Here is a 532,062-nt window from a genome sequence, read left to right as displayed (position 1 = left end):
CTGACGAAAGTGAAGCAGAAGAAATGCGCGTGTCAGCCCTTAGGATAACTTCAATTCTAAGTTTTTGTATATGCCTGTGTTGCAAGAATGAGTGTGTTTTTTTAAAAGATGTGTCAAAAATGTAGAATTCTTTTGTTTCTGTTTTAATATCGCTGTTTTATGTTTCATTTGTACAGCCAAACATTTATTTATGGGGCGATAAGAAAAATATCCGATATAATTGATTGCACCTGGAACTCAAAACGGAACCAGACTGAAGGGGGATAAAGGGTTGATGCATTAGACGCTCCACTAGGTGTCAGAGTCAGCTATGCCATGAAGCGATCCAGTTATTGAGCGCCCCTTAGTGGCCAATTCAACAAAACAACTGCCTGAACTGCGGCTCTCACTTTGTCAAACGCAAATAGGCAAGAAACACGATTCCCACTGTGGCCCCAGGGCCGCAGGTGACACACACACTTCAACAGGTAAACCCCCCCCCCCGCACACACACATAAACACACAAACACCTGCACTTGTGGACACACCTCTGCTTCCAAATCTGCGACACCGTCACGCAGAAAGGGCGAAAAAACAAAAGCCTCTATGCACAGGGGGAAAGGCTGCAAATACCAACTTGATAAGTCATAAAAATCTTTAAAAATAATTTTCTTTTTATTGACCAATAAGGAAATGTAGATTTTACTGAACTAGGTGTGTGTGTGTGTGTGTGTGTGTGTGTGTGTGTGTGTGTGTGTGTGTGTGTGTGTGCGTGTGTGTGTGTGTGTGAGAAAGAGAGAGAGAGTATCGTTACCAGCGGTGTAGTCACGTCGCTGCTTTTGTCCTCGTGCGCGGCTCCGCCCCTCTCGCTCCCTCGCGCTTGTGTTTTGACAGAACACTAACCTTTCGCGTCAGACAAACACACCTTGGTCTTCATCTGGTCTTCAACGGCAGCTCCTTTTGTCGTTCGGGGTTTGGGTGTTTGCTGCCGGCGGTTCCACTGAGGGCTCGGTTCGTCTGGACTCTCCGGCGGGTGTAAGTCAGCCAAACTTCTAACGTTTTTAATGGCTTGTACCCGGGCACGTGCGCCCTGCGCTGCCACCGAGGTCACGTCTCTGATTCATTTTTATATGTATGAATTTTAAACTTAAAAACCCCCCAACTTTACCGCTCTTCGTGGCATTTGTGTTTAGAATGGACAGTGGAATGAAGCCGATGCTTTGGAAAAGAGCTGGACTGTTAATGATTTTGTGGCCTGTATTTTGGACCAAACAGACCTGTCTGTGTTAATACTTGACAAAATTCAGAGGCAGGACGCTGAAATAAGGTGTGTGAATTCCTGTTTCTTTGTACCTCCCAATATTGTTCAGACAAAGCAAACTGTACACTGTCAAAACAGGCTGTAAAGCATGGCCAGCGTAGCACTGTCATGATGTTAAAATGCATCACTAGTAACTGAAACTGGGTTCTGCCTTTGATTAATCAGGAATTAAGTTTGTGTTCCACCTTTTGCACATTGCTTCTGCATTCTGAGACAGTTTCTGAATTCCCCCCTACAGAAACTTGAGGGTTGATCGGTGTGAACGGCAATGGAATGCTTCAGGATTATGATCTGACCTTAAGTCGGAGCAACCAGACCATTACATCACACTTTTCTGATCCGTTCTGCACTACCATGCCTCTGAGGTTATAATGTCCACGCTGAAGCACGTCATTCTGCAAGACAAAGACCAGGATGTGGACCAACAGCTGGAGTGGAGTTACATCGAGTGGGCTGAAAATGAAGTTGTCGGTGGTGGCGGCGGCACGGTGGATGCTCAGACCCAGACAGACTCTGGATCTTTTCAACACAAGGAGAGTCAGACCAGCAGTCCAGTCATAATGCACATGGACCTCACTCGGTCACACTCCAAGCTCAGACAGTCGTCCCTGGTGGACTCCAACGGCTTGGTAGCCCCTTTGTTGCAGTTTGACCGGCAGGCTCCCGGGCGGATTTCCACATCTCCCACCTTGAGAAGGATGAGGAGCACCAGGCGCCCGCTGACGGATCCCTGGGATCCTGAGAACGGGCCATCCCCTTTGAGCCCTCTCTTCCAGGTCCAAAGGGTCAAATCCCCTCTTGCAGCAAGCACAGACTCTGATGGAAAGCCCTGCCACAGTCACCAACCCAGTTCATCCTGTGGCCAGCAGAGACCCAGATCGTATAGATCAAAGACTTTAGACAACGGTGTGGCTTCCAAGAGGCCCGAGTGTCACAGCGCTCTTCCCGCCTACCATAGAAATTTCATATTTCCTGAAAGTGAATTCCAGGTGAGTTAGTTTTTTTTTTTTAAACTTCTAATTATTTTGCCTCAATGGCCACAACCTTTTGTGTGTGGGGGTGTGTGACAAGGATTTTCTTCCATAAACATGGTGGTTACACATTCCTTCCTTGAGGAAACCTCCTCTCCCTCATTCGGCCTTGCCTCCCGCGGCGGTGGCGCACAATACGAGCTTTTGACAGCAAATGAATCAGCAGTTACATGCACTGACAGCTCTGACCAAGCCCACTGCCTGGAGAGCCCTGGGAAGTGTTCTCCTCGGGCCCCCATTCACCGCAGTCAGCAGTCACCCAATAATGGAGGGGTCAGTGAACAATGGGAAAAGATAATGGGGAGATCTATTCATCAGCTTGTGGTATTCAACTGAGCACATTCTCAATGGAGTTCTGACATTCTCCTCAGATATCAGTCTTTTGAGTCCAAGCGAGCACTTAAAACACTAATTCACGTTTGAATGTCTTTGAAAGTGATAGTGAGCGCTGCTGTTAGCAGGAGGGGGTCGTTGCACCCTGTGTTGAACTCTACTGTACAGTGAGTTGGGGTTAATGTTGCCGAACGTGTGACTGGCACAGGCTGTGGAACTGCAAGAGTGTTTCTCTTCGTTTAATCACACATTGATGCATTCTGTTTATCTTTCTACAGGACAAAGTACATCTCTGTAACAGGTAAGCGTTTTACATGTCATCTGCCTGTCCTGCCAGAAAACAGTTCAGTTTTTTTAAAGTTTGCATGTCAGGAAGTGACTGTGCAACAGATACGGTTCATTTCCATATCGAGAAGCCCAAAATATCTGCACCAGCTCCTCTCATTAGTAAAATAAATTTTAGCTATCATATGCCGCCGTAACATGGCTCACGGGCTCGCATCACACTCGTTAACGAGGCTCGCTGGACGTTCAGAGTTTTAAAGGTGCCCCATTGTGCATTCATTGTCATTCATGTCTTTGTCAGCGGAGCAAATGCTCAGTGTGTTAAGTTTTGAGAGTCCCATGGTTATGTATGGGCTAGACAAACCCTCATTAACGCTGTTTTATCTTACTGCCACCCACACCCCTCCTTAATGGGCCACTGGGCTGTAACCCTCACTGGATAATTAGGCAGCTTTTGTCCATGTAATTACACCCTGGTACTGTGCCTCACTCAGGGACTCGGCCCTGCGAGCTTCTGGTCGGGGCAGTTTTGTTTTTGAGCATCATTATTTCTCTTGTTGGGCAGGAACAAAACACCCATTTTTGAAGAGCCTTCGGCAGCAGAGGGGCCGACAGAGGAGTCTTTTTACTCAGCAGTCGCAAAGCAACAGGATGGCATTGTGGGGATGCCGCGGAATGAACTGACCTGGTTTGGAGGAGAATTCGTGCCTCTCTCACCGTCCCATTAGCTGCATAGCAGCTCCGCTACCCTCTGCCAGTTTGTTATCTGCTTTACTGTTGATTCGGCACCGCCTGCCTATACATTGACCTGAAGTGGGCTGTATCCGCTTACTAGGAGAACACAGCCTCTGTCTGTAAGAGCAAGGAACAGGTCGTTCTTTCACCGCTGAGCACCGCTCCACCTGTTGAATAGCTTCCCCAAGGTAGACAAATTAACCCTGCGGCCGTGTGGCCCACAGCTGCAGCAGTGCAGGCGGGTAGGAGAAGTTCAGCTACGGTTTATTGGGAAGTCATGAGCTGCAAAGGAGAAGTTCCAATGGGTTTTATATCCCCATATTAGTACTATACATGTTCCGTGTACTGTATGTACCGGATCATTTTGTGGTCTGATTTTCTCTCCATTTCTGCTCTCCGTGATGTTCTCAGTCCTTTGACTTTATGGAATCCCGTGAAGTGCTCCGGTGAATATATGTTTAAGAGTACTTGTGCTTTTTGTGTGTCAGAGCAATATTTGACAAAGTAAGTGAACACTCCCATTGTAAAAAGGATCAGATGGGGTTAAAGTTGGCTTTTTAAGACTCAAACCAAAGGAGAATATACCACAGGGGACGCTGACACTGTCAATCAAGACTAGCATGCTGAAGGTGAACCTGACCTTTGGTTGAACAGGTCTGTCTGGTTGTGGAGCACCTCAATATCCAGTTGATACAACCATCAGGCTCATTTTTGGCATTAGCGCTATCTTGTGTTTTATTGTATTCAAACTCTCCTCGAATTAATAACTGAGGTTTAGCAGGAGAAGTCACTCTGGCTGAGGTTTTCCTGAGGCTAAAAGGCAGGACTGTGTTTCCAGCCAGAGCCATTCCTCAGTCACCAGGAATGGGAGAACAAGAGGATTAGAAATCAGCTCGCCACCCCACACAGATATGGTGGTCCAATAATCAGCACAAAATCCAGACACATAACACTTATCCATCATAATTTCTGCCAATCATGTTAATCTCCAGTTGGCTGAACGATCCCAGTGGTATTCCACTGGTATTCCAACCATGTAAAAGGAGTAAAGGAATTCTCTTATTTCCTGCAGCTTGCGAAGAGTTTTACTCTTCGTGTTCTCTTGTGTTCTCTTCATTTTGTATTCACAGAAACACAAATAATAAAATAGTCAGTCTCACATTTCCACCGGGGCCACCTGGTTGAGCGCTGGTTTAATGTATGAACTCAAAGCCTGATGTGGTCTGGCTGTTTGCTGTTTCCCTCAGGCTGCAGGAGAGGAGACGGAGCTCTGTGGTGGTGAGTCTGCCGGGCCTGGACGTGTCACCAGGAGACCTCTTCGTGTCCAACGGCGTGGCTGACATCTTAAACGGTACAAAATCTCATTTTATTGTTGTCGTGCCTTTACTGCTGCCAACACAGAATTTAAAGTTTTAAAAGCAGGTTGTCCTTTTCTGATGATCACTGGTGTCTTTGTCATGTTTACAGATAACAAGAAGCCCAAGTGGCCTTTTTCAAGGCGTAGTACGGTAGGTGTGTGATTGGCCAGTAGTCGTTGCCCGGCCGCTCGGTGCCGATGGTGTGCGTTGGGTTTGTTTTGATGTGCTTTGTTTTAGCTGTGGGCATTCAGTTTGGACATTGTTCCCTGACCCACTTCTCAAATCAGATTAATGTGCTTCCCCTTATCCCTTTTGTAATTGGTCAAAGCTCGCAATGCAGAATTGGAGCCAGACCCATTTAGTTAGACTTCTGAACTTTTTTATTTGTTTTAAATTGTTGGGACAGATACTCACCCAGAGCCCAACTATGCAGACAAAGTTTTCTGTTTTCCCCTTAACACCCACAATAATACCATCTGTCCTTTTCTCCACCTTCCAGACCAAGGGGAAACCGCAGACAGGGACAGTGTCGGATGTTCAGAAATATCTCTCCAAATCTCAGATTCCAGACTGGAGAAACTCTGATTTCCAAAAGTACAAGGTGAGAAATCAGCACTGGGCTGCAAACGATCAAGGCTGTTTGCTCTGTAAATCATGTTGTTCTGGTTGTGCAAAGATCTCTAATCTAAGCAGTGTGTCTGTGTGCGTGTGTGTGTGCGTGCGTGTGTGCGTGCGTGTGTGTCTTTGATCCACTGACACATTTGCAATCCAAATAGTGTTCAGTGTTTCACACAGTCCCAAACTGGCAGTTGGGGGAAAACTGCTGCTTGTGCAAGAACCAGAATTTCTTGACAGTATAACTAGTCAGGTTGACCCTGCACACAGTAAACAAACAAACTGTAAAACATCAGGTGGTGGCTGGAAATTTACAGCAACAAAGGTGATGTTTTTTGAAATTAATTTAATTGTTTTTCTGCCATCTATCCACTTCTTTCTGGACAGGACTGCACTCTGTTGGAGTTCCTGCAGGACCAGTCCTCCCCAGCGAGTGCCAGCACAGACCCTGAGGGCCTCAAGAGGCAGGAGGCCATCTGGGAACTCTTCACCAGCGAATGTTTTTACTTCCTGGATCAGCTGATGGTTCTGAAAGAGGTGACCATCTCAACAAAAATGCACACAAACACACAGGCCAACTCAAACAGGCCCAGAGGGACGTCCACACCCGTTCGTAAAGGTTTCGTTTAGGATTTCCGTTCTTCACAGCGCTGGATTAGAACAATCGTGCTGGGAGAACCATCCCCCTGAGCCCGTTCTGTCTGTCTGACCCTCAGGTGTTCTCTGCTACGCTCTCAAACCTGCAGATGAAAAGCTGCCTGGCGGATGTCGACTCCTGGCGGCTTTTTGCGAACCTCAATGAGCTGTGTCTGGTGGGACCACGCAATAACCAAAAAATAACCTGTTATGCGAGAAACAGACTCTTTTGACCTTTTTAAAAAAAAAATTCACCCTCAGCCAGAAAGAAACAAACGATTTATTTGTTAAACCGTTTTATTTTTGTTTAACCGTTATCTTACCTGGTAAAGTGAGATTTAGCTTAAGAGACCATATGAACTCAGAGACTGGTTTTCTCTTCCACAAACTGAACGTGACCTGTGCATGTGCACAATGTGCGGTAACTCTAGACTCAGAGTATTTTCTCATGCAGGTGAGTTTCAGTTTCCTGACCAACCTCCTCCGCGTCATCAAGAGCATGTTAGAGAGTCCAGAGGGTGACGGGCCCACCCTGCTGGAGCTGCTGAGCACGGCAAGTATCGCCGGTGTACACACACACACACACACACCACACACACACAACACAGCCATGCATGCCTGACCCATAAACTTTAAAACCAAGCCTAAACCATCAAACTGGCCTTTGAATTTATGATTTATAGCTTTACATTAAATAATTTGTTCCAAAAATGACTCTCTGGGGTTATTTCCTAATAATAACTAAAAAAAATGGGGTTTTTTTGGTTGATGGAGAATCGAAGAAGCTTCTCAGCTAATCCAGAATTCAGTGGATGTCTCTTCTCTGTGTTTCTGTGCTGGTCTGTCTGCAGCTACATGTCAGACGTGACTCAGCAGCCTGTATGTTGACACTCCCATCTGTTGGCAGGTTTTCCAGGAGAGCATTTGCCACTGCCTGCAGAAGTACTGCCTTAATTACTCGGCAGCGCTACTTTATCTGGACAAACTGAAGCTCAGGGAGGACTTTGGAATATATGTCAAGGTACAGAAGACTAATCTCTGATGCGGGTTTGATAGTGTGAGTCAGAGCTGTTAAAAACATGCCGTGCCCCCAGACGACGCCGAGCCAAATGTAACAGAGGGCACACGAGGTATCAAAGATGGCAGTAAAGGCTCTTGGAGGAAGGAATGTGGCCATTTCTCCCACTCGTAACCTTCCTGTCAGTCAGCTCATTGTGTTTTGGTTTCAGATGTCCCTTCCTGTCACTGCCCCCCCATTCCCTCTGGTGTCTAACAAGCCCTAGCACCCCTCTGACTTTCTTTATCCTCCCCTCACCTGCTCTGTCTTTACTTCCTTCAGTGGTGCGAGAGGAACGAGCTGTGCCGGAGGCTTCAGCTGCGTGACCTGCTGGTGGCGCCGCTGCAGAGGCTCACTCGATACCCTCTGTTGTTGCGGAACATGGCAAAGAGGTGTCGGATGGAGGACGAGACCAAAGGCCTGCAGAGTGTTGCAGAGCAAGTGGACACATCTATATGTGAGCGGACAACACCACAACTGACTCCTGAGAAATCGACAGGAATGATGACACCGACTCACTGAGCTGGTGCATTATTGCGGGGTTAATATGTGACTTAGTCTATTCAGTTACTGTTGTCAAACTGAACTCTGCCCGCTGACATCAATCTCACAATGACAGGCAATTTTCTTTAGTCAGGTGTGTTTGGAGTGCAGGTAAATAGGCTGTGGGGTAAATAGGCTGTGGGGTAAATAGGCTGCCTCCATCTGCACAGCTAGTACACGCGTCCAATTGCAATTACAATATACTTGCAATGGCATTCTTGAGCAGCTATTTTCCTGCAGTTATTAAACAGGCAGGGCAGAGGTGTGTAATCTCAGCTGATGTCCTCTGGGTGTGGGAAACTTCCAGTATTTTCCCTGCCACTATGACTACCTTACAGCCAGACCAGTCAAACCATTCAAAGTCCTGAATGAGCGTTTTTCCTTCCACTCTTCGTCCAGGTGATTTAGAGGGGAAAGTGAAATGGCTGGATAACTACCAGAAGGTGAAACAGCTGAGAGACGCTCTGGTGTGGCTGCCCGTGTGGGAGCGAGACAAGCGTGCCTTCGTCCCAGAGGTCTGTCTGCACATGTGTTAGCGAGTACGCTGCTGTGATACTGACACCTGTGGCTGGATCAGATATTGGGATGTTTTTCCTTAAAAATGAAAGAATAATCCCTCTTTCACAGCGATAATGTATCCAGGAGCAATCTGGTTCAATCTACAGACCACACCAGCCACAGTATCACGAAGAGCCACCGATCTATCTATCCTTTTATTTTGAAATCCCTTGAGTATTCTTTTGAAGATTTACTAACATGGCTGTATTTTTTTGGGGTAAATAAAACTTGCTCGTAGATACAAAACACTGACCCCGTTATCGGGCTAACACATCACTACTAATGTTGACTCTTTGTTTACTGTCCTGCAGACTCTGAAGCATCTCTTGAAGGCCGTCACTCTGGAGAATCTAATTTCTCACAGGAGTCTGCTGCACGAGGGGAAACTCGTGCTCACAGGTGCACGAGGCCGACGTAACTGTCACACATTTGACAAGCTCTGCGATTTGAAGGTTTGGAAGAGTCTCACGCCTTTGTTTGTGTCGGTCCACTCCCAGAGAACACAAAGCTGATCGACGTCTACTTGTTCCTGTTCGACGAATTCCTGCTGATCACAAAGATAAAGAGGAACAAGAAGGTACAGCCTGTCGATGTTGGCGTGAACTTCCCCGCTGTGAATATTTGCTTACGCCGAAGCTGCTGTGTGATCTATGCGTGCAGAAGTCTGTTGGCCCGGAGCAGAACCCCCTGAGGCTGCCGCAGAACCAGGAGCTGGATCAGTTTCTGAAGGAGGGATGCACCTTCACAGTCCTGGATCAGCCCCTCTCTCTAGACCGACTCCAGCTGAAGAATATCGACCAGCTCAATGCTTCATGTAATAAATGACTTTTGTTCTGTGATAGACAAGTGCTCATCGGCTCTCGCGTGCAGCTTTTTCGCCTTTCTGTTGACAAGAAATATCACATTTTACAGCTGATGCTAATCAAGCATACACATGTTGTTTTTGCAGCATCAGGGCTCCCTCATTCTTTTATAATCATGCACCAGAACCGCTACCAGCAATGCATCGGCGCATTCATCCTGCAAGCTGCATCCGAGTCTAACAAGGTAGATTCACCTCGACCAAGAGGTTTTGTGTTAAAATTTCCAGAAAGAAACAACTTAAAATGCTCACACAAGTTGGAATTTTTTCATTTTTGATGTCCATTTCCAGAAAGAATGGATGTCAAAGCTAGAGGGCGCTGTGACTACACTGTTGAAACTGGACTCCGTCCAGCCGAGAGTCAAGAGCTCCACCCTGTGGTTGGAGTCCGCACAGATATGAACCATCCTCACAACACAAGAAAAAGCCATCTGAAAATACTGGCGTCAACGTGCACTGCACTGACGTCAATTTTAGTTTTAATAGCATTTTGTAAAATATTTGTCTGTTGCTTCTCTACTGTACAATAAATGTTATGTAGTAAATGTTTTCCTGGGGTTTATTTTCTTTAAAAATGGAACACGTTAAATCTCCTAACTTTAATTCTCATTTATGCCAATAGGGAGAAATTACATTAAGCTTGCCGAGCTTTTGTTTTACAAAAACAAAGCGATTCATATTAAAACCTAAAGGTCACTGAATAGCAAATGAAAAAAACAAAACAAAACCAAGATTGTAGAAACTTACTGTAGGTTTTATTTAGGTGTTGTGATGACATTGAATTAGAAAATTAACTGGTGCATGTGCACAATAATTACAGGACTTCTAATCACTTCAGATGAAGACCACTGTGAATACAGAGTGTGTGGGTGTCACCTCCAACAGTGAGCAGTTATGTGCAAGCTGGCCCCAAGCACAGCTTTGTGACGCGCGTGAGGACCGGAAGCGCGCAGAAGCCACAGGCCAGAGGAACAGGAAGCAAGCTACAGTTCAGTTTGCAAAGGCCAGTTTGGCCATTTTGTAAAAATGAGTAAGACACCGATGAGTCAACACACATTTTCACTGTCATATTTATACACACACAAGTGCTATAGTTCTAGAGTTATATTCTCCTTTTGTCATTTTCATTACAAACATTTACAAAGTAATTATGACAGCCTTGGTATCAATGAGCAGGTCAGAACATCGGTGCAGGAAATGCTGAAGCCTTTTGAACGGTTCTGGTCCTATGGTTCAGACTGGATTCTGAGGGAGACAAGCCCAGAATGCAACAAGCTGTGAGTCGTCTATCTGGGTTTTAGTGTGGCGTGTCAATGAGAAATTCTGAAGGTCGGAAGGTTTAGAAATAGTGCTTTTTTTCCCCGGTGCCAATCTGAGGTAGACGTAAAACAAATCCGACACAAACACGGTCAAGTGTTCTTGAGAGCTCAGAACTGAGATGGACTTCTGTTAAAAAGCAAATGAAATTATTTTGTCAAGTCTGAAACTAACAGTTCTTTACAAAATTCCACAGCAACGTGCCCTGTTGTCCATCCTACAGTGTATTTAGCTCCCTCCAGTCTTAAAGCAATTGCACAAAAGAAAAGGAAAAAAAAAAAAAGATGCAACCTCAGCTGCAGTACCGGCAGCAACTGCTGCACCTGAAAGTGGCACCGACATCCCTGAACAACCTGCTGAGGAGATGCAACATTCATACGGAGGATCTCAGCACACGACAGGCTGCGGTGCTAAAACACGCAGCATCAGCTGTAGTTACCTCTTTGAAGCAAACTCTCGCACACACACACACACAGACCCACACACACAGACCCATACTCATGCAGTAATCAGTGCAGTTGAGCTTAAGATGAGCAGCAAGAAAACAAAAACATGAAGTCACCTTTGATGGCTGCAGTTTGCAGAAAGCACCACACGTTGCAGGAATTCACACAGGAGATGGTGGCACAATAAAACCACGACATCAAAACCCCTTCGGCTCATCACACGTACAGGTAAAAACCAACACAGAAAAATACTGAAATCGAACGCCCCTGCTTCCTGCTGCACATTCTTTGGTCATGAAATACACAAAGTCGCTGCTGCACAATCACATCTGTTGCCATGGGCGACCTCTTGGGCTAAAAACTGCTGGTCATATTTGACGTAATTCATCTCAAATGACTTCTCTCACTCTGTTTAACTGAACATTACTGTCAACAAATGTGAATGAAAAAAAAAACAGTGAACATAATTAAATTGTCTCTGTTAAAATATTAATTATTACCAAAGTAACACTGGTCAACTGTTTAGGCCCAAATGAACTGTTGGCACATACTTCTGTCAAATTAATGATTTCATCACACCTTTGACTTCACATAATTATTACACACCACTAAACTCTGTTAAACTAAAACAGATCCTTATTTATTTATTTTTAAATATAAAATGATTTTCTTGTGGTTAAAAAGTGAATTCTTCCCATTTCCACTATGGTTTATCAAAGAATATATTCTCTTGGACAAACCTGCTGCATTCGTCATTACAGGCTAGCAGTGAGTTTCAACAGCATCTTCATTCCAAAAGTTGCAGCGTCTCACTGACTTACACCTCCTGATCTGCCAAACATTTTGCAACACACAAAACAGCCTCATTGCAAATGCCAATAACACCACGTGACAATGACAACGTAGAATGAGCTAAAAAGAGAAACCATTTCAATTTTGCCAGTCCACGGGAGTAGCAAAGGCACAAAAACAGATACAAACACTCCCGCCACCTTTCAGTCACATGACTCCTGTCTTCAGTGAAAGTGCCACCGGGAGCCAGGAGCCACATGGCGCCTGTCCGCTATAGTGCACATTAAAATATGACAAAGACGACCTGTCTTCTGCCTGCTGGAGTAGGAAAGAAGGGAGAATAGGGTGGTTGAGGGAGGTGAAGGAAAGGGGAGAATCAGCCTTGGAGCTCCTCGAAGCAGGTCTCGCAGACCCTGACTGGCTTTTTGGAGGACGGTGTGAGGGCGTTCCTCGATGAACATTCAGCGCAGAAAATGTTCCCGCAATGTCTGCAGTGGTGCTAAATAACCAGAAGGGAGGGAAAAGGTGTCCATCACAGGGCTAGATTTGGTAGACGTCATTATATGATGGTTCTTACCTTCCTGACAGTGACAGAAAAGCCTTTCCCGCAGGCCATGCAGTTCTGCACTTCGTTATCCTCCGTCCACTTTCTGGTCAGAGACTGGGACTGCTTAATCTACACCGCCACCACCACACCAACAACACAATCGTCAAAGAGCAGCAACCTTGCAAAATGTGTCAGCACTTTAGTCACTTTGCGCATTTTGTGCTTCTCCTTTTTTTAAACTTGCTGTGCTTCACGACTGACCTGGAGTGACTGGTTCTCTCTGCCGAGCTCCTGCATGGCTGCTGTGGTGTCTTCCAGTTTCCTCCTCAGCTCCACCACTTTGGCCTGCAGTTTCTCGATTTCACCTTCACCCTTTACACACCTGAACACAACCAGAGGACACTAAGGAATGCATGTTCAAATTCAATTTAGCCGAGGTCATTGGGACCGAAGTACCCAGAAATTGGAACACCAACACTCCTGAGCAACATGACTTGAACCCAACCCTAGGCAGAGGTCGGGCAGAGGTTAGAAGCTCCAACAACTGCAGAACAGCACAGAACCCTGTGAGCCAGGACTGTGAGGCCCCAGAAGCCTGAGCGCCCGTGCACCCTCCCGTCACAACAGACCATAACCAAACCCCAATCCTCAAGCACACTGAGGATCACTGCCAGACTCATCTTCTATTCCTTCTAGGACCCTTTTAAGGCTGAGCATCATAAACACTGTAGATTATACAAAATATGGGGAAAAAAAGATGACGTTACCTTTCTAGAAGTGCCCGTCTCTCATCCTGGTTGTTCTGGACGGTGGCCTCCAGCACAGCGATCTCTCCTCTCAGCTCATCCGTATGCTTCTCCAGCTCCCCGACTCTCCGCTGGCTGCTCTGCCACTCTCTCTTCAATGTGGCCACGTTTTCATTTAGGGCCGTCACCTGCACGTTCAGCTTGGCTTCTGCCTCCTCGCCACGCTTCACCTGCTCCTCTTTGGCTTTCTTCTCAGCCAACTGTTTAAGGCAGCATTGAATCTCTTATTATGTCTACCAAAATATCCATGTGAAGGTTATAGACAGAGGAGGCCTACCAATTTATCCTGCATATCTTTAATTTGGGCGAGGAACTGCTCTTTTTGTTGCAGAATGCTGTCTTTAGTGGCCTGATGCTCCGTCCTCTCCTGCTCCAGATCATCTTGTGCCGCTTCCACCCGAGTCTGAAGCTCCAACTTCTGCTGAATCAGCAGCTGTTTGGCTTCCTGTAGTTCACCCAGTTCCTGAAAAGCCACAAATATGCAAGTCAATGCAAACTTGACCAGCAACGCCCATCAGCTTAGTGCTAAAAAATTCCTGGGGTTTTGAAATAATGTCTGCAATTCAGCATACAGACTCAAGCTTTCTTCCTTGATGACTGCATCCTTCCCAAGATAAAATTTTATTATGAGACATAATATAGGAGAAGGCTGCATCGGCCAGAGTGGGGGATAAAATAGTGATCATGAGTTTAGCTGTAACATTGTCTTAACATAGTAATAAGCTCCTAAACAAAATACATTTGTTAGGATGTTGATTACTGTAAAAAAGTAACAACCTTTTGCCCTTTCTCCTTTAGTGCCGTTACATCTTTAATCAGTCGTGTGTTGTTCTTCTCCAAGTCATTCTGGACCTTATTTAGCTCCTCCACTTTACTCTTCTCCTTTCTCAGTTCTTCCATCACTTGAGACTGGAGATTAAAAAAAGAAAAACACTTTATGCTCATGTCCACAGCATATAAAAACAATATTTGTGTTTTTGTGTGTTACTGTGTAACACTGACCTGTTGCTTCTCAGAATCGTTTAAAGTTTGCTCCTGCTGTTGGAGCTTCTGGTTTCGTTTTTCCAACTCTTGCTCCAGCGAGCTTCGAGCCACTTGTAGCTCCTTGATTTGAGCTTCTAAACCTGTCTGATAGGTTTGATTACCAGCCAGCTCCTCCTGGGCAAGTTTCAGCTTCTCCTCAGAGGCCTGCGAGAGCAAGAAATGGAAAGACTTTCACATTTCAATGAATCAGAATGAATACTTGTCCTAATCAGCACTTTTCACTGATGGTTCTTTTAAATCAGCCCATAAGCTGAGGGCACTTGTCCATTCTTTCCTACGTACCTTCAGGTCTTGATGCAGTGCAGACACTTCAGACTCCTTGCCGTAAAAGTCAGACTGCAGCTTGCTGTGACTTTCCTGGCTTTGTTCCAAAGCCTGTTGCAGTTCTGTTGTGCGACACTTCTCGGAAGTTAGTTCTTCGCTCAGTCCTGACACCTGCATCCGAAGTTGACTTTCTTCTTCTGCCTACAAACACATCCACAACCACCAAATTTGCATAGAAAAGAAGATTCAGATTTGCACTTAAGAATGGACAGTTGACGAAGATCGTGTTTATGTATTCATTAAAAATTCCTACTTGCCTTTTTGGCACCATTTTCTTGCAACTCTGCTATTTGGCCCTTTAGTTTCTTTGTCTCCATCTCAAAGTTCCCTTGTACAGTCTTAAGTTGTGCTTGAAGCTTCTCCAACTGATTCTGCTTTTCCTTTAGCCCCTCCTGAGCTTTTAAGTGCTGCTGCTCCGCTGAAGTCAACTGTACTTTCAATCTTTTCTCTGCCTGCCATGTGGAGTCAGATCAGGACACGTTAGAAGAAACGTATTTATATGTACACACATTCGTGTATATTTTGTATACGTACCTCCCTCAGCTGCTCCAACTGCTCTTTAGAGTCGTTCACCGCCTTGGTCAGGGCCTCGTTCTTTTTAAGAAGTTCCTGTCTGGCCTTCTCGTTGGACTTTTCCTGAGATTGAACAGAAATGGTAGTTTATGTATTGACTTTGTCGTATCATCTTTTAGTGTTTGTTCCACAACTGTAGAATAACATTGAACTGACACCAGCTTCTCAAACATACTCTCTCCTCCACCGCTGACTTATGGGTCTTCCTCTCAGCATCCAGTGCATTCTGACTCTCTTTTAGGGCCTTTTTATTGTTTGCTAGGTTCTCCTGCAAGGAGCCAACCTCCTTCTTGTGAGCCTCTTTCTCCTGCTGGGCCTTTTGTAAATCTGCCATGAGGTTTTGAAGTTTACTGTTTAGCTTTGTTTGCTCTTGGTTGATTTTGTCCAGGTTCATTGTAAGAGTAGCTCTGTCCTGTTCGGAGCATTTCAGCTGCTGCTGAACATCAGTCAAAGCAGTTGTCTTTGTCTTTATTTCCTCTTTTAGACTTCTAACCCTAAAACGGAAAAACACAAAAGGTATCATTTAAAAACTGAAGTAAAACATTTTTAACAAGAAGACATGCAGCACCATAACAGTATTTACTAATTTTAGTGGTATATACAGGAATTTAATGTCATTCTGACACCATTTTTTAAACTTATACGCCTGTATGGTTTATCTCACCCTTCCTTCGCCGTCTCCAGCGAGTGATGAAGCTCTTTAGCCTTCTGTTTCATCTCTGTGCCTTCCTTCTGCAAGTTCTGCACTTCTTGCTGCACCTGCTCATGTGTAGTCTGCAGTTCCCCAAGCTGTGACTCCAGTCTCTATCATCATCATTTTGAATTAGGAATTTAAACACAACATAAACAGACATTTTATTCAAGAAAAAAAACTACGGCTTAAGAGTCCGTAAAGTTATTGACACAAACCTTATTGAGGCTCTGTAGCTGTTCGACGTGCTGCTCTGAAGACAATACCTTGTCTTTGTATTCCTTCAAGTTGGTTTCTAGCTGTGTGCACTGCTCCCTTTTCTCCTTGAGGCTTTGGGCCTGCTCCTCTATCTTCTTCTGCACCTTATTTAACTCCTGCCACAGGTAAATCAATGGGTGAGGAGGATAAGAGAAAAAAGTAAAAGAATATTACAAAAACTGCAGTAACCTGCTGCTTGTCCTGCAAAGCATGCTGAGCAGTCTCCAGGCTGTTCTCCATGTTGGCTTTCTGTGCAGCCTTCGCAGCTTCAGCGGAGAGCAGCATTTCTGTTTTGGCTTTCAGCTGAAAATACAACAACAAAAATACTGTCAGTGCACAACAACTCAATCTGAGGTCCAGTAAATGTTGCATTGTGTCACAGATTAAAATCTTGGGTAAAAGTGGAAAATATCCATCCATTCCATCCATCCATTCTCTGCCGCTTATCCGGGGTCGGGTCGCGGGGGCAGCAGCCTAAGGAGAGAATCCCAGACTTCCCTCTCCCCAGCTACTTCCTCTAGCTCATCCGGAGGGATCCCCAGGCGTTCCCAGGCCAGTCGAGAGACATAGTCTCTCCAACGTGTCCTGGGTCTCCCCGGGGGTCTCTTACCGGAGGGACATGCCCTGAACACCTCACCAGGGAGGCGTCCAGGGGGCATCCTGACTAGATGCCCAAGCCACCCCATCTGGCTCCTCTCAACGCGGAGGAGCAGCGACTCTACTCCGAGCTCCTCCCGGATGGCAGAGCTTCTCACCCTATCTCTAAGGGAGAGCCCAGCCACCCTACGGAGGAAGCTCATTTCAGCCGCTTGTACCCGGGATCTTGTTCTTTCGGTCATGACCCAAAGCTCATGACCATAGGTGAGGGTAGGAACGAAGATCGACCGGTAAATCGAGAGCTTCGCCTTTCGGCTCAGCTCTCTCTTCACCACAACGGACCGGTGCAGAGCCCGCATTACTGTGGACGCCGCACCGATCCGCCTGTCGATCTCCCGCTCCATTCTTCCCTCACTCGTGAACAAGACCCCGAGGTACTTAAACTCCTCCACTTGGGGCAGGATCTCCTCCTTTACCCGGAGAAGGCACTCCACCTTTTTCCGGTTGAGAACCATGGCCTCGGATTTGGAGGTGCTGATTCTCATCCCAGCCGCTTCACAGGCGGCGGCGAACCGATCCAGTGATAGTTGGAGGTCACGGGCCGATGAAGCCAACAGGACCACATCATCCGCAAAAAGCAGAGACGCGATCCTGAGGTCACCAAACCGGATCCCCTCAACACCATGACTGCACCTAGAAATTCTGTCCATAAAAATTATGAACAGAATCGGTGACAAAGGGCAGCCCTGGCGGAGGCCAACCCTCACCGGAAACGAGTTCGACTTACTGCCAGCAATTCGGACCAAACTCTGGCACCGATCGTACAGGGAGCGGACAGCCCGTATCAACGGGCCCGACACCCCATACTCTCGGAGGACCCCCCACAGGACCCCCCGGGGGACACGGTCGAATGCTTTCTCCAAGTCCACAAAACACATGTGGACTGGTTGGGCAAACTCCCATGTACCCTCGAAGACCCTGCTGAGGGTGTAGAGCTGGTCCACTGTTCCACGCCCAGGACGAAAACCACATTGCTCCTCCTGAATCCGAGGTTCGACTATCCGGCGGACCCTCCTCTCCAGTACCCCTGAATAGACCTTGCCAGGGAGGCTGAGGAGTGTGATCCCCCTATAGTTGGAACACACCCTCCGGTCCCCCTTCTTAAAAAGAGGGACTACCACCCCGGTCTGCCAATCCAGCGGCACTGCCCCCGATGTCCACGCGATGTTGCAGAGTCGAGTCAACCACGACAGCCCTACAACATCCAGAGCCTTAAGGGACTCTGGGCGGATCTCATCCACCCCCGGGGCCTTGCCACCGAGGAGTTTTTTAACTACCTCGGCAACTTCAGCCCCGGAGATACGAGAGCCCATCTCCAGGTCCCCGGGCCCTACTTCCTCACTGGAAGGCGTGTTGGTGGGATTGAGGAGGTCCTCGAAGTATTCCTTCCACCGATCCACAACATCCCGAGTTGAGGTCAGCAGCACACCATCACCACTATACACAGTGTTGACAGTGCACTGCTTCCCCCTCCTCAGACGCCTGATGGTGGTCCAGAACCTTTTCGAGGCCGTCCGAAAGTCGTTCTCCATGGCCTCACCGAACTCTTCCCATGCCCGAGTCTTTGCCTCGGCAACCGCCGTAGCTGCACTCCGCTTGGCACGCCGGTACCCATCTGCTGCCTCAGGAGTCCCACAGGCCAGTAAGGCCCGATACGACTCCTTCTTCAGCTTGACGGCATCCCTCACCGCTGGTGTCCACCAGCGGGTTCGGGCATTGCCGCCACGACAGGCACCAACCACCTTGCGGCCACAGCACCGGTCAGCTGCCTCGACAATGGAGGCACGGAACACGGTCCACTCGGACTCAATGTCCCCCGCCTCCCCCGGGACATGGTCAAAGCTCTCCCGGAGGCGTGAGTTGAAGCTCCTTCTGACAGGGGACTCTGCCAGGCGTTCCCAGCAGACCCTCACAACACGTTTGGGCCTGCCAGGTCTGTCCGGCATCCTTCCCCACCATCGGAGCCAACTCACCACCAGGTGGTGATCAGTTGACAGCTCCGCCCCTCTCTTCACCCGAGTGTCCAGAACATGCGGCCGCAAATCCGATGACACAACCACAAAGTCGATCATCGATCTGCGGCCTAAGGCGTCCTGGTGCCAAGTGCACATGTGGACGCCTTTATGTCTGAACAAGGTGTTCGTTATGGACAATCTGAGACGAGCACAGAAGTCCAATAACAAAACACCACTCGGGTTCAGATCAGGGGGGCCGTTCTTCCCAATCACACCTCTCCAGGTCACACTGTCATTGCCAACGTGAGCATTGAAGTCACCCAGGAGGACGAGGGAGCCCCCAGAAGGGGCACTCTCCAGCACTCCCTCTAAGGACTCCAAAAAGGGTGGATACGCTGAACTGCTGTTTGGACCATAGGCACAAACAACAGTCAGGATCCGTCCCCCCACCCGAAGGCGAAGGGAGGCTACCCTCTCATCCACCGGGGTAAACTCCAATACACAGGCACTGAGCCGGGGAGCAACCAGAATTGCCACCCCTGCTCGTCGCCTCTCACCATCGGCAACTCCAGAGTGGTAGAGAGTCCAACCCCTCTCAAGAAGACTGGTTCCAGAGCCCTTGCCGTGCGTCGAGGTGAGGCCAACTATATCTAGTCGGAACTTCTCAACCTCGCGCACCAACTCAGGCTCCTTTCCCACCAGAGAGGTGACATTCCATGTCCCTAGAGCCAGTTTGTGCAGCCGGGAATCAGACCGCCAAGGTCCCTGCCTCCGGCTGCTACCCAAAACACAATGCACCCGACCCCCTTGGCCCCTCCTGCAGGTGGTGAGCCCACGGGAAGGGGGTCCCATGTTGCCTCTTCGGGCTGCGCCCGGCCGGACTCCATAGGCAGAGGTCCGGCCACCAGGCGCTCGCCAATGTGCCCCACCCCCAGGCCTGGCTCCAGGAGGGGGCCCCGGTGACCCGCATCCGGGCAAGGGAAACTTGAGACCAATGTTATTTATCTTCATTAGGGGGTCCTGGGCTACGCTTTGTCTGGTCCCTCACCTAGGACCTGTTTGCCATGGGTGGCCCTACCAGGGGCATATAGCCCCAGACAACGGAGCTCCTGGGATCATTGGGACACGCAAACCCCTCCACCACGATAAGGTGGCAGCCCAGGGAGGAAAATATCCATACTGCTTAAATACATGTGCTACCTGAGCATCTAGCTGGGACACTTTCTCCTTGCTGTCAGTGAGTTGAGCAGTGAGCTCAGTGACTGTAGTCTCCATGGTATGGGCTCGGTCCTGGGCGGAGCGCAACAAGGTCTTCTGCTCCTGGACCTGCTTGTGGAGATTATCCTGAGCTTGCTTGTTGCTTTCAGATTGGTTTTTCAGTTTGTCTGTCAGCTGTGTAACCTAAAAACACATATACAGTACATAAAAAATAAGCAACAAAATGCTTTGTATGACAGATTTGTGACAGCGAATGAGCATGCATTTACCCACCTGTCCTTGTAATGCCTGGTTTTTCTCTTTAAGCTGGTTGAGCACGGCCGTTTCCCCCTCGCCGGCTTGGATCTTGGCACATAGGTCGTCTCTCTCAGCCTCTAGCTGGCTCACAATGTCTTTGCTCTTCTGTAGCAGTGCCTCCAGATTCTGAATCTTCTGGTCCTTATCCCCAATCTGACGCAGGACTTGCTCCAGGTCATTCTGCAGCACAAATCACAAAAGTCTTTGCAGACTCTGCAATACTTCTCCCACAGATTTTCCGTTGTCTGCAGTACCTGGGCCTCCCGGAGTTTGCCGTTTGTGTTTTGCTGCAACACCTGCAGTTCCTGGTGCTGCTGTTTGGCTTTTTCCAGTTGATGCTGCAGGTCTGTGTTCTTAGTGGCACTTTCCTTCAACTAGAGTGGGATGACACAAAAGTTAAGATTTTCCTGTATTGTTTTACCAGCAAGTTGTGAAAATTTTGCATTTATGGATTTCTTGCATCTTTTGTTTCTCAGCGATCAGAAACGGTTCATCTTCTACCTGCTCCTCTGTACGAGACAGTTTGAGTTGGAGGTCAGCTGCTTGTTGCTCGCGGTCCTTTAATTTCTCCCCCGACAGCTGCCTCTGTTCTTTCAAACGACCTTCAACTTCGCCTAGCTGCCGCTCTGTCTCCAGCAGTTTGGCGTGCAGCTGGAAGGAGACAGATTATTTTTTATTACTTTACAAAAGTATCATCCTGTGGCAAATATTAACAATACAACAAGACCTAATGTACATGTATGGATATTGCAATGTGTCCACTAATATACAAACATTTGACTCCAATTGAAAAGATGAATCTTAAAATAGTGAAAGGTGCAACAGTGGGTGTGGGTGACTAACCTGACTGATCTCAGTCTGCTGCTGTGCTCCATGACTCTCTTTTTCTTCCCTTTGCTGCTCCAACTGTTTTCGTTCAACCTTCAGCTCTGCATGCTTCACCTCCAGCTCCCCCATCTCAATCTTCAGCTTTGCCACTTCCTCACTCCTCTCTTGGAGATCTGCCCGGGCCTTCTGCAGAGAAGCCTCAGCCCCAATGACCCGAGACTGTAGCTCTTGAACCTCCTGCTCCCTCTCCCTCAGACCGTCTTGGACATTCTTCTTAGTGGTGGTCTCTGTAGCTAACATTTCCTTCAGTTGCAGATGCTCTTTCTCCTTACGTGCAAGCTTTTCTGACAGGCTCTGCAAGAAGAGGACAGAACACATGTCCCGGTGGCCAAGACTTTTGGAAACCAACAGTCAATTCAACATATCCCAGAGGGGTTTTGAAGTAAACAACAAAATCTAATTAATTTGGATAATAGGCTCTTTTGTGTTATGATGTCCCAATTAATTCCAGTCAGTTCTTTGTTTCATTTTAGTCCTGTTCTTTTTTTTACTGCATTAGGTTTTTCTCAACTAATATATTGGAAACAATAGCAACTCTCTAATGGGTGAAACCAATCAGTTTCTTTTGGAACACATATTTCCCAACTTCCCTGTTTTGTTTTTAGTCTTTATTTCTCCCCACTTTCCTCTGTTTAAAACAAAGCTCACCTTCCCTGTGATAATAACTAAACATACAATGGGAAGAAACATGACAAGTGAAAAGTAGTTACGACCAACAAGCCAGTAAAAAACTCAGTTTATCGGGAACCGAGCCGTCCATTAATTCACATCGAGTTGGTTTTACAAAGGGAACAAAAACAAAACGTATGTGAGAAAAAAACTTTTAAATGTCCCGCATTTCACAAGAACACTGATAATAGAGGACATCAAATACAGTGCTTTGTGTAAATGCAGTTCCTAGAGCTGGCAGTAAACTTGGCTACAGGGCAATAAAAAGAAAATGTTGTTAATAGCACGCTGCTAAGAAGGGAATCTAACAGGGCAGCCAGACTTCACAGACATTCAAAACATTTTTACAGCCCAACACAGTGCAGACCATACCTAAGACCGCATCTCACAACACTCTTTATTGGCCTTCATCACCTTTAACGACCTGTATGGGATCCTTTTCTCACGTCATTGTCGCATCTTTTCTAGCTAACCCGATGTTTTCAGAGAACCTCAGCTGATGCCTTGTCTGTTCCTCTGTGACATCACTTTGGTCTCAATTCTCATGAGAGGTGTATTTTTGAAATGGATACCAGGTGTTGTGGAGATCCTGTTTCCTGGAGGAGCACGAGGCAGGTGGCACTGGAGAAAAGGATCTGTAACCCCCTTCCCCTTACCCAACTTGGCTGGGAAGGGCATTGGCATGTCTGATGTGAAGGGATTTAATCACTCACAGGAAATAGTGCATCTCCAATGCAGAACCCCAGTGCACGAGTGAAGTTACCTATGACTGTATTCCACACTGAGACGGGGTGGCATTTCAGAAATACCACTGGGGGGTTAATTATAGGTCTGCTCTGAGTGTGATTTTGTTATCAACATGCCTGGGTTGCTGAAGAAGGCTGGTAGCAGCAAGGCATTGAGACAAGCCCTGATCCTGAGCCATAGGGGTGGTGACATGGCATCCTTTACATGCCTGGGGCAACTGGCAAGGCCCCTTAACATCTATTATGTACATTAGACACGCAGTCTTACATAATGTGTGCCAAGTGGCTCAGCTCTGAAAATCGCCATATGATTAGAGCAATGAAAGATGCAGACCTGTTTATTTCATTGCGCCAAGACCACTTGCAAGCTGTGCAAAATGTCTGTATGTACACCCCAGTCCATAGTTACTGGATGATGTCATAACTACAATCCTGTTGCTTCTACCCACAATGGGCTTAAAGTAAAACAATGGAATAAGAGGCAACTTCTTTTCTATATTTTTTCTTCCATTGCAGTAGAAGTTTGGTTTCATCTGTCCAGAAATGAGAGGCTCTCCCCCATTTTTACACAAAGACTAAATCGAACGTCATGTTCTCAAGCATTACCAGGGCTTTGTGCCTTGTGGTAAATAACTGTAACCATCCTGAAGGCATCTCTTTACAGAACATCTTTACATACTGTCTCTCCTTTAGGATACCATTTCCCAAACATCAGCGAAATGCCAATATGATACTTAGAATTAACCAATTCAGATCTTTTATATGCCTCATTTTTCTTAGTGCATACTAAAGAGGAAAAAGATTACACTTGACACTTATGTGTACATATTCTTTTCTCGAAAACTAGAGTGTGTTTGGCTGTGTTTTGTCTTACCTGGCTTTGCTGCTGCAGACTGTTCAGACTGCTCTTCAGCTCATGAATCTCTTTTGTGTAGACAGCTACTTCCTGTGGACCCTTCTCCAGCTCTGCTTTCAGCTGGGAAATGGTCATCTGAAATAGAAGAGACACATTAGGAAAAATACAAAACATGTAACAATAGAGTACGATCTTCTTATGAATGACTTATTTAAATTGCATCCAAGAAGAACTGATACAAAAACACATTAATACAAAAAAATATATTCATCAAGAAATCCAAAGGTTAAAACAAGAACTTTTTAAAAGGTGGGGAAACAAATTATGATAAACCAATGATGTAAACAATGGGGGGCATGAAAGACAATTTACCTCCAGTTTATGAAGCTTGAAGAACAAGTAAATGTTGGAGAGGAGGGAAACATGATTAGGTGAGGAAGAGGTAGAAAGACAGAGACAAAAGGTCAGTCACGCAGAAAGATGCTTTTGTGATTAGAAATTTAGCTCAACATCTTCTCACTGCGCTGTGGCAGCAGCAGCTAGAATCTTCTATGCAAAGGAGGGCCCAGTTTCTGCCAGGCAGTCTGCAATCTGAATATCATCTGACTGTCACCTTTTATTTTAGAAGCAATCATGACATTAAGCTAGCGGACGTGGAGCCTGGCTGCTAGCATTCAGCCTTAGACAAGTGCAGAATCTCTTCACACAGCAAAAGTCCTCAGTCAACCTACTGCCCTTTGCTGTAATGCTGTTCCAATCTTTGTCACAAACATGACTTCAAACAGTCTGCATTGTTAACAGTATAGGCCTTAGTTTTAAACATCTGTCCACTGAAGTAAGATGGAAACTGACTGTTGAGACACAAGGCAGCAGAAAGAAAACTAAAATAAAATATCGACATAATGACACCTTCTACCTGTTTTGAAGTTAAGATCGGTATTATTCATTATCTAAAAGTGCGTTATTTTTCTTATCAGAATACATCCCACAGTTGATTATTATCTAGACTAAAATATCCCTGTGACCCACCAATGGTTAAAGGTTACATGCCCATAGGCTAATAGTTAAGTACACATGTCAAGAAATTAACCTTTTTTTAGTTTGCGGATTTTTGCATTAATAACAATTGTATATAAATTAATATAGAAGTAAATAATAAGCATATAAATAGTCAACATAAAGATTACCAGCCATAAGAGCCATTTCATGATGAAAAAAGTTATTTAAAGCAAAAGTGTAAAAGAATTTGTAACATATCTTGTTTGTCGTGATGTAATCTGACTGAGCAGCAGGTAAAAAATGCACTTAAGAGCTGGATTAATCGTCCAAGCACCGATTACAGAGAATCAGGGGGAAAAACTGGTCACACAGATGAACACTGAGCTTCAGGAGAATTTATATTTGTTGGTTCTAATCTCACCTCTGCGTTAATGTGATTTGCCTCCAGCTCTTCGTAGTGGGTTTTGAGACGTTCAGACTCTTCTTCCCTCTCACGAGACATACTGTCCATCAATGTCTGCACCTGCACCAGCTCCTTCTGCAGCACCTCCACATCCTCCACACCGGGCCGTTGCAGCTATGGCACAGCAAAAGAAATACGTTATGTAAAAATTCCTTTGATATTTTATTCAAGCTAAATACACGAAGACTAAACATGCAACTTTTTCCTGCACTCAAATGCAAGTGTTTTAGCATTCTTGACATAAGGTCTTGGAGGTCATGCATCTCAGCGACAAACAGCTTAAGATTTGGTTTGATTCATCTAGAAAAGAGGTCAGTGATTCAAGTTTATCTTCAAAGCATTGCGTTCATGAAAGAACGTACAAATACAGAGAGCAAATGGTGTCTGCGGACTCTTGTGAGGAACGAAAAAGTATCCACAGAAAGTCATTGTGTGCTGGACTGTACCAGCTCTGTTTGGAGTCTGTCGTTCTCCTGCTTCTCTTTCTGCAGCTGTTCCGTAAGTTTAGCCAGTTTGTGGTCAGCAGCCTCCCGGAGGCTCTTCTCTTCATCAAGGCGGGACTTTAGGTCTGTCAATAATCACACTTTTGTGATCTTCACACCACAACAAATAAACACCTGATTGAAAAATTAGTACATCTACGATAAAAGAAAGTAATCTCACTTAAAGCTAATCTGAAAAAAGAGCTTTGCGTTTAGATGATAAAAAGACTGAAATTAAGAGCAGTTCGGCAACAGCGTGCATCACAATTCCCCCATCGCACACACCTACTATCTCTGTGGCCAGCTGGGCAGCCTTCTGCTCAAACAAGTCTTTCATCTGCTTGATGTTAAACTTCTCAGTTTCTGCTTCATTCAACTTCCTTTCAAGGGCTGAGGCGAAGACACACATATTAATGTTTGATTTTTCCAATATTTCTGGAAGGAGTATGAAAATATTCAAACCTCCTCACCTGATTCAGCTGGGTCCGTCTGTCCATCACTCTATAGAATTAAGGGAAAGAATAAATCAGCTACAGCAACTGTTTGCTTTGATATCCTAAATCCAGAATGACCGTGTGTAAATCATGAAATATCTGAAAGGAATTACTTGCTTCAGGTGCCCCTGGACTTTGTCTAATTCCTTCTTTAGCTCTCCAGAGAACCATCGTTCCTCCTAATCAGGTGAAAACATGACACACATCAACCATTTGTACGAGCCAACAAAAAACTGAAATGACACTTTCAGCTTAATTCGGACTCAAACTTACCTTGAGAGATGCGTGCAAGTCCTGAACCTCCTGCCGCAACATTGTAAGGTCTTCCCTTTTAATTGATGAAAGGAGTGTTTTTATAAGACATTTTGTAAAACTACACAGGAGAATAGAGGCTTCATGTGACATCAATGTCTTACCGAGTGGGGGCCACGTGAGCGGGTAATTCTCCAGTATCATGGAACAGATCATAGTGCTTAAAAAGCTCCTCTGCAGAGTTGTGAGATTTCATGCACTGAGGACAGATGAAGCCCTGAAATACAAAAGTCCATCATTAGAATCAGTTAGTGGGAGAAAAGTATATAAATCACTTAAGATAAACTTAGGTACCTCTGATGTTTGATCATGATTCAGGTCTGCGCTGGGTGGCTCTGATTCTGCATTCTGAGAACCCCCCTTCCCAGGGGTCTTGGGAAGAAAAAGTAAAGGTTATTATGTTTAGTTTACACTGCTGTGGACTGAATAATTAACTGCTTATAATGACATGTTTAATCATTTTTTAATTAAATGATGTCTCCATCTTTTCTGCACTATTCTATATTTTCTTGAGAAATATTAAGCTAATAATATGACATTTTACTGCCCTTGTGTGTTTTAGTTGGATGATGATGAAAACAAATATAATAGCTTTTATTTAGATGCATTTCCTTATCATCAATGGCATTAGTAAAGGGACATTTTCACACACTTACAAGTAACATACAGAAATCTGGTAATCAGAGAGGCCATTTGACCGGATGTGATAAAACCCAGAATACAGCACAGTAGCAGATCAAATGGGGTCACTTGCTATCAGCTCAGCCACAAACAGACATATAAAGTTGATGTAAAACATGTGGCCCATTCATAAAAATGTGTTTGTTTTACTAGTGAAGGTCAGCATGTTCAGTACTTTGAAAAGTGATTTGTTGAATGTGCTTATTGAAGGATAACTATATAATGGAGGTTTTACTATTTTAATTTAATTCAATTTTAATTTTGACTTCCAGCTTTTTGGTACTCCGTATTATATTTCAAATGGTAATATAAACGCTATCAATAATGAGCAAGAATTCCATTGAACCAATATGTGTGCAGTAACTTGATTTGTTCTGACACAAACATCCCATCTTTGCTATCACCTGTACTGACTTTAATATTTATTGCAAAAACGTTTGTTGTCCTGAATGGAATGTTAAGAAACTGATTTTACTGAATACGAGGTTCTAACTTGTGTTCACAGTGACGTCGTTGGTGGGTGGTAGGTAAATGTAGTTCTATGCTGAGGCTAGTTAGCTTAAATGCTAACATGTCACTCCCACATAAGCTTTTTTAGAAGAATGAGAAAAAACGATATTTAATGAGAATACAATGTTTTTATAACCCGCTTGAAATGGGGTTAAAAGGTCAGTGTGTCATTACGGTCAACGGCAATGTGATGTGTAAACGATGAATCAACCTAATGCTATGATGTAGCCAGCTAACCAACTAGGGAAATATAAGTCAGCCGTAGTATACAATCAGATTATGAGCTAAATGTGCTCCACGAGGGTGGGACAAAGTGGTCTCAAGAAATAATTAGAGTTTTCTAATCCATTGTAGGGAGTCATGGTTTGCTGCATCCATGCCATCCGAAATATCAATTAACCCAACAGAGTTAGCATTTGCTGCTTAGCTGACTCGAGCTTTCTTAAGGGGCGCTTGATTTAGACACTGCGCTGTGACGGAGTAGAGAAATTTTTTCCAACACGGGAACTCCCCGTGGTTAGCAGCAAGAATCCCACCCACCCGCACCGCAATGTGTTATAAATGGTGCGCACCATCATGAATGCTCAGGCAAGGACAGGCCTTTATGTCCAAATGCTAACGACTAATAATCGCCATATAAAACCCACGCTGCTTGATTTTCCGCACCGGAACCTTACCATTTGAAGTATCCGCCTGAGCATGACTTCGTCTGTCCCTGTCCCAACAACAAACTCAGGCCCGTTTTTAAAATGACAAAGTTTCCGAAGCAACACGGGGAACACCTGACCTAGCTCAGGCAGCAGCAGCAGCAAATGGGCGGGTCATGTACAGATGGACGCGCAGCGTGACCACACGCAGAATAAGGGCTTCCTCATACACCTTTAAATCAGTGGAAATGTACACAAACTTTATTCATCAGCAGATTAAATATTCAACACCGAAATTCCAGTCAAACACAAAAGAAAGAAAGTTTAGGCACGTGCTCATGCTTTTGTGGTGCACTATAGTGATCTGGATGTGATAAATCCACCCCCCAAAAGACAAAAAAACTGGCATGTATAATCACAGAAACCTTTTGTTCCTCTGTTCTGTAAAAAAAAGGAAAAAAAAGAAACATAAATACCTTCAGTCAACACCTACTAAATAAAATGCAATCGCAATAGGAACAACTAAACTTTACAATCCTATTGTTCTATTTCCATGCTTAAAGCTGGGGCCCATGATGCAAAGGCCTGGATTTTATAACGTCTAAGGCAGGCTAACACTTTTCATCAATACATTAAATGCAGTGCTCTGTCTACACAATGTCACAATACTTTCATTTAGAATCATCAGGAGAAAAAAAAGGAATTTCTTAAAACCAAGTCCTCCTGTTTTCCAATTAACAGGATTCTAATTTGTTCTTTGTGTTCAATAGTATGTCTTTGGCACAATTCAAGGTTATTTAAATGCAGTCTAATCCTTTCTGCAAAAAACAGTGGTATCAAAATGTTTGTTTAGCACAAAAACCTGAAACGGAGAAACACAAATTTACAACAGGAGGAACTCCTCCAATCTGTAGGTCATCGACAGTTAGCGTTTGAGCACCCAATCTTTATCAGTTTGATTAGGGATGATACTATGTGTACTTTTAAGGCATTCGAGGTGAAGCAATGCTCATACTTGCATCAGCGCAGACTTTGCCCTTAGCTCTCTTTAGGTTAAATACCTCACAGGACCCGAGCTACAGGGAGGTCACAGTAGTTATACCCATCTAGCTAAATCTGGCAAAAAAGGTTTCGCTCAAATATTCCAACATGCACGAATAAAAAGAAACGATTTAACTGTATAAGCAGCAAATAAAGATGTTTTCTCAGCTACTGATGTTAAAAATATACATAGAAAGTCTTAAATACTGTATATTTGGAAAAAATTATGACACCCTTCAAGCTCCAAACCTCCAAAATCAGCTCTAAGTCAAATTGAAAATAGATACTGTACACATTAAGAGGCAGTGTTATTGATTAAGTCAGAGTCTTTGAGAAATGTCCATCTTGGCCTCTGGCATTTGGCGATGGTCCTATCTGTTGACCACATCTGAGCTCTGTGAGGAGCAAAACACATAGCAGGGAGTGTTGTTGTCCATCACTTGAGAGCTCTGCATGTTGCCATTGGTTGTGCTGCACACAGAGGTGCAGGCGGGACCGCGGGTGTTTGTGAGTCTGCGTAGGTACTCTGCGTGGACGGGCTTGTGGCTCTGCAAGACCTGAATGGCTTCGTCCACCTTGAACCACTGCCTCTTCCTCCCTGTTAAAATGCAGAGAAAACACAGGAAAGTTGGCTCACAGAAATGGTCCAGTAGACAGTTGTATACATAGATCCTATCGATTATGTTGGTCATGTGTCGGAGGGGCGAGCTGTCCTCCAATACTTTCCGTTCTTTAGAAAGACTTAGAAACGACAGAGTAGTATTAACAAATACTGAAGTTCATAATCAATTGTTGAAACATCACCGAGATGGATCGTTCCATTTATCTGGTTTTGCAGTAAAATGTCATCCTTCCATAGCAGCAAGCTCCTCTACACTGTTTTAGATTTGTTTTATGAAGTATACATGTATTAATGTGTATCCTTATTTCTCCCTTAAGTTGACCTGGAAAAACTTATATGTCACAACCCTTCTACTTTACCGGGAGAAACCTTATCTGACAGATAACCAAGATGGCACTGCAGCTCGCGACATTCTTCTGTGCAGGGTTTCAGCAGTGTTACGATACACCCGAGCTCTGTCTGTCTGTGTGTGTGAGAGAGACACTGCTGAATAAGTAAATAACCTTAAAGCTGCAGCAGCGGTGTCTCAGTGGGGGCACTTCGCTCATATGTGCAAAGTCCTCATCCCACCAATACTTCCCAAATACTACCCACAAATGATCTTTCCGGTAAAATTTCAGCTGGGAAGTATTTAGAGTTCAACCCCGCTGATTTACTTCCGAACAGTGTACTTTGGAGTTGTGTGTGTTTATCACACACTGGCGGTGACTTTACTTTAAAACCTTAAAGTGCACCACCGCTGGCCTTTCAGGGAGGATGGGGGTGGGGGCAAAAAAAAAAAGAGTAGTGCAGTGCCCTTCCTGCTGCTTCCCAGTCGTTATACAGGGTAAGAGAGGACATAAGGTGGAGCTGCAGTGAGGTGATGATAACTGGAAAACAACTGGGCACAGCAAACATTCCTCCCCCTCGTGAGCAGGGATCAACTCTATTTCTGTGGGAGAAGGGAGTAAAATACCACTGGTGCATTTTTCCACAGCAGTTACAAATGATTTAAGCTTTGAGTTTACGATCCATGGCAGAGGTGCTTCAGTCGAAACACTTTAAACTATGCAAATGTGTGCGAGTGTGTGAATGAGCCCGTGTTTTATCAGGCAGGCTAACGTCACTCATCTCCCTTCAGCTTTCTATCAAACCCTCAAAGCAACCAGAAATGTTTCAATTATGTTTTCCTCTAACAAACATTCACAGCAGCACTGAGTTTTTTGGATGAGCAGCTTCTGAGCTATGAATGCAAGGTGTAAAGGGCATTTTTTTTCTCGAAGTGGCTAAAGACTAAGGATGTGGCTAAGGATGTTATGAGATGGCGTTGTGGTGACAGAGCGACATTTTAACGCAGCCATACCGATGTTGACAGAGTCTTCCCAATCTTCCAGTATCTCCGTCACGATTAGGGTGTAGACGTAAGTCCTGTGTTTCCTGTCTTGATTGTGCTACACGAGATTAAACGAATTACTGAAATGTGCCGACATGATAAGCTACATTTTAGGTGAAATGCTGCTACTTCTCCTCCAAACTTACCTCAAAAATGCCAAGTAGTCTGCCAAGATTTCCCTTCACGCCAGCCTGCAAACATGCACATGAATCAAACGGATGAATGACGAATCATTGAACATTTGTGTATTTCAGTCATTTTTCCTTTATAGAAAAAACTGGACACAAGGAAAAAAAGGAAAATATTGTAAAAATATTGTTCGTAGTGTTTTTCTCAGACAGTTTACAACCCTCGGATGTCCACGTGTCTGTGACATGACATGGCAAACGACCAGGTGGACCTAAACATAGTCTGGGAGGATGAGAAGTCAGCAGCTTAACACTAGCGCACGGCACGAGCAGAGATCCATTTCTGTTTGTGCATAGCTGGCACATGCACAGGTATGGCCATAAATGGTCTGGAGTCCCTCTAGAAAGTGTCTTGAGCCCCTCTGGTCCTGCCTTCATGTTCTACAAGGGCCTCCTCGAGGATGTTCAGCCTCAGTACTGAGTGATGGCGATCAGATGGATAGGTGTATAATGCCGTTTTTGTGCACATCTGACAATAACTATCACTCTCCTACTTCACAGCATAGAGACATTTCTTATTCTATTCTTAAACCCAACAGTAGGTTATTATTAAAAACCCGCTGTTATGTTTTGCAGCACACTGGCTGCTTAGAATTCCAACTTATCTGTCTGTCAGCATCTTCAGTGTCTGTATGCACTCATGTTAATGGCTCCTCGCGCAGCCTGTAGCTGGAACAAATCTGATTGTACTCTTTATCTTGCCGCTCATCCATATTCAGACACATCGGATGTGACAAGCTGTTGTTGACTTTTATTTCATCACCATATTTCAGAGCTTATCAGCGCCATCCCTAGATGGAAGCTCGTAACAGCAGCTAAATGCACAAGCCAACATTTACATGGATATTCATACGTCAATTGTATTTTGTTTATTCCAGCAAAAAGGGGCTTGAGCCTGATCTTAAAAACAACATTAATCTCCAAATTTGAGTTCAAATCCCACCATCTGTAAAGGTTGTTCAGATGGGTCCCATTGCAGTGGCCTTTTGAACCTCAGCTGAGTTAAATGGTGTGTATCATTGACTGTTCTGTTAATATTTGCCTTCCAGAGGAAGCGCTCACCTCTTCATACACCTCCCTGACAGCAGCTCCACACGGCTCTTCCTCGGGCTCCATTCCTCCTCCTGGCACGATCCATTGGTCTGGATGTCGACTGCTGCTCACCAATATCACCTTCCAAAGAAAAAGGCCCTCATCAGCTTTCTGATATTGAGTTTGAGGTGCAAGAAACATGCTCCTGACATGCCTGAGTTCAGAGTCACTGACCATTATAAGTGGCTGGTGGCTAAAATTGGTGCTACTTATGCGAGAGGCTGTGAATGAAAGCCTAGTGTGAACCGGCCTTCTGAAAACGACACACTCCGTTATATAATTAAGGCTGCTAAATAACAGATATTGTGACCAACTCCAGAAAATTGGAACATGTCATCAGGCAAGTTAATCTTAGATGTTTAAAAATGGTTTGATCACACCAATTCAGATATTTAGACGCATAAGAGAGAAATCTGAGAGAAAATGTGACAAAAGCAGGACAAAGTCAGAAGCTTACAAGAACTAAAGCAACGCAGTGTGTTTAACCAAGACCAATGGAATGGAACTGACCCATATTCACTTGTGAACATGGGATATGCCAGATGTGTGCCAACATGGCGTTCTCCGTCTTACATTGTGGGTTATGACCTATCGTGTCACACTTGATTCTGTGTCACATCTGAATCCGCACATGACACCAAGCCTTCTTTTCTCCTGAGATCTGATCTGGAGTATGTTAATAACAACATCTCTCCAGGCTTCACATGCACAGAAATAAATATTGTGTGAAACTTCACACCGTGTGACCCTGGGCCATAACTCATGCAGAAACTGGGTCAATATCAAGATTAGGAAAGGAAAACTCACGTACATGTCAAGGTCAAGCAACTCTTAAAAATGCAAAGAGATACAAAATGTGATATATCACCCAGCAGAGTAAAATCTGTCAGTAAAAAGTTAAATCTTCATCAAAAGAGGAGATGGGTCTTCTTGGGGTGTTCACGAGCACCGGCAGAACTGATATAAGGGGGCAGAGTCTTCCGTTACAGGAGTCAAGCGTTAAGTTAAAAGTCATTCTGATGACCTCAGCGTTAACCCAGTTCATTCACCTGAATAATCAGAACAAGATGAGGTCAGTGTGAAGAGAATCAGGGTCAGTTTATTTGCCATTTGCAGATAGAGACCGCATTGGAAAAGGATTTCCAGGCTCTCCAGCAGGACACCCAGGACAAAAAGACAATCGAAAACACTGTCAAAACCCACAATAAAACAAGAGGTAAATAAATACACTAAGCAGAGAACAAAAACACAATAAACAGCTAATTTGCCCCTGAGAGGCCGAAGATCACCAAGTGCAGAAGTATTAAAACGGTAAAAGTTGTTTAACACTGCTGCCTTCAGGCGTCAGTCATATGACCAGGTGAAGAAGAGTTGTGGCGCAGCGCCGCCTTGCTGAGATGATTAAAGACTTAACAGTCTGATCAACAGCAGCCCTACAGCAGTAGGGGGGAGAGCCAGCTTTACAGCTCCTGCTGTCACCGTTTCCCAGCATCCAGGTATGACTGATGGACCTCAGACTGACAGGTCTTATTTTCACGGAGACCTGCAGATCAGACACGTTGGCATGTTCTGTTTTGTTCCGGCAAGCAAATGCCATCTCATCGTCACACGAAACAAAATCTTAAAAATACAGGCTCGGTTCCATTCACTCTGGCAGTGTTGACACCGGGCTGCCCGCGGTGGGCTTACCGCCCCGCAAACTGCCTCTGTCTCACACAAAGGCCCAAAACACACACATGCATGCACAATTTCACACATGCGGCATGCGAGGCACGTAGGCACTCAGAAACCACTGGATCAGCAGTTGCCTTTGAGCGTGAAAACAAAATGGGCTTAAGCAGGGGAGGTTAATGACCCCGGCAGCCTCAACACACCTCAATGAGAACTCAGACTGAGGAGGAGCTTTGCACGGACCTCCGTCAGGTTTACAGAGCTCTTCAACACCCAAACACTATGTGGAAACAGCCATTTCAATAAAGCGCCAATGGTTACCGTGACCACACGATAACTAATCAACTGGCCACCAAGAATATTTAAAACACCAATAGAGGGGCTCAGATAAACAGACATGACTGAATGGACAAAAGAAGTCAGGTGACCTGAACATCAATGGTCAGACTGGAAATCAACGTGTCTAATATTCTTCTGGATTCCAGATTGACATGTCGAGGAAGTGACAGTAAAGCAAGTATGCAGACGGGACGGATAGTTTACCACATAAAGTTTGACGGGCATAATTACAGCGGGAATGACATGCAAGGTCTGGAGAGAGACCAGTTCATCACCCCGCGGTGCAATCGACGCTAATCAAAGTGGCTTTTTGCATATGTCAGCGCTCCGTCACCAGCAGTGGGAGCATGAGCAGCAGGAAAGTCAATCCGTCAGGGGACAGCAAGTGCCTGCACCTACTTTCTATAAATTGCAACTGGTGTTTAGTACACAGTGTAACATTTAGCCCCGCCGCCACCCCCACCCTCACATGTCGTACCAAGATGGTCTGCCATCACTGGGCAGACACAATGTGATGTAGCACCCCCCCCCCCCCAAAAAAAAAGCCTGCACCAGTTTGCATTCCTCTCAGAGTGACTGAAAAATGTTAAAACTTCTATATATTCATCTCAACCAACATGGTAAACTGGTAACAAATCTCTTGTGAGCTGTGCAGATCTTCCCTGTTGCCATTGCTAAACTTTGGTCTATGAATGAATTACCAGTAAGAAGAAACATGACACAAGTGAGTGAGAACATCTAGCGTAAAGCTACGTTACTACCAAAACTGAAGATAAATGTAAAGTTTGACAATTACAGCTAGGGTTTGTTTGTAGTCTGGGTTCATAGTGGGGGAGTTGACCTTTATGGAAATACTAAAGCAGGCTCAGGGAGTTTTAAAGGAGTCGAAATTGCCTGATAGGTGCAGAGGTTGCAGAAAGGACAAGGAAAGCTTCAGAAGCTAAATCTAGTCCATCTGCTTATATTTCTGCGTGCATCGCCATGTCCTGGTGGACATGGAGGCTTTCTCTGGGACTGAAGCTCATCAAACTGTGAATTGTGCGGGGTGGATCACACAGGTGTTTCCTGGGACCGTGTTCCCTGCAGGTCAAAGCATGTGGCCGAAGCGCTCCTGCTGCACTAAATATAGCAGAAAATGACGGGAAATACACCTGTGTCAATATACTGTCTGTGTCGAATGGGAGTTGAAACTTTGGGTTCGTTTTTTAAACAAACAAACAAACAAACAAACAAAAAATCAAAACATAATACAAGAAACAAACTAGGATCAGCCAGCAGCCGGACCACTCCACGGGCGGACTCACCTCGTCTTCTTTTTCGTTTTTGAAGCACAGACACGCGGCTCTTCTCTTAAAACCGTCTCCGTCGTACGTCCTGGTCTGGTTGGGTTTAAACTTCATCATTTATATCATCAAGTGTGGAGCTGGCAAAACGTTAAGAAGAAAAGAAGCCGTGCCGGCAGAGAGCGCGGAGCGGAAATCTGGGGTGAGCCGGTGAGGAAATGAAGCGACTCCTGCGGGCTGCAGAGACTCACATAGTTCCGTTCACAACAAGTGAAATCGGTCGGTTCAGACCCGTTCGGCGCTGCGCTGCGGCTGGGGGTCAGCCGGGAAGTGAAGTGGAGCAGTTTTCATATCTGATCTGAGAACAGATTTGTCTGCCAGTCACTACCCCCCCCCCGCCATCATCAAGTTCAACACTACAAAAACGGATTTTATCTGCACATCCCGTGTATCTTTTACAACATTGTACAAAATGTAGGGTACATTTTGTACAATGTTGTAAAAGATACAAAATGTAGGGTACATTTTGTACAATGCTTTCTCTTTTTTAAAATTATTCTATACGTGGAAACCTATCCGATAATCTGAAATTTTAATGATTCTAGGAAACCTAATTGATGTCAGTAGTTTTAACGCCCTTTAAAGATAACCGGACGGGATCCTGAAAATCCGTTTTTGAATCGGGCCAAAGTAGTAAAAGTGCTTTTGTTAATAATTACACAATTGCTGTCAGCGCGAGAGCGCCCCCTGCTGAACAATCGCGCAGGTACATGAGCAGTTTCCTACTAAAATGAGCATAAATAAAACGTTAATCGGTGATATAATAAGTGCTAATCCCAGCAGTCCATTGTGGCCAGACAAAAGGTTAGACAAGATGATATGCATATTTATTACAATTATAAATATAAATTACAACGCTTTCTAAAATGTAAGTCTGAAGAAAATCGACACATCAAACAAATGTGTGATAGTGTAGTGTTTATATTTGCATCGATACTGTAAACCCATGGTCAAATAAGACCCAAACTTAGTGGAGTTAAAATGTCCAATGACGGCGCTTGTAACGTCAACGTCTCCCCCTATTGGAAGAAAGGTGTCCCTACATATGGCGAGAACCATAATCTGTAGGTGAATTAAATAATACTATTTTTATTGCAATATAATTTTCCTTTCAAATAATAGACTCCGTAGACGTCATTATTAATCAACGCCTTTAATTTCCTAGACAAAAGTATTCAGGTGGACTGTTTCATCACACAAGGAAGAGAATACAGTAAATTTCCTGTAGATTAATAGAAAGAAAATTAATAAAAACAGGGAGGATTGGACATTGGACTAAAAAAAAGTCAAACCAGCTGAGAGATCAAGTTTACAATATTTAATCTTTGGGAGTCTGAACACTTCCACCCCCACCATCTTCCCACCAACCTTTAACAGTCATTAATGAGACATTAATGAAACATGCAACATTTGTCTTTGATGATAAAACATAATGATTAGTCTTGTGTAAAGCCGCAGTAAATGTGTTAATAATAAAACTTCCTGCACCATCCCACAGCCTATCAGCCACACAGAGAGCAATTGAAATCATTTTATTGCAACAGAGGTACCGTCAGTACGGCTTTTGGCAGCATATTATATTTTATATTATATTTATAAGAACACACAGATCGGAATTAAAAATAACTCAACTGTTGTTCATGTGGTGTCGGGCGACATACAATTGGACTTAGCCCAGCCGTCTTAGTGACGTTACCGTAGGACACTTGATTTTGATGCGTGTTCGTGGCAGCTACAGGAAACAATGGGGGCAGGGGCGAGCTTTGTGTTTGCTTCGAACGTCAACGGAAGTGACGCTGCACAAGATTGGGCGGGGCGCCTTTCAGCCTCACCACAGTTTTCCTTTATAATATGTTCATTTATTCCATTAAGTAAGCTTACAGATATATGTTTAAGACGGCACACCAGGAAAACGTGCGTCCATTGGCGTCGCTTCAGCTGTTTCTGGCATAAAGTCTGGTCCACGCCTTCGCTGTGAAGATTAAACAAGAGGTCATGTCATTTCGGCTGACCTACAGTACTTACACAGATCTTTAAGTCCCCGAACCTTGAGGTGATTTGATGCTATTTTAAAACAGAAAACATTGCACTGCCTTGCCCGGCCCTCCATGCACGTTCAGGCTGACAAAACCCACGTGCGCGCTGACATCCCTCACCTGTCTTCATGGCTTCAGCCTCGCTGGACTTCCACTGCTCTGCAACGTCATTGGCTAAAGGGTCGTCAGGGTTGGGAGCGCTTAGTAACGCCTGGATTGACAGCAGCACCGTACGGATCTGCAGAGCTGGCGACCACTTATCTAGAAATAATGCGATGATTACACAGTGTGAATAATGAACCGTGATAAAAATGCCATTATAGGGATGGTGGCGCCAAGGGTTGGCTATACTGACTAAAACCTTAAACTGCTTCCACTTAACAGAACAAATGCGGGACAGCAAGAAGCACCAGCTGGTCAATTTTTAATTTACAAAGCATTTTCTTACCTTTCAGAATGTCCAGACATATTCTTCCCAACTTGTCAACATTGGGGTGATATATTTTGGTGATGAAGCGGACTTTAGGAGCTGCCATTGGGTACTCCTCCGGGAGAAAGAGTTCAAGTTTAAAGACCCCCCCTTCGAACGGTGTGTCCTGGGGTCCATCTATGACTACGTGGAAGTAGCGGCCGTTGCTTTCGTCCGGCTGTGCCTTGATGCCTGGGACATGCTCTGTAACCAAACGCCGAGTTTCCTGGGAGGGAAATATATTGTATATATATTGTTGGTATGATCGTTTTGGCTGCCTTCCTGAGCACCCCGGTGTAAATAAGTCACAGCCAACACTATTTTGTACAGCACATTCTTTCATTAACCAAACAACAGCCATCACTCTTCTATTAGACGTTTTTTTACTTAGACACTGGTTAAATTCCAGGAATTTTTCTGATATCCCCCAGACAAAACTGTGCAAGGCAAACACAGACAGGGACGGGGGCACCTAGCTCCAGGCACACACCCAGGGCCCCAAACCAGCAAGAACTGTTCCCATCATGTCCTGAAGGGATTATTTTGTAATTAGAAAAAAAAAGGACGTGATCCATGTGGGGAAAAAAGACAAAATTAGGTCAGTTATGACGATAGATGTGAGTTAGGATTTTTTCTATTGTGTTATTGGATAAAATACGATATCAAAACACACCGAACCCTGGTAACCTTCACAGAAGTGATCGGTGAAATCATTTCCGTCAAAATATTTTGTTTATTTTTTGAAAAGGTAAAACCTGTTAAACTCAACAAGTTTGAGCAACTGGAACAAAAAATCGCAACATTCAGAAGAGAACAGCAGCTACTGGTGGAACACAAATCCTCATTACGATCATCAGCGAGCTCCTAAAAGCTCAGATACACGCACTATTCCCTCGATGACGCCACGGTTGTGCACGATTAAATGATTCGAGTGTTATATTAGAATATTAGTTACCAAAACTAACTGCTAACTCAAGATAACTCCTTAAACTATTTAAAGAGGCACAAAAGCGCAATGCTGTGCAACACCTCTTTCCCATAACACGAACACTCCTAAAGTTTGCTCTAGTGTATTTATTTATTAGTTTATTTAAGATCTTTTATGGCATGGAGAGTAAACACCGCCTGCACATCCTCTTCTCGGATGCTAACATTAGCACACCCAAATGCTAACCGGGGCGTCCCAGCAAAACACTAGAGTTCCGAAGGGTGAAAACTCGGAGAAAAGCCCCCGGCGCTGCTTTTAAAGGATAAAAACAGATACCTGCCTTCATGATCCTGCTGGACAACCCGGACATGTTGTCTAAAGGCGAGCTCTCCTCTCTCCGGTCCTCCTTTGGCTGCCAAACAAGACGCGTCTTCCGGTATGAGCGTGTGTCCATCACATGATGGCTGGAAGGACATCGGGTCTAAAACTGTCACCCGCGGAGCTAAAAACACAGTCTGGACAGAAGATTTTCCCATTTTCTATCATGCTGGACAGAACAAATCTATCTTTTTGAAACGAACAATAAGACGTTGTATGTTACATGCATTACGATGGTTTAATATTCACTTCTGTTTTAAAAACGGTGTTGATGTCAACAGTAATCAACTTCAACTCAACTTTATTGGTTTAATTTAAGGCGCACTAATTATACTCCTAATATGAATTTAGAGCCAGGTTTTTTGTCGCTGTATGTGTATGTTCCTTTTCAAGCGTAGCTTTAAAAACAAGAACATTGCAATGACAGATCCCTAAAAGAAAAAAGGAAATAAGCGGTTCCTTTTTAACGCTGCATCTACAAACAATTTGGGGTGTGTGGCGGAGAGAAGATGCAGTGATGGACGTAGAGGGATAGCGGGGAGGAGCAAAGAACTGCACCTGTCTGACTTAGACACAGCAAGGCAAGATTCAGACCTGAGCTTTCCAGTATTTCTGTTTTCCTGCCTGAATGGGGGGGCTGAAGGTTGGATGGACTTTGGAGCTCCTCCTCCTGGCGCATCCGTACGGACAAAAGCATCGTCCCTTTGGCGGTGGGGCCAGGTCTGACATGGACGTTGAACGAGGAGCGTTAATCTAAAGGCTGACGACATGGTGAACAGTATGGAGTTTCTATACAGGTACAGCTCAGCAGGTAAGCTTCAAATTCCTTTATCATTTCCAATCATGGGACATTTTTCGTGCCCTTGTTAAGTTCTTTTTGAATGGAATGGTCACCAAAATAAGGCGCACATTCATTATTTAAAAAAAAGTCTCAACAGAGTTAGTAAAATAGTGCCCAAAAGGGTCAATAAAGCATCTAGAGGCCCTTTAAACCACAGATCCATGTGTTAGTGGATTAAAGTCTTTTTGCTCTCCCTCATTCCACCAACTTTTCAAAAAAAATGTCCATTGTTCCAAACACAGAGGACCAGTTGAACCAGTGCCTAATCCCATCCCTTGTCTCAGTGCACAGGGAGAACAGACAATATCAGCCACATTAGGAGTGGCAGCGTCCACCTCGCCCCCCCCCCTGAATCAGGAGCGTCGCAAATCAGCCAGACTTTTAATCACATTAAAACTGTTCCTCTCCCACCGAGCAAATGAGTTTATGATCCCTTTTTTATTTAATAATAAAAAATGATAATATTTATTTTCTTGTTGAACCAGCTGCTGTAATTTTATCTTTTTTTTCTTTTTTAAGCTCGGTGGAGCCCACATCCTTCCTTGGTGTGCGCCTTCGTCTTCATCTTTTCCTGCTCTGGATCTGCCTCGGCCCTTCATGCCCCCCCAGTGGCCTCAGGCCTCCGCTCCGCATTCTCCGCCACGCGCACCAACAGCATCCTAGGAGGGAACCAGAGGGCAGTGACCTTCAACAGGCTCATGGTCAACATCGGAGGCGACTTCAACCCGGACACCGGTCACTTCCGCTGCCGCGTCCCCGGCGCATACTACTTTTCCTTCTCAATGGGTAAATTTCCCAAGAAGATGTTGTCTGTGATTCTGGTGAAGAACGGCGAAGAGGTGCAGGCCATGGCCTATGATGACTACCTCAGGAGAGGGCGGAAGGTGCAGAGTCAAAGCGTGATGATCAGCTTGAAGGAGCTGGACACCGTGTGGCTGCTCTTGCAGCAGAGTCCTCAGTATGCTCTGTACAGCAACGCCGGCCCCTACATCACCTTCTCCGGCTACCTCGTCTACCCTGACATCTCCCCGTACAGCTACCTGACGAACCACCTGTCTCCAGGTCTGTCATTCCCAAGCTGTCCTCCTCCAGCTGACCCCAAGTTCAGAGGTCAGACCTCGTTGGAGCCCCAGTCCGCCTTCTCCGTAGCGCGGACCTCCACCTCCATGGGCCAGAGCCGGAGGCAGCAGGAGAAGCCGCCGCTGTCTTTTGACGTGGAATACGTCAACATTGGGGGCCATTTCAACAAAACCTCAGGCCTGTTCACGTGCCACTTTCCAGGCGCGTACTTCTTCGCCTTCACTGTGGGGAAACACCCCCGCAGGGCCGTGTCTGTGAAGCTGATGACCGGGAAGGGTGAGGTGCAGGCCATGGTGTTCGATGAGGACACGTCGAAGAGGCGGGAGATGCAGAGTCAGAGTCTGCTGCTGTCTCTCCAGCGAGGGGACAGAGTGTGGCTGTACAGCCAGCAGGACGAGCGTTACGCTGTTTACAGCAACCAAGGCAGGTACACCACCTTTTCTGGCTTCTTGGTGTATCCTGAAGCAAAGACAGTCCCTTCTCTCGCCACACTGGATAGAACACTGTTATAGTGACTAAAACTGCCTATTTAATATCAAAAATTAAAAGGAAACAACTCGTGATCATATGCCATCTATGTAGTGTACTTAGGTTTACTGTTGTGACTACTTTGATTTGAATTTGAATATCGATGTTGATACCAATTGTTACCGCAAGATGTCGCTTCTACACAGTTATGGACGCTGGTTGTATCGTCAAATTTGTGAAACATCATAAATCTTCATTAGGAAATAAGGTCTATAGATGTTTGTGGTTATTGAGTAGAAGAAGTAGAATTTGCAATTGTGATTATTTTGCATCAGTTGTGGCATTTTATGTAAAGTAAATAAAGTGTTTAATTGATTTTGATTTAGTTTGCACTTAATTTAATAAAGCTGTCTTGATTTCCATTATTTACACATTTTTAAAAGCGTTGCTTGTGTTTTGCTGAAAAAGAAAGAAAATATGAATGGATGGTTCAATAAAACAGAGGATGTATTAAATGTAGATATTCAATTGTGTTAGCGAATTTTGACACAAAAAAATTGAAGTGAACACAAGTAAATCACAAAAATGCTGAGTGTTATTTTATTCGCATCATTCGGGGAAAAAAACACTCCTGTCATTTTCTCCATAATCTTATTTATTGAGACACATTTTTTGTGTATTTATAGCAAGTACGTGCAAGGACATTACATTTTACAAATACAAAACAAACAGAGTTGTTCATTAACTCTATCTAATCTACATATGGCACTTTGCAGACACGCCACCTTTCACTTGAAATGATTTCCAGTGTTTGTTTGGTTCTTTAAACAATGCCCCAAAAGTCTCAAAAATGAGATAAGTATCAAGACTGCCACAGTAAATGGACATGACGGTCTTGTCACTTCTAAAAAAACGTACAAGTTCAGGTCAGGAGACCAACAGATTACACCGGATAAAATTCTTAATTGTCATTTAATCCAATATGAATATGTGACATTTCTTGGTTTCGATGATGTCATCTCCACAGTTTCCCTCACATGTGACTCACTGCACATCCCAGATCTCACAAAGCAGCGGGGTAAACTTGTGGTCGTTCACTCTCCAGGACGCGAGCATCTCGGCGTGGTAGTGGCTGAGCGTCCTCAGCTCCGTCAGGCGGCCCAGGAGACGGGCGAAGTACTGTGGCTCCTGGGGATGGTGGAGAACGCACATCTTCCTCAGCAGGTCCAGTGCAGTCTCCTGGAGACGCTCAACAGCTGGCTGATCCTTAACATAAGGTCGGTCTGGACAGGCCAAGAACCCGTTAGGTGTGTTGAACCTGCCTCACAGAGTGAAGTTACTGACAGCAGCTTACCTGGTGTCAGGATGGTGATGGTGGTGAGAAGAGCCTGTTCCTCCAGCACCATGTGGAGTTCTCCGATGCTTTTGTAAAAGTTGAACATGGGTTTGATGAATTCCTCTGAGATACCTGCAAGAATAGGCCGTTACATATATATCAGACACACCACCTCTGCCAACAGGGCAGGGAGAACTCCATTATTAATGCCATTGGCGGGTTTGTCGATGTGGTCACAATGTCACAACCAGAACGGTTGTTATACTGCGAAGGGAAATACTGAAATTAGCACAATTAGCATAGCTGCATCCAGACATAGCAAAGGCAAACAGAAATGGAATATGTGCATTTTAAAGCATTTACACTCTCCACACTGGAAGACTGCACATCAAACGTCCACAAATGCCAGGAGGGAGAGGCAGAGGCAGAGAGGTGGACAATAGCCCTCTTGATGTTTTGATAAGCAACAATGGTCTCTTCAGACAGCTATGCTCCCTTATTCTCTCACACTGGCCTTTAGCCTGAATATCTCCTATCCAAACCATTCACACATAGGGCTGCGCCAAGGGACAGCCCCTCTCTGTCCAACTGTCCCACCTGGTTGACATAATGACACCTCTAATAGATAAAAAGGAAAACCACTGGAATAAATTAAAAGCCTGTTTTGACTGGACTGACTGGATTTTGCCCCATTCTGTAGTTGTGTGCGGTCCAGTTAGAGAGAAAGAGTGTCGCACCGATCCAACAATCAGGGAAGTGATGAGACTAAACTGTCTGGGCTTGTCCGGGTGTACGTAGCGGCCCCTTTAGGGTTTCCCACACCGGTTAGGTCCCCTCACCACTTTTGCGGATCCTCTCCTCCAGAACTTCTGTGTGTCCGATGGGCATCTTTTTGTTCAGAGCCTGAGCTGAGCGCAGGAACATGGCTTCCACAGCCGAACCCTTCAGCAGAGCGATCTGGTCCTCGCGATCCAGAGAGAGGAAGCCTGTCAGGAAGACCACGATGCAAATCTCACAAAGCGGCATGTCGTTTGACATGTGCCAATCGGGAGGGAAGGGACAAAATACCGGGAATATTTTTGGTGAACTCCACCAGAACTTGAACTTGACTTGTTGCCATTTCCGTCAGCAGCAGGAAGTTTTCCTCGGTGCTGTACTTGTCTTGCAGCTGGGAAATGAGGATTCACCCTCAGTTACAATCAGTTGAGCCCCCCGAAACACTTTAATTCTGACCTCTTACCAGTTTCTTTGCCACGTCTTGAGGAATTTGATGTTTGTTGTAAGCATCTATGATGACTTTCATGAGCGCCTGCTGCTCTTTGGTGAATGAAACCTTTTTCTGCGTGCAAACAAGGAAACACCCCAACCCGATGGCACATTCCTGCTGTTAGTGCAGAGCAAACATCAGCCCTTCCACCACAGACGCTCTTGCTACCTTTGATGGTTTAGTGGTGGAGGAGACGTGTCTGCCATCCCCGTAGTCTCCGGCTTCTGTCTCATCTCCGGTCGACTGTTCCGGGGAGGCTTTGGTGTTCTTTCGTAGCCTTTTTGATTTACACTGGATCTCTGTCAAGAGGCCTGTGGGCAGCAACAAAGACGGCATCAAGTTTATATCACCTGTGTTCAGGCATTACCAGTGCAGAGAGGATGAACATTTTCTACCAGCAGAGCATATTTCCCTATTCCACTATTGATAATTTTTTTAGAGACAACCCTCCCAAACATCTGAAAGAGTCATCACACCCCTGCACTATTTATGAGCTACTCGAGTCCTGCTGATACTGAACCAGGACCATTTTTCTATTCTGAGTTCTGCTGTCAAATTAAGGTTCTCTTCTCTTCTCAGAAAACAAATCATCACCGCCGCCTGCCAGTTTAACTGTGTCTATTTTTGTAACAGAGCTGAATGGCTGGACAGCTCTGTTGTCTGATGTAGGCGACAGTCGATACCCGGCGTTCAGTGGGCCATGTCAGAATGGAAAATGAGGCCTCTGACGGCCAGATAAAGAGACGATAGTCTGCCCACATAATTCATCTGCAGTGGCCATAAGAGAGAGAGAACAGTGCCCCAAAACTTTCGTTTCCTCATCATACTGATTGATTGTTCCACCGACTCACATTCAGCCAGCATGCCCATCTCCTTGCACTTCCGCAGCCGACACTCCTGGCATTTCCTGCGCATGTACATGTCCATCTCACAGTTCCCACCGCTCTTGCATTTATACACGGCATTCTTTGTAATGCTCCGCCGGAAGAAACCTGTTCATGATGGAAAAGAGATTTTCACAACCTGTTTGTAATCAGGCACTGTATGAGGAAAAAGTCAATGACATTATTATCATTTATTACACCTTCACTTCTTTTTAACTATTTATAGGGCGATAGGGATTTAATGGTGCGGTGTTGTAAGGTTGCAGATGGTATTTTTGTTGGGGTTTTTCCACATTAACATTTTTGGTGTTTTTTTTTTTTTTTTAAATTAAAGGACGTATTACAAAAGATGTGATTTTTATTTTTTTTACTTTAGTCAGTTGATTAGTTGCGAAAATGCTGCATTTTTTTAACACCTTTACAGTACTGAGCTAAACACTGTGCCTTTGGAGGAAACAGCATAACAGTGTTATGTAATTGCTTGCTTTATTCTGCTAACAGACAGATGGGCAGACAGTCAGACAGATGCCAGCTGTCATATAAGCTCCTCGGCAAAGGTATTTATACATATAGTGGTTTCAAGAATTTGTTTTGGGTTTTTCTTTTAATATTTTGGTGAACGGAAATGTAGACACATCTCTGGGAAAGTGGTAAAGTCACCTGTGTCTCAGCAAGTCATGCTAAGCTAAAAGCAACCGCCTGCGGGAACCCAGCGCATCACTGCCAAGAATGCTGGGAGTGAGGTCACAGGTCAGGTGAGAGACAGTGGGGTCATTACAACAGGCACCTCTCGTATTCTGCAGGTCGCTCTTCTGCTTTTTCAGAACTCTGAAGATGGGATTTGTCAGGTGCTCCTTGCGCATCGCAGACCTGTGTTTCCCCATGCAAAATGTCAAGGTTGCACAGCTGATGCTGTTCCAGCACACGCTAACTTGAAACACTTATTGGACACTACGACACATTTGATTAACCAGGGCACTGTGCGCTCACATGCAGCCCGGCTCGCGTTTCTAGCGCATTGTTCAGCTGAAACCTGAGAGGGAACCGAATCTAGCAGAAGCATCAGGGTGGCTTCAGTCTCGTCTCAGTCAAATAGCAGGACAGACCTGCTGCTGCTGCACTCTTGACATTGTCCAACCTCACAGCGTGGAATTACACGCACGCCATTCGTCCCCCCACCCCATTTGGTCAGGAATCAGAAGAAATTCAGCATATCACGATAGCATAAAGAGGCTAAGGCCTGAGGCATAAAGTCAAATATTTCTGTCTCCTCACATCTACTAAAAACTGATCTGGTGTAAAATCTACAGTCACCAGCATCACATCAGGTTTCACAGTTGTATGACTGTTAAGACGATTATCTGTTCGTTAAAAAAAACAAACATTAACTTTGCATCATACTGATTGACCTCTATGAAAAACTTGGTTTAAACTCAGGAGCAAGTCACATACGGGGCACAAGGTCAAGCATTCCACCACCAGGAGGGAAAACAAAGAATCAACTGGCACCAGTGATTTTTGATTTCCTTGCTTGTGGACATAAAACCCAAAGAAAAATTAATAACAAATCAGTCTAGGGAATATATTTAGAGACAGAAGGTTCGACCTTTAAAAATCAAAAAAAAATACTGCACCAAATGTCAAACTAGCATGAAACCTGAGACCCAATAAATGATCCTAACTTATATGGATGGATATCAAGCTCCATACTCTACCTCAGTAGTTGCGTCATCCCTCACCTTTACATCCCTCACAGGTAAGAGCGTTATAGTGGTATCCAGACGCTTTGTCCCCACACACGACACACAGTTCTTCCCCTTTGACCCGTCCTGCCTGTGACATGTGCCTGGTCCGTTTGCACACAGCAGGCGCCGCAGGAGACACGTCCTCTGTCTCAGCATCATAGCTGACCTCCAGGGAGCCTTTCCTCAGTTCATATATCCCGTACCATTCATCTCCACTGTATGGAGGGTAGTAGTTGTGGTTGGAGTAGTATGGTGTGGAAGGCATAGCTGGTTCCATAGATGTGTACTGCATACTGGGATAGTTTGGAAAGGTTAAGATGTCTGGATCTTGAAGCAGAGGACTGCCTTGATCTGTCAGCATATCTGAAAGAGAAACAGGAGGTGAATGAGAAAGATGTTTGCGCTCTCTACAAAGTCTTTCATTCGCATCTGTGTTTTAATCATTAGTTTAATATCGTATCATATTAGGTATTATTAAGTATCATATTATTGCCAATATTCCAGTTAATACGATTTAAACTCTAAATCATGTCTTTCACAGAGTGAGGTGGGTCCCATCTGTAATGGTGGAGGTCTTTCAGCAGGTAGACAGAAGGATGCCGGGTCCATGAGCTGTGGAACCATTATACTGTAACAACAACAACAACAAGGGCTTTGAGCAGCCAGGAAAAGCTCATCATGTGCAGACCTGAAGTGCACTGAAAATGGAAAATATTATATTTTCAGAAAACCAAATAAATCTATGCCCATAAAACATGGCTTTATGGCCACATATGGGCCATGCCCAGCACACACATGGCTACTGCCACAAACAGTCAAATTCTTCAAACACAACTATCTGTTCCTCTGTAAAAGGCAAATTCTGTTGTCTGAGAGGGGGAAAGCGTTCCCTATATTATTTAACATCACGTCTGATGAGGAGCAACATAGGTGGTTTCATCAGCTGCTCAACAGCCACCCGATGGACTAGAAAGTCTCACAGCAGTAGCCAGTAACACGCACCAAACACATACCGGTACTATAAACCCATAAATGATTAACAACACACTTGCACAAAGGCACACTGTGTCTTTTAACGATATGGATCTCAATGCCAAACAAGACAACACGTTTTAGGGAGGAATGTCTGTAGTTTTGTACGTTTCTAGAACAGCACAGGAAAACCACGCAGTTGAAGTCTGCTAGTACAAAGTGTTAACTAAACCTTTCAAACACCGCTGAGATTCTACAATAATTTAAGTGTCAACTATGCTGTAAAAGCAGCCCGACACAATGGATATTAAGGACTACATATAACACTGACCTCGTGAAGACTTGGTTTGGACCATGGCCATCTCTGTGGGACCAAAACAAGGCAACCGTTCACAGATGTTATGATGTCAGCAGTCCAGCTGCGCTTTGTCGCCTTGTCATTCTGTTGCCTCTGACTAAAATCCCATTTTACACTTGTCTTTTTAACACGTGAAACCTTCCCTTGAACGCAGCACAATCCCCAACTGCTTGGCACGAGCTTGAGAAATGTGAAGGTTGAGCAAAGGTTGTCCCAGCTACTCATTAACCACTTGGTCATATTTCTTTACATCATTCCAAGTAGCTGACTACAGACATTTGAAGATTTGGTTGGATGATGGTATCAGATGAACACTGGTTTTATATGTGACATATTCAAGTGAAGGTCATCTGGACAAATGTGCATCCTTTACAGTTGTTCACCTAAGAAATGTTTGCCTGCTTGTTTTATTTTATTTAGAAATATGATCTATCAGTTTTCCTCAGAAACATCAAAAATATTTTTTTTTTGTCCTGTATAATGTTTTGGCTTCGCTGTTTTTCAGAACGACAGTTGGCAACTCAGTCCACCACTGCCCATAAATATTAGGCAATTGGACAATAGATCACAACCACCATGGCAACATGAGCAATAAAGTAATAAATATCGCACCATTCGACATCATAACTTCATCAGTCATCTAAAAGTAACATAGACAAGGAGGTCTATCTTGAAAACATTGCCAGTATTTACAGCCAGCAGTTTGTTTTCTCACTTGTGACAATATTGCAAATAAAATGGAAACTCTCAAATACTGTCAAATGAATAAAGAAACACTAGAATAAAATAAGCAAGTGGGAAGGGAAATGATGAAGCTAGTGTGACATAAAGCCACAGGTTTTACATTCTTTTTATGTTTGCTAACTTCTTACTAGGTTATTATGGTGAAGTTAAAGACATACACAAATGCTGAGATATTTGATAGCTGTCATAGCTGTGGTATGCTCTGATGAAATCATTAACCAAATTTATGACTTTATATGAGCATTTCCTTTTTGAGCATTTTGCAAATAATTTCGCTAATGTGACCATCAGGCAGCTAAATCCCAAGTGTGTTTGATAATAAACCGATTATAGCTGCTCAACTGATTCTGTCAATGTGAATATTAGCATTGCAATGCTTGTCATTAGCTCATCGCTTGCGGATAACTTACCGAAGAAGTGGGAGTTGTCTGTGTCTGTGATGGAGAATTCATCGCTGGGTGGGATCTCCAGCGGTCCCACCACATCGATGTCTTGGCCCACCCACTCATTCATTCAGGAGGGTCTTTGGGCACCAATAAAGACAACTGTTTGGACGAGGCCAAAGTAGAGGTAAATTGATCTTTTCTCCACCCCCCCTGGAACAAACACAAGCCTGATTTATAAATATATTGAGATGGAGATACAGTGTGATTAAACATAGAGCTGCTAGTCTACTTCGACACACCTGTCAGGTTCACCCTCCTACACGTGCAGGAGATGATGAGGTGGGAGGAAAGGCGGGTACAACTGGCCTTCCCTAAGGGGGAATTGTGGTGCAGTAACAATATGTCCTGTCCCCCTTCATTTCCTTTAGGAGTTTACTCTAAAATAGCTCCCAAGTGTGAGTAAACTGGTTAATTTATTAATACAATAAAACACAAATAACAGTAAGGTTGTCATTTAAGGTTGCATAACATCTTCATGGTGTTTAGTTTTGATTTGATCTTTGGCCGAGCTCCAACGCAGTTCCCACCAGGGTCACTTCACTTTAGGCGCTTCATTAAGCCCCCTCTTTTATAATTAACTATACAATTTCCCCAGCAATCCACCTGGAGCCCACACGGCTTCAGAATCCTCAGGTCTACTTGTACAACCCACATACAGTCTGTCAGATCCAAGACCCGCCACCTTTAGTGCCTTACCTTACAGTGCTCAGTCGACGCACAAATGTCCCAATTCTTCCTCTGGATTCTAACATCCACACTGCAGCCGCGGCTCAGTGAGGCTTTGCCGATCAACATAAGGTCTTTCCTGGCTTTAGCGTTAGCATGTGTGACCAGTTAGGGTCAGGGAGAAATAGATAGTGGTTATTAATTAAACTGTCCATTCCTGCCTATATCTCCCCCCAACAAACATACCCTCCCTCCCCAAAAAAGTTGCTTATCTCAATAAGAGGCTGCCTCCTGAATCCTCCAGCAGTGCAGAGACCCTACCCACATGAACATCACGTGGGACATCCACATCACCACTCTCAATTTATATCAAGGACTCACAAACGTTTGAATTCTTATTTTTTGGATTGCCTCGACTAAATTTTGAAGAGCAGTTAGGAATGAGGTTGAATTAGGAAGTGTCAGGTGCACCGTTTGTCCTTGACCTGGCTGAAGTGTCATCACAGATGTATTGACATTGGCCCCTACATACATAGGTGCCCTGCTGTGGATGTGTACTTACATTTAAAAGACTGATTCAAATGTAAAGGTTCCTGTCTTTATAATCTTTCACACACACCCCCCCCCAAAAAAACAAACAAACTTAGTTTAATCATTGATGTGCTGTTGCTCCATCAGAAGAGGCCCGTCTGAGTCAACAGGCAGTCTCCCTGAAATAAACAGAACCTTTGCCATTGGCTGGTTCTGCACTATCTGCTCTGTTTTTGATAGCATGTAAGGAATGAACACGCCAGAGGGTCTTCTGTACAGTAGTTGAGTGATTTAGGCCCATGTTTGACTTCATTTGGTTATGCAATCTAGACTGTATTGTCACGTAGACCTTCAGAAACACGCCCTACACGATGTAACCTTGAACATTTAAAGACAGTGAAGACGCCGGCAACAACATCCAGAACCTTGTACCTTTTTTTTATGTCAGAGGAAACAATCATTTGAATTTTCATCAATCATCAAACACCAATTTAATGTGCTGAGCACACGTTCAGTCCAGCTGTTGTATAATGACAATATCCGCCCAGTAATTATCCTTGTGGTGAAAATGAAGCAGAGGGTGAAGACATAGATAAGACAGAGGATGTTTAAAATAGTGTGATGGGAAACAGAGCTGCCTTTGGAACAGTTAAAAGCCCGCTGACATAAACAGATACAACCAGTGACGGCCCATCATCCTAAACTGCTATCACAAATCTGTAGCAGGAACAATCGTATCTCTAATAAAAGTCTACTTCTCTATCATTTCTTTTGGGGTTGTTCATCTCTTATTTCATGCTGGAATATCTCAGATGTTAACTCCGCCAAGTAATTTATGGGATAAGTCAACATTAAGAGATGGTAAAGTGGTATTTTGGATTTCCGCCATCAGCTCCATGTGGCTGCAACATTGTATCAAGTGCTGCTGTGACCATTTGCCACGAACAGATAGTAACAAACCCGTTTATGTTCTTTGCTGATTTTATGCTCCCAATGGATCTCAATGTCAGATCAAAACTCCTTTGTCTCCTTCTCTAAGTGCAAAGTCGAGGGTATCTGAAACAGTAATGGCTACTGTACACAAGTGATAGCATGAATGATCGTATTGCTGCGGTACATCATTGGGGAAAACAAACCTAATCTCATCAAGTTCTGCAAAATATAAAATGAAACCGCAGCAGAGGAATGAAATGTTCCACACAAGGCATCACAGACTAACACCAACACAGAATTCACCAACCATTTATCTGAACTACCATCATTGACAGAAGCTGGCTCAGGGAAGGGAGCAGCACTTGGGATCATCAACAGCAAATACATACAAGCCAAAGAAGCAGTGAGGACGGGTACACTGACACCGTGGTCTGCTGTCAGAGCCCGTGTCACGTCCCAGGAATCTGTTCTCCGTATGTTGCATAGCTGGCGAAAAAAGAGCTGTTGAGTGAGCTACATGAGTTCTTTCCAGGTTTTCGGGTGGTTTGTGGGATCATCAATTCATTGTCATTTGATCTTTTGTGCGCGGATGTCAGTATATGACGGATGCTGAACAAAAACCCTACAAGGCCATTGGGAGGAACGGAAGGTGAGATGCTGATGGGGATGCATCTCTTCAATTTACAATCACTGCGCTCCTTCCCCACGTTGGGTCTCACTGGTACCGGCTCTTGTACTCGCCGTTCTCCAAATATTCCTCCTCCTGCTCCTCCTCTTGCATAGTCACCCCTCTCTTCTTTTTCCAGCCCTGCTTTCGACCAAACGAATTATTGGTGGTTCCGTAGCTCTTCTTGGGAGCCACGGTGATGTCGCTGTTGAGCTCAGACTCTTCAGCCAGCTCGTCCTCTCCTATGATGCCACATTTGTCTTCACTGGTGCTCTCGGGATTAGCCCAGGCCTGCTGCTCTCCGGAGGCAAAGATGGCGTAGAAGATCACCCCTGAATAATGCACCATGGACGCAATAACAAAGACATTCTGCCACTCCAGGCGTGTCTGTGGAGGCAATAAAACATAAAGGCTTTGTTCCTTAGGCAGAGCTTCATTACTGCAGCGGTGGAAGTTAATTATTTAAAACACCGAAAGGTATAAATTTACATTGGTAATATGTTCTGATAATTCTGAGGAAAGACTGTAAGCTGATCTGAAATAATATCAAGTAGTTGAACTAATCAATGTTAATATATGTAAAAACATGCGTTAAAAATGTAAAACCTGACTATACCTTATGTTTAGTAAGGGCTCCAACAATTAAAGGGCACACCATTCCAGAAAGTGTCCCAACACCATTAGAGATTCCCATCAGGATACTTGCATAGCGGGGGGCAATGTCCAGATGGTTGACGTTAAAACCTGAACAACAGAGATTAGACCCAGTAAGGACGGGTTGACATAAACGCAACAGAGTTTCTTTCTTTGGGAAACATATGTGTCTTAATTATGCAGGAGTAAGTTTGCACACTGTGTTAGCCCCACCGGAGCAGCAGAGATCCCTTTTGTTTCAATATGTAAAAGACGAGGACGAAGATGCCGCTGCTGGCTCAGCCTTCAGACAAATCCTTCATGGTTTACGTGCACATCTAACTTTGCGTTCTGCAAAAGCAGTGATACCTGAGATGGCAAATCCACTGAAGCCGACAGCGAGGACAAGGAAAGAGATGGCAACTGCTCGAGTGTGGGAAAACCCAACCACCAGGAGCAGCGTCGCCTCCATACCGAAGCCTGCGGTCAAACATGCTAAATTATTTTTCTTAAAGTTGTTGAGTTCTATTAGACAATGTGAGAATGAGAATTTATATCCAGCATCAGGGCATGTGACATCAGTAGAAAAAATGCTCTATTGCTTCGCTAATATAACTCAAGATATAATCACTGAGAGCTTCTGGAATAATCATGCTAGTGAAAAGGCATTACGGGTCTTTAGATATTGACTAATATAATATATAATATTAACCCAAGAGAAACCTGATGGCTTCAGTTTACCATGACGTACCTCCACAGTTCATCAGTTTCCTCACATTCGTGGTTGACATAATTTTCCTGCTGCGTAAATGGTCAGCCAGTTGTCCGCCTATGGGCACTACAATGGTCATCACCATGTGGGGCACAGCAGACAGGATCCCCACCTGTTGGGAGAGGAGCGATGGACATTAGTCCAGAGGTGCGTGACCAACGTTTGTCAGACTGTCATCCCAACCTTGCTGATGGGGAAGCCGAAGACTTCCTCAAAATACGCCGGCTGACTGATGAGGAGCAAGTAGAAGGTCCAGCTGCGGCAAAAGTTGGCCACGATGATGGCATACACAGGCATGGAGGTGAAGAAGTGACCCCATGGGGTTTTGAATTTCTGCCAGGGACAGACATAAATGAACGTCATGAATGGGTTTGTTATTGTGCCAGCAGCAGGTTGCAGGGACACACACCTCAGTTGCACTGATTTGATGCACTTTTTCGCCAATTGCTGTCTCAATGTAGGTCCTCTCCTCCTCTGTTATTGTAGGGTGCTCTGCAGGACTTCCATATGCCAACAGGAGCCAAGAGACATACCATATGATCCCAAAAACACCTATTTATAACATACAAATAGTTTATTTTTTGGCACAAAGCCTAAAAGATGAGCAGTAGGGTCTGTTGAATACAAGCCCGAGAATTTTCATTATTTAAATGAAATGAATAAGTTATGAGTCACATAGCCCAGACAGGAAAATGCTAATTCGTATCAATAAATCATGAGATTTTATCACAGCAGGACCAAAGCACATTTTTATTAAAACATGGACAAGTATAGATTTTATGTCGGTGTTAATCATTTTAATCAAACGAAGGCAAATCAGATGACACTCGCTGAGCATACAAAAACCACAGTCTGGCTCCATTCACCAGCTGTAGGCCTCTCAAATAAGATGTTCCTGGACGTCCATGTTGTGTTAAGTCTTCAGGAAGGTTTTTAGATTGTCTGTATATAAAAGCTCAAGCTGAGCGGTAAAAGCAATAAAGGATTGCTATTCTCTTCAGTTTTTAAACCTAAAAACAAAGCTCACCGTAGACGTAGAAGACTGAGGACCACCCGATATACTGGACCAGCACTCCGGCTAATGGCATGGCGATCACCGCTCCCGCGTACGATCCTGGGAACAGTTGGTACAGAAGGTACAGTCAGAATAACAGGATCATTACATAGAACATCAGAGGTGTCAGGTTTATTATAATTAGATATAAAGTAGATTGAATTGTACAAATAATGGGCAATCTAAATTGGAAAATATACATTTCCAAAAAATTAGTTAGTGACTTTTGATAAGTTTGCTTTATTTATTCTAAATGAACAGACATTTTCTCTTTCATCTTATTCTTTAACTTTAAGAAATAGGAGTGAAGCAAAATGGGACTGCGCAACAACCACACTATAGGCTGCACTGAATATATGTCCACCAAACACATTAGGTCCATTTAAAAACAAAAAAGACATTCTTGACAGGCTCTGACTAAGAGGTGCTAATGTGTTCACTATTGTGTGGCTGACTCAGTATGAATGGAGCACAGAGCACGAAAGTGCTTGTGGTCAACGGCAATGTGGCACTTTTAGGGGAATAAAGGAAGAAGCTTCTTCAGAGAACACATGTGATCCATGTTCTTTTATAGATAATGTCAAGAGGGTTTTGATCCACAGGTTGCCATGGTAGTGGTCGGATGAAACTTCTTCCCTTTTAAATCTTTGTACCGACCCAGCTGGGTTGCAAGAGGTGCTATGAAAAATCAAACGTCTCCAGCAGATCCACATCTGCAACAATTTGACAAGAAGACAAAAATGCATCCCTCACCACAAAACGACGTTGTGGCCAATCGACTTCTCTCTAACGGCGGTGCCCATTTAGCCCACATTCCGTGGCAGGCCGGGTAGGTTACACCCTAGTAAAATCCCGGTGTGAAAGACAGTAAAATTAGTATCTTTGACCCTCCAAGAAGCTTTACGGTCGCTCTAAAATGCACTTAATTTCATTAAAAATCTAGATCAATGATCATGGTTATGCTTTTTTTACATTTTGCACATGATTGTATCTTTGTTATCTTCTTGGCATCCTGTTAGCTCTTACCTCCACCAGGCCCTGCAGGATACGAACAAACATGACACAACCGTAATGGACCCTTGCTGCTGACGGGATGAACATATTCAGAAGGGATGTCAGGAAAATGGCAGCCCCAAACACCCTAGAGACACAATGATATGGTCAGTAAAGGTATCAGGCAGCATTATCAAAAACAGTATACACATTTAGACTGTAGCATCACAAAAACCCTGTTAAACAGACCAGGGTGATGCTGGCATTCTGAATTCAGATCCGATGTCCTCAAACTCCTTAATGAGAGATACTGATCTCTGAGAAATGGAGGAAATTAATGATGGATGGAAAGTAGTAAGTAGCATTTTCTCATTATGTAGCTAACGTTTGCTACTTTAATTTAATGTAAAAACTGCACATTGGTAGGAGCTAGTTGGAGGTTTCTGGGGGTTGCAGGCTGGGGTGTGTGTGTGTTGGGGGAGGGGGGGCTGTCCTTTCAGGTGATGTTTCAGGGAAGTCAAAGATCACAAATATGCAAGCTCGGTGTGAAATGTATGTTTTGACAAAAGCAAAAGCACTGAAAAACTGCGATATCGTTTCTAATTTGAGTGATTGCTCCAAGGAGTAAATGCTGAGTCGTTTCGTATTTCTCTCGTTGGGTAGAACTGTCTGTAACACACAAACACGCAACAAAGACATGCTGCTCAGCATCCAAGGGCCCCGGGTTGACATTCAATATTGTGTGACGGTAGATTTGATCTCACAGTCATCTTTAGCGGGACAGATCTCATACCTCTGCCATTCACACACCACAGAGATAAAGACACCCTGCGCCATTCAAAAGTTTCTGCTTCATCACCAAGGTGACATCTAGCGCCATTCTCTTTTTTCTCCCCCACTTCATCCACCTCTTTTTCCAAAACATCTTGTAAGTGACACTTGTAATATTCAGGTGGCTGGTGTTTCAGGAGGAAATCAGAGGCAGGATCTTTCATTATTAACTCTGTCAGTGGCGTGTCCTCTTTTCCTGTGAAGCTTTTATTACAGGACTGTTATCAGCTCCATCACCACCGCTCACCAGGCCGTGGTGCACTTTTAACTCTTAAACCACGTGAGGCTGAGGACAGCTTATTTTTTTTATAACCTTTCATGTATGTGATTAATGTATCAGCTACTGCTTTATTTTTACACCCGCAACAATTAGCAGTAAGATTATGGTTGAACTCCCTTGTCCAAGAGCTGAAGGAAACACTTTCGCCATTTATTTATTGATCAAAATCCAGGAATATTCGTGTCACCTGTTGGCAAACAGCTTGTTGGAGATAAAGCCACCGGGAATTTGAGTTACAATGTAACCCCAGAAGAAAGACCCGTGGATCAGACCCACTGTCTCTGGATCCCAGTCAAATTCAGCTTTCTGGCGAGGAAGAAAGAAAAGGTTCACTTCACACCACATTAGTTATTGTAATTTACTGCATTGTACATTTAAGGGGAAAACAATGCTGTCTACATTACTTTGTGGCTCTAAATTTCTGATTAGTAGAATAAAAAATAGACATTTAGACAACATCCTGAATGTTCCTTCTACCTGAAGAACAGGTGTTCCATTGATATAAACCGTGTTGTTGTTCACCATCTCCACAATGGCCACACCGAGGTTGCAGCGAATGCCAAAGGAGATGCAAAAGCCCAAACCGCTGAGGATGGCAATGATGTAACGTTTCGGCAAACCGCCGCAGCTGCAGTCCACCAGCGGCGCTGGACGAGGTGCAGAGGTCACCGGGCGACCATCCTCCGTCAGCTCAATATTGGGCTCTTCTTCAGCGTTGGTGCCGTCTATTTTTCTGATATTAAATTTATGGATCAGTGTTATTGTTATTGTTAGAACAACAGCGTTGATGATAAAATAATAATGGGGAAATGGTACTAAAGTACCCATCAACAACTGCTTTGATTTTAAGAGTCATGCTTGGTGATAAAAATGATTGAATGCCTCTGTCAATAAATAAACAAATCGAAGTAAATTTTGGGTATTTTTGAAACAATTAAAAATTATCCCCACCAAAAATAAAGCATATTTGTCTTCACAAAGTAACACGCGGAATTCAATTTTCCAAAAAATACATGTTCTATCTCTTAAAATGACTTATCTGTATCTTTCACACACAAGGAGGACATATGTAGCAGATATGAAATATGTATCCAGGTCTTAAAATAAAATATGTGATTACATCACCCGCAAGCAGAAGAATCAAATATTTATTTATCGTGTTGATCTCTGAGAGCACGTTGGGCTTAATGTGCTCGCTTGTAGGCTCTGCACAGCTGACAGTGCTCATCAGGGGATTATTACAAACTTCTATTTGAAATGATCTATTTGTAAATCCAATACATGGATAATAGCCGCACTGGCAAACAAAATTCTCCACCTCACCTCTGCAGCTTCCCGAGAGAGTTGCCCACCGTGTTTGTCATTTGCTCCTTCCCCGGTTTAAGCGTCTGCTCCTTAAAACCTGAAAAAGGCATTTTCTCCTTATGTTAATTGAATGTCTTGTCTGACTGTCACAGTGGGGAAAGAAATTGATCCACTAGAACTAGTCATTCATCTTTTGAAGGGCTCCAATTTGAGGCATACGGCGCCACCAACCGATGGTGCCACAGGTCCCTCAGAGGCAAAACAAATGCTTCACCTTTGACAATTCAGTGGAGAGGTGGAAGGATGGATCACGCTCAGGTGTTTTTTAACGTCCAGCTTGCGCTGCGGCCACAGGCGTATAAGGTGTCGTTTCCATAAGGTCCCAATGTCAAGAAAAAAAACAAAAAAGCAGAATCCAGACTTCAGTCTCTAGATGTGGTCTCTGCAGCTGAGCTGAGCAGATCCTGTCTTCATCTCATAACGCATTCACTTTCAGTGACGGGGGAGGCAGGTATAGCTGGACTCCCAAAACCCAGCCCCCCTCGCTTTATTCGTCACCATCATCATCATCGTCATCATCATCTTCGGCCTAGCACGATTCTTTCAGCTGGTGAGGCTCATGTGCTGGCAATTAACTATAGATGAGCTTGAGAATTTGCACAAAGGGAAGAGTGGAGTGAGCCTGTGGTGTGTTTGGGAACAGGTGAAACCTAAGAGCCATCAAGTTTCCATGACCACAATTTTTTTCATTTATTAAGACGGTAAACGATGATGTAGGCTGTGAGCTTAGGCTGCAAACTTCTATATTTATATTAGAGTTTTTCCTCAGCAGGAAACAGTCAGAGCTTTTCTGCATAAAGAATCATACATGTAATAATGGTTTTAGAGCAGATTGGTTATAATGGCCCAGCAAATAGCAAAATCTATCTTGTTTGAGAACAACTGACAGCATGGATCTTTACCTTCAGGTTGTCAGGTAAAAAACAGAGCTCCATATGTTTTTTAATAGTATGCAGTAATAAAATCAGATCTGCCTACAATGTTTGGGCCTTTTTTGATAATTATAAAAAAGCATTATCATATATTCATTATACATCAAATTAGCTGAGAATGTGCAAAATAATAGTTTAAATTATTCATTCTATTTAAAAATGCAGCAACATTCTTCGGGAAAAAATGATAAAATCCTTGTCATTGCCGCAAGTATTCTAGTTCCATCTTAAAGTCACGCCTGCCACCTAATGTTTGAAATTAGTCAGTGACACCACGTGGAATCAAAAGAGACTTGACGCTCAGATTAATAAATAGTTCACAATGAATGTAATTTTCTTTCATTTACTACCAGCATCCAGCAATCCCGCTAGGGTTATTCAGTAGTGGCTTATGGAAATAACACTGATATCAGGAGCGCCACACTTTAAACTACACTTCTGAAATCGCTTTTGCACCTACTTTCAAAATATCTGGGACGTGGTGTCGTCACAACTATGGTTGTATAATTCACATTTCAGTTATCACCAAATGTGCAATGAGATACAAGTAGCAAACGTTACCTATTTATCTTGCTTGAAAAATTTCTGTTGTATTAAGTTCTTGTGGAGATCTAAAATAGCTTCAACTTTGTGCCTCTGTTAATGGGACATGCTGTACGTTAAAAAGAATGGTAAAGATTATTTATTTTTAGAAGGAATTATGTAGTGACGATTATTGTGTTATGACCTTCCAGACCCAATATGAGGCGCGACTATGTTGTTAACCTATGTTGCTGACCTGCACCCCGATGATGAGAAGGAAGAAGAGGATGAAGCATCAGCCCCCACCCTAGTTGCATGTTGCCGTGTTCTCAAACTAAACGTCAGCTAGACTGAAGCACATCTGCTTCTGTCTACAATAGATATATCACTAGCTATCAATACATTTAAGTAATTATTACTGTGATTCGAAAGTCAGAATAGATAACTTATGAATAACACATTTTAAAATATTTAAAACTGCAATCAGACAAAACATTGACCGCGCGTTAATTGACTGAACGGGTTAGTTCTGCGTGACCAGCACTAGTTGTGAATCAGGTACCCCCAAAAACTCCTCGACAACTCCAAAGAATCTATAAAATACGAACCATACAAAAATATGATGTTTATTTGTTTTATTATTTGTTTCCCCTGAACAAAACAAATCGTCGCCGTCGTCCTCCGCTATGGAGGTCAGCCGGTTTTGCGCATGCGTACAGCTTTGCGCCGGTCGAAGTTTTGTCTTCCGCGTTTCCCTCTAGTTTTGCTCCGAAATCTGTGTCTTCTGTGCAGGGTTGTTGGACAATTTGCTTCTTTGCTCAAGAGAGTTAGCCAGGCAGTTGTGCAGCACCCTGTTGTCTCGATTCCCCGACGATCTGTCCAGTGTATCCAGAAGCAGCCGGAGTTGTCCGCGGCTTCATCCATGCATTGGAGTCTCAGGCCACAGCGCACCGGCTCCGGCTTCAGCGATGTCGGACAGGAATGCAGCGGCTGGCGTCGGTGACAGAGTGGGGGATGATTCGGCAGGTAAAGGAAACCTCTCACACACCAGTGGCCTATTTGGAGGTCCACCTACTTTATTATTAATCGTGTCTGTGACTGATATTAAGAAACTTGAAAAAACAACAACATCTTTGTCATTTTGACAATTGGTCAGCGAATGCCTGTAACTTTGCGCTGTTCCAAAGAAACTAGGTCAGTAGATCAGTAGAGCAAACGCCATTTATATAACGACGGAGCGCGATTTATGCTATCACCGTAGTCCGAATGGCATCTTCAAACTTAGGATTTCACTTACTGTCATATTATAAGCATGTTTCTATAACGTGTAGTTTGTGGACACACTCAACGCTCAGGTTAAACTAAACCGTGCAGAGTTAGCTTAGCATTGTTAGCCAGGCCTGTTTGTGCGCCCTCACAACACACAATATTTGTTACATTGCATTTGGTTTTGTATTTTGCCAACTCCTTGATACAGAATTGCAACTGAAAACACGTTCGTGATGTTAATTCTCAGAAATGGCCGGTGTTCTCAGGCCTACTCTAGGCTGCTGTGGGTCGCTTTTGTGTATGCTCCGATTATGACGCTTCGATTATGTAGCATAAATGTATAATTCGCGTTAGTCGGACTGTATATTATTTGAAACTTCATCGTACCTACCGTAATAAATAGGTGTAAAGTCTGCTCACCTTTACTGTTACAGTATAAATTATATCAAGCGTTTTTTTTTTAAATGTATGACCACCGATGAAATGAGACCATCTTTAATAAACCAGCTTTACTATATGACACCGATGTGACATTCGACATCTCAATTTGTCTGTACGGGGACCTTAACAATAGTTCTTAAGTAACAAGAACTTGAAGAAAGTCTGGTTAGCTCAGGGTTACAGTAACAAATGGGTCTACCTTAAAGTAAAGAGTAAAAAGAAACCCAATCTGTCAAACCTTCAGGGTATAATGCGATTAATTATACTGGTTAACAATATATAGAATGTTGTGGAATTAAACGTGGAATTATTCAGCCCTTTTTTCATTTTATTTCAAACTATATGATATTAAATGTCTCCCCACATACGTTTTTAATCTAATCCCCTTCATATCCAGAAGTTCTTTTTCCCGCTGTCTGCTAGGACAACTGCCTACAAGTAATTCTGTGTTAAAATGTTTAAGAGTCAATTTATTTTTATTTCATTAATGGTTAGATCTCATTGTTTATGTACCTAAGATTCGTTAGTGGGGCTGTGTTCTAAAATGCTCAGTTACTTAGATCTTTTCACATGGTTGTTACAGGGGAGAGAAAGTGAGAAGGGCATGCAGTTTATGTCACGAGAATATTTTAGAGCAGCAGATGTTCGTTCATGGATTTAGTGAATGAGCAGGTTCACGTGCAAGCAGGTGAGAGGCTTACAATGAGTTGGCAGAGTTGGGCTCCTGTATGCCCTGATGTGGAATCATCCCTTTGCCTTCACTGTAACCCTGTAATCCATCAGATCTTCACAGGGACAGCAGGATTAAAAATCTGGTTGTCGCTGATCTTTTAATGACTATTTGGGTCACAGGGTTTGTGGGTTGTGTGAGTTAAAAATAGCTGGGTTTGCTCTGCCTCATGCTGTGATCTCAGGTTTCTCCTACACATACTTGTAAGTGCATGGAAATGTTACATTTGTCACATGTTGTGAGTTGGAACATAACCATGGAAGACTACTGAGAAGTAGCACTGTAGGACATTTTTGAGCTGCGTTCTGTAATAGCACCTGTTTTTAACCCCACTGAATGGCTGAGAGGAAAACATTAACCTTTGATCGGTGTCACTATGCACGTTTTCAATAATGGCAGCGGCAGGGTGGCATGTGAAGCTCAAGAGTGTTAGATTGACTTACTTTCTGCCATCTCTTTACTAGGTTTAAACTCCATCGCCAGATTTGTTGCTCAATCGTTGAAATAGAGAAAAATCTTGTTGGTTTACACAGATTACGGTATTTGCTTAGCAAATCATCATACAAAACCTCGGATATGTTGCATTGCTAAAGACAAGCATCTGACAAATAAACATCTGATAAATAAACAAGCATCATGGGTGGATGGCTCCTTCCTGTCTTCTTCTAAATTTTGATTGGCTTCCAAAAAAATGTATTGAACTGTTATTGTGTTAAACAAATAAGTGAGTGGGTGGTGGAGTTTTGCATTGACACTTGTCTGAATGCTGATACAATTAAGTTGAGAATGTGGTTGAAACCATCCAGGCTGCAAGTGGCCAAACGCTAATAAGAATGTTATGTTTTTGTGGGGGTGAGCTCTAAAGTAATAAAGTAACTCTTTTCCTGACAGATTTATAAATGCCATTTTGGAATGTATTGTCTGCTTTGTTTACATCAAGTTTTAGCCCCTCATTATGTCTCATCTCTTACAGATGATGTGCTGCTTGAAGAAAACCAATGCAGTTCTATGTCTGTCTCCAGCCTGGTGACCACGTCCTCAGCTGCTGGCATGTCCCTGAACATGGAAATGCCCCGAAAGCGAAAGGGCAGCATGGACCAGTGAGCACTATTGGCTAACAGAAAATCGTATTATTCTGCTGACTCTGTTGCTAATGGGTCGTAATAACGATGCATTTTCTTTCTAGGGATAGACAATTTGTTGCCACTCCTGATGCAGACATGGAAGATGACCAAAGGTGGTACTGTGTGCTGTTTACACTTTCTTTTGGCACTCTTCCATCACACAGCTTTAACACTACTTGCCCCAACTTGATTTGGTCTCAGTCTTTTTCCATTATAATTGCGTCCCACCTAAATTGTGTTTTGGCCTGAAACTCTAGTAACTAGTTGATATTTTATTTTATTGTTTTTTAAATTACTGGTTTGAATCTTGTCATCAAGATCTAATGACCCATCCAATGATATCACTCCCTGGCCAAACAGGGCCCTCAATCACATTTTTGGTTTGATTTTTGCTTGGAAGTCCAATAACTGGTACCAGATACTATGACCTGATGGAAAAACTGAGTAGAGTCAAGAAGGTGCTGTGGAACAAAATTGTGTGTTATCCACTTTTAAAATGTGTGCTTTTTTTTTTGCTTGTTTTTTTTTTTTTTTTTGTTCTGCAGGTCAGATGACGAGGACCAACATGTCAAAATTAAATGCTTCAGGTAGCTTATATTTAGCACTGAAACAAATCTATAAAATGGATGGACACTTATGCTTTTAGCCATTCTGGCATTTCCAAAAAAAAGACTACAGGTTTGCCAGTCTGGCAGATAGTAAATAGCTACTTCTTTTACCCCTGATGTGACTTTTTAGTGAGACTATTATTATTTCAATGGAATGTTTGTATCACTGGTATCTATAAAATATTGGAAGAAACCGCAGTACCTTTATAAAAATGGAATGCTGAATAAGGACTTTACTGTAGTCTAGAGAAAATAAGAAATGTGTCTGTGTGCTCACTCGCTTGAGCCCTGGAAAGAGCAAGCGTGGTATCAATAATTAGTAGGTTTTTAAAAAAAATATGAAATCAGTTTTTAGATTTGTTTAATTAAGTTATTTATTATCAAAGCACATTCTTAGAGCACATGTCAGTATTCCATTACAGACAGCCTTTTGGACCCATTTTAAGTGTGTTAATGTAATGTCTCTCCAGGGAACCACACAGCCAAATTGAAAAGAGAAGACGTGACAAAATGAACAATCTCATTGACAAACTGTCGGCCATGATTCCCACTTGTAACCCAATGTCCCGCAAGTTGGACAAACTGACTGTGCTCAGAATGGCAGTGCAGCACCTCAAATCCCTAAAAGGTACGGTGTCAGCCCATGGTCATGAATGGCAGTAAGTATAGTTTATTCCCAGTGGGCTAATTTACATTGTGTCATATGGATTGTCGGAAAGGTAATACCGGCATCTGAATTTTCTAAATAAAATACAAATGTATCTATAGAAATTTGGGGGGAAAAGTCAATGTGTAAAAGGTGATTGTTAGGCTATTTTAGTATGTGGACCTGTGTATCATTTCTGCCTGTATTTTCAGGTTCAGGTAGTTCATTTTCTGAAGCCAACTACAAACCCTCATTCCTTCCTGATGAGGAGCTCAAACACCTCGTCCTCAAGGTAAACATCCCCCGGGTAGAGCGGTCCTATCTATTTGGCCTCCTATTGTTTTGCCCATTTCATCACAACAAACACCCTAATTTTTTTCCATGTTTATCATGCAGGCTGCAGATGGGTTCCTGTTTGTAGTGGGCTGTGATCGTGGGAAAATAGTTTTTGTCTCAGAGTCCGTCGCGAAGATATTAAATTATAGTCGGGTAATGTTTCTACATTTGTTACTGTGTCTGCAGCAGTTGAATTCACCAGATGGCTTCTAGTGTAGTTAAAGTGGACATAATGTATAACATACATATGTAATTGTTACTAGATTGAAAAAAGAAAGATGATATAATCAGCTGTAGCTGGCATTTATTGTGTCAGCAGTAACAACATTGGTCAGTTTACATTTCAGCAGACTTCATATGCATGAAAAGCTCATTGAGATCAGTTTTAATAAGCCACTTTTTACTTCTTACAGACAGAGCTGATTGGACAGAGCCTGTTTGATTATGTACATCCAAAGGACATGGGCAAAGTGAAGGAGCAGTTGTCATCTTCTGAATTATTCCCACGTGAAAGGCTAATAGATGCTAAAAGTAAAGTCATTTTATTCTGGTTTATTTTTCTTGTGTACTTGAGAGTGTATAATTTATCTTTTCTTGTCTCCAGCTGGCGTGCAGGTCCAGACCGATCTTCCAGTTGGTGCCACCAGGCTGTGTTCAGGCGCACGGCGTTCTTTCTTCTGCCGCATGAAGTACAATAAAATTTCTGTCAAAGTGGAAGAGAAAGAATTCCAAGCCAGCTCCTCTAAAAAGAAAGGTGCCTATGCTTCAGTAGTAGAATACCTTTCATACTGTGATGTAAAATGACTGAAAGACACTAATGAACTGAAAGGTGCAGATGTTTGGGCAAGAACTCATTCAGCTTTTTTTTATTTTTATTTTTTAAAGGGATTTGCACCCTTGGAAGACCGTTTTTCAAAATGCTGCCATTGTCAATGAACAGTTACAGATTGCTTCTTTTATGTGTGAGGATAAAGATTGGTGCATTATTGATTTAGCCTTTATCTTCTCACCCTGCAGAGTCCCAGAAGTACTGCACGGTCCACTGTACAGGCTACATGCGCAGCTGGCCGACCAGTCAGTTGGGGGCAGAGGGAGAGGGTGAGGCAGACAAACACGATAGCTCCCACTTTAGCTGCCTGGTCGCTGTGGGACGAGTCCACTCCCACTCGTCTCTGCAGGTTAATGGAGAAGTTCAGGTTAAACCCACTGAGTTCATCACACGCTACGCCATGGATGGCAAATTCACTTTTGTTGATCAAAGGTAGAGCTGGAGTTTGAGGGCAGTGTCATGTTGTGGATGTTTATATCAGTGCGTATATTTAGGTGGTTTTATTTTCCTTATACAGAGCAACAACTATTCTCGGTTACCTTCCTCAAGAGTTGCTTGGCACGTCATGCTACGAGTACTTCCATCAAGATGATTTACCACAGTTAGCCGACAGGCATCGTAAAGGTGTTCTTTATTTTTCTGTGACTTCAAAGCTGTCAGGCACTCTTTATTTAGTTCTTGTACATTTTGATACATGTTGAATGTATTTAAATCATAACAAATGATATTGTCATTGCTTTGCCTTTTATGGTCTCCTGTTGGTGCTGTTTCTTCACCAGTGTTGCGGAGCAAAGAGAAAATAGAGACAAACAGCTACAAGTTTAAAACCAAACATGGCTCTTTTGTTACGCTGCAAAGTCAGTGGTTTAGTTTTATAAATCCCTGGACCAAAGAAGTAGAATATATCGTGTCAACAAACACTGTCATATCGTGAGTATTTATGATTCTTTCTGTTTCTGCATTGCCCACATGTCTTTAAGCCTGTTTATACTGGATGCCTGCAGTAGATTAATCAAGTTTTCTTATCGAATGGCAAGGCACGATAGTGGGGGATCCAGTCGGTCTGCAAACAAGTCTGGACAGTCGAGCAAAAGCTCTGAAGGTTAATTTAATTATATATATAAGATAATTTGTGCAGACTCACTATGTGTTACATTTGTTTTGTTTTCTCTTTTTAACATTTCTGCTAGAAGATGGCAAGAAGTCCCTTCCTATTATACCAGGCATCTCCACCACACCTGGGACCATGATCTACGCTGGCAGCATCGGGACCCAAATTGCCAATGAGATGCTGGATTTCAACAGGTGGGGGGTGTTGCAGCTGAGCAGCATAGAAAAAAAAAAACAAGAAACTATCATCACATTAATTGGCTTCATCACATATTCTTAAGTGCAAGGACACCTTCAGAGCACTGCCGTGGTACCCTTGAGCAAGGTACCATACCCCCAAATGCTCACATAGGGCCCTGCAATAATCTGCCGGCTCATTCAGGGATGTACCGGCCTTCGTCCATACATTGCTGGGATATCCTCCAGCACCCTCCCTGTGACCCCGAAAGGAATATAGCCGTCAAGAAGAAAAGACATCACATTCTTCTTATTTCTACCCTTTTTTCAGAATGAACTCCTCGCCGTCCAGTGGCAGCGTCAGCCCATTCAGTCTCCCACAGGAAAAGTGTCAACAAAGTCACAATCAAGCCAGCAACAACGTAAATATGATTGCTATTTGGTCTGTCTCTGTCAGTAATGGGACATTGTGCTGCTTTACACAAAATAGCTGCAATTTATTTTAAATTGTTTGAAACTGATTATCAACGAATACATATAGTTTTTTGTTGTTTCTTTTTAAATGCATCCATATTTTTGGTGTATGATGGAAGCAAAAAATATCCAGATTATTTTACAGCCACTGAGGTTTTGTTGATAAATTGCAGATAATGTGTTCTAAAACCTGCTTATATTTTTAAGCCTTTAGCTTTTAATCCCCTTGAAGGAACTGCTACCATGTTTCTGCAAGTGACATGATATCTGTTGCTTCTGGTCTGTAGGTGCCAAATGGAGAAGCCACAAACGAGATGCCAGGAAGATCCAGCTCAGAGAACGAGCCACAGGGAGCAGCTTTCTCAGAAGAGGAAACACCGATGGGTAATTCAATGTAATATGATGTCTTGCCTCTGTGTAAGAGTCTAACTTGTCTCTTTTTTTTTTATCCGTCTCTTGTAGCCCATATGTCCTCGGGGGAGAATTCCCAGCTTGATTTGGACAGTGTGGTGGGACCAGGTCTTAGTAGTCTAAGCAATGATGAAGCAGCCATGGCAGTGATCATGAGCCTCTTGGAGACTGACACAAATTTGGGTGAAGCTATGGACTTTGAACAGATGCACTGGTCTTTATAGAAATTTCTCCTTAAAACAGTGTTTTAATGACAGTTTTCATTGAAAAGAACTATTTGAATACTTGTTAAAACACGACATTCCTCTTTTTGAAATCCTTTTTTTTAATTTATTAGTAACCCAGTTCCACTTAAGCTGTGCTGTGTTCATGCAGCTGCTCTACTGGAGCAGGATCAGCAATGATTTGAGACACCTGCTTCCCCTCTTAGAAGGAGGATGTGCCTCTAAAACCTCACAGTGATTTGCCTGCCGTTAAACGGTGTTCCTCACTGATTTCTTCATGTCTGCCAACCTTCATCTGCAGAGAACATCGCAATGTTAAAAAGCAAGGAACAATAATGTCAGTAATACTTATTCACAAGGTCTCACAATCCCTGCTTTTCATGTTCCCTCCCATTGATGCAAGAAAGAACATTTTGCACTGAATTTACTTACTGTACGTAATTTCATTAGGTACTGTGTTAAATTAAACCGTGGAAGAAACACTTTGACAACATTGCCCCTCTGTCCTCGGCCTCTATGATCTTTAACGCTTTCTCATGTCAGCCATCACTATGGTAATCTTCAGGCTGTGTAGACTGCATAATAACAATATACTGTAAACATCCAGAAGGTTGGGAAGATATTCCGGTTTATGAGAAATCTTGAAAACCTTAGTAGGGGGACACTAGAGTGGAAGGTGAGTGGCTGACGTAGCCCCTGCTGTCATCAAAATAGTTTTGAGGTTGACGTTGGTAGCAATAACTCAGGAAAAAGAGCAGCTCCATTTATCAAATCACAATTCTTCACGTTTGTTGCCGATTCTTGTCCTTCTACTTCCCAACATTGTGTACACACACGTCAGTCATGCCTGATCCAACACTCTTACCTCCTTTAACACATTATTTATATTCCTGCAGGTAACCTATGTACTATATGCAGTGACAGTCAGAGGCATTTATTAGAAGTTTATTTGTGGTCATGCTATGCAGTTATCATTCCGCCACTTCTACATTTAAAGCTATGCTCTCTGTCCTGGAATCACGACTTCAGTGTGCTCCAGATGTGCTGCTGAGCTATAATATTACATTTAGCAAGTACTTGAATGAGCCAGTGTGATATATGAATACTGTTGCAGTTTACCTCATGCAAAGTCGGTTGTCTTTTGTTTGTTTTGGTTTTGTTTTTTTCAATAGGTGCTTGTCTTCATTTGACCATTGCAACAATGATTCAGTGACAGTTTATATGAGAATAATCCACTGTTTTGCTGTGGTAGCAGCCTGACTGCATTATGGTCCTGAAAGCTAACACTTTAAATTTCCATGCATACAGAAATAATTTTTATCCAATTTTATGCCAAAAACAAAACAACAGCTGTCTTTACATAGTACAGGATTTGTTATTATTTTTTGATCTTGGCTTGTTTAGTCACATTAGTATGTTTTCCACTGTTTATTGCTTTAAAAAAAATCAACATATTTATAAAATACTAGAGATGCCGAGTAGAACGCTACCTGTGATAAATGACACGTAACCTGTTACATTTATCACATTCTACTTATTTCTCATTGGTACTTCACAGATGTTTGTTCATTGCTGTAATGAAGTCAAGAGTGGAAACTGTTCATTTAGTTCTTTTCCTTTCCAAACCTTGATTTCTAATTCTACCACTGATTCCTACAGCCATGTTTCCAGTCATCTCATGAGGACTGTTTTAGAGTTTTAGTCAAGGAATTGTTTAGAAATGGCAGTTGTAAATAGAGAAAAATACTGTTTTTCTGTCAAACGCTTGAATATTAAGAGGAAACGGCGGCCGAAGCAGTGAAAATCGGACCCTCGCATCTGTGTCTGAAGTGCCTTTGGACCTGTCTGTTCAGACACACACATTTGTGCTGAGCCCTCCGCAGACTGAAAAGGGGACTCACATGTATCCTTGGATTAACTTGACACGTGTCACACTGGACACCACCAGTAGAGCGTCGTTCACACAGGCATACATGTCGACCTCAGCAGTCCCTGCCCCACCAGACAACATGAAGACATCTTGTGGACACACACTACTTTTGTTTTTTCCTGTCCTCACGACCTACCTTTCTGTTGTGTTTAATCCTTGTACTGTCGCCCGCAGCCGTAATGTACTCCGATAACAAAAGCATTTCTTTTAATTTCAGTGTTTGCTGGTGACCCTGTGATGCATAAAGCTGAGGAGTCACACAGTGTTGCGTCATTCTGTCTGGGAGGAGAAACAATGTTGAGTTTTGTCTGCTGAGGAATATTGTTTTCATACTTGTGTTTAGTTGCATGCTGTTAATTTTTGAAAATATTTGACCCATTTAAACTGGGAAACCTGAGACGGACTGGTGACGCAGACCAATACTTTCGTGCAGGAGGAAGGGCCTTAAACATTGGACGGTTGGGAGCTCATTGTTGATATCCTTGTACCACTTTCTGCCACTTTAAAGGCTCATCTTTTGAGGCTGTTTGGGCCCTCAGAGGAAGCATTTACTGTATTTGTCCATTTAATTGTTGCTGCTATTAACAGCATGTCTGGGCTGTCTTCCCAGGTTGTCATGTTAATTAAAAAAATGTTTAATAAGTATTGGATTTGATTTCATTTGTGTCGCCTCACAAAACAGCCGTTCTTGTACTTTTACATTCGCACCCATAATTGGCTTTAAAATCAGTTTTATTGTTTTCTGCCATATGCAGTTTGTAGTCTCCAGGATTGTCCAGCACCTTCTATTGGAGGAGAAACATTATTGACAGTTTGGACTCAAACCCAGCAACTGCTGAAAGGCCTGGAGAAAAGTCCACATGTGTGTTTCTGTCCTTGGGGAATGAGATTAAGATGGGGCTCCCCTTTTTAGTAATTACACCCTCCCCCCAGTGAGCGGATTAACAAGTGTAATTTACGAAATGTGACATGGTAGCAGTTTGGAGCAATTAAAGCACCGCATAAGCTGGGATTTGTCCCTTATATTAAGGTGAATACAGAGCTGCTGCTGTTCCCTCACAAAATGGGTCAGGCTGCCACCTTGCCCTGTAGAAGAGGGGAGTCTTATGTTACAGAGCTGTATGAGTGGTTTAGGTAAGACTTTTTACATTTCTACATTTAAAAAAAAAAAATCAATGCTGTCTGTAGTCAGGCCACAATTACCCGTTTTATTAAAGGGGACGGTCATAATGAAAAACGGCTAAGTTTCCTGTCCCTGTTTTGAGTTCTTTGCTTCAAACATTTGTCAGGACATTAATACGATTTTTGGAATGTGTAATCTTAACAGTGTGGCGGTGGTTTAAGCATAATTCATGTAATTCCTAGATGGATGCTACTTCTACCTCATACCTGACCCTCCAATCAATATTATCACAACAGTTTATCTCTCTTGTCCTACTTTAGAAAGTTCATCAACGAATGTCCAAGTGGACTGATCACTCTTCACGAGTTCCAAAGGCATTTCTGCGATGGAACCGTCGGCCAGGAGTCAGCTGAGTATGCGAAACAGATATTCCGCACGCTAGATAATAATGGGGTGAGAAACTGACAAATTGAATAAAAGCTGTTAATGTGGAAATGTGGACAGCGAGTTTTATGGAGGTTGCTTCCCACAGGATGGGGTGGTTGATTTCAGGGAGTATGTCATGGCCATCAGCATGCTGATCGAAGGTTCAGCAGTGGAGAAGCTGCGCTGGTCATTTAAACTTTATGACAAGGACCGAGATGGAGGAATTACCAGGCAAGAAATGCTGGAGATCATGCAGGTATGTGTGAGGCTTTTGCTTTATAAATGAGGCAAGCATGTCGAATTTACTACACACATACCACAAGTGCTGCCTCTCGGTCCAAATGATGGTATATTACATTGACAGGCTGTTTATAAGATGAGTTTGGCTGCTGCTTTAACAAGACCAAATCCACTTACTGCTGAAGAATGCACCAACAGGGTATTCGCACGACTGGATAGAGACAACAACGGTGAGGAAGCTTTGTGTTAATAACATGTCTCTGTGCAGTACTTGAATATAATTTGCCACCAATACCTGCAGCACTTAGATAAATTATTTGTTGTTATATTCTGTAGCCATCATCAGTCTGGAGGAGTTCATTGAAGGAGCACTGGATGATGACTGGATCAGGGAGATGCTGGAATGTGATCCCACTACTGTGAAAGTGGAGAGGCCCCTAAGGAGGGATGCTGTTCTAGGGATCCACGGTTGACCTCAAAAGAACTCTATTAATGTTTGGATTCAGGATATACAGACGTTGATGCTGTAACTCAGCTTCGATAGTTCTGAAATGATTGCCTGTATCATGGAGTGTAAATTCTAAGCACCAAAACAATTTGGTAGAATGGTTTATTACACTGTTAATAGAATGGGAAGTGCATTCAAAGTTGCCTTGTGAAAGTTTTTCTATTTTTTTTTTTTGCTATAACTTTATTTAACGTTTATTTTTGGTTATTTGGGTTTTTATGTATTTTGTTGTCACAGTAAAATTTAATCGCTACCATTGTATAGATTTTGACGTCTGTGGCTTGTTTGCTAAAGTCATTAATAACAATGATTAACAAGACGTAGCATATCGAGTTTGAAGTAAAAGTGTTTCAGTCTCTTTTTTATCGTATTAAATGTCGAAATCGTGCCGCCAAGTGTAACTTTCTCTTTAAATTGTATTTTTCTCTTGTGTAGACTGTTGAATGATATAGATTTGTGAATTGAAGCTGCCAGATTCTGCAGAAATAAACAAAAGAGCATCTGTTTTATATACCGTAATCCTGACTTGTTTGGGGATTTATTTATTGATTTTCCTGGACTGCTTAATTGTCCCATTTTTACCGCGACCTTTGAACGCACCAGCACTGCCACCATCTTCCTGCTTCCAGGCCAATCCAGGCAGGGGCGGGATTTTCCAGGCCGCGTCACGTCCTAAGTTTTCTTACAATCTTGTCACTTCGACATCATGGCGTAGAAATGTGGGCTCCCGAAGGGTTATATTGGTCGCAGAGAATCTCTGACACGAAAACACCGTCGAGCTTTACAAACAGGCCGCAGTCACGGAGACGTTTTCCTTGAGGAAAGTTTCGGTAAGTGAGTCCGTTACGTATCGGCCGAGTTTGGACAATATTCCCAGCAAACTTGAGTGGATAGTCGGAAAGAAACGAGCCGCAATGGTCAATGTGGACTATCCCCAATGTTTTTTTAGGTTTATACAGAGTGATGGGTTATGCAGTGATTCTGACTGGGCATTAGAACCGGTGCCTCTGTACCATCCACGGTGTCTTCACCCTCCGCAAGTTGGATAAAGTTAACCCTTCCCGTGTTGCCCAGAACAACTCTTCTCTTTCATTGTCTACAACTTTGCTAACGTGTCACCGTGAATTCCACCAGATAGCCACCTTATTCCGCTTGTTACGGTGAGGTTTTGCGACCAAGCGTCTCGACGTGGCGTCAGAAAGTCCGTTTAATGATATTTTCTATATTTACCGAAGCTGCAGACTATAAAAAACAGCAAAAACAATGGAGTTAACGTCGTCCCTCACCTTTTTACTCCACTTTCCATACGTCATCTGACTTAAATGCAGATCTAAATCCTCCAAACACAACAGAAAAGTCCCGGTTTGAGGCTTTTCTCCTTATTTCTCTGCAGTAATAAACTATATTGTCAAATCACTTAAATGGGATTTTGCTATTGATTTTGAGACACCTCTCAAATGTGTAACCGCTGTTCACTCTTTAAACGTCCCCCGGGGCCACATTTTGCACCGCATTCCTCCTTTCTTGACTTTAGAATAGAACGCCAGAGGAATGTGGTTGTTTTACTGTTACACCAGCCAGGTAGTCACAACAACAGTAAATGCCCAGGTCCTCCTACACCCCCCAGCCTGCTGTGATTCACACCAAACCATCCAAGCCACGCCTGCACCCGTCTTTGTTAAGCTCATTTTGCTGAAAATGTCAGTGCTGGTTCTTTTAAAAGTTGATTCTGGATGTAAATGGTGCAGCTGCAACATGACTGATATGCAGCCACATTTAAGGCTTCCTGTAATGCTTTGCATGCAGCATATAGCATAATTTCCTAGATAAAATAGTCAATCTTGTAATGCATGGGTTTGTGTAATTGTAATGGTAATGGTCTGATTGCGTGGTTAGGTAATATTGGTGGTGATGTGTTCTGCTTGCTCACTCAGGTTGGAAATAGCTGCAGTTTATTCTAGAGTAGCGCCCTGCAGGCTGTTGACGAATGCCCTGAATGCATGTGGAGACACGGTCTACTAACCACACTCCCTAATTTTATGCTTCCCTTGAACGTGCAGACAACAACATTAGCCTGTCACAAGACCAACTGATGGCCCACCTTTTGCCAAAACCTGAAAGTTTCAAACACCTGCGAACGTCAGGAATATGCACGATCTGGATCCTGCCAAAGTTCAATTTATCCTCGAACCTGTGCACATTTTGCAGTTGAAACATCTTTCCTGTACCAACAAATGCCAGGCTTTCAGTACGTCAACAGAAACTGCTGAAGCCCGTCGGATCCCCGCTGTGAACACTCCACCCCCCCTTTTGGGACAAGTGGCCCTGATGCCTCCATTTTATTTTCCATTTCCTGTGTATCCAAGAGCATAGTTAACTTGGCCTTGGCTATCGAGTAATTACAAAATGGTATTTATTTATTTTTTTATCCTTAGGAGATTGGAGCTTTCTTTGGGTCAGGATGGTTCTCCGCGCCTGAAGGGAGCAGAGATGAAGGATTTGAAAAGACGCTGTAGTGCTCTCGCTGCTTTGTATTCATTATTCTGTTCATGTCTCCGTGAATTATCTGGCTTCTAATACCAAAGGGCAAGAATGCTTTTTTTAATCGCTCTTTTCGTCTCCCTCAGATTTGTTTTGGCCATTAGTCAGAAAGGATTTTATAGGGAAGTGCCATTGTAAATGCCATATGTGCTGTAGTGTTGCAGGCCCCCCCCCAGACAATAGTCTCTGTGGTGAAAGTGGTACTTTCAGCTACTGTGGTACTTGGATACACTGTAAGGGGATTCATTGTTTTTGAGCAGTGTCTCTGCAATACTGTTTTCTGATCTCAATTGATAGTATTCTGTGTAGGGATACAAGTGTAACAAAGATCTTTCATCTCAGAAAAAATCTGCTTATTACACAATTTAAACCCAGATCTTTTGGGTTTCATTAGAAAAGCAGAGGAGCGGACCCTCTGTGTCAGCCCTCTGTCACCCTGCTTTTGTTTCGTGGAGCCAGCACAGGCCAGGGCACCATCTCCAAAGGCTCCACAGTGTTCTATTGTTAACTGGCTTGCCATGAAGGCATCTCAAGACTCGAGGACAAGACTGCAGTTCTCTGTAATTATACATTTGATTTGAAACCGTTATGTCCACCAAATGCAAGGTGGTATCATGGAAGTGCTGAGACAGGGTCTTAATCCCTTTTTAGCAATGAGTGACACATGGACAACAGCTATCAGGTCCTGGGCAGGTGTGTTTCAAGTCTGTCTGTTAAAAGAAGACTGTTAGCCCTGTCTGTATTTGTCTTACACCAATCAGAGAAAAAGCTGAGGGTTTTAAGGTGGGGCTGTGTGTGTGTGTCTTTTTTCTTTTTTTTTTTAGATGCCCCCTCAGCATGTCCCACATTAACCAAATTAAAAACATTTTAAATGCCAAAGGGAGAATGTAAACTGTCTGTAGACGCAATTCTGGAATGTATCTTATATCTAAACTCTAAACTTTCTCCTTTGTTTTATGGCATATTTATTTTACACATAATGGAAAATGTTGCCGCAGGAATGTTGAAGTAACGGTGTTCTCACTTTGGGCGGTTTCCATAAAGTTTGAATACTGTGTTGTGTGCCTGTGTGGGCACTCCCAGGATGTAAGGCCACCTATTAAAGGAAGAGGCCTTTGCACGAGTGGAGAGTCATGCACAGCTGAGGCTTTTTAAGTGTCTTAGAATTGGCATTTTAAAAGCCAATCCTGCTGAAAGGACATGCTGATATGCATTATTTGTCACACTCGTGCTGGTTTTAATTAAAATATCTCCATCACTGAGTTCAACTGGAGTTTTGGTTCCAGCATAACTCGGCTTGGATGGTTCTGATTTACTGCAGCTGACAGGCTAATTCCTGCGTCTGAACCTTTTGTAATCACAAAATGAAAAGCTGAGCACCTCTGTAATCGGTTTACTGGGCTGATTCTGCTCCCTATCTGCATTTCAAACAAAGGAATGTACACATCCATATGATATCAAATACCTGTCCTTTATGCTGCTGGATTAGCAGCCATACAGTACAATACTACCCAGATAATTGTACATTTATTTGTGTCTTAATTGATTCTTTTATTCTTTGGTGTTTATGACATAGCATAGATTACTTAGATGTTAAATAAATAATCCCCACTGTAAACAGCTGCATATTTTACAATTCTTTCCAGGTTTATTTGTGAGAAAAGATGATGTCCGATGCCAGTGACATGTTGGCAGCAGCCCTGGAGCAGATGGACGGGATTATAGCAGGTAATGTTTAAACTAGATGTCATTCAATCCTGATCTGCAGATCAATTCACTGAGATGATGTCGATATGTGATAAATGTGTGCCGTACACCAGTGAAAGAACGTTCTGGGCCGTAGCAAAAGAAAAAATCTGCCACAATTATAGGACGAGCATAATGCTTTTTAATACATGAGTGTGACAATGTGCATTATTATCTGTGCATTATTATAGGTGGTATTGCTCATTAATGTTTCTAATGGTAAATCATTTGTGTGCCCCAGGCTCCAAGACTCTGGACTACTCCAATGGCATGTTTGATTGCCAGTCACCCACCTCTCCTTTCATGGGCAGCCTGAGAGCTCTTCACCTTTTGGAGGAGCTGAGGAGTGTTCTTGAGGTGATGGACACGGAGGAGAGGGAGAGTCTACGCTGCCAGATCCCTGATTCCACCGCTGAAAGCCTGGGCGGGTGGATCCACGGGCATCTTGTAAGATGTGAAGCTGTGTGTCGCAGGACTTCTTGATTTCTCGTTTCTCCTTCTCCCACATTTCACTCCATTCTGCATTTGCTGAGTGAACCCGTCTTGGGCTCTTGTGTTGCTGTCAGTGTCACGGCCAGCGTGCTGTGAGAAACATGCTGACTTCTTGGGAACCACAGCGGTGTTTTCTCAAAGTGATGGGATGTCGGCCAGATAAATGCCAGAGTTTTTGGGTAATGTTATAACTGACTCTGTGTACAGCAGCCTGAAAATGAGTTCTGCTCTCTGCCATATAAGGATGTGTTTATGCTGCGCAAGGTAGTCTCTGCAGCTACACTTTGATGTGAGGCATTTCATCTGAGCCTCTTAAAGCTCTTTACTGAAGCCTTTTAACAATACTCCAACATTTTCCAAGCGTGTGTATGTTATTGCTGTAATGATTATAAATAGAAATTGCATTCTTTATCTTTCACAATTGATTTAGTGTGTTTAATCTATTTAATCTTCTCTGCCTACAGTCCAATGGGCACATGTCTCTGAGTGGAAGTGACCTGTATCAGGAAAGGCTGTCGCGACTAGAGAGCGATAAAGAGTCTCTGATCCTTCAGGTACTTGTCACACAACACTGAGATAAGCTCTGTGTTATACTTTAATGGTTACATTACAAGTTTGGCTCTATGTAGGTTAGTGTGCTGACAGACCAGGTAGAAGCTCAGGGAGAGAAGATTCGAGACCTGGACTTGTGTCTGGATGAACACCGGGACAAACGCAACGCCACTGAGGAGTTGCTGCAACAGGTGTGTTTAACCGCTTTAACACCTGCACACTTCTAATCCTGTCTAAAATAAGATGATTCAAATTGTTTCTTTAAATATACACTATGAGTGGCCAACACCAAAGAAATGGATATTTAAAACTATAATCAAGCCTGTTATAGGTGGTGGGAAGGTTTTGCTTATGTAGCATTTGTCAGACATAGTGAACTTAAGTTGGATGCCTATAGGCTGACTAATAATCCATTTGTAATATCATAACTGAAGCAAGTTAACTTGAGCGTAAACCTTGTCATGTTTATTTTAATGATTTACAACATCACCAGTAGTTATACTGTTAGTGCCATTTACACTGTTAATATTAACCACCCAGCAAATGTCTTCTGTTATGGTCTTTATCTGTCTCTATAGGAGCTGCTCTGCAGAACAGCGCTGGAGACCCAGAAGTTGGAACTTATGTCTGAGCTGTCCAATTTAAAGCTGAAATTGAACAGCATGGGGAAGGACAGGTTTGACTTTGACAGGTTAAGGGACAGTGAGGTATGTAGACTCGGAGTAGACCTCCTCTTTGTTTACACACACACACACACACACACACACACACACACACACACACACACACACACACACACACAGCTTTACACCAGAGAGGGGGAATACATTGCTATTGTCTCAAAACAGCTGTGTCTTGTTAAGAGGCAAAGTCAGAAGTTCGAAACAAGAAACAATCCTGAACTCTTGTGGGAAACCTTCCTCCAGTACTTGTGATGAAAGTATATGGGAGAAAAAATCTCTTTTTATTTCTAAACCGCATTGATTTCATGCCGCTTGGCCAAAGCGTGTGCAAACATTGAGATATAAAGCACTAGTTTGCAGGAATGGAGTGAGTTCTCCTCTATGGAGCGAGCCAAATACTTGGAAAGCAGTCAAACATGTCATGTTGTTACTGGGAGGCGGAGGCCATCTCTTCCACATCACTAGAACAAAAAAGCTGCTGTCTGTGTTCCGCCTCACTGCATATAAATCACTTTTCTACTGTCGGCTACTTCCTGTCATCCCATCACTGCCCCTTTGTATCATCTGTTGTCAAGGAATTCATTCCAGTCTAAAATGTATTATATTTTCACTTATGTACTTATCAATTACAACCTTACATGCAACTAAAACCTTGTTTTGACTTTTTTCCTGCTTTGCGATGTGTTTTTCAGGATTTCATTCTTGAAATTAATGAATTACGGTACAGAATCACAGAGCTTGAGAACGAAAAACTACAGTACGAAAAGAAACTTAAATCCACAAAGGTGAGTTTTCAAGTGTAAACGTATATTATTTCCTGAACCGTCCACAACTACCACGCTAACACTTCCAGGCACTTTCCTCCTTGCCTGAGCTAACTCTGCTAATTCTTCTCTGGGTTCTGAAACACTGCAGGTGAATCAGCTTCCCTCATTCGTTGCTTATGTCATCTTACTGTATCTGTTCATACCAAAGGACCCGGGTCTCGATCAGATTGAGCTGCTGCCTCATCTTTGCCATTTTCCTGGGCGACAGGGATTATTCATAATGCTGAATTATTAATGGGATTATTAATGTTGCTGTTAAATTCATCTTAGTATTCTCCTTCTATCTTTCACCTCTCGGTCTGTATTGTCTCTCTCTTCCTTGGTTGTCTTTACTGATAGCTGCTAATGGCCAAGCTTTCTAGCCTGAAAATCAAAATGGGCCAGATGCAGTATGAAAAAGAGAGGAAGGAGCACAAACTCCAAGCAGCGAAGGTTGGCTTTTCTCATGATGCCTTTCCTGCCTGCTGTATGATTATGGTTTTTGACCTCTCCCTTCAGCCCAATTTCTGTTTTGGGTTGTTTTTTGAAGAGGAAAATTTCATTAGAATGTGATTTGCAAGTTGCAGTTTCTTTTGTGGGAATGTTCTTTTTAAAGAAAAATAGTTTAAGGTATCAACTCATTAGATAAATTTGTGTATTTTAGTAAAGTGTAAAAGGGAACACATCTGGTATTTTCGACCACATGTATTTTGTTAATTTTAGGTTCTTTTCAAGAGTTGGCCCATTCTTTTTCCTGGTGTTTTTTTTCATCTGTCTTACTTCCCCTTCTCTCCCAATTATCTTGATTATCATTATCATCTATTTTTGGTGTTTAATTTACAGGCCTAATTTCTATTCTGGTCACAAAAACCGGTATTTCTTTTGATAATGGCTTCTGTCTTTTTTATATACACCTATAAACCTCTAGTGCTTTTAGACACTAGTGCTTACCACATGTTACCATTCAGAGCAAACCTTTGTGCTGTGGTGGATTTGTGGGAAGACTTGGAGTGGGTGGCAGCGTCTGGGTTGAAAATGTCTTCACTCTGTTCTTTTCTGTTGGTCAGGAGGAGTTAGCCGTGCTGAGGAGGCAGCTGGAGGGTAAAGACGGAGAGATGCGGAGATTGCAGGATGAGACAAGCTACAAATCCATAGCTTCCAGCGGTGCCGAGCCCACAGAGCGAGGTGGGAAAGACATCTCAACTCTTGCTGGAGAGCATGCCCGGTGCTTGATGTCGCATTCATTTATATACTTAATTTAACTGAGTGGTTTTTTTCAAGCTTGTGTTTAGAAACACACCAGACATCCATTCTTTTTTTCATAATTCTTTGTCCTGTTTAGTCTCTCATCCAGATGAAACTCTTAGAAAGAGGCTGAAAGAGAAACGTAAGGGGGGTTTATGCTTTTGTTCATTACTGCACTTTACGACTGCACTCATCTCAACCCTTGTCTGCATGAACGAGCATGAGCCATGTGAACTCTGCTTGTCCATTATAACCCATCAGAGTGCTAATACCTGACCACAGAGCACTTCATCAAGCCCTTTAACTGCTGTCCAACTTAAAGAGGGAAAAAACAAAGACGGAACATAAACCTCCCACTGTACGTGTTAATGTCCACCACCGATCAGCCGCGAGGAATGTCTGCTCTTGTCTTCATCGTGAATGAGGAATGATTTGCAGTGTGTCCTAACTATTTCAGCTGCTTGTTCATTCTTCTGTCTCCATCGTCCAACAGTAATTTTCTCCTGTATGCCTCTGTGTCCCAGACATTTAGTGTCCTAGGGCCTGTTCTATAAAGCGCGCTCCGATTAAACATGTACTCAATTTTGGATAGTTATCAAACACAGTGTCTATTTTTGTTAAGAGATTATTCTTTTTCTTCTTTTTGATAAATTCCCACAGTCCCTCACAGTAGTGAACAACAGCTCAGGTTTTTTTTATGTGGTTTGGTTCAAATCTAGTGACTGGGCAGTGACATGAATTTAAAATGAAATTGTGAATGAAAATCTGTCATCCTTAAATTTCTCTTAATAAGTAGTCAAAAAAGACTCACTGGAAAAGAGAGCACGGCAAAAAAGCCAAACAGTTTCTCATCGCAAATGTGCATTCCATCCTCATCATCTGGTGACCAGATTAACTGGGCAGGGTTCCAGATGTGACTAGAGAGGATCGGTTTTATGGAAGCGCTGGTCACAGACCTGTAAATGCCATCTCAGTTTGTGTAAATAGCATCCAGTAGAGTCACGTAAAGCCTCCTGGATGTGTTTTCCTTTCCAGTGTTATGGACAGGCATTCAGATCATCAGACACGCCGTTGAGATGTTCCTTGAAGTCATTACAGAGATCACTGTTAGTGCAGAACACCCAAGGACGTCTGTAAAACCCACAGATTCCCTCAACACTCCCATACATTGCTGTACAAACTAAACATCTATACAGCAGATTCTGTATGATAACATGGGAGCAACAAGAGTGTGCCAAATACATTTGTTTCTGTGCCTGTTGCAGGAACACTAATTTGATACACTTACTTTATGGAACAGACCCTCATGTTGTGTTCACTTTGTTTGTCTTGAAGCTACCGTACATGTGCTTGTGATGATGTGATTAGCCAAACATCTGGTCAAACCAAGATATGGTACAATCAGTTGGATATGGCTGCTGCTGTTGTGTTGCTATATTATGGTGTCAATGCCACAACTTGCACCACAGTTGTGTGTGTAATATTTCCTTTATTTTCTGCGACTAGATGTGGAAGTGCAGAGGATGAAAAAGGCAGTTGAATCACTGATGATAGCCAACGAAGAGAAGGTACTTTTAAAGCGTCCCAGTGGACGATTCAGGTTTTTTTTTTTTGTTTGGTTTATTTGTTTTTGCCATGAACCTCATGTTGTGTTGGACGATGCACATGTTGCAGGATCGCAAGATTGATGAATTGAAGCAGTCGCTGCTGCGCTACAAGAAAGTTCAGGACATGGTGATGTCGGTACAAGCAAAGAAAGGTGAGAAGACTCACATTTACTCACGTTTTGTTTCAGTTTTTTAAGTCACATCACCGTTGTCTGTTGCAGAGAAAGGCAAAGATAATGAGTACGTCGAGGGCCAAAGTGAGGGGAACAGTTTGTTGCCAGCCGACTCTGCGTCCGTGGAGTTTGAAAATCAGGACGTGACAGATGTTGAGCAGATGCAAATGAGTTGTGATGAGGTTTGTGCAGTGTGAAAGTTGCCAAAGTAGCCTCAAAAGTGTTGTAGAACGGTTGCTGTAGCCGGAGCAGCTCTCTCTCAAACTAGCATGCTCAGTAGAAGAAAGAGCTCACATAAATTTGCCACAATTGAAAAGTGTTGATGGACTTGACACCCAATTATTTTAATCACATCGCCTATCAGCCAAGCTGAATTAGGCTGCTGTACACTGTGAAATAGGCTAGACAATTTTAAAAAGCATTTCAGATTATTTTTTTTCTTAAATGTTTCCTTTTGCTGTCTGCGATTAGGTGGAGAACCTGAACGGACTGAATGAGGCACCTTCGCGCACACCCATCCCTTCAGATCCAGAGCAAATCTCTGAGTCAGCACAGATAGATTTAGAAAGGTAAAAAGACCTACTGTCGCACAGTCGCACTCATACTGCTGTGAACTATGTCATTTGGCTGATGTTGACATGTTGTTCGAGTAGATGCATCAGTTGCTGATGATCATTGGACATAAATAGCACATTAGCAGCATCTACACAACGTAGAAGTCTGTCACCAAATCAGATAAACAGGCATTTTTCATCAGTATGATGCACAGACGCCAATCATGAGATCACTGGCTGCAGTGAAGACTGATTTTCCACATTTTTTGTTGGTCTTTCCAGCAAACCAGAGGACACAAACACTGACTGTGAGAACATGGAGACCCTAGAAAAGAGGAATAATCAAAAGGTAATTGCTAACTCTTAAAAACAAGTTGTTTTCAGCTTTCCCGCATAATTTCAAATTATGATACAGTATAATTAAATGAAAGCTTTAAGCCCCATATTTGCTATTTTTGTAAGTTTAACAAGTATTTGTTGTCTCAGAATATGAATGAAGAAATCAGTAAAACCAGCGAAAAGCCACCCTTGTGTCCTTCTGCCACACTGTCTACAAGTGCCACCATGGAGGAAAATGGCTTTGGCTCAAAAAAGGCTCGTTCATCTTTTGGAAAGGGTTTCTTCAAGATCCGAGGAGGCAAGAAGCCCTCCAGTACCCCTAACCTTGGTAAGCATGTACTGTACACCTTGAGATAGCTGCATTCTATGATATAAAAGACACTAATGTACTGTAACGATGGAAATATTTATTTGAGCTCTGTTCCTTTGAGCATTTTTTACTTTCCTAAGGCACACCCATAGAATTTACTGTATTCCTCAAGACCATAATTTGCAGCCCACACACACTCCGGTCCCATTTAATTATGTACACCCTGTGTGTGTGTGTGTGTGTGTGTGTGTGTGTGTGAGAGAGTGTGTGTGTGAGTGTGTGCTTTTTTTTTAGTGTACCTCTGTTCAACCTGTCCAATCCTGTTGTTATCATAATTTCTGCCGTTTGTCTTGTTTTGTGTTGTTGGACCCTGTTGTATCTGTGTGTGTGCTTTCTTACAAATGAAGACCGCAGCCGGAGTGCAAGCGCGCCCATGCTAGGTACAGTATAGACCACAGGTCATTATGGTATTGCAGTAGTTCTCCAGACAAAAAGCACAAACTACTGAATAATCTCCTACGTCTACCTTTTCTATATTCATCCATTGAGCTAATGTCCTGTTTAATGACACTGTGTCACTGCAGGTCTCAGGCAGTTGTGCTATTTTCACCTGCTCCTATTGTTTGTTTACTTGGAACATACAGAGCCTTCTTGTATGTTCATTCACCTCATTGTGAGCCTCTGCATGTGTTGTGTGCGAGCATACTCACCTGTTTCCATAGAACATCTTTTTCAGATCCAGCTTATCAACTAACGAGACTTATTTGGATGTTGACAAAGTTCCTCTTAAAAAGCCACTAATAAACTTCCTGTTTATTTCAGGTGTCGGAGGCTTCTCTTCCATGCATGCAAGATTGTTTTCTGGTTTCTTTCTGCTGACGCTGTCTCGCTGAACTATGCACATCTTGTCACACTGGTGGCCGTGAGTTTGATGAGTTTCTGTGGGCATTTTTGTCGTATAGCCGAAACTGAATGTCAAGGCACCGACCATCTGGACCTGGCCGGGCTGCCTCAGAGGTCGCAGAACAGCGACAGCACCCACACACTCCCTACGTCTCCAGATAGCAAGAAAAAATCCAAAGGAATAAAGAAAATATTTGGCAAGTGAGTAGAAAATACTATAATGACACCTGTAAATTATAATCAATGCAAATAATCGCGTGTTTTTTCCCTGTATTTATTTGTGTGGGTCTGAATTTCCCATTTAAGGTTGAAAAGAAGCCAGTCTACTACATTCAACCTGGACGAAAACCTCGCAGAAGGCGAATTTAAGAGGGGCGGCGTGCGAGCCACCGCAGGGCCTAGACTGGGATGGTCTCGTGACTTTCAGAGAGCCAATAAGTAAGTCTGCCTCCATGCTTTAAAATGAGCCCCAGGATGAGATTTCGGTAACTTTTTATTGTTTTTCTAGCGACGTCGATGCTCCGTTTGCACGCTGGTCCAAGGATCAGGTGTGTGACTGGCTGCAGGAGCAGGGTCTCGGTCTGTATGTCAACATGGCTCGTGTGTGGATCTCCTCTGGTCAGACTCTTCTACAGGCCTCGCAAACGGACCTCGAGAGGGTGAGATGAAGTAAAGCAGGTTAGTCGACGCACGTCAGGGATGCTTTGGTTTGAATCAGTTTTTTTTTGTGGCATTTAGGAACTAGGCATCAAGCATCCACTGCACAGAAAGAAGCTGCAACTGGCTCTGCAGGCCCTCGGCTCAGAGGAAGAGGAAAACAAGGGAAAGCTGGACTACAACTGGGTGATGAGTGAGTAGCTTGTTGCTTGTTGCAACACACTGTTGGACTTCCAGACCTTGGTTTGTTCTTTACGCACTGTCTTTCTGCCCAGGGTGGCTGGATGACATTGGCCTTCCTCAGTATAAAACCCAGTTTGATGAGGCGAGGGTTGATGGCCGCATGCTGCACTACATGACAGTGGTGAGTGTCTCGGTCTCCGAGGACCCTAAGGATAAGTAGGACTGAGGAATTTGCTCAGTTGCGCACTGATATTCTCTAGACTGTCATAAGTTGTCTAGCAGATCACTGATGACTTAACTTTTTCCTTCAGGATGACCTCCTTTCTCTGAAAGTGGGAAGTGTCCTGCATCACCTGAGCATCAAGAGAGCTATCCAAGTCCTCCGACTGAACAACTATGAGCCAAACTGCTTGCGTCGAAGGCCATCTGATGAGGTGCATATAACTGATTTTTAAAAGGCTTTCAAGCTTTGTTCTCAAAGCCACATTCTAACCTTTCTTTTTCGGTTCTGTGCAAACAGAACAATATGTCTCCAGCAGAGATTTCTCAGTGGACCAACCACAGGGTGATGGAGTGGCTGCGCTCCGTGGATCTCGCTGAGTACGCTCCCAATCTGAGAGGCAGTGGTGTTCATGGAGGATTGATGGTGAGCCACCCAGAGAGATAGTCTCCCCTAAATATTTCCTCATCTAAAACCATTTCTCTCCTCAGGTTCTGGAGCCACGGTTCAACGTAGAGACCATGGCCCTGCTGCTTAACATTCCTCCTAACAAGACACTACTGCGTCGCCACCTCGCCACCCATTTCACCCTGCTGATTGGCTCAGAGGCCCAGCAGCACAAACAGGAGTGTCTCGAAAACCCAGACTACACGCTGCTTACTGCTACCACCAAGGTTAAGGTAATGCTATATGCTAGGAGAAGTATATCAGGAACATCAAGAGGAGTCAGCTTTTGCTAAGAGAATTATAAAATGCTAAACAACTTTTTTGCCTCCTGTCTGTGTGCACCAGCCTAGAAAACTGTCATTTGGTAACTTTGGCAGTCTGAGGAAGAAGAAGCAGGATGAGAGTGAGGAGTACGTTTGTCCGATGGATGTGGAGATGCCAAAGGGACGAAGCTTTCAGAAAGGCTTTGAGCTCCAAATCTATGAGGATGACCTTGACAGGCTTGAACAGGTGAGCTGATTCATTCGTTGGATTTAGATGCTGAGCTCAATCTTTCACGTATATGGTTGGTTCTTCACTGAGTTGGTTCTTGTTTCTCCAGATGGAGGACTCTGAGGGAACAGTCAGACAGATCGGAGCGTTCTCCGAGGGCATTCAGAACCTGACGGTAAGACTCCGCGCTTTGAACCACATTAGACATCCTGCTTCATTGATGCTGTCGGATGTGCTGTTACGTTCCTCTCTGCCATTCATTAGAGCATGCTGAAAGATGACGAGCTGTTCAAGGAGGCTTCGAATTCTCCAAATCCCAGCATAACAGACGATGACTCCACCGCATAAGACTGCCACCAGGTCCAGTCCTGCTGTGCCAACTTTCCGCCATCACAAATGAACTCACGGCAACAAACCCAAAGAAAATCCCGACCTTTCATTGTGATGTTAGATTCCAAATCACTCCATCGTTGTTTTATTTGTGCCATTCACACAGACTGCAGCTTGTTGTTGCCAACTGATGACACAGGCAGCATTTTGGACAAGAAGACTTGCCTGCCAGCTGGTTTCTGGGAGTGTTTCATCCTTGGTCGTGTAGTTGCATCTTTGTGGACAAGGAAAAAGATCAGAAATAAGCCAATGGATATTTTAATATATGTCTTTTCAAATCCCTCTCTGGTTGTAAAGGTTTTTTTGTGGAAACATGTGGAGGTTGTCAACTTAAAGTTATTAATTTTCACTTTTGAAAGCAAATAACAGAGCGGCCATTAAGTTTTTTTTACAGAACTAAACCTTCTTGCGACCTAGAAGGAAAATTCATTTTCTTTTTTTCAGCCTTTTATTTTTTAAACCTGTAAAAAGAAAGTATCATGTATCAGTAATATTGTAGCTGCAATTGCACCAGTGTATATCACACCATTTAAAGACTCCTAAACATGATTGCATGATATTTTAATTGAACATGTTTATAGGGAAACATTTCTTTCATTTCTTTTATAAATGTTTCAAATATTCTGGCACGCAGGTTAGACAGAAACCTTTAATTTCAACCATTTTTCATTCCTAAGAGCAATAAAGTAATTTAAACTGGTGTCAGGTGTGGACAAGTTATGGAGAAGTTAATGATGACTCACAAATTAACATTTGTCTTAAAAAGGTACAAATTTGCACTAGTGTTGCACACAATTTTGTTATGTATTTAAAATCCCAGCCAGGACATAGTCTGGGTCAGGAATCCACGTAGATGGTCTCAAATATGGGAGCAGCATCAGTCGGATTCTCAAAGTAAACTCTGTTCTCTCACATATGTAACTCCACACTTGTTTCCAATCTTACAGCAGCCACAACATCAATGTACTGATTATTAGCATTATAATAAGTAAAAAGTAAACTTGTGGGACACATTAAACACCAAATCTGTGTCAAAGAACATATAATATGAAAATAAAGGCAAGATGACATATTGAGGTGTTTGAGATTTTATTGTATTTGCTTTGGCCTTATGTGAGGTCTCTGACACAGTTGTTCTAGGTGTCCTCCTCCTTGCTTTGTATATGCCCTGCAGACAAACACACCACATCAAGATAAGAAGGTCAGGACTCCAAGTTTTCAGTGGGTTTGATGAATCTGAACACCAGTGGTGCACACACATAATTATCTCTGCAGGTCCAGTCAGGGTGGTTCAGAGAGTGGAGGAGCTTCTGCTTCTCAGCCTCTATATAATACTGAGTCTGCTCCTCTTTTGGGAGTGCCTTCCACTGCAGACAGACAGTCAAACATCATAAGAATATTCACTGAATACTGCATTAACTGTTGTTGAGGAGTCCTTTCGAAACGGAGAAAAATTGAGATTAAACACTCCTGATCTTTGCGATGTTTTTCGGGTGGGAAAAAAAAGGCCCTTCTAGAGATTAATTTAATGTCTGAGTTAAAGGGCAGATTTTGGTCAAAAGTTACTCCAGGATTCCTCACAGGGAGACTAGATGCTAAGGAGATACCATCTCGAGTGATCATGTGATCTAATCTATCCCTGAAAGGTTCAGGACATGATTTATGTGTTGAAGGAAACCAACTGACTCAAGTAATGAAATGAAGATATTTCTAAAGCTGTCATCTACAACATCTACATGGATGTTAAAGTCTGCAATAATAATGACTTTATCTGTTCTAAGGACCAAGTCAGATAAGTGAGAGAACTCAGACAGGAACTCTGAATGTTGCCCAGCAGGGGGCCGATATACAACTACAAACAAAAGTGGCTTTTCTGTCCTCCGGTTCAGATGGTTGATGCCAAGACTCAGGCTTTCAAATGAACTGGAGGCCGGTGCTGCCCCTGCTGGTCACAATTGCGGTTTCTTTCACCTGGAGGGTGACAAGAATAAATAAGATGCAAATGTCCAAATTTAGATTTAGCTGTCTTTGATTCTAAATGTACTGTTACAATTATGTATTTTAAAAGGAAAAAATAGATACATACTTTAACAATATTAACGTTACTAGTTTCATAAGTAATTTTAAAATATACACATACATTGATGTGCGCTCTGTTCTGTCTCCCCCAGACTTTGTGCCAAACTCAATTTTATTCCCTATTTTGACAAAAATAGTCTAAGATCACCATACCAGTTAAATAATCAATTTATAAGGCATTGAATCTACTTTATTGTACAGATGTGGGTGTGGGTGATGTGATCATGTGACATAATTTCCCATGATGCCCCTTTAAGTTAGCATAACAGGAGAAACACCAAGTTTTTGCAGTACCGTGTAGGTGCTTTTTTAATTATTATTTACAGATGTCTTTTCTTATATAGTAAATTAAGATTTGCGATGAAATGAGCTCACAAGATGAACATTCATGTGTTGGCTGTACAGGCAGGAAAGAACAACATACTACCTGATGTTGTTGAACGTGTTACGTTAAATGCCTTCATCGTTCCTCTCCAACATTGAGCCTCGTTGCTTCATCCTTCATCTTCCTCTCTAAGATGTTTCTGCCTTAAGAACTGTTGTGATCGTATGTTGAACAGTCGTCTACTGCAGCGTTATTTTCTGATAATTAGTTTGAAGATCAGCTGCCTGATGGGTGTTGCCTCTGTGCTCCTTGGGACAGTTTTCTGTGTCTGAGGGGGAACCTGCAGAGGAACAATGGAAAGTCCACACCAGAGATTTCACAGTGTGATGTCATCATGCATGTACTACAGTGTAGTCTCTACCTTTATCCTGTGTACATTAAACGCTATAGATTTCAACAAATCTTGAGTACAAGAATAAACTGCAATGCAGTACCGATCAGCGTATCTATAGTAAGCTTAAAAATCATCAATCAATCTTTATTTATATAGTGTCTTATACAATCAAAATTGTTTCAAGGCGCTTTCCAGAATCCCAGGGCCTGACCCCAGACAAGCAACAGTGGCAACTCCCCTTTAACAGGAAGAAACCTTGAGCAGGACCAGGCTCATGTAGGGGGACCCTCCTGCTGATGGCCGGCTGGGTAAAGAGAGAGGAGAAGGGGGAGGACAGGTAGAAGATAGGATAGGTAGGAGAGGAGAGGGGGAGAGGAGAGGAGAAGTAGAGTGCAGGGGAGGTAGAGGAGAGGAGAAGGAGAAGGAGGAGGAGGGGAAAGAGGAGAGGAAAGGAGAGGGAGAGGGAGAGGAAAAGGAGAAGGAGGGGGAGAGGAGAGGAGAGGGAGAGGAGAGGAGAGGCACAGAGCACAGAAACACACACAAAAAATATGATGTACAATCACTTCAGCGGGGCAGGAGGTCATTATGCAGCTCCGAGGGCGGCGATACCTGTAAATAAATAGGGGGGGGGGCAGAAAAACTACACAAGAATCAGCATAACTAGTCTGCTTGATGAGGAGAGGAAAGGAGAGGAAAGGAGAGGAGAGGAAACCATGACCCAGTGGAGTGACAGAGGCCTGTCAGGTGATCATGTTTCTGGACCCTGGCAGCCTTGGCCTATATAGCATATATAGCATATATAGCATAACTAAGATGTGACCTAACGATTAGACGACCCCCTAAGTATGATAATCTGTCTGTCTATGATAGTAACTGGAACTACTGAATTAGTAACAATAAGCTTTTTCAAAGACCAATTAAGTTGTTTATGTTACGATGCGTGGTTGTCCAGGACCCGAACGCAGGCAAGACGCAGTGATCAAAGGTCCAAAAATTGGTTTTATTAAACAAAGACAAAAGGACAGTCCTCCTGGACTGCTGGGAAGCAACAGTTCTTCCTCCAGGTGCACACAAAGAGCTCCAGCGTGGAGCCACAAAAATCATAAGAATCTTCAAAACCAACAGAGACACAAGAAATACAAAGTCACAAAAACAAAAGCCTCCGACACTGGTAGGCCGGAGTCTTAGACCTTAAATAGGCGGCTGATCACAGATGTCCTGCAGGTGCGCCAACAGGTGGCCGGAGCATGGCTCCACCACGCCCCCTGCAGGGAAAACACAACCGGGAATCCTGGATCACAACAGTTTAGTGGAATATTTTAAAAATTAGGATCATGTGACCTTTTTTTTCCCTTCAATGTTGAGGCGAATCTCTGTGGTAATTGTTTATTTTGCTGGAGATGGACTTAAAAGGATGCACTGATTGAATGGTAAAATGGCTAGCACAATAAAATATCAATGTATTTTAATTATAACAGAAAATGGCAAAAATGACAGAATGCATAAAATTAATGAAAGCAGATACACATGGGGGTGTGAACACCTACATCTGCTGGATTCAAAGAGTGTTTGCATTTTTTACATTTTAAATAAAGATGCAAATAATTTGAACAGTCTGAAATTATTAAAAATATTGAATTACAATATTAATGGAAAAACTCATTTTAGGATCCCACAATTATGTTGTGAATTACTTCAGCATAAAAAAATCCCCAAAAACTAAATGCCATTAGATACATAGAACGTTTTTTCCAGGACAACTTCTGCATTTATGAAGCCCTGTGATTTCAGGAAACAGTCTTCTTCAGACCAGTGGCCCAAAAGGAGCCTCTGGGTTTAGGATTAGCGGAAGGGAATGGGTTTACTCTTGGTGGAACGGCCGAGGGGAGGGGTCCAGAGCCGGGCGGCAAGGCAGAGGTACCGATGAGGGGCGAGCGGCAGACAAGTCTAGGTCAGGCAGAGGAGTCGAAGCCGGGGAAGCAGATTATTGCTGGAGACACGGAGGCAGAGTGCGTGGTCGGAGACAGAAAGCAGGCAGGTTTTCTGAGGAACAGGCGAGGCGGGCAGGATGAAGACAGGCAGGTCTGGGACGAGCTGCAGCGGAGCTGACAGGTGAGGGGAGTTGGCCTGATGAGGTGGGAGTGGCTGACAGGTAGAGTGGAAAACTACTGAGGGCAGGAAGCAAGGAAAAGTGTTGGAGTTCACTTTTTCCAAAATTTTAGAATCCTGCTCCAGACCCCTTTCTTCTTCTTCTTTTTCTCCTTCCTTTCAATGTAGTTCTGATGAAAGGAGGAATTGGTTTTAGTTTTCACATCCACACATTTAAACTTCCAAAACCAGGAGTGACGGGACAAACAAATCTGCGGCTGCTTACCCAAAGCTGCTGGAAGTTCTCTTGGAAGCGCTCAGTTTCCTGCTTTCTCTCCTCCTCTTGCTGTTTTCGCAGGGTCTCTTGTTCCTGGAGTTTCTCCTCCAGCTCTGACTGGTGTATTTTCCACTGCTGAGCTTCGGTCTGCCAGGACTCGATCAACGTGGACAGCTGCTTCTTCAAGCAGTCGTCCCTCTCTTCCCTCATCCCTCTCTCAAGCTGCTGTCTCAGTCTCTCCTCTCTCTCACGCATCTCACGCTGGTCCTTCTCTCTCTCCTCCAAGAGCTTCCTCTGGAATTCTTCCTGCATGCCAATGAGCCTCTGCCTCATCCACGCCTCCATTTGCTGTTCTTTTTGTCGGAATTGCAGTTTCAGAGCCTCTTCTTTCTTGGAGAGCTCTACGTGGTCTCCGTGCTCCGGACTCTGGTGGCTGTCATTGGTTCCACTGCGCAACTTCTCCTCCAGATCAGAGCACTTCTCTTGGCTCACTTTGAGATCAGCCCTTGTCTGGTTCAGCTGGTTCAGGGTGTCCACATGAGCCACTGTTCTTATCTGGCGCCTTTTGGTGGTCCGGCTCAACTGCTCGTCCTTCTCAGCCAGCTGTTCTTTTAGCTGCCTGACTTCATGTTGAAGCTCCGTCACTGACCTCAGCAGCTTTTTGTTCTCTTCCTGTATCTTCTCCATTGGTCTTCCTGTTCTTACTTTTTTGTTTAAAATGTAGATCACTTTAGCAGCTTCTGCTATGTTATTCTGTTATGCTGTTTTACTAACACAAGTAGATAGTTTAAGTATATTAGGATTTATGTTTAGGACTAGAGTTTTAATCTTTGATGTTGTGCCTTTAATGTCCTTTTTTGTCGGGCTTTGACAAGGCTTTATGGTTTTGTCAGGCTTTAAAAGTTTTAACCGTTCATCATCAGAGCAGATCAAAGACAGTGTTCTGTAGAACCAGCCAATATAACAGCAGCGCTAGTGGGAATGCTAGTTTTGTTTTTCTCCAATTGTATTTAATCTTTTAGTTGAATATTTATGTCAGCAATTAAGTCATCAGAAATCTACCCCCAATGTGCCTACGACACATCAACTGAAAGCACTTTCTGACTTTTCTGTCTTGTTGAAGCGTCTGTGGTCCCACTCATTTGCTCTAACTTAATTTTATTACACCTATTCAACATTTAGAAAAATCTCAGTGTGTCCTATTTCTGCGGTAATTGTTCATTTTGCTGGAGATGGACTTAAAAGGATGCACTGATTGAATGGTAAAATGGCTAGCACAATAAAATATCAATGTATTTTAATTATAACAGAAAATGGCAAAAATGACAGAATGCATAAAATAAATGAAAGCAGATACACATGGGGGTGTGAACACCTACATCTGCTGGATTCAAAGAGTGTTTGCATTTTTTACATTTTAAATAAAGATGCAAATAATTTGAACAGTCTGAAATTATTAAAAATATAGAATTACAATATTAATGGAAAAACTCATTTTAGGATCCCACAATTATGTTGTGGATTACTTCAGCATAAAAAAATCCCCAAAAACTAAAAGCCATTAGATACATAGAACATTTTTTCCAGGACAACTTCTGCATTTATGAAGCCCCGTGATTTCACGAAACAGTCTTCTTCAGACCAGTGGCCCAAAAGGAGTCTCTGGGTTTAGGATTAGGGGAAGGGAATGGGTTTACTCTTTGTGGAACGGCCGAGGGGAGGGGTCCAGAGCCGGGCGGCAAGGCAGAGGTACCGATGAGGGGCGAGCGGCAGACGAGTCGAGGCCAGGCAGAGGAGTCGAAGCCGGGGAAGCAGATTATAGCTGGAGCCACGGAGGCAGAGTGCGTGGTCGGAGACAGAAAGCAGGCAGGTTTTCTGGGGAACAGGCGAGGCGGGCAGGATGAAGACAGGCAGGTCTGGGACGAGCTGCAGCGGAGCCGACAGGTGAGTGGAGTTGGCCTGATGAGGTGGGAGTGGCTGACAGGTAGAGTGGAAAACTACTGAGGGCAGGAAGCAAGGAAAAGTGTTGGAGTTCACTTTTTCCAAAATTTTAGAATCCTGCTCCAGACCCCTTTCTTCTTCTTCTTTTTCTCCTTCCTTTCAATGTAGTTCTGATGAAAGGAAGAATTGGTTTTAGTTTTCACATCCACACGTTTAAACTTCCAAAACCAGGAGTGACGGGACAAACAAATCTGCGGCTGCTCACCCAAAGCTGCTGGAAGTTCTCTTGGAAGCGCTCAGTTTCCTGCTTTCTCTCCTCCTCTTGCTGTTTTCGCAGGGTCTCTTGTTCCTGGAGTTTCTCCTCCAGCTCTGACTGGTGTATTTTCCACTGCTGAGCTTCGGTCTGCCAGGACTCGATCAACGTGGACAGCTGCTTCTTCAAGCAGTCGTCCCTCTCTTCCCTCATCCCTCTCTCAAGCTGCTGTCTCAGTCTCTCCTCTCTCTCACGCATCTCACGCTGGTCCTTCTCTCTCTCCTCCAAGAGCTTCCTCTGGAATCCTTCCTGCATGCCAATGAGCCTCTGCCTCATCCACGCCTCCATCTGCTGTTCTTTTTGTAAGAATTGCAGTTTCAGAGCCTCTTCTTTCTTGGAGAGCTCTACGTGGTCTCCGTGCTCCGGACTCTGGTGGCTGTCATTGGTTCCACTGCGCAACTTCTCCTCCAGATCAGCGCACTTCTCTTGGCTCACTTTGAGATCAGCCCTTGTCTGGTTCAGCTGGTCTAGGGTGTCCACATGAGCCACTGTTCTTATCTGGCGCCTTTTGGTGGTCCGGCTCAACTGCTCGTCCTTCTCAGCCAGCTGTTCTTTTAGCTGCCTGACTTCATGTTGAAGCTCCGTCACTGACCTCAGCAGCTTTTTGTTCTCTTCCTGTATCTTCTCCATTGGACTTCCTGTTCTTACTTTTTTGTTTAAAATGTAGATCACTTTAGCAGCTTCTGTTATGTTATTCTGTTATGCTGTTTTACTAACACAAGTAGATAGTTTAAGTATATTAGGATTTATGTTTAGGACTAGAGTTTTAGTCTTTGATGTTGTGCCTTTAATGTCCTTTTGTGTCAGGCTTTGAACCAGGCATGTCCAAACCCAGTCCTCAAGGGCCACAATCCAGCTGGGTTTTCTGTCCTACCAGGCTGAAAATGCATTCTGTGGGATAGAAAACCCGTCAGGATTGTGGCCCTCGAGGATTGGGTTTGGACATGCCTGCTTTACCAATCTTCTGCCTGCATTATTGACTTACCAGAAGGCTGTATGCAAGTCAGTTACGGACAAACTGCGGCGTTCTCGCAAGTCACCGACTGATATGGCAAAAACAGGTGAATGAGCTCATGCACCTCAAGTATGAACGAGCTTACCTGGCATACCTGCATGCCACAGAGAATGCCAGGGATGGCTAGGCCAGTGCGTTTGGGAAGAAAACCATTGGGCAGTACTTGAGGAAAGAAGACCAGCCCCGTGATTTCAGGTCATATGAATATGGTTTAGGCTGGAGTACAGAGAACCAGGCTGCCGTCCGGTCCCTCTGGACTTGGACAAACTCAGAATACACAAGAGGGATGAGCCTTCTGCTCTTGTGCCTCCATCCTCACTGCCGACACCCCCACCTGGTTCAGTCAAAGCTCCTGAGGCAACAACCTCCTCCAGCTGGAGAATACTCTCTGCTCTGCCATCACCTCCACCGCAACCACCTATTCTGGTGCACCACTAAAGGAGGAAATTCCATCAGAGGATGACCAGGATGCTTCCAGATCTGCCAAAAATGCTAATTATTAGTTTGTAGCATACAGTTCATTTTGCAGCCTATTGTAATGAAGGCTTCAGGTGACTGAAAATAAATCAAGGTAAGGTCTTTATGGTCAATTTTCCACAACTACTGTTTTTTAGACTTATACTAATCTTTACAATAATTTCAGTGATTCATTGATCAAAAAAAGCGCAGCGCTTTTTATGCTATTCTATGGCAGAAACCCCCTTTTCCCCTTGTTTCTAGCAGATGATCTTATATTCATTTAATACTGTGTTTTATTTCGGCATTAAAGAACATTCATAGCTTGGCAGTTGGCAGTTGGGTTTTTGTGTTGGATCACACACGCTGGACACCAAACATGAAGGATGCTATTGACAGCTTGCTGCAGAAACACCATGGGGAGAAGAACATGGAAGAAAAATCTCAAAAACAGAAAACTATCTGAGCCCCAGTCAGCTGGTTGCCTCTGCAGATTCTGTCTCATGAAACTGAAACAGAGACCAAACAGCCCACACACACACACACACACACACACACACACACACACACACACACACACACACACACAGGGTTTCCTGGAGTGGTGGGGAAATACATTTACTGTCCAGCTAAAGTTTATTCTCTTTACCACAACAAAGCGATGGCAGATAGATGAGCTGGAAAGTTTGTGGCGATGATGGATGGAGGAGAGGAAGAAGGGACAACTCACATTAAAACAATCTCTAGAAGGGCCTTATTCTGTTATTAAGTTAGTCCATGCATTTGTTACTTCCAGGCTGGACTATTGTAATTGTCATTATTGTTAGGATGTCCAAAAAATTCCTTGAGAAGACTCCAGCAAATCCAAATGCTGCAGCTAGAGTTCTGACAGGTATTGACAAAAGAGATCACGTAACTCCTGTACTGGCATCTCTTAATTGGTTTTAAAAAACTGACCTACAATGTCTTTAGAACAGGCAGCAAGTAGCCCTGACCACTCCAGGTGTCACAGAGGCTGCCTGAAAAGAAAAACGGGAGTTCAAACATGAATTTAATAATCATACCTTACAGAGTATATCAATAACAACAAGCCCTAAATATTGTTCAGGAATTTTATTTATTGGCTTCCAGTACATACTCTGCAGATCCAACTAATCAGGACAGTAGCCTAAATGCATTGGCAGTGAGAGCATATACACATTTTAAGCCCTGCCCATCCCTACGCACTGGTCTGCCCCATGCATGTAGCTGGAACTTACCTTCTCTGTGAAAGACTGTAAAACTGCCGCCTCCCTCCCACACCCACCATCACACCTTTGTGTTTGACGGTGTAGAAACCGATCGCCTGACCGCCTCTCCACAACAGGCTGCAGTTTTCGGTGTGGGGGTGCAGGGAGAAACACATGCTCTCATCCAAAGATCTGACTACAACCCGACTGAGCAGGAACACTATCACCCTCTCCACAATCGACTGGACCTGGAGAGGAAAAAAACACTGATTTAGGAGGACCAACTGTTCCCACCAATCATATATTTACCAAAAAAGATTACATTCACATGTTCCTGTTGCCTTTCACATAGTTCTGAGGCTCCAGTTGATCCAGTATCTATCTTCCATTACAGTTTACTTTAACTCCAGGCTCCTCTATTGTACTTTTACCCCTCCACATTTCAGGCCAGTTAATTTACTACACAATAAGAAGCATAATTTGTTAATCACTGACGTGAAGAAGCTCTGTTACCGATAACAAGCCACTTCTGGATTCGACTGTGGTTCGTAATACATCATCCACAGGCCACCACTTGTCATGCAGGTATACAGCCAAGACTGAGTTGTAAAACACGACACTTTAGTGCTTGTCTTTCACGTCTGATGGGGGATCACAAGTCTGGTTCCAGACCTTGTGTTGGGTCACCGGAGGGGTGGAGCGCCAACACTGTGCAGTCAGCTCCACCATCTTCAAACAGCTGCAAGCGCGTTACATTGTTTACTGTTATGGTTGTCTGAGGAAAAATAGGACAGACTAGTTTTTTGTTTTTTTTAACCCCACAATCAAGAGGAACATTCTTGTGACTGAGGATGCAAACTGGTCATAAAAAGTAGTAATAGGTGTTACCTTATTGGTCGTGGAAAATTGGAATTCTTTAGTTTTATGAGATATTTGCTCCAGAGAAGAGAAGTACTGTTCAGATGCCAATGTGGGATCTGTGTCGCCCACAGCTGGAAGGTCTACGGGATACATGGTGATCTCACCTGTGTACAGATCACTTTCTTACACCTGCACATGTAATCAACAAGCTGAAAAAAATTATTTTAATAATCCCATGACACAACTGGATGGAGAATCCCCACAGTGCTGTTACAATTTGTGGGTTTTTAACAGAACCCGAACGCAGGCCAGAACACAGTGGTAAATTGGTCCGAAAGAGTTTTATTCTCAGGGGAACACACACAAAAGACAGAGGCAGTCCTCCTGGACTGCAGAGAACTCGGGAGACAGGCTCTGCACCACCCAGGTCCAGCAAACGGCATGAAGACCTCGAATGTGCAGGGAAGATGGCCCAAGCAAAGCCACAAAGCCACACTAGTAAAGCCGCAACACTCCCACCACCAATCCACAAAACTTACACGACACGCTAGTCCTGATGGGTGCACAATCCACCGAAGCCAACTTTATTGTCAAAAAAATAGAAATTTTCGAATAGCCAAAGTGCTTCCGACCATAATGTAGTCTCTCATTTTGGGGTTACTGTTCTGTTTTTGGGTGACCTCGCGCTGCAGTTCTTTTATTTTGAATAAACAGCTTCTGATTGTGTTTGCTTACTTAATATGAAAGTGGTCAATAACCGTTTTATAAAAGCAATACACCACTTAAGGCTGCAATATATGCTCATTATACCAGAGCTAAGGGGCCTTCTTTGGTTTTCAGTTGGAGGATAGTAATTAAAATAATCATAATAATACTGTAGTAAAATTAGGGTGTAAATCAGCCCATACAGACAGTTAAAATTGGAAAACGTCTGTTTTCTTTTCAGGGGTCTGAAGGGTTTTGGTGAAATTTAAAAACCACTTTAACGTCTACTGAAAGTCCCAAAAGAATATAATTCCTGTATATTACTAGCATTTTGTTTCCTATATTTTATTTGTCTGGATTCAAGTCTCAGATCTTCCTTGAGTGATTCTTATTTGTCCATTTTCTACATGTTTGGGTGAGGTTGTGTTAGGATTTGCTTTTTACAGGACCCGAAAGCAGACAAAAACGCCGTGGGAAAAAGTCCAAAAGCTAGTCTTTACTAACAAATCAACTTGGCAGTGTAACAGCTGCGGGCAATCATGCCCGTGAGTCGCCTCGCCCCGCACACCTGTTGGGCATCAGGACTCTAATGAGCACTCGTCTTAAACCCCGGAGGCACACCTGCTCTCTGCCAGATCGTTATTCGTTCCCGATGACTTTCCAGCGTATTCCTGTTTGCCTGCCTGCCCGGTTCCGACCTTGCCTGTTCCTGACCATTCTGTTTAGCCTGCTCCCCTGTAAACTCTGTCTGCCTTCTGCCCGATCTCGACCTTGCCTGTCCCCGACTATTCTGTTCTGCTCACTCGCCGATGAATCCTGTCTGTTGTCTTTGTCCGACAATAAAGCGGTCTTCAGCCAATCTCGTGTGTCGCATTTGGGTTCTTTTCTGGTTCCTGGCAGTACGATCTGGCCAGTCATGAACCCAGCGCACAACCCGTCCCCGCTAGACCGACTGGAACGGATTGAGGAAATCATTCAGCAGCATGAGGAGGCGGTGGCGGCTGGTTGGCGAACCCGAGCGCTACAAGGGTAATCCGGAGTCCTGCGACGCCTTCGTGGTGAATTGCTCCCTGCTGTTTTCCCTGCAGCCCCGCACGTTCGCTACTGAGGCAGCCAAGGTAGCGTACACCATTATACACCTCACAGGACGGGCATGGCTCTGGGGAACGTCAATCGGAGGCTTGCTCCACCTTCTCCGCGTTTGCTGCTGAGCTCCGCAAGGTGTTCGAGCAGGGGAACTCCCGGTCCTCTGCAGGATGTCGACTGCTGGCGCTCCGCCAGGGAGAGAGGTCCGTGTCGGATTATTCGATTGACTTCCGCACCCTGGCCAGCTGGAGCCAGTGGAGCCGCGCTAGTGGACACTTTTCTACACGGATTAGCCGCCCACATTAAGGACGCAATGGTATCTTACGACGTCCCCAGATCGCTGGATGGGGCCATTGACTTAGCAACCCGGGTGGACCTGAGGGTTCAGGCTCGTCAGCGGGAGAGAGCTCCGCGGCGACACTTCGCGGAGGCAGGCGAGCTCTTGACGGAAGTTCCGCCTCAGCCTGCAGCATCATCCAGGGAAGAGGAACCCATGCAGCTTGGCCGCACGTCGCTCACAGAGGAGGAACGCAGGCGGCGGTGTCAGTTCAACCTGTGCCTCTACTGTGGTGGGCAAGGTCATTTCGTGGTGACCTGTCCAGCAAAAGCCCAGACTCACCAGTAATTGGGGGAATACTGGTGAGTCCTATTTCTGCTTCCCCTCATCGATCCCGCCTTTCACTCCAAGTTCGCTTCCTACTTCCCGGGGGACCACAGGACCTAGCTGCTCTCGTTGATTCTGGTGCTGACGCCTGCCTGATAAGCAGAGAGGTGGCTCAGCAGCTGGGTCTGGGACACGAACCACTGGCGTCCGCCATTCCAGCCCAAGCGTTGGACGGGCATCACCTGGGGAACATCCATCACCAGACGTGCCCGGTGACGATGCTGCTTCAGGGCAATCACCGGGAGGAGATACGCTTCCACATCCTGGAGGGGACGCGCTTCCCCTTGGTCTTGGGCTACCCGTGGCTCTGCCGTCACAACCCGCAACTCCACTGGGAGACAGGGGAGATACTGGGGTGGGGAGCAGACTGTCACTGGTCCTGTCTAGCGCCAGCCCTGAGGGGGACCTCGACTCCTGACGTCACGCCCCCAGATCTGATCGGGGTTCTAGAGCAGTACCACGACCTCGCCGAGGTATTCAGCAAGGTCCTGGTGACCTCCCTTCCACCGCACCGACCGTACAACTGCGCGATTGACCTCCTCCCAGGCACTGCACCACCCAAGGGAAGACTCTACTCCCTCTCTGAACCGGAGCAAAAGGCCATGGAGGAGTACATCTCCAGCTCTCTGTCTGCTGGGCTGATCCGTACGTCCTCCGCTCCCGCAGGTGTGGGGTTCTTCTTTGTGGAGAAGAAAGATAAGTCTCTGCGACCCTGCATTGACTACCGGGGGCTCAACGAAATTACCGCGAAGAACCGGTACCCGCTGCCTCTTTTCGCCTCCGCTTCTGAGCTGCTCCAGGGGGCCACTGTCTTCACGAAATTGGATCTACGGAATGCCTACCACTTGGTTCGCATACGGGAGGGTGACAAGTGGAAGACGGCGTTCAACACCCCGGTCATCCACTACGAGTACCTGGTAATGCCCTTCGGATTGACCAACGCACCGGGCTCTAGTTAATGACGTTCTTCGGGACATGTTAGACCGGTTTGTCTTTGTGTACCTGGACGACATCTTAATCTTTTCTAAGGGGCTCAAGGATCATGTGCAACATGTGCGGGCAGTACTGCAGCGGACAACCAGCTGTTTGTAAACGCCCCATCAATGTCCTTCTTCGGATTCATCATTGCGCCGGGGAGCACCAAGACGGGGTTTGCTTGGACCCCAGAGGCGGACGCAGCATTCCGGGAACTCAAGAGGCGGTTCGCGACTGCCCCCATTCTGCAACTGCCAGACCCTAGCTGCCAGTTCGTGGTCGAGGTGGACGCCTCCGACACGGGGGTGGGAGCGGTGCTGTCACAGAGGGCTTAGGAGGACCAGAAGCTGCACCCGTGCGCGTTCTTCTCCCGCCACTTGACGCCAGCGGAAAGGAATTACGACGTGGGAAATCGGGAGCTGCTCGCCGTCAAGTTGGCCCTGGAGGAATGGCGGCACTGGCTGGAGGGTGCTACGCTGCCTTTCATCGTGTGGACAGACCACCGCAATCTGGAGTACATTCGAACAGCCAAGAGGCTGAACTCCCGGCAGGCTCGGTGGTCATTGTTCCTACCGCCCAGGGTCCCGCGGTAGGAAAGGCAGACGCCCTCTCTCGACAGTTCGCGGGGAAGGAGGACGAAGGCCCGGGGAGGACCCCGGAGAACATTCTTCCCTCCTCGTGTATCGTGACAGCAGTAACGTTGGGAATCGAGGAGAGAGTCCGGAGGGCGGCTGCCAATCAACCTGGGCCTAGCCCCTGCCCCAACAACCGGCTCTTCGTGCCTGACTCTCTCAGGGCTGAGGTCCTGGAGTGGGCCCACGCGTCTCAACTGGCCTGCCATCCTGGAGCACATCAGATGGTGGGTCTGCTGAAGCAGAGGTTTTGGTGGCATTCCCTGGGGGAGGATGTCCAGGAGTTCGTCAACGCCTGCCCCGTCTGCAACCAGCAGAAACAACCACGCCGAGCACCTGCCGGGCTACTGCAACCTCTGCCAGTTCCTCGTTGACCCTGTACACACATCGCCCTGGACTTCGTCACCGGGCTGCCCCAGTCTGCAGGGAACATTGTCATTCTGACCATCACCGACAGATTCAGTAAGATGGCTCACTTCGTGCCCCTACCTAAGGTTCCTGACACACAGTTCTCCTGGACCGCAGGGAAGCACTCGTCCAGTCCTCTGGGGCGCGCAGAGAGGCGCTCCCTCAGCCCTTGCAGGAACACTCCCCGAAGCGCTGGCTCATTCCACCCCGAGTCCGCTGTCAAGGTTCAGAACTCCAGAACTTTGTCTTAAAAAGGTACAAATTTGCACTAGTGTTGCACACAATTTTGTTATGTACTTAAAATCCCAGCCAGGACATAGTCTGGGTCATGAATCCACATAGATGGTCACAAATATGGGAGCAGCATCAGTTGGATTCTCAAAGTAAACTCTGTTCTCTCACATATGTAACTCCACACTTGTTTCCAATCTTACAGCAGCCACAACATCAATGCACTGATTATTAGCATTATAATAAGTAAAAAGTAAACTTGTGGGACACATTAAACACCAAATCTGTGTCAAAGAACATATAATATGAAAATAAAGGCAAGATGACATATTGAGGTGTTTGAGATTTTGTTGTATTTTACAAATATACATAAATACATGCATAAAAAGATAGCTCCTGAATGAATGATTTTAGATCATTGTTAAGAATAGTCCCTAAGAAAGTCCAGCAAAGAGCTGTGCAGAAGATCTGGGATGACAGAGTCAGCAAAATCAGGCCAAACCAGTTCAGTCTCTGGCTCCAGAAGGTCTAACAGAGAAACCTGAGAGGTGGAAGACAGGAGCTCATCCTTCTGCACCGTCTTGGTCGACTCACTGTCTCTGTCAGGAATGGTGGATTCTGGGGCGTCTCGAAGAATGAGATCAAGCCACAAGTCGAGGTCCTGATTGGTCTCTGAGTGACTGACAGCTGGAGTCACTGGTGCTGGAGAAGACTGGTCCAGACCCTCCTGTGTAGAGCAGGACTGTGTGTGAAGCTGCTGCTGCAGCCTCACAGACTGTGGCTCAGATGAACAGTGTTCAGGGTGGAGGCCAGGGCTAAAGGCACTGTTCTGCTCCGCTGGAGTCTGACGTCCACAGACTTTTACTGTAATCTTCTGCCTCGCAGAAGCTTTGGCCTCATGTGAGGTCTCTGACACAGTTGTTCTAGGTGTCCTCCTCCTTGCTTTGTATATGCCCTGCAGACAAACACACCACATCAAGATAAGAAGGTCAGGACTCCAAGTTTTCAGTGGGTTTGATGAATCTGAACACCAGTAGTGCACACACATAATTATCTCTGCAGGTCCAGTCAGGGTGGTTCAGAGAGTGGAGGAGCTTCTGCTTCTCAGCCTCTATATAATACCGAGTCTGCTCCTCTTTTGGGAGTGCCTTCCACTGCAGACAGACAGTCAAACATCATAAGAATATTCACTGAATACTGCATTAACTGTTGTTGAGGAGTCCTTTCGAAACGGAGAAAAGTTGAGATTAAACACTCAGTTGAAAAACGGAAAAAATGTTACCTTCTGGCCTAAAAGCATGTTGATGACGTTGCTCTTCCGTGTTTCTTGTTGTGCAGTTATGAGTGGCCACTGCTCCTTCTTGTACAGCATGAAGGCGTTTAAGGGCTTCTTGATGTACGGCAGGTTTTTAGTGGCCTGCTGGTTGTTGACACGTTTTCTTTTTCTAAAACGGGACAAATATAATTCAAACAGCAGGTCTAAAGCCAAAAAGCCTGTAAAAGACACTGTATTTTAAATGTGTGTCTGTGTGTGTGTTTGTGTGTGTAACCTACAGAGGTTGCACAGGCTTCTTTGTTTGGACCATTTGTTGCTGCAACTTTGGCACATGCTGATTCTGCAGGCAAACAGTTTTAAAGGTTCAAAACGAGTAATTTTCTCTTGGGGTGAACACAGAGAGTGAAGATTATGGTGTCTTACAGGATGAAGAGCAGCAACAGCTGGGTAGCCCTCAGCCCCGATGTTCATGGCCTTCTGGTCACCTGGTGGGACATACATCTGACAGTGCTGCTGTTGGGGTGGCTGATATAGAGGAGGAGGCACACAGGTGAACCAGCCATAACCATCAACCCATACCTGGGTGAAGGGCTGAAGAGATGCACCACCAACAGGTTGGGGCAGAAAACGGTGGCCGCTTTGAAAAGTAGGGGGGAAATGAAGCAGAGGAGGTGCAGGGACGATTGGTTGTCCCAATACTGGAGCCTTGTTGGCAACATAGAAGTTTGGATGAACATCTCTCACATCCATTGTTGTCATTGTCAAACTCAGATGCCTGTGAGCCACAAGGACAAGAAGGTGGTTTTCAGATTCAGTTGGTTTGATAGTTACAAAAACCATAAGCTCTAAGACAAGAACTGCGCACACCACAGTTTGTGATTCTCAAATGGAATATATAGGTGATTGAAATCAAGGTCATATGAAAGATAAAAGCCATTTGTGATCAAAGCCCTTTTATCTTTGTCTTCAAGATGAAAGTGTTTAACTATTTCTTTCATGTCCCAATATCAACACTTCCTGTAATTTTCATTTAAATCTGTTCTTTATTTTTAGTTATTTTCTTGACAGGCAGATGCTGTCCTCAATGGCGGGGTAGAAAGGCAGTAAAATATGGGTGTAAATCAGCCCGTACCTACTTTAGCTCAACCCTCAGCCAAATGTTTAATAGTTTTAACTGGATCCTCAGCAGAAGTGCTGTTGAAAAATGGAAAAAATGTTAGCTTCTGGCCTAAAAACATGTTGATGATGTTGCTCTTCCATGTTTCTTACAAGTGGCCACTGCTCTTTCTTGTACAACATGAAGGCATTTAAGGGCTTCATGATGCACAGCAGGTTCTTAGTGACCTGCTGCTTGTTGCCACATTTTCTTTTTCTAAAACAGGACAAATATAATTCAAACAGCAGCCAAAGGGCCTGTAAAAGAGACACTGACTGTTGTTAGTGGATGCACAATCCAACGAAGCCATCTTTAATGTCAAGAAAATAGAAATTTTCCAATAGCCAAAGTGCTTCCGACCATAATGTAGTCCCTCATTTTGGGGTTACTGTTCTGTTTTTGGGTGACCTCGCGCTGCAGTTCTTTTATTTTGAATAAACAGCTTCTGATTGTGTTTGCCTTTTCAATATGAAAGTGGTCAATAACCGTTTTATAAAAGCAATGCACCACTTAAGGCTAAAATATATGCTCATTATACCAGAGCTAAGGGGCCTTCTTTGGTTTTTTAGTTGGAGGATAGTAATCAAAATAATCATAATAATACTGTAGTAAAATTTAGGGTGTAAATCAGCCCATACAGGGAGTTAAAATTGGAAAACGTCTGTTTTCTTTTCAGGGGTCTGATGGGTTTTGGTGAAATTTAAAAACCGCTTTAACGTCTACTGAAAGTCCCAAAAGAATATAATTCCTGTATATTACTAGCATTTTGTTTCCTATATTTTATTTGTCTGTACTCAAGTCTCAGATCTTCCTTAAGTGATTCTTATTTGTGCATTTTCTAAATGTTTGGATGAGGTTGTGTTAGGATTTGGTTTTTACAGGACCCAAAAGCAGGCAAAAACGCCGTGGGGAAAAGTCCAAAAGCTAGTCTTTACAAACAAATCAACTTGGCAGTCCTCCTGGACCGCAGGGAAGCACTCGTCCAGTCCTCTGGGGCGCGCAGAGAGGCGCTCCCTCAGCCCTTGCAGGAACACTCCCCGAAGCGCTGGCTCATTCCACCCCGAGTCCGCTGCCAAGGTCCACAACTCCAGAACTTTGTCTAAAAAAGGTACAAATTTGCACTAGTGTTGCACACAATTTTGTTATGTACTTAAAATCCCAGCCAGGACATAGTCTGGGTCATGAATCCACATAGATGGTCTCAAATATGGGAGCAGCATCAGTCGGATTCTCAAAGTAAACTCTGTTCTCTCACATATGTAACTCCACACTTGTTTCCAATCTTACAGCAGCCACGACATCAATGCACTGATTATTAGCATTATAATAAGTAAAAAGTAAACTTGTGGGACACATTAAACACCAAATCTGTGTCAAAGAACATATAATATGAAAATAAAGGCAAGATGACATATTGAGGTGTTTGAGATTTTATTGTATTTTACAAATATACATAAATACATGCATAAAAAGGTAGCTCCTGAATGAATGATTTTAGATCATTGTTAAGAATAGTCCCTAAGAAAGTCCAGCAAAGAGCTGTGCAGAAGATCTGGGATGACAGAGTCAGCAAAATCAGGCCAAACCAGTTCAGTCTCTGGCTCCAGAAGGTCTAACAGAGAAACCTGAGAGGTGGAAGACAGGAGCTCATCCTTCTGCACCGTCTTGGTCGACTCCCTGTCTCTGTCAGGAATGGTGGATTCTGGGGCGTCTCGAAGAATGAGATCAAGCCACAAGTCGAGGTCCTGATTGGTCTCTGAGTGACTGACAGCTGGAGTCACTGGTGCTGGAGAAGACTGGTCCAGACCCTCCTGTGTAGAGCAGGACTGTGTGTGAAGCTGCTGCTGCAGCCTCACAGACTGTGGCTCAGATGAACAGTGTTCAGGGTGGAGGCCAGGGCTAAAGGCACTGTTCTGCTCCGCTGGAGTCTGACGCTCACAGACTTTTACTGTAATCTTCTGCCTCGCAGAAGCTTTGGCCTCATGTGAGGTCTCTGACACAGTTGTTCTAGGTGTCCTCCTCCTTGCTTTGTATATGCCCTGCAGACAAACACACCACATCAAGATAAGAAGGTCAGGACTCCAAGTTTTCAGTGGGTTTGATGAATCTGAACACCAGTGGTGCACACACATAATTATCTCTGCAGGTCCAGTCAGGGTGGTTCAGAGAGTGGAGGAGCTTCTGCTTCTCAGCCTCTATATAATACTGAGTCTGCTCCTCTTTTGGGAGTGCCTTCCACTGCAGACAGACAGTCAAACATCATAAGAATATTCACTGAATACTGCATTAACTGTTGTTGAGGAGTCCTTTCGAAACGGAGAAAAGTTGAGATTAAACACTCAGTGGAAAAATGGAAAAAATGTTACCTTCTGGCCTAAAAGCATGTTGATGACGTTGCTCTTCCGTGTTTCTTGTTGTGCAGTTATGAGTGGCCACTGCTCCTTCTTGTACAGCATGAAGGCGTTTAAGGGCTTCTTGATGTACGGCAGGTTTTTAGTGGCCTGCTGGTTGTTGACACCTTTTCTTTTTCTAAAACGGGACAAATATAATTCAAACAGCAGGTCTAAAGCCAAAAAGCCTGTAAAAGAAACCGTATTTTAAATGTGTGTCTGTGTTTGTGTGTGTAACCTACAGAGGTTGCACAGGCTTCTTTGTTTGGACCATTTGTTGCTGCAACTTTGGCACATGCTGATTCTGCAGGCAAACAGTTTTAAAGGTTCAAAACGAGTAATTTTCTCTTGGGGTGAACACAGAGAGTGAAGATTATGGTGTCTTACAGGATGAAGAGCAGCAACAGCTGGGTAGCCCTCAGCCCCGATGTTCATGGCCTTCTGGTCACCTGGTGGGACATACATCTGACAGTGCTGCTGTTGGGGTGGCTGATATAGAGGAGGAGGCACACAGGTGAACCTGCCATAACCATCAACCCATACCTGGGTGAAGGGCTGAAGAGATGCACCACCAACAGGTTGGGGCAGAAAACGGTGGCCGCTTTGAAAAGTAGGGGGGAAATGAAGCAGAGGAGGTGCAGGGAAGATTGGTTGTCCCAATACTGGAGCCTTGTTGGCAACATAGAAGTTTGGATGAACATCTCGCACATCCATTGTTGTCATTGTCAAACTCAGATGCCTGTGAGCCACAAGGACAAGAAGGTGGTTTTCAGATTCAGTTGGTTTGATAGTTGCAAAAACCATAAGCTCTAAGACAAGAACTGCGCACACCACAGTTTGTGATTCTCAAATGGAATATATAGGTGATTGAAATCAAGGTCATATGAAAGATAAAAGCCATTTGTGATCAAAGCCCTTTTATCTTTGTCTTCAAGATGAAAGTGTTTAACTATTTCTTTCATGTCCCAATATCAACACTTCCTGTAATTTTCATTTAAATCTGTTCTTTATTTTTAGTTATTTTCTTGACAGGCAGATGCTGTCCTCAATGGCGGGGTAGAAAGGCAGTAAAATATGGGTGTAAATCAGCCCGTACCTACTTTAGCTCAACCCTCAGCCAAATGTTTAATAGTTTTAACTGGATCCTCAGCGGGTTTTTAGTTGGAGGATAGTAATTAAAATAATGATAATAATACTGTTATAAAATTAGGGTGTAAATCAGCCCATACAGGGAGTTAAAATTGGAAAAAGTCTGTTTTCTATAATGTCTACTGAAAGTCCCAAAAGAAGCCCAGAGAGCACCTGTTTCATTTCCCTTATGATGTATTTCAATATTTTAACAGTGGTGTCATGGCTACCAGCCTTTATACCTGTAAATAAGCGCCCCCTTATTTAGGACAAATACACTTTAGCAAATATTTATGTGAGAACAAGAGTTGTGAAAGTGGGCTTTCAGTAGGCGAGTTACAGCTACAGTTTGCTATTAAGCGCTTGTTTACTATACAGTAAGTGCAGGTTTCCTCTATGTATCAGCTCTAACTTCTGACAAGTTTGAAAATGTATATAGTATATTAACTGAGAAAGCTATGGTAATAAACATTTATGTTTTATTTATGATGTAAACTGTGATTTTCCTTGTCCTCTACTACCTGAGCGATAGCAAAAATGTAGCCGCAGCTGGATTTTACTCTAACTGGACCCTGGTGTGTATATATAATAGGTATGTGTTCTCAGCAACTACTGTTGGATCGCAATATTCTCAAGTGTGTCACTGCCGACCCGCGTGTTCTCTGAATGAAGACTTCAGGAGAAAAATGCCAATTTCAAAATGTATTTAGGAAATAGAATCAATTCAAGATACAGAGCCCTGGGCCAGTTCAAAACTATCCAATAACAAATTCAAGGTCAGGTTATGAACTAACTAACCTGGACCCAATCTTTTATAGAAACACATCGGCAAATTATTGATGCTAATCAATAATGCTAGTCCAATGTTGTCCTCTGATTGGATGTCCTCGTCTTCTCCTTCCAGTTCCATTGGATGCTGGCACAGTCCTTGTTCTCAGTTGTTTTTTAACTCCAACCCAGCAAGAAGGTATTTTTGAAGAAAAGAGCCAAATGTTTCCGTTATAACCAGGTCAATGCTATGCTGTCGAGTTATACGATGGGTCATTTAACACTTTCAGCCTGATCGTCTCTACTGACTACACTTATCTAAACAACAGTCATGTCAAGAAAGCGTCAACTGACTGCTTATCTTTATTACACTTGCTAATGATTATATTATCCCTAAGATCTAAACCAATTCTGACATAAAAGAGAAACATATATAAAAAAACAGAAAATTCTCTTCACTACAAGTTTATTTTGTTTTAATTGATAAGGTTGATGAGTGGAATTATCCGGACGGCAAGGGGGTGACAACATGTGTAAATGGTCGCCCCCTTGTGGCAGCATTGATAATGCGCCAGCCTGGATTCGCGCATGCGCAGTTCATACATATGGGGCCAACTTCAGGAGAAAACAAACCGCGTCGAGTCAGAAGGAGTTAGTGTACGATTAGTGGAGAAAAGTAACTACTAAACAATGGCTGCAAGGTATGTTTTTACTGCTTTTTTTAAAAAACTTTTTAATCTTTAAAATAATGTATACATCTGGTCTGATGTACATTTTTAACGTTTTGTATAAAGTTTTTTCAGCCGTTTGTTGAACAGATTCTGCGGGGTCCTGCTCCTCACAGTGTTTCTTTGTGGATTAAACGCATCAAGGTACAGTCGCCATTTATGGGGAGGGGGGTTGTTTTTTGTTTTTAAAAAAATGAGTTTTCTTTTATTCGTATCTGTGTAAAACAGGCCAGTTATAAATCAGGAGCTCTCCAATATTTTCAACGAGCTCTGGAGGTTGGATGTTAACCGCTGGACGCCTGGGATAGACTACACAATTTCTGTTCAGGTGAGGGCTACCTTTTAATCCTCCACTTTTTTTTATTGCAATCCACTTTCACAATGGGATTTTTCTGTGAAACCAGGCTAGAGCTGGTTATGTAAACCAGGGTAGCCATGTGGTGCGGGATCATGCCTCATTGCCGCTGTTCTCTAATGTCACTGAAGACAAATTTCTCAACGTAACCACCTTGTCCCGTACGTGTGTCACTAGCAACTATTTTAATCAGCTCATCTGCATTTTTTCTGTCTGTTTAAAACTAATTTCTGTCAACAGGGTTCACCAAACTCCTGGATAACTATGAGACGTCCACAGGCGTGGCCGAAGTGGTCACAGCAGAGGAGCGGACAGAGGTTAATCTCTTCCTGGATGCAGTTTTAGAGACAGAAGTCATGAAGGTACACGTTGCAGCAAGTTGCACCTAGCAGAATAACACTTTAATAGCTGTATAATTGCTGTATTTTACTAGCATTTTGTTTCCTATATTTTATTTGTCTGGATTCAAATCTCAGATCTTCCTTAATTGATTTGTATTTGTCCATTTTCTAAACATTTGGATGAGGTTGAAGTTAATATCCAACTCTCACTGCCTCCCTTCAGTTCTGAACATGATATTTCACCATATGAAAGAATTTAAATACATCTGTGTTTCGCTGTGGAATGTTGCTTTGGCTGTAGCAGCCTCCTTGGAGAGACAAGATGTGGAAAATGCCGTTCCAGCTCTCCCGTTAGGAAACAGAACTCTTGTTTATGGACTTAAAGGTAGCCAGTAAGGGATTCATTAAGTTGTCCCACTGGACCCTCTCCTCACATTTCAGATAATTTTTTCTGATGTTTTTGAGCTGAATGTTTCCCCACAGCGGGCTCATAAATATCTGGTGAGCAAAGGGAAGTCCAGCTCAAACCTGAGGCTGTTTAAAAGTCAACTGCACCTGATCTGGTTCCACCTCTACCACCGAGATAGAAACACAGGGTGAGCTGTCTTCAGTTGAGTGTGTCCAGAATCAAGTCAAGGACTTAATGTCTCAATCTGATGGATTTCAACAGCCTGGACTCCTGTGGATTTGAGCACGTCTTTGTAGGAGAGACTAAATCTGGAACAGAAATACTTGGATTTCATAACTGGATCCAGTTCTACCTGCAGGAGAAGAATGGGAATTTGGACTATAAAGGATACAAGGCTAAAAACCACGACCTGGTAGGGTTAACTGTCACACACAAGGTTGTTTCTGTGCCGATACCTGTAATATATAGTATCACCCACAACAATATTTGAGGTTTTTATTTTTATTTGTCCACAGCCCGATCAAGATGACCATGTTTTGAACCTCCAGTTCAGCTGGCATGGGTTGGTCAAACCGGTTGGCAGCGCCTTCATCGGGACTAGCCCAGAGTTTGAGTTGGCGGTCTTCACAATCATCTTCCTCATGAACACAGAGAGGAGCACCACTGTACTGGTCAACATTGACCAGTGTCAGATGGAGCTGGTGGTCATCAGACATGGACGCTCCCTTGGGACGGCATATCCCAAACTTCTTAGCAGCAACAGCAGGCATCTTCGGCAGCACTCCCTCTGATGTGGAGGATCTTCTGAAAGGAGGAGGGCAGATTGTTGATGAGCTTTTGTCCTTATTTCCACATTTGCAAAGCACAATGATTTGTTTTGTTTATGTACTGTACTCACATATAATAAAGACATTTTGCATGTAATAGCATTGAATAACATAATTGTGCCATACAATGCCAGTTCTTCATATTTACCCACACTTGAATTTTTGATAATATACACGCAGTCCAGGTCATTTTGCAATTCTACACATTAAGATGCTGAAATATTTGATACATGGCAAGTCTGGAACCTTTTTTCCCCCCAGTGGATTCAGACGTTTTGTAGTGGAACACATTAATGGACATGTGTCCTGCTCTGGGTAAAGATCAAATAAGTTATGCAAGCTTCAAACACCTAAAAGATCATTCACTGAGATGAATGTTAGAATTATGATAGAATATGGATGGCAAGTCAAAAACAAAGCAGGTGGAAACGAGCATAGTATAGTTCCATTTAGAAACCAAGGAGGAAACTTAGCCAGTGCAGCAATTTAGACACTGATAACTTTAATGTCTCATCCAGGCAAGGTTAAGGATGACAGAACTCATGAAGGTAAATGTTGCAGCAAGTTGCACCTGGTAGAATAACACTTTAATAGCTGTATAATACATATAATAATAATAGCTCCATTTGCTGGGGAAGTTAGATATGCAGGTAGGAATAGGAGGATAAAATACACAGGATTAAACCACATATTACATATGAGAAAACATCCAGATGTGAAGGATGAGGAGAAACTATAGAACACGATCATGAATTGTAAACGGTATGAAGAGGAAAGAAGGAAATGAGGAATAAGGTAGGTGAAGGAGTAAGGTTTTGCTATAATGTAAGCATGAAAAGCACATCTGGGGGATCGGAAAATTTTCAGAGCCCGTCTACAGCCAGCCATTGCAATGACCACCATAGACCACAAGGTGGCGGTTACGCGCTCTATCAAGGTTTGCTGCTGCCGTTAAATATCAACAAAGAAGAAGACTCGCAGTCTCCTGCTGGCCGGTGACAGTGTGGTCGGTAGAGAGTGTGTTTATGGTGAAGAGTCTGAATAACTATGGAGATTCTTGGAGCAGAGTTTTGCGACATGAGTCCGCAGGAGTTGGCAGCTCCTGTCAACACTGTAGCGGTAAGTTTCGAGGAAGATTGAGTTTGACACCAGCACTATGGTGCTAACATCATGGTGGCTAGCAAGAGAAAACCGTAACATTTGTAGTCCACACGGTTTCGTGCACACTGTGGTTAAATTAACAAGGCTATAACCGACTTCATGTCGCATATTGGATAGAAATGATATCACATGCTCATATATGATAAACACTATGTGTTCATTGTTGTTTACTTTTTGTTGGCAGGAGAAATGGAAGCTGCTGCCAGCCTTCCTGAAGGTAATGGACCCAAATGTGTCACCACGGTTTCTTGAGTTTTTACTAAACTCTTGATCACGATCCCATTCCTCTAATTTATAGGTGCTATAATTCCGTAGGAATCTTCATCTGAGGGGTACTCCCTTTTTTTTTTACCTCTTTTTGTAAATATTTTCAGGTTAAAGGACTGGTGAAGCAGCACATTGACTCTTTTAACTACTTCATCAATGTGGAGGTAAATCAGGATCTAAACTCCAGTAATACAGCTATTGCAATGGATTTTTTATCAGTGAATTTCCTCTTTTACAGATAAAGAAAATAATGAAAGCAAACGAAAAGATTACAAGTGATGCCGACCCCATGTGGTACCTCAAGTAAGTCATACTGACTATTTAAATACATAAAAATTAGAGTCTTCATCTAGTAACACACTTACCAAAAACAGTCAGCTCAAATAACTGCTATACCTCCTTTACAGATATCTAAATATCTATGTTGGCATGCCTGATGTGGAAGAAAGCTTCAATGTAACCAGACCTGTATCTCCTCATGAGGTGAGTTTGTATGAATAATATTATTTTGATAATTTTCCATTCATTTAAAGTCACGTTTCCTGTGTTGTTGCTGAAACATCAAATTCTACCATCTACCACTGCTATCTACCATCTACCAAAATTGTGACTTTCCCTACCACGGGACGAATACATGTTATTGTTTTATCACCTTTTATCACCTCAAGGTCTCAATACATAAAGTGTATTTCTGTTGTTAAAATCATCCTTTCTGTCTTTTTTCACAGTGTCGTCTCAGAGATATGACCTACTCAGCACCCATCACAGTAGACATTGAGTACACAAGAGGTAGTCAGAGAATCATCCGCAATGCACTCCCAATTGGAAGGTAGAATATATGTTTAGCTCCAGGTTTAATGTGATTCTTAAAATAATCTTGTAATTTTATCCGTTGATGGTTTCTTATTACTCTGTTAAATTGTGGTTTGTTTTTTGAAGGATGCCAATTATGTTGCGAAGCTCTAACTGTGTGCTAACAGGAAAGACACCCATGGAGTTTGCAAAGCTCAATGAATGTCCACTGGATCCAGGTACACAAACAAAGACAGAGCGCAAAAAAATATATATATATATACCAGCTTATTGTCACAGTCCTGATTTGTATGTACCATATTTACTTTACTTCACAGGGGGATATTTTATAGTGAAAGGTCAGGAGAAAGTCATACTGATCCAAGAGCAGCTGTCAAAGAATCGAATCATTGTGGATCAGGACAGGAAGGGTGCAGTTGGAGCCTCGGTGACTAGGTACGTTAACATCGGCCCAAAAGTTGTGGAGGTTTAAAAAGTATTTTTGCAAGTCTGTCAATTTTGTATATTTAAGAAATGGAAAAATAAAAGCCATAGATTTTAACAAGAGATATATTTAAAAATACTTTGAAACACAACTGGCTTTAATGAGCAATGTGAAATGGTTGCTTTCAGGTAAATCTGTTTGTGTCAGTGTTTGGTGACAGTTATCTTCTAAGTAGCCTAATTTTTCATCTACTTTTTTCCCTCCCAGCTCCACTCATGAAAAGAAAAGCAGAACTAATATGATCGTCAAACAAGGAAGATTTTACCTCAGACACAATACACTGTCAGAAGATGCTCCGATTGCCATCATATTTAAGGTAAAAGGATATGATTTTGGACAGCAATTAAATGACAGCGTGCGTCCGCCAGAGGGCGCTACAAACCAGCACAGTCCTTAGTTTATGGAAGCCATCATTCAATCCTTATAATTCTAGTCAGTCCACAAGACAATGAAAAAAAAGTACTGTTGTATTACAAAATAGGCTTTGTTGCATATAAACATTTTGGAGTAGCTCGAAATATTGTGTTTTTTCACAGATCAAGGTTGAGCTTCACCCGTTCACACAAAACATGTAGAACTGTTGAATACGTGGTTATTATACACAGGACAATATTTGCTCTGCACTTTTACATGACTTTTCTCATGGTGTTCGGTTCAGGTCCAGTGTGGGAGAAACAGCGCTGTTCCCACAGCTTCACATTTCCATAAGCAAATGTCAGACAGTCCCACTTCAACTTATCCCCACATATGCTTATGGCCCCTGTCTCACATTGTATTGTAGCTACTCGCTGCAATAAGTTGCATCTTTTCTTAAATGTTGTAATAGTTGCACTCTTAATTTTCCAAATATTCACATGTTGGCCTCGCTTACTGTAATTATTAATTAGGGTATGGGTGTTGAGAGTGACCAGGAGATTGTGCAGATGATTGGTACCGAAGACTACGTCATGGCCAGCTTCGCTCCCAGTCTGGAGGAGTGCCAGAAGGCCCAGATCTTCACACAGACCCAGGTACCTTGGCTGTCTGACTATACTAGAGCTGCAAGTTAATAAACAACTTTACATAAATAATAATATCCAATGTATAGCAGAAACTAATTTCAAAAATTGGTGGGATTTGTCCATATTTATACTTTTTAAAAGCAAGGGGTAAATGTGATCCTGAGAACTTAAACAGGCACTTCCTATTCAAAAATGTGAACTAACTTCATCATGAATTATTCCTCTACTAACACCTTAAGTCATACTCCATTTAGCTGTCATGTTGAGATGTTATAATATGTTTAGCAGTTGGTTTTTAACATTTACCATCCATGTATGGATAAAGAACGATCATCAGTCTCCATCTGGAGGAGGACAAGGAAGAAACAAGCTGTTTTCTTTGTCTCTGTGATCAGATGACTTTATTTTACTCATCAGTTACGTAAAGCTCTTCATGGATAATTCAGGAGGCCCACACATGTTTTCTTTGACAGCTATAGATGAATACAATCGGCCAATTTGTTTTTCATAAGAATTGTGTTGTTAAAGAAACCACTGATGCATTGATGAGGCCATATTTGCCTCCTAGCAACGCTGTGCTACAGCCTTCATGCTCCTCTGTCTGCCTGCCTCTGCCATGTCTTTTCATGGTATTGATTGGGTCATTGTATTGTGCACAATGACGCCTAAATCTATATAATTAAAGGCAGATAAGGATTAAAAAACAAAACATTGTTCACTAGATTATGATGAGCAATCTTCTGTTCGGTTATTTATAAATTGATAGATGTTAAGATGGATGATGATGGATAAAAAAAATAGTTTATTGTTCTGAATTTAAGCAAAATATTTTTACAGTTTTTTAATGGTTCTATGTAAATATTTATATACAGATTTGATGTGTAATGGTGAAAAAGGAGAGGTTCAGCGGTCTTAGAATGTTGAACTTGTGCATCCTTTGCGCCTCTCCCCAGTATGAACAATCATACATCTATAGAATTATTAAAATCTAAAAAGGTAAACTGGTTTCCTCCTTTTTCCTCCTTCATTGCATGACCTTTTGCACCATGTGTGCAAAAGTGATAAAACCTGATGTGTAGATGTGTATCCATAACTTTTCAGTAACTTAATTGCCAATGATTGAATTTTGACGATTATGGCTTACAGTTAACAAAACTCCAAATTAGAAAATTAGAATGTCCACCATTATCTCCCGCTTTTAATTTGAATAAACATCATTCAATATCCATCAAATTTTCTTCAGAGTTCATATGTTACATCACAGTTCTCAAAAATAAATATAGCTAAAAGTCATTTATCAATGTAGTCAGTTCAAATTTCTTGGGGTTTGTTTTTTAGGTTTTTAGGGAGAAATTGTCTTTGTGAATTAATTTTACAGGCTTTATGCAATTGAGCCAACAACAGGTGAGTGAGGCAGCCCTTGGTGAGGTCCACACCACACCCTTCTGGCTGGTTCTAGCTTGGTTCTGCTGGTTTTTAATGCCCTGCCTCCATCCTCTTGTGGCTAGCGTGTGGACATTGATGCTATTATCTGATCTGCTTGTTCGCCCCAGAGTATCCAGGAGACGATTGATGCTCTAATCCATAGTTTTAATCATAATAGTGTTTATTAGTATTAACGTTTGTGTGTTTCAGGCGCTGCGATACCTCGGGAATAAAGTACGGCGGCAGCGCATGTGGGGAGGCCCTAAGAAGACCAAGATGGAGGAAGCCCGTGAGCTATTAGCATCTCTTATCCTCACGCATGTCCCTGTGAGTAAACAGATTAATTAAAGTCAGCAATTTCACAGGAACGTTTCACTGAGTAACCCTGGTCTTCGTAGGTGAAAGAGTTTAACTTTCGGGCTAAATGTATTTACCTGGCTGTGATGGTGCGAAGGGTGATCCTGGCTCAAGGAGGCAACAAGGTGGATGACAGAGATTACTATGGCAACAAACGACTTGAGTTGGCCGGACAGGTAAGTCTGTTCAGTACATTATGGTGTCATTTGCTTTCTCCTGTTTTTAAGGGTCATTTAACAACTTTAAATAACTAATATTAAATAACACAGCCTTTGTTTTATTTATTATTTTTAAATAAAAGCATTCATAAAGCCCCTGTACTACTTTGCCCCCATTCGAAAGCTCAGGAGAAAACAAAACAGGCTTTCTACTTAATAATGTGTGTGAAGAAATCTACCAACAAGACCCGTGCACTTTAGTGTGAATAGATCACAGCACTAGTCAGAGGACAACAGCTGCTCCAGCCCTGATCTCTCACCTGCATCTTTCTTCCTACCTCCCGACTTTAATAAGACTCTTATTATTTTCTTTCAGCTTTGTTTTTCCCTGTTTTGTTTTCACCCCCCACCCTCCTTCTCCTGCATTGTAGCCTGGTTTTGTCAGGGGAGAGATATGCAGTGGCACCAGAATCCAGAGGCTGGAAGCATGGGGATTTTTCAGCACTGCGACAATAGAATAGCTGCTTTGACTGGAGCGATTGAGCTAATCCGCAGGCCCGGCTCTGATAATGTAATTACCGCTGTCTTAAGGCCTTTAATTCCCCTTCCAACCTGCTCTGTGTGTATAAGGTGCAGAAGATGGGAGGAAGAAGGGGGAGGGCACTCTTTCAATAAAGGGCTTACACAATAACAACAGCAGCAATCTCCTCACTCTCCAATTATGGTTTCCTGACATTCAACTAATTGGCCTGGCTGCACAAGGAAAGCTTAATTTCTTTATTAATTCTAAACAGAGCCGCCTGTTTGTTTTTGATGTATGTTAATGTGTGTGGGGGTGTGGGAGAGAGGTTACCTCCTGCATGTCTGGTGAAGGTGGAAAAGGACCTGGGACAGATGCCAGGTCAGGCTTATCAGCGAGCTGACACACCTGGTTATTAAATCTGATGGTGAACACAGCGCTGCGCTGGTTAGAGATGCAAACAGGCATCACGTGCCCTGACGGACAATTGTGAGAGTCAAAATCAGAAGGAAATGATAACTTTATGTTGGTAATTGGTGGGTTCTTTTGATGGACACTTCCCTCTCTATCTTCTTCTGCTGCTCTGTCTCTTTCCCAGCTTTTATCTCTGCTCTTCGAAGATCTCTTTAAGAAATTCAACTCTGAATTGAAGAAGATTGCAGACCAGATCATCCCCAAGCAGAGAGCAGCTCAGTTCGATGTGGTAAAACACATGCGGCAGGATCAGATCACCAACGGCATGGTCAATGCCATATCCACGGTGAGTGTGTGCTGTGTTTGTCAGCAGCTGTGAAGAAATTCTCACATAATTACTGCATCAATCAATTAATGTAGGGATGAGCCGTGAATTTTCTGTCCACAGGGCAACTGGTCTCTGAAAAGATTCAAGATGGATCGTCAGGGTGTCACCCAGGTCCTTTCTCGTCTCTCCTTTATTTCAGCGCTTGGGATGATGACCAGGATCTCATCCCAGTTTGAGAAGACCAGGAAGGTTAGCGGTCCACGCTCTCTGCAGCCGTCCCAGTGGGGCATGCTGTGTCCCTCTGACACTCCTGAGGGAGAGGTGAGTGAGTATGGACTCAGGTGGAGGCGGATATGTTACCGATACACTATTCTAGTTCTGCAGACTACTACGGTAATTAGGCTCTTTAAATCTTCAAATATAATGGTAAACTGTTATTTTTCTTTTTTTGTAAATGATTTAAAACAAATATGTCCATGTGGTTGGATTGAAGTGATATTTGGTAACCCTTTGTGTAGGCCTGCGGTCTGGTGAAGAACTTGGCTCTGATGACACACATCACTACTGACATGGAAGACGGGCCGATCATCAAACTGGCCTTTAATCTCGGGGTGGAAGATGTAAACCTGCTCTGTGGAGAAGAGCTCTCCTACCCAAGCGTCTTTATTGTCTTCCTCAACGGTAAAAGACCTGGTGACTAATAAATACAGAGGGAATAAAGCCTGTTTGGTGTGACTTTAGATCACTCAGGAAGAAAGTCTAATCCCCCTGTTTTGAATGCTTTGCCTGTAAATATGAAGGCATAACATTCTGTTTAGCTCGCAGGAGGCAATTCCATGTTTTGCAGGGACGCTGATAAATCATTAATTTCATGACAGCAGTCGGTATTATTCTGGAGTCAGAATGCAGCTGCTTAATTACTGTATATGTTTGCCTCGCTACTGATAACTGTCAAATTATATTAGCTGCCATACCGTTTAATTAGCTGGTAGCAGCAGGTGTCAAAGCCCTTCAGAATGTGTTCACTGCAAATGTTCCCTCACGTTGAGGCAGAACACAGTGTCTCCTTGTTCTCCAGTCATTCATGTGTCAGCCTTGATATGAACAAAACCCCTGCAGGCAATGGGAGCTTTGCCTTCACCACGCTTAAAATTGGTTCTTGGGTATAAATGCTGTTTCTTTTTGCTACATCTGAATGTCAAAATCATTAGCCACAGTTTACAATCCAGAATTCTTTATATCCAGTCTGGCTTCCGGCCTGCGCCAAGCAGCTCATTTCCACATGTCATATAGCATGTACTGTTTATAGGCAGCAGTAATACAAGGTTATGTAACATAGTAGAGTGCTGTAGCATCAAAGCCATTTATGACTAAAACAGTCGTAGTCAAAGTCCCTCCTGAATGCACCGAAACGTAATCATCTGTTCCTTGGCCCCCTGTTCAACATTTTTGAAAAATTTTCAGTAAATTTTGTTCATAACTTGTACACAGAGGGACGGATGGATGTACAGGTAGCAGCATTGCTGCTGCTTCAGGTTGTCGCATGAATTTGTGGTTTTTGCCTCACGTTTAGCAGAAAAGATTGATGACTGATCAATTACGGAGATAATTGGTTCTCACCATACTTCGCCCGGTCAAGGCTGGGGAGATATAGTTCACAGCTGTTAGAGAAGGATTGTGGTCCTTTTCAGACGATGCCATCATTTCCTGTAGAAACATGAAGTCATCACAGTTAAGTTGCTGCTGAGATACATGTAACCACATGAATGTCAGCTTCATCTGTGTCTACGTGCTTGTGTTACATCAACAGGTAACATTCTGGGTGTGATCAGAGATCACCAGAAACTAGTTGGCACTTTCAGGCTGATGCGCAGGGCAGGTTTTATTAACGAGTTTGTGTCCATCTCCACCAACTTGACCGACCGCTGTGTCTACATCTCTTCTGATGGAGGTCGTCTGTGCAGGTGAGCCATTTGGGCTTTTTATACCTACAGTTTCACAGTAACAATTCTATGCTAACACAACATTTAAAAATGTTTTGTGTGTCTTCCTGGATTCCAACAGGCCATACATTATTGTGAAGAAAGGACAGCCGATGGTGAAAAACAAACATATCGAAGATCTGTCCCAGGGCTACAGGTGAGCTTGATAGATCTCATAGAGGAGGCTGGCTTTAATAAACATGGTGCTTGGATTTCTAAAACACTCTATTCTTGCCCCTAGAAACTTTGAAGACTTTCTTCACGATGGGCTGGTGGAGTACCTTGACGTCAACGAAGAGAATGACTGTCAGATCGCCCTCTATGAACACATGATACACAAGTGAGAACACACAGATGAACTGACGTATAAAAACAAGATAATTTCTCAGCCTGGCATGTTTTTCTTTTGTTCTATTCTGTAGGGACACGACACACTTGGAGATCGAACCCTTCACGCTGCTCGGCGTGTGTGCCGGTCTCATTCCTTATCCACATCACAATCAGTCTCCCAGGAACACATACCAGTGTGCTATGGGCAAGCAGGCAATGGGTAAGAATCAGCTGGGGAGGCAGTTGGAGTCAGCGGACAGGTCAATAAACTCCTGAGGAACTCAAATCCTTTCTCAAACATCCTGCACACAACTGGGTTTTTTGTTAGATTTGTGCAGGCGTACACATGAAAATAGATGTAGACAGTAAGTCCATCTTGCCTCAGTCGCATTCTTCAAGCTCCTAGTTTAGAATTGTATTTGCTCAAGTTAAAATCATACAAAAGGACATTAGAATAACAAATACATAGATACAAGCAGCCTGCTGGTTCGCCTCCCCCAAAACTCTGCGCCGACTCCACTTCTTGTCAGAAAACATTTGTATGTGTGATTGAGTGTTTTTCTTATGTGCGTGTCAGTGTGTGTATGCGCATGGACATCAAACATGGGGCTCTTGCGTAGGTTCTCTATTGTGCTGTGTGTGTGCAGAGGCCCTTTCCCTGCCAGTCACCCAGAGTGTCATTAGCAATTCATTGTGTCTGTTCTGGCGGCGCTCAGGGGGTCAGTGTGCTCAGCTGCGAAAGACCACGGAGTGAACACCCGCAGCTCCTTGGTAACCAAAACTTCCCCAAACGGAGTCACTAACATTCGTAAGAGCTGCAGTCACCCCCCCACCCCACCCCACCCCTCACCGCGTCACCTCCGTCCCCCTCCTTTATTCCAAAAACACAGACTGGAACTATATTTGGTCCAATATCCTCTGCTTGGCCTGTTTAGTGGGGACAGGTCTATACATGTGCTAATCTGTTTTTGTTCCTCCAGCCCATTATCACAGTCTGAGTGCTTGTAGGCAGATTGTCAAGTAATCGCATATGACAAACGTCAAGGTTTGAGGGAGGCCAGGCTTTATGTCATAACTCTTCCCAGTCCGCCTCTGGGATCCACTTGCGGCGCTAATTGGACCATGTCTTATCAACATTCAAACACCTGCAGGTTGAACTGGCACTAAGCAGGACCGATACGAATATGTCTTTCAACATTTTGGAGTTTGTTTTTTTCCTTTATCGAAAGGTTGCATCACATCCGATTAGTTATATTTGGAAAATGTTTAGCATCTTCTACCTTATATGGCGCTTTTATTTCTAAATCTATTTCAGAATATTCAGATGTATATATAATCCCTTAAAGATAAAAAGCATTTTTCTTTGATGTATGTTCTCTTTCCAGGCACTATTGGCTACAACCAAAGAAATCGCATCGACACTCTGATGTACCTGCTGGCGTATCCTCAGAGGCCAATGGTGAAAACAAAAACCATTGAAATTATTGAGTTTGAGAAACTTCCTGCTGGACAGAACGCCACCGTGGCCGTGATGAGCTACAGTGGCTACGACATTGAAGATGCTCTGATTCTGAACAAAGCCTCTCTTGACAGAGGTGAGATGAGACATGAGGAGTCCAAGATGAGACGTATCAGCTGGCTCATTGGGCTATTGGCTAGCCACCTGCCCAGAATGCAGCCGCTAGGCGAGGCTAATCTTGAGGTCTCTCTGCAGGCTTTGGTCGATGCCTTGTTTACAAAAACTCCAAGTGCACATTGCGGCGCTACACCAATCAGACCTTTGATAAGGTGATGGGGCCCATGCTGGATGCTGCCACACGAAAACCCATCTGGCGTCACAACATACTTGATGCTGATGGCATCTGCTCCCCGGGTGCGTACCAGCAGTTTGTTTAGGAGAGGAACATGCCTTTCTGCTCCTTCCTGCTCCTGCTGCAATAATAAATATGACATACTACATCATAAGTAATATGTAAAAGTATTTTTTAATAACATTGTAAAGCAGCTGGGACATCAGTGTAGAAGTATTAAATATTTTAAGTATATTACATCCTTTATTTTGGTTTTCAGGTGGCGTTGGTTGTTGATGTAACGACCACACTAAAATGGATCGGTGGCTTCAACAACCGTGCGTTAGTCATGCACGTAAAACAAACAAAGGAGACCTGTTTTGAAGTAACAGATAGAGCTCCAAACTGTTTTATTAATGGTGGATTTTATTGCCTGCACTACCAGTAAAATGCCTAAAGGGAGAAGCCACAGAATTCCTATTTAATATGGTAAATGTGTTATTGTATTTTACTTTTATGCTGATTCTCATAGCCGCAGGTCCAATTTCCATTTTTTAGATTTGTTTATGCAGTGTGCAAGTCTGGTCAGTTTGCAGCCCAGAGTTTGGTTTGCCTTCTTGTTTGTCCTATACATCCTCTGTGTGGGTCCAGGTGAGAGAGTGGAGAACAAACAGGTGCTGGTGAACAAATCCATGCCAACTGTCACCCAGACACCACTGGAGGGCAGTACCCAGACAGGTCAGCCCCAGTACAGAGACGTGCCCATTTGGTAAGTCCTGTTTATGCTGCTCAGCTTCTGCGCATAAAACTTGATCTAAACTTGTGATGCCACTCACCCTGTTGTCACTTCCTAGCTATAAAGGCTCTACGGACTCGTACATCGAGAAGGTCATGATCTCATCTAATGCCGAAGACGCTTTCCTCATCAAGATTCTTCTGAGACAGACCAGGAGACCAGAGATAGGAGACAAATTCAGCAGTCGGCATGGACAGAAAGGTGCAATACAGAACATTTGTGCCTGTCATGAAAGATTTAAAAAAAAAAAGTTTTAAAAGTTTTTTGTTCTGTCTGAGCTGGTGTACGTATTAAATCCAGTCCCAGTAGCTGTTACTGTCACTGCCCCCTGTCCTCATCTTTCAAGAGCTCTTTTCAGTTAATTGGCTCTTTGTCCTTTGCCAGACTATGCAAATTTATTACAACCCAGCAGTATTCTACTGCTACTGGGGGGAAAAGTGTTTACAACCACCATTGTTTTGCGGCACCTCCCCTATAGAGGGCTTGTATGATGTTTTAATCAAAAAGCTAACTGGCGCCATGCATAATTTACTCTCCTCATTACCGCTGTGGCCACTGGGTCAGTTCAGGTTGGAACAATGCGTTCTGTCTTGGATGGTGACGGAGAGAGAGGGAGAGGTCGCTGCGGGGTTAGGCGGAGATCTGGACGGAAAAGCCCCAGATGTGAACGATGTGGCATCTTTGATGTCATGTTGAGGGCTTTATGGGTACTTAAAATATAACAAATGTTTATTACTTTTGCCCCTCTCATTTTAGTCAATAACCTCAACCAGTTGATTGCAAACCAGAAACCCGAATCAAGATTCATTGTTTTGTTAAAAGTAAATTGGACTGCAGCGATGTCTTTGAGCTACTTTTGACGAGGCTTATAAGTTCTGGTCAGCAGAGCAGAATAAGTTAATTATTTGCTGGGCACGCGCATGCATGCATGCACACACACACACAGCTGTGGAGGTGTAGGAGGAGGTGAAAGGGGTTTCACTAGTACTGGGCCATTGTTGGAGATGCCAGCATGGAGCTGTATGAGCTGTGATGGAGGGCTCTGGACCCTTGCTGTTGTCTTGCCTTTCTCTGCTGATTTCATGCCTCTTTTATCATTCACTTTCACACAAAACAAACAACACTGAGCATGTCTGCTATGAGAACGAGTCTCTCTCTCCTCCCTCCCTCCCTGCTCCCCCCTTTCAGTTGCTCTGTTAAGTTTTCACTCGCTGTCTCCCTCTTTTACCAAAGCTTTTATTCAGTATTACATTTTGGAGCATCCGTTCTTTTTATTTCCCCCCCTCTGTCCTGTCGTCCTGTCCTTTCCTCTTTTTTCTTCCTTCATCCTGGATTTGTCTGACTGTTACTGTAAACGGCCTGAATTGTTCCTCATCAACATTATGTTGCAGCATCCCATAAGACATTAACAGTCCACCACATTTCTGTCGGGCTAATAGTGATTTCTTCCCACGTGCACGCATTCAGCTTCTCCTCTTCAGTTGATTCTCTGCACTTCCCCTTAACTGAACTGAAAGTCATGGATGTGTAATCCCAGTCTCCCTTGTCAAGCTAAGCATCTTTTTTTTCCACTTCCTGCTCGGCTTCACCGTTTTTCATTTGCAAATGGATCTAGAATCTGTTTGCCTTGGTCAGGGAAGAGTGCTTCGGCCCCTCAGCAAACATTTGCACTCACACTTAAACTCCTGGCTACCGCAGTTCTCATCCCCATCTCATGTGAAGAAAAAAGACAAGCCCGTCTGTCTACTTCAGTCTGGAAATGTCCACTAGTGGCCCAAGTCTTGCTGCAAGTCCCCAAATAACCATATAACCAAATGTTTGTGTGTCACATTACCGCGAAAATAGAGCCGCAACTTGCAGTTATCAGAAAATTGAAAGGATTACTTCCCCCTGAACTCTATTTTGAGACAGAATAACATTTAATCTCATAGTCTAAAAAAGCCTACGCGGAATTTTCCAACATTTGGAAATGATTAAAATGTGATTTTTTTTTCCTGTTTGTTCCTTTAGGTGTTTGCGGCCTTATTGTTCCACAGGAGGACATGCCATTTTGTGACACGGGCATCTGTCCCGACATTATCATGAACCCTCACGGATATCCCTCCAGAATGACAGTAGGTACCCTTAGATGAGTTTATTTAGTGTGTGTTATCCACCAAAACCTGGTCCAGGCGTGTGCATCGTGTGACTGTTGCCTCAGTCTGAATCACCTCTGTCTCCATGTTGACCATTGCTCTTCAGAAGTTTCTGTTGGCTGTTCTGAGACACAGCGCTCATTATCCCCTCTCCTCGTCTCTCTGGTTTATCTTTGGCTTCCAGAGCACACGTCCATTGATGCCGCCGAGCAGCGATCTTACTGTTCACAAACAGATCGTTGTCACTGCGGAGATGGCTGCCAACCGCTTTACGTGGAAGTTTTATCTGACTTGAATGTTATCTGAGTGTGAACTGTAAGATGCTGCTGAACATACATGTAAAGATGGCCACGTTCTGCCCGAGGTGTCAGTTTCAACATGTTTGTTGACTCTGGTTGTCATGGAAAAGACTCAGAAATGTTTGCCTCAGGAGGATATGTCTTTGGCCTGAGACTGAAATGAGTGTAGGTTTTTCCTTTTATGTGGCGAGGTCAGGGGTCCGATGGGTCCGACCCCCATGGAATTGTTGAAATCGGTCATCCTTGGAGCCCCCAAGCTTAGACGTTACATCTAACCTCACCCATGCCGTCGACAGGCCCGAGTGTGAATCTCAACACGTTGCAGGCAATAAAATGTGTGTGCGCGTGTGTGTGATTGTGTGTGTCAGGTGGGGAAGCTGATTGAACTGCTGGCAGGGAAGGCGGGGGTCCTGGATGGAAGGTTCCACTACGGTACAGCGTTTGGTGGCAGCAAGGTGAAGGATGTTTGTGAAGATCTCATTCGCCATGGTTACAACTACCAAGGCAAAGACTATGTCACATCGGGAATCACAGGGTAATTATCAACACTTTAGACATGACGTAGACACACTACTGAACACACAGAACTTTAAAAATATTCTGTTTATGGTTCCTAACGTTGTCTCTTTTTCCCTTTTTTAAAATTGCCCGCCACAGAATAATTCAAAGCAATGTTAAAAGTGCCTGAAATAGTCCTATATGAAAATAAAGACATTTGTCTTCACTGGATGGCAGAATCCAGTATTGTATTTTCAGTATTTTACTGTTAGCCTGATTTTAATGGTTTAATAGAGCCCCATGTTTGGTTGCTCTCGTCTCCTCAGGGAGCCTCTGGAAGCTTACATCTACTTCGGTCCTGTGTACTACCAGAAACTGAAGCACATGGTCCTTGATAAAATGCACGCCAGAGCCAGAGGTCCCAGAGCTGTTCTCACCAGGTAAAGGCAGTCAGCTCATACAAATGATGCCTCTTTTTTGAAGAAAGCCAGTGTTTTTGTAACTGAGGTGTCATTAAGGTGCTCAGATGGAGAAGATTACCTGCGCCTGACCTGTTTGTTGTTGTCTCCGTTTGACCTTCAGGCAGCCGACAGAAGGTCGCTCCAGGGATGGAGGTCTCCGTCTGGGAGAGATGGAACGTGACTGCCTGATCGGCTATGGTGCCAGCATGTTGCTGCTGGAGCGCCTCATGATTTCAAGTGATGCGTTTGAAGTGGATGTGTGTGGACAGTGTGGCCTGTTGGGCTACTCTGGCTGGTAAGTTAACCAAGTCCACTGCTCCTAAATCAGTCCTTTGTTGGGGTCCTGAGTACTTTGATTTCTTGTAATAGCTAGATTATCATGTCTAGCTTGTCCTGATTTCAGGTTAATGGTGTGTATTTGGTGTTCTGCAGGTGCCACTACTGTAAGTCTTCCTGTCATGTTTCCTCCTTGCGAATCCCGTACGCCTGCAAGCTGCTTTTTCAGGAGCTTCAGTCCATGAACATTATCCCCAGACTCAAACTGTCCCGCTACAACGAGTGATGGGGACGAGGAGACGGCACGCCCAAGCGTCGCATCAGATAAGACTGTTTGTGAAGAGCAGGAAAAAGAGGGTGAAGATGAATTAAGTTGGTGTTTTCTTGGTGTCCCCAAACCAGACCGGTGTGAAGTTTCATTTTGTTGTTACTTCTTCACCATTTTGCTTTTTGTATTTGTAAATAATAAATTGGATCTAATCATTTCTTCACCCTTTGTTTTTCTTGTTTGTGGTATTGGTGACTGAGTAACACAACCGCAGATTTATAATCAAGGTTATCAACAAGAAACGGCAGGAAATAAACATATTTTGCCATAAATTAAAATGTTCTAATAATAATATTAGGGGAAAAAATAAGTTTAGGCTAGATTTTATGTCTTAAAATTAAATGATTTATCTTGATGCATTAAAATAGGGTAATTGAATCAGCTTAATTAATGTTTCAGGTCACCTCAGTGTACAGTCCCAGTAAAATTAGTCACCAGCATCACTATACCTTTACTACCTCCTGTTGACTTCTCTCTGCTGTTTCTGCTGCATCATAATATATATTTTCTTTTCCATCATAGCTTTAAATTAGCAACCAGCTCATCTCAGAGTGTGAGCGGCTCATGATCTGTTGGTTTAGTGTTGTCTTTGGAGTCAAATGAAGCACAAAATGCCCCTTTTTTATGGTAATGTGAAGTAGAAGCCAAGTTAAAACCAGTTAAATAAGCACATTTGAAATATTTACCTGGAGCTGTCGCTAAGAACTCGGTTATACTGAATTTAGATGCAAATTTAACAGCATAAAAAATCAAGAAAAGCACATTTTTTGCATATTTATATTGTGTGAGCAGAAACAGTTTAAAGCAAACTGGAAACGCATATTTGGCCGCTCAAAAGTGCATCAGGAGAAAATAAATCCACCTGATGATCAAACAGTCGGTAAATGAACATGCTCATCGCCCTCATTCACACTGACGCTAACACACAGTAGCTTTATAGTTTCCTTTTTCCAAACAGGTCTTAATACCACCAACATATTGTACGTAGCGTAACCGTGCCCCCCACCAACGCATACACACAACTCAATTGGGGTCTTTTGACTGAACAAAAGCAGTACACATCCGTTTGTGCAGGCGGAGCGTGTAAGAAAAGGAAGGGTGGAAGAGGCCCTTTTGGTGGCTGCACCTGTCCTATTTTATAAGGCTCTAATAAGCAGATAACAGGACACAAAATAAAGGGCGTCCTCACAGGGAGACTCCACCTTCTCATTGGACTGAAATTAATTAGATCCTCTGTTGAGGTCACAGCTTTGCGCCAGGCTCCATTCACACCTCAAACAGTTTATCTGCCGTTACCGGCCTCCATGTTTCTGGCTTCGACCATCTCCTGGTCTAACGATACTCGTCGTCGCTCTCTCTGCCGGCGTTTAAATTTCCCTTTTCGCCCCAGATGGATGTTTTTAACCAACTCTGCTCACATGATCCCGTGTGATGTTGCTGCAGCTTTGTCCCACACATGCTTCCAGGTGGCTGCGAGCTGCACTTTGGAGAGGGGCAGCAGCGGTGCCCATGCCTGCGCGCTGACAGAGAAAGTCCCCCTTTGCCATCCATGGTGTTGTGAGTAATTCAGCCATAATCCGCCTTTCTCTTCTCCCCTCTTCTTTCCCCTCTCTTCTCCCCCTCTCCCGTGGTTCCATTCATATTCTAATCACAGCTTTCCCTTCTCCAGCTCTCAGGCACTCCATCAGAGCCCTCCCAGTCTCGGGCTTTGCACTTTTACTTCCCCCCCTTTGTGACCATTCCCTCTTCTCAGAGGCACACCAAAATTAAGGTTGCCACAGCGAAAGAGCCAGCAGTAAAGAGGCTGACAACTTCACCAGTAAATCTACGCTGGTGCCGTTTTAAGCATCTTCTAAAATGTGTGACGAGGGTGTTGACTCTAAAAAAAAAAAACCCAAAACATATAAATATATATATATATACACACACATATAGTTTATAGTTTGATCAGTGCAGCTTATCCTGATTGCAACAAGTGCGTGTGGGGGCTGTACCAGTTAAACGGGTTAAACACAGAAGTGAAGAGAGGAGCTGTGGTTTGTGCAGGGATGTGTGTTTATGTGGCGCTGCGAAGTATAAAAACGTATTAAATGCCATCGTGGAAGACGGGGAGGCCACAGTGTTAGGACTGCGTAGATCTAAGCCTCTTTTTTTTTTTTGGTTGGGAGGGAGCTTTTCTTATTCAAAACAGCTCCACAAAAGACTTCCAGTGAGCCTTGCCACATCCCCATCTGACTTGGGGCCATTCATCAGCCTTCCAAGCCTATCAATGACATGTCCCCATCAGGGCTCCTATAAAATCAGCCCCTTTCCCATGAAACATCAGCAAACATTTTGACGGGTCTGGCTTTCCCCCCGCTGGATTTCTGGAGTCTCTATCCCCCCACCTCTTCTTTCCTCCCTCATTCCCACCTCTCCCCCCCTCTCCTCTGCCAATACCACCCCTCTTTTGGTGAACCTCAGATCCTCAACATCTCCCGTGACGGGCAGTGGTCACGGAAACTCAGAGCAAGACGAAGGAAGAGCTACTGAGGAGGGGGAAACGTGCCCTAAGCCATTTTCTTTGGTGGAGCCAGTGTTGTTGATGGGAAGAGGATGCATTGCGGGCTGCTGGAGGAGGCTGACATGGATTCCACAGGTCAGTCTTTTTTCTTTTTTTTTTTTTTTGAAATCTGGTTGCTTTGTGGAGAAAATGAGCTTCTGCTGGGTGAGCTGCCGCCGATCTGTTGGATTGGTCTGAACTTTCTCTGCAGCCTGTAAGAACAAGTGCCAGGATGAGCTTATATTTAAATTAATTGGTTTTGTGTCAGGGGTTATTTATGAACAAATGTTTATAGGGATATTCTTGACAGCAGTCGCCACAACAGTTTCTCTACTGAACCATGAAAAGTCACAGATAATCCACAAAACACTCCCTAAATCTCTTTTTTCCAATTAATTGTCATTTATTACTTAATTGAGTAAAAATAGTGCTTTTACATCATAACGCTATGATAAATAATTTAGAGGTGGGTAAAGGAATATTCCGTTTAACACTGGAGTCTGGGAAGCTTCTCGGTAAAGTAAAAATGATTCTATTTGAAGAGTGCAATACGGAATTTGTAGTCCACTGCTGCAGCGTGGAGAAGTTTAGCCCCAAGGGTGTTATTAAATGAGCGAACCCCCATTTGACTTGTTGATCAATTTTAATCCAATTATTTAGATCCCCAACTTATCTGATCCTGTGACAAATGAAGCTTGAGGTCTGAGCCTCTGGAGAATTAGCTTCACTTCAGTGGACTCACCTTTTTTTTAAAAAGCAAAAAAATCCCTGCATTTGTTGGTTTTATTTATTTATTTATTTGGTCGTTGCTGTGAAATTTCAACAAGTAATTTTTAATCAAAAATAGTCTTTATATTTAAGGCAATGCGAACTCATGTGCGGCTTTTGGACACGTGTGACAGGTGTTGTTACATAATCTGCACGTCAGTAACTCACAAATACAGAGATAAAAACATTTTAAGGTAAGAATTAGGGGGGATAAAATAATGCGCTGAGGGTGCGATCAACAGATTGGCACTGACACAGTGCATCAGCGGCTCACCCTTCCAGAAATATCAAGTTTACATTTTTAATGATGGAAACTTTTATTCCTCTTCTTTTCTGGCTCTTTCCTGCTGAGGGCTTCTGTGTTTTGTGGACCAGTTGAGCTTTTTCCAAATGGAAATTAAAACAGGACAATGGCTTCTATCTGTCCTGAGAACAGGCTCTTTTAAGCATGTGTGCACGCTTGGAGTCTCCTGGGAACAATACTGGATTCCTGCCATCCTGGTGAAAACACCTCAGATAGAGTCATGGCTGCACCCTTCCCAAACTAATCTAGTTTTCTTGCTTTTGTTTTTAAATCTTCCTGACAAATTTAGTGATGGTAGATCTGCAGATGTGTGCGTGGCTGCATAAACACAGTTTTTGAAGAATTCTGGGGAAAATATTAATCAAATTGGCTCATTGTTTCCAATACAAGTTGCTGTTGTAGAATTGTGTGTTTCAACTTAATTACTATTATAACACCTGCTGCCATAATGTCGGAGCAATCCTTAAATGTAGCGTAATTTCTTCTTTTAGAGAGTTGGATTGAAAGATGCCTCAGTGAGAGCGAGAACAAACGTTACTCCAGCCACACATCTCTGGGGAACATTTCCAACGATGAACGTAAGCAGCACAAACACACAAATGCTAAAACTACAGCCATTTCTCCGTCATTGTCAACTTCACATTTATTGTAATCCTGACCTAAACCTGACTGCAAAGGAGGAAAATAGAAGCAACATAGATTTGCACCTTGCAAACGTTTGTTATTCTTGCAGAATGTGTTTGTTTCCACCAGCAGCTTGTTCAAAATATTAAATGTGCTGTTTGTTGCAGAAGAAGAAAAGGAAAACAACAGGGCCTCTAAACCACATTCGACACCAGCTACTCTGGAATGGTAAGACAACTTTTAAATAATGAGCACATTTCTTTTATAGATAACATTTAATATGTTAATATTATGTTCAAATAATTTGCTTTTAGAGCCTTTGATAATATTTAAAATCTTGACCAGAAATTTGGGATAAATGCTTTATTTTTGCTGAATTAGGCTCAATTTCTCACATGTATGAACACAAGTTTTTTTTAACAATCTGCCCTTAATGTGATGGTCATTTTTAAGTGTTTTTCCTGTGGGAAAATATAGCCTTTTTTTTCCAGCGCGTGAACTTATAGGAAAACAGTAATAATCATTTGTTTTATGTATCCATATGTGTTTTGTGCTGCTATTTAACACCAGACAACAAAAGACTCAATACACAACAAATCTTAGACATCCTCCATATTTATAAAACATGCAAATCTCTCATGAGTCTGTTGTTCATACACGTTGCCATGACCAATGTCACCCTCTGCTATTCAAAACGAGCTCCAAATAATCGTAATGCTGCTTTAACCTGCACGGTGGGGGGGCCAAAACCCTGTGTGAGGGACATGAGTTGGGTCAGTATCCCATTTAAAAAGAGGCTTTGTGTATGCTGCTCTAATTGGCCCTGTTTTATTTGCATAGTGAGCATTTTTCACACAGGTGTTGATGTAGTAAAACTCATCCATACTTCTGTGTCAGCTGCTGCATCCACACCATAAACCACCACAAAAGAAGTGCTCAAATATAAAGATCGGGACTGCACTGATGTGGCTGATACTGTGTGGAAAAAAACGCTGATAATGTTGTTAATTTGTCTTAAGATTTATTAAATTTTACCATTCAAATCTGTACAATGAAATCTGAATTATTTTGTTTTTTATTTAAACAATAACATGTTTTGGGTTTTTTTGGGGGGGGGGGGGTTGTATCACAAAGCCTAAAACCACAAGTCAGAATGCAGATAACAAAGGCTAAAAATTGTTAAAATGTATTTTTCAAATAAAATACAGAAAATGATATTTACGTTGTTTCAACCTGGATTATTGTTTTTCTACAGTTAAACTGATGTCGGAGTTTTAAAAAGATTTCCGGTGCAAATGTGATAAAAGAGTTTGTTTCTGCATTAATTAAGGTGTGAACTCAAGCATCTAAAAATAGCATCATTGGTTAAATATAGTTAATGCACAGCGTGTTAATTAATCTAAAGATGCTTCCTGGTTTAATATGGTCGGGTTATTGCTCATTTCACCAGAGATGGTTTCTTCCATCTGACTGTCATTCACAGGCTAGAAGAGAACTACGAGATGGCCGAGGGGGTGTGTATCCCTCGCAGCGCTCTCTACATGCATTACCTGGACTTCAGTGAAAAACACGACACGCAGCCAGTCAATGCAGCCAGTTTTGGAAAGGTAGGATTCAAAAGTCTGTAATCCAGAACATCATATGAATCATCACAGTTGTTTTCTTGGTGTGCAATTTTTATGACACGCATAATTATTAATAACCGCACAGAAGATGTGGAGGCTGCAAACCTAAAATATTCCCACACAACGACTCATCCTTAATCTTTAATCTGCCCGGGGTCGTACTGGTGGGGGCTGCAGCAGGAATAGGGCCTGCAGCTCGGTGTGAAGCGGCCGAAGCTCTGTGCTCGTGCGTCGGACACCTAATCTCCAGCCAAAGGAGATGTGCTTTCGCCTGTTCCCACAACCCCGAGAACTTCCTCGGCCTTGCCACCCCCAGACATTCCCCGTACTCCGGACCCCGGCCCCAACCCCCAACCCAGCCCCTTCCCCTCCCCTCCCCACTGCTCAGCAGCTCCTGTCGGAAGATATTGAAAAAGAGAAGGGGCCTGGATTAATGTGTAATTAAAGGAAATTTGGAAGGGTGAGATGTTGCGGAATGTTAGATCAGTGGCTGGAGCAGTGTGGGGTGTCCTTTAGGAAGGCTTCATTGATTCGGGACAAAAAAAAAGAGAGAGGGCCCGGACTGCCTCCCTGTCTGCTCATTTATCAAGCGGGGCCTGACAGAAACTTCACAGCTTGGCCTCTTTTTTCATCCCACACAATGGAGAGCTACACTGTTTGCTAAAGTTTCTGCACCGGGAGCCGGAGTGAGGAGCCAATCTCTTTGGACAAAAAGGAGAGGAAAGGGAGAAGGAGGGAGTGGGGAAGAGAGAGAGATAGGATGGGTGGGAGGTTGAGAGGAGGCTGTTGATAAAGGGAGAAAAATGGAACGCAACTGGTTGTCTCGAAGGGATCATCTTTGGCCTCTCCAACGCTCGGGAATTCTCTGCACGTGTAGCAGTTTTGTCAAGAAACTGTTAATGTGTTTACTGCGAAGGAGTTTAGTTTGAGTAGTTCACATAAAAGTAGTAGAGTTGAGCTCATTTTTAATGTCAAATAACAAAATTAAACTCTTCAAACTAAAAAAAGAATCGCAATTCAAACTATAAATTTGAGTTATGATGCTATCAGATAAGAAAATATTAAGTAATTTGCTTATGTGATGCCTGAAATCTATTTATTTCACAATAACATTGTGCATTGATATTCTCTTAATCCTCTGATAAATCTGGATTAATCAGACTAACCAGACTTGATGTCACATTTGAATTTGTGGAAACTTCAAATGTTTAAAAGATGGTGCAACTTTATTGCAGACACGATCAGCTGGTGTTGCGTTAGTTCCCGACAGTCTTTAAAACGTATTCAATGATGTCATGCTCTCATATTTCTTTACACTTGCTGGATGGGACTAATATCTGTCTTCTGCCATTAATTTACAGATCATAAGGCAACAGTTCCCAGCGCTGACGACCAGAAGACTGGGAACACGAGGGCAATCAAAGTATGTTGATTTACTGAAAATATTCTTGAATGCTCCCTTTTAAAAACAGTTGTGACAAAGCTTTTTTTTTTAAAAAAATCCTGATTTTTAACCCGGTCGGAGGCGGGAACGCTGCTGATCTGAGATGAAACTAAAAAAGAATCCTGCTTAGAGTCGCTCTTGACCCCCGACCCTCTGTGCTCCTCAGGTACCACTACTATGGAATAGCGGTGAAGGAGACCTCTCAGTATTATGATGTGATGTACTCCAAGAAGGGAGCGGCCTGGGTGAACGAGACGGGCAAGAAGGAGGTCACCAAGCAGACAGTGGCGTATTCACCGCGCTCCAAACTGGGGACGCTACTGCCAGAGTTTCCAAATGTCAAAGACCTAAATTTGCCTGCCAGTCTGCCAGAAGAGAGGGTAAACAGAGCTTTTAAAAGTCCATCCTTACTGCCCCCCCCCCGTCCTGCTGTCTCTCCATCTCCGCACCCCCTCTGGCTCCGGCCTATTATCTGACCCGGGACCTTCTCTGGTTCAGCACGTAGAGAGGGACCTGGAGGATTTATATGCTGGCTCCTCGCTAACTCTTAATCTTTTGGGGGAGATAATAAGATCTAGAAATGGACAAAGGACAAGCAGTAGCTGTCCGGCTCCTAAAGAGGGGCCATGTTTTTAAATGGTTTGTGAGTGGCTGATCTCTAAAGCTGGTTTTGTGGAGCTCCGCTCCAGCCTGGGCCCGTAACACGTATTTATTGCTTCACAAGCTTTGGGCTTGATTTATCTTCTTGTTTTGTCTTTTTTTTGTACTTTTCTCTCACTTTTGCTGCAAGAGAAACAAAAGCCAAAGACGGTTACGATACCAGTTGTAATATTATCGCCCACAGGTTTCAACCTTCATCATGATGTACAGGACCCACTGTCAGAGGATACTGGACACCGTCATCCGAGCCAACTTTGACGAGGCGAGCGCTCCTCTCTACACTTTCTCTGAGTGAATCTCATCATTATCGGAGCTGCTGAATCTCATGCTGTATGTGTGTATGGCCCGTTTAGGTCCAAAGCTTCCTGCTCCACTTCTGGCAGGGTATGCCCCCCCACATGCTGCCCGTCCTCGGCTCCTCGACGGTGGTGAACATCGTCGGAGTCTGTGACTCCATCCTCTACAAGGCCATCTCTGGTGTGCTGATGCCCACCGTCCTGCAGGCCCTGCCTGACAGGTGACGGCATCTTTGTTACCTTCGTTCTTCACATCAGCGGCAGTAATTTGTGGCACATTCTGATTTTACAGAAGGTTTTTTTTTAAAAATTGTGACATCCTGCCTCTCGGCTGTTCACAGTTTGACTCAAGTGATCAGAAAATTTGCGAAGCAGCTGGACGAGTGGTTAAAAATAGCACTTCACGACCTTCCAGAGAACCTGAGGAACATCAAATTTGAATGTAAGTAAAAAAATACAAAATGTACCTGAATCAAAGATCCAAGAGTGACTGTTTTTTTTTTTGTGTGTGTTTGTTTTCAGTGTCCAGGAGATTTTCTCAGATTCTAAAGCGGCAGACATCCCTAAACCATCTGTGTCAGGTTCCTGTTTTGTTGGTTTTTCAAAACACCGCACAGATCGTGATTAATATTGACTGTGATTAATGTTGCGTGTTTATTTATTCCCAGGCGTCGCGCACCGTGATAAACAACGCCGACATCACCTTTCAGATGCTGGAGGACTGGAGGAATGTGGACCTGAACAGCATCACCAAGCAGACACTTTACACCATGGAGGACTCCCAAGAGGAGCACAGGCAGCTTATTGTCCACTGTAGGTCCATTTGCGCTGACTGTGCTCTCAACACACGCTACACACGCAAAACAACACTCAGAGGAGGACAACCCTTCCCACGACCGGCATTAATGGCTGAGATCGAAAGGTTAAACAAGTCCTGCAGAGCACGTCCAGCTAGTCCTCTCTGAATCAGCCTTGATGGTGTCAAAGGTCACAGATACTGGAAAAAAATAACAAAACCTTCTTGGATAAACATGTCAAATGCAATTTAAATGTTTGATTTTTTTTATTTATTTAGTAATGCCAAACGTTTTCCTCTCCTCCCAGTGTATCAGGAGTTTGACCGTCTGCTGGAAGAGCAGTCGCCGATCGAGGCCTACATCGAGTGGCTGGACTCAATGGTGGACCGCTGTGTTGTGAAGGTCAGCGAAAGCTTTTAACGGCTGTTTGAAACCAGCATGAAGTAGAGTAGCAACCCCCCCCCTTCCCCGAAAAAAACCAAACCAAACCTCTGAAGTGGTTCTGCAACGGACGTCCCTAAAACAGGCACCTGTCGCTGGACACTGCACGTTCCTGCGGGTCTGTTTTCATCCAGAGGCACTTGCGTTGCAATCCTCCCAGTTAATGATGTCTTTAAGCGTCCCATTTGCCTCCATTATGTGCCAGATATGGGCTTGTAAAATTCGGTTGCCCTGACAACGTCTTGGACTGCACAGACAATAGTTCAATGGGAAGGCGTGTCCCTGGGGGCAAATTAAATAGTTGACTTGTTGACATGTTTTTTCGTTACTGAGGGTTAAGCCCCAAGGTGGACCGAGGGGTTAATTCTACCCCACCATCCTGAGCCCTTCCCCCCTTTTCTCATGGAAATGTGCTCTCTAGGTGGCAGGCAAGAGGCCCGGGTGCCTGAAGAAGGTGGCCCAACAGTTCCTGCTGATGTGGTCATGCTTTGGGACCAGAGTCATCCGGGACATGACCCTCCACAGCGCACCCAGCTTCGGTGAGTTGATGATCTGTCAACATCATCACGTACAGCTTTGCTTTCAAGCAGAAAGAGGAGTCAATTTCATCACTAAATTGAAGATTTAAACTGATGAAAACGGGCTCAAATGTGCATTAAAACAACTCAAATTGAATGACATAAATTAATTAACCGAGCTAAAGTTCGAGGAACCTGCTTTGGTTGAATTTAACTTAAAACACAAGTTGGTTGTATTTAATGGCACACATATATATATTTATTTATGTTTTTTTTTTTTTTTTATATGAGGTCTCTCAGGCATGTGGATGCCCAGCGAGCGCAGCAGGGATCACTTTAATAGTGCCTTGTGTCTGACACAGGATTACAAAAATCGTGTAACAGCCATGTGTCCTCGTGTCCTCCGACTGTCTGTGAATATCAAAGACACAGCTGGTTGCTGTGTTTTCAGAAAGCAGGTCTCTCTGCACAAACAGCTATATAACAAAAGCTGCCCCTCCCCTCTCCTGATGTGTTTGCCTGCATGTCTTTTCCATTTTATGGGCCGTCAGTGTTACAGCCCCGCTGCCTTCAATGGTTGCGAGTGTTTATTACGCACACGGCAACATCGGGCTACTGGCACAATGACACAATTGTGACGCTCCTTCACACGACACGGTCTTATCTTCCACGTGACCTCTGGGGTCAGCTGAAATATTTCTGGATGTGAATGGATACATGGAAAAAAAAAAATCCAAGCGGTTTCTTTTTAACAACCTCCGGTCAGTATTCAGGACGTGATGTCATCAGTCAGATGTTTTTCGGTTGTGATGATCAACATTATGTTGATCATCCCCCACAAAACATCTTGAGCAACATGCTGAGCATCTGTTTGCACACAGGATCTTTCCACCTGATCCACCTCATGTTTGACGATTATGTGCTCTACCTGCTGGAGTCTCTGCACTGTCAGGAGAGAGCCAACGACCTGATGAGGGCCATGAAAGGGGAGGGCAGCACAGGTGAGGCGGCCTCTTCACCTTCCCATTTGATTTGACCTTGGATTTCGGGCGTGACATTAGTGCCTGTGCTCTTCTGACACCTTCAGCAGAGAGAGAGGAGGACTTCACACTCACGGAGACCACCCCCACCTCCCCGGATCCAGAATCCTACTCCCCCACTCGATCCGTCCACTCTGTGGGCGTCTCCTCGGCCAGCTCCCCAATAGAAGCCGTGTCCCCCGAGTACACCGGAGGGGCGTCCACCACAGGTGACTCCGACAGAGATGTCCTGAATAAACAGATGTCTCACTACACCTCATTCCTCTGCGCCAACACATTTCTCTTCTGCCCATAAATGTGTCTACCAGGCGCTGTTCAGTCTTATACATGGTCCCTTACATACACAGTGACAACAGCCGGGGGTTCCACTCCAGAGGTCGGCCAGCAACTTCCCTGTATGCGGAACAGCACCCCAGTTCCACCACCAGCCTCGGCCCACAGAATGCCAGTGTACACACACAGAGAGGAGCATGGGTAATTATCATTCAGATCTTTATTTTAGAAACAGTATTTGAGTATTTCCTGAATAAATACTCCATTCTAGGTACACTGGTAGCTACAACTATGGCAGCTACACCAACCAGCACCCGCACTCCATTCAGCCCCAGTATCCCAGTCTGGCCCATGAGCCGGGGATCACAGCCCCCCTCCACTATTCTGCCTACCACCGCTCATCTGCACAGGTCAGTCGTCCTATTAAACCAGTTTTCACAAGCCACGATGCACATTTTACATATTGGTCAAATTAAATGTGTTTCTTTAGGTTGTCTTTATTAGGAGAGTAATTAGTGATGTAATTATTCGATGTTTGTTTAGGAAAAACGGGAAAATAGACCAAATTATGCAAGCAAAAAGTGTTTCCATTTACACATCCTTATATATTCTATAATATAAAACAGATTTACACAAATTCTTTTCATGGAAAATGTGTCATATAAAAATATTTAAAAGCTCTTTTCTTAATTCAAAACTTTTAAAGCTATTTTCTATGATAATATTAATTAAAAATGTCAAGCATGTTGAAAACTCCTTCTTTCTTTTTTTCCACCACTGTGAGCCTATCCCAGTAAGGCCCCTACAGGAGAATTTGGGGGTTCGGCACCTTGCTCAAGGGTACTTCGGCAGTGTTCTGAGGGTCTCCATGCAAATTTTTGCCTACATTGCGGCTTGAACCGAGAACCCTCGGATGCTCAGCCCAGTTCCTAACAGACTAATCTACCTGCACATGGAGGAATTATTAATATACTTTAATTATTATTAATTATACAAACTCGTATCTACATTTTTATCTAAATAAAAAGGAGAAATATTTTACGTTTGCAAATAAAATGACAAAAGAAGGGGGGAACTAAAATGGATAAATGAAATACATGCTTACAGGTGCGTATAGAAATGTGGATAGAAATCCTTCTACTCCAACATTTGCACAGCAGATTTTCCCTGCTTGAGATCTTTGTGGCCAGAGCAGTCATCGTGCTTCTCAACCCCCATCCGAACACGGCTGCAGTTACGCCGAAATTACGTTGAATTCTAGCTTGAAGAAGGCCGACATGAGCGGCATTAGCTGGGTTTTCCTTCTCTCATTAATCTCTTCATCTATTTGAGCTTGCAGCCAAAGCTCAGAGCTGGACTGGTTTACTAAAATATTTGTTATTCAGTGGTCTCCTTTCTGCTTGCGAACGGCAGCTGAGGCGTGTGTTCTGCTCTCTGACCTGCACTGACGGCCTTTTTCCATGCCGAGACCCCTCATAATGGAGTCGACTGTCATGTTTATATTTAGTGGGAAAAGGAAAAGGCTCCCACTTCCACTTCTTTTTAACGCTCCTCTGAGCTGGTCTCAGGCACAAAGCCTGGCCTTTGTGTGCCGCCGAGGTCGAGATGGAGCTGAGGGGAAAAAACACAACTTTTTTCAGACGTCCATCTGTCCAAAATATCACCAGCAGCTTGTCAATGGAGGCAGCCTGCAGATGAGGAAGACAAGTATAACGCAGGAAATTAGCACCGCTTTTTCTGTTCTTAAGTGGATGAATTATCATTTCTTTGACCACTGTAGGTTCTGTTGTGGGGACAGATTCCCCCGACAGGAAATGATCGCCAGTAGGAAGGGTGACTACAGCAGGGAATAAGGAATAAATAACCAGTAATAATTCCTCCATAATATTCTGCCTGTTTTATTGACACATTCACATTTTCAGCTGATAAAGATCCTTTTGTTTAGCCACATATCACATGAAAAACGGGTCAGATGTCAGAGATAAGCAATGACTCGCAGAACTGAGGGTTTTCAGAGCAACAGGGTGCATCAGGGAGGAACTATTACTACTGTATTACTGTGTGAGGATGGACAGAGTTGGACCATCTGAGACATCAACTTCCTTCAACTCCTTGGTGTCTCCTTTAGCGTTCTTCTAATGTTGAACTCTGGATCTAGAGATAAAGCTCCAGATGAAGAAGAGGGGCAGAAATGGGGCTGGGACAGATGTGAAAAAATAAACTTCCTCTCCTCTTCTTTCTTTTCTTCTTCTTCAGTATCAAATCAACGGCCAAATGTCTCGCATGGAGCCCTGCTTGATGGGTAGCACCCCCCGGTTACACCCTGCACCCGTCGCTCCCCGATGGCCAGATGTGTCGCCAGCTAACAGCTGTTACACCAGCCCACCTATGCATTCATCCCGCTACGCCACCTCGGGGGACATGTACTCCCCCCTCGGGCCACGCAGGAACTCGGAGTACGAACACTCGCAGCATTTCCCCGGCTTCGCCTACATCAACGGGGAAGCCACCACAGGCTGGGCCAAATAGACGGCTCCCGAACACTGGCAATCACAAAAAAGGGTGACTCTTACGGCGGAGGAGAGGGCAGAGGGAACCATCCCTTCCACCTTGTCGGGGTGGAAGGGATTATCAGTGTCGATGATGGTTGTGGTGTATTTTTATTTTCTTCTTATTTTGCAAAGGTTTAAATACATTTACTGGACGGCTGACCTTTTTACTCACTGCTGGAGGCAACGACAACGACGACAACAAAGAAAAAACTGATTCAAAATACTCAGACAGTCGAAACCTGCAGCGAAATCATGCGAAGAGTGCAATGCTGCTGCCAAGCTGTGCCTTTGTTGTGAGGAATGTACACCTCTGCCAGAGTTCGCCTCGAGTCGGCGCACACATCCTCCCGGCGGCCCTCGCTTTGACTCCAGATCAGGGGCCTGCTGGCTGCTGGTGACACACTCCAGCGCCGCCGTGGTCTTCTCTAACCGCTCAGTGCTGCTCAGCGTCTTATCCGTGGGTGGGCTGCAGGCTGAACTCTTCTGCCTTAACGTCGTAACAGTGGCACAAACAAAAAAAAAAAAGATCCTAGAAACTCAGCGATCAGTCTGGCGTTTCCACCTTGGATAGTGTGTTTTTTTTTCTTTTCTACAGATCGATTGCTGTGGCTATAAAACCACCTGTTTTGTAACACGGCACGTTCTTAATTTTTTATGTTTCACTTTGTTTTGTACGGTTAGTGAAAGACACATGAACCCAGGGTTTTGTGTTTTAATAATGCACTCAAGGCTACTGAGGACCTATTACCCTATGGGTATTTATAAAATGGAGAATATCAAAGTGTACAGTAACATGAAGTCTTAGTCACTTTTCTGTAAATAAAAGCACTGGAAACCATCCGTGGTGACTGTTAAACTGTTACAGTTTAAGCTGAAAATGTGGCACATCAGTAATTTCACAGTTTTAATAGATTGACTTGTTTCTGTCGGATTGCCTGTTATACTTTATTTCTGTGTAAAAAAAAAAATCCAGCATATCATGAATTGTAAACACATGATTGTATCTATTTAATAATCATAAACTATATGCACTAGAACCAAGGCTTGGACTACTGGAGCCTGTTAGTGGGTTTTTTCTTTTGCATCTGAATGACGTGAAAGCTGATTTTGGCGTTAATCTAGTCGGTTTCTAGTCTTCTTAGCCTTCTCTTCACTGTCCCCTTTGGATTTTAGATTAAGGAAAAGGAAACGTGAGCATTAAAGCGGTGCTTTCGCTTCTCGCTCTTTCGGTGTGATGATGCCACGGTGGGGGGCGGCAGCATGGGGGCCGCACCGTGGAAGAAAAAGCTAAATTTCTATAGAGAGAATGTCCTGTGGTGCGAGGGTCATTGCACCTCAGTCCCGTAACCTTTGACCCCTGACCTCTGACCTCTGCCAAGGTTTGTATTTATTGGAACATAGATCCTCTGTGTCGTCTCTGAATACGAGAAAATGGTGAGGAAAAAAATGTAGCTTTAGCCACCTGACCTTCGAACGATTTCAGAGAAAGGTGGAGGTTGTGAATTACTTAAAATTCTAAAACAGTTCCGACAATCCTGAATTAATCCCTGCCTTTCTGATTTGGGTAACATTTATCTACATCCTCTAAATGAGCCATTCATCCATTAGTATTTCCAAAAACAGTAAATATATTGAAAGACATGTTAGGGGATGTTTTACAAATTCCTTTTATACATTTTAGTTCAGATTCAATCAATAATCTGTGACAGATGAAAAACACACCGTATACAACTAGTTTGAATCTCTAACCCATGTTTTATGCTCAAACATGATTGAAAAATGCAACAAAAATGCAAAGACTGGAGATTGTTTCATGAAGTCAAGTGAAAGAAAATGTTTTAATTTGCAGAGCAGACTACAACAATTACTCAGACCTATAGAGAGCAGCTCATATTGCCTCACACTCAAGGTTATGAACAAAGTGAGATTCTTTCTGATCCAAGCTTAATGACCTTGAGCTTTCAAAGGTCAAAGCCAAACCCTCTGGTATCTAGAACATCACCAAACTTTAATCATCTCTTACTTGGCCCATTGTCAACAATCCCTGAAAATCTAATTCAAATCCTTTCATAACTTTTTGAGTCATTTCGTTAAGAAAAAGGCAGCTGCCTCCTCCCTGCCAGAGGAAAAGATGAAGAAAGTCAAATTCTGCTATTTTCCACTCATATACTCAATCCAATGCATATCAATTAAGGTTGATCTTTAATTAAAACACAATGTAATTAATTATAGGTCTATATTATAACTTCACCTGCAAGCCTGTGTGCATTTATCTGGACGAATAAGCTCCACAATATGACATAAGATGAGGCAGCACTTCAACCAGCGAGTGATTTAATTTTATGTTTCTTTATAAAACCAGATATCTGCAGTGAAGTGAAGTGAAGTGAATGAAGCCGCTGTCATGAATGGAGCTGCCGTGGAGGCAGGACAGCCCAGGCAGCGGTGGGGAAGTCAGGGGAGGTTCCCAGGTTCCATCCAGCCGGCCAGCTAAGCTAGCCAGTTAGCTGCAGGAAAACCATCCATCGCGTCAACAAAACGAAGCTAACCATTCGCTTCCTTAGACGCCAACAATGGATTTGAAGCATATCTTGTCGAAACTTGAAAACAGCAGCGAGGAGGACGCCGAAACGCTCCTGCAGCAGTTTAATCGGGAGGTGAGTCGCGGCTCTGCGCCTTTTTACCTCAACCCAAACAACCGCTGCTGCTAGCTGGAGCTAGCGAACCAGTTAGCTCCGACTGAGCTAACAAACTGGTAGCCTAAGATTCTCCACTCTTAACATTAGATATCACACGCTATCCGATGGATGTTCGTCTGGAAGCATATTAGGGGAAATCTGTGATACTTTGCCGTAAAGCTTTGATGAGATTTGCGACGCTTCTGCTGTCCAAGATAGCTTCTCCATGTAAACACTCACTACTAAACTTGATTTCATGTTTGTGTTTTCATCTTTGGACCTTGAACAGAGATGATTTGTTGCTTCATATGTTGTCGGAATTCGAAGCTTCTTGTCCACAATAAGCATGTTATCCGTTTCAGAACAGCCGCACCTTTACTTTTGAGAAAAACGAAGAAACCCTGCGCAGTGTAAGTACGGCTCAGCTGACCAGATGTTCTTTGGTCATCAAGGGGTCCCAGATGTGACAGATGCTATTTATAACATCTCTGCCCTGTGTCATTTCAGAAGCTGTGTCAGAGTGTTTTGACAATCCTCCAGAGGCGGGTGCGGCCCAGATACCAGAGAACATGTCTGGAGACCCTCCGAATCCTGTCCAGAGACAAGCGCGTGCTCGCACCTGTCGCCACCAAGGACGGCATGCTCCTCCTGGGAGGGCTGGCAAGGCTGCACGGTGGACACAACGGAGATGACAACCAAAACAGTACTCATGAAGATGACCGGTCGGAGGACGAGCAGAAGGTGGTGGTGGAGGCTCTAAAGTGCCTGTGCAATGTGGTTTACAACAGCCCCGAAGCCCAGCAGGTCAGTGTGGACGTGCAGCTGGCGCACGGTCTGTGCGCCAGTCTGAGCGCGGCCCGCACGTGGCACCACGAGGTGGGCCTGTTCACGCTGCGCCTCGTATTCCTGCTGTCTGCGCTGAGATCTGACGTCAGAGGGGTGATGAAGAGGGAGTGGCACGCAGTACGACTGTTGTCGGAAGTGCTGGAGCACACCTTGGATGTTCGCTGGGTTGGACCTCATGAGGCTGCCAGTCCCGACCCCCAAGCCTCGCCCATGCCTGCAGATGACAATGAGCGAGCAATGGAAACCCTCAAGGCCTTGTTCAACCTCACGCTGTCTTCCACCGGTGGTGATGTAAGTGTGTCGTAAAACACACAACAGCGAAATGATACAAACATGGTGTCCGTTGGTTCTGTGCCGTCTCTGTCAGCCATGTGCTGCGCATGATTCAGACTTTGACACCTGTTCTCATCTCACTTGCTTTCTCATGGGCTGTGATTTCTCACCGCCTAAACCGTTAAAGATCTCGGGATTTGTGTCACTTTCGCAGGAAGACGACCGCCAGTTCCGAGTGATCGCTGCCATCCTTCGTCATCTTTTGATGCTGAAGACTGAGACGGAGGAGAAAACGGAGGAAGCACACAGGTAAGAGGTCTAGGCTCACTCTTTTGCGACGCTCCTCCTCCACATGAGGAACTCCGCTTGTCGGATAGCCGCCGCCGCATCTTCTCCTCCTGCTAATTTCATGCAGGAATGCCGAGAATTTGTGGTCGCAGAATGAAATCTAAACGAGTCATGTGCAAGTGATTGATGTTTCTCTTGACCCGGTGACTTGGTGGCTGGTAATAAAACTGCTTCAGTCAGTCTGAGTGAGAACGTTTACGGGTTGAGGCCCTTTTAAAGTTTGCCTGAGCCCGTTCACTGACATGATGCAGCCTTAAACATCACTGAAATTGATTTCATTGGTCCGCAGTGTGACAACAGCAGATGCTGGTTTTCGGACCGTGAGCAGTTTGTGAGCAAGTTACAGGTTTTTATATTCGACAGCTGTTGGTGTTTTCAACGTGTGCTGCATCGCGTGGACTCTGATTGAGAGATCGACCTGATATTACATCTCAATATCACAAATTTATTTAAAGGGTCTGCTGGTGGATTGTGTAGAAGAGCTTTCAAAGTGAAAGAGTCACACTGCATAAGTCACATTAAAGTTCCTGTCCCCCTCTGAAACGAGGAGAACTAACAGGTTCTTCAGTCTCCAGAATCTTTCTTGGTTAATGTGTTGAGAAACTGGGTCCAAGAGCCTGATATTAATGCAGTTAAGGGTTTTTGTTTTCAGCCATGCTGTCAACCTGCTGAATAACCTGCCTGTGCCCTGCCTGGATGTGCTGATCGATGTTCCTGTGCAGGGAGGACAGGAGAAATATGGTGGGAAAAATATGGATGCGATCCAGAAGCTTCTGGACTTCATGGAGAAAAGAATCGACAAGGTGAAGTCCGAATCCGCAGCGGCGTGCCGCATCGTTGACGGGCTGTGATTGAGCATTTGTTCATCAGTGCTACGTGTGATGTCACCACACTTCCTGAAAGTCTAGCATGTGCATTCAGAACAGATGCTTTTTGAGAAATTCCCCATCCGATATGTGAAAGACTACATTTGTTTGGTTGTGTGCAGGGCTCAAACTACAAAGAGGGTTTGACTCCAGTGCTGAGCCTGCTGACTGAAGGCTCCAGATGCCACAGGGAGATCCGTCGATACATCAAAGCTCAGGTAAGTTGAGGTGACCAAGGATGGGACGTTTTGGGTCATTTCTACCCTGAAAAGGGGGCTCCGACATGAAAAGACGAGCCTGAAGGAAGCAAACGTGCATCAGTCGAACTATCTGCACCTGCAGGTACTTCCACCACTGAAGGACGTGAAGATCAGGCCAGAGGTGGGCTCCACCCTGAGGAACAAGCTGGTCCGCCTGATGACGCATGTCGACATGGGCGTGAAACAGACGGCTGCAGAGTTCCTCTTCGTCCTGTGTAAAGAAAGCGGTGAGGTGGGGGGCACGTCCCTGGGTTTGGCCCGTCGGGCTCGCCGGTTCACCCCTTGTTTTAATTGTTGCCTTTTGATGATGTCATCGTGCAGTCGACAACCTGTTGAAATACACCGGGTACGGAAACGCCGCGGGACTCCTGGTGGCCCGAGGACTCCTGGCAGGAGGGCGAGGAGAGACTCAGTACTCTGAAGACGAGGACTCGGACACGGAGGAATACAAATCTGCAAAACCCTTGTAGGTGCTCCCCACGTGTCCATCGCGTTCGTGCACTTCGGGGACATGTCGCAGTGTCGTAACAAGCGCGTTCTCCTGCTTGTTCCAGCATCAACCCCATCACCGGTCACATAGAAGAGCCGATGCCAAACCCCATCGAGGAGATGACGGAGGACCAGAAGGAGTACGAAGCCGAGAAGCTCGCCAACATGTTTGACAAGTTGTCAAGGTAAATACAGATGAGAAATCTAAATCATGCCATTAAGAACGGGCGCAACATCAACCGTATCGGATCCCATACGTCCACTGAGGCCTCGTCTCACTGCTGCACCTGGTGTAAATGGATTGATTTTTGATGATAGCTGATTAAAGGACTCATCATTATTATTATTTTAGTTGCCAATTACAGGTGAAAACATCTGCTATAAGTATCGGCCCTTAATTAAATCTCACCTCGTCTCCCTCCTAAATGGGACATAGCAACCGCTAACGTGCCGTCACAAACCCGCCACCAGCAGTCCAGTTATTTGTTTGACATACCTGCCGGTGGGGACCCCCGGCTCCAAATAGACTCAATTGGGCAAATTCCTTCAATGGTTCCTCTCTGCGCCTGTCCTCACTGTGGAGCCACATCCAGGGCATGCTGCCAGCGGGCGTTTCAGATTTTTGCCGCAGGTTTTGGGATGATTGCATTTACACGACATGTTATTTCCCGACAGAGAAAAGCAAAAATGAAGAAATGATAAAGTTTTGTTTTGGTTTTTTTGCCTAGCATTTCGCCTGTCTTTTCCTCTCCTGGCCAAATTATCCATATTAATTATTGTCTCCCTGCTGTATTTTTGTTGACCTTTCAGCGGCTCACGTTAGTTGAGCCTGTACAAAGGTGCGAGCGCGCTCGCTCCCTGCCAACCCTTTCATCCAACCAAGAATCTGACACCGCTTCAATTAGGCCCAGACTTGCAGCACGCCGCAGCATTCAGCCAGAGAACTGAAGCTGCCGGCACGCCACCGCGCCGTCATTATAACCACACCGTTAATTATCACCTAATTGGCACACAGTCAGTCCTGAGTCTTTTATGTGTCGCATTCAAGGTTTTAATAACTTGTTTTCTGCTGACTTTATCCCTTTCATCCCGGGGAGTCGGTCTTTGGTCAGACAGGAAGTGGACGGTGACAGAGGACAAAGAAATTTAGCTGGAATGCGGTTGAAGAGGAGAGGGAGGAAGACTCACGGGCCAACATTGTTGAAGCAGAGAGGGTTAAGCTGTAATGAGGAGCGTGTGTCCAGAAGAGGAAGATTCCTTTTTTTTTTCTTTTTTTTTGCAGCTGCACCCTCTTTCTTCTCTTCCTCACCAAAGGAGATGTGATGATGATGGAGAGCTTCTTCCTCAGAGAAGACTCTAAGGAGATGATTCAGAGACTTGCAAGAATGTGCTCTCCTAACTGGTTAACTGCTCCTCCAATTAGGAGATATTTTGCATCCCACCCATTAGTCGCAGTCCTTTAGAAATGCTGACAGGAGGGTTTATTTAGTTTTTATTTAGTTTTGTTAATAGTTCGTGTGATGACTACGACATTATAATCTCGTTTGTCTGCGTCATTCCTCTCCCGAGCTAAAGCTCCTCATCTCTGCTCCTCTACAGCTCGTCAAACTTAGATTTTTCCCTGGCAAAGTTCAAATTAATTGCGGGAATCAGAAGGAATTACAGACATTTGTGTTTAAACCTCCTTTCAAATGAATGCAAATGGCTCCTTTTTAAAATCTCCGATGGATAATTCTCTGATAAATCATCTTAAGGGGGGGGGGAGCGGTGACTCGGTGCAGGGATAATTGGATTAGGATGAAGGGCCTGCTAGGTCTTTGAGGTGATTAGTCTGAGCGCTGATCCTGTAATTAAACTGCCAGAGGAGAGGAGGGTGAAGATGGCCAGACTGGGCCTGCTGTCCATGAAGGGGAGTGGGGGGTTGGAGTGAGGGTCCTCAAGCTCAGGATGTATGAGAGTAAAGATGTTCCGCTGAAAGGCCTCTTCAGACTCTCCTGCTACAAAAGCTCCTGAACTGGGCGGCGGATTTGTCCTTTAAACGTGTTTACTTTGAAATATGGCCTTGACCTCCAGTTTAGTCATCATCGTGGTTTCAGTCATGTGCTTTTTGCGCATCTTTTTTAAGATAAATCGATCCCTCGATGCCCTTTGTGTCCGCAGGCAGAACGTGATCCGACCGATGAGCGTGAGACCCGACGGAACGTTGGCGCCCCTGGAGGAGACGCTGCGTGTTCCCGAGGACCACTCAGGATCGGACTCGGACTAGAACGCTGCACAGGGGAGGGCGACAAGTTCCACGTGGAGCTGCGCTTCTAAGGCCACGTCCCGTTTCGGGGGGGTGGGGGGTCTTTTATTCTCGGTAGAGAACCGGGTGCAAGAATCTTGATACTCTCACAATAAACCACCATTATTTGACTGAAATCGGGTGTCTCCTGTCACAGAGGGCCAAACTGTGCGTTTAAAAGTTTAATGGCTCAGCTCTGAACTGGGACGCAGCTCACGTCAGCGGAGGAAGTTTAGAGGCTCCGTTCTAAAACACGCCGACATGGAAGAAAGACACTAATGGCATCTGAAAAAAGCATAGGAGGTCTCCATGGTTACTGCTGCACCTTTATGGTTTGTTTAGTTGCCTGTTATTAGGAAACTCCTGGCACTGTCAGAGGGCAACAGTCTGGATATTTCTTCATCTTTGCTCTTGATTTGCTTTTTTTGTTGCCACCTTCTCTGTGTTGTGTTGATTAAAGCTGTAGAATAATTGCACCAGGTTGCTGGTGTGAAACCGTTGGGCCTTGGAAACCAAGTCTGCGTGTGTGTTTCCCCTCACACCAGTTTCTTTTTAGATTAGATAATCATTCCAGGTTTTTTTTATTGCTTCTTGTGTTTGTTTTTACACAGGAATGTTGTTTTAATCCACGCTACTTCTGCCAAATCAGAGCTCAGTTTTATGATCCGCTCTTTCATATTTATGATCACTGTTTTTGTGTATAAATACGATGCTGGTTTCCGATCGATCTTTTTTGTCCACTTGTCATACTTCCTGCTTTGCATTTTTAAAGTAATAAATTGTCGGTTTTTGCATGAATGAAATTTTACGTTGTGTGTGTGGAGTCACATTTTAATCCTCTCCTCTCTGCAACAGCCACTTTCTCCTTTCTCCCATTATTTTTGTATCCACCGACCCGGTGAAACAATCACGGGTTGGATCATCTACAACAGAACCGTCAAAAAAGGGAGCAAAATCAATTATTTTTTTATTAAATATCGATAAAATACAGTTGTGTTGACATAAAACATCAGCAGGTTTATAAGTGCTTTAACTTTAAATATGGCCGCTAAAGTGTTCTTGATGTTCCTAGACAGACGCACGATCACGTGAGCTCAGCTGCTGAGCGTGGACGACGCGGAACTCTTGCTGTCAGTCTCTGAGTCACTCTCTTCACCGTTGCTCCTGGCTCCGTCCCCACGGGCCTCCATCTTCCTGGGAGAATCCGTGGACCCGCTCTCGTGTGTCTGGCTGCTCAGTGACGGTGGGCTGCTAATCAGAACAGGGATGCTCTGCAGAAACGTTATTGAACAGACAGCATCAGCAAACTCCAGAGGTATTCTAGAGAACACTGGCTCACCCTGTTCCTTCGCCACATTTCCACAAAGAACAGGGGGAAAAAAGAGCCCACCTGTGTCTCCTGGGTGCTCATCAGTTCCTCGATCTCGCTGTCCCAGCCGAGCATTTCGGCAAACCTCCGCACGGTGGCCACCAGGTCGCCCAGCTCCATGTGGTCGCCTCTCCGTAGCGGCACCCTCTCAAAGGGACCCACGGCGTGGCGGTTCAAGAGAAGACGTGGAACGGTGGAGCGCACGGTGTTCACCAGGCTGGCGAACGGCTCGATCTGTAGCACGTGAGCATTTCACCTGAATGGCTGATTGAGCCGGTGTGTATATTGCTCGCTGCGTGTGTAAATATACCTGTAAGGAGGTGCCCATAATGATCAGCAGGTCGGCTTTGGGGAAATCTTTAGTGTGGAGGAAATACTTCTCAGGGAGGTCCTCTCCGAAAAACACCACGTCGGGTTTGACCGTTGCAGCGCAGAACGAGCAGAGCGGCACTTTATCGCTCATGATGGCTGCCTGTGACGGCGAGAGGAGAGAGCGTGACATCGCTGCGCCGCCACGTTCGACAGACACGGCGTCGTGGCGGGGACGCCAGTTTTACCTTCGCCTCGGCAGCAGGAAACGCAGTGTAGCACAGGTGACAGGACGCCGTGCTGAAACTGCCGTGAGCTTCCACCAGTTTGTCGTCCGGGATGCCGCAAACTGCGAAGAAAAGGCGGTCAGCGTTTTGCCCGAGCAGCAGACAAATGTCCCATCGGGCCTCACTCACGCTTCTCCAGGCCGTCGATGTTCTGCGTATACATGCGCAGCAGCAGGCCTTTGTGGTGGAGCACGCGGATGAAGTAGTGGATGTAGTTGGGCCGGTGGCTTCCCGGATACAGAGCCTTGGCCAGGGAGAAGAATGGCAGCGGGTCGTTGGAGAAGAAGTCGATGTTGAAAACGGCCTCTGGGTAGGGAATATTGTACTGCTCCAGGTTGGCATACAGGCCCGTTCCTGGAGTCCTGAGCAGTGCAGAAATAACGAGAGCGATAAAAATGCACCTACCGAGAAGGAAAAGCACAAAGATGCCAACCTGAAGTCAGGGATCCCGCTGGCTGTGCTGATTCCCGCTCCGGCCACCACCACCACATTCTTGCAGCGCCCCAGCTTCACCAGCCGGGCTACAGACGCCAGACCCCCGCGGGATCTCCCTAGAGTGGACCTGGAGCCGGAGGACCGACAAGCCTGCGCTGGGACGCTGCTGCTTGCGCTGGAAAACAGAAAACAGTGAGCGTGGTTCACGGCTCCGGGTTAATGTTTTCGGAGATTTCTGATGTCCTCAGACGACAGTTCTCACCCCAGAGCTAAACTGTTCTGTCTGCTGACGCTCATCTGGCTCAGGTCCTGCGCCAATGTGGAGTCCGTCTGCTTTTTTCGCTGTTTTCCATAAAGGCCGAACTCGGGCCCCAGGGCTTCTGCGGGGCCCGTGTGTCTGGCCTGGGAGCTGGAGCTGCGCGTGATCCTGGTGACCGTACACTGGGGGGCTTTTTTGTTCATTCCAACGCCTGCTGACAGCGAGGAGCTAAGCCTATTTTACAAAAGAAAAAAAATGCCACATTTGTGCAAAACTTGGTTGGACAAGAACACATTGGTTGGATTATTTTTCTTTCATTTCTTGTAATCAATGTCTCAACTGGCTCATTCAGGTTTTTGTTAAATGCATTTGCACCCCCCATCTTCTGTGTCCCATATTTAAAAAGCTGTTACACAGAAATCATCCCTTTCTTTTCGCTGACTTAACAAAGAGAGATGGTGTAATGTTTTAAACCTGTCAGCTGCTGAACAAAAGCTAATGGCTGCTATATATTTAGCAGCCCCTGTTTGCCCCCTCAGAAGCAACGCTAACACAGCCCACAGCTGTGGCAGCTTTACTGTTCAGGGAAAGCACCAGGAAGAGTTGACTGGGGGCGGGGGGGGCAAAAGTGAAAGGGACCGTAGATTGACTGTGTGTCAACAAACCCAGCTGGGAGAGAAAAGAGGATGCACCCCCCACCCCCCCCACACACACACACACACACAAAGTCCCCCCCAAAAAACAGGGACACAAGAGTGAAGGAGGGGTGCAGAGATGAATGATACGGAGGTGGATTTCAATAAAGGAGGAACACAGGAGGGGAAGGAGAGCTGGAGTTGGGGGGGGTCAAGAGGTGGGGGCTGCTCTCCGCTTCCATGAGCAATGATCAGAGAGAGGTGGTAGGCGAGGGGATGCAACTACATCCCATAAAACACTACGGCTTCAGAGGGCAGCGGAGAGACGAATACCGGCTACTTATCCACCCCCCAGGTGGGACGGTGGTGATGTCATCGGAACCATCCGGGCCCAGCTGAAGCTGCTCTGTTTGCTTGGTTTAAATCCCCTCTCAGATGGGAAATCGGTACTGCTGAAAAGGCCGATGCTCCCACACCCCTGCGCAGCCCACAGAACTATTAAAAACAGCAGGGGGGGCGACGGTCTCAGCTTTTGTCTGGGCTCCAAGACACTGCTGAGTACAGGCAATAAATCAGCCAAGCACTTATTAAAGGTCACACACGGATGGGCCCTCCACACTGTCAGGCCTCCTTTCAGTTAATAAATGAAACTTTGTCTTTGGAAATCATCTGTTTCTCCTCTAAACAGCAATGGTCCCACTCCTGTAATTGTGCCACACATGCTGATTCTAATGACAAATAAATCCCTGAATAAATAACAAAGGGCTTAAAAAGGACTTCAGATCCACCCTCCCCTTTAAAGCTCTTCTTCTCGTCGCTCCTCCGCGGCCAAGACGACCATCCCAATGTGTCCCAGTACTGGGACCACCAAGACTGTGGCTGCTCATGGGGAGGTTACAGTTATCTGATTACTGTTGCACAACAGCCGACACACTTCGCCGCTCACCATTACCACTTTAAAAAGGTCACTGGATAATCCCTTGATGATCAAAGAAGTTGGCATCAAAACATAAGCAGCGAGGTAAAAAAGAAGGATTTATGTAACAAATATTTAAAATCATACATCTTTGAGATCTGCACTTTGCGTCCAGGCCATAAAACGTTGGCTGTGCCTGGCATATCACATTATCTGGGTCTCAACGGAGATGTGGGTGGCTTTAACGAGGATGGCAGCCCCTGTATTTAACCCTCCACTTACATCAGAATCCAACTTTGACTTCTGCTGCTCCGCCACCGCTCCCTGACACAGGGAGGTCAGCCCAGTCGCCGTGGAAACCCGTGCTTACTTAGCTGGAGAGGCGGCCCTCACTTCTCAATCCACCTGCTCGCTAATGACAGGTCACGCTGCGCAGCATCTTTGTCGCGCTTTCAATTGGCACAAAGCAGCGAGTCCTAATTTGTGTTGGTTTATTGTGTGATCACACTGAAGAGGCGGCCGAGAGCTGATTCTTCACACTCTATAATGACTCTCATCCTTTAACTCCAACAAGGATTAAACATCATTCTACCAATGACTGTTGGTCCAATGTCTTTGTGGATTTGTCCAAAAAGGTTTTCAAAACTTTTGGCCCGAGCAGAAAAGCTCCAGTGCTGATAGAAGATGAAGGTGATAAAATATGGAATATAAAAGCTGATTCCTGAAAGGTGGAAGCTAAGACGCTGATAGAACCATATCTATCATGCTCTTTGAGGTTTCTTCCTGTTAAAGGCAGGGTCTTTTTTGCCACTGGTACTTGGAGGGGATTCAGATTCTGGGTTTCTGAAAAGCACCTAGAGAGCGATTGATGTAACAGACACTAAATAAATAAAGTTCAATTGAAAGTTCAACTAAGGTCTTTAGTTAAATGTTCAATCCAAGTCATCGTGTTTAATTTTCTCAACAAGAGTGGATGAAATGTTAAATGTTTTTAAAAGATTTTTTTTTTTATCTGAGTAAATACACACGTAAACGTAGTCGTGCCAGACCGCTATAAGAATGGCGGTCTGACACTGCCTCCTGCTGGATAAAATATATCATTACAACCGCATCCGATTAAAATGAGCGGTTAAATAAATAATCAGCTGCTTTGTTTTGTTGTTTGTTTTTTTTTAGACATAAAAATGCCGTTTGAATATAGTCCTCATCTATATCCGGGTCAGATTACACTGAATGTATTTGTATTTCACATACTTTTATGAAATATTTCTAAATGAAAAAAACCAAAAAGGTTTTACTTTTCCTGGTCAATGTTTTTGTTCTCATTTATAGCGACTTTAGATTCTCACATACCAAAGGTTAACACACACAAGGTCACCAAATCCTGTACATACTTAGAAATACCTCAATCAAGGTCGGCCACAATTATGGAGGAATAAATTAATCTGATGTAACATATCGAACACAGGCATTATGAAGACATAAAAGATAAAATAAGTAATGAAAAAAACAGCCACTAAAGCATCGTAAAATGAGTTTACTGTACTGTTTTAAATATGCTGACCTCTATTTCTGTGGATTTATGCTCAAATGCTGGAAAATTTCCAACACTTTCATTAAGACATATAGACGTGACCTTTGAACTCAGACGCAGCAGAATTAGGGCACATGAACAGCTGAAACTCTAAAAATGAAACTTCACATTAACCAGGATCGTGTTGTTAGGAAATCCTGGTTGATACCTCAAGAAAAGGGATCACCCGTATTAAATCCTTCAGTCAATTAGAAATAAGGAAAAATCAAAGAGTTTCCCTTTGCGTCCCAATTGATTGATGTTATAAGATCTGACGCTTGTGACGTAATGACCTGTCTTTACGTAAATAAATGGTAATCTAAATAAATCACACTGTGCATTAGTACATGCCCAAAACAAAGATTTGTCTCTAAATTTAAATAAAAAATTACAATAATTTCACATTACGTTTATATTGTAAAATATAACCAGCCTTGCAATAAATGAAAGGGATTTGTAATAACCAGCAGAATCTTAATTGTCTTTAGCTACCTGCCTCTCCAGAAGCCGACCTTTGCAATGCTGTGGGAGCAGTGACGATTTTGTTGAGCTGCTCCGACTGCTGCGGATCCAGCTGGGAAACTGATGCGCTACTTTGAGGCTAAACTGTGAGTTTAAAAGCGAGCAAGCGCTGCAGGTTGGCCACCATCTGTTTAGGGAGCGCTAAAGGTGGTTCATTCAGCTCAAACACAGGAACTTTGTCTTCATGCAGCCCATGCAAAGGCAATTCTAGAGGACAGAGCTCTCACTCTGCTTAGTTTTCCCGGATACTAAATAAGCGACAGTCGTTTAGGCGGGAAACATAGCTTCAGTCACGTCGTGTCTTCATTACGTCAACTAAGGAGGTCATGTGACAGCCTGCGTTTTCGTTTGTGTCTTACTGAACTGACCTTAATGACATTTTCCTAAAATGGTGATAATGGGCCAGGAATGAACCCCTTTAACTTTGGTGATGTTCTGGATTCCAGAGGCACTTTGTTGATCAAAGCCAAGGGGCTTGCAATCTACTCTGTTGTGTAACTGCATTATTTCTTACTATACCATTCAGAGGTGAGTCTCGTGTCTGTAAACATGGTGATTTTAAACCGGACGGAGGTGGCTCGACTGGTGTCCTGGTGCGGACACAACAACCTGCAGCTGAATGCTCAGAAGACAGTGGAGATGATTGTGGACTTCAGGAAAGTCACAGCCCCTTTGCCCCCCCTTGCCCTCATGGACTCCCCCATCACCATCGCGGACTCCTTCCGCTTCCTGGGCACCACCATCACCCGGGACCTTAAGTGGGAGCCAACCATCAGCTCCCTCATCAAGAAGGCCCAGCAAAGGATGTTCTTCTTACGGAAGCTGAGGAAGCTCAAACTGCCTCCCAGGATGTTGGCACAGTTTTATACGGCCATCATCGAGTCCATCCTCACCTCCTCCATCACCGTGTGGTTCGCTGGTGCCACCGCCAGGGACAGACTGAGGCTGCAGCGCGTCGTGCGCGCTGCCGAGAAGGTGATCAGCTGCAGGCTTCCATCCATCCAGGACCTGTATATCTCCAGGACCCGGAGGTGTGCAGGTCGGATCACGGCCGACCCTTCCCACCCTGGTCACGGACTGTTTTCCCCCCTCCCCTCAGGCAGGAGACTACGGTCCATTCGGACCAAAACCTCCCGCTACACGAACAGCTTCTTCCCCTCTGCCATCAGGCTGCTGAACACCAAGTGACTTATCACTTAAGCACCATGTACAGCAGCCAGTCGGACTCACGAACAATACATTACTCCTGCATAGACCTGCACTATTTCTTACCACTTACCTCTTACCACTTACTATTTATGTATATACTGTATATATGTCTTATTTTATTTTATTTATCTTATTCTAGTGTGGTCTTCTTTATGTTGAATGTCGCAGCGTCACACCATGACAAATTCCTAGTTTGTGTAATACTGTGTATTACATGAACAATGGCAATAAATCTGCTTCTGATTCTGACTGATCTGGAAGAATATCTTGTTTTTTGCTTCTTTTTTAACAGACTATTAGATACTAAACCATATAATAAAGCAACACCTCTGGTAGGTAGATATTACATAAAGTAAATTACACGCAAATAATAGTTGTCTTATTCATTAATGAAAGGGGGTGTCACCAAGAAAATACGCCTCCGTTTGAGTCGCTTATCATTCTATCAGTAAACAACGATGTTTGACCTCTTCGTGAAATAGACGATCTAAAATTCTGCGCCTGCTAGGATATAACGTCACATCCGCTTCAGGAGACGAGGGTTGTTATTTTCCCTCCCGCCAAAATTAAAATCTTTCCAAAATATTCAAACTGCATGGAATATTTCACCATGCAATGATTTATAAATTTGGGGGTCTTTTCGGTTAGCCCAAATAAACGCTATTTCGAATAAACGATTAGTTGCTATGGTTAGCACTGAAGTTAGTCTCGAATTCGTAGTTTAGACTCGTCAGTTAAGGGGGAATTTACGATTAAGACAATTGTAATAACGAGCGACTTTTAAAATAGTTTTTGGTCATTAGATGTTTAATTTGGTTACTTCTCTGTTAAATGCAGTTTACTAAGTCAATTTAAAGATCCTACATTTTTTCTTGAAGCATTCAAATATAAATTTAACTTAACATTTCTTCAAATTACTGAAACCTATTCTACTGTGTAACTACACAGGTACTAACAATAATATTCCAATTGAAGAGGATTGGGAGACGTCATAATTCTGATTTAAATCACTTGGTTGCCTATTTCAGAATATCAAAATTCTAATTCTTTATTTTCCATATTCCACACATATTCTGTGACATCTTTATTTCATTTTTGAAAATCCAATCAGTTCCTAGTACTGTAATTGATTATTTCGCATTAAAAAACTACTAAAGAAAAAGAAACATTTAAGGTTGGTTTTAAAAATGCTGCATGATCTTTTACAGCGGAAGTGACGTCTCAGACACTAACCTCAGCTCGTTAAAGAGATGCATAAAATATGGAATTATCCTTGGTTGTCAGCAATATCACCAATAATAAATAAGGTTGTTTTGATGTCCACGTATGTCATCTTATTTAAACGTAAGCAGTATATTCGAACAGCTTGTCCCTTTTGCGTGTGCGTGTGTTTTTAATGGGTGGAGACTTCGATCCTCCCCCAAAATATCGTCCAGCGCCACAACTGGTCTTCACTCTGCACCAGCAACATCTTTACGGGCCGCAGAACCTGATCAATTATTTGATTCGGTTCGTCTCGTTCCTCAGACAGGCTGCAGTACCTTGGTTCGGTTTGGTATCGTTACAAACCAAGGTAGGTGCTGCGTTGGTGCGCTGGGGAGGGTTCGGTTCGTCTAATGAGCGTCAGCCATGATAACTTCTGCAGCTCGAGTTGAGAATAAAACAAACAAGTCATATGTCTTAACCGCTTGTTTCATCGCAAATCGCTTTCGAGGTCAGCGTCGTGGTGTTAAAATGGTCCAAAAAACACTGGAAAATCGTCGACAAATTGGCCCAGAAGAGGATTAAAGTGATAGTTTGGTGTGTGACGTGTCAATGTCTCAACCAGAACAATCCGTAAATAAGCTAAGCTTAACTTGCGGCGTCCCGATGCAAAAACTCCGACCTGGGGATGAAATAAAAAGAAACTGCGCACTTATTTTTTTCTGCCCTTTTCATCTGCCTACCGGTACTCTGAAATAGGCACCTTTGAACTTCGTTCAAGCATCCTGGTTTATTGGACACGTATGTAGGGATGCTAAAGGTGAAGCTAACCGGATACAGAGACTGGTCGTGTTTGCTCATCATCGCAGCTGCTCACTGCCAGCTCATTCCACTGTTCTTTAAAAGCAACAGACAGAAGGCGATGTGATGAAAATGGTGTTGGAATGACATTTTGTGCTCGGCCGCTGGTTTTATCTGGTTTTTCAGCTCAGGAACAGACAGGTCTGCCTTGTTTGGAGGAGTTTTTTCTCGTTTATTTTCTTCGTTCTCCAACTATTGACATTTAACGCCCTCTAAAGTTTTTGCACACACGTGTAGAACAAGGTGGCGGATTGTCCTCCATGGAAAAATTGCATATCTTGGGGGGGGGGGGGGTTAAACCGCTTTAAATCGATAATTCTCCTTATGTTCTCTATTACTGTAGATAGGAGAAAGATATATGTGCTGTATCACCTGAAGCCACCAGGATGGCTCATTCACATAGTAGGATTCTTGTTTGTCTTTTGCCTGTCTCTCTCTCAAATTGTGTTTATTTAAATTGTTTTCTTTTGCTTCTCAAATGCAGACATGAGTCAGGCAGAACAGGTGCCTGAGGACATGCCTGCATACCTCAACCATGAGCCTGTAGGGACAGGTAAGCCTTTAGCCTCTGACACCCAATGTTTCTTTCTACAAAGTCATCATTTTCAGGACATGTCACCCACTTTGGTGCTGTGGAAATGGGGAATATGAAAAATGAGGATTCTGACATAGATTATCCGAGCGATACGCCGATAATTCAACAGCCAGGGTTGGTCATTGCAGTTCTAATGGTTCTCTTTTGCAGGGTTAAGGATTGACATGCTTGTTAAATTAAAATTCAAGGTTAATGTGGGGGTAGAACAAGTTCTGAGAAAAAAGTCCCAGCATGATGCTGTGTTTGTGGCCCTTTTTCTAACAACTTTCAACTGATTAAATAAAACAGTGATAGTCTAAATTAACAGCAGACAAGTAGTTTGGCAAGCACCCTTAACATATTCTAAATTATTTCTGTCTTTATCTACATAAATAAAAGTGCATGCTCAGATTATACAGGATCTCCTGTGGTGACTATAACACCTGCAGTGGCTCTGAAATCCATCTGATCCATGCTGGGATTTGATGCAACAGCATGACACTAAGGTTGTCATCCTTCTGCGCGTCAGATGTCTTTTCGGTTCCATGTGAATAGTCACAGTAGCTATGGCCCCGCTCCTTTTGACAGGGGTAGAGCGCTGATAGAAATGATCCTTTAGGCTATAATTGGGAGCATTTTACATTTTATGTTTAAAGTGATGTACATTGTGCCTTCACAACAAATAAAGGTGGAGGGGAAAAAACCTGTTTGAGTGAAATTAGACTTTTAAAACTGTATGCAGATCAGGTTTGTCGTACCACTTTTTGAAAATGCAGTTTGAGCTCGATCACTAAAAGGATCCCTAAAGGAGTTGAAGGAAGCTTAACAGCACAGCGAACCTCCGGCTGCTGGGATCACAACGGCCCCGCTGTTGTCATGAGGTTTTGGTGGCAACTGGAGTGGACGTCTGTTTCTTTGGCTGGTCTTTACATGATAGTTTATTTTTTCCCCTCTCCTTTTGAAATCAGACAACAGCAAGGACCACCCGCAGACGCAGCCCGGCATGTTGGGTCGATTCGCGGGGGGCTTGTATGGGGCCACCAAGGGAGCTATTGGAGCCACGTTCAATGGTGTGACTTGGATCGGAGGAAAGAGCCTGGACCTTACCAAGACCGCCGTCACCTCTGTCGCCGCAGTTCCAGGGATGGGCGTGGGGCTGGTGAAAGGAAGCGTGTGTGCCGTAGCTGGGGGAGTGACCGCTGTGGGGTCTGCTGTAGTCAACAAAGTTCCCATAGGAGGCGGCAAAAAAAAGGACAAGTCAGACTGATGTGAGCGAGCGGAGGCTTATGGATTTCACTGTGTTTACCTGTCGTAGTATTCATGAGTAGGAAAAGAGCAATAGAGGACTCAAATGGGGTTTTTTTGTGCACATTTTGGTGAGGGGCAGTTTTTTTTTTTTCCTCCCTTTGGTTTGTTCTTCACGATCCTTCAGAGAAACTGTTGTTCTCCCGGAGAACTTGCACAACTATTGTCTCAACTATGTGCCTGAAAATGTCTCAACAAAATGTTGGTTTCTCTTTTCTATTATAATCAAAAAACAAAACCATTCCACTCCAAGCTTACATCTGGCACAGTAGGAAAAGCTCCATTTTGCTTGCAGGACAATCTGCCGTGTAACAAATCTGCCACCGTAAACTGTAAAAAATGTGGACCACAATCATTTTTTCAGTAGTTCCTCACATTTAGCTCGGATTCCCCAAATAAACAGTCACGTCTGCTCAAAGATGTGTTTGGAGGGGGAAGAAAATGGTCACTTTTGCTGTGAATTTTAAAAAAAAATGTCTTTGTTTTTGTTTTGGGGGTTTTTGCCTTGCAGTCACATCGCCCTCTGGTGGATACCTTCAGACAGCAATGGAAGGCAACTCATGATACAAAATCAAATTAATAACAGTAAAGACACAACTTAAGTGATTTGATTTTATATGCCAGACTAAATCTATATTTTTATATATGCTATAACATGTTGCTGGTTGTTACTGTGAAGTTACCTGAGCATGTGCCAGAAGCTTTAAATCCTGTAATTGAAGTGACACTTAAGATCTCAAAGCAAAACACTCCATCCTAAGAAGGATTCTACCATCGCAGCAGTCTGATGGTTGGACCTGTTGGCTATACACTTGTGTTCAATGTTCGGAGCCTTCTGAAATGCAAAAGAAATGCTTCAGAATTTGAGAAAAACTTGTATACAAAACCTGTTTAAATAAAACAAGGTTGGGTTGTTTGTTACAGCTTTATTATAGTGTTATCACCTTTTTATTTCTGACACCTTGTAGCATCTTGAATTGCCAAATCAGTTCAGTTCACTCTGTAGACCTATAATTTTCATAGTACACAGGTTCTTCGTGTTGTCATGACAGAACTCTGAAGGTAATCTCCATAATCCCAAACTCAAGTCCTGAAAGCTCAAGATGCTTCCTTTTTCTGTCACACTTGGAGGGATTTTGACTTTATTACTTTTGTTTAAGGCGGCTTGATTGCACTGACATGGTGGTCATGTAGGGGCAGCATTCTTGGAGTCAAAGGTCTTGGCACCTCGTGCCTTGCTGCATCTGACCGAGCATGAACAGTTACAGTTTTTGTTTAATTTGATTAAATTGCTTCCTGAGGACATGCCCCATGATCAACAGCAAAATTGATTTTAAGGTCCTACATCAGGGCTGTTGCTCACGTTAGAATTATGTCTGAACATTGAGTTGGCCATTTTTCTTTTGTGCCCCGTGAATATTTAAGCCAGAATATTTCCCTCTGAGTTTAAGGTGTTTCTGGCTGCTGTAAGAAACACCTTAAACTTTTCCAAACCAATGCTCTAGGTTTTCCTCAGACATTCAAATCAAATCTATTTATATAGATTTATTATGTAAATGCTCATAATCGCTTTATATAGAGTCTCTTACAATCTAAATTGTCTCTAGGTGCTTTACAGAAACCTGTGGCCCAACCCTCAATAAGCAACAGCAGAAAGGAAAAACTCCTTTAACAACTCTCCTGTATAAGGTTAAAAATAAAAACCCTTATATTGTAGAATATTTTTTATTATTTAATTAGTCAAGGTTAGGTCTCCAAAAGCCTTTAGGTAAAAAATAAATAAATCCCCTCTCTGAATCATGTCTATCAGTTTGTGGCGTCTCATCTGATGTGGACAGGAAGTGGCACCGCGGCACCTGTGAATTGAAGATGTTGGCTGCTCTGCTCCTTTTAAGGGTGTTTTTGATCTTCAGAATACTGAAGAAACTTTAATAGATGTAAATAAGAGGATGCAATCGTTGCCAAAGTTAAGGTTGGGGCGTTCTCAATTCCAAGATGTGTCTTTGTCTACCGTTTTTGTGAAGGGGACCATGACCCTGAGGTGGATGACAGTCTGACACCAAAAGTGTTTACTGACAAAGTGACAGAGTTAACAAATCCTGTGGTCAAACAGGCCTAAAAGGTCCTCCTGACTTCATGTCATCACAGCTTATCTAGAGCAGGTCATCTAATGCTTATCCAAGTTGTGCAGCTTTAGGGAACAAACTGATCTAGGTTTGCCAAAGAATCAATTTCTGTAAACGTCATCAGGAACGCAAGTAAAAATTGTAGCTCTGTTAAAATTGTGATAAATAAAACTCCAATTCATATCATAAACTGTAAACTAGTGTATGATAATGGTGACTGAGATTTACCCCGATTATGCTGAAAATATTGTTTGTATATTAATGTGTTTGCAGACTTGTGTTTATTGCTTAAAAGGTTTTACACATTTGTTCAGGGAAATGTGACATTTTAAATTTCCTTATGTTGAGTTTTTGACCACTCAGTTATAACCATTATTGATAAAATTCTGAAAAAGGAAGAGATTTGAAAGAATCCAAAAATATAGAAATTACACAGAAATGATAACGGAACACCCCCCACAAACACACCAGTCCTTAATGTAATCAACGTTGCCATCCTCTTTTTATTTGACAGGATCACTAATGTTTCACGCCGATCTGGTTCTGAACACATGATCGAGTGGATGTTTGAGTATTCTTTGTGTGGTCTATCACCTGGTGATGAAATACAGCCTGACATGTTCCTACAGGGACAGACGTGTCCCCATATTAATAGGAATGATCACATTTTTTGGAGGTGTTTCATTGAACCTGAAATATTACATTTCAGCCCATTTTGATCAGTATTTAGTTTGAATAGTTTGAAATGAGTTTACAACCAACTCTTGTGTTTTCTTCTATGTATTTTCTTCATTATCATGCTGTCTTTGCTTTCGCCAATTTTTATTATTTTAATCTAAAAGGCAAAGCATTTCTGTTTTAAAACTCTCTTAAGAGTTTACTCTTTTTTGTTTCTAATCATTTCCATATCTATTAGGACACAGCTGAAAAAAAATCCAGAACAAAGTGATAGCCTTGAAACTTTTATTTATTATATTTTTTATGTTGAAAACATTGAATGAAATTCAATATTCAACCAACAGTCTGTGTTACTACAACATCTCTGACTGCAGTTGCTGTTGTGTCGGTCTGTAGTTCCAGCAGGATTCCTTGTAGTTGTATCTGTTCTTTTTGAGCAGTATTTTCAAACACATTTCTGTGAATTCCAACAATTTTTCAATGACACCCTGCACAGCTGCAAAATAGAATTAATGACAGAGAGATAGAGGAAAATCGGCTTTTGCTAGAATTTTGTCTGACATAACTTTGCCCTAAATTGCAGTAAAAATTAACAGAAAGATCAAAAAACTCCCTCACATAGTGTCTCAACAAAATTGCTTCAGGAAACAAATGTGATAAGACTCTTTTAGCTCATTAGATACTCACATTTTAAACATTTTCATTTATATGCTAATAACTATTGGATACTTTCTTATTCTTTTGTACTGCTTGGGGCGGACATGGTCACAGGTCCAGCAGTAACCACAACATTGCGTTCAACTGTCTTCTCTGTGGCCGTTGCTGCTGCCTCTCTCTCTGCAGAGAAACACACAAATGTGGTAAGATTGTATACATTTGTTACATTATTATAACCGTATCAGAGAAGGTGAGCTCTCACTATTGATCTTTCTGAAACAGTTTGGTTCACAGTAGCTGCCTGGAATAGCGAGACACAGTGAGGTACTGCAATGAAGGTACAGCTGTAAGAGAGAAAAGCACGTAAGTACTGCTATGCAAAACATTTTGGGGGACAATTATGGGTCATCAATAACCTGTTGGTACGTAGGTTCTGAAACGTCGTCCAAGAAGGCAAACATGTAGAAGAGGAAGCGCCTGTAGTGACCTGGGAATGGCACATCTGAGCCGACAGGAACCAGTTCTGCCGTGTAAGGGTCATCGGGATTTGGACACCTGGATAGAGGACAAATTAGTTTAGGAACTTTGGGTAAAAAGTCTTTCAAACAGTGCAATAACAATCACATTAGTTACCCATTGATCAAAATGTCCCACTGGGGATAAGTGTGAGGGTGGGGGCTTGTTGTTGTCCAACAGTGATCAAGTGTCAGGACTACAAGTGGGTCAGTCCTTTCCATGAGTTCAACTTGAACGTATACAGGTTCCCTCAGAACTTTGTGCACTGGGTAGTCGTGCGGTTCATAGAAAGAAGTGTAGGCTGCAACCACTGTGAAAGCCAAGATCATAAAGTGCATAAAAATTATTTGCAAATGCAGGAACCTTGAAAGGCTAAAAGAGACATACCTGGATCGCAACCTTTTGTGGTACATATCCCATTAGCTAACTGCATATGTACCCGGAGGGGTCCAGTGGAAGCGACTGGTAGGGGTAAAGTTCCCGGAATTAATTCTACAACCAGAGAGTGAATCGCAGTGGCTGTGTACCGACACTGGAACAATAAACTAAAAGAGAGAACTCAAGTTTGTTTTCACAGTCACAATTTTGAACAACACAGGTTCATTTGAAAGAAAAAAATGCCTTACTCGTAAGTGGTATCCCTGGTAATTTCTCCGTATTTCCCATGTTGAGTTTCAAAATATGAAAACAGAAAGTTGTCATAGACTATAACACCGGGATCTTCCTCCTGCAACAATTTTTTTTTAAATCCAGTTGCAAGATCAGAGAATATTGGTCCTCAATTTTAAAAGCAATTCCAACACTTACCCTGACTATAGTGCCACACTGACTAACAGCAAAGTAGTAGATAACAAACTCTGAGTTAGAGTCATTGGGTCCACAGTTTTCTCCATCTCCCAACAATGAGAGTGAATTAAGGTCAATGTTGGGCTGGGTGGAATATTTGGATACAACCACAATGAAGTGGCCATCTTTAGTGCACTGCAAAGTAACTGTGGAGAAAAGATGAAATATTAAAGTTTTGTTCATGAGAATCCACACTCAACAAGAGAATCCACACTTCTAAACTAATATTTTCACTGTGAAATAAATTATCTGTTGATATTGACAATGTAAGTTTTATGATGTTCTTATACATACCATGGATATGAACACTATATATGTATGTACAAAATGCCAAGAAGGGCTTTGATTGTTTTTTTGATATTTCAAATGTGAAATAAAATGTGAAATGAATGAACCACACTTTTGATCAAAGAAACCTCACCAAATATCTGTCCAATATGCTCATACCGTATATAAACTACAGAATTACTATTTTGCTTTTTTACTGAGTAATTTATAAACTCACCTGCTTTTCCAAAATAGCAACCGTAACCATCATAGCAACAGTCGATTTCTAGGCACTCAGAAGAAGAAATTTCAACTCTTCCGCACGGGACTTTACGGCTGTCTTCCACTTCGCATATGTTGTAATTAGGATTCTTTGTCACAACAGTCTGGTGATCACCCCCCGGAGATGGATCATATATAGTCTGAGGGACCTTTTGATCTACTGGAGATGTTCGAGGCTGAACCTGTTGATATGAAGGTTTCTTGGTTGCAAATGACCACGATGGATTTGAGGTTATAGGATATGGCTTCTGGGGCCTGGGATCTGTAGGCTTCTGGGGCCTGGGATCTGTAGGCTTCTGGGGCCTGGGATCTGTAGGCTTCTGGGGCCTGGGATCTGTAGGCTTCTGGGGCCTGGGATCTGAAGGCTTCTGGGGCCTGGGATCTGAAGGCTTCTGGGGCCTGGGATCTGAAGGCTTCTGGGGTCTGGGATCTAAAGGCTTCTGGGGTCTGTTTGGGTTCCACGGAAAATGAATAGGGGGTCTTTGGTTTGGAGGCGGCTGTGGTCTGGGATCTGTAGGCTTCTGGGGTCTGGGATCTGAAGGCTTCTGGGGTCTGGGATCTGAAGGCTTCTGGGGTCTGGGACCTGAAGGCTTATGGATTCCAGAGGTCCCTGGATGAGTCTGGTGTCCAGGGTGGGTCCCTGGATATGATTGCGTCTGTGGCTTTGTTAGAACAAAAGATGCTCGTGGCATAAGATTGTCACTGGATAGCTGAGCTTCTACCCCTTGGCCAACAAAGCACCCTAGCAGTGCTAGTGCCACTAAAGAAGTAGCAGTCGAGTACTTCAGCATGGTTCAAAAGCAGTTTGTCCTGATCCCCAAGTAACATTTGTGTGCAGCCACATTTATATGTGACTGCACTTTAAAAAAAAAAAAAAAAGTAAACCCCACCCTCTGGTCAACATCATCACCAATCACAGCCTGCAGTTTTAATAGCCATGCTTAGAATGGGTGTATTGTGCAGTTTTGTTTTGTTTTTTTATACATATATTCAATATGATTTGATAAGCTGAGATCTGGATGAATGTTGAAACAGTGTCAGACAAGGTTACTGGGGTGGAGGGAAGTTTGGTCATTGAAGTCACTTTAAAAGGTCTTTGTGGTCTCGTCTGGTTGTCCTTAAATATTTACTCACACAAGAAAGAGGACATTCACCTTTGTGAACTTTTTCCATTCCACTATATAGCAAACTAAATCTGTGTGTGCCTGGTAACTGCACCACAGAAGAGAGGGATGGAAATGCAGTGGCCACAGAATAAACAGACAGCTCTTGGGGCTTTTCATGAGGCTTCATGTTAGCCTTTGCATCTTTAATAATCTGACTTTAGATTTACATTTTAGCACCAAAGGGTTCATCTTAAATCCATAGTAAAATATCTGAGTTGACTGGACTTGTTAGGGCTTTTTTGAAGATGTTTTACCTTCTCTCCAGAAGGTTTCTTCAGTGAGAATCTACACAGACATTATTTCACCTTAAAGTTCAATGATAAAGAAATTGTGCAACCACCTTTTGGCCCCACACAGATTGTTGGATTTCAGCTTGCTAGTGAAATCCTATATTTGGACCAACATTGAAATAGACAGAAATCTCAGGGATAAAGTCCAGGATCTGTGGCTACTAATCATCCAATGACTAAATAATCAGTTTTGCCGTTATACTTCCTGGTACTATCATACCCCTAAAAATGAGAGTGATTAATAAATAAGCCTCACTTGATTGTATTTTCCCAGTGGCTTAAACCAATTTTATTTAACTCACAACACACTGGCGCATACTTTTGCTATTTGAAGGAGATTTTGTGTAAGGAGCGTGTAGCCTACAATTCCCACAATTCTTCGCGACACAATCCCTCTTTAGCCAGTGCGTATGTACGCGGCTTGAAAGCCCAGTCGTTGCGATGTCTGCGGAGGTTTGTGTGCCGTGTTCTGAGACCACCAGGCGAAAGAGAAGGCCGAACACCCACGGTGAGCACAGGCCATGCAAACTACTCCACAGTAATTCCGTACAAAATGTCCATAAAAGGACTGTCGGTGTCGTCATGTCAGGTCTGTTAACTGGCTGTGTAGGTTTCATTTAGCAGCAGCCTAATGTCAATCAAGAAAAACAAGTTTTGCCTGGAAGTTTGGACTTTTGATAAACGGTTAAAAATGTCATTAAATGAGCTTAGTATTTATTGTAGGAAGAGGAATTATCTAAGGAAGACTACCAAGTGTGTACTGGACTATTTATAACAAGAGGAAGTCGTCACCTCTACCTCTTTGGTGTCTGTAATGCTGTATTTATTCATCTGTATTAAACAAAATATATCCGTCAGTTAAATTAAGGGCATTTTTTACATATTTACTCATACTGTAAGAAAAATATATACATTTTCTGTGTTGCTTATTGTGCCTTCTGTTCCAGATTATTTGTGTGAGCCTTCCCAACATGCAGCTCCCAGTCATGAACAGCTCAGCGAACAGTTGTATGGTGATCTGCACCTTCATTCACCGGGCACTCCATCATCACCTCACACCTTAATTCCTGCCCTGGGAGCAACAAAATGCCAGGCTATCCACAGATGTCAGTGGCCAGCAACAGAAATGCTCACGTTCAGCGTGTTTAGCGCTTCAATTTGGTGCTTTTGTCCTTGAAGGTTCAAGTCATTGTGTTGGTGATGACGGCAGTTTGGAGACTTACAGCAAGCTGTCTATCCAAGCAGAGAACAAAGTGGAGGCCAACAAGCTGGCCAACAACTACAGGGTAAGACATTAAAAGATGCTTCTGCTAAAATTTGTAATGGTGTGAGTGCAGCACAATTGTCAGGCATGTCTGTGCGGCAGTTTGGTTTCAGAAAATGGAAGAGCCATGTGACAGAGCGTCCATTTGAAGACAGATCGGAGGTTGTAAAGGAGCTCTACTCTGAACTGACTTCCATTAAGCCACACACAGGTATTAATGTTTGTGATGAAGGATCATTCGCATTGAGCAAGTGGGGCCTTGTTTTGCTCAGTGCTGTGATGGCTTCTTCAAAGTCACACAATAGAATGGAACCGAAAAGCAACATACATATGTTGACTGTACAATAAGTGAGACAACTGTATTACACAGTTGGCTTCTGGCCACAGCAATAGGAGACATGTGGCTAAAGCTACAAAAATAATTAATTCCATCTAAATCACATGGAGGCAGCTTGTTATTGTGAAGGTCATTAAAGCCCTCACCTGTCTTCTTGCCATTCAGGTTCTCTCGTCACATGTGGAAATGTGGTCTATGTGTTTCTCTTTGGTTGGTGGGTCTCACTAGCATATTTCCTGGTTGGCATTCTTCTGTTCCTCACCGTCACAGGAGCGTCATATGGTAGGTCTGTAATAATGCACTCATTCTACTTAATGCCAGTCAGATGTAACCAACAATTCTCCCTCTCTTTGACTTTTCAGGCAAACTTTGCCTGAAGTTGTCGCGCTATTTCCTGTGGCCTTTTGGCAAAGCAATCCATCAGGTGCATTTTGGGTTTGCTTGTTGCTTTGATAAGCAGATCCTCATTCATCATTTAAGTTTTTAGTTTTTTGGAAATTTAAAAGAATTGATAGAACAATATCTTCCTGAATTTTATTATTTGTACAGTATCATTTGCACACTGTAGTTTTTATGGCAGGTGGGTTTGGTTAGGTCTGTCCTCTTATAGACAAGCAAAGTCAATAATCTGGCTTCATTTCACTAGATTGGAAACACATTAAGAAGATGCTGTGAACAAGTCCCTGAGTGTGAGTGTCTCCCAGAAGATGACAACTCACCCATTCTGCTGCCTTCACCCACAGAGGAGCAGCTCCTAGAGCAACCGCAACAACTTCTGTACCGCGCTGGATTCTGGGTATCTATCACTCTGTCTGCCTGTCTTTCCTTCCCGCCGGCCATCAATCTATCTACAGTATCTTTCCATCGTATTTTGTAGTATCGCCTCCCCACATATGTGTGGCTGTTGCTGGGTTATCCTCCTCTGGTGGTCATCCACTCCTTGGCATGCTTCTTCTCCTGGATTCTGGTCTTCACCATTCCTGTTGCCAAGATGCACGTCCGGACCATGAGCGTCATTCTTCTCTTGATCCCCGAGGATGTCTCAGTTTCCCATCTCTCAGAGAGGAAGGTAAAGAATATTTATTGTTCTCTTAAAACATGTTTTTCAGTTTTTCTTTCACTGGCATTGTTTCTTTGATTTGCCCTTAGCAACAAGGCCAGGAGGCCAAATCTCTACTGTGCTGCTACCAAGCTGTAAACTGGTACTATTACAAGTACACTGTAGATGGGATCAATGTGTTTGCTGTCAGTATCCTTTACTGCACTCTGTGTGTGCGTGCGTGCGTGCGTGTGTGTGAGTGCGTAGACTTGTTTTCATCTTTGACTCTTAAGTTAAGATCTTCTGCCTCTAGTTATAATCGCCATGATTATTGGATACATTGACAAAGAAAACAAGTACGCCAGCTCTGATGTCAAGTTTGCTGTAGCAGTGAGCTCCATCATCCCCCTGTCATATTATATTGGTATGGGAATTGCCAGGTGAGTTGTTTTCTAGAGATTTAGAATGTGGCTGTAAGAACATTTAAAGAAACTGAATGTGATCTCAACTGTCAATCATCTTTGCCCTTGCAGTATCTCAGCCCAGAGTAACTTTGCTGTGGGTGCAGTGGTGAATGCGAGCTTTGGTTCCATCACAGAGTTGACATTTTACATCACTGCCTTGCTCAGAGGGCACCAGGCAGCCAACCCGTGTCTACAGGAGGTCGTCAAATCAACACTGACCGGCACCCTGCTTGGATGTACCCTCTTCATCCCCGTGAGTCCATCTTCTTGTTATGACTTACAGCATTTAATGCATATTTTCAAGGATTGTTTGTGTGGATCTTCGGTGATTTGGTTCACCCGGCTGAGACCTGGAAGAACTTCAGAAAATCAGAAAACTGCGAGTTTCTTTTGACGCACATTCAGATCAATATGACTTCAATATGAATTCAGTTTAAAAAAAATTTGGTTGAATATTGCAATCATAACATGGACATTTTATGGTTACCAAGCAACGCTAGTAAATAAGCCATTATGCTTTGTCCCGCTCTCAGGGCGTCTGCATGATAATCGGAGGACTGAAACACAGCGAGCAAACCTTCAACAGTCGCTCTACAGGAGTGAGCTCTGCCCTGCTCTTCATCTCTGTTGGAGGCACGTAGATCAGAACATTTAATCGACTTCTATATAGTAATCAAACAACAGTAGTGATAAGGACAATTTTAAGTTTGTTGGCATGTCAACGGGGTGTTTTTGCTCCTGTGTGTTTTGTGATGACATGTCAAATATTGACTCTTGTAGGTCAGACAGTTTAAGGCTTGTATGCTAAAGTCCTATTAGAATTTATTATGGCAACTTGTAGGAAGAACGAGAAATCACATTTAAATTCGGCCTTTTAAGGATTTTTGGAAATGCTGTGAACTGTCACCTTAAAAACGTTTGATTTGTTTAAACATTTAAAAAAAAATAATGTCTGACATAAACGGGGGTTATTGTCAAAAAGGATGCATTCAAACTATAGGTGGCAAAGTCAGAGTTATAGCAAAGCAATTGCAAGATCAAATAAGATTCAAATGAGTAATGTCACAAAGAAAAATACATCTAACAGTCACTGAAGAGGAAAAGTTCCTTCTTCCTTCCTACATGAGACTAAAAATGAATATTATGATATTGATATTGAGACTCTAAGTGCATTTTAACACTTTAGCACAATCATTTAAATCAATTATAAAGAGCATAGGTATAAAATAATGGAAAGTCAAGAATTAAAGTTGGAGCCACAGACAGACAGTCAGCTGGTCAAATTGCTAAAGATTGCACCACCTAGTGGCAAAATCAAAACATGCTTCTTGAGACTCATGTGCTACAGTTTCTGCTGTCCAAGTCTCCAGTTACTCTATTCTAGGCTGCTAAAGCAAGAATAATGTGCAATTACCAAAATGTTTTACACATACTCATCTCCCCAACCATGACTGACAGGTGTCTTTGCCCCTACGCTGTTCTCCAAGGCTTATGGGAGTCTGGTGTGTGAGGCTTGCACTAATTCCACTGGAGGCAACAGCACGGGCAGTGGGCCATTCGTCTGTCACAACTGTCACTATGATGTGGTTAGTGAGCCACAGACAAATGTCAAATTCTACACCTAACAGTCACATTAAACACCTGGACGTTCTGTTGGATTCCTGAGGAGGATGTTATTCCGGATGGGGTAGATTCCTTGTGGCTCTTGGTTGGACATCCCTTTTTATTCTGTTAATAATGGGTGTGTGGGTGTGTGTGTGTTAAATGTGTTCTTAACTCAACTCTGTGTAACATTATCCATATGTTTTATCCAACAGCTCAATGGTACTTTGTTCCACAACCATGTTGAGTAAGTCTATACATTATATACAGCAGTTTGAATAACTGTAATGATTGGGGTGATTTTACAGCTGTTATTTAATGGTCGGGCAGTAGCCGTGGACACAAGCTGACTTGTATTCACTGCATCGTACCTGTACAACATAGAACAGGCTTCAAACACTTGGTAATGTATTAAAGCATTTGATTGATGGGATGAGTTTGTTTTGTATTTTGACATCTTCGCTCCAATCTTTTACATAAGTATAAAAAAGTTACATGAAACAAATTAAAAGTATTTGACGATGAAAGCGTACATTCCTTAAATTGTGTTGGTCAAGTTTCTCATCTTGGTTTTTGTCCTCAGGCCTTTGGTGTACACAGTGTCCGCTCTCTTGCCAGCTGCTTACATCATTGGTCTGATCTTCACACTGAAGACTCACTCCCACATCTATGACATCCATGTAGGAGAAGGACGAGGCATGTGTCTCCTGCTCCGAAACCAAAGTCAACACCCGCTAAGAGTCGCGTTATTACAGTTGGTCAACGCATTGCTCTTTGTGCAGTCACAGGGAACCATGGAGCAGTGGTCCACTGGTCAAGGTGGAGGTCCTTACTCATCCTGGTTTTGGCCACGGTGCTCACCTCTGCTTGTGCTGATCTGGTCACAGAGAACATTCAGCCTATTCTTAACCAGCCCAAAGTCTCACAGGTCAGCACACGATTCTGAGCATGCTCAGATAGCTTTGAGTTTGTTGTTTCCTGGGAAAACACCAACGTTTGTATTTGGCTCCTCCAGTATTTCATTGGGGTAACAGTTTTGGCCATGGTGCCCGAGATCCCAGAAATTGTCAATGGAATCCAGTTTGCTCTCTACAACAACATCAGTCTGAGGTAATTCCCTCAAAATATAGATATTTGTAGTGCGTATTTGCCGAATAATTTGCCTTTTTTTGCAGCTTGGAGGTGGGGATCTGCATTGCTGTTCAGGTCTGCATGATACAGATTCCACTTCTGGTCCTATTTAACACCTTCTATGTAAGACTTTTAAGACATTTCTACACATATGTAGTGGTTCTATCATTTTGTATTTAAAGACGGTCTGTTTTGGATAGGATGTGGGGTTCGTGCTGTTATTCAGCGACCTGCACCTGTGGGCCAGCATCTTCAGTGTTATTCTGACCAACTACATCTTCATGGATGGCAAGTCGGATTACTTTCAGGGTACGTTCGCAAATATTCTAGGTACAAGGTGCTGTACATTTAGATACACACAATAATGGAAGATATAAAATTTGCATTACATTGTAATTACATCACTATTTTGAACATAGCTGTGGTACACTGGAGTACAATAATCCCTGCTACTACACACTGATTCACTTACGGATGTTTTCCCTACAGGCACAGCTCTGGTGGTTGTCTACTTTGTTTTACTGGCTCTCTATTACTTTGCTCCATCTCCAGCAGGCTGCTGATCATCTTTCAACAGATGTTTTGAGTATGTAATGCCGCTCCACAAACTGCATCATAAACTAAGGCTACTGTGGGAAGATGGGGTGTTTTCAGTAGTGAAAATCACTGGAGTTGTCTGTTACAAATGTGGAATTACCTACCTCTGTTAGTCAGAAACTTTTAATAGCATTTCATAGAACAGCTAATGATTAGTTAATGTGTCAAAAGCAGTAAACAACTAAGCCTATAAATGATTAACCCATATTAATTGTGATGCAATATCCCACTGCTTGAGCTACTACAGGGTCACCTTCTAATTCAAGTGCAGGTCCTTCCTCCTCACTGGTTTCCTCTAACCATTCTGATTTCTGTATTAAATATTTGATTTCATGGATTAACGGTACAATGGGAAGTTAGTTGCACTGGAACTATTTTGATAAAAGTTAGTGCTGCATTTTATTTTGTGTAAAAGTGGAACATACCTGTCAGGCAATGAAGATCAATTATAATAAATGTTTTTTTTAAAAACCTGAGGATAATGTGAGGTTGCTGGCTGCGCTTTGCAGGAAAGATGTATCTTCTAAGGCTGTGTGTTTTTTTATTGTGTACAGACCAAAATTACCAAACATCTTCTTATTTTAAAGCCTCAGTTTTCACCTTCCAGCCCAATATTCAAACTGACATGCACACCATAGCAACAGGCATCAGACATAACTGCATCTCAAACATTATGCAGTCAGAAGATAAGTAAAAATAGCCAGACAATATGTTCTACACGTCTGTAGCATTTAAATGAGGCTAAATAAAAAAAACAGTATTGGGAGGGTTACTTTAGTACGACAGCAAGCACTGATGACATTTCAAACACATCTTTAAATGAAGATATGTAGGCTGGAGCTCTGCACAGACAGTATTTAACATCTTTACTGAGCTTTAGATGCTCTAATTTTCTGAACTGATATTTTTGCAATGCACCACAGCCTTACAATTGGAAAACAAGCCAAAATGTAATAACAGATGATCAAAATTGGTTAAAATGAACCCAAAAATTAAACTGGAAATGGAAAAAAAGGCAGAAAAGGTATCAATGAGCAACCTTTTACAATGAATGGTTCTGTAATAAACCAATAGCACAGGGAATAAAATAAATACCGTATGTCAAAAATATATCAGAATTTAATTTAAATATGAAGGTTTAGCTGCCAGTGGTGCCACCTCACTGAGAATGGACATAAGAGCAGCAGGGAGATAGGAACAGAAAATAATAATAACAATCAAATACAAAATTATATAAAAAAACATCATTAAAACAAAGTGTGACGTGTTGGTATTCACAAAGGCACCAAATGAAGAAATAAAGAGAAATAACTGCAGCTACATGTGTAGGAATTATTTTCCTATTTTAGAAGAACAATACTTTCAGAGGCACAAGAAGAGTCACAGTGATGCCGAGTTACAGATGTTTTCACAGGAGGACAACATTGCAACAGTTCCACTCTCCATGTGTCAGATCGCAGGCCATTAATGCTAGAATGCGATGTCCTCGTATCAAGCAAATTCCACAGCCAAAAATGTGTCATGGTGAAAGCATGCCTATCACCTAGCAACAGTGGGCCTCTTTGAGAGAAAATGTCTATTTAAATGTGAGTTTATGAATGCGGTGCTCAAAGTAGGAAAAAAGGTTGGTAACTGAGTCAAGATTCTTTATAGCTTTCAAAACTGGTCGTGCAACCATCAACAACACACTTTGCATGTTGACATAACTGGAACTGGAGGGGACACGGGCACTGGTTCTGGTGGGTGCATGCATGGCTTCAGGCTAAAGCATGCAAATTAGAACGTGACGGTCACAGTCAAAAGAGCATGTTTTTTCCCCCCCGAAATAGAAAATAAAATCTAGGCAAGCCTAAATGTAAAAAGGCATTCAGAGTCATTTTAAAACCATCGAACATCATCAGACTCTTCAATATTTCAACAACATAAATAGTCCTTTCCTCGTGTACCCCTGTACCTCCGTCTATTTGAACCGCTGGATTAGTGTGTGTGTCAGTCCCAGGTGGAGCAGCTGGAGGGTGGTCAGTTGAGCTATGTGAGGGAAGGTTTTCAGTAGTTTCTCCCAGGACATTTCCAGCAAACTGGGCACCACCAACCACACTTTGTACAAGGAGCCAGTTCTTCGATTCCCGGACATGTTGACGACTCCACCATGGACGTACATGCATCCAGCCTGAAGAGGAGAGTTAGAATTTTAGGAAGGCTTCAAGGATCTTTAGAAAGATTTCACCTCAGACTGGTGAAAACAAGACAGCTGTAAATGGTGTGTAACCACCGGAGTGACTGCGGCACAATGGAAGTACGCTGGTTCCGGCATGACAGCCGGCATCTTAGTCCACTGGAAGGTCTGCAGGTTCAGCTTCCACAGGTCTGACAGGATCACCTCTCCGTTGTAGCCCCCACATATAAACACCTCTGATGGGAGAGACAGCGTGAGGCGTGCTTCAAAAAAGGAGTTTTACAAAATGTGAATTCCTGCTCACCCTCTTTGATCTGAACACAGCTGTGACACCGGCGGGCAGCTGGATATCCTGTCAAAATCACGTCAGTGTCAACACCGTCAGATCTATACAGACGCTTTGGGCAGCACTGTGGTAACACCTACTAACAAACCTATTTTTGGGTGAGGTTTGGTGACAATCTCTTCCCAGAAATTTGTCTCCAGATTGTACGCGTGGATCTGATTTGAAATAAATAAAAATAAATCAATAAGAGTGAGGAGCTATGCTCTGTTGATGGGTACTGATTTAAACCACCTTGTCCATGGGGTATGATGTCCAAGAAGTTCCCCCTCCTAAAATGTAGATCCTCTGTCCATCATGAGCAAGTTCATGTCTGTACCTGTATCACCATAAATTCATTTTTCATCAAATTTCTCCCGACGCAGGTCTCAGACACATTATCAGATTAAAGCAGGTGTTCTGTCAGACCTTTCTTCAGGTAGGTCTGAGGGTACATTGTTGGGCTTCAGGTGGCTCCACTCCCTGGTGGTCAGGTCCAGCCTGTGCAGGTCGGTGCTGTACAGATATCCTGTTGTTCCTCCAAACACATACAGATAGTCGTTTATGATGATCATTGCCTGGAATCAGAACAAAACACTCAACACTTGTAACACCAAAAGAGGCCGCACATCTCCAGGGTGGAAACGCTACCTGTCCGTAGATCTTGTTGGGCTTCTTTCCTCTGCAGCTCAGCAAATTCCACCGTTTGTACTGAACATTACAAACATGTACGTCGTTCCCGTTATTCTCACCGAATGGAATCCCAGTGCCGCCAAACACCAGAAGGTTGTTGCCATGTAAAACGGCTGAGAGACAAACACAAGCGCTCTTATTTAGTATCTCTTAAACATGTGACTGATCCACAGCAACACCCTACCATCAATGTTCACCCCCAGCAACGAGTTTGAATCCTTTTCTTTTTATCTCCTCTTTTGTGTGACGTCATGTGATTATTACACCAGTACTGTCCTCTGCCACACCCACATCATTTAAACTACATTAACATGTAAAATACTTCACACATTGAATGGTTAGTATTTTATTATTTAATGGGATGGCTCACAGGATCTCAGTAACTGCTAATCAAAATTAAGTTCTAATTCATCGTAAACCTCATATACATTTTGCAACTTTATGAAAATGTTATTTCTCTGAAGAAGGTTGTCATTTCCTTTATAAGAAAGGAGGAATTACAGATCAAGTCAAGACTGTAAATCATTGAGATTATAGATGCATAAACTGACTGTAACTTCATGACTAACTTGTATACATTCTTGTAAAATAGACAGCTATCATGTAGCCTGGAAAGACTGTCTATTAGTTTACAAAAAGGCCCTCCGTAAGGCTAGAACAGCTTATTTTTCTTCTTTAATTGAGGAAAATGAGAACAACCCCAGGTTTCACTGTTCCATCACTGTGGCCAAATTAACCAAGAGTCACAGTGTTTTAGATCCACGTATCTCTTCTTCCCTTATTGGTGAAGACTTCATGAGCTTCTTCACTGATAAAGTTCTAGCTATCAGAGAGAAAGCTAACCAGGCCATCCCAACAACTGGACCATCACCAGATGTCCTGACTGTGGGAACATACAGGTTCTCCAACGAGCCCTTAAGCTCCTTCAGCCCTATATATTTTTCTGAGGCGTCTTTGCTAATTCAGAAATCCAAGACCACCACGTGTCTTTTAGATCCCATCCCAACACACCTGTTGAAGGATGTTTTACCATTGATCGGCAGTTCTATCCTGGACCAGATCAATGGTTCTTTAGTGGCAGGTTATGTACCCCGGTCCTACAAGGTGGCAGTGATTAAGCCCTTGCTTAAAAAACCATCACTGGATCCTGACGTATTAGCAAATTATAGGCCAATATCCAACCTTCCTTTTATCTCTAAAATTCTTAAGAAGGTGGTGGTGACTCAGTTACTGCAGCACCTGCAGAGAAAAAGCCTGTTTGAGATGTTTCAGTCAGGCTTTAGAGCTCATCACAGTACAAAAATAGCACTTCTTAAAGTTACTAATGATCTTCTCATAGCTTCAGATCATGGACTGGTCTCTATGCTGGTTCTGCCGGACCTCAGTGCTGCTTTTGATACAGTTGATCACAGCAACCTGTTACAGAGACTGGAACATGTGATTGGGATTAAAGGGACAGCACCAGACTGGTTTAGATCATATTTATCTGATAGATACCAGTTTGCTCATGTCCATGGCGTTCCCTCTTCATACAGTAGGGTTAGCCATGGAGTTCCACAAGGTTCTGTACTTGGACCAATCCTCTTCACCTTGTACATGGTTCCCTTAGGGAACATTATTCGGCAGCATGGGATAAATTTTCATTGTTATGCTGATGACGCTGATGACGCTTTATTTATCCATGAAACCAGAGGAGACAGAGAAGTTAGTGAAGCTTCAGACCTGTATTAAAGACATAAAGTCCTGGATGACTTCAAATTTCCTCCTCCTTAAATCAGGAAAAACTGAGGTCATGGTGTTTGGTCCTGAACCTCTCAGGGATAGATTAGATCACACGATCACTCTAGATGGTATCTCATTAACATCTAGTCTCTCTGTGAGGAATCTAGGAGTAACTTTTGACCAAAACCTCTCCTTCAACTCACACATTAAATTAGTCTCTAGAAGTGCCTTTTTTCACTTGAGGAACATCACAAAGATCAGGAAGCTACTGACGCGGCATGATGCTGAAAAGTTAGTCCATGCATTTGTTACTTCCAGGCTGGACTATTGTAATTCTTTATTATCAGGGTGTCCAAACAACTCTTTAAGAAGCCTCCAGCTGATCCAAAATTCTGCAGCCAGAGTTCTGACAGGTATTGACAAAAGAGATCACATAACTCCTGTAATGGCGTCTCTTCATTGGCTGCCCGTTAAATTTAGAATAATTTTTAAAACCCTTCTTTTGACCTACAAGGTCCTCAGAAGCCTAGCTCCATCCTACCTGGAGGAGCTAGTGATACCTTATCAGCCCAATAGACCGCTCCGCTCTCAGAATGCTGGTCTACTTGTGGTTCCCAGAGTTTCTAGGAGTAGAATGGGGGGCCAAGCATTTAGCTACCAGGCCCCCCTGCTATGGAACCAGCTCCCTGTCCAGGTATGGGAGGCTGACTCCATCGCTACTTTTAAGATCAGACTTAAAACCTACCTTTTTTAAAAAGCCTATTGTTACTAATTCTGTAGTTCCAGTTACTATCATAGACAGACAAATTATCATACTTAGAGGGTCGTCTAATCATTAGGTTAACATCTTAGCTATGCTGTTATAGGCCGAGGCTGCCGGGGTCCAGAAACATGATCACCTGACAGGCCTCTGTCACCCCACTGGGTCATGGTTTCCTCTCCTCTCCCCTCCTCCTCATCAAGCAGACTAGTTATGCTGATTCTTGTGTAGTTTTTCTGCTTCTCTCCCCCCACCCTTCTGTATGCATTTACAGGTATCGCCGCCTTCGGAGCTACATGATGACCTCCGACCCCGCTGACCCAATCGGCCGGCGGCTTGCATAAATAGTGTATTTTTGTATGTGTTTCTGTGCTCTGTGCCCGTCCTCTCCTCTCCTCTCTCTCCACTACCTGTTTTCCCCATTCTCCTCTCTCTCTACCCAGCCAGCCATCAGCAGGAGGGTCCCCCTACATGAGCCTGGTCCTGCTCAAGGTTTCTTCCTGTTAAAGGGGAGTTTTTCCTTGCCACTGTTGCTGGTCTGGGATTAGGCCCTGGGATTTTGGAAAGCACCTTGAAACAATTTTGATTGTAAAAGACGCTATATAAATAAAGATTGATTGATTGATTGATTGATTAAGGAGACATCCACTGGGGAGCTGCCTTCTCAACACATTTTCTCTTTAAATTGCAGCTTTTGTGGAACTAGAAAACCTTGTGCATTTGTTGGAGCACATATATTCAGGTAGGGTAGCGCAGATGTGGTTCAATCAAACGCAAAGAAACATGTAAAGTTGATCAGATGGGATAGGAGCCAAGGGAAGGAGACAAACACAAAATGGAAAAACATAAGCTGTTACCTTTTTAATCTTAATAATTAATTAAGCTCAGTGTTGTCAGAGACCCAGTGATGGGTGACTGTTAATCAGTTACTGACAACAATTCCTGTGAATGTCCTGGCTAGGTGTAGAACCCGCAATCCTGATAGAAGCACCTTGGTCCATACCTGACATAGATGCCAGCTCGGTGGGCATGTAGCCTTCTGTGCGGACCTGCTGCCAAGTGGCTGTGGCAAAATGAAACCTCCAAAGTTCCCTAAAAAGAGGGTAGTCTTCATTTTCTGCCCCACCAGCCTCCTCAAAGTCTGGGTTGTAGCCTCCAAACACATACAGGTTGTTGCTGTCGGCAACGCAGCGATGTCCACTCCGGGCTGGGGGGACACAATGACCTGTAGGACATTTAAGACGCAAAGAATGTTTAAATATGCAAACGAAACTGAAATATTAACTTAAACATTGGTGGTCATCTCCTGAACACAATAACAATAAACATTGGAATTTACTGAGAGTGGAAAACTTTATGTCGTTATTGTACTACTATTAGAGGAACAAAGGTCAGCGGGTTTCAAAACCTTCTCTCAAAAACCTGTTGGGGATTCTCAGAGTGGGGCAAGATGGGGAGAAGATGCGTCGAGCCTGAAGCCATCGTGCCCGCTTCTTTGAGCCTGTCAGGCAGTAAAAATACCACAGAAACAGCACAGACATGTCAACAATTCCCATTAACAGTTGCAATAAAGATACACAGAAATAAGTAGGATCTGGTTTGTGTGTCTCATGTGTTGTCTAATGTGTTGGAAATCGATGTGGTGCTTGTCACTGGTATTACTACTGGTTGGTTTTAATCCTGATTAATAAGAAACATCTCTTCTGGGAACAATTTAATCAGCATAAAAGAGAATAATACTTCTAATGAGTTGATTCAGCTGAATCAGCTTCTTCTCTGAAGAACATCATGGCTTGTCTCAGCTCTAAGAATCCAGATTTTCACGGTGAAAGTCATGTTTGTCTTTATTCCCAGTTTAATTGCCGCTCATTTCCGTAGCAACGTTAGCCTCTGGAGCTTTGGCCTGTGTCCTAAACACATCGGGAACTCCAATGTGTGATGAATATTTCAGTCTTTGGATGCTTAACTTGATGGCAACAGGCCTGACTGTGTCGGCCTTCATCACCGTTAGTCACCTTCTGAGCTTGTTCTTTTTGTTTACAAACCTGAGTCGCGGTTGAAAGGCCTCCAGGACAGCTTCTCAAACTTATTGAGCTGACTGAGGGTTCCGTCATATTTTGCGGAGGACATATCGACGGGACAGCACGCAGGTGTGATTCGCACGCTTGAATTGGACCAAATTTAGGCGCATGAGAATGAGGAAATCAAACCAAAATAAAGAAAGACTGCCGACAGCCCAGGCAGACCCGCTGCTGCCTGGCACGTCACAGCCAGCTGCCCCAATTGGGCCAATCAGAATGCGCGCAGCTCTTTGGGACGCATTCAAGAATGATACGGTCATGTTGTGTTACAAAATTGCAAAAGAGAAAAAGAAAAGAAAGCGTTGTTAGTATTAAATCTTTAATATCAGAGGCTGTACGATAAAGCACAAGCGGTTCCTAATGTGTTTTCAGGAAAGAGGAAATTGTAATATGTAATCAAGAGTGATGTTAATCAATAGTTGTTGTTTTTTATTGATGGATCTCCAATTGTTTGCCCAACTGTAAATGCAAAAAGTTTATTTCTGTTGACAGAAAAACTGAAAATATGGTAAACCAACAATGTAATACTGCAGGGAACCAAAGTAAAATGGTTGTAAAACAATAGCATTTCTAAATGGAAGTGTTAAATTAAAAGCATGGCTTGGTTGTTTTAATGTATAACTATTGGGTCCAGGCTTGACATTGATTTGATAATAAAGACCTGTGAAATCACTTTGAGAGCCAACAAAACAACTGATTGTGCTGATTGATTGTTTTTGATTCACTTAACCAAGACTTAACCTTTACCCCAGATCTTGGGAGGCTGCTTTGCTGACACGCGTTAACGCTGGATTTGAAGCTGGTTTGGATAGGCTGGAGGAGCATAGGCAACAAGTGGGCCAATCCCACCACAAAGTGTATTTTATCATTTACTGGTAAAGAAAACAAAACATTAGAATACAGTGTTGATCACACAGAGCACAATAATAACTAAACATTGGATCCTACAGGTTACTTAATCAATTCAAAGCTCTTTATGTACTATTCACCATCTCAACATTTGAATGTTTTACTCCGTAAATGCAATCATGTTAATATTTAACATTTATGCACTGCATGTACTCCATGAAATGGAAACCTGAGAGCAATAATGCTAAACAAAATCCACCATGCTCTGTTAGTTTTTGTGGGCCCTGACCTGTTTACACAAGCCATATAAATAACAATAATAATACTAACACTAAAGGTACGAGCCACAATTGGATTTTTCATTCTATTTAATTTTCTTTACCTAAAACAATATTTGTACACAGTTGCTCACTTCTTCCCAAGGTCATATTTTCACCAATGATATGAATCACTGTTCATATATTTACCTTTTAATTTACCCACATGCATCTTTAAACATATACAGTACACAGATTCCATGAGGAATGTTTGTACCTAACATGAGGTGTGACCACCTTTAAAAAATAAAAAAAAATCCGAGCGAACTCGTCACGTATTGGTAGGTCTGTAGTTGGCAAATGACAGTTTACATGCTGACAGTGGTGAAACGGACTCAAAGCCACTGGCAAAACTTGTATTGGATTGCAGCTGGGGCGTTTGTAGAAAATCTCCCTACATTGAAGCTTTGGGGTGAAGGGTTGATGCTTCTAGAGGGGTCAAAAACAAGGCTTACTTAAACAGGACTTGTGTGACGCTGGCCTCTTTGAAATGCCTGAGGTTGCGTTGTGTTGTTGGTGAACATTAATTTAAACCCACGTCAATGGTTGTAGAAACAATGTTACAGCTATTACATACAAGGTAACAGGCATCAGGACTCAAACATACTGTAGGAGCAGCGCGTCCATTGACAGAAGAAGGTTTTCAGCTGTTACATTAGCAGGGCAGCAGTCTTCAGCTGTCCATAGGTGATGGAAGCCAGCAGGTCTTCAGTTGTTGCATACATGCACTGTGGTTGGCTTAATATTTCCTTTATTTCGTGGTTTAGGCTTCAAAACACTCAAAGACTCTTAATGTAAATGTCATTTCTACAAAAACATTGAAGTTTTTACAACTTTTCTCTGAGCTTAATTAACTTTTGTCACATGCCCTTTATTTTTAATAGTCTTTCATTTAATGTCAGCTAGTTTTCTTTATGTCTATGTAAAAGATCTATGTAAAACCTGCTTGGATGAGTGATGAGGAGGCCTGATCGACTGTGGGTGTGTGTGTTTTGGGTTTTTTGGGGTGGGGGGTGGGGGTATTTCTGTCCTACTGCCCCTCCTCCCCACCCCCACTTCCACCTCCACCACCTCCTCCTCCTCCTCCTCCTCCCCCCAGCCAGGCCGCTGTAGGTTGGTGTCACAGGCGGCCACAGAGACTCTTCAGGACGGCGCTCAAGTCAGCAGTGGTGGTCACTGATCACCCACCGAGAGGAGGACAAGAAAACAGTGCGATGGTGCAGACACAACCTTGTTTATGGACGTCGTTGCCAGGCTGTTGACACAGTCCACTGGGCTTGTAGGTATCACCAAGCTAAACGCCTGAGCTAGTCTCATTGTCGCAGTATTTTAGATTACTTCTATAAAAGGAATACAAAAAAATGTCGTCCCCAAGTCCGGGCAAGAGGCGAATGGACACCGACGTGGTGAAACTGTATCCTTTCTCGAACATCAACAACACGACGGGACAACCTTACTGAATGTCTTGTTTTTATTCTGTTTTGATTCTTTTAAAGAAGTGTCAGCTCATGTAGATGCGTGGTGTTTGTTTCTCATGGCTGCTGGAAGTGTGTCGCCTCTCGGATAGCGTCTGTGGGAGATTGGTGTGTTTTACTCCAAAGTATTTACCGTGAAACACTTGATGTGTTTAGCTTCGGTTCCTGCCGTTAGCCTGCTCGCTCCTAAGTTAGCAGGGGGACGTTCGGCCGTTTGTTTCAACGATTTATTTCTGTTATGACTACATTTTATTGTATATTCGCTGAGTGTTGTGTTAAGGAAGCTCGTCTTTGTGTTTATTTGAGGAATGGCACCGGAATTTATCGATAGATAGCATCGAATGTTAACTCTGTTAGCTTTAAACATTGTTAGCCTGATAGCACATACACGTTAAGTTAGCCTGTTAGCCACTAATTTGTCGTCCAAGCAGACTGACAACACAATGTGAGGCAGCAGCAAAGACTTGACTCACTTTTTGTGCAAATGATAAACTTAAATGACCAATTTAAAGGTCCTGCATTGTGATCAAGTTTTATGGCGTTATTGTGAAGGATAGAAAATAGCCGTGCTCGTAGTCAAATGAGGGGAAACTATAGATTCAAAACAAGGAAATAGATATTTGTCAAGTGGGTAGCTGACGGATTGTTTAATGTTAAAGTGTTTAAGAAGACGATATGTCTTAAAGTGTCATACAAATAAAATAATCAGGGGCAACATACTTTTTTTATTTCAGGATCTATAAGATGAACAGATGAAGTTGTAGTTTACGTGTTTTCCAGCCAATTATACCCTGGAATTAATGTCTGCGTTTCAGTTCAGCGATGCTAGAACGGGGGTTTAAAAAAATTATATAATTTCTCCTTTTGTCATCGTTCTCGGCAACGTATGTCGTTGCCTTTATTGTGAAAATAGGGTCGTTTTCTTTTTCTTTTTCTTTTGGTCACTGGCTAAAAAAAAAAGGGTGCCCTCTTCTCTCTATTTCTGTCCTGGTTATTAGCTAAAGTTGCATGAAAGGCTTGCTGACAACGTGAGGTGAATTGTTTTGTTTTTGTCCTGCAGCTGAATGTTGCTCTCTGATTGGTCCGCCTGTTACCATCCGGAAAACGGTGGTGGGCGGGGCTTCACACACAGCTGATCGAGGAACAACAAGTGAGCTGTGAGGGGCACATGCGAGGATGGGGGCTGGGAAGTGCCGCTTATCCCAGGGCCTTTGCGCTCCTGAAGGGTTTTTTTTAAACCTGAATGTAAAACTTTGTGTGTCATGATCGACACTGTAAGTTCCCCTAAACGTCCAGTTATTTCAAAGCCATTTTTGATCTACAACATCTTTCTATTATGCCGTAAATACAAACCCGTACTTCCTGTATTTGTTTCAAGTTATTCAACAGTGGGTGGGGGGATGGTTTGAAGTGCCTAGTCTGTGAAACATGGCCTCCAGAGTGTTGAAAACATGTTTAATTGAACTATGACAGCGTCTTAAGGACAGTTTGGATTTTTAAATCAAAAAGATGTGAAGTTTTATGTTAAAGTTAACTCGCCTCGGTAAGAAATGAGTCAGGCTACAGCTCTTTTCCGCTTGAAGTCACTGAGTCACTAGCAAACACCAGCGTTTGGTATTTTTACACGGTCCTGCCACAGATAGCAGAAATGGCTACATGCTATGTTACGGCTTTAAATCACGCAGGTTTGATGGATCCGCCGTGACAGCGCACACTGCTTTCTGACCTCGACCCTTCTTTACTTTGCGGTGGATGTAATGGGCTGTCGTGTGGTCTGCGTGCAGCTCCATGAGTTTGTGCACAGTGTAACCTCACAGATTAACTGAGCTCAGAAACGCAAGATTCTACAGACATACTCAATTTGATCCAATCCAGGACCCCCGTTGACACAGCTCTTGTCTTTTTTATAGGCCGAATAGCCTCAGGTCACATCTAAAGCAACCCCGCCTTCATGGCCCGTCATTTAGAAATGCTTTCCTGCTGACTGTGAGAGTCATAAGCTTTCCTCTTGTGTTCTTTTACAATGGCACTCTTGGTTAAACTAAAGTGTCATCCTTATGTTGCTGGGCTACAGATGACAGAATTGCAAAACAGGAAGTGACAGTTCCTTCTGAAGCTGCGGTGGGTGTTTTTCTCCTCCCATCTTGCATGCTTGCTTTCAGATGTTAAGTTCTCTTATCCTGAAATCCAAAATAAGTTCAAATTCACTCTTTTTGTGGCTCATGGCTCACTTCAGATGTGATCAATCAATAAATCAATCAGTCCATTAAGACTTTATTTATAGGGCACTTGAAATTAAGAGAAAAAATGCAGCACAAAGTTCTTTACACCATAAAAGCAGACTAAACGAGGCAAAGGTAAAACCCAAAGTCACCCAGCCGCACACACAAAAATCTTAAAGCGCTACATAAAGGAATAGGAAAAATAGATAAATCTAATGATAAAAAGTGTCTAAAGTTTTTTATAACCAAACTCTTGAGTTTTCATAAATCACTCAAATGTGATTAGCACCGCCTGCTGAAGGGTCTAATTGGTGAGTGGCGGCTGCTCACGTCTGCTGTTGTTTGATGTCAGTTTGAAGCGTCTGTGTCTCCTGTCCTTCTCCTTAACCCAGCTTTCAGCATTGAGAGCAAACACGAGGTCACCATCCTCGGCGGACTCAACGAGTTTGTGGTGAAGTTCCATGGACCAGCCGGATGTAAGCGTCTCTTTGAGCGCGTCCTCTGCTCGGCCAGTTGTGCATTTACTCATTTGCTTCAAATTGGCCTTAAAGCATCTCAATCAGTTGATCTTTTCCTGTGACCTCCAGCTCCTTATGAAGGTGGTGTCTGGAAAGTTCGAGTGGACCTTCCTGATAAATACCCCTTCAAATCGCCATCAATAGGTCTGAAGTCATTATCTTGGGGTGTAATTGCAATGGTAGTCCACAATATTGAACCTCTGTTTGTTCTTTTCACAGGATTCATGAATAAAATCTTTCATCCCAACATTGATGAAGCGTAAGTAGGCCGGCATTGTTTTCCACAATACTCTGGTTTTATTTATCTGCTGCCCTTGAAAGATTGAGAGGTTGATTGCTGGAAGCAAACGAGAGCTTCTAACCTCCCCAATCTCATCTGATCGGACAAAATGATACATTTATAAATTGTCTCACTTTTGTATAATCATTAAATCATATCAGGACAATGTTTCTTTTGACTATCTAACATGTCTTGATTGTTGTTTTTGGCGCATGCAGGTCAGGGACCGTGTGTTTAGACGTCATTAACCAGGCGTGGACGGCTCTCTATGGTAGGTCCCCCCCGCTGCTTCTTGGTGTGACACCTGTCAAGGGTCTCAGCTGTTAAACTGATAAACTGTTAAACTGAAGGAAACAGTTTAAAACGAAAAGACTAAGCGAGCTGAATCGGCTTCAACGGGAGCATGTCTCCTGTCTTTAACAGGTGGGAGAGAGTAGTGATATTTGTACCAGAGCTGGAGACAGAGGTTTGTTCAGTATTTTGTGGGAGTGGTGCAACATTGGTGCCCTCAGCCGTTCACACACAAGGTGCAATGACGGAGTGTTGAAAGAGTTACTATCAGACATCTTTAAATGTTTACAGAGGTGTTAATTTTACCTTTGCATTGTAATATTGGACAACATCCAAAATACATGTTCTGCTGCCTCTCACTGGCCTCCTAAAATACCGTGGCAGTGTGTGATTGTGTATCTGAAACTTATTCTAAGAACAGAGAAGGTCTACTTCCACACCACCTGACAAAAGCCAGAAATTACTACATGAGATTTAAATAATACCTTATACCATAATACCATTTAAGGATTTTTTGGGGGGGCTTTTTTTTGCCCAAAAATTGTCGGACACTGAATAAGTGAGTTCTGAGCACAGTGGGCCTCTGTTTGTACTCTACGCGAACATAGTCTGAGTAAACACTCTGAGACGTGTTTCCAGTTTCGCTGGATGTGGTTTAGGAGTGGGTAGATTCCAGTTTTACCAGTCCACTGTGGTGTACAGCCCTGGCTGATTGCTACAGCTTAATGCTTTTCTGTTGTGTTGTGTGCTCAGGACTGTGGGAAGGAATCGCTGCAGTCACTCATCTCCATTTTATGTGGCACTTGAGGACAAAGCTGCTCTGTCTGCTCCTGTCTGTTACGCTCCAGTATTATTATAAACGTCACTTCCTGTTGAGTTTACCAATAAGACTCTCTTGTAAACACTTTTTGGTCGATGGTTTCGGAGGAGGGAGAAAAAAAAGCATTAGTTGGGAAAGTTCTGATGAGCTGAGTTCGCTGCGTTTCCACTCGGGAGCAGCAGATGAATGAGTGCGCCACTTAGCGGTAAGAGGGGGATTTCAGTCTGGTCTGCTTTGCTCCAGCTCTCCTTCACTTCAGGCTTCTCCTTAAATGACGTCAGATGCTGACGAGAGTTTTAGGGGGTCGTGCTGTGTCTGCACAAATGCTTTGATTCTGTGCTGCATCAACATGAGCTCAGGTTTTTATTGTCTTTCTCTTTCGTTGACCAGATCTCACCAACATCTTCGAGTCATTCTTGCCTCAGTTACTGGCCTACCCCAACCCCATCGACCCTCTGAATGGAGATGCAGCGGCCCTGTACCTCCACCAGCCAGAAGAATATAAACACAAGATTAAAGGTAGTGTGCTAAATTTTTACAGCATTTAAAACCTTCAGACACTTAAACTCCTTCACTGACTCAGTGGAATGGGTGCTTTGGAGGAAGATTTGAATTAAACATGTTAAGTAGTGTCATCATGTGAACTGTATGCCTGTGTCTCTCATTTCAGAGTACATCCAGCGGTATGCCACAGAAGAGGCTCTAAAGGAGCAGGAAGAGGGAGGAGGAGACTCCTCTTCAGAGAGCTCTATGTCAGACTTTTCAGAGGACGAGGCTCAGGACATGGAGTTGTAGTGAGGGGGGGAGTTCCGTGGGACGGCCACGGACTTAACAGACTTTTGGTTCCCGAAGAACAGAAACTCAGTTCTATATTCATATTTAAACAAGACTGTTTTTTGAGTTTTTTTGGGGTTTTTTTTTTTTTACAGTGAAACAAGGATTTTTATCACTGCAGAAAGATTTGCAGTGTGATATTGCTGAATATTTACCTTTGTATAGGGTTCCAGCATCACATGCCCTTCACCCCAGAGACACTGTTTGGATGAGATCAGAACATGTCTTTCATTTTTGGTGGTCTTCATTGTCTTCAGTTAGGACACAAGTCCAGGCTGAGCTGTGACACCAGTGCAGAGGACACAAGGACTGATATCCAGATTTTCTGTTTGCTTCCACACCCCCGTTACTCCACCACTTTAGTCATAATTTAACCTTTTATTTCGCGCTCAAGCGCTCCCTTTGCCTCGCCAGGAAAACTGGAAGAAGACAATCTGCAACCTATTTGTGTTTTCATCATCAGAAGAGTTTTTTTTTTTAAATAACATTTGTCAAAGTGTCATTGTTTCTCTTTTTTTCTTTTCTATTTTTTGAGACTGTCACCGCCAAAGGAGTCAACATTTCTCGTACCTTCATCACCACCTAGGAGGGAAAGACCACAGGGTTTTTGAGTACACACAATAATGTCGCGATTGCAGACGGCGAGTGTGTCACCACATCAGCTCAATAACACTACGCCACGCCGCATGTACATGCATGGATGTAATCCAGGGAATATCTGAGTATGGTTGTACTGAAATCAGGAGAAGATTCCCTCTTAATCGCCCATATCTTACCTCCTCTCCGTTTTAGGAGAGTATTTGTCCTTCTCCGAGTGTCTGTGTTAGTTGTGGCATGACACGAGTGGAGTCGTGTGAGGCTTTGTGGAGCTGTAAAACTGCAGGAGCGGCCAGCGCTGCTGGCATTTATCCAGGTCCTTGTGGAAGTATTGAATTTTTTAAAAACCTTTGCCTATTGCTCGTGTTGAACTAAAATAGGTGTTTGACTTGCGTAGGGTTAGTTAGTCTTTTGGCAGGTGGTGAATCGTAACCTGACGTGCTGTGAAAGTGAAGAGCGTCAACACATCTGCGTCAGTGGGAGGACCGTTCATTTCACCCCTGCCCTCCCCTCTATATGCAAACATGGCCACAAAACATGATTTCGAAGGAATGCACAGTGTGTATTTAGCCATATATTTCTTTATGAAAAGTGGACAATAAGACCTTCCCCAATCAGTCGTTCATAAAAGCTGCAGCAGAACAGCCGGCTAAAGTTCCTGATGGATTCTGAACCATCCCTAAAGAAACAAGTGGATCTCTCCACCTTGTCAGAGTATTTACATGCTGTACTTGCTAAGTTGGTCTTTGCTCCATTAACTTATATATTGTGCATTCCTCTCATTCTTCACACAGTTCCTCGGATCTGGCTGCTCTTTTTGTGGCTTTGATGGCCTCAGGTCCCCCACCCCCCAAATCGTGGCGTTACAAGCATATCACATCCAAAAAAAAGACAAGACAACCCCCCCCCCCCAAAAAAAAAATGCTAATCAGACAAGCTGTTGAAGGTAAAGAGGTTAAATAATTAATATTCCACAATGGGTCAAACTGATGAGTTCAAACTACATTTGGCTTTCTTTGCATCCTGGTTTACACAGAATGATGCTTCCTGTTGGCACCTCATGCACGGTGTGGGGGGGTTATAATGCACTGACAGTTTATTCTGCGATTCAGGCTTGAAGCCCAATGCGTGTGGAAACGTGCACAGATGACGCTGCAGACCTGTCCGCTTCTGTTATTTCTGGGAAGGACCATCAAAATGGACTACATTTTCTATAATTAGGAAAAATTGGTATACCTATTTCTGTATGATTTTCTTGAGAATGACGACCTTCCACTATGGTGTTTCAAAAAATTTGCCTTCTTTGAAATGTCGGAGTTCGGCCGAGCTTGCATGGCACATTTTTTAACGTAGAGTAAATAATGTATTATGAAAAGAACTATTTTGTCACCGTTTGCCCAATGAAGCAAGCATCATTGTCTAAGTCCAAGGATTAGATGATGTCACAGTCAGTTGCTTTGGCAACCAGAAACAAACAACCGGTCAACATTATTGTCCGTTACAAGCTGGACGCGTCCATTTATTATGTGTTTTTTTTAATTAATGACTCATTATATTTGATGCCTAGAATTTGTTTGAATGTTTTTATTTTGTCTTATGAGCCGTATGTCCAGGATACCATCCAGATATCTCTGACCCTGAATAGCAAAAAAAAAAAAAAGTAATTAAATGTGCTTCCCTTGTAACTTGACAAAAGAAATAAACAAAAAAAACACATATGCCTTTATTGATTTATTGATTAGACTGAAGAACATTTAATATCATCAGAACATTTAATTGAACCAAGCAACTCAAACTTAACAATATTCAAGACCGTTTTTTACAGGTTCGGACGTTTGAAAAAAAAATATGGAGTGCACAGTTTTCAACGCTTCCTCATATTGACCACTAGAGGGAAACATTTGCATCCTTTATCTTGTATAGAACTATTGCAGCTTCAGAACCCAGAATGTTTCTCGAATCTACTCAGATATATATACTTATAAAAATTATCCATTTCCCGTGGGACAAAAACAAGAACAGTACAACTCTTTCGCGACACCTCCTGTAAAGTCTCTACCCGTATCCATTTCTGTAGTGTGATATACCTTTAACCTGCCTCAGTGACAGTTACATACAACATTTACAGGAAAAACAAGAAAAGAACTGAGTTGATGTCTTATTAAACTGATATAATGATTCTTCTCTGAAATATTCATTGACGTCTGGCTGCGTGGTCTTTTTCTTTTTGAGTATATTGAAGTTTCCAGTTTCAACATCCGTTCTCAGGGTTGATGGATCACTCGCTCATGCTTTTGAACATTGTGACCATTTATTCTTAATGAGAACTTGATGGTCTACAGTTTTAAAAGTCGTCTGGGGTCATTAGTCCAATTTTTTCTGCTGTCAGAACTCGACGGAGCATTTGGAACATATAAAAGCGGTATTCAGTATTTATTAGTAGTTTAATCAAATAGGTTGGGCGTCAGTTTTTAAAAATTATCGAGGTAAATGACATAAAGTCATGGTGAAACATGATATTTTCGCGGCTGGAGTTATTGTATTGGAGTAATGTGAGCGGCAGCAGCGATGCGCAGAGCGCGCTGCTGCCCGGCTGCGCCTCCTCCATAATGTATAGACAGGACAAAGCCTGCGCGGCCGGATTACAGCGTCAACCTGAGAGCTGTAACCCAAACCTGCTTCATGGAACTCTGTCGAGTTCACGTCAGTTGATGAAGCTTCTTTTTTCCACGTGCAATCTGTCTAATAATCACCGGCAGCAGGTAAATGAGCGACGCGGATCTCTGGGTGTCCGTATATAAGGAGGAGCGGTGGAGGCCTGCAGTGTTTGGAGAAACTTGTGGCCCCGGTCATGTAGGAGAGAGCGCGGAGCTTCAGGCCTGTCTGATGCAGGATGCCACACCCGGAGATGCTGGTAGGACCGTTTAAGCCCATTAAAAAAAGAAATCTGTATTCTAAAGTATTAGACAAAAGCACGCGAGTGGTGTGTTGCGTGCATCAGTAATTTGTGGGTAACGTCGAGTCGTAGTTCATCCTCAACGCTGCCAAAATAACGCACTCATCCGTGTGCGTAAAAGCGCGGACAAACTCTGCCGCGGCCCTGAGCACCGAAGAAGCAGAAGTAGAGGGGGGAGAGGAGCGTGGATTACTCCACTGCAGCGGGTTAAGATGCTTAGCAGAGAATTACCTGTGCTTTGAAATCCCGCACCCACCCGCCCAAACAGCAGCAAGGGGCCGAGACAGGGACACGGAGTGAACTGGCACCATGTGGACGAAGAGGCAGCAGCACTCAGTCTGGTTCCCTCCAGGAAAAGAAACATTTGCTCGTTTTAAACGCAAATGAAAGACTGCGTGAGTTTGAAGATCGACCCTTGGACGCGTTTCTTTGGTGGAATCGAGGCTGTTGGATCATTTTAATGGTAAGAACAGGAACAGAAACATTGGAATGTCACCAAATATGACACCTAACTTTCAATTCGACAATGATTAAACTGCATTTTTGAACACCAGAGATTAAGACTATCAAACCTCGTGTTTATGACTGAAACATATTTACACTATTACAGTTTTTCAAAAGGTTGATCAAACGTTTGTGCTCTCTCTCCTTCTCCCTCCCCTGGATTTATTGATCTCTCCCGGAAACAGAAAGATGAGCTCTGCTTTGGGAGTCTCATTTGCAGCTTCTCAAAAATCACTTAGCCCATCATTCCGTAAGTTAGAATCAATTTGAGCTGTACGTCACCTCCATCAGTAGCATCAGGTACAAATCACACACTTGCTAGTAAACACACACCAGCAGAGATGGAAAGACCCTTGTGTTCCACTTGCTGGTGTCCAGAGGATTTCACTGCCGAATTTGATTTTAAATATTTTTTTAAAAAAAACCTCTCCATTTACCTGCAAGCTGTAGAGAAAAACCCAGACTCCTTTAACTGGTTGATGAATAAAACCTGAGCAGAGCGGCTGGTGTTTGTTAGCATCGGCGCGTCTGTGGCTCACATCTCCTGTTCTGTTTATGGCACTGGTAGAATTCACTGTCACAGCATACTCAGTGAATTACCATAGGGCCATAAACAGCGTGGAGACACATCCACGCTGCCTCTTGGGTCAATCCAACAGACACGCTGCTCTCAAACGGAAGGGAACTGGCCAACTCCTTTGCCCATTTTGGCACTAGCACATTTTTGTTTCGTTTCCTGCTGTTTGAGCAATCATGTGTAGTGCCAATATGGGACAAGAGAGGTGCACGGCTTTTCTCTGAGAGGCGCTCTGGAGTGAAGAGGTCTGATTGATCGTTGCTCTGAGATATTAGTGGTTACCATAGAAGCTGGCCACCCTATCTCTGTAACCTGACGCCTGCTCGCCACACAGATCTGGTGAACTCTCCCACAGTGTTTGGCAATGGTAGAACTCACTCCGGTGGGCTAGAAGGATCCGGTAGTTCTAGAATTGCCAACAACTGACCGAGAGATCGAATCTGTCACCTGCACGTCTGACCGAGGGAAGAAGATTTTTAGGATTGAGGGAATCACGGGTTCGGAGTGTGGTTGTTGGGTGTGTGAGTGGCTGCAGGTCAGCAGTGAGGAGGGTTAAAATAGAACTCCTCACTGTTTCTGCAGCTTCAGAACACCAGAAGCTCTGCAAAGGATGCAGGACGTCGACACACCAGACAGAGAATCAGCTGCTTAAATTAACGTCTTCACAGATTGTGGTTGAACATCAGTGTGATGGTACCAACCACAGCCTTTAGAGACTGACCCCTGCAGCCTGATCAACAAACAAGCAGGGTTGACCCCAGGTGATCCCACGTTGGGACTGATGGAACTGCAGGTAGGAGAAGTTTTATTAGAATGAAAAGTCTCTGGTTTATTTGTTCCCTTTTGGAAAACAACAATCCCTTCCTGGTATTTCCAGAATAAAACACTGTCATTAAACAAAGCCAATGCGTCTCTGCTTCGGAACTCAGCCGTCAGTCAGCTGTTAACCGCTGTTTAATCAGGGGAACGGAGGGGTTCAGAGTTCACCAGGTGAGAGGTGGGACTCCAGATCTGACAGAGATGGGACTGCGTGCTGACGTGGTCGTCCTTTCGGTTGAGATGCTGTGAGAATCAGGCCAGCAAGAGAGGGGCCGACAGATGACGAGGGAGAGGAGGAAGAGCGGAGGCCGGCATGCTGACAGCTGGTGCAAGTGATTAGACCGTGTATTGATGCAAGAAAGGCATCAAAGCTCTTTAGGAAGAATCCTTAACACACACACTCGTGTGCACACACACAAACACACATGCACAAAATTCTGAGCTTCCTGGCTTTAATTGACAACAGCGAACAGGCTAAACAGGCCATCTGTCATTTTACAGATGCATCATCAACAAATGGATTAACAGCACACACATACACACATACACACACGGTTTGGGAGGGAAAATCACAGCATTCCTCCCTTTATCATTGCAGCCGTTTAATTAATATATCCCCCAAGTGTTGATATATTCCAGTGTGTTGCTCTATAACCTCCTTTATTCCTTTATTTTACAGATCCCCCCTCACAAGTAGACAGGTTAGCTTGGTCAACTCAGGCGCCTCAGCGTGACCCTCCATCCAGCCTCGGATTTTTACTGTCCAAACTAGTGTTATGACAATAAAATCTTCTTCTTCTTTAACTGACATTTTAAGACTTGCTGAAGTAACATGTCTTCTCTTTCATTGCCAAAACTACACTGATGGAAGAGGAGATACAGAAAATGTGTTCTGGGTGAATTAGTGATGGTTGGATGAGCAGAAAGAGTGAGAGAAAGAGGAAAGGTACTGTGAACAAAATCTGTGACATCACCTTAGTCTGCTGCCTCAGAGAAACACAGTGTTCAGTTTAAGAGGGAGCCAGGTCATGTCTTTACATACACACACAGACACACACACACAGACACACACACCAGGAGACTCTGGATTACAGTAATCCAGGGACGGGTGTATTTTTAGGCTCCAGGATGCAACAATTGAGGAAAAGAGATAATGATTGTCGTATGCCCAAATGAGCTTTCTTGGAACAGAGATTGGGCAATTTTTTTAAATTTAAATCATTCAAACCTCATTCTGACAGCAAAGTTAATAGGAAACATGTTAAAAAAAAACAAAAAAAGTGATGTTTTTGAGGATTTTGGTGCAAATAACCCACAGTCTATAGTCATTTTAACTATACTTCATTCATCTCATGCTTCCTGTTTGTTTTTCTCCTCATGTCTCATATGTCATATTTCAGACTTAAGGGATGGTTCAAAGATTTTTTTCTTAACTGTATAAAAATGTGGCTAAATTGCATGACTTTACATCATATATTTGAATGCACATTGGTGGATATTAATGATCTTTGCCTAAATATCAACTTAAATCAACATTAAAAGCATCAATTCCATTTGTTCATGCATACCATTTCCATTTATTCTTAACAAAAGAGATGGTTGAAGGGCCTTTGCCGGCATTTTAACATTTGTATTTGGTCAGACCCAAGAAAACCAAAATTCTTCCAATTCAACAGATTCAACCCACATCCGATGTTTCTACAAGTAAATATCTTTTCAACATTGCATCCTATATATATTCCTGCTGAATTGATAAACTACAATACAAAAGTTATTTTGTGACCTTTCCCTGACACTAAATGCAACAGACCTCTGGCGCCCTCTACTGTTAAAACACTGAGTTCTGTAGTTCTGCACTTTCTAAGCCCTGTTCTACAGCGCCCTCATTTAATTATTTTTGCTTCCATCCTTCCTTCCTTTATTCAGTCAACGTGATCAAATTCAAAGAAGAAAATGCTGATTTCCTCTCCAGTAAATTAAACAATTCCCTGTCACATTGCGGAAAAATACAGATGGAGCCTTGGTCCAGCCCCTCTGTGGTCGTAGAGGTCAGAACTCTCTGCAGAACTGTCCAAACATCACATCTGACCGCCCTCGTGCTTGATCTCCGGAGGGTTCAATACCTATTTAAAACATTTGTTTAAGGCCAACAAAATGTGACATGTGCTGTCACTTCAGGGAAGAACTCACTTGTAATAATGAGGCTTAAAGGGTCCAGATCTGCTGATGCCCAGGTATTTGGCCTGTTCCTCACTCAGCTCTGTTAGATGAGCATCAAATGTTGGCAGGTGAAGACTGGCCACAAACTCATCTGAAACACACACACACACACACACACACATGCACGTGCACACACACATACACACACAGATCTGAGACTTTTCATGATGACAGAGAGGGACCTGTATAAATAATACCGATGGATGTACCCATCTTCTTTGGCAGGAGGTAAACGTCCTGTTTGTATCGCCCCTCTGGAGCGCTGTACAGCTCAATGAGCGCCAGGGCCTGACACAAATGGAACCACCAGACTTTAGCTTTAACATTCAGTTCCTTGTCGTCAATGTTGTGCTGAAAATAAAGGACTATACCTGGGTCGTTGTGGTGATGGAGAGGACAAGTGAAGGGACCGTGGAACAGGTCAGGTTAAGTAAGCGACCCTGAAACACCATTTTAAAGAGGAGGAGTCACATGACGAGGCCACTTTTGTACGTGATTTCAGCTAATAGATGTTAGGATACAGTAGATCTTTGCTTTTCATTGTATGACATGAACACTGAAGTGATCTTAGCTGAGAAAAAGCTGGTAACCATTGGTCTAGATCATCATCATCACCATCATCATCAACAACATCAACAACAGCCACAACAACATCACCTCTGCCAGCAGGAGGATTCTCTTGCCATCAGGCCAGATGACATGATCCACATGAGACCTCACACGCTCCCACCTCAGCTCTGCAGTCCGCAAGCTCGCCTGAGTTTAACCCACACACACACACACACACACACACACACACACGTCTGTATGGGGATTTACACCGACACCAATGTGCAAAAATAAAAGTTGATACCAAATCTATCTCAGTGTTGGAGTGGCCCATGTTGCAGACGATGCAGCCGTTCTTCATCCTGTCCAGATGTTTCCTCACCACCACGTTTTTGTTACCTTTGAGTGGAGACAAAATGCATTCGTGTGTCGCTCCACTTCACGGGATCTAATATGCCTGCAGTCACCTGTACAGGTGATGACCATGTCCACCCGTCTGACCACTTCCTTCATTTTAACCACTCTGAAGCCGTCCATGCTGAGAAGACACAACAGTAAGTTTATTATTTGGTTATTTCCACATTACTGTCAGAGACACTCTTCCTACCAGGCTTGAAGGGCACAGATGGGATCCACTTCTGTGACATAAACAACTGCGCCCACAGCTTTCAGGGCAGCACAGCAGCCTTTTCCAACCTGCACCAAAAAAAGCCACGATAACTTGTGTCGGCCTCACCTGTCATGTCCTGAAATAGTCTGCTTACTGACCTCACCGTATCCACACACCAGCACCTGTTTTCCCCCAAACATGACATCCGTGCTTCTCTTCAGCCTGAAAGACCAGTTCAGACCAGTTAGACAGTCACTGTGCACCAGTGTCTAGGAACACAGGGTGGTTCCGTACCCATCCAGCACCGACTCCTTGCAGCAGTAGAGGTTGTCGAATTTCTGCTTGGTCACGGAATCGTTCATGTTAATGGCGGGAACACACAGCTTCCCTGCCTTGGACAGCTGGTACAACCTAGGGGAAAAAAACAGCCGGGGCGTGAGTTTGTGGGCTTCCAGGTGCAGATGGAGTGTTGCTAAAACTGACCGATGGATCCCTGTAACGCTTTCCTCCACGATGCCTTTCAGGTTTCTGAACAGACCTGGATGCTTCTTATAGATCCAGTGGGTCAGGTCACCCCCATCGTCCAAAATCTGACAAAAGAATCCTCACATTATCCCGGGATGAAGCTATATGTCTCCTCAGCCTTGAAATCTGTGTTTACACTACCATGTTGGGCTGCCAGCTCTCAGCACCCACACATTTCTCTATGCACCACCAGAAGTCGTCCTCTGACTCTCCCCTCCACGCAAACACTGCAGTGCCTGGACGGCAAGGAAGGTGAAAGGTGAAGAGAGACCGAGCACAAGAACCAGACCAGCTACTCACGCACACGCGCACACACACACACACACACACACACACACGCACATCCAGACACACTCTACCTTGTTCAGCCAGAGCAGCGGCCACAGCATTCTGAGTGGAGAAGATGTTACAGGCCGCCCAGCGACACTGAGCTCCCAACACAGACAAGGTCTCGATTAACACCTGCAGGAGAAGCATACACTCACTCTCTCTCTTTCTCCGTGTGTGTGTGTGTGTGTGTGTGTGTGTGTGTGTGTGTGTGTTGAACTGACTGCAGTCTGTGCAGTGATGTGTGTGCAGCCCATCACTTTGGCTCCGGCCAGAGGTTTCTCCCCTCCTACTCTTTTCCTCAGGAACATCAGCGCTGCCATTTCTACACACACCACAGGCTGTCAGTCTATGCATTTATTCATTATCTTTATCCACATTTAGTGGTTCCTGCCTTCTCCTTTCACCTTGCTCTGCAATTTCTATCTCCCTGCGTCCAAAATGGGCCTGTTTGATGCTCTTGATGCAGAAGTCCGAAAAGCCCGTGGAGGCCTTCTGGTTTTGTTCTCTGGGAGAGGACTCATTGCCTGAGCTGTCACTGCACGCTGGAAGACAGAACTGATTGCTGGAGTGTTCAGCGTCATCTGAAGAGACACGTGATAACACGAGCCGGCTCTGGTTTCTCAGCCTTATTGTTTCAGTTTCCTCTAAAGCCTTTGAAGTCTGTACAAGTGACTGACATGTTTGAGAGCGGCGATTAGAACCAAATTAATTGGACTTAAAACTCAGAGAATTTTCCTTGTAAGCCCAGTTTAGATGTGGCAGAGAAAGCCCAGAGCCTGATTCACGTAGGATCGGAATCTGCGCAGTTTACACATCAAGGTCATGTGATCACGCTTGTGCGTAGGCCTCAGTGTTTTCACTTCCTGTACCTGAACTGTGGCTGTCTGTGGACGACTGGGAAGTGGTCCGAGACAAGGAGCACCGGGCAGCCTTGAGGGGACGCTCGTTGAACTCTTGCTTCTGGTCGGTGAACTGTATTTGCTACGGGGACAGAAAAGAATCAAAAAAAGGGGGCGTGATTATAACGGCTTCATTATTGCCAACAGCACCATCTGTATTAAGTTTGACCAATTTAAAAGTTTAAAATTTGGCAGCTTTTTCAGGTCTGAGCTCCAGAAATAAAAAACCTTAACCCACCCCCCCAAGTGACCCCACCACCAAACACATTTAATGGCTCATGGCAAATCAGCGGCGCGTCCTTTAGAATTTCACTCAGACTCTGGTTTAAACTAATTTAGTAGTACAAAATATGAAGTTTGCGTGTGAAAATAACCTCTACCAAGAGCACCTGATATACTCAGTTATTTTGGGCGACTGCTTCTCAGTTTTTCTGACCAAAATATTCAATTAAAAAGATTTAGAGTAAAAAAAAAATACAATATGGAAGCAAGAAGATGTTGAGCTGCTAATCCAACCGGTTCCTATAATCCTTGTTGGAAGCACTTAAATCTGAGATGCTCATTAAGATAGAATAAAGGTTTTTGTTCTTCTGGGTCTCTGATCTATTCATCATCCTAATAAATGCAGCATATTCGCTCATTCATAGTCACTTAATCACAAATAACTAACAAACGCACTTTCTGACCTTAGCTGCTTTGTTACAAGGTGACAAACTGACATCTGAAAAGTCAATCAATAACATTGTTCTACCGCGACTGTCACCTACTTACGTAATACTATCGTTAAATAATCATATATGGAATTGGATTTTCGGTTTTAGTCTAGCAACAGTCAAACCAGCTCCAATGATAACAATTCACCCTATTATTCATTAACGCACTTCTCTCAGCTATAAACCTGGTGGATTTGTACAAACACTCCTTTATCTTTCAATTTTTGCAATTTACCATAAAAAAAGCTACAGTAAAATAAAAAACAATGAAACAATTTAGAACTTCTCTCTGTCCTGAGCTGCACTGATCAAAATTTAACTTTATCCTTCACTCTTTAAGCAGAAAAAGGCAATTAAAAGACAAATGTTTTTCTCCCTGCACACCAAAAATCACAGATACCTTGAGATAGACAGACTGCACAGCCTCCTGGTCTTTGGCTTTGGCTGTATTCACGAGACTGTAAGCTTTCTTCATGCTGCTGCTGCAGACGCCGACCGGACTGATCTCACTGATCTCACTAATCTCACTGATCTCAGTCTGCACAGCTGCAAACTGGTACTAGTAAAGGCAGCAAAGATCTGGCTGAGTGACGCTCCACGGCAACGCCTCCATCCAACAGGACAGGTAACAGGTGGAGGGAAAAGACCAGAAACAAAAGGGGTCTTTGTCACCCTCAGAAGGGAAGAGAACAGCAGGAGAAAACAGGTTTGATAATATCCTTAAGAGAAGTGTGAAAGAGAAGAGGCGCACTGTTATGTGCGTAAATAAAGTGTTTACACCTGCATACATTGATGAAAGTGTCAGGAGAAGAGAAACGGATGACGATTGTTTCACCTCTGAGCTCATTCATGTTGGTCATCTGCAGCTTCTCTGTTGCCTCTGCATTGATTAACGAGCAACACTTTTATCGGGGGGAAAATGTGACCTTAAATGATGACGTTACACAAACAAACACACAAGCAAACCCCAAGAAAAGAAGATTCTTCTCACCACTGTTGGTGACACTGTTGGTGAGCTCACTTGCTGGTGAGGAAAGTCGTCATGTTTTCCAGATTAAAAAGAGCTTTTCCACGGGTGTGTGTTACACCGTGTGTTTGTCACGGTCTGCAGCTCGGCATAGCAACCTTTGTATAACTGTATATATGCAGCACAACAGAAGGCCACATTTCTAGAATTTAGTCTACAATTTGTTGAGAAAGAACCCCCTCATCGAACCTTTGAATTACTCTAATCTGCTGTAGGAAATACTGATTTAAAAATGAAGTTGGGCTCTAACAAAGAAGGTAAAGATCTAGATGCAGACAAGCAACAGAAAGGCGGCTTTCATTTATAATAATAAAAAAGGAAGGTGGCAGTTTCCACCTCAGCAATCAGGTGATCACCTGCTCCTGTCACACCTGTGGGTTAAGTTGGCTCTTTTTTGTCCCGTCTCCATGTTGGTTTTGTGACTTCCTGTTTTATTTTGAAACTAACTCTCCTCTCGTTTCGGACCACTTGTTTTTCCTTATGTGTCACCTGTCCAATTGTCTTCCCTGATTCCTGATTGTTTCCAGCTGTTCCCCATTCCCCCCCCCCCCCCCCCCCCCCCCCATGTGCTTATAGTTGGTGTCTCCCTTGGTCCTTTGCCAGTGTATCACGTCCCTTGTCATGATCACCAGCTTGTCCTTCATTGCCATGAGAATCTTTGAGACTGTCACAACCTTTGTTTGTCTGATCCTCATAAGAGAGTGTATTTTGTTTGGCTTTGCCCCTTTTTTGGATTTCTTTAGTTTAGTTGTTTTTTTTGTTTAATCCCTCCTTGGAGGCCTTTTGAGTTTGAATAAAGACTGTTACTTCCTGAAAGCTCTGCGCTTTAAGATTTCATCTGTGTAGATTCTAATCCAGCATATTCAAAAACATTGAAAAATCAGCTGGTCAAACATTTACAGAGATGTGCACCTTCCAAAGAAAATCATTCACATACTGATCGCGTGGGCGTTGATGCCTCATGCAGAGCTGCAGCCAGACGTGCGCGTCTACGTCTCACTCACCATGTCGGTCCTCTGAGCTTCACCCAGCAGCTCTGGCCTAGCCGTCTCCTCCCGCTCTCTGTCCCGACTGTGAGGCATCCTCCAGCTCTCTGCCGCCTTCAGCATCAGCAGCAGGTTGGGACTGCACTGATGTGGATGGTTTTTGGCGCTTTCTTCTGTGTTCTTGCTTGTTGAAGTGTCACCCAGTTTCCCCCAATGGGGTCCATCGCAGCCCTCGGTGAGCGGTTCGGGAAACTGGTCTGGCAGTGGCAGGTCCTTCCAGGAGGCATCTGTCTGCTCCTTTCTGTCTGCCATGGCAGCAGTGAAGTGACCAGGTGATGTCTGGCTGTCCCCACATATGTCAATGCTTGTGTTTACAGTCAACAGGAGCTATATTTGGTTACTTTGACTAAATGTAAAGTAAGATCATTAGTCTTGGGTGCAGCGTGTACAGTGTAAACACCGATGTGAGCACAGCTGTTAGGAAGGCACAAATGAAACCCTGAAATGGAGGAAAGTAACGTGTTCAGGGCCTGAAAGTCATCAAAGCACCCTCATCCGCTTGCCTGCACATGTTTGCAAGAGAAACGTGTGCTTAAAACTGCATTGAGACCAGTTGTGTTGTCTTTGACAACATCAACTCAAATCACATGAAAAACAGACAAAGGCTTACACAATAAACAAATTGCCACCCTAGATATTTACATGACATTCCAGCAGCAGTGAGCAACAACCTAACCTCGGGCTTCCATCCTCAGAGTAAATGTCTTAAAGTGTTCATTTACTCAGATTTCCATCAACTGCAAATATTTTTATGGCTGAAATATACACCTTTCAAAGTCACCTAGTTTCTTGAGAAAAAAAGTTAATGACAAAAATGAAACTCTGAAATGTTACTTAATAAAGAGGGTGGGACTCAAGGGTTGCTGGACAGGCGGTACGTTATAGACTATTATTCCGGTCAGAGAATCAAGAGTGCTTCTGGAGGAAGGTGCGGTAACATCCAAATGGATTTTTATATATTTTATTCTGAGTTGAGATTGGTTAGGAAGCTTCAGCGTTACAGGTTACAGAGATGGTGAACTTATAGTTGCTAGAGTTGCTAATATACAGATGTGTACATGCAACAGCCATAGGCCAATATATCACAAGTATATAGCTGAGGGAAGTCCACCATCATAGGTATATCCGCTCATGGCGAACGAGTGCTTGTGGATCCTCAGCGGAACACCGAGTAGGGATGGTCCAAGGGGTGGTCCAGGCAGTAGAAGCTCATTCACAGACTCTCTATGTCTTTGAAGGGCAGGATTTCCATCTGCCAGAGGCTCAATGTCCTCGAAGCGCTTGCAGGAAGCCTAAGCAATAGTGAAATGCATACATTTCCTGTATCCTGCATCTGATCAAACTGCCAGGCAATGTCGCTGGAGACCCGCACCGCTGCTGCCCGTGTCTGCAGCCAGGCAGCAAAGTCCTGCGGGGCGTAGGACCTGCAGGCACCAGCCTGATGTCATTCTGGAACCAATGATCCAAACAGTTGTTAAGGTGGGCTTGGGGTATCCTGCCGAGCCTGTAAACATGGAAAGAACAATGGAATTGGTTGCTGTCCTGGCCTTCAAGGGTCCGCATAATTCCAACCAAGGTCTGGAGGGATGCAGCGAGCGTCTTGAAGGCAGTGGCATCACCCAACCTGAGGGCTGGATTGTCCTGTAAGGCGGCCAGTTCACGTTGAACCAGCTGACCAGGCTTTCCATAGGTGTCCTGGAGCATCTGGGCTCCAGCCAGTGGGTCTTTTGTGCAGGCAATTTAAATAATTACAGTGAGTACAAAACTTCACATGATACAGAAATAAACTAATAAACATTTACCACATGGAAAAAGATCAATAATATTACCGATTTCTCCACCAAGTGACAAAAATAACTCATCAAAGTTGTCAGCAACAACAGTGTGAAATGTGTTTCTTATTCCACTAGAGGGCGCAGCAATTCTACAGTTTTCCTATCAGACAACAAAGAAACCCCGCTGACCTCAGGATGAATAACTGAGGAAAAATAAGCAACATAATACATGTTCCCTATAGTCCAAAGTACAAAGTGTGTTGTTAAATATGAGGGGAAGAAGATGGGTCATCAGTGCTTTTGAATATGAGCCTGATTAAATATTGAATCATGCCACGATTCGTTTGAACAGAGTGAATCTGCCAAATGTTTAAGAGACGCTGTTAAGGTCGGTAAGCTTTGCGAAGCAGAAAGCTCTGGCTGCTATTTATTGATCTTTACACATTTTACCAAGTGATCCTTTAATGCAGAAAAAGGAAGGAGAAACTTTACCGGCTTCTTTGTGACATTTAACAAAAGCAAGAAAACTCAAAAGCCATTATTGATCTGCTGTTATCAGCAACATCAGCAGCCTGAAAGCAGCTGGACACACAAGGTCTGACGGGAAGCATCGGCAAATGCACCATGATGATCACAATTCTGCCCTTATGATGAATAAAGCCTAACGTCCACGTAATGTCATTACTGCTTTTATTCAGCATAACATATTTGTTTACAGAATCAACAATAAAAGGACCATCGGGACAGAAATTACATTTGGGCTCAAAACAACGTGGATTATATTTGTTATTTGCTTTTGGTGTAATCTAACACACCCACACACACGTGCGCACACACACAAACACAAACGCATGCTATTCACAGAGATATCTTTCATTTTTGCTACTCATTTCCATTTACAAGCATCACTTGACATTTCTGATATACTGTATGTTGTTCTCACACTATTTGTTAGTTCCATTCTGGTATTGAAGAAAATCGCTGTTCACAACTATCACATTTACCACACTTAAGATGTTAGTGTATAAGAATGTTGCATGTCAAAGCGCACACTGAACAAGCTCACGTATAGGAGGCATCTACACTCTTCACAGTTGACTGTAACAGACTCATTTTTCACTAGTTTTAGTTATGTAATGACACAATGAGTATGTCATTAGTGTGTTCATTGTTAATGGCAGTGGGAAGTAACAGGTGTGAGTACAATACCAATGTTTCTACGACAACAATATGCCTTCACAGGTTACAGATGCCACATGTGTGACTGACAGGTGCTCACGGCCCTCACCGTGCTGAACGTATGTTCTTGTACTGGCACAGGAGCAGGTGTTTGAAGGTATTTTTGAAGGAGGCATTGCACAGGGCGTAGCAGGCCGGGTTGATGGTGCTGTTGATGTAGCAGAGCCAGTAGCCGATGGTCCAGAGGGAGTTTGGAATACAGACGGAGCAGAAGGTGGTGATCAGGACCATCACGTTGTACGGCGTCCATGTGACCACGAAGGCAACCAGGATGGCCATGATGGTGCGCGTCACCTTTTTCTCCCTTGAAGAAATCCCCTTCCTCTTCCACTTGGCAACAGTGTTTTGCTTAGTTACCTGTGAAATGTGAGCAGAAAGAACCTGTCAGTGGTTGTTATACTTTAATACCTCATATGTTTAACATGAATGCAGCAGAAGTATTAAAACAAGCCTTAAGTCCTGTTGGATAGAACTATAGTTAGAATTATAGACCTGCTACCCTGATTTTTCCTATTGTAACAAGGCCCTGTCATGTGCTAACCAACACAGCTTCACAAATGCTGTGAATTCCAAAGGTCTCTTTTTAAAAAACATGTCATTTAAAGTTCGACTCTGGGACGACGCAATGTTTCTTCGAAAATGGCCGAATCGAAGTTTTCCGTATCTCTGACTTTTTTATTTTCTGGCAGAACTCCGAGCATTAATGTAGTTAAACATCAATAGAAGTCAAGGTTGTTTTTTTTATATTTTTCCACAACTGACTGTTTAACACCTCAATTTGAATATTCACAATATGTTTTTTGAGAATTTCTAATAAAATTGGGTTTACCTTAAACAGTGTCCTTGTGACCAAACTTTGTCTGTCGGCAGCTGAATTTCCAGGGGAAGGTGGGTGTGTTGGATTCGTCTCAATCCCAGCATTGGAGCCTTTCTGTGTTACCATGGTGACCGCAGTGTCACCATTTTGCTGTTGCTCATCTTCCTCTTTGTCTCCAGCCTCAACTGCAACTCGTCTCTTCCCGGTGTTCTGGCTCTCACACCCATCCTCCTGGCTGTGATTGGGACCATCTCCAAGACTGGTGCCTGAAGTCTTCCTGTTGTCCTTCTTCACGCGGCTGCGGCTGGCCTTGGAGATGCGCCAGTACAGGTGGATCATGATGGCCACTGGAAGGTAAAACGCTGCTATGGCTGTGCCGAACGTCACCACCGTGTTTGAGAAGAACTGGATGTAGCACTCCTCTGATGGAACGGTTCTCCCCCCAACAATAAACTGCCAGAAGAGGATGGCTGGAGCCCACAGAATGAAGGACAAGACCCAGGCGGCGGCAATCATCAGGCCTGCCATCTTGGTGCTGCGTCGCACTGGGTAGCTCAGTGGTTTGGTGACGCAGAAGTAGCGATCAAAACTGATTATGAGGAGGTTCATGACTGACGCGTTGCTGACAACGTAATCAACAGCCAACCACAGGTCACACACCACAGCTCCCAATGGCCAGTAGCCAATTACGATGTACACAGTGTACAGATTCATGGAGCAGATGCCAATAATGAGGTCGGCACAGGCCAGGCTGAACAGGAAGTAGTTGTTTACCGTTTGCAGGTTCCTGTTCACCTTTAAAGAAACAACATGCAAAAGGCTGTCAGGCTCCTCGACACTATCAAAGTGAGAGAAAACGTATAAATCTTGTGGGGGGTGAAGCAAAGCCAAACCTTGATGGAAAGCATGACCAGTATGTTTCCGACGACGGTGATCAGACTCAAAGACCCAGCCACCGTTACGATCAGGAGGATTTCCACAGTGGTGTACGGACTTGCAGAGAACATGCCGGCGCTCTTCCCGCTGGTGTTCGCGGACAGGAACGAGCTCTCCATTCTGTCAAGATTTCCCAATATCTCTCACAGGCGCTTCAGATCATCTCTGTATCTGGAGAAACAGAAAGGTTATTCTGTTGTCCGTCAGCACGGCCATCCGTGCCAAACACGCCGCTCTCGGGCTGCAAATCTACAGCAGGTGTTTGAGTCCTTTTCAGCTCCCAGGCTGGCCAAAGATGGACAGGTGAGTAAATAAAGGCAGCAGCAGGAACGTCCAGCAGTGTGATATCAGAAATAATACATCCAAAAAGTTTGAGGGACTAAAAGCAGCAGGGCTGAGATATTTATCTGTAAAGATTCTGCATTGCTGCACCAGTTTGCCATTATTGGTGACCTGTTACATGTGCATACAGCTGATGTGTGCATGTGCAGGAGACGGTATCAAACTCATGCTTTCAGTCCCAGCTGTGTTTCAGCTACCAAATAACATGGCCTCTAATAACTGTGATAAAAAGCAATCAAATGATAAAAATAAAATGAGGGTTTGCATCATTACCAATATAAATAATAATAACCTTTTAAAAACCAAAGCAATAGACGGGACTATGGTCAGTCATAAAATATACAGACCCCAAAAATGTGATTAACTGATGTATTGTGATCAGAAAATCAATGTCAAGACTCTCAGTTGAGACCACAGGGGTTGTCGCACACTGTTAAAACCCTGTAAGTGACTCCATTAGGCCACGTGATAACATCTTACTGTACCTGAAAGACGTTTCCTTCCTGCTCTTACAGCCAGATGAAACTTCATTACACCATCTCTAACTTTATCACTTAGCCATCAAAGACCCCTTCTGGACCTTTTCTGCTTCAGAAAGAGCCCTATATGTATGTGTGAAGGGTGTGTGTATGTATGCGGGCATGGGTTTACTTGATTTATGGTACTGTTAGGAAAACACATGATTGCATTAAAGTCTAATTTTTGAACAGTCTGGGGGAGAAACACTGTTACATTTGATACCCTTTATAGAACGTGCACCAAACCTGAGGCCCCGGGGCCCCATCCAGCACTCGGTGCAATTACATAAGATATTATCACGTATTTATACCATGACTGGCCTGCTGGCAGACACGTGATTGGTCCACCAAGTCCCAGCATGCACTGCAGCAGTATTACTAATTCAAAATCTGAATAGATGCTAAGGCATTGGTATGAAGCAATGTTAATAGCTCTGTTTTTATTCTAATTTAGCTACTTATGTTTTCAGAGTTCTATTCAACTGAATAAACTGTGATCTAAATAAATGATACACATGATCAGTATATATCAAGTGTGTCATGTGGCTGAAATGACAATTAAAACCAGAGCCACTGTCAAATCACACGTAGCTTCATTGTGTCTGATATATTTGAGGCACAATAGAAACCACAGAATATTTTCGTTGCAGGTGCTGTCTGTGGTATAACATATAATAATCCCAACAAAGTAGTATCAGTTGCAATAAGGGACAAACGGTACATTATTATTTCAATCAGTAATGATAAATATTATGCAATAAAATAGGATTTAAATAAACTCTAATATAGGCTCCATTGACCTGACATAAAATGTCTGCCTCTGGGGCATCAATTAATATATTTAAAAGGCCTCTTTTCTTCATCATCTAGAAAACATTTTATTATTTATTATATTTATTATTATTATGGCATACAAAAGGAACTCCTATTTAGCATGTATTGAAATAAAAGTAACCCTAAAACAACTGAAACCCCAGAGTTATAGAATTATCTTTTTTTTTTAAAAAGACACTTTTAAAAAAAACACATTTATTGCAAATTTTTGTATTGCACCACAGGCTGATATTTATTTTTAAAAAAAATGTTTTTATTGAATTGAATATTTTTATTATTTATTGAAGTAAATCAAACATGATATAAATTCACCTCAACACCTTTATATTAACATGCTGTCTGCTCCGCTGGTGTGAGGATGCTTTGAGAAACTGCAGGAGATAACTGCTTCCTCACAAGCTCATGCTCACATCTTCCCATCATTTACACTAATCAGACCTCCATTACTGGACCTCCCTAATTCAGAGCTACTGGAGAGAGTCACAGACACAAACAATATTTCTTTGACAGGCGTAGAAACATAGTAATTAGATCGAGCAGTAGCTGTACCGGTAATATGCTTCTTGGGTGTAGTGGTGGGTCTACCCATCAGGGACAGGGGGAGGCTGTCTTTAAAATGTCTGCCCTGCCTTTGACATCAGCAACTAAGTGGCTACCAGCAGATGAGGTGGTGAAACAAGGGCTTTGTTTGCAGATATGAGGACAGGTGGGCCCAGTTTCATCAAAAGGACGAGTTAATGACCACGGGGATCAAAGGGGACGTAATTATTTCATGCAAAGATGCTTTTTTCTCAAACCTTGTAGATGTATTTTATTGCTTAGTTTATGAACACAAATCAAGCTGGAGGCCGGTCAGATCATCCGGGATGTTTGCACAGATGGTTTTTTAACCTATCCTGCGACTGGATGCATGTAAACATGTGCACACAAAAGAGAATTAAGTGGACCGTACAAAATATATCATTCGTTTCTGTGTTAGTCGACAGAAGGCTTTGATAGAAACAAGGTTTTTGAAGTCATCTTGACTGCTTGGATTTGTGAGAGTTGTATTCCTCCTGTGAGGGGCGAGAAATTTCACATCAGGCTGAGCTGCAGCCTTTCACAGATGTATAACACAGGCCAGAACAAAATGAAAGACTGGGCATAGAATGTGGGAGTGAGGTGGACAGAAGTGGAAAAGCTCCCATATGCAGAGAAATGACGAGCATGATTTTCACAAGTCGTCGTGGGCTTTTTAAAAAGAGGCAGAGTCCTGTGAGAGTGGGTCTGGGAGGAGGAGGAGGGTTAATGAGCGACGATTAAAAACATAACTTGATTTTGATGCAAGCCCACAGTTTCTGGGAGGAGCTGCTGGGATGAAATCTAATTCCCATTTTTAAACCCAGAGTAAAGAGGGAGGGATTCCTCAGGAGCAGGGAGATCAGGGAATCCAGAGAGCCGAATCAGTGCTGCTGACTTCAGGAATGGAACAAATTCAAGCATTTCTAAACCAGCCTTAGGGGACCAATAAAACCAGGATCAGTGTTAGAATGAGGCTGCAACGGGACCAGAATCTGTATGTGAAGGGTTTAATTACACTATTTAATCTACATAAACTACATAGAAAACTCCCAAATTTATGTCTAACATTTAAATAGAAACATTATATCCCTTGCCTTTAATGCAGGTAAAATAAAACAAAATAAATGCATGGTTACCTTAAGCAGAGTTTACAAGTCAGATTTCAGCTCACCTTGAGTGCTGGGAAGGACACAGATGAACTCTCTTGGTTGGGTCCATGATACTCTCACCTCAGTCCACACTAGAGCGACGACAGAAGCGAAGCGCAACCTTACATTGACGTTGCTCCTCCTCTGATAGCGTGCGTTGGTGTTTGTGTGTTAGAGCCTGACAGACACAATGGGGAGGGGTCAGAATGGCTCTTACCGACTGTTGTGTTGCATCCCTGAAGCTCGGGTCACACGTCTGAATAAGCGAGTGATGGAGGCAGGGCCAGTAATATTTTACACACGTGGTATGTGTCGATGTCTCCAGCACACACACATACACACACACATCTGTGTTAATCTATAGGCCACAGTGATGAGTGCTGGCCTGCAAAGTGCTAAGATCCTTATTAAAATCGGGACAGAGGGAAAGGCTCGCGCTGCGGTTCTGTTGCTGCAGGACTTTAACCTTTGAGGTCTTTTGACCTTTCAACCAATCTGGTGATGCAACCTGCCCCATTTGGTGTATGACCTTACTTTGATGGAATTACCACAAAGAATCATAGCCGGTCCCCACAAAACATTATTGTGACTGAAACGGGCATGCTGCCGTCAAACAGGCACGAGCCAGACATGTAAGTATAATTTGATATGAGAAAATATGACTTGATTTATTGTGCTCGCACGGGTGCAGACATACGGCAATCTGATCACATTGCCATTGGTCTTTCAGCTTATTTGCTTGGATATAATGCTGATGTGGTCACAATTATGTTGTAGAAAAATGCGGTAGTCTGCCCGTGGCTTCCCTTCTCCCGGGCCACCATTTGTCATGAGCACAAATCGATATGAGACTTTGACCGTGTCTCCAGCCTAAATGCCTGTCTTCAGCTTCCTGTCTCTGAAATGTCCTCCTGGAACATCTTACTGCAGCAGTTGTAATTCTGCATTACACTTTGGAAATGGTAAAACAGGCAGAACTAGAACTAAATAAGGTCCCGGAGAGCTCTGACCTGGGCCAGCATATAGAATACTTGGATACAGGCAGTAGTAATAAGAGGTCAGCCAGCCGGACGGACGGACGGACAGAGGTAATGGTTGGTGGAGGTAGCTTAAAAGAGTCTAGCTTTTATACATTTGTGGTGATTCTAAAACCAAAAGTAATCAGTGTGTATTTATCATTCTGTCTGAGCTGAAATGCTCCATGGATGCAAAACTCCATATGTAATATATGATGACACATTTACAGTTGTTTTGATTCCAAGTGGCAAAACAGGGAGGATTCTGTGCCGGCGGTTTCCACCGGTGGTCAACTTGAGCGGCTTCAGACCTCTAAGCTGAATGTTTAATTCATCGGGATTGTGCAGTTGCCTCGCGTCCTCACAACTTGATGGCTGCTGCTTTGCATCTCAGCCTTCTAGCACTCCGTCCTCGTGCGGGCCCTGAATTAGAGTTTGTGCATGAATGGGCTGGTTAAAGGTCTGAGTTTCATCAATGGGCTTCATTGCGTAATTTATCGTGTCACATGGAATGTTGTTGTTTTTTTTACTGTCCCCTGGAAGGTAGATGGAGAACATAAAGGAAACCGTGCTGCAGGGCTTATGGGCACATCCTTGCGTAGTATATACGGTATAGTCTGATAAAAGCCATCACCCTGTGCACGCACACACACACACACACACACACACACACACACACCCACACTACTCTTTCAGTGTCAGCATCTTTTGAGGACATGTCCTAAAAGAACCCGTTGAATGTGTCCTCACCAACAGACTCATTCAAGAGTTGTCAACAGTGCTAGCAATGAGGAACACTCCTCTTCATTATAAAAGGAAAATCCTGAAGGCTACGAGGAAATGAGGTCATCTCACTGGAAGCTGGATGGCTTTCTGAATAGACGGAGTTCACCCAACACAATAGAAGCCTTCTATCTGATGTCTGATCTTCACTGAAATTCTAAAATTCCATTTTTAATGAAACACTGTCAAATGAAAGGGACCCATATGTTCCTGGAAACTTCTTTTTTCTATATATACGTCTGCACCTTTATCATGTACATTTTAATGTAAATGTGAAAAGTTCAGTGAGTAAAAATCACCTCTGAAAAATCATTTCTGCAGGGAGGGTTCTGTTCTGAAGGTGCAGCAGGCCTGTCCCAGAATATGACGATTCATTCACCCCTGTTTCATATTCAAGCCACGTTCCGAATTTCAACAAACTCTGTGCACAGTGTTTTCACATTTCTTGGCAAACAACAAATGTTTTTTTGAACTACTCGGACACTGGCTTCCATTTCTGGCCGTATGGTCCAGAGTTACGTAATATGTGGGGTTACAGAGACTTACAGTAGCAGCAACAAGAGGATAAAATCAAGAAAGCAACAAACAATGAAAACCTTTTTTAATTAGAGATGAAAAAACATCTAGGCCACAACTATGTGTAGTTACTGATGTCTGAAAGGGTTCACTGGAACGTTTTAAGAGTTTGTGGTTTTCACAAACTCCACCTTTGTTTTATTGCAGTTTGAATGTAAAATTTCAAGATAGGTTTAAACAGCAAACAAACTTAAATGACCTTAAATTGGAATAGTTGTCCAGTGAAAGGGAGCATAAATATAAGTCTAATAATCTAACTGTATTTTCAATCTTTGGCTAATGGAGCTCCTCGGGTGTTGGTTGGTTCGTGGCTCTGCTGCCATCTAGCGGACGGAGGCTTCGGTTAACTTTAGTTTGTTCCCTTCATCATCACACATCCAATAAAAGCAGGACCGACAGATAGTACAGGATGATCTCACCACATGTAAATTAAATAATCAAGATAATTTCAATTCAAAGTCAGAGTCTGAGCCAAGAAAATAACAAACGACTGAAAACAAGCAAAAATGTCTGATAGAATACAAAATAAAAGAATTTGAATTATCATTATAATATATACTCATAATATTTTTTTTTGAGTATTTCTAAGGAAACACCTTGTCTGCTCAAATGGCAGCATGATAATGTGACTGAAAAATATAGGTTCCTTTAAAAATATTATTTAAATTGGGCATTTAAATTCCTCTTTATTAATTGGTAAGCTGGTCCATGACACTATGAAGTAACAGCAACATTCCATTTGTTTTGAACGTGTTGAGCACTTCACCAATCACTGAGCTCAGAGGGCAAGCAAACCAAAGTTTAATGACAGAAAACTGTTGTTGTAGGCACACATGGCGGTGATCCCTACAGAGCATAATGAGCATCTGCTGACACACACACGGTCTCATGAGGCTCCATCATCTGGGAGTCAAATGTGTGTGTCTGGGTGTGTCCATGACAACAATATAAAACAATAATCCTTTTTTTTTAGTAAATGACAAGTAAGATTGCTTTAGAGTGAATATAATGAAATCAGTGATGGATTATTACAACTATATACAGTAATATAATACTTCTGTAAACATTAATGTATTTTGGGGGGATAGTATCAAGCGGGGTGATGATATTATTGTCATCAGTTTTTCAAGTCGATCCAACAAAAATGTGTTAACTTTAAGGGGCTTTAATTAATGTCTCAACTTAGTCGCGGTTCATCTGAAATTCCCACCCCTGCTATTTGGTAATAATTATTGTTTATCACATGAAGAATTATGGGCCTGGTTTGCATGAGGCAGTGCCAACCATCTGCATTGAAAATCACATGTAAAGTGAGGACATAAATTCTGACCACATCTCAACCCACTCCCCATCCATTTCTATATTAAACAATTGAAATTAGGATCGTTAATCACAGGTCACTCCACGCAGCAGCATTACACGGGATTTTTTAAATGTATATTTTTCTATTTGCAGCTCAAGAATGGTTCTAATCCTAACAGTCAATCGTGTTATGAGTTTATGATTAGATCTGAGTATTGGCCTGAGTAATTTACTGACTATTTGAATACCTGGATGTGGTTTTGGAGAAAGCTTAACCACAGGGTACAACTCTGCGATTGTGATTCTCAGCATTTCCTGAAACATGTTTAACGTTGAAGGACAACAGGCCTTCATAAACTCTCTGGTACTAGGGTGGTAAATTTAGTCCAAGTTCTAAATCTTGACCAATACTGGTTGTACTGCTACAAAATGAAAATTTATGCGCAATATTTTCCAAATTGTGTGTTTTGTGAGGATTATAAGAGCTGTAAACTATATGGTACAGCTTTTATAATATCCCACTGTGAGCTCTAATTTCTCTAATTTCTGTAATTTGCAGAATAGTGATTAAAAAAACCAAAATCAACCTGTTGTTTTAATAGTAAAACTGAATTGAGTTTTGGCACCAAATGTGACCCTTTCAGTTGTCATTCAACAGTAGTCTCATATTCAATTACTTATTCTGTTTGAAGAATACAGATTCTCAAATAGCTGCACCTTTCAACAAGTGTCTGTTTGAGCAGCATGCATGTGTGTGTGTGTGTGTGTGTGTGTGCGCGCCGTGTGTTTTCTGCCCATGCAAAATGTTACTGAGCATTGACAGCACATGACAGAGACGTAGAAATGCAAATCAGCTGTAATGGTGCGGTCAAATTGGCCTTCTGGTGCTCACATTTGTGTGCCGGATACTAACAAAACATGATGAATTTGGATGACCTTTTGAGCTTACCCACATAAATTATCGGAAATTCGAGAGGAAACATTTTAAAAGATGCCTATTACGAAACAAGGGCGTATTTACGTAAGCAAGATTATGAGAAACAGATCGTGCTCAAATATATTTGAGACGTCTATCTTCCATCATTTACACCAAAGACTGCGATAAGATAAAGATATTGTCATATATTCCCCATTGACGTCGACTTAGATTTTACGACGACTCCATTGATGGATCTCCCCCCCGCTCACATTATATTTGGGCTTTCCTGGAGTCAGTCCTACGGATAGATGTCTCAAGTTAAGATCAATTTTTGAAGAGGCTTCTTGTTGTTGCGCGCATGCGCAGTTGGTGGGTCTGCGCTGGCAGCAGGAAGCGAACAAATCAGGGGCCCCGACGGCTGCTGGCTACTCCCTTATTTCACTGAATGACACTGGCTGGATCTCGCTCGGTTGACTAGTCTAAACGCCAGAGGTAGTAAAAGAACCTTTTTTGGGTTAACTATAACTAAGGGATATTCCTCGCCAGGTGAAGGGCTCCAGTGGGCGGCGAGGGCGTTTGGATCCATCGTTTGCAGCCAGAAACCACCTCCTCCGTGGATGCTAACTCAGTAGCTTTTGCATGTCGTCTTACGACTGGTAAAATTTTTTTTGCGTTGTTCAGAATTTTCTTACTCGTTCGGAAGGCCGATTAGAAGAAGATGGGGTGTACTCTGAGCACAGACGACAAAGCGGCACAGGAGCGCAGCAAGATGATCGACAGAAACCTGCGGGACGACGGTGAAAAGGCTGCCCGGGAGGTCAAGCTGCTTCTGCTGGGTGAGAGAAAGATGGATGCACGCAGGGTTGGCGGTCGCTCTGTTTGCTGAAGAGGGCATTTTCTGCTGCTCTGTTTGCTCCAAATATGCGCGGATCATTTCCAGGACTCATTTTAGTTTTGTTATAAAGGCTTAAATAGCTTTAAATTAAGCTTCATTTCTCTGCGTTAGTGCTTGGTAGTTTCGTCGTATTAACTTCGATGAAACCCAAAAAGTGGCACAGGCAGCTGAATTTGACACCATGGTTGTGCAACCGTCTTAAAAAGTTAAGCAAGGTGCTTCATTTATGTTGATCGGATCAATGCAGCGATCTAATCAGTGATCGATACTAAGCGGCTCTCGCTGTAACCTGCGGCTATTAACCAGCGCTGAGACTCACAGATAATTCTGTTAGCTTAAGCAATTAGCTGCTAAGCTAACGTGGGAGTAAAGCCCTGCCGCTTGATTGTCTTAACTACCGTTAACAATGTGTTCAAATGATCGTTGTCTCGCTATTCGTTTTACAAAGTTTACTAAATTTACACGCCAAGGATACACGTCAGCTAACTAGTTCCTGTTTTGCATCCATTTCGCCACCAACTCACTAGCGTGTTGTAGGCCGACCGTCGTTTACTTCTCCAATAATCTGCAACGAAATGATCACTATACAGTTTAGACACGTTTTCGAAAAAGGTTTCCGAGCTTCTCTTTGCTATTGAAAACATGAGTTCAAAATCGTAAAAGCCTTGGACCTGGATGGTTAAATTTGCTTTGTTTTAGTTCAATCTGGTATGTTTGGTAGCCTGAGGGGGGAAGAACAAACATTGAACTAGTTTATTGCTACAGTTGTGATGTACTGAACTATTATAATACTGATTATGTCAGAGGTATTTGATTAGACCAGAAAGAACACTTGACTGCTACCTTGTTGCTGCTAATGGTCACCGCTGCCAGACTTTAGTAAAGATGGTCAACAGGTTGCATAGCAACCTATGCAGCCTGACTGACCACATTAAGCAACTGCGATGACTGTTTACACACAACAGAAACAGCCAGCGCACAACCGGATTTCTGCCTTGATTAAACGGCACTTTAAAAAATCCCGACTGTATTTTTCTCCTTTGGATCGAGACTGTTTGTTCAGGTCTGTGTCGTCACAGCAACAGTCACATCTTGTGTGTTTGTGCGTCATTTGAGATGGACACAATTTGAATTTTCATGGCTGCGCTTTTTGTTTTTTTCCCTGTCACGATTCCCACAAGCACCTGCGTACGACGTGCCTGGGATTGGTTTGTGGATTTGTCGGCAGAGACTGATTACCATATGCTCGCACACATGGGTGTGTTTGGACAGCCACTATTGGGAAGTAGAATGTCTCGAAAATGTGTTTCTGAGCAAGATATGAAGGTTGCACATATGCATTGCATTGCATCTTGCTGGGCAGATTTGCATTAAATTACAAATGGTAGACTCCGGTGCCGCGTAGTTTCAGTCGACACACCGCAGGGACATCCAAAGCGTCCCAATTGTTTTGTGTACAATCAAAATCCTGTACTGTAGCAGAAAAGAAAAACCCACTCTGATGCTTCCCTGGAGGGTGTGTTTCTGCTTACAGAAGTTTAGCCTTTTGCGTATTTGGTGTTGTATGAAAGTGACATATTTGTCAGGATAATTGCATTATTGTTTGCTGTGAAGCGGGGCTGTTTATCACGTGGGACATAGAATTAATGAATGGTTTTCCTCACTAGGCAGCTGAATGTCCCCACAGAGGGAAGGTAATTAAAATGTTGTGAGCTCAGCTGAACAGGCACCTTAATCTCAGAACTCAGAAACTTGACATGCTTCTCTCTAATGCCTTAGTTTCTTTTCTGTATCCCATCCCCATTTACTGGATTGCAAACTGTGATTTCAGCATTATATGGGTCAAATGGGCCGTATGACGGTTCTAACCAGCCACCATTCGGTATGTTGCCCAGGAACGCTTAAGCTGTTTATAATCTGATTGTCATGAGGATTCAGTTGATTAATCCATTTGCTCCTTAGTCTGACTTATCTGAGTCTCAGACCCTTTATCTTCAGGAAGCAATGTTATGTTTCTAAGAAATGGCCGAAACCCTTTATTTTGGTCGGAGAGTTAAAATAACCGTTCATGAAACCTCTCGATAGTGCTTTTTATAGGCTGCAGAACAACAGTGTGTAAAAGTCACTGAGAGGATGGCTGTTCTTTTGTCTGCTGCCAACACCTCATCAATTAATACTACCATGCTTATTATTAAGCCGGTACAGATGAAATAGGACCTTTATTTGTTGTAGGCTGATGGGGGGGCGCAGGGCGGTGGGCCGCTGTGTTTCTCTGTTCTATGAGCTGTGATCGTTGTTGTGTCCTCGTGTTGTCCCTGATGTAAACATGGCCAACGTTACAGTGCAATGATGCAAGGCACATTTCCTGATTGCTTCAAAAAAAAAAAGGGCGGCTCCCCATCAACATTTGTCATGTCATGTTATTGCTGGCTTCTACTGTTCTGCTCTTTGACCTGATCAGAAACGTTATTGTTAAATTATCATTATGACTAGAGATGGTGCCACAGCCCTGACGTGCTTTCTCTGTGTGCATGCGTGTGTGTGTGTACGTAACTAGATTTGTACTTCTTCAGAGACAAATGACTTCTAAAGTCTAAATTAATTTTAATTTTTGCGCTGATATCATGGAAACCCCCTTTCTGCCTGTTAGTGGTGACCAATTGTTACGGACATACCCAGATCTTTGTTATCCTCTGTAGAGATGCCAGCTGTGTGTTCTCCTGTTGTCTGATGCTGGCTGGAAGAATCATTGAAAATGGTTTCTTGGGACACGCTGTGGATTCTAATCTTTAGGGAGTGGGAGCAAAATATTGGCATTTTGTTGCACAGTGTTAGTTACCTTGGCTGGTGTAATCCACAATCATGTCATGATTAAGGCTTTAGACATACAAAACAGATGCATTTAAAGCAAATAAATAAGTTGAAATAAGTTTTCTAGGTGTCTTGTCTGTTCATATTGTAATGTTTACATTTTTCTCTTCCAGGTGCTGGCGAGTCTGGCAAAAGTACAATTGTTAAACAGATGAAGTAAGTGAATAATGACACAACAAACTTGGCGTTTATACAAAAACGATGGTTTGACCAGGCGACGCCGCTTTAATGTTAAAGGAGCAGTAAGCATAAAGTTGCTCCGATGTGTCACCAGACTTAAAGGAATCATGTTAATACCCAATATTATAGGAACCAGGTAGTGTGAGTGTGATTGCAGTATCGACTTTAGCCACAAACTTTCACACAGCTCCTTTTAAGACCGATCAACCAGGAGCAGGAGACACCAGGTCACTTGATACTGGTCTGATTGCTGGTAGCCGAGACGACTCCTATTCACTCATTCACTTGCTGTGAAGAGTCACTGATTCATTAACATTTTCTCTAACGTAGAACGACTCAGCTTTACTGGCTTTTGTATTACTGAGAGATTAATTATCAATGAGGCAACAAAACCTCCCAAACACAGGTGTTTCATTTGATTCAAATGATGCATTTTTTTCAACAAAGGTTGTGATAATGTGGCTTTTGTCTACCAGGATCATCCATGAAGCAGGCTATTCAGAGGAGGAGTGTAAGCAATACAAGGCTGTGGTCTACAGCAACACCATCCAGTCCATCATCGCCATCATCAGAGCGATGGGACGCCTCAAAATTGACTTTGCTGACGCCACCAGAGCGGTGAGTGAGGGGAATCAACGTTGACAGATCTGTTCTCCAAGAACAAGCCTAGTTTGGGTTTCTGTACAGTTACAAACGGCCCGGTAGAATGGTGCCGACACCATCTTAGCCACTGATTGTCTCATCCTGCTGGGCAAACAGACAGCTGTCACAGCCATGAATAGAACAACAAGAATGGGCTGATACCAAAAGAAAACACTTTATTAGACTTTCCAACAGGCAGGTTTAGAGATTCTATGACTTTATCAGCCATCCAACATCATTTCCATCATGTTGATCTAACATAATCTGTATTTTGTCCCTGCAGGATGACGCGCGGCAGTTGTTCGTGTTAGCAGGGTCGGCAGAGGAGGGCTTCATGACGGGAGAATTGGCTGGCGTCATCCAGAGGCTCTGGAATGACGGCGGAGTCCAGGCTTGCTTTAGCCGCTCCCGGGAGTACCAGCTCAACGACTCTGCAGCATAGTGAGTTTTTATCCTCGGGTCTTGTGGCACGCAGGTGTCTGGCTGTACTGATGAACGTCTCCTCCCACAGCTACCTGAATGACCTGGAGAGGATATCCCACGGGGCGTATGTCCCCACCCAGCAGGATGTGCTGAGGACCAGAGTCAAAACTACCGGAATTGTGGAAACACACTTTACTTTCAAGGATCTTCACTTCAAGTAAGAACAATCGCGTCCGATTGTCAACTGTACTGAACCTTTTAGACCCGGTGACCTGAGTTTTTATTGGTCGTTTTTCAGAATGTTTGACGTAGGTGGGCAGAGATCAGAGAGGAAGAAGTGGATCCACTGCTTTGAAGGAGTCACTGCCATCATTTTCTGCGTCGCTCTCAGTGACTACGACCTGGTGTTGGCCGAGGATGAAGAGATGGTAAGAGTGTTCCACCGGTGATTTCTCTTTAGGCGGATGTGCACAACCGACCGGCCTCTCTTTACGCAGAATCGAATGCACGAGAGCATGAAGCTGTTCGACTCCATCTGCAACAACAAGTGGTTCACAGACACCTCCATCATCCTCTTCCTCAATAAGAAGGACCTGTTCGAAGAGAAGATCAAGAAGAGTCCTCTCACTATTTGCTACCCTGAATATGCAGGTGAGCTGCACCCGCTTCCTCTTCCTCCCACTTCTGTCTTCACTTTTTCTTGATGACTTCCTCCTCTGGAGCCTCATTAAGTGTCCTTGAGCAGTTGGAATGTTCCAATAGATTGTTCCAATTTAGAGCTACAACCTGAGAGCAGGCTGCACAGTTTAGTCGGAACATGCAGGTCCTAATCTGATCCTCTGCCGTTTGTAGTGGCAACAGCTTGACTCTCGTAGCACGTGGGTCTCCAATAAGATACAGAAGACTCTAGTTCTTCTTCGTTGTGTGCCTGAATTTGATTATGATGGTTCTTTACATTCATGTTCCCCAATGTTTTCGTGATGGTGAGTGCACAATTCGACCAATTGACCAAAAAGGCAGAGGGAATTGCCAGCAGTCAAAATGTGCTGAGGTTTTTGCCCGACCCAACCCAACTCCCGGTTCTTTTCTCTCTCAGGGTCCAACACCTACGAGGAGGCAGCGGCTTACATCCAGTGCCAGTTTGAGGACCTGAACAAGAGGAAGGACACAAAGGAGATCTACACCCACTTCACCTGTGCCACCGACACCAAGAACGTGCAGTTTGTGTTCGACGCCGTCACCGACGTCATCATCAAGAATAACCTGAAGGACTGCGGCCTTTTCTGAAGGTAACCGGTGCCGCTCTCAGGGCCGACAGTTCAAATGCTTGTCCCACCCGTTGTTAACCAGTTGCCTCTTTCTGTTCTGGCAGGTTGTTGGTCACCTTTCCGAGTGACTCTTCAAAGGGGACTGTGACTAGAGGGAACTTTGGAGTCCTGCGAATGTCACTTTTAACCTTTTTATTAACTTATGTTCATCTCTGAAGGTTTGGAAAAACTGTAGAAAAAAACAATTTCTGTAAAATATTTGTACAACAGTCGTTTGTCCGGGGGATTTTTCACAAATTTAAAATTAGCTTGTTTTACCTTTTTATCCTTTTTTTTTTTTTTTTTAAGGGGGTTGATTTTGTTTTTGTCCATAAATGAACACCTTTTTCTTTCATTTTGAATTTGTAGGTCTCTGTGCCTTGCATGCCGTTTCTTTTCCTCATTGGGTTACAAGTTAGATTCCTGTATAGACACACCCCCCTCCCCCAAAAAAATAGCACCCAGCATGAACCATGGTCTCCATGTTATCAGCTTTCTTTTACTGGTTTTGCCTTGTTGACCGTTTCACTTTGACTCTGACATACTGTGAGAGCTGCACATGAACCTTTACAGATTTGTGGTTTGCATGTGTGCAGCGACTGGGATTCCTTTTGTCGAACTGTTTGTGTGTGTGTGTGTACGAGTGTGAGAGAATGCATTAAAAATGAATTAAGGGACTATAGGGGCATGCTCATCAAGAGTTTTATTTTTTATAAAGGACCAAACAAGCTATTCAATGCAGAGTTCATGTTACTGTAAACTACTGTAACATTCCAGATGGAAGCATGAAGGATAAACTTTGGAAATGGATGTTGACTGTAGCAGATGCTCAGACAATATGGAAGATTTTGTTCAGCATATAAGATGAACAGACGTCAATATTAGTCCGCTGTTACTGATTGTTTTTTTTAATGGTTTGGAGTTACTTACCCCTCTTAAAACCCCAGCTGTTTCATTGGATGGCACATTAGTTGACTGATCTTGATTTCTCTAATAAAAGTGCTGCTGTGGTGAAACCATGGCAATTTATGCAAGAAAATATACTGTTTCATTTGTGTATGAGAAAGTAAAATGTCACCACCTGCTACATAAATTCAATATCCTTTATATAATGTGTAACACAGTAATGGTTTTACTTCAGGGGGTTTTTAATAAGGTTTTATATGAATTCTATTTTTAGATATCACATTTTTTGTATGTAGTAGTACACAAACATCTTCACGTTCAACATATTTCTAATCACAAGAAAGAACATTTGTCATTCCAAAAAGTTAAGGCGATTGTTTGATTCCAGTAGAGCAAAGGTCAAACAAGGACATCCAGAATGAGTCCTCAACATGGCCACCGGGAGCGCAGGACACAAATCCTAGTTGTGTAATTTTAGAAAACATACATGGAACTAAAGTGCTGTACATAAATAAGATAAATGTAGCACAGAACAAAAATGTTAAAACAGAAAAACACTTAAGAGATGAGTCTAATGCATCTTGGAAGTCAAGGAATAATAGTGGGATCTGACCTGAGAATCTAAAGAATAAGGACACACCTGTGCAGATCAGAGACACACTGAGTTGAGGACACCAGTTCTGCTGAGGCTCCAGTTAAAACTATTAAACATCTGGCTGAGTGTTGAGCTAAAGCAGGTGCGGGCTGATTCACACCCATATTTTACTGCCTTTTACCCCGCCGTGGAGGACGGCATCTGCCTGTCAACAAAATAACTAAAAATAAAGAACTGAGGCAGATCACAGTAATAGTCTGTGAGCGTCAGACTCCAGCGGAGCAGAACAGTGCCTTTAGCCCTGGCCTCCACCCTGAACACTGTTCATCTGAGCCACAGTCTGTGAGGCTGCAGCAGCAGCTTCACACACAGTCCTGCTCTACACAGGAGGGTCTGGACCAGTCTTCTCCAGCACCAGTGACTCAGCTGTCAGTCACTCAGAGACCAATCAGGACCTCGACTCGTGGTTTGATCTCATTCTTCGAGACTCCCCAGAATCCACCATTTCTGGGTGAATACCTTATCAATTATCACTTATCAAGCAGATGATTGATAAGTAGTCTCTTTGGGGAGACAAAACAACTTCTTCACAAGCACTGAAAGTCGAAGGACACTCGTTTGATTACAGTAACATACAGGTTTTAGCCAGAGAAGATAGATGGTTTGAGAGAGGAGTGAAAGACACCATCTATGTCAAACTGGAAAGACCATCATTAAACAGAGTTGGGGGTCTGAGACATCACCTCTCACCTGTTTACAATACAGTATTGAAAAACCTCCCCAGGAGGAGAAGAGGCCATTCACACGTGACCACTAACAAACCCCATTGTATCAGGGGAAGTTTCAACAACCTGCATAATGCCGGGTGGAGCATCCAACAACCAGGTGACTGAAGCTCCAAACGTATTAATGGTCCTGAAGAGTATAAATATCTGGAACTGCCAACAGCCAGAACTGATGAAGCCTCTTGGATGAGAGGTGAAACGTCTTCATGAAACTCAAGCTGTCCAGTTGCTAGCTCCTCTGTGGCCCTCTACAGAAATTGATCAATAATTTAATGGTCTTCTAAAATTCATTATTTTCTTCACATACTTTCTGTTGATTCCCAAAGGTATGTTTAGACATAGACACACAAATTTTATGAAAATTAGACCTTGTATGATTTCCACAACATGACAACTGTGGCACAAAATCCATTGTTGAATGATAATCATCTGCTGGTATTAACATGGTGCTTTTCAAATGAATTGTGTTAAAATCTAGTTTCAGAACATAGATTTTGTGTTTCAGTTAATTTTTACGTCTCCATGTTTAACATTTTTACAGTTATTAACAAAGGCATTTTCAGTTCCAGAAATATTTTAAGTCTAAGTTTAAGGTTATGATTCTAGTGGCAAAGTCAAATAAGCGAATCCAAAAATGTGAGTCACAAACGTGGCCACAAGAGAGCGCCGCGACACAAGATTTAATGGCGCTGAAGGCGGAATTATTATATTAATTGCGTTTTATGGGACCAAAGGCTCCATCTGACCTCCAGTAGTGTTCAGACGCCCAGAATCTCTCAAAGTTCCCTCAATCATCCAGCTGTAAATAATAAAAAAGATAATTAGATATCATTATGTAGGTGAATTACCTGAAAATAAACTGAAATGCCATCAGGGATGATTTCTATTATCATTTTAGAATAAGAATGTGAAATATTGTGCAAAACACATGCAGTAAAAAAAAAACATTTTGAATCCAGGTCTTAACCCAGTGATAAAACAAAAAACAAACCAAAAAATGTCGACACCTAAACAATACCCAACAATTTCAGCAGCACTGTCCTTCAAGACTTTCATTTTCTTTCTAAATTGCTCTTCCTTCTTAATATTGTAAAACTGTCGTCATGGAACTGTTTCTCAAAATGATGACCCGGTGGGCTCTGATTAGTGTTGAAACTGATTTGGGTTGTGCCCTTCGTGTTTTATCCTCTTTGATGTTTGTTCCTTTGTCTCCTCCTTTTCTCTTTTCCAGGCACATCGAGGGCCTGACGTTAAAGGAGATTATGCATATTAGCTGCCTGAAATTGTCCATTTTAAAATCTTTAAATTTATAACTACAGATTAAAATCCAATCATTTTACTGAAAACTGTCTAGAATATATTAATCTCTATAAATTATTCCTGAGGTTGACTTGATTTTCAAGAAATAAATAATTAAATATAGGCGAACGAAGTTCCCTCTATTGGCCACGATGTGTAACTGCATAAATTGGATAAAAGTGATGGCGATGATCAAAGAAAACAAGGGAGAAATGTAAGTCCAATTTTTAATGCATTGTTATCCTACAAAGATGTATTGGAATTTCACAAAATCATTATTAGAAACACAACAGGACCAGAACTAATTAACAGTGAGAATTATCACCAAGCTGCAGGGATTTAAAGCAAGAACTGTGTCACAGAGTCGGTCCAACATTTATCCAGCTGATCAAACAGTAACATAATTAGAATGAAAATCAGAAGAACTCTTTCACTAATTAAATTAAGTTTTTCATATTTTACAAAGGCAAAACCTCAAACAGGACACAGTAATGGCTTTTGGCATACATACAGAGTCTTTCAGTCACACTAAACCACTGCAACGCCAACACCATGGTGGGGCATTAACTGGGAGGACACTATTTTAGGGAGGCATTGTGTGATTTAAAATCTAACTGCAGTGTCATTTAACTAATCCCTGGAGCTATGGAGTTCAAACGGCATGGATATGAGACGTCTTTAGAATTAAGGTGGTGCTGGGAACATAGAAAATATGTTAACGATAAGAGACACCCTGAGTTAAATTCAGACCTCATATCCAGTTGAAAGAACTGTTCATAACAACCAACCTTTTCAATCGCACAGAGGTTTGCTATTTGTGTTTGTTTCCTGTTTACACACCCAATTCCATTGAAGCAGTTTCATCAAATTAATTAAGCCAAAATGCAATTATGGATGGTGTTTGTGTTTTGAGCTTTATCGGTGTCTGACACGGTGCAGTTTGGTGCCCAGCAGGCTGAGTCGCGATGGCTCGTCACCGGGAGCCATGGGTCAGCCAAGGTTTGCTCTGTCTGGGGTACAGAGATGTGCTGGCTTGGAGCCACTGTAGACTTTCTTACAGGTGTAGTCTCCCATCACAAAAATCACCACATAATTAAAAACCTAATGAGCTGGAAGGGGGGGGGAAAGGCCAACATGATTTAGCTCCTAATTCCCCTAAGCATTCCAATCTAATTAACATTCTGCACATGGCTGTGTGTGCGTGTGTGTGTGATATCATCACGCTTCAAGTTTATTATTATTTTTATGTTAAGCTTGAATGTCTCCCAAACATTGTTATTGTCTCGACAGCAAATTATGGTAATACTTGCCTGCTACGTGCGTGCGTGCATGTGCGTGCATGTGTGTGTGTTTATGTGTGTGAGTGAAGGTGACCCACACACCCCCAGTCTTTGCTGAGCAATAAAAACAACTTAGTGTGCATTTCTTCTCTAGCAGCAAATGCACAAAGCAGAGTCAATGAGGGAGGCGGCGAGCTAAATCCATATAAGCTCCATTGAAATTCCCCCTTTGAGTGCACAGACTGGCTCCTGTTATTGTATTTTTGCCTTCTGTTGCTGGCACTCTGCTTCAGAATGTTCATTGCTTTCTGTCTATGATGATGATACCAAGTAAGATCCTTTTCTCTCATCCTCCCCCTCCTCCTGCTACACACGCACACAAACGATTCCACAAATATATTCAAAGTGTCTAAGGGAGCTCAATCAGGCACGTTAAGGTCCACTACGGCCATCAACAATCTGTCAGTACAACCAGCTAAAAACCACCATTTTTAAAGCTGTGTGATTTGGATGGTGCCACTATGGCTCCTATAGCACACACAGAGCTGAGGTTGTAGAGAAAAAACTCTGATAAAAGCTCGAAGAGCTTGCTTGAAGTGAGTCCAAATTTAGATGTTCTGTACAGCTGATGTCTTTGTTCCTCTGTCACACCTTTATTCACCAAAATGCAGAATGCTATGATCCAAATATAGATTAAACACAGGAAACAAAGATAATCACAAAATAGTTTGTTGCCTATAAAAAGCTACAAGGTGATTTTTTCTATTTCTTTTTTAAATGTAGTTGGAACTGATATGGAAACTAGAATACGAAAACATAAGCTGGTTTCCAGTTCTGTCTACTGGTGCCATGGTGCTGCAGTTCTCACATCAGCCAGCAGGGGCACCCGTCAAAGATGGTCAGTTTAGTAAAACAATAATTTCCAGATCCAAACAGATTTCTATATTGCACCAGTGATTGTTCTTTTCTGATGTTCTTTTTTAAAAAATCTTTTAGAAAAAAAATTTTTTTTTTAACCTCATTTTCTCTTTGGAACCTCTGTCAAAAGCATCTGCTGTGACGAGGCTGCAAAGCTGACCTAAATGAAAAGACACTAAAGTAAACAGTGACAGTCAAAGTGAATCTGCTGCATTTCATGGTTTATTTACTGTTTACAAATGCACCATACACTTCTGTATACTTGCATTACAAAACTACGCACAATCTCACACACATGTGCCACAGAAAGTGGAACCGAGAAGGACACCCCCCTCCCAGCTCTTGACATCTGTGTTAAATATTGAATGAAACGTTACTTCGACAGCATCCCAAAAGGCCCACAGCCATTAAAAAGTAATGGTGACAAAAGGTTTCGTCATTTTCCGTCGGACCCAGATTTATATCATCTTGACAATTATGTAACGGGGGGCCAAATGTTTAAAGCAGCAGCACGGCTTTTACATTCCCACCCCCAGTGAGCCAAGGTTACAGAGGTCAAAACCGTGGGCAGCGTGTGATAGTTCAGCAGGGGGACTCCCATGATGCCCTGTGCATCCTAAAACAACAAACATGGACTCCTATGGAGTCACATGGGCTGACCCATGACATTTGAAAACCTCGATTATGGCACAAGCCTTGTTTTCTAACCCTTTTCACAGGTTCGGGACAGAACTAGAAAGGTTATCCTTAATTGACCAGTAGTTTTACCTTCTTTGGTCAACAGAACCACATTTAATGTGCTGAGACAGTGAAACTAGATGCTATAGTTGCTATAGATGTGGTGACATTAGCGTAACGCATGTATTGCTCTATCTCCTCTCCTCCGTTATGCAGCAGCATAACCCCGAAATTAACGTGGTCCTGCTACAAGGTTTCTTCCTGTTATGAAGCGGGAGGCACTCCTCACCTCTGTCTTGCTCAAGGGTCCGGCTCTGGATGTCTCTAAAGCTGCCAGGGAACAGGCATGATATTAAAAAAAAAAGCTGAAATGGATTGAATATAATTGGGGCCCCTGGAGTGTAGATGCACATTGTAGTTCAGCTGCGGGGGTTTAAATCTCACTAAATATCCCCCCAACCCCACCTCATGTTTTTAATAACACGCTATCCCTTTAAGAAAAAACATTCCTCACATTCAGCCGTTTTATTCCTCAAATCTAGCTTACGTGGTCGCGCTAAGTGTCTGAGATGATCCTCCTCCATGTCACCGCCCTGGGGAAGCGCCCCCGGCACTGGGTGGGAGTCAAGCGCCTCCCGTGTTGATTTCCCCCCTCCTCTCCATCCCGTCTACGCCGAACCAGAACCATTTTTGTCTCCCCTCCTTCAGGGCTTCACATCCGGGTCATCCACCAGTATCTGTCTCCTGCTCCGTGTGTCTGACAGCGATCAGAACCGTTCCAGCCGCCGCCGCCGCCGCAGCTTCCTGACCGACCGCGGGGCTCGCCAAGCGGACACCAGGCGTGGAGTTCACCGCTGAGGATGAAGCCGCGGACGCCGTGAAGCTGTGGCACAAAGGCAGGGATGAGACGGTAGGAGGCTTTTCCACAGGGGGGGCAACGCGCGGTGATCAACTGGCCCTAACGATGTCGAAGAGTCTGAAGAAGAAAAACCACTGGACCAACAAAGTCCACGAAGCGGTGATCACGCGTGGGAAGGACGGGGAGCTGGGCTTTGAGCTGAAGGGGGGTGCGGAGAACGGCCAGTTCCCCTACTTTGGCGAGGTGAAGCAGGGGAAGGGGCTGATCCAGAGCGGCAAACTGGCCCAGGATGAGCTGCTGCTCGAGGTCAACAACATGCCGGTGGCAGGACTCACCACACGGGACGTTCTGGCCGTCATCAAACACTGCAAGGACCCGGTCCGGCTCAAATGTGTCAAGCAAGGTGAGCGACGCAACGTGGAAGAGGCGTGAAGGAGTGTGTGTATGCGAGTGTGTGTGTGTGTGTGTGTAGCTGGTTGGATTTAGACGTCTCTCGTGCAGTCCTGTGTCAGCCCGACTGTGTTTAAGTGCGGGGACCCGTAGGCCCCTGTGTGAATGAGCGGTGATTATGGACCGTAACGAGGGGCTCAGTGGGCAGAACCAGGAGCCACTTCACTATCACGAATCGGTTTGTTTACGTCGCTGGTTCGATGCCACCGCCTGGAGGGGGTGTGTCCGTGCGCCTGTCACGCCACATCTTGCGGGTTTTCTCCTTCAGCAAACAGGTCCGTGGATGAAATGTTGTGGTGGTTGCTGCTGCGGGACGTGCTGCAGACTGAGACAGAGAGATTCTTTTGCACAGGCTTGCAGCCGTGTTTTGAGGGGGTCTAATCTAACCTAACCTATCCAACCATAACACAGGCTTATAGCTTCACCCTGATATGTCTTAATAAAACCATCCATCCACCGAGCCCCAAGCTGGAGCTGGAAGCAGGAGTGAGGAGTGAGTCTTTGCTGCCCACCACACCAGTGCACCACTTTGAAAGAAAAGGTATGGTGCGATCAAAGACCGCACTTACGTAGGAACACACACACACACACACTCTGTCTCTCCAGGATAAGGTTCCATCATTCACCGACTGAATAATGCCTTTAATAGTTTTTCAGGGGGTGCTTCTCATCATGCCTGTGGAGGTTTTGGTGTGTGTCTATAGGCAGTTGCACTTAAAAAAGAATAAAACGCATCCTGCTGCAGGTGTGTCTGAGTGTGAAACCCGCAAGGTGTTTCTGTATTCCATTACTCAAATAGTGCGTGTGTGTTGTTTGCACACACAGACAGGCTGGACTGCTACTAGATGGTTCCTCGGCGGGCTGCTGCCATAGACACCCTGGTGAAAAGTAAGTCGAACGGTTAAAATGGCAGCAAAGAAGGATGCAAACATGCAGCTGTGCACGTCAGAGCTGCTAGACAGCACAAGGTAGCGCAATAAAAAGTCTGCCCCAGAGAAGGAGGGCAGCGTTTCACGTTTAACTCCTTGCACGGCACAAGCACAGGGCCTACTGTGTCGGCAGATAGCTCAATCATCAACGTCGCTGGCTCGGAGCTCCCGGACGATCACCCGAGCGACGCGTGAAGACAAATCCTCTCAGCACATTCCCAATGTCCAAAAATAAAAACCAATCTGAGTTTTGCTGTTCTGCTGTCCGAAGAGCCAACTGCTCCAATGCTCATTTCATGGTTGTGAGCGCCAATTATCGCAAAGTAAACTCAACCTCTGAGGAGCGCTAGCTAACTCTCCCACTCCATCCTTCAGTCCCACGTCCTCGTCCTACAGACACCCTGTCTTCTTTTACCCTGGCTGACAGAAACAGGTCATTGCTGGTGCCACAGATCCACCCCCCCCCCCCCACTCACAAACACGAGGACCTGCTCCTCACGCACCATAGTCACACCCATGAAAATGAATTTCAGATGCATTGGAACAACTCTCTAATTCAGGTATTAACACTTCAGAGGTGCAAAAACTATTTTTTGATCAGAAAAGAACAGAGAAGAGATGGTTGACGCAAGGTTGTTCTCGTTTATATTAGCGTGATTTTGTTTCATCTAATGAGACTCAGAAAGACGTCTGTGTCTTCTACAGGCCACACACAGCCTCATGTATTTACAGTGTCATGTGACTGGTTCTGGATCATCATGTGACTTGGTAAAAAAACTTGTTTTGGTGTAGCTTTTCCCTTTTTAAGCAGATGGGGTGGGGGTGCCTCTAAGATGCTTGGCAAAATATTGGAGTATTTTTTTAAACTACCCTGCGTCCAGTATTATATATATATATATCACATTTCCAGTTTTTGCGGTTTCAAGGAAAGAAAACGCACGTTGTTTGTAGCCTCATCACGTCTCATTACCAATGCTTTTATGTTCCCGTCCCAGTAAAAGGAACGCTTTGGACCTTTATTAATAAGGATGGTTCTAAATGCTTTCCCAATTACATTAAACGTGTTATAGATTTTTTTTCTTTAAATCCAGGTCTACAAATTTACGCAATTATCTGATAAACATCTCTAGGCCGTGTCCTCTTCCTTCGTCTTTCCTTTCTTCTGCGTCCTCTTTTCCCATCAGCACAAAGACAAATGCAAACGCAGACGAGCAGATTTATAGTGTCGTGAAGAGCACAGCTGCCAGGAGGTGTGAGATCGAGAGGAGGGCTCTGTGTGTGTGTGTGTGTGTGTGTGTGTGTGTGTGTGTGTGTGTGTGTGTGTGTGTGTGTCCTCGTAGGTGAAAACTAAGAGGCGGAGTTTACAGAAGATGGTGAAGGTGTGACAATAGTTGCTTGGCACAGCCCAAAATTCATGCTTCGCCATCTTTACACACTTGACACGTGCGTCTTGTAGAATATTCCAAGTTAGAGTCTATTGTTCGCTCATTTGAATGCCTGAAGAGAGAAAAAAAAAGAATCCACCTCAAAATAACCCAGCTGTCCATTTCAGTCGCCTTGAATTAGTACCAATCTTTTGTCACAAATAGCACAAATACAGAGATATAAATAATATTAATGTCAGCTATTTTTGGTTCAGATTATTGGGGACATATTTGCAGGATAAATGCACGACGCACAATTTTGTGTTTTACATGAGACCAAACAAACGTCACCGTCAGGACGGTTTCCAGGAGCTTTTTTTTTTACCAGATGTGGCTAAAGTAGACTGAAGGGCAGGAGTGTGTCTCCTCTCTACAATACTGTAGTGTTTGTTCAGCATGTAATTTTCTCTCCAACTGGTTTTAGAATTCATTTGTTAACTGTTGTGGAGGATTGTGGTGGAGGAAGACTCCAGGATGCGCTAACATGTCCTTTAACATCTGAAGGACAAAGCTTTGGTGGCAGTAGCTGTGAGCTGCAGTTTACAGGAAAGATGCTCTAAAATGCTCCTCTTCGTGCTCTAGAAGTGTTGCGTCACTCAGGTTAGACTTTGATTCTGATGGCAGCCTCTGGCTTGGACGGTTGGACAAAGACACAAACACAGAGAGCTCTGGGAATGTCTGAGACACTATTATTAGTCTGTTCAAGTCTATTACGGCTCAGATGACTGACTGATTTTATTAAAAAGATATTGCCATCACCATAAACAGAGAGGCTGCTTTCAAATAAAAATTCTGGTGCTGATGCAGAACCTCAAGGATCAACTGAAGGTTCCAGCTCAAACATTTTGATCCAAAATTCAAAATGGAAGCTTCTTTTCTTCTTTCTTCTCAAACCTGTGAGATACACACATTTGTTCTTCTACTATTGTGCTAACTCACAGTGACATTATGTGCCCCCTTACTTTGAGAGTAAAATCTATATTCTGCTCCTCATCAGGCAGCATTTATAAGAAGACACACACACACACACTCACACACACACTCACACTCACACTCACACTCACACTCACACACACACCACTCAAAAAGTTGTAGTCCAGAATTGAGTTACTGCTGTTGGCTATAATCTAGTTAGCCAGGCGTGCTAATACTGGCAACTCCTGTTTGAGCTATGTAATCTGGAACTTATTCTTTTCTCTTTGGCTCATAGTCAGAGCTGTGGTCTGCCCCTTTATGTGTGTGTGTGTGTGCGCGCGCTCATGTGCGCGTGTGTTGCCACCTGAAAAGTGTGCTTTAAAAAAAGCCATTGTTATGTATCAGCATGAAAAATACGTGAGTGAGTGTTCGGTGCATAAGAGATGTGGGTTTTACCTAATTTTTAAGGTTCCTCCCAAGTCCTACCAGCGCTGCTATGTGGGTACAATATGGAGGGACAGATGGAGCAGAGGGAGGGAAGGTGACCCCTTTCTCCGCTCATGTCACTTTGTTGATGAGAGGCTTGAAGAATCAGTGCATAACATCCTGCCTGTTCGGCTGGTATTAATAACTCGGCAAGAGATGAGTTCTGTCAGAAGCAGAGGAGGATTTCTGTTCAGGCTCGGAGTTTCTGGAGCTTCACTCGGAGGATCAGAATCAAGCTCAGCCTGGAAATGACCACATGGCCAACTGGTCCAGTTAAGTGAATTGGGTCAGCATAATTCTCCTCGCTGTGGACACACTGCATGTGCTGTGGCATCCGTTTATGAAGTGCACTCGGTGTGTTTGACGTTCTATCCTTTAGTCCTAATATCCAAGATTATTCAATCCAAGATTATTGCAAATGCGGTGACGTGAAATGTGTAATCTGGTTTGTCTGCTTTATTGAAAGGATAGATTGTGATACAACTGTGGGTGCAGCAGCAGCAGCAGCAGAGATGTTGACCCAAAGAATAGCAGAACTGTTGGTTGTGGATCACCATGGTGATGAGCCTGATACATTGTGGCCATAAAGTAGTCACATAATTAGGTTGTTGCTATCATATTTGTGTGTGTGGGTGTGTGAGAGAGAGTGAGAGAGAGTATGTGTGTGAGAGAGAGCACGTTGTTATCTGCTATTCTCCTTAGCTACCATCATCCTGTTGTTGTTGTTGTTTTTTTAGATTTATTTCTCTATTTCGTCATTTCAACGTTGTAGTTACCACGTCCCACCATCTGGGGGCAGTAGCCGTCCGGTCAGCTGGACCCCAGGTTCCTCAGAGGGACTGAAGCTGCTCTCCAAACTGCAACGACGAGAGCAGATTAAGAGGTCATTTTCTTCTTAAAACACTACGTATTATAAATCAATATGTTGTTAAACAGAATATAATGACCTAGCTGTAGCCTTATACCTGAGAGATATGACTGTACATTCATGCGATTTAAGAAATCATTTAACAACATTAAACTACAAATTATACAATAAAATGAATTACAAAATCCTAAATCAAAATGAGTTGGCTCAAAAGTTAATGTTTGGGTTTTTTTTTTACCTGCAGTATATTCACAAAAAAAGACAGCCCAGTATAATAAAGTCACAGCAAATTCTAGGGAACCCCCCCCCCCCCCCCCCCCCCAAAAAAAAAAATTATTGTACAAATTAATAATTATAAAGCACTTTTTGGTTTATATTATTGTAGTATTATTTACCCCTGTGTGAAAATAGTCACAAAGCATCAGAAATGCTCCTTATAGCCACTTCTACTTCGTAGCCCTTGTATTTAGTTTGTGAATTTTCAGTTGCTTAATTGATTTTGCCGTTTTTTTCAGTATCTTAACACAGTTTCTCCCACATTCCTGTTGTGCATCTTTGCGCTCATTCCTCCTCAAGATGAAATGTCAGTGCTGGTTGCAGACATAAGCAGTGTCCGCACCATATTACTGAATATTCTCCAGACCTAAATAGCCACAATGCTCAATGCAGCTGTGCGCAGTGAAATCCAAGAAGCTGCGCTGGATTCAGGCCACCTCAGTGCTTCAATAATGCAGAAGCCTTTGTTTGTGCATTTGCATTATTACATTAAATGAATCCAATATAATTGCTATCACAATGATAATGATATCATTATCATGTGAGTAAAATAAGTCTTAAAAGATCCAGAAGAACCTTTGAGTGTGTGCGTGCATGCGTGTGTGTTTGTGTGGTTATTCTGTGCTGATATGTATAATATTGCTGCAGTAATCTTCTTGCTCATAAAGTTCATCTTCATGTGTAATGAGGGATGAGGAGAGCAGCCAGGTCAGATTGAGCTGAATTGATTTAGTTTTGGTTTAGCAGCGTGTCGGGGCCCCTGCAGACAGGCGTTATTAGACCATCAGACCACAGCAGCCAAATGAACCATTAGAGAAGAGCATCGCCACGCTCCTCTTAGGGTGGCGCTCTCCCTGCCGCAGCCACAATTATTAATTTTCTCTCTTGACTGCGAGCATCCCGCTGGTTTTAACCCCTCAGGTTATCGACCTTTCGCTCTCTAACCAATGTGTCTGTTATTGCTCCCTGTGGCCTGTCAGGCCCCACTGCCTCCATTTTCTTTCTACGGTATTATAGTCGCTCAACTTAGCTGCAGCGGCTGCAGAAAGTCCCTCACGCACACCTTTGGCCTGCCTTCCTGCTGTAGTCCCTGGCTGTTTCCTCATCTTTCCACCCCCTCACCCACCCCTCTGTAGCTCTCTGTCAGGCTGTTGCTTCCAGTTTTAATTAAGAAGCCTCCTGCCTGAGCGCAATCAGAAGCAACAAAACGTGTCACGTAAGGAAAAACAGTTGTCTGCCTAGATGTCTGAGTGGGGAGCCTGAATTAATTTGTCTGCCGCATGAACAGGGATATTAGAGGTGGCACTTCCTGTAACCTCACATTTATTCCTGAATTTGTAATGTTTGCTTGTTTCTTCATGGTGTCTGAGATGCAAATGTGCATCTGGCCTAGATTTCAGAGCTGTAGAGAAAGACTAGCGTGGCGAGGTAATCAATATAAAGACCTTTAGGAGAACAGCTCTGTCATTTACTATTACTGCACTTTGTCACCTGCTGTAATAGCAGCATGACGAAGAGTAGATAGAGATGTTTTATTCTCATTTAAATGCTTCTACTATCTACATTTACACTTTATGTTTCTTTTCTTTGGATTTTCCCAGAAAACACACACTTAAGCCATCAGAGACTAGCACAAACAGCCTAATTAGAACAGCAAAAGAAGAAAAAGGACCATGTCAGATCAGGACAGACTTAACAGGACCCCTGGAGAGGGAGAACGGAGGGACAAATCAAGTCAACGACATTATTAGATGGGACATAAGGTGGCCAGAGTTTGAGCTGTGGAATTATGTGGGGAGAAAACGAAGGAATTATTAGGAATATTGATGCCAAAACATGTGCAAGAGATGGTTTCATGCTGGTTATGCTGAAAATACGTGGAAATAACTTTAAAATAAGGGTCAATCTGAGGCCACACATCTTATCAACCCCCCCAACGGTCCTATCAAAAACAAATTCAAGCAGCAGAGAATCATCAGTTAGAAACTTAATTCACATGATGCAAATGCAAACGACCGCCGTGACCTTTGACCATTTAATTAGACGCCAAAACAAATCCTGCTCAGACGTGTAACGACATCTCGCTCGAGCTTTGGAATGCTCAGCTCTCACTGCCATCTCCTCTCTCAGCACAAATCACCCCTTTTATTCAATCGTATGTCATTTCCCTCCCGGTTTTTCAACTCCGCTGCTGGGATGCAGCTGGGATGGACACACAGCCAGCAGCAGGATGTGTGAGCCATGTTAGGAGTGAGGGGACCTGTCACACAGTTGAAAGGCTTCCTGCTCTTCATCTCTATGTAGCTGCTGTGGACAGTCACAGAAGCTGAAACTGAGATTTATTAGCGGAAGCAGGTGAGGGTGCAGCATCTTTTTTCCTTTTTCTGTTTTTAATACAATTCAATTCAATTTTATTTATATAGCGTCTTTTACAATCAAAATTGTTTCTAGGCGCTTTACAGAATCCCAGGGCCTAACCCCAAACAAGAAACAGTAGCAAGGAAAAACTCCCCTTTAACAGGAAGAAACCTTGAGCAGGACCAGGCTCATGGAGGGGGACCCAGTGTGTAGAAGGTGGTGTGTAGAGATGTGGGCATGTGTACCACCGACTGTGGTAACGGTGACTGAATGAGGGCACGCAATGATGGGTGACTGTCTCTTCAAACTTTACAATAACCACACAGAGAGGGAGCAGCTCTTCCTGCACAATGGCATCTGATCACGCTCACGCTGTGAAGGATCGTTGCTCTGTGCCCGTGTTCCATTGTGGTATGACAGAGAAGCAGGTCGAGGGTGCAGCAATATCACCACTTTAACTCAAACCCATCTCAGATCAGGTATAAGAAGGTTAAAATTGTAAAATCACTACATTTTGTATGCAGTTGAGAAGGTGGAGTACTAGAGCGAACTGGTTTAATGAGATTTGCTCCCCTCCTGAGCTTGTACAGTCGGTGATGTGGCCTCGGGCAAGACAGCATCTCAACGTACAGTAAGTGACAGGTGTTGGAGTGTGATCTTGACCTGTGAGGCCACTGAGGGCAGAATCAATGCTGGGCACTTGCCAGGTCTGCCATATTCCTCCATTTGCACTCTTGCAGCGTCCCGTTTGAGTTAAGATATTCTCCCTTCTCCAGAAGGTTTTTAATTCATTCTGACACTAATACAACCATTTAAAGAAACCTGACTTTTCACTTTAGAGAACTGACTTATCATACGATCGATTTTCAGCCTTTATATTTGAAAGCTTTCCCCCTGTAGAACGCGCTCACCAGTTGATGGTGGCACAGTCGGGGGCTGATTTCCTGAGATCCCAGTAAAAGAGCTATGCGACAACTTTTTTATTCTCAGAGCTCGTATTCGTTTTCACGCTATCAGCGCTCCACGCGTGTTTGCCGAGTTAATCGGGCGCTTTAGTGTAGAGCATGCTAAACGCGGAGCATGAGAGCGCTTCAGCCTGTCGGCAGCAGCAGAGCAGCAGGTGCAACTTACAATGTGTTGGACATATAAAGTCAACATAGGAGTCCAGAGAGAGCCGGAGGTCCGTGGAGATGAATGATGTGGGTGAGAGCTCCGTGTGCAGCTGCTGTTTAAAAAGACAACTGAGTGACACATAGATTTGAAGTACATTTTTCTGTTATTATTGTGGATCAGGTGATGCTCAGTTGATGGAGGGGAGACCGCGGGACCTGCATGGAAGAATGTAAGGCTCTGCTGAGCACAAGCTCCACTGATAACTGCCTGCCTTGGTGAGCTTGTGATTGATTGCAGCTATCTTTTTTTTCACCCTTGACATGCTACTTTTTTTTTACTCTGTAAATCTGCCCATCCCAAAATCTTTCCTTCTACTTCTACAGGCAGTGGCGGAACAGTGTTACGTCTAAACTGGATGCTTTATTTACAGCCCTTGTCCTTTACTCATGGCCCAGATCTGTGTTTTTATTTCAAAGGATGATGCTCGGCAGTCTCTCGAGCTGTGAGCTTCAGCACGTGCATTTGAGTGTGTGTCCCCGTGGTGAGACACAGTGCTGCTGCCGCTGTTGCTGCTGCTGCTGCCACCGCCACTGCTGCCGCTGCTGCCTCTGCTGCAACATTTACACAAGGTCAGCTTGAGCATCTTGGGCATCTCTATGCAAGATGCAGAAGATTTAAAGAATGTCAGGGAACATCTTGGCAAATTCTCTCTTTCTTCCCCTCCCTCCCTCTCTCTCGCTCACACACACGCGCACGCACTTGTGTGTATTTGCCCACAGTGTTGCCAATGCGCTCCAGCGCAGTAACAGGCACAGCAGATAGGGGCTGCTGCAGGACTGTGGAAGCTCTGGAACCAATCCTCTGTCAGGTTGTCTTGAGTCTGGCTTCTCACTGGCACATCTCCTTCTCCTCTCTATTCTCCCGACTGTCGTCAGCGCTCCCCATCGCACCGCGCCTCTGCATCTCCCTTCCCCCTCAACCTCGTCTTCTGCTCTGGGATTAACATTGACTGCAGCCAGGTGCCGCCAGTGGATGCGCGCGTGCCGGAGCCGCGGGAGAGAGAACAGAGACGTTTCACAGAGACAGCAGAAGATGCGGTGCGGTGTTTGCTTACAAGGCTAGGGGACGCCTGGGAGGACAGTGTATCGGTGGATTTGTACCTGTGGAGAGAGGACTGCTTTTATCCTCAACATCTGAGGTAGCTGCTGATGAGGTGCCTGTTTTTCAACACACATCTGGGTCTGCCTGCATGTGGGTCTGTCCACATTTTTAGCATAGCTCTCTGTCTGTTGGTGTTAAATATTTGGCCTGTGCCAGACTAAAAAAAATCGGTGGATTCTGCCTTTGTTTTGAGGCTGTCTTCTTGTCTCTCCTTGCTGATTAGGAGGCAGTTCGCAGCCTCACTAAAATGGTGTCAGTTTACATAAGACGTCTTCACCTGAGGGTTTCTCATTCAGGGTCACCAGTGTCAGCAGGTACAGGCGACAGATGTGACTGCATGTGGCAAGCTCTCCTTCGTACGCCGTGTGTTCTCGGTCGTCTGCACCAGGGGGCCCAGTGTTGTCGGGTCAGTTTGGCTGAGCGAAATGTCTTGTTTTCTGTTGTAAATCCACGGCGGGCAACCTTACCACCCACTGTGCAGTGCGAGGTTTTTGCATCCAGAACGTTGCATGGAGAACAGCTTCTCCTCCTCATCCTCCTGGGATTTTTGGTTTGGCGTGAAGGGAGGAGAGAGCATTCACGCTCGTTAGCATACAGAGAGTGTGCCGCACAGATATGTTGGCCTAGACTGCCATCGCTTAATGAATGCCATTTATTTTACCAGCAGAACCGTGTAGAGGAGGAAGAGCGGTTCAGAGAGGGAGAGTTAGAAATGAAGAAGTGCTTCTGTCCTCTGCAGGCCTTTTGTCATCAAATCTGCTGGCCTTGCACATTTACCGGTAATCTAAAGAAGATCATTGCTTTACATGGTGACTCTGGTCTGCGTGTGTCTCTGTTTGGGAATAAAAATTATTCCGTCTTGTTTGGGATGTGAAGAAACTTTGGAATCTTCCCAAGAATTTAAAAGTTCTGGGACCCATCGATGAAGTCGGGTACTGACTGGAATTCTTGGAAAGGCTGCCTGATTGATAAAGAGCTGAAATGTCCTTAAACGTCTCTCCTTCTCCCGATGTCTTTCTGTGCAGGGGGGGTGGTTGACAAAGATTTACGGCACTACCTCAACCTGCGCTTCTCCAAGGGCTCGGTGGACCACGATCACCAACAGATCATCAGAGACAACCTCTACCTTCGCACCATCCCCTGTGAGTCCACTGTGCACCTCCTTCCTCCAGACAGCATCCATCTGTCTCCCCCCCTCTGATCCCCCCTTCACGTGTCTGTCTCTGTGATTGTCTCTTTCTTTTCTTTCCATCATTTTCCACCTCTTTTGTTGTCAGTCTCTCCTCCGGGAAAATACTGTTTTATTTTTCATTTCACACACACGCAAACACACACTCTCTTCCTTCTCAACGTCTATCGTTCCACTTCTCTCAATCGTCCGGCTTCCGAGCTCTCAGCCTGAGGTTTCCACGGCAACCACCCTCTTGTCTCGAGGCTTGCTTTGCCTTAACGCCCTACCCCCTCAGTGCACACCAGAAACGCACAGCACACAGAGATATACAAAGATGATAACGCATCATTACTGAACCAATGAAAAGATGTCGTGCATGTGAGAAACTCTTCATGCTGGATGCACAGGAACATGTGTCTGTTGGGGACAATGTCATTGACACTGTGGGGGGGGGTGTCCCCCAGCCTTTCAGCCTGCTGTCGATACACAGAACCGCTCATGCTTCAGCTTCTCTGGGGACTGATGCCGCTTGACTTTGCAGACAACATCATTTCACACCGCATGTCAATCGGCGATATGATGTTTGCTGAAAGGCTCGTCTGATCTGTATCGGTGCCCTCTAAAGAGTCTCGGTCATTCCCACTGCCCGTTTTGTAAGCAAAGGTGTCAAATTGGACCAACAATGTGACAGAAAGGAAGGTTTATTTTTATATTGGCTGAGCACCACCACCCCACTAGCTGCCCTCCGATGGTGCACTAAAGCCCTGACACAGACGTGATTGTTTAATATGCTCGCACAGCTGCACACTTCCTGGGCCTCCCTCTCCCTCCTTTTTCCTCTCGTCCTTCCTCTCTTTCTCCCTCTCTGAAGTCACCCCTCTCCCTTTAAACTGCAGACGGCCCTCTGTCCTTCATCTCGCTTGCCTTTTTCAGCCTGTTGGCAGTGTAATAGTGCAGTGATGGTGGATTGACAGTGATGGCTGAGGTGATGGGGACTGGCTGAGGGTCAACACTGCAGGTCCATCATCGCCCTGCAAGGACAGCGTGGGCTCCTTTTTGGTGGTATGAACCATGATTTGTCAGCACTTTCCGTGTTGCATAAGTGGTAACGCCATCCCATAATTAACTGTCTATCACTTCACAAAGCTGATACAGTATATTAAGGACTGTAGGAATGACATCTTATAGACCTCACGTGCTGCAACTATGAATTTTGAACTGCAAATTTGTGGCAGCCATCTTCGCATCTGATGCTTCCTGTGTGTTTTTGGCTGTGTGACGTCCTGGCACTCTGAGCCACTGGAGCGGCATTGCTTCACTGCCAGGGTGACACAGCATTGCATGCCTGAAAACAGCGCCGATGATCCTGGGTGCTGTGCTGTTTGCGGCTCGGCAGGCTGTTTGTTGTTGTGGTTTGGAGCGTTCTAAAATCAGTGCGTTTCTCCCCGCGTCTGCGGCGCTCTGACCAGGCTGTCAGGGCGAGTCTGTCAGCTTGACAAGCAGACGCCACTCTGCATCACAACACGCTGTCACCCTGAAGGACGTGGGAGGAGGCGCGCGTGCTCAGAAAGCCACGAACTCCCATGCTGCAATTGACTTGTGCATGCCATTCAGGTCTTGAAAAAAGTCATGAATTGAAGATATTTCCTTTATGCTCATATTAATATGTCCATTCTTTTTTAACATGCTGAACAATGGCTGAGATGTCGCTCAGGCAACCTAAGCAATTATTTCAAGGCACTTAAAGTAATTTCCATAATAGAAATGATGACTAAACAAGCAAAAACACCGCAAAAACTTCAAAGAAATGTCTTAAAGTGTCTTAAAGTGCTTTAATTACACGTTTGCTGTTTAAAAATCTGAATTCCAGTGTTGAATTATAAGAAACCCCAGAATAAAGTATGGAAATAAAGCCTATTTTGTTCCCAAACAGGCATGAGTTTCAGGTATTCTGTGAACTTTCCACAGTTGTTGTTGGCAACACCTGGAATTCTGCAGGAGCCAACATCACCTCCTCTGACTCTGTTGGTAAATGTTTGAGAAGTTTATCATCGTTTGGCAGCGCTGAGATGAGACGTTCACTGGCAACGCTTCACTTCACTCACATCACCCGACCACTTCGGGAAATTAGACCTCATATCTGCCAGAACTTCTGCTGTTGACAAATGAAAAGATGCTTTGCTGTTTCTGCCCAGTGAAATGAGGAACTGGAGAGGAAGATGAAGAAGAAAATGAGCAAAAAACAGCAAGTGAAGAGAAGATGATGTGAACCAGGTCGGGGAGGAAGATGGAAGAAGATGGTAAAGAGGGTAGTTATGAAGACGATATTGGAGGAATGAGGGGAGTAAAAGAGTGGATATGTGCTCGGCAGAGGTAAAGTGAGATACGAGGGTGCCTCATAAGTTATTCCCAGGAGAATCATCTGCTCCCCTCTGCTTTGTGTAGAGGCATCAGTAAAAGGTTCTATAAATAGCGCCGCAGCAAGCAAGCTACTTAGATAGCCTAAAAATACAGTACATGCAGATTCTGTCACTTCATATCTGTTGCTGTGGATGCACGCTGCCCCCCAGCTCCAGATCCGCCAGCAGGGAATCCTCCTCGGAGACAGGAAGCCGCCGATGAACGTAAGCAGCACTGCGCTCAAGATGGCGATGGGGCTGAAGGACACTAATGATATTAGCAGTAATGAAGATGCTACTATTCAGATGTGAGGAGAAACCAAGAGCTTTGAAAATCACATTGGAGAAAATTAAAAATACAATGCAAAAAAGTCTCAATAGATTAGTGGATTTACTAAGAAAACAAGGTGGCTGCTTCGCCAGGATGATTTAATATGTACTGAATGGAGAATATCAGGATGGAGGAAGGTTGTAGCAGCCCCAAGAGCTGGCGATGCTCTTATTTTGGAACCCAATATGTAAAATCATCCCGTTGCCACTGATTATGTTTAATATGCTGGAAAAAAGAGAACAATCTTGTTAACAGCCTTCAGGAAGGAACACAACCGTGTCTCCTGTCTATAACAGGTCCATTAGGCTTGTTACTGACAATCAATCAGTGTTTTTGTCCGATTTTGCAGAGCTTTTAAGGGAAGTTGATTAATTCTTGTTAATGTATTTCCATGTGTTTATATTACTGATATGGATATGGGTGGGCACTGATCTGGGAAAAAAACATGCATGGTCTGCGTGTGTTGTAGGTTGATTCAGCTGTTTACGCTCACACTGGTTAATGTTTACACATGAGGCGCTTTTACGTGTGTTTTTTTTTTACTTGTTGCAGTGATGACTCAAAGCCCAGCTGATGAATTATGAAAAATGGTACAGTACACGCTCGCTATACACGCAGGGAGGTGGGTTGGGGGGGCGCTTCAGTCCCTGGAGACTCTGACTTTAAAAGGATGATTTGCCTGCTGGTTTCCTCTTGTTAAAGGGCTGCCTGACACGCTTTCACGTGGTTCCGTTTCTCCCCCCAGTCTGATTGGCACGCTGGATTAAAATCGTTCTGCAGATGAAGGAAATTGTAAGAGAATGATCTGCATTTCCTGGAATGGAAAAAGCCAATGCCAAACATAACGAATGCTAAGTGGTTTGCGTTTGTCAAGTGGTTTGCTGCAGACGGGTGTCCAAGTCTTTAGTGTCTGCATTCCTTCCTGCCTCTGCTCTCAGTGCTCCTTATTTCTATACGAACGCCACAAACGTGCCCACCCCTACTCTCCGCTTCCCCATCCCCCACCGTCCCCCCACCGTCATCCTGTGTCGCTCAGCTCTGCAACCTCATAAAGATGCTTTTCAGCACATTAGAGCTGACTTCCTTCGTGACGGGACACACCTTGGCGCAGGATTAATCCCACGGTGTCAGGCTGTCAGCACAGCTCCACCACTGGGCCTCAACACACTTGTCCAGCTGCTCACGAACCAAACAGCCTGAAACTGAAAATGCCTGCAGCTGCCCTTAATGTGAATTACTGAATTTAAACTCCATGGTGAGGGAACACAGTGGTGCAGCCTCTAGAATGGTCACCTGGTCGCAAGAACCCCAACCTTTCTGCAGAGTTTGCAGGAATTCTTGTGGCTGATTGGAGATGGAGGTAGAATTGAATAGAGACATTTTAGTCTCTATTGTGTTTATTACAATTTTATTATCATGTTAGGTAAACTGCAACCTGGATAAACAAATTACTCCTGTGTATGCAAGGAAATAAACACTTTGCTTTCCCCAGAGTCACAGACGTGAGACAGAGGAAATAGCAGAAGGGAAGTGAAATGATTAAGGAAGTGATCGATGAGGCACGTGGAAGTGAGCAGGACATACCTACAGCCCCTTAAACCATAAGGACTTGAGTGGAGGACCCTTGAGACCAGTAAAATGGTTATGCAGGCAAAACAAGTCGGCGCCATGTGTGATACAAATATGTCTTTTGCAGCTAATGTAGATGTTGTGGCTTGTTGCCATGGCTGCATCAGCAGGCGCGGATCTGTTGTGAACAAAACAGATGCTTCTGCACTGCCGTGGTGGGTCACGACTTTTGAGCTATGTGGTGTGTGTGTGTGTGTGTATCGTGCGTGTGTGCGGTTATGTGTGCATGCTCACACTTTTGTATCATATTTCACATCTGCCCACCGATGAGGCAAAAAAGCATGAGGTATAGAAAGTGATCAAGTGTGAATAAAAAACCTAAAAGATAAGAGGAAAGGAGGAAAATTAGGAATTAGGACAGGGAGCAACAGCAGAGGCTCAAATAGCTGAAGAAATGGCTAAAATGGAAACAGCACAACAGAGACGTGTTAAAGGAGGATGGTAATCTGAACAAAAAAATTGGATCGCTGGATGCAAACAAACAAACAGGCCTCACATTTCTCTCTTCCTGCCACGGGTCCCTGCGCGCTCTGAACCGGGAAGGTTTGGAGGTAAACACATTACAGAAATGGGCTTTCTGAATGTTTTCCTTTGCTCTGAAATTGCTAGATTCTTGGACTATGAGGTTTGAAATGCGAAGAGAATAAAAAGGTAAAAGGAGAAGAGTTTACTGATGCTGCCGGTTTGCTGCTGGCCAACTTGTCAATAGCTATAACACAATAGCTCAGTGTGAAAGGTTTGAGTACCAGGACAATAGTCCACTAGAATAATCCAGTCCCCTACAGTTCGCTTTGAGGGTTGTCAGTACAGAGATCTCAGCTAAACTTTTTTTGCCCCATGGAAACCTCTGAATTTTCTGAGCCCTTAAATAAGGTCTACGTTCACGCTGAGAATGCTGATACAGGTGTGGAAAGTTCAATTATTCCCATCTAATAAAGTAGGGCTGAAGGAAAATGCTAACCCTGAGCCATAAATTCAGACAATACACACCAAAATCAAGGATACAAAACAGAACACAGCTCCACTCTATGGATACGAGTCTTGCTCTTTTACTCTGATATTTATTTTCTATAATGTGTCTCTTTGTTTTCCTGCCTGTTCCTCTGCAGCAAGATACAAATCATGAAAACTTATAAGAATAATAACAAAACAATTAGGAAAACTGTTTTATTCTTTAAATTTGCTTATGAATTTTACTCCCTAGTCATTAGAAAACATTAGGTTTTTAGTGAATTTGGGGCTTCTACTCAGCTACGGAAAATCAATGTTACTTTTCTCTAGCCAAAAAAATCTGTGTCCTTTCGGCACGTGCCGCCTTTCTAGGTTATGTTGTCCATACAGGAAGCCCAGAGGACAGGATCTGCTGTCCAATCTGCTCTCGTAGGTCGGAATCCTCCTCTCTCAGGCCGTCTGGGGATTGTTGTCAAAGGGCATCACGCTGTTCATTTTACAGAGAGTATTTTTAGTTTTCGTCGGTGTTAGCATTGTCTCCGTGTTCCTCCCACAGCAGCCCGGCGACTCTGATGGATGATGGGCTGGAGTCAGGAGGGGTTTGTGAGAGGAGCAGAACCCATGTTTCTGCACAGTGTAACACAGAGATGGGAACTCAGGGGGTACCGTGGGTGTCTCTTTGTTCATGCCTCTCAGCAACAAATGTGAGGAGCCTTTATTGACAATGGAAGCACCGCGGTGCATAATTTTAACGCATTTAAATGATAACAAACAGACATAATAGAGTGGCTGCTGACATGCACGCCACCGATATAACTCATAGGGTTTGTTGTTGAAAAGGGACCGTCTGAGGTTCACGTTTGTTTTCTGACTGATTAAAGTGACAAATCGGCAACTTAAACATGAATTTTCCTTGTGAGACTTATGACCATTGAAAGTTTTCTGTCTTCCATTAACACCCCAAATGTATTTTGAATGGTGTTTTTTTTTTTTTCCTTCCCAGCAGCTTCTCAGTTGGATTCGGTGAGGCGACCAATCAGAGCAGAGCTGGTGTGGAGGGAGTGGGGGGGGTTGCTATAGTCGACAGGGGTCTCGGTTCTCATGTGATTTGTAGAGGACTTTAGTTTTTATTTATGCATTTATGGTGGGTCCGCTTTAATAATGATGAACCATAAAATAAACCTGATTACTACTGCTCTGTTTTTGCAGATCAGTGTTTAATGTGAAACATGCAGACCTTCACCCCCCCAACACATACACACACACACACACACCAGCACTGCATGTATAATTTGACACCACCACCCCTTCCCCCACCCTTTATGATGATAATCAGCTATATTATATCAATACACTATTTTTAGCTCTGATTTTCCTGCTCTGTTTCCTCCTCTTGGTGACTTCCTATCTAATATACACGTATAAATCCCGTGCATGCCTCGGTTGCACGCTTCTGTGGATGCTTCGCTTTCTCCCGCTGCCGGCTCTGCATGCGTGGTGCCGTTTTTATCTCATCATTCTATAATTCAGCAAAGGTCTTTGTCCCTGTACCAACTGATGCCCAACTGTGGTACTTCATAAAATCAGCTATTTTAGCCTTTCCAGCAAATGGAATTTCCTTGTAATGTTTCCGCGTTATTACATGCACTTTTTTTCAATGTCAGCACTCCCAATACTGGGAAAATATTCCTGTGCTGTGATAGAGAAGGTCTTGACAGCTGAAGTGGCAGCTCCAAAGCTTTTGTCTGAGGTAGATTAAATCAGTTTAAGACATCAACCTATGCTGCTCGTGTTCGCAGTCTCACCTCCATGATCTTTGGCCACGGTGGCTGATTGCAATTCAAGAATCACTTTTGGCTCATTGCCATCTTTTTCTTTTGTTAGGAGCTGCTCGCTATCCAATCAATAGCACCATTTCCTTTCGCTTACTGCTGCTTTCTCATAATAATCCTTTATTTTTGCCAAGTGGCTGCACAGGTCGCCCTGATCTTTTCTAATTTAATAAAACTCTGCTATAATGTGAATCTGTCCTTATGATTTAAGAAGAAATGAGGAGACGTGTTGGCTGTCATTAAAGCTAATTTTGGCTGCTAGCTGAAGGCTGCAGCAAATCCAGCAAGTATGTGAAGTGAACAGATGGGGAGAGGTGGAAGTGGGGTCACAGGGAATGGCTTTTATTAGAGACAAAAGAACTTTGACTTGACTTATTTATGCTGTGTTGCTGAGGGGAAACCAGGTAATGTGCTGCAGTGTGAAGCGAATGAGGAGTAAAGGAATGGCGGGACTATCTGGAGGCCAGATAGTAGATCAATATTTCCATTCTCTCCGCCCTGTTGGTGTGTCCAGTGAAGGACGGGTGAGACAACCAGCCTCTGCCTACCGTGCTGTGGGCAGCAGAATAATTTCATTCTTCTAAATCAATAACTGAACCGGAGTGGACGCAACCGGCTCCGCATAGCCAACTGAGGTGTTTAAGGTCCTGCTGGAGGACAGAGCTACACATCTGTGGATGTTTCCATTAAAGACTGTTTCAAACAACAGTAACTGTGTACCAGACAGAAGCAGGTGACAGCGAGTGCTGCAGAGGTTCATTTCTGCTCCTGTTCCAGGTTGTTATCGCCTGTCAAACATGTCTGACGCTCACTCGCTGGATTTTTGGATCTTTGGCTAAGGTGTTAAACCAGAGCTGCTCTTTATTCTCCTTCAGGTTAAAGCCGAGCACCGCTGCGACTCATTTGCTGCACCGCCTTTCGTGGGACGTGATGCTCGTTACTCCTGTCTTTAATTTTCTGTTGACTTCAGGTAGTTTCTGTTTAACCTGCCTGAGGCCTTGAGCCAGGACTGGGAAGGTTCTGCTGGTCAGTCGGTCCAGTTCAGCCCATAAGGGGACCACGGCCTGGTCCTGCTTAACACTGACAAAGTCTGGGTCTTTGTGAGTCAGGCGTCAGAACTGCTGCTTTTCAATATTTGGACTGAACCCATTCGAGACAATAAACATCAATAGGACCAATCGTTTCCCTAATACCAGAATTTTGGATGAAGAATCAGGTTGTGTGTTTGTGAGAGTAACAGTGGAGGGTTAGTGTTGCCGGATCAACATTTGGACTAATTTTGCTCCTTTTTGTTTCCCCTGTTTAATTAATGCCATAAATAGAACCGCACAGAGTGAGTCACTATAAATGATTCATATCAAAATAAAAGACAATTTAGATGCAGCTTAAAAACAGGCTGTTGTTCACCAAGAGGAGCAGAATCGTTGCTATGGAAACAATATAGCATCTCAACAGATTGACCGTAACTGCGAGTACGTTCAATCAGGGACGGACGTCAGGACGTCCGATCAGCTGAAGTCACTGTGGGCTCTCCGCTTATCCTGGGAAAAGTTCTCAGCCTGGATCAGTCCTCCAAGCCCGGCCGGGGATTCCAGGCGTGATCAGTGTGTAGCGATGCACTTCAGTCAGCTCCGGCTTAAAGTTCACTTGGCAGAGACACAAACGCAGCAACTCATTAAACCTGAAACTCCCAACGCTGCCATCGCGCAGCCAAGATTTGATGCCGCAGCGCTGATGAAGACCTCCAGAGTGTTGATGTTGGGAGGCTCTAATTGCTGCTACGGTAATATGGCACCTCTGCATTCCTGCTGCTGCCACTATAACCCGAGCCCACAGTATCATCTGAAGTTTTCAGGTTTAAATTAGACTTTCCAGACGTGGTGTACTGACACTCCTCCCAAAGACATACCCATAGAGTTGTGGAGGTTGAACATTGTCTGTTTGCAGCACATTTTCTCTCATCACTGTATCTGCCCCTCTCCCCCCACCTCACTCTCTCTGTCCCTCTCACAACTGAATGAATGGTTCTGGCATCCGTGCAGACTCTTCACTCAGCCTCTTCTGTTCCGTTTCCTTCCCCTCCTACTTCCTCTGATACACTTTTCAGCCTTAAATATGTTGTCTCTTTTGTCCGGCTCTTTCTCTGCCTTCCTGCTTTTCCTTCTCAAGTGCCCGTTTGATTCTCATGAACCCCTTCCTCTCTCTCCCTGAAGGTACCACTAGGCAGCCTAAAGAGGGGGAGGTGCCAGGGGTGGACTATAATTTTGTGAGTGTGGAGCGCTTTATGGAATTGGAGCAAAATGGAGCCCTGCTAGAGAGTGGAACCTATGAAGGTGAGTTTTGGACCTCTTTAGCCACTGTGCATGCAGCTGAGGAACTAAACTAGCAAAGCATTTGATTTGCATCCTTTAACTACACATCAGAAGCCAAATGTGTCAAATTCAATTGCTGTAGTGGAGAGGAAATCTGATGATGGTAATTACTAAAATGTTGTGTGTTTGGACTGAAGACTGGACACATGATACATTTATGGGTCAATGGATCATGCCTATATAGGTTTTGAATTGAATTTTCAAGCAGACACAGTTGTTACCTGATTAAATAGCAGATTGTCAATAAGATTGATTTCCTAGGAAAAACACCTTCCTGGATTGACTTTCAGCCATGCAGGAGCCTCCTGTTAAGTTTCCTGTTTTCATTGACCAATTCTGAACAATCATATTCAATAAATCAAACCAAAATCCAGTTGAGGAGTTACCACAGACTTTACCACCACCTCCAATTAAGTGGATGTAATTTGGACAATATGGGCGATCACTTAGCAACAAGCTGAAGATAAAAATGGTGAAGTGTGTGTGTGTGTGTGTTAGATGAATGCCTTTTCCAAGTAATGTCGTGTCTGTGCATCTGCTCTGCTGTTCTGCTGTCAGGGTTACATCTACAGATGGGGGATTTGCTGGTTCATTTGGCCAATCGCAGTTTAGTGAGCATGTGCACTCTGTGCGTATGTGTGAGCGTCTGTGTTATTTGTGTGTACGTTCTTGTACATGCTACATAGTGAGGACCAGAATGTGCATTTCATGTGTAAACTAAGGACATTTTTGGGGAGTGAGGACATTTTGTTCCAAGCAGAAATGTTTGCTTGAGGGTTAAGACTTGTTTTAAGGTTGAAATTCTAGCAGGGTTTAGGTTAATAGGCTCAGTCTCAGGTATTGAGGATTTGTTAGGCATAATGCATTTTACATCCTAAAGTCTTTAATATTTACTTCTATGAATGTCCTTACAAAGATAGAAATGCAACTCTCTCTCTCTATCTCTGTGTCTATGTGTGTAGTTTGTGTGTATCCTAATTCCTAATGCCCACTGGGGGAAGTTCTCTGTTCCTAGGGGATTGCTCTGGAGCTGCTGTTCTTCTTGTAATCCTGTAATGCATCTTAAAATCAGTCAGACAGGAAGAAGAAAGAAATATAGCAGACGCCATAATAAAAAGACGCCCGCACTTGAAACTTGAATTTGGATGTGAAGTATTATGGTAAATGTGGTACATTCTGAGGATTGTTGCGGGAGTCTGGAGTGATGGAATAACATCATGTTCCTGGACTACAAAGTGATATATTTTTTTTAATTTTTAATGAAGCTAATTAATCACACAGCCAAAGTTCCAAACAGAAATGTGCTGTGACATGGTCCTGTTCCACAGGATCCTGTCACCCAGCTCAGATACAACACAGCACACATATTCACAACCTGGGCTGAGCAGCAGCTGTGGCGCTGCCGCCAGTGCACACTTTAACGTGCAGGTTATGCTTAAGCTGTCATGTATGGGCATTTGCTGCCTTTCACACTGTGTTTACATGTGGCTGCCGGTGGACCATTTTAGATACATATATATAAATATATATATAAATATGTTAAGTCAGAGTGTGATGAATTTCTTTGGTGGGTAGCAGAGTTCATGATCCTTTCAGAGAAAGCTCCTGCTGCATCGGGCCTTTTTTCAATATCTGACTGAGATGAATATAAACTGATGTCAGTCTTCGCTTCCTGTTGTCCTTTATCAACTCCTCCTCCGCCCAACTCCTCCTCGGGGGGAATAGAGTTTGACTCCATATTTAAAAGTCCGCATATTTTTCTGACAATCGAGGTGTCTGTTGTCTAAAGTAAATACTAGCTTGTGTTTCGGAGTCAGAAGTAAAGAAGTGAACGTCCCAAATCCTTCTGGGCCAAACAGAAAAGAAGCATTTTTGGGATGTTCTGAGACCATTCTGTGTTGAATTCCTCAGCAGTTGTAATACTGTGGGTGTGTAGTGTCAGACGTGTGCTTCTATTTCGGGTGCCCGCTCATGTGCCTCCAAAGATAGAGGTCTGTGCGGGGCCGCGATCACTGGGCATCGGTTTGTTCTGTGCATTTTTAAACACACCAGCACAACAACCACATATCTTTGGCGGTTATTGAACCATCAACTCCTCCAGTAACACTTTCATATTCTTGATCCAACCACATTTGTCCAGGCGAATAGATGCCGTGGATGCAGTGACCCCCCTCCCTCATTAAATGAGTTCTCCAATGATGTCACAGCAGCGTTCTCTGGTTCGGTTCATCGACCATCATAGAGCTGATGCTGAACAGAGATTCTTAAAACTCTTCTTCTACTTTATTCCATGTTACCGTTTTTCTCATAAGTTTCCATGGTGGGAGCACCAACGTCCTTGTACCTCTCTGCCCTCAGATAACTTCTACGGCACCCCCAAACCTCCAGCGGAGCCGTCCCCCGCAGCCCCTCCTCTTAATGTAAGTGAGGTCTTGCTGCCAGGAGCCCGGCCCAGTGCGCAGGGCAAGAGGAAGCGGAACCAGTCGGTCAGCAACATGGAGCAGCGCGCCAGCCTGGAGCCACCCGAGGACGAGGAAGAGGAGAGTCCGGTCGTCAATGGCAATGGGGTGGCCATCACGCCAGGTGCTGTCCAATGAGAGACAAATCATCCGTTTCCTGTCACACATTCTCCATCTGCTTTTCACCAAGTTGCCACAGTGACACTCTTTCCTGATGTTTCTCTCTCTCCCCTGGGCGGGTTATTGCTCTCTCGCTGATGTGATTGAGCAACTCCAGGAAAATAATTCAGTTGTCATGGCGATTGTTACATCCTCTATTTTTATTGTCTCTGGCGGAGGATTTGCTGCCTCTCTCGCCCCGGCTTCACGTCCCCAGTCCAACGACACCCTGAGTACTCATGGATGGCAGGTCTGCGTATGTGTGCACGTCGCACTTACGCAGACCTGCATTAATCCGGTTGCCTGATGTAACAGCAGCACAGCAATATCTCCTTTGTATCAGTGTCCAGAATTTCATTTCAGCTTGACGTCCCGTCCCTCTGTCCTCTTATTTTTTGTCTTTGCTCTCCCGCCACTGGCCTTTGTCCTTGTTTCTATTTATACCCTCTGTCCTCCACCATCTTCCTCTTGCAATCTCTCCCTTTTTCTGTCCCCCTATTTTCTTCATTTCTCCATCTGTCTTTAGAGTACGTCTTCTCTCGGAATACCAGTGACTTCCTTTTTTCCCCTCCTCTCCCCCTCATGTTAAAAAGGTTGTTGTAGTTTAATAGTATTACCACTTGTAGAGTTTTATTCCAAAAAGTTCAACAGAATAAAACTGACCTAAAAACACTCCTGAAAGTCAACAACCTCTCTCAAATACAGGCAAGGAACCACTGCCATTCGATGTTTTTATACCTACCGCAGTAATGTGGTAGATTGTAATAATGATTAAATGAGTCTGAGTTTTTATCAGGTTATAGCCCCCACCAGCTTCTCTCAACCCTTAGACCCTTGATTCATGCTCAGACCCCTAAAGTCTGTCCCTGCTTCTCTCTTCCTATCTCCCCATCTTGTTTTCTCCATCGTGCTCTTTGTCCTCATCTCTCTGTGTCTCGCTCTCCTTCTCGCTCTCTCTCTCTCTCACTCTCTCTGTCTCTCTCTCTCTCTCTCACCCTCTCCCTCTCTTGGGGGGGTTCATGGCCCTGCAGTGGTTTGGCTCTGACTCATCATGCAAGGCACGTGTGATGTCCATTGAGGTCTGCATGTGTGCACAGAGAGTATGCAGGAATAATCATGTGTGTGTGGGTGTGTGTGATCCACAGAGTCCAGTGAACATGAGGACAAGAGCACTGATGCCTCTGGGGAGGTTGCCATTGAAGTGTCCACCCAGGCACCAGCCTCCTCTGAGGCCCCCGCCGAGGGAGATGAGGCCCAGAAATCTCCCTCCGAGTCCCCTGCTAAAGTCCCAGACATGGACGAGGAGGAGTTGGGTCCTCTGCCTGATAACTGGGAGATGGCCTATACCGAGAAGGGCGAGGTTTACTTCATAGAGTGAGAGAACGTTGACTGTATTCACTTTGCGTGGCGTCCATGCACGTGTCGGGTGTGTAGCTGCAGCAGGTTGTAGTTTTACTGGAAAATGCTAAAATGCAGTTGGACAAGTGACAAGTTTAACAGGTTAACTTTAGTGAACCTGCCATCAGGTAACATTTGAGCTGCTGAACACAACAGACTTTGTGTTCCTCTGTGTGTGGTTACCTCTACTCATCTTTTCCCTCTCTGGCAGCCACAACACCAAAACCACGTCCTGGTTGGACCCTCGGCTCGCTAAGAAAGCCAAACCTCCGGAAGAATGCAGAGAAGACGGTAAGTCCCAGTTTTAAAATGGTGGGTGTCGGAGTTGAGCTCTTCGTTCTTTGTGAGGATTTAGAGATGCTTATTAACAACATGTATGGTGGGATGAATGTGTTGTGTGTCATAACCAAATATCTCTGCTCAGCAGCCTAACGTCACACCGGGATTTGCCTTTTATTGTACTTGAGCTCTTTTTTTTAAGGCTTTGAGGCTTTGCTGAGCAGATGTGATGGCCTGTCAGATGCTGAAGTTTGGGTCTGAAGCAGGTTTCATCACTGAAATGTGCTAATGAGACGTGATTCTCTCCTCAGTTCAGCTCGCAGCTCGCCCTGGATGGTGAAGTCACCATCTTAATCTTTCAGAATCCCATCTGGATCGATCCTTTCTATCTTTACCCTCTATTCAGTTTCTCCATCACCGATTTTCAATAGTCACTTTACGTCACCTCACTTCTTTCTCCCTTCACCCTTGTTGTCATTTAGTCCATTTTCCTAGCTTTCTCTTATTCTCTCTCTCTCCCTCTCTATGTCTCTCTCCCCCGCTGCTCAGCACTGAAGCTGCCCTGTGACAGGAATTCTAATATCGTCGCTCAGCCCAGCACAAACCCCGTCTCCACTCGTCTGTGGCGCTCTCTGATCCCATTTTTTCAAATCAATGCATCAAATTGCTGTTGTTTCTTCCTTCGTCTCTGATCAATACTGTCCTCCTGGTATTCAGGACCAAACTGCGGTGGCGTGAGGAGAGAGCCAGTCAGAAACAAACATCTGCTGACATTTAAGCTGCAAACATTTGTCCGGGAAATGCAGATGATAGCCAGAAATGCAATATAGAGCGTTCTTTCCCAACAGTCTAGACAGACCAAGTGAACCATGCTGCTGAGCGAGGTTATAAATATCTACATGAATGTAAAATGGGTTTAATAAACAGAGCCTGCTGGCTGCAGCTTGTCCTCACTTCTCTATGTTAGAGCTTAATCCTCTTCTGCGTCTAAAAATATTTAAGATGAATGTTTTAAAACTACTTTTTCCTTGTGGTGCACATCTGCGTCCATGTGACTTGCACTATAATACCTCTGTACGGCATTTTTGCCTCCCCCTGTCATCTTTTTGTCCGCAAAGTCTTGCCTGTTTGGAGCTTATTGGAGCGTTTAGGCTGCCTACATTTATCTTTGGGAAGGGCAGTGGTTAAAGGAAGTTAATGCTGAAACGATCAGCACTGGCTGAGGATTTTGAAATGGGAGGCAGTTTGCTGATGGTTTGTGAAGGTCCTGGTGATGCACCACAACCCTCCACTGCATCTTTGAACTGATGCCCTTCAGAAGCAGCGTTGGCACAAACAAAGGAAGCCTTTTCTTGGTTTACTGCTAAAGCTTCCGCAGCCACAAGGACAATGATGCAGCTGATGGATTCTGATGTGTCAACTGGGACATTTTGCCACATTACAGGATATTTGTACAGTCGTTGTGGTAAATCAAAGAGTAAATAACAAACACATGCGTCAGGTTCAGTTTATTAGCATCTCTGCATACGTTCACCCAATACTGCTATGAAGGACTGATTTATTTACTGAACCTGAGCAAATTTGCGTGTAAAATAACCACCTTTATTAATTACCCCTCCACGTTTCATTAATTCTGTCCAAGTCGTTTTGCGTTCCCACAGCCCTTAGAGCCCTGTGCACGGCCTTCCAAAGTGTTTGTTTCATTTATACGGCTTTTTTTTTTTTTTAAACATTTTTTCTTGTTTTTATATTTAATTAGTTATATACTTTATATTTAATGTGTGAATTCTGACTTTTTCCATTTTTCCGCTAACGATCCCGACACAGTAGCAAAAGTTGGAGCAAGACGCACCGCAGTCTATTGATCTGGGCTTCAACGTTTGTTCAATCCAATGTGACAACAGAACAGGAACATGATGTAAGGCTATTGACATATCTGAGGCTGATGGACATGTAGGACACTTTTGCTATGTGTGTGTGTGTGTGTGTGCGTGTGTGTGTGTGTGTGTATGTGTGTGTGATTTACACACATCATTAACACACAATTTTATTTCTAAACTACTCTCCAGAAGTTACCATTAATTCTTTTAAAGAAAATCAGTGTTTTAAAAGAAGAGTGTTGGTCTTGCAAACCGTTTCATTCATTCTTCGTTCTTCTTCAGTTTTGACCTGCTGGAGTGCGTTGACTCATTTCAAGACCCAAACCTGCAGATCATTACAATCAGTTTGAAAATGAGAGGCTGATGCTTTGTGTGTGTGTGTGTGTGTGTGTGTGTGTGTGTGTGTGTGTGTGTGTGTGTGTGTGTGTGTGTGTGTGTGTGTGTGTGGAGGTTTAGTGGCATTAAGAGCTGATGAAACTGAAGAACTTACATACTGTGTAAGCGTGAACGCAGGGAGGGAGCAGAAGAGGTGGAGCTGTTTTTAAATGTCCATCTGCCTGAAGGTTCTCCCACAGTCTGTCTGCCTCGGGCAGCAGACTTCAGACACACTTGTCTTTCTTCTCCTTTCTTCCTTCTCTTTTCCTTTCTTCCTTCACTTTTCCTTCCTTCATTCCTTCCTTCCCCATCTTTCCTTCCTTCCCCGTCTTTCCTTTGCCTCCATCTCTTATTTGGTCTTCTTGCTCCACTTTTTGCGAGGATCTCAGGTGCTCATTTGCTATTCCCTTTCCCCGACGCTTCTCGGGTGAATGTGAGGAGAAGCTTGTTTTTTGTTGACGTGTTTGCACAAACGTGCAGCTATAGTGTGCATTTTGTCGTATCTGCGTGCTGACTTAAGCAGTTGAAAGGCTTGTCAGCGCAGATATAATTCCCCTGCATTATTTCTGTCAGGCGAGACTTTGGTTATGTAACCTAAGCCCGTATCTCCAACAGAAAAGGCAAGAAGGGACTAAGGCATCTGGAGGATTCAACGCTGTGATTTGTACACTATCCTTGCATTTACATCGAGGTAGTTGTCAGCGAAGGAACTACAGTAGCATATTTATCCCTCGGATTGAGTCAGAAATCCATATCAGCTGAATTTCTGAAAATAATCAGTCAATCTGATAGAACATTTTTTGTAGCTGTAGTTTGAAACCATTATAGCAGGAGGACTGACGTGTCATGGTTACATTTCGTATAAAGTGCTGTTATAATCCTTATTCAAGAGACTAACAATGGAAAACAGTTGTCACTGTAAATCTGACACTGGAAAAGAGTCTTGCAGGAAATAACTAATGCAAACATTGACTTGAGGAACGTTTTGAATTTCAGCCCTTTATAAATATCTGGGTTAAGATGGATCATGTAGATGGCACCACGGTTCTGTGTGGGTCGAGGAATATTCCACCAATTCTGGTATTTATCCACATCCGGTGTCATTCGCTGTCAAAGTCTGCGTCTGTTGATTCATAAGGTTTCTCCACATTTAATCTAAAAATGCTAAAAAAAAAAATGCTCATAACAACAAAACAACAACAAAATCTATCAGAAACATTTTCTTTAATTTTTTAGTGCTTTTCTTAAAATGGAGCTTAGTCTCTTACTGCTTTCTGTCGGTAGAGGGCAGTGGTCGTCATTCACTACTAATGGTCAATGGTTTGATTTTCTTCTTGAATTTTTGAGACCATTTTGTCCAACATGGTTTAAGGTGAGAGCTCTGTTTTTCCCTGTCTGAGTCAGAGTGCTTAGCCTTACATTTTACCTGCCTGATGATACAAAACACAGAAAACCAGTCTTGGTGTCAACAGAGTAGATCCACATTCATCAGAAGAAACAAAGCAGAGGCCTCGGTGCTACACATCATGAAAAGGCTGGATTCATTTAAAATGGGCGGACTGGTTCACTCATTCACTCAGGCAAACACTGTTCAGCTGTCTGCAGACGTAGAGCGAGACACAAAAACAAACACATGCACGCATTCTTTTTGAAAATCAGCAGCAGCAAACAGAGTCAAGATAGAGCCCTCAGCTCAGATGGGCACTGGTGGTTTCCATGGAAACTGTCACCCTTTTCTCTTAGGGGGGAGGGCAAGCCAGTAGCTGGTCGGCTACATCGACAGCTAAGGGTTGATGTAACTGACGAAGAGGGTGGGAGGGAATTTTAGACGGCTTCACATCTGAATCCATCTGACTCGTGTGTCTCACGAGGAGGGTCATCTGAGGCAGCAGCCGAAGCAGAGAAACCATTATTGCAGCATGTACACCACTTTCACCTTGGGCTGCACAGTCAGCACACTCAACAGCCAGGACACACACACACACACACACACACACACGGATTATTGATATCAAATCTGCAAATCTCTTCTTACAGTAGCCGCATTACTGCAGGAGAGGCTGATGCCAAAGTATCAGTGTCCTGCTGACCAAATCACTGGAGGCTGTGTGTGTGTGTGTGTGTGTGTGTGCATGTGTGTGTGACTTACACACATCATTAACACACAATTTCAAAGGGCAATTTTATTTCTAAACTGCTCTCCAGAAGTTACCATTAATTTTTTTTAAAGAAAATCAGTGTTTGAAAAGAAGAGTGTTGGTCTTGCAAGCCGCCACCGTTTCATTCATTCTTCGTTCTCCTTCACTTTTGACCTGCTGGAGCGCGTCGACTCACTTCAAGACACAAACCTGCATATGATTACAATCAGTTTGAAAATGAGAGTCTGATGCTTGGGGGTAGGAGGACTGTCGCAGTTTTGCTCTGAAGGTGCCCAGCGTTCAGACATCTGCAGGAGATCCCACAATGGTGGTCCAGAACAGTAACAGGAACACTCAACCCAAGTTGAGGCTGTCAGCTGCTGTTACTCTCTGTAGTTTAATACTGATGCCACCCAGTTTTTCCATGGTCGGTGCGAAGGTATCTGTCCAACTGTGTGACACTCGGTCACAATCAGCCTTCCTTTATATCCACTGATAGTCAGGAGGAGACGCTGAGAGACATGACCATAAATTTATTGGGACGATCAGCTTTGCTGGAACACTTGCTCTAGAACGATACTCGGAATGAGTTAATTTCCTCGTGTGGATCTGAGTGGGAGGGGAACAGCTTGTGTTGTTGGCCTGTGACTCTGTGCGTTTGTGCGTGTGTGTGTGTGATCCTCGGTTCAAGGTAAACGCCCTCACTGTGCTCCTTTAGCTGCAGTGAAAGGATGGCTGCCCTGCCCCCGTACATATCTCTAAAAATGTTAAAATAGGTCGTGAAATTCAGCTCTCGCTCAGCACAGCAATGGATGAGCCATGAGAATGCTTCCATGACGACCCAACTAGTAAGTTGTTGGGGAAAAAAGAATGCCCTCGTCATAAAAGCACAATGAGATGTGTCCCAGATGTCAGTCTGAGTGTCTCGAGTCCCCAGATTGGTGTCCTGTCCCCTCAGTGGGTCCACGCCTTGTCCTGCTGCTCAGTCTAAGCTGACTTGTGTCCCCTTGTCTCTTGTCTCCTCCCTTTCAGAACTGCCTTACGGCTGGGAGAAGATAGACGACCCCATTTATGGCAGCTACTATGTCGAGTAAGTATCCCCGTTGACACGGTGAGATCAGCGGCTATGTAGTGGGACAGCAACACATTTCTGTGGTTTACACTTTTTTGATTAATTATTAATGGCAAAATTCTGATTCCCTTTTTTATGTGTCACTGCTTTCTCCTCTGAACATTACAGAGAAAAGCTCGGCAAAGAAGAGAAAACACTGCTAATTAAACCTGCTTGAGATGGTTTCACATGCTGCACTACAAAAAAAAAACATATTTGCATCTAGTTCATGTATAATTGAATACATTATATGTTTGTATCCATCCCTGCTTCAGGGCCAATGAAAGAGGAGAGACTTTATATCAGTATAATAATCATTAGATTTCCATAACATTGATCTGATTCATATCTTTTCATTGATCCATCTGTCGTGTTGTGTTGAGTTGTGCATTTTTATGGCATTTTGTGTTTGTAGATGCAATAAATTGTCTCTCTTTGGCTTTTTTAAGTCACATCAATCGAAGGACCCAGTTTGAGAACCCGGTCCTGGAAGCGAAGCGGCGCCTGGAGCAGCAGAGGCAGATGCAGAGTCAGGGTCTCTCAGCTCTGCCCCTGCCAACCATATACAGAGGTACAAACAAAATACACTCATCCATTCAGACATACGGCTGCAGCATTAAAGTGCAATTAATGCCCTGATCACATGTATGGAGCACAATCCGTGTTTTATGAGGTCACCCTTACGTTCATGCGCCCACTTATTTTTAGTTGGTAAAATCTGGCTTTGGCGAAGAGCATACCTATCCTGACCCACATAATAATCCATCCGACAGACTGGGCACTTTAATGAGCATTTGATAAGACAGATGCATAGTGTCACATTGTACTGTGCAGAATGGTTGGGGACAGAGGACATACTCACCCCAAGGCCGTTAGCAGGCCTGCTCGAGCCAAAATATGACAACCTGCTAAAACAGTGAATAATATACAGCTCCATCCCGGCGAGGTCTGCGGCGGGTCAGCTGACCCCTGATGGAGGCATAGGTCACTGTTCATGTGTTGCCATGCATCAGCCACTCCAGCCTTGAGGTTCCTAACCAGTATTTTCCTTACAAACTGCAGAGAAGCCGCTGTTTACGAGGGACCCCACCCAGCTGAAGGGCAACTTCCTGTCAACGGCCCTACAGAAGAGCAACATGGGATTCGGTTTCACAATTATAGGAGGAGATGAGCCTGACGAGTTCCTGCAGGTGAAGAGCGTGATACCAGAAGGACCAGCTGCCCAGGATGGAAAGATGGACACAGGTAATCATGTGTTTCCCTGCAGAGTTTTTGACGATGAAGTGATGAAGAAATTGAAGGGTAAACAAACACAACCTAATGTTGCCACAGCTGTAAACTGTGTTTGCAGCTCTGCATCATTATTCAGATGTTTCAGCATTTGGAACCATCATTTCCTGCCAAAGCCGATCAAATGCTGGCAGACTTTCCATTCCAGTCAAGTGCTGTTTTACCCACCTGTAATTTGTTCTGGGCAGCTCAGTGGTGCTGTGGGCTGTCACAACAACAACAACAACAAGGTGCCTACTTCTGGTTTTGTGTGGAGTTTATATCATCTCTTGGAGCAGTATCCTCCCACAAGCTAAACGTAGCACAGTGGGTTGATTGGAGGCTTTAAATCACCCCCAGGTGGGAGTGAATGCTGGCTTTTTACCTGGGAATGGTTCCAGGACTCCCATTGCTAACCTGATTAAATGTTGGTTAACAGAAGCTAAAATAATGAGTTCATACATTTTCTTGAGCCTTAAAGTCCATCTGGGCTTGAGTCCTTGATATATGTTCTTCTGTAATGTTGTGGGCTTTTAAGTCTTTTTTTTACTGTCTGAAGCTGGGATCTAAATGTTTCTTTTCCCTGTGGCACCGATTAGAGAAGATTAATGCATTTAAGTGTTTGGGATGGAGTGATCGTGCGATCCTCTTTTTAATGCAGTTTACACATCAAATAGTCTTGGCTTTGTGGTTGTAGAATGAAGGAAATTTAGGATAATAAATCGTGTGCACGTGTGCATGCTCATGTACCTGCTACATATTCATATTGAGCACAAAAATATGCATCCGACTGGCAAAATGAGGACATTTTTGAGATGTGAGGATATGTTTGGCTGGTCCTCAGATCCTCAAAGGGCTGTTTGAGGGGTAAGACATGGTTTAAGGTTGAGGTTAGAATTGGGTTTAGGTTGGGGTCAGGGGGTTAGGTGGTTACTGTTGGGAGCTGGGGAACATATTATGTCTGTGAAAGTCCTCACAAAGGTGCTAAGTACAAAGGTGTGTGTGTGTATTTAGAAAGATTAGTAATTATAAGACCTTCAGCTTGAATGCTAAGTTGTTTTTTTTTAAGGTTCTACACAGACAAACACGGAGACCGTTGAATTCTGCCCAGCTAAAGAGGAAGAAACTTATCAATGATGTGACCAACATTCCTTTTACACCTTTGTTAATGACTTCTGCATGTCCCAAGAAACACCAGCTCATCTTAACCAGGGACATGGGGAGCCCCTGGCGCATATCTAGGATGTCCTATATTTGTCCCTGCAGCGCCGTGTCCCAGACGAGCGCTGTTTCAGCTCACCATTTGTCCTCTGTCTGTGCTCTACAATGTCCTCTCCCCTGTCTTATCCTCATGTCTTTCTGTTTTATAACTTTTTAAAGAGGATTGGAGGAATTGATTAGAGTGAGGTTAAAGTAGGATAGTATGCACAACAGTTATAACACCAGGTGATTCATTTACATTTTTATTGTGCTGCAGCTGCTGCTGGTGCAGTAATAACTCACTGCAGTCACACAAGGTGTCTTTATGATCCCACAGTCCACCTGAATAAAGTAAAACACACTCCTTCCATCTTTTTTATTTTTAGCACACCTAAGCTGCGTAAATACTGAGTTTTAAAGCAGCTAACATTTTCATTTAGAGATTATTTTAGCAATTTGTACAGGCAGAGATCTATTTTCTTAGACTTAGTTTATGGGAAGCAATATAACAAGATATATAAATAAAGCTACACCAAATCCTGCAGACATTTTCACTCTATTCCATTTGGGTCAACAACAAATAAGACTGAATTGCAGTTTCGGCAGCCTGAATACATTGAACAAATGGATAATAATTCTACATGCTTTCAGGCCTGTAGCAGTTAGAAAAAGACCTTTTTCAGAACGCACCTCTAGTGATCAGTTTTTTATACTGTTTCAAAGTGATGCTACATAAACAGTGCTAAAATCAGTGGTCAGGCAACTTTTACTCATCTATTTCTCCGCCGTTTCCACTGTGGAACCTCCCTGTAAGTGTCCCTGAACTGAATTTATTTTGAATTATAGCCGAGCCAACATTTGCTCCCGGCGCTGTGAACAGATTCACCAAAACAGAGCCTGTAACTCACTTAAGCACAGGGAATCCGCCGTCTCTTTTCTGCTCTCATGTCCCTTCTCCACCTATCAGTTTCTTTTTCTATCTGGATTCCATCACTTTCAGTTTTATCTCAGCTCCTCTCTTTGTCTCTCCGGCTTACCCTTCATTATGCCTCCTTATCTAACCATGTCATCTGACACTTGTCCTCTGCTTTCAGCCTCAGTATATTTTCATCCCCTTTGTCTTCCTACATTTCCATTTTTTCTTTCGTCATCCCTCTATCCTGGTCTGTCAGCCCTTTCCTCCCTCTGTGTTCCAATTTCCCTCCCTCTCTCTGTGACATTGCCAGATTCGCACGTGCACACACGCACGCACACACATTTTCCCAATCACACATGCGCACAGTCACAATCAGGCATTCCCTGGATGAGATTAACTGGCCAATTTGAGCTGTGCGGCACTGCTCTTAGGGATTGTGTATGATTGTGCATCTGACGTGTGTGTGTATGTGTGTGTGGGGGGGCTGCTTATGTGACACTAACGGGTGCACGTATGCATATGAGCATGTGTGACAGAGTTTGCCTCTAGAAGTGTGAAATAGGGGATTTGAGGCAGATGCATTTGTCATGGGGCTGGAACTGTAAAGCTGAAATCCATAACTTTTTGCTCGTTCAGCCTACAGGAGTGATGACAGCGAATCTGGTGCCGAGTTTGTGCGGATCAAGCTTGGCCTCATAGCAGAGGACTGCTTATTACTCGCAGCAGATCATAAAAGCAGTTAGCGCTTTCTGTAGCAATACATTTTGCATTAGCCACTACAATGTTTGAGGTTTCCTGTATTTCCGCTTTGCATGGATCAGATGGCTGCCAGACAGAAACACACTGGGAGACTGACCCCGTCGGTCTCACAGCTTCCTGTGGCACGCTAAACATGTGCGCCATGGTGTGACAGACTCACGCTGTAACACATCTCCCTGTCCCTCTTCCTGCTCAGGTGATGTCATCGTCTACATCAACGACATCTGCGTGCTCGGCACCACGCACGCTGACGTGGTCAAACTCTTCCAGTCCGTTCCCATTGGCCAGAGCGTCACCCTCGTGCTCTGTAGAGGCTATCCTCTGCCTTTCGATCCCGAGGACCCCAGTGCCGCTGCTAGTGCCTCCCTGACACCCATTGGACTAGAGCACCGCCCCCTAGTGGTGAACGGACGCAGCAGCTATGACCCCTACCTGGAGTACTTGTCGTTGAGCTCCCAGCTGCCTCCTCAGGCCCTGGCCCAGGCCGGAGCCCCTCATCCTGGGGACACCCATCTGGACGGCTCGTCCCTGCCACCCACCACGCCTGGCTCAGCACCTGCAAACACACCTCATGAGGACGTGACCTCTTCGGGGACCCCCGGGATGGCTGGGGCGACGGCACAAGGAGCAGAGATTCTCACAGTTACAATGGTTAAAGGAGCGGAGGGATTTGGCTTCACCATCGCCGACAGCCCCACTGGTCAGCGAGTAAAACAGGTCAGCAGTTTGGCATCGCGTACATGTTGGAGAGGTTTCCGACATGTTTACTGTTTTACTGTGTTTCCTGTGTGGAAGTCATGAAATTAGCCTCTAGAATTAAACATCACTTTGTCAAGCGAAGCGAACACAGGTAGGAGCTCTGTGAGGCACAAACTATTGAGCACACAGATGGAATCTGACCTGTGTATTAAACCCAGTGCTGGGCAGCCATCCTGCAACACTAGGGGTCCAAGGTCAAGTGCAGCGCTGAATAGAAACTAACTGAGCATATGTGGCTTTAATGGTCAGGAAACTTTAGTAGCTGGAGGAAGAATCCAGGATTAGTTCAACTGGCCCCAGTGGTCAACCCCGAACTGCTCTGAGCTACAATTAAAAGATGAAATTTAAAAAAAAAAAACACTGTTCATCCCCAGTTAGGAGTATGAGAACAGGTTAGAATAGGAATAAGGATTCCAGAGTATCAGAGTGATGGTAAATGTGGAAATTCTTTCCTTTGATTTTACTTGAACCCTGCTGTGTTGTCATGGTTCAGGTCCTGGAACCGGGTTCACAGGGAGCGTCAGGCCTGTTAGAGGGAGACCTGATCCTGGAAGTGAACCAGCAGCCAGTGGCCGCAGCCGGACATGGACGAGTGGTGGAGATGCTCAAAGAGTGTCCTGTGGGAGCTGAGGCCACGCTGCTTATACAGAGAGCAGGAACAGGTGAGAGACTGGTCCAAACACAGCAGGTGATGGGAGCTTACTGGCACCAGCCAACCCGGTTCTCAGAGTGGTGCTGGGAACCTGGAGCTGCTGCCTACATTACACAGGCCTTATTTTAATCTCGTTCTATTTTGCTGTATGGAAGGTCAAACATGCTTCCACAGGTCTATGTGAAGATGGTGCAGGAGGATAAATGACCCAGAATGAGTGTTTTAAAGTTTTGGCTTTGATTTATTCTTGCGGCAGTGGAAAACGATTGCAGCAGACTGGGTGTCATATCACAAGTGGCACTTTGGAGTCTGTCATAAGCCAAGATAATTTTAGAAAATATAGAGTTCAGTTTAAGAGTATCGTCCTGGATAAATATCAGCTGCCTTTTGATTGCGATGCGGCAATATGGAGTTTTACTGCTGAATCTCCAAACGCAGCTGCAACTTCGCAGGAGAGGAGACATTTCGATTATGATCATTTGGGGAACCGTTCCATGTTTAATTGAAATGACGGCGGATTGAAGTCTTCAGATGTTTTTACTTTGGGAAAGTTGCGTGTTTCCCTTCAGGTCTGAGGATCCGTTTAGGAAGAGGCTACTACCTGTTTTTGCTTTATTCAAGGTGCTTTTACACCACACACAATTTCCGAAAGACAAATTTAAATCTACGCGGACACGGAGAGAATGTGCAAAACCCCCTGGCCTCCCTGGGGATTTGAACCTGAAACCTTGCTGTAAGGCGACACTGCAAACCATTGCGCCACCTCTTTGAGCTTTAAACCTTTGAACTCTTTCCCCACATGATTTGTCACAAGCTTACCCTCTTCCCTCATTGTATTCAGTATTCATATACAACCCTGAAATATTAAAGAAAAAAGAACATTAGCAGATTTCCTGCGAAGTGTTTGTGGCAGCTGCTGCTGCCAGCCATCACGCATAGCAACCTCTCACCATATTCACGTTTCAAGTGTATTTATTACATTTCACAGGGAGCATATTTCCCACAGAGCTACATGAATGACTGTTTTAAGAAGCGGTCAATGAAAAGCTGGTAAAAGTTAGAATGGAGTAGAGAATTAGGTTGGACAGTAGAGTTTGTCACTGTGGGCACAGATGGGACTTTTGCTGCTACAGAGATGCAGTTTCTTTCCTGCTGGGACAGCTCATCCTCAAAATAAATGCAGTTATTTTACTGTAATGTGCTTTGGACAGAAGGGTTCAGTAGCAAGGATGGTGAGAGGACCGTCTACATGCTCAGATCCTCTTTCACTGCTAATACACAAACAGCCCTTTTATTGCTGTCTGCATCTATAAATAGGATTTTATGTGTTAGCACCTGTCAGTTATATATTCATCAATGTAATCACAAGCTTTTTCACACCAAATCATTTTAAGTTTTGGACAGAAAAATCTGCAATTCAAGCCAGCATGGACCGACTCATTCAACTCAGAACTGCTTCTACTGGAATTGATTGAAATTAAACTTTGAAGCTTCTCCTAATGGGGAAAAATGGTTTAAACCTCAGGATGCACCCAAGAGGACTTGTGCCCAATGTAAATCTGAAAAATAAGAGGATTTGGAGTGCAGAGTTTTTAGAACACTGCCAGCACACCGTGGCCAAGATTGGCTGCCTGTGAGGAATTTAAATGGTACACTTTGACAGATTCCTGTTCTGAGTCTCTAAATTGTGTTGTGGTCAAAGAGCAAAACCCGACTTGAAAATTACCTGCAGTAGTCTTCCTATTAAAAATAGGAAAATCTTTTGTGAAAATCATCCATACGCATATGCAAACATTACAACATTCGATATACTGTAACTAATGTAAATAGGCATCACTGACACATGCAGTACTACTTAATATTAATTGGATTACACTCTGGATTTTTAGTAATTGCAAGAGGGTTAATAAATTCCATGATTACTGTGTTTTCAAACTGTCACATTTTTACCTGGATCAGGAGAAGCTTTTTATGTGTCTACTAAACTGATGTTTGTGTGCCTTATAATTGCGGAGGCACTGGACCCACACACTGCCCTCTGGTGGCAGGCCGCTTCAACGTCCCTCTGAAAAGGCCTTTTAGGATTGTTGAATGGATGAAATTCAGTGACAAATCACACTGCGCACAGCAATACATTATTATTTGGTCATGAATTTATAGCGTTGTAAACAAGAGTCAAAATTTACCAAAACCCCCATGCATATTTGTGTGTGTCTGTTTGTAGAGGTGTCTGTTGCAAATGGTAAAAATGTTAAGGCATGTTTGTCTTTGAGTCCAGTTTAATTGACTGCTTGATTTCAGGTGTGTTATTCAAAGCTCTGATCTTTTCTGTTACACGTGATGACAGACTGGCATTGCAGCCGCCGTGTTTCTGTCTCCGCTGTGGTGCAGGCCCGCTGCCAGAGTTGCACTGAGCTCTGGTTGCTTTCGCAGCTCCGTCCCTTGACATCCCAGTTTGAAGCCAAGCCAACCACTGACTAAAGACGTTCTCCTTCACCAATGAGGATGCTCATCATGGCTGTGGGGGTGAAGGGAAAAAAAACCCTGCCAGGCAACATGAGCCAATCAGCTTGATCTGAGGGCCATCCAGGACTCAGCGGGCTAGTCTGGACCGCTGACTTGCCAGACTGGCTGACCACTGATTCGTGATAGACACCGCGTGAATCCTCTCAATCAGTCATTCATATGTTATTCATCAGCATTCATGTGCATCCCCAACACATTTGGCACATATGGAAAGTGCCTTGAAACAATTTTGTTTGTATAAGACGCTATATAAATAAAGATTAATTTGATTTGATTTGATTGATTTGAAGTATGATTAAATGCGTCTTCTGAGTGGTCAGTCGCTGGAACACATATTCATTTCCTTTACAATGTTTACAAAAAAAAATACTTTTCAGGCATTTTTCCCTTATCACCGTATCAGCGGTTCCACACATCTCTCCACAAACCGCATTCGTGGTCAGAAGCATTTTCACAGGTGCTTTCTGTTGTCACAGATAGACTGTTGTGTTAAACATTTAAACGCTTCAACATACAGGCACGATCAACTCTCATGTTTTGCTCTTCTGAACTTTGTCACCCATCTAAACACCAGGCAGATATACTTATGGAACATGTCCATAAACATGTTCTGTTGGCTGGCTGATGACAATTTTCAGGGAGACTCACACATGAAATACTTCAGACTTCTCTGTGGAATAGTTCACAAGCACTTGCTGCTGCTGAAGCCTTCTACAGCCATGCGGCAGGTTTGTCCATGTGTGTCTGCTAATGTAAAGATTCCCTCGCATGTTTGTACAAACTTCCGCCTCTAAATATATGTATTTGGGTCTCGAAAGTGTACTTTGCATATATGAGAAGGGGGGGTTATGTTCATGAGAATATTATTGTGATGTAGACTGCTCCCTGCTCCCTGTGTGCTACATGCAGATAATGTATGACTCTGCATCTGTGTGTGTGTTTGTGTGTGTAAGGGGGGAGATGTTGGTCTGAGCTTTTGCCAGCAGCTAATGATGTAATTATGCTGAAAACAAACGCAACAGCCAAACGTGTTTAAGCAGAGCTCGACAAACAAAGTCAAAACAGAGGAATTATGGAATCAGCACCAGAACACTTTGGCGCTTGTTTTTCAAGCCCTTTGCACTGTCTCACAGTTTCATTTGAGGAGTTTGTGTCTGCAGGTTGTTTTGGAAGAATTGGAGAGATTAACCAAGTCTGCTGTCTCTTTTCTCTCTCACCTCAGGCCACATCTCTCCATGGAAGGTTTCCAAACAGGTACGCTCATCAAGGCAAATATGTTTCTGTGTCTGTGTGTGTGTGTGTGTGTGTTTGTGTGTGTGTGTGTGTGTGTGTGTGTGTGTGTGTGTGTGTGAGAGAGAGAGAGAGAGAGAGAGAGAGAGCGCGTGTGTGTGAGCGTGGCTGGCTGAGAAAGAGATGCAAGTGTGTGTTTCTGAACCACATTTTTCTGGCGAAGCAGACGGGTGGAGGCAGGAGTGCGTACAATCCGGGCCTCGGTTTTTTATTCACTGTGAAATCCATCGCGTTAGCACTCACACCTCACCAGCTGGAGGAAATAAAAAGCTCTTTGCATCTCCACGTACATCAAATCAATCAATCCCAGGGCCTAACCCCAGACCAGCAACAGTGGCAAGGAAAAACTCCCCTTTAACAGGAAGAAACCTGGAGAGGAGAGGAGAGGAGAGGAGAGGAGAGGAGAGGAGAGGAGAGGAGAGGAGAGGAGAGGAGAGGAGAGGAGAGGAGAGGAGAGGAGAGGAGAGGAGAGGAGAGGAGAGGAGAGGAGAGGAGAGGAGAGGAGAGGAGAGAAACACACACAAAAATACACTATTTATACAGTGGGTCAGCGGGGCCGGAGGTCATCATGCAGCTCCGAAGGCGGCGATACCTGTAAATGAATAGAGAATGGGGGGGGGGCTGGGGGGAACAGAAAAACTACACAGGAATCAGCATAACTAGTCTACTGAGGAGGAGGAGAGGAGAGGAGAGGAAACCATGACCCAGTGGGGTGACAGAGGCCTGTCAGGGGATCATGTTTCCGAACAGCATGTAAGGGAAGCATGTACAAGGTGAAGAGGACTGGTCCAAGTACAGAACCTTGAGGACAGCCACACAGCACCTGCGCCAGCGCATGCAATCGGCAGCCATACACATATAATGAATTTCATGTAATTTAGGTTTGAATTGTGAATATTGATATTAATCTATTACCACATTTGCCCGAGGCAGAATAACCATTATTCCTCAATGCATAATTAAGTTAGTGAATTAGAACGTTTATGCGAGCATAACTCAACTTTCTCCACCATCTGCACACATTTGTTCTCTAGTTTGTTCTTGAAATTCCAACACTCTCCATAAAGATCAATCATCGCTGTAAATAAGATGACCGGTCGACTTCCTGTGTGTCCGAGTTGATTCTGGATCCTACAGTCAAGATTAAAATAATCGCCAGATTTAAGATGACCATGCTGATAAAAAGAGGGATAGAGCAATTTAAGAGCTGCATGAGACACATGGCTCATACCTGTATTATCAGGGGGGAATGAAGCAATAACATTAATTAAGTTTGTATGTTCAGTACTGATAATATGTCTTCCCAGAAGAACCAATAACTTGCTTTTTATGGCGCGGTTTAAATGAAGAAATGAAGAAATTCAAGTTTTATGCACATAACAGTGTTCAACATCAATATTAATTAAAGGTTCCATGAGTTTTTACTTTGATACTTGACAAGAGCTGCCAGTGGCTGGTAGTCAGGACGGATGAAGACGGTATAAAAACATGGATGATTAGTGATGCAGACTCAGCAGTCTGCCGCTGCCACTGGTGGAACTCATCTTTCGTCGTGTCTTTACATTGAGTCAAAACCAATTAACGCAGTCAAATAGAACCAAAAAAAAGCTCCAGTGTATTTAAAGAGTAGCTTTTTTAAGAATATATGTCACATAAAGGAACCATCTGCTGTTCTTCTCCTCATAGTTGCCTGACCAGTGGGACCCACATGGCAGCCCTCAGGCAAACCTATCTGGCCCAGTTTTGCCACCCGGCACACCTTTCCCAAACCAGCCACAGCACCGTACATCTGTGCCTGACTCCACAGAGGGATTCGACCTGAACAAACCCGACCCCTACGACCTTTATGAAAAGTCCAGGGCCATCTATGAGAGTCGGCGTGAGTTCCTCCTGCTCCGTGGAGTCTTAAATTGGTTTGACATTGAAGATTTAACATACGAAGGTGTCGTCTTTCAGGTCCGGAGTACGAAGAGGTGGAGGTGCACCTGCTGAGGGAGAAGACCGGTTTCGGCTTCCGCATCCTGGGCGGAGACGAGGCCGTGCAGGCTGTGAGTCTGGACGCCCGCGACAAGGCTCGTATGGGACGGGCTGGACCTCACGCGATTTTAACCTCATACACACCAAACTACATCTGACCTGCACCTGACCTCATCTCAGGCTTCATCCAACCATACACACACACACACACATGCACACACACATACACACAAACAATCAGTACCTCCCATACTGAATTAATGCCTTTTCTCCTCTAAACCGTGTGACTAAAAATGAATAGAAAGGTGATAATATCAGCATGAAGGAAAAACAAGAGTCCATCTTAGCTAAAACAATTACTGTGTGATTCCTCATCCTCTTTACCTTTATCTCCACTGCTAATATCGATTGTCTTTGAACAGATTGTTATTGGCGCTATAATAGAAAACACACCTGCCGAGCGAGATGGACGGCTTCGACCTGGAGACGAGCTCATTTCAGTGGATAAAAATGTGGTTGCCGGGAAACCACACCAGTTTGTCATAGACTTAATGCACGCAGCCGCTCGAAACGGACAAGTCAGCTTGACAGTGAGAAGGAGAGTCCAAACACTTGGTGAGGACAGACTTTCATTTTTTTTGTCCTCTTTTCTGTTTTTTTGAGAGGGATTGAGGAACATGTTGCACATTTCACTGCCACCAAATTAAAATAGGCCGTTCGAACAGGACACATGCTGACAGTCTGTGCGCGGGATCAGTGTGTCCCTCTCACCCACGCAGTGTTTTCTGTGGCAAATGGAGAATGCATCAATGAAGAATGAAATCTTTGGTCAGACTCTGGCCTAAAGAGAGACACTTTGTCAACAGGCACTAATGTCAATTAACAGCAGAAGTCAAAGTAAATTGTAAATCTCATTTAATAGCCAAAACTGGTTATTTGAGTCTCTCTCTGCTATTTGTCTTCATTTTTCCAGGTGAGGCGTGTCCCGTGAATGGCCGCAGCCCAGGCACAATATCGACACAGCACAGCTCACCGCGAAGCGACGCGGCGTCGGCTTCGGGACATCCAGCGACCTCTGTCCCCGCTGTCACCTCACCTGCTGAAGGAGCCGCCCTACAGACCAGCGACGTGGTCATTCACCGCAAAGAGAACGAGGGCTTCGGCTTTGTCATCATCAGCTCGCTGAACAGACCGGAGAACACCACCATCATCAGTGAGTCCCTTCTGTCTGGAGAGTGCTGAACATGGGGCTTTACCTTTACCTTTTATACTAAATCCAGTTAGATTTATCTCCATTAATAATATATTACCATTGTGCATGTTTATTATCTCGTGAAGAAGCTTCAAGGCTTTTAGCTGCTTCTCAGTTAAACTGATGTGCTCTCTGTTTTATTCCAACCATAAATTAACCTAAGTTCAACAGTATTCTGCTACTGTCTGGGCCAGTTGTGCACTGAAGACCTTTGGTGAATGCATTTATATTAAAAAGATACCAAAGAGGTTTCAATATCCACTAAAGAGGTTGTAATTTACAGAAGTCATTAAACTTTAGTGTATGCAGGGGGAATGTTCCACAGTCACTCTGAGAATTTCTTGGGTTTGGATGTGGAGAATCACCTTTGACATCCTTGTTATTACCTGTTTCTAGCCGTGCCCCATAAAATTGGACGCATTATCGAGGGCAGTCCGGCGGATCGATGTGGGAAGCTGAAAGTGGGTGACCGGATCCTGGCTGTGAATGGACAGTCCATCATCAGCATGCCGCACGCAGACATTGTCAAACTCATTAAAGACGCCGGGCTAACGGTCACGCTGCACATCATTCCAGAGGAGGGTAAGAGTGTGTGCGCACGTGCATATGTGCGTGTGTCATGCTATCACATGTGTGGCCGTTTGTTGAGTTTTCCTTTGAACTCTAAGAAAAGCCTTTTTTTACTTGGCTAAAGGGTGCCACAAACACAAACTGCTGGCCTCTGAAGTAAGGGAGTCACAGCAGCTTTACATATATTAGAGGGGTTTGGTTCTGCTTTTTAGCTTTTCAGTCAAAACCAAAAGTTAATAGTACGTAATTTGCAGGGTTTTCTTTTCCCTTTCCCAGTCATTTTCTAAATCCCTTTATTCAGGCAATTATTTTTGTTTCCCCCATCATAGGTTCCCAATCTGGCCCTGGCTCAGAGAAGCAGAGCCCCATGACACAGAAACACAGCCCCCAGACCCAGCCCAGCCCTGTAGCTCAGCCCGGACAAGGGGGCAGCCAACCTGGCCAAACAGCCGCTCAGATGGGTCAAGCGCTCGCCCAACCTGGCCAGACACCAGCTCAGACAAGTCAGCCAGTGACAGGCCTTCATGCACCAGCAGCCTCCCAACCTCCACCACCTGGAGCTCAGCAGAGCCCGGTCAACCAACCTTCTGGCCTCCCCCCACAGCTCTACCTACACGACGGCAGGTAAAACCAAAAAGGTTGATTTAATGTCCTTATCTGGCTTTTATATTTTGGCGGAAAGTCAGTTTTATGCCATTGTATCAAGAAGGTGACATCTAAAAGAGAAAACCCAGACTTACTTCCAGTTGCATAATGCCACTTACTGTAGCTCGTTCAGCATCATTGAATAATTTAACTGAAAATACCACTTCAATAATGCAAGAAACTGGTAATGAAACTGAGTTTCAGGTCAGGTCAATGAAAGTCTCATGGCATGGAAGCATCCGTGGCTGTTACAGCCCCAGAGCTGTAGATTTGTGACCATTTCACTTGTTCACAAGTGTGAAACGCTTCAAATCAGACAGTAAAAAAGGTTGTGCAAGTCAAGTCTCTTTTCCTTCACCTGTGACAATCATCTTAAATGTATCAATAAATCTATATGAATTTTGTTTAATTCTTTCGTTTAGTTGTTTTTATTGTTTTTCCCTCCCGTAGGTCAGAGGTTAAAGCCAGACAGGACGTGAAACCTGATTTCCGCCACCCTCCATTCACTGACTACAGGCAGCCTCCTGTAGACTACCGTCACCCACCCGTTACAGATTATCGCCAGCCTCCGACGCTGGATTACAGACAGCCGCCAGGTCTGCTGGACTTCAGGCAGCATCCTGCAGCTGCACAGTTCCCTCTGGGAATACCCGCCGACTTCAGACCCCAGGTATGACGACCAGTCCTGATTTCTTATCGTCATCGCGGTAACACGAGTTTACATGCGCTGGATTTCTCTGAAGTAATCCACGACCTTTCCACAGGACTATGATTACTTCACGGTGGAGTTGGAGAAAAGCTCAAAAGGATTCGGCTTCAGTATCCGCGGGGGCAGAGAGTACAAGATGGACCTGTTTGTGTTGCGCCTTGCCGAGGATGGTCCTGCAATTCGTAATGGAAGAATGAGGGTGAGATGACAACCTTGAGGATAAAAGCTGTTTAGTGTAATAATTCAGGTACAGGGATTTGGTGATGCTCTGACCTCTTGCTGTCTGACCTCCAACCGTCTGCCTCTTCTGTATGGGTTAGGTGGAGTTTAGAGGTGAGGAAAGGGGCATTGTGCCTACATGTCAACTCACTGATGGCTTTTTCTTCTGCTTCCCTTTACAACTGTTGCAGCGCACTTGAACAAGGATCTTAGTGGCACTTAATCACCATCAGCAAACTGTGGGAGTGTGGGAAAGTCAGCTGTGCTTGTAAAGGCAGATGCTGACAGAAATCAGCTGCATCTTCTCTCTGTCTCTTCCAGGTAGGCGATCAGATCATAGAGATTAACGGGGACAGCACCCGGGACATGACTCACGCCCGCGCCATTGAACTCATAAAGGCGGGAGGCAGGAGGGTCAGGCTGCTGCTTAAGAGAGGCACCGGACAGGTGCCAGAATATGGTGGGTTTTAATGGGACACAGCCTCTGAAGAGTCTTTCCACTGTAATCTTTCTGCTCTCACATAAATACCAATGTTTTTTTGACATTGTTCTTTTTAACCAGAATGGCTTTTTTCCTGCTAATTTTTTCTGAAGAGCACATTAACATACATTAACATCTTTCTCCATTTTCACCACCCTCTTCCTTTTGCCTCATTTGAATAAGTACTATCGTGATTAAACAGTAACATAACAACATGATCTCTGGCTCTACGTGTAGTTTAACCTCTTTGCTTCAAGTCTATTGATTGGTATAGGCTTTCACTTGCCTCCCCTCAGGACTGGTACCTTCCAACCTGTCCATGTGCATGAAAGGTGACACACTAAGCTCCCCCTATTTCTTCCTAATGGGCCACTCTAAAGACACGGTTTGTACACAGAAATGCATGCATTTCTCCATTCTAGCTGTGCTCTGTGCATGTGTGCATGTTTGCGTGACACTGACTTTATGCATGGGGAGAAAGCAACCTTGCGTGTGTGGATGCTTCAAGTACGTTGTAGTAAGAGAGCGCCGTGGTTTGAAGGGAGCCTCAGGATAAAATTATCATGATCATGATAAGGTCTGTGAAGCAGACTGTATAAAGTCAATCTGCTCATTATCTCTCTGTCACACTGTTACAAATGTGTTCTTTTAAATGCTCAATTGTTCATGTTCCTTCTATCTGCTCTTGTGGAAGCTATGAACTGTAGGAGCAGGTTGTCAACACAGATGCAGCATGGATGTTAAATGATTACTTAAGAGCAGCTCATGCACATGTGCATGCAAATGTATTATGATGATTTTGCCTGTATGTTTTTTCCCTCCTTCTGACCTCTCTGCATGTGCATGACAGTTACTGTAGGTAGTTTTTAGTTCAGCCCATCTAAGTGCATGGTTTCTTCCTCTCTGACAGACTGTACCAGCCCCTGGGATTCCCTTTCTACAACCCACTCTGCCCTGCAGGAAGTGACCTCGGAACCCCACCTAAATCCTTTGCTCTCATCCTATCCAGCCTCGGTCCCGAACTCTCCTCATCAGCTTCATCTAGAGACCACAGCGTGCATGGCAGACAAAGCTCCACGACTGACAAACCACAGCTCCATCAGAGGGGTGACAGGTGGCAGGTCCACCCATCAGAAGTGTATTACTAGGCGTCCAGGCATGCCTCAGGGGCCTGGAGAGGTGGACTGTGGTAACAGACAGCCCCAGGATTTGCCTTCAAAAGCTGTCCTTGGGAGGTCCATTGAACGAAAAGATAGACAGAGGGACACTTGCTCCCCCTGCTGTGAGAGAAAGGGCCTGCACCCACAAGTGATTAGATCGGTGTGGCCATGGGACCCGTATGCGAGTGTGAATTTGAATGGAGCTCCTCTCGGTAACGAAAATGGACATGTCAACCTCCAGGAGAGGCTGACACCTCGAGGTCTGCTCAGAGAAGAGGAGAGGCCCAGTGGCCACAGTAGGATCTGTTGTCCATCTAAAACGGTGGATGATCCTCCTGGCAGGAGTGCAGCAGCCTCCCCGGGGTCCTGGAATGTACCTGATAAATTGCCTGGCACTCTGCGGTCCTGGACCTCCACTGTTAGTAGATAGAATGGATCTCGTTGCTTTGCCTGGATCACGCTGTCTGGCTCCTCTCTCAGTTCACCAAGGAATCTTTGAACAGCATAATCACCATCATCCTCTCTTTCTGTCTGAGCCCTCTACAAAGATATTTTCCGTGTTCTTATAAGATAAATACTACACCCACCACCTTAAAAACAGTAACTCTGACAGCTGTCGTTGACATTGAGTATAAAAATGATAAAGTCAGCTCACTATGTGGGGATGTTGGACATTCAAATGATCGGAGCGATGCCATTGGATGCTGAGTGGAGCTTTCTATGTGTACCTTTAACTGCCCGACCGTGTACAGCTCAGACGGGTTAGTGCAGCCCATCATCGAAGAGACACAGGCATCCATAAGGTTTACTTTTGTGTGTCAGAGGGAGGTGGAGACACTTTCAGCTCCTGAAAAATGTGTCACTCATCCACATGACTGCCTGGTTACCCAAACACCTTTTGACCTGACATGCCAGCTGACCTACATTGTAAATGTAAAATGGTGGGGAAAAATATGTACATTCTGTGATCTCCTAATCATACCCTGCAGTATTTTTTCGAGGCAGTGTTGTACTTGGACGCATCCAAAAGAAAAGAGGAAAAAAAAACAAGAAGAACAGTATTTCGCAGTTACTATTTACATGGCCTCGTCTAGAACTACATATCAAAGACTGCGCAAGTCACCAATCCCAGGCGGCCATAGGAGTCGGTGGTGGTGTGCATGGATATAAAATCATTGTGACATATGCAGGACTCGCATCAGAGGTGTAGACAAAGAGTTCTCTCTGGAGCTCGACAAAGGACATTCATTATTTTCCTTTTTCAAATTTAAATAGAACATTTGATCGACTGAAAAGAGTTGACTTAGTAAAAGAACTCAAACTATAAGTTATGTACACCACTGACCACAACTCAAACATGCAGTCATTGTGCAGAATTATTAGATGTGTTGTATTCATTTATGCTCAATGAGAATTTTGTCCAGTCTATTCTTCCCATCCTTATGCCTTTTACTGTGCTATGTGTACCACATCACTGTGGGAGAGGGGCATCGGTGAGGGCACATTGGAGGCTGATGGTTATGCGGTGGGGCGGAGTGCCTTACTCAAGCTGCTGCAGGGCTGTTGCTGCTGTTGTGATTTGTTTTGGAAACGGAGATGGAAACACACACATATCAGCAAAATAGTGAGTTGTGGAGCCTGATCGCCTGGCGGTATATAGTTTCCTGAATGCACTCTCAGCTGTATAGCTTGTCAATGTCAACGATCACCATTGTCCCCTTGCATTTCAAAGGGGATTTGAAGTAGCATTTTTTTCCTCCTGTTAGTCTTTTGGAAGATTAAAGAGGTCACTGTTTATCCAGAGTGGACCTGTCTGTACTGTAAGGAGTGTTTTGATCGTTTTAAAATAGTCAAGTGTCAGTGAGTAATCAGAACTGAGAATCCCAAGATGAAGATGATGCTTTCTTATAGTATTTGACCATTTTGATATTAACTTTCTCTCCACAGGGCGTTTGCTCTCATTATAAATGAATTGAGAAAAAAAAATCCTCTGAGCACTGGAGTCCGGAAAACGAATGTCAGTGTAACGTTTGATTGAATGCAGCATGATGGCACATCCAGGGGTGTCATCAAGTGTAGCCCTCTTGTTTCCAGCAGGACTCTTTGCCTGCAGACTTGGACACTGGTCGTGCATGACGTATCGTCACTGGTTTCTTACGATGCAATGATGGGAGGAGTCTTTAGCGCAGTACAAAAACCTGCTCGTCAGCTGTAGAAACGTGTTCTTGTACAAACGAAAAGGTTCAGCAGTGTTCAACAAATATGTAATCCACCCTTCGTTACCCCCAAAGCTGTCCCCCTGCCTGCTGTGAGTGACTTTGTACACAGATACAAAAAAAACAGCTTTATTGAAACCTGTAAAGGTTGGCACGTTCATAAATCCCCATTGAGATCCAGTATTTACTGTGTAGTGTTAATTGTGTATTATTCACCTTGTACAGCTGTATTCCTACAAATATGGTTTACTGTATCATTGATACTGTAGTTTCAAAGACGTGAACAACTATTTTTATGAAATGCAACAGTACTGATATATTACATTTTGCTAAAAAACAAAAAAACTTGTTTACTGAAAGATATTCTGAAATACTGTCAAATAAACTATTGATATGGTGTAAATTATTTTTTCATTTTCTTAAAACCACACTAATATGTAAAACATTTAATCCGCCATTTTAATAAGTGGCTTCATCTCACAGCTGTAACCATGAACATTGTGAACATATTATTTTATACATTTGTCCTTGGCTGTGGTTGCTTATACAAAGATACATCTGAAAGGAAAGAAAACACATATAGATGGTTGTTTTCTTTTTTTTATTTGTATCTCATTATTGGTATTTTAACATAAGTAGACAAAAACCTGTATGCTTAATAACAGGTGGCAATTTTAATGACAAATCAGGTCAAATTCAACCTTGTAAACATGTGGTCACTATCTTATTGGGGCCTATTGGATTAGGCTGTGAGGATGTACTGCAGCTGGACTATAGAGGGCCTCGCCACCAGTAGTGTTCTGATCTTCACTGTTGACTTGCTCATTCTCAGGAGATTCCTAAAAAAAATAAGAGGAAAATGCTGCAGTGATGGAAGTTAAAACAATAGAACGTTATAAGATCATGGTGCAGCAACTTCACCTTTAGTTGTCTGTAGACTCCCATTTTTAAACGACAGCAGATGACATCAACTAGGAAACCTACTATACCATGGATCATGCCTGAAAAAAAGAGTCAAGCTGTTAGTATTTCTGTTTCTGAATAGCAGTCACTGACTGTGCATAAACCCTTGGATACTGTTTAAAACTGTTTCACAGAGAACTCATCGACCTGTGGTGGAGAAAATCCCGCCGATGATGCCACAAAGCCTGACAAGGAACTGCCAGAGAGGCATGTGCTGCTCCGTGACTTTCACCATTAGTGAATTGATATCATATTTCATAAAGATCCCTGAGACTCCATGACTGCCTGCAGCATGGTTTATAGCCCGATCCTGTGCAACAAGAGCAAAACAAACCCAACTGCTATTCATATTATTAGAACTTCACAATAACGGACAAAGATGGTTGGTTTTAAATGGTATCTACCTGCTCGGTCACAGAGTACTGATGTGTCTCTGCAGAAACTCTGTAGGTATTCAGCTTGGTTGGCACAATGGTGATGAAGTATTGAAAGATGTGATTAGCTAAGGGTAAGGAATAGAAATGCATCATGTCAAGTGTTAAAAACAGTAGTGAATAAATTTCTAATGACTGAAAAGGAGTGAGGGACAGCACAGACGTACAATCAGCAGAGACTTTCTCTGTGCCATCCAGAGGGCTGATAATCCCAGGAAGGTCTTCTCCAAAGGACAGGTGGTCAATTCGGTGAGAGAAGTTATAAGCTGGGACACAAAAAATAACAGCAATAGAGTAACTTTGAACATTTGGGCATCATCATCACAATTTGTTATACTTTCATGAACTTACAGTCATGACTGACTAGGGCAGCCAAGTGAGCATGACCTCTGGGGTGTGGGATGGATCTGAAAAAGAAGTAAATAATCAGAGGTCACACACTGTAGCAATAGGTCAGATATATCTTGCACATTTTGGATTAATGTATAGTTAAACTGCGGAATATCTGAGAAAATTCAGGTGACAGTTACATACTTGCCAACAGTAATGTGGAAATTTCCCGCCACCTTGTTGACGTAGAGATGACCATGTATCCTGCAGGCATGGAGGGAGGTAGAACTGTCATCCCTTTAGAAAAATAACAAAACAGTGGAGAATCAATTGGAGGACTTTCTTTTCTATAGAATGGTTGTAGAATCATCACAGAATTAGATAAGTTATTTTGGTGAATCTTTTACTTCTGAGGCTGAGGTGGAGGGGGTCCTTTAATTGCAGTCTTGAAGATTAAATCCTGGAGAGAATGTTCCACTTTCAGACGCTCCTGAATGTGCTGAAGGGTCCTAATAGCAACGGATCAATTAAGAAATAAAAACTCGCAAGGCATGGAGGGCGACAGAGATGGCGCCATTTCAAAAGTTACAAATGGTTGATTTGACAAATGTCCTCAAGGAATGCTTAGAACTTATTTGTCATCTTACATGTGCCACAATCTTTGCTGTGGAGAGAGCTCAAAGTTGACCTAAAATTAGAAGTAAATGACTTCACTGTCAGAAATGCAATTACAATAATATGCAATAAGGTAGAGGAATACAATGTAAATGAGCAGTGAATATGTATATTACTCACAGGTTCATATTTCAAGCCATCAGACGCTACCATGGTCTCCGCTAGATCTAGAACATCTGCACCTATGTCTGCATTTAAACAAACACACAACTTAAATATTTTATGGCATGATAGATTCCTGACATGTATATCTTATTATACTTACATTGGCATCTCATGGCCACTGTGATGTCAACATTGATCCTCAGTTTACTATACATGGAAAGGTCATTTAAAAAACAAGTCAATCTGATGTAATTGTTTAGTACTTAGTGTGAAACTTACCTGCCAAAATCTTTGTCCACTTCATACTCATACTTCATCCATGTGTCTCTATACACAAAGAATTCCAGGAAGGCAAGTATAGCCATGAGAGAGAACGCGATCAGGGACACTGAAGAAAGCATGAAAATGAGTATTGCACAAAATGTGGAGGTAAATTTGAGCTGCATTGTTGTTACATTGGTACCTGTCCCACCGCTGGCTGTGGACTCCACATAGCTCTCAGGCACTTTGGGGAAGGCGTCCAGCTCCTTCACCAGAGTCAGAGCCTTTTTCTTGGTAAGTCTCCTCATTTTAAGAGAGCAGAAGCAGGTTTAACCGACTCCCTCATAAAACGAATACCTTCTTTTACATAGTCAACAAAGTCGCCGTTTCTTGCGACGTCCACTGATCGAGCCCTTGATAATGTGTGGTTACTCTATCTGCTGACGTCAGATTAACAGACGGTGTTATATGCTAGTGGTTAGCTAAAACATGGCTAGTACTGGTATTATATAAATATGCAGAATACCAACATCGTGCTAAGGGCGAATGAAAGCCCAATCACAAATTTACAAAATTACAATGAATTTTGACTGAAATCCAAGCATGAAATATGACAATCTGCACGACTGCAGGGTCACGGAAACATTGCGGCAATACAATAGCTTTAATTGGTAAAGGACGTGACGTCAATCACAGGAGGCGGGACTTCCTCCTTCCGGAATAGCCCGATGCACGAAAATGCGCAAGAGACAGAATTGATTCACTAAAATCACAGACATGCAGAACGCACCCCGCAAAACCCGTCTTTCAGGACACTCAGCTAGCTGTAAATTTAAAAAAACAAAAACAACAAATCACTCGGAGTAGACATCACTAAAACATGCTGCAGCCATTTAGGAATGTTAAAGAATTTCTTTATCACCACTTCCACTGAGAAAATTGCACACTGTTGATACACAAACCATAAAAATGCCCCTGTCACCAATGTTGCAAGCTACCGCAAAATCATTTTCTTCACTGACATGATGCAATATATACACAAAATCCACATAACTCTTTTAGATAAGGTGTCTCTGAAAACTGTCAACCACCCTATGAAAAACCCAAGACTCACACTCACTTTAAAAAAAAATGTAATTCCACTTGCCTTTCACATCTTATGCGAGTTAGAATCTATACAAAAGGTTTGCATTTATCTCCATGCTGGTTTTCACAAATGGAGATGACACCACTGATAATATTTGACAATATTCAGAAGACATCTTTTTTAAACTTGAGCTTAAAAATTAACTGATTATACAACTGCCTAATGAGTTTAATCATGCACATTTCCCTTCATTTATAAATACATTTAGCTTTCAAGCTAGAAAGTACCATTCTTTGGAAAGACTTTTGACAATTCCAACACAAATTGCAGAAATAAATGGTTGGATTTAGAAATCCCACCCCCACATGTCATCATTCTGACACTATGTGGGAGATTGTTGGACTGACATCAATAACATACACTATAAAAAAGTCACAATAACAATTGTGATAGTGTTGTGTTTGGCTGGGGTTGAGAGTTTTGATAAACCAGTTTTATTTTTTCCTGCAGAGGAAAACAGAGAAGCAGTTACAACTAATCATGCTTCTGAACTTTAAAATTTGATATTTAAAGCTCAAATAAACAGCATTAGAATCATTTTTAAAAATATTTTAACACCTGCAACATTCAACAAATGTATTAGTCCTTAACACATTTCTTTTTTGTGTCACTAATAAGCCAAATAATCTACATATTTACAAGAAATTGTACTTATGTCTTAAAACAATGTAGTCTTCATGATGTTTTTAAGTTAACTGGTCATGTTACTTAAATAAGACACTTGTTGGAATACATTTACCAAGAGGTCTTAAATTTCAAATCAAATCCATGTCAGGATGTGAAACTCACCTTTAAAGTTTCCCACCAACTCATTTTATGTATGTAACAATTAGAATATTCTCTCAGAAAACTTTTCACTGAGTAAAGATGAGAACATAAGAATGTAGCATTATTGAGTTATGACATTTTAAACACTGACAAATTAAGTAACTGTTATAGATAAAAAAAATGCTTCAATGAAAAAACCTGTAATAATATGACAGTATTTAATTTCAAGGCATTAAATGTTATTATTTAAGTTAAAATGTAAAGGTTTGTCTTTCAAGTAACAAAATTCGTGACAAAATTCTTCAACCATTAATGCACATATAGCCTACTATAATTTTTTGTGGAATATATCATTTAAAGTGTTTTGTTATTTTAATGGTTTGCAGCAACTGATATAATGTATCAACACAATCCTGGTATCCTAATGGAAACTGTGCAGTCATGTGTAAAAGGATTTGGTATCGTTCACAACAAACTAAGCAGTGACCTGAAGGCTTGACATAATGACAAGGCCAGGAGAAACTCACATACAGTATGCAATGCAACACAATTCTAAAATAATTTAAATGTTAAAAAAACAAACTATAACAATCTATCTACTCTGCAGGTACAGAGTCAGGACCCTCGTCCTGAAGGATTGCCATTACATCGGAGGTAGGGGTCTCGGAGGGGTCTTGTGAGAGATCTTCAGAACATCTGCTTACAGTAGGTGAGATAACATCTGGACTCGTGTCACAGGACTCTGTGCTCTGCTCTGAGGTGGCGGTAAGAGTTGTTGCCATAACGCTAGGTGAAACCAGGTCAAACTCATCATCTTCATCCTCCAGGATTGGTGATTCATGGACATCTAAGAAGGATGACACACATTATAGAAAAAATTATATAGGGTTGTTTATAAAATAATGACTGTATCCAAGCTGCAAACATACTGCTGAATGCTTCTGGGTACTGCTTTGCAATCTTTCCTTTGAGTGTTCTAGAGGATGACAACCATTCATTAGAATTTATTAAACCATACATTTACACTGGAGGTAGAAACTTAATAGTAACTTGCCTGATCCTTCTAAAGATGCTGTCCAGATCTTTCTTCATCTCCACAAGGGTGCGGGTGTGCAGCAGGAAGCGTTCATTCATCTGTTGTAATCTCACATTAGACAGCCCATTGAAGTTGATAAGCATTTCATTGGTTTTTTCAAAGCGATCCAGCCTGTTAAAGAGTGACAACGGCTGTATTTATCCAGATTAACTGGTACAAAGCAAGACTGGTGTCATTAGATTTACTTTTACATGCAATGGAAATAAGACTGGGCGGTGTAAAGTTGCAGGACTACCACATGTCACGACACTCACATGTGTCTCTGAGCCTGGATAATAGCGTTAACATCTTCAGAGTTTACCATGCTCAACATCCTGTTACAAAACACCCCAGATGCTGTGGGCTCCGCCATGACGAACATCAAGTCAAAAAACTGCAAACGAAACATTGAATCGATAAGCTTATGTGATGTATAGTCTTTAACGCAATTGATACCACTAAAAAGATAATTTCCAACTAACGGACACCAGCTACCTTTATTAACATTCGTGCACTTCGTAATTTTCTTTCAGCAAAATCATTTGAATAGCTATGCTTTAAAGTTATATTCATTTTTATTTTACATGTCTTTTAAGAGTTCAATGTATTGTAAGAAGCTATAGAGTGCAATTAGCTCGTTAGCTAAACTGACGAAGCATATAAAACCATTTATTGCATTTACCGAGATTTTCCAACGTTGGTAAAACTAGTTCAAATGTAGAATTTTAAAACCATGATATTCTAACCACATATATTACCTAAAGTTGTATTGGATGACCAGATGTAAAATAAAAACAAAACACTTCCTTGTTCCTTTAACTTCCTGTCATAGGACCCTTGTTTCCGGTGACTGCACCATCGCAAATGACGTATATTGTATTTTTTCTAAGTTTTATGCACTTTTCCATGAACATAAGATATTTTAGCCTTTATTTATCTTTTAATAAATGGTCATAAGGGGAGTGTATACGTATTTCTAGTACTATATTTGAACGATAATACAAATAAAAGCAAACAAACGTGTAAAACACAGTTTTGACGGAAACGTCTTCAGTCGACTTTAAATGTTTAGAGAGAAATTCAATTGTGTTTCATTAAAATGATGACGGTCTTTGTAGCTGTTTTTCCCGTAAATGTTTTTCTTATTATATTAATAATAATAATAATAATAATAATAATAATAATGTAAAATTGGAGCTGAGGCTTATTAATAAATACATGTTTTATTCATGAAGGACAGTTAAAAATAGTCTCTGTTCACATTTTTATTTTATTTAAATAAAATACACATCAGTCACAGTGGGATAACAGATGCTTAAATCTCAGCAATTGCACTCAGTCAACAGTTTATCCGTTTATCAACGACAATATTTTACTGTATGTTTCACAACATACATAAGACATGATGGAGGCCCAAAATAATTTTGTTGCAATATGGGTACAAACCTGTTTATGGTGCTCTTATAGCCAATCAAAAACGTGTTCAGAGGATAAGAAATTATATTAAAATCTTTAAACATCTTAAGAGCATCAAAAACAGAAGCATCAAAATGTCTTATGTCAATAACATGAAAATTGTGTTTCCTATTTCATTAAGATTCTACTTTTAATGAAAGATTTATTATTCCATCTGATAGTGTCTCTTAAGTAAAGACATGAAGTCTAGTGGAGGTGAAACCTAAAATGAAAAGAAAGCAATATAGAGTTTGTATAATCATGCATCTGGTTAAGAGGAACTCTGCTCAGTTATGGCCCAATCATTTTGGACAATCTGATCCTTCCTGAGCCAAACATTAATACACATCTCTATCCCAGCACAACATGCCCCATTATACAGGATTTTTAATATAAAATTGTGAACAGGCACCATCTTAGTGTTAGGAGTTTGTGTTCTACTCCAGTAGAGTATAAAACAGGAGAGCTTGTAGGAGAGCATGTACATAATCTAAAAAAATACTGTCATGCTGTCAAGGTCATATGATCCACCTCAACTCTGACAAATTCACACCACACTTCAACTCCAGAAAACTCACAAAATTACTTTTATTAAGGGACAAGTAAAAAAAGTACATGATTTATAAAAAATACAAAACTGCTTTGTCTAACTCATAGGCTAAGTAAATGCATAGCAACAGTACATGCAAGTCTAGAATTAATTATCTACTACTGTCATTTTTCTTTTCAGCTACAGGCTAAAGGGGAAAAGCACAGTATGCAATTCATCATATCATTTCAGTCTACATGGTACAGGTTCAGAGTGATGGTACAGAATAAGTTAGGTTGCACGCAACTCAACTGATGAGTAAATAAATACTTAACATTTCACAAATATCGACATCCAGTAATTCAACGCAAATGTCCCGCGTGAGAATTACATTCAATTTCCGATGTACAAAAACCATAATAAACATACACTAAAAACCCATACAACCCATAGTTTTACACTTCTAAGAAAGGATGCATTGATACAAATAAATATAAAATAAATAATGAAACCCATACAGGCCATTAGTTCACCTGCTCGCTTATGTACAAGCACACTCTTTTCTCCCAGCTGCAACATGACATGTATCAAATTTTGTATTAGTGTTTTTTTAAGAATGCCATAAACATATATACAGTGTATGTACAAATGACTTTGGACAAGCACATGTCCATTTAAAAAGAAAAAAGAAAAACCTGCATTGATTTGACATTGGGTGAATTTCAATGTGCTTTGGCTTCAATTTGATAAATAAAGTAATATTAGGCTATATATATATATATCACAACACATTTGTGGTATATAAAGAGGCAATGACATAGAATTTTACTTGTATAAAGTTCTTGTACTTTATGATCCGGTAAAGATGATTACTGATATTAAAATTGCTGAAGGACTATAGACCAATAATGCGTTTTGCTGTAGGTTTGTGTGGTATTGTTAATGTGAAGACACTTTTGTTTTTCCATTTTTAAAAAACATTTTACATATAAAAATAAGTTAAATGGACCCAAAAAATTTTAAAAAGTAAGATTTCTAGTTCATATAAGGCCATGCAATTATAACAGGCTCATGCATCAGGGCATTAGGTCTTTTGGATGATAGGGCTCACCAGTCATGCAAAATGCACTATGTGTTGCTGAGGCCACGGTAAATATAGCCATCCCTTTTTTGTTCCTTAACACCAATCCAGAATTAACACTAGCGCTGTCTATAACACATAATTAAGGCTGGTGTATTTGCTGTTGGAGCTGTGAATAGGCCTTTTTATAAATTTTTAAAAGAAAAGAAAAAGGGACCAATACATTTGCACACAAAAAACAATAATCCAGTCTACAAACAGTCTCTGAGAAGAGAGGATGTCGATGTGATTAGACACAAACACAAGGGTTACTGTACAAGTCTGTGCTCTTTCTGTGGAGAGGGTCATTCATTCCAAAACAACACAACCACAATTTTTTTCCCCCAAAAGAGGTCTACTCTTATTGAAAACACCTCATTGTGTCACGCACAAATCCACGCAGGGAATGAGTTAAATCAGCTGAAATGTTGACTCATGCATTTCAAGTAGCACCCTATTCTGTCACTGAGTGGATCTATTGCGTTTTGGAATAAAATCTTACATATGTACCAAAGTAGAGCTCCAGCAGTTCATCTAAAGTTGATCAAAAACACCATGAATAATGGTCCATCATCAGGATAGCAAGAATATTAAATACAAAATAAGAGTCAAAGTGGAAACACAACAATCCATAAGTTACTGTTTAAAAGCAATAAACAAACCTCCGACGATACCATGGAGAAGACCGATGGCTTTCCAGCTGCTTTGTGATTGAAGGCAATCTGAGGCAACTTCTATTTGTAAGTGCTAAAAAGAAAAGCCCCTCAAGATTACTTCAGAGATGTGCGAAAGGAGGAATGGTGAAGGGGCACGAGGCTTACCTCACCACCCTGCCTCCACAGCCACCACAGTGCTGGTTGGAAGCGTCACCATGGGATCACACAGATCGACAGCTTTTGGATTTTCCTGACACGCTGGCGTCTCCTTCACTTCCTCTTCCATCTGGGATTTCTGCTCAACGGCACCAGCAGCCATCCGGCCTTCCTCAACTACCTCCTCTTCATCTTCCTCCTCTTCCTCATCCTCCTCCTCTCGTTGCTGCTGCTGCTGCCGTTGTTTTTTGCGGCAGCAGGGTTTGAACAAATGGGGATCAATGAGCACCTCCCCAAAGCGCCCCTTATAGATGATTCCACAGCACACCTTCTGTCTGTATACAAGAAGAAAACATCTTAAATTTGTTTCTTAATCATTATTTAAAGGAGAACCTGCGTAACAGATTTAAACAATGGACCAAAGTTTGTGGTTCGTTCATATTGATTTGACTTGAAGATGTTTAATCGACTTTGCACACATCCCAGTTTAGCTCGTTTTTGATACACCTAATGAAATTTACCGGTACATCCATTTTTATAAGGAAAAACCTTCCAGTGAAGAGGAAAGAACCTACATGGGTGGTTAAATCTGCTGGAAAATTACACCAAACTTTAACCAGTCACTCTTGATTTTGCTTGAATATAACAGTGTAGAAGTCTTAAGACAATATTTTAATCCACTTTATTGTCACAGTTGTCACAAACAACCTGGGCAGCTCCCCGTAACTCCCAAACATAAATGAGCACTTACCTCTTCCAATAAGTTAAGTCCAGGAAGGAGAAAACGGGAGAGCGGCTGGATCCTGGAGTGAGCTCAGTGTCAGAGCCGTCATCAGACAGGTGACTGTAGCTTGGAGACTGAGCTGGGGAGGCACTGGAGGTGGTGCTGTGGGCATCCGAATCTAAACAAAGAAACCGAGTCTTAAAGTGGTGGTCCAATGTAACGGGCATCATCAGAGTCAATGACCAGAACTCACTGTTCCTTTTAAGCTCCTTCTGCAGTCTGCTGATCTGACTGGGCCGAGCTTTCTTTGATATGGACTTTATCTTCTTGGGCCTGGAGGTCAGCTTTAGGCTCGGACCTCCCCGTGCATCAACCACCTCAACCAAGAGATTTTAATACTTAATACACATATATGTAAATAAAAGACACCTCCACCAGAATGTTTACTGCAACTCACATGGTTCCAGTTTTTCTTGGTTCCCACCGGTAGCTTTTTCCATCTTTTCACCAGCAGCACGCAGGCATTGCAGATGTCTCCAGATCGTGTTTCACTGAGTCTGCAGAAAAGCAACAGTTTGTGAGGGCAGGACCCAGCAGAGGAAGGTCTCTCCATTCACAAGCCTAGCGTGGGCACTGATGACTCTTACCCAAAACAGCTCCTGAAGTCTTTCTCATACCGCTTACTGTCCGTGAAACGGGAGCTGGAGGACTTGGCCCGGCAGATGCAGCAGCCATCCAAGCTCCTGTACATTTTTGGCTTGTGAAAGCCAAACATCTGCAATGAAAGGTATGTTAGTATAACTGGGCATAATGAGTTAAGGGGCATACATGCATGCCTGCAGCTGCATATTAATTTCTCAGATGTTATGTAGTTTGGTCCCATTTGTGTTTATTTCTATTAATTAATCCCCCCATAATTAGAGAGCATGAAAGAGTCTCAGGGAAAGTGATTTTGTTGAGGCATCTCCCTGCTTTGACCCACATGGGGGGGAAGTAGGTCAGACAGCGTGTCAGACAGATCATGTCACCCACTGCGCTCACAGGATGCACGCATTATTTTGGAATCCCAAAATACGAGCAAGCACGCACCCAGATCCTCCAGGCTAGAGAGGAATTCTACGTTCATAAATAAACTACAGAAGATATAGATGATGTGTAGACAGATTCAATCAGCCGGGAGAAATAAGTGGAAATTCAATAAGCGTAGGGTTATTATGATTTATGTTGCTAGGCAAAATTTAATCTCCTCAGCACACGTAGACCCGAACTGCGGCAAAACTGTGAGCCGCGCCCCCCCAGACTAGATTTTTTTCCTTTGCCATCAGTCCTTGGGGTCTTCTGACAGTGCGGTGCCACGGAGAGCTGGCAGAGTGCAGTAAAAAAGGAAGACTTTTAACTCTGATGGATTTATTGAACACCGTAGATGATTGGAGCGCATACGTGAAATAAGAGACCCATTTGAGGTTCTAAAAAAACGGACTATGGCCCAAGCAGTTGCTCATTTAAAATAAAATAGCATCAAGTGTTTAAACGTGTGGGAGAAATTGACATGAAGTGTATTTAAAGTAATCATGTAATTATCGTTACTAAATTCCAGGTCTGGTTTCAATGTAGGCAACGACATTTAATGAATGTAAGAGCGCAATAATGTTGAAAAATCGACTTAAACGTGCAGCTAAACAATTTCACAAGCACACAATTCAAGCCGGGTAGATGTATTTTTACGATAAAGTTCTTAGAACAACATTGGGAATGCAAAATAGTAGCAGGACATAGGTCATAATAATAAATAAACACGGAAACCGAAAGATAAATATAATTGCATCTGTACAGTCTATAATTGATTTGTAGGTGACTGTACCAACTGTATCCACTTTCATTTAGAATGTGCCATTTATGTTGCGTTATATAATGACGGCCATTTTTGTCGATAGCCAGACGACCACATTTCGCCTTCGAGTGGCTCATCTGTAAACTGCAGACGATCTTTGCAGCAGAATACAGTACGTGACGCAAGGCATCATGGCAACACGCTTCAAAGGCGGAGGCAGAGCGGAGAAGGGGGTGTGATGGGATTTTTTTCACCTCTAAAGCTACGACGTTAAAAGTAAACTTTAATTTCAATTCCCCTGAAAGCATTCCAGATTAGCCAAATCCACAGTTACGTCGAATCTGATAACAGAAAACACGCAACGGTTTTTATCGAGACAAAAAAGTGCAAGTCGCCGATTTCACCGCCCACTCCGGCTAGGAAGCATGGCATGCCACACGACCTGCTTCATGCGCACCCATTTTATGACGACCGTCCTCTGCTAGACGATGGCCGACTTTCTCTCCCCTACCGACAACAACTTGGTTCGGTAGAACAAGCCCAGCCAACACCACCCAAAAGCAAAAAAACCGCTTTAATTCCGAAGACAAAAGGCCTCATGATAATCGCGTAATTTGATCTCTACTCTTTGTTATTCCACGGCCGCGTTGCTGCAACAGTCCTTCAACTATATGTGCACGAAGTTCGAAGCGAGGCTGACTGGAAATTCGTCGTCTTTTCATTATTACCTCCCTAGTGAACTACAATTTAATCCCGATTTCGACTTTGATTACATGTTTCGGGGCACTTTGCGCCTTTTGCGGTTTTGTTGACAACAGCGGCCGCGTGCTCAGGCGCATCAGAGGACCGGGTGGGCGTGAGAGATTTAACTTGGCTTATTTAGCGCCACTAAATGAGCACTACAAACACCCGCGACGCTACAAAGCATCATGGGGGTTAAATTACAATAGTTTGCTCCGTAGAACTCTAGAAATAATCGACTTAATTAAACTGGTCGCGGATAAAAAAAATGACTGACTTCCTCCAACATGCCACAAACAACAACTACCACTCATCATAAAACAGTTTCCCCGTCGTTTCCCGCACCGATCTCGACGCCCTCCACTTCTCGTTACTTCAAAGGTTTGTACGGCGATCTGCACGTGAAGTTGCACGCTGAAGTCGACGTCGCAGTAGGCCAAAAAGGAGCAATTCTTCGGATGCAACTCGATGCATGTCTTAAATTGCGCATCTCTGAAAGCCCATTTCGGACTTTAAAACCTCCCTAACAACAGCGGAAATGAGACAAACGTACGGTCGTTACCTTGTTGCAGGTCGCGTGAAGCTGGTTGAAAGTACGAGTCCCTGTAGCGCGTGGTTAACTACGTGACTCCCGTGGAAATCAACCCGCATCGGTAACCCGCTCCCTTGTTGATGTCTGCGTTTGTGGACGGGACTGGAGAGTTGTGGACGCACTACGCATGCGTCGTTTCCACACCTCCATTTCAGAGTAGGACGAAGGCTTTTTTTCTTTTTCTTCAATCGGAGTATTTACATAAAGGACGCGTGACGTCGCCGTGCGTCTGCATTCTACTGGCCTTATAAGGACGGGAACATTGCGCGGGAAGAGGGGGCTCGGCCCCGGTTGCTATGGCACATTGGAGAGAGTAAGCAAGGGGGTGTGGCCTGTCATTTTACTACACAGCGCCAGATGGCCTGTCTGGAGCCAGACGCGTTCTGGGAGCCTCGACAGCGTCTCAGCGAGATGCGCTTTGTTGATTTCGGTTGCGTGACCCGAGACCAGATTAGTTCCAAGTGTAAGGTGCATGAAACGTAGCCTCCACCCAGAGGTCGGTTTACCGCCAGTAACACTCTTTTTTTGTCGAGGCGGTGGCAGACTAGTTTACCGTCACACTGCACCAGTGTGATACCAGGATGTATAGGCTGCGGCCCGTCTACTCTTGCGCAACCGCTATAATGTGGAAAAGGTTTCAGTCCTTTACAACATATGAAACAGTAGTCGGGCTTTAAAGTCAAACACGAGTTACTAAATTGTCTTTTCCTACTAAAATGCATTTTATAAAATCAAAGTAGCATTCAAGTCTAACTGAAATGAACTCTTCATTTAATACTCCGTTAAAGGGAATTTTTTTAAGAATTTAAAAATGTAAGAATCCGACACACACAGACAGGTCCGTTATGTCAATAATAACTTTAATATTTGACCCCACATAAATAATTATTGCTTTCTCTAACCTGTATTTAAACAATAGCAGATGCTCGATCATCGTCGATAACGTAGTGCTTGCAGGCAGCGCATCAGCCAGCATTTTCATTAGTTTTCCACTGTTAAATACGACATCAACATAATACCCAGTGATAGGAACCGATGCTTGAGCCATTTTGTGGAGACAACTGAACAGTTTCAATTCGGAGAGCGTGACCTTTTATCCAGTGCAGTAAGAACTACTGCTGCATGTAAACACAGGAGAAGATGCCTTTTGTACAGAAAAAAGTATGCCACAAATTCGTTACAATTAATAAAAAATTTCATGGTTATGGTAGAGATCTAATTAAAGTAAATTTTCACAACAAGGGGGAATAAAGGCTTCCTGAAAGATCATTTTAACTGACACAATTAGGACACCTATTTGATTTCAGTGTTTCAACTGTTGAATTCTGTAGTATTATTCAAAATGAAGGAGATAACAGGCAAACTGTGATGACGAGAAGAGATATTCTTTAACTACACCATTAATTGAAGACATTTGTCGAGAAAAATGCTGATAAGATAAGGCCTGAGTACTGATATTGAAAATGGCAATACAAGGACATAAAACAGATTTTAGTCATGCGTGTGTTAAGTTTAAATTCAATTGCAAGCAACACAGCCGTAGCAGGAGAGCTGGAGACGCCTGAGGCTGGAACTCTTAAATATCTACTGTAGATGTCAGACTTTAGGACTTTGTATTTCACCTTAGGGAGACAGAATTTTCACAGTATTAACAAAAAAAAAATGTGGGGGGGTGGGGGGATCAGTCTGTTTCCTGATGCAAACAAGGAAAAATGTCTGAAGCTCACATTGCCAGTGATTTCACTCAGTAGACAGTCTGTTTTTCTTAAAGTCATATTTCTCTCTTCTTTTTTCCCGACAGCAGAAAAGATAAATAGCTGATCCTGATCCAGCCTTGTTCAGGGTCACAGGTCAATCCCTTTAACCAGTGAGGTCTCCAGGGTGACGGTGAACTCGTTCAATGTGCGCAGGATGCGGGAGAGGGAGTGCACAGCAGCACGGTCCCGCAGCAGGGCGCCATCCTCGTACACCCTCGCAGTCAAAGGAAGTTCTGCCAGCAGGGGGAGCCAATGAGAGAGAAGCCTATCTCTGTCAAGATGAGAAAAAGGTCAGAGGTCAGTAATGGTCATAGACATATGATGATGTTTATGGGTTGAATATTTAGGTTATTTAGTACAACACACGAGGAAAAAATGTTGATTATCTAGTTTTACAATAAATGTATCCAATTCCCTTCCAAAGTGGTTCATTCATTATCAAATATTGTATTTCTGATACCAAATTTACATTCTGTCTACCTACATTGCAGTCTAAAGTCTTGGATATAATTCTACACATTTTTGTGAGGGGGGGTTGATATTGCAAGTGGGGCTCGTTTAACTGACCTTTTCTGGGTTAATATTTATTAACTGGCATTATTATAATAAGAGATGCATTCACTTCACACCACAAGGCCTCAGCTGACACTGCAAAGTACAGTGAAAGGGTGAAAAAGCTTATTCAATCATGCCTCACCTTATTCCCAGACAGACAAACAGCTGGAACTTTCCTTCTTTTCCAATGTTCCTCGGTGAAGCATTGATGGCATTGACGTAGTGGCACAGCAACTCACAGGGCGGACCTTTTGCAAGGTTTGATACATGCACGTCACCCATTTGATCAGCTGTCTCTATGGAAAACACAACCTTCTCTGTGAGATAGACAGAGAGAGAGAGGGAGAGAGAGATTCTTTGGTCATTGCTGATGTAGATGATTTACTTTCATTTAAACTGACCACTCGGCGTCAATACTGGGATACAGGGGTAAAAGTAATTTCGATTGACTGCGTTCATCTTAATAGACGACTGTAATAATAACAGCCACTAGATGGAGACAGGCAGCTAATGACGGTTACAAAAGCTCTGTCCTGCTTGACTCGAGTTCACAGGGCTTACCAACAAAGTCCCAAACAAACACGTTCCTCTGGAAAAGACGATTAGATTTGAACCCATGCAAAAGGAACTTCTCCAGTGAAGTCACCAGGCCGCCTTCACCACATAACAAGACTGTCAGGTTACCCCGCTGGGATGACAAAAACAGGGACAGAGTTAAAAGAGACACTGCGAGGAAAATGGCTCATCTTTCAATGTCAGTGAATCCCTTCATACAAGTGATAGAAGGCACAACAGACGACAGATTTAAAAAAATTCCAATAGATTCTGTCTTATAAAGGAGGTAAACAAACAGGATTGAACATTAAAGCCTCGGCACTAAAAAGGCCTCCCGACAATGAACTGAAGATTAATTAAAGATAAGCTAAAGCCAAATCCATCAAGTCACTTCAGGGCTTTTAACTTGTAGTTGAGAGGAGAGAGGCCATTTTGATACACAAATGAGACAAATGAGGCCCAGGCTAAAGCGGCCAAGGTAATGAACCATGCTGGAGACAGAAACACATTAGGCTCCTTCACTCCTTATCAAAGGCCCGCAGGTTAAATGAACTAAACAGTCATTTTTATGGAACACGCTCACTACTGTAGCAACGTACCTCTTGCTCAGTTTTGTGGAAGTGTTTTACAAGGTTATTTGCTGCCTCTCTCATGTCTTCTTGTACTTCAACAGAAAGAATTCCTGATGAGATTTAAAAAAAAGTCAGGCAGTGTTAAAAAAACAGTAAAAATGATGACAACCCCATGGCAAATGCACTCCGGCTTAACAGAAAAGTGATAGAGGGAGCAGGGTTTGTTTCTGCATGACGCCTCTGATATAAACAAGTAGGTCAGCTATTGTGTGGAAGAATGCTCTGTTAGAGGGTACGTACTGCTTCGGCCAAGTGATCCCAGCACATTCCGAACACTCTGGGAAGGAGAGGCCAGCTCTGGAGGTGTCCCTGTCAATCGGCCAGCATCCTCTTCTCCACCAGGTGACACCAGATGGCCGATCAGAACTCTTTCCAAGCTGCCATCGCCCACGCCTTTCCCCAGCCATCGGCCACATGGAAACCTGACAACACAGAGAAAACACTGTTTCTTTATCTCAGAAAAAGCAACTTTCCAATGTTGGGGCGTTGCCTCTGCTCCTATAGCACCCTGGACTGTGCAGAAACAAACTGCAAAGTCACTCAGATTGAGAAGCTGAGCTGCTGTTACTGGACCCATTAACAATAGTGAGACTCCTGAAAACAATTAGCCAAACGTGTCTTGATTTAGCTCAGTAAATGTTCCATGTCTTTAGACGAGGTCAGTGTGTGGAGGTGACACGCTTATCAGGTTGAATCTCACTTGTAGGTGTGTCCGGTGATCTCATTGTAAACCATCACGCAGTCAACCAGACACTTGGCCAGCAGGCCCGAGTTCTCTTGACCCAGCTGCAGCGTGCTCAGTCGGCCCAGGTTCTTGCACTGAAATCAGGAGCATGAACAGTTAACCCACAGCTCTGCTAGACGTGGTGTTAACATTACAGTGCAGGAGCGCGAGTGCGGACCTGAAAATATATCTCTTGAGTGTTCTTTGGTATCTGTCGAACACCCGAGTCACCCGACTCTCCAGAGACACACACCCAGGGGTTCACAGTTGCCATAGCAATGCTGAGCTTCTTCATGGGTATTATAACAACACGGTAAGGAATATCTGGAAAGACACAGAACAATGTCTACTTATTCTTGTCATTTCATCATGGTCTCTCCTAGCAGGAGCCACTTTATCCACCAACGTCTGCATCCACGGGCACAAGTCTAGTATCTGAGGCCAGGAGATGGGAAGCTCCAACAGAGCCATAATGTTGACAGTTTATTTCACAACAGCCCCATAAAGGTTAACAGGACTCACTGATGGAGGTGAAGACACGTGTGAAGCAAAGATAATCCACAGTGTTGAGAGACAGCAGGTGGAACAGGAACTGTTCTCGTTCCTCCTCGCAGAGCAGGAAAGCATGAGGTTTATACAACTGCCTGTTTGGGGATAAATCACACAGTCAGGATATCTGATGTTTGGTGAGTAACAGCAACATGTTTCTTCAGGGTGTGTGTCCCGACCTGAGCAGCTCCTGGTTTAGAAGCAGTTCTTTAAGGTGTTGGGACAGCATTTTCTTCTCCAGAGCCAGATGGATCCAGGCTCGAGCTTGTCCCACCTCAGACAGACCTTCACTCATCGTCTGGATAAACCTGGCAAACCGCCCAAGAAATACTTTCAGAATAATTAAAGCACGTGTCTTCAACTGAACTTTATCAAAATACCGTTGGAGAACATTTTACATGCATCATAATTTGCACTCATTACCTCATATCATGTATTAATGACCCTCTGAGAACCGCAGCTTTGCCATCAAAAGTCCTGACTTCTGAGCTGTTGGACCCTAAAAGAAAAACTAGTTATGCATCATTAAATGCTTGAGACAAAGCTCACTGATATCAAGACAGGTCAGGAACCCCTCTGTTACACAAAGAGTTTGCTCTCACCTGGAGACTCAGCTGGGGTCTCAGTTTTCACCTGGGCCGCCTGGTAATGAAGCAGATGGGACCAAAGTGCAGATTTTCCCTGTTCAACGCAAACATGTCAATAGATATTCTTGTTTAAACATCTGATTAAGTAGATCGTGTGATCTGGAAGCATGTCCTGTGTGTTGAACCTGTTTAAGCTGCAGGCCGTGGCCCCAGGTTCTCTCCAGTAGATCACACAGGCCATGGATGAGTGTGTTCTCCTGCAGCCCTGTGATGTTAGCCTCTCCCTGGCCCAGCTCCACACTCTCCTTTCCCATCCTCTCCATCAACATCTGTTTTGTCTGTTTACCATAAAAACAGTGTTAAACTTGAACAAAACCTCCGTCTTTGGACTGTAACGCAACACAGACTGATGGCTCACCTTCAGACGGCACTCACTCAGAAGCCCGTTGACAAATTCTCTGTGAGTCTGACTGGTGGCTTCAGGTGATGGGTCCAGCAGTTTAGACTGGCGGAGGTTCTTCCTCGCAACTGTGTGCTTCTAAAACAAAGAAAATAAATCACACTTTGTTTTCAGCTTCCTTTCTATGTGAGCTGTGTTTTTGATCACACGGAACTACCTGTCTATGCTCACTGTCCGACCCAGCGTTTTCGGCACCTCCTGGTCTCTTGGACTCGGCCCTGCGTGGCGCTGTAACACGACTGGACCACCTGATCAACCACAACAACAAGCTGCTTAAGTGATAAGTGACCTCTAAAAGACTCTGATCTGGTTTAGTAGCAAAATTACTGCCCATCACTACAGAATTACAGTTCTGATGAGTTCTGTGATGACCCACTTGTTGGTATTCTGTCCCTGCACCAGCACATCGGCCTGCAGTTTGGGGAAGTAGCCCTGCTGGTGGCGACCCTGGCCAATCCTCATGTCCAGCAGATGGGGGTGTATGGCCGTGTGGTCAGCCTTCAGCAGCCTTCGCTCAATGGTCTGAGCTTCATGGAATCACATACACAGCAGTGGTTAAGATCCAACAGGATGCAGATATATCAGACAAGAGACGTTCCTCCCATGTCTCAGGTGAACATCAACAATTCAAGCTGATCGAGTTTGTTTTGTTGCGCGGAGATGCAGAAACACTGAAACGTGGTGTGTAACATCACCGTGAGGCAAAACTTCAGCCACAAATAATATTAATTAACTAAATTACAAAAAATATCATATCCTTTAGTTCAACACTCTGCTTTTCCTCAATATTAGATTGTGTCACCGCAATTAAACATTTTGTTTCTGGTTAAGAAATGCATCGACCTGATTAAAAAATTGCTTCAGATATCCCCTAAGCAATGTTAATACCAGTGGTTAATGAACAGATAAACAATACAGGGGGCCGAAAAGATCAAAACAGAGGGAGACAGATGGCTACAGATTAGTGAAGCTGGCATGGACCTCAGTTCAATTCAATTCCATTGACCAACTGGGGTTTCCATTTATTTTCTGGCCACATACCCGCCAACAGCTGAGACTGGAGACACCCCCTTTGTGTTATTCCTGGATTGACATGGCTTGTCGGTGGGTGACATGTGCGGATTCTTTTGCCAACTACGTGCCAAAGTTAAAGCTATTTTCAACTGTTGCGCGTTTCCAAAAACATTAAAATTATTCACATATGTGCACCACTGTCAATTTTAAATACAGTAAAAAGACCTGTAAAACATTTTGTATTTTCTTCTGCATACAAGTATTGGTTTTGTGACTCATCTTGCAGCACTGACATGTCCTAATGCTTCTTCTGAAGATGATCTTACGAAGAAGATGAAATGTACCTGACTCAAAGAGTGACTTGCACTTCCTGTAGCGGCCGTTACGGGAGTCCTCTTCCTCTGTGTCATACAGTCGTTCCCTCTCCAGTCGGCTGTCAAACAAGTGCTGCACTGGATCTCTATCCACCCATCGAGCGATCACTTTGCCATCCACAAAAGAAGAAAACATGGAGGTCTCCAGGAACTGAGACAGGAAGTGCAAGTGCTTCTCCGGCTGCACTGAGAGGAAGGAACCCTGAAACATAAGAAATACCAGTGTGATTAAATTTCAGCTTAATTAAATTAACACATTTTTGACAGTCGCTCCGGTACCTTGTCAAAGCTGGATGTCCCTTCTCGATTGTTCAACCAAGAGTCCAAATCAAGAGCGCTGTGGATGATGAACTCCTCATATCTGTTGAACATGGCAGCAAAACGCGCAGCAAACACCTCCCTCAGCTGCACGTTGAGCCTGGCTGATTTCAGTTCCTCCTCCTCCTCCTCGGCATTCTGCAGCATTTTTCCCCCTTCTGACAGTTTTCTTCCTCCGCATGTCAGCGCCAGAGCCTGCAGCCTCTCGAGCACTGCCAGTTCCTCACCTCCTAGGTTGCCATTCCTTCTGTCCTCCATCAGGTCCTCCAACACCAGGCTGGTCAGGTGAGGAGAGGCGGCACCGTCAGTCTTAGTGTGCGAGCCGCCCCGTAGAGAGACCCCGAAACACAGCAGCACCTCGCTCAGTTCCTGGATGAGCTCGGTTTGGTCTGGAAAGATGGGAAGGTCTTCGGGGGCTTCGACACAGTGGTTGTCAATATCCACAAAACAGAGGTTGGCCTGTGCAAACGAGTCATATACAGAAAATAAAGATAAACACAACTTGAGCTTTAATGTAAAAGGACAGAGATGGGCGTAAAGGACAGACAGCGAGTTGAAAATGCTGCTGTAGTCAGCAGGATGTGACCTTCGACATCACACTCAGTTTGCAGCCTCATGGGTAGTTGCTGACTTCAGCTTCAGCCTCTTCGCTCATGCATTCACTTCTGAGTCTCTTATGAGTATCATATGACAGGTTTAGGTGACTTTCTCCATTTATTGTACCGAGGAGCTCTTAAATGTGAACCAAAGAAGATTTTGGCCAATTTCAGCATGCACGATTAAAACATTCTCACAAAACGACCATCCATACAACCCGTACAGAGTTGAAACGTCTGCCGATTGTTAATTCTCATTAATTATCCAGTGAGACCCATTACTTAGCATCTCTCTGAATCTCAGCTTTCATCCCCTCGAGCTGTCTTTCAACTTTTTTTCTGGGGCAGAGCAGCATCAAAGACGCTTCAGTGAGATTTTAATGCGGCATAAAGTCATCCCGGGTGCAGGGCTGGATTTGTGGAGAAGCAAAAGCCTCCGACTGGAGGTGGAAGATGAATTATCGCGCATGAACGGCTGGAAGAATGGTGCAGTTCAGCCACATTACTTTTGCGTTAAGCAGAGATGTATTTACACGCCAGTTAGTCAGTACCTCATGTGGAAGGTGCAGGGAGGAACGCTGAGCTCGATCTCGGCACTGGATTCCCATCAGAAAGGGCACAGGTGCGTCCAGCAGGTGGTACAGATGTGCTGAAACAATGGGCAGGTAGATGTGCTGCCACTGGAACGGGAAGAGCAGGGTAGTGATGCACTCTGACACCGTCATCAAACGCTGGTAGTCTGAGGGGGATAAGTGAAGCGACATTGTCACGAATAAATCAAAAGTATGCGCCAAGAAAAAAATGTGCATCAACTCATCCTGGAGTCATATCAGTGTTTTTAATTTGTTTGCTGCAGATATGGATGAGATGTGTGAAACTGCAGAAATAAATAAATGGCATTATTTCAAAAATCCAATGTGCTTGTCTGCCATGTTGTAGAACATCTTGATACCAAAACCTACCTCTTTGAAAAAGCTTATTGTTACTAATTCAGTAGTTCCAGTTACTATCATAGACAGACAAATTATCATACTTAGGGGGTCGTCTAATCGTTAGGTCACATCTTAGTTATGCTGTTATAGGCCAAGGCTGCCGGGGTCCGGAAACATGATCACCTGACAGGCCTCTGTCACTCCACTGGGTCATGGTTTCCTCTCCTCTCCTCTCCTTTCCTCTCCTCATCAAGCAGACTAGTTCTTGTGTAGTTTTTCTGCTTCTCCCCCCCCCCCCTCTATTTATTTACAGGTATCGCCGCCCTCGGAGCTGCATAATGACCTCCTGCCCCGCTGAAGTGATTGTGCATCATATTTTTTGTGTGTGTATCTGTGCTCTGTGTCTCTCCTCCCCTCTCCTCCCCTCTCCTCTCCTCTCCTCTCCTCTCCTCTCCTTCTCCTTTTCCTCTCCTTCTCCTTTTCCTCTCCTCTCCCTTCCTCTCTTCTTTCCCCTCCTCCTCCTTCTCCTCTCCTCTACCTCCCCTTCACTCTACTTCTCCTCTCCTCTACCCCTCCCCTCTCCTCTCCTCTCCTACCTATCCTATCTTCTACCTGTCCTCCCCCCTCTCCTCTCTCTTTACCCAGCCAGCCATCAGCAGGAGGGTCCCCCTACATGAGCCTGGTCCTGCTCAAGGTTTCTTCCTGTTAAAGGGGAGTTTTTCCTTGCCACTGTTGCTTGTCTGGGGTCAGGCCCTGGGATTCTGGAAAGCGCCTTGAAACAATTTTGATTGTATAAGACGCTATATAAATAAAGATTGATTTGATTTGATTTGATTTGATACTACTTGCTGCAGCCCTGCTACCAACATGAAGTTGTATGTATGGTATTGGTCATTCTGTTCATTTTGGAACAGACCCACACACTGACCTTGAGAGTAAAGAAGGATTTGTGTCTCCAGAAGTGTGCAGGTAAGTAGTTTCACCATGTTGTCTACTCCCAGCAAGGAGAAGGCTTCTCCGAGAGGATACTCCCCCATTGGGAGCTCACCCGGCCCGGGTCGCTGGCACACAATGGGTCCCTGCACCCCGTGGAACCTCAGTGACCTTCCGGGAGGAGGCAGCGGCACCTCGTACAGAATATTATGGATATAACTTTCCAGAGGGAGGGGCGGCGGGGTGTGAGATGCCACAGCCTGGTGCAGCTGGGAGAGAAACTGTTGAGAGGCATGAAGGAAGGGGAGCGGCGTGAAGAGACAGAGGGCTTTAGACACATATAATGTGTCTCGGGATGGATCAAATGACCCTGCACAGCCCAGACAGGAACTGGCCAGAGATTCGGCATCCGATTCATCCAAACTGCTCACGAGTGAGTCCATGCTGGAGGTGGAGGGGGAGGAAGCGGACGATGAAGAGCAGGAGGGAGTGGAGGCAGAGGAGGAGGAGTGGTGCTCCACGTGATGCATCTGTGAGAGAGCCTGCATGGCAGTGATGATCTGGGTACTGGTCACCTCCTCGTAGAAGGTGTGAACAAATCCGTAAGAGCGCGTGCCCTCATCAGAGGACATTGTGAACGAGTGAAACTGCGGATCGAGTTGGTCCGCCTGCGTGCGGAAGGAAAGACCTCTCGGCATACAAAGCTGAAGAGAAAGGGACAGGAAAATCATTTAAAGTCGCATAAAGATTTTGTTTTGCCTGAATAAAGCTTGTTTGACATCAATGACGGACAGAGATGAGCTCTGGTATCCTCACAAACACACAGCAGTTCAGGGAATTCTAGATACTAAACAATAAAACAGAATCTGTTTTAGCACAATTTTTGAGTGTTAACGCTGATTTTATCCCGAAATTTTCTTTTCCACCAAAAAAAGATAATTTCCCATATCAGTGTTTGCCTTGAGTACAAGTCCCCTTTTGTCTGTCCCAATCACCCCCACTACTGCGAGGGAGAAAAGAAGCTCTCACCATGTTGACTGCATCTTTATTGAACGGGCTCCTGTCCGTGTTCTCGGGATAGTGAACCAGAACCTCTGACTTGAAGGAGCGTCGAAGAGGACTCTGCTCAAAAGCCTCACCTGAAAAAGAACAGGTCGTTACCTTGTGGTACAAAGCAACGCTTTAATCTCAGGGGGTGTCAGAAAATAATGGGAGGCTTTGAAAATCTAAAGCAGAAAGACTTGGAGGATTGAGTCTGCTGCATAAAATAAATGCCACACTGATGGTTATATAATTCATTACCATAAAAAAAGAAAGGCAATGCGGTACAAGACCTCATCTCTGATGCTCTGCAGAAGAATAAAAACATGCTGTGGCTCAGGAAAAATAGGGTTTTTATATAACAAAGCTGTGAGAAATGAAGAGGTGACAGCCAGAACCGCAATCACCATCGTGTGACGCTGGCCTTCGACATTCAGAGGTAACCACCCCACCTGCCCACGCAATTACGCAAGGAACTCCGAGGGAGCGGAAGAGGAGCTGGAGGGAGAGAGGAAGAAGCATGGTAGGTCAGAGACAGAGCTCGGAGAGAACCGTGGGGGAGGCGTGACCATGGATACAAGCTGGAGTTCAGGCAGAACAGAGATCAGGCAGCACAACAGCGTGGCCTTGAAGGTAGACATTAGGATGAAGATCTTTGTCTGAGGCTGGCGTCAAAAGGGGCCTTCAGCGGACAAACCGGGCTGACATCTATGGTTTCCGTCTAAACACAGTCTGCGTAATATGAGGACAGAGATAGGAGCGTTGATTTAGCATGGGAGTGACAGACTCAAGCTGCCCGATTTAGACGACCAATGTAATTAAATAGTCCAGCTCAACATTTCCTCAACAGCTGAGAAACAAACTTTTTTCCCGCAGTCATCAATTAATGCAGCCATATATCTGTTTTCAAGAGAGAAGTGTGGCCCCCGAAGGCCCGTCATCCCTAAAACAGCGAGGACTAACTTGCAGTGATGGAGCGGCTCTAAATGCAGACATCTGTCCTGCTCATCCAGTGACTTTCCCCAGCTGCTTCACTCATCACTGGTAGACAGGGACAGATGCTGAAGTTGAGAAAGAGATTAAAATGACAGCAGACGTCGACTGATTTCGACTGATGAATTCAAATGTACCGAAAAATTATTTTTCTCTTTGATCACAGACACAAATGTGGCCCTAATACACAATAAGGGATAAAAGCAACAGTTGGAAGCCAAAAATAAAATGCATAAAAAACAATTTTGATGCTCCAGAGCATCTCTCAGATGATCGGCCTGAGAGTTCTTGTCCTCCGCTGATGTCACCCCCCTATGACAGTCATGGGGACAGAGCGGCCGTCAGAGCCCAGGCCGGTCTCTGTGCCAACTGGCAACGTCATGCAAAATTTGATTAGACTGCAGAAAACAGTGCTGCCCATTGAGACGCCAACAAGAGCAGATTGTTTCACTAACCACACACACAGATACGGTACAAGCCTGCACATCTAGAAGGCTCCGGAGCTGCGGGGTGAAGGTCTCCAGCCGCAGCTTCAGAAAAGCACTCCGACGTGATCCTGTGAAAGGATTGGAGTCCCCCGCTGCACGGGTTCTGGGATGGCCGGCTGTTACATAAGGAGATTGGTGGAGCTCAGATATACTTGGCAGCAGTGCTGTCGCTCACCACAGGGAGCCAGCTACAGTATCAAAGTCCCTAATGGTTAGCGAGAGCCCTAAATAATCTGCAGCAGAGCGCCGACATGACACACAGCTCAGCTAAACATTATTTGCCATTCAAGATGTGCGTTTGAAAGAATGTCTGATAACAAGCACGTCCCCCCCCCAAGGACGTGTGTCTCGGAAAACAAAGAGCGCAGGGAGAATACAGGGTGTGACTACGACCCCAGCTCCACAACTGCAGGGAAATTGGTGGGAGACTACAGCGATCAGCCGTCACCTTTAGCACCCAGTGGGGAAAAAGATATGGACACATTTTTTTCCTTGTTAAAACAAAGCACCCATGGTTTGTGCACACAATGAGGATGAGAGGGCTGAAGAGATTGATGATTTCTGTTGTAATCTGTAATCTCAGGCCCTTATCAGCCACTGCCTCGGTCGTGGTGCCTTGTCTGTATTCCAGCGTTTTGTAAGGACCAAAAAAGGTCACTTCAGCCTTTTGTCTGCTTTGTTTGGTCAATTATAGCAGCAGATGACTTGCAGAAAACCACAAAAGCTAAATTCTCAGTGTCAACATCATTAAATGGTCAGCATAAACAAAAAGACAGACGTATTTTCCACCAGCGCATGAAAGGAGACGCAGCGCTTCTTGTTGTTTCCAGTGCAATAATACGGTTTGAACATGTTTGGATCATTTCTTCCTGCATATGAAATGGCTGCTCAGATTTTTGTCAACAATGGTTCTAAAGGAAATGATGCGTCCAATCAAAACACAGCTTAATGACACAGACATGAAATGGTGTACGTTCATGACAACACACACACACACACACACACACACACACACACACACACACACACACACACACACACACACACACACACACACACACACACAAAATCAAACGTGAGTGTAATAATCATTAGCAGATAGCTGGAGATGGCGTGTTGGTGACCTGTCTACCTGCTCCATCGTCCGGCTCCAGGCCCGTCTCCGTATCCAGTCCACACACCACAAAATAACGGGCGAAGCGGCAGGAAGCCGATCCGGCAGCCGCGGCTGTTCCGATCATCGTCGACGCGTTCAGGGTGGGAGAGCCTTCTTTCAGTGGCTGTTCATATCTGACCGGGCTGAACAGAAAGGACTGGCAGCCGTACGTGATCGCTGCGCTGTGCCCGTCCGTCCGTCCGTCCGTCCGCCCGCCTCTGCCCGATGAGAATGTCGGAGGGGCTTTAGGAGAAACACCGACAGTCGGTCGAGGGGCCGGGGGGAGGAGGCTAAGAGTCAGCCTGGTGGAGAGAGACAGGGAGAGAGAGGGTGGGGAGGGAGGCAGGGAGGGAGGGAGAGAGAGAGAGAGAGAGGGAGAGAGAGAGAGACAAAGACCAGGGCGCATCATGACGCACTGATGCCTGATGATCAGTGGTAATTACTTCAATCAAAGCCTGCGTCAGAGGCTTAATGCATATATGAATAAATTTATTTAAGGCTTCGTGTTGATTCATTGGAAAGTGATCAATATTTGTCAGGGTCCGTATTTTAGTTTATATTTATAAAACAGCATAATTCCAATGTTGATAATTAAGGTCGTATTCCATCCAGGTCGAACATTATAAATGGATGTCAGGAAAGACGTTGTCTTACTCGATGTGAAATAACATTACATTTATCATTTTCACTTGTGTTTACCTTTAATTGGCGCACGCAGTGGCTGTCAGGGTCAACGGGTTCAACTCTAGTCCGCAGAAGTGAGAAATAAATCAACACTGTCTGTATTCTGAACGAAGGTTTAAAGACACACAATGATGATAGAAGTGTTAAATTGTGCTAATTCCACCAGGTGTTGTGTGAATACATGAATCATGGCATAATTTGCATGTTTGCTCAAACTAACGTCTCACAATGAGTTTGAACACATTTTAATTTAAAATGCAGTTTCTAATTCTGACACATTCTGTTTAAAACTAAATGTGCTTGCAAAATAGTAAAAAAGAAAGAATCAACCTGGGGATGAGATTGTCTCTTCTAGGGTTTATTGAAACAGTATAATTAGTTTAGCAAGCAGTTCTTACTTAAAACAATACAAACACTAAATAAATAGAATCATCTAGGGCACAAATAAATGTTTCTAATCTGGGGGTTCATATTTCCTGAGATACAGATTCAAGTCAGTTTTCTTACTTTACAAAGAGTGCAGCATTTATCATCGTTCTTAACCTTTAAACTGGCACATGCCTTAAAACTCCTGTTGGAGATAAACGTCTTTGTTTTCATGCAAACCACCATCCTCTCTCTAAATACTGTTTTAGCAAGTCTTTGGATGCATTCACGGTGCTGGACAAGTGCAGCTTCAGACAATAAGGCCTAAAACGTAACATTCGCTCGCTGTAGTTCACCGCATATTTTCCGCACTGAAATGCAGCATTAATGGTTAAAGCTTGATCCTTCCTCCAGTTATTTTCAGGCATCTGTGCTTAAGTGGAAACAATTGTTGCATTCCCGACATCCTTCCTCTGCATCTTCCTGGCGGGATTCGCAGGTGCTTGCAGACGGATGCAGTCCCAACGTAGTCAGGCTGCATTCAAGGAACTCCTTCAAATCAACCAGCTCCTCATTAGGCTTCAGTTCTGGTGAACTTCTCACACACTCATAATTCCACACTAAAAGAGCATTCAGGTGAAATTCCTGGTTATGACATGATGCTAAACAAAGGCTTAAATCTTCCAATCTGACCTATAAAATAGATTTGGGAATTAATCCAGTTTTAGAAAAAGGTTGGCAGTGGTTGCACCATCTCAAGTGCTTCTTCAGAGACTCAAAGTTCACAGATGTGGAGGATGAAAGGTAATTAGCCTCTGCTAACTGGATTAGCGGTGCAGATGTATAGTAATGTAAAGATGTGGGGAACGAAGACACTTCAGAGGATACTGGTGTGCATGGAGTCCATCGTTAGGATGCTACAAAGATTTATATTTTAAAAAAAAAATGTATATCCATTTATTTAAATGACAGAAGGAAGAATGTTACTACCGTAACTAAAATAGTGGAAGCCAAAGCTGCAAAGAGTTCAGACCCTTATGTTAAAATACGAGCCACTCGGGCCTGAATCTCGCCATCAGGGTGCGAGAGCAGCTGAAACAGTCTGTTGTTCAGCTGGGAGGACTCGTCTAGCATGACTCTGAAGAGGCAGTCCTGCTTCTGCCTCAGTATGTCAGCCACCTGGGTGGAGGGCCTCCAAGCCTTCAAGTTTCCTGCAAATGTCAGCAGTCTCAGGAGCACCGGAGAGGCTGTTTGGGCATCAAACAGCAGCACAACAGAAGCTGGTGCCTGCAGCAAGAAGGAAAGAAAGATTCACTTATGTGCCGCATTATAAAAGCTGTATTTTAACTTACACAAGGCAGTTGAGAGAAAAGGACCAGCATTCCTAATGCTCACCTGAGCTTGCACAATGTCATCCATCATGTCAGGATTAGATGAAAGATTTACCAGGACCTTCAAAGACTGGACCTGAAATACAAACACTGTCAATGCTGTAGTCATAGTTTGACCACATTAAGCAAGAGTTGCAAATGATTGCCTGCACCAAGAACTGTTGAAAACTGTTGCTATTTTTCCCCTTAATGACAAAAAAACCAACCTGCAAAGCTTCATTGCCCACAACAAGCAGAGAGAGCAAAAGCCTGATGGAAGTCTTCAACAGGTGTTGATGTTGATCTGTGACAGAAAGGTTGGTCAACAGCCGAAGAGCACCGAGCTGAAGATCTGAATTCACTGGCGACATCTCGATCACTTCCAGTATGTGTGGCACATAAACCTGTGTGATAGACAAAACATAAGTATATGACAAGAGAACTTTAGTCATTCGTACGTATGATGTATGCTGTGAAGTGCCCGGCAACAGACCTTTACTTGATCCTGGTTTGGGATGTTCATACAGAGATTATTTAAAGCATTCAGAGTCTGCACTCTGACCTCGGCTGCAGGATCAGAGAGGAAACCTGCTATGATATGAATCCCTTCAAATTCCCGTATAAGATTCTGAAGAGTGCAGGTGAAAATAGAGAAAGAAATATTAGATTCAAGATATCTATCAGGTAAAAGGTGGCAACATGAACTAGGCACTTTTTGAAAATGAGTCTTGTTTAAAGAAAGAATGATACATTTAACTACACCTGATTCACAGTGAAAGCTGCTGCATTTCCCAGTGTCAGCAGGAGTTGACGTCTCTCAGATGGATTATTGCTGGTTTGTAGACTTGATAACAACATTTTCAAGTGTTGTGGCTCCAGGTTGCCAGAGGAAGCATGGATGATGTCATCTGTACAGCAAAATAAAGATTTAACCAATATTTACTTTGCGGCTCAAGGATATGACTACATCCAGCTGTAATTACTGTTTACAGGAGCTACACGGATTAAAGATGCGAACATAATTTCAAAAGTGACCAAGGCAGTACGTGTTCAGTAATGTGGTTACCTGCTGCAACTTCAGGTCCAGGACACACAATATCCAGCCCAGACACTTTGGCCAGCAGGCTGCCTGGCTGTAAAGCAACATTAACTCCACTGGGCTGAACGTTCTTTCCAACAGGAGGTTCACCTGTCACACTTTTCTTGTTTTTCTTGAAACTTCCCCCGCTGACAAGTTTATATATGCCATAGGAGGCCCCGGCTCCGGCCAGTATTCCAAGCAATGCTTTCATGTTGCCAAGCCTTGAGGACAGATTGCCATCGCCCATATTGCCGCTACGCCAGAGCGTAGTTAGCTAAGCTTTGTTAGCTATATGACGCTGCGCTACGACACCTCAAATCGGCGGTTAAAATCAGTCGACTAATCCGGTAATTTACCTCGCTAGCACTGATTACAGCCCAACGAAACCCCGATAAAGTCCACAGAAATAGCTGCAGACATTGTTCTGCAACCAGTGGTTTGCCACCATGCTAGAGCTGTCAACAATGTTGTCGTTTGTTGCAAGCAACGATGTTATTAGTTTTGATTGGTTGAGATAAAAACATGCTTACAATCAGAGGTAAGAACCCGCCCATTCTTCTTCTTCGCTTTTAATCGGATCGCTCACGTGCAGAGAACGGTTATGCTGCCACCGCGTGGAGACAATTAGCTTGTACTGCCAGCTCCTACTCCACCATTTTACACAGCAGTTTGCAATTTACTAAAAAGTTCTGATTTAATCTCAATTTTGATTTTCAGCATTTATATTCTTAGATCATAAAAACGATTCATTTGTTTATGTAGAAAAAAAGCACAAGCAAACTTTTCCGCGTTTCCCTGTCCTTTAATTCTGTGTGATCCTGCATGAATGCAAAGCAACATATTTCAAAGCAACACACATCAAAGTAACATACCATCTCACTGCGTTACATTGTATTGCATTTTTTCCTCTAGTGGTTGTCTCGCTTAACAACCAGTCAGCGTGGAAGAAATACAAAATACAACGTAAGAAATTGACAAGATATCCTGTGCACAAAGAAAAAAACCCACTTAAAAAAAAGAAAAGAAAAAGCATCATACACTTGCAAATAAAATATAGGCAAATTCAGTGGCCCATCCTTAAGAGTTTTGCTTTGTCTGGCAGAGGGAACATGTCCGAGTTCTACCAGGTTCGGGCTGAACTGAAATTCTGCTTGCCGCAGATATTTAAGGTGCGTTAACTTGCCAACAAAACGTTCCCGTTTTCTTTTCTACACCCTGCACATATGTTAAATTGTGCGTTGACAGGCTTTGCTGACAGCTTCCTGTGCGTCCTGTCCCAATGATCCCATTCAGTTCCTGAGGAACATACTGGTGCTCTTCCAGGGTCACGACAACATTGAGGCTATTGACTGGTGAGGACGCGAGTTTCTGCTCGCCGACGTTTCTGCCACACCGACACTTGGTGGCTCACTTTCACAACTTTTGCTCCACGTGATTCCAAGTTAAAGTTTATTCTGCTCCTGCAGCTGACCGTGTTGTCTAAAGTGCTGAACCCCATAACAGAACCTTTAACGGAAATACAGACTATAAATCAGGAAGGCCGAGTTTTCCTAATACGCAACAGTTGCATTCAATGTAAATTCACAAACAAATGATTTCAAGCATTTATGGGTTACTCATCGGTCCTCACTTTCACCCCTCAAACACATTAAAACCTCAACATTGGGCACCCGAACATATATTCATAAACCCAGACTGAAGATCTGGATCGGGCTCCGGTTCACCGGTGCCGTGTGATGGATTAATAGCTGGTCATATTTCACCGTAAAACACGCGGTTATCTTCTGTGAGCGAAAGTGGTATTTCTGTCCAACAGTAGCCTTCGGCACAAGAATCAAACATGTTCAAGTTTCATGTTGATTTTCTGTAGGTAACTTTCATTTCTGTGCTGCAGGTACCAATTTTTAGAGTTTCTGAAACAGTGGACGTTTAAGCCAGACGACACTTCCAAAGAAACCGCGGTACAGTCTGATTAATAAGTCCAAATATTCAGCAACAAATCCGTTTTAAGCCATTTTAACAGGATTGTTCTCTTCTCCCTGAGCAGATCTACTCCTGGTATAAGAACTATTTAATGGACATGTGCTTTAGGTATGTCTGCAACAGAGCTTTCACAATCACATTTGGGGTTCATTGAGATATCAAGGGAAAAATAAATACAAGCACCATTATTGTCATTTTCCTGCAGTAGCTTATTGAGAGCAGCTTTTGTCACAGCATGTTCTCCCACAAACACAGTTGAGTTTCCAACCCTCTTGTCTAAGAGGGTTGGTTGAATGTCTCCAGAATAGATATTCTGGAGACATTCTGGTGAACACGTGCATTACACACTGCTAAGATTTGTGTTATCACAGCTCAAGAACACTTAAAAAAAGCTGGGGTTTTTTTGGGTTTTTTTCTTTGTTCTAACAGAACTTTGACTTTCCAGAAATCTTCCTGTTAAGAACCAGAACAGGCAACTTTAGTCTGCATCAGTTTATTACAGACTGGCTTCTGTTTCAGACAAAAAACAGAATTCTCTCATTTTTCCTGAAGTGGACTTAAAGTCTGGAAGAGAACATTATTCTGCTAGGCTTTGGTGTATGGATATTTTGAGGCAGGTTTCTGGTGATGACGCCCAGTTTTGTGCCAATTGTGCGGTGCAAAATGACTCTTCAAAAGTGACACTTTGCTTCTGAAATAGTTGCTTCTGGTCTTTGTGGTGTAGAAAGGCAGAGATATACTACCACCCGTTTGAGAATAAAGCCCTCTTTTAGCTCCACTCTTCCTCTGAAAAGCATCATTTACTGTATTTCTTAATGCATATATGGGGCGTGGAGGCCAGTAGATGGTGTCCTGTATGGACCTGTGTGGAATGGCAGCATCAGCTGGACCACCAAAGCCACCCTTTAGAGTCACGCCTCTATTCTTCAGGGTAAAAAAAGAACGTGGCATGTTTGGATTATCAGAGATGATATTTTTCATGTTAGAGTTTCTGGAATTTAATTTGTAGCCAATTTTTTGCCAGAAGAATGGGTCTGATACAGATGGTAGATCCAAGTTAGCCCAGAAATTCTGACTATAATCAACTTTGTAGGGGGAAGAAGCCCACTGTGCTGAACCAGAGCCGCCAGAACTGAAGACCTGGACATCGTCAGTTGTCTGTTTTGGCTCGTTAATCCCAAAGATGGTCTTTGGCTCTATGTGTTGGGACCTCAGTGGCTGCCTTCTATTGGCTTCTTCCTTGGGAACATGTAGGCTGTTTAACTGAGCACCCACTTGACCTTGATGACCCTGTGGGATGTGGTCAGTGTTTGAGGCAGCAGAACCAAATGAAGGCCGGGGGATGGCAGAGTGGTAAATTCCCTTTGATTCTTCCTCGCCGACAGCAGATTGATGTGTCCGAGATGACGAGTAGAGGCTTTCCCGGTGTGCAGGGACGTGATCTGGGAGGTTCTGGTCGTTTTTGTGACCAAAGTGAGGTGAATACAGAACATCTGCTGGAATCTTCACACGCAGATCCTTTTTTTGGAAGCCTCCAAGCTGAAAGCCACCAGATGGGCTCTCATACTTTAACAAGTCCTCACTGTCAGATTCTTGAGTCATCCTCTCAGAGTTTTTAGAATCTAAATCTGGCACTGGACCATGAGAAAGGCTGATGAGAGCCTCCGCAGGAGGAACCTTTCCAAAGACTGGTCTGTAGGGCATTTTATCTGTTGGTCTGTGGCTTACTGGGTAAGTACGTTTGTTCTGTGCACCAGCATTTTTCAGCCCTTTGGAGCGATCAAGAGTTTCTAAACTCCCATAATCATTTGGCCCATATCCATCAGCTGCTAAATGAGGCAGCTCTGTGCTCAGATCTGAGTCTTGGTTTTCATCATACCCAGAACGCTCAGTTGAGGACACAAGGTCAGGGAATTGGGACCTATAGTCAGTGGTGGGATCTTCAGTCTCTTGTGCTTCCAAAGCCAATTCATTCTCCATCACGTGTCGCGCCATATGAAAATACATGGTCATATCATTTCCTGGTGTTAAGTAAGAGTTTTTCATTGTTTCTACAAACCGTTTGAAAAATTGGACAGTTGGGAAACTTAAATTGTGTATAGTTTCCTTTTGTGTCTGTTTGACTAGAAGAGGAAATGGGTGAAGATAAGCAGATCTTTCATGCTTGGGCCTCTGCACCACAGAGATTTTGGGCCCATTTTGGTCACCGGGGTTGATAATGGAGCCAGCATCATCTCCGTTTTCTTGTTGGATTTGCAATGAGGCAAAGCTTATGTGGTTCATGCTTATAGTTTTACCCACATCAGAGTCAGTTTCTGCATTGAAAGACTGCCCAGAAATCAGCTGGTCTGAGGGTCGAGGGTCAGACACACCTACATGGCTGCCGACAGGATAGCCACGTGCAATCCCACAGCCTAGCAAGGAGTAAATGTACTGGTTTCAGTCCATGTAGATTGATATTGACAGAGCACAAGTTCTTACCTTTCTGCAGAGGAAAACAAATGCAGAACCAGAACAGACTCCCAAAACACTGAAATCTGAAAATCAGAGCCAGAAATGTCTCATTTGAACAAACGGATCCAGAAAAAGACTTGGATTTACTCACCTCAATGAAAAGACCATGGCAGCAAGTTCAACCACCAGTTGGCTGATCAAGACCAGCATTCCTGATAACAACCAACCATGTTCTGACCTTTTCCTCACACAAACATTTTAGGAGCAAGGATTAACTAAAAACATTCACCCAGTAGCTCTTGGAAGCCTTTAAATTATGACCTGAGAGCTGCTGATCACGATCACAAACAGCTGCTGCTGCACAAAGATCAGCCTGATTGGAACACAGGTGCTGAAACAGCACATGAGTCACATGGCTGCGCGATGAAAGATTGATAACGCTGAGACAGAGCAGCAGACATTTGATCTGTCTGAGGACCCTGAATGATTTCATTTAACACACTGTTGAGTTCCTGGTGGTATCATGTGGCACCGATGAGCTTTCTCCACTTTGTTCCGCAGGCTTACACATTTGACCTCTGTCTGTAGGAGCTGACTCTGTTCACAATTTGGTTGCAACAACATATTAAACGCGACATATTCTTGATGGTTGGAACTGACGGGTCTGTTTTTGGGAGCAGGAAGTGGAAGGAGTTCGCTGTCCTGGCAAAACAAGGTTCCCTGGTGCTGCTTTTCAAGATTAAGAAGGCGAAGAGGTTTAATGAGAGGAAATGCCTCCAGAATGCAATGGCCGCATGGTGCAGTTGGGTTGAAGTGCAGAAGAAGACCCAAGCAGGTAGATATCCTTACCTGACTGGATTAGATAAACCTTTTTAGGCTTGCCGTGACTCAGTTAAGGAGCCAGAGAAAACATACAGTGTCATCAGGAGAAGTTTCCAGATATTCATCACTTGTTCCCAGCTGCTGCGTGTGCTCACTCCTGTGACTCATTCTGTCCTCCCCACCTTCACCACAGGCTTCATTTGTAAAGACTAACTTTGTTTTACAGTTATGAAGTGTTGAATTTGTCATCATATTCCCCTCTTTATTATTAAGTTCAGAAGTGTAAAGCATTTTTTTCTGTCTATCTATCTATCTATCTATATATATATATATATATATCTATATATATATATAGATATATATATATATATTTATTTTTGATTTTTTTCAGTTGCCATGGAGAGGCTTCATGAATTTGTGAGCCGAGGCCGTCTTAAATTGACTTTTGCTGCATGGTGCAGCTTTACAAAAGATTCGAGGAGGATAAAAGAAGTCTTAAAGGTGCATATTTCATCTTATGCATAAAAAATGTGAGAATTCCATCAATGTTGGCACATTTTTCTCTGGCAGAGGCTCAATGCTGAAGGCTGGAATGAAATCAGCAGCAAATTGAAGGGAGGATGTATCATCTCTGCTGTGAATATTGATATCTTGTTGAAGGTAATTCCTCTTGTTCCTGCATTTATGGGGTTGAGCCTTCTTTCCTCGGTGCAGTGAGGTGATCAGACATGCTGCTCAAGCCTTCAGGGTCCTCTATAAACACACTTTTTTCAGCCAGTCCATTACAGCACAGTTGCAGCTTCCTATGATTGAATCTAAACCTCATCAGATCTCATGAAAAAAAAATTAGCCAATTTTGTTAGTTTTTGAAGCTGCATTACTTCCCTTACAGACCGTTAACAAATGTAATGCAACTCTTCCAGCCCCTTGTGTTTTTTAGACTTGTAGTGCTGGCTGAAGGAGTGTACTTTTGGCTTTATTAGCGCTGCTTCTTCTGTCCAACAACTCTTGAGACAAACACAGCCTCAGCATGACTATGTTTGGAGATAGAAAGTGGCTGTGCACTTAGATCATGCTGCCTCACAAAGTGGCAGAGATGGCAGGAAAACCAGTGTCTCCAAAGGTCCCGAGAGTGAGATTATTGACTCTTATTGCCAGAAACCAAACATGAAACACAGTCCTGCTCCTTAAAATAACACAGCTTAACGATGTCTGTTTTCATTCCAATCAAAGGAGCATATTTATATAAATATTGATGTGGGCACCCTTCAGCAATGTTCCAATGTACAGGAACATGGCTCATCGGCTGTAATCAGTTTGCAACATTAAATGTTTAATTTCAAATTCTGCTGCTAATCTTAATATTTATAACAGCACTTGAGTAACTTCAAGGATGTAAGTGATGTAAGGGTATTTAATTTCTGCCATCTGTATCTGCGTCCCACAAACCATTACAACTTGCATCTTTTCTGCTTTTTCACGTGACATGAGGAAATGTAACCGTCTCCATCCCGAGGGAACAAACGCGCCTCTCATGTTTTCTGTGCAGATATTTCGTTATTTAAACGTACGTGACCTGCTGAATTGTGCTGAAGTGTGCTGCGAATGGAAGTCCTTCATCCAGTCAGGACAGTTGTGGAGTCGGGTCCGCCCTTTAAATTTTCCCTTAAACAGCTCAAGTTACAGCTGAAACTGGTGTAACTTTTCCCATTTTTGCATCTCCTTCAGATCAACTTCTCTGTAGAGAAAGAGTGGCTTGGCGACAACACGGTGCAGCAGATTCTGCGGAACTATAGGACAATCGTGATCCATCTCAACCTGCGTGGCTGCACGTCGCTGAACTGGCCCAGCTTTCAGAGCATCAGTGAGTGTCCCACCTTCCAGCCAAACTTGCGTCCACCTTTTTAAATACGAATCACCCATTTAGATAATGATCCTTTAGTAAATCTTGCCACTGCTAAGGTCACAAAGACATGTTTTATATCTTGAATACAAAGAAAACAACACATACAAAAGTATTTTCTCCATCTGATACAGACTGTTTTTATGATACAAAACCGTGGGGTGTGGGGGGGATACAAGTGTTCACGTGAGTCAGGACAGCCTGATGATCCCGTACTTTTTCCACAAGCTCAAAGATCTCGGCGGCTGCTGCTGCGGCTCCTCTTCAATTTCCCCCTGCGCTTCTTTCTGCGTGTCCCACGGGTCAGAGTCGGTTTGGTCTTGCCGTGCTTGGCCACGCTGTCTGCCCTTCGGACACTCTCTGTTGTAAGAATTCACGTACTCCTCCACACTCTCTTCCGTGTGTTCCAGAGGGGAGCGACAGATCAGGCCGCTGTGCTTCACTCCTGGGTGCAGACGCAGCCAGTACACCATGTAGTGGATACTGGATGGGGGGGTGTATAGCTTTACATTGAGTTAATTAAAGACGGCATTAAACCTGTGAGCGGCAGAACTCACCTGTAGTCACAGACCCAGGGGTTCCCTCCTAGCTTCAGTTCAGACAGGAAATACAGATCTTCAAGGACTCCATACTGGATAAAATGCAGGCTGTTGTTGGACAGATCCAGTTTTTGAAGGTGCAGAAGTCCTGAGAAAGAACCTGAGCAACAGTAAAAAATACCATTTTAGCTGCATCGGGATTGAGACTTCTCATCCTCTGACAGCTCATCTTCCCTTAATAATTTAGCGAGCAGGCAAATTATTATGTTGCTTTGATAATCTGTCACGCATTGCACCTTTTGTGATCGTACAAATATCGTGGCCAACATACCTGTGTCGGCATGCTGCATGTTGTTATTGCTGATGTTTAGGACCTTAAGGCTCTTTGTGCCAAGGAAGTCTTTGGCTTTGAGATGATTGATTGAGTTATTGGAGAGATCAATATGAACAACATCTTCAGGAATCCCCGCAGGAACCTCACTAAGATCTGAAACGAGAAGTTATTTAAAGAAGGGTTCTTGTTAATAATCCCAGTAGTCTAAAGATAGCAATGAAGACGCCTCCAAGTTGAGTAACGAACAAATTGGTTTGTAAACTCTGTTTCTATCCATCATCTGAATTTGATGGTAAAATGAATACCTGGTTATAACAAAAATATTTAATGTATTCTATTACTTGAAATGCTTTTGTAAGGTTTGCTATATTTAAACTAATAGCAATGGGTTGTTTAGCCAAAGCGTTCCAAGTTCTTCATAATGTGATAAATGGGTATCATTTAGAAGTATCCAAAGGTTCAGTAAGGATTAGATGAACAAAAACACTTCACAAATCAGACGTTCATTTCCCGCCAGTATTTTCTGTGCTTGGCACTGAGGCCTACATATTTGATCGTGTTGGTCATGCAGCAACTCACCTCTGTTACTACAGTCCATCCGTACTTCAGGGTAAAGGTAGGTGTGACAAGTTGTGGTGGCATCTGCTTTGGTACGGATTGGAGTGGGGTCTTCAGTGTAGCTTGGGCCTTCTGATGGATCACCGGTTGTTTCTGAGTCCAGACAAATCATCTCGGGGTTCACCTGCTTCAACTTTATCCCTTTCAGCTTGACGGGTTCTGCACACCTGGAACAGTAAAAAACAATAACTTTTAAAATCATGAAGTCAAAGGTGGTAGCTGGATGCACTTTGATGTTCTACACAATAGTTTCTCCAGTTCACCTGGCATGGTTTCCTAGGTTACGGTTGCTGGGGACCTGAAGGGTGCGTATGAGACTGTCCAAAGGGCAAAAACAATTCCAGGGATTATGGTATAGACGCAGGTATGCAAGACTTGGCATGGGGATCAGAGTCTCTTCGCTAAGTGTCTCCAGACGGTTGTGCTGCAGCAGCAGCGTTGTGAGGTGCGTCAGGCCCTGGAAGGCTCCCTCCTCCACAAAAGAGATCTGGTTCTGCTGCAGATCCAGACTAGTGACACTGTCGTATCCGAAGAAGGCGCCTTCACGGAGGACTTTTATGCGGTTGCGCGCCAGAAGGAGGTGTTTGGGTGGTCTGGACCAGGTGTGTGAGGCAGGAACGGTCGTGAGGCGACGGTCCTGACAGTCGACATAGACATCGTGAGACTCTGTCAACTCTCTGCAGTTGGGTCGTGAAGGGTCGGATCTGCCGCGTCGCACAGCGCCCCTCACCCTGTCACGAGTAATGAGCCAACGCTTGTTACAGAGCAGACGGTCAACTGGGCGAACCTTTCACATACCAGTCCCTACCTGTCTCCTCTGAGATGGTGTCTTACTGCTTTGAGGCCTTTGCCCTTCCCCGGCCTTTTTGTCTCGGTGCTCCGGAGCAGGAGGAGGAGGAGAAGGGAGGTGAAAAGGAGAAAGGAGGAGGTTGCACGCATCCTGGGCCCTGCTGGGATCAACTGTTTGTAGGCTGGAGTCAAAATAAGAGTCTTGCAAAAAAAGAAGAAAAGGGGCAGAGGTGAATGTTGTTATTGTTAATGGAACCGAGCTGGAGTTTCCATTATGCAAGAGATGGGAGCCATGAAATAGAATGTATGTCACTGCAAAAGAAGTCACTATGCCACAACACTGCAGGATTATTGCTGAATGATGACGTATTTGTCCAAACATGGGTGTCATAAACCAATTGAAACTTTCAGTTTGTTTCTGTTCAATTCTGTTTAGGTGAATGTAAAAACCTGCAGGAGCTCAACATTTCCGAGTGCGTTCATGTCACAGTGAGTAAAAATGCCTTTTCTTTTTCAACTGTATTGAAAAGCTTTAATCTAAACTTATTGTCATCTCCTGAAGGAAAACATCACTGGTAACGTGATGGTCAAAGAGCAACTTGCTTTTTTTTTCAGGAATAAAATGGTTTTGTTTAATTTTTTGAAAAAGAACAAAATAAACATTAAATCTTTGTCTTGTCTCACAGTCGCATGTGGCTTCCTGACAGACTAACATTCATTTGTAACATTTTAACAGGATATGATGGTTCAGAAAATCCTAAAAGGCTGTTCATTCCTGCTCTACCTAAACCTCTCCAAGACACACGTAACAGACAAAACTCTAAAGGAACTGTTCAGGTAAGTCGTCAAACGTTATAATTGTGGTGCAGCTTGCTGGCGTCTACCCGTTCAGCCCCAAAATCTGTCTTTGGTTTTTGGTTTCTGGCATGAAATTGTCGCCCAATTTTTCCCAGAATCTTCATTCCTTAGTTCAATAAGCAGATGAGTCACCGTTGGCTTGTTTTTCATTTGTGAAGACAGTTCCATCGTTGTTGGCTTTTTGATTTAGAGCAACAGATGTGGCGCTCAAAGCGTCTACACTGTACAGTTGCATTAATTATAGATTTATAGGCTAAAAACTACTGCACCCTGGCACCGGGCCAGCAAAGGCTTCACAAACTTAACCTTTCAGTCATGGCAAATGTACACATTTGGTGTGGGCATGAGAGCAAATCATTCAGAGATAAAGTCTCTTGCTTTTAAACAGGAACTGTCTGAACCTCCAGTATTTGAGTTTAGCCTACTGCAACAGGGTCACCGATGAAGGCTTCCTTTGCCTGGCCAAAGAAAAGGTCTGCTACAATCTCATCTACCTCGACCTCTCCGGCTGCACTCAGGTCAGTGGGAAATCCTCCTCTGGGTTCCGCCTACAGCCGCTCCGCTCACTTGGGCTGCATTCAAAGAATCCAGGCGCTCCGATCACACGTGTCCTCGCTCGCTCCTGGCTGAGGTCTCTCGGCGCTCAGAGCAAATGAGCGAACTGGGAAGAAGGGAGGCAGGAGGCAGATGCGGACAAGTGGAGGGTTTGGTCTACACAACCACCCCTGGCCCACCCACTTTTACCATGTGCACTCTCCACAACAGAGCACCCCAACATAAAATACGCTGTTGGGTTTGTTTCAGGGACTGTGCACGTTCCAGATGTTTGCTTTCAATTTATGGAGTGCTGAAACAATGAGTGGTAAATAAAACTGTCCCAGGAGGGTAACTCCTCCATACCGATGTGTGTTTTCTCTCTCTCTTGCCCCAGATGACCGTAAACGGGTTCATGTCTATTTCGGCTGGTTGTCGCTTGCTCAGAGAGGTTGTGATCAATGACATGCCCACGCTGTCAGACAAATGCGTCCTGGTGAGGCTGCAGTTGTGTTTTTAAAGAGAACGCTTGGCTGCACGTAACTCGCATGCTCTGTCCTCACAGGCTCTGATTGATGGATGTCCCTCCCTGTCTGCCATTTCTCTGCTGGGCGTCCCTCATCTCTCCAATGCCACGCTGGAGGCCATCGTTGAGAACACCAGCCTCGACACTTTCAGACTCCAGGGTGAGATTTTCCTGCCCTGCGCAGGTCTCTACGTGCACATTACAATAAAAGAATGACTCCCTCTGATTTACTCTGGTTTCAGGTAACAACCAGCTGACAGACGTCAGTTGGCAGGCTCTCTGCAGGAGCTCGCGAGACCTCCGCTGGCTCCATATCGCGGAATGCCCCAGGTTAACAGATGCCAGCTTGAAATCCTTCGCCACCCTGAAGCACCTGCAGCACCTGAACGTCTCACTCTGCAGCAGGTTGGTGTCGGTTGCTGCTGCGCCTACTGTACCCCTTCTTGAGGTAACGGCACGCCATGTTTTAGGGTGGGTGATGTTGGAATCCAGTACCTCATTGAGAGTTCCTCCTGTACACTAAGAGAGCTGGACATCAGTCACAGCCGCACGACGGACAGATCCGTCATGAGAATTTTACAAAAGTAAGTGCATACGTGTCAGCATATGATCCGCTTAGCTAGTTTAATCGGTTTCTACAACCCATCAGCCTGTGCAATCTGGAGCATCTGAACCTGAGTTACTGTGAGCAGCTGACGGATTTGTGTCTGGAGTGGTTCGGCGGCAGCTCGATTCGCTCTCTTGACATCAGCGGCTGCAACATACAAGACCGGGTATTGTTTCAACTCCTGCTCTCAACCTAACAATAAAACCATAAAGCTGTTTTAACCTACGTAACCCGGCACCTTTTTAGGGGCTGGCGTTGCTAGAGGGAGTTCAACTGAAGAAATTGGCCCTTGCGGGGTGTGTCCGCATCACGGACGCTGGCATAGAGGTGAGAATAGTTAGACTGTTGGCCTTTGACCAGGAGTCGACTTAAAATAAGGCATTTCTAATTCCCAGTTTCCATCCTGTCCTCACTTCTTAAATCTGTTTTGCTCGTCACTTGTCAGGTGCTGTGCAAGAATGTCAGATGTCTGGAACACATGGATGTGTCGCACTGCGCAGCCCTGACAGAGCAGGCCATCAGAGCCATTTCTTTTTACTGCAGAGGGCTGAGCACGCTCCAGATGGCGGGCTGTCCCAAGGTATACATGAGAAATTAAAGCACGCTTGGGCTTTTGTGAGACGTGTTTTGAATCATATCTGTTGTCTAGATGACGGATTTGGCGATACACATCCTGACGAGCGGGTCTGTGTCTCTGCGAGAACTCGACATTAGCGGCTGCCTTCTTCTCACTGATCGCACGGTGGACTACTTGCAAACGAGCTGCCCCTGGCTTTCCTCAATCAGGATGGTCTTCTGCAAAGGCATCTCAAAGTAAGACGCAATCAAAACATTCATGATGTACCTAATGTGGGATTATTAATGACCAGAGTGTGTGTGTGTGTATTAGGTTTGCTGCCATGAGGCTGAAATCACACGTGCAGTTTTGGGAGCATAACAACGATGACCCTCGATACCATCTGGGCACATGGTGACCTGTCATCACCTGAACATCAAGGAAATGGCGGAACAGTGCTCGGTGATGTCAGGAGTGTCAGGAAGAGAGAAAAAACCCAACATCTCACACAGTTGCAGCCTGAAGTGTGTGTGTGTGTGGGGGGGGGGGGGGGAGGGGGGGGTATTGATCGAGTGAGCTCCAGGTCCATACACGTCCTTTCGCTTGTGAACTCTTTATCTCAGGGTTTTGTTTAGAAAATTCAACTCACGATGACAATCTAGGAGGTGAAAGGTCAACTGCCTAATGACTGGCATATCTAGCAAGCCCCCATCCATCTTCCACCACTTTATCACTCAGGGGTCACAGGGGAGCTGGAGCCCATCCAGCTGGGAGGTGCACACACAAACGTCAGCAGCTCATTGCAGGGCTTATATATAGAAACAAACACTCACAAACAAAACAAATGAGGCATCTGCGGGTGGCTATTATGGTATTTGCATGAGCCGGTCTGTGTAAAGTCATTCTTCATAAAGACTCAGTTGATGTTTAAGGGTTAACATTGTTTCATCCTCTGATATTAAATCTGTCCTGGGAAAGTCTGCACTAAGAAGTTTTATATCTCCAAGTATTAATTGTTCCATACATCTGACAATCTCTCCTACAATGAGCAGACTAATTTATTGCTCCAGATGTGGCTTTTGATACGTCCAAGTTCTGCCTCACGGCGAGTCAAAGAATTGGATTTATTTTGCAGCTTGAAAACAAAATATCTTGTTTAAATAGATCTCTGTTCTGTTCAAACGGCAGCGAGTGATTTACTAAATCATGGTAAACAAAGAAAACACATTGGTCTTTTTCCCCCCACACAAGTTGTATTAAATATCACACGTTTGGTGCTGGTATAACCTGAGCACAGGAGGAGGAGCATCACTCCTGACCCCCCAACTTTAGGGTCTCAAACCAACTCTGTGTCTTCAGTGTGACAGAACCTCTGTCCGTCCGGACTCTGACCCACTGGACTGCTTCAGACTCGCCATTAAGATAACCTGAGAGAAACAAATGTTTGTTTTGGACAGCTTAGATCAATAATGGTGGCGCTGTTGTATGAGGAAGAAACAGTTTACCCATAACTGTGGTCGGGTTTTTAGCTGGTTCACTTTGTGTTCTGTGCAGAACAACCTCTGGGTCAATGTGCACTGACCCCCCACAGAGCTCCACTCCAGCTTTCAGTGAGGACGGGACACGCACACACACATGGCCTGAGTGGGACAGAGAATGGGAGGAACAAACATCAAATGTGGTTTGTGTATTTCGCTACTTCACACAAGGTGAACTTGCCTTCTTGTGTCTGAACATCTGCACTGCCACCATCTCCTACGTAGACGTCAACGTCTCCTCCTTTAGAGGAAATCTTTAGGAAATCATTCGAACCATCTGTATAAAAAAAAAGAGAGCCTCTGCATGGCTGATAGATACCACATGTGCCTCATTGTGCAATCTGAGTCACTGTACTTACCAATGACAGTGTCTCCTGAAATGTTCTCCACAGTAGCTTTACCTTTTTTTAAAAAAAGTATAAAAGATGTGGTTACATATTTTACTGGATGATGATGTATTACATACTGCTACATTTACGCCAGGTAGATAATGACTTCCATCTATTAGCTGTGGCAAGCTTAACTCTAGGCAGAAGAGAATTTCTGAAAGCATGACACATTTGTACTGCTTTTTGTGCTCAAACCTCAACATCAGTCAATTTTAATTCCATTTGGGACTTGTGGGAAACATCAAAATAAGAGGCCATCGAGCATCAGATGTAGATTAGTTTCTCAGGAACTGTTTTCAATTAAAGGTCAGCCTCATTTGGGCATTCAAGTAGGTGGACTGGTAAATGAAGGGTCGATGGTTTGGATGAGGTGATGCTGCTCCTCACCATGAATGTGGCCTAGTTGGATTCTTCCAGAGGAGCAAGAAACCTGGCTGGACTCGGCGTAGATGGCTTTAACTTTTAATGTTCCGTGTTCTGTTGAAACATTCATTCTGGTGCCCTGGAGCTTCTTGACATCCACAGTCTGCAAAGATTAAACTATAATTTATTTTTCCAGGCCAGCGCTGTAAACACATTAGAAGAAGTAGTAAGACATCTGCTGCCCTCTGCTGGTCGCCCTTACACTGTATCCTCGCGTGCTGATGTCCACATTGCCGTGGATGGTCCCCACACCTGTAACATGTCCTCCTTCAGACTTGACCTCGATCTGATGACCCTGGAAACGACAATAACAAATATATAATATATAAATTGTAAAATAATATAATAAAAAAAACAATTTTTTGGAGACATTTTAACTTTAGACGGGTATTCAAGAATAAACTCCACCAGCGGGTTATATACGAACATTTTAAGCTTTCTAAGCACTTTGTTGTAGTTTTTAATCAGACTACCACCTACCTTGACAGAATGCAACAGACAGTTGCCCTCCTCCGTTTGCACCCTGCAGAAGTCACACTCCATCTTCTTCACCTGCACACTGCCCTTTCCTCGTGTGGTGATGAACAGATCTGACAAAAACAGGTTTATATGCAACTGCAGAAATCACCAGAATGCCCAAGGTGATCATCACCGTTTGTTGAGCCATAGTTTAACCAGTGGACACTCACTGCTTTTTATAGGTGCGGCCAGATCAACCGACACGCTGCTGCTCTCCTCCTTGGCTGAGATGAGCAGCTCTTTGCTCTGTTCATCATAGCTGACCATGAAGTGTTCAGGACCGAGCTGCTGCTCAGTCTCTGCACCGTGGACCGTAACGAATGCACGGTCTGCCTCCGGGAAGGTGTGCGGGTCCAGCGGGTGGACGGAGATGCTGCAACCCAGCTGAGCTCGTACTGTGCTGAAGGGGTTCACCTCGAGAGCCCACTGCCTCACCGGCGCATCATTTATTGGACAGTTCGGTGAGGCAGAGACGGAGAAGAGGCGCGTAGTTCGCAGAGGACACTTGGGTTTTGTGAGTTTACCGCTGTTGAAGGACAAGGAGCGAAGGAGGCCGAAGCATCCCGGGCGGCTCATTGAGCTCCACATCTCCGACACCCTGCGAGGAAACGGCTCAAACACCCCGGCTCCAAATGGCTGCTGTCACCGCTAAACATAAACAGAAATGGCTCGGTTAGTCATGCCGCCATTCATAACAAATTCGTGACTGTCGCGTTCAGTGGAATACTTCCGGTGCATGATTTCAAAATAAAAATACGAAGATGCGTGATTCTTTTATTACTCAAGACTAGATTACATTAATCGAGATTTGAGTGTGAGAAACATTGACTAATACAGGAATTTAGCTCTTGTCATGTTTATATTATCTGATGCTCTAAACGCGTTATTCAATTTTCCAATGATGCTGAAAGCATTAGGTTACTTCCGGTTATAATCTATTGAATCTTACAAACCGGATGTAAATTATTGGAAACACCGCCCCTTTTGAGCTCGTCCAATAAACAGTCACCTGTGAATTGTTTTTAAATTTTATTATGTTTTATCCGTGACTAAATACAATCAGATTTTATTGGTTGAATTTATAGTAATAAAAATAACATTGACTGGTGTGTGTACATGGTACATATTATGTGGAGACGTTTAGTTGAAATTAGGTCTTTTATTTTACCTGTATTGATTAGCTTCTTTATTTTATATGTGCAGATAATTTCAAAAAAGAATAAACAAATGTCTTTTTATTAAATATAGAATATATTTAGTCCTATCTACAAACCAAACTCAATCCGAACAACAAAACAATTCAAACATTTCTATAAAATCTTTCCAGTGCTGAATTAAAAAAAAAAATCCCTGCTACTTCAAATTCTCCAATAAAACATCATTCCTCTTGAATATGTTTGTCCCCGTATCACCATTGAACAAACTTCCAACAAAACTTATATTTCTTATGAAGGTTATGTAATCTGCTGTAGCTCTGTAAAGGTCAAGTCATTACTTTTTTCTGGAAACATCAGTAGCCTGTTGCAGAACCAACTACCACAGGGTGGCAGCATTTTGTCAGTGGATTATACCGTTATTGTGTGGCTGTCGGACTATAGATGATATAATGTGACGTAATCTACGGCGAGTATGTGAAGTCTTTATGATTGTGTGGTTTTTGACATAAATCCCTTTGGTCTGATCATCATCCTGACTGATTTAAACGACTGTCTGTTGTTTGTGGGATAATACTCTGAAGATATGTTGTGCCATGTACCCCAGTATATCCCATCCCGGACTCCCTTGTACCTCCCTGTGTAGTATCTGCCATTGAGATTTGCAGCCATGCAGGCATCGAACCACCAGCCCGAGCTGTAGTAGGCCGCACAGTTGCCTGATGGGTAGCGGTCGTGGTCCCTGTCCAGGGTGGTAAAAGCTCGGTGATTGTGATCATAACTTTTACTGAAGCGTAGAGCGTTCCCAGCATTCCCCGAGTACCCCCCAACTGTCAGCGTGTATCGCAACCGCTCACTTGCCACCCTGAACTGGGAATACTCTGCAAATCCCTTCTCCCCCTCAAAGTCTTCCAGCTCCACCCGAAGCATCATGTCTCTCTCACGGGTCAGCAGGTGGATCATGTTGTTGCCCAGCCAGAATTCTCCCCCATCCAGTTCCCCGAAGCCTGATCGGTATTCGGCCCAGGTGCGATTGAAGCTTACACTTCCATCCTGTCGACGCTGCAGGAGTGTCCATCCTCCTCCCAGGAGCTCCATGTCACAGAACACAGGGAAGCTTTTGCTGCGGAGGTCAGGGGTCACAATGTACACTCCACTCTTTCTCTCCCTCCTCAGCAGGTAGTCTGAGCAGTCTCTCATCACCACGGTAACTGCACATAAGAAAATGTGTGAATGACTTCAAGTAAAGACATTTACCAAAAATATTGCTTTGTATCACCTGAATCTGACTCACAGCCACAGTAAAGACTTGAAAGGAGGTCAAAGTGCAAAAGGGTGGTGAAAAAACTACCTTTCCACCATAAACATTAAGTGATTTTGAAGGTGGACCTCCAAAGTAGATACAAATCCCAAAGATCTCAGATATAATGGACTGCCTTTTCAGCAACAGCAGTTTCCAACATAAAATAATATTATTCTAAACTTATGTGGGAATACATTAAAGCTTCACAGGGTACTGTGATGGTTTCATAACTCCCTAGTCAATAATGAACCACGAGAACCTACACAGGCACTGCAGGCACCTTTTGGACAATGTAATACAATGTAATATTATTGTGTTTCATGGTTATTATTCTCAATCTACAATAGTGATGCAATGCCTTACACACGGGGCCTTTAAAAAAACAGATGATCTCACCCAGGCTTATCATGTGCTGTCATACGTTTATATCTATTGACACTAACACCAAGTTTCGTTATTTGAGGAGTCAGGGGTGAATATTTAAGAACCCGTCTTGCCTTTAGATGGTATCCGTGTCAGTAGTTTGCTGTTTATCCCATCAAGCCTGCTGCCTCTCTGTTTGTCCTCTGGTTGCTCTGCTGAATGCCTTTCTGGATGTCTTCCACTTGTGCTGTGGCTGTTATTGAAGAAAGCAGCCACCTGGTTAATTTTCACTCGCAGCTCACGAGCGCTGTCAGTGGAAACATCAGGGGCCAGGGGCTGAGGCCCAGAGTTGGCTGGATTTGTCGACCTGAGGTCAGCGCTGGAACTGGAAGGGATGGTATTCATCACTTTGTTTGAATCATAAATTTGGCTTTTTGTTGTTTCCTCCTGGTTGTGATGCAACTTTGAGTCAACATTAGCAGCTTGTTTTTGCTGTGTCGGGCTATCACTGGGAGGAACACTTGAGAGGACCCATGGGATGAGTCTATTTGGCCTGTCTGTCACTTGAATTGATGGCGGTGCAGCTGTTGTTTGTGATTTTTGACGAGACATAATTCTGCTGTTTGGGTTCGCCATGAAGTCTCCAGGGAGAGTGTGAAGATGAGGGATAGCTCGTCCATCCTGGCTGATGGAAGACTTTAGATCCAGAGTCGTCATCTTGATTGTACTGACCTCTGTGTCCACCCAGGAATTAGTTACATCATCAAGTTGTTTTACAGGGCCAGATGAAGGTGGTAAGATCATTTGGGAGTTTTGGCCAGGGCCTGAAGTTTTGGGCTTTGACCCTGACTTTAATGGGAAGAATGGAGTTGACCTCTGAGCAGATGTTGCTCCTGGCTCTGCTGTAGGTGTGGACGGTGATCTGTGTCTGGGCAGTGGAGATGGGATTCTATCATATTCTGCTCCTGGGGCTCCATCAGACACAGGTTTCACGGTTGGATTTGGTATCAGGTCCGGCAGAGGTGGTTTGAAACCTCGGTCGATATGTGATGTTTTATCAGATTCAAGGTTGTGTTCAGCCTCGGAGTCGGTTGTAAGATCTGGATCACTTTGGTTGAGACCAGTTTTTGGGGCAGGTGCAGGTTTTGGCTTGATCTGAGGGAATTTCTTCCTGGAGTCAGGGTTTGGGTCGGGGAGCACAGGTTTAGACCCAGCTTCAGAATTTACAGAATTTTCCATTATTCCTGTCAGAGGTGTCATGACATGAGGAAGCTTTGGAGGGAGCCGCCGTGTGTTTTCAGGCTGTTGCGTAGCTGTTGATACAGACCAACCATCAGGTTTATGGTTTGTTTCACTTCTATGGATGTCAGCAGTAGTGAGTCCAGGGTTTGACTTTTGATCTGTTCTTGAGGTTTTATCAGCTTCAGGCAGTAGGTCAGTCAGACCACCTGTAGGTCTCAGGGTGGGAGGAGTTGTTTTTTGATGAGGCTTTGTGATAAATAGCTGTTCCGGTATGTGTTCGGATATTTGAGTCCTTTGATCAGTTGGTAACGCATCCGAAAAAGATCCATTGTCAGGTTTTGAAAGCTGAACTTGTTTGTCTTCCCATTCATGTTTGGATTCCCCATCATTTTTAGGTTTGCTATATAAAAGGACAGATTCATGGAAATCACTGGGGAGGAGCCCAGGTGTCACTCTGTGAGAGGTGGTTGCCGCTTGGATCGAGGGTGTTGGAGCGCTTGTTTGTGGCTTCTGATCAGATGTCTTCCTGCTGACTGGACTCAGCATGAAGTCTTCAGGTAGAGTGTTATGGTGAGGTTTGGCTCCACCCTCCAAGCTGGTGATAGTCTTTGAATACTGAGTCTCTACCTCAATTGAACTGACCTCTGTCTCCCCTGGGTCAATATTTACAACAGCAAATGATTTTGCAGAGCCTGGTGATGGCGGGGTGCTAGTTTGAGAGGGTTGGAAGGGGTCTAAAGTGGCCCTGGCCATTTGAAGAGGATCTAAATCTGGGTCTGTCTTTGAAATTGGCTTTATTGGTATTGACGGTTTTGACCTTTCCGCTTGTGGCGTGTCTTTTGGTGTAGGATGTGACCTTTGTTTGGAAAGAGGTGTATTGCTGGATTGTGCTCCAGGGTTTCGCTCAGACACTGGTGTTGAGGAAAATCTGGGTGTTTTGGTTCTGCTGAGGTGTCCCAGTCCTTCCTCTGTGTCAGTTTGTTGCAGTTCAGCACTTACATTTGAACCAGACCTCGTCTCTGGTTCAGGTCCTTGGTGGTTGATTTTGGACATCTTTCCAGGTTCAAAGATGACATTAAGGGATACATTGGTTGTTTGACTTTGATTGAAGAGTTTGATCGGGATCGGACTGGGTGTAACCTTCTGTCCAGAAGATACATTTTTAGTCTCAGCCAGGGGCCCATCAGCATTTTCCAGTAATTCTGCATCAGCCTCATGGAACAACTGTGGAGGGAAATTTGTTTTTTGTTTGTTTTCAGTTCGACCTTCAATGTCTCTGAGACCGTGGGTTATTTCAGGGGTTTGATTCTGTTTCTGTTTCTCCTCACTTGCTGATTTTTTGAGAGTTCTCTCCATTTTTAATAAGTGAATTGTCTGTTTCTCCGAGTTTGAGATTTTTTCATTTTGAGTAACATTTGTAATTTGTGTGGATTTAGGTTTCTGCTCAGTTGGAAGGTGCTTTTCAGGATTATTCATCTTAACAGGTTGATGCCGTCGATGGGACATCGGCCTTTGGACAGGAAGCTTTGAAGGAGATTTTGGAGTCTGAATATTTGGCTGGTTTTGATTGGTTGGATTTTCCTTAAGATTCAAGTCAGCTGGTGAAATATCAGTTCTTTGACTGGGTTTTAGACCCTGAAATAGTTGAGAGCCTTTGAATCTGGGTTTTGTTAGGGGTTTGTGATAAGGAGGCTTTTGTTTCTGGTCATATTTTGTTTTTTTGTCAGAACAAAGACCTTGAGCGGGTTTGGGGCTGTTATTAACCTCAGCAGTTTTAATTTTGGGGTTAGTGCCTAAAGGTTTCACCCCAGTCTTAGTATTTGAACTTATGTTCAATTTAGCTGGACTGTGGTGGTGCTGCGAGACTCCAGGGAGTGTTGCTATAGTCGGGCCGTTAGTTGTAGTTGTAGTTGCTGTAGTTGGTCTCACAACCCTCTGGGGTTCAGTGAAACCCTGTTGACCTGTGTTTACCGGGGCTGTCGTTGGCCTACCTGTGGCTGTAAAACCTGGCTCGGCAATAAAGGTTGCACTGAGGTCTGTGGTTTGGATTTGTGGTCCAGCAGCAGTGGTTGTTAAGCCTTTATGGACTCTGGTTAAAGGTGGAGTCAAGCTGGAGAAAGCAGGGGATCCATGAGATGAGCGATAGCTTAGAGCTGCATTTGAGTCTGCAGATTCTTGCCTGGAGCCTTCAGCACTGATGTATGGAGTTTGACCTTTTGAAGCATAGTTTGTCCCGGCCGTGTCTTTGCTTGAGGCTAAACCACTATCGCCATCTGTCTGCGTGCTCTGGATTAGTTTTTCTCCTTTTGTTTTGCTCTCTTGTCCAGTCTCTTTCTTCTCCTCCTCACCCTTTTTTGAAGCCCCTCTCAGTTTCTCATTACCTTGCTCCACTATTATTCCCTTTTCCATTTCCTTTTTCTGCTCTTCCACAAGTTGCTGTTGCCTCTTATCTGTATCTTTATTGTGGAAGTTGGACATATTTTTTGCTTTACTGCTCCCAGTTTCTTTAGTTTGGATCTTTTTCTCCATTTCCTTTATTCTGTCTTGTCCCAGGTGAGGGTGTGGTTTTTCCAGGCTTTTGAAATCACCTAGAACAATGCTCTCCTCTCCATTCTCCAACATATATTCTCGATCTCCCCTTGAATTCTCTTTTCCATTCATATCATTTCCCCCGTCATCTGTCTTTCCCCATCTGTTTATTTCATCAGTACTTTCAATGACCAAATCCACGAATCTATTTCCCGACATAACCCTTTTGGTCCCTTGCTCCAGGCTGAAATTTTTTAACGTATCAGCATTTAACCAGTTCCCTTGATCCTTCTTTCTATTCTTCCCCTCATTCACAGCTTCACTCTCTCTGTCACATTCTCTCCCAGTTTGTCTTACTGTACAGTCTGCACACATCCTCCTCAGCTCATCCACATTATCCTTCAGCGTCTGGAGTTCATCAACGATCCTCTCCAGCTCTCTGAGCTGTTTGGGTAGATGAATGGTCAGAGGTGGCACATTGAAAAGATAAGGGCAGTTGATCTCATCCCCCTCTTGCTCACATGGCTCCTCAGGTGTCAAAGTGACATCACAGGGCCCAAATCCACTATAGTCCAACAGATTTACTTCATCGGAGTCCACTGGGGTCCCGTAGAAGAGCAGCAGCCATATGCACAGTGACGATAACCTCATCTTGAGACGAAAGAGTGAAAAAGTGAGTGCAGGAAAAAGACTGACCTGAGCTTGAGAAGTGACAGTGAGAGAGGGAGGAAAGGTGGGAGGGAGAAAAGGAGGAGGAGGAACTGATGCAGCTGGAGAGTGCATGTGTACAAGTACTCTATCTATCTATCTATCTATCTATCTATCTATCTATCTATCTATCTATCTATCTATCTATCTATCTATCTATCTATCTATCTATCTATCTATCTATAATCCCGTTATTACAATCCAGTGGATCCATGTAGTAATAACGCCAGTCACATGACCACAGGTCATGAATTTCCCCCCTTCAGGCTGTGAACATTGGCGTGTGTCACAGTCACTCCTGCACTCCTTCTGTGGATCCCATCAGTGGATCTACAAACCCGTGAGTCAAAAATGCGCAGCTGAAGGGCTCTGTTGGAGACTTGACCGGTTATAAAGGATACTTTACATTCCATTGTCAGCTTCTGAGAGATGAAATAATGTCACTTTTATCTCAAAGTTTCACTTGATTTAGCTGATTTTTTTGACAACAGGTACAAATTAAAAAGCACCCAAGGTGGTTCATTGTGTCTGCCTATAGTGTGAAAAACAGAGAGAGGAAGGGCAGTCACATGAACTAAATGAGGCATCTGCTTGGCAGGGAGTTTAGATAATGAGGCTTTAGTTTTTCAGACCCGGGGTGTTACTGTCAGTCCTACCCCAGGATATGAGATCTGAGTGATGGCATGTAATGCCAGTCATTAGTCTTCCAGAAATCTGCCTGTTTTTCTTGCTTAAATTATTTTAAACAAATAGTTGACAAAATGCAACCCTGGTGCATTTCTTTTTTTTGGCCGTCTGTTGCCCTGGCAGGTTTGTTTAATGAATGTGAGGGGCATCGGGTTAGAAACTGAAACCCTTTTAGAGTGACTCAAACCTGGCAGCTTTAAATGCAGCAGCTCACAGGAATCTTGAATTTGGAGAAGATGCTTCGACAGAATGATAATTCTGAGGCCTTAACACTTGGAACAGGCGGTGCGCCTGTACACTGACAGCCATTCTTCTTCTCTTGTACAGCTATTAGGTCGTTTGCCATCAGATAGCTGCTGGCAGGGTGGAAGCCAGGAACATGTCGCCTTAAACCTTTTTATAGCCACTCCAGCACTTCAACGTTTGCAGAAGGACAGACTGTGAGGGAAGTGTTTACACTTGTGTCTGAACACCAGGCAGTATCCATTTAATGCCACAGTCAGGAAAAACTCTCCTGTTTAGCCTCAGTAACTACCCTGATAGTTTGGCTCCATGAGTTACCATTGGGATTAATGCAGACATCAATGGGGTGATAATAACTATTCTGGAGGAAACTTTGATTCAGTCTTTCCAATAACCTCCTCACTAGCTGGACCCATTTATGGATGGCTGTTTGTTTTTTTAAATCTTCATGATGCCCTTTTGAGAAATGCTGTTTTGAGTTCTTCCAGAGAGCTCACTTGGCCCGGGCTCCGATCTGGATTGTAAAAACAACCCGTGTTTTTTGGGTTTTTTTGCCCATTTTGGGCAGAACAAAATGTCTGACCATCAGTCCATCTTTGCTCTGAGCAGAGGAGAACGTTATCGATTGTGTCTGCTAAATGCATAAGTGTCCCATTTCGAGCTGAACTGCAGTGAACCCAACAACTGTCGCACTGCAGCGCTGCTCTCATGAAATATCACAACCAGTCTGGAGGTAGAAACCCAGAAGAATAGTTTCCAGAATGGCTGTTTATACTGTGAGGCTGCAAATTAATTCTGCTATAACTAATGTGTCTCACTGCAAATTGTTAAAGATCAGTTTGCCAAACATCCAATACGTGCGCTGGCTTTCTTTCTGATGGATTACAGAAGACTCTGTTGGATCACTTTCTTTAGATCCACAATCCTGGACTTTTTTAAAACCGATGTATTAACACTCCGCTGTGTATTATATATTTACAGATCGGGTCTTCTCCTTTTGTTCTCATTTTACCGTAAACATCAATAATTACAGAAGATAAAGTGCCAAATAAAATCAAATTTAACAAAGTATATTTTTTGAATCGGGACTTTGTGCACAAAGTATGCAAAGGAATTATTGTCGTGATAAATGAATCACATTTTTCTTCTGGTATTTATTCAAACTGAAAATGTCAAAACACAAAATTCAGTCTTTATGAACATTAAGTTCCAATTCAGTGCTGCCTGATAAAAATTTGTTTTGCCGTTGTTGTACCAATGATATAGATAAAGGTAATATCAATATATGGCATTTTCCCCATACAATATTAATTCAGTATATTATGTATAATGAGCAATATTCTGCAAGCAAAAAACTACTTTTCAAAGACACATTTGTATTGTCCTGTATACTTTACTTTAATAGCTGACTGTTCGAATAAACATTAAATTATGCACAATTTTTGACAAAGAAATGAATTCACAGTATATCAACAGTGACGCTGAAGGACAGCGTGTACATACGGTGTAAAAGCTCTCTGGCAGGATACAGTTTCTAATTTACTGGCTACAGACTCTGATGAGAGCTTCTAAATGGACGTGAGAGAATTTGATATTTGATTGAAAGAAACAGCAAAATTTTCCGCATCACTAAAGAATTTGTTGCTGTTTTTGGTCAGAAACATCTTTCATCCAGTATCAGTGTGATATGAAGTAACATGTTTAGGCGTTGCTTTGGAAAACCTTTTATCGCATAACTTTGACATTAAATTGAGTGTTTGGATCTTGGATGTAATAAAAGTGGTGACTAATTCAGTCTTATGCAACAGAAAATAATACATTCTTAACTGACAACTGTTTATCACCGGTAACCAATTAACTGCTTTTATCTATTTATTTATTTTAAATCTCAGGGGGTTGATGACAGCTGTGTAAGTCAATATTTTTTTGGGTTTCAAAAATCTTTACGGTGTAATCTACCACTATACCGCCATCTAGCGACAATATGAAGAATGATGGTCTAAACAAAGTCGAACCATTGTGAGTTCCATGAGGATTTAAATGCTTAACTGTCAATTTTGCCAGGGCTCTTCGACTGAAAATATTTCAACATTATCACTACTTTTCTAAATTGTAAAAGTATTTTTTCTTTCTTTTGGTACTTATGTGTATATAAAATACAATTATTTTCAAAAGCCATTTAATCCATTTTGTTGTGAAAACCACATTGATAGGACGTTTTATGACAACTAGCACTTATCTGTGAACAAAATTGAAAAACTTGAAAATGAACAATTAAACTTTCAGGAAATGTTGACAAAGGGCTAAAGAAGAGATGATTAACTTTTGGAGATGTTCTGTATCCAGGTAGGACTTTGACCTTCCGAAGATCCAATCCATTGGGGTTTGAGTATAAATTGCTTTGGTCGTAGATACAAGGTTAACTAACATGGTACGTTGGTATACCATCCAGAAAAACGGGTTTATCTTGAATGATATGTATACATGGAATTTATGTTAATGTTCTAAATATCTGATAATTCAAAGCAAGTGTATTTTCGCAGCCAGAGGTCACGATGATACAGTTTAAACACAAGGATCAATTAAAACGTATCTAAATAATTCTTGTTATGCCATTTTATATTAAATGCTACATTTTTCTGCACAAAGGACCAATTAGACACATGTATCAGTCGCTGACGCACCTGCGGGCAGGGTCAAGGGTCATGTTTGGAGTGCGCGAGTCCCGCGTTTTCCTGTTTTCTTGCCTGTAAACAAGCTCGTGACAGTCCCGCCTGCGTGCGTCTGACGTCACGCGCTTGGTCCCGCCCCCGTCAGGATCTCACGTACCAGTTACGTCTGACCGTAAAAAATAGAAACTTCCAAGATGGCTGAGGCCGTGGAGTCCATGCATTTCGCAGCAAACAGCAAAACAAATTCCCCGAAACCTCTGATAGCTAAACGTCCACCGGAGAGCCGACCGCAGTCTTCCATTGACACCTACCCTCCTCCGCCTAAGAAGGTCCGACTGGAGGAGAAGGGCCTGAAGCCCAGGAAAGTAAACGGGGAGGTGTGCGCAGGGGAAAAACACAACGGGAAGCAGAGTTACGGGAGCCCAGCGAAATGGAGTTTCGGCCCGGCCAAACCAAGCCACTCTACCGCCGCCGCGGTGCCAGCTACCCCCGTTCGGAAAATCTTCAAAATCAGCAACTTCCTCGCGTCGCCGCCCAAAGTGAAACGGGCGAAGGAAAAACGACACAAGGAGAAGGAGAAAAGCGGCGAAGCGCAGCGGATCTCCGCCGCCGCTGTGGACAGAGTGAGCCCCGCTAGCTGCCATACAAAGACGGAGAACGGCGACATGAAAACAGCCCCGAGAGGTAGGAGCACCGCCAGCCTCCGTCCCGACCTGCTCCAAAACACCCCATCCACACCTCTACCCAACAATAACGCGACCGCATTAATAAAGGAAACATTACATAATTCTGTGAATCTTAGGCCCCAGTATTTATTAGGCCCAGATGGCGAAAATATACACGTGGAAATGTTTGTTCTTCAGTAATGTTTCTCAGCTTGTAGCGGCACTTTTAAAAAAAATAATCTGCCCTTTTCTGCGCTCCTCAGATCACAAGGACAAAGAAAGAGACAAGAAAAAGGAGAAGAAAAAAGAGTGGAAAAATCATAAATTGCCGCCTGTGCATGACATTGCGAGAGAAAACGGGGAGGTGATTTCTCCACAGAAAGGTAGGAATGGACCTACAACAGGCTGGTAAAATACAGGGTTTGGAGAATTTAGTCTCCTGCTTTGACGCAGTTGTTTGAAAATAAATATAAGCAACCTCAGTGGAGACATGGTTGATGTCCTTTAAATACACGGTTTTATAAAGTCGACCACAACTGTACATTTAAGATGAATGTCAATACCAAATGTTCGCTAATGTGTAGTTAATGACTGACATTAATCTATAGTTACACTTTAATATGACATCTGCCAACAAATGTCCACGAATGCATGTATTTTAAATAGCAAATACACAATGTTGTGCTGAATGAAAAATCTGTATTTCTGAATCACAGAGTCAGCAGAGAAGCCCAAATCTTGTTTGGATGAAGACCTCCTGTTGAAGAAGCTGAAAAAGAAGAAGAAAAAGAAGCACAAAGACGGAGAGCGGGTGAAGGAGCGGCATGGTCGTCCCAAAATGTATCATCGCTCCTGTCAGACGGTGTGTTCGGGGGTGTCTGTGGCTCTGCCTGAGTTCCTGAAGCGGATTAATGGGAACAACAACATGAACAGCAGCGACCTACTACAGCACCAGCACCAGGATCCTACCTCCATCTCCTCCATGGTCAGGGACAGGCTCAGCTACACCTCCCCGCTCCACTGCGCCCCGGCGCCGGGGTTGTCGGGCATTGAGTTTGGCCACCTGATTCACATCGAGCAGCAGGCCAACGGAGGGGCGTCTGTGGTGCACGCCTACAGCGAGGAGCTCGCCTGCCTGTCACCGGACGAGATGCAGCGTTTCGCTCAAGAGTTTGTGACTCTGTCCTTCAGCGAGGATGAAGCCCAGGCTGCGTCTTTTGTGATGGGAATCATCCACGGAGCAGCGTCCTACCTCCCAGACTTCTTGGACTACTTTTCCTACAAGTTCCCCAACGCGCCTGTGAAGATGGAGGTGCTTGGGAAGAAGGACATAGAGACGACGACAATGATCAACTTCCACTCTCAGGTGAGATGTTGTGTAAAGTTGTTGGAGATATAAAATGCCCACATCACATCCCAAAGTTTTTGTGGATTTCAAGTGGTCTGGTTGTCATTTGTCAAGAGGAGTGATATGGAGACGGAGTCCTCTCGGTAGTGGTTCACCTTGTCCTGTTGTGAAGGCTTACGGTGTGAATAACTTTGTTGTCTGACTAGGATTCCTTTACTTGCTGTTTGTATTTTTAAAGGCTTCTCTTCCTTTGATTTTTTTCCCCCCAGAAGCTTCAGGTTGTGTTTGATGTGCTGATTTCCTACTCTGTAATACCTCCTTTTAACGCGCAAAGGGGGCTTATACTACTAATATTTTGATATAATTCAACAAGAAACTTCTAATCTAAAATACAGAAAATAGCGTAACAGTGCTTTGCTTCAGCCAAGGTTCTGGGTGATTCTGGTTTAATTTCCCTTGATCGCGCCGACCCACAGAGCTTTTCATAATCAGATCCTGCTCCGGCTAATGTGGCGTCATGACTTCTACACAAGCGACAAACACAGGACAGATGGTCCTTTTTTTCCCCTGGAGTTGTTTTCAATTTTAGGAAAGTTTCTTGCTCGTTTTTGGAATTTAGCCAGGTGGGAGAAAGGCAGCCGTTTACGCCGAGGTGAATTTTTCTCGCCGCCTGGGTGAATTTAAAAAGACACCTGAACAGGTGTCACTCAGATTGACGGTCTTTGATTCAATGAGTCAGGTTCAGTGTCTCCAGGAATCTTAAGTGTCGTGACTCCAAAAACAGTACAGAATAAAACCGTCCTGATGAATTCTCATTTTTCTGAAAAATCTCCAGGACGTGTGAGTTTCTCCTGTTGTAGCAGAGCAGAGCAGACACCTCAGATGTCAAGAGCCTGAACAAGCGAAGGTTTTCAACACGACTAGCTGAGATTTACTAGTTCACTCCCTCGTTAGATGCTCAGGTTTCTATGGTAAAAGTTGCTTTTGCTTCACGGCTGGATTAGCTTGCCTATATAATATATTTTTACATTTTTTTTCTCCAAGGTCAGGTTACATGAATACTACATGGGGCCATAGCCTTGGATCATACCAACAGTTAAACGTCCCAGCTGTGATACTTGGGGGAGTCTGATCTGTCTTCTCTGCGCCCTCCTGCAGGTGAAGCGGACTTATTCCCAGGGAACCTACCGTGCTGGTGCCATGCGCCAGATCAGTCTGGTCGGTGCTGTGGATGAAGAAGTTGGAGACTACTTCCCAGAGTTCCTCGGCATGCTCGCAGAATCTCCATTTCTAGAGGTTAGTGTTGGTCTCACGCCGCACAAATACCCCACCTTGTCCTGGGTCCGTGTTTCAGCAATCTGAAAGGGCTGTCCTCCCGGCTCAGACCGCCAAGTAACGACAAAGTTTTAGTCCAATCCTATGAAATTGGTCTTTCTGTCGGTCTCTGAAGGCTGCTATTGTCCCTGTATTTTTATATCAGACAAATCAAATGTGTAGCTACGTGAACTTTAATGGAAGCACATACGTCATGCTCGTGAAATCCTGCGCAGCTTGTGTAGCGATTCGACGCGCCTTTTTTATCAATTGTGGCAGCGCACCGGCAAGATCACAAGATCCGCGAGCTGCTCAGCATCCGTGGGGAAGATGAGATTTGGCGGCTGATTTTGGGCTGTGTGTGCGGCGCAGTTATTTATGGCGATATTGCCAGCCTGTTGAAAGAGCGGGTCATGTGGCCTTATGAACTTTGCAAATTAATATTCAGCCACTCAGCATTGGCAATTCCCCTGAGCATCTCCATCTCACTAGCTTTGCCCTTCATGGCCTCCACTGTTAAAAATGTTACAAGATGCCACTGTTGTCTACTACTTAATATAGAGTCTAAGTTTATTTATACCTTATGAAACAACTGTTAGGATGAACGCAAAGCTGATATCCTGGTAGGAATTTTAAACACATAGAAACATTTGCAAACAAAAATGTATTTCCTAAAAAGGGTTCTTTAGAAGTTACTCCTCTGGTCAGTGATCACTGGAGCAATTCCTTTGACAAAATGGTTAAAAATGAGCCTTCCGTTGCTCTTCTTTAAAATGTGCCATGGTCGATCTCGTAGCCACATACAACCAACAATCAGGGCAGCGTTGCCAATGTTGGCAACATGAAGGCAATAAGAGCTCCCCTTCGCTGCATTAGCACTTGGACAATGTTTGCTAAAGAGACAAAACTGCAACAGTACGAAACAACATTGTTTACCTCATCGTCTTCCTCTGCACTTCAACGTGTAATGATGATGTTGTCAACATCTCAGGAGGTCAGATAGGAAATATGAAAATATTGCTAGCAATCTATAAAAGGCCTGTGGGCCTTAATCATTTTTTAATTCTGAATCATCAACCTGTCCTCTTGCAGCGGACTTTGCCGTGGGGTACTTTCTCCAGTCTGAGGCTGCAGAGTCCCACTGAAAGCGATGATGGCCCAATAATGTGGGTCAGACCTGGAGAACAGATGATCCCCATGGCAGACATGCCAAAGTCACCCTTCAAACGGAAAAGGTAGGTTGGTGTTTTGAGTCTGCGATATTTATCCAAGATTATGTAATTATGAATGATTAAGGGGTATAATGTGTCTAACAGTCTGTGACTGTTTCAAATGTAGGTCCACCAATGAGATAAAGAACCTGCAGTATCTGCCCAGAACCAGCGAGCCCAGGGAGATGCTGTTTGAGGACCGGACGAGAGCCCACGCCGACCACATCGGTCAGGGCTTCGAGAGACAAACTACTGCTGCTGTCGGTGTGCTGAAGGCTGTACGCTGTGGAGAGGAGTGAGTCCGTTCTGATTCTTCAAATGTTTTAAGATTTGTGAGGTCATCCTGCCAACGCTGACAGAGACTTTTCCTATTGCCTCGCAGCAGTTGCAGTCCTGCTCGGATCACCAAAGACGTTGTGTGTTTCCACGCCAGAGATTTCCCAGATGTGGTCATGAGGCTGCAGCTGGACCTCCATGAGCCTCCTCTGTCTCAGGTGGGACATATTTTGTTGTAGCTGATGCGATCTCACATAAAAGCACCAAAACTGTTATAAGTCCAAAGACTGAATAGAAAGTATATGTGCACCCAGATAAATGGTGAACAGGTTTTGACCTCATGGCAAAGACATGGCTACCTGAGCCTCATCATAGTGGCTGTAATTATGTTGTTACCTCTGCTGTTAATTGTAATGTCCGCTCGTGGGTTTGGCATAATAGAATATTTGGAGTATGTGAGAATTTAAAATCGGCGTTTACCAGTTTAGACTGAACGTTGTCTGTCGCTGCCTCCAGTGTGTGCAGTGGATTGACGATGCAAAGCTGAACCAGTTACGGAGGGAAGGGATAAGATACGCCCGGATCCAGCTCTACCACGACGACATCTACTTCATCCCCAGGGGAGTTGTCCACCAGTTCAAGACGGTGTCTGCTGTCTGCAGTCTAGCCTGGCACGTCCGACTCAAGCAGTATCACCAAAGTGAAGAGGAGGAGGAGCAGGAGGAGGAAAAGATGAAGGAGGTGTGTGCGCCCAGAGAAGAAAGGCCTCACATCAAAAAGGAGGAGATCGACGAACAGTTCACAGAGGTAGACTACGGCCCCGTGGTACAGACCGTGACAAAGCTGGAGGACATGGTGGCTGAAAGGAAGGAAGACTCGTCTTCAATCCTGACACAGGCCTTTAAGGAGGAGCAGCTGCACGGCAGAGCTGAGACGAAGGAGCCTTCTTCAACCCAGACTGTGCAGCTGGTCAAACAGGAGAGAGACGAAGGCGACCTCAGTCACCCGGGAACAGAAACGAAAGCTCAGCAAGAAGAAAGAGGACAAGGAAAAGATGTCCGAGGTGAAGATGCAGACGGGAGCCAGGCAGTGCAGAAGGCCCACGAAGAGAGAGAGGGAGAGAGTGCTTCCTTAAAGTCACCGGTGCCAGTTAGGAAGGAGCCGGACGTGGAGGAAGACCGGCTGCAAAAGACGAGTGCACCAGGACAGGGTCTGAAAGACAAAACGAAAGATCACTTAACGAACGCGTGCCACACGCCACAAATCAAAAAAGGGAAAAGGGAGAAAGATGAAAAGGAGATGCTCAAAGAGAAGGAGAGGAAGGATAAAGATCGGAGTAAAGAGAAGGACAGAAAGGATAGAGGCAAAGACAGGGATAGAGAGAAGGAAAGAGTGAAAGACCAGGTTAAGGCAGAGGGAGGAAGAGAGTTGTTGACACAACCATTGGCACAAAGGAAAAAGGAGGAGGAGGAGCAACCGAGAGAGGCCTGTAAAATCTTCCAAACAGCCCCGCCTGCACAGAGGGACGACTCCAAAATGCTTCCCCACATCAAGAGAGAGAAGGAGCATGACAGAGACAGAGGGGGCGCACAGGGGTCATCACACTCCCGACCAGAGCGGGAGGACGCTCAAGATACACACTCACACAAACACAAGTCTTCACATGGGAAAAAGGAGAAGAGCGGACACAGAGACGCCACACCAGCAAACCTGCTTCTGGGAAAGACGCCGTCGGGAAAAGAAGACGGAAAGAAAGGCTCTTCCAAACATTCTAATATTCAGGTAAAGAAAGATGGAAAAAAGGATAAAGACGTCAACAGCAAGGAGGAGAAGAAGAAGTCTGGCCCAGCACCTCCAGAACACAAACCACCACGGACGCTCTTCACCTTTGACCTTTTTAAGCCAATGGACGCTCACCAAGCTTTTGCGGTCACGGACACGAGGCCCAAGAGCCACCATCACGGTGACTGTCGAGGCGCTTCCTCCAAGCCTGGGTCTGACACTCGGACGCTTGTGCCCTCCAAAGGACCAAAAGTAAAGGACTCTACGCTGGGCAAACCTGCCCCGCCCCTACAGGACACGCGGCCACAGCAGCAACACACGTTAAAACAGACCCTTAAAACACACATGCCCCACACACACAAAGACTTTTTAATATGAATGTCTGCAGTTTTTCTTTTACTGTCCATCTTACACTGAGGCTTTGCCCCTTACACACAGATGTTGCAAACTTGCCGTAACAGTCCCGTCTGCACTTGTTCCCCCCGGCGTCGCAGTGTCCTTTCATACAGCGGTCCCAAGCTCCACGTTTAAAACGGGCGCCGGCGAGTGCCGAATCTTTGCCTGGTGTCTTTAGCTTAACCGCTGCAGCGCAAGCGGCTCTTTGTAAACAACAGAATACGGTGTCGACCAGCGTCCGGCTGCTTTAAATGGCTCCATGCTCCGTTACACATGGAAGTCGTGGCCAGATGACACGGCTCCATAGAGCACCGTCAGCTTTGCATTCAGATGGTCGGTTCCATTTCAGAGTTAGAACTGGCCCCCTCTTCTTACGCCTTCAGGGTTCACGCAGAACAGGCCCGTTTTCAAGTGCCTGTGTGTAAGGGGCTCTTGCTCAAAGATGTGAAAATGCATCCTTTCCTCTGACATCAGCCGGTGGTTCCAACTCGCTGGTCGATGACGTTTCTATTGCTTTACTAAAACAGCCACAGTAATTCCATTGATGTAACGAAGAGGATGACCTCTTCATGCACGTTATCAGTGCCCAAGAATGTAAGCTAAGTAGCTCACTTTACGTTTGTTAGCGAATGTATGTAGGCTCGATTTAAAATGTCATGTGACCCACGTGTCAGTGCCTGTGCACTACTTAGCTTCGCTCTTAAAGCACCATTTTAGATAGTGGACTATTCAATCTGAAAACAACCCCCCTGCTAGAAGAAATCCATACATTCACTGTTTTGGACATATTGGCACTTGACTCTGCTCCTGCTGAAGTCTTCTTTCTCATGTTGCTTTAGAATTTGGGGTTTGTTGTTAAAAACACTCCAGAGTTGATGTAAGTAGTTGTTTCCAGACTGGATTTTTGACTCACACAGGGCTGTAAATTATACTGTATTTACCAAATCTGTACAGTATAGATGTTATTAGCACCTATGTGAGAAAATGTATACAGAAATTGCATATATTTTTTGTAAGACAAGTTTTATTTTCCATAGAACTTATTTATATCATTTACTGTTGGTTTTTATTTGGAAGCCTATGTATGTGGAAAATTTTGTTGTAAATACATTTTATTTCTTAAGACTTCGTAGTGTGATTTATACTCTGATCAGAACCTCTCAATAAATGGTTCACAAACAATGACTTCCTCGTGTCTCTGCATTAACATTATGGTGCCAGTTAGTGCATTGGAGCTAAAAGGGATTCTCCTTGACTCATAAATATGGTGCAGCTTGTCTATTAAACGAGTGTTGAATAGTGTGAAGACTTGGCAGCATCTAGTGGTGATGAAGCGCATCACAACAGCTGAATACAGGTCCTCATCCGCCCCCGTAAGATGGTCACTGCTCAGCTCAAAATTGACCCGAGTCCATTCAGAAATAGCACTAAAAATTAAATGGTGCTTTTAAAATACCGATTAAGTGGTATTTTAGAAGTGATTGTTTATGCTGGACATACTATTGTGCATTAAAAGGGATCCTGTATTAATATTCAGATAAATATCTTAATGAATCACAATTTGGTGAACGTAACAAGGTTTTGCGCTATAAAAGCATATTTATTTTAATGTCTGAAAAAGGATTAACACTCTTCCACAAAGTAGCCTTCAATATTGCCAGCACTTACACTATTAATGCTTGTAGTAGCATAAAAAAGTTCTGTGTAACGTGTCCTTAGTGCACGAGAGCAGGACCTTGAAATTCAGCCATCTCTACAATTGTTTAAAAATATTGCTGTCCTCAATAAAAAGAAGGTCTGTGCTATTTTAAAACTCCAGTTATACCTCAGCAGTGAGGATAAGTGGGTTGAGTCCAAGGTGTCCTCACATATTCAACAGAAATAAACATTAGTGTCAATCACATGCCGAAGCAACGAGGGCTGGTTTTACATATGTTACAACACCCTAATACAAAGCTAACAGGACACAATGGGACATAGCTGGTGCAGGACTCATTTTGAAAAATGTTCGACATTTTTATGTCAAGTTGTTTTAAAAATGCTCATCTGCTACTGGATGTTTAAATCTCCCGATGACACCTTCAAACGCTCTCATAACATTATGAGATGTTACCTGTGACTGTAAAAAAAAAGTATCATCTAGATCAAAACCCTGCAAGTTCTTATTAGTTAAAAAAAATCTGCACTTGGCAGTAAAACTCTTTTAAATAACATTAAATTAACTCCAGCCAATAGGCAGCCATGTGACAGACAGCAAGTTAACTGAAATAAGCCAGTGTGGCCGATTGTATTTAAGGATCTTTTTAAATTAAGATCAAATAACAATGCGTGGACTTAATGCGACTTTAAAATTCTTTTAACTTGGTTATAATGGTAGCATCAGCCTCCAACTTGCACTAGATTCGATGTAGCAGAAGAAACACTGATATAATAACACGAAAAACAAACATGCACAAAGCGTCAATCTGATATCTGGTCCACTTAGTCAGGTTCAGTGTTGGAACCAACCCAGATCTCAATGAGGGATTCTTAAGTGAGAGCTGCATTTATTCTGCTGTATGACTATAATATAGAGAAAAAAAAGAACGCATCCTGCAAAGTAAGATGGATCAGTCCCTTCTGAAGTGGAAAACACTTTGTCCCAGTTCCACCAGTGCCCCACCCAGCAGCGCCCACAGGGGGACACACACCACACTGACCCACATGTCGACGAGCCTCTCCAGGCGGGAGCACAGGGTCAGGCAGAAGGCCAGCTTCAGGAGCAGCGCCGTCAGGTACCACAGCCTCCTCTTCAGGCTCTGCTCCCCATCCCCGGGGTCGAAGTCCGGCTTGCAGCGTCCAACCATCTTCACTATCAATATGAGGATGATGATGGTGTCAAAGGTCCAGACAGGAAGGAAGATAAGAAACCAGTTCCAGTTGATCTTGGAATCAAGTTTGAGGACCAGCATAATAAGAAAGATCAGGGAGAAGACCCAGGACAGGAGCACTCGCTGGATCAGGGACATCTTCATCTATTGGGGAGGGGGTGGTGATGGAGTGGGGCCAGTTTCACCCACAGCTCGACAGACTGAGAGCCAGAATTAGACGGAATGTTCTCATTATCCACCGACACCTCCACCGCTGCTGTTCCTGCTACTTCCTAGTTGGCTCTAGAAAAGCTGCTAGTTAGCTGAAAGCGGAACTCTAAAACAAAAATAGACACACTACGTTGAGAAAAATGTCTTCCCGAGCTGACCGGAAGATTTTACTGACCTACTATAAAGATTACCTAGTCAAATGCATAAACTTTTTCTCCCAAACAGAATCGCGTTCACAGCGGTTAGCTTTAAGCTAATTTGCGCTCACTTTAGAGCAGTTCCTTATTGGTATCACACTTCTTCCGGTAACACGTTTCAAAACAAAAGCATGTTTTAAACGAGAGGCAGGAAACGTAATTTTATTTTGACTTTTATTTCGTATTTTATTTCCGGTAGCCCTCAAAAATGAACGTTTATTCGATGTGTTTTGATATTTTAACTTATTTTGACGACGGTAACGCTTCTATTTTAAACACTTAAAAGTAGATAACATTTCTCCTAAATAAAGGACTAATCAGTCAAAAGAATAATCTACACAATATTCTAAAGGGAAATGACACATTCTCACACACTGAAAATGTATTTATTTATTTTAACTGGGCCAGTATAACAAATTAATACAAAGTACATCATAGACATCATAGATTGTCAAAAAGTAAAGTACAAAATGCTCGAGGTAAAACATTTTTTGAAAAAGATTCCAATACAAAGCCCTTATGAAAATCACAATTCATTTAAAGGTAAAAGTTTCACTTTACACTATCAAGCTGTACTAAAAAAAAAATCAACAACGCACTTTTATTTACATGTTAGTGGTGGTGCAAAATACAGTGTGTGGAATGACATTCAGTTTTAAGAGTTAATGTATGCATCATATGTAAACATTGTCCAGAGAACTCCAGAGCTACCACACAAACACTAATGAGGGCATAGTTCTGTCTGTTCTAAGATGATTGTTTGCATTAGATATGTGATTTCCAATTTAAACACTCCAACAGTCTATATTTTGTTGTATTTTAAACAAATTTTGATGTCTGACCAAAGTTACCTTATGGTCAACTTAAAGCCTTAGAAAAAATTGGTTTGTGGTTCAACAGCTGTGATAATAATGAAAATGAACACATCCCCTTCTGAGAGTTAAAGGGAAATATTGAATTGTATTGAACATTTGCTGTATCATCACAAACCCAAAGCAACAAAACGTGCACCCATGTTTCAGGTAAAGCTGTCACGGTCCTATTTTGAGCTGAGGATGAATACATGTTAACTGTAGTGAGTCTTTTATAGAAGCAGGCCGGGTCTGTTGTAATGTTTAGTAAAACAAATTACAGTCGGTCCATCAACGTAAAGCAACATACTGCAAAAAGCTTTTTTTATTTTTTTTTAGGATTTTATGTGTCAAAGAATAGAAGCTAAATATCAGGGGACAGTCCCCAGTTATGATCAAACAGTGGCTGATTGTGATTTTGATGGAATTTATTTTGATTTTTTTTTAGCATATTTATGCTAGAACTATGTCAATAGTGTTTTCAAGTTTAAAAAGTCACACGTTTGACATTTGTAATAACAGTCTTATGTTGTTTTGCTCTGTATAGTTAAAGGTGCAAACTAATCATTCACTATCGCCATTAAGTTCATCCAACGGGTGTAAGAATATTAGATAGTGCTAATTAAGAAAATTTGGATTTCTGTAAATTTGTCACAGATGGGAGCCATCGCCAGTGGGGAGAGAACTACACGGTGCTCTGCCTGCTCTCACGACTGTACCCCATAGACTCTGCAGAGTGATGTGGGAAATCGATAAAGATCCCATCGGAGTCAGAATCTGCAGACTCAAGCACTTGTCCAATTATGGTTTCGGGGCTGGAAGATTCGCTGGGCGGTGTGGAGGATGCACCTTTGCTGAGATCAGTCATTGTGGTTGTGGCCTCTGTGCCATGTAGAGCTCCAGAGGAATGGAGGATGGAGGGAGACAAAAGATCTATGGCGCTGGCTCCTGCTGGAACAATACCTGGGAACCAGAGGATACAGGGGTCACGACATCCTCAAGTTTATTTATCATAACAACCACATGACATCTAAAGGTGTCATACCATTGAAATGGGAGCCCACACATAGTCTGTTGGATGAGGCTCCGGACAGTTCTGGTCCAGAGGCCAGGTCTGAGTAAGCCAGTCCCTGATCTTCAAGGCATGATGTGATCTCACAGGCCGAGTGGCGCCGTATCCCTCCGCTGCCAACAGAGCCGGCATCTGTGTCATACTCAGCCACTGGGGTCAGCAGCAGGGGGATATTGTAGCTTTTTGATCGTACCACCGGGTTTTTGGACAGCTGATCTGCAGATTTAGGCCACGGTAAACACTTCTCTGAAATTTAACAGCACAAGGCGTTGAAATGTTTGCACACCCTAACAGATACAAACATACAGCGTTTCTTTACGACTGTACTTTCTCACCTACAACGCAGCAGTGTGTATCTGTACCGTCCCCAGAAAAAAGCCCATGTGTGCCCAAGTAGGGTGAAACCACCTTTTGAATGAGAGACTCGAGCTTCAGGTAATCCTCATGGACGCCACGTGAATCATGGACCCCCTGGACAGACACAGGTGGGCTTTAAAAGCATGAATTCAAACCTCCAATTATCCCAAAAGAGGTTCATGTACATACTGTATATGTACGACCTTTAGACTAAACAAAATCCTTAACAGTAAATAAACAATCCACAAAACATACACACCGAGAAAACTAGAAAACTGTTTTAAATTACCATAAATAGGCCAGATTGATTAAATATTTAGGGGTGTCCAAACACAACAACTTTAATCTTGATCTATTTGGACAAAGGAAATTAGAATCTGGGGATTTAAGATCTTTCAAGCATTTTAATTGAGGTTAAATGGAACTGTTGCATGTTTTTCAAATAGACCCCAAAGACAGCAGGTATTAAAAAACTAAAACAGGTATTAAAAAAACACTGATCATTAAGGATCAGGCGGACCTAAAACAAGATATTGATTCAGGCTGTCAAAAAGTGATGAACAGAAAACGTCTTCTCTGTCAGACATGACTGGAAGGTAGAAAAGTGGTATTTAGATAAAAAGTCTCTCCGAAGCCCCGAGGAGAGCCCAAATGTGTCCTTTTCCCATTTTCTCCTGGCTGGTCTATGAGCGGGGGCGGTGCCGCTCAGCCAACGCTCAGTCAGGTTTTAAAACACAACAGAAGAAGAGAGCGTTTGAAGGTGTCATCGGTGAGGATTTCTGAGCAACAATATGTATTTAAACAATATGTTTTCTCCACTTTCATTAGGGGCCTTAATAGATTAATAATATTTACAGTAGAATCAAAGTTACTTGTCAGCCTGTGAGGGCTGTATCGAATTAAACCGTTTGTTATGAGGAGCTCTTTGGCAGCCTGAACTCTCATTAATTTGATTCCACAAAGAATCTGCCACCAAAATCTGGGTTTTAATCAAGAAATTTTAAAAGGAGCATATTTTTTGCTTGTTGGTGGTTCTGCTTTTCCAGGATCCAAACTAAAATCTCCCCCCACAAAGACATTGTGCCAAAAGAAAACTAATACTACTACTGATGATAATAATCACAATAAAACAGTTATTAATATGTGCGGTGCCATTCAGCCGACGCTCAGCCAGGCTTTGAAACACAGGGAAGTGATCAGAGATAACCACATCGCAAATATACCATAAAAATAGAAATCAGACCGAAATAAACATTAATAACAGGCTGAGTCTCCTGCATCCAGGCAGCTAAAATGAAAAGATAAAAGCAACCTCCTAATAATGAACTCTGTGATCTAGACTGACGATAGCATCTGTGATGTGGATTTGATCATCGGTGTATCAACATGGTTAAAACAACAGTATCAGGGCCTTTTTGTCCACCAGTGGCAGCGTGGGGCCTACCTGAAGAATTAGCAGCATCTGTGTAACAGAGGGGGGCACGCGAGCACGAGGCCGAGAGAGGGCGTCGTCTAATTTCACACTCAGGACTATGGTGTTCCTGAAGTGAAGCAGCGCGAGCTGGCGGACGGACGGCTCCTTGCCCTGCACAGACGGACAAAAAGCAGTGCAGCAATCACCACCGTTGAGTACAGGACAGTCAAGACTGATTCAGAGATGTTATAGTTCAGTGAGGATTAGGAAACAAATCTAATTATTTAAGGACTTTAAGGTGCACTATCATAGACAAAGGAACAAACAAAAAACACCCCAATCTAACAATCACACACCTGAACTGGATGGAAGATGGCCTGTAGCATCGAGAGAACATCACAGAAAAAGAAGTCCCAGGTCTCTGCCAGAGAGTCAAGTAACTTCTGACCTGCACAACCAAAACAGGCGTAAGCAGGGCCTCTTTAAGTCTTATTAACAGCTTTGGTCCTGTCGGTCACACCTTCGTAGAAGCGTATTTTGTCCCGTAGGATGACCATGCCTTTTGTTAGCAACTGGTTCTGTGAAATACAAAGTCGGGAAAACATCTATTATAAAAGCCCATCGTGCTACAACATAAATCTCATTTATTCATGTAAGCAATGGTCTAATACCTGAAGATATTCTGTGAAAAAAGACCCCAGCTCGGTCTTTAACAGATGCCTGAGGGGAGATTAGTTTTAATAAATTACTGTACCATTACTCATGGGAGGGAACCATAGGATGATCCATTGGACCCTAATTGGCCACGTTAGAACCGTGTGTCCTGTACTGCAAAGATGTGCATGAGCCCCCTTGTTGCCTCTCTGTACATGAAAACAAGTTTACTGTGCCATACTGGTGATGTGATAGAAGTGGTGGTCTGGCTTTGAAAGATAATGAGATATCTGGCACAGCCACATGACTCCCCAGGCCACCTCGCAGTACACAATGTACACAAAACAAGTCATTCAAAGAGAGATGTTTGGTCAGCAAAGATAGGACAGGCCGTAAAATGCATTAATTACGAGACAGAAAATGGCTCCAGCAGGAAAACACGAGGACGGAGCCTGAGTGTTTGGCTGTTGACACCTACCGGACACCTTCGTTGAGGACGTAGAGTTCATTATCTGCCAAACCTTTTTTCTGGAAGACAGCTATGACGGCATTGTGAATGCTGCAACGTGAAACACAGAAACCTGCGTCAGTGCTCAGAGCCGCATGTTGAAGACTGCGTTTTCAGCAGCCTGGCAGCGGTCGCTACGTACCTGTTCCAGGTGGCATTGGCCCCCGCCCTCTTCTGCTTCTCTCCTCTGTCCTCTGGTGAACTTTTCTCACTCTTCCCCAGCTCGCTGAGACTGGGCGAGCTCATCAACTTGAGCCGGTGCAGAGTCCTCATGGCGGAGACATGGACAGATACAGAGACACACTAAGTACGGGACAGCAGAAAAAGAGGGTCAGGCCAAGAGCGGACGTGGAGAGATCAAAAAGGAGGACGAAGCTGGAGGGGAGGAGGGACATAAGAGACAGAAGACCACGTGAGGTAGAGTGTACAAAGCGCTGCTGGTAACAGAGGAGAGGAGAAATAGGACAGAACGATGCTGAGTGAGTCAGAAAAAGCGCGTCCATAGCAGAGAGGGCAGAGCCAAGACAGTGGGCGGGGCTTCATGTTGCCCCATAGGTCTCACAGAAAACAATAGCACATGAACTGATGGGGGCACACTCTTCCTCCCTCTCATGGCCCGAACAATACAGCCATTTATGCAAACAAATATTTATGCAAAGCAAAGAGCTCCAGAGAAAACTGCATCGTCAGCAGAATGGAACAGGAGGGACAGGCTGTGCTTGTCACTGCACAAGCACGGAGGAGAAGGAGGAGGGGGAAGTCATCCAGCTTATTGACAACAGCAGGAATAGGAAGCAGAAACAGTGTGTGACAATAGAGGTTTCCTGCTCTGCCAGTTTCTGCACAGCTGGTGCGTCACAACAGAAGAAGAGAGCGTTTGAAGGTGACAGCGGTGAGGATTTTTGAGCAACAATACGTTTTCTCCGCTTTCATTAGGGGCCTTAATAGATTAATAATATTTACAATAGAATCAAGGTTACTTGTCAGCCTCTGAGGGCTGTACCGAATTAAACCGTTTGTTATGAGGAGCTCTTGGGCGGCCTGAACTCTCATTAATTTGATTCCACAAAGATTCCACAAAGAAGCTGGATTAAAATCAGGATTTTAAATTAAAAAATTTTAAAAGGAGCATATTTTTTACTTGGTGGTTCTGCTTTTCCAGGCTCCAAACTAAAATCTCCCCACACAAAGACATTGTGCTAAAAGAAAACTAATACTACTACTGATGATAATAATCACAATACAACATTTATTAATATGTGCTTATATAATCTCAATATCCTTAATTAATAAATAACAGTATGCATTTAGAATGACAGGTGAAAAACAACCATAACATACAGAATAAAAAAGGATGTACTAAAACAAAACATCCCTCAAACATGCAGATAACACAAAAAATGTGTGAATAGGAGGAAATGAGCCAAACGTCTCATTTATTGATCATTATCATCAGCTCAAGCAGCTGAATTTCCTGGAAGAAGAGATATAGTTATCTTCACTCATTAATATTTGATTCTGTGCAGGATGTTGAGACGATTCAGTTCCAAAAGCTGTCAAGCCTCACCTCCTGATTGGATGCTCTCTGCTGCCCTCCATGTCTGGACTGTGAGGAGGAGCGGAGAAGGTGCTGAAGTTGAGGGACAGGGGTCGGGAGGAAGGTCGGGAGGCGTGCCTTCGCCGGAGACCATCAAGCATCTGAATATTGGAGGAAGAATGGAGAAAGGAGGGTCAGGGCATGACTGATGACTATGCAAACAAGACAGCTGTGTGAAGGTGAAGTTTGAAAATAAAAATCTTAAGTCTATGTGGCTCCCAATGGCCATTATAAAGCTGCTTATCCTCCTGAGACCATAAATATAAAAAAGGGGAAGATAAAGAGACGAAGAAAAAAAAATAAAGTCAAATATACTCTCAGAGCTGCAAAGCAGAGATTCAAACCACCCATTTGTTAACGTAAACTGTTGCTGCTTCTGTCTAGTTCTTTTCTGATTTCAACATAGCGGAAGAACGTTTGGAAATGACAACGCCCCGAAAGCCACACGGATGACATCACAGGACAAGAGCAAACGCGTGTTTGAGCACGCACAGAATCTGACAGTTATGCCTGCAAAGCCACAACCGTCTCCCCTGGAGTCTCCACGCCACCAGCTAACGGCAGGGTTGGGTGTCTCCCCATGCAAGCGGACTGGCCCCTGCAGGGTAGCGCGCCCCCTGCTGGGCAGAGGGGAGAGCAGCAGTCTGAGCTGTCACAGACAAAGACAACATACCTGCCGACCTGCACGCTGCTGACCGATTTCGTGTGTGACTACCGTGTTTTCAGGCCTGCCGCTTTGATGAGAGCTCTGCTCAGATCGCACCTCAGTCAGAAACGAGCGCACATCGCGCCCCGTGTCTTCCCGACATGCCACGCCAGTCTGGGCATTCCAGTTTTTGTTCACCCCTCCTCCTCCCCTCTCAGGCTGGTCTATAGTAAGATCGATGCCACTTTTAATTCCTGTTAGTCTACCATTGCCTTCTGCGGCCTGTTCACGGCCCGCTGCGCAGTCTGCGTAACGTTTATTCGACAGTAGATGGTCAATCAGTCGGAAACACGCGATCGGCAGTCCATCCTACAGGGAAGAACCTTGGGGCCATTGTGCGTACGTGGAGGTTTTTACTCTTTCTACCTGCGTGGGTGAGAGGAATACTACTACTACTACGAACAACGTGGCTTTCCAAGAACACGTAAGCCCGAGTAAAAATGTCTCATAATGGCCACAAAGTTACCGTATGTCATGCGCCTCTGCCCGCCCACTGTAGCACCCCCCACCACACACACACACACACACACACACAGTACCTTGCCCTGGCGTGTTGTTCCAGATCAGATGAAACGTTCATGTAGTACCGATGGAATGTGTGTGCTGTCCGGCTTTATCGGCTGCTGGTTCTCTCACGGGTCCCCGCCGGGCTGCGCGGCCACTCGGGCATCGGGCTGCGAGGGTCCGATCAGAGGTGCGTTCGGAGGGGACTCATTCATGAGGCATGCACCGTCGCTCTCTCTCGTTCTCGCTCTCTCTTTCTCCCCCCCCCCTCTCTGCTCGCCCCCGCTTTGTTTTGACGAGATGCAAAAGCGAACCTGGACGCGGACGCGCGCGACACGCGGACGCGCTTCTTCCTTGGAGCAAGAGGGTGCAGGCGAGAATAAAACATCTTGCATTTAATGTTTCAGTGTATTCTTCAGGTTTTCCAGTGCAGCTGGTAAAGTCATAGCCAACATCCAAATACAGGTTATTTACAGTCTAATAAAAGTACAACATGCAGCGCGGCCATTTGTGACTTTATGACATGGATTAATAAAGATGTTGGAGGCAGCGGTTGTGGTGGTCGCTTCCAGCATTGACCCTAATCTATGGCGTTTAACACAGCGGGTGTCTTGCCATCTGTCAACCCCCACCCCCACCCCCTTTTTTGTAGATAATCCACGGGCCATAATGTAAATAAGTGGGTCTTGTGAGGAACTTTACTCTGAAACCACGCAGGAAGGTCGAGCACATCAGTCTGCGACTGTACTGACGCAGGTCCTCGGCGCTCTTAACCTGTATGTACCTGTAAAATGACTCATGAGTCCCCAAATTCTCACGCTGCGAAAAAGGAAAATAATGAAATAATCAATCACTTGTTTTGATCACTGACATATTTTGCGTGTATAAATGACCTAGTGAAAAAGATAAACATGTAAGTTACATTTCTATTCTCGTGTCTGACTGTATTTTTCCTGTTCACTTCACGAATACCTCGTAAACAGCAGCTTCTGCCGCAATGAAACATTGCAGATGAATTGAGCTGAGCGAAGCTGCATTTAGAGTCTTTTACATACATCGTGCCACATTAGCAGGAAGATAATTATTCATTCAAAGAGAAACCCATCCATTAAATCAATTAATTAAACATACACTGGCAACAGTATGCTAAACGGGTTAACAGTTTTAGCGAGACAAAACCATTGTAACTTTCTAAAATGGGACAGCTGGCAGACACTACTTATACATAGTTCAATAGTAATAAGCCTTAGGTAGGAAAAAACATAAAGAAGAAACTATAACTGATTGGTAAGTTTGGTTTTCTACTGTACCTGAACTCATCATTATAAACTCCTCCCACAGCTATCCGAGCGGGAAATGTAAATTTTAATTGTTCTGATCATTTTTAGGTTGAAATCCCCCCAAAATACATCTTGAGATTTTTGGTGAGTTATCCTTCTAAAGTGATAAAGATTATGCAGTATTACCTCAGTTCCTGCGGTCAGGCTACAGTTTACAAGTGCCCACACTTTGATGCTAGCTTCATTTGGAAGGTTTTTCCCCGCTGAAGCTGTTTCTCAATATAGATTTATGACTATTTTGGTAGGCCGAGAGCTGAACCTTCTGACAGGTGTGGTGTCTTCAGTGAGCACCGATTATTGACCAGCAGCAAGAATGTTGAGTATCTCCGAGGACAAGAGCAGCTTTGCAGCCACGTCTTTCGGACAGGTAGGCCGAAACCGCTGGGCCATTTTTCATGAAAATATTTAGAATATTCTAATATAATTGCCTGGACCCTGGTGTTAGTACACCTACACAGCCGAAGAGTACCAGGCCGTGCACGATGCTCTGAAGCAGAGGCTTGGACCGGAGTACATCAGTACCAGAGTGGCCGGAGGAGGACAGAAAGTAAGTGTCGGTGTGTGCAAAAGTCAGCTGTTGCAGTTGGACTAAACTCCCCCAGGTTTGCTATGTTGAAGGGCATCGTGTGGTCAGCCTGGCCAATGAGATGTTTGGATACAACGGGTGGTCCCACTCCATCACTCAGCAGAATGTCGGTATGACTTAATGACACAGGAAACTGACATGAAAAACCAACACAGAGTTGTGTTAACGCTCTCCGATGTTCTACAGACTTCGTGGACCTCATTAACGGGAGGTTTTACGTTGGCGTCAGCGCATTCGTCAAAGTACAACTGAAGGTGAGTTCAATCCTGGCATTTCTTCAGCTGTGCTCTGGCATGACGTGCGTGATGGCGTGTCGTTCCTCCAGGACGGGGCGTTCCATGAAGATGTAGGTTATGGTGTCAGTGAGGGACTCAAGTCCAAAGCTCTTTCACTGGAAAAGGCCAGAAAGGAAGCAGTCACTGACGGCATGAAGAGGGCTCTGAGGTACTGGAAGTGAAATCATTTTCAGGACAAGGTTTGGTTCTTAGTGTAGGTGTATTTTCGATTTTTTTAAGATGTTTTGGAAATGTCCTGGGAAACTGTATCCTGGATAAAGAATACCTGTTATCCATCAACAAAATCCCCAAACAGGCAAGTGAATAAACTCCCAGCGCATTCTTGTTATTTAAAAAGTCTGCAGATTCTGAATCTTCTCACTCTACGTGCAGCCGACTCCTCTCGTAGACCCGGCCCAAACCAAACGAGCCCAAGGCGAAGCAGCGGTAGAGAAAGCCCGGTTTTCCAGTCTCCAGCCCAGCGTCCTGCACCGAAACCACAGCTGTTCAGAAGTTCACACTCCTAATGTTCCTGTTCCTGAGAACAAAGAAGATGACTCCAGGTAAACAGGGTTCATCTTGTTGATGCATCGTTCTCTCTTCACTTCGTCTCTTTAAATTCTATTGCCTGGGCTGCAGCGCTGCCGCTGGCTCTGGAGAACACACGGATCCCAAACAGCTGAGGAAGCTCCGACAGCAGCAGCTCCAGCAGAAGTTCAGGAAAGAGATGGAGGCCAGAAAGCTGCAACAGGAACAGGATCGACCCAAGTCCCAGTACACGGAGCTCTCCATCGTGCCAGGAGCCGATGGAGGTAAAGGATCATCTCCCTTCTGTTACCGGCTCTCCGATCATCTCTGATGGTGGTCAAGAGGCTGAAGGGGGTTGAATGAGGCTGAAACCACTATTCTGTCTTCTTATACCAAGAAAGAATCTTTAATTTTTCTCTGTGGTTAATGTGACCATCACTTCAGGCCATCGGGGTGCACGAGCGTCTGCTGAAAGCAGCACATCTGGACCTGTGAAGCCGAACAGCACAGAAGACTGTCAAGCAGGTGAGGTAGCCCCACCACCAGAGGGTTCAGATGAGATGAACCTCAATGAAAACACCTCATATCTCTCTGCAGACGACCCTGAGATCTGGGACTTCACCCTGGATAGGTTCGAGGACCTGGACGTTGCAGCAGGCAGTATACAGTGTAGAGACGCCGGGCCCGGCACGCCCAGGAGTCACGCCATGCAGACCCGCAGTAAGACACCTCAGAGCGGTCCAGGCAGACCTCCAGGGGACGCAGCACCACACAGCAGAAGACGGGAGCAGGGACAATCCAGGCCTCAGCACCCGAACCGGTATCACCACAGTACAGGTGAGGGCTCGTGAATTGATTAAGTTGATCATTGATCTCAGGGATAAATATTATTTCACTCTTTGGCCTGGTCAGGTGAAAGTTTCAGCCCATACAGACAAGGACAGCACATGAAGAAACGCAGGCTGGAGGCCTGAGTGTCTGTTCCTACGTTTCCCTCTGTATTTATTTGCATAAAAGAATTTAACAGAAACAAAGTTAACTAGTATTATCAAATAAAAGTCAGCCCAGTTTTATCTTGTACACGCCTGCCTCTTTGTGACACTTTGCACAACCTCCAAAGTAAAGTTGAATGGGGCGGGGGGGAAGGTTGCAAGATGCACTTTAACTGATGTTTTTATTTATTTATTTTTTTACATTTTGTACAATGTGGAAAAACATACACAAAACAGACACTGAATCACATGAAATCATTGAGGGATCAGAAATAGAAGCTCCAAGATCACAGATGTAGGCAGGTCTGTGGCTGGTAACAGCGGGAGCGTTGGTTGAGAACTTGTGCTGTACAGTGGTCATTTGCAAGTTGGTTGTCATTTGTAATCATTCCGTGAAGCTAGCATGCAGAAATTAAATGCCAATATTGAAGCTGTGCCCGTCGTATCAATGGCAACTAAACACATCAACACTTAAATCATGACTCATGAAGGCAACAAATAATTTAAAAAAAAAGAGATCTGTAATTAAATGCAATATCAAAAACACTGAGTCAGTAACAACCCCCATCAGCATGCAAATGTTTCCATTTCCCCTCGGTCCCTTTAAAACATTGCATATTCTGCATTGCAGTAACCTTTGTTTTCTCTAGAGAAGTTTATTTCATCCCATCTATGAGCAGGCGAAGGCGTCGGGCCGACAGCGCGGCACTCTCGTGAACCGAACTTTTGAGACTTGGCTCGTTCGCCACCACAACAAGTGCTTCTGTCCAAGAGTTTAAAGATCAATCCACAGAAGCACGTCAGCAAATCTACCAATGAGCCACATATTAACAGACAGATGACAGAACAACCAGCAAGTGTTTACCGTAGACAGAAAGTTCCCACAATACTCTGATGTGCTCTTTATTCTGCAGTCCTGCGTGCTGTGCCTCGGGGCTCTGAACACACCTGTGCGGTTATGGATTTGCGTGCGGCGTTTCAACCGTGTACAGGTTCAGTTAACTGGTGATCCGCATTCGTCATTAGTGAGGATGCAAGGCACTAAAGTATTCCGCATGGTTACAGGTGAGTGTGTGCAGAGTGGGTCATCACAACGTATTCTAGTGAGTCAGCGTGTTCCTCACATTTAGACACATATATATACACAATTAAATAGAAAGAAAAAAAAAAAAGAGGAGAGGGGGCAGGACCGTCATAGAGCTTCATAAACTACAGGAGTTCTCCTGGCTGGCGGGGAGCATACTGATAATAACAACCCTGCAATTGCACTTCTTATATTCATTTAACTACACGTTGTTTAACAACCTTTAATAATAATTACAGTGAAACAACATCAAAATCTGATGGCTGAATACAGGTCCATAAAGAACGTTTGTTTTATTAAATATATGTATACAAAAACAGACCACAGGAATAGAACCCCAGACACTTGATTATAGAAGTGAGCGGAGATATTTAATGCGACATGGTGACTCTTACTGTCTAAACAACAGGAACAAGGTGGGAGGTGTCACCTTTTCCAACAAACTAATGAGGATGTGACGGGCATGTTTTCCACAGCTCGTGAAGTGGTTTTGGTGTCTCCGTTTGGGATCCTTACAAAATGCCACTCTTGAATTTAAAAGCAAAACAAAAACATCTGGAGACCCTGCAGACACCCTCCAATTCCCAGATTTACAGCAGCGTCACCTCAAAAGATTCTAACTGGTGATCAACACCAGGACAAGTCCTTCCATATGGCAGATCCACCGTCTCGCTAATCAGATGCCAATAATAAAGGTGCCTCGATGGCCAAGAGTCACAAAGACACTAGACTCACAGGGACAAATCAGATAAACATGGAATTATAAACCAGTGGAGTTATGCAAGTTAAGTATTTATGTACATATTCAATGTTTTAATGAGTTCAGGGAATAAGGCCACAGTTACAAAGGACAGTATATTTACTCTCTGCCATTATTGCATTTTACTAATAGGGAAATGTAACCATACTGCAACCTAAACCATCACACTGCCACCTAACTAACATCGTTCCTCCCTGTCTGATACACTTTGCTTATCCATCATCTCCTGCACCCTCCAACACTTCACTTTCTACTCAACTCCGCCCATCCTCCACTAGACCACCAAACCGTCCATCCCAAGTCTTTTGACCGAGCTCATGTGTCATCAGGTGCGTTCAGCTCTCCCAGCTCTGTTTAAAGTCAGCATCAATAAAGACGTAAACCCGGATGTCTCCAACCATCAAAGGAATGACAATATTTCAACATCTGCTCTCGCGACATCTTTGGCTGCTGTTGGACGTGCCTTTGGGCCAGACACTACCAACCAACTCATCACAGCTTGATTCCACAGCTAATGGCAGGCTAAACGTGAAACTTGTGCTGCGGATGTCTATTGCACTCTCCCTCCATTTACCGGACATATTTTTTTCTGCTTGAGGACAGATAACATGTATTACAGGGAAAAAAAACAAAAACACTTTAGTATAAAAATCGAAATAAAAATTAAAACAAGCAAAGCAACTCAAAGCTTACACTGCAGCAAGACTCAACTGGGCTATGTGGGCCTTAGGTTGGATCCTCCTTGGCCGATGGACTTCTGGGGGGCTGCTGTGGCCCCGACTGGGTAGCCTTGGTGTAAGGGGGCTGTTGTAGGGGGCTGGTACTGTGACAGGGGCTGTGCCTGGTTCAGCATGGTGACCAGGCATGTGCCCGTGGGTCCTGGCCACTGAGATGAGCTGTACGGGGCAGATGCATAGCCAAAGCCTGGAGCAACTGGTCCCAGAGAACCTTTACGGGGCCCTAAATGAGCTGAAGGATTGGTTGGGTTGTGAATGTGAGTTGTAGTCGTGTTGCAATTTGGGGGAAGAGTCGGGCAGAGGTACGCTGGAGCTGAGAATTTGCGGGCCATACTGGCTGGAGGGACAATCTGTGAGGGAGAAATCAGCTGTCAATATACAAACATCTACTACTCATCATGGTTTGGAATAAAAACAATCAGTGCTTACGTCATGTCCCAGTACTGCTGTGGCACCATTTTTAGGACCCCTCTTGCACTGGGAGAGACTGATGGCATCTCTGGCCCAGTTATCTACCAGTTGATGCAGGTCATCAGTGAAGGTACCTTTTCCCTTCTGGGTGTGGGAAGTCACGGAGGTGGACACTGTTGCCTGTGCCATGGAGACAAAATGGTCCTGGGAATGACCTGAACCATTTGCGATGCTGGTCTCACCCAATCCTGAAAAACAACAGACGTGAGCAAGATTGTAGCTAAAGACTCAAGCAGACCACTGTGACAGCACAGAGTGTTACCGGACCTGTGGTGCAATTACTGAGACTGGGCATGGACGGAGAGGACCTGAACTTCGTCACGGATGAACTGTTAGCCAACTGTGTTGCCTCCGCAGCCACATCCGAGGCCTCTGCTGCTGCTGACGGTAAACTTTGCTCTGTGCAGCAGTCTAAGGCATGAAGACTCTGAGAAAGGCCTGGCGATCCTGAAACTAGAGGCACAGTTAACAAATATTGTCCAACTCATCAGCTGTAGTCATCAGAAAATGCAGTTCACTGTCCGTACCCGAGTGTATAGGGCTGGGCTGGCCACTGTTGCGACTCGATCTGTGGCTTTTGCGCCGACGCCGACCTCCAGCCATTGCCACAGCAGGTGAGACAACCGAGGGAGGAGGAGGTTTTCCCATGCGTGTAAACAAAGACTCAATCTCCTCCTTCTGACGAGTCTGCAGGGCCTGGATCTCCATCATATGTCTGAAAGCAGGAAATTAAAACAATTTACACGGAGAATATGACATTTTAATTAAGCATTTAAGAAACATCACAACCATAACAGCCAATTCATTTTTTAAAAAGATGTGGAAACATGATTTACTTTTCTCTTAGACGGTTAATTTCTTTGCGCAAAGCTCCGTCTTCAGTTCCAGAGTCCTCATCGTTGTCACTGCTGTAATGGGCATTTGTATGATGAGGTTCACATGTGGTGGAAGGTCCATTCTGGGTGACGGAACCACGTGACTGATCGTTGTCAGCTGCAGGGGCTGCAGGAGTCACTGAGGGAAAAATCACAGATTTGTGCTATCGCCTTAAAAATGTAATGCATATGTTGGATACACCTTTAAAAGGCTCCATCATGAAGATTTCACCACAGCCTTTCAACAGCACTTGGTTAAAAACCATTTGATGGGCTAGGGGATTAAATGAATTCATATGTCTGATTGATACATTTTTAAAAACCCCACAGTGCACATCATTAATCTAAATGTACCAAAGGGCGGATGTAATAAACAGGCTCCACTTGTTAGCCTTCATCTCCTACAGTCAATCAAATTGGAATTACAACAAGCCTGAGGCAAAACAGGAAGCATTACTGCATCATGTGGCATCTTTACACACCTGTGACAGAAAAACGGCCCACTTTCGAACTGGGTGTTGGCTCAGATGTGGCACTGGTGCTTGTAGAAACCTGGAATCGCCCAATTGTGGTGGGATGTGCAGGACCAGTAGTTACAGGCAGAGCTTCATTTAGCTTGTTAGATTCACAAATTCCTTTTGCCAGAGGGGATGAGCGGTGGAGGGTATTTTCAGGGCTTGAGGGGGAGGAGGAAGATGAGGAAGATGAGGAAGATGATGAGGAGGTTGAAGACGGTGTCAAGGAAGAAGAGCCTGATGGATCTGGAACGTTTCTGGATGTGTCATCCGGGGCCACAGACACCTGCTCATAAAAAAATAATTTAATTCAAGAGGGTAATGGTAAAACCACCTTAACCAACAGGCAACACTGGAATACATTTGCTGGAAACCTACTTGGAAACGACCCAGACTGAAACCGGCTGCTCCTGGCTGGACTCTGTCCCCTCCCTGAACAGTCTCTGGGCTGAGTGCTCTCCTCACATCAGCATTCAAATTATCCTGAGGTTGCTTCGACTGAAGTGACAAAGAATTCAACGACTGTCAATGAATGCTACATCATTGAAATAATTTACCATTTTAGAGCCCAAAAAAATGGAGCATTCCAAAGACTTTGACCTCACCTTATTTGGTCCAGGAAATGGTGGCATGATGTCGGAAGGAGGTACTGCAGCTTGATCAATAACAGTAGGTAAAGTCTAAAGACAGAGAGACAATATAAACCTTTGTTCTACCATAACATTTGTTTTTAATTTTCCTTACAGCTAAACAGATGACCAACCTGTGCTCTGGGTTTGGATGGAGGAGTCTGTGCATGTCCTGCTGGGGTTGTGGGGCCCACAGAACCTTGCACCCCAGAGTTGAGGGGCAGATGAGATGGGGGTATGAGAGCTGCACCGGGTGGTGGGGAAGAAGTCCCAGTAGGAGGTGAGGACGTGCCTGTGTTGTGACTCGGATCCACTGATGCAGAGGATGAAGCAGAGCTCTGGTCTTTAAAAAGGGAACGAAGCTTCTTATCAAGAGCCTGGATATCATCTCGGCCAGCACTCTTGACCTGGAAGTCCGCTCCCTCGGACTCCATTAGTTGGGGCTGGACTTGGCTCTGACTGGACATAGCGCTGGGAGGAGGCAGTTGGGTGGGGATAGGGACAGGCTGATACTGAGAACTTGTATGCTGAGGTGCATGCGTGGTCGAACTCATAGGCTGAGAAGATGTGACAGCACTGCTAAAAGACTGCTGCTCTAAGGCAGGGATACTGCTGGCGGTGCTGGGTGGAGAGACTGAATTACTGCTCAGCTGAGGCCCGGACGTTGAGGAGACGGAAGTCTGAGCCGCTGGAACGGAAACAGAAGATGGGGGAGGGATGTTGGCTCCTGGTGGTTGCTGTGATGGGGGTGTTTCATGTGAAGACTGGGTAACTGGACTGGGGTCAGTGGTGGCACAGGGTTGAGATTGAGACTGAATAATCATTGACGGAGGGGAAGCCTGTCCACTTGAGGACGATGCTGATGATGTTATGTTAGCTGAGAGCGGCAAAGATGGAAAAGAGGAGCTTGTTGTGGAAGTGACAGAGTCTGAAGAAACCAGAACATTGCTAAAGTATGGAGCTAGTCCAGCATCAGGGGCCGGAACACTTCCTGCTTCTTTCTCAATGGCAGTGGGCTCCATGTTGTTGGATCGTTCAGTGTGTTCTTGTCTCATTTCACTAAATGCCTGCTGCAAAGACCCCGATGGAGCAGACAGAGAAAGGCCCAATGTCATGGGGGGGCCTGAAACAATGTTAAAAATAAAGTAAGTAGTTAGGGTAGAAAATTTGAATTGAAATTTGAATTGAAATTTAGATAACATGACTTGCAAATATAAATATATTTTCAACCTGTAAGACATTATGGAATGACACATTTTAGGTTGTTTAAATTTGAATCTTTTTTTTATATACATCTGTTTCTACATTTTAGTGAATTTCAACTACATTATTAAAGAAAAGGAAAAAAAAACATTTCTTACCTGGTGAAGATTCATCGCCAAAAGAGGTGTTAGCAGAAGAAGCTCCAAAGAATTGTTCATATCGTAGACGGGACTCAGGTACAGGGCTAACGATGAACCGCCGTCCTGCTGAGTGCACCACCTGGGCTGTAGTGCTGGGAGAAATGCCTGAGAGAAATGTCAATAAAAAGGACATATTTGAGGTGTAAGTTGCGACATTAGAATCTAATTGTGAGTTAAAATGTTACCAACCTGGCAGCATGGGCACAGACAGCTCAGGCTGTTGTTGATGATCACTCAACTGCAAAGAGGAAAATATAAGGTGGTAAGACTATTTCCCACAGGTAGGGGTAAAAACAAGTGTTAGATTCATGTAAAGTAAAATAAATACCTGATGGAAGCCATCTTTAATGCCCTCTCCTTTCTCATCAGCCATTTCTATGACTTCACGGACCTGCTCAATGAAAGACTCCCGCTCACTCTCCAAGATGAAATCACTTACAATCTGAAACACACAGAAATACACCACTTAACTAAACACAACTTTCTAAAGATGAATGCAAGATCTTGAAAAATCTTAGGTTGATCTATGGGGCACATATTGTGCAGTTTCATGTGAATTAAATTTTGAATTTCAACAATACGCATACGGTGAATAGCAGTTGGCTGTGCCATAGTGAAAAGATGAAGGAAGTATAATTGAGAATATTTCTGCTTGTTCACTTGGCAGGCACGTGACTGAAGAGTTACAAATGTGAAAATTGGGTTTTTTGTTCCATTTCTTGTCCGCTTCATCCCTTTCGGGGGGGTCACGGGGAGGGTGCTGGAGCCTATGCCAGCTGCATACAGGCAAAGGCAGAGTCCCTCCCTGAATGAGTCGCCAGGTACCTTGCTCAAGGGTACATCGGCAGTGCACTGAAAGTGTTCTGGCATCTTCCCCTACTACCAGAACACATTCCATGTGTTGGCTGCACTGGGTTTTGAACTGAGAACCCCCACTATTCTGCCCGATCCTTAACAGACTGAGCTACCCACATCCCTAGTTTTTATTTTTCTTTTAATAAAAGAAAACAGTTACAAAGTGTCTAAAAATAGGAAAACATTACCATTATCTGGGCAATCTCCTTTGGATTATCACCATCAAGGTCAAATCGAAAGGTCACCATCTTTCTGTTGTGCGTTTCCAGCTGACACTCTGCTACTCTGTCTCCAACATTAGAAATCTGCAAAATATTTAGATTAAAAACCATTTCATGACAAAAAGGATGGACTATGAGAACAACTCATAGAGAATGACAAGCTGCATACATTCAAAACATTTAGCTTGGCCCTTGTAGTCTTTTCATGGCGGGAGCGGCTGCGTACAGACCGCCGTTGGTGCCGTTTCAATGAACGCCCCTCGTGACGACCTCCTGAATTAGAACTTCCCTCATTACCATCACTAAGACCTGAAGCTGCATCTGAGAGGCAGCTAAAAGAGAAATAATGTTATTAGACATGACAGATAGACTGGGTAAATTCTTTTATAAAATGAACTTCCTTCTTACGTTTCTGTAGAAGGTAGTACCAAACCAGACGATGGTTCTACTGGGGTGGGCTGTGGAATGTTCCCGGTTGTCTGAAATACAATTTTCACAGGAAGACGTCAATTCTTCAAAGTGCAATTCACAAACAAAATGTGTTTGCAACTTAAAAAAACAAGCCTACATTTCAATGATTTCAAGACTGTCGATGGAATGTAATTCATTGATTTGATTGCATATTTAACAGATACCAACTATTTAGCAGAAATATATGCGTCAGACTAAACTGCCACCAGGTGGAGTCGTTTTTCTAGACTACAGTACCATATTTAACAATGTGCTAAATACTGTTTTTAAGGTTTAATGTTGCACTCTAGCTGTACCCGATGAACCCTTAAGTCGTTGGAAAATGTGATGAGTTTGTGTGCAGTTAATCTTTTATTTAAAAAATGGACTTAATTACAAACAAGAACTATATTAGGGGGTGCAAAGAAAATGCTTTGTAGCCTGGTACTTATTTTCACAAATTCGTTTTATCTTCGATAAGAGTACCTGCAGAAAAGAGAGGCAAGAGGCCTGATAGAGGAAGTGAAGATGCCCTGCGTTGAGTGAAGGAGACATGATAGGACTTGGATCACTGGCCCAAGACTAATTATCATGCAGGAGTATGTAGCATGCAGAAGGCAAGATGTGGAAGAAAGATAAAAAGGCGAAGATGTGTGATGTTTGTCAAAAGAAAGGTAATTATTTTAGGGAAAAGAAATATTGTTGTGCGGGTTTGATATGATTGAGCAGGTCACCTGTAGCGGCTGAGATCCATTCTGAGTGAGAGAAGAGCTCTGAAGAGCACTGCTGCTGTCTGGCTGTTGCTGCTGCTGTGGGCTGGATGACTGAGAGGAAGGAGGCATCATCACTTGTTGGGCAGGTATCTGTAAGACCAGAAGACATAAAGATGAGACAGAAGCAAGAATAAAACCAGAAATGAAACACAGTGACACTTTATTTCCAAAACCCCCTCTTTTCCAAATCAAGATGTGTTGTTGTTAATTTAGGCTGTCTCAAAGCCACAAGTACTTACCAATTGCCTGGCCTGAAAAGAGGAATTAAGATTTATTTTTTTTGAAAGTGTATCGAACTGATGTTGCTGGGTGGCGGCGTAATGCTAATGATTGTCTAACAACAATATCACTTCTGTGTTGAAGAGCCCATTAAAAATAAAATTTGTCAGCAGAAACACCCCTAAAAACAAATAGTAGCTGACTGAAAATGGACTCTGCCACAGTCACACATTTAGATTTTTTGTTAGAAAGAATCATTAGTTGGTGAATTTAAAGGTGGCAACAGAAAAATGGGACATTTCATCTACCTGAGGGGGAGTTGATGATTGGTAGTAAACTCCATACTACAAGAAACAAAACAACACAGGGTAAGAGAGGGAAACCTGAGAAAGAAGAGTAGAAACCCAAACCGTCCAAAGAACGACAACTGAAAGGGGAACGGGGGAACCTGGAATTACAGGTGATTTGCTGATCCTCGCTTGAAGCAGAGAACACTGAATCTTTTAAAAGTGATTTTTTTTCCAGACTATGAAAAATCATCCTCAATGATCGCATTCGCTCATAGAAATGAGTTATTGTGGAAATGGAGTATTAAAGTGTTTCTGTGGCGGATGGTAGCAGCTACCATTGATTTAAGACCATAACATGGAGAACAACACACCTGTGGAGAAACAGCTGGAGCAGACTGACTGTTGGGTGCAACAGGGCCAGCTTCAGACTGAACTCCTAGTCTTGGGGGTTTAACCTGCACATCACAGGAAGTAATAACATTAGCGCTGTGAAATAGCAAAAGACAGAAGCCAACTTCTACAGAAGCAGATTGATTGATGCAACACTCACCACCAACAGCTGCTGCTGTTGTTGAGTCTGGTCGTTCTGCATCTGTGAGCAAGACACCTGGGACGGTAGTTGCTGGCTGTTAACAGAGTTGTAAGATATTCCAGACTGAGAAGACTGGCCTTCAGAGTGGATGAAGGATCCAGGTACTCTGTCTCCGATATGTCCAGCTGTGAGATAAAACACTAAGGTTAGGCCCCAGAAGTGGAGCTGTAGGTGTTTGAATATAACAAATCTACAGCTATAATACCTGCTCCAGCTGGTTGTGGGTGCTGGTGTTGGTCGTTCTCAGGTTCGTCAGTCTCTGTTTGGACGGAGGCATTGCTCTGACTCTGAATTGGAGCAAGGGCTTGGCCCCCCGAGTGTGGAGGAGCCTGCACAATAGTTGTGTGTTGGGTTGACTGAGGAGTACTGTAGTTAGGACTCTGGATGCTCGGCTGAGCTGCAGGCATCTGTGTGCTGTGTTGAGTTGGTGGCGGGGAAACATAAGAAGCAGTCTGTGAAATCTGCTGAGGCTGAGGCACCTCTGAGCCAGACTGCTGCCCAATTTGCTGTGCTGGTTCTTCTTCTATTCTTTTCTTCTCCTGATCTTCTCTGACCTTCAAGACACGCAACAGTAAATTGATTAACTGCGAAACAGCATTGGTTAAAAAAAGGCCCAAAGCTCAAGCAAAGCATCTTATTATTCCTTATATACTTGTACATTTGCTACACCATGTTTATCTTGTATAAATACCTGCTGGCGCTGTGCTCTCTTACGACTGATTAGGGAAACTCTGTCCTTAATGGCCTTGGCAATAGTTTTGTGGTCGCCTTCACACACATAACCTGACTCGACCTTAAACACAAAGATAAAAAATCCTTTACTTTCAAGATGCATGGTGTCATTTTTAGACTAAAGAATTGAAATTGATTTACCATTTCCTGAGCCACATCTTCTGGTACATCCTTGCTGAGGTCAAAGGAAAACTCAATAGCTTCATTATCTTTGTACTTCCCCTTGAGCTTCTTCACATCCTCAATTCTCAGCCACAGCTTAATAGCCTCCATCTCTCCATCATCCTCTTCTGCCAGCTCCACTCTGACTCCTGTGTCTTCTTGGAAAAAGGCATGGTTCAGAAGGTCTTTGATCGAGTACCTAAATAGGTGACAATGCCAGTTAAAATTTCTGTAGAGCTTGTATTAAACTTGTTTCTTTAAACTCCGAGACCTTTCATCTTTATTTTGACGAATACATCCTTCGATGATCTCCTTCACTTCGGGAATGGCCACTTTATCGAAGCTGCCTGGTTTCACCCCCTACAGGAAACACAGACTCCTAAATGAGAACAGTTCTCTGTTCTGTTCTTTCTCTGTTTTGGACTTCCCCAAAACTATCCTTTTCAATTTCACACTAACAGAAACATTAAAAGGTTAAACTGAAATCCTCTTTTAATTGTGTTGTGAGGTTGAATAAAAAGGTCAGGATAAGATGGTGGGAGGGTTGCTTATAATAAACTTAACTTCCACAGCAAATCATTCAAATGTTAGAAGATAAATGTCATTGGGTGCTTTGATCGGTAGATACCGAGTGTTAAAATAACAGGAAGCTGAGTGCAACAAAAAATGGGGGCTGACTATAGGCTGAGCAGCTGTGCTGAATGACAGAATAGTATGAACAACTGTTTCCCTATGGATGTATAACCTGACACTACCTACCAAATCACTCCACAATAGCAGTTGACATCATCTGCATGAACTGGGATGGTTACACCACAAATTGATTAGCTAGGAATATTCTCTTGTGAAATTATTTGAAATTTTATCATTTTAATTTTTGATGACATAACCTTTTCTGATCCTAAGTGGCCAGTTTCACAGCATCGTTCCCTGGTTTTAAATCATTTCCTTCCACAATACCTACACTATGTATCTGTCGCAACAAACCTTTCACCTCGTAACAATAAAAAATAACTATTCCTGTAAAGAAGCTATTTTTGTCTAATGTAGGAAACTCTGATATATAAAGTCTGATCACACAATGAACCGTGTATTTTGATCTTCAGCTAATATTAAAAGTGTGGATAAGACTAAAATATTTCATTCCATTGGTAGATTGGCAATTTCCTTTCAGTCATCATCCAAAGAGTGGAATATAAAAAATCATCCCACAAAAGAAGTGAAGGCACGCGGGGGGGTGACATAGAGAGCTGAAATAAAGACTTACGCTGGTAACTCTGCGGTAGATCTGTGCAGCATTCTGGCACTCTGAGTAAGGGTACTCTGAGGTGGCCATCTCCAGCATGCACATTCCAAAGGCATACACATCCACTGATTCGTCATACTTCTCCTCATACATCTCAGGCGCCATGAACTCAGGGGTACCTTAAATCAAAACAACTATTCAGAACTCTCGATCTCCCTTACTGATTGAGAGGGCTTCTCAGAAGCCAGTGCCCCTCTGCTCCTCTAACCCGTGAGGGGTTAAGGAAGAGGAGGACGAGAAGAGTGACCAGCCAACGGATATCTCCACGAGCAGAACCTGTGAGGTGAAAGTCGGAAGGAAAAAAAAAGAGGAAAGGAAGCAAAAAGAGACAGAAAACAAAAAAGGAGGGAGAAGTGGGGCTCAGTTACACTGGAGAGAAGCAAGTACACGTTTGTCTGTGTAAGACCATAAAATCTTGTTTAGTTAGAATACAACCGAGCCAATGTTCAGAACACACCGTTTAGTCAAATCTCTTGTTATCTTTATTGTTTAAAAATGAGCTGATAATACTCTGCTAAAACACTTCTTATTGTCTTAACTGATTTGAGGCAGGGGAAACATAGTTCTAGCTATGGAAATTACCTTTGTCAAGACCTTAAAACCACAACTTTTTACAGTGCACTTACCTTTTACACGTTGACTTACCGTGTGTTTCTCTTTGACCTGCAGGAGGAATGTTATGGTCAAGACTGAGGGAAGCAGATTCCATAGCTAGTCACCATACACGACGGTGTGAATTTGCACATTGGCCTTGCTCCATTAGGTAAATCCGTTCAGATTTAATGTGAGGTCTTACACAGAAAAACTCATTTGGTGATTTGAATATAATTGTTTTGGATGTTGATGTGTGTTACAGCACACAGTCAGACTTACCAGGCCCATTACAGGTCATACTCGCTCAATGACCAGCAGTACCCTATTTATTCCAAACAGCAGAATGGGGCACAGCTGAGGCTAGAGCCTACATTTTAAAAACATACCCAGGAATATGAAAAAATAAAATAATATAAAATTAAAAACTGCTGACAAGAGAGAGAATGGGAAGCGCTCCCTGGACACAAATGGAGCAAAAAGATTCACAAGTCCTGTAATAATTTGAAAGACGGTAAGACACAAACACTAAAAAAAATCCTGTAGAGGCAAACCCATAGAAGATGTTAAACATTATAACGGGCAAACAGACCACATATTTCCAAACCACAGAACAAAGAGCAATCTAGGACAGAAGCAAAGGCCATACCTTTAGCCATTGTCAGGTTAACCTGGAAGAAGGCATGACAACTATTATAAAATGTGTTGTTGTAAAGAGTATGACAAAGTGATAGGCGCTACTTACAGTCAGTAGGTGCCTGGAAAAAAAGCTCCATTTTTGGAGAAACAGAAATCTATACAATGACCAAACTTGATTAAATTGCCGTGTGAGTGGAAAGACAAGAAAGAGTTGTGGTTATCTGTTTAAGATTACCACAGTATCTGGCCTCCATTTGAGCTGTGGTTTGAGAGACAGCTGAAACGCTGTGGTCTGTTTTTGATCCTTTTGAAACATGACTCAGGGAAAATACCCACTTTTAACACCATTTTCAAGGCAAACATTGACCTCAAACAACATAATGCCCCACAACAGCAAAGAAACTAAGAGGTAGAGATGACCAAGGCCTACCTATGACACTCTTGGCAAATGAAGCTCGCTTAAGTGTAGCTAGTCCCAAGTCTCCGATCTTGACCGATCCCGTCGGGCCTGTGATGAAAATGTTGTCACACTTCAGGTCCCTGTGGATGATGGGGGGAGCCCTCGTATGGAGGAAGTGGAGTCCTTTGAGGATCTGTCTACACCAGCTCCGCAGCACTTTAATTTTCATCACCTTGAACCGCTTCAGATATCTGCAAAGGAAGATCAGCATTTTCAACCAGGTTTTAAATAGAAAAAGAAAAATTTACAGACAACAAATGTGGCATTCGAATGATACAAGTTAAAAAGTCCAAAATGGGCAAATGTACAATAATTACAACTCTTACTAATAAAAGGCTATTTATATCAACTGTACTGGGAATATATATATTTGGAAATAACTAAAATAAATGCATATAACCATATGAGCAGGCATGTCTGAATACCTCAGATTTATTCTAATATTATCATTCTATTATTAATATAACACTTAATACCGCATGACTTTTTTCTAAGGGATGCAACCAAGTGTAAAAGCATCATCACTCACGTTTTTAGAGTTCCGGAAGTCATGAGTTCAGTGACCAGTACAATACACTTCCTGCCTTTGGAGGGTCCCTCCCAGGAGTCATAAAAACGTACAATGTTGGGATGTTGTAGTCCTTTTAACATCCCTGCTTCTTCCTTAAAACGCTGCCTCTCTGCCTTTGATAGCTTGCGATCCTGGGGGGGAGGAAATACACACTTGAGACTGCTGTACAGTATTTCACCTTATAAATAAAAGGTAGAGATCAACCGGCTTCTCTGCAACTATTATTATCACCACTGTGATTAGTAGTAGTCCATCAGGATAAAGCACAGGATGATGACTTATTTCCCTGGCAGTGACTGAATTTGTCCGTTTGTGTGAGGAAACACTTGGAATGTATTGTGGATCTGGATTTGTCTGAGGTCAAACCAAAAAGAGAGAGCTGTAGAAGACGCACATCAGGAGGGATCGAACACTAGGGTCATCAAATGTTACTAAAGATGCATTCAAATACTATGTACAGTAGTTTTTGGTTCATGGTCAAGTTATGATTGATGATGCTAAAGAACTGCAGGATCTGTTGGGAGTAATCACTGGAGTCAAGATTATCTATCCATCTATTACTAATTAACACATTGTGCATCGACAAAAGTAAAAGCATTTTTGCAGCTAAACTGTCAGGAGTCCGAACAGACTGGATTTGTAGAATGGAGACTACTAGCCTCCTCAGGTTCCCTGAGTAATTCCTGGTGTGACCTACATTTGCGGCATGCATGAATACAGAGCAACACACCCATACCACTGAGACAAGCCCACTGAAACTCCAGCCAGATTCCTCCTCAGTCCCCCCAGAGACTTACCAAGGCCAACCAGAATATCCAATCCTTTTGTAAGAGGTAAAATGACAAATGCAACAAGGGAAACGAAATGCCGAATTTGCCGGGGCTAAGCATATTTTTGACAACTGGATTTTAATAATTTCAGGTCCAACAGGTGAGGAGAACAGGAAAATTATGTGCAACTGATTAAGTCCAAGGTAGGACTGTGGTCCTGGGAGAGGGGGAACGCTGCATTTGAATCACAGCGTTGGACCAAGTGACCTACTTAAGAAAAAATTGACCCAGTGAGTCAAAGCTTCCTCTTTGTTTCTCATCAAATGAAGACCTGTGCAGCGATTCATGGCTGTTAACAGACAGAGACATAACCATCGGTGTGGTGGTTAGCCATCATGAAAACACAGAAGCATGTTCATGTGCTTAAGATAAAGGTTTCAAATGTTCACCAGGAAATAAAACTGGGATGAATTTTGGAATATAAAAAGGTCTATTGTGGTGTGTAAAATGTGCATTTAAAAGAAATAAAACAGTTTATGCCCTGATGAGATGTGCATGAAAAATAAAGGGATTATAGAACGAATAAGCAATTTGTGGACATATAACTGCTGGCACCCAGAGCAAACTCATTATATAATCCTTTAAATCACTTAAGTCAAGGGGGAATTTCCAGTTGGATAAAACATGTCACACCCTTAAAGAGTGAACGCACTTGCTCAACTCAGAGCCTGTTGAGAGGCTCGTGTCACACTGGCACAACTCGAATGTCTTCATGAAAGTTAAAGCCAATTAGTTTTACCAGGCCTGACACCGCAGACATTGACATCAACAAAAGCTTCCTTAAGGCACAATAGTGCACCTTGTTCAACACGGACACGCTGCTATTTATCCTAACATAATGCGATTGGCTGCAAACAACACCTTCAGGTGACCCTGTGATTGCATTGTTACACACTTCCGTTTCTGTTCTGGCACTGAGGCAGCGACCGGGTTCTTACAGCGTGATACGCACCACTGTTACTTAGACCAATATTTAAAGTTCAGAGCTGAATGTATTAGCTGCTTCCTGTTCCTTCTGATTTCACAGCCACGAAAATAAAGATTCATATTATTTTCAGACCAATTAAACTGACATGAGTCTTTCCCCGAGTAATACCACCGACCCATTCTAAATGCCACTTTATGGAGAGGTCCTCGCTGGTGATAAAATAGGAAACATGGCGTGCTCTCAGAAGGCTACGGCAGCTGCATTTGAATCACAGCAGCTCTATCTGACAGACATGAATCAGCTGCGTTAGCATTACCGCGTCTACACCAGCAACTCCAGCCTGACGGAACAAACCCTGCAGTCTTTCTGAAGGCAATAAAGCAAGTAAGAGGACAGAAAAATTGAAACATAACTGTACACAGCAACAGAAATCCAAATTAGAACACGTCTTTATCAGAAGCTCTGTCAACATGGCTGAAAATAACCAGATCTGACACACCTTTGACGAGCTATGCAGGGTTGGATGATAAGTTTTTTTTTTTTTTTTTTTATCAGGTATGATACGCCAAGACATTCTGAACCAAAACTGTGCCAATACAGAATAAATGAAACGCACAGAGAGAAAGAGCAGCATAAAGTCTAACAGCGATTTATGGTTACAATCACATGTTGTGACTAATTAGATATTACTCTGCTTGGATACTGAGCGGTGCCCGATGGGGGCCGTCAGCAGCAGCTCACAGGGCTTTAAAGGATGCCCGGAGTTATCCACCGTCTCTCAACACTGGACTCCAGTCAGAGGAGGATGTGGAAGCGAGGTTTGGCGGATAATATGGTTCAGAATGCATGACTGAATGAGAAAGGGGAGGGTCCTGTTTTTTCTTTTTCTTCTGGACTTCCTCCTTGTGGTGACCTACTTATTCTTCTGATATGCCTCCTCTGTGTGATCCAAAACAAAAGTGCACATGCAAGAGCGTGACCAAAGTTGACAAATGGACATTGGAACTAAATGATAATATACTTGTAGGAGTTGCATTGGCCAGAAACCTGTATGAAGCCTGGACCAGAACTGATCTGTGACCAGATGTGTTAAAAACAAAAGCACATTCCACATTTATGATGTTCAGGTCACACCCACGGTTCCATTTGCTGAGCTTGTTTCCCCCTCATTAATAGGTCTAATTACAAATGTATTTAGCTTTGTATTTAACATTTACAAATTGTTTTGTCATTTAAGCTCTTTCAATTCAAAAATCAATTTCCATGAATGGATAAATACATGATGAGTGTCAAGTCATGGTGGAGTTAGTTAGTTAGTTAGTTTTAATTTTAAACATTGGTTATAGTTTTTAAAAAGGTGAGCTATGAAACAGTGCAGGAGTCCAAAAATTTCCAAAATCTCAGGTGGACCTGAGAAAAACTACATAGCTACGCATTAGCATATCAGCATTAGCATCTGTATACTCTGAATACTGTCTAACTAGGTGAGCACAATTGTAAAGGTTTTGCCATTTGCGTGCCGTTTTATACAAATTAGATTTTGTCTTATAGTTCAAAAAAACATTTCATCCAGTCCTGTGTATAAAGGCCGTCAAGCTGGCACTGAAGAGGTCACGAGACGGCTTTAAAAGCCATGTGACAGGATTTTTATGAACAATTTCTAGACTGAAACTTCTCCACGCAACAAAACAAATGAGTTCTCAGGTTGCAAATTTCAGAAACTTTAGTTCCACTTTAAATTAATCAGTCACAGCAACCAAGTCGTCATTTGACTTTTTACTGGTGGGCCAGTAAAATGAAAAAAATTTATTATCACCAATTATAATGCAGGTATAAAGATGCAACTGAATTTAATATTCTTTTAAACTGACTGTTGCGTTAGAATGGGTATTTTTATAAGGTGGGATGTGGCCAGACGAAGGCCTGCTTCATTCCTCTATCAGGAATGTGACCCATTTTGGATTCACAGCCGGAATGAAGTGAGCATGCGCTGATCTGCTCTGTGGGGGGGGAGGGGCACGTGTCTGATCTTCACATTGTTCAGGAACCAGAGTGCATGCGTGGTTGTGCAGGGCTGAGAGAAAGCGTGACAGGAAACACAAACATTCACGGGATGAATGAGGTCAAACTTTGTTCTGGGCCACGATGATTTAACAGGACATCACAGAGGTTTGTTAAATAGGAGAATTACCAATTGAAAAAATTGAAATCTATTAACGGGACCCTGGTTTTAAAACCGAACCAAAAAGATATTTTCTAAATTTTATCACTCACTATCTCTGGCTGTCCGAAGCTTTAAAAAAACCAAAAAAAAAACCAACTCATTGACCGGTCCTTAGAGATCTCACCAATATTACTCTTCTGCTAATGAGAATCTGTTGGTGAATATCCAATATATACAGTGCTTATAATAAATCAAAGATGGAGTCAAGAATTTCAGGCAGGATCTGTCCCAGACACTTAGCAAAGGTGTTGAAAACATTAACTAGAAATATCTTGGTCGTGACATTGGTTTATATGCAGGTAGAAAGCAAAGCTCTATGATTTGACGGCGGTTGGATCAAAAACAGGATGTGAAACAGCCACAGCAGGAAAGCTGGTGGTGTGTGGCGATGCTGCACAGGTAGCATGAGGATGTGACAGTGACAGGAAGGTTAGTGCATTAAAGTGACCGCGTTCATACCTGTAATTCACACCAGGCCACCTCCACTGTGGTCTCCGTGTCCAGGCCTTTGTAAACGGTCTTGAATGAGCCTCGTCCAATCTCGATATCAAACTTGAGGAAGCGGCCATCTGGGGATGTTCCCACTGCTTTTGTCTCAGCCTCTTCGATGTCATCCTGCACCCTTTTCTCAGCCTCCCTCTGCTCAGCCTCTGCTCGCGCTTTTGCTGCGTCCTTCTCTTCCTCCTCTCCCTCGCCGTCGTGAGGCACCTTCGCTTCATTTGAGCTCTCAGATTCCGACTGAATTGATGATTCTGTGCCCAAGCACGGTGCTGAGTGGGCCGCTAACGCCACATCTCCGTTACAAACGTCTGTTAGGACAGCGGGCTCCTGCTCTGAAGGCACTAAATCTACTTTAGCTGTTTCTAGGTCTTGTTTGATTCCCACTTCGGGACTGCCAAGTTGAGCCGACTCCTCATGTTTAACCAAACTTGGTTCAGCTCTGGGTAAATGGACGACAGCCTGAGGCCTCTGGGGGATTGCTTCTCGTATCTGGACTCTCTGTGGTGCAGGTATGGGAATCTTGCTGGGTATGGGGAGGGTCAGCGCTGTAGCGTTGGAGTCGCTGATGACGCTTCGGCGCAGGAAGCGGTGCTCGGGGTTACAACGGTCTCGCTCCATGGTGTGATGCCTACGCCTCACCTCTGCCGGCCGGCCTTCATTCACCATTGAATCTGAACACGGGCCATTTCCACTCTTCGAAGGGGGAGCCAGGAACTTAACCATATTGGCATCTGGATTTTCCGACATCCCACCACTCACAAGAGTAAGAGGGTACAATACCTAAAAATAGTTAAAACAAGAATAGTCCAAAGTCTGCCATGTAAACTGTACTGATCCGTGCCTTCGAAAGCAACACTCACTTCACCGTCTGGCGTTTTCTGTGGCTAGATACTCTTCACACAGCACATGGACTGGACGTAAAGGATGGACAACTTAATGCAAACCATCCAACCTTAACGACACACGGCACAGCCTCTTCTAAGCAGGAGTAATCAGTGGAAAGGATCAAATGTGCACAGCCTGCAACAGGCAGTAAAGCTCCAATGGAAGGCCTCGGCAGTGGGGCAGATACCTTACTTGGCTCAAATCCACTTTGACTGCAAAAGAAAAAAAACAAAATCAGTTTCCAAAATTACCTTAAAAACACATTTGCTGCTACACATTTCACCAGAACATACTACATTAAATCTGTCCTTAATGTCGTCATCTACAGTCCCATAGAGTCCATTCTACCTGAAATGTAGTATACATAGGAAGTAGTATTACGCAGCTTAAGCAGCAGGGTGCTTTATGATCAAAGCCCCTTCGCGATTTTTGGGGAGCAACATCAAAGTCCCCCGAGACAGTCGGTTCATTTCATGGTAGCCTAGTTGCTGTGGCAAGTAGCCCTCCCCAGCATCAGATGCTTCACAGTATAGAGACGTTCTAGTGTGTAACCAGAGTTGCATGCATGTGTCCTCGTAAAGGTTATCTTGCAGGGGTGCATTCTATGGCAAAACGTCTCAATAGCAGCAAATTCCGTCAGCTCTTCCTTGGATTATTGTCAACATTTGCTGAAAACTTCATCCAATTTCGTTCGTAACTTTATTTTGCCTACAGACAAAACACAGGCTGTCACACAACCTCCGCGGCGGAGGTAGAAATTGAAATAAACCGTAGTTTTAGGACAACTGCGGCAGCTTTTTCTCCATACTTGCTGACAACGCTGAAAAGCTAAGTAAACGAGCAGAATGCAGATGCAAAATGAGTACCGTTTGATGGGTTTTCGGACCAATGCTAACATTTCTCTGCTGCTGAATTTCGATTTTGCAAACGCAATCATGACCGACCGCGACGACCCGTATCCTCGACCTATTAATCGCCTGTACTCTGCCATGATCGCGGCCATTGCCAGCGTAAGCCATGTCACAATCAAACCTTGTAAATGTGAGCACCAGTGGCGGTAAATACAGGCCAAAATGAGGTTCTAACCAAGCAGAACCCTCGTACATACCTCTGCCCCTTTAAAAGTGCCACCGAAGCCTTTAGACACGGCACCATGGAGGATACAAGGCAACTACTCTTTGTTAGCCGGCTAATGAAAACAGATAGCAGGGAGCCACTTAGCTGGCGTTAGCCGATCCTTCGCCAGTCAAACGTTAACCAGCGATGAATGATTACCACGTCACGTCTTTTAAACTATATACCGCCCCGACTTGCCCGTTCGCCCGAGCGTGACGGACCATTTCTGCGTCTGTCCAGCGGGGCTATTCTTGGTTAGAGGTCTCCGGCAATGTCCGTGAACGGCTTGTATGCTGTCCTATTTTGATCATTTGCCTGAGCAGCGACTCTTACACCGGTGTGACGCCGGTGAAAAGCCCCTGAACAGTGACAACAGCGCCACTACTTTCTAGCTAGCAAACGTTAAGCTAGGCGGGTCTTGCTGATGGCCTAGAGACGAGACCCACCTCCCCGGCTGTTCCCATTCAAATAACCCAACTGAAGCACTGATGCCCGAACCTTTCGGCGCTTTGTCGCTTTTAAATCTACACGGAACAGTTACACATTTAAAAACTGTACGCACTCTGCTGACACATAGCCCGTATTCATACTCGTGTTTGCTAACAGTTAGCATCATAGAACACGAATACCTACCGAATGAACAACGACAGCTGACGGCGACGTCTAAATTACCCTCACATCACGAATCAGTCTTCGTATTGGAGAAAACAACCAAGTAAACGCCATCCGTGAGACTCAGAGACAAACGTCCGCGTTGTGAGGCTCAAAACTGCGATTTGCAGGCTCATTGACGGGCGACGCAGTTGCTACATATTGACGAAGAAACCGTTTTTTTTTCTTCAAAGCGCGTGCGCCGGCCAAGAATGACCTCATAAACTCCGCGAGTCGCAGCGTCACGTTACCGTTTTAAGGTGATTTTTACTCACTTACACAGGTTAAACTACCACTATAATGTTGCATTTATTTGAGTACTTTAACAGCGTATGTGTAATAATTTAGTGGATGGTTTGTCAGCACTCCCCAGTGTGCATTATGATTTCAATAAATATCACCTAATTCTATGGTAATTTTCAGATCACGTTCGATTGTGTGCAGCAATGTTCATGAATGAAGAGAAAAGGTGTTTTAGGGGATAAAACTATTTTCTTAATCTGCTGGATATTTACGAAACCAAGCAAGAATTGTGTTTCATATAAGCTTTGTTTTAACAAGGGGATTTTTGCAGCACTTCCAGATACACAGAAACGAAAAGTCAAAGGAAAGTACCTCTTTAAAACACAATTTACAGCACAAACACGACTGACAGAAAAATGTATTGCTAATAATGTGGCTTAATACGAGATATTTTATTTTTTTATCCTGAATATTTTGAAAGCGGGTCAAAAGTTTACACCTGTGGATATGAATTTATAACGAACCTCGGCAGACATTTGTGCTAGCCACCAATAAAACTGTGTCTGAATACCACAAAAATACATATAATTTTAGCCCAGAATCGGTTCAGTTCGTTGGAACTTCTGGGTTTCGTATATATAAAGGATATAAGTCTTAACGTTAACTCTGTGGGTCACTCAAAATATTTTTGGATTATTTCAATAAAGCTCCAAGTGTACGTATATGAACTGAACCGTTGAAATATATCCAATTTTAAAAGTTCTTAAGACTTGACTGATAAAGCCATGTAGTTTTGTCACATGTTTCAGTGTGTAATTACTGCCCCCTGCTGGTTACGGGTGTAATACACGCCTAATCTTTTGCAGTATTTCACAAAAAATAAAAAAAAGCCCTCTTTTTGGCTCGAAGCTCCTTGTTCCAAATGAATAATTCGCTAACAATAACGAATTATTCCTCAACTTCAAAGCGTATTCCCATCGAGATAAAATCGATACGCTTGTCCGCAGCCTTTCCTCGGGCCTTTTAAACCCAAATTCAAGCGTTTGATTCGTCAGAAATGCGTTCTGTTCCTTCTGCTGCCACCCCGCCACTCCCATCACCACCAGCGCTGCTTCCAGCGTCGGGAACGCGCGTTTAAAACTCAAGCGTGGCGAGGGAGGCTGTCGCGGACGCGCCCCGGAGGCCTGACGTCACTCGGGCGCCCTGGCTCTTGTGAGCCTCTGCTTCTGCTGGAGAAAAGATGGAAAAATCAGATAGTGGTTCGCTCCGGGACTGACATAAAATGACAGCTTTTTGCGGCGGTTCGGGATTCCTTATTAGCAGCGATCTCAGCTCCAGCAGGCAACAACAAAGGTAATTTTTTTCTCGGAGAGGATTTTTTCCACCTCTGGCTATTGTCAGCATTTGCCAGAGAAAATAGAGAATCTGCTCGGCCGCATAAATTCGGATTCAAGCCGGATCACGGCGAAAAACAGCGCCTGAGCGTTTGGCGTCGCACTGTTTGGTGATAACTCCCAGACTCTCAGATACCGTGTGGATAAAGATAATGGAGAAGAAGCTCGGTAAAGTCGGTAGAAAATAGGCTGGACGAGGGTGTCTCCGAGACGGACCACAGCAGTTCGTCAGGCTTGTGCTAAAGGTTTAAACCCTGGCTAACATTGACCTACATGGTTCCAGTCTGTAATAATCTGACGTATATCCATCTAGTTTATTAGAATCGCTGCTTCTATTCTGATTTGATTAACAAGCATCCACATTTTCCCCCTGTGATGTCCACCAGGGACAATCCCTTCTCCCTCCCATGCTAGTCTATAACGGCTTCATTGGTGGGGGCGAAAAAATACGGAATCAAAAACCATCACTCCTAACAAAACACACGAGCATGCTTTCCAGTGGCTCAAGGCGAATATGTAAAGAGTTGCTCTCATATAAGAATTAATTGGAGACAAACGTCAGCTTTTGCTGTTAGCCGCTATGTTAAGGTAACGTTAGCTGCTAGCAAGGCCACGCAGGCTGCCTAGTTTAATAGCTTTAGTTGAAATAGAGTTAAAACAACACACACCAGAGGCCATACTAGTTAAAGTCCTTTCTTTTAAAGCCCCCAGATCTCTTGGGAGATAGTCCAGTGTAAGATACTTGGTGTGTAGCGTTTCATCCCAAACAGAATAAACCTAAATGCGGAAACCTCTGTTCCACATCTGTGACCCCAAGTTCCCCAATAGCCTCACCCGAGTTGAATTTTGTTCTTCGACTTGATTTTGTACAGTTATGTAACAGTCTGTTCCAACAGAGGGATTCTGGTTAAGAAAAAACTTTTCCTATCACCCATTGCAGCAAATGATTAAAAATCTTGAAAGGACCTTGACATTTGAAAGTTTTAGTGCAGTTTCCAGTAGGAAGTAACTGGAAATTCCTTGCCAGTGTATCGTTTTTAGTAGTTAAGATGCCTTTGCATGGGACTGCTGTGTCAATAATATGGAAAAATTCTGTTTTGCTTGCAGGTTGATGTTTCATTGTTGCACCGAATAGCTTCAATTGAAAATAAATATTTTCTGTCCGTGACACTGGACATTCATCAGGATGTTTATCATGAACGTGGTCCCCAACATCTCCATGTAACGGACTGTTGTCCCTTCAATAATTGGGTACAATAAAAGAAAAGAACAGTATCTATCCAGAGACTCAAGGACATACTTCAAAGCTGCTGCGGGCTCCATTCCTTTAGCAAACGATGTATGGTAGCGCCCGTTCTGTTGGCAGAGGGGATGCCAACCATAGTGGAGGAAGAGATGGAGGAAGCACAGGCAGCCAGGGATCCGGTCGTTCACCTCGCCTTCCCCGCTCTCCTCGGATGGGGCACCGTCGCACCAACAGCACTGGTGGCAGTGGGGGTGGTCCTGGAGGAGCAGGGGGCAAGACGCTCTCCATGGAAAATATCCAGTCGCTCAATGCCGCCTATGCCACTTCAGGCCCTATGTACCTTAGTGACAATGAAGTTGCCATGACTGGAGACAACCTCCCAAAAAGCGGTGGGACAATGACCACCATTGGGAGACAAAGGGTGACCTATGGTTCAAGGAGCAGCAGCAGTGGGGTTGTCGCTGCCAGCACCCCCAACATCTCCACCACTGTGCCAGGCAATGCCATACTGCCAGTGGGCATGATAGCAGGTGATGCTCTGGCTTTTGGGGACCACCATATGGCCTCCACTGTGCCACATTCACTCAGGCAGGCCAGAGACAACACTATCTTGGATCTGCAGGCTCAGCTGAAAGAGGTATTTTGTTTGCATTTGAAAGCGAGGGCGCAGAATATTTTAAAAGGCTGTAGATTTGCTTGTCAAACCTTGTAGGAACACCTACGCAGCATTGATGTTCCTCATCTTTTGTCCCAGGTCTTGCGTGAGAATGAGATGCTGCGTCGAGAGGCGGAAGTTAAAGAGAGCAAGCTCAGTTCGTCCATGAATTCTATCAAAACCTTCTGGAGCCCAGAATTAAAAAAGGAGCGAGCGCTCAGGAAGGACGAGGCTTCTAAGATCACAGTCTGGAAGGAACAGTACCGTGTGATTCAAGATGAGGCACAGGTGAGGCTTCCTGATTCACTGATTTGTCAATGTCTCTAAAGTTGCCATTTAATTTATTGCCCTCGACTCTGAATGCTTTTCATTCAGCCTTGAGCACAAGTCAACACACTGCTCTCTCTGCACCAGTTTGGAGAGCTTTTGATTCCCAGCTGTATGCTGGCGCTTCTTATGAGTATGAAAGCAGCAGTAACTCTAATTTCAGCACCAACATTTTTGTATCTTTATGCAGATCTGCGAGATGGGAGGAATAGGGTGAAACATGTTGGAGGAATGGTTCACATTAGGTTTCTGTCACGGAACAAAATAGCTCTTGCCCTGAATTTGAAATGGCTGAGTCGATCTGGCTAATTTGCTGTTTTCACTCCCGCTGGATCCCAAAATCACACTGTGTGCTAATTCCCGGCCATACCCAGCTAACACAGGGCTAATAGGGGGGTGCTGTAATTAAAAGATGTCTGCCTACGTATGTCAGCCTCCCCCTCCGACGCTGGCATGGAGAACAACAGGAAACAGTCAGACACACAGTTGTACTCAAAGGCGTTTGGCTAATTACAGTTTTAGTTGACTGTGTGCTTTTACTGATGTAGACCCACATAACAGTAATTTAAAAGGCTGCACGTTTGCTTTTTTTGTGTCAAGAGTACTAGACGGTTGGTTCTGTTTTGCAAAACCAGTTGAGAAATGGCTTTTAATTATTTTTATGATTGATCCAGTTTAATTTACTTGCGCGCTTTTACAAACACCTGAGCGCTATCTCTCCTGGCCAAGAGCAGAGAAGATTAGGGACGATGAATAAAGAAGGTTGGCGTGTGTGTGAGCGGCTTGCTTGTTTGTGCACGCATTTGCCCGTGTGTATGTTGAGGGGGTGTCGTACAGTCACAGCAGTGACTCAGCCTCGGTTACGGGGTGGAGAGAAAGATGGGAAAGTGAGGGCTGGTGAGAGAGGAAGTGAAAATACTGGTGTGGAGTGACGGGGCAAGTGCAGGGGAGGCATGCGTGTGTGTGTGTGTGTGAAGGAGAAAATGACAAAGGAGAGGGAGGGAACTTGAGGAGAAAATTGAAGGCAGACACTGACTTCTTCCTTTGTTCTGTCATCTGAAGAGGCTCACAGCTGGTTCAGACCAGAGTATAACGCTGCCTTCTGTTCCTGTCGTACAGCAGCTCTGCCAAGTGTTTTTGTCGTCAGATGCCACAAACGATGCCACATTACACTGGACCGATTGTGTTTCACCATTTGTGTATCACTATTCTCAGCCCTGCTCTTGGTGGTGCTACCGTCTTTATATTTTTTGTACTTCCATGCAACACAGGGCCTGCTGATGTTAAATTTGGTTGTATTTAGAAATTCCAAATGTTTTGTTCATATATCCATGTGCTGTGAATTAATTCATAGTTGTTGTTTTGTTACCAACCCTAAATTAGTAGTAACAAGAGTATCTGCATCTCACATGAATCCATAGCATCTCCAGATGACTGTTCAGGCTCTCCAGGATGAGCTGAGGATCCAAAGGGATCTGAACCAGCTGTTCCAGCAGGACCCGGCCAGCCATGTCCGGGAACTGGCGCTGACATCTGAGCCTACAGAAGAGAACTACCGGCGGCTACAGGCCGAGCATGAGAGGCAGGCCAAAGAGCTCTTCCTCCTCAGGAAGACGCTGGAAGAGATGGAGATTAGGATCGACACGCAGAAGCAAACCCTGGGAGCCAGAGACGAGTCCATCAAGAAACTTCTGGAAATACTGCAGAGCAAAGGTCAGGCCTCAGGAGTGTTGATGTTGTTCCCTCTGTCTGACATTGAATCCTGGTGTTTAGATGAAATGGCTGAGAATGTATTTAAATATTTCTGTTGGAATGTTTAATTCATTTTAATGTAAATCAAGTGCTTGGAAGATGCCGCATGTGAAAATGTGCCAAAAAAAAGTGTTTAAGCTCCCACAAAGGTTAACTGTTTGTTTTGTGAATGTCTAGCAACTTCAGCTTGATAACATATATTTGTGTCTGTCTCAGGACCGTCTGCTAAGGCTTCAGAAGAGGACCAGGAGCAAACCAGGCGACTGGCTGATGCAGAGATGCACAGGCATCACCTAGAAAGTTTATTGGACCAGAGAGACAGAGAAATTACTGCGCTCAGAGAGGTAAATTCACTCCAGGTTGTGTTTATGCTGTGTTACTCTTCACTTATAAAGCAGAAAGGTGATTTCACACAATCTGGATGGTTCTTAGCCGCACTACATTTAACCGATATCGAGATATTCCTGGTGGCCCCTCAGAAACACCAACAGTTGTTGGCGGATACACAATCCATCGAAGCCAAATTGCCAAATTATGTCAAGAAAATAGAATTTTACAAATAGCCAAAGTTCTTCTGCAATGGGGGTTCAGAACGCCCCTTAGCTGTGACATGATACCACAGCCTGTTGTGATGTATTGATTAATTATATATGTTACCTTGTTGTGATCTGAACCAGCAGGAGTTACATCGTCGGTATGAGGGAACCCCAGAGTCTACAAAGACTAAGGCTCTGCAGACTGTCATCGACATGAAGGTGATAATTTAAATAGAAAAATATTGTTTTTTTGTGTTGTTTTTAGATGCTTATGTGGTCTGCTACCATTTTAACACCTCTATATCACACTAGGATGCAAAAATTAACTCCATGGATAGGAACATGAGAGACATGGAGGAGGAGTTATTAATGCTGAAGTCCAATGGGCTCCTGAGCTGCGAGGAGCGTCAGGAGGAAATGAAGCAGATGGAGGTCTACCGCAGTCACACCAAGTTTATGAAGAACAAGGTGAGATGAGTCTGAGCGAACTGACTCACCCCGGTTCACCTTCATCTCACCCTTTTGTTCCCCTTGTCTTTTTCAGATGGAGCAGGTGAAGCAGGACCTTTCAAGAAAAGACACCGAGTTGCTCGGTTTGCAGACCAAGTTAGAAACACTAACAAACCAATTCTCAGACAGCAAGCAGCATATTGAAGTTCTGAAAGAGTCCCTCACAGCCAAGGAGCAGAGAGCTGCCATCTTACAGACAGAGGTACGGAATCTGGGACCACCAACACAAAGAGGGTGGACACTTTGTACTCGTTGGACCAGCACCAACGCATTTTGTGTTTCCCAGGTGGATGCTTTACGTCTGCGTCTGGAGGAAAAAGAGGCGACTCTAAACAAAAAGAGCAAACAGATTCAAGAGATTTCAGAAGAGAAGGGCACCCTCAACGGGGAAATCCACGACCTCAAAGACATGCTGGAGGTCAAGGAGCGTAAAGTTAACGTGCTGCAGAAGAAGGTGGTGTAGAGGTTTTAAAGAAGCCGCTTTTTATGAACTAACCTTGGAGATGTGTTTGCCCTGCAATTGATGATGGCTCTGACTGGGTTTGCCGTACAGATTGAGAACCTGCAGGAGCAGCTGAGGGACAAAGAGAAGCAGATGAGCAGTCTGAAGGAGAGGGTCAAATCTTTACAGGCAGACACGTCCAACACCGACACTGCTCTCACCACACTGGAGGAGTCTCTAGCAGAAAAGGTTTGTCTGCTGGCTCATTTTTACTGACGTATGGTGGCCGGGGGGGGTTGTGAAGGAAGGGCACGTAATCTGTGTCTTCACCTCTTAGGAGCGCATTATTGAGCGTCTGAAGGAGCAGCGAGACAGGGACGATCGGGAGAAGACGGAGGAGCTCGACTGTAACAAGAAAGAACTGAAAGAGTTGAAGGAAAGACTGAGTTTGCTGCAGGGAGACCTGTCTGACAGAGAGGTGAGAAACAAAGAGAGACGGCTCCTGTTATTCCCCTTTCTGTTAAAACCCCATCTGAAATGAGCAGCATTTTTATTGGTCCTGTTTCGATGAGTCACAGGTTCCTGCGCAAGAACTAATGTAATCGGTGGGTTTATTCTTACCTGTGTGGGTGTGTGTCTGCAGACATCCTTGTTGGACTTGAAGGAGCATGCATCATCTCTAGCCTCCTCTGGGCTGAAGAAGGACTCCAAACTGAAGAGTCTAGAGATCACCTTAGAGCAGAAGAGGGAGGAATGTCTTAAACTGGAGAACCAGCTGAAGAGGGTAGAGGTCCCCCTAAATGGAATCAACTCAAACATGTAAATTGCCGCTAACGTGTATTTTCCTGTCTGTCCTTAGGCTCAGAATGCGGCCCTGGAGGCTCAAGCTAACACCGAAGTGTCTGAGCGTATTCAGAACCTTGAGCAGGAAGTGGCCCGCCACAAAGAGGACTCTGGAAAGGCCCAAGCTGAGGTTGACCGGCTGCTGGAGATCCTTCGGGAAATGGAAAATGAGAAGAATGACAAAGATAAAAAGATTAACGAACTGGAGAGGTGGGTGTATCCATGAACAGCATCACGTGTTAATGGATCTTTATCAGTTCATTGTGACGATGGTTTACTTGATCTATTTTTTAATTTAAAGGGTTTCAATGATCCTTGTGGTGTTTGAATCCATCATATGCTGTTTTCATTTTTGGTAGAAAGCAACTAACTTTTATGTTGTTTATGTTCCTCTGTGTGTTTTATTCAGGGGACATGAAGAAAAGCTCTCTTTTTTTGCAAGATATGTCTGCAGTCTATATGATATTGTTATTTGTGTGTAGGTGTGGCTGTGTTATGTTTTCAGTGTAATTTTATTGTTGTATAATGTTATACTGCTGGACGCGTATGAGGTGAATCATCTGACCCTCGACCAGACTCTAAATACTGTACCTATTTCTTAGAGCTCTTAGACTTTTTCTTGCCTGAAATGAGCCTTATGTGAGTTTTATCTTTACTGCTTTCTCGTTCTCACCCTGGAAATGTCTAATCCCAGCAGCATGGCCTCCAGGTTAGTATTTGTATTCTTCGCGCCTTTTTATTTTGCCCTTTATTTCCCTCTTTGCCAGTTTACAGTGTTGTAACCATTGAGCCTAATTCTGTATAGTTTTTTTTGTTATTTTTTTTCTTTTTTCCTCATCCCCTTTTCAAGATCTTTTATTTTCCTCACTCTTATACTACAGTGCTTTACTTATTACCATTATTCTTTTGCATATTTGTGTGAAAAAAATCATTCCATTTGTTGAAAATGTTCCATTTGTTAAGTTATTCCCATGGGAAATGATTACAGTAATATATATTATACATATGACATATATAGTGTTTCCTGTGCATCCTCTGGTGACACACAGGCAGATGAAGGACCAGTCAAAGAAGGTGGCCTCACTGAAGCACAAGGAGCAGGTGGAGAAGAGCAAGAATGCTCGACTGATGGAGGAGGCCAGGAAGAGGGAGGACAATCTGTCTGAGAACTCCCAGCAGGCGAAGGTGAGCCGTGCATTCCACGTGTCCACCTACTTCGTGCTGCTAATATATGCGTTTACTGCCACGAGAAACCTTAATTGGGTTTTGCGACTCGCTGCTCTGAAGGACACTCTTCGCCAGAAGGTGGAACGCATTGAGGAATTGGAGGAGGCCCTGAGGGAGAGTGTTCAGATTAATGCAGAGAGGGAGATGGTGCTGGCCCAGGAGGAGTCTGCCAGGTCTCTCCAGGAGAAACAGGTACCTCCAGGGTCACAACTCCACCTCTCACCTGCACAGCCCCACTAAAATGCTCAGTTTATTTTGTTTACTCACCACTGGAATGTCTCCTGTCCTTCTGCACCCCCATCCTCTGTCTTCTCTTGAGTCCTGTCTATCGTCACTCATCAGTTTCTCTTGTTTTCTCTCTTCTAAACAACCGCCTCTCAGAAGCACTCACTCAAACCAATGCATGAGTCCAACCTCGCCCACTTAAAGTGGTCAAAGGTATGAGCCCTGATAGTGTGACCTCCATCAGTGGCCAACAACACTTCCTGGAGTGGACACACTAATAGCAATGCCTCCATGACTCATGTAGTCCCACAATCATTTAGAGGCTTTCATCACATTCAGGAATTTTTTTGTCTGGTTTGCATCATAATGTCAGGGGTTGCTGTTTCCAGCCCAGGCACTCCTAAACCTGCTCTTTCCTCATCAACGGGTTGTGAATAAACATATTGTCATGGATCAATTTAGAAGGAACCTTTTAACAGTGCGATGATGAACTCTGTGTTCTGGTTAAATTATTGTGTGGTCTCCCAGATGGAGGAGCTGCTGGGGGCCATGGAGAAGGTGAAACAGGAGCTGGAGTCCATGAGGGCCAAGCTGGCTTCCACCCAGCAGTCTCTGTGTGAGAAAGAGGCACACCTATCAACCCTGCGTGCTGAGCGCAGGAAACACCTGGAGGAGGTGCTGGAGATGAAGTAAGAGCTGAGACGCCCGGGGGGGGGAAAGGATAGACCGTGGAGTATCGATTTCTGCCTTCCTCTTGTAAAATGTCATCCAATTCTGGCCCTTCCCAGCTGACTGGATGATATTACAGCCGATGAATAATACATGACAAGTGAGCTTATTCCCTCTGGTTAAATGCGACAATGTTTTATGCCACCCTCACAGGCAGGAGGCGCTCTTGGCTGCCATCAGTGAGAAGGACGCTAACATTGCCCTACTGGAGCTGTCTTCATCGAAGAAAAAGAAGACGCAGGACGAGGTGGCGTTGTTGAAACGGGAGAAGGACAGACTCGTGCAGCAGCTCAAACAGCAGGTGGGGCTGCAGATACCAGGAGGGGCTGCTGCTCCAACTCAGGCCCGATCTGCATGACTGCACATTTCTACAGCAGTAATTTTTCTTTATTTTAAGACACAAAACCGAATGAAGCTGATGGCAGACAACTATGAGGATGACCACCTGAAGACTGCTCCTGACCACGCTAATCATAAACCCTCTCCAGATCAGGTATCACCTGTTGGGACACAGGTTCCCTTTAGCCTTCAGCAATTTTTCTAGAATGTGGAAGGTCGGTAGTTAAAGTCACAGGTTTTCCCTGTTCGTTTTTAACCGTTGCTGTACGTCTGTTAGCACACTAACCCAGTGTTTTCTCTATTGCTGCGACTGACTCACCTTGTGGCTAACAGGATGATGAGGAGGGTATCTGGGCATAGCCAACCTTTTGGCCTCCCTCTCTCTCACAGCTCTTTTTGTTCAGAAGGGTGAGCTCGTACAAGCCAAACCTGCCACATCTTTCTTCATTTCTGCTCTGTGGGGCATTTATTCATCTCTCTCTCATTGTTTCTACTTTCAGCTGCGTGTCGTTGCTTTTATTTTTGAATTATACGCGTCCGTGTCGTCATTGCGTCTTTGACAGCAGGTCATCCTGTGTCTTCATGCTGTTCATTTACTTCTTGTTGGCTTACTGCACGGTGATCTGTGGTGTTCTTGTGTTTGCACGCACAAGCTAAGGGGATGGATTGATTGATCGTGGCTCAATTCCATCAGACATCTTAACCTTGCATGTCTCTAACAGCCATAATTTGCTCCTGACATTGTGATCCACAGAGACAGGTGCTGTTTTAAATAACTCTGAAACATATTGGCTATTAACTAAATTATTTTGTTGTGCTGCACATACATAAATACCATTTACTCATTATATATCGCCTGTAAAGGTTGGCTCCCATGTCAGGGTGCATGCAGATGATTCTTTTCACTCATACTGTCATCCGTCAAAATGGGACATGATCACGTGCATCCAAAACGTCGTTTCATTTTTTCCCCTTTGTCCTCCCACCCTGCAGATGGTACCCCCTCTGTTAGCCCTGTCCCAGAACCGCAGCAAGCTCAAGCTCTACATCGCCCACCTGACAGACTTGTGTCACGACCGCGACCCCAGCATCCTGAGCCAGCTCACGCCACCTTCTCACTATCACCACAGCAACCCTGAAGACTGGGAGGAGGAGCTGCAGAAGATGAGTGTGGAACAGGTTAAAAAAAAATCCTCTGTAGCTTAATTTAGTGATGAAAACAAGCTTTTCTTTTACTTATTTAAAACTACACTTTCCTTGCAGTTGGAATGGGAGCTGGAGGTGTGTGAGAAGGAGAGCGGAGAGCTGCAGGAGTACGCCAACTCTGTTCTCCAGCAGATAGCAGACTACTGCCCCGACATCCTGGAGCAGGTTGTTAATGCCCTGGAAGAGTCCTGCTGACAGCTCTGACTTCAGACCCAGCCAGGGTGACACCCAGGCCTCGGCGAGGTGGCAGCTGAGCACTACAGGGCCCCGAAAGCACGACAGAAAGAGAGGCTCTCCCACCCATACTGAGCTTTTCTGCCCCCTTCAAACCCGGAAGTAACTTTCTAGACAGTTAAGTGCTTTCCTGTTTCCTGTATTCAAATGAGATTTGGGAAGTTTGTAGGTGATGGTAAAATATGGTAGTTCACCTAAATATCCAACAGCTGTTGGATCACAGTGAGGGAGGCTAAATCCTCCCCCTCCTCCCAAAAGTTGTTTTTTAAATGTATTGAGGAAGCTACAGAGGTGTCGGGCTGGATGAGAGCATACCAATGAACCGCACGACGTCTCCGAGTTCCTTGGCAGCCTTCAGCTTCCTACGTATCATTGTTGACAGCAGGTCAATGTCAGTGCCAGCACAGTAAGCTCACAGTTGCTGGCGTTGCCACGTCGTGTCTCGGTGAGGATCAGGACCGTCGTTGCAGTTGACCCTAAAGCCAAACTTTCCACTGCGGTAACAGTGCGGTGGACACCTAATCTGCTCGGTGAGATGATGTATAATTACAGCAGCACAAATTACAACACTCCCTTTATAGCACACGGGTTTTATGTGAAAATTCATGTTCTTAAAATAGTCTTAATGTCAGGCTACGTTGGCTTTGAGCCAAAAATGTCACTGTGTTATTGTTTGTTTTAAAGGGATTCATGTGTGTTGTATGGACGGGACAGGAAAGCACTTGTTGTCCTTAGCCCGGACGCTGCTACATCTGGAACTGCCGCTGCTGGTGGCCGAGCAGACACTTTTAAACCAAAAAAATAAAAAATAACGCGATGGCTTCTCCAAATATTTGGTGTCCCAGCCTGGAGCCGGGACTGTGCTGAGGCCCGGATCAAGTCACCCGTACATCTGTTTGGGTCTGACTGGGTGGTGGGCCTGAGGGGGGACAAGAGCGAAACTCGGCCTTCAGTTGCTATATTGTTAAACCCGAGCGTGAGAGCTGAGAGGACCCCAAAAACGAGCTTTTCTTCTTGGTGATTAAGTTTTTAGGTGTTTTTTGCACACTAAGTCCACTTGATTATGAGGTATGCAGTTTGTGGTAGAATGTTCTAGTGGCCTTGAAGCATGCAGAGGGATCAGAACTGGACCTAACAGACCTTCAATCCTCTGTAATCTTGGTGCTAAGGTATGAAGCTTGATCTGATCCAGCGATCAGTCCCATCCAAAGTTTCTACTGATGTTCACTTAAAACCTGGCTTCTGTTGACTGAAAACAAGCGATGTCCCTTTTCTTTCTTTTCAGGCCAGTTGGGAGAAAAAATGGAAGCGAGGCTTCCTCTTATTTTATTTTTTAAAATCTTCAGGGCTCAGTTTTTAAGTACAAAGTGCGTCTACATTTAAAGGAACATCTGTACATTAGCAGATTGAAGTGTTTCAGATCAGTTTGTAAATAATGTGGTATTAAATACGTCCAGTGACTGAATAAAGGTAACTATGTCCAAAGTGTTGTGCATTCATAAACAACTATGTGACAAGTTAACAGCAGTGCAGTCGTCTCGTTGTTTTGTCTTCAGGACAAAGCGTGTGTGTGGGTGTGTGTGTGTGTGTGCGTGACAGTACTGCCCTAACTTGCAGAAAGTCATGTTCTATATATAAATATAATACATATATGAATATATTAAAAATGTTTACTGTCTGGATATGCATTGAATGTTTGCACAGAATCTGGGAGCAGGCTGCTCTGAACAAAAACGTCAAATGTCCTCAGCAGAACCTGGGGGGGGGGGGGGGGGGGGTCAAACATTAAAAAGACTTGTGTGGAGAAAAAAAACAAAATACAGATGTTTTCAAATGTGACTGTGTAATGGAGGAATACATTAACTGCATTTGTTTCTAATCTTTTTATATCTATTTTCACCTGAAGGTGATGTAAATGTTGTCTTATCCCTTTGATCTATGTTTCTTTGGTCTGTGTGATGGATAAAAGCAAGGTTCCAGCCAGCATGGCCTGTTTCAGTGACAGCTTGGACAGCCTTTGGGTCAAAGGCAAACGCTCGTTTTTGAGGATGCTGGTTGGATCTTGGTTTTATTCCTGCCTGTGGAACCGAGAGCGGTCAATCTCCTGTCCAACCCTGTCGGACCCCAGACTGGCTCAGAGAAAGAGAAAAGAGCATTTGTTGTGTGGCATCCCCTCTGGATTGGCCTGTGCACCCCAGCCCTTGCCTTAACGTCTCCCCGTCTCTTTTCTTTGAACGCGGTGCTGATAGAGGGGCTTTTGTCCACTTTATCAGTATTTTCTTTTGTATTTTGTATGAGGACTGTACCGCCTTCTGTTCATGTTGAATCAAACCATGTCAAAGAAAAAAAGCAACACACGTCGTGAGTTATTTCGATTTTGTATGGCTGTAAATAAATAAATTATAAGCCTTGGTTGGTCCTATTAAATACGTGTGGATTTCTTCATCGAACGGCAACGAAACGCCTGGCATTAAAATCAAACCAGAAACATTTATAGCGTAAAACTACAGATTAACACCCAATTCAGGTCAATTCAACAAATAACATGCACAAAATTGAAACATAGTTGCCATCTTTATTCATAAATAGCACTACAGTATGAATATAAATCTTAAATTACTGTTTATTTTCAAATACTCTGCTGTTGGAAGCTCCTTGGGGGGGGGGGAAGACCACTGATGAACGTGAGTATTGCATAAAGCCTTGGCAGCGGTTAATCACTACACCCTGTTACTATGACGACAAACCTTGGACGGAGACGCTGACACTCATTTCCTCAGGAATATAAAACACTGCCAGTTTAAAAACAGGCGTGATACATTCACTTCAATTTGAAGTAGGTTGGGGTTTTTTCTTCAGTCATTCAATACAAAAAATATTGGTAAGTTAAAAAAAAAAGTCAAAGGTACTCCAGTCATTAAGTCAGAATGCTGAACTATTAATTAGCAAAGAGACTTTCGGTGTCAAAATATCTACTGGTTTGTGAAAAATATACACCGTGCTCTAGTATTCAGCGGCAGTAGGCACTCCTGTGTGAGGTAGATCAGAGACGTGTACATGAGCTGAGATGAAGCAACGCACGTGTGGGGACAAACAATGACGAGAGCTGAACAGGGAAGTCCGAACAACATTCCAGTGATCTGCTGCTCTCGCCGGTCACACAGAGGTTCTCTTTAGAGAAGAAACAGTCTCACTTTCACAATCGCCCGAGGGAACGCCTGTCCACTCCCAGGACAAGTGTTCACCTCATCCTCTCGTTCTCTGTCATCTGCCACAGCCCCAGGTTCAAGACTTTAAGGCATGGGAGTTGTGTGATCCTCTCCAGGCCCCTCTTGGTGATCTTGGTGCAGCCGTAGAGGTCGATCCCTGTCAGCTGGGTCAGGTGGTCGGCTATCAGCTCCAGGCCCTTGTCTGTGATCCTCCCGCACTGGCCGATGTTGAGCGTTTTGAGTTCGTGCATCTGCCGCACCATTCTGTTGATGCCATCGTCGCTGATGTGGCAGGAGCAGAGGGAGAGGGACTTCAGCTGGTACAGGCCCTGCGCGATGTAGGCCAGGCTCTGGTCCCCGATCTTGTCACAGAACGACACGTCAAGCCCAGACAGCCGGAGGGACCCCATGGCCAGGTGCATTATCCCCGTGTCGCTGATGTTATCGCACGACCGCAGGTTCAGGCTGCAGAGGTGGGTCATGTGAGACAGGTGGATCATCCCCACATCTGAGATTCCCCCACAGAAACTGAGGTTGAGCACCTTGAGCTTGTTAAGGCCCTTTGAGACGTGTTTGAGTGACAGATCTGTCAGCTTTTGGCAATCCTGCAAGGTTAGCTTCTCCAGGGACAAACAGCCCTCTGCAGCGCTGCGGGTCATGCCGGACAGGTGACCGATGCCTACGTCAGAAACGTGCCTGCAGCTGCGCAGGTTGAGGCTTTTGAGTCTGTGCAGACCCCAGGCCACGAGCAGCAGGCCCGTGTTGGTGATGTTGCTACAGCCTCCGAGTTCAAGCACCTCCAGGTTTTTGAGATACTCGGCGATCTTGCCCAGGCTGGAGTCGGTGATCTGTTTGCAGAGACTGAGGTTGAGCACTCGCAGGGATGGGATGTCCTGCACGAAGGCATGTCCAAGTCCGCTGTCAGTGAGGTTGAAGCAGCCGCACAGGTTAAGGCTTTCGATGTGAGGCATCCCTTGGATCACGTAGCTCAGACTTCGCCTCAAGCTGAGGATCTGAACTTTTTTGATCCCTCTGGTCTGCAGGCTGGGGAACAGAGACGGGTTAGCTCGTCGCAGATGGAGCTTGGCTTCCACCCCCCTCCACACAGACTTGTGGTAAGACGCGTCCCTCCAGGCCGCGCACACTTGGGCTACTCTCCCTTTGTCTTTGACGTCCAAATAGCTGAAAATAATGGCCAGGATCTCCGGGAAAAGGCACGATATGTGTGTCTCGTATTCAAACATGACTCCTCGTTGAATGTTTTAGCAGCAAGGGTTCGGTGCAGGCGACAAGACGGCCGAGGTCGGCTTCCCCAAACTGCCGTCGAATTTACGAACCAGGCTAACGATAGCCAATTAGCTTTGTGTACAAGGTAACAAAAAAACACCCATCTTTGAGATCACGGTTATTTTGGCATCCGATATGGCACAAAAAAATCGGACCCTTACGAGAAAGTTCCAACGATAACGCAGATTAGCGAAACTCCAAAAAGGCAGTCGTAATATTTACGGTAGCAGGCTAGGCTAATGCCGCGGCATTTATCGTTAGCAAGTAGCATTTACTGTCCAAACTTCTGAGCTTCGACGCTGAACAAAGTCCCCGCAGCACTTTTCAAAACAGCTTATCGTTCACTCTCGCCCATAACAAGTGATGTCCGATTACTTTTTCTTCCCAGATTATAGAAACTTTCCTTCCGTAGCTTCTGAAACATTGTCGCTAACGACAGCGCATCCCGGATCTCAACAAATGAATAACCCAGTCCAATCTGTTCCCAGCGCTTTATCCGCTCACTGGCGCCTTCTGCCGAAGGCGCCGTGTTACTACACCCGCCTCTCTCGGAAGGGCCATGTCGTTTATCTCGTATTCAATAAACAACAGAATTCTATCATCGGGTCATTTTATGGTCGTCAATTACACCACCCGTCTGATCTTTAATACTAGGATACAGGACTTCTAAAAAAATTAGTTTACCATCATCCATCCATCCACACATCCATCTACCCATCGTCCATCCATCCACTCTTCCTTCCTTCCATCCTTCCATCCATCTACCCATCATCCATCCATCCACTCTTCCTTCCATCCATCCATCCACCCATCGTCTATCCATCCACTCTTCCTTCCATCCATCCATCCTTCCACCCATCGTCCATCCATCCACTCTTCCTTCCTTCCATCCATCCATCCATTGTCCATCTACCCATCATCCATCCATCCACTCTTCCTTCCATCCATCCACCCACCCATCGTCCATCCATCCACTCTTCCTTATATCCATCCATCCTTCCACCCATCGTCCATCCATCCACTCTTCCTTCCATCCATCCACTCTTCCTTCCATCCATCCATCCATCCATCCATCCACTCTTCCTTCCATCCATCCATCCATCTACCCATCGTCCATCCATCCACTCTTCCTTCCTTCCATCCTTCCATCCATCTACCCATCATCCATCCATCCACTCTTCCTTCCATCCATCCATCCACCCATCGTCTATCCATCCACTCTTCCTTCCATCCATCCATCCTTCCACCCATCGTCCATCCATCCACTCTTCCTTCCTTCCATCCATCCATCCATTGTCCATCTACCCATCATCCATCCATCCACTCTTCCTTCCATCCATCCACCCACCCATCATCCATCCATCCACTCTTCCTTATATCCATCCATCCTTCCACCCATCGTCCATCCATCCACTCTTCCTTCCTTCCATCCATCCACTCTTCCTTCCATCCATCCATCCATCCACTCTTCCTTCCATCCATCCATCCTTCCACCCATCGTCCATCCATCCACTCTTCCTTCCTTCCTTCCTTCCTTCCTTCCGCTGCTTGGTCATGGCCACACACGTGGTGATTGTAGTCCATCTGCAAATTTCAGATTAGTAAATGTAGTCAGTTTTGTCTTTACCATGTGAAAAATGAAAGTTTTACTTTGGTTTTAATGTGAAACCCTGTAACCCCATCCCCCCAAAAAACCAAACAAAACAACACAAACATTTCCTGCCATTTCTCAGGTGATGGAGGAGGCAGTTGCTGGAGAAATAGAATGAAGTTTAGTAATATTGCACCGTTGGGCCTTGATGTCAGGAAAATTTGGGTTTTTACTGTCAGAAATATAGATATGGACCAACTAAGCCTTTAGTTGCAGGATTGTTACTGAAGCACTATAACACTAAATATGAAAAATAATCACACAACAAACCTTGTTAGGATTCATTATTTATCATACTAATATATCAATGACATACTAATAATTATGTGGTTGTTCAAACATGTTCCAGTCAAACCTCTGAACGGGCTTCAGTGGTGTGTGGGAGGGAAACAGCACCAATGAGAACAACTTGTCCACTGAAATCAGTTGTTTTTCCAGCCAACACTCCCAGTCCCGAGGCTTAGTCTGCTGAGACCTGACAGCCTCACCGTCAGGAACATCCACCTGTCCCTGCACCATCCTAAAACCATCCTGTCTGGCTTTAAATATATAAGCTAAAAGAAGGTTAACGATTTTCTTATCAGTCGTTCGCTTTTTTTTCTCCTGTGACCCATAAAGATCACCTTTCTGCAATTTTATCTGCAGGTTTTCTGCAGGTGCTCGTTCAGTTTTCCTACATTTAACGGCACGTTTATCTAACTTCTTGACCCCCTGATGCGCCAGTAGCTTAAATTCCCCCCCAACCGCTCATAATTGAAGAAGCCTTTCAGGTGAGACAAAATGTCTTCCAAGAACCGTTGCTGCAGCCATCCGGATCACAGCCACAGGGGGGATCTGCATGTGCTTCCTTACCAGCAAGTTTCTGGAGGTCCATGTGGCATCTTTGATGGCGCCTAGGGTGAGCCACTGCTTGGCAAAGTCCTTAGGTGTTATTACAGTTGGGCTCACCCCATACAACACCAGTTGTGCTGTAAGGAACTCCCTTACTGGCAAGTACGGGAATTGCAAGGAGCCGGCCGTTGCCCACTGGTCTTCAGCAGCACCGCACTCCCAGAGGAGATGCCTCACCGACTCAGGCGTGCCACAACCAGGCCGGGGGCAGGTTGCGTGTGCCGCCATGCCTCGGGAGTGCATGACGGACCTGACCGGGAGGATCTCATGAGCCACCATCCACGACAGGTCCCAGAGTCTGTTTGGGAGAGCAGGGCGGTTCACGTCGCACCAAACAGTTCAGGGCTCACCTAATGCGAGGCCGCGCACTGGACTCACTGGCTCGCGCTCCTGCACAACAGAAATCAAAGAGCAGTGGTTAGTTAAAATATGCAAGTCCTCATTTTCCAATTTAAAATGCGCTAAAAACCTCTGGATAAAACCATATGCCGTCGGTAGGTTAAAAGACACGGGCACCGTGAGGTTTACTGGTTCGATTTTAAGTTTTCTGAGGTACGCCCCCATCTAAAAGCATGCCATTGCCGCTGTCTTTGGGTTTTTGGATGAGGCTGTGACTATGCCCATATGTATGGCTGTGAACCTGCCCCCTAAAAACAGGTGCAGGTCTGGGACATCTTTTCCTCCTTTTTCTTTTGGTTTTTTCATGATTGATCTCTTCAGTTTTTCCACCTTGGACCCCCACAGGAAGTAAAAGATGGCTCTCTCCAATTCTAAAACCACACTTCTGGGAGGGGAAAAAAAAGAACCCCATTGATTCATTTGTCCCTTCTCAAGATCTGTGCCAGTGGTTCAATACAGATAACATAGAGGAGGGACGATAACGGACACCCCTGACGGACACCGCAGTTAATGTCCACTGCTTTTGTCAAATGCCCATTAAACAAATTTTTTGCTGGTGATGTCCCAGTACAGCAAGCCCACCCAAGCTACAAATCTTTCTGGGAACCTCATTTTTTGCAGTACCTGGAAAAGGTACTGGTGCAAGACCCGATCGAAGGCTTTCTCAAAGTCTAAATTTCAAACTACTAGCCTCATGTTTCTGTCTCTCGCATAACAGATGGTGTCTCGGATCTGTACGAGGCTGTCGGTGATCTTCCTCCCCGGAATGGCACAGGCTTGATCTGGGTCAATCACTTCTTCTAGAAATGTGGACATACGTGTTGCTAAACGTTTGCTAAAAAGTTTGCAGTCAACATTTAAAAGTGTGATAGGTCTCCAGTTCTTTAGTTTCGTCTTGTCTTTTTGTTTGTGAAGAAGAGTCACTATTCCTACTCTAAAACTGTCAGGAAGTCGGTTGAGTCCTTCAAATTCCATAAAAACAGTGATTAAATCAGGTGCTAAAATGTCCCAAAAAGTCAAATAAAATTCTACAGGAAGTCCATCTTGTCCAGGGGACTTCCCAGTCTTAAAACTACGTATACAATTATTTAACTCTAAAAGTAAAAAAAGTAAAAAAAACTCTAAAAGTAAAATCCTGGGATAAAAGCACGCTGTTGTTCACTGTTCTATTTAGGAATTTTAAGATTTCATTCATGGTGTCAATTCGAACAGGTTTTTCTTTATACAATTACAATTATACAAATACAACTTTATACAATCCATAAAAGCTTTCAATTGTCTCTTTTATTTCGTCTATTGTTTCGGTTGTGCACCCACTTTCTTTAGTCAGTTTCGTAATGGTCCCCCCTTTGTTTATGATTTTCTTGAAGAAATACCTTGTGCACTTTTCCCCCTCCTCAATTTCCTGTTCCCTGCTTCTTAAAATGACACCTTTGCTTTTAATTTCTGATATAACCAACATCTCTTTTTTTACTTGTTTAATTTCTTCATTAAAATCTATACCTTGTTGGTTAAGGTTAAAATAGCGCTGTAGTCGCTTCTGCAGTCCCATCATGCGTCTGGTTTCCTTATTCTTTTTTTCCTTACCTGCCTGCCTAAAGAAAGTCCGGGTCCTTCCCTTCACCATCTCCCACCAGTGTGCTCGTGTGTCGTAAAAGTCCTGAAGGGTCTGCCACTCTTTGTACTGCTCCCTGTACTGTCTAACTAACTCCCTATCTTTCAAGAGGAAGCAGTTGAGTTTCCACAGGCCACTTCCTGATGTCACACCTGAAGGCAGTGAAAGGGTGCAGGAGAGCATAAGGTGATCAGAGAAGAAGACAGGTGTTAGTCTAGCATCAGTTGCTGGGCAGTCCCGTGTAAAAACATAATCTATGCGGGAGGCTCTGGTGCCATCACCACTGAACCAGGTGAAGCCCTCCTCCCTGGGATGCATGGTTTTAAAACAGTCTTGAAGCTTAAAATCCCTGCATATGCCCTGTAATAAAACTGATGTTTTGTCTACTTTAAAATCTTCCCCTGTTCTTCTCCTATCTTCCCTACTTAAAATACAGTTAAAATCTCCCCCTACTACTAAAGGTGCCCTACCTAGCATGTGGGACTGCAAGTCTTCTAAAAGGTCATACCTGTCATTCTTATCATTAAAGCCATAAACATTTAAGATTTTAAAGTCCTGTCCCATAAAAGTCAAATGTGTTAAAAGCACCCAACCATTTCTCACCACAGTGCTACCTTTGACCAGAACCTGGGGATTTTTGATTAAAATAGCCACTCCATCATTTCTGTTTTCATTGGATCCACTCCAAAGGGATGTCTGTGGCCACATCTCCTCCCACTGACGGTAGTGGTTTAAAAAAGGTAGGCCACATTCCTGTATTAAAAACACATCAGACTTAAAGGAACTTAAAAAGGATAAAACACTTTGGGCTCTAACTCTTGACCTCAGACTTCTCAGAGGAAATGTTGAGAGTCATGAGTATGTTTAAAGCATCATGGACAATGTCCGCCACCCTCTGTACACTGTCATCCACAGCCAGAGAAGCCTGATCAGCCAGAGGCTGCGCCTCCCCAAGTACAGGACAAACAGAGGTCATTCTTATCAGCCATCAGACTGTTCAACTCCTCACTGGGGGGGGGGCAACAGAAGGACTGAAACACTGCAATAACATACTGGGACATCCATTCATTCAGTTCATTCATTCATTCAGTTCATTTATTTACATTTCTATAGTTTTGTATTTATATTCTATTTTTAATTTATTCTATTTTATTCTATTTTTATTTTTATTATTTTTAATATTTTAAACAGTGCTGTACGTTTCTTTGGGGAGATGCTAATTTCCCTAATTGACACCCCCTAAAGGGATCAATAAAGTACCCTGATTCTGAGAAAAAAAAAAAAAAAAAAAGTACAACATTTTAAAAGAAAAGGACCTGTGCTATAACAGGTCCTCATCGCAAGATCCCCCTACATCCAGGAGGTGAGCTTTGAGTATCTGTCCTCCTGAAAGCAAAGTCTGCTCGCTTTCTGAGTGGAGTTGACTGTAGTGCTACATTTAGAAAAGAACATACACTGGGTGAACTAGAAGAGGTGCCACTGTCCTGATCCACAGGGGGACTGTGGTGCTCAGATTCAGCTCTCCCCCTCTTCTCTGAGGCTGATCCAGCCCCAGAGTTGGACAGTTCAGATGCTGTTCTTTTTCAACTAGGTTGGGCAACCGGGAGGGAAGTGGAGTTCTTTCATGATGTTCTGGAAGGATCCTCCTCCTACTGGAGTCATCATCAGTAGATGCAGGCCGAACACCACTGTCTGCCTGATGGCCCCCACCCAACTCCCTGTCACCTTCTACTGGGTGGGGCCCAGGCCCCTCCCTCTGCCCAACCTCACTGGTCTCCTCTCCTCCAATCACAGGTTTTGGAGGGAGATTTGAATATCTCTCCAAATCAATTAGCACCTCATTTTCTGTTGGACCCTTTTCCTCCTGTTTTTTTTTTTTTTTTTTAGCTTTGTTTGTTAGCGAAAGATAACGGACAGTCTCGGAAAAGATGGTCTACAGCTCCACAAAGATTGCACTTCCTACCATTGGTACATTCCTCAAAGGAATGTCCAACCGTTCTGCATTTTCCACACACAATCACTGTACAAGGCTCTTCCAGATGCCCGTGCTCGCTTGTTTGATTTTAGAACCTATACGCACTGACAACGGGTTATTAATGAACTGAATAAAACCAGTTGTTGTTTAATAAGCTGTTGACACACGAATCTCTGTTATTTTGTGGGACGAACCGTCCTCGTTAGTATAGTGGACAGTATCTCCGCCTGTCACGCGGAAGACCGGGGTTCGATTCCCCGACGGGGAGTGTCTATTTTGATCAATATAACTGAGCACCTAACTTTTGAAACGTTGAGCGTTATTACTTAGTAAAGTCTATTTAATTACACAATTGTTAGGATATTTAGCCAACCAAATTCATTTAGCATCTTTGTCCCAGTATAAACAGTAAAGACCTTCTAGTGTAGCCAGTCTATGCTTCCTCTCCTCTCTATTAAAGCACTTTGTTAGCACAAGTGTGTCCTGGTGTTTGTCTCACCACATATTTAGACAGGGCCTGTTCAACAATACGAGAGTTGGGGGTTTAAATCAGCAGCCTGACATGTCACTGTGCCTGTTTCACTGCCTTCCAGGTCTGCTGCAGCTCCTTAGTAGTCAAATTGGAACAACTCCACTGGTGGGTTCGTTTGTACAAATTAATACATGATTTCTTTATTTGTGCACAATCAGACATGCAATATATGAACATACATTTATTGGATACTGTAGTTATATAATATAACATATTATGTATTCTTGAAGTATATAGTATATTCCAGGCAAATCCTACATGTTAATCTGTATATATTTACATGTATAATTGTGAAGTACACATTATGCTTATGTGAGACCTGGATCCAGAGTCCACATGTTGACATTAAGATCTGTCCATTTGGCTCTGGCTCTGCCATTGAAGCTGAAAAAAGTGATTTAATTTATTTTTCGCTGGGTGTTAATTGAATCCAATTAAAGTAGTATTTTTTTACAAAAATATGGTTTCTATCACATACATACATACATACATACATACATACATACATACATACATACATACATACATACATACATACATACATACATACATACATACCGGTACATCTTTAAACTCTGGTATGAGAAACTACTTCCACCATATTTGGATTAGAAGAGAGTTTTAAATTGTGTATCTGTGAGAGACGATCTTGTCGTTATATCCTCGTTAGTATAGTGGACAGTATCTCCGCCTGTCACGCGGAAGACCGGGGTTCGATTCCCCGACGGGGAGATTGATCTTTTTGAAATGTAAATCTGGCCATAATATGTATAATTTTGTATAATTTACAGCACTAAACTTTTGTAGTAAGTCTTTTCCCTTTTATGTTGTAGTCAATTTCAGATCTATTCCAGTATAGCCATTAAAATGTACAATGTCCCAAATGAGTTATTCTTTTCAGGAAGGTAGCATCTTCTGAGTTTTTAAATAATTCTATTTTAGTTTTTGTAATAATGAGGACTAAACAAATGTCTATTTGATGTAAATAGATACAGATTTTAGGAGTTAAAAACAAAGGCACTTAACTTACATCACCTCCATAAAATAGCTTTTCTTTTTACAAATATTTACAGTCATTTAAAAAGGTGAAGGGAGGATGACAGTGAAAAACACATGAAAACAGTAAGAGTGAATAAAGTTAATGAAAGATAGAAGTTAAACACGTAACATAAACTTCAAGAAAAATGCAAATCATTTTCATAGAATTGGTGAAAATCAATGTTGCTGCCTCTTCAGGTCAAAATTCCAGGTACAAAATAATGCAACGCTCCGAGAACAAAAATGGAACAAAGGGATATCCGAGAAACTGCTTGAACGATTGATTATCAACTCACTAATGACTGACATATTCTGAGCATCTAAAATGTCACAAATGACTGCTGGTAGTTCAACATTATTGAATGAATTTGTTCTCGTAACTTCCCATGATGCTTGTAGGCTTCAGTCAGGAAACATGATGTTGCCACATTTTAAGCTTCTATCTTTTATCTCTTCTGACTGTGTGCTGAATCAGAATGTGGTTGGTGTTGGTTCCATCAAAGGATAATCTTTTTAGAAAAGTGATTCAAACCCTTCTTCAAAACGGAACACCTAAACCTATTCCTTGAAGAAAGTTATTGTTATTATAACCAACATTACCTCAGCAGACATGAGTTTCCATCAGCCCTGACATGAAGTTGTCCAGGTCTGTTTGGGTGTAACAATAGTCAGAATGTGGAGTAACGCGGTCTGTGTGTGTGAGTTTAGTGGGTGGAGCTTCGGTCATTGGCAACATCCTGTAGGCGGCGCAACAGAGCAGAATGGCTATCAGAACAAATTCTTTTGGCTGATGTCTCCTCCTCCAGAGGAATACTTCGCTTCTTGGTGGGGGACTCCCCAGTCCGTATCATGCTGTTGATCTCCTGGAGGCGCTATGGGGGGGTCAGAGGACACAGGTCAGAGTTCAGATTATTTTAAATTGATGGGCTAGTTAAAGATGGCAGGACTAAAGTCTACTGGCAGTTTGTGCTCACTTACGTTGGGGGGACTGCTGCAAATGTAGTAATAAATCTTGTCTCGTGGGGAGGCGGAGGGGGTGGAGCCTGTCTTGTGAGGTGAGATGAAGATAGAATGTTTGCTGGACAGAAGCATCCGACGAGGTGAACCTGTCCGCAGGGTGGGGTATGGGCAGAGAGGGGGAGAGTCCACCTGCAGAAACGCAGACACAGTTTTCAGCATGTTATGGTTTGAACATGGTGTTAAACATGGAAGAGTTGAGGGGGGCTTACTGCTGTAGCCAGAGAGCTGACGGAGTATCTGAGAGCAAAGCTCCTCATCTGCTTAACATAAACCTGGTTGTAGAAATGGATCAGGTCACCTTGCTCCTCCTTTTCCTCAACCTCACCCCCAGGAAGGGACGAAGGCAATGTCTTGATGGAGTTGCTGGTGGGGGTGGAGGGGGCACTTCCAGGCTGAGAGGTGGGCAACGTGCTGCTGGAGCGAACAGGAACTGGACTGTTGTCTCCATCAGCTGAGGGGGGTTCCACAGATCAAGAATATCACATTTGAAACTAAAACTCTTATTTAAAATCTGTGTCTCACCTGAATCCTGGCTGATGTCAGCAGTTGAGTCAGTTTTCTTTGTGCCGTTGCTGCCTGATTGGTGTTTCCTCCTACCTGAGATTAACACACACCGGTACACCTGAAACACACAGAAACATATAAAGGTGAACTTTATTGACAAAAGTTTGTGAGTCACAACTTTTATCGTCAATGGTGTCCTAAAATTACTCCTGAGTGAAATTTACATGACTGAGTTGGATGTGTGGTGGTGATGTTTGGATGACAATGTGGTCATATCTGAGTTTTTGTGTGATGTTCACTGATCTTACATTGCTGCCGGCCTGCGGCTGAGTACGGTAGCACTTCATGATGTTCTGGAAGGATCTGTCTTCTTTGGTCACCTGACAGCAGAAAAACAACCGTCATTTACCTCAAGCAATTCCAAAAACACCAACTGTTCCCACACACACCTTTGACATGATGTAAACTGCACACATCAGGAGTTGGTCCAGGTGTCGGTCCATCATCAGGTTGGTGCAGTGAACCAGAGAATATTCAAAACACGTCCAGATCTTCCTCCTCAACTCTGCAGAAATGTCCAGTTTGGCACACAGATCTCTGAGGCGCACACTGGCCATGTGGTACAGCTGTGAGCGTGGACAGGTGAAGAGTCTAAGCCTCACAGGACACTTCTGGGTGATTTGATCTCGAAAGTGAGCTTCATAAAAAAATTCTGACCTTTCTGAAGAAGAGTGACAGAGAACCTTTCCTCAGAGGACTGATGGGTTTGGTAGCTGCTTTGGTGACGGCTGATTGGACGGCGACCGTGCCGGTCAGGGTCTGAGCAGGCAACGTATGGAGCGTAGCTCCGCCCTGTCCCGACACGCTCACCTGGAGCGGGATGAGGGTAATTCCACCGCTCTCATTGGCGATACCTGCATGTGTGAGAGGATGAGAGGAAACACGCTTTTTTCACAAAAAGAAAACAGGCTGGTTGTGAAACTGAGCTAACTGAGCCTAATTTATTTACTGTTCTTGAATTTTTGTGAACATTTTCGGAAAATATTTGCCTCCCACCCTGCATAGGGATGGTGAGTGTCTGCCCATTCTCAGCAGTCATGGTGGCGGCTCCCACAGTGACCACGCCCTGTCTGGCTGTGATGGCCGTGATGAGGCCGGGCTGGTCGACTTTGGTCAGAGTGGCCGGTGCCGGGCCGGCGGTGCTGACACCGTTTTTGGCGGTGGCTCCAGGTTGGCTGTCCTGCTGCTCGACAAACAGCCGTCGGCGAAAAGGGCCGACAGGTGGAGAACTGTAGCGGTCCAGCAGAGTGGTGGGTGAGGGAGACATGCCTGGAGGGGGGAGGGCGTGAGATCTTTAATGTTAAATATTTACATGCAGACAGCTGATATGGACGCTCAGACATGGAATAGATGAACTGCATTTAAGAAATTACAATTATTAGTATAAGATACCTTTGAGAGCGCTGCCGATGTTGAGGTTCTGTCCCTGGTTGACGGGGGTGATGGGAAGGCTGCCTGAGCTGCTGTCATTGTTCTGCTCCAGATACTGAGGTGGCATCACCTGACACACACACGCACACACACATGAATACTTGTGTATTCTCTGAGCGGTTCTTAGGTGTTGTGGTGTTTGCTGTAAATTCTGGACCTGCTTGCAGGCTGGGACTTGGTCTTTGGCCCCACGAAGCGTCTCCCAAAGGGGGGAGTTGCTGGTCCAGGCCAGACTCTCCAGGACCTGCTCTTCCACCTGGTTCAGGTGCTTCACCACCTCCCGAAACAGACCCTGCTCTGATCGCACCAACACTTCGATCACCTGCATGCACAGACACACAAACAGACACGTCATGTCTCAGGTAAAGCAATAAAACACATAAGCACATAGAAGAGATCAGGTGGTGTTGGTACCTTGTAGAAGTGATAAGCAGGCAGCTGGAAGATACTGATCAAGTTGGGGAAATCTCCTGGAGGTCTGTATGAGAAGATGACAATCTCCAGGCAACAGACAAGCAGAGAGCGATGGAAGACATCCTGCTCCAGAATACACTGAAAAAGTGTTAGTAAAATGCAGTTTCAGCAAAATTCAGACGAAATAAGCATTCGAATACAAACTGAAGAGCACAAGATCAGTTAAAATTAAAATTATCTTTGTAAGAGATGCAGGAGACAAAACCTGTATATTTCTGTGGAAATTTAAAAAAAATTGTAAACCTCACATGAATTAATGCACTCATAAACTATTAATTTAAATAATATTGTCACAATGTGAACTATTTATTTGAGCATTTTTACACTATTTTGGAATTATATGTATTAGGTATTGTATCACGCAGGACTTTCTGTTAGGTGTGACACTCACTGACAAGTCAGCATTTCCCAGAATCATCTTCTCTCTCTCGATGATGGACTCCAGGGTCCTGTAGTAGAGCGCCTCCGCCAGGTGGAAATACTTCACTGCCATTTCTGTGGGGTGAAAGTACTCTGTATTCATTCAAAGAGGACAGAATGTGTGATGCTCAGCTGTGTGTACACATACCTTTCCCCATCCCCCTGTTCTCAGCTCCACTGCCCTCAAAATGCTGAGAGAAGAGCTCAAACATTCCCTGCAGGCGCCTAGTGATGACATCACTGGGATCTCTGGCACACGCCCTGCATCAGAACAGTTACAGCCTTTAAAAAAAAATTCTGCTTATGTCAATACAGAGCACAGTTAAACCCTGCCTGCCTCCAAGGGGAAATAAATGTGTGGAACACACCTGAATGTTTCTGCTAGCTTAGCGCTTGGCCCCTGCTGGGTCCCTGACAACAGTGTGTGAAGACGCCCAACACTGTTCATGGCAGTTGAGATGGGAGATGCCACAACATTCTCCTGAATGTATTTCCTTCCTGTTAGAGGAGTGGCAACCTTCAGAGCTGAGGCCTGATGGCCATAAAGAGGTGGAGTTATAAAAAAAATCAGGAAGAGATGTGAAACTGTGAACATGAAAACACAAGCTTGTTGTCTCACGGTGAGGCTGACGTGTAGTCTGCTGATGGCGCTGTTCTGGTTCTCCAACCCCTCATACAGACAGGGCCCAGGAGTTCCAATCTCTTCACTTGCGCCCTCGCCAGTGAAGATTCTTTCATCCAGACTGCCGGTAGCCAGAATGTGTTCTTCATACACCCGACTGAGAGACAGACTGAAAGTGCAGCACGAGAGATTAGAAAAGATGAGAGAAAAAGAGGGATGGAAGAGTTTTTCCAAGGCTAGTGTCAGAATGTAGGGTGATTGGAGATGAAGAATGACTGTAGAGGACAGCAGACACTCACAAACTGTCTCCAAAGTTCATAGGATCCAGAAAGCCAGTCAGACTGTCCTCTTTTCCTCTGAGAATCTGCGTGAGACAGGGAGAGATGGTTCACTTCAGAACAAGTGACGTCATCCATTGGTTATGGCCTTTATAAGGGAGGAGTTTGGCTTACAGGACATCACCATCTTGAGTTTTTTGAGCTACTATTAAGGATATTCAGATAAGAGGGATGGGCTGGAGGAGGAGTCAGGAGCAGATGTAACTAACTATGCAGCTCACCCACAGACTATTGTACATCAGGCACATCAATCAAATAGACAACCCCCCCCCCCCCGCCCAGTTTTAAAGGATTACTGTCTAATATATTATTTCAGATGGAAGACCAGATCATATTTTAGGATGATTAAATCTGTTGACACCGGATCTGTGGCTTATTTTTTAATGAGTATTTCATTATGGAAAACGAATGGGAGTGGATTGGTGCCAGGGCTTTTTGGAACCACCAGCGGATCACAGTGGTATTCCTGTTTCAGACCGGAAAACTCTATGCTTCAGACTGGTCAGAGTGTGCAGAAACTCTACAGGTTTCAGGAAAAATAGACAAAGTTTTAATGACACATCACTATCCCACACCAGCCCACTAAATGTGTGTAACTGCGCGTGAATGGGTGGGACCGCTGTCAATCCGGACGCCGTGACTTCTGGTTAGCTCAGCTGCTAACAGTAGCTTCTTACGTTCAAGACGGAATAAACGCACAAAAATCTGAGTTAAAGTGATCTTTTATCAGAATATGATACGTTCAGCTTCATACAAGACCACAATGTTTGAAGTCAGTTTCTGATTATTTAAATTGCTCTGTAATTTTGGGCAAAACGCAGCATCGTAAAATAAAAGGCGATTTCCCAAATTCGTGGCACATTTTAATCACGTTTTGGTGTTTCTTTAAATTTTAACGCGAAGACAAATTGTATTATATAAATTATTGTTTGAAATAACTGAGTATAGACCTATAAGACGAATATTTGGGGAATTTTACAACTGATAAATTATTTAAAATGTTTACTAAAGGAGAAAAAGATGAGAACAGGTCCAATTTGAAATGCATGGCTGATTCAGGAAAAATAGACAAAGTTTTAATGACACATCTTCACTCTACAGTCAATATAGGGAGGATAACATAAATGATCTATGCGTGACCTTTGACTGTGACATTGATCAGTGACCATGATGAGGTTAAAACAAGGAGATAACATGGCAGCAGGCCTCACCCTCTTGTGGAAAAGCTTTTTAATGAACGGTTTCCAGAAATGCTCTTTCACTCCTTTGGCTTCCAGCACCAGACCATCGTGCAGCTTACACAGCTGCTCCATGAAGCAGTACGGCCCTGCACACGGCCTGTAGTCTTTACTGCTGAAGTCCTCCGGCAGTCCTGAACCACAAAGCACACATGTTCTCACAGGTCAGTAACCACACAGAAACCAGTGGTCTAAGATGGTCTCGAGGACTGACGAATATCTGATTACTGTAGGTCTGAGGGCATGCACATAGGACAGCAATAAGCCATTTCCTTTTCAAAAATAAAGATATTTGCTAATAAAGTAAACAGTAATTTCACTTTTTACATCTGCTGCTTAATCAGACACAGACTGACACTCTTGTTTTGAAGTAGACACAGGAAACACGTATCAACAGTGTGCCGACAGGTCACTGAGTGTGGATGCTGTTGCCAATAAAGTTGCCCCGAATTAAATCTTTCACCAGGAGGTTTAGTGTTATCTCAGTTTTCATGGTGTGTGTTATTGGACAATGTAAAGGAACTGTAGAAAAGTGAGTGTTTCCTGTGTGAACACAGTGTGATGCGGTGTCGTTTTTCATGCTGAGGCTGGCAGAGCATTTCCTGCAGCCCCATAAAAGCTGGAGGTGCAGGAAGCAGCAGGTGTGAGCAGGAAATGGGTCCAACCCTGGTACGTTGGAGTCACACGGTTCCAGTACAATTTCAAGAAGTTCAGAAGTTTGGATTTATGGACTGTGCACAAATTCAACATGGTTGGAGTTTTTTGTCAGCCCAGTTATGTCTAAATTGCAATGTTGGATAGAAGATTGTATAAGACAAAGACGTGCGACTCAGAATCTAAGAGCAGCTGCTTATTTTATTTTTTTAAATTCAGGGAAAGGATCTGGTTTACAGTGTGGACTGCAGCCACCAAAAATCCATAATCCCAGATTATGATGTTAATACCTTTAAAGTTTGGGTTGAGCAACTCCTTCCTGGCATTGCAAAGCAGAGCATTGGTGAGGACAAGGTCGAGCGCACACAACAGCAGATGATACGAGTTGACCAGGTCATCACTGATCATAGGGAAGTTCCCTGAAAATGGACAGGAGATGTGTTTTAATCCTGTGACTGTTTAGATTCATATTTTCTTGTGGTCTCCAGCATCTGTTTGTATCTTGTTTGAATGACTATTATAATAAAATAGATTTACCTTTAGCATGGACAAACAAAACCCAGCAGAAGTTGAAGACTTCACTTATGGTGCAGGGATGACGTCTGGAGACAAAAAAGGTGGAGTCATTAAAAATTTCTGCCATAAGTCAAAAATCAGAGAGGTGTCACAGGATGGGACATTTCACCTCTGCTTGCGACTGCGGTGAACTCGAGGAGGCTCCTCTGATGGCGCCTTGAAGATGGACTTGAAGATGGGGACGTACTTCTTAAAGATCACGGCTGAAACTGTGAAATTTCTCTCCAGCTTGTTAGTGCTTTGACGAAACTCCTGTGGCAGATTGGCCATGTCCTGCCACTTCTTCATCTTGTTAAAGAACTCTATCAGGCTGGGACAATGATCCAACAGGTCTTCAAAAGTTCATCAATCTCATACTTGAATAAAGCTTATCAGAAAACAGCTGATATTAAGTATACTTCTGACATTTAGATCAAAATCATTTTAAACTTAAAAACCCAATTTATATTGAGGGGAAAGGTAAATGTTTGGTGTTTTTAATAAAGTACATTATACATTTTAGATGAGTCTGATGCAGTTTGTAAGATACATATTAGAGAGTAACTAAAGTGTAGTAGAATAAGTGATGTGCTCCATAAAAAACAATGTTTGTGAACTAACAAAGTAACCAAATATAAGAGCACACAGTCAGGAAAGAAAAGAGCCACAGGTGAATAACTGGCACACCTCATCTCTGAGCAGCGCAGGATTCTGGTTAAAGACACGTAATTCCCCTCGGAGGTGCCTTTTCCCACCGTTGGTACAGACGACCTGCAGGCAACATACAGAGAACAGGCCAGCCAGTGCAGCTCGCTACCCTGCAGCGTGACAGAGGACAAGAGGGGGAAGAAAGAACATGACAACTCATCTGTTCAACAAACTCAGAACATATATTCAATCTGCTAATCATTCATTACTGCATTAGACAACAAGGAATAACACAACATTAAATGTGGAATGAATATGAATATGAAAAGCATAATGAAGTCAAAAGGCACTATAAAAAACAATAACAGTACAGCTAATGACGCAAGGTTATTGTACAGACTGATTGAGTAATAAGATATGGAATCTCTCAATTAAATAATTTTGTCTTTGTTGGTGAGTAAGTCAATAATTATTCAGCCATTCTCTGGTACCCACCTTATTATGAGTTTGCCAATATGTATCTTTTTTTTTAAAAGTAATGCACGCATAATTACGATTAAATATCACATGTTTGCCATACTTATAAGTGGTTAGTGTTTCAAGCAATAACTACAGTAAATAAAAAAATGAGTTGTTAGCTTCAACGTTATATCAACGCAGCTAATGTCATTAACGTTGTGTTAATGTTATAGTAACGGCGGCATCATCGTCGCTAACAACGACACAATCTTTTCCCTAACAGATTAAAAAGTGTTTACCTCTAATGTAAAGTTTCTACTGATGCTTTCGTAGGTTTTCCAAGCCTCGTTGGCCGCCTCTTCGTCCATATTTAAAGCCCGACACAGGTCTTCAAACCCGGCTCGAGCGATCTGCAAGCTGTCGTCCTCGTCGGTCATATTTTACGCCTTAAGAACAGATAGCTGGTATAAATGTGAGGTTTAGGTGATAGAACGAACCGCCGGCCAAAAGAACAGCGGGGCTCCGTGCAGCTGCTTATCCAGATGTTATCGTAACCGTGTTATTATCGTGAGCGTTTACAGCGCTGTATGGTGTGCATTTAAATATCCTTTGACTAACAAGCGCAGTTGTTAAGCGTCATAAACGTAGGGATTGTTACTAAAGATCGAACAGGCCACCAGTTTGTGCGTACTTTACGTAGAGAATCCCAATTGCATCTTATCCGGCACCAGCCCACTAAACGTGCGTAACTGCGCGTGAATGGGTGGGACCGCCGTCAATCCGGACGCCGTGACTTCCGGTTAGCTCAGCTGCTAACAGTAGCTTCTTACGTTCAAGACGGAATAAACGCACAAAATTCTGAGTTAAAGTGATCTTTTATCAGAATATGATACGTTCAGCTTCATACAAGACCACAATGTTTGAAGTCAGTTTCTGATTATTTAAATTGCTCTGTAATTTTGGGCAAAACACAGCATCGTAAAATAAAAGGCGATTTTCCAAATTCGTGGCACATTTTAATCACGTTTTGGTGTTTCTTTAAATTTTAACGTGATGACAAATTCACAGATAACATGTTCAATGAAGGAAGTAAAAGTTTTCTTTGGTCCACTGACTGTCTTAATTATTGTTTGAAATAACTAAGTATAGACCTATAAGACGACTATTTTGGGAATTTTACAACTTTTACAACCTCTAAAGGAGAAAAAGACGAGAACAGGTCCAATTTTAAATGCATGGCTGATTAATCTTTTCAATTCCCTTTAAGTCCTTATTGGACTTAAATTATCTCTCGGTTGTTTGTTGTTGCATGTGAACTATACTGAGCAAGTAAGAATATAAAATGTGTACCTGAAACATGAATAAATAGTTCAGAATACATCAGAGGTATCTAATCTGCACCAATACTTTGCATGAGGGGTTTGGGAACACATGTAAAAGCTTTTTCATTACAAACATATATTGTTTCCTGATTTTAAATTATTTAAATGTTATAAACTGTAATAACGCAGCCAGCTCTGACATTACCTGCTGGTGTCTCAACTCTTACAGAGGACAGAACTGTGAGGATCAAAACACTGTCCAATAAAAATAACAAAAATAAATATTGGGATTAAAAAAAATAGAGCTGCAGGAAATTAAAACACCTAAACAGGACTAAGATATTTGTCCTTTAACTTGGTACGATATGACCAAATTTCCTGTCACCCATCAATCACTTTTAGCCGGTTGAAGCCCATCCCAGCCACCTCCTGGTGGTTTGTACAGGAGCAACTGATTAATTTATTTTTTTAGTCATTTTTAGATTAATATTTTGTGTAGCTCCAAAATTAACGCAAACAACTTTCTCACTGTGAATGGTCCTGATGAGTCAGCAGAGGGGAAATAGTACAACTCAAGGAGATATGACTTTAAATCGTTTTTTTTTAATCACAAATGTCTAATTTTACAGTTTTGTGTACATTCAGCAGGACCAGCCATGCTGATATCATTAACGCCTCCAGATACTCTTGTATGTACATACAGTCATAAAAAGGCTTAAAAATACTGAACTTGTTGAGTTTATTTTGGGATGTCTGGCACTGCAGACCCACCTGATGATCCAGGTTAATGAAGATCCTGGACTTTAAAAACCAGAGGTGGAGCGTTTCTATATGTTTAGAGTGCGTATCCTCCGAACGTCCCTGCGGGGAAGAACCTACTCCTTATTGTAGAGTCAGTGCTGCAGTAAAGTGAGGAGGTTGTACGTGATGGTCTTTCTGATGACCTCAGCAGGGCAGAATGTGTCGCCGTCATACGGCTGCATGTCCGGCTGCCTCAGGTAACTGGAACAATTAACCGTGCCGGTGTTCCACTCCGGAAGGAAACTATCCCCACGGATCTCACAGATGTTGTGCAGGACACAGCAGGCAACCACCACTTTGGACATGTTTGACGCGTCAATGTCATTCTTCTTCAGCAGGCACCTCCATCGACCTTTTAGGCGCGTGAAAGCAGTATCGACCACAGAGCAGGCAGAAGAGAGGGTGTGAGTGAAGCGGTGCTGCTCGGGGGAGAGCTGGTCCTTCAGGCTGTAGCTTTTCATCAGCCACGGCTTCAGTGGGAAAGACGTGTCTCCGATGAGATGGACAGGGATCTCTACACCTTCAATCAATACTGATTTCTGGAAATAATTAAAAAGAAAAGCGAATGCTGAGACCTAATATGCTACCTGAAGACATCGGAGTGCTTCACCTCAGCTTCTTGAACAAGGGCTGACATATTGTGATCTGTCCAAAACCACCACCACCATTATCCTAATCATAATTCTCAGTTGTTTTTCCAGCCATCAGACTCACCTCTTTGGGGAACAGGTAACCATCTGCCTGGTCCTCTGCTTTAGTGTGCAGGTCTGAGCAGGAGAGCACGGAGGCACTGCTAGTACTTCCAGGCCAGCCTGCATACACGTCTGTGAAGCTGAGACATAAACAACGCTTAGGCTTTCAGCAGGAATGCACATTATAGACAAGTATTATCATATTCGCTCAATTACACACGAACCAATATTGTTATAAATAACTTGTCAATGCGTTCCGGTTGGAACCCAACACGACCCAAGCTCACCAAGCTTTGTGATCGACCACTGCCTGCAGGATGACGGAGTGCCAACCTCTCTCGTTCAGGTAGTCGTCCGGCCTGTCCCTCGAAAGGGCGACGGGAGAGACGGGAATGTGAGTTGTGCCTATCGCCCCCGCACACTGTGGGTAGCATCGCTCCTTGAAGGCAGCCATGACGTCGTCTAGCCGCTGGTCGCTCGGGAGCGACAGAAATCGCTGATGCAGCCGCTCCAGGATGGCGGAAGTGACCTGACGGACGATGTTACACACGGTTGCGATTCCTACCCCGAACATAATTGATACAGTTCGATACTCTCCGGCTCTTGCGAACCACCACAAGGCGATCGCCAACCTGCGCTTGGGCTCGATTGGGACGCGAAAGTTGGTCCTGCGTCGCTTGATGGCCGGTCCAACCTGCTCGAGCAGGTAGTCAAAAGTTGCCCGAGACACGCGAAATTGTGCTTTCCACTCATCATCGTCGAATAACTCGACTGAGGACCAGAAGTTGTCCTCGGAGCTACGGTTGCGGACCCAGACGTGTCTGTTTCTAGTGGTGGTGAAGATGCTCAAAACAGCGGTGACGGAGGACATCAGGAATGCCTTTCGCCTTCGCAGGTACTGTCGCAAGCGCCTGTCCCGATCAATCATCTCCCGCACCCTCCTCTGCTGCACCAGGGCCGTCTGAAGACGATAAAGCTCGAAAGCCTGGTCGTCACACACGGGGGAAATATTCAGACTCACCATTGACGTAAGTAACGCGGCTGTTAGCGACACGCTCCCTTCCACTTTTGGCTCCATCTTGTAATTGCTGTAAACATGGCGCACATTGATGACGTAGCCACCCAGACAGCCACGCGTCTCTGTGTCTGGTTCTGCATCTAAGCATGATTTTGTTTTTAAAAAGCTAATTTGAGCTTATTAAAATGTTTACTAAATCTGTCGTAGACCCAGCAACGCTACTGAAAGCGTGTAGTATTTAAGTATTTAAAAATCTAGACACCAAGTTGCGACAATAATATACATAAACATGAATACAATTAAATGCATCAGAGATTTTAAGGAATATGTTTAGAGAAATTTATTTTTGCACTCTACATTTGCACCCATTCTACCCACCGGGAGTATTGATGTGGCCCATTTATATGTGGCCCATTTCTTGGAAAATGCAAAGGGAAGTGTTACTCTTTACCATGTAGTGAATGAGGAATATTCCTGTCATAGTTTATACTTTAATAACAGCAGTAAAATACGGATAGCAGGATCCTGCTGGGTGATATTCACCACTGTGCTGTGGGTCACTGGAGGAATGACTGCCAGCAAATGGCACCATCTGTGTCCCAGCAGCAGCAGCCAGAGCTCTAGCAGCGGTGGGAGCTTCAATCACATCTCCAGATTTTACAGAGTTTCATCCTGTTAAGTCATCAAACTGAACGCCTAAATGATATTTCACTGGGAATAAAAACTCTCCATCTCCTCTGCATCTACAATCCTCCATATTGCATTTTAATTTATGGAAATTGCCTTTAATGTTCCCCACAAAAGCAACAATAACTATTTCTAGAATGTAAAAAAAAAAACACCTTAAATGCAGCCATTAATTTTAAATAGTATCTGGCTTGTTTTCAGCACTGACGTTTAGTTTATTGTTCTTCCCATTATCTGACCTAAAAGGCGACAATAGGTGGCGCTACAAGCACAACAACCACAGTTGCTGAGATTTGAAAAATAATTTGAAAAATAATGTCATTCTGAATGTCAGGTCTCCAAAACTAACAATCCATTTTTTTTCAAACTTTAAGCCTGAATGACGTTTATTCTAACAAAAATAAATGTAAACACAGGCATTTAACTAGGTTTTTGTCCATGAATAACATAAATCTACAACCTCTGCTTAGGGCAGAAAATGTTTAATGTTTTAATTAATGTTTATTGAACACTTTGGAAAAGATGCCAATGTATAAAACAAACACCACGCACAGATATGAACAATTTAACCTAAAAAGGTTAAAGGTTAAAATTAGAGGACACAAAAATAAACATATTTAGCTTAATTCTGGATTAAATATTTGGAGAAAAAATAATCAAAGATCTGTGATGTGTTTATTTTGTGATGTCATCTAGCAACAATAAAAACATTTAATAAATACATAATTCATATCTTAGAGTATATAAATCAGAGGCTCTGTCTATTTCTTTTTTAAAAGCAGTTATGTATGTGTTACTAAAGACTAAATTTCCATAAAATATGAAAAATACTGTTTTAAAATGAGCATTATCCAACAAAACCATTGAACTTTAAAGTGAAGACATTACAGATCTGTGTTGAAGCATGATTTTAATACTTAAGAAGCAACTTTAGCAGAAAAAAGCGGGGGGAGGGGCACCAAAAATTAGTATTATAAATTAAAGACATTAACATAAAGGACATAAAAATACTGTTGAAAAAAGTATTAGGAATAAATACTGTTGCTGTTTTCGTGCAAAATCCATAAAAAGTCAGTTTTGCAAGAAAACCTGACAGAGCGGCAAAGTTCATGTTTGTGCTGCACCAGACGTTTCTCAGCAGGTGACCTTTAAACTCCATCTGCTTTCATCTTTGTCACTCACGTTCACAACGCTTGAGAAGAACAAAGTGGAGCTCCAGTTCCTCCTGGCAGAACAAACACAGGGTCAAACAGTGTGCATGGGAGAACAGAACAGAGTGGTTTGGTCCCAGTGGCTGCAGTGGGAGTGTCGCCGGGGACACTGGTGTATTTTGAGGGACTGCGCATTGCGGGGGATGGGGGGTCTGCCTGTGAGCCCAGATGCTGGAGCAGGAAGAGAGGGCAGAGGAGCGGCGTGGCAGGAGGCCTGAGTGGCATCAGACGGCTGCTGGGCCTCCGGCTGCCTCACACACGTCTGACAGCATTTAGTGTTAACACGCAGCTGGATGCAGAAATGCACACGGAACATGAGGGGGGTAAAGTTTCATTATTGTATTCATATTTAACATCACAATCTCTGTAATGGGATGTTACAGGAGATATTCTAGGCAAAAGGAGCCAGAAAATCTGTGCAATCTGACTGTTTTTAATGTTCTGCAGGCATTTTCCTTCATTAAATCAATATTCAGTGGAGATAATGACAATCAGCTTTACCGTATAAAAGAAATGACAACTTACCTTTGACATCCTGGAGATAACATAGCCTTCCACGGACTTTAAAAGATCAAATATGGTGGGGTTTTTTTCAGATTTGATTTGAAGTCCATTTCTGCCAATATAAAATAAATATTTCTTATCAAAAAGTAACAATATGCTTGATTACAAATTTGACTATTAATTGTGTGATAACGGGAAGGTTTCAAAACTGGGTGTTCTTATGCTTTTTTAATCTTAATTACATTTTTATATTATATTAAGCCCCGTCCCTCTCTTTTAGTTTGGTTTTTAGTTTGGCATTCCATCAGTTTTAATTAGGTACATTTTGTTAAAAAGCAGTGCAATTAACATCACAATTGGGCTTTTAATTTTCTTAATCATTGCTGTTTTCGTTTGAGTTTATTAGCTTTTGCTGCTTCGGCTAAATTTAGCTCCTAAAACAGGAGAAAGTCATTCAGCAACTTTGGTTACAGGAATTTAAATTTGTGTTGAGATTCAACATTTCAGCTTATTTTTTTTACTTTTTGTACTTTTTCCCTTTCTGATTTCCTTTTTAATTTTTAAAATGCTCCACCTGATCCATCCACCCAAAAGCTAACAGGCTAAATCTGTGTGAGCCTGTCGTTTCCGTGCTCCAGGGTCGTCGTGGAAACAGGTTGTTTAGTGCCACATGAAAAGAGGTTGATTGTAGTTGGACTTTGTGAATCTTTTTTCTTTATTATCAAATCCCATGTGTCTTCTGATCTCTCCCATTCAAAATGGGGATGTTAATAAGTACAGAGCCAAAAAGTTCAGCGACATTTATCGTTTAAGTGTTTTAACCCAATTGTACTGTACTTTAAAGTGGATTGTTTTTAATGTTATACTTCAGTGTAGATCTGATCGGTTAACATCAATATTTGTTACAGAAGCTGCCCAGGCTGACCTTTGACCCAAGTTTCTGTTAATCACTTCACCATCAGAACCTATATGGGATCCTGTGAAACCTGAACTCAAACCTTTCCTTCATGTCTCTGCTGATCAGTGAGCGCTGATCCAGGACAAATGTCAGCTGATGAGTTGTGTAGTAATAAAACTATCTTTAATGTTGCTTGTGTTCTGTGCAGAGTCGCACTACAAAGGTTACATCTCATCAACATAGAAAAGCAGCTGAAAACGGAATGTTTGTGACACTTCCAGGAGAGTTCGGAGCAGAATTTACCCCAAAAAAACCTGGACATGGATTTTCTAGGAGGGTAGGGAGCCTTTCCTCAGTTCCTGACTGAGAAGTTTGGCCTCAGCTCTCTGTAACATTGTCTGGTGTAATCCATTTAAATGTGTCGCCGTGGCCAAGTGCGAGCCGCCGTGCAGGGGCCCCAGGGGGCCATAGCCAGAGTATCCGTGCACGAAGGGAGAGGCGTAATACAGGTGTCGGGGCAGGGCATGGCCATGGGGGAACAAGGTCCGAGGGATGGATGTAGGGTGGGCGGGGGGCTGCCGTTGCCCCTCCCCTCTGCTCTGCGAGGACGCGTGGCTTCCTTTAGTTTTATCTGAAGATGTGGCGATCTCAGCCAGGGACCATAGTTTGGGTTTGGGGGCCGGGATTGGCTCCTGGATGGAGTCTTTAGATGGAAGCCCAGGCTCTGACGCTCTGAGCAGCTCCACGGGCGAGGACTGAGCCGGAGCCCCCGTGGGTGAGGGATGGGGGATGCAGGGCAGCGTCCGGTCCCCAGAGTCCGACTCGGCGAGGCCTCGGTCAGTGTCGCTGCCACTGTCGTCGCGGAACATCAACACACACGAGTCGCCGGCAGAAGAGGGACGCCGGGCGGCTGTGGAGGGGGAGAGACACACACACATCTGTTAAAAAAATACAGACCCCAACCATGAGCAACAGAAATTATTGATAATCTCATTTTATCAGCCCCTTTATCAAACATTAATTCTGTTTCAACAGTCTATAAAACAAGATTAAAATAAATCCTTAATAATCTTAAAATATCAGCATTGTGGAATTTGTATGTAGGATAAGAATATTTTACAAAAGCTCAATCTATCGTATTTTAATTCATCAATTAAAATTCAATCAATGTTAGAAAGTAAATCAACATTTAGGTTCATTCTCGCTGTTAAATTTTAAAAAATTAAAGTCCAAACACTTTCAACACATATAAACACTTAGAGTGGATTGAACGATTTGATTGGTTGATTGATTCTCTCCCACTCACCCGAGTCACTCCGTCTCTCTGGGCCCTCATTCATCTTCAGGGGCTCCTCGTCCTCTTCGTTGCGCTCCAGGTCAATGTTGTCGTCCTCCTCCTCGTCTTCGCTTCTGTTCCTGGGCGTCCAGGTCATCTTGTTCTCCTTCTTCAGCCTCCGCCGAGCATTGGCAAACCAGGTGGACACCTGCGTCAGGGTCATCTTGGTGATGATGGCCAGCATGATCTTCTCCCCTTTGGTGGGGTACGGGTTCTTCCTGTGCTCGCTCAGCCAGGCCTTCAGCGTCGCCGTGGCGTCCCGGGTGGCGTTCTTCCTGTAGGTGGGGTCACCATAGGGGTAAGGCCCCAGCGGCCCAAATGGGTGGTAATCTACGGAGCCGGAGAGCCCCGAGGATGGATCATAACCAGAACTCTGGGACAGAAGATCATGCCATAATAATCAGTTTATTCTTTTAATTTCTCTCTTTTTTAGTTAGATTCTTACACACTAAAACCTTGAAAATGATTTTTGCGTATTTTATGTATTATTTAATCATCTTTATGTTGTTAAATCTGAAACTTCTGAATCATCTTTGACAAAGCTTGATTTTCGCAGATAATGAAACACACGGATGTGAAAAGAAAAATATTAAATTATCTTTAATGCAAATAAAAAAATACACGTCCAATTTTTAAAAAAAAAATTAGGACAACATTTGGTCAACTACAACTTTTCAGATATTAAAATAGTATCAAAATAGCACAGATCGAAATCCGGAATTCCGATAATAATTTCTCGCGCTTTTATTTATTTAAAGAACATTCCTGTGTCTTCTTTCTGGCCGTCATGTGAACCAGAACCGCAACTGACCCGACACTTACCACAAAGGAGCCGAGGGTGGCGGCGGGCCGGGGCTCTCCGCCGTACGGCAGCTGCCCGTTGAAGCCGGAGGAAGTCGCTGATCCCGAGTACGGAGCGAAGGCTGAGCCCGAGGAGGAGCGACCCAGATCCTCCGTCCTCGGGCCCAGGAGGACCCCGGAGCTGAAGGACGGGCAGGACGGGTGCAGAGCCAGGGACGGCTGGAAGAGGAAGCCCGGTGGCTGGTAAGCCATGACCGCGCACACGGAGCCGGAGCGATCGCGCACTAACCAACTCACATCGGACAGCAGAAAGTGCGCGACTTCCTCCCCGGCGACAAAAAAACAGAGAGAAACGGAGGAGGCGAGAAAGAAGAGAAAAGGAGGAGGAAAAGGTTTAAAATTGCAGGAGCATCCTGGAGCATCACAGGAGGCTGCTAGAGGACCAGTTTGATGGATGGATGATGGATGGATATGAGCTGCAAGTTTCACTTTCACCGCTGCTGAAGAGAGAGGGGGGTCTAAGAGAGAGAGAAAGACTGAAAGAAGAGGAGAGGGAGAGAGACACTGAAATAAGAGAGGAGGGAGAGAGATTGAGCTGAAAGAAAAGGAGAGGGAGAGTGAGTGAAATAGAGAGAGACTGAGGAAGAGAGAGACATTGAAGGAAGAGGGGGAGAGGGGTAGAGAGACTGTGAATTAAGAGGGGAGGTAGAGAGAGGGGGAGAGAGACACTGAAAGAAGATGAGAGGAAGAGAGACACTGTAAGAAGAGGGGGAGAGAGGAGAGAGCATATGAGATAAATGGAGGGAAAGATAGAGAGATACTTAGAGGAAGTGAGATAAGAGATACTGTGTGTGAGAGAGAGAAAGACGGGAAAGAGGGGAGAGATGGGAAGGGGGTTGAAGAGAGTGAGAAAGAGAGGGAAGAAAGAAGCGGAGAGAGGAAGGCAAAGTGAGAAGCTGATGATCTGAGCGATCGGTTCGGAGACACGGAGACACTAACACACACACAGTGGCAGAGACTGAGGAGGTGCTGAGACACTGAGGGTCCAACATGTGTCTTTGCTCTTTTTCTGAAGAGGTATGAGCTCCTCTCCACCTGCCCTCACCTCTATCTGGAGCTTTACCTCCTCTCTCAGGGACTGAAACTACAGGAACCTTTTAGGCTCATCAGCGACCAAGCTGATCAATCACAAGTGCTTCAAATTTTCTTCTGAATGTCACATTTGTCAAGATGGGTCCATCACATTTCTGTCATAATTATCAGAGGTTTCCTTCTGAGGAACCTGCCGCCATCCAGAACCTGGGGACAGAGGTCCAGGCTGTGTTTGTGTGGGTCAGTTTATGTTAATCTAGCTTCACACAGTCTAATCTCATTTGGCTCCTATAATTAGAAGAGGGGAGCCACTTTAGTCAGGCAGAAGACGGTGAAAATCAGCTCAAATGCTGTTCCTGCTCCATTTCTGATGAAGGCGCTCACATGGCTGACCCGTGCATGAGCCGCAAGGGGCTCCAGGATTGACGGTAAGAGTAGGTCGAGCCGTTTTGACCGTTATTGATTGTGGCTGATGATCCTGATCACTTGACTGTCCTGCAGCAAAATGGTGGCGTTTGGGCCAGTTTCTGTTTTTTGCTCCCACATCTGATGTTTGAGCAGCTCTTAACGGCTGCTGTGGTTTTCTCGCCATCAACGGGTCGACCCCCCCCCCTCCTCGTGGGCCCGTCCATCAAACACTGTGTTTTCTATTATATCAAAGAGTTGCGTTAACCATTTGCTCGTACGCAGTCGAATATTCAAGGACGTCAGCGGTGCGGTCATCCTCCTAGTCTCCACGGTAACGTGTCTTTGGTGAAGATCCTCACATGAAAGGAACCGCCGGTTGGTTTTCCCCTAGTAGCTCATCAATTAGCATAGCCTGCGGGGCTAATGTCCGGAGGTTACTTAGAGACAGTGTGTTTAATTAATTGGAAAACACTCTTTTTAATTGTTCTTATCTAAGTATGAAACGTATTCCTTGTTATCCGAGCGCAGACATAATTATCACCCCGGGGAATTAACAGGTGGAAATGTTGATGATGATGACAATTAACTGAGCGGGCTCAGATCAGATACGAACCCGTTCAAAATCGCATTCCATCAGAACGATCTGGGTCGGCGTCGTGCTAGTAGGTCGTGCTAACGACGCTAACGTCAGAAACCACCAGTCTCTCTGTCCCCAGAGTCAAATATTCATTTGTTTCAGTCGTATTCAGATGTATCTTCAGTCAATGAAATGTCCATTCTGCCGTGTGTGTTTTATCCCACATGAGGGGTGTAAGCGAACGCAACACTTGCAGGTGCGCTGGCCTTTAAAATGAGCCGCTTTATATTGGAAAGTCAGATCAATAAAACCTGCTTTTGACCAGTTCCTCAAGGAGAATTATTGATTATAGATTTTGATCAACACGTGTGACATGTTTCAGGGGACAGTTGGATGACAGGACAACAAGTAAAGCTGATGATGGATAAAGATTTCCCAGAGTCCCCTCTGAGTGCCGAGGTGGTACTAGATTCACCACAGGGCCAGAACCTGGACCGACAGATCCAGGATCACGAGCATCAGAACTCCAACAGTCAGAATCCGATTCTGGATCAAACCGGATGTTCAAACCTAGACCAGAACCGGTCGGAGGTCCCGAGAGGTGAGAAGGATCCAGGTCTTGCTTCAGGCCAGGATGCTGACTGTCCAGACCCCCCTGGTGCTCAGAACCAGACCCTGCAGCTGGATCTAGACCATGGTGAGGAAAACTGTGATTTTTAATGTTTATTCATTCAAACTTCTGATGGTGTTTGGAGGCCACATGTTTGTCATGGCTCTTCCTGTTGAAGAATAACATTTGGTGAGACATTATCCGGGAAGGTTTGGGTTCATGTTTGACGGCAGATGGAAAATTCCAATCATGAAAATTCTCAAATTCAAATGGAAATTAAAATCAGAGATGGAAGAACACGAAAAAAGCTTAATAAATGATGTAGTTACTTCTTCCTCCTCCTTTTTTGCATTTGTATAAATATTTTTTACATTTTTTTCTTTATATATGAATGAGATTTTACCTATTGTTATTCTTTTACATTCACATTCTAATTATGCATAAAATTATACAAATTTGATGAAATTCATGCGTCCATGAAATCAGCCGATGTCTCCGGTTGGGATGTGGACCAGGACTGGGACCGTGAGAGGACCAGGGCCAATCAGGAGGCAGATCCAGAGTCAGGTGGTAGCGTGCCGTCACTTGTAATCACCAGAGCCACTGAACAGGTGAGTAGAGACAGAAAAGCCTGATGGGAAATAATGTTCCCTCTCATTTATATTCACGGGCTCCGCTGCTCCGCTTTAACGCCGTCAGTGCCAAAAGTCCCGTCTTTGTTTTGGCACTCACAGGTAGACTTTCTTCTCCATATTTGCCGCCTTTGTTCTTTGTTTAAACGATGTCTCTGATCAGCTTCAAAGCACAGACGTCCTGACAGCTTTTCTTCATCAATCTGCCTTTTTCTGCTCCTTCAAAACCACCCTCTTCCCTCTTATTTTCCTACTGTACTCAGCGTTTGTGGCTTTCTTGCTGTAATTATACATTCCCGTCTAGTTTCCAGCCGTCACATGCTGGATTTTTCAGAAGCTCTGATTGTTTTCACTCACGGATCTTCTCGCTGTCTTTGAGCGATGAGGTGAGAAACATTCTCAGGGACTTTAATCGCAGATCAATTCCAACTTTCTAAATTCAAGACAGTTTTCTCTTTTCGCTTGTCGCCATCATATTTTCGCGATCTTCCAACATCTGAACTATGTCTGTCTATTTTTAACGTCAGACTAAAATTTTTTCGGAAATTTTCCAGGAAAAGGATTAAAAAGTCAAATGTTGCTCAGTAATTCAACAGGTTCATTAAGTAAAAAAAAAGAATAAAATTAATCCTACAGATAAAAAAGCAATCTGTGTTTACACTAATCCCAAGGGGTTTCACAATACTATGTTTACAAGTATGTACTTAGAAGTTTGCAATGACAGAAAATTTTCACAAATTGGAACAGCTGCAGACTTAATCAATCGGGGCACACCTAGTGCGTCCACGGGTCTGATGCACATTTGATAAAATGGGCGGCGCAAGTACACTTCTGGGAGACTGACAGCATCCTTGGTACCTTGCAAACTTAGAACTGGAGCGACTGACCACAATTCACTAGTACCTAACAACGCAAGTGAGGGAGCCAAAGACATCTTATCTTCGGGTGCTATGTCGTCCTCTGGTGACATAATTTCCTGTCATGCTGAATCAGGACCAGAACTTTTGTTTTCAGGCGGAAACAAGAACGAGGCAGACTCACGTCTGCTGCAGTAACAAGTGCAGGAGAGGAATGTGGAGCACTGTGAAGACATCAGAACGGAATTCGGTGTTCAGCTCAGGCCTGCGAGGAGTTAAATACATGAGCGCTCTCTCCTTCACTGAGCGATCCCATTACCCGCCCTCGTGTGTACACACTCACCGATCCGAACCGCCTCCAAATTCGTTTTCTCAGAACCTCTGTGGCATGTGGCAGAGGAGCACTTAAACCAAATTGACTTTACTGATGTGAATTATGAAGATACTGATATCATGCATAAAGTTATTTACCCCTCAGAAGAATTCAAATAAGTAATTCCCTCTGATGGTGATATGGGGGAACTAATATGAATGCAAATAGGATTAGGCTACTGCATTAGTGTCTGATAAACAATTTACAGGCCTGAGTGTGCACTCGGGGATACACTCCCTGCTGCATGGGAAATAGGGAGATGGCAATCCTGGCCGAGAGGGAGGGGGACCTTATCGTGGCTTAGCCCCCCTCTCTGCTGGCCTCCACCGGGCTCTAGCGAGTGCTCTAGATTAGAGCAAAGGCCATCCTGAGGCATCCTGAGGTGCGTTCAGGTGACTTCTGCTAAACTGATACTGACGAAGACATCCAAACAGGCGCCGGAGTTGCGTCTACGTTTGGCACGCGTGAGGGAGAATTTCCAGTTATGAACATCCAGGAAGTTTCTGCTGCAGGACCAGTTTGACCACACCTTAATAAAGCAGCAGATACACCGGCATCCCCCAGGGGCCAGGTTCTGTGCTGGAGGGGGACCAGGGCTGTTTCTCAGGGTCCACACCTGTGAAAAGTCATCAATCCAAGTGCCCAGAAGTGTACTGCATTCTTGTGTCCTTGCAAGTCCGTACTTTAACATTTACTTTCAAGTACTTGTATACTTATTGAAAAAGGACTTGAGAGACAGAAGCAGATCCTCTTTCCTCTCCTCTCCTCTCCTCTCCTCTCCTCTCCTCTCCTCTCCTCTCCTCTCCTCTCCTCTCCTCTCCTCTCCTCTCCTCTCCTCTCCTCTCCTCCACACTCCTCTTCTCCCTCCTCTTTTCCTCTCCTCTCCTCTCACCCCTCTCCTCTCCTCTCCTCTCCTCTCCTCTCCTCTCCTCTCCTCTCCTCTCCTCTCCTCTCCTCTAATACCTCCTCCTCTCCTCTCCCCCCTCCTCCTTTCCTCTCCTCTCCTCTAATACCTCCTCTCCTCCCTCCTCCTCTCCTCTCCTCTCCTCTCCTCTCCTCTCCTCTCCTCTCCTCTCCTCTCCTCTCCTCTCCCCCCCCCTCCTTTCCTCTCCTCCCTCGTCCTTTCCTCTCCTCTCCTCTCCTCTCCTCTCCTCTCCTCTCCTCTCCTCTCCTCTCCTCTCCTCTAATACCTCCTCCCTCCTCCTCTCCTCTCCCCCCTCCTCCTTTCCTCTCCTCTCCTCTAATACCTCCTCTCCTCCCTCCTCCTCTCCTCTCCTCTCCTCTCCTCTCCTCTCCTCTCCTCTCCTCTCCTCTCCTCTCCTCTCCTCTCCCCCTCCTTCTCTCCTCTCCTCTCCTCTCCTCTCCTCTCCTCTCCTCTCCTCTCCTCTCCTCTCCTCTCCTCTCAGACGTCACACTTCAGAGCACGTTAACGCCATGTTCCATGTGTGGCCTTTAGGGGGTGGAGCCCTTTGAAGAAGCACATTTTGACAGTCAGCAGCACCAATTAGAGCTCGCATCATGTCATCGCCCACTGAGGTCTCCTTCCTGCTGAAATGACAGTTGGGGGATCCCGACCACGTCAGTGTTCTGTCTGTGTCCTGTGAGAGATCATGTAGTGTTGAGAACCTGCTCGTTAAACATTGTACATCAAATGTGCTTTAACACTTTCCCTCGCTGATCCACAGTTCTTCACTGTGTGTTCAAAGCAGTGACATGATTGTTAATTAAAATCCTAATATGGCTGTGAGACAGCTTGTTTTTATGTTTCTGTGCATAAGAAGTATTTACATACACGTGTAGGTTATTTAAATGTTACTTCAAGGTCTGATATCTCTCGTTTCGTCACTCCCATCTAATAATAAATAAAATATAATAATCTGAGCACAAGGCTTTGCCTCGTTGGGCTCTTTATATCGTTCTTAGCATTCCTTTTTTTAGATGTAACTTCATTAGTTAGTTATTTACCATAACTAGCTACAGCAATATTTTAGCACTTGAGCAGAAATCGTGGTTTGTTACTGTTACCATGCCTTCAGAGTGCTTGGTAAAACTAGGTCATTCTTAAATAATGCTAAAATAATCTGGACTATCCAGGTTGTTGTGAGATACATTTTGATGTTATGTCCAATGCTATGATGCTAACATAGCAATGGCCCTAATCACAGCTCTGAAGGTTCTTTTCTTATACAACATGCTCTCACTCTCCGGCTGCATATTCTAACCCTTGTTAACGCCGCTGAAACACGCACTCCGGATTGCACCACCGAACAAATGAAAGTGTGTCACCCCGAGCTAATAATTACATCTGAATTAAAAAGCCCAGCAACAACCTCCTTTGATGTGCGATGCAATGTCATTTTTATTTACAGTTGCGGATGATTTAAATAATTAGCAGAAATCAAAATGATAGGTGTGGCGCGTTTTATCTGTGATATTAAAGTTTTTGTGTGCAGCCCGGACCCGTCTGCTGTGTAAATCACTTTGCGCGCCTGTAGCCGGGACAATAGCGAGCATGGAGCCATAATTAGCTCTCCTGAGACTCCAATCCTAAACAGTTAAAGGACAATCATGGCTCAGTGAGATGTTAAACTGCTGCTGCTGCTGTCTGTTGCCAGCTGGGGCCTAATTGTAGTCAACAGGCTCAGGCAGCCAATTCCTTCTGTTAGCGGCGTATGAAGATGAGTGGCGTGCTCAGAGAGGCAGACGGACATTTAGTTTGAGTTGTAAACACTCTCTTATATGCTAATCTAGCAGCACCTGAGCACCGTTTGAGGGACGTGTGTGAGGATTGGAAGTGATGCATGCTGGCTGCTGTTGTGTAAAGTTCACACTCGGCAGGTTTGTGTTGTTGGTTGTTTGCAGCGTCGCAGCCGTTTAAGTCAGAACATATTTTGATGCAGTTACAAAAAGTTTTGTCGTTAGCTTCATCACCAAGTAATGTCAACGGGATCACAGTGATGGGACAGAGAGTCGGTCTGTGCCTTCACGCTCATCGTTTCACAATCGTTAAATTGTTTATAATTGATATTTTAAAAATGAAACCTGAATACTTTCAACAAAGGATCAGCAACATGGCTACAGCTATATTAGTATATTTACTGTCCAAAGAAAAAGCAGCTCTGACTGGGCCTGGAGTCCTTGATTTTACCCCCAAAGCTGCGACAATCACACAAAATACTAATAATTGTAGACAGGTTTTGTGGATGATTGCGAGTTCGCCCTCTGCTGGGAGATTGCAGTAAGCTAACAGAACTAATGTTCTACTCCTCAGCTGTTTCCTTCTTGGATAAGTTAAAGAATGAACAAATCCAGAGTCCTGCTTCCTACCTCTGTTTCTGGCTCTTGATTTCATTTGGATCTCAGTTTATTTTCCATTGTAAGGAAGATGCATTTTTCGGCATTTTCTGACCCCAGGATCAAAGAAATATCAAAGAAAAATAAGTTGGCATGCTGAACACTAGGATTCAACCTTTCCTGTTTTTTCTGGTCACAGGCACCAGCAGTGACTCTGGCGGAACGGAAGAGACCCACAGACACCAGTTTGAGGGAGGACGGAGCTGACGTGGCAGCTGCTGACCTCCTCTCTCTGAGAGGTGACTCCGTATCTTTAGCCAGTGAGATGAACATCTCCAGGACGGTGAGAGGAAGATGGATTTTCTTTCATTCTGGTCAAATCTTGTTTTGTAGATATACAGTCCAGGTTAGTTTATCTGTAATTAAGTACTTTAGTTGGTTTAGCTTAGCTAAAAGTCTTTGTCCTTATTGGCTCAGATGTTTGTAACTGTTTCACTGCTGAAGATCACGTCTATTGTCAGAGTCCCCTCAGGGGTCAACCTGGCCTGGAGTCACCCAAACTCAGGTGTGAACAGAGGTTTTAAATCACATTGGCAGCGAGTGCGAGGCGGCCTATGAGGAATTAAAAAATCCGCCTTCATCTGGTTGAGATGAATCTCTTTAACTGGAAAGCGGCGATGCGGCGTCCTTGACAAAAAAAAATCAGTGTTTTTCTGCAGAGTTTCATCATCAGCCAGAAAGCACTCTCTGGAGGTGGGTCACCGGGGGAAACGCAGAGCTTGTTGAAGGAGCGGCGAGGCTGCAGCGTAATCATAATTCCCTTGACCCACGTTGACCCTCGCCGGGCTCTGACAACGAGGGCCACGCCACAGATCAGGCGCCTCCTTTCAGGCCGCCGCTTGCTCCAAAATGGCTTTTTCATTTCTCAAACAATCACACGGCGGCGGTGGCGAATGAGGGGGCAGATTACAGAAGGCGAGGTTCCAGGGGTGAGACAAAAAGCTCCGAAACCCAGAACAAAGTGGTTATCTTCTCCGTTCTCATTAAATCTGTCCGCTGACTCAAATACCGATTTGAAAGCAACCGACGAGTAAAACAGGACTTTTGGAAAGATTTGATTAATATGTTAATGTGATTGAGACGAGTCACATTAAGAACGGCTCTGGGGGGACCATACCATCTGTCCATCTGTCCATCTGAGTCCAAAGTGACCTGTGCTACGATCAGACGAGACAGTTGTAACCAAAACTAATGGAGCCAACTAAGTTGACTGCAAAAGAAACGTGAAAATCTGTGATGAACAGTTTAGCGGGGGGAGCAGCCGGGCAGTGTCGCCCAGCCTCTGTCTTCCTTTCATAGGACAGATACTCACGTAAAGGACCTGGACTCAGACTTGGTTACATGACCAAGGTGATTGTTGGTTAGCCAAACTAAAAAAGTAGCCTCCAAATTGAAGCAACCGTGGCTGAATCACTCTTCCGGGGGACGCTAAAGACGAAGATCACTTTAGACCGCCAATGCTAACAAAATCTTTTTACCCGTTACCTTGGCAACAGCCACGGCCTGTACCCTAGCTAACTCCCTCACTTTTACTCAGCCTTGGACACAAACTTGAGTTGACCGGAACCCTTCCTTGTTTGCCCTGTTGCAAACACAGACTTGATAATTAGACGACCTGGCTGCTTCGCTGACCTTTGACCCCTTCGTTACACTCTGAAAGTATTTCAGGCGTTTGACGTTTGATTTCACTCAAAAGTCTTGCTGCATGTGTAGCACCAATGTTAACTTTGTTAATATTCGATCAAAGGATGACTGTGACTGATTAGACGATCAAAAGGCGGTTGATTAAACGAGCCCCACTTGTTTGAAAACAAGTCTTGTTGCAACAGTCATTTCAGAAATAGTTTAGATCCGATTTTCTTCTTTATTCTCCACGTAAACAAAAGAGCCTTCGACAGATTCTGAGCTTTTATGTCAACTTTAAAGGTTAAATCAACCAAAATGAAAATGTCAGCAGACAAAAACACTGTCACCCATTCGTCTCGTCTTTCCTCTGACCAGTGTGATTACACAGGCCAGCAACCCCCCCCCCCCCCACCACCACCGCTTTCTCTCTCTGTTTTATAATGTCGATCGCTCTGTTGCAGGATTGCATTGCTGCCAATGTGACGGATCGCTCATAAACGCCACCAAATAGGACAAAAGGACTTTGCTAAGTAGGCGTGGGGGCTTTCCTCCCACCCCTTTGGCTGTCAGAGGACCTCAAGTAGAAGAGGGGAGAGGACAGGGGTGAGGAAACAGCAAGGGTGTTTTGACGGGATGAATAGTCGGAGGAGTGAAAGTGGCTGGAAAAGGCTTTTGTTATGCTAACGGTGCTCACAGAAGCCCATTCATGTATCCTCGACACAGGAGCGCTCGATGTTATTATCTCTCGTGGAGAGCCAGATCAGTTTAAGGGTCGTGAGGATGGGGGAGAGACACGCTCAGATTCCATGAATCAGAACCTGCACTTCTTAAACTAGCTACTAGTGTAGTCTTACGTCCTAGTTTGTGATGCTTGTGTTGTCCCGTTAAGTTTTATAGCTACAACACAGGAAACACAACTAACAAGCTACAAACACACGTGACACCAGCGAGGTTTGCACCTATTAGAACCAGTATAAACACTTTTGTCTACTTAGCACCATGCATTTTAGTAAAGATCAAGATATGAGCGGCTTTCCCATTGGAAAGGAATGATTTCTGGGTTTTCTCACCTTTAATTGACCCCCCACTGTGTTAGTTCTGTTACTAACACTCGATCCACACCAGTTTGCCTACCTCAGCAACAGGAGCATAGATGATGCAGTCTCCATAGCACTGCACTCTGTGCTCACACACCTGGACAACACGAACACTTATGCACGATTGCTGTTTGCTGACTTCAGCTCAGCTTTCAACACCGTCGTCCCCTCCAAGCTGATCACCAAACTTGGAGACCTGGGCATCAACCCCTCCCTCTGCAACTGGACTCTGGACTTCCTGACCGACAGACCACAGCATGTTAGGTCAGGTCACAGCCGCTCCACCACCATCACACTCAGCACCGGTGTGCCACAAGGCTGTGTGCTGAGCCCGTTCCTCTACTCTCTATTCACCTACGACTGCAGACCTGTACATGGATCCAACTCCATCATCAAGTTTGCAGACGACACAACGGTGATCGGTCTCATCAGCAACAACGACGAGACAGCCTACAGAGAGGAGGTAGAGCGCCTGACCACATGGTGCGCTAACAATAACTTGGTCCTCAACACCAGCAAGACCAAGGAGCTCATCGTGGACTTCAGGAAGGCAAGAGGAGGCACACAGGACCCCATCCACATCAACGGGATGGCCATCGAGCGTGTCTCCAGCTTCAAGTTCCTGGGGACCCACATCTCAGAGGAGCTGTCCTGGACCACAAACACCTCCAGCATCATCAAGAAGGCTCACCAGCGCCTCTTCTTCATGAGGACACTGAGGAAGAACCAGCTATCCTCGGCTGTCCTGGTGAACCTCTATCGCTGTGCGATAGAAAGCATCCTGACCAACTGCGTGTCAGTCTGGTATGGAAGCTGCACTATCGCTGAGCACAAGGCCTTGCAGAGGGTGGTGAAAACTGCCCAACGCATCACAAGGACTACACTCCCTGCCATCGGAGATGTCCAGAGGAAGCGCTGCCTGCATCGAGCACGCAGCATACTCAAGGACTCCTCCCACCCCGCCCACAGACTATTTTCCCTCCTGCCCTCTGGGAGGCGCTACAGAACCCTCAGGACTCGGACCAGTAGACTGAGGAACAGCTTCTTCCCCAGAGCGGTGTCCCTGTTGAACTCCTGCTGACCCTTACACACTCCACACCTCACTACACTACAGCAGTTTACACAACAACTCACTAGCTTAGTAACCAATGTAGCTACTGTTTAAACCTGTCCTGCGCACTCATGCACTTTATCATCTGTATCTGTATACACGTAATTTATAATTTGCACATCTCCTCTATCTTATGTAAATAGCTAAATAGCTCCTGCACTTATAGTCTAAGGCATTTAATGTAAACACCATCTGTAAAATATGTTTATAGCACAACCCGGTAAACGATTGTAAAAATAACCGCACATACTGTATTTATTAAGTTATTATCCTCACTTGCTGCTTCTTCTGCACTTCTGGTTAGATGCTAAACTGCATTTTGTTGCTCTGTACCTGTACATGTGCAATAACAATAAAGTTGAATCTAATCTAATCTAATGAGGTAGAAGAAGAACCGTCTCCACCCTCCTCCTCTCTTCTGGGACACGAGTTCACCTCTGCTCTCTGATCTCCCACAAACATCCATCAGAACACTAGAATGTTCCTTCGTCCTGCCACAAGACCAGGAGTCTGGAACCTGGAAACTTCTCTTTTTCTGTGTTTGTTCTTCTTCTTTCTTGGGCTGCTGCCTTCAGGGGTTTCCATGGTGAATCACCTATGTCCATGTTCTCAATGTCCTCTCTCTCACTACCTCCAGTCGTGTCCTCCTCTCCATCGTCAAACATGTTCTGTCACTGATGCAACTCTTCATGATTCTGTTCATCATTCCCAGAGAGAATCTGAGAACATGTGAGAAAAGACTTCCTCTGGAAACTTAGAAGAGGGAAACATGGAAAAACATGGAAGTTATTCAAAGACACCTTTTTCATTTGTTTAATTTTCCCAGTTGTTTCCACCTTTTTCCTTGACAACTGTAGAAGACAAACAGCAGCTTAGAACTAAACAAATCTAAGTGATCTAAATGATTATTTAATCATTTAATGTAAAAAATTGATTTGTGACTGACTCATTTGGTCTTTGTCCAGCTTTGCTCTTGTGTTACACCTGTGTTCAACAGTGTGTATTTTGTTGAGCAACAGTCAGTCCTGTTGTTGACTTCTGGGATTTAGACCTGCGTTGATGCCAAAAACTGTAACACATCCCCGCTAATATCCATCACAACGACACTAATTATTGATCAGTTTTTCACATGTCTTCACTTCCTGTTTTCTAGCATGAAACCTTGGACTCAGCGAGACGGCGACTCACATGAAACGAATTAATTCATGTGCAGGAAATGAAAGAATAAATCAGATAATTGAACGGCGCTCATTAACACGTTGAGAGGGGACCTCACCAGTCTGCCAGGCTGACAACAGACGGTAAATAAAGATGTCGGGCTGGGAGATGAAAGCAGCATGGTCCTCTCTGAAGCCTGTTTTATGGAGCCTTTGAGAGTTCTGACTCTCTTTTTAGTGATTTAATGGATTCGTTAGATTTTATCCTTTAGCACTCCTTCGGGGAGGTTCGCGCTTGGTCTGCGAGAGACTCAGATAATCAGTCGCTGTACAAACAATTACACAACAAGACGCCCAAATAATCCCACAGATGATTAATATTACATGGTTCAGCTCCTTAAAGAATTCAGTGTTAAAAATTATTCCAGTTGATGTTGATTCTGTGAAGGTGTTTGATATTTAGCTTCAGTGCTTCATGCCAACAGTGTATTCAGACTGGTAAAAAAAAAGGTATTTCGTTAGCGCCACCTGGTGGTGGTCATGGTGGTGGCGTTGCTTTGTCGACATCGGCTTTGATGTCGCTGTTATTCTGTTGCTGTTGTTACGTTTATGAGAGTTGTTTTGTTGCTGTTTCCAGTGAAGGTTGATGTGATCGGTATTGCAATGTTGTCTTGCTGTTCGCATCAGTAAACGCTCCGTTGGGAAGTGTTAGAAATATTGTTTTGTTGTGACTGATGATGTCATTGTTTGTTTGTTTATCTTTCAGAGTGAGGATGACGACAGTGCCAGTGTCACAGCTTCTTCTGTCACAGTAAGAGAGAGAGTGTGTGTGTGTGTGTGTTTAACCAGCTGAGAGCGTCACTGTCCACACACACTGGGTTGAAACAGATCCCCCCCACGCCGTTCCCATGGCGATGTCTCGTAATCGCTGTCGTCCTGACAGGACGCAGCTCTGGCTGCTTATTGGCTGTGACGGCCTCCCACTTCTGTTTCTGACTGGAACCAGCAGGGAAATCGGCTTTGAACTGGGACTCAAACAGACTGTGTTCTTGAAAAGAAATGAGTGAATATTTATATCGATAATCTATATTTATCTTCATATAGAATCTTTGCTGCAAAAACAAAAATTGTGCCATTTTTGTCAAAGAGTAGAAATAAAAATTGTCGCAAACAAACACAGTTATTTTTAAAACAATAAATTAAAATAAGAACATATAAAGAATGACCCAGAACAGAGTTGTCCTGATGTTTCATTTATCTGGAACATAATTTTACTGTTTCTATCCTGTTCCGCTCCCTCTGCATTAGCACTGTTAACATGGACACACATCAAGTGTACTTCTGTCTTTGTGAGGACTCTCATTAACATAATAAGCCCAACTCTAACTCTAACCATCACAACTGCCTATAGGGGCAACTATGACCTGACTTTAACCTAAACCGTGTGTGTGTGTTTGTGTGTGTGTGGACAGCGAGGACACTCCTGCAGGACTCTGATTGAAAGTCTGGGTGTTGCTCTGCTGCAACCTGCTGACAAATAAACACCACTAATGGCATCAGGAACACATTATCCAGTGTCGCCGCGGTAACACTTAAGGACAACAAGGACAATATATTGGATTATTATTATTAATTTATCATTTCTACAGAAATCTAATTTTTGCCTCACATAAATCTGATTAATTGGAAAATCAGGTTCCAACGTTTGAAAGAATAAGTGAGGATAAACGTAGAACACAAGTCTCCGTTTCTGTCTCAGTCTGTGTTCCACAGAGTCCATCTGGACCCCCTGGAGAAGGCCTGGATGAGGAGCTCCGCTCTGGGGAACGCAGCAGCTCAGCGTCAGCTGCTCTTTCAAGAATCCAGCCTGGTGCTGAAGAAGGTAGCTGGAACAGTTGCAGGCTGTTTTAAAAAATAAAGCCAGTCATTATCCATTAGCATGTTAGCACGCTGCTGCTAGCATTCCTGGGAGATATTCTGTGTATCTGTAACTGAACATTTTTGTCTTTTTCTGCATCATCAGGATTTCATCACTGTGAGTTTATCATGCATCTGTTTCATTGCTTCTTGGTTATTGACATGTATATATGTAAATATGTTTTTTTAACAATGTATGTTATCCTTGCAGACACACTAAAAGTTAGAAATGCTGACGCATCTCCTCTGTTTTCCTTCTTGCCTCCCTGTCCATGTGTGTTGTAACGTTGCTGTGCACCAAGGGGGTAAGTTGTCTCTTCCTGCTGGCCGTGCTCACTCATCATGAACACATACCCACAACAGCAACTCAACAACATGCTAACTCCTGCCTCAATTAGCCTAGTATTGATATCACATTGAGCCTCTGTCTGTCCTCAGGCTGGCTGTAACGGATGGACGATGGGTCTTTGGGGGGGGGGGGGGGGGGTTAAATATTCACAACAGGTCTGATTTTGAGGCACGTTTGTGTGATAAACCGGTAGATCGACAGCGTTGCTTTGTGAAGCGTGCAGTTCTGCCTTCACACACCTGCCATGATACTAAACACGCTCCTACATACATAAACTTCTTCTTCCTCACACTGTTCTGTTATTTTTGTCCTCTGATCCTCTGCCATCACACCTATATTAGTGACTGGATGGATTACTGAGGGTGTCTTTGACCCCTGGGGTTGATGTCCTCTGTGTCTCTGCATTTGTGTGTCTCAGTCTCTACCAAGTTTTGTGTCCCTTCCTGTAATTTTGCATCTCTTTCATTCTTGGTTGTTGGGCAATATTAGGATGTTGCAGCGGGATGTTTGTGTTCATTCTCCTTATAATTGTCTGGAGTTTGTGCCTTTCAGTGGGATGTGTAATAATACTGTAATTACATTGTAATTAACATTAAGCCACATGACTCCAACAGATGGGAGGACGCGATAATCACATGATCAGCCAGGAGCTCTGATGTTTATCTCTTCTTTTGTTTTTTATTCTTGAAGAGCTGATTTCCCAGTTTGAAGTGGTAAACTGGGATTGATTCACCAGTGAGACGTGCTGAAGGAGGATCAGTCTTTGATCTGCTTTATTCTGTCAGCGGATGAAGCCTCGGCGAGCACATGTTCTTTAGATTCATTGTTGAATCAAAGCGTGGTTTCACAATAGTGACGGGAACGCCGTTTCAAACGGGAACATATGGCGGAACTGTTGCAGGCCGGCTTTGAAAAGTCGAATTTCACACAACATCCTGAGCGTAAGCTTCCTATTCAGAAGCTTCTGCAGAAAGGACCCCTCCATATGGCCTCCCCCTCCTCCCCTCATTAGCTGCAGGGACCTCCGTGTACAAGAATAACAACATCAGTGGAGTAGCCCTCGCTCACGCCACTCCAGAGTGATGCTCTCCTCCTTTTCATGCCTCACTTGATCAAAATGGAAAGAGTGAAATTTACGGCTTTTGATGTGCTTTTCCCTGCTGCTCTCAGATCTGCAGCTCAGACTCATCTTGCCTGTCACTCCTCCACCACCAACCGTCCAACAGATGCCCGGCGCGCAGGGTCCTACTGTTGGCGTCTGGTGCCGTGTTAGCGTCAGGTCCCTGTCTTCTCCCCCTGCGAGCAAGACGATAGCGGTCGCGACAGTTTAATGGCGGCGGCAGCTTCCTGCTGAGCCACGCAGGCGTCTGTCACATTAGCCGCATGTGGATTTAAGGTCCCCCAGTTATGGTCATGACAGTAAAAGTGACTCTGCAGCTATAAATCTAATCTAACCGTTGACCTAGAATTAGCATAACATAAGTGCTGATTTTCGTAAGTGATCGTTGTTCAGCTACTTATTTGCTTCTCAGAAATTCACTGTTAAATAGCAGAAAATTCACTCTTTTCTGATCCAACTCTAAACAACCATCAGTCGTGGCCTTAAACAGCAGGTCTGCTGGTGTGTGTTCAGGTGAGTGTGAGGCTCAGGTGGAGGCCGGCACGATCTCGCCAAGTGTCGGAAGGCGAGGCAGGTTTCAGTTAACACCTTCTAATGAAAGTCCGTCCTGACAGAACGGCCCAGCAGCGTCCCCCCTGCAGACATGTACCACCAAAATAAACCTCCAGTAACAACCCTGGTTCAGGTGAACTTGAGAAAGCGGAAAGAAATATTTACTGTGGCAACATGAGTGGAAAAATCCCAGTTTGAAGGTTAAACTAAACCAGTCTACACTAGGCTGAAACCTGCAGGGTTCAATTTTTTGATTTACAAAAATGCCCAATAGAGACAAATAATAAGAATTGCATTTAAAAGTAAAAACTGATAATTATTATACATTTTTTTAGATTATAGAAACAAAACAGTTTAAACTAAACCAAAAATAAAACATTCCAACTGTTTCTTCAGTGATTTCTTGCTGGAATGTCTATCGATAATCAATAGTGGGGATCAGTCAAAGCTGATGCTTGTAACTGTGCACTGTTCACTGTCATCTGTAAAACTAACGGCCTGCTTTGAGGCCTCACAAACACACAAACACCGACAGGGAAAAACTCATGAAAGCAGCGTTAATCTTAAAAGTGCAGATCTCAGCGAAATGATGTTTACCCGTCTTTAATCCGGCTCAGACGGTGACAGGAGACGGTCGAAGGTGCAAAAAAGGTGGGAAAATGGAATGTCACCGTTTCACTGTGAAGTCACGTCAGCGTAAAGACAGCTCGACCTGCAGCACTTTCAGCCTGTCATTACCATTTTAATATTAGCAACACTGATCAGCTTTTATCACCTCATAAAGACATTCATTCCTTTGTTACGTCTCTCTTTTTTTTTTGTCCTCTCACTAAATCACTGGAAACCATCAAGTTTGTAAGTTTTATTCTATGGTCATGTTCATAAATCTGATCGTAGCATCCTCCTGTGTGTTAGCCTTGTGAAGTCCTGTCTCAATAGATTGTGTAAATGTTTACATACTTACATACAAGATTTACATTTGAAGCCCGTGATCACATTCGTTTGTGAGTATTTGGGAAGCTTCACAGAGCCGATTGTCCACATTTTAAAGGAAACAGCTGAATTCAGACTGTTTTGTTCCGGTCTGACGTGTGTTCTGCTCATCTATCTGTGCTGGTATCTCTGAGGAAACATTGTTGCTTCAACAGATTATAAACTCAGCTTCCAGTTTCAAAACCTGAAAAGTTTTTGGAAATCATTATTCTCGATAGAAAAATTCCCTAAAAGTACATTTTGGACATAGTTGAAAACTCTGTGTGTGTGTGTGTGTGTGTGTGTGTGTGTATACAGACAGCCCTTCACTGGGCAGCGAAGCAGGGCTGTCAGGATGTGGTGGACATGTTGCTTTGCTCTGGAGCCGATGTCAACGTCAAATCGGTGAGCTCCGTGTGTGTGTGTGTGTGTGTGCGCGCGCACGTGCAAGAGAGAGAAAGAGAGGGAGCACCTGACATATGTACCTGGATCTTGCCTGTATAAACAACCACATCGTATCTCACTTAAAGAAACTGTCCACTGAAATTATTTCTCTATGATCCTCTCAAAATAAAAGCCTCCTGAAGTTGAGGTCCCTGCATTTACTCCTTAAAGCACAGTCTTGGATACTTTATAAGGCTGTCTGTCTTAATACTGAATACGATTAATACCATAGATACTTGGAGAATAAGATAAACCACTTAGTTACAGCCCAGCCTGCTAGCTCGACTGGTTAACATGTTACCATCTCAGGTTACACTTTATCAGCCGGCTGTAAGGCACATGAGACAGAGCAGTTCTCTCTCACTCACTCACACACACACACACTCTCTCACACACACACTCTCTCACACACACACACACACACACATTGGGGGTGTTCTGGTTGATTTGGTCTATGTTTTGATTACTTAATGGCTTCCCAGACAGCCAAGAGCTGCAGAATTCAATTTAGCATCTACTTCTCTCAGTGTTTATCTCCCATCCTCCCTCTGCTGCTGCTGCTGATGACAATGACCATGAAGATGGTGACGACGTGCACGTAGGAGATAATGTTGAAGACCCAGCAGAGCAAAGCAAGCCAGACAAGTCACTTATTGTCACCATAATTACATAATTACTTTTTGTCTGTAGTTTTTGAGGAGGTAATGCAGCAGATCAAGAATCAATAATCCATAGAACGGAATTAACAGGAAACAGTGAGGCAGAGATCTGTTGGGGGCGTTTCGCTGCTTTTCTAATGGCTTTCCACGAGTTGGCGGTTTTTTGAATAAGCAGAATGTGACATCAGAATGAACCACGGAGTCAAACTGTGAGTTCACGTGTGTTTATTTAGGAATACTTGTGTGAGTGTGTGTTATCTTGCATCATTTGTGTTAAAAACACACATTTGTCTTTTCTTTAACACTAACTGCCTCTTCTCTCTCTCTTTTCCCCCATTCCACCTGCTCCATCACCACTGCCGCAGCATGTAAGTGAGCTTGGGAACCTTTAGAGCTCCACAAATCTGCACAAAGATGAGCCGTCAAACTCTTTAGGTGTCACGCTCTTTAAGCAAATGGCGCACTGACAAATATTTACTTTAGTCCAATTACCTCTGGCGGCCGTGTGAAATGGGTTTGCTGCTTGTGTCTTTGATGTGCTGCCTATGTCTTTGATCTGCTGCCTTTCTTTGACCTCCTCCATGCACGCTTGGCCCGCCATGCTCTGAAGGGGGTAAGTCCTCTTTAATGCACTTTTGTGATGTGTAATGAACACAAATGTGTTTTTAAATGTGTACAACCACAGATCACATCCTCTAAGAGCTGACTTCACTCACACCAGTGAGATTTTAGTTCATTTCAAGGTAAATCTTAAGGATTCTGCATCCATCTTTAAAGTCAGTCCTGTGGTTTGAACACAGTCCTCACAATGTTTTAATTCAGCTCACCTCAGCTCATTTCACCACAATGATAGCCAGCAGAAGGCTCTGTCCTGTCTTGGCCAATCAGAGGCTGGCTAAGCCCCCTCCTTAAATTTATAGTTGTGGGGGGACTAAAACACAACGTAGATCACTGCCTGAAGTCATTTATTTAGCTCTCTATTTACCTCAATTTACATTTGCTGGAGACACACAACCAAAGCACTTTGTTTTTTTTATCATTTTGAATCAGCGAACAGGTTGGAAGGTCAAAAATGCCTGTCCGTCAAACTTCCCTCCTATATCCATATCTTAGTTGGAAACATGCAACCTATGCATACTGTAAATCCCCTGGTAATGTGGATGGAAAAGCAAAGCCATTTGAAGTCCTAATGAACACAGTAAAGTTTCCCACACTCTCCTGTCCACGGCCACGTTTATGTTCCATCTGATGGAGTATTATTAGCTGCTGTTGACGCCGTCTGAGGTCTGTTGCCTTGCTGTGATCCTCCCTCGTGCTGTGGACCTCCTGCCAAGCTGACCTTTACCTCTGATATAAAAATATAAACACATGAAAGCGGTTCGTCATTTCAGCCAAAGGTCAAACTGTTACAGAGACATCTCCGTGTCACCGGGAAGTCCTGCTGATGCGTTTTCATCATCTGCACGCTTGTATTTATCTGCTATTTATCCCAACAACGCCAGCCTGAGGACAACAAACAGGAAGTGTCTTTAATCACGGCAGGCTCGCGACTTCCTAAAGACTGTATATTATCACCTTTAGATGCACAGATGTAACGTGTATCTCTGTGTGACGGTAAAGACGTTGACAGCAGCGACAGCTCGCCATTTCAACGCTTTTGATTGCCTCTTTCTGTTGTTCACATCAAAGAGCCTCCAGGGCATCTTAACAGTCAGGACGCTGACGAGAGTTTAACAGAACGGCGCTCCATAAACTACAGACCCCTTCTCCTAATCAGCACTGACTTCAAATGGTCCTGCTGTCATTTGACTCCAGCGTGGACTGACAGGCCGCCGGCGTTTGTTCAGCTCCGACTGACAGCAGCTCAGGATGACGGATGCCGATTCAGCCGTCAGTGGCCAGGGTTAATGCACGTACAAACGATTGGTGCCGGAGCGCGAAGAGGATTTTCCTGTGCTGGGATGAAGGACGTGGAGATGGATTCTTCTAGACAGACAAGGAAACGAACGAAAGAGAATGAAAGCGTTGCTGTAGCTGACAGGATCCATCTTTTATCGATGCTGAAGGTTTCTTTCTGTTTCACGTTGAGACAGGAAATGATGGAAACTGGGGAAAAATACAAGTTCTGTCCATAAAGGCACATGTGACCCGATAGCCTGTAAATTTAGATATTTGGTTTGTTTTATTAGTTTATGTATTTGTTATTGGTTCCATATAGCTAAGAGTGTTCTGACTTCACTTGCTCCCTCACCTGTCTAATTATCTCACCTGTCTAATTGTTTCTGCCCCTTTTTTCTCCTGCGTTGTCTGATCTCTGTACTGAGGTCCAGATGCATGTTTGTCACCTTTATTTCAATGATTTTAGACTGTGGTTTAGGTCAGGCCAACCCTCACAGAGGAGTCAAAGCTCTAGTTGTTGGTGTGGAGCAGACTTTACCAGATGTACAGTAGTTAATTCCACAGAAACAGCATCCGTGGATCAGCCGATGGTGAAACAGACCTTTAACATCTGCAGGAAAACAGTTTTCTGTGTTTCATTTGCAGGGTTATACTGCGCTCCACCTCGCCTCCATCCACGGGCACCAGCATGTCGTCCACGCTTTGATCCACATTTACAGTGAGTCTCTTTATGTTACAACGCCCAGGAGGGGAGGTTGTCAGGTTTGAAGCTCCTGGCGATGTTTAGTCAAGATTTAGGAACCAGCAAAGGTCTGTTTGCATCATCACTATGAGAATGATTTTGATCGGTTAAACCAGAACTGTCCAATTATAGTTCTGTGTCAAGATTTTATTCACATTTAAAATCTCACATTCAGAATCAAACTGGGATTTTTCTTCATGCCTCAGAGATTCTGAAAGGAGGCATTGATGCAGATCGCTGCTGTCTGACAAAAGACCCCCCCAACACCCAGACTGACAGGTCGCCCACACACACACACTCTTTCTGTCTGGGGGAAGGATGAGGTGGGCTGAGTTCATGACTGTTAATGTCGACAGATCCTCATTAAGGGGGGGGGGCTTCATGTCTCTTAAACAACAGGCTGGACGCTGCGGCCGCCGAGGTGGAGAGGCGTTTCTGTCTACTGGTCGTCTCTCGCCATGTTTAATGACTCTACTAAACAAAAAGCCCCAAAGCTTTGACTGAGTGACTAAGAATCACCATGGAAACCTGCAAGGATCTACTGGTTTCTGTCTGGTCTGAACTCATTCTAGAAGGGTTTTTTCCTACTTTCCCAGTTCGGAAGTACAAACTTCAGTTGAGGAGCTGCTGGTGAGTTTCCTGAGGCCTCCCCTCTGCAGCAGGAGGTGCGGTTGTATTTCTGGTAGAAGCAGCGGTGGGTTCATAAACCACGTTTTACGCAGGTGGGCGAGGAGTCAGTGGGAGTTAAACCGACAGTAATGACCAGAGTCGGTTACAGTGAAACCATTATCCTTCGAGCATCCCAGTGAGGAACTCGAGAACGTCTTCCTCTGCGCTGCAACACGATGACTGAGGTTCCGACATCCTCATCAAGCCAAGCCGCTGGAGCCTCTAATCCGCCATGCAGGTTATACATCATCCTGCAGGAAATGGAGACACCAAACACCTGAGCCAAAAGGTTTGCATTCCACCGTCAGGAGGCAGGCGGACTGAGGATACATCTGCGGGGGTGCCGTGTCACACCTCCAGCTCACATCCAGCTGTTTAAAGGGATTTCTACAGATGTTAGAGAAACAACTTCAGCAGGTTTACCTGTGTGACTGATGAGGCTGAGTTTGAGTCCTGGGGTAGAATTTCTGAACGGAGATCTGACTTTGAAGAACTTTACCTGAAATCTTTGATGGTTCTGGATCCATGTAATTCATCATTTTACCCCAGAATCAGAAGTGTTTTATTCCTAATGGTCAAAATTTCCCTTGTGTTTGTTTACTTTAGATGCTAAAACCAACATCAGAGATTATCACGGGAAGATCGCCGCCCACTACTGGAGCGGCTCCTCCAATGTCTTCCAGAAACCAGACCTGCAGTCAGGTGGGGATCAAGTTTGTCCTTCCTGCCATGGGAACATTACGCAGATGTGTCACATTTGAGCATTTACATGACTGTTGCTGCATTGCCAGGTGGGAGGATCTCTCGGGGGAAATACGGGCAATGTCACGTCCTTCCGTCCCTGCGTCTGTCTCGGTCCCGCAGTCAAGGACAACTCAACCTGGACTTTGAGAGTCGATCTGCAGGTCGTTACATGTGGGACCTTCAGGTGTGAAACATCTGCCACAATCCGAACTGGTTCCTCTCTGTATCCGGTGAAGCTTCACCTGACCTTTAGAAGGTGAACCCAACAACTACTGTTGACTTGTTTTCTTTTTTTGGATTGTTTTGATTCATATCACAGCAGTGGGGAACTCATGATGTTACAGGCATCCCCTCCACTGGAAAAGCCCCCCCCCCCGGGGGTAGTAGCGTAATATGTTTGGCTGTGGATGTCTGGTTGTGCTGCGGTTTATCAGCTTTAAACAGTTTGTTAACGAGACAGTCTAATGAAAGATTTACATGTTGCTCTTTAAAAATGTGTTTGACCCCATTGTTGTGACTTTCAGCTCTGAAGGAAAAAAAAATCATTTGAACAGTCTGGTAGTGAATGTTTGACACAGTTTAACACCTTTCACCGTCCCGCTCTCTTTCACTCTCTCATTAACATCTTCATTAGTTTCTATTGGTTGACTCAGAGCGTGAAGCTCATTATCTCCCTTAATAAGGCGGACCGGCGCCGTTTGTGTAAATTATGAGCAGGAAATGATGTGATTGGTGGGAGGACATACTTAAATACTAACAAACACTCACTCTGCTTAATGAGCAAATTAGTCCAGGCTGTGATTTAGTCCATGTGTGACTAAAGGCCACTGAGCTTTCACAACACTTGCTTAATGGGAACACACAAACATACACACCCATGCACAACAAATGCAAATTCATTATCTGTATAAAGAGATCCAGAGTTTCCAGGTTAGTCAGGTGTGTCACTCAGATCCACATTGGTGTGTGTGTGTGTGTATGTGTAATCCTAAACAGGCTGTCATGATCTCAGATAAAGTCACTGGAGTGAAAATTTCTGCGCTACGACCACGCCCCCCCACCCTTCCCAGTGAAGGGGAATAATTAACATCTATACGAACAACAAGCTTTTAAAACGAGTCTTTGCAGAAGACGACTGGTCCCTAGGAGTCCTCAAACAGGTTGGGTGGTATCAGAATGGAGTAGATGAGTGTCTAGACTCCCTCCTTATCATTGGGGCAATGTTATGACCTTCGACCTCTCACGAGTCGGCGCTGTGAAAAAGACTCAGGACTGATTATTTGGCCCAAAATGGCTGTTGCCATGGCTCCCAGTCAGTGACCTAAAGAGCTTAAGGCCACATCAGAGGTGTGAGAGGATGATTCACATCAACTACTCAGGCTGAAGTGCTGACGTTTGCTCCTTCCCTCTGCTCGGAGAACCTTCAAACACTGCTGAACTGCAGCCACATCTCAACCTTGGAGCACAGCTGTGTTTGTGTGATACTGGTTGTGACATTCACTTGTTCACAGCAGAGCGTCGCTCACTGGCAGGCAGCCTGTCAGTTAGTGGCGCTGGCTGCCGCCGCTGTGGGGTAAGATGGTCGTTGGTGTAAAGGTGTGCCCAGCAGGCCTGCAGAGAGCCAGAAGTGCCGCTCTCAGTGAGGCTGAGAAACAGTGTGGATGGAAGAGGAAAAACAGGCCTGGAAACCATAAGTACACCCTCAGCTGCTGCCATATGGGAGGACTTTAGCTGAGGAGGCCGCCGCGGAACCGTGTTATAATGATGATGATGAAGAGGAGGATTTTAGCGGTGTACTCCAGTGCAGTAGTTGAGCTTAAACCCAGTTGTTTTTGCATCAGCCTTGAACAGTTTCTGTGATGCCGACGCCGTCCCAGACGAGCTCACAAACCTCCCGAGTGCAGTAAAGGTTTATGAGAGATGACAGGCCAAAATGAAAGCACTTTTACCCTCAATAGGAAAGCAATCAGAGCTCCATTATGCTCCACTCAGCCTCTCTGGATAATCCTCAGTGAAACGCCTCCTGATTCATTCACTGCTCACAGCTTTCGGCCCCTGAAATGATTAATGCATGAAACCTGCCATCTGTATGTAAATGGAAACAGCATTATTTATGTAAGCGTGTGGGCAGGTGAGTGTGTGGATGACAGAGGTGTGTGTCACTACGCAGATCCCTGATGGTCATATCAAATCATCTCCGACTCTTTGACTCTTGGCTGCCTGATCCTTCCATAATCTCCTCCAAACTTTCCAGCGCTGTTAAGAAGTCAGATCCAAGAGGCTGAATTAACCTCGACTCTTTTGTTTTTTGTGGTATTCATAAATCTGCCAATATCTCATTTTTAGAGTTATGATGAATTCAAATTGTGTTATTTGAAATGAGTTGATCCCTTTTTAATGCATTAAAAGACTCTAAGAGTCATCCTGCAGCCAGCCACCATGGGCAGACTCTTCTGCTTCCAAAAAGTATAAATATGCCTGTTTAAAAGACTCTAGACATAATAAAATAACCTCTAACAAAATATAAAATTATTACATTCATAAGTACATTTAGAAAATAAAGAACAAAGTGAGAAAGCTACAAATTTTAAATATGTCTGACTCAATATAATCCAGATGTATAATATAAATCAGCCAAAAAGTAAAAATATTCTTTTGTGATATTTAAAATAAGTATATTGAAATGCAAAAAAAATGCCCTCCAAATAAATTTACATGTTGTTGCTTCTGCATGGTTGATGGTCAGTGAGGTTGCACGCACTCTGAGAGTCCTCAGGTGAGCATCTGTCACATGTTCCTTCATCTGATAGCAACGTTCTCTTTCCTGAAGGAAGAACCACGACAATGTTTTCATGCCCTACTGGGATAAAACGTCATAACCTGTAGTCGGGCTGCCATCACACCTCTCTATGTGTTCCTAAACTGATGCTAAGAGCTCATTTAGCTTCCACTTCCCCGTCCTCCACCACCACCACCCCCACCTCCTCCCCCGGCTCCAGGAGCTCGGCCAAGTGTCTCCACTCGACTCGAGCCTCATCCAAGGAGCTTACAACTGTAATTAAATCATTAAAATCCCGTCTACGCTTCACAGAGCCACACCAAATTGACTTCCCACCAACCTCATTTTCTATTTGAACACCAAATAATGATTTTCTGCCAGTCTAATTACAAAGCTCAACATCTGATCAAGCCCGCATCCGGAGGGGGAATTATCATACGGGGCCAGCATTAGACCTCATTACCAACTTGAGTGCAAAATTATTACATCTTGTAATTGGATGGGGATATTTATCAGCAGCGTTAGCCACGGATGCCTCTCGCTGCTCTGTAATCACATGGTTGACTGACCTGAAGTTTACTGGAAAACAAAGACGATGAAGATGCCAAAATGTTTATCTGAATGCCAAAGCTTCAAAAACAGGGATTTCACAGAAAACCCATCATATTTATCATTCCTGTCTTAACGTTATGGATTCACATAGGTCAAATCGGTGTCACACCATCTTGGCTATCAGAGGATTATGGGTAATGGAGTTGTCATAGTCTGGATCAGCCTTATAAGAGGATCAAGTCAAAGGCTGATACTGATCTTAATTGTGAAACTCCCAGTAAATTCCAGAATCACATGCTCAGTTTTTAAACAAACACAGACGGGATGGGTCTAATTCCTGCTGTCTAACTCCTCCAAACATTCAATAAAGAACCCTCAGGATGTGCCGCTCCATCAGTACGCATTTACAGAAAATGATTCTATTTCATGCTGCTACTATAAAATAAAGGGGGACCAGAAGAGTGGCTGCATTATCATCAAAAAAATTAATATATATTGCTGTTTCAAGACAGCTGTACGCTTTAATCAGAACATGATTATCAGAATTATCCAGTAAATTCTCCTCACAGACACTCAGCTAATATGCTAGAATCAGCCTTTAAAGGTTCCGATGTTCCTCTGTGAAGTTCTCAGCAGTTCTCAAATAGAACATTTACATAGAATCTTGCTGCCTTACTAAAACATTTTTCAGAACTTTAAGTAAGAGGGAGGTGGATCATTGTTTTATGCCTCCACCTACCACCAGGGGGCAGACATGTAATGCTGCCTAAGAACGAGAACTTCAGTGTGAATTCAATGTAAAATGAGAACAATTTAACACAGTTAGGACACAGTACAGTAGTTTAATTGACAAGAACCTATTAGCTGATGCTGACACTGATGTCCCTCAGAACAAGAGTCTGTTACCCTTTTGGGTTGGGTTAAATCCTGGACAGGCGGACGCGTGACCTGTCCGTCTGACTCTTCAGTTGAAGGCATGACAGCTCTGGATTCACCTGCCGCCTCTCCTGTTGTTTCCTCTCACTTATTCATGCGTTCAGTGAGTGCCGGTTTGAAGCCGCGGCCCCGCGGACGAGACACCCGAGTCATGAAATATTCACTCGGACAATAAACAGTCCCACAACGGACCAGAGGAGGAGGAAAACATGGAGATGAAGAGGAACAGCGATGCACCATATCCTGTTTTTCCAAGAGGTTGAAAAGAAAAACAACACCGCGGAAATTCCCTTCAGAATAAAAGCTGCTCGTAAACAAAAATCCCATCGACTGAGTCCAGAAACTAGAACACTAAAACATGTTTGCTTGAATTTACAACTTGAGTTTTCAACAAGATACTTGTGAAAAGAATCAACATCACAAATTACACAAAGGAACCCTGGAAGACAACAACCACATCGGTTTGTTGATCATTTCTACAACAACATTACACCTTCCTCCCAGTTCCTCTTCATCACTGTCTGTTTTCACTTCAGTTGTGATTAATTTTTTGGCTTTTTTTGTCCTCTTTAAAAAATCCAAATCAGACCTGATTATTTTTACTGGAACCATCCACCAGAGGGCATCAAGATGTTTTGTTCTCCCATTTCGCTGTGCTTGGCTGCAACGTTGGACGGCGTTACAGCAACAGCGCCTCCAGATTTCACCACTGGCACCGTCGTCTCAATAAGCGGCTTCACTTTAACTGAAATTAATTTTTTTTTTGACATTTGTGGAAACCTTTTTTTTTGTGTTTTCTGGTTGTTGTTAAATCGGAAGAACAGGCTGATCTTGTAGGCTGATAATGGAGGGAAACTGAGGCGATTAGCAGAGCTCCGTCTCGTGCTCTGAGTGTGTTTGTGTGTGTGAAGATGCTCAAGCCTGATAAGATGAGCCTCCGGCTACTGCTCAGAAAATCTGAAACTGATATTATTATCGCATGCTCCAGTGTCCGTCAGAGGAAGTTTGGCTTCTGAACTCTCTCTTCTCAGCTGTTTGTTTGTTTACTCATCCAAATCCATTACTATATTAGCCAGGAGAGATAACTGGTGGCATGTTAGTGACTGCATCGGCCAACCTGGAGGGAATCAACCCTAACCCTGAGTTTCACTGTTGATGTTACACCTGCTTATAGAATAAAAGAAGACCAGTGAGGACTTCTTAATGGCTTAAATGAGAGTCCTTCATGAGAACGCAGTGAGAGTTCCTCCTGAGATGATAATCCCTGATGAAATGCTCTCCTTCAGTGTCTTCAGCAGTTTTAATGCAAACTATGGACCCCTTACACTCAAAAGAAATACTTATAAACTGCAGCAATTCCTCAGGTCTGTAGTATCCAAAAGAAAACAGACAAAACAAGAATATTTCAGGTTGTTTGCATATTATCGGAGGCTGGAATCTCAGGAGGATGTCTCCCGAGGCCGTGAGCTCCATCTCCTGACCCAAACGGAGGCCCGACACAATGTTCCACTTTGTCACAGACAGAAGAATTAGAGTAAAATGTGGCCTCCCGGTCCACCGCCGCAGCACATTTTCCTGATAATTACTTTGATTTGCTTAATCGGGCTCCTTCCTTTCAGAGCTCCATCGCCCATGAAGCCGCGCGTTACTGCAGGACAAGGTTATAAATCAAGCTTTGGCTAATTTAGCCCGGAGTCAATCTGGCTGACATGATAATAAGCGGAAACGGCCATCAGGACGTATATCTTTCAAATGTAAATAACGACCTGCATGGACGCCATACGCTGACTTCATGCAACATTAGCCGCTGCTCCCTTGGCTCCACCTCGGTCAGGACTCGCCTGTCAGTAGACATCTGTGCATGTTGATAACAAACAGGCGGTGCAGAACAGGCAGAGCAGGAGCCCAGCTGATGGCTGACGGACGCACCGGGCTGAAACACCTCGCAGCCTGGACATGGCAGAGCCAAACATCAGTCATCTCACAACCACCTTTTAGCCTCCTGCATCACTTCAGGGTGTCTTCGGGAAGTATGTCGTATCACTGAGACAACAGTTAGTCAACTCACCCTCTCTTGCTAGCCTGATTGTCTTCCTCTGACTGTTTGTGTCCATATTTCAAGGCTAAAAAGTCTTATTCCAGACTGAATTGGGAACCAACAGTTAAAGCCAGAGTGTGGTTGATGTTCCAGCGTCAGGTGGTGCAACGCTGCTTCGGTTCATCCCGTCATCCTCTCCTGCAGCCTCTTGGTCAAAGGTCACCCTGAAGTTGCCTCTAGTTTCACATTAATCAACATCCCCACTGACTCTGCGAGACATCCCCGAAACGCATGCTGATCGATTATGAGCAGCTCGTTCTGTTGAGAGTTTTGTGTTTAGTTTGACACTTCTGAGCTGCCGTCTTTACCCAACCCTTCGCATCATCGCCGTCAGCAGTCCAGTGAATGGCGCTACAACGTTAATCTGACCTGACACTTGAAAACAGGACTGATGTGTTTGTCATGTCTCTTCTTGGTGATAAATTCCTTTGACTGCCAATTAAGCAGAATTAAGGAACAAACAAAGAGACACTCTCCACACCGACGTGATAAACCGTCACCTCTTTTCTCTCTATCGAAGCCCCCCCTTCCAGGGCCATTTACTCCTTTATCTAATGGAAAATAATGACACAGGCAGCGGGTGCTGCCCGCCCTGGCAGCCTGCGAGGACCTCCACGAGGGGGGGTGTAAATAAAAAAACAGGCAAACACAATAAGCATAAAGGCATAAATGTGAGCGCGTTTGGCTGAGAGTGATGGCTAGCTTGTTGCTTATCAAAGGGCTATAAATCTCCACAGCTCCGCCAGAGATGAGGACGTTATCACGGCGAGGCAGAGGCGCCCACAAAGAGCCGGTGATTTATAGATGGAAGAGCAGAGAGCAGCTATTTAGGGAGACAAGATGCAAGGGAATGGAAATATAAAGGAATTATAATAGAAGAGTGAGAATGATGTTAACGGGCACAGGGGTACGTGCAATGGTTCAGCCCAGACAGAAACAAGCTATTCCGACAATCCAGAGTGACTGTCAGAAAAATATGTTGTTATATGTTTTTGGATAAAAACTGACATTTTGAGTCCAGATGATAAGGATGGTTTTAACCAGGCTTAAAAATATGCTGGTGTTTCCTAAAAGTGAGGCATGGTTTATGTATATTTTCACATGAGGAAACATAGAAACTGGTGACATATTGGCTGATGGAAGGAGTTTAGCCTCTTTCTTAATGCACTCAAATATTACCCAGACTCTCATACAAGGTACCAAGATTTTAATTACAAAATTTCTCATGCGGAAAGAGATCGACTTCGTCCAAGTCAACCGTATATTTTCAGGTTTAAAATCTCTAAAACGTGACAAGTGCTGAGCAATTAAGACTCACTTTCTGTCTCCACCCCGCTTGATTATACACCCCCTCTAATGGGCAGCTAAGGTTCAGAATACCCCTCCACTCTTCTTACCACTCCATCGATGGGAACTGACAGTAAAGACAGTCGGGCTGGTCACGTCGCCGATCATTACCTGGCTTCAGCCTGGTACGTCCTGTATTATTAATGCGTTATTAATGTGTGCCTCCACCCAGAGCCCGGTGCCGTTCAGCCGCATCGGCATTAATAAGCGTCGGGAGTAAAAGATGCTGCTGCAGCTTGTGTAGAGGCTACGACAACTTCATTATAGCCCAGAAAACAAACAGAACCTGTCACAGCCAGCTAATCAAATGCTTACTTGTTTGTTTTCTCCCTAAATAAACCTCACATGTCACATTCGGCCAAACGCCAGCTTCCCATTAGCGGGGCTAATTAAGTTTGTAACTGTCAAGGTAGCCACACTTAAGAAAGTGAAGGCGGTGCAGATGAAGGCTGCTAATAATTCAAGAGGCTAACAGTGGCAGGCGCCTGGACGCCGGAGAGAAGAAAGCAACGCTGTTGACAACAAATCGTGTTATCTCACCGCTGAAAAAAATAATAAGGGAGAGGGGGATCTCATGATGGCAGGTACTGGCGGTGGCGAGCATGGCTTTGTTTGCACTGCTGAAGAAGCAATGATGATAAATAGCAGTCAACTGGGAAGCAGTGCTAGATCGCTCCCCAGAGAGCCCTAGGAGCCTGCCGCATGCCTGCTCACCATGATTTATGACATATTTTTCTGTCTGCTATCACACTGACAGTGACAGTGTGCCACTGAAGGAGGCCGAATGATGCCGCAATAACTGTCAATCATGGCGGAGATGAGCGATGCCCACCCTTCATATAGTCCCACAAAACACTTTCATACTTTCCTTCACAGGTGATCCCTTATAGACCTGATATTTCCCCAATCATGGTCACATGACCTTTGAACCCAGCCCTAAATAGTGCCGTTTCTGGCTTTTAAAAATTCTCAATTTAAATTGGAAAAAGATTAAAATGATGTTAGTAAAGACAGTTCTGTAGAGAAATCAGATGATGAATCACTCAATCAGGAACACTAGCAACTTTAAGAATATCACACCAAAATGCTGAACATTTTATCCTTTCAATGTGTTTCAAAGTGAGTTACAGATTTAGGACTGAAACAGCAGAAACAAAACAAATAAAGCATTTTTAATAATGTATTAAAATGCCCAAGATAGCTCCTCCTCCTGACTGACTGACCGGTGGTTATCATTGCCCATGTTTGACTTGGACTTATTAAGAACTCATTTTACTCATATTTGCATCAGGCTGTAGAAGAAACACAGTGCCACCTGGTGTCCTGGCATATGTACCACATATATGCTAGAAAGATATCGAAGTCTTTTATGAACAAAAATGGAAAAATGCTTGATCAATAACATCACTCCTGTTGGAATTTTGAGAATGTGTCTCTAATGTGTTTGTGTTTAATGTGAGACAGTACACCAGTTTTACTGGTTCCTGTTCTGCTGGTTTTGCACTTCAAAGGTTTACGAGTTATTTATGTGTCAGTAGGATACATTTTCATTAACGCAGAATTGGAACTTTCTTAAATGACAAATCCCGGGACAATGATGCAAGTTCACTGCATAAGAACTTGAGTCTCTGGGATGTTCAGCGCTCCATCAGTTCCCAAGCTGTGCAGGGCGAGAGACACCAAGACAAACAGGAGCGCAGAGAGAGCGAGAGGGGGGGCCCCACAACCTGGCAGAGAGCCTGATTAGAAGGAGCGCAGTGAAGTGGAAAACTCATTAAACAATGTATAAGCCTCTTAATCAAATCAATAGCCAAAGTAACTCCAAACTGATAGCTCTTATCAAAGCAGTAGTAAAGCTGCAGTAGTCTCGCATTTTAATTACGAGCAGAGAAGCCGGACGGGATTTAAGTGTGAATTAAACAAGAAATGAAGTTGTTTGTCTCCTCTGTTAAGGAGTTTAAGGCCAGAAGACAAGGACGAGTGAAGACACAGTTTCATTTCAAGACGAGTCATTTGGCTATAGAAAAAATAAAACCAGGATGGATGAGTAAAAAAAAACAGAAGAGAAAAGATCACGAGGAAGTTTAAAACTAAAATAAATTAAAATATTGACAGATGTCAGGCTAGATGTCAGTTAGATTAGCAACGTAAAGAAAGATGGTCAACGTGTCTCTGCCTCACAAAAAATGCTCAAATCTCTGATTTAATCCTTCATTTGGGTGAAGAGTCAAAAATCCAACATGCCGTGATCAGAACAGATAAACTTTAGTCATGTGTGTTTATAAAAACAGCAAATCCTTAATCACATGGTCACCTTCACACTTTACTTTTTTTCTGAATTAACAGGAAAGACTGAGCTGAGGAAGCGAAAATGCAGCCAACTGTTAAACAGGAATTAAAAAACTAGTTATTTCTCTGTAAACTGACAAAACATTTGTCAATATGTCTAAAATCATGATTTTGATATTTGTGTGTGTGGGTGTGTGTGTGTTTTCTCTCACATTTACTATGTTTACAAAAATCTTCATTCTACCGGCAAAACCGGGCCATGTGTGTGAACAGGGACACCACAATTTTAAAGGAATGTTTTTAAAGAAGGGTTAGGACCTGGTTTCAAGGTTGAGATTAGAAATGAGTTTAGGTCAGGGAGTTTGGATGGTTATGGTAGGGAGCTGGGTAATTTATCATGTCTGTGAAAGATAGGAATGTGTGTGTGTGTGTGTGTGTGTGTGTGTGTGTGTGTGTGTGTGTGTGTGTGTGTGTGTGTGTGTGTGTGTGTGTGAGAACATTCAAGTGAGTTAATTACCTGCACCAGCTCCCCGGTCCATCAACACCAATGCAGACACACGTGCACACTCACACACTCTTCCCGTGCACCTACAGACTCAATCTCTGACTTGTTCAGCGGCGGCTGCTCAGTGCTGCTGGCGGCTGGTGGGCCGAAACCTGGTGTGCTTTAATTAATTGAGTGGAGATTTCATGGCCTTCCAACCGTGTAGTTTGTCATCAGAACCAGTTACAGATTGATGTAAGATGCCTCTTCAGGGTGTCAACACCCATTTGGAGGACAGCTGAAGTTGAGCCAGTGTGTAGGTTTTAGCATGAAGATGCTGCCAAATGCAGCTGGGATTCAGACGTAAATGTTCACGTTCTGCACTCAGCGCTGATGTCAGTGATGATGGAAGCGTTCTAACATGACCTTCATCCTGGGACGCTGACCAGGAAGCTTCAGCAGCACATCTATGAACTCCTGTTATTGAGCTGAAGTGATCAAGTTGCTTCATGAGAGCAGAATATTTTCTCCTTCATTATAAGATCCTGATAAGGATCCAAATAATTAGAGCTAGTGAATGTAATAATCTGAATGTAATACAGCAACTTTATGATTTAGAGACACCGGAGGAGGAGAAAAGAGATATCAGGACAGGGAAGACAAAGACTCTTATTTGGAAACAGTAAAACAAAAGACCCCGAGTCTGCATTTTTATTCAATTTACCATTATGAGTATTATTGTATGGATAAACACACGTCTACTGAACTTCAGCCATGGCTGATAGTCATGATTGTCTCAGCTCTTCAAGCGCTGGAGTTTCTGCTTTGCTTAGACAAGGACACAAATCACCTAAAAGTGAAGGAAATCAGCTTTATAAAGCGACATTTTTTTGAGCAGCGGCTGGAAACTGAAGCTGATCCTGTGGCAGACTCACTCAGAGTTTTTTTTTTTACAGTGTATGACGGCGCTGACAGCAGACCAGCAGTAAACAAACACCGTGTGTCACTGCTCCTGATGCAGAATGAAACCTTTTCCACAGAGGAGACAATTCAGCAGGGAGCATTTTAAAGATTTCAAAGTTTAATCGGCTCCATTTTTGAAGTGTATTTTTCAGTTCCTGGTAATTGACACCCTCGTCTTCCACTAACCACCCCCCACCACCCACCCCCAGTCCCCAGGGGCTGAGATTAAACATTGTTTTAGAAGCAGCGTCTCTTTGAAGAGTTCGACTCAGTGCTTAAAGGACGATTAAAGTTGGAAAAAAGAAAAAAACGCTGACTCCATCTCCAATCTTGAAAAGGAAAATAAAACTCCTGGAAATGACAGAAGGCGTCTTTTGGAAAGATCCAAACGTGGTCTTCCATCCTGATCTCCAAACATTCCTCTCACATGATCCAAGGAGTCTTTGCTCCCAGGCACTGACTACAATGACCCATTTATGTCACCGCGCTCCTTCTGAGACACTCAGATGCCCACATCTCACTCAACCCCCACCTGCTGGGCCAAATTGGACTGGTTCTGCTGGTTCTGCTAGTCCTGCTGAGCAGATGATCCAGCAGACAAGGAGGTCTGAGCTCCGATCCACTCATTTATGGAGTCAGAATCCTAAACCTCACCAACTTTACTGAACTAATAATTATTAATGAGAGGATAAATGGACTGGTTATACTGGGAGAGGTGGGGATGTAAAGACAAGGATCTCCATCTTCAAACAAACATTAAGTAAGGGAGCAGGCGGGCCACTGCGCTGCCTCCACACTGTCATGCCACATGTGAGTGGCGGCTGAACCTCATCAGAGTCGTTCCATCAGTCCAATTTCTGATGATTAAACCTTATAAGCAGAGGTCAAATGAGGCCTCGCGGCATAATTAAAGGACGTCTGCCTTCATCTCTGCACACACACACACACATGGGAAGGGAGAGAGGTGGATTGTAAGGGACTCCTGGGTGGTGAGGGGTGGGGGTAAGTGGGGGAGGAGGGCAACAATACAACAACAGTATCTGTTCTTCAGCGACTTCTTGGCTCACAGGCTCTAATGATCAAAGTTTAGAATGATCAATGGTTTCAGTGATCAAAGGTCAATGGAGCTGTGATTCAAAACAGCTATGTGACAACTGTTACACTCTCCTCGATATCGCTATCGATTCATTTTAACCAGTCAGCAACTGTATGACAAGGAAGGATACTGATCTGTCTTCCTACATGTTGATGTATCAGTGCAGGTTGGATGTCATGTAGGGTAGAAACACACCGATTGTTTATGATGAACAGACGTTCATCATAGGACACTGAGCTCAGCACGTGACATTGACGGCAGTAAAACACACCTAAGCCCATCAAATATTAGACTACAGTATAAATGCCTCATTTTAGTGGATTTAAAACCAAATGTTTTCAACAGCGAGATGAGTCTTTGTGATGATCTTGTGTGAATTTAAACGTGAATGGATGGTTTGTCCATGGATGGATGTTGGGAGATTTAAAAAGACCATCATCAAGGAGAAACACGCAGAGGAAGAAGACATGTCTTCAACAGACAAAGAGAGCAAATCTTCTGAGGCAGGATTGTTGCAGGAGGGAGTTGACATAGAATCCCCAGTGAAGAATTGCAGTGATTCCTCACCAATCAGGCAGCTTTTATATTTAAGATGTGATTCAGGCAGGTCACATGATGTAGACGGCAGTATAGCCTCCTCAGATTTTTTCCTGCAGTTTTATATCTGGTTTCATAGTGTAGCGGTTATCATGTCTGCTTTACACGCAGGAGGTCCTGGGTTCGAGCCCCAGTGGAACCAGTCTTTTGTGAATTTCCCTGATGTGGGATCAATAAAGTTTATCTTATCTTAGTTTAATAGGTCTAGAGGCACAAGATTTGTAGGTTTTGTCTGACACTTGCATCCTATTGGTAATCTCCACAGTCGTCCTGTAGGTTCCAGGACGGGAGTAGTCCATCTCAGCATTATTACCGGGACACAGTTGATGGTTGAGTTGTACGCTCGGTGTTGTATTCTCTCCATGTTCATGGTCTCTCCACAGTTGAAATTGGTGACATGTTAGACAGCAAAAGGTCTCAGTTTGTTGTGCAGGAGATTCTGAATAAAGGAATGTTCTGTGTCCAATAAATCTCTGTGAAGCTTTACAGGCCAGGCAGCAGATATGACTGCCACTGTCTGTACTTATTCTCTGTTTCCCTCTGCAGCTCGAGCCACCAGCTGAGGAACTTATAATGAAGGACCGCATGGCTCTTCAGGACCTCTTAAAAAAAATATTCTGCTACAAGCCCAGTTAGAGAATCGCTCCTGAGGAAGCTCTGCAGCATGACTATAACAATATGAATATAACAACCGATGCCTACAGCAATTAGTAAGTGACTTTATTTCTGCTATTTGATCTCAGCGAGGGTGTTTAAAAGTTTAAAAATGTTTCTCTCATGTTCAGGTTCACAATTCAATATGAACCTCAATGTAGTGTTTAATTTACCTTTAACAGCTAAAACCATCCTCATCACTTATGTTAATACTACGCTTGGAGCTTGTACGTTTTTAATGACCTTTAAACATGGATATATTAAATAAAGAGAATAATGCTTATTTTTCTATGTGTCCAAAATGTCATGTTTGTTGCTGCCTGGAAATGTCTAATTACATCTGCAACAATATCGCCAGACAAGATTGAGTGAATAATTCTAAACAGGGCCAAATAGCAAACAACTCATCTCGGACAGAAGTAAGTTGGTCTTCTCGTTACCACAACATGGTAAAGATGCCATCATTTGTGGGAGGAGGAGCAGAAATTCTGATCCTGTCTTCTAACAACATCAGTAATCAGAGGCTCCACCCAGTGGTGCAAGCTCTGACGCCACCATTTCTGAACACAACAGAAAAAAAGAAATGTGAATTCTGCAAATGGTTTGGTTCTAGATGGATAAAAGGTGACGTGTTGCTGCTTGCAGCCCAACCAGGACTGATAATACATGTCTCAGAGCCTCCAATGTTGGCTTTTTTTATACAACATGTTCTGCTCAAAAATCTGACAATAAAGGTGAAACATTTTAATGATGATAACATTAGTGTCCATTGATTGATCAGCCCCTAAAACTGTGTGAACTCCTTTAAGGTTCCTGAAGGGGGTCATAAAGGCTCTCAGAATGTTGTTAACTTGTAGTTAATTAGCTGAGAGGAATGTGTGATACACATTCATTCATACACACATTTTTAGTCTAACTTGCTTCAACTTTCCATCGAATAAAAAATCTGATTTTATTCATTATAAAAGTTAGCCGGGTCAATAATGCAATGTGGAAGAATTTAAAATTATTCTTAAAACATAAATCCATGAACTTGAATATCAAAAGTTGCTTATTGATAAGTTGATCTAAAGTTAAAATACACTCTGCCGAGAAGAGCTGCTTTTACTAACTTCTTCCTCATATCAATATCTTTTCCCAGCATTTTATGTTGATGCCCTGAAGGTAACGCTATAACGCCCCCTGAGGAAAACAGCTATGCTGAGGGAAAGAATGACTGAATAGCAAATGACTGAATAGCAAATAACTATCCGAATGAGCCGAGCCACTGACAGCTTGAATGTGTGTGTGTGTGTGTGTGTGTGTGTGTGTGGGTGTGTGTGTGTGTGTGTGTGTGTGTGTGTGTGTGTGAAAAACACATTTCCAGTCAATTCATGTCTTCTCCTCATCTGCCCAAGTCACTGTTCTCTGAAACACTGGATCAATACTAGCATGATTATGACTAGAGCTACTACCTTTATTGCTATTCTTTTCATAATTTTCTTGACATGTTCTGCTGGCAGATCTCTGTGGAAGGTCTCTCCCTTTGCAGATGGTTAAAACAAACCTCTCCTGCTTCCATTGTTCACTGTCTCTGAGCTGTCGTTTGGATAAAAACTTGACATTGCTGGAGGGGGTAGAGGGGAAATCTGCCTATATTACAATGAAAGGTAGGGGTGTGTGAAGGTAACACACTCCACGCTCTCCTGATCCTGCACTTGACAGTTGCTGCCTGGAGACAAGTACGGCCTGTTGAAGAAAAGGTCGACAGACATCATGGATTCAATGACAGCCTGACTTTCTGAGAGGCTGCCGGCTTCCCCGGATCAAACTCTCCTAAACAGAAATACCGGTTAGAATCATCCATTGGTTGTAAAGACACATCCACAATAATCATTTCCTGTCTGGTTTGATAAAACTGTCTGTAAAGATTTCACAGCAGGCAATTAATAAATTAATATTAAACAAGTCTGAGTTCTGAACTAAACAGCTACAATACAAGGATGATAACTATCGTCATGCTTATCACCACGTTAACAACATGCCATATTGCCGATTGCACCATTATTTCTAAGAGTGTGCTAAACTGGCCTGTACAAAACACTGGGGGTTCAAAGGTCATGGCTGGAAGAAGCCGCAGTGATGGGAGACTGTCACGGCCCGGTGAGTCTGACATGTAGACTGAACTCATCCGGTCCAGCCAGCACATTCATCTCAGGCTACTAAATGAGACCCATTGCCAATTCATGAAAAGCAGGCCTCTGACAGCGCCTGTCGAGCTGCTTGTGATGAATGTATGTACAGCACCACACTGCTTATAAATAGGCCGACATGTAAAGACAGGTCAGACTAAGTCCTCAAATTGGCCCAGTGTCTTTGCAAAGTTTGCCATGGGTAAAAGATAGTGGAGAATAGCTGGAACAGAACTGATGGATGTACTCAGGAGATGTACAAGAGAGAGCTGCAGTGAAAAAACTGTGAGCCACATTTATAATTTACTGTTGCTGATTTCTAAGTTAATATCAATTAAATATTTTACCATGGGGTAAAAATTATGGTTCCCACTTTAAAAAAGTGTCAAAAGGGTTAAATATGGTCTTTCATACAAATGTCTTTAAAATTATTTTCTCGTGATAACAGTGTCACTTTCCTTAAATGAAATATCAGTTTTAAGTTTGTACTTCCTTCCCTGAAATAACAGAAATGTGCAACTCATTATCAATTTGATCTAAACAATTCTGCATTATTTTCTTTTGAAATTTTCAATAAGTTGCTATTCCCTTCACACAAAACTATGATGAAATAAATATAGATCTAATACTTAAGGCAATACAATGTCTTTTCGTTGATTCTCAATTTTTGATAGTAGTAGATAGTAGTAGAAAACTACGCTTCCCAGAATCCGTCACGCCCTGAGTTGACGACAGTTGCTAGGGGACTCTTCCTTTATAGCCGATTTTGTTTCAGGTAGGCGTCCAATATACAAATAAAAACGACAACACAATTTGATTTATGGGAAAGAAAACCGCGGTCAGTCATTGAAGTCATAAATACTCACTTTAACTGCCGGTTACATACGAAGTGTTTTGAATTCGCTTTAATGTTAGCCTGATTAAAAATGGCTATAGCAACATGGAACTGTTTTCATTAGCAACCGCCATTCGGGACTTGACGAAGCCACTATATACAGTAAGAAGTGCTCAGTTTTGAATCTGTGAATGCGTTTTAATGCGGCTGCATCGTGCTCTTAGTACAAAATGATTTAGCTTCTCCAGAAATACAGACGTCAGCTAGAAGCTAGCAATGCTAACAGACGTAAACTCATTAAAACTTTGAAAGGTGTGTCACAACAGAGGTTATATACCATACAACCACCAGGTCGTATGTTAGACGCGTTCTTTAAATATGTGACATGATTACCTTATGTGTATGTGCAGCTTTTAGAACATTAAACCGAATGACCGCCTTTGCTGTGGGGACCACTTCTAATTAATAAAACAAACCCCTTGTCACATGCTAAATGTATTTTATCAGTAGGTGCCGCAATTTAAAATGGTTTAAATTGAATTTAACTTGTTTCATTTTCAGTGTTAAGTATGTCCAACCACGATGAGACTGCAGCAGATGTCCCAGTCAGAGACACCGCGGTTCCTATGTCCACACTGCAAGCAAGACTACAGCCAGGTTCTACATACTGTCACTAACCATGTTAACATTCAGTGTTTAATATTCTCTATTGTCCAAAAAAGGATTTGGAGACCTGAATGATTGAATGTGTTGCCAATTATGCATTAACCTCTGCCTTTAAACAGCAGCATCCTTTGACCGTGTCCTTGTTGGTGACAGATCCACCAGTGCTTCAGAATGCTCGGAGCCGTCAGGATGTCTCACGGGTGTCCAGGGAGGAGCTGGAGGATAGGTTCTTGTACCTGCAGGAGGAGAATGTGCACCTCAAAGAGCATGCTAACATACAGGATGAGAAAATCAAAAAGTGAGACATGCAAACCACATATTAAGAGGTTTTCACCAGTGAATATTTTTCAAGTTATGACGGCTTAAGTGACAGATGATTATTTCATTACTTTGCATTGTAATTTGTGTTGCTTGAGTTTCTATCAGTGACATTTCAAATGCGGTAGTCATTTTTCTTAAATTCAATAATTTTATGAGACAAATAATCACAAAAAACTTTTTTGTTGCAATTCCAGTTTAATTGCCCACACAAAGTGGAGACTAAAGCATTCTTTAAAAACTGCCCCAGTAGCCAATGAGCTTGATTTAGAACTTATTTTCCAGAGGTTGATGTACTGCTGGCCATGACATGATTACCCTCACTCAACTTTTTTCTTTCTCGCTATTTAGACTCGGTACAAAGTTGATGAAGATGGTGAAGGACCGGGGTCGTTTAGAGCAGCTGGTAGCGGGTAGAGGCCAGCCGGTGTCCAAGGTGAGGGATCTGGAAATGGAGGAGATGGTGGAAGAGCTCCAGGAGAAAGTGCAGACACTGCAGAAGCAGAATGAGGTGCTAAAACAGCGCCACCACGCGTCCAGACAGCAACTCCTGAGTTTGCAAAGCAGAAGGGCACCACCTTATGGTCACATCCAGTCTCGCGTTAATTCTGGACTGAAGAAGCTGCACGATGACGCTTCCTCTGGTTCTCGGCCCAAATGTACGTTGTAAACACAAACTCAATGGATAACTTCCGTTAAACTTAGTAGAAATCAATGACATCATAATCTATAAATAAATGCATGTGGTTTTCCTGTTATTTATAAAGTGGGAGTGTTCCTATGGAACTGCTTCAAGAAAAAAGCAATCCTAAAATGTGAGATGTAGTTTTTAATGGAGGATTATTAAACTTGATGTGCTCATTAATAAAAAGGTGTACAACATTACTAGAGAAATTAATCACACTTCGATCCCTGTTAAAAGGTGGCCTTAGTTAATTTGGTTTACGAATTGCAGGTAGCTGGAGATTGGAAGGAGGGAAACCTTCAGCTGGTCTTCTACCTCGGTTTGGACACAGCCTGCTCGAGGAGGCACGGGCTGAAATCCGCAGCCTGTCAGTACTGTTGTTCTGTTCACCATTTTCAACATTTTATAATGAAGCAATAGACATTTTACACCTCTGTCTTTCAGTCCTTGTTTTTTATATCAAAGTATTGTTAAATAATTTGTTTTTAGTGTGACAACACCGTTAACTCATCTGTGCTGTTTGTTGACCAGGGAAAATGTTAATGAGCTACAGCAGAATAACATGAAGGAGATGGAGAGAGCCTTGGCACTACTGCAGGAAGAGCTGCGGAAAAAGGAGGCTGATTATGAGGAGAAACTTCTGCTGATTCGACAGCAACGGACCTCTAAAGTCAGGTGCCAGATTTGCTGTTTCTATTTTGGATGATTTCCCACAACAACATTAATGTTAATTCTCCTTTATCTCCCACAACTCTATGCCAGATGGCTAATGGAAACACAGTTGCGGGACATTATTGGGTTTTATCAGGCTTCCATCCAGTATTTTCCTCAGGAGGTGGTTGTTGGTGTACTATATCATTTCAGGGTGAAGGTGTAATTGGGTTATAGTGAACATTTTGATGGAGATTCGGGAACCAGAGGTAATTAAGAGATGTGATCACTCAGTAACAGTCATCTGTGATGTCTCAGGTCACATGTGGACAGCAATGTGACCCTGATCAAACTACAGAAGCAGCTAGCTGACAGATCCAACACTGTGACTGAGATGGAAGCTCGATTCTTACAATTACAGGAGGTGAGAAGCTTCTGTTTCCACTCCCACTAAACTTGTTCACCGTCTATAGGGCTGTGAGGTTTAATTGTGGCTTTATGTCAGTTTTTTAACCCTACAGATGAAAAAAAAATCTCATTTAGTTATTGTTTTATACATTTTAACATATTTTTAATCAGTCAAACAGAATAAAACAGTTTGTCTAAAGTTGTGCACACTGAATTGCATACGTGGGGCTGTTTGCTCTGTGTTCCAAGGATATTGGCAGTTATCCTCCCATACAGTGTCTGTTCAAATATTGATTTGCAGAGTCAGAAGACATTAAAGGCCAGTTATGATGCAGCAGTGGGACGGGTGGATGAGCTGCTGGCTCAGCTGAAGAATGAAAAGCAGAAGAATCTGGAGTTGGCAGATCAACTGCAGCTCTCAAATGTGGCCAACATCAGGGCACAGCAGGTGAATATGTAGATATTAAGCATTGTGGGGGGGCTTCTAACCCGAGTATTCAGATAAGAAGCTTGCATGGTTGGTCGTGGGCCTTTGCAGGTCACAAGTGATTGTGCCCTTAAGAATGATGCTAAACCAAAAATGGCTCCTGAAACTGCATCTTTGGTGGATGAATGTGCTTGATTGTTGTCATTGTGAGTTATTTTATGAGCGAACAGTGTCACAGGACTTTACTCTGTCATACATTGTGTTTTTCTGCAGCTACAGGAGCAGCTCAATGATGTAGAACAAGAGAGGGACCTGCTGAAGGAGAGCAATGCCAAACTTCTCAACAGGTTTGGATCGGTCACATGTTAGAGCTCCTGCTTAGATGTTTTAGAACATCTCTGCTCACTTCAGCCTTTGTGAAATATGTTGACCTGTTAGCATTATTGAGTGTGTTTGCGTTTCAGTGCCTTCGACGTGTCTCGGGAACAGAAGTGGCAGATCCAGGAGCAACAGTTGAGAGTGCAGATTTCCCAGCTAGAGAGAGCATTGCAGGCTGATCTTGTGGACAAAAATGAGATTCTTGACAGGATCAAAGCTGAACAAGGTTCTCCTGCTTTTTCCCCTGCGTGATAACAGAAGAGCTTTAAGCATGACTGGGTAAAATATTTTTGCAGAGGCCAAAGAGAGGCTGACAGAAGAAATGAAAAAACTCAAGATTGACTGTCTGGAGAAGCAACTGCAGCTGGAGGAGCTGAACAGTCGTTTAAAGCTGTACTCCAGGGTAAGGTGACAGAGACAGTCTGAGGAGCTCAATTATCATCCACACAAAGGGTTGAGTTCTGCTGCAGAGAGATTTATAAACCAGGATCCTGGGAGCTCATATATGTCAACCAACATGGCCCAAAACCAATAATAGTCTAAAACCTTTTGTAAACAGATAAAATAAAACAAAAAATTCTTTATTCGCTTCCTGCAGCCTTCGCTGTTCATGGTGTGGCGTTTTAATGTGAGCTGACTTCAGACACAAGACATGACGTGTCTGCTTATTGGAGGTGCTGTTATTTTGGCTAATTAGGTTCCTGCATGTGTGGACCAAGTGATGGAACCTTTGTTGTTTATAGGAAGGTGAATTCAGTGCAGCTGAACTGACTGAGGCGCTGCTGCTTATTAAGGTGAGTGGATGTATGCATGAGGGGCATCAGCACAAAACCTGGTCCATCAGGGATCTGTCAGCATGATTCTGTCTCGTGTCTTTTAAAGTGTAAACTGTTGCTTCCACAGAAGGAGAAGGCTCAGAAGAAGATGGGGTTTTTAACAGAGGTGGAGGAGGACACAAATAGCTTGAGAGAGCTGAAAGCTGCTCATGCTGAGACCATCCAGGAGCTCCAGAAGACCAGAAAAATCCTGAACATGGAGAGCAACATCTGCAATGACTACAAGGTGGAGAGCTTCAACTGCATGAGCACACACTGTTCTGCGTACATGATTCAAACAGGCACTGTTATTTAAAGCTATTGTGACTGGCTGAATGTAGATCAAGTCATTTTCTACTTCTCAAGTCCTCTGTATGAGGGCTCCACATATCTGGATGTGTAAAGAGACTCAGTTGTTATTTCTGTCATTAACCAGCTGGAGCTTGAGCAGCTGTCAAAGAAGATGAACAGTGACCAAGCAAGGTACAGGCAGACGCTGGAGCAGCAGACGCAACTACTGGATGCAAGGGCAGCGAAAATCAACAAACTGGAAGGTTAGCATGTTTTTATCAAGGTTCAGCCTGGTGCTCACGTTCCCTCAGTCCCTTAAATAGACAAAAGTGCTGTTAATATAAAGCTAGTGATATCACCTTCATTTTTTAACTTCATTGAAATTTGACTTTATTTTCTTCATTTCTTCAGCTCAGCTCAGAGAGATCGCCTATGGTGCAAAAATGTACACCTTTCAAGCAGAGGTCACTGGAGAACATGAGGCAGACGAGGAAACTGTTCACCTGGAGCATGGAGAAAACCTTCTTGAGCTCCATATCATTGGTGCCACACTGTCGCCATCAGCAATGGAGCTCTTGGGCGAATGTGAACCCTCCACTTTTTGTACATACACCTTCTATAAGTTTGAAATGCACTGCACCCCGTTGGTGATGGGAGACGAACCCAAATATGGCTTCACATCCAAATACATCGTTAACATGGACAACGACTTCCTTGAGTACGTCCACAGACGCTCCGTCACAGTGGAGCTTCATCAGAAGCTGGTGGGTTGTAACTGGAGGACGGTGGCAGCTTCTCAGCTCCGACTGCAGCAGCTTCTAGAGCACGAAGGAAAAGTTCAGGGCAGTGTGCCGCTGGTTGGTAAGTTGAACATGATTATTGGAACAGCAGTTTACAAGTCTATAAATGTGACTTTTTTCCTTTTCCTGACTTCAGTAGCGCTACGTGTTTGTTTTTCTCCATGGTTTTTCTCTGTTATCAGGCATGTCCAATGAGGTTCCTGCCTTCGGTTCCCTGCATTACTGGTTCAGGTTGAAGCTTCCCATGACTGAAACCATCCATCTCTATAAAGAGAAGGTGAAGGCTGTGGACTACATCCACTCTGCTCTGAGCCAAGACACACAGGTTGCTGAACAAACATTCACTCTGCAGCATTGTTATGAGGTCAAACCTGCCTGTAGGTTCTTAACCCTTTGTTTGCACTGTAGCAGCTGTCCAGCAGCAGGTGGAATGAGCTTCACATCACCGTGCAAAGATGCAGAGATCTGAAGCCCAGGGGGTCACAGCAGCCAAGCCCATATGTGGTCTTCAGGTTCTTTAAGTTCCCCGACTACCCCACTGCCACTGTCCATGGCAGCTTCCAGCCACATTTCAGTGACACCAAGTCCTACAGTGTCTGCATGGACACAGAGCTGGATCAGTACCTGAGGCAAGAGCTCATTCAGTTCTACGTGTTTGACTTCAAAGAGCAGGAGTTGGACAGTTACATGGGGAAGGTCAGAATACCTCTGCTGCCACTGGCTCAAGATCAGGAGATCACTGGTGAGGGATCACTCAGATCTTTAGCTTTAGCTTCTTTATCTTTAGCTTCTTTGCAGACTTGCTTTCTCTTTATTGTGCATTTGATATTTTGCTTCCATGAAACTGCAACTCAGCAGTTTATGTTAGTGATGCAGATGCTGATTCGGCTGATTTACCGGTAGTTTGATGTCTTTGCTTGTTGTCTTGTCTTGTTTGTCCTTCAGGTGTGTTTGAGCTGACCGATGACTCTGGACACCCTGCTGGACATATCGAAGTGATGCTGAAATGGAAATCCACTTACCTCCTTCCATCGTCCTCCATCAGCACCACCAAAGACGGGCAGTACTTTCTGCCGGGCAGTACTTTCTTACTGACAGGCGGTAGGAAAGAGGAAGTGGAACAAGAAAAAGAGGTGCTTCACCCTTGGCAGGATGAGGAGAAAGATGAGACCCAAGAAGAGGAGCGGGCCAACGGAGACGCTGTCAACGCGACGTCTCAGCCCGATAGAGCTGCATGTCAGGTCATCAGATACAGACTGGAAAATAGCTCAACAATCAGAAGTTTAATCTGTGTGGGACCAAGAATACTTAATACTTTAAAACCATTTTTCAGTCTCAATCTGGCTGCTTTTTCACAATCAGGTTCCTCTGCCTAAACCCAGACAGAAGACACACCTAAAGGAGGTCAAAAAGGTCACGTTTGTAGATGCCAGCATCACAGACAACACCCAGCAGGTGTGACCAATTTTTGTTCTTAAAGTAAACTAGTAGCAGGAATCTTTCCGAATGTAATGAAAGTTAATCTAACTTTTGTTTTTGCAGGCTGAGAGCTTAAGAGGTGTCTCAGTGGAGAAGACACAGATGAGTCCATCACATATTGTCAAAGTAAATCTTTGTTCTCCACACAACGTGATGCAAAGATACAGTTTACTGATGCTTGGATCTCCTTTCGTGAAACAGGATGTTTTGAGTCCAGCATCTCAAAGCACAGAAGAAGAAAAGGACGAAGAGTCTCAGTTCTCTGAGGGACAGCTGGTCTCCACCAGCTGCCAGTCTGATGACTCTGAACTCTCTGAGGAGATCGTGGAAGGTAAATACGTTTAGTTTATCCCAAAAGAAGGGGATCTTTTCAGATGCTGGTTTGAATTTTCCTTCTCACGGTCTGAGGTTTTGTTTTCTTTCTTATCCACTCCAGATGTTGTTGTCCCGCCAGCCAAAGAGGATCAGGGGGAATCGACTGAGTCCGACAGTGATGACTGCATCGTTCAGGCTCAGACCACAGGGAGGAAGGTCGGTGTTTAACCTCCTCTAGTCTTTGGCTGGAAGTCAGCTCAGTGAGAGACTGTTTATTCTGTCCTGCAGCTATGTTTTGATTGAACAGTGTTTTTTGGTGTGTCTCATATCAGAGTTTTCCTGTATAGGTCAGAGTCATGTCTGGACACTCAGCACCAACTGACAATGGGCAGAATTTCTCCCTTATTGTCAATTATGCTGAAAGTCCTCAGCTCATCAAATCATCATTTAGCAGTTTTCAGTCAACAGCTGCTAGCATGAGTGTACAATATATCCTCTAAATCCAGGAAATCCCTGATCCCTGGTGCACATAAACATCAGTATCTCGTGTTTCTCCGCAGCCCTCAGAGCGGATGCGCGTGGAGATCCTGTCTCTTAGCCTTGTGCCAGAGGGTCGAGTGGCCCAGGACAGCAGCGTGGCCCGTCTGTTTGTGGAGTACTCCCTCTTAGATCTGCACACAGAGGAAACACCCCTGTCCCTGCCCAAACCACCCCGGGGCACAAACATCAACTATAACTACAGCAAAGGTGAGGCTGCACATGACCACCTCCTGACCCTTGATACTGTGGCAACGTGCTGGGATGTTGGTGCAGAGAGAAGTTCTGTGGACTCAGCAGGCACAATCATTTGTCATCTGCTCTCAGTTGTTCCTGTGGATGCGGAGAACAACAGCACGAGGCGGCAGCTGCTGAGGGCGGTACTGCAGGGAAAGAACCCTCAGATGGAGCGGTGAGTCCACTGATGTATCCTAGTAACAAGATGTCACGCTTCTCACTGTTTAACCTCCATCAGTTGGCCTCTGTGGGATCCCCTGGCTTGTTGCTTAACTGTTATTAACCTTTAATTAACCTTTTGTTAAGCTGTATCAATGTTCATCAACAACACCTTTTTTTCTTGCAGCACTTCACTGTTTTTTCTGTCTTTTGTTGCTGTTGTTCCAAAAAATGTGATCATCACAACCTCAGCGTCACTGTTCTGTTGTGCTGCTGATCAGTGTCACTGTCAAAATACTCAGGAATAAATGTGTGTGTGTAGAATCCGCTTTACTGTGGTGAGCGAGCCTCCTGAAGAAGAGGAGGACAGGGAGTGTGAAGACGTCGGAGTGGCCTTTCTGAGAATTCCTGATATTCTGGAGCAACAACAGGACCTGACTGAGACCAGCCTGAACAGTGGGGACACACGCACACACACAAACAGGTGGACAGTCTCTGCTGCCACTTACTGTCTGTTTCCTGCAGTTCTGGACGTGACGGACAGCAGTGAGACGCTCGGCACACTAACTGTGACTGTCGAGGGTCTGGAGGCGCTGCAGGCCATCATGGAGGACGAGGACCAGGACCAGGAGACTCCCATCACTTCTCTGCTTTTACTGAGATGAAGGTGGAATCACCTGTCCACAGGAAGCCAGATCTAGCAGCCACCCTCTCAGGATGAAGTGAAATCACCCACTGTGTGGTTTTAAAGCTTAAATTCTTAAACTCTTTGAATGAGCCATCTGGATTCTGCTTCAGCTCTGAGTTTCAATCATGGACCTGTAGGTTTGAGTTTCACTGTGCTGCAGCAGAATGTTTACTTTGTACAGTGTGCCTTAATCTGTATCAGAGGTTGTATTTTGCTATAATAAAGAGTTTTATTTATGGTCACGGCATTAAAATCATCACTCAAGTGTCCAAAAGCTGAATTACTTGACATTCAATCCAGTTTTTCTTTAAAACACTAAAATACAAGCGTGTGATTGTTGCAGGTAAGAAAACAAGCATCAGCAGCTTCTCTTTCGCCCAGGAGGCTCCGGGGGAAAGAAAACAGTTTCTTTGGCTGTTTCTGCAAGCCCGGTGTTGATCTTGGTTCAAAGAGGTGTGGGACGGTCTCATCCTACCGACCTGCAACATCTCCAAGAAATTCCAAAAACCTGGGCCCGTTTACAGGACCACCTATTCCCAAATGATCACAGTTTCAAGCATGAACCTCCCGACAGCTGGATTCATATTTGTCTCATGAGGTGAACTTTGCATTTTTGCTGCTGCTACTCCTCCGTTTGTCTCGGTGGGCGGGGGTCTGTCACCTCCAGCTGACACCCTCTGAAGACGAGGAGGAGGAGGAAGAGGTGCTCAGAGGAACATCAGACAGGAAGCGGAGACGACAGCAGCTTCAACAGCAGGTAAAAGTTCTGAGTCCAGTTTTAAGTTAAACTAAAATGTCATCGTTTGTTGCGTTCTCAGTGTTTGATGGTGATTTTTAGATCAAATAATCACGTAACCAACAAGCTGAGGTTGCAATTTTTCCTATTTATTCAGGCTGTAAAATAAAAGTATTTTTTTAAATGTTTAAAATGTAGGGGTTTTTTTGGGGTTTTTTCTAGAAATTTGTCTTTTGGAACAATCTGACAGTGCTGAGCTACAGATCAGAACGCTCTGCTGCTTCTCTTCTCCGTCCTCATGTGAATGACAGTCATATCAGATTTAGTTTTCAATGTCGATCACTGTGGCTGACATCTCCATGGCACCCACGTAAACCCCAGCAGGGGTCTCGACGGAGGAATAAAGCACAGTGTCTGCAGGGTTTTCAGCTGTTCCTGAAGGTTTAACATTCCGGCGGCCTCAAAAGGATGATGTCACCCTGCCTGTCCTGACCTTTACATGGATGCTCCAGAGGACCTTCTCACATCTGTCTCTTTACACCTGCAGACGGAGTCGTGGCGAGCTCATCTTCATCGCCCATCAGAGCTTTTAGAAACTCTTTAACTCTTCAGTTTGGCTCTTCTTTTCTCTTCACCTTCATTCGTTTAGATTCTTAGATTCTGGCACATCAGCTGCATTTACACATGTGATTCCGGTGGATCTGGATCAGAGAGTTATCAGGGTTAAATCCAGTTCTAAAATCCAGATTTCATTGATGTCAGAGTATTGTGATGCAGTCTGGAATTCACAACTTTCTCTTATTGCTGTGATCCAACCCAACAGCAACTCTACTGCAGCCCACCACCAGGGGGTGACCGAAAGTCAGCAGGAGCAGCACCAGTCATCATGAGTCTGGACGAGGACACCCGCTGGCTGGAGTGGGTGACCAAACAGTTTGAGAGCATCGCCGGAGAGGACAAAGAGATCGATATCGATGAATTTAAAAGGGCACTGAAGGTCAAAGAGGTGATGAAGACAGTCAGGCCCGAAGTGCTGTTAGCTATGATTTTTATTTAGATTTCATGATTGAAATAAAGATCAATGTCGAGGCGTAAAACGGGGATGGCCTCAGAAAGTACAAACCAACATGGCTGCCGTCAGGTGAACAGGAGGGACATCGGGCAGTTATTGTGAAAAGTTTATGATTTTTCAAATTAAATCAAAAACAAAATCACTTCATGGCGCTGCCTGATGGTCAAGCTTGACACCTGCTGCTTCCTCTGATGATTATATTTTGTTTGTGGGGGGGGGGTGTTAAGAAAAACTGATTGATGGACATAAACTTATTCATTGCTAATGAGCAAATGTGTGTCTGTGCTGCTGCAGTCATTCTTCGCCGAACGTTTCTTCGCTCTGTTTGACTCGGACGGCAGCAGCTCCATCAGCCTGGACGAGCTGCTGAAGGCTCTGGACCTGCTGATCCACGGCTCCGAGACTGACAAGCTCAGGTTCCTGTTCCAGGTCTATGATGTGGACGGTCAGTGGACACACACGGACAAGTGCTTTGCGCACACACCCCCTTATAATGTAAATATGGGTGTTGGGGTTGTTACTTTGTGTGTCTTCAGGCAGTGGCTCCATTGACCCCGATGAGCTGCGGATCGTTCTGAAGTCGTGTCTACGTGAGAGTGCAATCTCTCTGCCAGAGGAGAAACTGGACGACCTGACGCTGGTGCTGTTTGAGTCCGCAGACAAAGACAAGAGTGGGGCCATCACCTTCGAGGAGCTAAAAGCGGAGCTAGAGAGCTTCCCCGAGGTCATGGAGAACCTCACCATCAGGTTGAACATCAGAGACACATGTTATTTTAAAAAGAAGATTAAATTAGATTTTTCATTACACATAAAAAAGTAGAAAACTAATTTTATCAGAAGGTTTGAAGCTGACGTCCTCTTTTGGTGTGGCCTCTCCTCCATCCTCTCCAGTGCTGCCAACTGGCTGAAGCCTCCCGATCTGGAACAGAAGAAGCAGAACCACACGCCTCGTTATCTGACGCGCGCCTACTGGCACAACAACTGCAGGAAGCTGCTCTTCCTGTGCATGTACGCCTTCTTCAGCCTGATGCTCTTCGTCAATGCCATGCTGCAGCACAGCTACGGTGGCGGCTGGTACATGGTGGCCAAAGGCTGCGGACAGTGTCTCAACTTCAACTGCACCTTCATCATGGTAGGAGCTTCAGCACACTTTACAAATGCATCACTGACAAGAAATCAGCTCTCAAAACCATTTTCATCATGTTCTGAATGTTTTATTATTCAGTTTCTTACTGAAACGAGAGACATTTGATCTTAAGTTTGACTGAAATGTGTTTTTAATGGTTTAAAATATGTAGAATTACGAATATTTGTAGATGCTGAGAACGAATCTGCAATTGAAAAAACTTGTGTGGTGTGTGCAGGTGCTGATGCTGCGGCGCTGTCTCACCTGGCTGAGGGCCACCTGGGTGGTCAGGGTCTTACCTCTGGATCAGAACATCCTGCTGCACCAGATTGTGGGCTACGCCATCCTGTTCTACACGCTGCTGCACACCAGCGCCCACATCTTCAACTTTGGTACAAAATCACAGCTTGTAGAGGAAGGGTGCTGGAACCCAGTCCTGGTGTCCCCAAATCCAGCCGAGTTTTCTGTCCTCCCAGGCAGGTAATCAGCTTTCACTGAGGCGAGTGGAGACCAGGGGAAAGAGTCCAGCTGGTAGGTCAGAAAACCCGGTGGCTCCTGAGGACTGGTTCCAAAACCCCTGATGTGGCTCAGATGTGGGTCCTGATGTTGAAGAAGGGTCCTGATGTGTGTGTGTGTGTGTGTGTGTGTGTGCGTGTGTGTGTGTGTGTGTGTGTGTGTGTTTCAGTGCAGCTGTCGGAGAGCAGCGGCTTCACCCTGTGGGAGTACCTGCTGACCACACGGCCAGGGATCGGCTGGGTGAAGGGGACGGCCTCCGTGACTGGCGTGGTCCTGCAGTTCATGATCTGTCTCATGGTGCTCTGCTCCAGCACCTTCGTGCGACGCAGCGGACACTTTGAGGTCAGTTTTATGTGCTTTATTGACAGTCGTTACGAAAGAGATTTGTGTTTATCGGATGAACGTGTCGTTTGTTTTAGCTTCGAACATCTTTGGAAAAATTTTCACAAATATTCATTTACGTTTTTATGTGTCGAAACAAACATTAAAAAGCTGCGAATTTTAAAACTATGTTTAAAGAACACAGTAAATGTTGGTTAGTTGCTTCCCCTAGTGGGTGTTAATTTTCACTGCAGCCATGAAAACTGCTTATATACTGTAGGATGTTCATGATTTAGGTTATATTTATGAACTCAGCAGATATTCTAGGTCTGTGAAAACTAACACATGATTTCTCCACCAGATCTTTTACTGGTCTCACTTGTCCTACGTGTGGGTCTGGATTTTACTGATGGTCCACTGTGCAAACTTCTGGAAGTGGTTTGTGGCTCCTGGTTTTGTCTTCTTGCTGGAGAAGATCATAGGAATCGCAGTTTCTCGAATGGGAGGTCTTTACATTGTGGAGGTGAACCTGCTCCCTTCTAAGGTGAGAAAGACCTACACATTCTCGTAGTGATCAGGGTGTCAGGTGCTCAGATCCTCGGAATGACTGCGCTGTTGTGAGGTTACGTCTGTCTGTATCCAGGTGACCCACCTGGTGATCAAACGGCCGCAGTTCTTCCATTTCAAACCTGGAGATTACGTCTACATCAACATCCCAGAGATAGCAAAGTATGAGTGGCACCCGTTCACCATCAGCAGCGCTCCAGAGCAGTCAGGTACCAGCCGGAGGAAGCTACTGGAGGTCATAGGTCTGAAAGCACCTATTGATCCTCTGAGGTTTCTGCGTTGTAAGGTTTAACACAACTCTGGGTGCTATGGCCATTGTTCACACTGTGCTGACCTGCAGACTGTCTGTGGCTTCACATCCGCTCCATGGGCCAGTGGACGAACCGCCTGTACGAGTACTTCAGACAATTAGATAGACAGACAGTCAGCACCAAGAGACTGTCGGTGACCCTGAGGAAGCACCGACAGCTACCGAAGGCCAAGGTCCATCACTGACACACAGAGACACCTTCGTCCTGTTGCACAACTGTTCACACTCACATGCGTCTCTTCCCCCGCAGGACGAAGTGTTCAGCTCCGCTAAATCTAACAAAGCAGTTGCGTTCAATGAAGATGACGCTGTCACGCTAATGATGTACCAACAGCGCAGCTCCGGCGCTGATGTGGTTTCACCCGCCACACCTGAATCTCAGGTCCCACCAGAACCGCTCCTTGATGAGCTTAGTCCAGCAGAGAGAGGAGAGGCTCCTCCACTCAGAGAGGTCAGGGACCACATCAAAGGTCTGCTAGGGTTGCTTTTTTACAGTAAAACAAAGGTTTCAACTTATCTTCTTTGTATTGCAGGTTTCTGCAAAGTTTGGAGATAATCATAGGTTCTGCAACATCAAGGTAAGTAAATAATTTCCTTCAGTATCAAATATCGACACCACCCCCTTAAAATGAGACATGCCAAGACACTATTTGGATCACATGTCTTTGGCAACTGAAGCAAATAGCAATTTACATATTTGGGGTGATTAAAAGCTCCTTGTGGGTCCAGCAGAATCGGTGTGACGTGCCTCAGGTCTGAGAGCAGGAGATGCAGTGTGCATTAGTGAGCACTAGATGGTACTAAATGATCGCCTGGCTAGATGACCACGAAGGTCCAAAGCACAGCTGAGAAATGCTGCCAACAAAATGCACCTCAACAACTTTTTATTTAAAATGTCTTAATTTTTTTAGCAGATGAAGGAAAACAAGAAAACCACTCCTTGGTGTCAGATTTGTCAGTGACATATGACATTGAGCAGATTTTGCTGAAATGAAACATCTGCTCACACAGACACAGAAGAATCTGTGAAGACCTCTGACGCTCATTCAATGACTCTGTACCGCATTTCAGTGTTATGTAGATGGACCATACGGGACTCCTACAAGACAGATCTTTGCCTCCGAGCATGCCATCCTGATCGGGGCAGGCATCGGCATCACACCATTTGCCTCCATCCTGCAGAGCATTATGTACAAGTGAGACTCTCAGTGTGATACCAGCTCTGATAGCTGTAGTGAGCTCAAATATATTTTGTGGGGTGGAGGTGGGTCCACAGCCAGACCTCCTGGACCGGACCTCCTGTTCATGATCAGGAATAACAATAACAAATTTCTTCTGTGGATGATGCAGGTACCGAAGGAGGAAGCAGAACTGCCCTAACTGTAACTACTCCTGGTGCGAGAACCTCAAAGACAGTGACATGAAGTTGCGCAAAGTAAGAGGTCAACATTCATCATGTAGGAGTGTGAGCAGATGTTGACATGAGAGGTTTCGACCCGACAGGTCGACTTCATCTGGATCAACAGAGACCAGAAGTCATTCGAATGGTTCGTCAGTTTACTGACCAAACTGGAGATGGATCAGGCAGATGAGGAACCAGAAGGTGAGGTGGAGGAGACATAGTTAGAGCTGGAGGAGATCCACTTTTACAAGCTGTTGCCTGTCAGGTCGCTTCCTGGAGATGCACATGTACATGACGTCAGCGCTCAGCAAGAATGACATGAAGGCCATCGGCCTGCAGATGGCGCTGGATCTTCTAGCCAAGAAGGAGAAGAGAGATTCCATCACTGGAATGAGGACCAGAACCCAGCCTGGACGACCTGACTGGGGAAAGGTGAGAACATGTCAAAGCTTTACCGTCATTTCATACATGTACACAATCACCCATACGTATTCATTATATTTAATGTGTGTGTGTGTGTGTGTGTGTGTGTGTGTGTTTGTGTGTGTGTGTGTCCCCGTCCGTCCGGCTGTCTGGCTGTCTGTCTGTCTGTGTGCACCAGTTGTTTCAGAAAGTTTCCGAAGAAAAAAAAGGGAAGGTCCACGTGTTTTACTGCGGTTCTCCTGCTCTGGCCAAAGTCATCAAAGCTCAGTGCGAACACTATAAATTCAACTTTTACAAAGAGAACTTCTGAGCAGGCCTCATGCTCTGTGTGTGTGCGTGTGCACATGCGTGTCCATGCATGTTTCTCTGCTTGTGTTTGCTCTTAAACCATATATGCACCGGTGTGGTTATTGGTGACATCACAAAGTATCTGTGTAGACCTCATGAGGGCTTATTAAATCATGTGACAGGTACTTTCTTTCGTGTAGCAGCTTTTGAGTCAATTCTAATTTCTTACATTTCACACAATGCAGTTCAGGAACCCTCAGAAAAACTGTCTTTCGTATGCTACCACTTTTTTTCTTGTCAATTTGAGTAAAGTCCCATTTGAATAACAACCAACTAAAGTTGAAATCTGCAGAACCTTCATCATTCTGCTGAAATGGCAGTGAGATCTGTGCATTTGGAGAAATGCTGTCATACAGTCACAGCTCTTCACTGTCTGTTCATGCAAGCATCTCAAAACTGATGAAAACATTTTAAATATGACAATTGACTGAACTGTAAAGCTGCCATCTGCTTTTAGTTGTTTTTTGTATTCGAGTTACAATTTTAACTTTCATATGATATTAACATGTACAAAATTAATAAAAATGATCATCTTTTTTCCCTTTCTGTCTCTTTTTTTTCCATAAACCTTTGATAATATTTCAAACGTTAAAATAAGTAGTTTAAGCTCACTTTTAATGTCTTAATATTATAACTTATTCTTAATTCCCTTTTTATGGTAATTATTTGTAAACTATTCTTAGCATATAACATATAGATTGTCTTATTTTATTAAAGTACCTATAAATCTTGATTTTTAAGATCAGATAGAATCGATTTGCCGATTAAATATTTGCTACTATTAAAAAACAAATTCAGGTTCGCTAATCAATCACAGAGTAAATCGTTCCTGGTGCAATTCACGTCAGATTTTAACGAAATTAACCATAAATGTGACTCGTAATAATCCGCTGTGTCTGGAAATATCGCTAAATATTCAGATTTCGCAGTGAAAGTATGTTTATATTTTAACACTATGCGAAACCATTCGACAATCGATCATTTGGTGATAAGCCTGGCTGTGACTGGCTAATGCTAGCTAGTTACGCACTAGCAGTGTCAAGCAGCTTCGCGACGGACAGCTAGTAAAACATTGGACCAATGCCTTAGAAAGCCCTTCTTTTCCTTACCTCTATCAATCATTATGAATGTTATACGGGGATTTTAATAGGCAACATTTATTAGATTAATTTCGAAACACCGATGATAGTATTCGGTTTTATAATATCTACATCCACATTTTATTTTTTTTTTGCTCAAGCTAGCTAACTTGCTAGCCTAGCTACGGTTAGTCAAGATCGCCTATGATGGCACAGCCGGGGAGGGATTCCATACTCGGAGGTAGGCCACATACTTCATTTTATTGTTTTTGTCTTGTATCACAGTTGTTGAACGATTGTCTTTATATTGGATGTGTGTCTTTAGAGTAACAAAAGTCGCGACTAAGTGTTAAACGTTTGCGTTTCAGTTTTCTTGGCTAACGTATTCGAAATGGGATCATGGAGCTTTTTTGGTTTTCTTCCTCGGGACGTTTAAAAACGCTAGCTTACGCAACTTAATTTGACTTAAGTGTTTGTAGTTTACATCCTCAATCGCAAACACGTAAATGAATGACAATAAATCCATCAGACTCGCAGTAATGGCTGATTGTCCTGACTATGGAGCTACCTGTTTGTTTGATGTAGATAATTGTCTGTTGTTTATTTTGGTGTGGTTCCTATTTTAACATTTTTTGCATGAATCCTTTTCTCCCATGTGGAGATGAGCACTATGGACGTGCACGTCAGACGTTTGATTGGCGGGTGAGGTGTCAGGACGGTTATTAAGTACATTTTAATTGAGGGTGATAAACGTGCATGCACTTTCCATTAGAATGACCAGATTGAAGGAACTTCATTTCCAATGATGTTTTTGTGGCAGTTTATTATGTTAATGAGGATGTTGATTTGATCAAAGTCACAGATAAATTAAATACGACATTGGCGACGAGGTGTAAAGGTTCAGTGTACATCCATACTGCTTAAATATTGTGTTTATTCATAATAATGGTGTCAAGGAGGCTTATGTTGAAGAGAGGTGTTGAAATGAAATTCTGCTTTTTGATATTAGAGCAGCACTGATTCCTCTTTATTGGAAATGGGAATGGCACTAGTTCTGGAGTGGTTACAAGTGACCTTTGAGAGGCTTCTCTTAATTTTAACTGCAGATAATTATTGTCTTCGTCCGAGAAAATAAATTATTTTTGGTGACTTTTATGCAAGAAAAGCGGTGCTCCATATTTGTGAAGCTGAAAGATTTGTCAACCCATATCATGTGACAGCCACGTCACAATAATATTTCACCTAGCAGCAGAAGCAGCTATCCTGAAAATACAGTCCTCCATCATGATTCCATGTATAGATGTATTAGCCATGGTTAAAAGCTGTTATAATGGAGTAAAAGCACAGAAGTGAGCTGAACACAACATCAATGACCATAACTGAGGAGTAATAATTGTTCTGAGCTGGTTTATAATGGGAACCAGCAGCTTTTAGGTGAGGTGCTGCCCAGTTGCACCACCCCAATCTAATCTTAGTTCTTAATGGAAATTAAATCAATTGGAAGACGTGATAGTTGATTTATAGTAAAGAAAATGGAATGAATTTTGTTCCTGAAAAAACACAGTATTGCAGTGAACAGAGGTTTTTGCAGGGCTGCAGAATATTCTGCAGATTCAGTCGTCTCTTCGTGATGGTCGATGTGATTTTAATCACTTTGTGTGCTGTGAAATTTCACATCAGGCTCAGTGAGCAGATGATCCTCCAGCCCGAACAATCCAAAGAACTTTAGCTGGATGGCAGACAATATGTAATCCTGTGTTTTTCTCATTTCATCTCCTGACAGTGGCCTCCCAGACTGACTTTATGTTTTTCTGTCTAATTTTGCTGCATCTGTATTTCTGAAGCTCTGAACTTCCCTCCCATCTCAGTCTAGACTCTGCATGGGGACAGACAAGCAGCAGTGGGTGTGATCGGCTGATCATCTGAAGCCACCAGAAGCAACATGGCTTCACGTCAGAGGAACTCTGTTCGCATACTTTCGAGCCGGGAGCGAGGCTCCCAGTCGTTCGGCTCCCAGAGGCTCCTGCAGCTGCTGGTGGAGGAGAAGGTCCGCTGGATGAAGTGGCAGAGTCAGGTGGGTTTTCCTTCATTAGCCTTTGAGCCATTTCTAAAAATATTGCGCAGTGTGAACTGAAAAGGGATCCTACAGACATGCTAACTCAGATGTTGTGGCTTCCTCGTTGACTGATTGGAGGCTAAAACTGAACTAATTTATGAGGTCATATACTTCGTATACATTACAAAATGCGTATTTGTACTTACAGCTTCAGTTATAATTTAGCATTTTTTGAGTCTTATCCAATTTTAGTCTAATTTCATGTTAATATAATGATCGTGTTTGTGCTTGTTACAGAAAGTGGAGCTACCCGACAGCCCTCGTTCCACCTTCCTACTAGCATTCAGCCCTGACAGGTGAGCAGGATGTCAAAGTTGTTAGTAACCTGAAAGGTGCTGTCAAATGATAAATATGTAGTAAAACAGGAAGCACTTGCTTGATGTGGGAAAAACGGGAAGTTCTTGTCTGCACAGTTATTACAGGCCTTTGGTCTCACTTCTCAGTAAAAGAGGAGCAAACTTTAGTGCTAAGGGGTCTAAAGTAATTTGCATAAGAATTTGAATTCAACTGATGTAAAATTAAATCCATTACATTTGACTTGGAAATAAAAGCAGATCCTTTTCAGGAGTTTTGTGTTTAAATGGTTCCTATTTCTGGGTCTGAAAATTCTCAGGACCCTGATGGCTTCCACACATGTCAACCACAACATTTACATAACGGAGGTGAAGACTGGAAAGTGCCTACATTCTTTAGTGGGCCACCGTAGAACCCCCTGGTGTGTGACCTTTCACCCCACGATACCTGGCTTGGTGGCTTCTGGGTGCCTTGATGGTGAAGTTCGTATCTGGGACCTGCACGTGAGTGTTTTGCCCTGAAGCAGCTGAAACTGTTGTAGGAGACTGTCATTAGATCTTCGTCGTAATGTTTTTGTTCTTCCAGGGCGGTAGTGAGAGCTGGTTCACGGAGAGCAACGTCGCCATCGCCTCGCTGGCCTTTCACCCAACTGCTCAGCTCCTCCTGATTGCCACCAACAATGAGCTGCACTTCTGGGACTGGAGTCGCCCGGAGCCCTTCGCCGTGGTCAAGACGGGCAGCGACACAGAGAGAGTCCGGTGGGTTCGGTTATGGGGTTGGTTTGCTAGCATTTATGCTTTTTAACCATAAATCTAACGTATGTTGTCTTTGTCTACGCTTCTGTTAGACTGGTGAGGTTTGACCCTCTAGGTCACAACTTGTTGACTGCGATCGTGAATCCATCCAATCAGCAGGTGAGCACAGTTGGCCATGCATCTGAGCCAAATTGTTTCTGTGCTGGTTCAAAACGTTTCCCTGTCTTTCAGAACGAGGAGGACTCGGAGGTTCCGATAGACAGCGTGGAGATGCCTCACTTCCGCCAGCGCTCCTTCCTGCCTTCGCAACCGGTCCGACGCACACCTATCCTCCACAACTTCCTGCACATCTTGTCCTCTAGATCACCAGGGGCTCAGACCGGAGGAGAACAGCAGCCACTGCGTCCACTTGGTGATAACGGAACCAATGTGAGAGAATCTCCCAGCATGCCTCTGACTCAGTACCCCACCTCTGAACGTGGGCCTCCCTTCCCAGGTTGTACACAACACCTGGGTATGGTCTGCCTCTGCAGTCGCTGCTCTGTCAATCGTAATGCACCCCTTTCTGCCAACGTGACCCCGTCTGATGTGAGGGGGCCACCTACGGCTTCCCAGCCTCCCCCAGCATTCACCTTCTCATCGGCCCGTACGGAGCCCAGGCAGCCGTCAGAGCGACCCTCTGCCTTTACCACCGTCTATTATAACCCCTCTCTTAATGCCGCTGTATCCAACAGCATTGACCCACACTCCAACCCCAGACTAGGACCTGACTGGCCCCGTAGTCTGCAGAGTATAAGGGACGGAGGGGTCGGTCCAGGTGTTCCACCTCCCAGAACCTCCTCTTCCTCTATTAGCCTGCTCTCAGTTCTCAGACAGCAAGATGGTTCTTCCCAGCCCCCAGTGTACACCTCAGCATCAGAAGGGCGTGGGTTCTCTCAGCATGGGGAACCGGGGGCCCGTGACGGAGCTGGGACCAGCAGTGGCCATCATCCGTTTTGGGATGGCTCACGCGGCAACACGGCCTCTTTCCGTAACGTCCTGCAGTGTAACCTGAGCCGTTATTTTATGGAGTTTGATCGCATGCAGGACCTTGAGACTCCACTAGGAGGTGGTATGACAGACACGAGTCAGGAACAGAATCAAGAGTTACTAAATAATAATATAGACACAGAGAGACCTCGGCCTTCATCTTCAGCTTCCCCCACAATCATCCACTATCAGCCTCCTCTTCCCCCTCCTCCTACATCCCATAGCCTCGAGAACAATGTTCCTCCTCCGGCTTCCCAGGGCCACCTGAACCGCTGCCGGGCCTGCCACAACCTGCTCACTTTTAATCATGATTCTCAACGCTGGGAGCGCACCAACCAAGCCTCCTCCACCTCCGTCTCCACTCCAGAGGCCTCCACTTCCTCCTCTTCACCATGGCAACCCGAGGAGGGCAGAAGGACGCTAGAAAACCAGCTTCAAGAAAGGAGGCCCCATTCAGAACCAAGTGAGCAACCACCTCCTCCTGTAGGTGGAGGAGCTGGAGCTGTGGCCTTCTCCATGGCCCCGACCCCCAGCCAGCCTGGAGAGCAGACTGTGGGCTTGGTCTACAACCAGGACACAGCACAGTGGGAGAGGGTGTACCGCCAAGCTACTGCTGGCCGCCTGGCTGACCCAACAGAAGCCTTAAGCCAAGAAATGCCTGTTGACCCACCAGATGAGGACTCCCTGAGGAGGTACGATCCCTTTTCTTCCGGTTTTCAGGCTGCATCAGCCAGTCATTATAAAATCATTCTAAATCTGAGTGGCTGTGGGCTAATTGATGTCCCGTGAACTGTCTGGTGCAGTTTTGAAATATTTTATTTAGCCTCTTAGCAAAAATAAGCAATTTTCATTCTCCATGACAGGAAAGGAGCTTCAGTTAATGGAGAACTCCACCCTGCTCTGAAAGAGATGATATATTGAAAAATGAGCTTTGAATAAGTTCCTTTGGTGTGTAGCTAGACTGCCTCTTATTCTTCATGTATATTTTAGTAAATGCTTTATGTCGTGATGTCCTGTTTGTCCTTCAGGCGACTTTTGGAATCATCTCTGCTGTCGCGTTATGACATGTCAGGATCCCGAGACCATCCCATTTACCCGGATCCAGCCAGGTAACCTTCAGAACAGCTGTACCTCGGTCTTTAATGAGACTGCCTTTCAGGTTCTGTCTGTTCTCAGTTCTAATGAAACCGTCCTGAAATTTTCTGTCTTTCTCCACTAAAATTGAACCCGAACTCTGTCCAGACTCTCTCCAGCTGCGTACTATGCTCAGAGGATGATCCAGTACCTGTCGAGGAGAGACAGCATCCGCCAGCGTTCACTCCGCTATCAGCAAAACAGACTGCGTGCCATGTCGACTTCCTCCGATAGCTCTGCCAGCAACCCGTCCAACTCCATGGACAACAATGACGTGGACTTGGAGGAGCTGGAGTAGGTTTTTAGTCTATTTTCATTTTTTTTCTGTTAGGTTGTGAATGGCTCTTTATCACCAGAGACACGTTCATCCTCTGATCCACATAAGAACATATATAGACACATTGTATACAGACTTTAAGTTCTGTCTTAACAGATGTATTTGATTTTCTCCTTGAAAACTTTGTTGCTTTTCAGTGACAATGTAGATCGAGCCAGACACAGAACTCCAAGGAACGCCAGGATGTCTGCACCATCGCTGGGTCGCTTCGTTCCACGGTGAGCCGGCTCAAGCTGATTCCAACTCACTTCTGTTTTGTCACTGGTTTGGTAGAATATTTGAATCTCACAACATGGTGGTGTTCCTCTGCAGGCGCTTCCTCCTGCCTGAGTATCTGCCATATGCTGGCATCTTCCATGAACGGGGACAACCTGGCCTGGCTACACACTCTTCAGTCAACAGAGTCCTGGCTGGTAAACATGGATGCCAAAGAATATCTATTGCTGCTCTCTCACAGACAGATTTTAAATCTCCAATCAGCTCATCATTTTAGATTTGACTGTTTTCCATTTGCGTGTGACTGTTGTTCTTTTCAGGTGCTTCTATTGGTGATGGTCAGTCTGCAGTTGCCAGCAACATCGCAAACACCACCTACCGTCTGCAGTGGTGGGACTTTACCAAGTTTGACCTGCCTGAGATCAGCAACGGTAATAAAACTTCTCCTCTTTCTGCTCCATTCAGGATTGTTAGTTCCAGCCACCCTTCCTCCTCCTCCTCCTCCCCCACCTGGTGCTATGTGCTGATGTCATAATGTTCATAATCACTCTTAATTAGCTCAGTGCTTATTTAGCCAGCAAAAAGTTGAAATGTTCTGAGAGTTCACTTTTTTCTGTCTGTTTTTTTTCCGTTTTTCAGCCTCTGTCAATGTTCTGGTGCCAAACTGTAAGATCTACAACGATGCCAGCTGTGACATCTCTGCAGACGGTCAGCTGCTGGCAGTCTTCATCCCAGGCAGCCAGCGAGGTTTCCCAGATGAGGGCGTACTGGCAATCTACTCTCTGGCTCCACACAACCTGGGAGAGATGCTCTACACAAAGAGATTTGGTTCATTAGACTTTAAATAGACTTTGACATTTTTTTTCTGGTTTCTGTAAATGTGTATGAATGTCTTTGGCTGATTGTGATGATTTATTTTCCATCAACAGGCCCAAATGCCATCTCTGTAAGCTTGTCTCCAATGGGCTGCTATGTCATGGTCGGGTTGGCCTCCCGTAGGATCCTGCTGCATCCCACTACTGACCACATGGTGGCGCAAGTCTTCCGATTGCAGCAGCCTCACGGAGGAGAGACTTCCATTAGGGTGAGTCGGGGAACGACCTGCATCGCGTCACACGGAGGACTAATGCTCATTTTAACACCTCGTCCTCTGTCCATTTATAGTCAATGCTGTGACAGTTTTATTGTTAATTCCAGAAATGGAATGTTGCAGATGGCTCCAAATAAAACACACAGGGGGAAAAAACTACTGCAGGGAAATGTCAAGATGTTTTAATCTAAATTATGAATCAAAGATATTCAGTTGTGTAGCATTTGGGAGATTTCATGTCATGGTTGGTTGGATTTAACCAACAGCCAACTGACAAAGGTACATCAATATTAATGATATTTCTCATTTCCAGCCTGTAATGAGAGGATTCACTATGTGATTACCGTGTGTGCTTGCTTTTATTGACTTCCTGGCTGTTTCAGATGGTCTTTAACGTGGTCTACCCCATGGCTCCAGACCAGCGGCGCCACGTCAGCATCAACTCAGCTCGCTGGCTTCCAGATCCAGGGATGGGTCTGGCATATGGGACCAACAAGGGCGACCTGGTCATTTGCCGACCTGTGTGAGTAATTCATAACTGCGTCACCATGGAAATCTCGAGCCAGTCCACAGCTTTTTTTCCACAGCATGTTTAATTGGTTTCAGACATCAGGCATCACCCCGGTGGTAGACATGAATGTGAATCTAATTTGGGTTCTGGAGCCACATCTATAACATGTCAGAATCTTTGTAAGCTCTCCTAGCTTGTGTGAAGGCGAGGACACAAAGCAGACGGATCCAGGGTTTTTATGGGTTCCAAGCAGAATATTTTTAGAGCTATAATGACGTCTATGTTTGTTTACTACTCTGTATTTAAAGCCCAATAATCAATTTAAAATGGTTTGTGCTGTCATACTTGCTGAAACAACTGCTGACCTCAACCTTGGTGTGATCTGGGATCTGTCTGGGTTTTGGGATCATGTTGGGGCTGGTTCCATTGCAGCCTGTCCTGTTTGTGTTCAGTGTGTTCTACTCATGTGTGAGGTTGACCTGTATGACCTGAGATGTGTCAGGGTCCAGATAAAGTAGGTGACATCACTGTAAATTGTACAGCTGAAGAATCTTGGTTGTTTGAATTTCTGCTTCAAAAGTTACAGCTGATTCTGAGAGAGTGGACACTGAAGATGTAACACAGATGTGTGTGTGCGTGCGTGCGTGTGTGTGTGTGTGTGTGTATACTCGCATTAGTCTGATTCTATCAACAGAAGAGAGGGAATGTTAACAGACATCCTGGGTGGATGTAACTCCAAGCAGGAGGATGGTTTATGTTTGTCCTGACAGGTAGAGAGGAGACGGATCACACCAGGGCAAAAGGCTGCTTCATTTGTTGACTTCTGCCAAAACAGTCTTTATACCTTTTATAAGTTTATACGAAAAAGTTTAGACCATCAGCAATTCGGGTAAAATGAAGATGTTGTAGCTTTTGAGTTTCTTTCTGGAGTTCAGTTTACCAAAAGGATTGATTGGTTTGTGCAAAAGTGATAGAATCTCCACATAAGTTTGACTCTATAAGTCTGCTTTGTTAAAATATCTGAGCTGTGTCACACAGATGCTGATAATGTGGAAAGCACATGTGGGCTGTGTCATTCTGTTCCCTTTAAAGTCTTGTGAAGCTGACCCAGCATCACCAACACATTGAGCTTTGCAGCTCCATCGTCACAGGTTTTAACAAGTGGTGACTGAGTTCAAGCTCTAATGTTCACCACTGAGGAGCTCAGCTCTACGTTTCCCCAGAGAAAACGTGAAGTTAAAGTTGCGGATGTCACAACGTCCACGCCTGTAAGGTGAACTGATGAGATTATCTTAATAGTCCCATTGGACAGGAAGAACATTGACTGGAGAAGGTCAATTACAGCATTTAATGAGGTCGTGGTCTGTGTGATTCTTAGAAGAGACCTCGCCTCTGCTTTTAAACTTCCTGAGCAGAAATGAATTAACGCATGTGCGTTTTCCAGGTTCTACAGAAGTGACGGCGAGAGCCCCGCAGAATCAAGCGGCGAACCTTTATTCTCCGTCAACAACAGTGGAACCAGCCGAACTCGAGGCTCTGACCGATCCGGGTAAGAAGAGCTGATGCGGTCATCACAGCAACCACTTCTCCATGTGAAACGTGCTGTAGACTCTCGTCTTGTCTCATCTCTTCCACTTTATCCCTTTCGGGGTCACAGGGAGGGTACACAATGAGCAAAGGTAGGGTCCACCCCTGGATGAGTCACCAATTCATCACAGGGCCCTATGTAAGCATTTGTGGGTTTGATACCTTGCTCAAGGGTACCTGGGCAATGCTCTGAAGGTGTTCTGGCACCTCCTCTACTACTAGAAACGTGCTCCAGGGTGATCAGATAAAAGGAGCTTTGTGTGAGATCATCGGGAAGACTGAGCTCATGCTTAAAAACATCAAACAGCCACCTTCCCTGAATTTAACTGATCAACTTTTTACCTCAAATCATTTGAAATATGTGACATAATTTGATTTGTGATTATTGGTTTCAGATCTAATCGCTCTGGCCTGAGGCCGGACAGAGACATGGGTTTGATGAACGCCATTGGTCTTCAGCCCCGACACCCCGCTCCTTCAGTCACATCCCAGGGAACTCAAACTCCCATCATTCAGCTGCAGAACGCAGAGACTCAAACAGAGAGGGAGCTCTCGGAGCCCAGCGTCCCTCAGCCCCCCCATGCAGATGCTCCTCCTGAGGCTACAACAAGTCAAGAAGCAGCCGCAGGACAACAGGCAGCTTCCCAGAGCAGCATCCAGAGTGAAGCTTCAGCAGAGGACAGCGCCCCCTCAGGCGGTACAGGTACTGCTCCTCCTCCATCACCAACCACATCTGTGTAGGTGTGTCCCAGGATCACAGGTCACACCCTTACCCACACCCCTTTCCCTCTGGGGAAAGCGACCCGCCCAAATTTACATCCTTCAGGCTATAGATCAGGGGTGGGGAACCTTTTTCATATCGAGGGCCATTTCAATTTTTATAAAGTCCTCCGAGGGCCATACTATTATGAACACATACCTAGGGATGCAAAAAAAAGAGGAAAAAAAAAAGTCTATAACCACTGTGTTACTAAGTCTCATGATTGCTGCATTTGAATTTGAATTATTTATTTAGCACACATGCATATAAAATCACCAAAAAAAAAATAGAATAAAATGACAAACAAGTAAAATATGTTTACATGATCATACAAAACAATAAAAAAAAAGAGGTGCAGAGTTGAGGCAAGAGACCCGTAAGGGCCTGTTCGAGGCCTCTACTCACAAAAACTGCAATACAACAAGATAATCAAGAAAATAAATGAAAAGAAAGAAAGATAAAGACAATAATAATAACAACTAGAAAGCACTCAGAGAGCGCAGACCTCCGCCAAGCGCAACAATTCCCCGCATATTGTGATTTCCACCATAAATATTAGTCCCACATATACTTTGACTACATATTTAGATTCCTTGACCATAAAAACCACGAAAAAAAATTCACGCTTTGAAACAATTTTACTTTGTCCGGCGCGAGCGCCTCAGCGGCGGCTACGAGGCACTCCTTCACGAACTCTCCTTCAGCGTGAGGTTTCAGCTTCGTGGCTATTAATTCACTCATCACAAAACTTGCACGCGTAATATTCTCTCTGTCGGTACATGGTCGTGTGAAAGCTGCTTGTTGAGCCTCCAAACTCCGACGAAGAGCGTTAATTTTATCCAAACGCATCTGTCCTTTCAACTCGTCGAGTTTAGCGTGTTTCGAGCTGTAATGGCGCTCGAGATTTGCCTTTTTCATCACTGCCAGCGCCTCGCCACAAACTAGGCACACTGGCTTGCCTTTTACTTCAACAAAGAAAAAATCATTTGTCCATTTCTCCTGGAATACACGGCATTCTGCATCCACCTTCCTTTTCTTGACAGTCGCCATGATGCATCAATTTTTCCTCCGTGTCAATCAGTCCAGCCCACTATGTACATCACATGCTGTGTTCACTGACCCTGACCTTGACTCGGACATAACATAACCGTTTGTTTTATCTCAGAAAACGGGAAAATATTTCCTCTTGTTACGAAAGAAATTTCAGGATACGAAAGGCAAAAATACGCTACCGCTGCTACTCGCAGCTCGCGGAGTTTAGCAAACGGTCCAACTGTATAAGTGCACATATAAAATATAAAAATCTTATTGCGTTGCGGGCCGGTAGAAATGGTCTCGCGGGCCGTATACGGCCTGGAGGCCGGGGGTTCCCCACCCCTGCTATAGATGACCATAAAACCAGTCGTGGTGTGAACTGTCTCCAGTTTAATTTAATTTTCTGTCTCCAGAGTCACCAGAGTTCGGTTCAGGAGAAGACGCTCTGGCTCGAATCCGCCGACTCATTGCTGATGGTGGCATGACAGCAGTAGTGCAGCGTGAGCAGAGCACCACCATGGCCTCCATGGGGGGCTTTGGAAACAACATCATTGTCAGCCATCGGATCCACCGCGGCTCCCAGACCGGCTCAGGAGCCTCCAAGCTGCCAGCTGATCCTGCCTCGTCGGCTCCTTCCACCTCTGGTGTTCACCTCCTCAACCAGCCCTTGCAGCAAGCTGTCCCACCTCCCACAGCTCCCACCCCAGCTGAACAGCTCACGCCTGTGTGGGGCCCCCCGGTGCTTTCGGCCCCCCAGCCAGACACCATCTCTCTGGAGGATTTGGATGACTTATTTGATGGCGGGCAAACAGATGACGACTCCCTACCTGCCCCCTCTTCTTCCCCCTCCTCTTCATCCTCCTCATCTCGTAGCCCACTTCCTGGCAGCGGGAGCGCCCCCACCAGCGACCCGTACAGCAGGTAGTTCTGCTCTTGGCTGATGGTTTAGCAGACGGCTGTACCTGAAGCCTTATCTCGAAAGAAATGGGTGCTGCTTTGACCTTAAACGGGGTCTCCCACCTCGAAAATAAGGGACGCGGCACCCCCACCCCCACCCCTTCACATCAGCATGCACTTCTACTGCACTTGCACCGACTGGACTGAATCTGACCGCCGTCAACCCTCGCCAGAAAGGGCTACGACACGGATAAATACAGGTCAGCGCAGAGTCGCTGTCCTCCTGCAGGATGATCATTCTGGGGGGGTAGAGGTTCAAGTGCCAACAGAGGGGGTGGGGCCTCCTGCATTTACTCCCAGTGTGCTGCATTTGGTGCCATGCAACATTGACTTTCGATGTGATTGAAGTGTTGAAAAAGTAAAGTGAGCTGTACTTTGTGGTGTTTGTTACTCTAATGGCCGAGGACCCCCACCACGCCCCACCCCACCCCAACACAGGGACAACCAGACATGGATGATCGGACATCTGACATGAATCCAGCTGCAGTGCTGCAGCTCATCAGACGAACACCAGGTTTATGTCTACAGGCTGAAGAGCCCATTTATTTTCCGGGGGGGGGGGGGGGGTCATCACGCTCCAACCCGTCATCCCTCTGAAACCTACTCAATCCTGTTGCACTAAAGTGTGAGTGAGTGCGTTGTGTTCATGTTCACGGGCTGTAAGGCCACATCAACTATAAACTACAGAAGATTTGCTGCGTTTAGCTTCAGATTGGGCAGATTTAAAGGGCCAGTTCACCCCAAGACCACGAACCAGTTCCTATTTATTTCAGGTGAGCTGCTTACTTTCAGACATTTCTGCCTTCTCTGAGATTATAGGCCATTTTTGCGCCAAGAAATTCCCAGAATTTTTCTCTTCTCTCGTGACATCATTGGCGGAGGAGGAGTTTGCTTAATGTGCAAGCTCCGCCCCTTTGCCATCTGAACAGGTGTGTGAAGATGCCGACGTAGTTTGTGGAATACTGGATTATTTTGTGTTGTTGAGTTTTATTACAAATCATTGAAGGAAAACCTGCTCACGGCGTCAAAGCTGGAACAGGTTGACTTGTGCACGTTGTTCTAAAGACGCATGTGTCATATGGGCTTTATGCTGCATCTGGTGGGTCGTTTCCACAAACATTTCAGATAAAAGGATTAGCATACTGTAATTAGCCCTGCTCACAGTGTTGGAGTGGGGGGGGCGGCACAGGTAAACTGATATGTCTAAAAACAAATAACGATATAAGCTGATTATTAAATAGTTTCTGGAAAAACCTTGAGCTCAAGGCGAGGTGTGTTCCCTTGCTGCAGCCTACCAGCAGAGGGCGTTAGAGAAGATTTACTGCTGCCAGCTTTGACTGGTCAGAAAAAACTTTTTAAGATTTGGGTTAGCTGAGACGTTTTAAATCTTTTATAAGAAAAATAATCAGTTGATCATGAAAGCAATCAAATGAAAAGATTTGTAGATATTCTGATGTCATTTTTTTTTTTTTTCTCATTTAACTATAAACCACAAACTTTGACGTTTGCTGCATGTGTAATCACAGGAAGTGACTAAAAATAACACTCGGTTCAGATGTTTTGGTTCTTTTCTACCAAGACCTAAGCAAACGCAACAGACGCAAGGTCTTCTGGTGGAACCGTTTGTGATTGGTTCAAGCCCTGCCCATACGTAAAGCCCCGCCCATACACCTCACCTTCCCTCTGCTCCAAGAAGAAAACTTGAATTTTTTTTTTTCTCTGATCAAGTGCTCCTTTTCCAGACTGTCCAGCTGCCGCTGCTGTACTACTTCATTTTTATTCCACACGTGCTTCGATACACACACCCCACTGCAGAGACTGGGTTGCAGAGACTGATGGTGTTAAAGTTGTGTAAGTTACTGAGTTGTGATGTGTGATCGTTGGGGTATTAATGGACCTATGAGAGCGAGGATGTGGATGAGTAGGTGGAGCTTCTGTTTCTGTAGTTTCAGCAGGTCAGTCCAGGTGAGGTCTTGTTTCTGTGTTACAAACTGATCTGAATGCTCCTCCTGGCTTTACTTGATTAATTAACATTTTAAAACCACCACTGGCTGCAGTCTGTTTTGTCTGTGTGTGATTGTTGTGTCATATGATCCTCTGTGATTCATTTATATCTGATTTAATCAAAAATGTTTTTTAATTATAAAAACTTGCCAGTGATAATTGAATATAAGCTAGTAAAATGTCCACCTGTGCTCAGCCTCAGATCTGATCGGGTTGAATCCATTCGGTTTTTTTGGTGGGGGCGTAAAGATTAAACATAGGTCGTTGTCATGTAAGCAGCAAGTGGATCCACTATCTAATTTCCACCAAACAGGAAGCAGAGTTGAGCAGTCAATCATCTTTCACTTTGTTTCCCTGCCTTTAAAGTCTTCCTTCCCTTTTATCAACAAGACAAGGTGGACATTAGTGTGGAGAAATCATAGTGTGAGAAGGGACTTTCGCATTCAAACGTTAAAAATCCGAGTTTATCACTTCAACGACTCCCAGTTATGGACCTGAGCACTTGTTCACTGTCCGTGTGTCTCAAAGTGACTTTTTGTCCAACTTCTCCATATTTACACTGGACTCTGCTGAATGGTGCCTCGGTCCAAACTTGGTGCGTTCACAGTCGTGACGCGAGGTCCATCTGAAAAATAAATGCTAATTTTAAAGAGATTCCGTTTTAATCAAGATGCTGGTTAATATGGAAATTATTTAATCTGACCATTAATTAAAAAGTAAACCGCGTAGGTGAAAAGCTGATAACTTTACTGAGGATTTTAATAAAGTAAATGATCCGAGTCCAGACGGATGGACGCAGGTAAACAGGCGGTAAAAGCAGCTGTCTGCAGGAACGGAAGGCTCATAAAATGCGTCCTGCTGTCTGGACTCCGTCTCCTGGCGGTACCGGACGGTTTTAGATGCAGTGGAGATGTTCGGGAGGAGCGTCGGATAATGATAATGAGAGAGAAACTCTTATAAGGAGTCGCCGCGGTTGCAGGAAGCGCAGAAGACGAGGCGACGCCGGTGAGGACCCGGAGCAGCAGGTTTCAGGTAAAGACCAGAATCAGGAGGAGCTCAGTCGGTCCACAATTTACTGAAAGATTTCTAACCCCATTTTCCCCCAAATTACGCGTAAAATTCAATAATATTTGTTTTGCTGCAGGCTCATCAGGTCCAACATTTAAATTCCATCAAAGATTCAGAGCCGTTTATTAATACTTCGTTAGTTTTTGTTTTTTTTAGTCTATTTCAAGGTTTGGAGAAAGTTGGAAATTCTCAAATTAAAGTGAAAAAGGAGATTGTTTCTCATTAATTCTGAAACGGTTGTTTTTTTTCCCTCCAGTGTTGTCGAGCATCTTGTTTCCTCCGGTCTAAGGAAAAAGTTTTGATAAAATGATGTTGGAATGTTGCAATTGTTTTATTTAAAAAATATTTCAATGTCGCGTTTTGACGGCAGCGTTTTGATGCGACTGATAAAATAATCTTAAAAAACAGAAATCCAATGTAACTCGTCAAATGTGATCGATGTTAAATGAATCCGATCTTAATCTGTTAACGAAACCTAGAAAATGATTTTCTTATTTTACCTAACGAATCCCTATTTAAATAGTGGTGTGACGTCATATCGGGTCTTCTGTTCCACAGCTTCCGCTAGAAGAGGATTTAAAGTTTAATATTTAAGTGCGCTTTTTCAGTCACCCAGTAACCATGACAACAGCACCCGAGTCTGATTCCAACGCCTCCACCTGGACACGCCCCTGCACGAACGCCTCTTGTCAGCCTCCAATCACAGCGCAGTGCCCCTACAGCACCGCTCAGGTGGTGCTCATCGCCATGGTAACCACCTCCCTCAGCATTGTCACCATCACGGGCAACATCCTGGTCATTCTGTCCATCAATGTAAACCGTCACCTGCGGACCGTCAACAACTACTTCCTGTTGAGTCTGGCGGTGGCTGACCTGGTCATCGGGCTCGTGTCCATGAACCTGTACACGCTGTACCTGCTGCAGGGCTACTGGCCCCTGCGGGCGGCGCTCTGCGACATGTGGCTCGTGGTGGACCGTGTGGTGAGCGGTGCCTCTGTCCTGAACTTGCTGATCATCAGTTTAGATCGTTACCTCTGCATGACGCGACCGTTCAGCTACCCTACATGGCGCAGCGGCAGGATGGCCGCCCTGATGATTGGCGCCGCGTGGTTGTTGTCCTTCGTCTTGTGGGCTCCAGCCATCCTCTGCTGGCAGACGAACGGCGGCAAACGCGTGGTTCCTGATAACCAGTGTTACACCCAGCTCCTCGCCAGCCCCGCCGTCACCTTGGGAACAACATTACCGACCTTTTACCTGCCGGCCGTGATCATGGTCACGCTGTACAGCCGCCTCTCTGCCGCCAGCATGAACCGTCTGAACGCCTACCTGCTGGAGCGAGGCGCGCTCAGAATGTCTAGTTCCTCCATCAAGGACTTTCTTTTGAAGCGACGCAGCTGGTTGCTGTCCAGCGACCCTGGCTCGGAGCTCTACCTGAACCAATCAGACTACAGCGCTCCGAACCCTAAAAAGAACCAGAAGAGTCCCGGAGACGCTGCCGAGCCGGAGGCCATCTGTGGCACTCCTGAGGGGCCCCGTCCTCGGGCCTGTGCTCGACCCTCGAGGGAGGACGAAAGCAGATTTGAAAATGAGTCTTCGTCCAACACTGACCACCACCGGACCGCCTCTGCTGCCTTTTCCAGCTGCAGGTCTCAGGAAAGACGCCAACGGCGAGCAATAGCAAGGGAGAGGAGGGTCACCAGGACCATCCTGGCCATTGTCTTGGCCTTTATCATCACCTGGACGCCCTATAATGTCTTGGCCGTCATCGCCGCCATCGGGCACATCGTCATCCCCAGCGTTCTGTGGACAACGGGATACTGGCTGTGTTACGTCAACAGCGCCATCAATCCCTGCTGCTACGCTCTGTGCAACGTGACCTTCAGGAAGACCTTCTGCGGCCTCCTTCGCTGCTGCAGCAGGAAGCTCCAGTGAATGTTTCCTGTTTCCCTCTGATGTTACAGAGGCATCTTCTGGCGCCAAATTAGAACTCTTCTTCTGGATCCACGTTTCTTTCTGACTGGTTGGTAAGGATTTAAGTGATTTTGAAGCAACCATGACCTTTAACCCGGAGCAGCTGTCGGTTCTCTGACATCAGGAATAAATCTGCTACATAAACGATGTCATTTTAGCAAGAATTCAATTGTTGGGCTTAAAGGATTCTTAATTTTATCTTTTTAAAATAAATGATGTATTGGAAACCCTTCTTTTAAATCTAATGCCCTGCTTTAAATTAATGTTCATGGCTGTTAGTGTGTTACATGAGGTTTATTTTATGCCCCCATAACAGCATTTATTAATACTTCTTTAGCCACCCATACTTCTTTAGCCACCCAAAGCTAATAAATGTCTGTGGTCAAAAGTAAAATGTGTTGCGCGTTGCATCATTTAAATTCTAGAAAAATTATTTGAGCCTTCTTTTTTCAGAACACGTGCAGTAATTTCTGAACAGACGGGTAACACCGGAGCCCCCTAACGGCCGCATTTGGTAAAAGTTGTAACGCCTTTTATGGCGTGCACGTCTCGTGCACTACCGCATAACTCTGGCTGCAGATGACGTCACCAGTCCAAGATGGTCGGTGTTCGAGTACATGAACAAGCATACGTTCACCAAAACAATGTACAGTATTTAATTTGTTCATTTATACAGTTGTTGTCTGGCATCAACAATCTACAGTTCAAAAAAATACATTTGATACAGTGCTTTTGCCATTAGTCAAACATGCTTTTTTAAAATCTTTACACATGTGAATAATCTGGCGATGTCCTGACATTTCACGAAAATATTCGTGGACGTTTTTAACTTCGTCTACTATCAAAGAAATGTACTGTTAATTCGAACTATCAGCTACAAGACGATAATATGGCTAATTAGCAACTAGCGGGAAGGTTTTCCACAAACAAGATCAAATCAACACAAGAAAATCAAATTAGCATCAGTAAAAGAATAAAAGTCAGGAGGCCAAGAATGAAAAAGGCGGTTGGTGTGTTTCCGTGTCAGAGGAGTCTTGGTTTTTGAGTGATCAGTGTCGACGATTGTTCAGCCGGAGGAAGAGAACTCAGTCCTGCCGCTGCCACGTCATCTCTTTAGTTTGATTTCTTGTCCCCTGGGAAAAAAAAGAGCATTATCATTTTTAAAAACTGGCACTTTCTTGATCAACTTGTCTGAGATGTAAAGACGACACATTAGCTGAGGAACTCTGCTTTTAAAAGAACGTTCCTGAAACGTGTTAAACGTGTTTCAGCTCAAACATTGGTGTGTCTGCTCGTGCATGCTTGATGTGTAACTAGATGGTGGCAAATCATATTTCATACAAATTTACTAAAAACTGATTTATTTATTAGAATTTATTAGAAGTTTGAAAAGCCTTACGTTTGTTTTTCTCATCTCGACCCTTCTTTACTTTGGGGGAACACGGTTTAGAGACCTTCACGCTGCTCTGGCAGTCCGCGTTAAACAGCACCTTCTTCAGCGTCCCTGATCGGCTCTTGGTATTGGTGGCGGCATCGCACGGTCCCCAGGGGCCAAACTTATACTTACAGTCATCTGAAGGAGACAACAGATGGTCTCAGGTTGGTGTTTGAAGCAGAACACGATGAGAAATTCAGAGAAACATGGTGGAGCAGGAGGCGGTCGTTCAGTTAGGAAACATAGAAGGTGTTTTGGTAGTAGGGGGATGTGCCAGAGCACCTTCACAGCACTGCCGAGGTACCCCTGAGCAAGGTATTGAATCCCTAAATGCTCACATTGGGGTCCAGAAAACAAAATGAAAAACCTTTCCCAATGTGGAAAAACAGCAAGAAAACAATTTAAGTATTTTTGCAAAACTACATTAAATGTGTTCCTGAATTTAATCACCATTAGAAGAAACAATTTCCATTAAAAAAAATAATATAATTAGTGCGTATTTATCCTTATAGGAAGGTTGGAGTCCTCAGAGGGAAGACGAGGGTACAGCAAGGTTACTAAATGCATTTTCATTGATTTCCACTAGATGGCGCTGTGCGCACGAAAAAAACATCACAACGAGTCCGATGAATTAATGTTTCCTGAAATAAGAATAATCAGTAATGACGATTTTAGACTGATTCATGCAGAATATGTGTTCAATGGTAGCAAAAGAATTCCTGATCCTACAGAGCCTCAAACTCATTACGCACATCAGTCCCACCCCAGTAAAGGACTTCCTCATGCTGTGAGTGAGAGTGAATGAGAGATCGAGAGACTCACTGATGTCCTTCTTCCAGTTACACGGGATCTTGCAGTGGATCTTGTCGGTGCGATCTTTACACGTGGCCTCTCTCAGACCTTCGCCGCAGTCTCCGCTCTCAGGGACGCATTTCCCATAGCGAGTCTCCGCGGGGGTGCATTCCGAGACGGCCTTGGATTTATCACTTTTACCACCTGTTGGAGCGCAAAGTGTCACACTATCGTTTTTGCTATTTGCGTGTTAAAGATTTCTGATCTGTATAAACCTGCATATTTGTTTTTATCTTTTTTAAATCCACACGCTGTTCATCCAGTGGTGGGTGATGCCTTCAGGAACCTGCCCCATTCTGGAATTTTAAGATTTCCTCTATTGGGTCTCACCTCTGTGACCTTTGACACGTCTGCTGGCCTCCGTCGCGAGCGTCAAGGTCAGCAGCAGCAGCAACGTGACTGACAACAAACTTCTCATTCTGCACAAACACATTAAAAATTCAGCAGTAAGCAAAGTTCATTTAACCCCATAGAGACGGTTGATGCACTTTGTAGTTCTCATCCAGTCCATGTTTTTAGATTTTTTAAAAATAAATAAATATATGTTTTTTAGATCGGTTGGTGTACATATATGTTGTTCAAATAAAGACAACTATGGATTAGCACGTTAGGCTAACACAAATTGGAGTGTTTATTATTGTGCATCTCTCTTTTTCTTTGCACTTATCTAACATTCACATCTAGCGGTTTTCTACCTATAATTGTATAAAAAAATATTTATTTTTTTTATATATATTTTATTTGTATTATTCAAGTATTCGCTTGAATTATCGCAACTTTGCATTTGTGATTGATTGCGATCGAACATTTGACCACAAACTTCAAAGCTACATATACACAATACAACGGGTAGAATTGTCAAAATCAGCAGACTGATCTGGAACGCAACAACCAAACGCTTTAAATCTTTTTGACACAAGTAAATACGGAGGCAGTGAAGCGGCAGGACCGAATTGTAGAAGAGGAAAGGTTTGGCAGCAACAGCGACCCCTGGTGGCACACGCGCTGTAACACGGCATGTAAACCCGACGACAAATAGGCGTTTATTCCAAGTTTAAGGACAACCGCGTTAAGACACAATAATAAAACAGTTGTTTTGGTCTTAATCTGATTTTCTTCTGCGATTGTTGACATGCTGTTTGACGAGTGTGATCTCAGGCCAGATGGTCCGAATTTAATTCAGATTTGTTCTCCCCCCCACCTCGAAACGCTTAAGACAAATAATCTGACTATTGTAGTCACCGCAGGATTATAGAAGTAGGCTAATGTATTCAGATCTGATCTACCCTTTTTTCCAAACATTTTTCCAGTTTATTTCTCTCTTTCCTCGTAAACAGAAAATTCCTCTGTCGTATTTAATGACGAGCCATTCATGTTAAATGGCACTTTTTTTTTTTAAAATGGGAGAGTCAAATGACCCATAAAGCCCCTCTCGTCTCCTCTCCCTCTGTTATTGTGCTGGGAGATGACAGACTCCTCTTTGAGGCCTCCATTAAAGCAATGTTCCTCTTTCACACGTCAGCTGGCAGAGCAAATCCTGCTCTTCTTGCTCCTCCTGCAGCCTTTTATGAGGAAAGAAGCAGCTCTCAGCAGGCCTCCAGTCTGTCCTCCATCAATGAAGAAGGGGAGGAGGAGGAGGGGCGCCTGAAAGGGCTCTTTAGATTCCCTCAAAAGAATACTGATTCATTGGGCCAAAACAAAGACTCTTCCAGCCTGGTTTCATTTCTTAAAAGCCCAACACAAATTTCAGCCCACATCTTAGGAGCTGCGCGACCCCCCACCCCCCACCAACACCACCACCCTGAATGGAAATTCATTTGCATAAAAAAACAATGAAATCTTAACACGGAGAAAAGGAGTGGGATGCTCCTTTGCTGCAGGAGCAGCAGCAACATTTGGAGGAACTTCCTCCCAGATCTCAGGGTTCAACTCACATCCGGAAACATGAATCAGGAGTCGGGATGTGTCGGCGGCTCCTCCTGGACAGAGAAAACAAACATCCACGCACGCCTGTTCCTACAGGAATGGCGTCCGGGCACTCAGCCGCAGCTTCAGTCACCGTCCCAACGGCCGGAGCGTCACATGACCCACACGTTTAAAACGGGAAAATCATGACGTAACCACAATCAGTGTAAACCGGTCAACCGCACACGGATCCCCCGAAAATGAGCGTAACACAAATCGATCATCATTTTAAATCCAGATCTCAATCATCCGAGCGGAGAATAAAACCCCGCCTTTCATCTTTACAGAAGCTAAAATCCATCACTGATTTCAGCCTCCTTGGAGTGACCGATTTCCCTTCATTCTGCACCCCTCCAACACTCGATCGTTTCAGATCGAAGCTCGATCGATTCTCTCTTCGATCGGAAACATGAAATCAAACTTACGTGTTGAGCTCAGAGGAGCGGCCGGTGGAGCTGCGGAGTCTTCGGCTTCTGTCGCTGCTTTCAGCTGCTGCTGCTCAACATCCATGAACACACGCGGGCGCGCACACACACGCATGCACACGCGGTGACATCACGGGCTTAAGCCATCCCCTGAGGAACAAATACAGCTCAGGCCATTTGCGTACAGTGTGCGTGTATCATGAAGTGTTACAGTGCGTGCGTGCGTGTGTGTGTTATGGATGCGGTGGCCACTCAAAGGTCATTATGAACCTGAGACCCATCACACCATCAGCACCAGAAGCAAAAAAAAAAAGCCAAGACATTCTTCTCATTCTTTTTGATAATCTGAAATAAAATGTAAATCCGCTAAATAATCAAATCAAAAGTGACATTTAAGTGGGGTTTAATTTAATTTTAAGATGCTGGCATTGAGGGGCCAAGAGGCAATGTCTGAATTCATGGATCTATCAGACTGGTAAAAAGTTCAGATAAGAGGAGTGAATCTGGGTCAAAGGTCAGGGTGAAAGCAACTGAGCCTCATGGTGCAGGTCCAGGATGAAATGGTTCAGATTCCAGGTATTTTCAACTTGAGCTGAGTTGAGCAGGCTGGAAGTCATTTAGCGTGAATAAAACTACCAGAGCAGAGCTGTGGAGGGGGGGAAGAGGGGACAGAAACAGGGGAGAGGAGCATTAAGACAGGTGGAGCAAAGTGGAGTTGGTTCCGAGGAGGTGACCGGAGGCAGATCTGTGGAATTCTGCTCCTCGGCTCACCGAAAACGAGAAGGGAAAAGTCTAGCAGCGCTCTGATGGCTCAGTCATGCGTGGAGGCCATTGTTGAAGCCTACAGCTGGGAACAGAGAGGGAGGGGGAACCTTCCTGCCCCCTCCCGCTGGAATCTGACCACCACACCCAGGAGCAGCGAGCTTGGCTTCCAAAGTCCCGCTTGTGTAAAAACAAGGAGCCGGTCTAGGAACGTTGGTGTTGCGACACTTTGGTTAGCATTTTAACTGCTTCCTGCGCTGTGCATGGCGCCAGCGATGCAGCTTGAACACGAGAGGGTGGATAAATGATTCCATGAAGGGGGAAAGTGTGGTTGACGTGCTTTATTGCAGGTCACTCAAGTCAAAATAAAATTAAACACAGCAGGTAACGCATCCACTAGCATACATCAGCATTTCATTCTAACTGCTATATTCATGGATACGGATGCGACCGTTTAGACCGATTCTGGCTTCTGTCGCCATTTTTAAATATCCGGCGCCGGCGGATCTCCGGGGTCTCGGATGCACGAGGATGTCAGAAAGCCGCCGTATATTCTACGTCACAGACACGCTAAAGGCTCAACCCTATACTTAAATCATAAATAGATAAAATGGGTGACAGAAAACTTTAAATATGAATACTTATTTCAGTCAAAAACATACATCCAAAAGGTCATTATGAGCCGGATAAAGACACTTATCTACAACAGTTCTATAGAATATGGCAACAGCGTTTAGCTCATTGGTGTTGAGCTGCGGGTGGATGAAAACTATCGCTGGAAGCATCTGCTCTTCTTCTGTACATCGGTCCACATGAGCCCGTGGCGGCGATAATGTTTAAGTTGACAAGCGTCCAGTATTGAATCCTCTATAGTGTGTGTTTGCATCAGCAGGGGGGGTTTGACTGGAGGCTCTCAGACCGCTGTCTCCTGGTCCTCCCTCTGGATCATCTCATAATGTTGGCGGTTCTCCAGGTAATCGGCCAGTTCTTGGTCGTTGGCCTTCTCTGCATGCTGCTTTGGCGTTTTGCCCTGAAACCAAAAACACCAAAAAGGTTTGTTTGGAATCTGGGGGGGGGGGGGTGGCTTATTCCCATACTGCAGCCAACCACCAGATGGAGTATACGATTATTTGGCATTAGTTCTTCATTAGTTCTTACTGCCACATTGTCGCAGGACAGACAGACAGACAGACATACTGGGCTCCACACCAACACAGTCATGGAGTCTATTCATTAGCTGAAGGAGATGAAAAAACTCAGATTATGGGCTTCTTCTTGTTACCACTGGCTTCACCATAGCAACGATGAGCCGCAGCCTTTGTGTGTTTGGGAGCGAGGCCGGGGATCCAGCAGGGCTCCGTTTCTCAGTGACACACAACATTAATCACGTTACAGAAGTGGGTCAAACAGAGCAGGAGATCCATTTAAAATGTGCTGGGACAGCTCGGGCTGGTGGCCGTCACTGCGCCCCAGAACTAATCACAAAATGGCCTCATGCTGCAGGAAGTGGTTGCTACTGCTTCAGTGAACTCAAATCAAAGCCTGGAACCTTCGGACCACTTCTAGGAACTGCCTGAATTACAGAGTTCAGTAAAACATCTGGAATTTATGTGGTTTGGTCTTTAAGCTTCTGAAATCAATGTCTGATTATTCGACACAGACGGTTCTTGTGTGTTTTTACAGCAATCTCTCTATTTTGTCACGAGGAAGTCGAGCAGAATGGAATGAAAAACGGGGAGAAAGAGGGAGCTGACTCAGCAGAATGAGAGGAATTCTGTCAGTACAAAAGCCAGAGTGCTGACTGTGCATTTTACCTGCAGGTCAGTTTTCATGAGCGAAGCTCCAGCATCCACCAGGTAGTGACAGATACTCCTCTGACACGAGGAGGCAGCTTTATGGAGCGCCGTCTCACCTCTGAAAGGAACAACAACGTTAGCTACAGTACACGTCAGGACAGTGTGGGAAAAGTTGGACTGGACTCACGTCTCTCTCTCCGTGATGTCCAGGTGAGATGTGGGCACTAAAGCCGAGAGAAACATTTTGTCATCAGAGGATTCACCATGTTACCAACGCTACCACCACAAAAATGCATCTTTGTCAATATACCAGCAACCACGGAAATTATGGAAGGATGAGTTATGTGAGATTACATGTGGTTACCGTGGCAACCAGTGGGTACCAGCATTAGTCATACGCACACAGAAATACTGAGAAAACAAAGTGTAAAACTCAGAGAAGTTGTTTAAATTCCCCTTTAACAAGATGCATCAACACTAATCATTAGGAGTCAGTTAACCCTATATTATATGTCTCTGAACATCCCTTGTTTAAATGTTTTTTTTTTTTAATCAAATAAAGCTGTTATGATGATTACTGAACATTTAAAGTTTTTCTCCGTCTCCACAGAAGTAATGTCGGGCTGCCAGAGAGAAAGTTGTGCTCTAGCGCGACCAAGCGGCTAAACAAGCACACGCAAAAAAATCAATAATGTACAGAAAGAACAACACATCTTATAATAATGTTGAGTATAAAAGAAACAATGTGGCCTTACATATCGTGTGGACAGGGGTCCAAAAAGTTATGAGATGTAATATTAAAAGCTAAGATTTGGTTGAACTGAAGCACAAATGCAGCATATTTAAAAAGGTCAAAGGTTACTGAAAGTGTAGATGACTCTCACCGTTGTCAATGAGGTACTTGAGGATCTCCTTGCTGCCCGCCTCCACAGCGTGATGCAGCAGCGTGCAGCCAGCTGTGTCCTGCAGCAGGATGTCTGCTGCCTGCTGGTGGAGCTCCATCAGCTGGAACACAGATGTCAGGGTTTGATGGTAGCAGAGGCAGGAGGCTAACAAGGACTCTTAGGTTACACTCACCCTGTTCAGATTCTCAGTCTTCACACAGTTAATCAAATCTGCATCTAAGAAAGAGAAAAACAAAGGTTTTGCATTATTTTAATAATCAGATTATGTTAAAAGAGCATTAAAGTCAGCTATGGTTAAATAATATGACCTTTCAGCAGCAGATGGACCATCAGACTGAAGTGAGTCAGGATTTTAATCTCAAACATTCAGAACAAACGAAACATTTACCTTTTTCTGGATCATGTGAGGTAGCACTGGAAGAACTGTCAGACACAAGCAGAAGAACCTGTTAACACCGTGTAAGCACGGTTACACATGGACGCGCACACAAAGCAGCCATACCTAACGACTGGTCTGAAATCAGCCACCGTTGTGTTGGAGCGATGCACATTGAGAATCTTTGCCCCCCTCCTTCAGCAAGGACAAGACGGACAGAGACAAGAGTCACAGTATGAAGACGGACATGTGGTGTGATGAAGAGGAGCTGATAAAGTGGAGCTGCAGCTAACAGCTTTGTTATGGTCAAAATTACTTTATTAACAGAAACACACACACACACACACACACACACACAGGAAGATGCATGTACAGCATCACCACATAGACCTGTCGATCGAGACTATTGCTGCATTGATAAGCTATAATATGGTTTACACAAATCTGCTATGTAGGGCTGAATATGAATAATTTCCTATGGTAATCTAATAATCTGATGTAAAAAAAAAAAAAACTTCAGACTTTATGAAATATGACAACGAATGGAGACATTTACAACAGCTGATTTCAGGCTGAGGCATGAAGATAACTGCCTGGTTAATGGCCCAGTTTACCCAGTGGAGATGTAAATCACCAGTTTAACTAAAGGCAAGCTGAGCAGACAGATACTGACCATGTTTACTGATTTCATCTGTTTACGTATATCAGAAACCTTAAATACTTAATCTAAATGCATAGCTTTTATTTTATACACTTCATCATCGTTAATTATGTATTTTTAGTCTCCCATGTTTAATGAAATGAATTAAAAAGCTTTGATTCTTTGTGTGTGCTACCTGCAGAGAGCAGTCTTCGAGGAGCTCTGAGACAAAGCTTCAGCTACCGAACTGTCACTAGAGATCCGCTTCCTTTGAAAGTCTCTTACTCTGAAACATCCACAGAGGAGGAAGAGAAACATACAGGGACATGAGCATCTTTGAGAAGAAAAAAGTTAAAAATGCAGACAAAACTCTGACTTCATTCCACTTAATGGAGTTTTTGTCCATTTTCTAATTCCAAAGAGAACTAAATGTCAAATAATTCTGCTAAATGGTTTTTGTGTTTTCATGGCCACTTTATATTTTATTCAGAAGTTGAGTTCATAAGGTGAAAATCTTTTTTGTTTCCCTAAATCAAATAGATTTCTAATTATTATCGCTTTCTGATCATCTTCTGCTCGCTCCTGAAGAGGCAGACAGACAGAAACACAGTGCTCATCTCTTCAAAAGCAGCAAGATGCAGATAATAAAGATCAGCTGCCATCTGGCTTCATCACAGCTTCTTTATTAACGTTCATTCCGCCCTGAACAGGTTGTCATGGTACATGTAGTACCCGCTTCAGCCAGCAGGGTGTGCTCGTATTCATCTAATAATGGGCTTCCTGTCTTACCTGGGTGAGGTTGAGGAGGTGGGAGAGGACAGAGAGCTGGGAAAAGCAAAACGTCTCTGCTGGTCTTGGTGCTCCTCAGAGTCCACCAAGTCAGGCATGCTGGGGGACGTGCCCACCGTCTCTTTGACGACCAGCTCCGGGTCCAGGACATAAAGTTCCTCCTGGGAGATCTCAGTCACATAGTTCAGATGCTCCTACAGAAAAAGGACAACATGTCTATAAGATTGCTTTAAATGCTTGTCATTGATGTTGCCATGGTTACCACCAATACTGATAATGATGTAGGATTTATTTTGTTTTAGTGCTACTGCCATTGCTACAAATCCTGCCTATACTCAAAAATCAGGGTCACTGAGAATCTAAAAACATGATTTTATAATGATGATTGTCTGAGGAAGTTCACACCTGAGCACGGTCGATCCTGTAGAACCGGTCGGCAGTTGTACCTGTTACACAAAGAACAGGGCATCAGGGTCAGCAGGGACTGCAGAGGATCTGTGCAACATTTTTCACTCACAGTCAAGGAAACACCACTTCTTGGAAAGGCTCTGCGATGACAGACACTCCCTCTTCATCTCATCACAGTCCTGAGAGCACACAGTCAGAAACAGCTTAGTCATACCAACGCTTAACATGTCAGCTACTCTGCTGTGAATCCACGCTGACTGCAGGACTGATTTGAGCTTTGACACCGTTCTGTGACTGATACCATCTACCTGATCCAGATTGTTGTGCAGGCGCTCAATCAGCAGGCGACAGGTCTCCAGGTCACTGTCTCCAGGAACGGTGATCACTCCCAGTGGTGTCGCTGCAAACAATAAACATGATGACGATTCAATTAAGAGTGCTTTCATATACAGCCAGTAGTCGGCCCCGAGTGTTAACAAGCTCTCCTGTGAGCTGTTCGTCGATTTCTGGGTCTGATTGATCGTGATGAGGACATGATAGATGAGCTTTATTTAACCCTCCAGGGACTTACAGGCCTCCTTCAACTGGTCCTTGTCGTAGTGCAGAGCTTCATATGCCGCCATGCTGATGCGGTTAACTCGAATGTGCAGCTTCTCTGGGAGGGGCAGCTGACTGCAAACAAAAACACACACACACACACACACACACTTCATCTTTGATGTTGACCGATTGTGGGGAGCTATTCTTTTTTTCTCATTAAATCATGTCATTGTTAAAGGAAACCCTGCTGAATTGAAGAATATGAATGGTGAAGTGGTGTGTTTGTACTCGTTGAGGTGGGGCATGGATATCCTCCTCTTGGCCTTCTGCACCATGTTGGCCTGGTTTCTCAAATTGATGTGGATGATGGACGGTGCCAGCTTGCAGGGCTCTCCATCCACCTGCATGGGGATGGACTTGGAGGTGGTGAGCGTCACCTCTTTACACTGATGGAGCCGTTCGCCGTGGCCACCCACCTGCAGCGTGGCCTGGACACAAGACAACAGATCAACTCCGCTCAGGCGACTGTATTGTCACATTTCAGGGAAAGAATGCACTTCTGCTGAAATCCTTGAATTCAGAGGACATCCTGTGACACAGCAACTTGAGATAACTTATCAGTCAAATACTTCTGCTTGTGAACTATCAGATTAACACAACCAAAAACAGGAAAATAGATCCAAAACGTAAATAAAACCACTGATTGTGCTAAATTATAAGGCTGTATAATGTCCTCTCTTCTCCCCAGTTATGTTCTCATATGGTCTGATTTTGTTTGATGTCGTCTAGTGTAGGCATCTCTGGTGGCTGTTGGCAGCGTGTTTTGCGGCTAAGTAAAGCTGCAAGCTCACCAGGGACGTCATCGTGAAGCCGATGACCTCGATACAGCCATCATCATGGCGCTGTGGTTCAAAGTCCTGGTGCTCACTGGGGTGCCCCCAAGGCATGGTACCGGCGCAGTACCTGCAGCATGCTCACATGACTTCACTCCAGATTTTAAACTGAATAACCACATCAAGACTTTATTTGAGGCCTCAGCATACCTGGGGATGTTGAGGAAGAGCAGGCACTGTAGCTTCATCTCCTGGACTTTAGCTGTCAGGTCTGTTCCATCACACTGGGGAGAAACCACCAGAAAACATCTGATGTAGCAGATGCAGCAGCAGCAGTAGTAGCAGTAAAGCGCACAGAAACACAGCTTTTGATAAAGCTGTGCAACCTCATTAAAGCTGAAACCCTTTTACTCTGCTAATATTATCACACTTCCAGTTGAATATTCTTCACCATTCAGATCCAATGAATCAAACACTGTGTGTGACAGACATCAGGTTTGATCAGTGTCAGCTCAGAAGTGATTGATGCTCAGCGGGCTCCTCTACTAATCCTACTGCTGTTGTTGCAGGAAGTCCTTCTGTTGACAGAGATCCTCCTTCACTCCACAGTCTTAACTGACTCCATGACTTAAATCTGGTACATTTGGCACATCCTCAGTTTCTCAGAGAAACGCTCATCATCCATCCTCTACTGTTCAAATGTTGTTCTTAAAATGTGCGTCCACTCACCACCACTTTGATGTGCTTTGCGAGGTCTTTGGAGCTGCCACTCAGAAAATCTGAGAATGCTGTCTGAAGCACACAAAAACAAGACATACTGTATACCAAAAGAGAAGTTTCATGGTCAAACTATAATCTTTATTTATTTCGAATTTAAGGCTTAAACAATACTGTGAAATAAATCATGGCCACTGTAATATGAACAAACAGAAACCAGAACTTGGGGAAACACTCACCCCTGCATAGAACATCTTATTCCTGAAGCGACTGTTGAACTTTTCTGGGTTTGCCTCTGAAAAAGTAACAGATCATACAGTTTCTGCTTTATATAAACAAAACAAACTCACTGATATCTTTAGGAAAATAAAGTAGAAATGGGCAGAATAAACTTGGCCTGTCAACATTTCCCTCCATCACCTCATAAGATCTGATTCACTTTTATTGATGTCTGCAGACCATTCAGGTTACTGAGCAGCACAACAATAAGAATAGAACAAATAAAGTCAGAACTGTAAAGATAACGTGAAGTAATTAAGTACTGAGGACACACAACAATAACTTGATTTCTAATCTTATCCTGAAGATTCAAAGATAATAATTACGAACCCTGTTGTTAATATAACTAATTATTTCAATAAAAAAATGGGTCTCTCCCTCTAAACTAGTGCAGTTGGTCAGCAGCAAAAGTGTCTGTGGGGGTCACTGACCTCTGGATTCATGGAAGCCCAGAGTCACGTGAGCATCGAAGCCCAAACTGAAGTAGTTGTTGAACACATCGATGGGGAGCTGAGGAAGACGAAACATCAGCCTCAACAGTGTCAACCTGTCTCCATTAGGTCTGATTATTGACACACCTTGTCTGTCTGGTGTTCGTCCATGTCCTCCGGTCGGGCCTCAGGATTTGGCTCCACGTTCAGATTCCAACGGTCCAGCTGGACGATGTTTCCATCCTCTACATGTGAGAGGATCTTTGTTATTGGTTCATCAGTGTAACCCTGAGGGAGGAGTGAGAACCAACATTTTAGGTTGACCATTTAACCATATTTTATTAATATGGAGGATCTACTGTAATATCAGCTGTAAACAGCTGTTATACATGGATTCTGTAAGGCGCCTAGAAACAATTTTGATTGTAACAGATGCTATATAGATAAAGATTGATTTTTATTTTTTTTGTTAGATATTTAGTCTGCTGGGTCACTGTTTAGCCCAGCATTACAACAGAACATACCCCTCCCCAGTTAAGGGTCCTGGCTAGGTCGTTGCCAGTGCCCAGAGGTAGGATGCCAACAGGGGGCTGAGGATGGAGTTTCAGCTGATCCAACACTGATAAGATCCAGCCCACCTGAACACATTTACGTTTGGAGTGAGGGGTCAATCCGAATACACCTATTGTAAACCAGTAAGTCAAACTGGACTCACTGTCCCATCTCCTCCACATGCCAGAATCCTCAGGTTGGGCACTTTGGAGTAGAGTTCTAACCTAAAGAAGACAAAATCATCAAGCAGGGAGATAAAATCAAACATTCATTATAAAGCATAACACAAACAGTGATATTGATGTAAATAGGGCATAAATAAACCAAATGGAATTCAGAGCTCAGGGAATCAATCAAACTTGACCCTGGGTCAACATGGGGGAACTCACCCCTCACTGGGTCCTCCTTTGGTCAGGTCAAACACCTGCCGAGGGTTCAGATACCACATGAAAGACTGAATGATCTTGGCTCCCTTAGAATGGACAGAAAAACAGATGCAGCTGAGCCTGGATGGCAATTTTGTACTGGTTTCATCCTCAAATGTTAGAATGTGGTGCCGTTTCTTTCAGGGTTGAATATTTGATGATAAAATGAGAATCACCCCCTCATGTTTTTGATAATGATCAAAAACAGAATGTTGGTCTGAATTTACTTGTAGGAAGAAACAATAACTACCTGGTTTCCTCCACTTTTGGGGTTGACAAACACAAGCAGAGGCTTCATAAGCTGAGAGGGAAGCGGCTTCACCAGAAAGGGCTTCCAGCGGCCATCCTGAAGCTGTGAGACAAAGCAGAGAAACTAGGGTTTAGGTCAGCGGACAACAGCTCCTCACCAATGAACACAGGCACACATTACTATGATAATAAAAGATCTGCTCATCAATAGTGATTCTTTTACTTGATCTTATTTATGATAGTTTTAAAAGGAGACAATAAAAATAGGCTTTTGTATCATCAATTCCTCACCTCTGCACCCTTCTTGCTTGACTTGTTGCATTTCACAGATGTTCTTTTCTTCTTTTTACTGGATTTTAAAGATGTCTGGCAAACACCATCAGAGAGTGAGAACATTTTATTTTGTATGCATCCTGTTGTTTATGAAGAATTTGTGGACCTAAATATGGCTCTACAATGGAGTTTTCTTTGAATGAGAAGCATAAAACCTTCTGGTTTTAAGGAGTTTAAAAATGTACCTGTGACAGTAACATCAGTCTGTGTGCGTATGTGTGGGTGTGTAGTAATGTGTACCTGTGTCCTGCGGACCCTGATGATCCAGGTTGGAGGGATGATGACAGCAGCATGAGCCCCCAGAGAGCAGCATTCCTCAATCTGCTGCAGCATGAAACACGTCACCTTGTTGTGATACTGAAACACAAAAATAAAATGAATTACCTTGCAGGGCAAATAAGTAATTTAAATTTAAATAGAAAATGTAATAAATAAATTACAGCCTCATGTCAAAGCAAATATTTTTTGCAGGGTGCAGGGTTCTTAATCAAATGTATTCAGTGGTACCCAGCATTTTCTTAGGTGGTTCCATAGCCTGGAACTACTTCTGGAATCTTAGATTCTCTGTCATGGGTGAATGTGTGACTTACTGCCTGTTTGCACCACGAGCAGCTAATGGCAACAATTTCTTTGCTGTGAAATGCAAATTTCTGTTGAAATCCCTGTTGGTAGTAAGAGATTCAGTTAGCTTGCAGGAATTATTTAAAAAAACAAAAAAAACAGCTTCTAAGTGATTTTTCTGCAGCGGTAACCGAACCTTGCCACACTGTCGACACTTTCCTGTCTGGCGCCTCCTGTGGACCCAGTGATGCCGGACAACGTTGGACTGAAAAAACAATAAGCATGATGTTACTGCGAAATAAAATGTGCCCACAAAAGTTTGTAATAACACGACTGACCTCTCGAATGGCTCGAGATCCAGGTTCCCTAAATGATGGCTTGCACCTGAAATTAATCTGAACAGAGAGGAGAGACAGTGAGGGGAATAAAGGCCGGTGCTGATTCAAAAACGACCCATGTTACCTTCTCCAACTGCTCCATACACATGGTGTGAACTGAGATCTTACATCCAGCACATTTCTTCCTCGCTACCGACTTTTGCTGTAGCAAATGACACAAAATTATTATTTTTTACTTCATTAAAGGTCTCGTGAACCCAGACGCCAACCTGTCTGGGGTTTATATCTGACCATAGGGGATGCTATGACTCACCAGTGATTTGGCAAAGCAGTATTGCTCTCCGACATAACAGAAGTCTCCCGAGCCGCTGGTCTCAAACCAGATGTGCTCCCCAAACTGAGCGTTGTCCTGGGAAGCAAAGACATGGAATATTTTCTATACAGCAGTCCAGTGACGGTCCCAGTTTATTTGTACCCACCAAAAATGTGTTATAGCAAACAGTCGAGACATAATGCTACCAGCACAAGATGGACGTGTGCGCAGCAGATACAATTAAAAACACATTTTTGGAATGTGCTACCATGTTCTCGTCTTTATTTGGGTTTGTTTAACATCAGTTTAGATCAGGCATGGGCAAACTAAGGCCCGGGGGCCACACGCGGCCCGTTAAACGTTTTAATCCGGCCCGCCAAACTTGAAAAATTAAATGAATAAACCTTGTTAATGTTAAATTTTCACTGCAATTCTGGTGTTTTCCCACTAGAAAAAAGACAGTCAGGAGGAGAGTGACGGTGATATCCTGAAGGATAACAGAACTTTCAGTGCTTTAAAATAGAAATGGTTGTTAATTTTTTTTAAAAAGGCACATTTTATTCATTTGATTTTAAGTGTTTTAAGACTCATTCCAAAGTCAGATATTTTTTCATTTGAAATTAAAGCACATGTTTTCTCCATATCCCAAGATGTGTATTTTTTCTCCAATGACGTGAGGTTACCAAAGCACTCCATCCATCCATCTGCTCCTGGTCCGGCCCCTTTGTCAAATGTTAGAACCCATTGTGGCCCACGAATCAAAATGTTTGCCCACCCCTGGTTTAGATGGACCCTTCACCACTCAATAGGCATTTACTTGTGAGTTGACTTACAGTCCAGTCGATGGTGCTGCTGGGTTCCCGCAGCTGGTCAGTCTGTCCTGATGTGGGTAAGGTGGGCTGAGGCCCCACATGCTGCAGGCCTGTCTTTGTTATAGCTTTCCTGAAAACAAAATAACTTTTAAGAAGACCAATTTCACAGTAATTGTTTCACTTATTTATATTTGAGTGTATTCAGACTGACACTTGGGTGATTACTGATTCCTGAACAAAGCCCGGCTGGTTCTTTTAAGCTAATGATGTTCCTATTTTACAACAGACAAACAAATGTTTCACTTCCTTCTGGGGCTAAACAGCAATACTGGAACATATTCCCTATTCCTGTTTCAATAATACAAAATATAAGTCTTTAAATTTCAAGAAGGTCTTCAAAACATGTCAGTAGACTATTGTGGCTCTTTAATTTGTCCCCCTCAGGCTTCCAATACACACCAATCATTTAACCTTAGCAACGGAGCACTTCTGCTGCGAATGTCATTGTTACACAAGCTGCTAATGAGTTTCAGCTCCATGGAGTGTGGTTGTGCCTGGAGCAGAATTTTGGATATCTGGAGAATTATTTCTATTGTTGCTGAGCTCCTTTCATCCTTCCAACATGTTACTGGATGTAGTCGGTCTATCAATGTTGAAAAAACCCACAAAGATATAAATAATATCTAATGTCTAAATAGGCATTATGTAGTTGCAAAAACACTTTTTACAGTCTGTTTGCCAATGCAGAGAAAATGACATGAACATTTTTTTTACTTCATTAAAGGTCCCGTGAACCCACATGCCAACCTATCTGGGGTTTATATCTGACCATAGGGGATGCTATGACTCACCAGTGATTTGGTAAAGCAGTATTGCAGTGAGCAGTTTAGTTGAGAGTTTGAAATGTTGTAAAAACAGTCATAACAGCTGAAGTGATCAGCAATCATTAAAACAGGGAAAGACTCAATTCAGCTTAGACAAATTTCATTTTGATTAAATCTGTAAGCTATTGGGATTTCACCAGATGGTTATGGGAGCCTGGTTAAAAAGTGCAGACGCCACCACTAAGTTTTTTTGTAATGGGTGCAGCTGCACTGGAACCCTTGCAAGGAAGCCAAAAGTGCTAGAAAGGGCAGTGGAAAGACCTGCAGGCAAGTGGGAGAAAAAATTGTTTTAATTTTAGGCATCATGTAAGTCAGGGACTACATACAGCAGGAAGCCACTCCAGTTTTCCAGGTGAGAGTCATGGCCATGGGCTCCCAGGGAGCTGAGGCCTCCGGGACCCCTGTAAAAGGCCGTGTGGTTGAGGTAGTACACTGAACTCTTGCGGCTGGGCAGCGGGTGGCCTCTTCCTGGCCAGGGGCTCCCAGCTTTGGAGATAGTGGAGATCTTCCTCCTCTTCCTGTGAGTAGATGTATGAGAACGGTTGCAGAAAGCAGGTTCTCCCAGAATAACCTGAGAGGAGTTTCTGCGGAGGCAGCGAGGGGCCCTGATGAGGGCCCTAGAAGTCAAAGAGGGCAGAGGAGATTTTTTCACCACCTTTGTCTCTGAGGGAGATGAGGTAGAGGAGGGCCAATGGTCCCGATCTTGAGACAGCGATGTGTCGTCCTCCTCCTCCTTGGTCAGCTGCTCTGCTTCAGACAGCTGACTCTCTCCCGACAGGTTCTGGCTGTCAGTTGAGTAATCACTGCCGTCTGAGTGGAGGCTGCTGGAGCGTGAAAATGGTCTCCTGTTGGTGGCCCCGTCCCTCACTTCTACCTGCTGTTCACCCGGAAGTCCCATGCCCATGTCATTGTCCTCATCTTCCTCAGCCATTTGAATCAAACTGGCCAGCAGCATGGAGGGCCCCAGTAGGTGGGTGTCAATGGTGCGCAGCTTTGCCACCTTCTTCCTGCACACAACAAACCTCGGGTTGTGGTTGGGGGTGGTAGTGCTGGAACGCCTGCGAGTCTGTCCTGTCCACCTGCATCTTGTCGCCTTTGTGAGATGTACCCCACCTGTACAAGGCAGCCTGGCTGGGACCTGTACACTTGAGCACCGCCGCTGCATCAGGGTGGAGGATGGAAGCCCTACACTGGACCTCCGGCGTGCCTTGCTGGTCGGGACAGCCACACTGGGCCTCCGCTGACGACATGTCTTGTCTTTAGTGTCTGCCTGCAAACCAGTTTCCTTTCTCTTAAAGTGACGTCGGAAAAAAGTGTCCATATCGGAAGGAGGGAGGGAGCGGACTTCTGAATGCTGCCCTCCAGCTGTTGGGTGCAAAGAGGCATTAGCTTCGTGGGCAGAGAATTTACCGCCACATTTGGTAGCTGTTTAACAACGTATTCTGAGGAATAATTACAGATATTTGCATCTGTAATTATTCCTCAGAATACGTGAAGGTACATCTACAAATACAGATGATAAAGAGCCACCACACCAAACCCTTCATTAGACTGCCTGCTGCTCTGCTGGGCAGTGAAAATATAGATTCTGTAATCTCAGCAGGGGGTTTAATTGTAATGTCTAAATTAGATGGAGAAGATGGAATTCAGAAATTTTTTATGTGTAGATGATGCTAATAGGAAACTTTAAATACGCCTGTTTAAACTTTATTACAAACGTGTTACCTAAAAGAAGATAGTGATTAATGGTGTGGACTGTTCATTTATTTACACTAATAATTTGCTGTTGGCTGCTTTATCAACATGCCTATTATAATTTCTCAAACATATACATGAATTATAAAACAGACAGGAAACGTGTTGGGGTGGGGGGGCTCTCCACAGGGATCGCCACAAAACAACAGGAAGGAACAATAATTAAGGTCACACTACCTGTTGGCTTCACACCATTACAACAACATCGCAGCTATAATTAGTCAGTTACAGCATCATCTCATTTGTCTGTAAACAGCAGACAAAGGAACAGTCTCAGACTGAAATAAACAAAAAAACAAAAACAATCACACACACACACACACACAGACACACACATTTCCAGTAGCAGTAAAAGAATAGTGGAGCCACAGTTCCTGTGAAATAACAATTCAAGTTTTCCTGTTATCTTGATACATGCTCCATGTTAAGTATCGTTCACGCATGATGTGCGAGAAAACATGGAAATCTCTCATCCGTAACCAGTCTGTCCTCTGACTGGCCAGTGTCCAACAGCTTACTGGAACCTTTACCACCAGAAAACGTTAATGGCACTTAATTCCTAACACTTTATCGACTTCCTGAATGTCTATTTTATATTTATGCCTGAGAACAACCAGGCAAAAGGTTAAACATGCAGTTCTTTTCATCATGGAACATGATCTGTTGTTTGTATGTTGCTACTACACTGGCTGTTGCATCAAAACCTTTTGTAGAAATAACTACCTGAGAGGAGCAGATGAGATGTGGCAGAACCAGCTTCTTCAGCTACTCTGCAGGAAACATTGATCTGCGTTGCCTCGATAGCCTGAAACTGCACCCTGAAATCTCTAATTACTCCTTTCCCAGGGATAATTATGGAAAAAAGGTACCCGGAGGTGCAGCTCTGATTCCTAAGATCAATAAAAACATCCATCCATCCTCCACCACTTTCTTTTAACAAGGTCAGAGCCCATCACAGCAGGATTCAGACAGGTTACCAGCAGGACTAACACACAACAAAAAATACCCAATTCCACAAACATTCACACCTATTACAATTTAGAGACACCAATCCTTCCCAACTATGGGAGGATCTGGAGAGAGTCCACACAGACAGGAGGAGAACGTCCAAATGCCTCACAGAAAAGCCCCTGGACCCCAGGGGATTTAAACCTGGAACCTCACAGTGAGGCTGTACCACTGTACTGACCTCAAATAAAAACAACACTAAACTTTAACCACAGCGGCAATATCTGCCACCGTCTCTGTGGATGCAGAATAAAATCAAACAACATGATCAAACAGGGGGATAATGCTGTTGTTGGTTTGACAAACAGCAGCAGACGTGTTGTGTCAGCGACACATAATGAACACCAGGCGACAAACAGCTGCAACATGTGGACAAACACAGATAACCAATATACCCTTTATAGTGTGCGGCACCAAGAACACAAACAGCTGAGGCCACTAAAAGGATTAATCCTGGGGGAGCTTGATGGAGCCAAAGGGTCGGAATGAATGTTTTTTTAACTGACAGAAATGAAAAATAAAGAGAAATTAAAGAATAACCAGAAGATAATCTGAACTGTTGAGACTAAATTAAAAAAACCTTTAAGAATAAACTTATTTGCAGTAGTACGCCATGTCAAGGAAAAACCTCTGAAACTGACCTCAGATTAGAGTTCTAAATAGGGAATTGCCATGTTTACAACTCACAAATGCTATTTTCCCACCTCATTTCCTGTTCCTGTGTGCATTTTATGCCCGACTAGTTGTTTTAGATCTCTATGGTGCTTGTGTGAGCATTAGACACGAGACGAGCATTTCAGCACGGATTTCACCAACAGCTAAGACACACAGATAAAAGCAGGAAGCGTGGTGGCAATGTCTTTAAAATCTTCTGAAGGGATCTAGGTTCATTTGAATTCAGCAGTGAAAAGTAGGATGAGTATCGCATCAAATCCGTCTGACGTGAGTTCACCCAAACACTGTGATCAGGGTGCAATCACAGAGCTGATCGTGATCTCACATTAACATTTCTACAGATCCATCACTGTCAAACACAAACATCTTCAATAAAAGGCTACTTTTGTGATTAATTAAAAAGAGTTTCCACCTTTGCAAAACTCAATCAATCACCACAGAAATAACCGACAAAGGGTTTTAAGTAAAACTACTGTTTTACTTGCTGGATTGATTCGGTTTGAACTCTTGAAATGTTATCAATTAAGCAAAGAGACGCTTTGTTATCAGCAGGTCAAATCTTAAGGTTAAAAACACAGAGGGAAGATTTTTACAGTTAGGTATGATACAACCTGTGAAGGAGTGTTCACGGACGTCTGTCCTGGAAGGATGGAGGAAAAATACTGAGAAGGAACGAAGGCGAGAGAGGGGGGAGGGACAGAGAGAGAGAGAGACTAAGCTGCCGTTTTAAGAGCTGAGTTTTAAAATAACTCAGCTCAGCTTCACACGCGTAGCTAAATCTCAGCGCTGCCGCACAACAGTGTTTCAGCTGCCGTCCGTCAACAGAACACTTGTTTTAGGAGAGCGCACATCCTTTTGTGGATGCTCACTTCAATCCAGCTCGTTGTGATGATGAATGGAGCCGCCAGCCCACTCCAGCATCACAGAATACTCTTCATTATCACTTCAAAGCTGTGCAACTGCTGTATTATGGATTTGATAACAGGACGGGAGGCTGCATGTTAAACAAATGTGGGATCCGAACCATTGAACCACTGAATGAAAGCTCCATCATGACTAATGTACAGAATCAAACACACTTGACGTTGTTTCCAAATGGGACTGTGGTTTATCTGCTACTAGAGAGCAAACAGCACAACTCATTTACGATGGCAGACGTACAAACTTTTGCGGATTTTATTTCTACTTCAAAACTAATCAGATCTTTAAAAAGAAACTGTCTGACCAACAAACACTGTATAATTAATGATTCATAAAGCAACACGATTAACCAAAGTAAATATTTATTTTTCATAAACGTCTAGCAACTAATTTCGATGATTTTCTTACCCGTGTGTTTTTCCATTTAATAATTTATTTTTGTCTAACAGTTTGACTCTATTGCTGAAGGTGCAGCAACCTCACTGAGAATCACACTTGATTCTGTTGCCCCCCTGAAAAAGAAAATAGTAAATCAGCGGAGGTGTGCCCCCTGGTATAATTCACATATCAGGACCCTCAAGCAGAAAGCGCACAGACTAGAAAGGAAGTGGCATTCTTGTAAAATAGATAGCTATCATGGAGCCTGGAAAGACTGTCTATTAGTTTACAAAAAGGCCCTTCGCAAGGCTAGAACGGCTTATTTTTCTTCTTTAATTGAGGAAAATAAGAACAACCCCAGGTTTCTTTTCAGCACTGTGGCCAAATTAACCAAGAGTCACAGTGTTTTAGATCCACGTATCCCTTCTTCCCTTAGTGGTGAAGACTTCATGAGCTTCTTCACTGATAAAGTTCTAGCTATCAGAGAGAAAGCTAACCAGGCCATCCCAACAACTGGACCATCACCAGATGTGCTGACTGTGGGAACATACAGGTTCTCCAACGAGCCCTTAAGCTCCTTCAGCCCTATATATTTTTCTGAGGCGTCATCGCTAATTCAGAAATCCAAGACCACCACGTGTCTTTTAGATCCCATCCCAACACACCTGTTGAAGGATGTTTTACCATTGATAGGCAGTTCTATCCTGGACCAGATCAATGGTTCTTTAGTGTCAGGTTATGTACCCCGGTCCTACAAGGTGGCAGTGATTAAGCCGTTGCTTAAAAAACCATCACTGGATCCTGATGTCTTAGCAAATTATAGGCCGATATCCAACCTTCCTTTTATCTCTAAAATTCTTGAGAAGGTGGTGGTGACTCAGTTACTGGAGCACCTGCAGAGGAACAGCCTGTTTGAGATGTTTCAGTCAGGCTTTAGAGCTCATCACAGTACAAAAATAGCACTTCTTAAAGTTACTAATGATCTTCTCATACTGACGCGGCATGATGCTGAAAAGTTAGTCCATGCATTTGTTACTTCCAGGCTGGACTATTGTAATTCTTTATTATCAGGGTGTCCAAAAAACTCTTTAAGAAGCCTCCAGCTGATCCAAAATGCTGCAGCCAGAGTTCTGACAGGTATTGACAAAAGAGATCACATAACTCCTGTAATGGCGTCTCTTCATTGGCTGTCCGATAAATTTAGAATAATTTTTAAAACCCTTCTTTTGACCTACAAGGTCCTCAGAAGCCTAGCTCCATCCTACCTGGAGGAGCTAGTGATACCTCACCAGCCCAATAGACCGCTCCGCTCTCAGAATGCTGGTCTACTTGTGGTTCCCAGAGTTTCTAGGAGTAGAATGGGGGGCCGAGCATTTAGCTACCAGGCCCCCCTGCTATGGAACCAGCTCCCTGTCCAGGTACGGGAGGCTGACTCCATCGCTACTTTTAAGATCAGACTTAAAACCTACCTTTCTGAAAAAGCTTATTGTTACTAATTCTGTAGTTCTAGTTACTATCATAGACAGAGAAATTATTATACTTAGGGGGTTGTCTAATCATTAGGTTAATATCTTAGCCGTGCTGCTATAGGCTGAGGATGCTGGGGTCCAGAAACATGATCGTCTGGTCTGGTCTGGTCTGGTCTGGTCTCCTCTCCTTCTCATCAAGTAGACTACCGGTAGTTATGCTGATTCTTGTGTAGTTGTTCTGCTTCCATCCCCCCTTCTGTATTCATTTACAGGTATCACCGCTTTCAGGCTGCCTGATGACTTCCGGCCCCGCTGACCCACTCGGCCGGCGGCTTGCATAAATAGTGTATTTTTGTATGTGTTTCTGTGCTCTGTGCCTCTCCTCTCCCCCCCCCACAGCAGTGATGGACCTGCTGTAGACATTTCAAGTATTTTAGATAAATATTGTACTCAATGCTCTATTCTGAGGTATTGTACAGTATCAGAGAATAAGAGCAGAAAAGAATCAAGTATGTATAAACCTGTTGAACTGTATTCTCAAATGAAAAGTGCCTGAGAGTTTCCACCTACAGAACACGTCAGCTGCTGGCCCAGGTGGCCTTTATATCATTTATGAGATGACATGTTGAACTTTGTTCTGCTGTCACTGAAATTAGAGCTCTGAGACTGACAAACAGAAGACAGACAGCCTGAATTATTAATGGGTTTACTTTCCATCACTGTTTGACAAACTGATCAGAACAATGTCAGGCTCTCACCTCAGCATTACCCAGGGCTGCTGGGCTCAGCCTGAGAAAAGGAAATCAATACTATGGATTCCACATGGGCTGATATGAGTCTTACTTTTATATGTCCATCATACAGCTGATGCTAATGCTAATGCTAGCAGTCCCAGGAGCCAAAGTGTTCAGCTCTTCTGAGGTTATGTTGGAAAATTTGGCATCAACACATTTGACTCACACTCTGCTGCTGCTTGACTCTCAAAAAAACACGCATGTTGACAAACATATATAGCAGTTGTTGTGATGCTAATAGATTCTGATTACTGTGGGAAAGATATTTCAAGGGAGAAGAATGTTCACTTTTTGAAGAAGTGAACATTTAAAGCACAGAAAAGAGTCTGAAAGATTACATAAACAGCTGCTTTGATGATGCTCCACTTTCACAGCGGGGGAAAGTTACCCAGGTGAGAGTGAGAGATCAGCTTTCCAAGAGAGACGGACAATAAGTAAACTAATTAATTAATTCAGTCAAGGAGTCAGCAGGGCAGCAGACAAATCTGCGTCATCAGTGTGATCAGAACAACGTCCCTGCTGCCATCCTGCTCATAACCCCACTGATAATATACCTGCATCTGATCACGTCAAATCTTTAGCTCCTCGGAGAACCTCCACTGGTGTCACTCTGCTGCCATCTGGCGGTGAAAAGAGTTTATAACATCTTTACGACAACAGGGAACACTGGTGTGACAATTTTCCATTTTAGAGATTTAAAACATTACACAGGCAGATTTTCTGACTCAAAACAGGCTTTTTGTTGCTACTGTAGCAGGACAAAATATCCCATCTTATTTTGAACTATGCTCATTAATGCGCTCAGCTCCAATCTATATTTGGAAGATTAATAATGACCATTGAACTGCTGCAAAAACTAGTCACACTTTTTCAAAGGCATTAAAAATGAATAGGCAGTGATGTCCATGAAACACAGACACAACCAATGAGAAGTGTTAGAAGTTTTTGAGATGTTTAAAATTAAATTATTTCTTCCATTTATCAACCATGAAAATAGATGGACAGTGTAAAAAAAACTGCTTTTTGGAGGCATTTAGGAAAGAGAGAACTGACTCTTCCTAATATCAGCAAGTCCAGGGTGCTGAAGACACGGTTTCACCTTCAGGGAGCTTTCCATCTTTAAGGCTTTCTCATCCACCTCCATATGGCCTCTGACTCTTCTGTCGTGTTTCCTTCCTAATGAACCATTACTCCAGTTTCTCCTCCTCTTGTTCTTGCTGCTCCTCTTTTTTTTTTTTTTATCATTTTCTTGCCCCTCCTGCTCCTCCTTGAGAGCAACTGTCCCTTCTGGACCAGACTATTTATAGAAACAGGGCAAGTGACTAACAAAGATAGACCAGGAAATGGGTCTGTGTAATCCCTGGGTACGCACGCACGCACGCACGCACGCACGCACGCACGCACGCACACACACACACACAGATGTTCACCCAGTCACAGTTCTTTGAGGTTTTACACATTTTTTCCTCACCTCAGAGGGTCCAACAGTGGCTGATGTACTAACCCAGATCTGTATATAGCTGCAAAAACCCACTAAATATATCATGTTCAGACTGTTTAAACCACAGCTACATACTTAGAGCTGGTTAGTTAGTTATTGGTACTAAAATAAGTGGAGCATCAACTCACTAATCAGACTAGTGCACAAAGAAAAACAGATTTTGATGCATATAGGCCACAATTCATTTAGACCATCTGCAAAGTCCTGTCAATTACTGCAGTCTGAATAAAGAAAGACTGAAAAACTGTGTCACATGTGTATCTATGTGAACCCGAAGTCTCTTCAGTTGTGACCACTGTACATCATCTCAGTCTAACAGCCGGAAAATTAACATTCAAGCACAGATTCTGTATGTGTCAACAGGTGACACCCACGTATACTGCCACCCAGTACAAGTGTTTAAATGAAGTCAGACACTACTAAAAACACCATCGTGGTGATCTGTACACACAAGGCAAGCACTCTGAGCATTAATGCTCTGTTGGCATTCACACACATTACTTTGACATGTTCCACATTGGGAAATGTTGTAAAGTAAATGTGATTTTTGAAAGATGAAGAGACCTGAGGTGATTGTTAGCTGTTTAGAGAACATCAATTCGTCCATTAGTGAGACACTAACGCTGTTTTAGCAGATAGACGTGCTGCACCTCTGTGTTACCTGCTGAATCACTGGATTCTGGTTAGAATGTTTATTCTTTCTTGGTTACATCTTACACCAGTCAGGAGTGAAACAGCCATGATTGGATATAGGCCGTTTTAATCTAAATTTAGACAAGCTGCAAGCAGACAGATCTTACAGAGCCAAATGTCTTTCTGGGGAAATGTTTGAAAGATCTGAGGAGCATTTTAAGGAAACTGTGTTGCAAATAAAGATGTTTGAATAATGCTTAAAAAGCAGATAATGGCTGATATAAACATCTCTGTATATGAATGATAAATTGATCCTCATCATCAGCAGTTTTTGGGGGCAGAAACAACAATTAACACATAGCGAAGCCAGCCAGCATTCCCAGAAGTCATGTGACTAAGATCAGCTCCATTTGCATTTGCATATCACCGCAAACACGTCCCTGACTGATAATTAGTCATCAGTCCCAGTAACCCTTCATATCCTTTGACAATTGAACTGGTTCTTGCTGGCATCCTGTCAGTTGGGGTCATTTCACATGGCCAGAGTTCCATGTTCCAATGTTGTCTGTAGCCACAGATTCAACAGTTGGGCACCCTGGGCCTCTGCAGGCATGCAAATTTACTATCTGACTAGGTGTCAAGGACTGGCTGGCTTTGCCATGTACACTGCAGTATCTGATGCATGGAAGACGTGTTAAGCATGTAAATATGATACAGTTATACTAGTTAAACTAGACATGTCTGCTGTTCTACTACTATTTGCATATTTTATAAAGTGTCTAGCTTTGACACACTGCATAGCAGTGTTATCATTTAAAGCCTTTGACGTTTTTAGGAGAGGCAAGGCGACTCCTCAGAGATCCAAAGATTGAATCTTCTCCTGTGCAGTGAAATATTCCCACCAGACTCCAAAATTGAGCGCATTTTAATTAATTGCTCTGCCAATCCATTAATAGCAGCTATAATTAGAGCACCATGGGAGATCACTGAGAGATTAATCTAACCACCTGACTGAACCTGAATCTACCTTTTTATTCACAGTGGAGCATGTTTGAAGGTCTGACATTGGCTTTCACACCGCCGATGCTTTGGTGAGCTGTGGTGGGCACAGTCTTTTATCACAAACCCTGATTTCACTTTTACACATCAGTTACACAAACTGGACTTATTAATCGGGAATGTTTACACTATTTTAATCATCTGACCTCTTACATACTAATGGACCCAAGGAACTGTGGATGCCCATCTGAGCCGGACAGGCCTGAACGTGCTCGGCTACCCCTGCAGGACCCTGCAGACGGTGACTAACACACACAGCAACGCTACTCAGAGAGACAGGAAGCCAGTTGGACCTCCTGTTGGAAACATCACCTCAGTGACGATGTGTTTACAAGCAGCGTGTGTGGAAGCTCACTCCTCTGAGATAAAACTTCCTGATCTGTGGGGAAAATATTACACTTGTACTTCATTCAGTTACTGATATCAACAAAATTTGCTTTGATGCTCAGCACCTTCACAACCAGCATAGAGAGTTTACAGGGACACCTTGTTACAGGGACAAGAACCGTTTTTCCTCTCCATAGTTAAAAATATGTAAACGAGACAGATGAGCTCAATTTAAGTTCTCTAATTTGCTGTTGAGTGAAAATCATCCAGATATCCCAAGCAGAAAAATATTCCCTTGAGATGAACAGAGTAAAGGACTGCATGGATGGAGCTTATTTGAGGGACTGTACATTTTCAGATCACACACACGCGAGCGCATACACACGCACGCACACACACACACACACTTTTCCTTTAGATGAAACACATCACAAGCAGTGAGAACACCTGGAACTGTAGTTGTAGGTTCTTTTCCAGTGTAGGTTTCACTATCTGATGAAGTGTTTTCTGACCTCATAGTTTCTGTTTATTTCTGCGTGATCATCCAGCTGTTTGAATTGAAGGTCAAATTCCTGCTGCTTGAGCTCTTTTGTCACTGCCCAGAAAACTACCAAGATGTGAGGAGAGTTGAACTTTGCATCCCTGGAATGGCGGCGGTGTTTATGATTCACTTTATTATCAATAGCACTAAAGCATAAACTAACATTTATTATCACCCTCTGTGAGTGATCACATCACTGTGTCTTATCTTTTCATCCGAATTTTCCAATTTACAAAGTGTCTGTCTGGACCAGTGTGAATCTCAGGGGAAAACTTATTTTTACAGCGCTGATCCTGTTGTTCAACAGCAGCGTCATCACATCCTGTTTTCAGATGTAATGTTCAGAGACCACCTCTCATCTGGAAACAGACACTTCACTTCCTGTACTACAGCAGAAGGTGGAGTTTTCATTGGATGAGCTGCTCCGTGTGCTAGTGAGGGAACCTGGAGAACTGAAAATATGCTCACCTTCTGCAGAAGATCCTCAGGCCGGTGAAGGTTCTGCTGCCGTGGTGACAGCGAGGGACAGCGGCTGCAGGCGGCAGCTCAGTGTTGGACGATGTGGATGTGACTGATGTGGAGGCAAAGGTTCCCTCTCCGCCGTCAGGCTGCTCGTCCTCGGGCTGCTGATCCATGACAGATCCTCTCGGCTGCTCCGCTCACAGGCAGGGACTGTCATGGTCCTCCTCAGAGTAGTCCATCCTGATGGCTTGAGCTTCTCCTCACGGGTTGAGAGTAACAGCGGACCACACAGGAAGCGCAGCTTCAGCTTCAGTTCACAGCAGGAAACAGCAGCACAACACAGGCAGCTCCTCCAGGTCAGGAAGGAGGTGGTGGAGGTGGAGAAATTAGGAGGTTCTGCTCTCTAAACTGACTTCCTTCCTCCTACTAATGCACCCAGTTTGACAAAGCCTCTGTCCTCCTTATACCGACCCCCACAAAGCATGCTTTGCACCAAATCCAGAAATGACAACCTCTGACAGGAAGCATCAAGGAAGGAGTTGCTCCTCTCCTCCTCACTCCAGCTGCACTGACCTGTTGTCTCTTAACTTTACTTCTCCTGGAGTCTCTGAAACTCTGCTCACGTCTCTTCTACTTTTATCTGAGCGCTGTGGCTCTCCCTCTCTTTTTTTCCTATGTCCCACCCACTCCCGGGTGTTCCTGTGCTGATTGGCTGGCTGGAAGAGGTGAGCACTTGGCCGCCTGCTGGCGTTTCTGAGACTGCAGCTGCTAAAAAAAAAAGAGGAGGAAATGAACTAATTTTCTCCTCTCCGGGGCCGCCGAAGCAGCAGAAACACAGGACGGACCAGACTTACTGGAACACAGCCTCTTCTTCTTTAATCATGGCAGCAGCAAAGAGGAAAGCACGGCCTCATTGTTACCTGAAAAAGTCAATTGAGGTTTCACTGTTGTAACTGCAGCCTGCCTCTCACTTGGATCACATTTCTAAAACGCTACTCTGCAATGTGCTCTCCACCCACATAGGTTTTACATAAAGATGGTAAGGCAACCCACACTGACAAGAGAGACAGAAAGATTTTTGCTGCAGAGGTTACATGGCCGCATCGAGACCCACGCAGAACCCTTCACCGAATGCACGTGGTAGGCTGATCCCCCGGGTTCCTGCTCCAAGGGGCAACAAGCATGAGCCAGGGCAAGGTTATTTTTGACAGCAAATTAAAATATGACGTTCGGCAGCCAAAAGCAGGAACTAAAATCAATTTAGTCAGATGATTTTTTTTTGGCTACAAATTGGCAGGTTTACCATGAAATTTAGACAGATTCCTGGAAATCAAACAGATCAGATGAGCTAGTTTTTTTCTGCATTGTTATTAACTTAATGTTGCCTGACATTAAAGGGCCACTGATCTATACTCCCTAAATTACCTTAAATATTATAGCTGCTAAGAGCATTAAGTGCCAAGAAACCAAAACAAAGCCTTGTATCTACCTTTACAAGACTGTTTCCCCCCTTTCCACCCGTTACGGTACCTCTGTAGGTTGATGGTGCTGTGATTCTCGTCCTGAATGCGTCATCTTTATACTGGTTCCTCACAGAAAAGCTCCAGAAACCTCACCAGTACCAAGATGGCACAAACTCAATGAGACCCGTTTAAAGGTCAATTCAAATCACAAAGCTGAGTTTGCCTCCTGACATCCACCTACCACCATTGCAAGAAAACAACCAGTAAATTTAAAAAAAAAAAAAAAACAACCCATAATTATTAATCATCACTTTTGAATTGATCCAAGTAGTTTGTTTGGTTGATACGTTAGGCTTGAACTCTTAAAAATAAAAATAATTGGCTGTATTTGTCAGACACAAAGGGTATTTATGGTATATGCATCTCAATACAGACCTTTCTGGCTATTCTCTGATGAAAGATTGGAAAATCTATCCCTGATAGGCTAACTGCTAACTAGCTAGCACTGCAAAGGAAAAAAAAAATAGACTGTTAACAAACTTGCTAATGTTTCCTTCCTATATTTAGCACTTTACCTGGAAGGTTGTTTAATTTATATATATTTTTGTCTGTATCATTTCTATTTGTTTAAAAAAATAACTGTAACCATTCTTTGATTCTTAATTAAATGGATGCTAAACTAAGTTGGTGACTATAACTGTTAGCATGATGGTAGCGCTGGCTTAGTTAAATGGCGATAGCGTGGCTAAAATAGAAAATATTACATTCACTTTTCCAATTCTGAGAAGAAGGCCGTAATTAAAGCACAACTTTTTGAACATTTTGGCGCATCCTCGGTCATCTTTTTTGTGTGGGGTGTTATTTCCGTTTCCGGCTCACCTGAGCTGGTTTGCGGCGTTTCTGTCCGTCCTGCAGCAGCTTCCTGCGGTACTTGTGCTGCTGAATCTGATTATCTAACACTGCGGAGGCCAAATTTACTGCTGCGTCGGCTCACAACGATTTAACCTGTTATTCCCTCAACGTGTCCGGCGATATGTCGCTCAGATGTTTGACTACGTACAAAAGCGCTGAGGATTTAAATGTATACGCTCTAAACTCTGTTACATGTTTTCTTAATTAACCGGTACTTAAAAAAAACAACTACTTACTTTTTGAGTGCACCTGTTTTGGAAAACATAACTTTAGCAATAATTACGTTTTTTGTTGTTAGATCAATACGTGGTGCACAAATTTAAAGCCACAGGAGAACTTATGACCTTGTACCTGTATATTTAGATACTCTTAAACAGCTGGAGGGTGTAAAAACATTTTTATCATTGTGTCTTACAGAATTTTGGCTCATGTACTTGTTGCAGTTCAAAAGGGAGCAAGTGTGTTTTAACTTTGCGTGACCTCACTGGTTCCGTCTCACTCACACAGGGAGCCCACATGCTGAAAGGCCTGCTGAGAAATGATTCAGGTAGCAGAACATTGTGTTACATCACAAATGAGCTCATCACTCTCGCACACATTCGATAGATACAAGTGAAATAACAACAAAAGTCTTATGTCACACTGAGAATGTGCAGTTCCGAACACTCGGCAAAATAACACCTCAGAAACAACATGGAATAAATCATGACTTTAACATAAAGGCCTATATCTGTATCAGGGTTGATAGTTGACAAACACAATGAAGTCTGAGCCATGTAAATGCCATTGTCCGTTCTGAAATAAGGGGTTAATGTTAGATGAGTGAATCAATGAATCACAAAAAATGACATGAAACATGGCCTCGGTGCCTCTAATCGCATCAGCCTGGTTGTTTTCTGGCTGAGAGCCTCTCTGATCGGCCTGCTGCTGCTGCTGCCAGTTACCCACTGTAATAACTGGTCTGGAGGTTACTGTAATCTCATTACTTTTCCCAGCAACACAGATGCACTGTGAACTCCTTTTAGATCTTCAGGAAGCACATCACAGATCTGAACTGATGAAAATGTGGAAAAAATCAATGAGGACAGGTGCAACACAAACTGAAGAAAAAGCAAACGGGTTTGGAAGACACAGAGGAGTCAAAAAGTCCTGCAGAGTCCACTGCAGAGCTTACTCAGGAGTTTTCGGTTCCCATCTTGTGCATCTGCTTCAAGTCAACAGACAAATGTGAGTGGATCTTGAGTGAAATGTCAGAAACCTTCAACCAGTCCAACATAGGAAGTGATGAATGAGGAGCAGTAAAAGAAACGTAGTGAGGAAAAGTCATGTATTTGCCAAAAAATAAAGTTTAGACTAACAAAATGAACTCAATAAATATTACAGAAGTATAAAAGGGTATTAAAGTTCACTAATTAGAAAAAAAAAAAAGTTTCAGCATTTTCCAGCAGTTTTACCAAGAAGCTACAAGTGAAAATGTGGTTAAATAACCTTTAAATTGTACTTAATCAGAGACTCTGGAGGGGGACGATGGAAACGTCTGCTGGCGCGTCCCTGCTTCAGCAGCAGATGTTGGGTGGAGCTGCAGTGGGGGTGTGCTTCACTTCCACCCCCGAAATGCTGCTGCACCCCCCTCTCCCTCCATTACTGCTGCCCTCCCTTACATAAACAGCATTATGAAACACTGTCAAACGCTCTGCTTTGATTCATATGAGCGCTCATGAGTCATTTCCACTAAGGCTTGAAAAAGTAACAGTGGAGCTGCAGTTATGTCATCAGAGGGCCGTATCTGCTACAGGAGGAGTGCTCAGGATTCCTGTGAGCTGCTCTCCACTACAACATGCACAACACCTCTCCTATTACTTTTTTATGGTTTGCAGTCTCATGACAAAAGCATTGATGAGGACTGATGACGATCCACCCTGTCCATCAACACATCAAAACCACCTGGGTCATAAAATGTGCGGCCCAACTAAAAAATCTCTGTGAGGAGGATTTATTGAAACAAATCTTTGATACAACGAGTAAAGCTGCAGGAGTTGTACTGGTCTTGTGACTCAGACATGCTGCTTCATTAGCACCTTTCTTGGTTTCTGCTCTATAGAAAGACTTCAGCCGAAAACTTGTTAAGAATTTATTTTCTACCTGCCCATTCTGGGACCATATACAGTGATTATAAGTATTCATATTTTCCATTTCTTACACCAGAAAATTCTGTAAAAGTGTTTCCTGTGCTGGCAGCTGGAGTGACAGACACAACCGGAACACATTTGTGGTTTTTAATTTAAATGTTACTGTAGATCAAAAAATCTGCCTTTGTTTTTCAAAGATGTTCTCTTCATTCCAACTGGTTTGGATTCAGTTCTGAGGCAAGAGTCTCTCCAGTGTGGCCCATGTGACCCCTCTCAGAACGTGGTGGGTTCTGGCCCCTGAAGGAAGACTCATCTCTGAGGTTTTGTCCATAATAGTGAAACCAATCACCAGATTAAAGCTGCTTTGCTCATGCTGACAGAGCTCCAAGCTGGGGCTGGTAGAAGATCCCAGAGCTCCAAGAAGAGCAAGCTGCTGCTGTAGAAAAAATGATGTTTTGATCACAAAGAAGTGGCTGTTAATAATGGTTGAAGGGGGAGGGGGTTGTTTCGCCAGCTTTTAACCATTTCCATGAGTTTTTTTAGTCTTTATTTCTAATGTTTGTGAGACAAAAGTATTCCAGCAGTCAAATATGAGATTTTATCATCAGTTTAACATCTAGATTCAAGCAATTCTTAGAAATCGATGTGTGTGGTCACTATTATTGGTGTCAGGTGATAAACGCCCAAAGTTCTATCCTTATTCCCCGCCCCCCGTTCCACCTGTCAGCTCCCAGCCAGACACTGCGCTTGTGGCAGCACGACAGTCCCGCTGATGGTTTATCATGTTTAAATCCAGATCTGATGTGAGATCTGAGAAGAAGCTCCTGAGAGGAGAAAAACCAGAGGTCCTCCTGTTCAAAGGAGAGCAGACGCAGCAGGAAAACGAAGCTACGGGGAGATCTGAGGGGAGCACGGGGACATTAATGTCGTTAGTCGCCACTAATGAGGCCAGGAAGTAATTATCCTGCAGATGATAGATTCATTCCCTCTGATTGGGTTAAAGGGTCCAGGATCACAAGACTCGCCACACGCAGCTGTCAGTCAGAGGAGAGCCTGACCTGATGGGTCTGACTGGTCTGAGAAACTCTTGAGAAAACAATTTCCACTGTTCCAGTTAAGAGAAAGGTGTTATCAGGGTTGTTAAAGGGACTAATGAGGAGAACTGCAGGTCAAATAAACTTCTGGGCATGTTTAAACAAGCCAGCAGAAATGACTGTTTTATGTGACTCTTATTCTGAAGATAATTATTGCAAACACAAAGATGGTAACATGAAAGCTTCCAGATCTAAGCTCAGTGTGTTACGCACGCCCCCTGGTGAAGGGCTGCAGTAATTATCCATGCTGTAATTTCATGACACGTCCACCGGGTTTGAATCTAATCAGGACAGAATTCCTACATCGTCCTCTTTGATACACCGTGTGTTCAGTCATACATGATAAAATTGCCACTTTGTGATTGTTGACAAGCCTGCAGCCCACAAAGCACCGCACAGCTGTCCACGGGAGACAGGATCGGTTAGACCACTGACTGGTCCACACCAGGGGGCGGGTGAGCGGAGTTAATTTTGATCAAATCAAAGTGCGATGGAGCGAGATCTCAGGCTCCAAACTGAAAATAAAAATGTCGTTTGAGATTTATTCCCGAGGCGCGGGTGTCAGGATGATGCACGACTTGAATTAACTTATTTTTAATCGTCCTGTCGATAATGGAGAGAAATGTCTGACTGCTAAATTCTATTCCTGCGTGAAAGAAACGTGGAAGTTATTAATGTGGCGTCACGTGTGGCTGTGCGTCTTGTTGCAAAAACTCAAAATGAAAGGAAAAGAAAATCTGGAGTCTTTCCAACCAAAATTCACTGGAGGATTCAGCTGGACAGTAACATTTGAATATTACACACTGTACCGTAAGGGAGGAGTTGGAAAAGGTTCTCCAGGTTCAACAGGAACATGGAAACCAGGTCAGTGCACAACGGGGACCAATAGGGGGCGCTAAATACGCGTCCGGCGGAATTATGATCATTCTTTCTTGTCCTTGGAAATAAATCACAGATAAATCTTCTTTTATTTGGTGTAATTGAATCACGCACGTATTCTTCACCAGATAGGCCACACAACAGACAAATGTGAGCGGATATCACCGGACAATTGTTTTTCTGTTATCGACAAGGGAAAACTGGGACGGAGCCCTCCGGGGCGCATTTCAAAACTTTTGGGCAGAAGGAATCTCCTGGTTTGCGTATTTATTGCTGAATAAGCTAATGTAATTTAAACGTATGTATCATTTGCAAACAATGTCTCATTTGAAAATGCGTTTACCAATATAGGACGTAAATAACAAGAAAAAAACAGGATGAGGATGAACTGTTTTAGTCTAAGATTATATGGCGGACATGTCAATCAATGTGATTAAAGGTCCTTTTATATTTTTGTCGTCCCTCGTTGGTCCGGGTGGGTCTTTGCTCGCCATCTTATGTCTTTTGTCTCCCTCTAGTGTCTTCATGACACCAAACAATACAGTTTCAGTGGGATCTGAACGTAATCCATCAAATCACTGCAGCACTGCTGATTAATTAATGTAGCTGATTTGCATTGCTGGTCTGAGCCATGTGGTGTGTGTAAACATTCACATTGATCAAGAATCTGCCTTATTATTGAATTTGTATCTGATTTCATGCAGCAGTTGAGTTCTTAAAAAAGTATCAAATGATACATGATATCAAATAAACACTATATCACTATAATTGTACTTGTTTTATAAACCTATCAGGTAATAAACATTTTTTTATGTTGGTGCCTTAAACTTGCATCCTCACTTTTATGGTCCTCACAAAGGAAACAGCAAAGATGAATTTCTAATTTCTGTCAGCTGGATTCTTTGTAAAAGACAAATGTGGGTCTGATCAGGGTACAGATCCGGCAGACACAAACAGAATGATACATATTTCATTTATGGGTAATGTAACCTTTTAATAATCCATTTACAGGTGCAAACCAGAGAGACCGGCTGGGACACTCATCTTTATCTTGTTAATCATCCCCAGCTCAAACTTTAACACCCAAACCCTGAGGGAAAAAGCCTCAGAAGCTGTCGCCAGAGAGATCCCAGTCAGGAGAATTTGATTAAAGTTGATTATTTTGGCCTTCTGTTGAGAGTTGAGGAAAAAGCACGAGAAAGTTCAGTTGGAGATTCAAACTGTGGGAAACTTAACTCAACCGACAGGTTTGTGAGACCCAGCGAACATCCACCAACACCTTCACACAGCAAAGGGGATTCCGCCTGCTTATACAGTCCTCTGAAATGTAATCTGTCCGAGGCTTCAGTCTCATTCTAGAGCATCAAAAACTGAATCAAACAGTGAATCTATTAGGAGCCACAAACCTAATTAATGAATAATAAAACATTATTCAAAAAACAGACTAGTTTGTATAAGAGGGAATATTTGTGTTTTTAATTTAAAAAATGGCTGTTTTTAAATAGTTTAAATATTTATTTTTTACATACTTTGAATACACTTTTTGTTTGTGTGTTTGCACGTGTGTGTGTCTCCTGCAGGCAACAGAGAAGAATATTTTTTTAATTCCTGATTGGTTACGTCATCAGTAGAAGTTGAATCTTGGGATCAACTGAAAACCAGCAGGAAATCCTGAACCTTTAGACTGTGGCGTTGCTGAGCTGCGTTTGGGCATCAGACGTGTCACAATAATGCTTCTTAAGAAATTGCACTTCATATTTAAGCACGAATGTTCCTTGTATTCCTGCCTTTGATCAAGATTTGGATCAACCTTTTATTTTTTCATAATTACAACAGAGAATAAAATAGCTGAGTGTTTTATTTGAACATTGGATATGTCAAATCAAATTATAATAAAATAATGTTAAAATCAGAAACAGCAAACCACCGTTATTTCCTGGTCTTCTTTTTACTTTATTTTTTTTAAATTATATTTTATAGTAGCAATACTTCATACCAGTTTGTGGTGTCGTTATATTAGATTACAGTAAAGGCTATAGTTAGCCTAAGGCTAAATTGGAGTTTTATTAGTGGTTTATCTATTTTGAAGGAGGAAAATCTCCGAGGCAGTCACGCAAAAGGCCATGGAACCTGTCCCCCGCAACCGTGCATCCGTGCGGGAGAGGCCGAGCAGCCGCAGATGGAGCCCGAACAGCGTCAGAGTGAGGGCGGACCGTCCGGCTATTGTTTAATGGTGGAGAAGCGGAGATGGAAACCGAATCAGA

The 532,062-nt window shown here is 43.8% G+C and overlaps 54 protein-coding genes, 2 long non-coding RNA genes and 3 other non-coding genes across 144 annotated transcripts; 28 read left to right on the top strand and 31 right to left on the bottom strand.

The window, feature by feature from the left end:
• The first annotated feature begins 853 nt into the window (after positions 1 to 853).
• plekhg7 (pleckstrin homology domain containing, family G (with RhoGef domain) member 7) lies at positions 854 to 9,864 on the top strand. 3 transcript variants are annotated; one of them, XM_011607154.2, is made up of 18 exons: positions 854 to 1,014; positions 1,173 to 1,306; positions 1,539 to 2,289; positions 2,943 to 2,965; positions 4,932 to 5,035; positions 5,152 to 5,192; positions 5,542 to 5,643; positions 6,045 to 6,194; positions 6,374 to 6,469; positions 6,748 to 6,846; positions 7,201 to 7,314; positions 7,633 to 7,807; positions 8,293 to 8,408; positions 8,763 to 8,850; positions 8,949 to 9,028; positions 9,112 to 9,265; positions 9,401 to 9,498; positions 9,605 to 9,864. In XM_011607154.2, the coding sequence occupies exons 3-18, from the start codon at positions 1,672 to 1,674 to the stop codon at positions 9,713 to 9,715; spliced, it is 2,169 nt and encodes a 722-aa protein (XP_011605456.1). In that variant the 5' UTR covers positions 854 to 1,014; positions 1,173 to 1,306; positions 1,539 to 1,671; the 3' UTR covers positions 9,716 to 9,864. The 3 variants fall into 3 exon arrangements, with proteins under 3 accessions (XP_011605456.1, XP_029697112.1, XP_011605457.1); XM_029841252.1 differs by lacking the exon at positions 8,293 to 8,408 and having other exon boundaries at positions 9,605 to 9,862; XM_011607155.2 differs by lacking the exon at positions 1,173 to 1,306 and having other exon boundaries at positions 856 to 1,014.
• A 182-nt stretch (positions 9,865 to 10,046) lies between these two features.
• On the bottom strand, positions 10,047 to 28,162 carry eea1 (early endosome antigen 1). 3 transcript variants are annotated; one of them, XM_029841249.1, is made up of 30 exons: positions 28,016 to 28,162; positions 26,442 to 26,519; positions 26,252 to 26,364; positions 26,109 to 26,163; positions 25,949 to 26,014; positions 25,812 to 25,842; positions 25,627 to 25,731; positions 25,306 to 25,427; positions 24,818 to 24,973; positions 23,770 to 23,784; positions 23,416 to 23,532; positions 21,082 to 21,420; positions 20,740 to 20,889; positions 20,493 to 20,612; positions 20,215 to 20,418; positions 19,924 to 20,124; positions 16,301 to 16,414; positions 16,072 to 16,227; positions 15,827 to 15,966; positions 15,338 to 15,656; positions 15,124 to 15,225; positions 14,847 to 15,041; positions 14,548 to 14,730; positions 14,224 to 14,409; positions 13,999 to 14,130; positions 13,499 to 13,684; positions 13,183 to 13,421; positions 12,677 to 12,797; positions 12,446 to 12,544; positions 10,047 to 12,367 (listed from the first exon to the last, which is right to left on the bottom strand). In XM_029841249.1, exons 1-30 carry the CDS (start codon positions 28,037 to 28,039, stop codon positions 12,245 to 12,247), a joined length of 4,191 nt encoding a protein of 1,396 aa, XP_029697109.1. In that variant the 5' UTR covers positions 28,040 to 28,162; the 3' UTR covers positions 10,047 to 12,244. The 3 variants fall into 3 exon arrangements, with proteins under 3 accessions (XP_029697109.1, XP_003967354.2, XP_029697110.1); XM_003967305.3 differs by lacking the exon at positions 23,770 to 23,784; XM_029841250.1 differs by lacking the exons at positions 26,442 to 26,519; positions 28,016 to 28,162 and having other exon boundaries at positions 25,953 to 26,014; positions 26,252 to 26,336.
• Positions 28,163 to 28,226: 64 nt separating this feature from the next.
• On the bottom strand, positions 28,227 to 35,948 carry nudt4a (nudix (nucleoside diphosphate linked moiety X)-type motif 4a). 2 transcript variants are annotated; one of them, XM_003967306.3, is made up of 5 exons: positions 35,615 to 35,948; positions 32,271 to 32,381; positions 31,167 to 31,211; positions 30,991 to 31,078; positions 28,227 to 29,624 (listed from the first exon to the last, which is right to left on the bottom strand). In XM_003967306.3, exons 1-5 carry the CDS (start codon positions 35,711 to 35,713, stop codon positions 29,398 to 29,400), a joined length of 570 nt encoding a protein of 189 aa, XP_003967355.1. In that variant the 5' UTR covers positions 35,714 to 35,948; the 3' UTR covers positions 28,227 to 29,397. The 2 variants fall into 2 exon arrangements, with proteins under 2 accessions (XP_003967355.1, XP_029697113.1); XM_029841253.1 differs by lacking the exon at positions 35,615 to 35,948 and adding an exon at positions 33,112 to 33,266.
• Positions 35,949 to 36,790: 842 nt separating this feature from the next.
• ube2na (ubiquitin-conjugating enzyme E2Na) lies at positions 36,791 to 39,572 on the bottom strand. The gene is made up of 4 exons (XM_003967282.3): positions 39,427 to 39,572; positions 38,138 to 38,384; positions 37,810 to 37,950; positions 36,791 to 37,625 (listed from the first exon to the last, which is right to left on the bottom strand). The coding sequence occupies exons 1-4, from the start codon at positions 39,538 to 39,540 to the stop codon at positions 37,588 to 37,590; spliced, it is 540 nt and encodes a 179-aa protein (XP_003967331.2). The 5' UTR covers positions 39,541 to 39,572; the 3' UTR covers positions 36,791 to 37,587.
• On the top strand, positions 39,511 to 42,229 carry c1qtnf13 (C1q and TNF related 13). The gene is made up of 2 exons (XM_003967307.3): positions 39,511 to 40,275; positions 40,825 to 42,229. Exons 1-2 carry the CDS (start codon positions 40,233 to 40,235, stop codon positions 41,895 to 41,897), a joined length of 1,116 nt encoding a protein of 371 aa, XP_003967356.1. The 5' UTR covers positions 39,511 to 40,232; the 3' UTR covers positions 41,898 to 42,229.
• Positions 42,230 to 42,490: 261 nt separating this feature from the next.
• nr1h4 (nuclear receptor subfamily 1, group H, member 4) lies at positions 42,491 to 50,327 on the bottom strand. 2 transcript variants are annotated; one of them, XM_029841793.1, is made up of 11 exons: positions 49,845 to 50,327; positions 49,570 to 49,755; positions 48,389 to 48,421; positions 47,080 to 47,448; positions 45,308 to 45,448; positions 44,625 to 44,767; positions 44,430 to 44,528; positions 44,258 to 44,357; positions 44,029 to 44,175; positions 43,208 to 43,321; positions 42,491 to 43,136 (listed from the first exon to the last, which is right to left on the bottom strand). In XM_029841793.1, the coding sequence occupies exons 2-11, from the start codon at positions 49,670 to 49,672 to the stop codon at positions 42,898 to 42,900; spliced, it is 1,488 nt and encodes a 495-aa protein (XP_029697653.1). In that variant the 5' UTR covers positions 49,673 to 49,755; positions 49,845 to 50,327; the 3' UTR covers positions 42,491 to 42,897. The 2 variants fall into 2 exon arrangements, with proteins under 2 accessions (XP_029697653.1, XP_003967332.2); XM_003967283.3 differs by lacking the exon at positions 48,389 to 48,421.
• A 906-nt stretch (positions 50,328 to 51,233) lies between these two features.
• Positions 51,234 to 58,920, bottom strand: slc17a8 (solute carrier family 17 member 8). 2 transcript variants are annotated; one of them, XM_029841809.1, is made up of 13 exons: positions 58,545 to 58,920; positions 58,289 to 58,367; positions 57,443 to 57,698; positions 57,153 to 57,271; positions 55,888 to 56,002; positions 55,615 to 55,702; positions 54,835 to 54,921; positions 54,217 to 54,359; positions 53,991 to 54,140; positions 53,787 to 53,919; positions 53,405 to 53,515; positions 53,019 to 53,146; positions 51,234 to 52,789 (listed from the first exon to the last, which is right to left on the bottom strand). In XM_029841809.1, the coding sequence occupies exons 2-13, from the start codon at positions 58,327 to 58,329 to the stop codon at positions 52,451 to 52,453; spliced, it is 1,710 nt and encodes a 569-aa protein (XP_029697669.1). In that variant the 5' UTR covers positions 58,330 to 58,367; positions 58,545 to 58,920; the 3' UTR covers positions 51,234 to 52,450. The 2 variants fall into 2 exon arrangements, with proteins under 2 accessions (XP_029697669.1, XP_003967333.1); XM_003967284.2 differs by having other exon boundaries at positions 58,289 to 58,920.
• Positions 58,921 to 60,436: 1,516 nt separating this feature from the next.
• bmal2 (basic helix-loop-helix ARNT like 2) lies at positions 60,437 to 70,738 on the top strand. 4 transcript variants are annotated; one of them, XM_029841905.1, is made up of 17 exons: positions 60,489 to 60,810; positions 63,198 to 63,324; positions 63,411 to 63,461; positions 63,894 to 63,935; positions 64,427 to 64,584; positions 64,815 to 64,894; positions 64,999 to 65,091; positions 65,352 to 65,469; positions 65,543 to 65,692; positions 65,956 to 66,199; positions 66,285 to 66,391; positions 66,547 to 66,697; positions 66,805 to 66,869; positions 66,961 to 67,072; positions 67,386 to 67,476; positions 67,816 to 67,912; positions 67,991 to 70,738. In XM_029841905.1, exons 1-17 carry the CDS (start codon positions 60,753 to 60,755, stop codon positions 68,161 to 68,163), a joined length of 1,917 nt encoding a protein of 638 aa, XP_029697765.1. In that variant the 5' UTR covers positions 60,489 to 60,752; the 3' UTR covers positions 68,164 to 70,738. The 4 variants fall into 4 exon arrangements, with proteins under 4 accessions (XP_011605462.1, XP_029697765.1, XP_011605461.1 ...); XM_011607159.2 differs by having other exon boundaries at positions 60,490 to 60,810; positions 66,958 to 67,072; XM_011607160.2 differs by lacking the exon at positions 63,894 to 63,935 and having other exon boundaries at positions 60,437 to 60,810; positions 66,958 to 67,072.
• Positions 70,739 to 71,149: 411 nt separating this feature from the next.
• On the top strand, positions 71,150 to 72,980 carry LOC101065430 (guanylyl cyclase inhibitory protein). The gene is made up of 5 exons (XM_003967308.3): positions 71,150 to 71,227; positions 71,537 to 71,669; positions 71,749 to 71,898; positions 72,007 to 72,112; positions 72,219 to 72,980. The coding sequence occupies exons 1-5, from the start codon at positions 71,157 to 71,159 to the stop codon at positions 72,353 to 72,355; spliced, it is 597 nt and encodes a 198-aa protein (XP_003967357.1). The 5' UTR covers positions 71,150 to 71,156; the 3' UTR covers positions 72,356 to 72,980.
• A 39-nt stretch (positions 72,981 to 73,019) lies between these two features.
• Positions 73,020 to 87,803, top strand: ppfibp1b (PPFIA binding protein 1b). 4 transcript variants are annotated; one of them, XM_011607162.2, is made up of 27 exons: positions 73,020 to 73,220; positions 76,578 to 76,659; positions 76,919 to 77,124; positions 77,634 to 77,723; positions 77,799 to 77,912; positions 78,300 to 78,428; positions 79,097 to 79,189; positions 80,278 to 80,395; positions 80,553 to 80,597; positions 81,962 to 82,023; positions 82,130 to 82,214; positions 82,284 to 82,417; positions 82,707 to 82,804; positions 83,072 to 83,138; positions 83,276 to 83,456; positions 83,846 to 83,878; positions 84,401 to 84,542; positions 84,648 to 84,779; positions 84,850 to 85,000; positions 85,080 to 85,191; positions 85,274 to 85,362; positions 85,493 to 85,615; positions 85,702 to 85,827; positions 85,893 to 86,081; positions 86,194 to 86,358; positions 86,450 to 86,515; positions 86,605 to 87,803. In XM_011607162.2, the coding sequence occupies exons 2-27, from the start codon at positions 76,596 to 76,598 to the stop codon at positions 86,686 to 86,688; spliced, it is 2,898 nt and encodes a 965-aa protein (XP_011605464.1). In that variant the 5' UTR covers positions 73,020 to 73,220; positions 76,578 to 76,595; the 3' UTR covers positions 86,689 to 87,803. The 4 variants fall into 4 exon arrangements, with proteins under 4 accessions (XP_011605464.1, XP_011605466.1, XP_011605465.1 ...); XM_011607164.2 differs by lacking the exon at positions 80,553 to 80,597; XM_011607163.2 differs by lacking the exon at positions 83,846 to 83,878.
• A 7,787-nt stretch (positions 87,804 to 95,590) lies between these two features.
• LOC115251079 (protein FAM169B-like) lies at positions 95,591 to 97,861 on the bottom strand. Its single transcript, XM_029842062.1, has 5 exons — positions 97,736 to 97,861; positions 97,520 to 97,622; positions 97,361 to 97,446; positions 96,878 to 97,095; positions 95,591 to 96,637 (listed from the first exon to the last, which is right to left on the bottom strand). The coding sequence occupies exons 1-5, from the start codon at positions 97,859 to 97,861 to the stop codon at positions 96,625 to 96,627; spliced, it is 546 nt and encodes a 181-aa protein (XP_029697922.1). The 3' UTR covers positions 95,591 to 96,624.
• A 4,914-nt stretch (positions 97,862 to 102,775) lies between these two features.
• LOC115250985 (transcription factor 7-like 1-A) lies at positions 102,776 to 104,542 on the bottom strand. Its single transcript, XM_029841512.1, has 5 exons — positions 104,109 to 104,542; positions 103,964 to 104,025; positions 103,692 to 103,854; positions 103,456 to 103,563; positions 102,776 to 103,364 (listed from the first exon to the last, which is right to left on the bottom strand). Exons 1-5 carry the CDS (start codon positions 104,523 to 104,525, stop codon positions 102,831 to 102,833), a joined length of 1,284 nt encoding a protein of 427 aa, XP_029697372.1. The 5' UTR covers positions 104,526 to 104,542; the 3' UTR covers positions 102,776 to 102,830.
• Positions 104,543 to 106,265: 1,723 nt separating this feature from the next.
• On the bottom strand, positions 106,266 to 107,740 carry LOC115250984 (transcription factor 7-like 1-B). The gene is made up of 5 exons (XM_029841510.1): positions 107,619 to 107,740; positions 107,474 to 107,535; positions 107,208 to 107,370; positions 106,972 to 107,079; positions 106,266 to 106,880 (listed from the first exon to the last, which is right to left on the bottom strand). The coding sequence occupies exons 1-5, from the start codon at positions 107,694 to 107,696 to the stop codon at positions 106,347 to 106,349; spliced, it is 945 nt and encodes a 314-aa protein (XP_029697370.1). The 5' UTR covers positions 107,697 to 107,740; the 3' UTR covers positions 106,266 to 106,346.
• Positions 107,741 to 109,686: 1,946 nt separating this feature from the next.
• endouc (endonuclease, polyU-specific C) lies at positions 109,687 to 111,894 on the top strand. Of its 2 annotated transcripts, none has more exons than XM_003967285.3 (8): positions 109,687 to 109,828; positions 109,922 to 109,999; positions 110,084 to 110,183; positions 110,260 to 110,371; positions 110,451 to 110,572; positions 111,035 to 111,147; positions 111,222 to 111,372; positions 111,476 to 111,894. In XM_003967285.3, exons 1-8 carry the CDS (start codon positions 109,818 to 109,820, stop codon positions 111,749 to 111,751), a joined length of 963 nt encoding a protein of 320 aa, XP_003967334.1. In that variant the 5' UTR covers positions 109,687 to 109,817; the 3' UTR covers positions 111,752 to 111,894. The 2 variants fall into 2 exon arrangements, with proteins under 2 accessions (XP_003967334.1, XP_029697369.1); XM_029841509.1 differs by having other exon boundaries at positions 109,739 to 109,828; positions 109,931 to 109,999.
• An 856-nt stretch (positions 111,895 to 112,750) lies between these two features.
• polr3b (polymerase (RNA) III (DNA directed) polypeptide B) lies at positions 112,751 to 127,773 on the top strand. The gene is made up of 28 exons (XM_003967286.3): positions 112,751 to 112,906; positions 113,133 to 113,165; positions 113,323 to 113,379; positions 113,454 to 113,518; positions 113,623 to 113,698; positions 113,944 to 114,044; positions 114,155 to 114,246; positions 114,346 to 114,463; positions 114,720 to 114,828; positions 115,400 to 115,522; positions 117,149 to 117,265; positions 117,337 to 117,471; positions 118,572 to 118,733; positions 118,836 to 119,036; positions 119,234 to 119,396; positions 120,526 to 120,679; positions 120,780 to 120,854; positions 120,939 to 121,037; positions 121,120 to 121,247; positions 122,413 to 122,622; positions 122,742 to 122,900; positions 123,469 to 123,586; positions 123,672 to 123,814; positions 125,624 to 125,727; positions 126,416 to 126,582; positions 126,872 to 126,985; positions 127,128 to 127,301; positions 127,439 to 127,773. Exons 1-28 carry the CDS (start codon positions 112,835 to 112,837, stop codon positions 127,566 to 127,568), a joined length of 3,399 nt encoding a protein of 1,132 aa, XP_003967335.1. The 5' UTR covers positions 112,751 to 112,834; the 3' UTR covers positions 127,569 to 127,773.
• Positions 127,774 to 129,987: 2,214 nt separating this feature from the next.
• On the top strand, positions 129,988 to 142,543 carry rfx4 (regulatory factor X, 4). 3 transcript variants are annotated; one of them, XM_029842305.1, is made up of 18 exons: positions 129,988 to 130,248; positions 131,716 to 131,802; positions 132,016 to 132,076; positions 133,332 to 133,455; positions 134,835 to 134,896; positions 135,084 to 135,297; positions 135,762 to 135,839; positions 135,931 to 136,094; positions 136,215 to 136,315; positions 136,396 to 136,454; positions 136,542 to 136,686; positions 136,978 to 137,072; positions 137,533 to 137,650; positions 138,511 to 138,630; positions 138,717 to 138,878; positions 138,978 to 139,143; positions 139,226 to 139,352; positions 141,199 to 142,543. In XM_029842305.1, the coding sequence occupies exons 1-18, from the start codon at positions 130,206 to 130,208 to the stop codon at positions 141,469 to 141,471; spliced, it is 2,199 nt and encodes a 732-aa protein (XP_029698165.1). In that variant the 5' UTR covers positions 129,988 to 130,205; the 3' UTR covers positions 141,472 to 142,543. The 3 variants fall into 3 exon arrangements, with proteins under 3 accessions (XP_029698165.1, XP_029698166.1, XP_003967336.1); XM_029842306.1 differs by having other exon boundaries at positions 129,990 to 130,248; positions 139,017 to 139,143; positions 139,214 to 139,352; XM_003967287.2 differs by having other exon boundaries at positions 129,990 to 130,248; positions 139,214 to 139,352.
• A 1,356-nt stretch (positions 142,544 to 143,899) lies between these two features.
• ric8b (RIC8 guanine nucleotide exchange factor B) lies at positions 143,900 to 150,336 on the top strand. The gene is made up of 10 exons (XM_003967310.3): positions 143,900 to 144,151; positions 144,535 to 144,582; positions 144,680 to 145,309; positions 145,506 to 145,600; positions 146,292 to 146,442; positions 146,628 to 146,723; positions 146,848 to 146,992; positions 147,087 to 147,231; positions 147,320 to 147,439; positions 149,415 to 150,336. The coding sequence occupies exons 1-10, from the start codon at positions 144,068 to 144,070 to the stop codon at positions 149,518 to 149,520; spliced, it is 1,620 nt and encodes a 539-aa protein (XP_003967359.2). The 5' UTR covers positions 143,900 to 144,067; the 3' UTR covers positions 149,521 to 150,336.
• A 106-nt stretch (positions 150,337 to 150,442) lies between these two features.
• On the bottom strand, positions 150,443 to 156,048 carry LOC101066119 (NAD-dependent protein deacetylase sirtuin-3). 3 transcript variants are annotated; one of them, XM_029842029.1, is made up of 8 exons: positions 155,818 to 156,048; positions 152,201 to 152,431; positions 151,937 to 152,113; positions 151,633 to 151,865; positions 151,465 to 151,565; positions 151,218 to 151,379; positions 150,929 to 151,141; positions 150,443 to 150,809 (listed from the first exon to the last, which is right to left on the bottom strand). In XM_029842029.1, the coding sequence occupies exons 2-8, from the start codon at positions 152,398 to 152,400 to the stop codon at positions 150,633 to 150,635; spliced, it is 1,263 nt and encodes a 420-aa protein (XP_029697889.1). In that variant the 5' UTR covers positions 152,401 to 152,431; positions 155,818 to 156,048; the 3' UTR covers positions 150,443 to 150,632. The 3 variants fall into 3 exon arrangements, with proteins under 3 accessions (XP_029697889.1, XP_011605469.1, XP_003967360.2); XM_011607167.2 differs by having other exon boundaries at positions 155,814 to 156,047; XM_003967311.3 differs by lacking the exon at positions 155,818 to 156,048 and adding an exon at positions 154,031 to 155,770.
• Positions 156,049 to 158,460: 2,412 nt separating this feature from the next.
• tmem263 (transmembrane protein 263) lies at positions 158,461 to 161,924 on the top strand. 2 transcript variants are annotated; one of them, XM_003967288.3, is made up of 3 exons: positions 158,461 to 158,625; positions 159,601 to 159,669; positions 160,659 to 161,924. In XM_003967288.3, exons 2-3 carry the CDS (start codon positions 159,603 to 159,605, stop codon positions 160,955 to 160,957), a joined length of 366 nt encoding a protein of 121 aa, XP_003967337.1. In that variant the 5' UTR covers positions 158,461 to 158,625; positions 159,601 to 159,602; the 3' UTR covers positions 160,958 to 161,924. The 2 variants fall into 2 exon arrangements, with proteins under 2 accessions (XP_003967337.1, XP_011605471.1); XM_011607169.2 differs by lacking the exon at positions 158,461 to 158,625 and adding an exon at positions 158,649 to 159,257.
• Positions 161,925 to 164,070: 2,146 nt separating this feature from the next.
• On the bottom strand, positions 164,071 to 167,210 carry LOC101066347 (zona pellucida sperm-binding protein 4-like). Its single transcript, XM_011607171.2, has 8 exons — positions 166,324 to 167,210; positions 165,780 to 165,964; positions 165,599 to 165,699; positions 165,360 to 165,517; positions 165,090 to 165,282; positions 164,873 to 165,011; positions 164,719 to 164,800; positions 164,071 to 164,636 (listed from the first exon to the last, which is right to left on the bottom strand). Exons 1-8 carry the CDS (start codon positions 167,156 to 167,158, stop codon positions 164,533 to 164,535), a joined length of 1,797 nt encoding a protein of 598 aa, XP_011605473.2. The 5' UTR covers positions 167,159 to 167,210; the 3' UTR covers positions 164,071 to 164,532.
• A 990-nt stretch (positions 167,211 to 168,200) lies between these two features.
• LOC101066577 (low affinity vacuolar monovalent cation/H(+) antiporter-like) lies at positions 168,201 to 174,733 on the top strand. Its single transcript, XM_011607172.2, has 20 exons — positions 168,201 to 168,331; positions 168,771 to 168,929; positions 169,003 to 169,109; positions 169,190 to 169,298; positions 169,590 to 169,706; positions 169,787 to 169,848; positions 170,071 to 170,220; positions 170,302 to 170,493; positions 170,574 to 170,673; positions 170,762 to 170,903; positions 170,997 to 171,180; positions 171,461 to 171,560; positions 172,386 to 172,513; positions 172,745 to 172,776; positions 173,113 to 173,225; positions 173,312 to 173,457; positions 173,545 to 173,639; positions 173,705 to 173,783; positions 173,861 to 173,969; positions 174,150 to 174,733. The coding sequence occupies exons 1-20, from the start codon at positions 168,265 to 168,267 to the stop codon at positions 174,221 to 174,223; spliced, it is 2,265 nt and encodes a 754-aa protein (XP_011605474.2). The 5' UTR covers positions 168,201 to 168,264; the 3' UTR covers positions 174,224 to 174,733.
• Positions 174,734 to 174,781: 48 nt separating this feature from the next.
• Positions 174,782 to 182,208, bottom strand: LOC101066798 (kelch domain-containing protein 10-like). Of its 3 annotated transcripts, XM_011607173.2 has the most exons (11): positions 181,976 to 182,208; positions 181,339 to 181,431; positions 181,098 to 181,155; positions 180,934 to 181,022; positions 177,407 to 177,561; positions 177,185 to 177,333; positions 177,011 to 177,095; positions 176,868 to 176,934; positions 176,738 to 176,785; positions 176,530 to 176,669; positions 174,782 to 176,427 (listed from the first exon to the last, which is right to left on the bottom strand). In XM_011607173.2, the coding sequence occupies exons 1-11, from the start codon at positions 182,058 to 182,060 to the stop codon at positions 176,218 to 176,220; spliced, it is 1,179 nt and encodes a 392-aa protein (XP_011605475.1). In that variant the 5' UTR covers positions 182,061 to 182,208; the 3' UTR covers positions 174,782 to 176,217. The 3 variants fall into 3 exon arrangements, with proteins under 3 accessions (XP_011605475.1, XP_029697502.1, XP_003967363.2); XM_029841642.1 differs by having other exon boundaries at positions 180,934 to 181,155; positions 181,339 to 181,840; XM_003967314.3 differs by having other exon boundaries at positions 180,934 to 181,155.
• Positions 182,209 to 184,257: 2,049 nt separating this feature from the next.
• LOC101079967 (ubiquitin-conjugating enzyme E2 H-like) lies at positions 184,258 to 191,930 on the top strand. Its single transcript, XM_003967289.3, has 7 exons — positions 184,258 to 184,591; positions 187,274 to 187,350; positions 187,462 to 187,536; positions 187,612 to 187,651; positions 187,891 to 187,943; positions 189,174 to 189,302; positions 189,454 to 191,930. The coding sequence occupies exons 1-7, from the start codon at positions 184,539 to 184,541 to the stop codon at positions 189,576 to 189,578; spliced, it is 552 nt and encodes a 183-aa protein (XP_003967338.1). The 5' UTR covers positions 184,258 to 184,538; the 3' UTR covers positions 189,579 to 191,930.
• Positions 184,598 to 186,018, top strand: LOC115251055 (uncharacterized). Its single transcript, XR_003889606.1, has 2 exons — positions 184,598 to 184,760; positions 185,713 to 186,018. It is a non-coding gene; the product is annotated as an uncharacterized lncRNA (long non-coding RNA).
• A 3,575-nt stretch (positions 191,931 to 195,505) lies between the features above and the next one.
• Positions 195,506 to 203,253, bottom strand: LOC101076394 (S-adenosylhomocysteine hydrolase-like protein 1). Of its 5 annotated transcripts, none has more exons than XM_011621020.2 (17): positions 202,948 to 203,253; positions 200,174 to 200,285; positions 199,709 to 199,846; positions 199,526 to 199,626; positions 199,334 to 199,436; positions 199,116 to 199,210; positions 198,933 to 199,039; positions 198,744 to 198,860; positions 198,608 to 198,671; positions 198,447 to 198,535; positions 198,307 to 198,377; positions 198,144 to 198,238; positions 197,948 to 198,046; positions 197,662 to 197,730; positions 197,500 to 197,578; positions 197,261 to 197,381; positions 195,506 to 197,193 (listed from the first exon to the last, which is right to left on the bottom strand). In XM_011621020.2, the coding sequence occupies exons 1-17, from the start codon at positions 203,239 to 203,241 to the stop codon at positions 197,187 to 197,189; spliced, it is 1,761 nt and encodes a 586-aa protein (XP_011619322.2). In that variant the 5' UTR covers positions 203,242 to 203,253; the 3' UTR covers positions 195,506 to 197,186. The 5 variants fall into 5 exon arrangements, with proteins under 5 accessions (XP_011619322.2, XP_029698134.1, XP_029698135.1 ...); XM_029842274.1 differs by lacking the exon at positions 202,948 to 203,253 and adding an exon at positions 201,317 to 201,471 and having other exon boundaries at positions 199,709 to 199,885; XM_029842275.1 differs by lacking the exon at positions 202,948 to 203,253 and adding an exon at positions 201,317 to 201,471.
• Positions 203,254 to 203,949: 696 nt separating this feature from the next.
• LOC101067250 (muscarinic acetylcholine receptor M2-like) lies at positions 203,950 to 211,333 on the bottom strand. Its single transcript, XM_029842279.1, has 5 exons — positions 211,183 to 211,333; positions 207,714 to 207,927; positions 206,833 to 207,615; positions 206,053 to 206,360; positions 203,950 to 204,493 (listed from the first exon to the last, which is right to left on the bottom strand). Exons 2-5 carry the CDS (start codon positions 207,873 to 207,875, stop codon positions 204,253 to 204,255), a joined length of 1,494 nt encoding a protein of 497 aa, XP_029698139.1. The 5' UTR covers positions 207,876 to 207,927; positions 211,183 to 211,333; the 3' UTR covers positions 203,950 to 204,252.
• A 4,797-nt stretch (positions 211,334 to 216,130) lies between these two features.
• LOC101080197 (guanine nucleotide-binding protein G(i) subunit alpha-1) lies at positions 216,131 to 223,112 on the top strand. The gene is made up of 9 exons (XM_003967290.3): positions 216,131 to 216,591; positions 219,635 to 219,677; positions 220,178 to 220,319; positions 220,627 to 220,784; positions 220,855 to 220,983; positions 221,065 to 221,194; positions 221,264 to 221,417; positions 221,863 to 222,055; positions 222,139 to 223,112. Exons 1-8 carry the CDS (start codon positions 216,474 to 216,476, stop codon positions 222,051 to 222,053), a joined length of 1,065 nt encoding a protein of 354 aa, XP_003967339.1. The 5' UTR covers positions 216,131 to 216,473; the 3' UTR covers positions 222,054 to 222,055; positions 222,139 to 223,112.
• A 5,997-nt stretch (positions 223,113 to 229,109) lies between these two features.
• magi2b (membrane associated guanylate kinase, WW and PDZ domain containing 2b) lies at positions 229,110 to 278,860 on the top strand. 9 transcript variants are annotated; one of them, XM_029841264.1, is made up of 23 exons: positions 229,110 to 229,796; positions 240,399 to 240,515; positions 249,900 to 250,019; positions 252,417 to 252,641; positions 253,822 to 254,050; positions 254,286 to 254,365; positions 259,779 to 259,836; positions 260,307 to 260,428; positions 260,920 to 261,102; positions 264,198 to 264,718; positions 265,254 to 265,422; positions 269,161 to 269,192; positions 270,915 to 271,107; positions 271,185 to 271,300; positions 271,628 to 271,820; positions 272,179 to 272,418; positions 272,854 to 273,039; positions 273,357 to 273,651; positions 274,123 to 274,342; positions 274,437 to 274,580; positions 274,922 to 275,060; positions 275,378 to 275,466; positions 275,992 to 276,184. In XM_029841264.1, the coding sequence occupies exons 1-23, from the start codon at positions 229,499 to 229,501 to the stop codon at positions 276,046 to 276,048; spliced, it is 4,026 nt and encodes a 1,341-aa protein (XP_029697124.1). In that variant the 5' UTR covers positions 229,110 to 229,498; the 3' UTR covers positions 276,049 to 276,184. The 9 variants fall into 9 exon arrangements, with proteins under 9 accessions (XP_029697124.1, XP_029697119.1, XP_029697118.1 ...); XM_029841266.1 differs by having other exon boundaries at positions 229,111 to 229,796; positions 271,185 to 271,276; XM_029841262.1 differs by lacking the exon at positions 275,378 to 275,466 and adding an exon at positions 234,370 to 234,480 and having other exon boundaries at positions 229,658 to 229,796; positions 275,992 to 278,860.
• Positions 278,861 to 279,039: 179 nt separating this feature from the next.
• On the bottom strand, positions 279,040 to 281,910 carry ergic2 (ERGIC and golgi 2). The gene is made up of 13 exons (XM_003967317.3): positions 281,428 to 281,910; positions 281,244 to 281,352; positions 281,125 to 281,171; positions 280,980 to 281,047; positions 280,832 to 280,872; positions 280,592 to 280,693; positions 280,389 to 280,481; positions 280,206 to 280,261; positions 280,022 to 280,120; positions 279,825 to 279,922; positions 279,568 to 279,730; positions 279,379 to 279,458; positions 279,040 to 279,296 (listed from the first exon to the last, which is right to left on the bottom strand). Exons 1-13 carry the CDS (start codon positions 281,531 to 281,533, stop codon positions 279,192 to 279,194), a joined length of 1,167 nt encoding a protein of 388 aa, XP_003967366.1. The 5' UTR covers positions 281,534 to 281,910; the 3' UTR covers positions 279,040 to 279,191.
• An 852-nt stretch (positions 281,911 to 282,762) lies between these two features.
• On the bottom strand, positions 282,763 to 285,080 carry kxd1 (KxDL motif containing 1). 2 transcript variants are annotated; one of them, XM_003967318.3, is made up of 5 exons: positions 284,974 to 285,080; positions 284,491 to 284,609; positions 284,195 to 284,347; positions 284,070 to 284,116; positions 282,763 to 283,987 (listed from the first exon to the last, which is right to left on the bottom strand). In XM_003967318.3, the coding sequence occupies exons 2-5, from the start codon at positions 284,595 to 284,597 to the stop codon at positions 283,737 to 283,739; spliced, it is 558 nt and encodes a 185-aa protein (XP_003967367.2). In that variant the 5' UTR covers positions 284,598 to 284,609; positions 284,974 to 285,080; the 3' UTR covers positions 282,763 to 283,736. The 2 variants fall into 2 exon arrangements, with proteins under 2 accessions (XP_003967367.2, XP_011605478.1); XM_011607176.2 differs by having other exon boundaries at positions 284,898 to 285,044.
• Positions 285,081 to 286,234: 1,154 nt separating this feature from the next.
• Positions 286,235 to 292,164, bottom strand: sinhcaf (SIN3-HDAC complex associated factor). The gene is made up of 7 exons (XM_029841268.1): positions 291,990 to 292,164; positions 289,503 to 289,630; positions 289,313 to 289,412; positions 289,109 to 289,232; positions 288,883 to 289,033; positions 288,141 to 288,466; positions 286,235 to 288,066 (listed from the first exon to the last, which is right to left on the bottom strand). The coding sequence occupies exons 2-6, from the start codon at positions 289,628 to 289,630 to the stop codon at positions 288,142 to 288,144; spliced, it is 828 nt and encodes a 275-aa protein (XP_029697128.1). The 5' UTR covers positions 291,990 to 292,164; the 3' UTR covers positions 286,235 to 288,066; position 288,141.
• Positions 292,165 to 292,858: 694 nt separating this feature from the next.
• Positions 292,859 to 305,986, bottom strand: LOC101068383 (DENN domain-containing protein 5B-like). Of its 2 annotated transcripts, none has more exons than XM_029842054.1 (21): positions 305,660 to 305,986; positions 303,035 to 303,144; positions 302,001 to 302,709; positions 300,692 to 300,879; positions 299,506 to 300,003; positions 299,197 to 299,428; positions 298,215 to 298,365; positions 297,996 to 298,086; positions 297,797 to 297,913; positions 297,564 to 297,716; positions 297,394 to 297,472; positions 297,215 to 297,290; positions 296,971 to 297,099; positions 296,765 to 296,886; positions 296,421 to 296,566; positions 296,219 to 296,337; positions 295,759 to 295,940; positions 295,486 to 295,568; positions 294,893 to 295,019; positions 294,474 to 294,648; positions 292,859 to 294,047 (listed from the first exon to the last, which is right to left on the bottom strand). In XM_029842054.1, the coding sequence occupies exons 1-21, from the start codon at positions 305,766 to 305,768 to the stop codon at positions 293,864 to 293,866; spliced, it is 3,780 nt and encodes a 1,259-aa protein (XP_029697914.1). In that variant the 5' UTR covers positions 305,769 to 305,986; the 3' UTR covers positions 292,859 to 293,863. The 2 variants fall into 2 exon arrangements, with proteins under 2 accessions (XP_029697914.1, XP_011605481.2); XM_011607179.2 differs by having other exon boundaries at positions 297,797 to 297,916; positions 305,660 to 305,985.
• Positions 305,987 to 306,704: 718 nt separating this feature from the next.
• armc10 (armadillo repeat containing 10) lies at positions 306,705 to 309,741 on the bottom strand. The gene is made up of 6 exons (XM_011607180.2): positions 309,170 to 309,741; positions 308,866 to 309,011; positions 308,597 to 308,731; positions 308,331 to 308,507; positions 308,129 to 308,200; positions 306,705 to 308,020 (listed from the first exon to the last, which is right to left on the bottom strand). Exons 1-6 carry the CDS (start codon positions 309,429 to 309,431, stop codon positions 307,769 to 307,771), a joined length of 1,044 nt encoding a protein of 347 aa, XP_011605482.1. The 5' UTR covers positions 309,432 to 309,741; the 3' UTR covers positions 306,705 to 307,768.
• Positions 309,742 to 309,869: 128 nt separating this feature from the next.
• Positions 309,870 to 313,932, bottom strand: LOC105416909 (uncharacterized). 2 transcript variants are annotated; one of them, XM_011607181.2, is made up of 3 exons: positions 313,773 to 313,932; positions 313,649 to 313,704; positions 309,870 to 313,581 (listed from the first exon to the last, which is right to left on the bottom strand). In XM_011607181.2, exons 1-3 carry the CDS (start codon positions 313,829 to 313,831, stop codon positions 311,753 to 311,755), a joined length of 1,944 nt encoding a protein of 647 aa, XP_011605483.2. In that variant the 5' UTR covers positions 313,832 to 313,932; the 3' UTR covers positions 309,870 to 311,752. The 2 variants fall into 2 exon arrangements, with proteins under 2 accessions (XP_011605483.2, XP_029697074.1); XM_029841214.1 differs by having other exon boundaries at positions 313,649 to 313,652; positions 313,773 to 313,862.
• Positions 313,933 to 314,018: 86 nt separating this feature from the next.
• fbxl13 (F-box and leucine-rich repeat protein 13) lies at positions 314,019 to 322,687 on the top strand. Of its 3 annotated transcripts, none has more exons than XM_011607183.2 (18): positions 314,019 to 314,205; positions 314,302 to 314,456; positions 314,835 to 314,944; positions 315,014 to 315,103; positions 315,993 to 316,088; positions 316,172 to 316,307; positions 319,063 to 319,115; positions 319,363 to 319,463; positions 319,873 to 320,002; positions 320,416 to 320,514; positions 320,584 to 320,704; positions 320,787 to 320,949; positions 321,015 to 321,128; positions 321,194 to 321,317; positions 321,398 to 321,478; positions 321,597 to 321,731; positions 321,801 to 321,964; positions 322,041 to 322,687. In XM_011607183.2, the coding sequence occupies exons 1-18, from the start codon at positions 314,105 to 314,107 to the stop codon at positions 322,123 to 322,125; spliced, it is 2,058 nt and encodes a 685-aa protein (XP_011605485.1). In that variant the 5' UTR covers positions 314,019 to 314,104; the 3' UTR covers positions 322,126 to 322,687. The 3 variants fall into 3 exon arrangements, with proteins under 3 accessions (XP_011605485.1, XP_029697072.1, XP_011605486.1); XM_029841212.1 differs by having other exon boundaries at positions 314,020 to 314,205; positions 319,918 to 320,002; XM_011607184.2 differs by having other exon boundaries at positions 314,045 to 314,201.
• On the bottom strand, positions 316,402 to 320,116 carry LOC101069059 (leucine-rich repeat-containing protein 17). The gene is made up of 7 exons (XM_011607182.2): positions 319,979 to 320,116; positions 318,646 to 318,827; positions 318,101 to 318,568; positions 317,799 to 318,004; positions 317,217 to 317,372; positions 316,904 to 317,045; positions 316,402 to 316,829 (listed from the first exon to the last, which is right to left on the bottom strand). Exons 2-7 carry the CDS (start codon positions 318,774 to 318,776, stop codon positions 316,538 to 316,540), a joined length of 1,395 nt encoding a protein of 464 aa, XP_011605484.1. The 5' UTR covers positions 318,777 to 318,827; positions 319,979 to 320,116; the 3' UTR covers positions 316,402 to 316,537.
• A 122-nt stretch (positions 322,688 to 322,809) lies between the features above and the next one.
• fam185a (family with sequence similarity 185 member A) lies at positions 322,810 to 325,316 on the bottom strand. Its single transcript, XM_003967323.3, has 8 exons — positions 324,747 to 325,316; positions 324,538 to 324,647; positions 324,260 to 324,352; positions 324,022 to 324,160; positions 323,605 to 323,646; positions 323,427 to 323,522; positions 323,213 to 323,347; positions 322,810 to 323,134 (listed from the first exon to the last, which is right to left on the bottom strand). Exons 1-8 carry the CDS (start codon positions 325,162 to 325,164, stop codon positions 323,016 to 323,018), a joined length of 1,152 nt encoding a protein of 383 aa, XP_003967372.3. The 5' UTR covers positions 325,165 to 325,316; the 3' UTR covers positions 322,810 to 323,015.
• Positions 323,262 to 324,424, top strand: LOC115250944 (uncharacterized). Its single transcript, XR_003889458.1, has 2 exons — positions 323,262 to 323,388; positions 324,194 to 324,424. It is a non-coding gene; the product is annotated as an uncharacterized lncRNA (long non-coding RNA).
• A 282-nt stretch (positions 325,317 to 325,598) lies between the features above and the next one.
• Positions 325,599 to 335,578, bottom strand: LOC101069521 (fibroleukin-like). 3 transcript variants are annotated; one of them, XM_029841204.1, is made up of 4 exons: positions 335,490 to 335,578; positions 331,689 to 331,818; positions 327,531 to 331,611; positions 325,599 to 326,941 (listed from the first exon to the last, which is right to left on the bottom strand). In XM_029841204.1, exons 3-4 carry the CDS (start codon positions 331,540 to 331,542, stop codon positions 326,217 to 326,219), a joined length of 4,737 nt encoding a protein of 1,578 aa, XP_029697064.1. In that variant the 5' UTR covers positions 331,543 to 331,611; positions 331,689 to 331,818; positions 335,490 to 335,578; the 3' UTR covers positions 325,599 to 326,216. The 3 variants fall into 3 exon arrangements, with proteins under 3 accessions (XP_029697064.1, XP_029697063.1, XP_029697065.1); XM_029841203.1 differs by having other exon boundaries at positions 327,531 to 331,818; XM_029841205.1 differs by lacking the exons at positions 327,531 to 331,611; positions 331,689 to 331,818 and having other exon boundaries at positions 335,490 to 335,556.
• A 47-nt stretch (positions 335,579 to 335,625) lies between these two features.
• Positions 335,626 to 343,651, top strand: LOC101069750 (round spermatid basic protein 1-like). The gene is made up of 8 exons (XM_003967325.3): positions 335,626 to 336,161; positions 336,406 to 336,525; positions 336,859 to 337,508; positions 338,649 to 338,786; positions 339,897 to 340,039; positions 340,143 to 340,310; positions 340,398 to 340,509; positions 340,808 to 343,651. The coding sequence occupies exons 1-8, from the start codon at positions 335,672 to 335,674 to the stop codon at positions 342,449 to 342,451; spliced, it is 3,465 nt and encodes a 1,154-aa protein (XP_003967374.2). The 5' UTR covers positions 335,626 to 335,671; the 3' UTR covers positions 342,452 to 343,651.
• Positions 343,652 to 344,029: 378 nt separating this feature from the next.
• Positions 344,030 to 345,870, bottom strand: tmem60 (transmembrane protein 60). The gene has a single exon (XM_029841219.1). The coding sequence runs from the start codon at positions 345,481 to 345,483 to the stop codon at positions 345,079 to 345,081; it is 405 nt and encodes a 134-aa protein (XP_029697079.1). The 5' UTR covers positions 345,484 to 345,870; the 3' UTR covers positions 344,030 to 345,078.
• A 246-nt stretch (positions 345,871 to 346,116) lies between these two features.
• On the bottom strand, positions 346,117 to 353,952 carry prr5a (proline rich 5a (renal)). Of its 3 annotated transcripts, none has more exons than XM_011607197.2 (11): positions 353,445 to 353,952; positions 352,170 to 352,300; positions 350,745 to 350,870; positions 350,573 to 350,653; positions 350,112 to 350,160; positions 349,961 to 350,018; positions 349,797 to 349,888; positions 349,471 to 349,611; positions 348,005 to 348,140; positions 347,643 to 347,915; positions 346,117 to 347,560 (listed from the first exon to the last, which is right to left on the bottom strand). In XM_011607197.2, exons 2-11 carry the CDS (start codon positions 352,298 to 352,300, stop codon positions 347,283 to 347,285), a joined length of 1,365 nt encoding a protein of 454 aa, XP_011605499.1. In that variant the 5' UTR covers positions 353,445 to 353,952; the 3' UTR covers positions 346,117 to 347,282. The 3 variants fall into 3 exon arrangements, with proteins under 3 accessions (XP_011605499.1, XP_011605497.1, XP_011605498.1); XM_011607195.2 differs by lacking the exon at positions 353,445 to 353,952 and adding an exon at positions 352,515 to 352,565; XM_011607196.2 differs by lacking the exon at positions 353,445 to 353,952 and adding an exon at positions 352,515 to 352,565 and having other exon boundaries at positions 347,643 to 347,885.
• On the top strand, positions 352,249 to 357,633 carry rad52 (RAD52 homolog, DNA repair protein). 5 transcript variants are annotated; one of them, XM_011607194.2, is made up of 14 exons: positions 352,249 to 352,378; positions 352,584 to 353,329; positions 354,798 to 354,833; positions 354,995 to 355,116; positions 355,195 to 355,296; positions 355,352 to 355,445; positions 355,522 to 355,589; positions 355,661 to 355,779; positions 355,851 to 355,926; positions 356,004 to 356,173; positions 356,250 to 356,422; positions 356,583 to 356,663; positions 356,736 to 356,975; positions 357,051 to 357,633. In XM_011607194.2, the coding sequence occupies exons 4-14, from the start codon at positions 355,063 to 355,065 to the stop codon at positions 357,110 to 357,112; spliced, it is 1,239 nt and encodes a 412-aa protein (XP_011605496.2). In that variant the 5' UTR covers positions 352,249 to 352,378; positions 352,584 to 353,329; positions 354,798 to 354,833; positions 354,995 to 355,062; the 3' UTR covers positions 357,113 to 357,633. The 5 variants fall into 5 exon arrangements, with proteins under 5 accessions (XP_011605496.2, XP_029697075.1, XP_029697077.1 ...); XM_029841215.1 differs by lacking the exon at positions 354,798 to 354,833; XM_029841217.1 differs by lacking the exons at positions 352,249 to 352,378; positions 352,584 to 353,329 and adding an exon at positions 354,469 to 354,696.
• Positions 357,305 to 378,799, bottom strand: LOC101070439 (serine/threonine-protein kinase WNK1-like). 5 transcript variants are annotated; one of them, XM_011607190.2, is made up of 29 exons: positions 378,583 to 378,799; positions 376,809 to 377,045; positions 375,907 to 376,728; positions 371,424 to 371,596; positions 370,865 to 371,085; positions 369,166 to 369,323; positions 368,170 to 368,258; positions 367,878 to 368,097; positions 367,696 to 367,797; positions 367,210 to 367,558; positions 366,963 to 367,129; positions 366,784 to 366,867; positions 366,431 to 366,466; positions 365,865 to 365,993; positions 365,089 to 365,159; positions 364,850 to 365,012; positions 364,648 to 364,764; positions 363,933 to 364,046; positions 363,794 to 363,842; positions 363,563 to 363,709; positions 362,336 to 363,324; positions 362,178 to 362,252; positions 361,951 to 362,070; positions 361,540 to 361,858; positions 361,019 to 361,196; positions 360,710 to 360,897; positions 360,450 to 360,635; positions 360,141 to 360,370; positions 357,305 to 360,061 (listed from the first exon to the last, which is right to left on the bottom strand). In XM_011607190.2, the coding sequence occupies exons 3-29, from the start codon at positions 376,693 to 376,695 to the stop codon at positions 359,690 to 359,692; spliced, it is 5,835 nt and encodes a 1,944-aa protein (XP_011605492.2). In that variant the 5' UTR covers positions 376,696 to 376,728; positions 376,809 to 377,045; positions 378,583 to 378,799; the 3' UTR covers positions 357,305 to 359,689. The 5 variants fall into 5 exon arrangements, with proteins under 5 accessions (XP_011605492.2, XP_011605491.2, XP_011605490.2 ...); XM_011607189.2 differs by lacking the exon at positions 378,583 to 378,799 and adding an exon at positions 378,171 to 378,327 and having other exon boundaries at positions 375,907 to 377,045; XM_011607188.2 differs by lacking the exon at positions 378,583 to 378,799 and adding an exon at positions 377,942 to 378,130 and having other exon boundaries at positions 375,907 to 377,045.
• Positions 378,800 to 380,003: 1,204 nt separating this feature from the next.
• Positions 380,004 to 392,277, top strand: LOC101070672 (ELKS/Rab6-interacting/CAST family member 1). Of its 5 annotated transcripts, none has more exons than XM_029841208.1 (21): positions 380,004 to 380,196; positions 381,345 to 382,120; positions 382,238 to 382,426; positions 383,887 to 384,178; positions 384,434 to 384,561; positions 384,898 to 384,972; positions 385,066 to 385,221; positions 385,298 to 385,465; positions 385,550 to 385,717; positions 385,817 to 385,954; positions 386,043 to 386,183; positions 386,349 to 386,489; positions 386,565 to 386,758; positions 387,243 to 387,257; positions 387,598 to 387,733; positions 387,836 to 387,967; positions 388,529 to 388,689; positions 388,883 to 389,030; positions 389,127 to 389,222; positions 390,062 to 390,247; positions 390,332 to 392,277. In XM_029841208.1, exons 2-21 carry the CDS (start codon positions 381,575 to 381,577, stop codon positions 390,467 to 390,469), a joined length of 3,348 nt encoding a protein of 1,115 aa, XP_029697068.1. In that variant the 5' UTR covers positions 380,004 to 380,196; positions 381,345 to 381,574; the 3' UTR covers positions 390,470 to 392,277. The 5 variants fall into 5 exon arrangements, with proteins under 5 accessions (XP_029697068.1, XP_029697067.1, XP_029697071.1 ...); XM_029841207.1 differs by having other exon boundaries at positions 384,895 to 384,972; XM_029841211.1 differs by lacking the exon at positions 390,332 to 392,277 and adding an exon at positions 389,402 to 389,476 and having other exon boundaries at positions 387,246 to 387,257; positions 390,062 to 390,199.
• Positions 392,278 to 393,030: 753 nt separating this feature from the next.
• LOC101061416 (F-box/LRR-repeat protein 14-like) lies at positions 393,031 to 395,506 on the bottom strand. The gene has a single exon (XM_003967292.3). It carries the CDS (start codon positions 394,959 to 394,961, stop codon positions 393,750 to 393,752), a length of 1,212 nt encoding a protein of 403 aa, XP_003967341.1. The 5' UTR covers positions 394,962 to 395,506; the 3' UTR covers positions 393,031 to 393,749.
• Positions 395,507 to 401,731: 6,225 nt separating this feature from the next.
• Positions 401,732 to 401,803, top strand: trnad-guc (transfer RNA aspartic acid (anticodon GUC)). The gene has a single exon. It is a non-coding gene; the product is annotated as a tRNA-Asp (tRNA).
• Positions 401,804 to 402,727: 924 nt separating this feature from the next.
• On the top strand, positions 402,728 to 402,799 carry trnad-guc (transfer RNA aspartic acid (anticodon GUC)). The gene has a single exon. It is a non-coding gene; the product is annotated as a tRNA-Asp (tRNA).
• Positions 402,800 to 403,102: 303 nt separating this feature from the next.
• Positions 403,103 to 412,145, bottom strand: rbl2 (retinoblastoma-like 2 (p130)). The gene is made up of 22 exons (XM_003967330.3): positions 411,828 to 412,145; positions 411,109 to 411,239; positions 410,552 to 410,752; positions 410,404 to 410,468; positions 410,157 to 410,285; positions 409,186 to 409,346; positions 407,936 to 408,000; positions 407,634 to 407,805; positions 407,383 to 407,546; positions 407,163 to 407,275; positions 406,986 to 407,089; positions 406,535 to 406,672; positions 406,278 to 406,442; positions 406,082 to 406,190; positions 405,686 to 405,958; positions 405,347 to 405,543; positions 405,079 to 405,255; positions 404,938 to 405,009; positions 404,648 to 404,747; positions 404,335 to 404,576; positions 404,084 to 404,254; positions 403,103 to 403,977 (listed from the first exon to the last, which is right to left on the bottom strand). Exons 1-22 carry the CDS (start codon positions 411,963 to 411,965, stop codon positions 403,810 to 403,812), a joined length of 3,255 nt encoding a protein of 1,084 aa, XP_003967379.1. The 5' UTR covers positions 411,966 to 412,145; the 3' UTR covers positions 403,103 to 403,809.
• Positions 412,146 to 413,418: 1,273 nt separating this feature from the next.
• Positions 413,419 to 415,477, bottom strand: LOC105416910 (protein ANTAGONIST OF LIKE HETEROCHROMATIN PROTEIN 1-like). Of its 2 annotated transcripts, XM_011607201.2 has the most exons (4): positions 415,365 to 415,477; positions 414,631 to 415,304; positions 414,366 to 414,483; positions 413,419 to 414,190 (listed from the first exon to the last, which is right to left on the bottom strand). In XM_011607201.2, exons 1-4 carry the CDS (start codon positions 415,419 to 415,421, stop codon positions 413,744 to 413,746), a joined length of 1,296 nt encoding a protein of 431 aa, XP_011605503.1. In that variant the 5' UTR covers positions 415,422 to 415,477; the 3' UTR covers positions 413,419 to 413,743. The 2 variants fall into 2 exon arrangements, with proteins under 2 accessions (XP_011605503.1, XP_011605502.1); XM_011607200.2 differs by having other exon boundaries at positions 413,420 to 414,190; positions 414,631 to 415,462.
• Positions 415,249 to 457,837, top strand: LOC105416913 (ankyrin repeat domain-containing protein SOWAHC). Of its 18 annotated transcripts, none has more exons than XR_003889581.1 (16): positions 422,332 to 422,673; positions 423,258 to 423,572; positions 423,972 to 424,096; positions 428,841 to 428,984; positions 434,459 to 434,503; positions 435,452 to 435,574; positions 435,716 to 435,727; positions 435,912 to 435,914; positions 438,921 to 439,007; positions 440,071 to 440,073; positions 440,316 to 440,318; positions 442,250 to 442,322; positions 442,553 to 442,625; positions 442,746 to 442,976; positions 443,069 to 443,717; positions 443,807 to 443,857. XR_003889581.1 is itself a non-coding variant. In XM_029841834.1 (14 exons), the coding sequence occupies exons 2-14, from the start codon at positions 423,269 to 423,271 to the stop codon at positions 443,947 to 443,949; spliced, it is 1,161 nt and encodes a 386-aa protein (XP_029697694.1). In that variant the 5' UTR covers positions 415,249 to 415,371; positions 423,258 to 423,268; the 3' UTR covers positions 443,950 to 444,718. The 18 variants fall into 18 exon arrangements, 12 of the variants coding, with proteins under 12 accessions (XP_029697694.1, XP_029697692.1, XP_029697693.1 ...); XR_003889583.1 differs by having other exon boundaries at positions 442,746 to 443,304; positions 443,622 to 443,717; positions 443,807 to 443,848; XR_003889579.1 differs by lacking the exons at positions 442,553 to 442,625; positions 442,746 to 442,976 and adding an exon at positions 457,447 to 457,837 and having other exon boundaries at positions 443,622 to 443,717; positions 443,807 to 444,015.
• LOC101071130 (iroquois-class homeodomain protein IRX-5-like) lies at positions 418,829 to 421,067 on the bottom strand. The gene is made up of 3 exons (XM_029841827.1): positions 420,820 to 421,067; positions 419,968 to 420,370; positions 418,829 to 419,571 (listed from the first exon to the last, which is right to left on the bottom strand). The coding sequence occupies exons 1-3, from the start codon at positions 421,048 to 421,050 to the stop codon at positions 418,991 to 418,993; spliced, it is 1,215 nt and encodes a 404-aa protein (XP_029697687.1). The 5' UTR covers positions 421,051 to 421,067; the 3' UTR covers positions 418,829 to 418,990.
• trnav-uac (transfer RNA valine (anticodon UAC)) lies at positions 456,970 to 457,042 on the top strand. The gene has a single exon. It is a non-coding gene; the product is annotated as a tRNA-Val (tRNA).
• Positions 457,838 to 460,435: 2,598 nt separating the features above from the next.
• On the top strand, positions 460,436 to 469,653 carry rpgrip1l (RPGRIP1 like). 4 transcript variants are annotated; one of them, XM_011607202.2, is made up of 26 exons: positions 460,449 to 460,722; positions 461,122 to 461,217; positions 461,380 to 461,524; positions 461,896 to 462,203; positions 462,500 to 462,596; positions 462,761 to 462,904; positions 463,199 to 463,304; positions 463,590 to 463,736; positions 463,989 to 464,062; positions 464,180 to 464,319; positions 464,390 to 464,496; positions 464,837 to 464,887; positions 464,997 to 465,155; positions 465,345 to 465,462; positions 465,611 to 466,060; positions 466,182 to 466,324; positions 466,408 to 466,741; positions 466,945 to 467,240; positions 467,362 to 467,454; positions 467,542 to 467,604; positions 467,680 to 467,809; positions 467,915 to 468,009; positions 468,354 to 468,540; positions 468,658 to 468,742; positions 469,049 to 469,182; positions 469,252 to 469,653. In XM_011607202.2, coding segments are annotated over exons 1-26 (3,843 nt in total). In that variant the 5' UTR covers positions 460,449 to 460,721; the 3' UTR covers positions 469,392 to 469,653. The 4 variants fall into 4 exon arrangements, with proteins under 4 accessions (XP_029698031.1, XP_011605504.2, XP_029698030.1 ...); XM_029842171.1 differs by having other exon boundaries at positions 460,436 to 460,500; positions 469,049 to 469,653; XM_029842170.1 differs by having other exon boundaries at positions 466,411 to 466,741; positions 469,049 to 469,653.
• A 320-nt stretch (positions 469,654 to 469,973) lies between these two features.
• Positions 469,974 to 476,765, top strand: nox5 (NADPH oxidase, EF-hand calcium binding domain 5). 3 transcript variants are annotated; one of them, XM_029841340.1, is made up of 17 exons: positions 469,974 to 470,171; positions 470,974 to 471,156; positions 471,517 to 471,667; positions 471,759 to 471,969; positions 472,114 to 472,354; positions 472,587 to 472,740; positions 473,034 to 473,206; positions 473,547 to 473,729; positions 473,829 to 473,961; positions 474,093 to 474,235; positions 474,313 to 474,513; positions 474,608 to 474,640; positions 475,134 to 475,258; positions 475,413 to 475,497; positions 475,566 to 475,665; positions 475,730 to 475,896; positions 476,066 to 476,765. In XM_029841340.1, the coding sequence occupies exons 2-17, from the start codon at positions 471,037 to 471,039 to the stop codon at positions 476,195 to 476,197; spliced, it is 2,352 nt and encodes a 783-aa protein (XP_029697200.1). In that variant the 5' UTR covers positions 469,974 to 470,171; positions 470,974 to 471,036; the 3' UTR covers positions 476,198 to 476,765. The 3 variants fall into 3 exon arrangements, with proteins under 3 accessions (XP_029697200.1, XP_029697199.1, XP_029697198.1); XM_029841339.1 differs by having other exon boundaries at positions 474,596 to 474,640; positions 476,075 to 476,765; XM_029841338.1 differs by having other exon boundaries at positions 474,596 to 474,640.
• Positions 476,766 to 477,251: 486 nt separating this feature from the next.
• Positions 477,252 to 491,179, top strand: ambra1b (autophagy/beclin-1 regulator 1b). Of its 2 annotated transcripts, none has more exons than XM_003967334.3 (18): positions 477,252 to 477,555; positions 479,183 to 479,388; positions 479,668 to 479,726; positions 480,044 to 480,227; positions 480,310 to 480,482; positions 480,572 to 480,638; positions 480,711 to 482,200; positions 482,537 to 482,617; positions 482,751 to 482,936; positions 483,117 to 483,197; positions 483,292 to 483,392; positions 483,516 to 483,626; positions 483,835 to 484,023; positions 484,125 to 484,279; positions 484,669 to 484,808; positions 486,241 to 486,345; positions 486,779 to 487,086; positions 488,592 to 491,179. In XM_003967334.3, the coding sequence occupies exons 2-18, from the start codon at positions 479,257 to 479,259 to the stop codon at positions 489,101 to 489,103; spliced, it is 4,074 nt and encodes a 1,357-aa protein (XP_003967383.1). In that variant the 5' UTR covers positions 477,252 to 477,555; positions 479,183 to 479,256; the 3' UTR covers positions 489,104 to 491,179. The 2 variants fall into 2 exon arrangements, with proteins under 2 accessions (XP_003967383.1, XP_029697197.1); XM_029841337.1 differs by having other exon boundaries at positions 486,779 to 487,124; positions 488,592 to 488,725.
• A 139-nt stretch (positions 491,180 to 491,318) lies between these two features.
• chrm4b (cholinergic receptor, muscarinic 4b) lies at positions 491,319 to 495,041 on the top strand. Of its 2 annotated transcripts, none has more exons than XM_003967335.2 (2): positions 491,319 to 492,171; positions 492,816 to 495,041. In XM_003967335.2, the coding sequence occupies exon 2, from the start codon at positions 492,829 to 492,831 to the stop codon at positions 494,137 to 494,139; it is 1,311 nt and encodes a 436-aa protein (XP_003967384.2). In that variant the 5' UTR covers positions 491,319 to 492,171; positions 492,816 to 492,828; the 3' UTR covers positions 494,140 to 495,041. The 2 variants fall into 2 exon arrangements, with proteins under 2 accessions (XP_003967384.2, XP_029697201.1); XM_029841341.1 differs by having other exon boundaries at positions 492,766 to 495,041.
• Positions 494,814 to 499,007, bottom strand: mdkb (midkine b). 2 transcript variants are annotated; one of them, XM_011607207.2, is made up of 5 exons: positions 498,856 to 499,007; positions 496,796 to 496,884; positions 496,436 to 496,609; positions 495,578 to 495,751; positions 494,814 to 495,311 (listed from the first exon to the last, which is right to left on the bottom strand). In XM_011607207.2, exons 2-5 carry the CDS (start codon positions 496,881 to 496,883, stop codon positions 495,292 to 495,294), a joined length of 456 nt encoding a protein of 151 aa, XP_011605509.1. In that variant the 5' UTR covers position 496,884; positions 498,856 to 499,007; the 3' UTR covers positions 494,814 to 495,291. The 2 variants fall into 2 exon arrangements, with proteins under 2 accessions (XP_011605509.1, XP_011605510.1); XM_011607208.2 differs by lacking the exon at positions 498,856 to 499,007 and adding an exon at positions 498,400 to 498,542.
• Positions 499,008 to 499,943: 936 nt separating this feature from the next.
• On the bottom strand, positions 499,944 to 525,017 carry dgkzb (diacylglycerol kinase, zeta b). 6 transcript variants are annotated; one of them, XM_029842038.1, is made up of 35 exons: positions 524,852 to 525,010; positions 524,176 to 524,241; positions 523,328 to 524,089; positions 510,936 to 511,044; positions 510,103 to 510,198; positions 509,914 to 509,991; positions 509,790 to 509,846; positions 509,648 to 509,716; positions 509,481 to 509,552; positions 509,131 to 509,247; positions 508,849 to 508,923; positions 508,559 to 508,660; positions 508,273 to 508,355; positions 508,047 to 508,107; positions 507,856 to 507,969; positions 507,479 to 507,619; positions 507,332 to 507,410; positions 506,861 to 506,916; positions 506,634 to 506,696; positions 506,115 to 506,188; positions 505,923 to 506,034; positions 505,360 to 505,559; positions 505,103 to 505,203; positions 504,840 to 504,931; positions 504,641 to 504,710; positions 504,529 to 504,569; positions 504,124 to 504,317; positions 503,531 to 503,620; positions 502,821 to 502,889; positions 502,707 to 502,741; positions 502,491 to 502,534; positions 502,298 to 502,418; positions 501,601 to 501,637; positions 501,432 to 501,531; positions 499,944 to 500,647 (listed from the first exon to the last, which is right to left on the bottom strand). In XM_029842038.1, the coding sequence occupies exons 3-35, from the start codon at positions 523,492 to 523,494 to the stop codon at positions 500,531 to 500,533; spliced, it is 3,036 nt and encodes a 1,011-aa protein (XP_029697898.1). In that variant the 5' UTR covers positions 523,495 to 524,089; positions 524,176 to 524,241; positions 524,852 to 525,010; the 3' UTR covers positions 499,944 to 500,530. The 6 variants fall into 6 exon arrangements, with proteins under 6 accessions (XP_029697898.1, XP_029697900.1, XP_029697897.1 ...); XM_029842040.1 differs by having other exon boundaries at positions 523,328 to 524,086; XM_029842037.1 differs by having other exon boundaries at positions 524,176 to 525,017.
• Between the last annotated feature and the right edge of the window lie 7,045 nt (positions 525,018 to 532,062).

The sequence above is a fragment of the Takifugu rubripes genome, chromosome 9, assembly GCF_901000725.2.
Source record: "Takifugu rubripes chromosome 9, fTakRub1.2, whole genome shotgun sequence".
Taxonomy (NCBI): Eukaryota; Metazoa; Chordata; class Actinopteri; order Tetraodontiformes; family Tetraodontidae; genus Takifugu; species Takifugu rubripes.
The sequence above is the reverse complement of the archived record's forward strand: the minus strand, read 5'-3'. Positions and strand labels throughout refer to the sequence as shown.

What these genes read in the sequence shown, in the direction of transcription:
- plekhg7 (XM_011607154.2), top strand. Translation starts at nt 1,672, where the DNA reads ATGTCCACGCTGAAGCACGTCATTCTGCAAGACAAAGACCAGGATGTG. An exon ending in CTGATTTCCAAAAGTACAAG is followed by an intron (nt 5,644 to 6,044) that starts GTGAGAAATCAG and finishes CTTTCTGGACAG; the next exon opens with GACTGCACTCTGTTGGAGTT. An exon ending in AGATAAAGAGGAACAAGAAG is followed by an intron (nt 9,029 to 9,111) that starts GTACAGCCTGTC and finishes CTATGCGTGCAG; the next exon opens with AAGTCTGTTGGCCCGGAGCA.
- eea1 (XM_029841249.1), bottom strand. Translation starts at nt 28,039, where the DNA reads ATGCTCAGGCGGATACTTCAAATG. An exon ending in AGACGGGCACTTCTAGAAAG is followed by an intron (nt 12,798 to 13,182) that starts GTAACGTCATCT and finishes GGTTGTGTTCAG; the next exon opens with GTGTGTAAAGGGTGAAGGTG. An exon ending in TTTCTGTCACTGTCAGGAAG is followed by an intron (nt 12,368 to 12,445) that starts GTAAGAACCATC and finishes CTGGTTATTTAG; the next exon opens with CACCACTGCAGACATTGCGG.
- nudt4a (XM_003967306.3), bottom strand. Translation starts at nt 35,713, where the DNA reads ATGATGAAGTTTAAACCCAACCAGACCAGGACGTACGACGGAGACGGT. An exon ending in TCAGGGAGGTGTATGAAGAG is followed by an intron (nt 31,212 to 32,270) that starts GTGAGCGCTTCC and finishes GCATGTTTGCAG; the next exon opens with GCTGGCGTGAAGGGAAATCT. An exon ending in GGAAGACTCTGTCAACATCG is followed by an intron (nt 29,625 to 30,990) that starts GTATGGCTGCGT and finishes GCATTTTAACAG; the next exon opens with GGAGGAAGAGGCAGTGGTTC.
- ube2na (XM_003967282.3), bottom strand. Translation starts at nt 39,540, where the DNA reads ATGGACACACGCTCATACCGGAAGACGCGTCTTGTTTGGCAGCCAAAG. An exon ending in TGTCCAGCAGGATCATGAAG is followed by an intron (nt 38,385 to 39,426) that starts GCAGGTATCTGT and finishes TTTCCCTCCCAG; the next exon opens with GAAACTCGGCGTTTGGTTAC. An exon ending in GGCTGAAGCCATGAAGACAG is followed by an intron (nt 37,626 to 37,809) that starts GTGAGGGATGTC and finishes TAATCTTCACAG; the next exon opens with CGAAGGCGTGGACCAGACTT.
- c1qtnf13 (XM_003967307.3), top strand. Translation starts at nt 40,233, where the DNA reads ATGGTGAACAGTATGGAGTTTCTATACAGGTACAGCTCAGCAG. An exon ending in ATACAGGTACAGCTCAGCAG is followed by an intron (nt 40,276 to 40,824) that starts GTAAGCTTCAAA and finishes TTCTTTTTTAAG; the next exon opens with CTCGGTGGAGCCCACATCCT.
- nr1h4 (XM_029841793.1), bottom strand. Translation starts at nt 49,672, where the DNA reads ATGAATGAGTGGGTGGGCCAAGACATCGATGTGGTGGGACCGCTGGAG. An exon ending in CCAAACCAAGTCTTCACGAG is followed by an intron (nt 47,449 to 48,388) that starts GTCAGTGTTATA and finishes TTTCTCTTTCAG; the next exon opens with ATATGCTGACAGATCAAGGC. An exon ending in GTTCACCAAAAATATTCCCG is followed by an intron (nt 44,176 to 44,257) that starts GTATTTTGTCCC and finishes TCTTCCTGACAG; the next exon opens with GCTTCCTCTCTCTGGATCGC.
- slc17a8 (XM_003967284.2), bottom strand. Translation starts at nt 58,380, where the DNA reads ATGCCTTTTTCAGGTTTTAAGGAGCAGACGCTTAAACCGGGGAAGGAG. An exon ending in TCGGCTTCCCCATCAGCAAG is followed by an intron (nt 53,920 to 53,990) that starts GTTGGGATGACA and finishes CTCTCCCAACAG; the next exon opens with GTGGGGATCCTGTCTGCTGT. An exon ending in CAGTGGATTTGCCATCTCAG is followed by an intron (nt 53,147 to 53,404) that starts GTATCACTGCTT and finishes TCTGTTGTTCAG; the next exon opens with GTTTTAACGTCAACCATCTG.
- bmal2 (XM_011607159.2), top strand. Translation starts at nt 60,753, where the DNA reads ATGTCGGACAGGAATGCAGCGGCTGGCGTCGGTGACAGAGTGGGGGAT. An exon ending in CAGCTCCTCTAAAAAGAAAG is followed by an intron (nt 65,693 to 65,955) that starts GTGCCTATGCTT and finishes CTCACCCTGCAG; the next exon opens with AGTCCCAGAAGTACTGCACG. An exon ending in TTCACTTTTGTTGATCAAAG is followed by an intron (nt 66,200 to 66,284) that starts GTAGAGCTGGAG and finishes TTCCTTATACAG; the next exon opens with AGCAACAACTATTCTCGGTT.
- LOC101065430 (XM_003967308.3), top strand. Translation starts at nt 71,157, where the DNA reads ATGGGTCAGGCTGCCACCTTGCCCTGTAGAAGAGGGGAGTCTTATGTT. An exon ending in GAGCTGTATGAGTGGTTTAG is followed by an intron (nt 71,228 to 71,536) that starts GTAAGACTTTTT and finishes GTCCTACTTTAG; the next exon opens with AAAGTTCATCAACGAATGTC. An exon ending in GCACGCTAGATAATAATGGG is followed by an intron (nt 71,670 to 71,748) that starts GTGAGAAACTGA and finishes TGCTTCCCACAG; the next exon opens with GATGGGGTGGTTGATTTCAG.
- ppfibp1b (XM_011607162.2), top strand. Translation starts at nt 76,596, where the DNA reads ATGATGTCCGATGCCAGTGACATGTTGGCAGCAGCCCTGGAGCAGATG. An exon ending in AAGAGTCTCTGATCCTTCAG is followed by an intron (nt 77,724 to 77,798) that starts GTACTTGTCACA and finishes GGCTCTATGTAG; the next exon opens with GTTAGTGTGCTGACAGACCA. An exon ending in AGAAACTTAAATCCACAAAG is followed by an intron (nt 79,190 to 80,277) that starts GTGAGTTTTCAA and finishes TCTGTTGGTCAG; the next exon opens with GAGGAGTTAGCCGTGCTGAG.
- LOC115251079 (XM_029842062.1), bottom strand. Translation starts at nt 97,861, where the DNA reads ATGTATCCCGTAGACCTTCCAGCTGTGGGCGACACAGATCCCACATTG. An exon ending in AATTTTCCACGACCAATAAG is followed by an intron (nt 97,623 to 97,735) that starts GTAACACCTATT and finishes ATTTTTCCTCAG; the next exon opens with ACAACCATAACAGTAAACAA. An exon ending in CTCCGGTGACCCAACACAAG is followed by an intron (nt 97,447 to 97,519) that starts GTCTGGAACCAG and finishes TTTACAACTCAG; the next exon opens with TCTTGGCTGTATACCTGCAT.
- LOC115250985 (XM_029841512.1), bottom strand. Translation starts at nt 104,525, where the DNA reads ATGGTTTTTGTAACTATCAAACCAACTGAATCTGAAAACCACCTTCTT. An exon ending in CTGTTGCTGCTCTTCATCCT is followed by an intron (nt 104,026 to 104,108) that starts GTAAGACACCAT and finishes GTTTGCCTGCAG; the next exon opens with AATCAGCATGTGCCAAAGTT. An exon ending in ACATGCTTTTAGGCCAGAAG is followed by an intron (nt 103,564 to 103,691) that starts GTAACATTTTTT and finishes GTCTGTCTGCAG; the next exon opens with TGGAAGGCACTCCCAAAAGA.
- LOC115250984 (XM_029841510.1), bottom strand. Translation starts at nt 107,696, where the DNA reads ATGTATGTCCCACCAGGTGACCAGAAGGCCATGAACATCGGGGCTGAG. An exon ending in CTGTTGCTGCTCTTCATCCT is followed by an intron (nt 107,536 to 107,618) that starts GTAAGACACCAT and finishes GTTTGCCTGCAG; the next exon opens with AATCAGCATGTGCCAAAGTT. An exon ending in ACATGCTTTTAGGCCAGAAG is followed by an intron (nt 107,080 to 107,207) that starts GTAACATTTTTT and finishes GTCTGTCTGCAG; the next exon opens with TGGAAGGCACTCCCAAAAGA.
- endouc (XM_003967285.3), top strand. An exon ending in ACTACACAATTTCTGTTCAG is followed by an intron (nt 110,184 to 110,259) that starts GTGAGGGCTACC and finishes CTGTGAAACCAG; the next exon opens with GCTAGAGCTGGTTATGTAAA. An exon ending in CAACGTAACCACCTTGTCCC is followed by an intron (nt 110,372 to 110,450) that starts GTACGTGTGTCA and finishes TTCTGTCAACAG; the next exon opens with GGTTCACCAAACTCCTGGAT.
- polr3b (XM_003967286.3), top strand. Translation starts at nt 112,835, where the DNA reads ATGGAGATTCTTGGAGCAGAGTTTTGCGACATGAGTCCGCAGGAGTTG. An exon ending in TGAATGTCCACTGGATCCAG is followed by an intron (nt 114,247 to 114,345) that starts GTACACAAACAA and finishes TTTACTTCACAG; the next exon opens with GGGGATATTTTATAGTGAAA. An exon ending in CTTTATTGTCTTCCTCAACG is followed by an intron (nt 119,397 to 120,525) that starts GTAAAAGACCTG and finishes TTACATCAACAG; the next exon opens with GTAACATTCTGGGTGTGATC.
- rfx4 (XM_003967287.2), top strand. Translation starts at nt 130,206, where the DNA reads ATGCATTGCGGGCTGCTGGAGGAGGCTGACATGGATTCCACAG. An exon ending in CAGGCAGCTTATTGTCCACT is followed by an intron (nt 136,687 to 136,977) that starts GTAGGTCCATTT and finishes CTCTCCTCCCAG; the next exon opens with TGTATCAGGAGTTTGACCGT. An exon ending in CCACAGCGCACCCAGCTTCG is followed by an intron (nt 137,651 to 138,510) that starts GTGAGTTGATGA and finishes GTTTGCACACAG; the next exon opens with GATCTTTCCACCTGATCCAC.
- ric8b (XM_003967310.3), top strand. Translation starts at nt 144,068, where the DNA reads ATGGATTTGAAGCATATCTTGTCGAAACTTGAAAACAGCAGCGAGGAG. An exon ending in TGCAGCAGTTTAATCGGGAG is followed by an intron (nt 144,152 to 144,534) that starts GTGAGTCGCGGC and finishes TATCCGTTTCAG; the next exon opens with AACAGCCGCACCTTTACTTT. An exon ending in ATGTTTGACAAGTTGTCAAG is followed by an intron (nt 147,440 to 149,414) that starts GTAAATACAGAT and finishes TTGTGTCCGCAG; the next exon opens with GCAGAACGTGATCCGACCGA.
- LOC101066119 (XM_003967311.3), bottom strand. An exon ending in CATCGACGGCCTGGAGAAGC is followed by an intron (nt 151,566 to 151,632) that starts GTGAGTGAGGCC and finishes TTTTCTTCGCAG; the next exon opens with TTTGCGGCATCCCGGACGAC. An exon ending in TTCCTGCTGCCGAGGCGAAG is followed by an intron (nt 151,380 to 151,464) that starts GTAAAACTGGCG and finishes TCGCCGTCACAG; the next exon opens with GCAGCCATCATGAGCGATAA.
- tmem263 (XM_011607169.2), top strand. Translation starts at nt 159,200, where the DNA reads ATGACATTTTGTGCTCGGCCGCTGGTTTTATCTGGTTTTTCAGCTCAG. An exon ending in TTCAGCTCAGGAACAGACAG is followed by an intron (nt 159,258 to 159,600) that starts GTCTGCCTTGTT and finishes TCTCAAATGCAG; the next exon opens with ACATGAGTCAGGCAGAACAG. An exon ending in CCATGAGCCTGTAGGGACAG is followed by an intron (nt 159,670 to 160,658) that starts GTAAGCCTTTAG and finishes TTTTGAAATCAG; the next exon opens with ACAACAGCAAGGACCACCCG.
- LOC101066347 (XM_011607171.2), bottom strand. Translation starts at nt 167,158, where the DNA reads ATGCTGAAGTACTCGACTGCTACTTCTTTAGTGGCACTAGCACTGCTA. An exon ending in AGTGTGGCACTATAGTCAGG is followed by an intron (nt 165,700 to 165,779) that starts GTAAGTGTTGGA and finishes AAATTGTTGCAG; the next exon opens with GAGGAAGATCCCGGTGTTAT. An exon ending in CTGTTTCAGAAAGATCAATA is followed by an intron (nt 164,637 to 164,718) that starts GTGAGAGCTCAC and finishes GTTTCTCTGCAG; the next exon opens with AGAGAGAGGCAGCAGCAACG.
- LOC101066577 (XM_011607172.2), top strand. Translation starts at nt 168,265, where the DNA reads ATGTCTGCGGAGGTTTGTGTGCCGTGTTCTGAGACCACCAGGCGAAAG. An exon ending in GATGTACCCTCTTCATCCCC is followed by an intron (nt 171,181 to 171,460) that starts GTGAGTCCATCT and finishes TCCCGCTCTCAG; the next exon opens with GGCGTCTGCATGATAATCGG. An exon ending in TCCTATTTAACACCTTCTAT is followed by an intron (nt 173,784 to 173,860) that starts GTAAGACTTTTA and finishes TGTTTTGGATAG; the next exon opens with GATGTGGGGTTCGTGCTGTT.
- LOC101066798 (XM_003967314.3), bottom strand. Translation starts at nt 182,060, where the DNA reads ATGTCCTCCGCAAAATATGACGGAACCCTCAGTCAGCTCAATAAGTTT. An exon ending in GCCTTTCAACCGCGACTCAG is followed by an intron (nt 181,432 to 181,975) that starts GTTTGTAAACAA and finishes ACTGCCTGACAG; the next exon opens with GCTCAAAGAAGCGGGCACGA. An exon ending in ATTGTGCCGCAGTCACTCCG is followed by an intron (nt 176,428 to 176,529) that starts GTGGTTACACAC and finishes TCTCCTCTTCAG; the next exon opens with GCTGGATGCATGTACGTCCA.
- LOC101079967 (XM_003967289.3), top strand. Translation starts at nt 184,539, where the DNA reads ATGTCGTCCCCAAGTCCGGGCAAGAGGCGAATGGACACCGACGTGGTG. An exon ending in CTTCAAATCGCCATCAATAG is followed by an intron (nt 187,537 to 187,611) that starts GTCTGAAGTCAT and finishes TTCTTTTCACAG; the next exon opens with GATTCATGAATAAAATCTTT. An exon ending in ATATAAACACAAGATTAAAG is followed by an intron (nt 189,303 to 189,453) that starts GTAGTGTGCTAA and finishes CTCTCATTTCAG; the next exon opens with AGTACATCCAGCGGTATGCC.
- LOC101076394 (XM_029842272.1), bottom strand. Translation starts at nt 203,241, where the DNA reads ATGGCAGACAGAAAGGAGCAGACAGATGCCTCCTGGAAGGACCTGCCA. An exon ending in ACATCACTGCACAGACTGCA is followed by an intron (nt 199,437 to 199,525) that starts GTCAGTTCAACA and finishes CTTCTCCTGCAG; the next exon opens with GTGTTAATCGAGACCTTGTC. An exon ending in CGCTGCTCTGGCTGAACAAG is followed by an intron (nt 199,211 to 199,333) that starts GTAGAGTGTGTC and finishes CTTGCCGTCCAG; the next exon opens with GCACTGCAGTGTTTGCGTGG.
- LOC101067250 (XM_029842279.1), bottom strand. Translation starts at nt 207,875, where the DNA reads ATGGAGAGCTCGTTCCTGTCCGCGAACACCAGCGGGAAGAGCGCCGGC. An exon ending in TCACAAGGACACTGTTTAAG is followed by an intron (nt 206,361 to 206,832) that starts GTAAACCCAATT and finishes CACATTTCACAG; the next exon opens with GTAACTAAGCAAAACACTGT. An exon ending in AAGAACATACGTTCAGCACG is followed by an intron (nt 204,494 to 206,052) that starts GTGAGGGCCGTG and finishes CCATGTTTACAG; the next exon opens with GCTCGGCAGGATACCCCAAG.
- LOC101080197 (XM_003967290.3), top strand. Translation starts at nt 216,474, where the DNA reads ATGGGGTGTACTCTGAGCACAGACGACAAAGCGGCACAGGAGCGCAGC. An exon ending in CTCAACGACTCTGCAGCATA is followed by an intron (nt 220,785 to 220,854) that starts GTGAGTTTTTAT and finishes CTCCTCCCACAG; the next exon opens with CTACCTGAATGACCTGGAGA. An exon ending in TTGCTACCCTGAATATGCAG is followed by an intron (nt 221,418 to 221,862) that starts GTGAGCTGCACC and finishes TTTCTCTCTCAG; the next exon opens with GGTCCAACACCTACGAGGAG.
- magi2b (XM_029841258.1), top strand. Translation starts at nt 229,499, where the DNA reads ATGTCGAAGAGTCTGAAGAAGAAAAACCACTGGACCAACAAAGTCCAC. An exon ending in GGCGAGGTTTACTTCATAGA is followed by an intron (nt 254,051 to 254,285) that starts GTGAGAGAACGT and finishes CCTCTCTGGCAG; the next exon opens with CCACAACACCAAAACCACGT. An exon ending in GGCCATCTATGAGAGTCGGC is followed by an intron (nt 271,108 to 271,184) that starts GTGAGTTCCTCC and finishes GTCGTCTTTCAG; the next exon opens with GTCCGGAGTACGAAGAGGTG.
- ergic2 (XM_003967317.3), bottom strand. Translation starts at nt 281,533, where the DNA reads ATGAGGAGACTTACCAAGAAAAAGGCTCTGACTCTGGTGAAGGAGCTG. An exon ending in TGCCCTAGTCAGTCATGACT is followed by an intron (nt 280,121 to 280,205) that starts GTAAGTTCATGA and finishes TTTGTGTCCCAG; the next exon opens with CTTATAACTTCTCTCACCGA. An exon ending in AGTACTCTGTGACCGAGCAG is followed by an intron (nt 279,731 to 279,824) that starts GTAGATACCATT and finishes CTTGTTGCACAG; the next exon opens with GATCGGGCTATAAACCATGC.
- kxd1 (XM_003967318.3), bottom strand. Translation starts at nt 284,597, where the DNA reads ATGTTCGTCATGGCGGAGCCCACAGCATCTGGGGTGTTTTGTAACAGG. An exon ending in ATCCAGGCTCAGAGACACAT is followed by an intron (nt 284,348 to 284,490) that starts GTGAGTGTCGTG and finishes ACTCTTTAACAG; the next exon opens with GCTGGATCGCTTTGAAAAAA. An exon ending in GTACCCAGAAGCATTCAGCA is followed by an intron (nt 283,988 to 284,069) that starts GTATGTTTGCAG and finishes CATCCTTCTTAG; the next exon opens with ATGTCCATGAATCACCAATC.
- sinhcaf (XM_029841268.1), bottom strand. Translation starts at nt 289,630, where the DNA reads ATGTTTGGCTTTCACAAGCCAAAAATGTACAGGAGCTTGGATGGCTGC. An exon ending in GACTTCAGGAGCTGTTTTGG is followed by an intron (nt 289,413 to 289,502) that starts GTAAGAGTCATC and finishes GCTTTTCTGCAG; the next exon opens with ACTCAGTGAAACACGATCTG. An exon ending in GAAGGAGCTTAAAAGGAACA is followed by an intron (nt 289,034 to 289,108) that starts GTGAGTTCTGGT and finishes TTCTTTGTTTAG; the next exon opens with ATTCGGATGCCCACAGCACC.
- LOC101068383 (XM_011607179.2), bottom strand. Translation starts at nt 305,768, where the DNA reads ATGATCGGAACAGCCGCGGCTGCCGGATCGGCTTCCTGCCGCTTCGCC. An exon ending in GGAGCCGGACGATGGAGCAG is followed by an intron (nt 303,145 to 305,659) that starts GTAGACAGGTCA and finishes GTTCTTTTTCAG; the next exon opens with GTGAGGCTTTTGAGCAGAGT. An exon ending in TCCACAAAACTGAGCAAGAG is followed by an intron (nt 295,020 to 295,485) that starts GTACGTTGCTAC and finishes TTGTCATCCCAG; the next exon opens with CGGGGTAACCTGACAGTCTT.
- armc10 (XM_011607180.2), bottom strand. Translation starts at nt 309,431, where the DNA reads ATGGGCGATGGCAATCTGTCCTCAAGGCTTGGCAACATGAAAGCATTG. An exon ending in TGGGCAATGAAGCTTTGCAG is followed by an intron (nt 308,201 to 308,330) that starts GTTGGTTTTTTT and finishes TTTGTATTTCAG; the next exon opens with GTCCAGTCTTTGAAGGTCCT. An exon ending in ATGACATTGTGCAAGCTCAG is followed by an intron (nt 308,021 to 308,128) that starts GTGAGCATTAGG and finishes TTCTTGCTGCAG; the next exon opens with GCACCAGCTTCTGTTGTGCT.
- LOC105416909 (XM_011607181.2), bottom strand. Translation starts at nt 313,831, where the DNA reads ATGCTGGTCTTGATCAGCCAACTGGTGGTTGAACTTGCTGCCATGGTC. An exon ending in GCCATGGTCTTTTCATTGAG is followed by an intron (nt 313,705 to 313,772) that starts GTGAGTAAATCC and finishes TCTGATTTTCAG; the next exon opens with ATTTCAGTGTTTTGGGAGTC. An exon ending in TTGTTTTCCTCTGCAGAAAG is followed by an intron (nt 313,582 to 313,648) that starts GTAAGAACTTGT and finishes ACTCCTTGCTAG; the next exon opens with GCTGTGGGATTGCACGTGGC.
- fbxl13 (XM_011607183.2), top strand. Translation starts at nt 314,105, where the DNA reads ATGATTTCATTTAACACACTGTTGAGTTCCTGGTGGTATCATGTGGCA. An exon ending in CCGAGTGCGTTCATGTCACA is followed by an intron (nt 319,116 to 319,362) that starts GTGAGTAAAAAT and finishes ACATTTTAACAG; the next exon opens with GATATGATGGTTCAGAAAAT. An exon ending in ACTCTAAAGGAACTGTTCAG is followed by an intron (nt 319,464 to 319,872) that starts GTAAGTCGTCAA and finishes GCTTTTAAACAG; the next exon opens with GAACTGTCTGAACCTCCAGT.
- LOC101069059 (XM_011607182.2), bottom strand. Translation starts at nt 318,776, where the DNA reads ATGCGTGCAACCTCCTCCTTTCTCCTTTTCACCTCCCTTCTCCTCCTC. An exon ending in CACCATCTCAGAGGAGACAG is followed by an intron (nt 318,569 to 318,645) that starts GTAGGGACTGGT and finishes TACTCGTGACAG; the next exon opens with GGTGAGGGGCGCTGTGCGAC. An exon ending in AACCTAGGAAACCATGCCAG is followed by an intron (nt 318,005 to 318,100) that starts GTGAACTGGAGA and finishes TTACTGTTCCAG; the next exon opens with GTGTGCAGAACCCGTCAAGC.
- fam185a (XM_003967323.3), bottom strand. Translation starts at nt 325,164, where the DNA reads ATGTGGAGCTCAATGAGCCGCCCGGGATGCTTCGGCCTCCTTCGCTCC. An exon ending in GTCTGTTGCATTCTGTCAAG is followed by an intron (nt 324,353 to 324,537) that starts GTAGGTGGTAGT and finishes TGTCGTTTCCAG; the next exon opens with GGTCATCAGATCGAGGTCAA. An exon ending in CCAACTAGGCCACATTCATG is followed by an intron (nt 323,647 to 324,021) that starts GTGAGGAGCAGC and finishes TTTTAAAAAAAG; the next exon opens with GTAAAGCTACTGTGGAGAAC.
- LOC101069521 (XM_029841203.1), bottom strand. Translation starts at nt 331,818, where the DNA reads ATGAGGTTATCGTCACTGTGCATATGGCTGCTGCTCTTCTACGGGACC. An exon ending in GACACGGATACCATCTAAAG is followed by an intron (nt 326,942 to 327,530) that starts GCAAGACGGGTT and finishes TCTTATGTGCAG; the next exon opens with TTACCGTGGTGATGAGAGAC.
- LOC101069750 (XM_003967325.3), top strand. Translation starts at nt 335,672, where the DNA reads ATGGCTGAGGCCGTGGAGTCCATGCATTTCGCAGCAAACAGCAAAACA. An exon ending in CATGAAAACAGCCCCGAGAG is followed by an intron (nt 336,162 to 336,405) that starts GTAGGAGCACCG and finishes TGCGCTCCTCAG; the next exon opens with ATCACAAGGACAAAGAAAGA. An exon ending in TCACCCTTCAAACGGAAAAG is followed by an intron (nt 340,040 to 340,142) that starts GTAGGTTGGTGT and finishes TTTCAAATGTAG; the next exon opens with GTCCACCAATGAGATAAAGA.
- tmem60 (XM_029841219.1), bottom strand. Translation starts at nt 345,483, where the DNA reads ATGAAGATGTCCCTGATCCAGCGAGTGCTCCTGTCCTGGGTCTTCTCC.
- prr5a (XM_011607195.2), bottom strand. Translation starts at nt 352,550, where the DNA reads ATGGGTGGTTTGAATCTCTGCTTTGCAGCTCTGAGA. An exon ending in TCTGCTTTGCAGCTCTGAGA is followed by an intron (nt 352,301 to 352,514) that starts GTATATTTGACT and finishes TCCAATATTCAG; the next exon opens with ATGCTTGATGGTCTCCGGCG. An exon ending in AGAGAGCATCCAATCAGGAG is followed by an intron (nt 350,871 to 352,169) that starts GTGAGGCTTGAC and finishes CTCCGCCATGAG; the next exon opens with GACTCTGCACCGGCTCAAGT.
- rad52 (XM_029841215.1), top strand. Translation starts at nt 355,063, where the DNA reads ATGTTGAGTATCTCCGAGGACAAGAGCAGCTTTGCAGCCACGTCTTTC. An exon ending in CAGCCACGTCTTTCGGACAG is followed by an intron (nt 355,117 to 355,194) that starts GTAGGCCGAAAC and finishes CCCTGGTGTTAG; the next exon opens with TACACCTACACAGCCGAAGA. An exon ending in CATCACTCAGCAGAATGTCG is followed by an intron (nt 355,446 to 355,521) that starts GTATGACTTAAT and finishes GATGTTCTACAG; the next exon opens with ACTTCGTGGACCTCATTAAC.
- LOC101070439 (XM_011607190.2), bottom strand. Translation starts at nt 376,695, where the DNA reads ATGTCGGAAAATCCAGATGCCAATATGGTTAAGTTCCTGGCTCCCCCT. An exon ending in CTCCAGCTGTTTCTCCACAG is followed by an intron (nt 366,467 to 366,783) that starts GTGTGTTGTTCT and finishes TGTTTCTTGTAG; the next exon opens with TATGGAGTTTACTACCAATC. An exon ending in TCTCAGTAATTGCACCACAG is followed by an intron (nt 360,371 to 360,449) that starts GTCCGGTAACAC and finishes GTTGTTTTTCAG; the next exon opens with GATTGGGTGAGACCAGCATC.
- LOC101070672 (XM_029841207.1), top strand. Translation starts at nt 381,575, where the DNA reads ATGTATGGTAGCGCCCGTTCTGTTGGCAGAGGGGATGCCAACCATAGT. An exon ending in TGGAGAACCAGCTGAAGAGG is followed by an intron (nt 386,490 to 386,564) that starts GTAGAGGTCCCC and finishes GTCTGTCCTTAG; the next exon opens with GCTCAGAATGCGGCCCTGGA. An exon ending in AGAAGATGAGTGTGGAACAG is followed by an intron (nt 390,248 to 390,331) that starts GTTAAAAAAAAA and finishes CTTTCCTTGCAG; the next exon opens with TTGGAATGGGAGCTGGAGGT.
- LOC101061416 (XM_003967292.3), bottom strand. Translation starts at nt 394,961, where the DNA reads ATGTTTGAATACGAGACACACATATCGTGCCTTTTCCCGGAGATCCTG.
- rbl2 (XM_003967330.3), bottom strand. Translation starts at nt 411,965, where the DNA reads ATGACCGACGAGGACGACAGCTTGCAGATCGCTCGAGCCGGGTTTGAA. An exon ending in GCTCAACCCAAACTTTAAAG is followed by an intron (nt 409,347 to 410,156) that starts GTATTAACATCA and finishes TTTGTGGTTCAG; the next exon opens with GACTGCCGGAGGACTTCAGC. An exon ending in ACTCACCATCCCTATGCAGG is followed by an intron (nt 405,544 to 405,685) that starts GTGGGAGGCAAA and finishes TCACACATGCAG; the next exon opens with GTATCGCCAATGAGAGCGGT.
- LOC105416910 (XM_011607200.2), bottom strand. Translation starts at nt 415,421, where the DNA reads ATGGAGCCAAAAGTGGAAGGGAGCGTGTCGCTAACAGCCGCGTTACTT. An exon ending in GTGGTCGATCACAAAGCTTG is followed by an intron (nt 414,484 to 414,630) that starts GTGAGCTTGGGT and finishes TTTATGTCTCAG; the next exon opens with CTTCACAGACGTGTATGCAG. An exon ending in GTTACCTGTTCCCCAAAGAG is followed by an intron (nt 414,191 to 414,365) that starts GTGAGTCTGATG and finishes AATTATTTCCAG; the next exon opens with AAATCAGTATTGATTGAAGG.
- LOC101071130 (XM_029841827.1), bottom strand. Translation starts at nt 421,050, where the DNA reads ATGGCTTACCAGCCACCGGGCTTCCTCTTCCAGCCGTCCCTGGCTCTG. An exon ending in CCACCCTCGGCTCCTTTGTG is followed by an intron (nt 420,371 to 420,819) that starts GTAAGTGTCGGG and finishes CTTCTGTCCCAG; the next exon opens with AGTTCTGGTTATGATCCATC. An exon ending in AGAGAGACGGAGTGACTCGG is followed by an intron (nt 419,572 to 419,967) that starts GTGAGTGGGAGA and finishes CCCCCTCCACAG; the next exon opens with CCGCCCGGCGTCCCTCTTCT.
- LOC105416913 (XM_029841828.1), top strand. An exon ending in CGCTTTGATCCACATTTACA is followed by an intron (nt 442,323 to 443,621) that starts GTGAGTCTCTTT and finishes TGTTTACTTTAG; the next exon opens with ATGCTAAAACCAACATCAGA. An exon ending in GAAACCAGACCTGCAGTCAG is followed by an intron (nt 443,718 to 443,806) that starts GTGGGGATCAAG and finishes CTGCATTGCCAG; the next exon opens with GTGGGAGGATCTCTCGGGGG.
- rpgrip1l (XM_029842169.1), top strand. An exon ending in GGGCAGTGTGCCGCTGGTTG is followed by an intron (nt 466,061 to 466,181) that starts GTAAGTTGAACA and finishes CTCTGTTATCAG; the next exon opens with GCATGTCCAATGAGGTTCCT. An exon ending in GTCCATCACATATTGTCAAA is followed by an intron (nt 467,605 to 467,679) that starts GTAAATCTTTGT and finishes TTCGTGAAACAG; the next exon opens with GATGTTTTGAGTCCAGCATC.
- nox5 (XM_029841338.1), top strand. Translation starts at nt 471,037, where the DNA reads ATGAGTCTGGACGAGGACACCCGCTGGCTGGAGTGGGTGACCAAACAG. An exon ending in CGCCCACATCTTCAACTTTG is followed by an intron (nt 472,741 to 473,033) that starts GTACAAAATCAC and finishes TGTGTGTTTCAG; the next exon opens with TGCAGCTGTCGGAGAGCAGC. An exon ending in GTGACATGAAGTTGCGCAAA is followed by an intron (nt 475,498 to 475,565) that starts GTAAGAGGTCAA and finishes TCGACCCGACAG; the next exon opens with GTCGACTTCATCTGGATCAA.
- ambra1b (XM_003967334.3), top strand. Translation starts at nt 479,257, where the DNA reads ATGGCTTCACGTCAGAGGAACTCTGTTCGCATACTTTCGAGCCGGGAG. An exon ending in TGAATCCATCCAATCAGCAG is followed by an intron (nt 480,639 to 480,710) that starts GTGAGCACAGTT and finishes CCTGTCTTTCAG; the next exon opens with AACGAGGAGGACTCGGAGGT. An exon ending in CTGGTCATTTGCCGACCTGT is followed by an intron (nt 484,809 to 486,240) that starts GTGAGTAATTCA and finishes TGCGTTTTCCAG; the next exon opens with GTTCTACAGAAGTGACGGCG.
- chrm4b (XM_003967335.2), top strand. Translation starts at nt 492,829, where the DNA reads ATGACAACAGCACCCGAGTCTGATTCCAACGCCTCCACCTGGACACGC.
- mdkb (XM_011607207.2), bottom strand. Translation starts at nt 496,883, where the DNA reads ATGAGAAGTTTGTTGTCAGTCACGTTGCTGCTGCTGCTGACCTTGACG. An exon ending in TAACTGGAAGAAGGACATCA is followed by an intron (nt 495,752 to 496,435) that starts GTGAGTCTCTCG and finishes TGTCTCCTTCAG; the next exon opens with ATGACTGTAAGTATAAGTTT. An exon ending in TCGAGATGAGAAAAACAAAC is followed by an intron (nt 495,312 to 495,577) that starts GTAAGGCTTTTC and finishes TTTTTTTCCCAG; the next exon opens with GGGACAAGAAATCAAACTAA.
- dgkzb (XM_011607209.2), bottom strand. Translation starts at nt 513,119, where the DNA reads ATGGACACTTTTTTCCGACGTCACTTTAAGAGAAAGGAAACTGGTTTG. An exon ending in GGACCAGTTGAAGGAGGCCT is followed by an intron (nt 504,932 to 505,102) that starts GTAAGTCCCTGG and finishes TATTGTTTGCAG; the next exon opens with CGACACCACTGGGAGTGATC. An exon ending in TCATGAAAACTGACCTGCAG is followed by an intron (nt 500,648 to 501,431) that starts GTAAAATGCACA and finishes TTTTGGTTTCAG; the next exon opens with GGCAAAACGCCAAAGCAGCA.